Raw genomic sequence first — 576,716 nt, forward strand, 5'->3', positions numbered from 1 at the left:
TGTTAATTGACCTTGAGCCTGGTTCCATTGACGTGATAAGCACTCTTGTAGCGGACGCATTTGAAGTCTTGCATGGGGCACTATGAAGATGAAAGAGGCCATCATCCCTAAGAGTTGCATGAACACTCATGCTGGGAGGGAGTGTTGTAGCTGAAACTTTGCTAGGAGAGTTTGCATGCTGGCTATCCTTGCTGGGGTGGGATAAGCCAGAGCTGTTGAGGTGTTTATTGTGGCACCTAGGTACTGTTGTACTTTGGATGGCTGTAGATGAGACCTGGTGTGGTTTATTGTGAACTCCAAGTCGTGGAGCAGGTGGATGGTGGTATGAGTGTGTTTTACGCATTGATTGTGTGAGCTGGCTTTTATGAGCTAGTCGTCGAAGTACGGGAAGACATGGATGCGCTACCACCACTGCCAAGCACTTGGTGAAGACCCTTGGTGCTGTTGTGACTCCGAATGGGAGTACTTTGAACTGGTAGTGCTGCCTGTCTATTACAAACCTGAGATACTTCCTGTGAGCTTTGTGAATGGGAATGTGGAAGTATGCTTCCTTGAGGTTTAGGGTAGCCAGGTAGTCGTTTTGTGACAAGAGAGGAAGGACTTGCTGGAGTGTGACCATGTGAAAATGGTCTGACTGTATATATATGTTTAGCGGTCTGAGGTCTAGAATAGGCCTAAGAGAGCCGCCCTTCTTTGGGATTAGAAAATATAGAGAGTAAACTCCCTTGTTTTGCTGGTGCAGAGGAACTAGTTTTATTGCCCTTTTTTCTAGCAGAGATACCACTTCTGGCTTTAACAGTGACAGATGTTCTTGTGACATTGGACGCTGTTTGGGTGATATGTTTGGGGGGGGTAGATGTTAATTCTAGACAGTAACCTGAGTGAATAATTTGTTGCACCCACCTGTCTGATGTGATGTTGATCCATGCAGGCAGGAACTGTTGGAGTCTTCCCCCCACAGTAGTGGAATGTTGGGGGGAGGAAAGTCATTGGGTAGGGGTGGAGGCAGAGCGGGAGGTGTTGTTTCTGCCTCTGCTTTTGTTGTTGTTACCCCTGTAACCCCCTCTCTGGTAGCCCTTGGTGAATGTGGATTGGCTAAGGGGCTTGTAGGAAGAGGGGGGACTTTCTGAAGAGTAGCCTCTTGTGTTGCCTCTGTACGATGAGCGACGAAAAGAACGTCTGGGAGCTTGCTGCTGCAGGGCTCCCATCGATTTTGCAGTGTCGGTGTCTTTCTTCATTTTTCCAAAAGACACGTAAACATTTGGGCCAAATAAATGTGTTTCATCAAATGTGTTTCACCAAGTGATTGATGTGGAGTAACTTTTGTTGCGGTGTCCACCTGCCTTGCATGATGTGTTGCAGTAGGTGGGCTCCCCAGCTTGAGGAAAATTGAATTTTGCCTTGTCATATGTGCCTACGTGTTCCCCATCCTATGTTATATGTGCATGATCGATATGCATATATCCCCCTATGACCGATTAAAGACGCAATTATAGTTGTGTCCAACGTTAGTATGCCAGTTTCCAGTTCTCGTGAAAGTAACAAGTATTAGGCCTATGTTGCCAACGTTTTACATTGTGCACGTTAATTCATCGAATTGTCCCCGTTTCTAGGCCTCAAAGGGCCTGAACACAAGATTCAAGCTCCAGTCTCCTGAACCCACTCCGAGGAGCGATGCAGCCCCCACCTGCATCCCTGACCCTTCACTTACTTCCTGCCGCGCAGCGCGGTGCCCGGCCTGGCTCTGCCTGCCTGTCTGCCAAGAATATGTTATGCCTCTAGTTATCAGTTCAGCTCTCCGTCTTCACATTCCTAAGCTAACGAACCGCATAAACAGCTTCAGCTATAGTCTAGTCTTCCTGTCTCCATGCAAGAGAATTACTGAATTAATATCCATAGAAGATTCATAGCACACGCAATACATGTAGAATATATGCATGCACCAGCCTTAGCGTCAAGTAGCCTTTGCCCTGATAACTTTTAGATTCTATCAACATGTACTCCAAACACCAGATACCAGATATGCTATAGGTACATGTCGTCCTGACATCGCAGACTTTAGTCTCCTCTTCTAGTGCAGAAGTCAGAGCCCCCAGCTCTCCTAGTTACACGTCATTGTCCGTTTGCGCGCACCACTAGGTTAAAGGTTCCAGCTGCCCAGGTAGCCCCCTCCATGTATCCACCCACTTTATGACACTTCTGTGACGTTCTCATCACATGTCTTTGTACACGCCTTCTTTTTACGCCCATGTATTCTTATCTTACGTTTGTCACTTGTTACGCCTACTGTATTCAATGCAATTATAATGTTTTCCTATATATACTATGTACTGTTAATGAGACGTTGCAGCTGCCACTCGTGCCATTCTATTTCAGGCTGTTCCGATCCTGTCCCTTCCCTTGTGCCTGATTAAAGCCTGTTCAACTCAGATACCCCGGATCCTGCCTCTTATTTATTGAGCTATCTGTTTTATTTAATGCATAGAAAAATAGTACCGGTAATTAATTATTTATTTACCACATAATGGCGCCCGAATAGGGACGAGCCCCTTCCCCACGCGCCGGCGATGTAACGCAGGCCCCCTGACCCTTCTACAGCCGTGACGGAACTCTACCGTGCACGTGCAGATATTTCTGCTTCAAGTCTCCCTCAGGCCCACGGAGGAGACGGAGACTGCGGTCCGGCATCCAGACGAGGCGGTGAGGAATGCGGTTCGTCCCGACCAGAGCCCAAGCCGAGAGAGCAAGGTCCGAGGTATCCGGAGGCCCACCTGTTTCTGAAGTCCAAAGTTCGAAGCGCATGCGTAGTAACCAGACGTCGTAGCAGTCCAGTCCAGTCCGAGGCCTTCAGTTTCTGCTTCCCGGTGAGTACCGTTGCGGGGGAAGTATCTAGACAGGTTCATTAGTTTGTCCCTGGTCCGATGGGTTTGGGTACACAGATCCAGTCCGAAGTATTCACCTAGGTGGATACGGTATGACGTGTCTCTTTACGAGACCGGTATGTTCTGTACTGTTTTAGCAGTGCATCCAGTAATTCTAGTAAGTCCATTCTCGAGAAATTCAAGTGTTATGTTTTCAGTGTATCAGGTAGTATTCTGTTCGAACTGTTATTAATGTATTTCTATGTCGTGGTATGAGTGATTTGTTTGCCATTTCATTACTGTGATTATTGTGTATTGTGTCTAGTTCAAATACAACTCCGAAATGCCTCTGTTTTCGAAATTACGTCAGATAAAAACCAGAAAAGGGTTACTCGAAGAAGCAGTTCCTGTCCCTCCTAGGGACAGTCCTGGACATTTTATGTATCACAAGCATGGCTTAGATGCCATATTATATCTAGATTTATGGGTGGATTATACAAAGAGTCTTGAAGAGAAATATAGATGGCCTGTATCAGGTACATGGGATGCCGAGTGCATCATGCGAGTAGAAGAAGCATTATGGAAAAAGAAAGCCAGACAGTCCCAGAAAGATGCCATCGAGTTATGGCGCAAAGAATCTCATAGAAGAACCGAAAAAGAATTCAGAAAAGCAGAATTAAGTAGGGAATCCTCAGAAAAAGCCCAAGAAAGGGAACTTCTAGAAGAAGGTGAACGAGTTAGAGCAGAACAGTCAGACAGACAGAGAAATGCCCTTATTAAAGGTATGTATCCTCTTCTTGCCGAAGGCAACCCCGGAAGTACCCTGTAATTTACCGCCACCATTGGTCCCGACTAAGCTATGTCATAAACCGACTGCAGCTGAAATTTTCCTTTCGTCCTATTTGGACGATACAGTCCCAGAATATGCAAATCCTATTCCGCCTGCTCACCCTCAGCACCCTGTTAATAATGTAATTCCTGTTCCTCCAGCCACTGGTCCCGGGGACCCCGTTAATGTGCCAGTACCCCCGGACCAGCCCACATTACGTGTGCCCGTTTTGCCAGTTACTTTACCAGCCCGTTCAGTATTAACTGACGATTCCAGTTCAGGAGGAGCGGGGGGAGGTGCTCCTACCACCCGCCTCAAGTAAAACGAATGACGCTGAGAGATGCAGCGTTACAGCGTACGCCAAAAATGACTACATACGCAGACCTCAAGCGACACCTTACTGACTGCATATATGATTCAGTTCCAGGCGAGGATCACATGATGTTGTATTCAGTACGTTTAAGACGGGTTGCCAACTTTTTGGCCTCCCTGCCTGACATGAAAGAACATCTAGACAGAATATATCATTTTATCCGTACAGGGGAGAATCCAGGAAGTATTCACGAAGCTATGGCACACAGAAAAGCCGAGATTCAAAGTATGATTTTACAGTTCTTGATTAACTGTTTAATAAGAGAACAGGACTATCCTGATAAAGACAAAGACGAGATGAAAGCCCTGACTAGGTGGAGCGACAATATAGCCGAGGGAAAACACAAGACACAAGGTAGTATAGAAAGTATGTACAGGAAAATTCGTAAAGAAATCATAAGTATACACCAGAAGGAGGAAGCAAAAAGAGCAACCGAGAAAGAGAATGACTCTTCAAGTGAAGAGGTAGACAGCGAGAATCCCGACAGAATAGCGTATGTAGGTAGAACTAGATTTTCCGACAGACATTCACGTCTAGATTACAAGAAAGTTTTTCCTCCTCCCGTACCAGAACAGTGTTCTCTTGAACAAATATTCCAGGTCACCGATAAAATTCTGAAACTACGAATAGGTTATAGTGAACTTAGTACTATGCATGAACAAGAACTAGCCCGATCAGCCGTTCGATGGACTAGTGATTCTGCCACGTTTCCAGATGAGATAGTGGCCCAAACGTTTCTGAAACTGCCCCCAGCCGAGCAGCGTCTGGTGGGTATGTATATGATCCAGCAGCTCATTACACTGTATGAGGATCAGCATTCTGACCCAGGTCCTTTGTATGATGTACTGAACGAGTTACTCCTAAACAGATGGAAAGGTCTAGGTACCGATTTAATTAGTGTCATTCTAGAACAGCGCCATAAATACAGAACGTTCCTGAATCCACATTTTGTTCCTGTTCCACCCCCAGAAAGAAAATCATTCTACATAGACAGACAGAATCCGTTGCGAGAAGTACATCCAGTTAAGGGAGAGGGGGGTGATCTAGAACGAGTATTCGTTTACACCCCTATCACGAAAATAGAACTTCTAGAAATGAAAAAGTTAATACCCTGTCACGATAAAGATCCAGCAGGGTTCCATCGTGAATTAAAGGACATGCTCCGTATGGGAGAATACACGTATCCTGATATCATTAAAATGTTAAAGGTCCTGTTGCCTGCGGGCATATATGAGAAACTTAAAGAAAAAGAATGGGAGGTGGGAGAGAAAAAGATAGATTGGACCGCATTAGAGACTGAGGATAATACACGAGTTCCAGGTACCGGTCTTGGGGACAAAGCTAAAGCATTGCCCGAATTGTTAATACAAGTCTTGCCAAGATTACTAGCCACGAAAAAGGAAGACTGGGATGCCATCTCAGCCTGTAAACAGAAACAAGACGAAGACACTAGTGATTTTTATTCTAGATTTGAGAAATGTTTCATTATTAATAGTGGTCTGAAAACAAGTAGTGAATCGTATCCACATCTTTTTGTTACCAAACTAGTTGAGAATTCTTTACCACAAGTTAAAAATCGAGTACTGAAAGTCGAAAGTACCTGGCAAGCTAATACTCCGTCACAAATGCTCCAGATGCTACAATATCACCAGAACAGAATCAGGGAGGAGCAGGAACATGAAAGGAGACGTATGAAAGACACGAAAATGAAAGTACTAGTTGCACAGTCTGTTCCACAAGACAGTCAGAAGAGGGGTCCGAATCAAGCTAGTCATCCTGCAGCTCCCGTTAAAGGGACCTGCAATTACTGCAAACAGCCAGGTCATTATATAAACGAATGTGCAGTTCTGAAACACAACATAGCTACTGGTAAAACGAAAGAGAGACCACGTCCGCCTAGACAAGAACAAGTTTCACAGACTTCCCAGCCACCGCAGAATGCACAACAGACAGTTACAGTACCGCAGCCTATCGCTGCCACACAACACGTTACCCAGCAGATGTACCAGTATGCCCAGTCAGAGTATCCAGATTATCAGCCGTATTCATGAAACAGCTTAGAGAGGGAGGTTGGCTTGCCTCTCATCGAGATTCCTGTAGATCAAGAGGGTCCCTATGTACACAGTCAAGTATTAGGGAAAGACAGAAAGTTTCTGATTGATACAGGGGCAAGTAGGACTACCATCAGTCATGACGAGGTTCCAGGGGCTCCACTCTCAGGCTCTAGAAATGTTTCCCTTGGATTTTCAGGAAAGCCTATTGTTAATGAAATATCGAAACCAGTTACCCTAGAAGTCGGTCCATTGTCCCGAACTACAGACTTGTTACTCACGAAATCATGTCCAGAGAACTTATTAGGTATTAAGACCCTGAAAGAATTAGGAGCAGTCATATGCTGCTCCCCAGAAGGAGTGAGATTGTTCTTACGAGATTTTAAAGGTCATTATGTATTACGTGATTTTGATCCAAGATTATTGAATGTACCACAGCATTTATGGGCGCAAGGTCCAACTGATGTAGGTTGTATGCACATTACACCCTATCGTGTCACTCTGAAGCAAGGTGTTGTATTACCACGAATCCGACAGTACAAATTGCCACCTGAGGCTGTAACAGCCTTATCGAAAATTATTGACGAGCTCATTGCTCAAGGAGTGGTTGTAGAAACTGACTCCAATGTATGTAATTCTATCATTCCGATTCTAAAACGTACTGATCCCAATGCACCTCCAGTTTATCGATTAGTGATTGACCTTCGAGAACTTAATAAATGCATCATACCCCAGTACCCAGTGGTTCCAGATATTTCTTCCCTATTGACTGCCATTGATTCCGAAGCTACGTTCTTTACTGTTATTGATCTCAAGAACGCATTCTTTAGTGTCCCCATTCATCCAGACAGCCAGTTTCTTTTCGGATTCTGTTTAATGGAAGAAGCTATAAATTCACACGAGCTCCTCAAGGTTTCACAGAAAGTCCTAGTATTTACAGTCAAGCACTTAAAAGACAACTAGACAATATTTACATGCCAACTGACACTGCTCTGCTCCAGTATGTCGATGATCTATTGATCACAGCCCGTTCAGAACGTGACTGCGAACGAGCGTCACTTACAGTCTTGTATTTCCTGGCCGAGATGGGGCACAAGGTGTCCCCTTCGAAACTGCAATTCTGTGTCCAGCAAGTGGTCTACCTTGGACACTTACTGTCCAAGTGGGGTAGGCAGTTGACACCAGACCGTATCCAGTTAATAGCACATCTTCCACAGCCCAAGACACAGAAGGAGGTACGAGCTTTTATCGGCCTCACTTCTTACTGCAGACAATGGATTCCTCAGTACGCATATCTAGCCAAGCCACTGATACAGTTAACGACACAGGAGGCAGCCACAGCGACTGTCCTCCCTTGGACCCAGGAACATACACTTGTTTTTAACGAGTTAAAGAAAGCTTTATGCTAAGCACCTGTTCTAGCAACACCAAACTACAGTAAGCCTTTTACACTTTTTGTCACTGAACGTGATGGTACTGCATTATCTGTTCTCACACAAGATCAAGCAGGACAATACAAGCCCTGTGCTTATTTCTCTAGCACATTAGATCCGGTGGCCCAGGCTCTGCCTGCGTGCCTCAAGTCAGTTGCAGCCACAGCTCTAGCTATCAGACAAAGTGATTCCATAGTGTTAGGACACTCCCTGACAGTACAAGTTCCACACTCCGTGGAAGTTCTTTTAAACCGAACACAGACTCAGCACTTGACAATTGCACGTTTAACAGGATATGAACTGACATTGTTTCAGCCACACATAGAAATCAGACGCTGCAACATTTTAAATCCAGCTACACTGTTACCCTCAGTTACTTCAAATCCTGCCACACATGACTGTGTGGAAGTTGTTAACACCATGACAAAGCCAAGACAAGACTTGACAGACATTGCATTACCTGATCCCGACCTGACACTTTATGTGGATGGTTCATGTATGAGAACAAGTACAGGAGAACTAGTAGCCGCGTATGCAGGGACTACTGACACTGAAGTTATAGAAACACATCGTATTGACACCCTGTCTGCTCAAGCAGCAGAGCTCGTCGCTCTGACTCAAGCCTGCATACGAGCTAAGAACCTGAAAGTAAATATATACACAGATTCACGTTATGCATTCGGAGTCGTACACGACTTTGGAGTACTCTGGCAAGAAAGAGGTTTTATGACTTCTCATGGAACCAAGATTCAGCATGGCCCCCTCATTCAAGCTCTGTTAGATGCAATACATTTACCGACAGCCATCGCTATCATGAAGTGCAAGGCACATACGAAAGTCACTGACATCATTTCCCAGGGTAACGACCTGGCAGATCGAACAGCCAAGCTTACAGCTCAGACTCCAGACCTTCCAGTTAACACGACACAGACAGACGTTCCAGTTCAGACAACTTGTATGACAGTTAAGGACCCTACACAAGACGTACTAGATATACAGTTACATGCTACCCCAGACGAAATCAAGAAATGGTCTGAACAAGGAGGGGTCCAGACAGATCAGGGATGGTTGACGAAGGGAAAAGCCACTTGGTTTCTCCCCGACTCTATGGTTCAAGTCATTATTAACACCGCACATAGTCCAGCACACTTGGGAGAAAAAGCCATGTTAGCCAGTATTCAGAACCTTTGGTTTAACAAGCATTTACGAGCAGCAGCCAAGCAGAAAGTGCGTACCTGCATGATCTGTTGTCAGTTCAATCCAGGTAAAGGTGTCCCGGTGGAACAAGGTGGATTCCATCCTCCTGACCACCCTTTTGAAGTCCTCCAGATGGATTATATTCAGATGGATCGATGTCTCAAGTATGTCCTCGTAGTTGTATGCGCTTTGTCCAGATGGACAGAAGCATATCCAGTCCCAGATTACACTGCCGCGACCACTGCCAAGCTGTTGGTTCGTGAGTTTTCCCCCCGCTATGGTTTACCTAGGGTCGTGTATTCAGATAACGGCCAGCCATTCTCATCCGAACTTATGAAACAAGTATCCCTTCTGTTAGGGTACCAGTGGAAGTTCCATTGTGTACGACATCCTGAAGCAGCTGGTCTCGTAGAGAGACATAATCAGACCCTGAAAATCCGCATTGCCAAGGTATGCGCAGAGAAAGGCGTAGATTGGATGGTAGCACTGCCAGTCGCCCTTTTTTACATGAGAATGGTCGCTCACTCCCGTTCAGGTCTGTCCCCTTTTGAGGTAGTTTTCGGTCGTCCCCCAAACATGTGGGGTACACCTAGACCATGTACAATTACAGATGTTGACAGTAATATGCTGACAGATTACCTGGCTTCCTTGATGTCTGCACTACTCTCTTGTCGTTCACAGGTCGCCGCTGCTTTTCCAGACAACACTCAAGTGAAACCGCACGAGGTCATACCAGGCGACCTAGTTTTGGTTAGAAATTTTGATCGTTCAAGTCCGCTGGAGCCCCGATGGAAGGAACCAAGACTCGTTCTGCTAACAACAAGGACTGCAATCAAGGTCGAAGGTCGTAAGGGGTGGTTGCACTCCAGTCATGTGAAGCGATTCCATGGACTCCATCCAAAAACTTTTTTCAAGGACTGCCCCGTTCTCAAGGACTGCCCAGACACTGACTCTAAACTTCCCCTGTTAGAGAAAACTCCGCAGCAGGAGTATAAAGAAAAGTTAAGGTCTAGTAAGTCAGCCAGTTTAATTGTCTAAGTCCCTCTCGGATGAAGCGGTTAGACAGGTTCCTGACATGTATGAGATAGACCCACATAGTGAGAGAGTTAGTCGAAACTCTAAGAGAATACGTTATCGAAAGAATCTTCGAAGTCGATGTATTGTTACTTTATTACTTTTGTTATTTCTGAGTTTTACGATTACAGGCATAAGTTATGTTTTATATATATATTTTCCTCCTATTGATTCACATGTACATATGTTTTCAAATGTTACAGTAGAGCACACATTTAGTGAACTGCCTCCTCACGAGTTATCCTATCGTCTTGCCATGCGCAACAATACTTTTATCCGAATGTTACACTATTCACACCAGACCAGCAATGCCACTAATTGTTGGGTGTGTGGTCGACTTCCCCCTTTCCAGACACCGAAGGGAGTTTTGCCACTCTTTCCTTATCCATTTTCACATAATGGTTCGTGTGGAGCATGGTCCACGTTAACGTCATCCTCAAACGATATGTCCCTTCTGAATAGAACATGTTTTCCAGACAAGGAAGGTCTTTCCCATAGAACAGGGTTAGATCTAGAAAATGAAGTATATGATCTAGGTAATTATTCCTCGAATTTCATGGTTTTGAATGTTCAGTCCGAGACTACTCCAGATTTGCCTGCTATTACAGTTCTACCAGTGAAAGGCGAATTATGTGTCAGAAAGAATGGTACAGTACATGTAGGACATAGTGATTGTACTACTATGGTCGAGTATAGTGACAGTGGGAAATCTATTTTCAAAGCCTCACGTCATTCCTATTTTGTATGTGGTCAGACCGCATATGTTCGTCTGCCCCTAGATTGGGATGGAACATGTTACATTGCCTTCCTACTGCCACCAGTTTTCCTAGCCCCATCCGATTATCACAGAAACACACATCTAGTACACGTTAGACATAGAAGGGAGACTGAGACCCCAATTGTCGATCAAACTGAAACTGCATTAGAGCAATATCAAGACTTCAATAAAGGTTTCTTTTTCTTCATAGGTCCTGTCCAGAATAGTAAGTTAATACGTAGGCTAACTAGAACCCTTGAAGCAGTAGTGAATGAGACTACTTCCGCTCTAGGTAACTTAACTGAAGAGCAATCTGCTATGAGATTTGTCGTGCTCCAAAATCGTCTCGTCCTTGACGTCATACTGGCCGATAGGGGAGGAGCTTGTAGAGTCATCGGATCTAGTTGCTGCATTTTCATTCCTAATAACGCACCGTCTGTTTATTCAGCTATAACCAGACTTCATAAAATAGCCCATCAGTTACACCAGAATCCAGGCACTTGGACATGGTCCGGTTGGCTCTGGAGTATAATATCTGCCTGGGGATGGAAAGTATTGTCATTCCTGGGTATAGCAGTAATGATCATATTCAGTTGCTGTCTCTGTTTACAATGTGGCCCTGCGATTTGCGGCTTGTGCGCTACCTCTTGTATTCCTAGTCCAAAGTCCCGTTCCAAGACAATTCGAGACGAGCAAATGATGCTCTATGAACAGATAGATGGTATCATGAATATTGATGTTTCCTGATGGAAACGTAGGGCACAAGGAGGGAATGAGGAAAATTGAATTTTGCCTTGTCATATGTGCCTACGTGTTCCCCATCCTATGTTATATGTGCATGATCGATATGCATATATCCCCCTATGACCGATTAAAGACGCAATTATAGTTGTGTCCAACGTTAGTATGCCAGTTTCCAGTTCTCGTGAAAGTAACAAGTATTAGGCCTATGTTGCCAACGTTTTACATTGTGCACGTTAATTCATCGAATTGTCCCCGTTTCTAGGCCTCAAAGGGCCTGAACACCAGATTCAAGCTCCAGTCTCCTCAACCCACTCCGAGGAGCGATGCAGCCCCCACCTGCATCCCTGACCCTTCACTTACTTCCTGCCGCGCAGCACGGTGCCCGGCCTGGCTCTGCCTGCCTGTCTGCCAAGAATATGTTATGCCTCTAGTTATCAGTTCAGCTCTCCGTCTTCACATTCCTAAGCTAACGAACCGCATAAACAGCTTCAGCTATAGTCTAGTCTTCCTGTCTCCATGCAAGAGAATTACTGAATTAATATCCATAGAAGATTCATAGCACACGCAATACATGTAGAATATATGCATGCACCAGCCTTAGCGTCAAGTAGCCTTTGCCCTGATAACTTTTAGATTCTATCAACATGTACTCCAAACACCAGATACCAGATATGCTATAGGTACATGTCGTCCTGACATCGCAGACTTTAGTCTCCTCTTCTAGTGCAGAAGTCAGAGCCCCCAGCTCTCCTAGTTACACGTCATTGTCCGTTTGCGCGCACCACTAGGTTAAAGGTTCCAGCTGCCCAGGTAGCCCCCTCCATGTATCCACCCACTTTATGACACTTCTGTGACGTTCTCATCACATGTCTTTGTACACGCCTTCTTTTTACGCCCATGTATTCTTATCTTACGTTTGTCACTTGTTACGCCTACTGTATTCAATGCAATTATGTTTTCCTATATATACACTATGTACTGTTAATGAGACGTTGCAGCTGCCACTCGTGCCATTCTATTTCAGGCTGTTCCGATCCTGTCCCTTCCCTTGTGCCTGATTAAAGCCTGTTCAACTCAGATACCCCGGATCCTGCCTCTTATTTATGGAGCTATCTGTTTTATTTAATGCATAGAAAAATAGTACCGGTAATTAATAATTTATTTACCACAAGCTGGAGAACGATGTAGTGTCGGTGTCTTTCTTCATTTTTCCAAAAGACACGTAAACATTTGGGCCAAATAAATGTGTTTCATCAAATGGCTGATTAAGTATAGAGTTTTGCACCTCAGGTTTAAAACCTGAAATGCATAGCCAGGCATGTCTGCGTAGTAAGGTGCTGGTATTGATTGCCCTTGAGGGAGTATCTGCAGCGTCTAGGGCACAACGGATGAAGGTATTAGTGATATTTTTACCTTCCTGTATAAGTTCATTAGCCCTGTTTTTGTATTTGTCTGGTAGGTGCTGCATTAGGGTCTCTAGTTCGCCGTAATGTGCCCGGTCATATCTTGCCAGCAAGGCTTGAGTGTTGGCAATGCGCCAGATGTTAGCTGCATGTGCCGCAGTTCTCTTGCCAGAAGCGTCAAGGAGTTTAGATACTTTGTCTGGTGGTGAGGCTTCACCGGTCGTTTGGGAATTAGCACGTTTACGTGCATTGGATACCACCAAAGAATCTAATTGTGTCGGGCCTTTAATATAAGCTGGGTCTGCAGGGGCAGCTTTATATTTTTTCTCAATAAGGGGATTGAGGACCCTAGCTCTAATAGGGTCTTTAAAGACCTCTGTTGCGTGCTTGATGACGCCCTTAAGCATTCGCAAAATAGCCGTAGACCTTTGTGTTGTGTCACAAGTGTCTAATAGGAAGTCTTTCTCCAATGCATCAGTGTGTAAATCCACCCCATGATATTGTGCAGCTCTCTGGACTAGTAGGTTAAAACCTGTGGTGTCCTCTGATGGGGAAGGTCTGGAAGGATAGACAACATCTTGTGGGACATAAGGCACATCAGGGGTGTTGTAATCATCCTATGGATTAGGTGACTGAGGGGGACGATTAGTGTGTGGTGGGTAATGTGCGCCCCCACCTTCATAATCATCATCGTCTGGGTTAGGAGATGGTGTAGGTGAATGCTCTGGTGGAGGAGGTGTACGAGTAGGAACAGCATGGGGAGGTGGGGGCGAAGGGACCCTTAATGGAGAGGTTGCAATGTCTCTTCTTTGCAGGGGGAGGAGGTGCTGGCGCCTCAAGTGGTCTCTTCTTGGAGCCGAGAGTCAATTGTCCAGTTTTGGGATTCTTTACAAGTGTTTTTTGTTGTGGATCCGGTGTAAAAAGCTCTTGTGAGCCTGATAAATCCTTTGGCGTCGAAACTTTCGGCTCCGTAGGTTTTTTAGGCATCGAGTCGGCAGTTGGCTTAGGAGTGTGCCCTTTCGAAGTGTCTTTTATGGGAACCTGTTTTTTGGGTTCCAAGGGTTTTTTCGGCTCCGATGCATTTGAGTCTGGAGCTTTGGTTGATTTTTTACTCGACTCGGAGTGCGGCTTCGGTGTCGACGAACCGCTGCCAGTCTTCTGCGCCGTATACTTGGGTGTCGAAGCAGTGGTCGAGGTGAAAGAGGAAGATGGCTTTTCCTTTGGTGTCGGTACTGGGTCGGCACTGGAAGTAGGCTGGCTCGAGCCCGAGCCACCTGAAGGCTTTATGGTCTTCTTTGCCGGGCCCGAAGGCGGGGCGTTGGAAGCAGTCTCTCGGTGTGCACCCGAGGCCGAAGGCAAGGGTGTGACCGAAGCCTTTTTAGATGGTGTCGAGGAAGGGGTGGGGTCGACAGTCTTACTTACGACACGTTGAGCTGTCGTGACCTCCTCGACGCCGGAGTCTTCGGCCTCTGATGATCCGATACACTCTTCGGCGTGCCGGTGTTCTGGCACATTGATGCCCTCATCGAAGATGTCGTCGGGAATCAAAGCTGACGAGCGAGCCATAGTTCTTCTAGCTCGTCGGTCTCGGATCGTCTTCTTGGAGCGGAATGAGGCACACGCCGAACAGTCTGGTGAAAGGCACAGGTTGCACACCTCATGTAGGTCGTGTGGGGAAACTCCGACCCACATTGAGGACACTTCTCGAATGGCATCCTTTCCATGAGCCAGAAAGTGAGGCCTAGGTAGGCCCGAAGGCCTTCGTCGACGACCGGAATCGAAGAGTTGGAAGTTAGTTGAGAATCGCGTAGTAGATCGCGTTCGAGACAATACCGTCGAACTGGGTGAGGATTGCGCACCGAAGGAAACTTGGTTCCAAACCGGAGTGCAGGAGGTACATCCGAGCCCGATGGCGCAAAAAAACAATCTGGGGATGGAGCCAATGCCCATGCACAATGTGGTCCTAAAGAGGAGTCACCTTTCTCGTGACTTCAAAAGAACTTTTCAGGACAACAACAAACTGCAAACATCCGGGCCCAACACTAGGTGGCGATCTATGCATAGTGTACAATCTGCAGCTCATATGCCTCGAACATACAAATATCACCAGAGGGTGCCCAGCCTTTGATGACTGATGTACGAGTTACTTACCTTCAGTAAGAAATGCGTTACTTACCTGTAACTGCAGTTATCCAGTATTAGTGTCTTTCATAGATTCACATGCCTGAATCATTCCCCGTCGTCGAGACGGGAGCCTCCGGTATATATAAAAGTAATGTCCTATAGACATACATAGAAAAGAATAGGCCTAAGGGTCTCACCTTAGTGTCCTATCCACGTCCTTATGTAAAAAGGACCAAAACAGAGCAGGCCCCAGGGTCCCACCTTGGTGGCCTATCTGTGTCCTTTTGTAAAAAGGATCAAAGTAAAGAGAACCAACCAATCAGCTACCACCTCCTTCTAGAACCTTCCTGTCAGGAGCCCAAGTCTCTCAGATTTTCGTACGCACCAAGCTAGTTAGGCGTAAACTTGTTAGAGAGATAGGTGAGTCCTTCCAGGGGAGGCGGGAGGGTGCATGTGAATCTATGAAAGACACTAATACTGGATAACTGCAGTTACAGGTAAGTAACACATTTCTTATCCAGTATTTGGGTGTCTTTCATAGATTCACATGCCTGAATCAGAGTAGCAAGCAATGCATTATGCACATTTTTGATGGAACATCATATATGAGTGAGATAATACATATCATGCGACTGCAAACCATCAAAATGCATGGTCATGTAAATATTAGCAAACAAAAAATGTGCATACCAGTAAAGGATGGAGGGATGTAGGAAGGCTCACCTCACTGGAATAGATGGCGAAGCACTGCTCGGCCCACTGCTGCATCCTTCATCAGCTCAGTATCCAGGCAGTAGTTCCTGGTGAAGGTATGCGGGGACTTCCAGGTCGCCGCTCTGCAGATGTCCAACACCGGCACTCCAGCAAACAGCGCCGCAGACGTGGACATGGCTCTTGTCGAATGAGCTTTGACTCGTGAGTCCAAAGGCCGTCCGGCCTTGTCATGACAAAAGGTGATTGCTGAAGAATCCACCTTGAAATACTTTGTTTTGTCAGGGGCATGCCTTTCCGGGGTCTACTAAAGGCAATAAAGAGTTGAGATGACTTCCGGAAGTGTTGTGTCTTGTCGATGTAGAATTTAAGACATCTCTTCAGATCTAATGAATGCAGAGTTCTCTCGGCTGCAGTGGTAGGATTTGGGAAGAAAGACCTGAGTACCACTGGTTCGTTAAGGTGGAAGTCCGAGGGGACTTTCGGGATAAACCGAGGGTTAGTTCGTAGAATGACCCTGTCCTCCCTGAACTGCATAAAAGGATCTTGGATTGAGAGAGCCTGCAACTCACTGACCCTTCAGGCAGAGGTTAAAGCCAGGAGAAGGGCAGTCTTCCATGAGATGAATTTAATCTCCGCTTTATGGATGGGTTCGAAGGGGTGCTTCATTAATTGGTGAAGGACCACATTGAGGTGCCACGACGGAGGGATTGGTCTTGGTCGTGGGAAGGACCTGAAGAGGCCTTTAAGGAATTGTTTTACAAGTCTGTCCGACCACAAGGATGGACCCTTAGAAGTCCTTGTGAATCTGGAGATCGCCGCTAGATGCACTTTGATGGATGCATGTGCGAGGCCTGATTGCGCTAGATGCAGTAAGTATGGTAGCAGTTGCTGCGGAGTGATGTGGAAAGGGTGCAATCCTTTAGTCTCACACCAAGAACAGAACCGCTTCCATTTTAGTGAGTAGGTTTTATTAGTGCTGTCCGCTCTAGCCTTTGCAAGGACGTCTCTGCACTCCTGCGGTATGTTTAGGTGGCTGAATTCGCGGTGTTCAGGAGCCAAGCTGACAACTTTAGAGAGCTCAGATTCGGGTGGAGAACCTGCCCTTGGGACATTGTGAGCAGGGCTGGATGATGATGCAGGCGAAGAGGTGGCCGGGCAGAGAGGCGATGAAGGTCCGTGAACCAGAGCTGTCTGGGCCAGGATGGAGCGATCAGGATCAGAGTGCAAGGTTCCTACTTCATCTTCCTGAGAACCCTGGGTATCAGTGGAAATGGCGGAAAGGCGTACGCAAAGAAGTTACGCCATGTGATGGAAAATGCATTTCCGAGGGTTCCTGGGTGGTGATGCCTGCTTGCGAAGCTTGGGCATTTGGCGTTCTCTCTGGTGGCAAAAAGGTCTATTCGCGGGGTACCCCACTCCGCGAAGATGTGCTCCAGCACCTCCGTGTCCAGCTCCCATTCGTGGGATGGAGACCTCTTTTTGCTCAGAGCGTCCGCCAAGACATTGTCCTTGCCCGGGACGTACTCCGCCTTCAGTGTTATTCCATGTTCCAGAAGCCAGTTCCAGACTCTGCGATTCTCGAGATAGAGAGAGAGAGATCGCGTCCCCCCGTTTGTTCAGGTAGTGCATCGTCGTGGTGTTGTCTGTCCTGACGAGCACTGGGGAGTTTCGAATGCGTGGAAGGAACGCTTGCAGAGCTAGGAAGACCGCTCTTAACTCCAGTAGATTGATGTGGAGCTTGGATTCCTGTGTCGTCCACTTGCCGTTGATCTGGAGTTCTTGGAGGACCGCTCCTCAGCCTTCTAGGGAGGCGTCCGTTGTTATTACATGTGGCTCTGCTGGAAGCAGAAACGGTAGTCCCTTTGACAGGTGTTTGGTCGATCTCCACCACTGTAAGTGGTTGACCATGGTTCGAGTGACACGTATGCGGTCCTCGAATGATCCCGTAGCTTGTGTCCATTGTCTCGTTAGTTCCTCCTGGAGAGGGCGCATTTTGAGGCGACAGTGGGGAATGAGCATGATGCATGAAGACATCATGCCGAGGAGGGATTTGAAGGTGTGGACAGGCAGAGTCTTCCGTGACGCCACTGACGTGGCCAGGGAGATGAGTTTGACCTTTCTTTCCTGAGAGGGGAAAGCTTTGACGCGGTCCGTGTCCAAGGTCGCTCCAAGAAATGTAATGACCTTGGTGGGTTCCAGTGCCGACTTCTCGCTGTTGAGGGTCAGGCCTAGGCGGTGGAAAACATTCAGACAAGCGCTGGAGGATGTGGCCACGGCGGTCGCAGATGGTGCCTTTACCAACCAGTCGTCTAGGTATGGGAAGACCTGGTGGCCTTGTTGACGAAGGAAGGCTGCCACAGGGGAGAGGCATTTGGTAAATATCCGTGGAGCAGATTTGAGGCCAAACGGGAGGACACAGAATTGGTAGTGTTGTCCTGCTACCGCAAATCTGAGGTACTTCCTGTGCCCTTTGAGGATAGGAATATGGTAGTAGGCGTCCTGTAGGTCTAAGGACGTCATGTAGTCCCCTTCCTCCAGTAGCCCCAGGATTTCCTGGAGTGTTACCATACGGAACGATTGTTTCTTTAGGAACACGTTGAGTGCTCTGTGGTCGAGGATTGGCCTCCACTTTTTCCCTTTTTTGTGGATCAGGAAGAAGTGGGAGTAGAAACCTTTCCCTTTGTGGGCGTGTGGAACTTTCTCTATGGCACCCTTTTGGAGCATAGAAGAGATTTCCTGAAGAAGCAACCGTAGGTGCCTGTGGGACCGTTTGCCAGGTGGTGTTGGTGGGGGAATTGAGACAAATTCTATAGAATGTCCGAATCGAATGAGTTGGAGAACCCACCGGTCTGATGTTATCTTCTGCCAGTTGTTTAGGTAGAATGTGAGTTTCCCTCCAAGTTTTAAAAAATGCGATGGTGGATGGACTGGCCATTGAAACGAGTCATTGGCGGTTGCCAGAAGGTCTTTTTTGGTTTTTTCCTCTATAGTTTGACTTGCCGTAGGAAGTCTGGCGTCCTTGTTGGTTTTGTCGCGGTTGGAATTGCGTTTTGTTTTGGTTGTACGAATAGGAAGACCTATTCTGGTAGGAACCCCTATATGAAGATTGTCCTCTTCCCCTGTTTCCACGAAAGGACTGGTTCCGGAATTGCAGAGTTCCAAGAGCTTTGGCAGTGTCCGTGTCCTTTTTAATGGTGGTGAGGGCCTCATATCAATCTTCTCGCCAAAGAGATTCTGGCCGTCGTAGGGCATATCGAGGATTTTCGTCTGCACCTCTTGGCGGAAAGAGGTGGCTTTAAGCCAACCCTGTCTTCGTAGTACGGCAGCACCTGCCAGTTGCCTGAAGCCAGTCATGGCGACATCCATTGCACAGTCAATGAGTTCGGAGGCAGATGTTTGGCCTTCTAAGAGAAGCGAATGAGCCTCCTCCTTTAGATCTTCTGGCAGATTAGATAGATAGGGCGCAATGTCTGCCCAGAGTTGGCGATTGTAACGGCCCAGAAGTGCAATTGAATTTGCCACTTTCACTGTCATTGCCGACGTGGTGGAGAAACGTTTGCCGATGGTATCTAGTTTTCTGCCTTCCTTGTCAGGTGGCGTGGACAGAGGCGATGCTGGATTACACGAGTTCTTCTGTGCCGCTTGGGTTACCACAGAGTCTGCCTTGGGGTGACCTGTGAGGCATGCTGGCGCCGATGAGGTTGCCTTGTATTTTTTATCGAGCCTGGGCACTACCACCGGGATGGAAGCCGGCGTTTGCATAAGTTGTTTGCCTTGTTTCCAGATAGAGTCAATGATGGGTATTGACCTGGTCGTCTTTTTAGTGGGCTCCTTGAAATCGTAAAGGAAGCATTCAGTTTCCTGAGTTTCCATTGACATATGGAAACGTTTGGCAGCTCGCTCTACCAGATTATGGAATCCCCCGATATCTGCGGGTGGTGATTCCGAAGATTGTGGTTCTGGGGAGGCCGGAGAATGTGCAACGTAGTCCTGGTCTGCATCTGGGTCTGACTCATCGTCATGGACCTCGCCCTCTTCCTGGTCCCTGCCCTCGTCGTCAGACGAGTGAACATCTTGTGTTGGCTCCTGGTCTCTACTAAGCACTAGTGGAGGTGGCTTGTGTCGGGACAGAGGAGTAGGAGTCTGTGCGGCTGGAAGTAGAGGCGTAGTGGGTTTCTCCGGAAACCGCTCCTTATAGTCTTTAATGAGTAATTGTAAGTCTGACACAATTGATGCTGGTAGGCACACCATTGGCGTAACCTGTGTGGGCACTTGAGTGTGGACTGACTGCTCCATTTCCTCCTCCTCTGGCTCCTCGTCTGTGCTTTGGCACTCAAGCACCAAGTCTGAAGGGCTAGTGGCTTGAGTAAATAGCTCCTCCTCTGACTCTTCACCTTGAAAGAAGCAGGCTGGAGGTAGTTGTTGCACCTTGCTGGGCGACGTCAGAACTGGCGTGATTGGCTTTTTCGTAATCTTGACGATTACATGGGATGTCTGAGGTGGGAAGACATCCATGGCATGCGACAGCAGCTCGGACTCTTTCCATGTCCCTACGGTCGTCGACGCTTGTGTCTACAGTGCCGTTGTTGAAATTACCTTCGTCGACGGTAATTTACCCGTCGTCGACGGTGTCCCCGTCGACGGTGTCCTCGTCGACGCTGCCTTCGTCGACAGTAATTTCTCCGCTGTCGACGGTTTACCCGTCGTCGACGGTTTTCCCATCGTCGACGGAATGCTCATCGTCGACGAGATGGGCTTCGTCGACGGCATGGTCTTCGTCGACGTCTTCGACGTCGATCTCTTCGTCGACGGTAGAATCTTCGTCGTCGATGGAGTGACTGGGATGGTCGACTGCACAGGCTTACTCGCCGACGATGAAGGCGTCGTCCTCGTCGAGGAGGTGGCCGACGATGCTGTCGTCGTCGAGACAGTTTTCAGCGCTGAAGAGACCATCGACGCTGTCGTCGTCGTCAAAACCAGCGGCTGCTTCCTTGTGACAGGAAGATCCTTGCCAGACACTGAGGTTTTGCCCTCTGAGGACTTTTTGGAAGTCTTCGTAGGAGGGGTGTCTGAGGGACCTGGGGAAGCAACCCTTGGCCTCTTCAAGGAAAAATGCGACATGCCAGAAACACTCTCACCTTCTGACACCAAGTCGTCTGTTTTGTCCTTCAGCCTGTTGAGCCAGAGTAGTAGGCGTCCTTCTCGGTCCTTGAGGGTTTTGTTGGAGAAGGTCCTACATATCTTGCAGTCTTTGGCTTGATGTTGAGGGTAGAGGCAATATAAACAGGTCTCATGTTTATCCTCTACATGTAGCCTTTTCTTCCCACAGGAGGAACAGGCTCTGAATAAACCTCTTTTCTGGCTATCAGCCATGATGAGAAAAGTTGAAGAAATTCGTTTTTTGAAGAAAGAAAGATTCCGGAGGAGAACTCAGGTGGAGACTCCCTAGCACAACGTGCGGTAGAAAATCTGAGAGACTTGGGCTCCTGACAGGAAGGTTCTAGAAGGAGGTGGTAGCTGATTGGTTGGTTCTCTTTACTTTGGTCCTTTTTACAAAAGGACACAGATAGGCCACCAAGGTGGGACCCTGGGGCCTACTCTGTTTTGGTCCTTTTTACATAAGGACGTGGATAGGACACTAAGGTGAGACCCTTAGGCCTATTCTTTTCTATGTATGTCTATAGGACATTACTTTTATATATACCGGAGGCTCCCGTCTCGACGACGGGGAATGATTCAGGCATGTGAATCTATGAAAGACACCCAAATACTGGATAACAATATATCTGGTAGAGACATTGTCTAGCCGCAGATTCCTTAACTTAGAATATCCCCAGGGGTCAGACTGGATCCGGATTCTTTTTTTGCAGCACCTCTGCTTGCCGGGGGACGGCACCACACGACCCCGCCCTGACGTCGTCCACGTACTTGACGTCATCGAGGTCATATAAGTCCCTCCCGGCGCGCTGACTTCAGTTTTCTTTGGAGAAACGTTTCCCCGGCACAACGCGGAGCCACCCCAAAAAAAAACTGTGAAAATATGGGAGCAGTGTGCGAGGGATGAAAAAATCCGGGAACAAGGAGGAGAATGGTGGAGACCCCATCATAAAAGACAGAATTAGATATGGCCTACATATAAGTGAAAAACTGTGAGAAAAAGCCCCACAGGCTAAGCGAAGATCCTTCCCTGAGTGCAAGAAGGGAAGAACATCTCAACGGACTCAAATAGACTCATATTGCCATGTAGAACTGTGTTGTTTATTAAGAACGGAGCACAGAAGAACAACAGTGCACCGTAGGAAGGATGAAAGACTGGCCCTTCCCCTATCATAATGGAGGTTGAAACCAGAGCACAACCGACCCCCAAGAGAACGACCAAGAGTAGACCAGGGCCCGAATCAATAGAAAAGACAGAAGGAAGGAAAGGTAACTGGAGGGGAGAACAAATCTCCTCGTGCCGTTTTACAGGAAGAGGCCCCTCAGCAGAGGATAACAGTAGATGGAAACACTAAGAGGGGAGCCACATGAACTCCTGTGAGAGCTAACCCAATGGCAACTGAAGAGGCCAGCGGAGAACACCACTCTGCAAGGTTCTTGCAGAACGGGGGGGGCTGGGTGGGCGTTAAGGAATCTGCGGCTAGACGTCTCTACCAGATACATCGTTACCGAAGGCAAGTAATTCGTACATCTGATAGAGACATCTAGCCGCAGATTCTTTAACTTAGAATAGATACCACAGACATACCCCAAAGGGGAGGTGGGTCTGTGACAGAACAACAGAAATTGCCAAGCATCTGAACCGGCAACAGAGTGACGGATAACGGGGACAACTGTGGCGGAACAGCTAGACAGCAACCCAAAAACTAACGGGATAGAAGATATCCTAAAAACGCCAGAGTGGCACTACACCATACCCGTATAAAAACGACAGGTAGAACGGCATGAGCCCTATACCAGAGCAAAGAACGAGAGAGAGAGAGAGAGGAAGAAGGACCACTCTCCGCTTAATTGCGCACAATGAGTACACCGACCCAAGCTCGAAATGAACTTAATGAGATGCAACCAGAGTCTAACAGACTAGCCTACAGAAGGAAGCCGAAGGAGCCTGTGTCAAGAGCCCAAAGGCAAGAGCTAGAACTGGAGTAAAGCATTGGGATTAGCCGGTGGGACAAGAAACATGCCAAGTGCACCCACAATCCCTAAAAAAGGGTAATTAGCGGCAATTAGCATCAATTCTAAACCCGCCAAAGCAGGTAGAAACATGCAGCAGGTAACGGTCATAGAGACCTTAAAGTGGCTTACACAAGAAGCATAAGAGTGCCCGGCCGGCTTACACAAGAAGCATAAGAGTGCCCGGCCGGGCAGTATGGAGCCCAAGTGAGAAACAAGCCACAATATAGACTCGCAGGCAGTAGTCAAGGACCACTGCTATCAGAAGAGATGTCCCGCGGGCGTAGCCTTAACAATAGTATGTAAAAATGTGGGGAAAAAAGGCATAATCAAAGGAAGCGGCCAAAACGCCAAGTTCAACGCGAATGGTGGGAAGAGCCTCTAAATCGGAGACCAACACCCCAGAAAAGACACGTGCAGCGTCAACACCAAAAAGGGAGCATATGTCAAATAGGGAATTCACCCCAGTAAGCAGACACAAGGAGGAACCTATGGGCAACTTGCAACAACTCAGAAAAGCTCCCCCACACATGGAGATATTGGTCCAGACCTCGCAGCCTCGAAAAGAGGTGGCTATGTAGGAAGAGGAAAACCAAGGCAACCGGCATGTATACAGAAATGTATAAACATAAATATGTAGACAGAACTATCCAGGAGCAAGAACATGTCCATACCGGATCATACCTAGTACAGTAAAGGCAAGTAGGAGCCGGTTTTGAAGAGGACATCATGAAACCTCCCAAGGAGGCGGATGACCATGGCGTAAGCAGATGGCACCAGGAAAAAAACACAGAACGCTGTACAACAGACAACCAGGCGAGGCATGGAGTCCACAGGATCTCCAGGCCCAGGTGAGATGAGCAAAGCTATATAATAGCATACAAGTAGGCCACATGGAGTATGCATACCCCAAACAACAGGAAACACCTCTTAGGGTAATAAGCAGACCCCCCAGGATATAGCGGCATGGATTAGCAAATTTAGCGGCACAAAAATGGAAATTTAGCGGCACAAATATGGCAATTTAGCAGCAATTTTGTGGCATTTTATTTGGCCATTTTTCCTACAACAAACACAGATATCTTAGTTTTTTTAGTTATTTAACAACATGAAGCTATGTATAGTTGGTTTATTTACAATGTAGACACTTAGTTTCCCTCGAAAAGCAAAAGACTGCCTACAAGATCGCAGACATCCACAACAGCTTCAACGCCACGACCGCCCCAACAAACACTGAGACCTCTGCCCCCACGACCACCACCAGCACCAACCGCATACTCTCCTGGACCAACATCAACGACGACGACACCATCACGATCATGAACACCATCCACTCCAGATCTCTGTCAGACCCATGCCCACACCACATCTTCAAGAAAGCCAGCACAGCCATCACACCCCATCTCCGGAAAGTCATCAACATCTCCTTCAAGACCGCAACCTTCCTGGAGAGCTGGAAGCACACCGAGATCAACGCCTTACTCAAGAAACCCAAGGCGGACCCCAAGGACCTCAAGAACTTCCGGCCCATCTCCCTGCTCCCGTTCCCGGTGAAAGTCATCGAGATGATCGTCAACAAACAACTGACCTGCTACCTCGAGGAGAACAGCATCCTGGACCCTTCACAGTCTGGGTTCCGCAGCAACCACAGCACTGAAACTGCCCTCATCGCCGCCACCGATGACATCAGGACCCTACTAGACAACGGAGAAACAGCTTTGTATCCAGCTCCTGGAATTACTAAAAATGTTTGGTTTCATAAATCCGCTATGCAAAGTTACCATATGAATAACCTTTTACCTTTGAAAGGGGTGTTTAATGCAGAAATTGGTGTTTCTTCTTCAACTGCTGGCAGTTTTCCCACATTTTATGAGATCACATTTTGTGTGCTCTAGGAATTCCAGCTTCCAGCACCACTGCAACAAGACCGAGATCATAACACTGGATCCAGTACATGGGTGTGCTGATTAGAGCGTTTCATCATTGCATCTTCAGGATGCAAGTCTGCCCTGCTTGGAGAGGTGGTGATACCTATACTCACAGAGGTAGCTTTGGGTGCGTAAGGTAACTTTGTGAATGTCAAGTGAGGGTGGTTGAGGGTAGCACGCCTTTAGCACCCGTAGCAGCATCTGCTATCACTGGACTCTACTTCCCAACTCATATATGATAATGTGTTATTTATTGCAGTAATAGATATTGCAGACAAGTGTGCAGGTTGATGTACAGGCTTGCATCGTATTCCTTACTCCATGCTTAATGTGATTTACTGTAGGTTGACATACGGCCTCACCTTCTATAACGAAGAACGATGATAAACCCCTTCACTCGTCACATAACAGATGCGTAATGCCTGAGTAGGACAAATATCATTAATTTCACCAAAACATTACTGAGGCTTTAAACTCTGAAAGTGAAAGACAGTTTTATGAAGTAACACAGCCACTGTGAATGTTTGGTAAAAAAGCATCCTCGTATAAAACAAGACTTAGCCTACAAGAATACTATCGCCATTATGTGATACAATTGCTTCAAATAAATGTGCATTTTCTGTTCTACCGTCTTTTCTCAAGATGTTCCTCTTTATATTTACTGGTGGCTCTTGTAAGTCATCTGAAGATAGAATCATCAAGTTAGAAAAAAAATCTGAGACAAGGTTGACTAGGAACCAAAGGCAGAAGGGAAAAATAGTTTCACACTAGCCCTCGTATTTTCAAAGCAAGCACAGGAAACAGATTTAAGAGCCATTCTAGCGTTTCTCGGGATTTGTGGTGAAGACACTGCGTCGTGTCAACACAGTTTTAGCATATTTACATTGCCAGATTGCTTATACCTTAAAAATCCAAAATCAATGTGTTTTTTCAGTGACTAGGAATGCTATTTTTTCATATGATACACCCTTTCCCCTCTGATCACGGAAATAAATGCCCACATCCTTTGTTTCAATCGCAGCCAACTCTGATTATAGGTTGTGCCCTGGAGCTAAGGGTGTAAGCAGAAAGGAGGTTTATGGCAGTAATGTGAATAGACCCCAAGTAGCAGGGATACCACTAATGGTATGCCTGTCCCCCCGGGCACCGTTATGTGCTGAGTGTCCTGCTCTGGATATTTAATACAACATCATGTAATCAATGATAAACGAATGATGTCTCTTCTCAATGAAGGTGATATCAAGCTTTCATTTTATTTCATATCTGTTCCAATGCATTTCGGCAGTGAATACTGCCTTCATCAGGGAAATGATTTCTACAAAAAGCAAAGCATAAACGATAATCAGCATCAACAAGTTCATTACATTCATGATTATGCAGTTAACAAATGAAACGTTTTTCACAATTCATGCTACTAATGCGTTTTTTCACATGTGTCCCAGTTCCGTTTTGGAACGCTAAAAATACCAAAAGTACAAAATGCGAATTTCACTTTCTCAATGAGTTTATACGTCAATCTAGCGAGTGTCTACGGGCGGGTTTGTTTGTTTAACGAGGCTTGAGCTCTACGGGACAAGATTAACTCTCAGCCGGCGCTCGGTAACAGTATGTAACTGAACTCCCCGTGATAGGGGCTGTTAGGCTAAACAACCGAGTAAATGGTTTACTTTCAAGGTGCGCTTAACTATGTCCTCACGCTTACCTTAGCTTGTTTGGCGCGCTGCCCTGCAACTCACTCGCGGATTCGTTTCTCTTCCGGTTGGAATACTCGGAAGTTTGCGCATGCGCATTTAAGGTTTCTTAGCGGGTTGGTTTTTTCTATTAGTTTACAATGCAACTTTATCAGCAATGCAATATTAAAGGAGATCGGCCAAGGAGCACGTTCCCATTACGATATAAAGGGACATAAACCTAATGTCCTACTGTATCACGCAGTGCTACAATTATAAAAAATAACATACATGGCTTATTAAGATGGTCAGTGAACATAATTATTACAGGTAACATAGAAATTCTGTTCTTTCATTTAAACCCCCCGGTTTTAAGCTACACAATTTATAAATCCAGTAGTTCTCTTGTTTAAGAAGGCAGTTTTTGTTAGCCGGTCCTTCTTTTTTTGGTAAAATTTCCAACACACAAACTCGTAGCTGGCTTACATTATGCTGTTTTTGTGTGAAGTGTTCTGCTAGGCTAGTCTTGGATGATTTCAGTCTGATGGTACTTTTATGTTCATTTATGCGTGTTTTGAGTTTCCTTTCTGTGTGGCCAACATACGCGTCGCCACACGGGCACTTTATCACATAAATCAAATTGGTTGAGTCACAGGTTGCATTAACTTTTAATGAAATAGGGTAACCCTTTTGAGGGTGAGTTATAGTGGGGCCTTTCATGATATTGTGACATGTGTTACAATTATGACATGGTAAAGTGCCTCGAAATGGAGGATTTTTTTCATTGAGTTTTGGTTTGAGAAAGTCAGCTAGGTTTTTGGAGCGAGTGTGTGCAAATATAGGGTTCTTCCAGAAAGATTCCACCAAAGTCAGGTTCCAATCTTAACATTGCCCAATGTTTCTTGATGATGTGTTTAAACTGCGTGCTCACTGTGGAGTATTTGCTTACGCATGTAATGCGATTACTGGGTGTTTTGTCGCTTCTTTTCAAGAGATCCATCCTGGGTTTAGCTTGAGCCCTAGTGAGGGCGTTTTGAGTAAGGTCATTAGGGTAACCCCTTTCACTGAATCTCTGTTTCATTTTGTTGAGTTGTACGGTGCACTGTGGAGCCTCAGATACTACTCTTTTCACCCGTAACATCTGTGAATAAGGAAGATGTTTCTTAAGTGATGGAGGATGATGGCTGTTATACATCAAAAGATTGTTTCTATCAGTACTTTTGCGGTACAGGTTGGTGGTGAATTTGTTACTGGTTTTGGTGATTTCCACATCCAAGTATTGAATTGTGGTTTCATTAATGTTCCAAGTGAAACCTATTTGGTCTACTTTGGTATCCAAAAGTGATAGTGCCTTTTCCAAAGATTCTTTCGTGCCGCTCCATAAGCAAAAAATATCATCTATAAATCTTACATACATAGATGTATGCTGGTTCCAAGTGGGGTTGTGGTACACATGTTCCTCTTCAAATGCTGCCATAAATAAGTTGGCATATGCCGGTGCGGCGCAATTTCCCATGGCGGTGCCATGCTTCTGAATATACCATTTTTGGTTATGTTCAAAGTAACTATGTAACAAAGTGAACTCCATCAGTTCTAAGATGAAAACTTGGAGATCTTGGGGATATTCACTGTCGAGCAAAGCCCTTTCAATGGCTTCCAAGCCGCTTTGGTGGGGTATTGATGTATAAAGTGCTTTAACATCGATGGTTGTCATAATCCAATTGTTCTCCGGGTCAATAGAGGCCAGTTTTACTAAGAAGTCTGTAGTATCCTTCAGATATGACTTGGTTTTAAGTACAAGAGGTTGGAGATACTTGTCCAAATACTTCCCCACTGGTTCATGGATGCTTTGTTTAGTCGACACGATAGGTCTACAAGGGGGTCGCTGTAAATCTTTGTGTACTTTAGGTACCAGGTAAATCGATGGTGATTTGTAGTTGTCTTGGATAAGGTATTTTTTGGTTTTGTCCGTTATAATGCCCATGTCATAAGCTTTGTTGACTATGGTGGATAAAGTGCGTTTGATTTCCATTGTGGGATTGATGTCCATTTCCATGTATAGGTTTGTATCATTAAGATGTTCCATCATGCAAGATTGGTAATATTCTTTATTGAGTATTACAAGGGCCCCGCATTTTGTACTTTTGGTATTTTTAGCGTTCCAAAACGGAACTGGGACACATGTGAAAAAACGCATTAGTAGCATGAATTGTGAAAAACGTTTCATTTGTTAACTGCATAATCATGAATGTAATGAACTTGTTGATGCTGATTATCGTTTATGCTTTGCTTTTTGTAGAAATCATTTCCCTGATGAAGGCAGTATTCACTGCCCAAATGCATTGGAACAGATATGAAATAAAATGAAAGCTTGATATCACCTTCATTGAGAAGAGGCATCATTCGTTTATCATTGATTACATGATGTTGTATTAAATATCCAGAGCAGGACACTCAGCACATAACGGTGCCCGGGGGGACAGGCATACCATTAGTGGTATCCCAGCTACTTGGGGTGTATTTCTTTATCGTCCCAGACGGGGGACGAACCCTGGAGGCACGTAAAAACCAGCAAACATTTGAATAACAGCGGTGCACGGTTCTAACCTTAAAGTAATGTGAATAGAACACCTCTAGAGTGCCAAAGAGAAGACACAGAGGCACAAAGGGTGTTGCTATAGCAAAGAGGGGCTTGTTATCAAAGACAGGGCTCTGGGGATTTTGCTGCATGTTTGCAGCTTCGTGGGCCAACATAAGAGTTGTTCTCCAGTCACTATTTTTGAAACCGGTTGGCGCTTTGCCTTTCAGCTCCATGCAAGGCGCAGAGTAAGGCAGCTAGACTGTCCAGAAATGCAGCGAGACTGCAGCTCCCCCTAGTGGAACCTCAGAGTTATTCCCATGAACAGGATTACATCCATTAGACCCCCAGGATATAGCGGCTTTTGTAAAAATGCCGCGATTTCTACAAAAGTGCCAATTTCGCAGGTAGTTTTGTAAAAATCGCGGCATTTTTACAAAAGTGCCGATTTCGCGGCAAATCGCGAAATCGCGATATCCTGGAGGGTCTGGATAAGCCAAGCCAAACTAGCGCAGTAACAAACTGAACCCGTGAACATGAGTTCTGAGCCGTATGACATTACCGAGCAGAACCACCAGCTTAATACCCCAGTCAGAGAAGCAGACACAGCCACCTGTGGAACACGGCCAGAGCAGGCCAATAGGCAGCTCAAAGCAAAATGCATCCAAGGGATGCCAATAAAATGGTAATCACCCTTGACCACAGAAAAAAGGAAGACGTAAGGCTCACTGCCATATCAAACACAGAGCTCATCTAAAGGAAGCGAAATGAAAAAGTACCTCCATGGAAGATAGGCCTAAGAAGACCTAAGTGGGGGGAAAAAAGCCCTCAAGGAGCCGGTGAACCGCCGACTCGGCGTGAGCATCAAACAGCAAAACCCCATCAAAGGGTAAGTCAACCAGTCGCTCCTGGATATTTTCAGGGAAGACGCCTTCTCGTAACCAAGCATGACGCCTTAAGGCAACAGAGCCCGCCATAGCTAGGCCCAAAGAATCCGCAGTATCTAAGGCTGAGCGGATTGTGAATTCGGCAAGGTTGCAGCCATCCCAGAGGAGGTAAGAGAGAACAGCGCTAGCACCTTCAGAGGTGGCAGAAAGCAAAGACTCTGCAGAGTCCCACAGGGCAGAGGTAGCCCGAGCCAAAACACACACTGTTTTTAAGGACCGTAGCGCTGCACTAGTGGATGCAAAGATGTTCCTACCCCATGACTCAAGCCATCTGGACTCCAGAGAGGGAGGAAACGTTAAAGAGGGCAGGGAAGGAAAGGTAGTCTGCAACACAAACCCCTGCACATCAGGATGCAAAAAAAGACCAACAGGATCATGTGGAGCAGGAAGGTGGCGGTGCCAAACTGAATGAGCCACCGGGTCACCTGAAGCAGGCCGGACCCAGGTACTCAAAAGGGCATCATAAAGGGAAGCCTCAAAGGGCAGAAGCGGCTTCACATTCCCGGACCCACAGTGAAGGACCTCAAGCAAGGGGTCCACAGACAAGGGGGCAGAAGGGGGTTACATGTTTAAAATGCGGGTGTCCAATGATACCACTCTCAAAAAAGCTGCACCAGCCTCGGTAGCCCTCCGCAGATGGGAAAACAGCTCATCAGTGAGGGAGGGTTGTAAGCTGACCCTCCCAAGACACTGAAGGTGTGACCAATGCCTCACGGAAGGGAGCCCCTTTGAAGAATGAGGATCCTGATGGGGCTCCTGGGAAGGTGAAGAGCCTGCCAGATCTGGAAGCTCCTGAGAAGGCTCCACAAATTACAAAGGGGGGCACTGGCAACAATACCTCCAGCGACGCCGGACGAGAGGGCGGCGCCGAACTCTCTCCAGAGGCCTCTAGATTAGAGTCCACAACTCTGTGTCGACACGGCGCCAAAAGGACTCGTGTGGGCGCCAATCATGCCTCGTCAGACGCCGACTGGGCTGCATCCGGCGTCGAGTCGGCACCGAAACTATGACAAGCTCCGCTTCCGAAGAAGGAGAAGGCGCTGGAGCGGCCGAGGCAAGCTTTCAGCGCCGCCCCGGCGCCTACTTCACCTCTGGAAAAAGAAGCGGAGGCGGAGCCAGTGAGTCCGGGGTGTGCTCAAGGCAGGGCTATGAGCACCGGTAACCACCTGCGGCGCCACAGGGAGCCCAGCTCTGCCGAGCCCCAACGACTCCATGTGGACTGTAGAGGGGGACGTAATAGGGCTGCGCCCTAATGACACCACATCTCTGACGTTACTAGGGGGCAAAGGCTCAATTGGCGCCGGGGGCGAACCCGCTGGTGAGTCCGTCGGGGATCCCACAAGAAGCAAAGGCCCCCAGGACCCAAGGGAGGCCGGCAGAGCCGCGGCATATGCTTCCATCTGGGCCCGAGGGGCCCCTACACCCGGAAAGGGCGGATAGAGGGGGGACGACTGCCGGGAGCGCACATCCGGAGTCATGGTGCCCAGACACCACATACAAATAAGATGCGGGTCCATCACGGACATCTGCCGCAAACAGGAATTACAAGTTTTAAAGCCCGAAGGAATCTCACACTGTTCCTGATGCAAAGTGTCGAAAAGGAGGCCTGAAAACAGGCCAGAGGAACCGCTTACTCCGGATCCGCGTTGCACTCAGAAAAGAAGGAAACTGACGTCAGCACGCTGGGAGGGACTTGTATATATGACCTTTTGCAAAGTCATCCTGTGACCTGGGGACCCCCCAACTTTTTGCTGACTGGAACTGGTGGTAACTGACTCTGACTGACCCTGGGCTCTGTTTAACCAGGCCCAGGGCCAGTGCCAAGCCAAAAGGAACACATTAGAATACAGTTAAGACACCCAACATACACTAGGGTACACTATGGTATGGTGGGGTACCCCTGTAATTGGCATGACCTACCCCATAAGCCCCTAGTATGTAATAGGGCAGGGGATTGAAACTACCTAGAAGTCTCCAGTATCCTGGGGCATGGCAGTTTAGAGGCCAGCAGATTTTCTGCACTTGCATGTGTGCACTGCTGAAGCCGGAGGTCAGTTTAAAAGCAGGACTGGTGACCAGGACAGCTTTTAAACCTCAAATTGTGCCCAAACGCGACTTTGGGGGTAGGGGCACTTACAAATGAAAAACCTACCATGTTTTTGCATATTAGAGACCCCCAGGGTCACCCCTAGATATCCCAGGGGTGGGGGTGAGTTATCTATAAGGAGCACCCTTATAAAATGAAGTTTTATATGCCTGGGTAGAGTGAAATTTTACATTTCACTCCCCACATTGTATTAAAGAGCTGCTCAAATTCGACTTTGATGCTAGAAGAATTGGGTATGGATGATCTGCAATATTTCTTCAGATTCAGAACCCCTGAAGTCTTCCATAGTTGCACTGAGAGTGGGGGGTCATGTAGAAATTAGGGAAATACTTATTAAATATGGTTTTATAAGCCCTGGTTCTTGAAAAGTGGCCCAGGTAATTTTCCCTATTGCAAACCCCATGGCCCATAGGTTGACATGGTAGGAAGTGATTGATTAATAAATATTGATAGGAGAGGACTAGCCAGACCATTCAAAGACTTCCCAGAATGTGCTTAGTAAATCCAACAATATTATATTGTTGAATTGCTTAAGTGTACATACAATAAGTTATGAGACTTTCTTGTTTGTAAGTCCAAATTCAGCCTTGTAGTGGTTTGCCCTGATTGGTCAGAGTTAAGTGGATTAGCCAGGCTGCTGGGAGGGCAGTGTGCTGTTCTATAGGAATGCCAGGCCAGGAAGTGTAGTCGTAAACTGCGCTCTTCAAAGGCAGAAGGGAGGCCTGGGTTTCAGTCCACTATGACAGTCTTGACAGAGTCAGGGCTAGGCTTAAGGAAGGTATGTGCAGATGATAGGCGGTGTGTTTAGCCAGCTCTTACCTCCTTGCTGGAAAATCAGCCATTATGGATTTTGAAGAATGATGCACTCTGGGACAAACTAATGCCACACTCCACAGGATGTGGTCATAACTATGAGGAGTTGCCCTGCTCTCATTGGTCAGCAGTGACCTGGTGCTTGACCCAGATAATTTTGAATAAGTATCTGAGAGGGGCAGAGCCCTCCAGATCTGCTGCTTGAAACTGAATGAAGCAAGAAGTGCCCTGCTGGAAAGTTTTTTTTGCTGTGCAAGGAACTCTAAGGCTTGACCTATGAAGACTGCACCATCTGAAACTACAGCCCTGTGGATTACCTTGCTGCCAAAGGACTAAGAGTGGAACTCCCTGCAAGCTACAGGTTAACAGAGCTCACCTGGACAGCCCCACAAAGAATTCAAAGCCTGGAGTACCAGTGGATTTGTAAGGGTTTTGTTCAAGTGGATTGCGGAACTGAAGTTTCTCACTTTCAATGACTCTCTTGGAGATTCCAGAACCTTGGATTGTGTGTTGGATACTTTGGGACCTGCAAGCAGAACGCCAGGAAGGTGTTCTAACTGGACCCCCCCTTTCTGAAGAAGGCGGCCAACTACAGTGGTGAGAATTCTTCAGAACAATTTATAAAGGTGTGTCCCTGACAGGAAACGAAATGACTTAAAGGGGCGCTGCTGGTTTCTAAGCACTAGAAAGTGACTAATCTTTAAAGATTCATATCTCTAGTTCCCTACAGTGGATTATTTTCGTTGTGGTGTCATTTAAAAGATAAAGATAGTACCTATTTTTATAAATTGGTGTTGGATTTTTATTTTGTGTTGTGTCTTAATTATTTACTGAAATGGTGTTTTTGAATGCTTTACATACCTGTCTTTGAAGTTAAGCCTGTCTGCTCGCAGCCACGTTAGCAAGGGTTGAGCAAAGGAATACTTTTCTAAGACCTATGCTGAGTCCTATCATGTGTTAGTGGCCTTATTGCCAGTGGCAGACCTACATTTGCCCCTACCAATAACCCAGTTTCCAACATTTGGTGGCAGCGGTGGGATGAGGACTTGTGTTTAAAAAGTACACCTTTCAGTGAATAATTTAAGATTTTAAAAATCCTCTAAATTGCCTTAGAACAAAACTTTTGAGTTTGATTTTTCGAATTTGGACTAAACTGTTTTTACGCCGTTGTTTTGATTTTTCCAAATTGTTCTAAGTCTATTGTGCCTAGTTTTTGTGACCCAAAACTAGGGAACCATGGAGCTGAACCTGGCTAAACTGTCCCAGTTTAAGAAGGCGGATCTTAGGGAACAGTGTAGGCTTAGGGGGCTGTGTCCTGCAAAGAAGAGGAGGAAGGCAGGGTTTCTTGAGTCCCTAAAGGCCTGGGCCAGGGCAGCGGAGGAGAACCCAAGGGGGTGGGAAGATGTCCCCCCCCCCCAACCTCACCCGAGAGAGGGATGAGGATGAGACCTTTCCCATTGTGACTAGTGTTAGCCAGGTGAATGAAGGTGGTGGTGGGAGTGGGGAAGGGTCCCTTACTCAGGTACCACTACTGTCCCTTGCAGAGAGACAGCTTCAGGCTCAATTGGAGTTGATTGCCTTGGAGAAAGAGAAATTCGAATTGGGTAAGAGGAAATGGGAGAGGGAGGAGGAGAAAAGGAATGGTGGCAGCGAAAGTGAAGAAGATGCTGAAATGCCCAGGGGTGGTAGATTTGAACCTAAACTTCCCAAAGGCATAGTACCCAAGTACACTGAGGGAGATGACATTGACAAGTGGCTAGCAGCTTTTGAGAGGGCCCTTAAAATGAGTAGTGTCCACTCTAGGTATTGGGGCGCAATACTGTGGGAGTTGATTCCAGTATCTGGGAGCGATAGGCGCCTGACCCTGAAGGGAGAGGATGCAGAATCATACCAGCAGATGAAGGCATGCTTAGTCAAGAGATTTGGTTTGATTCCAGAACAGTACAGGGTGAAGTTTAGAGGCACCCAAAAATTTTGTTCAAAGTCTTGGGTAGACTTTGTGGACGTTTCAGTAAAGGCACTGGAAGGCTGGATTGTTGGCAACAAAGTTGACACATGAGGGATTGTATAATTTGCTTTTGAAAGAACACATTTTGACTAATTGTGCAGAAGAGAAGTTACGCCAGTATCTAGTGGACTCTAAGCTGACAGACCCCAGAGAGCTGGGGGAATCGGCTGATGAGTGGGTGAGCACCCGGGTTTCCATTAAGCACCAGGGGGATGACCAGAAGAAAGGAGGACAGGTCCCTCCCCAGGGGAAAGCCCAGGGAAATGAAGGTCAAAAACCGAAGGAATTCTCCAAAGACCCACAAAAACCTGCACAAGGAGGGGGGTCCCCGAGCCAACACAAATTCAAAGGGAGGGAGTTTCAGGGTAAGCCTGGTAGGTTCTTTGATCCCTCAAAGGTGGGTAAGTGCTTTGACTGTAACCAGTCAGGGCATAAGCAGGGAGATTCTGTCTGCGCCAAGATGCTCCCCCCTGAGGGGCCATCCACAGGGATTGCCAGTGTCAGTGTAGGGGTGGAGAGTGGTGCTTCAGAGAGGGCTAGTCAGGTGGTGCAAGCAACCTTAGTGTCCCTGGGAGGGGTGAATATTGCCACTCTTACTGCCTTACCTCTAAACATGGACAAGTACAGGCAGAGGCCTAAAGTGAATGGGACTGAGATTGAGGCTTTCAGAGACACTGGGGCTAGTGTAACTATGGTCCTGGATGAACTGGTGCCCCCAGAGAGGTTACCTGGCGAGTTTCACCAGGTGACATATGCAGACAGCACTACCAAACTCCATCCCATGGCTGTGGTGGATTTGAAATGGGGAGGTGTGACAGGCCCTATGAAGGTAGCTGTGTCAAAGGTGCTCCCAGTCCAGTGTTTACTGGGCAATGATCTTGAAGCCTCTGCGTGGTCAGAGGTGGCGAGAGGACTCATATGAAAATATTGGACCTCCCTGAGTGGGTATGTGCTGTGACTAGGTCACAGACTAGCCAGAAGGGAGGGGCTGGACACTTGGTCCCTGGAACAAAGGGCCAAGCATCCAAGTACAAGGGCACTGGGCCTGGTGAGCCAGCCCAGGGAACTCCAGAGGTGCAGGAAGAATCTAATCCTAATGGGGAGGATCTGGCCCCTGAGGGAGGGACTCCATCCCTGCCAGAGCTGTCAGATTTGGCACAACTGACAGTAGCAGGTGGACCCTCCAGAGAGGAGTTCAGTCAGGGACAGCGTGCCTGTCCTACCCTTGAGAGCTTGAGGCGGATTGCTTCTAAGCAAGAGGAAGGGGATGACAGTGGGTTTCACAAACTCTACTGGGAAGATGGACTGCTTTATACTGAGGCCAGAAACCTCGAGGAGGGGTCAACCAGGAGATTGGTGGTGCCCCAGAAGTACAGAGAGTTCATCCTGACTTTGGGTAATGATATCCCCTTGGCAGGACATTTGGGACGGACAAAGACATGGAACCGGATGGTGAACCATTTCTACTGGCCCAATATGTCTGAAAAGGTAAAGGAGTTTTGCAGCTCCAGTGTCACCTGTCAGGCCAGTGGCAAGGCAGGGGGCAAGACAAAGGCTCCCCTAATACCACTGCCAGTGGTTGGGGTTCCTTTTGAAAGGGTGGGGATGGACATTGTTGGTCCCCTGCACCCACCTACTGCATCAGGGAATTGGTATATCTTAGTGGTAGTTGACCATGCTACTAGATACCCTGAAGCCATACCTCTTAGAACTATTGATGCACCTGCAGTGGCGAGAGCACTGCTTGGTGTGTTCACCAGAGTGGGTTTTCCAAAAGAGGTGGTGTCAGATAGGGGCACAAACTTCCTGTCCAGCTATCTGACTGCTATGTGGGATGAGTGTGGTGTCGACTACAAGTCCACCACCCCCTATCACCCACAAGCAAATGGTCTTGTTGAGAGATTCAACAAAACCCTGAAGGGCATGATAAATGGGTTGTCAGAGAAAGTCAGGAGATGGGTTGTTCTCCTCCCATGCTTACTGTTTGCCTACAGGGAGGTGCCACAGAAAGGGGTTGGTTTCAGTCCTTTTGAGTTGGTGTTTGGACACCCTGTGAGGGGGCCATTGAGCCTGCTAAGAGTCTTTAGAGAAGCCTCTTAAAGAAGCTAAAGACAATGTGCTTGATTATGTGCTAGGCCTGAGATCTAGAATGGCAGAGTACATGTACAAGGCAAACAGGAAACTGGAGGCCAGCCAGGAGCTAATGAAGCACTGGTATGATCAAAAGGCTACTATGCCCGAGTATACTCCAGGACAGTTGGTGTGGGTGTTGGAGCCTGTGGCTCCCAGGGCCCTTCATGACAAGTGGAGTGGGCCCTATCCAATCTTATAAAAGAAGGGTGAGGTTACCTATTTGGTTGACCTTGGCACCCCCAGGAACCCTCACAGGGTTCTGCAAGTGAATAGATTGAAACCACACCATGACAGGGCAGACATGACCATGTTAATGGTCACTGATAAGGGTGTGGAGGAGGAAACTGAGCCTGTGCCCGACCTCCTCTCCACTAATGTGCAAGATGGGTCAGTGGAGGGAGTTGTACTCTCTCCCAAATTGACAGACCAGCAGGACAGAGACTGTAAGCAGGTGCTAGAACAGTTTTCTGGCCCGTTCTCTTTGACCCCAGGCATCACTGAGTGGTGTGTGCACCACATTGACACTGATGACAGCCTACCTGTCAAAAATAAACTGTACAGGTCGTCTGACCTTGTCAGAGCCAGCATTAAAGCTGAGGTTGCTAAGATGCTGGGGGTAATTGAACCGTCTGAGAGTCCCTGGGCCAGTCCAGTGGTACTGGTACCTAAACCTAATCCTCAGGGGGGACCCAAGGAGTTACGGTTCTGTGTGGACTACAGAGGTTTGAATGTAGTCACAAAGATGGACGCTCACCCTATACCTAGAGCCGATGAGCTCATTGATAGGTTAGGGGCTGCTAAGTACCTGAGTACTTTTGATTTGACTTCAGGTTACTGGCATGTTGGACTTGGGCCTCTTGGCAGGGTCATCCCTGAACTTTTGCCTTCCTCCAATATTCTCTCTGACCTGTTTTTGTTGGTTTAATGACTCTGGGCACTTTACCACTGCTGACCAGTGCTAAAGTGCATTTGCTCTCCCTGTGCAAAATGTATATGTGATTGATTTCCATGATTGGTTCATTGGATTTGCTGTCAGTTCCCAGTAGAGTGCACCAGGAGTGCCAGGGCTTGTGAATGCCAATGCTGCTAGTGGGCCTGCAGCGCTGGTTGCGCCACCCACAGAAGCAGCCTTTTAAAATGTGTCTAGGGTCTGCCACTACAGAACCTGTGTGCAGTCTGGTACTGTCATGCTGGCTGGGCAAGTGCACACACTTGCCAGCCTCTAAACCTCCCCTTAACTTCATATTAGTCACCCCTATGGTAGGCCCAAGGGCAGGGTGCATTGTAAGTGTAAGGTAGGACATGCTCTGATGTGTGTGGCATGTCCTAATAGTGAATTACAGCCAACATTTTTTTTTCACTATTGTAAGGCTACCTGTTCTCTTAGGCCAAGATGGGCTGCTGGAATTATTACACTCTATAATCCCAGCAGGCTCAGGGAACATGGTAGAAAATAAAGTTTAGTATGCCTGAACTCAGAATAATAAAATACTTCTTTTAGTAAAGTTTATTTTAATATCCTGTGTTTGCAAATGCTACTTTTAGAAAGCTAGTATTTGCTTGCCTAACCATTTCAGCCCGCCTCTGCTAGGATGTGTATCTGCTGTCTGGGTTGTGTGAGTGACAGGGCGGGGGGATGACAGGTGGTGAACGCAAGGATTACACCTTGGTTGGAGGTGGGAGTGCCCCTGGACTCTGAATAGGGCTGTGCTCTGCCACCACAATGCTGGCTCCGCCCCCTGGGGAGCGACTGATGACTCAGCCGACACCTGGCCCAGGAGAGGCGAAGCACTGTCAACAAGGCACTCCTGGCTGCCCCTGTCCACACAATGCTGGCTCCACCTCCTGTGGAGCGTCTGATGTGCCTGCCCCTCGCACTGAAAGCAGAAACCAGAGTACACCCAACAAAGTGCTCAGAGACTGAATGAAGTTATGCAGAGGCCCCCCTGGCCTGTGAGAACAAAGAAAATGCTGTATAAAAGTAGAAGCCCTGCTCCTTGTAAATCAGAATCCTGTTTCCCACAACGAACCTCTGCCCAACTAGAAGGAGAAGACGACGCTGGAAGGACTGGCCTGCTGATTGCCTTGCTGAGGAAGGAGAGGAAAAGACTTGCTGAAAAGACTTTGTCAACTTGTGCTAGAAACTTTCTCCAAGGGCTTGTCTGAGCTTGCCCCCTGATCTGAACCCCAGGACTAGTGGGTTCTCTGTGCCTTGGCTCGTCTGTGATTGAGCCGTGTGTTTCCTCCCGCCGGAGGCAAGACTGCGCCCCCCCCTTGCCCCCTCCTCGAATTGTGTCACTCAGGAGCTTGCCTGCCCTTTCACCCGTTGAGAGCCGCTCTCTGCCCCTCGGGTCAGGCCACCTGCTCCTCTGCCACTGTTCGCTACTGGAGGACTTGGAGTGTTTATCTGCCCCCCTCCCGCCGGAATCCTGGTCTCCTGAGCGCACATCCATAGCCTGGACGGCCGCCCGTGCGCTGTGATCGCACCCGGCCGCCCCGCTGTGCCCTCTGACCTGTGGAGAGGCCGCGTCGCATACCCAAAGGACTCGCCACCTCTACTGGCCGTATTGGAGGTCTCCGTGCCGCGCCCCGTCTTCGGAAGCATCCTGCCATTCTTCAGATCCCAAGGTACGTCTGCGCTTCAAAGCGCACCAAGAGCCTGATCCGTCCCCCTGCATCGAGGGACATTTGCCGACTCGTGGGGTCAGTGCGCCTAAGCAAGAAATCGACAACGGGCTCGGGGCCCGCACCGTTCTTATTTCCCCGTCAGCCTGTAACTGTGTACTAAGACCTTCCCGGTGCGCGTGGCCAGAGGGGCCTCTCATCGCCTCCCTGCTCCTCACTGCAGCCGAGAGCCCCCACCTCCGGAAAAGGCCCTGGGCTCCTCGAGGCTCCTCTCATCGCCTCCCTGCTCCTCACTGCAGCCAGGAGCCCCCACCTCCGGAAAAGGCCCGGGTTCCTCGAGGCTCCTCTCATCGCCTGCTTGCTGCTCCTCAGCTCAGCCCCCACCGTGGGAATCCGAGTTCGCCTGCTCACGCGAGATGCGTGAGTCTTGGTAGGGCCCGGGGTTTTCTTCCGTGCGGAGCACAGAGGAGCGCTGCGAAGCCCACAGAGGCGCTTGGGAGCGCCGTACCTTCCAGGAACGGGGCAAGAGGCCCCAAATATTGCATAACAAGAACTGTGGCATTATCCTTTCTAAAAGAGTAACTGAACTGCCACAAAAAGAACTATTTTTAGCAAAAGAGACTAAAAGGAAGCAGCTATTAATTCAAAAGAACACTTGCCATTTTTCTATGATCTTGTGGCCTAACAAAAATCGTTATATCGGTCTTGTGATAAGTCTTGCCTGAACATATATATTTTTATATATAAAGGAACCATATTTTTATAAATCTACAGCCTGGTGTCCATTTGTGGGGGGATTGGTAAATTTACTGTATGTGTTATTACAATTGCTTAACTAAGAAACACCTGGAGAATAGCCTTGGCTGCTCACGCCACGCACCTAGAGGGTGAGCAAGGGTAATTCTAAGGGGTCATCCTTCGCCCTGACTTAGAGGAGAGGGTCCCCGCTTGTCACAAGTAAATACTTGCGCCGACCAGAGACCCCCAATTCTAACATGGCAGATTGCCCTCACTGATGGAGCAAAGGAGAGGTCAGCATTCTCCACACCAGAGGGATATTATCAGTTCAAGGTAATGCCCCTTGGATTAAAAAATGCACCTGCCACCTTCCAAAGGTTGGTGATCAGGGTCTTGTCTGGGTTGGAACAGTTCAGTGCAGCTTATCTGGATGATATAGCTGTATACAGTTCTACCTGGGGGATCACTTAAACCACCTAAGGGAAGTGAGTCAGGCCATGCAGCAGGCAGGCCTGACTATTAAGGCAAGCAAGTGCCAAATAGGGCAGAGTTCTGTAGTGTACCTGGGCCACCTGGTAGGTGGGGGCCATGTACAGCCTCTCCAAGCTAAAATCCAAACTATTTTGGATTGGACAGCTCCTGTTACCCAGACTCAGGTCAGGGCATTCCTTGGACTGACAGGGTACTATAGAAGGTTTGTTCAAAATTAGTGGACCATTGTGGGGCCCCTAACAGAACTGACTTCTAATAAAGAGGCCCAAAAAGGTGATTTGGACCCCAGAGTGTCAGAAGGCGTTTGACACTCTGAAAGCTGCTATGTGTTCAGCACCAGTGTTACTGGCCCCTGACTACACAAAAGAATTTGTAGTTCAGACTGATGCATCAGAGCAAGGGATTGGTGCAGTTTTATCACAGCTAAATGAGGGGGCTGGACCAGCCAGTTGCCTTTATTAGCAGGAGGCTTCTTCCCAGAGAACAGAGGTGGAGTGCCTTTGAGAGAGAGGCTTTTGCTGTGGTGTGGTCACTGAAAAAGTTGAGACCATATTTGTTTGGGACTCTCTTTCGTGTTCAAACTGACCACAGGCGTCTCAGGTGGCTCATGCAGATGAGAGGTGAGAATCCCAAGCTGTTAAGGTGGTCCATTTTCCTACAGGGAATGGAATTTACAGTGGAACACAGACCTGGGGTTGCCCATGCCAATGCAGATGGACTTTCCAGGTTTTTCCACTTGGCCGATGAGGACTACCAGGATGTAGGTTAGTAACCCATCACCTTACGTTTGGGGGGGGGGGGCCTATGTTGCAAAGTCATCCTGTGCCCTGGGCACCCCCCAACTTTTTGCTGACTGGAACTGGTGGTAACTGACTCTGACTGACCCTGGGCTCTGTTTAACCAGGCCCAGGGCCAGTGCCAAGCCAAAAGGAACACATTACAATACAGTTAAGACACCCAACATACACTAGGGTACACTATGGTATGGTGGGATACCCCTGTAATTGGCATGCCCTACCCCATAAGCCCCTAGTATGTTATGTTATGTTATGTTAATAACTTTTATTCGGCGCACAGCTGCCCCAGCGAAGGGGCGTCCTGGCGCCTGTCCAAATACCACAACACAACAGATCAGAGCCGGGGAAAGAAGAGATCAATTGCCAGAAGCGAACAGGTGGGTTTTAATAGCGCGCCTGAAAAGAATAAGACTATCCAGGGCACGGATGTGTACAGGGAGAGAATTCCATAGGTCAACTGCCAGAACGCGAAAGGAGCGCCCTCCCATCCTACTCAGTCTGAACCTAGGCTTAATCGCCAGGTGGTGAGATTCAGACCTGAGGGAACGTGTGGGCAGATACGGAGCAATAAGGCCCGCAAGGGCAGGAGGGGAGGAAAGCTTCAGAATCTTAAATGTCAGACAGAGAGCCTTAAATTTGATTCTCTGTCTGACCGGAAGCCAATGAAGGGAAGTCAGAACAGTAGAAACAGAACACCGCCTCGGAAGGCCCACAATGGCACGTGCAGCAGCATTCTGCACAATCTGAAGCCTAGAAGCCTCAGCCTGGTTCACTCCAAGTAGCAAAGCGCTCCCGTAGTCCAATCGCGACAAGATGGAGGCCTGAACCACCAGTTGCCGCGTGGGGGGGTCGAAGAACTTAAGGACAGGCCTCAGTCCCCGCAGGATACCAAAACAGGTAGCTGCTACCCTCTTCGTATGGCTGGCAAAAGAAAGATGGGAATCCAGCCACACCCCCAGGTTTTTAACTTCGGCCGCTGGAGTGGGAGAGACCCCCAGTTCGGGAGGCCACCACTGGTCTCCCCAAAGTTCCGTCTGCCTCCCTAGAATCAGGACCTCGGTTTTTTTAGCGTTAAGCTGTAAGCAGTTGCAACACATCCACTTAGCCACAGCTATAAGTCCAGCTCGAAATCTGGGCGCATTCACCTCAGGGTCTCCGCTAAGTGTTACCGCCAGCTGCGTGTCGTCGGCGTACGATGTCATGGTAAGGCCACATTCCCTGACGACAGCAGCCAGCGGTTTCACATACAGATTGAACAGTGTAGGACTTAAAGCGGAGCCCTGGGGAACTCCCAGACCGAGAGAGTGGAACGAGGACTGGCCAGGTGGAATGGCCACTTTAAAACACCGGTCCGAAAGGAAGGAGCGGAACCACTCAAGAGCTTTCCCTCCGATACCCACTTCCTCCAAACGCCGCACTAAAATGTCATGAGACACCGTGTCAAATGCGGCGCTCAGGTCTAACAGCAGGAGCGCCGCTGTCTGCCCCGCATCCAGCACTGACCGCAAGTGCTCGGTCATGAAGAGCAGGGCCGTTTCAGTGCTGTGTTGAGTGCGGAACCCATTTTGACTCTCGTCAAGAATGTTATTACGAGAGAGATGGGTAGACAGAATGGTATTCACGTGTGCCTCAGTGACCTTTGCGGTCCAAGGCAGGAGGGAGATGGGCCGGTAATTTTCCGGGAGCAAGGGGTCAAGATTGGGTTTCTTCAAAATAGGGCTGACCACAGCTTGCTTCCAGGATGGAGGAACCACGCCCTCAGTAAGGGAAAGATTGATAAGATCCAGGATGGGCTCACGACACAGCGGCGGGAGAAGAGTGAAGAACTCCGGCTTCAATGGATCTAAGGGAGAGCCAGATTTAATTTTGAGGCTTAGAGTGTCAAATACCTCAACAGACATAGCCGGCAAGAAGGACAAGGTCTCCACAACCAAAGTCTTCACAGTACTCGGAGCCTCCGCGGGGACGGAAGATGTAAAACCTCGGTAGATTGCCTGCACCTTCTCCACGAAGAAGGATGCCAGGCTCTCACAGTGTGAATCCGTGCAGATTTCTATCGAGGTGGCCCGTTTCCCCATCAGATCTTTAAGTACCTTGAAGATAAGCTTGGAGGGATTGGAACTATTGGAGAACTCAGTAGCATAATAAGCTGCCCGAGTTTGACAGATGGCTCTGTGATAGTTTTTGAGCTGGGCAAAGTACAGTGATTTTAACATGGGATCAAAGGATTTCCTCCAGGCTCTCTCAGCTTGCCGGCACGTTCTTTTAAGCTCGGCAAGGTTTTCATTATACCAGGGACTGCGGGTCTTAGCATGACATTTAGACCAGCGCAGAGGTATAAGAGAATCGAGGGCCGTGAGAACCCAGTTACAGAACTGTTCGTAGCCCTGTTCCACATTCTGCAGTTTGCCTAAAGGCTGTGCCTCCAATATCCCAACATAATAGGGCAGGGGATTGAAACTACCTAGAAGTCTCTAGTATCCTGGGGCATGGCAGTTTAGAGGCCAGCAGATTTTCTGCACTTGCATGTGTGCACTGCTAAGGTCTGAGGTCAGTTTAAAAGCAGAACTGGTGGCTAGGACAGCTTTTAAACATCAAATTGTGCCCAAACTTGACTTTGGGGGTAGGGCCACTTAAAAATGAAAAACCTACCATGTTTGTGCATATTAGTGACCCCAAGGGTCACCCCTAGGTATCCGAGGGGTGGGGGGTCAGTTATATATAAGGAGCGCCCTTATAAAATAAAGTTTTATATGCCTGGGTAAAGTGAAATTTTACATTTCACTCCCCACATTGAATTAAAGAGCTGCTCAAATTCGACTTTGATGCTAAAAGAATTGGGTATGGATGATCTGCAATATTTCTGCAGATTCAGAACCCCTGAAGTCTCCCCTAGTTGCACAGGGAGTGGGGGGCCATGTAGAAATTAGGGAAATACTTATTAAATATGGTTTTATAAGCCCTGGTTCTTGAAAAGTGGCCCAGGTCATTTCCCTATTGCAAACCCCATGGCCCATAGGTTAACATGGAAGGAAGGGATTGATTAATAAATATTGATAGGAGAGGACTAGCCGGACCATTCAAAGACTTCCCAGAATGGTCGTAGTAAATCCAACAATATTATATTGTTGAATTGCTCCTAAAGTGTACATACAATAAGTTATGAGACGTCCTTGTTTGTAAGTCCAAATTCAGCATTGCAGTGGTTTGCCCTGATTAGTCAGAGTTAAGTGGATTAGCCAGGCTGCTGGGAGGGCAGTGTGCTGTTCCATAGGAATAACCAAACTAGAAACGATCTGCCCTCAGTGATACAAATTAGCGGCTCACAAGGAGTCCAAAGGTTTTAGATTAACAACATTGAGCTCACCACAAAACACGGTCAGGCCACACGATTAATCAGACCACATGTAGAAAAATAGACATTTTTATTCTCTTTTTAGTGTATAATTTCGTAGTGCATCAGTAGTTAAATAACAATAAAATTGGTAACAAATCAGTTAACAAAATTTCATGTAGGCCCCACCTCACCCTTTCAACAATCATCCAGCATCATCCTTTCTCTTCACTTATACCTCCCACTCATTCAAACAGCTAACCACACAAAACACAGTTCATACACCATCCTCATCATTAATTCACAGAGTGATACATAGAGGGGACCCTGAAGAGTCTTCTCAGCACAAAGCCGGAGACCCAAGATAGAGCTAGCAGGATCCGAAATGACAACGCCGACTCGCGTTTCGGTCCTTGGCCTGATCTTATGGCTGCACCTTCATCAGGGCTTTCACGTCGGTGGAGTGGGGCAGAACACAACAATCAAACAGATGGCCAATCTAGGGGTTGGGCCAGTTTGGTGGCCTTCGACAGAATATCTCACATCTAACGATCCCACTTCCAGCGTTCATGGAGGGGGGACACCAATGCATCAGATGTAATTCTAATTAAATGTTCCTTTTCAGGATAAGGCACAGATAAAGAATACTCATTCCAGATATTCAGCGGAGTTTGAGAATCCCGTCTCCATGCAATAACCGGAAACGTATACACGGCAAACAAGGTACCAAGCGATCACAGAGACTCCGCGGCGATCATCGGAGGCATAGTCCGCAGGAACCCGGGTCCCCAGTTTCGGTCCTAAGGGTCTTTAGAGATACAGATATAATAGATCCACGACCGAAGTAACACCGCTTTCCGAGCCTCCGTCACATCAGGAGGGCTTCAGGAAAATCTGTTCTATAGGAATGCCAGGCCAGGAGGTGTCGTAAACTACGCTCTTCAAAGATAGAGGGGAGGCCTGGGTTTCAGTCCACTATGACAGTCTTGACCCAGAGTCAGGGCTAGGCTTAAGGAAGGTATGTGCAGATGATAGGCGGTGTATTTAGCCAGCTCTTACCTCCTTGCTGGAAAATCAGCCATTATGGATTATGAAGAATGATGCACTCTGGGACAAACTAATGCCACACTCCACAGGATGTGGTCATAACTATGAGGAGTTGCCGTGCTCTCATTGGTCAGCAGTGACCTGGTGCTTTACCCAGATAATTTTGAATAAGTATCTGAGAGGGGCAGAGCCCTCCAGATCTGCTGCTTGAAACTGAATGAAGCAAGAAGTGCCCTGCTGGAAAGATTCTTTTGCTGTGCAAGGAACTCTAAGGCCTGACCTATGAAGACTGCACCATCTGAAACTACAGCCCTGTGGATTACCTTGCTGCCAAAGGACTAAGAGTGGAACTCCCTGCAAGCTACAGGTTAACAGAGCTCACCTGGACAGCCCCACAAAGAATTCAAAGCCTGGAGTACCAGTGGATTTGTAAGGGTTTTGTTCAAATGGATAGCGGAATTGAAGTTTCACACTTTCAAGGACCCTCTTGGAGATTCCAGAACCTTGGATTATGTGTTGGATACTTTGGGATCCGCAAGCAGAACGCCAGGAAGGTGTTCTAACGGGACCCCGCTTGCTGAAGATGGCCCACTACAGTGGTGAGAATTCTTCAGAGCAATTTATAAAGGTGTGTCCCTGACAGAGAAAACAAAATGACTTAAAGGGGCGCTGTTAGTTTCTAAGCACTAGAAAGTGACTAATCTTTAAAGATTAGTATCTCTAGTTCCCTACAGTGGATTATTTTAGTTTTGGTGTCATTTAACATATAAAGATATTACCTATTTTTATAAATTGGTGTTGGATTTTTATTTTGTGTTGTGTCTTAATTATTTACTGGAATGGTGTTTTTGAATGCTTTACATACCTGTCTTTGAAGTTAAGCCTGTCTGCTCGCAGCCACGTTAGCAAGGGTTGAGCAAAGGAATACTTTTCTAAGACCTATGCTGAGTCCTATCATGTGTTAGTGGCCTTATTGCCAGTAGCAGACCTACATTTGCCCCTACCAATAACCCACTTTCCAACATGACCTCACTGACGTGGTCACGTACGTGGATGACGTCAGGGCGGGGTCATGTGGCAAGGTCCCCCGGCGCGCAGAGGTGCTGCTGCAAAAAAATTCCGGATCCAGTCTGACGCCTGGGGATATTCTAAGTTATGGAATCCGCGGCTAGAAGTCTCTATCAGATGCTCAGGATATTGGACCAGTAATCTCCAGACACTGGACCACCATTCCTTCTGAGGATCAAAGATGGGTATTCAGAAGCGGCTGCGAGGCGTTGCGCGGAAGAGTAAAACTTTTTCTTCCACTTCAAAGGCGCTTCTAAAATAAAGTGGGGTTTTCCAACAAACTTGCCAAAATGTGCTTTTGTTTAAAAGGGATAACTAAACACCCTTGCAGTGGTGTAAATCCAAAACAAGTTACATCTGAAAAATGTTAATGTGAGAAAAAGAAATTAGCTTCTTGGCAGAACGTCTTGGATGAGACATGTAAACCATCTCCACTCCCACCACCCCACCTTAAAGGGTTCTTCTCCCTCGCTTACCATGTCGTCTTAATTTCATTAAATGTGCTCTTGGTAAGAACAGAGTTATTAAACTTTCAGCATTTTCCCATCTGTACTCATCTTATGTATTTGGTTTGCTTGCAATGTTTAAATCATGCCATATTTTATTGAAAAGCATTCCTGGATGTCAGTATATGGGACGTTCACATCCTAGAGGAAATGCCCTCAGTCCACAGTACCCGGTTTCGCCTGTTGGCGGCGTTAACACTTTATGTAATCATTTTGGGGCTGTATTATGCCATTTTTGGGGACCACAACTGCATTCTGCTATACAAATGACGCTCAGTATGACAATGTTTGAAAGCTGCAGCCGTGGGAGTGAACATTTACAGAGAAGGTGGGACATGCACACGCCTTTCGCCAATTGCGTGCTGAAATCCACACACACGAGTTTAGTGAAAATCTGGAGACGTCTGTAGTGATTCCAAGAGGCCCTGTTCTTAGAACAGCGCATGCGCGCTGCGCTAGGCGAGACCTAAAAAGGAGGATGTTACGGAGCAACAAGCTTTGGCAAAGCCAATAGGTCTCGCCTACACAACAGCTGTTGGTTTTGTCAATGTGTTTTTGCCATGCTCTACTCTACGCACCTGTAGTCTACACCAACGCAACCTAAGCAAATGCACTCTACCCACTGCACTCTAAGACACGCTACTCTGCAAGCCTGCATTCTGAGCCACTGAGATCTACGTTACTGCATGCTACGCCACTCTACACCATTGCTCTCTATGCCACTTATTCTATGCTGCACACTGTACGCTACTTCTCTCAAAGCACTCTACGCCAATGCACACTACCCCACTCTACACCATTGTGCTCTACGCCACTCTACTACTCTGCACCACTGTACGCCACTGCTCTCAACACTCTACTCTGCAACACTCTACGCCAATGCCCTCTACACCACTGCACTGTAAGACACACTACTCTGCACCACTGCCCTCTATTCAGCAGCACTAATCTCCACGTCAATGCACTCTACGCCACGCTAATCTGCTCTGCACGCCAATTTACTCTACGCTACTGCACTCTACACCTCTATCCTGCACCACTTCACTCTACTCTGAAACAATCTACTCTTTGCCGCTCTACTCCACCCTGCGCCATTCCACTCTACGCCACTTTACTCAAAACCAGTGCACTATACCACTGCATTCTATGCCAATCCACTTTGCACCACTGTACCTTATGCTACTTCACTCTAGGCCACTCTACTCAATTCTATGACACTTTACTCCACTCTGACACTCCACTCTACGGCACTACTCCACTTTACGATGCTCTACGCAACTCCCTCTGTCACACCATGCCACTTTTCTTCAATCTATTCTACGATACACACTACTCCACTCCAGTACTCCATTCTATGCCACTCCACTCAAACTCTATTCACTCCACTCTAAGCCATTACACTCTACTACACTACAGCACTCCATTCTAAGAAAATCTACTCCACTCTAGGCAACACCTTCTACGCCACTCCACACTACTCTGCATCACTCCACTCTATAACACTCAACTACCCTCCACGACACACCAGAACACACTATGCTACTCCATGACACTACACTCCATGCTACACCACTCCACGCCATTCCACAACTCTCTACGCCATTCCGTAACACCCCACTCTCCTTTACACCACTAACTTTTAGCCATGCTGAACAGCTACCAGGCTGGTGAAAGCTGGAATACAACATGGTTAAAACACATTGGCAGTAGCTCTTGCATAGGCGAGATCTACTGGCTCTACCAATGCTGGTTACAGTAAGGGAGCACTCTGAAGGATACAGTAAATAGGGTAGGTTCTTCAGGAGGGACGAACTCGAGCTGGACCGCCTAAAACAAATAAAGGCAGCAATTAGAGAGCAAGCGACTGTGGGTTACAAGCCACAAAGCCAATGGTAAGCGATGGGCGGAATGCATTCCCAGGGAAGGTTTCAGAATGTCCCCAAGATGTCTTTAGCAAACTAGACAGCTGCGCAGTCTGGTAGGCTGCGTCCTAAGAAGCCAGTCTTGATTAGTTTTACATGACAGATCACACATTTCAACACAGGATCATACATCCACGCAAGCCAAACGACTTCCTCCATGAAACGGAAGTTAAATAATGGTAATGGACCTCGCATTTCACCAGATGCTTCCACTGCTCCGCCTCACTTGGGTGGAGGTCTTAGGTGCATCGTGCTCCTATCTTTTTGGGGAATGCTGGTTTGCTTCTTTTTCGTTACAGAGGGTTCCTGCCCTTCCTTCATGTATGCATGCACGTGTGCATAGTAAGTACAGAGAGCCTGCCAGTTTGTATGAGAAGCAAGGTGCATATATAAACACATTATGACTAGAACTCCTAAAGGTATAAATCCTGACGTTAAGAGATTCAGTTTCGGTGTTTGATACCAACCACACTTGCTTTAATGTCAAGGGGCACAGCTTCGATCCCTCGTCCCCACCTGGAATTACCCGCTGCAAAAAACCCCAAAAAACTGCTAACTAACTCTAGTGCAGAAAAAATAAATGACGAAGCAAGAATGCATCGACATGAAATGTACAAAAAGGCTACTTTATTTAGAATTTCTTTACACCATAAATATACTTACGGAAACAACTGAATACTGAGAACATCTGAGGGAACCACAAAAAGAAAACTGTAACATTATAAAAGACAGCGTAAAAAATATTTCTTTTAGTTTAGTTTTCAAAACACAGTCCTCCTTTTGCTCAGATTCCAAGTGGATGGATAAGCGTCTGGGATGGCTGCCAAGCACAAAAGCCCGTGGGTGCTTCAAGTCATGCGAAACCAGCATTAAAACTCTGTGGGCCAAAACTCTGCCACTGTCTGGAGACCGGAGGGGAGGCGGTGAGCGAGCATGGAGTTCCCATGCTGCATCAACCAACACGAACACACACCTCTCTTCCTTATGAGAGACACTATTTAATTAGCAACAATACATCATATAGGAACAAGGCTAATTTTATGGCAAGTCCCCCACATTCGCCTTACAATTTGGAGTTCTTAAGCCCACCTTCCTTCACTACAGGGGCGCCTGTCCACAAAGGATCAGAGGACTGGCGTAAAGCATGTCCTGCACAGGCCCCTGGCACCGGCTCAGACGCACACGGGAGAGTGCCACTGGGGTATGCAAGTCCCTATCCAGGCTGTGCCAGGCTATCACTCGGAACGCAGCTGAACTTTTAATTTTTTTTGTCTTTAAAACCACTGAACGTCTGCATCTCTTTATTCAAACTATGTGATGACCAAGATGGCAACTCACAAATTCTCCACACAACCAAAACAGGAGTGGACAGCAAGGCAAGCCTGGCTTCTACAGATCGAATGGCCCCACCCCCCCCCACACTGAGACCTTTGGGGCCGACCAAGTGTCAGGAAGGGAGATTAGGACAAAGGGAGCAGGCCAGCACACACCCCTTATTGCCCCATACTCCTCAACCCAAACCACTGATCACCGTGAAGACTGGGGGTGCAGGGTAATATAGAACACCAGCCCTCACCTACTGCTTACATCTGAAGCAAGCATGCCCGTGGGATGTAGGCAGAGGAAGAGTTTGAGTGACCAGCCCAAAACACATTTCACTGAGAGCTGCTGAAGGTAAAGATAAAAGCTGTGACATCTCCTATCCACAGAGACATCTGGCTCCAATGGGGACATCTTGTCCTGAAGTGAACGTAACAGAGCTGCATGATTTGGGTGGCACAGACCAGAAATGTGCTCACCCATTATAGCAGAATCATCAAGCCGCAAGGGGTTATCATGAGTTTCTCCTCGTAAACTGGCTTCCAGGCTGATAAGGAAGCTCTCAAAATCGTGGAGTATTGTGACAATCCACCACAGGGCCAATGGAAGAGGCCTACTTCTAGAGGCTTAATGAGCTACAGCATAGCAGGAGCACCCCAAGAGCTCAAAGATCAGCGTTGGATTCAATGCTTTTTTCCATCCGGGCAATAAAAATAACTCAAACCACCATGTGCGACGTAGACAACCTGTCAGTAACTAGGAGCTTATTGGGTAACCACGCACATATTGCAGAAGTGCCTGAAAGACAGATGATACGATGTTACGATGCAGGAAAGGGATTCTTCACTTTTTTGATTCCATTTTCAGTCTTCATCCTCATCATCGATGACCAGTCGCTTCCTTTTAGTCGGCCTGCGGTTCTCGTCAGAATCCGAGCCCCCTTTGTTCCCATGGTGCTCAATCACATCATCTGAAGGAAACAAACAGTTAAACATTTTTTAGACATTGAAGTGCCTTTAAACGGGGCAGAGTGTAGCATGCAACCCACTATATCCCAGACCCACTGGACTTTTTGGGACACTAGCTTATCTTACGGGTCGGCAGACTATCCCTGGGTCTCATAAACAGTACAAGCGGACCACCCATCAGACCACTTTACTCGGACAACCTAGGTCAACAGCACTAAGAAAGCTCTCATTCACCCACAACGTTGGCAATGACAGAACACACCTTTGCCTTCGACTTCATCATCATCGCTATCAATCAGTCGGCTTCTCTTGCTGGCCGGCTTCAGCAAGGCATCATCCTCCCTGGTATACCAGATAAAATACAAGGGTCAGTGTATGTGCATTTGGGTGACAGCAGATACAAGCAGGATCATGTTAACCTGGACAGCATTATGGGGGCACACAGCACCTACAATGAGGCAGTACACATCAGGAGAGTTTCAAAGCAAGCCACCAAGTTGGGACTAGTCCCACTGAAGCTACTTGTGACCTGTAGAAATTTTTCAGAAATAGAAACATGTTTGCAGCCCCTGTCATCTCACCTATTGGCGCTCTCCTCTTCCTCTGGATCAGATTCCATTGTTATGTTGGCTGGCTGGGACACCTCGGAGGGCTCCTCATCGTCTTCAACAGGAGAAGGCGCCGCAGGTGAAGCTAGGGAGGAGAGAAGTGTGTGAACAAACTGGGTAAAGCTTTAGTCCTGATTCACCGCCATCAATAGTAAAATATCAGCGGCAGCAGCAGACGATCACTAGAGCATGAGCTTTCGAATTGTCAGTGGGAATGAGCGCTTGAGCTCCTTGCCAGGCTCAATAACCAAACATCCTTCTGATCACATTCCGCTAAATCCGAAGGGCTCAACACACGCCCAGGAGAGATGAATCAGTGGCAGAGTTTCAGGATTACCACAGAATAGATAAATGTGTCGCACTGACATTCATTGCATGTGAATTCAACTTGTGTGGATACCCTTAGAATCTTCCCAGAAGCTGGGCCTTCAGGCCTACATTAAAAAGTTCTGCACTAGCGCCCATCTTGACTTACACTCGTGCTGCAGCCCCCACCCCCCGGATTGTCCTCATTGGGTTTAGGGTGCCTCACATTCCATGACAGCGCCCCCTTGATCATTCCCACATGGATACCTGCCGAGCTATTGCACCGCTCAGGCTGGAGCAGCTTCACACATTACATCTCGCTGACTGCCCCGGCTGTTACTCTTAGGAGCACAGAACGGCCTCTTTAATTTTCTTAGGAGATCGCGGCTGAAACTATCGCCACAAAGTCTCTCAGACACAGCTTCGATGAGAAATGAAAATGGCTCCTGAGACTCAGCTAGAGACCCATACCTTGGTACTTTGGGTAAGAATTTGTTGAAACTGCCTGAATTTTGTAGGTCAAAGGACGTCAGTTATTTTGTAGTCTTGGTTAACTTCTACCCTCCAAAGAAATGATTTCCGTTTACTTCCCTCCAAATGAATTTCAGGGTCTATGACATTTCATCTGGATGCATTTCACAGAAATAAAACTTAGGCAGATATTTTTAATTTAACACCAATTCGATGGGAATTAGACCTTTTCCTAGACCATGTATTCAAATCGCTTTTCTCAGCAAGAACTATATAGTTAAAAATTCATCTTAATCGTTAATGAAACTACACTTCCTCCACACTACAATTTTTGTAGATTTTTTTTAATATCCTGAAACTTAGCCATTTCTGCGACATTTAATTCTGTTCCAATTTCTAACTTGTCAAAAGCTTGTTCCTATCTTATACGCCGAACCATGATCATAATTATTTCCAATTTACCCACACTAACCCTATCTTGATTCAAACCAGAAGTTTGGCCCTTAGCTTAACTTTGTCCCAGAGACTAATCATGACCCCTATTCTAACCTTTACTGTAACCTCAAACCAAAATGTAACCCTTCCCTCTTAAATAATATCAACACAATCCTTCACCTCACCGTATTATTCTAATTTCAATGAAAGGTGTTTTTCCAAGAAGAAAATAAATGTTTTCAGTGGCACGCACATACATAGATGTAACAACTCAATAGTGGTAAGCTACAACACAGACCAGGCCCTTAACATGTAAACTGCAGGACTTCAAAAACAGTTCAGCTATGAAAGCTAAAAGTGCGAAAATGACATCCTAGTGCTAGGAAAAGGAGTCTTGCTTTAGCATGACTGATGGGAGAATCAGAAAGCTGGCAGCATGACATCCAGCCATGAACAGAATTTGTGAAAATCACCAAAGAACGTCTTACATTTAGCCTTAGAACTAGGAGCAGAGGGAACCTTTGTGGATACTAGTGCACACTGCAGAATTATTGCATATGTGCAGCTCCTACAGCAATTTACAAAGATACTTCGCATTTTGGTATTTGAAGCTATGCACATTTGTATAACGAATATGCTACTTACCAGTATGCATCTGTTCTTGGCATGTAGGGCTGCTGACATTCATATCTTTTGCATAGATTGCCGCCTAGTGTTGGGTCCGGATGATTGCACACTGTTGTCCTGGAAGAGTCTTCGAAGTATCACGAGATAGGTGGCTCCTCCCCTGGACTACAGTGCGCATGGGCATCGACTTCATCCCCAGATTGTTTTTAGCCATTGTGGCAAAGATGGAGTGTAACACTGTGAGTGATGACCATGCTAAGAGTAATTGTAAGTGCTGCAGCCGCTACAGGCGCCGGGGTGGAGGGCGGGCGATATGAATGTCAGCAGCCCTACATGCCAAGAACAGATGCATATTGGTAAGTAGCATATTCGGTTCGAGGCATGTGGGCTGCTGAATTCATATCTTTTGCATAGAATACATAGCAGTCCCTCCATTAGCGGCGGCGGCCGCCTGTGCCAGCTGCAGCAGTTTGAAAAAGTGTTTTTAGAACAGTCTGCCCTACAGCTGCCTGCTGTTTGGAGTGCACATCTACACAGTAGTGTTTTGTAAATGTGTGTGGGGTAGACCAAATGGCTGCTCTACAAATGTCTTCTAAAGGAATATTTCCAAGGAAAGCCATGGAGGCCCCCAACTTGCGGGTGGAGTGTGCCCTTGGGGGGATTGTTAAAATGCGCTTTGCTTTTTGATAGCAAATTTGAATACACTTAACGATCCACCTGGCTATACCTGCTTTGGAAATGGGGTTGCCTTTGTCTTGTGCTGAAAAGGCAACAAAGAGTTGTTTCGTCTTCCTAAAATGTTTGGTTCTATCAATGTAATACATTAAAGCTCTTTTGACGTCAAGAGTGTGGAGCATTCTCTCCGCCACAGACTCAGGATTTTGGAACAACACAGGCAGTTCAATAGTCTGACTGATATGGAACTGTGAAACCACCTTTGGAAGAAATTTAGGGTTAGCGCGCGCAGCACCACCCGGTTGGAGTGAATTTGTATGAATGGCTCTTGGATAGTTAGTGCCTGGAGTTCACTAACTCGTCGCAGTGATGTAATCGCTATCAGGAAAGCCACTTTCCATGTCAAGAACTGAATCTCGCATGAATGTAGAGGCTCAAAAGGTGGACCCATCAGTCGGGTGAGGACCACATTAAGGTTCCATTCAGGAGCTGGTGGGGTCCGGGGAGGAATGACTCGTTTGAGTCCTTCCAGAAAGGCTTTAATGGCAGGCACTCTGAAAAGTGAGAGATGCTGCCTGTTTTGGAGATAAGCCGCTATGGCGGATAAATGTATCCGAATGGAAGCATATGCCAGATTGCATTTGTAAAGATGTAGCAGATAACAAATGATGTTTTGCGTAGACGCGTCAAGCGGGTTGATGTTGTGGTCTGCACAATAAATGACAAACCGTTTCCATTTTGCCGCATAGCATGCTCTGGTGGTGGGCTTTCTTGCCTCCCGTATGATATCCATGCAGTCGGGAGGCAAGTTGAGGTAGCCAAATTCTAAGACCTCAGGAGCCAGATCGCCAGGTTGAGCTGTTGCGGATCTGGATGCTGAATGTCGCCATGGTCTGCGTCAAAAGCCTGGGTGTGAGGTGCAGCCTTTGATGCGGTACCACGGATAGTTCTAGAAACGTGGTGTACCATGGTTGGCGTGCCCACGTTGGAGCAACCAGGATGAGTGTCATCGAGTGTTGCTTTAGCTTGCGTGCCACCAGCGGTATTAGAGGTGCTGGGGGAAAAGCGTACGCAAATCTGCCCGACCAGTTCATCCATATCGCATTGCCCTGCGACTGTGGGTGTGGAAACCTGGCGGCAAAGCTTTGGCATTTGGCGTTTTCCTTTGTGGCGAACAGGTCTATCTCTGGATGACCCCACTGCTGGAAGTACGGGTGGAGTACAGATGGATGTATCTCCCACTCGTGCATTTGGTGGCTGTGCCTGCTGAGCAGGTCCGCCATCTGATTGTCCTTGCCTGGGAGGTGTTCTGCCATGAGGAAGATGTTCCTTTGAATGGCCTACTTCCACATGCTCTGAGCCAGATGAGACAACTGTGGAGAGTGTGTACCTCCCTGCTTCTGAATGTAGTACATGGCCGTCATGTTGGCCGTCCGGATCAACACGACCTTGTTGCACAGATGTACCTTGAATGCCTTCATTGCCATGAAGTTTGCCATCAGCTCTAGGAGGTTGATGTGCATCTTCTTTTGCTGTGTTGTCCATAGTCCCTGCACCGTGTAGTGGAGTACATGAGCTCCCAACCCTGGAGAGATGCGTCCGTCGTTAGGATGATCTGTGGCACAGGCTCCTGGAACGGTCGTCCTTTGCAAAGGTTGTGTGGATTCCACCAATGCAGAGAGTTGTATGGCCGACCGGTTACCAACACTAGGTCTCTCAACTGTCCGTGAGCCTGAGTCCACTGATGTGCTAAGCACTCTTGAAGCGGACGCATATGTAGTCTCGCATGCGGGACTATGAAGATGCAGGAGGCCATCATGCCTATCAACTGCATGAACACTCGTGCCGGAAGCGAGTGTTGCGGTCTGAATTTCTGTATCAGCAATTGAATGCTGTTGATCCTCACTGAATTCGGCTGTGCTGTGGCTGCCAGAGTGTTTATTGTCGCGCCCAAATACTGCCGTACGTGGGCGGGCTGAAGGTGTGACTTTGGGTAATTCAGTGAGAATGCCAGATCGTGAAGAAGGTGAATGGAGTGGGACATGTTGGCGGCGCACTGCTGGGCCGACTTTGCTTGGACAAGCCAGTCGTCCAGATAAGGGTAGACGTGAACGTTTTGTCTCCTGAGGTGTGCAGCCACTGTCGCTAGGCACTTTGCTGTGTGACGGATGTAGCGGAATGTGAAAATATGCATCCTTTAGATCTAATGTGGCGAGGAAATCTCCCTGATTGAGCAACGGAAGAACCTGCTGCAGTGTTAGCATGTGAAAGTGTTCTGATAGAATGTTCTGGTTTAGGGGTCTGAGGTCCAGTATGGGTCTGAGGGACCCGTCCTTTTTCGGGATTAAGAATTACAGGGAGTATACTCCTGTGCCTCTTTCTTCCACCGGCACGAGCTCGATTGCCCCTTTTTGCAGCATGACGAGTACCTCCTGCTGCAATAAGTGCAAATGCTCTGTGGACATAGGACGGTGTTTTGGGGGTATGTTGGGTGGAGTGGATGTTAACTCCAGACAATAACCGTACTGGATAAGCTTTATGACCCACCTGTCTGTGGTGATGGATTTCCAGACCGGCAGGAACTGTTGGAGTTTCCCCCAGACCGGTGTTGTATGGTCGGGGGGCAGTGGCAAGGCGTCACTGTTTGTTGGCGGCGGAGGATCGGGAGCTGTTGTTTCCACGACCTCTGCCTTTGGCGCTGTTTACGCGATAGCCACCTCTACTTTGTTTGGTGTACGTGGTTTGCGCGCCACCCTTATTGTACTGTGTTTGTTGGGACATCTGGCCTCTGGAAACACCTCTATTGCCTGAGCGACGAAAAGAACCACCCCTGAACTGCTGCGACTGGAGAGCCCCCATAGACTTCGCAGTTTGTGTCCTTTTTGATTTTTTCTAGGGTGGTGTCCACCTCAGGTCCAAATAAGTGATCAGGGTTTACAGGCTGATTTAGGATGGTGGTCTGCATCTCCGGCTTGAACCCGGAGATTCTCAGCAAGGCCTGTCGCCGTAACATCACACTGGTATTAATGGCCCTGGCCGCAGTGTCTGCCGCGTCCAGTGCGCACTTAATAGGAGCATTGGAGATGAGTTTTCCTTCCTGTATGAGCATCTCTGCTGCCTCTTTATATTCATCTGGCAAGTGTTGTAACAGGGTCTCAAGTGTATCGTAATGTGCCCTGTCATATCTGGCTTAGAGTGCCTGAGTGTTTGAAATGCGCCAGATATTGGCCGCTTGAGCCGCCACCCTTTTCCCTGATGCTTCTAGCACTTTAGATTCTTTGTCAGGGGGAGGAGCATCACCAGTAGTTTGTGAGTTTGCCCTCTTCCGGGCATTGGAAACAACCAGAGAGTCCAACGGCAACTGGCCCTTGATGTAGGTAGGCTCCCCAGGCGCCGGCTTGTACTTCTTCTCAATTCTGGGGTTTATCACCCTGGCCCTTGTGGGCTCTTTAAAAATGTCTCCAGCATGTTTTAAGACACCCTTTAGCATTGGCAGAGTCTTTACGGTCCTCTCAGAGGTGGAAAAAGTGTCAAACAAAAAATCCACCTCAATAGGGTCAGCATGGAGCTGGACATCATGATTTTTGGCTGCCCTTTCAATAAGCGCATTAAATGCCGCTGAGTCCTCAGGCGATGTTTTCACGTTATACACCTGAGTGTCTGGGGCAGTTTGTGGATCTCCTGGGTCAGCAGCATCTGCCCATGTGTCATGTTGATCCTCAGGGTCAGTGTCGGCAGGGTAGTTGTACTCATCATAGTCACCTTCCCCAGCCTCCACATCTGAATAAGTGGGCGAGATAGGAGCAGTTTCCTGTCCACGTGGAGCTATCAGTTCGACAAGAACGGGTGAAGCCGTGGAATCCTTCTTCTTCTTTAATAGAATTGTGTAGGACTCCATAGGCTGTGCCAGGGTGATCTTTCGTTTGTAAATAGAAAGTTTACCCGTGTCGGCGTCGATGAATTGTTCCGACTGCTCCTCAAGCAGGGGTTGTCGATGCTTTGTGCCCACAACCGCAGGTGTAGGCTTTGGACCCGTGGACACCTTCATGGACGCCTCGACGACAGTCTTAGGTGCGAAGGCCTTCGGCACCACTTTTGGTGTCAGCGTAAACTGAATGGGCGCCGGCGACTTTTGAGGTTTGGTGGCAGGCTTCGGCGTGGAAGTATCCTTGGGACCGACAGCGGAAGCTTTCTCCGTAATGAGTTTCAACGATTCCGACACCTGCTTCGAGAAGGAGGCGGACGGCTGCGTCGACTCGACTGGTTCCTTCGAGCCACCGCCAGGCGCGGAGTCGAGGGTTGTATTGCTTTTGGTTTTGTCCGTCCGACGAGCAGGATCGACAACTTTTGGAGCTCCGCGTCCTTTGTTTGTGTCGGCGGCCCTTGGCGCCGATTTCTTCGGGTCGACAACCTTGACCAGTGTTTTCGGGGTCCCAGTCTTCGGCTCGACACCCTTTAGCGACCTCACCGGTTCGATTACCTTTTTAAGCTTTGTCGGCGCCGATAGTTCAGAAGACTTCGAGCCAACCAAAGCAACACGCACTTTCTGTTTCGATGGCGCCTCTAGTGCTTTCGGTTGTGTAGACAACGAAGATTTCTCGTTCGGTTTCGATTTCACCATTTGTGGCTCGTTAGAAGTGTCCGAAGCCGGGCCTGGAGGCGAGGCTGTAGAACCCTATCTCGTGATACTTTGAAGACTCTTCCAGGACAACAATGTGCAATCATCCGGACCCAACACTAGGCGGCGATCTATGCTATAGATATGAATTCAGCAGCCCACATGCCTCGAACACATGGGTACGCAAGTACTACCAAATAAATACTCCATGCGGAGGGACAGTAGCGCAAGGGGTTAGGTGTCTGTTCTTCAGAGGTACCTGGGAACAGCTCATGCTTCTAGTGAGCAGGGAGCCACGCACTAATATTATTCCTTACCTGGCGCAAAGGGAGCTGGCTTCTTCTTTCGGGCCCTTCGTAGGGCCTGCAGAGCTTCGGCCCTCTGCGCCTCGCTAACGCCCTGCTCGGATGCAGCACTGGGCTCTTGCTGCTGCTGCTCTGACTTTGCCCCTTCGTCTTGATGCTCTAAAGCTTCCTCCTCTTCCTCGAAAGTTTGCAAGGTGAGGAAGTCTGCAATGCTGCGCAGCTGAACTGGGCTCAGCTTCACTGGGATTCGCCAGAATGATTCCTGCACCAAACAGAAATGAGTGAAGAATACAAGACTAAAAGCCAGTTTAAACGAGTACGTTACTTACCTTCAGTAACGATGTATCTGATAGAGACATATTCAAATTGTAGATTCCTTACCATAGAATTTCTCTCCGGCGTCAGTCCGGAGATTTTTCATTAGCGTAAGTACCCCTGCGCATCGCCAGGTGGTGGCGGTCGGCTTTGTGTCCGTCGTCGGCATAGTGCGCACCGTAAAAGATGTTGCAGGACCGACATAGACACCGCCGGGTGCACGGATGTCAGTGCTTAACACGACTTTCCATGCCAGAAGCGCAGAGCCAAGAAAGACACTGACCACTGGTGCGTCATAACTAGGGCCCTTCAGTGAGCCCCTATCCCTAGAAATCAGATCACAGAGCGGAAAGGATGGTTGGGGCAGTAAGGAATCTACAACTAGAATAGGTCTCTACCAGATGCATCGTTACTGAAGGTACATAACTTACTCATCTGATAGAGACTTCCAATTGTAGATTCCTTACCTTAGTATAGATACCCCAGCAATACCAACCATCAAGGAGGGTCTGTGAACCAAGATCACACGAGTAAGTCCCCGAGGACCGAAAGGGCAAAGTACCCATCCCCCCGGACTTGTCTGTCCAGGCAGTAGTGTCTACTAAAAATGTGCAGAGATGCCCACGTTGATGCCTATAGTGTGCAGAGATGCCCACGTTGGCGCCTGACAGCTATCCAGGACTGGGACTCTACCTGCTAACTCAGTGGTTGCTGCTGTTGCTCTAGTAGAGTGAGCACATAACCCCACAGGGGGTTCCTTCTTTGACAATGCGTAGCACAATTTAATGCAGAGGACAACCCATCAAGAGATAATCCTTTTCTGCACTGCCCAACCTTTATTGGCACCCACACAGCCAATGAAGAGTTGATCGTCCACCTGGAATTCTTTGATCCGATCAAGATAGAAAGACAACACACGTTTTGGGTCCAGGTGGTGGAGTCTATCTTTGTCCTTGGAAGGATGCGGGGCGGGTAAAAGGTGGGCAGAGTAATGGATTGTCCCAAGTGTAAGGGCGTGACCACTTTAGGGAGAAACAAAGCACCACTTTATCTGGAGGGGCAGACAGATAGGGAGGCTTGGATGATGGAGCCAGGAGCACGCTAACTCTGCGATCAGAAGTGATGGCAATTAGGAAAGCTGCCTTAAGGGTTAGAAGCCTGAGAGGACAATTATGAAGAGGTTCGAAGAGAGCACACATAAGAAAGGTCAAGACCAATTTTAAATCCCATTGGGGCATTAGGAAACGAGCCAGTGGAAACGAGTGAGTAAGACCCTTAAGAAACCGGTTGACAATGTTAGATTTGAACAAAGAAGGTTGATCTGGAAGTCTCAGAAAGGCAGAGATAGCCGAAAGATAAACCTTAAGGGTGCCCAAAGCAGAACCCTGCTGCGCCAAAGACAATATGTACAATAGAACCTCCGAAAGAGGGGCAGAAAGGGGATCAACAGCCTTTGCTGTGCACCATGCCACAAATTTGTTCCATCTACAGGCGTATACAGTTTTACCGGAGGGAGCCTGGCTGCCAAGAAGATATAACAGACTTCTGGTGGAAGATAGAAATCTGGCAACTCCCGCCGCTCAATCTCCGTGTAAACAGGTGGAGACTTGACACGTTCAGGTGAAGAACCGTCCCCTGCTGCTGCGATAGAAGATTCTCCCGAAGAGGCAGTCTGATCAGAGGATTGATGCCCATGCTCAGTAGTTCGGAATACCAGACTCCTCGTGCCCAATCCGGAGCCACAAGAAGAACTTCAGCCTAGTCGTGCTTGATCTTCGTGAGCACTCTGGGCAGAAGTGGTACAGGCGGAAAGGCGTAGAAGAGGCTGAAGTTCCACTTGCGTCGGAAAACGACACCCAGTTAGTGTTGCCTAGGAAGCTCCAACGCGCAATACCGCTGACGTGCGTTCTCTTCGGAGGTGAACAAATTTAACCAAGGCTCACCCCACCGCTGAAAGAGATTTTGCGCCACCTCCAGATGGAGAGGCCATTCGTGATTGACCAGGCACAGACGGCTGGCTTCATCCGCTCTGGCATTCAGAGAGCCCGCCAGGTGGTGAACCACTAGGGATATGCCCTGATGTTCCAGAGGCTGAGAACCTCCTGACAAAGGATCCACGACTCCACCCGCCCTATTCGTTGCAGTACCACATGGCGGTTGCATTGTCCATGAACACCTGCACCACTTTCCCTTTGAGAGAGGGAAGGAAGGCCTTCAGGGCTAGTCTGATCGCCCGGAGCTCGAAAAGGTTGATATGGAGACCGGATTCTGTCGGAGACCAGATACCTCTGATCTCCCAGGTAGAAGCCCCACCCCAAGAGTGACACATCCGTCACCAGCGTCAGATCTTTTTGGGTAAGAGAAAAGGGATCTGCCTCTGACCCAATATTGGTTAGTTAGCCACCACTGCAGTTGCTGGGCACTTCCCTCTGAGATCTGGACGTAGTTGTAGATTCCCCTGATGCTGTGCCCACTGGAAATTCAGGTCCCAATACGGAACCCGCATATGAGATCTAGCATGATCCATCAGCAGGATGCAGGATGCCCGGAGGCCCAGTGGCCTCAGAGTCATTCTCACCGAAATCCAGGATAGAGGTTGAAACATCAGTACCATGGCCCAAATATCCCAGACTCACTGCTTGGGAGGATAGGCCTAAAACTGCACTGTGTCGAGAATCGCCCTGATGAAAGGGAGCATCTGAGAGGGAGTCAGGTGTGACTGACATTTTGATAGTGAACCCTTAGGAGTGCATGAGGTCCGCCATAGTCTTGAGGTGGGAGACAACAGCCTGGGGCAAGCCTGCCTTCAACAGCCAGTCGTGGAGATGGGGGACAACTTGTACCCCTGAGCTGCGCAGACGAGCAGCAATACCGCCATCACTTTCGTGAACACCCGAGGGGCACTGGTAAGGCCAAACGGTTAGCACAGTGAACTGAAAGTGCTTGTGGCCCACCGTGAACCATAAGTAACGTCTGTGGGCAGGAAGGACGGAGATATGGAAAAAAACGTCCTGTAAGACCAACGCTACCATCCGTTCTCCTGGGTCTAGGGCTAAAGTGAGCATTCTGAACTTCTCCTTCCAGAGGAAGAAGTTGAGGGTCCAGACGGGTAGGATAGGATGCAGACCTTTCTCCTTTTTTGGGCACTATAAAGGAGCGGGAATAACAAACACGTCATACTTCTGGCACAGGGACCCTCTCTATGGCCCCCTTGGTCAAGAGCGCTGTAACTTCCTCACGGAGAAGCACCAAATGATCCTCTGACATAAGGTTGTAGGAGGGTGGCATGGAGGGAGGTGCTCCTTTGGACTATCGGCAGAACCCACCTGCCCGTCGTGATGGGCTGCCAGCGGAGGAGGTGATGGCGAATCCTGCCTCCGATTGGCCGATGATGGGCCTGAAACGTTAGACTAGCAAGGTTTGGAGGCAGTGGCAGAGGGGGGAAAGCCCGGCTGCTGGCTCCCTGACTCACGAGGACGCTGGGTCCCACGTCCGCTGCCACGCAGAGGCTGGACAGTTGCATGACTCGGTGGCTGGGCGGGACGTGGCTGGGCACCCCTTCCGGAGCAACCATAGGGACGAAAGGAAGACTGAGGGGGAAGGATTGGAGCTGTGAGGCCCAAGGATATGGTCGTAGTTCAAGATTCCTTGAAGGGATCAAGCGCCGTTTGCCTTTTTGTCGAAAAGGCGAGTGCCATCAAAGGGCATGTCCATCAGAGTAGATTGAACATCTCCTGAAAAGATGGAAGTCCTCAACCAGGTGTAGTGTTGTAATGGTACAGACGAGGCAAACATTCTGCCCAGTGACGCGGTGCTGTCCAGTCAACAACGAATGGTGAATTTTGCCATATCTCTCCCATCCACAACTGCCTGGATAGAAAACGTCCCAGTACTCCTCCAGGCACTGAGGCAGCACCTGCGCAACCGTATCTCAAATGGTATGGGAGTATCGGCCCAAGAGGCAAGCGGAATTCACCAACCACAATAGCCAAGCTGGAGGAAGAAAACATCCTCCTCCCAAGATGGTCCAGCTTCTTGGATTTCCTATCGGCGGAGCAGAAGGGAATGTGCCTTTGGAAGTTGAGGCTTGGACAACCAAGCTCTCATGGTAAGGATGTTGCATATGAGATGCTGATTCGCCCGAGGCGGGGTGATGGCAGCAGGCAATTGTCCTGTCCACAGGAGCCCCTGTACTGGGCCTGGACAATGTGCCCAGAAGGACCTCAGTGAGGGCTTCATTAAAAGGCAAAAGAGGCATGGATGTAGAAGCCGCAGGCTGAAGCACCTCTCTCAGAAGGTTAGTCCTGACTGCCAGCGATGGGAGCTCGAGGTCAAGGACCTCAGCTGCCCTCTCACCACCATTACGTAGGATGCCTCCTCCTCCGTAGCCACGGTAGGGGGAGAAAGCAAGCTAGTGTAAGGGGAAGTGTCCTACCCACTGCACTCACCCAGGTCCATCCGTCAGTTCATGGAGTCTTCAAGTTGGTCCGTTAAATGGTCCAGGGGCCCCTCCCAGTCCTCTTCACCACCCTCCAGTACGAAATCAACACTGGACACGAACACAGGGATACAATTCCCCTCCCTCATTGGAACCATCGTCGGTCCGGCTCCGTGTCCAAGTCGGGGACGAGAATGTGGTCAACACTGACCAGGGGCACGGATGATGTCTGGAGCGTCGACTCCGGGATAAGCATTGGGGAAGGTCAAGGTGGAACGACCGACGTCGGTCTGGATCCGATAACGGATCCACAGGATCCCTTCGGAGCTGCCAGCGTCGAAGGCCTGAGGACCCCAACTGACTCTGCAGGGCCAGAAGGCACAACAGCATAGCCGACTTCCCAAACATGAGGTGCAAGGCCTCATAAAACTGTCGCAATCAGGCAGGAGACGTTCCACCTCCTGGAAAAGTGCGGAGGCGTGGAGTCACCTCAGAAAGAGGCCCTGGGGACGGAGGCCTAGAGCAACTACGCTCTGTGTCCTGCATAGCATCAGTCGACAGACGCGGTGATGTCAAAGAATGCCTATTCTTCTTCGACTTCTAACTTGTGCTTACCTGAATGTCCCTTCGTTTTTTAATAGGATAAGGAGTGTGGGCTCTACGACTGTTCATGGGACCTTCTTCTCGACCGCGAATGGGAGCAACGCGGAGCAGAGTGCCGGGCCTCCAACAGCTTTCGAGACCGTTCTCACTAAGCTTTTGGATACATGGCCCGGAACTCGAAGCACAACTTCGGTTGTGCTCCAAGCACAAGAGGCACACAAGGTGCGGATCCATCACAGACATCATCAGATGACAGGATCCGCAGGGCTTGAATCAGGTCCTACATTGGGACATCTCGCCGCACAAGGAGTCCAAGACTCAGAAACAAAAGTTGAATAAAAAGGTAGGCAAAAAATGGCTAAGGAGTAGCTCTCTCCGGATCTGTGCTTAGGCTGGCAAGAAAAAAGAAAGAAATGACAACAGCGAACCCGGACAGAGACTACGTAGTTCCTGAAAAGTCATTTACGGGACGCATGACGCTGGAGCCGACCACCTTGCAACGTGCAGGGGTATTGCTAATGAAACATTTCCAGATCCAGACTGACGCCTGGGGGAAATTCTATGGTAAGGAATTGACAACTAAAAATCTCTTTCAGATTTTCAGAATACATACATAGCCTTTAGTTCACAAAAACAACAGTTTCACGAACAGACCACAATGACGGTTACACAAAGCTTTTACAAGTTCAAGCCTCTTTGGGCACAGGTATTACTCGGGCCAAAAGTGTCCCAGGTTCATGCTTTTAAGATGAACAAAAAAAGCTACTTGTTATGTTGCACACATATAATAAAGCGGTTCTTAAAACAAACTGTACAGAAAGGTCTTGACTGACGGGATGTGTGCACTCCACACTCTAGGACAATGCATGGAAATTGGAGATCCTTTTGTAGATTTAAAGAACAAATGAATCTAGTATTGTGGCCCTGCTGTACATGCACTAAGGCATTAAGGTAATCATGTGCAGCAACACCACCTTCATTTCATTGTGTAACAGTGCTAAAGGCTCAGTAGATTCAGAGAATTAGAGAATATACAATTCAGAAGAGAGCAGAAGTCATGGCGATTTGCAAGAAAACTACATCGTCCCAGAACTCTGGGCGTGAGTCCGAAACAATACTCGCACCATCAAGTATTATCTACATAATACAAATGTGACACAACCCAACCAGCACACAATTGCCTATGTCCAGGTAAGTTATGAAGTGCTGAACTATATTTAGCCTTCCATCCTGGCCCACCCAAATACTAATACCATAGCACTCCGTGATTGGGCAGCAGACTGTAGTTCACGGAGGTTGCATAATAATCCCCTTACGTGGCGTGACCCACTTACACTCGCATAAGGCAGACCTGCTACAGGTCATGTCCATCTACTAGTGCATGTGAATAGGAGTAAACCACCACAAGCGCAGCTGACAACAGACCCATAAAGCTCAGCATTACCAGCATAGCTGACACCAGACCCTGAAGGGCAGGGCGGAGCATGAGCAAGGGAAGCAAGGTACCATAAGTCATCAGAGGACAACACAAGTCCACTGTGGGCCATACAGGGACGAAACGAAGGCACAGGACCAGAAAAGTCAGTGCACAGTGACAGAATGCCACAGATTCCCACAAGAAGATGGGAACTGAGCAGAGGACCCCAGGGGCCGAAAGAGACAAGAGTCCAGAGAAGGGATGCTGACAAATAGCATGTCAGGGCAGAGGGCATCATGCCGAAACACACAACAATGACTACCAGGAGGGTCATTGATGGAAATGACAAGAATACACGAAAACAGGTATTGTGTAGCTTGAGAACCACTCCACACAAAGGAGAGCTCAATGAAGCATAACAACAACAACCGAGAGGAAGACACAGCACCAGGTAGCCAACCAGGCAATCGTGCCCCTAGGAACAATGACCAAGGATGACTGACAAGCCGAACATGCCCAAGACAACAGTAATCGATAATGGACACACGGCTCAAGCAGGAGATCCAGACCAATTTTAGAAAATTATACATTTTATTTTATTTTAAAAACAAGATCTTCGCAATAAGGTAAGAAATGTTTTAACAAAAAATACTTTTCATTTTGAAAAACCTGCACTTCAAAACTTTTCATAAAAGTTCAATGTTATCCTAATGGGGAAAACAATATTGTGGTTAATCAGGTAAGTAATGCACTTACAATCCCAGTCTTCGGTAACCTAAAGTCAGCAAGGGCCAGGTGAATCCCAAAACTACACCACCAGCGGCACAGGGGCATCCGGGTGCAGAGGTCAAAATCAGAGTTCGCCCAAATGCTTTTCAATGGAAACTGGGGAGGCCTGGAGCCACACTGCTTGCAGGTAGGTAAATCTGTTGCAGGGGCCAGGCTTTGCAAACTCAGCATCGGGCACCCAATGCTTTATTATGGAGATTCTTCTTTGGGCAAACAGGCTGCAGGTGACGTTGCAGGAGGGAGGACCAACGACTGCATAGGTGAACCACTCAGACCCGGGCCGTGAGCGTCTGGTGCAGAGTGGGCAGGAGACGCGGATCTGCCTGGAGCTTGTTTCTTCTTGGACAGGTCAGCTGTCCACAGGAGATTGGAGTCTTTTTCAAATGCAGCAGTCCTCCCAGGGTTTTTTGAGGTCGCTGGCTGCGAGACTGGTCGCAGTTTCGCAGAAGCTGGAGACAGGCCAGTAGGACTGAGGCCAAGGCAGTCGCCGTCTTCAGTCTTCTCTGCAGGGTCGTCTTCTTGCTTCTAACGGCATCGCAGATCTAGTTTCAAGGTCTGAGTAGGCCACCTAAATCCAAAATTTAGGAGATGTTTTAGGGGAGTAGTAGGTAGGGCCAATGGGAACCTTACCTGCGGTGACTACACCCTCTATTATGCCACCTCCCTGCATGGCGGGGCATAGAGATAGCCCTGACTGGATCGGGTCTCCACATCATCAAGATGGTAGGGACAGATATTTTTCACCTTGCCTCCTTACCTTAGGGGTGGAGTTGACAGAGGTGGGCACACCTCCTGTTCTTCTGAGTTTTTCCACCCAAAGTGGGGGTATAAACTAGGGGCTGCCATCTGCTGCTTGCAGCAGAGGCTGGGGGTTGTATTACAAAAGCAGAGGGCTTTTGAAGCATCCCCCTTCGTGCACTGACCCATCCAGGAGGAGGTAGTGTGACACCTCTGCCCAGAATGTGCATTGTTTCTGGTCCCAGAGAGCAACGGCTCTGTACCCAAGGGTCCAGAAACATGTCTGGTGGTGTCTGGATGCCTACAGCTGGGTTAGAGACCACACCAGGGTTGGTAGGTTTTCAGGGGGCACCTCTGAGGTGACCTCTGGATACATGGTACAATAAATCCTACACTGGCATCAGTGTGGAATTATTGAAAGTAGTAGTTTGGTACCTAACACTCCTGTGTTCAGTGAAGCCACCATGCTGCTGTGAAACTTGAGTTGTTGAGTTTCCAGCCCATGTACTCTCTGTGGCCTCCCTGGCACTTACAATATTGAGGAATGGACCCCAATATTGTAAAGTCAATCAAGAGCCGAACAAAGCCACCTATCGGCACACAGGAACAATTATTTTTAAATCTTCCTAATCCAGTCTGGCACCTAGGGATATTTTAAAGGGGAGGATGCTGTGGTTAGAAGAATACATCAGAATAGCTACAAACTATAACCGCTTCTTGACATCTCACAATGACAATCAGATATGGGACTATAGTAACAAAGTCCATCCCCCTGCAAATCCCTCCACCATTTCTCGCTTCAATGTGTGTCTGCTCAGGACCAAAACCAAAATATCTCACAATGGACAAACCAGTGCATTATCCAGCTAAGTGGACTATGATCATAAGAAAACAGATTACTGAAAGCCATAAACTGCGTGCCCATCTCTCACACCGCTTGACCCAGAACACAGATAAGTGCTACGTCCCATAACAGAACCACAACCTCTGTAGTCATCACACAAAGCATAGAAATCCTTCCAACATAAAAGCAATAAAAAAGTCAACACCCCTTCCATCCTCACTCTCCAACCATTCTAGCAAGCAGCTATGTAGATAAGTGCCTTGGCGCCCCACAAGGGGTAGTAACAGCTATTTAAAATACAAAAACGTGGACAACCTGAGCTGGGGGTGTGGGTGGTATACCTGCTCATTTGCTGGGGTGCGAACGCCCACTGCCTTCAGCAGCTTCTGAAACTGGCGGTTTTCCATGGCATCTTCGTTCTCCTCAGTGAGCGGCACCAGGGGCACAGCCTGCGAGATGCCTGGAAATGTGAGAGAAAGACAGGAGAGTCTATACAGAGGTGCCCAAAAGACCTGAAGAACGGGACTGTTTAAATCCCTGTATTAACTTAATAATCTAGAAGATTCCGTTAAGGATTTTTTTGGGAATTTAACAAAACAGTAACTTGAAAGGAAAGCTTTTCACTCTTAAGTTGGATTCCTCTTTTAGAGTCAAAGTGGGAGCCAAGTAGGCCCAGCGGTTCATTATGTCGAGAACACTTCACCTCAAACTATTTTACCAACAGTTTAATTTGAAAGAATACAGAAGATCGTGCAGAAGCGTTGCATAAATAACAACCTTATTTTATTTAGTCCATTATTTACTATTTTACATAGAGTGGACTGCACCCAAATGATTTCCATAGCACTGTACAATCAGAATTCGAAACTGACCAGCAGAAAACAGGCTGGAGTCAACAGGCAATAGTTTACAACAAGGTCGAAAGGGTATCAGCAGCAACAATTCATAATAGAAGTGAGCACTGTATCAAAGAATTATACAGTTTGAGGTAAATACTTTACTTACCTTTGATAACACCCTTTCTGGTGGATATTCAATCTAATTGCATATTCCTCAACTTGAGACTCTTTACAGGTGAGAGATTGGAACTGGAAAACCTACACAACAGCTTTTGAATGCTGGCATATTGGCCTACATCCCAGCTCTGTCCAGGCTCCGGATATGATGGCCCAACACCCTATCCAGGCACCTCCTGTGCACTGAAATGTGTTGATTTCAATTTTTTCCCATTCCCTCAGATGCGAAGAGTTGCTGAAAAGTTGGAGTTCGTAACAGAAGTATACAAAAAAAACGTGAGACCTTATTATACCCTCAAGTCTACTTCCATGGGGAGGGCGGACAAGCCGTGAAGAATCTGTGGTTAGAGTGCTGACCAGAAAGAGTGCTAGCTAAGGTAAGTAACTGATTCTTATAGATATTTCTAAAAAGAGATTACTCATCTAGTGAGTACCTACCAAAGCAATGCCCCTAAAAGCAGGTGGATCTGAGGAGTAAACTTGCACCATGAAGTCCTGTGGGATCAAGTAGGCAAAATGAGCCTCCCTTATGAATGCATGACCAGATACCCACTCGGCTTTCTGGCAAGTGCCCAAAACCAGAACACCACTAGTTAGAGCAGCATTAGCCCTGGTATGTATGTATGTATGTGTCTTGTAAAGCGCACTGCTGCCCTGAGGCGTCGTGGCGCTGTAGACCACTGGGGAACCCGTCCTGGCTATCCCTGTGAGATGGTCCCTACTGGGTATCTCCAAGGTGAAACCAGGCATCCCCGGCGAATGTGGGGGGCCGTTGTAGAGATGAGGCAAGCTAATGCCCAGAGTTGCCAAGTGTGATCTTTGGTTAGAGTAGGCACCGAGGCGAGTATTATCGAGTCCGCTGACCCTGGTCCACGACCCTGCCGCGTCGGGAATTGAACCCTGGTCCCGGCCGTTCTCTGCTTCCGGGTCTGCCACCTCTAACCAGTGAGCCACACCACTCCACCTAACCAGTGAGCCACACCACTCCAGTATATTAAGCCTAGGGCTCCCGGTTTTCTGTTATTTATTTCTTAGGCATTTCCATTTGTATTTATCCATATTTATTTTTTGTCAACTTTATCTGTATTTATCCATATTTATTATGGGTTTTGTTAAAAAAGTAAAGCTGAAACTGGTATATTTCTACATTAATGTAACCAATGAATATGCAGTCATGCTTGAATGCCTGCCAGGTTTCAGTGATATGAACATCCGCAGAAGATCAATCAATGCACTTATATGAAAATATGCACATTTCCTTATCAGCCTTGTGCAAAGCTACTGCTGTGTAAGCATCTTAACTAAAATGTCTTTCTTTTTTTAACCCCCTTACCTATCAATCCACAGTTATTGGCCTGGTAGTCATGGAAAAGTGTATTTGAATCACTCAAAAACCACCCAATTTCTGTTATTATCCACATTTAAACATAAATACAGATTAGAAAATAAATGGTTTCTGTGTATTTATCTGTAAAAATCAGTAAAAACGGAAAACAGGGAGCCTTAATTAAGCCCCAAGGTCAATAAGAGGATCATTCTTAGCCAAGGCATCGCACAGTTGGATTCAGACGATAATCCATATTCATATGGTCTGATTCAGGACCGCCTTTCTTTCTTCACACCGGTGAATCCAACAGTATACCATTACCATGGTACTCTTTGGTCCTATCAATGTAAAAACACTGTAGGACTAATTGCTGTAGCCTCTCCTCCTCTTTGGAAGGATGAAGTGGAGAAAAGAACACAGAGTACGATGGACTGTTCCCCTTGGAAAGATGGCTGTGCCTTTCGAAGTAAGGATGTACAAGCCCTAAGTGGCAGCTTGTTATAGAAAATCCTAGTATACAGAAGTTGAACTAACAAGTTCTACAGTTCGCTAATTCAATGCGTAGAAGTGAGGCAATTAGAAACTGTCTTCAGCGTCAAAACCCTCGCACTACAACTGGGGAGAAAATCGAAGGGAGCATACAACAAGGTTAGAACCAAATGAATGACCCTCTGCAGAATAAAGAAGGGAGTGGAGAAAACATAAGTGAAAGCCTTTCTGAAAAACGTATCACACCAGCCATCTTATGAGCCACAATGGGCATCGATAGATCGATATTTTTTTTATAGATTTAGTAATGCTTAGAACCTTCAAACCGTCAACACACTCAAACTCCAATGCACTACAAGGCTCATCCCACTCCCCTCACCTCCAACATATACATGGAGCCACTGAAAGAAATAGTACAAGGTAAGAACACTTCAAAACAACAATGCGCCGGCGATAGGCAGTTGTTCCTCAGAGTGTCCAAATCTTCAAATATAACCAACAGGGTTCTTACAAAAGTTAATTGAATGGGTGGCTACCATCTTGCTTAAGTAGAATCCTAACAAGATCACACTAGTCCTTCGCCTCAAATATGATAGTCCACATGTTCAAAACAGATTTGAAGTTCTGGCCCCCTTGGGAATTTCACCTAGTATCAAGTTTCTAAAATTCAAGAGAGTCACTCTAGTCAAAAACCTGAGTTTCAATGAACATGTCAATGCACTGTTGAAAACGGCTACACCCAAGCACCACTTCTTTAAATCTTTAAAGAAAATAAAGAACTTCATTTCTCCGGAAGGCTTTAAATCTGCTCTTCAAGCCCTGGTCCTCTGGCATATAGATAGTGGCAACACCAGGGCGACACAGATCCTCAATCGCGCCTCTGAATGCCACTGTGCATGTTGCAGAAAATGCAAGAAAATCATATCATATGACCCCAATTCTAAAGAAATTGTAGTGGCTGCCTTTAATAAGCTTGTATCAGCATCAAGAGGATACGATGGGCATTCCAGGTTATCTGAAAGGAAATATACATATTACAGTGAGAAAAACTAATAAGCGGAAAAACAAGAATGACTTTAGTGGGCCTCAAAACTTAGAAGGTAACATTCAATATACAGACCTTCTCTTGCCTAGCATAAAAGAAGTCCAAAAGTTGAGTTCCGTAAAAATCAAAAAACACCTTTTCAGGCTCGATTATACTTGTCGCTCCCTGTGTACATAGACAATTTTAATTTTCATGCAGGTGCAGTGCAACCCTCTACACAACACCCTGCCTGCTCAATAAACAAATCTACTTTACTCCAGAGCAAATAATGCATTTATGCTCAATCTTTAGATTAGCTCAACAGCTAAAAAACTTGGTCATATAGAAATCAATTCATGTTTTTATTCTCCTGTTTCCCATTTCAGGTTAGTTTCTGAATTAAATACATATAACTATTTCTTTGTTGATAACAGATACGTTCTGGGTGGATTGACTGTTAATCAATTAGATATATTACAGACTGAGCATATATTCATTATTGTGCCTCTCAATATTCGGCCTAAAGATGATGCAAACAAAAGCTCAGACAATTTTATCTATAGAGATTCAACTTCAATTCTCACACCAAATTTGGCCTGTCTAAATTCATAGACTGGAAAAGCAAAAAGTAGTACAAATGATATCCACCACCTCCAATGAAAGGTAGAAGCCCCTTGGTTGGTTCGGCCTATCTCCGTGCATTAAGGTGCAGATTGGAGACATTCGGGTGCAGCACTCTGCCCTACTGTTAGGACAACAGGTCCTACCGGAGAGGCAACAAAAGTGGTGACTCTATGATCAGAGTACCAGACCCTTGGGATCCAGTCCAGGGCTATACGCCTTTTTCATCACCCATGGGATCAAAGCCTAAAGTGGAAAGGCATTCAGGAATCAGACGTCCCTTCGAAGGCAGAAGCTATCTTCCAGAGGAAAACTCTAGAACAGAAAATGCTGGGCACCAACTGTTTTTGAAGGTGGCAAAATGCCTATTTATTTATAGAGCACACAATCTCTCGAGGGTGCTCTGGCTCTGACAGGATACTAAACATGAGTGTGTTTCAGCTGTGAATAGCCATGTCATGAGGAGTTTCCTGAATTTAGATGGATAAGTCTGTCGTAAATTCAGAAGTGGGGAGTTCCTAAGAGTGACCACTTGAAAAGCAAAGGATCTGCCACCTTGGGGGACTTTCTTTAGTTTAGGGCTCTACAGTAAATGGACCAATGAAGAGCAGAGAGTTCTGGAGGGATTAGATAAAAAAAGCATGTGCTTGAAAAAAATCAGCCAAGAATCCTGAAGAGCTTTAAAGCAAGCACACAGGCATTTACAAATAATACGCTTCTGCACAGAAAGATAGTGTAAGGATCTCAAGTGCCCAGATAATTCTGCATGTCACTGTAATCCAGAAAGTAGGAGAGCAGCACAGTTCTGAATTAGTTGGAGCATGTGAAATTAATAGATTAGGCCTGAAAAAGGGCATTGTCATAATCCAAAGAAGTTCCTATTAGTGCGTGAATGATGGGAAATATTGCAGATTTTAGATTAAACAGTAGGATGTTCTTTAAAAATAATAATAATAATAACGGCAGCTGGTAGCAGATACCATATCCATATGTGGAGAAAAGAAAAAATTCTCAAAGACTATATCCAAATTTCTCACCTACTGAACAGGTGCGAACACTGAACAAAGAAACCCAGCTACCAATCAGCAGATCAGCAGGAGGAGGATCAGTATATGAGCTAACTTTTAAACAATTTAGATCAATCAAATTTGCAGCTGCGTTTAATCCTTGCACTACGTTTGCCCAAGTGATATTACTTTGAAAATCCAGTCTCAGAATGATTTTAGCGTCATCCGCATAACCCATGCAGGACAGATGAAAATATTTTTTCCAACTTTGGCAATATACCCGCCTATAGACTAGGGCTCAAAAAAGATCAGTGTGGCACTCCACAAAAGACTCTTTTGGTGATATACATTAATGGGGGCGTTATGACTGCTTGGCTTTTCAGTATAATGCGCCAGAGGCAGCCTTTTATCACATGCTATGGGAATGCCTGGATTTTCAAAAAGCTTGAAGTGGTGTGCGGACTCGTGTCGGACCTGAATATTTACCCGGGCTTCTGCCTAATAGGTAGGATGAGCAGGAACAAAAAAGAATAAATTAGAGTGCCACATGATTGATCTAGCACTGACACTATACAAATGCTGTATTGCAATGTCATAGGAGTCCTCTGAACCCCTTCAAACATCACTGTGGCTAGCAGACTTCGGGAAGTGGGATGTAGATCAAGAGGCAGCCATACATTTAGCGTGATCTGGGGCAGAGCAGGAAATCACTGCATGAGGCGCATACGTCGTCAAACTAGCTGCTCACTGGATGATAGGCCGCCCTGATTGCCGCAGTGTGGAACATTGCCTAACACATAGGAGTCCCCTTAAATCCTTTTGTGGGTGCCGCTATTTGGGAGGTTGCGAAAGGGGGCGGACCTGGACCCTGAGGGTAGTAGGCTAAATGATTCGGAGGAACTTGGGGAACGTTGATGGTTCTTATTAACGGACACTGGACTGGAGGATCAGCACGAAAAGGATCACTGGATGGATAGGGTCCTGGATTCATTAAATATGCTAATGTGAACAGGGTGTGAGGTCTACAGTTTTGTTTATTGCTATTGTTAGTATATAGTCACTTCTCGCTCCCCTAGCAAGATGTCGATTTACCGAGGGCAATGCATGGTTGTCTAACCTACTAACTTGTGAAGAGAATACCCACGCCATGCTGTATTATGGGGTGAGAGTTTATATTGTTTAATACAATACTGTTACTAACTTGCAGGTTTTTAAATTAATGGGCTGTCTGAAGTGTACTCTTCTATAGTCAAAATGTAAAAGCTTATAAAGGGATATTTGAAAGAAAGAAAAAAAAGACTGCATGGCTCCTGCCTCACCAAAACGAGTGCAACCACTCCAGTGCGACTTCCTAAATGCGGAAACCCACCAGCCTATCAGGACTGAGTGGCTAACAGTGTCCAAGAAGACAAAGAGGTCAATGAACTTAACAGCTGTAACCCCCTCCTTGGTCCAAGATGATTCTGAACTCATTTTGGACTGTGGTGAGGGCAACCTCTGTGCTGTGAGACTAACAAAAGCCAGATCACCTAAGACATAGTAAAGAAACATCAGAGCTGAACTGAGACTCTTGCTTGTTTACTGACCACCGAGTCACCTTGTGACAGAGTGAAAGAAGGGAAACAGGTCAATAGTTGCCTGGAACATTCAGGCACAATGGTTGGTATATATATTTTTTTACCTACACATACAGGTTTTCTTTCTTCAGGCAGCTTACCAGGTCTAGTCAATTTATTTTACTAGCGGGTACAGAGGAGAACAAATTAATGTTGCCACAAGGTGGACATACGAGCTGAGCAGGGGTCATCCGGCCATTCAGACTTAATAGTTTGAATAATTTGCAAAACAGCCTCAGGGGAGATGGAGTTAATTTTCACCAACTTAGAAATAAAGCTTTGAGGACATTAAGATAACACAGGTGAAGGTATTACAATCTGGGCCAAATAACTGAAAACATGAGAACTAGCAGATTATATTTTTTATCGGACATCTTACTTCAAGAATCAAATGACTCGAGAAGGCTTGATAAATGTTTTGAATATTGTCAACGAAAAAGACAGACAAGGTCATACAAAAATCTTGAGAAGCAGGGATTCATGCTTGGCTACAGTGAGGATTAGAACTTTTTTTATATTTTTTAAAATTATGTAGAGCATTGTTGCTTGAAATAATGCGATTTGAGCAACAGCTAGTATGAGTCAATTGAAACTGATCTCTAAAGGTTCTTTCTTATATTTTACCTTCTTTTCTTGTGAGCAACAATTTTTCTGCCAATTTCTTTCATGGTGTTTGGGTATTTAGCTGCCACTAGCTCCTGTGTGTACCAAAGTGTCGAGGTGGCCCTCCGATTTGTCATCACCGCCACAGCAGGATCAATAGTGTCCATAATGAGGTAATCCGCGAGTTGATTTTGAGCATCATCCAGTAGGACACGTTGATGACTCTTGCAAAGTCAAGCGTGGAGGTTGTAGTCTTAGCTATTTTGCAATTTCTTGTACAGCGCTGATGGAACGAGGAGGAATTGTTGCCATCTATCTTAGCTAAGATTAAAGTTGAGTGGTTGGAGCATGCCACCGGTGCAGTAATCACTTGATATCATATTGTCAGATGCCCACAATAAATCTAAAATGGGTCCAGTCACATTGGTAGCTTCAGTAGCTAATTGTTTGAGGCCAAGAGTACAAGTCTATAAAAGATCATATACTTTAGTGGAAAATGCAGTACCCATCCATACACTGAAAGCCTATAAAATAAGCAATTTAAAAGGATTTAGAACAAAAAGTGAAATAAATAGAGCAAGAGAATTAAATCAGGACCTGGAGGGCAGTACACCAGGACACTAAAGATAGTATCAAAGGGGGAGGGTGATAATGAAAATGCAAAAGTTTTTAACGAAGGAAAACCTCTGCTTCACTGGCCTTTGCTGTGAGATTTTCCTAATAAATGACTGCAATCTCTCCTCTCCTCACCCGGTCAGGATGTAAAATCTTGTGAACAGATACGGAAACAGGAGGCGATCTCTCCTTCAATCATGCCTCTGCCAAAAAAAGACATCAACTTATGTTCATCTAAAAAAGAAAATTGCAATCAAGTTTACATGCTTAGCAAGTGAACAAACATTCAGTACAATGACCTGCCTGCAACCAGATCTAAATATTCACACAGTCATTTTCTTAGATATGTCTAGCTACTTGGAAGGAGGTACATTTTTGTATAAGTTTAGCTAGAAAGGGAGACCAGAGAAAAAAAATGTAGGAAGTGTCGCTAGGTCATTCATAGTGGACAATCTAACTTACAGCCAGCCCTTCTTCCTTCCTCGCCAGTAGTTACGCTGGAAATCAATGCATAATCGCTAAGCATTGGGGTGTCACATGGATGAGGTGGAGATTCGGGGTCTTTAGTCCTTGTTAGAGCGGAGCTACCACACAAATCTGTTGCAACTGCGTGCAGCAAGTTTGTCCTAAAAGCGTTTTCTCCTAGTTGATCAGCTTCAAGTCAATTCAGGTGCTCACCAACAACATAACAGTAATGTGTAACCGCAAAAAGAGACGTGGTGGGGGCTTGCATGTGTGGAGGTGCTGAGGTTGTGGCGCTGGCTAGCAGTTAAAGCAATCTTGCTGTTGGCTAGTCATTAGTTCCCTCAATATCAGGAGGGACAAGTTCAGAAGAGGGGCTTTGCGCAGTTGAGAATGTGCTTGGTGGAACTTTTCATCATCTCTCAAAATGCCAGTGCCACGACTTCTGCAACCATCAATTTCCTTCTGTAGCATCTCTGGTAGACGCATTCTGCCTTCAGTGGGATTTCAGTCTTCTGCACGCATTTCCTCCACTACCTTTTATCCCCGTGCATTCTAAGGAAGGTGAAGCATGACTGAACACAAGCCACTCTAGTGTCCCCTGATTGGACCAGAAGGGTTTGGTATTCAGAACCTCTGGCCCGAGCATCTATCATTCCCTTCAGCTTCCTTTTCAAGGACCTGTAGTCACAGAAACAGGGCAGGGTGTTCCAACCAAATCTCCACAACTGACACCATCAAGCGTTGCCATTGAGGGGGACCAAATGAAAGGCTTTGACCTTCCGGATGATGTGCCAATGTCATTTTGGCTGCAAGTGGTCCTCCAACCAATTTCATACATTTTGGTCACTGAGGTTTACTTCGTCTCCTGGTGTGATTCAGCAGAGTTAAAAGTTATTTAGTGGCCTTTTATTTGACTAATCAGCCCTCATTTTTCATGTTACCTGTTGTGAGGGGTCATCTAAAAGGGGTGTCACATGTTTTCCCAAGCTCCCAGACCTTCCTGATGTGCGTGCCTTTTAATTTGCTTCATAGCTGTACTCTTCAGCTCATTACCTTGAAAACTTTATGCTTATTGAAATTACGTTGTGTGTCGCAATAGCGGAGTTTAGGTTGTTTTAGATCAACCATAATATACGACGACACATGTAGACAAGGTGTGTCTGAGGACGCCTCTGCCTCCTTCCTTCCGAAAGCGTTGTTGCTATTTCATGAGGGGTAGTCAAATACGCTTACCACATTGAATTCTCCTCAGCATCAAACAAAGGAGGAGAAGGGATTTCAAAACCTTAACCCTCAAAATACCCTTAATTTCTATGACGGGACTAAAGGCCATCATCTTCATAAGCTGTTCATCAAATTCACTGAAATGTAGAAAGGTCAGTAAATCATGAAGCAGACTGTCTTGCTGGATTGTCCACTGTATTAAGTTCTGCTCGGCCAAAAAGGATCCTAACAAGTGCCCCAGGACTCACTTTGCCACGGCTCTGTTTAGGGATGTTCCTGTTCTTAGACATCTGTCAGGCTACAATGTGGGGTTCTGTCCGCACTTTCACTAAGCACTACTGCACTGACTCTCTAGTCTGCAGAGAGGGATCTTTTGCTCAATCAGAGATGCCAGCTCACGAATGATCATGTAAAGGATCTGTTTCACCGGATATTAAAATCTTCCAGAAGAATGCTGTTGAAGGTGAGGAGTTTAATACGCTAATTTATGAAGGTGCAGCTGTTCTAAAGAGGATGATAGACGACAATAGGTCCCAATGTTCCTCTGTTTGTGAAAGTAAGATCAACTTGAGGAATTACAAAGGAGGAAAACGATGGGGCAGGAACGGGAGAACAGAACAAGTTTCTTACCTTTTGTGATGACTTTCTCATCGATACTCTAACCACTGATTATTCACCCTTTGAATCCTCTCTGGCACCAGACTAGAGCAGGAAAATATCCTTCAATATCTCCCATGCACCAGCATGTGTTACCTCGGGCTCCATGTCAACTCTGTACCACCTCCTCATAGAGACATATGCATCAACCTTGCACGTTGATGTCAGTTTAACTGCTGATAATTTCCACGCCCTCAAACGTGTATTTAACATCAAAATGATATGTTGACAATGTGGTAAATTGAACTTAGGATTTTATAACCTACATCGTCCACACTGCAAAACGAGGAGGGCGAGCAGTGACAAATCTACAGTTAGACTGAGCATCCAACAGAGAGAGCGTTAACTAAATCAGATATCTTGTTCTTCTGAGGGATACTTCATATTTTGAATCCATACCAAAGCACACATTGCCTGCAACTCACTGAAGTGATAGGCAGAACTGATGGCAATGATAAAAATCAACTGCAGGGTTAAAAGTCTCGGGTGCAACTGTGCATACGTTCAAACGGCCCAGGTGCGAAAAAGTTAAGAACCAAACTAACGTATAATAACAGAAGCAGAGGAAACCATATAAAGGCACTTTTGAGACTGCATCACAATGGGTGACTTGAATAAAGAGGGCTGAACAAGCAAACTAAAAAAGGCAGAAAGGACCATAAGTAACCGTTAGCTGTGTCCACAGCAAAGCCTTGCAGGGCAAGAGACAGCAGGATAAACTCCTCTGTTCTCACATGAGGTAACAAACTAAGGCCAGCAGCCAGAGAAGATGGATTTTGTGAATGGAAGAAGAGCAGCCAAAAAGCACATCCACCACCTCCGGCGGAAGGTCAACGCACTCATGCACCTTGTCCGAGAACTTGGACGGGTGTGAAGATGTCGAAGACTTCTTAAGACTTCTTCTTGCAGTGGCACTTAACCGAACGCTATGGAGTCTTCCTATGTCGGGTGGCGAGATGCTTGAGGAAACCCTTAATCAGCGCCTTCAGGACCCTGGCCCGGCAGTACTCACAGGTCTTGGAGTTGTGGTCTCGCTCCAAGCACCAAAGACAAACCAAGTGTGAGTCTGTCACAGACATCGGTCTGTGACAGGCATCACATAACTTGAAACCTAATGATTTCTTAGAGGACGTCCCTAGCATACTAGAAGAAATTCTCAAAAAGTAGAGAAAAAAGTAGTCAAATATTTATGGAGATTAGCGTTTCAGGGATGTGTGCTGGCTTGAGCGGAAAGATAAGAAGTTACATCTGCGCACGGGGGGGGGGAGCACCTATATATACACACCACACACGTCACTGCCGGCGTCGACGACACCACCTACCTGCGCACAGGGGTACTACTAGAAAATTTCCTGATCCAGTCTGACGCCTGGGGATTACTCTAAGGTGAGGGATCTGCAGCTAGAAGTCTGTATCAGATACCTCTTTACACATGACTGCAAGCCTCACCATAGTGTTGCTGACAAACTTTAAGCCCAGGGGCATGCAACCATGAACACCGTCACCTCTCACGAACTCCAGATGCAGCTCTTGAATGTTCATGGTGCCCTAAATCTCTTCAGGATAACTTGATGGTAGACTTGTGAAAAATATTTTTGGTGAATACTTCTAATCACAGATTCTTCAATATATTCCAAGGCACCAAACTGGATTTAGAGATTTTTTGAGCAATGCTAAATGCACACAAGTAGTGTGTAGCACAGTTACACAGTGACTTCATACTGCCCCGGAAGTGCCAGAGCACTTCCGCATATTAGCGTCATCCCTGCACACTGTCATCAGTTCCTTACCCTTGGACACGGATCTGGAGCTCTGCTCCCACCTTTGCCAGTTCTCTGATGACTCCAATAATACTTGAATTTGTATAGCGTGGCTAATCGCCCCTGAGGGTCTCTAGGCGGTGTCCATGGGCACAGTGAGATTAAGTGATGTGCTCACAATCGTAGAATGTTGATTTGTTGCAGAGAATCAAACCTCGTTCCCTAGCTCCAACGTCGGCACTTTTGCTGTTTCGCCACAACCTCTCCCTAATGTCACAGAATGTGTGCGTCAGGAAGAGATCTCCGCCAAATAAATTAGGATTCCAGCTGTGCTGCAACAGACCAATAAGATAAATGCCCATGGTGCTTGGGCCCTGGGCATGACTAAAAAGCGGCACCTTGATGCATCTAAAGACAATCAAAGAGCAGGAAGCAAAGCTTTACATCACCAAGCATATTAAAGGTTGCATTAGTAACAGAGGTCCCGCCAGAAGTCACGGGCTGTTCTTGCTCATGGCCACATGGAGGTTCAGGATGGAGTTCCATTTCCACTCAAAGTCTTCCCACAAGTAAAAATGAGTCATAAGAGCAAGAAGAAAACGTTACATACCCTTTACTAATGATCTTTCTGGTGGATACTCCATCTACTTTTAGTGTCCCCACCTTTTTAATATTTACTCCCCAGCAGCTAGACTGTTCAGAAACATCTGCAATAGCACTCTAGTGCCAGTAGAGGGCACATGCTCCTTTATGACAGGGCATGGGTCATGATGACGTGATTGGGGCCCTAAAGTGCCGGGACCAGCGCCCCAATGCTGATTTCAACTCTTTTTTTCCCTGTGACTTACAAGGCGTTACTGAGAATACGGACAGTCGAGCATTTGTACTACATAATGCTAATATGGCATTTTATTAGGAAAGCCAACAAGGTTATCCGGAACAAGGAGGGAGTGAGGGTCAGTGAGAAATCTGCAGGTAGATAGAGCACTCACTAGAAAGATAGCAAGAGATGATTTTAAAGAATCAATACTCCTCTCAGTACACCAGAAAACAAACTTGTTCCATCTCGCTTACTGAAGAAATTTCAACCAAGGGCGATATGCCGAAAAGAACATGTCCACTACTTCCAGTGTCAGCTAAAAAGGCACTCAGATTTCCCAACTCAATCTGAACGCAAGAAGGAGTAGGCTGTGAAGATTGGGGAGCAGAACTGGCCACCCCTGATTGGGACAACAGGTCCACTGAGTAGAAAACTAAGGGTCACAATCAACAGGTTCTAAAGGTCTGTACACCCCCCGCTTTGTGGATAGTCCAGGGCAATAGGAATGACTTGGGACAAGTCGTGATGAATCTTCCTCAGAACCAGAAGACTCAAAGTTATGGGAGAAAAGCGTAGTGGAGGGGCAACTTCAACTCCAACTGGAATGCATTTCACAAAGCTCCTTGTGACAGATGTTGGAGGGCTCCAAACTGCCAACAGTGGCTGCTGTCCTGAGTGGCAAAGAGGTTCAAATGACATGTGCCCCAATAGGTAAAGAGGTCTTGTGACTCCACTCATGGTCAGCAAGATGATCCCAGCTGAGATGGTCAGCCCTGGTGTTCAGCCAACCTACCATATTGATGGGCAACATCCACAGACCATGCTGGTATATCCAGGCCAGAATTTATGGATAGGAATTTGTTACCCCAGCTCAAACTCCTGAGAAGGGACGTGGCGCACTGGAGGACGCTGTCTATCTCCCTCATGGGGAGATTGGTCCTGTTCAAAATGATGACACTACCACGTATGATACATGTCCTCCAGAATACACCGTACAAGATTCCTGATGCATTCTTCAGAGAGTTAGACACGGACTTGCGAAAAGCTACTGTGGGATGGGGCGGGGCGAGAGTAGCATTGGTCAAACTCTAGTGAGGTGTATATGATGGCAGCCTGGCTCTACCAGACTTTAGGAAGTACTACTGGGCATCACAGCTGATGATTGGATCTTTGGGGATAGCAATGACCCGGCCTACCAAGTTGACCACCTAGTGATGGGCACTAGAGGCTGCTCAACCGCATTGTATCGTAGGCGGGCGGGGAAGCTTGTGCCCCCGCACACAAGGACGGTGTTAGAGGCAAGGAATGGGGCTAATATGTTCCTAAGGTGGGGCAATAAACTGACAGTACGTACCCCACTCGGGGATAGTGATATGTTAGAGGAGGTCAGCAAATTACAGGGTTTCAGTAAATGGAAGTTGTTGGATATAGCCCATCTAGGGGATGTGTGGAGCGGCTCCTACTGGACCCAATCCCGGGAAAGGCGGTAAGGAGATTGTTAATAACTCATCTGATCCCCTGGGGGCGCTGCGAAAAGCCTGGGAATCTGAAATTGGCTTATAAGAGAACGATGATTGGGTAGAGGCTATACAAAGTCCAAGAGAGGTGGCAGTCAGAGCGAGATTCAGGTTGGTACAGCTAAGAATCCTCCATAGGTTCTATTCTACAAGCACGCTCATGCACAAACTAGGACGCATCCACACAGATAATTGGATAAGGGAATGTGGCCTAAAAGGTACTTTTTTTCATATCATTTGGGAGTGCCCAATCATACACCACTATTGGGGCAAGATAATACGGGTGATGTCAGAGGTCCTAGGACAAGAGATTCCTGTGGATGCCAGATAGCACATATGTGTCACGGGGAACAGACATGGCCGAAATACCAGAAACTCTGGCTAATGGTGGCTAAGAAGAATATTGCCAGGGTGTGGGGGGTGCCCTCCTACCAAAGGTGGATCCATGGAAGTACGAGGTTTGAGAAATTGAAACTATATGCTCTGATGTCTATCATCCAGTCACTATAATATATATTCAATAAAAAGAGTTGTTAAAAAAAAAAAAAATAGCCGGAATATCCGGAGGAGTGGAAAGCTCTGAGTGAGATGGTATCCAGTACCACCCGATTAACAGGAGGCACTGAGAGGGCTCCAGGTAGGAACTGGGGCAACCGATTGAAAAGCCCAAGTCGAACAACAGGGAAGCTGTTGACAGGAAAGGATGAAACACCAGATCATGAGACTTGGCTGTGATCAGCTAATCGTCCCCAACCTTCTAAGGTAGATCATCACCTTCGTGAAGACTGGATTTTCTGGCATCAATCTAAAAGGAAGTACTGTGAAACGGTAATGGGTAGTATACATAACAAACTGCAAGTACTTCCATCGGGACAGCAGGATCGTAAAGTGAAATGAAACATCCTGCAAGTCTAAAGACATTTTCCAGTTTTCCAGCTCAAGCGTCAATAAAACCTGAGCCAGGGTCTGCATCTTGAACCCTCCTGACGGAAGAACCAATTCAGGACCTTGAGCTCGAGCATCAGCCGTAGACCACCGCCCTTCTAGGAAACTAATTAGTACAGACAGTAGCACCCCCTGTCCCAGTTCTTACTCTGAAACCAGCTCTACTGCTTTTTTCTGCAGCAGGACGTCCACTTTCTGATGCAGGATCCACAGGTGGACTTCTGGAACCTGAGGGGAGGGGGACAGGGAGGATAGCTGGGGGTAATGCTTGTGGCAGCCTAGAGAACACTTATTTTGTTTACTAGTTGTAGGACCCAACAACTTCAATCTGTTCCATATTAATGGGCTTCCAGACCTATAGAAATCGGTACAACCTTACTCCCACAGGCGTGGCATGATCCTGAGTTAGCAAACAACAAACTACTTCTGGTTCTCTGGTGGTGTTGGCGAAGGGAAGTTAGGGGAAGAAAAGTCTCTCCCTGTCAAAAAGCATGTCCAACAGACTGTTCTGACCATCGTAGGAGAACCCTGAGAACTGTACCGAAGCATGGTGTCTCAAAGTGACAGAAGTGCCCATTGATCTTGCCACGCTGACTGCAGAGTCTAAGCCAGCCTGCATTTTGCATAGAGGGACCCTGACCATCTCTTACTACTTCTGATAAGTCATCCTTCAGATTCTCCAGGAGATTCAGAAGCAACATTGCAGCCATGTCCAAGAGATCATGGGAATCTACCAGAGAGACAGGTGGCTTTAAGGGAGCAAAGGGCTACACTGCCTGCTGAAATTTACTTTTTCCTGTGGCTTCCAGGAGCTTGGACTCTTGATTAGGAGGCTACACAGGCAAAGCTCTAGGAGGAGGAAACCTGCACTGCTAAGCTCTCTGGTGAGGAATGTACGTTTAGGAGTGCTCAATCCCCCGGTGTTGGTCAGTACTGATGATCCATGCCCCTAATACCCACTAGGTATAACTATGTTTTAACCCAGGGCTTCTGCAAGAAGTTACGGACAACCTCGATGAATGGAAGAAAAGATTCAGCAGCAGACCATGCCACATGCAGGAAAGCTGAAAGGATATTGGCTCTTTGCACCATTACAGGCACTGGTAGGTCAAGGACCTCAATGCCTTTCTAATGACTTGAATGAACAGCTGACATTTCCTGGAGAAACTGTACTGGAACGGGGTCAATATCAATGTGCAGAGACGTGGCCAGCCCAATCATCTCTTTGAGAGCCAACACATCTGAAGGTGGCCAAGAATATCCATCGTCACCACCCTGGGAATGGATACCCGACTCAGAACCCGAACTGTACCCCTCCAGAAGGCAGAATGCATCTCTCCTGGGGTGATCGAATTTAACTGGTAACAGGGATTCAGGTGAAGATTGTGGCATCCCTGTTGATACAGAGGGGACCTTGACTGCTGTTGGTGGTGAAGGTGACGCTGATCTTAAAGCCAGTGGAGGTGTAAAGGATCCAAAAGATGGGACGGCAGTAGAATTAATACATATGGTGCATGAGCATCAGAATGAGGTCCGAAGGGGCACATGACTGCTCCCATTGTTCCTAAGGGCACTCTAGAGAGGCTTAATTTTGACCTTGGCGGAGGACAGAAGTGCCTTTTCTTCTTCTTGTGCTTCCTCCTGCCCTTGAAAGATCTGGTGGACTGGAACGACTTCTGGGGTGACCTAGACCTGGCGCTTGATAGTGACCATGCCCTGTAGCAGTCCCTAGGACTCTTTAGAGCAAGCCATAAAAAGCTTGGCCATATGATCCTTGATGGACTTCGGGTGTTTCTGCTGGCAGAAGTCACGCAACTACATGTCGTGCCTCGACCTGACCCGATGCACCAATGCCAGTTTTTGTGTGGATCCGTAATGGATATTTGGCTGTTGCACCAATGACAGGGCTTGAAACCAGATCTCTTTGGAGGTGATACGTCCTTATCTGAATCAACTGAAAAATCTTCAGAGAAAAAAACATTCTCCAGAATGAGAAAAAGAAGCTTTTTGCTATATTGTCTCAACAACATCATGATGACCACATGCCGAACGTTGTAATGGAGCTTGTAACCCCTACTATTGCTTGAGAGCAATTGTAGAAATTACAGGACCAGTATGTTGTCTGGGGAACAGTAAAAGAAAATAAATCTGCAGGTAGAACTATCAATCAGAAACCTAAGCGTTACTCATCCCCTTTCCGCTACTCAATGTAAGGTAAGAATTTGCAAGGGCATGACTTGAAAGGTCTGACGTCTTTTCGCCCGTCCTATATTTAGACACGCTGCACCAGAATTTCCCAGGCTACTGTCAATCCAACAACATAAAGCAGCCTTTATGGAGCTAATGCTTAAATTGAAATGCCAATTTTTGACCATGAATCGATGTCAGCCTGGCAAACGCCTTTGCCATGTGACAAAATAACTATGGCACAACCAGTGGCTATACAGCCAGACCATCAGAGTCCGCCTCCGTATGCGATGATAGAATTCATGTTCAGTCCTGACTGAGATGCGGTCCAGGACATACCTAATATATGTCACAACACAGATGAGGAAGTGGACAATTTTATACTTCTCATTACACTTTTGAAGGGCTATACTTTGACTTGCAAAATTTCAGTGGGACAACACATACCTCACCAGAGACAGAGCTGGGCTTGCTGCCTGGTCCAATGGAAGAAGGAGCCTCTTTGCTGTAGTAGTTGGACGAGCAACATAATTTCTAGACTTGCATCAGCCTAATCTTGACACCAAAGCCAATTTATTGACTGAAATTCGTCATCCAGGTCCAACATCATATGAGCCGCTGTTACCATTCAACGAGGCCTTTACAACACAGTCTCATGGTCGCTTGGCCTAAAAGCCATCCTCAGCTCCTCAATTCAGCCGACCTGTTGCTAGTTGGCACCAACTCAGTCCAAGGTGACCCTGACTTTTTGTTTTTTGAGATACCCAACACCTCAAAGCCTTCTAGAGAAGGCATTCAAGTGAAATCAATCTGAATGCTTTAAAACATATTGATGCCTTTGGCAATAAAGTGTTTCCCAGAGTTAGCCTGGCTTTATGCTCTTTCAATGTGCTGTGCCTTCTCCGCAGGTATATCCATGCCTTATGGGACATGGTCAGAACTATCTTAACAGCTGACCTCGGGTACTCACTTTCTGTAACGATTTAGGACTGACAAGACATAGCAAAATATGTGCCTCAGGCAAGCATAGACATCAACTGCATATGCCATATTATTGGCACCAGTGAAGTGCTAAGAAAGCCCACCTGGATGAAATTAGTCAGACTGTCAGGGAATGTATAAGAGTCCCTTATGGGCATACCTCTAAATGGATCTAGATCAAAGAGACAGTAAACTTGGCGGTTGAGCGATTTAAGGACAATCACTTTTCAAGAGATTGTTCTCAGCCAGATGGCTGAACCAGTAGTATGCACAATTTGGGAACTGCTCCAGATGCCTATCTTACAGGCAGCATCAACCTTTGCAGCCAATGCAACAGCAAACTAAACCTTTTTGGAGCAGAGGACATGGTGGCAGCTGAGGTCATTCACTACAGCAGGGACATAAAATATCTCAGAATGGACAACCCAGTGCAGTAACCGGCTAAGCGGACTATGATCATAAGAAATACAATTAGGGAGCAGCTGACGTGTAAGCTTGCTGAAAACCATAAATGCATGCTCCTCTCACACACTTCATCATCCATCACCCTGCTAAGCGGTTTGTCCCCAACACGGTAATCGCACCATGGTCACAACACAGAAACACTTCTCACATAGAGAAAAATCAGACAACAAACTTTCAACTATACACCCTACACGGTGCAGTAAACTACCCATGTAGGCAAGCGCTTCAGAGAACCACATATGGATAAGTGCTATATAAGTGTTGCAATACAATACAGTACATGACATAGCTGCCTGATTCTGAACTCTCCTCAATCTGCTTAGAACTTTATTCGAGACCGCTAGGTATACAACTTTGCAATAATCAAGGTTCACCATTACCAAGACCACAATTTCATCTACTTGGTGTTGGTATTTACAAAGCATGAAAAGCTGAAAAATGACTTCCCAATGGTGATGATCTGGTGAGAAAAGGAGATCTGCATCGAAAATAATAACATTGATTGATTATAAGACAATCCCAGTCTAACCTTTCATTGACCAGGAGGGAAGCAAGGTAGTCTCATTGAACATAAAGATGCATTTTGTTGCATTACATTGTTTCTGTATCACGCTAGGTACTCACCATCTTCTTCGCGGTCCCCCGCTGTCCTTTTCAAGCAGTTCTGCAGCCATAAGAGAGGTCCAGAGAAGCCTACATGAGAAAGAAGCAGTGACATTCAGTGTAATACACTAACTATTTTCGGGATTAAATGGCTCCTGTGTTTAACGTTCACTTTGAGGATGTTGGCACAAGAACAGTCGTAGTTTAAGGTAAGAACATTACCTCCCTAGAGGACACAGAAAGATACACACATTTTCTGAAATATTTTTCAGGAAAGGGCTGAAAAAGTAGCGAGGTAGCTCTATTGGTAGACTACAATTGATAGAAAAAACAGATGGAAAGAATTTTGTTGAAAAACAAAATTTAAGACTAGAAAGCAAAGTATATCCTGAGCTAAAAAACAAGAGACAATAAAGTTCTTCAAATGAGTCTGGAGAAAAAAGTGGTCTTCATGTTAGACATGAAAACCACTTTTTTCTCAAGACTCATTTGAAGAACTTTATTGTCTCTTGTATTTTAGCTCAGGATATACTTTGCTTTCTGTAACATATGTGGATTTGTAGTGACATTACCCATGTTTGGTTGTTGGTGGATGGCCATCACCTTATCCTTGGAGCTTAACAGATTGTGATTTTGACTTTATCATATCCCAGGGCAACTATCACTCAGCCATCCTTCATATATTGTCAAAATGTAAGACTATCTAGGGCCGGAGTTAATGTAAATATCAAGGGATAATATATTAAAACTACCATATAAAAAATGCAATCTTTTATTAAATATTACAGTATCATTACCACCATTCTGCCTAGCATTTATTGCATTTCCCCCAAATGCTCTATGCCTGGAGCTAAGAGTCGTAAATAAATTTGTCCCAGGATTAGGGTTGGTAAAAATTAACTGAAATTCAAAATTCATGCTTTCAAACAAAATAATGAGACATAAATAATGACATAATGAGTAATGTGAGGCATACAATTTCAAAAAAATAATATATATATTTCCATTAGCACATTTCTACCACAAGTATGTTTGGCTATTTGCGGTGATTAAAAACAATTACAACCAGTAGCTGTGGCCATGACATTAAAACCCCTCTATGCCCCATTTCGAGGAACACAATGCATTTCCTGATTTTAAGGCACCTTTTTGAGTGCGAACCTACTACTTGAAGGAAAAAAAAAACGAGATTGATATCACTGGGTTTGAAAAAGGCACAACCAAAAACTTGGGTTCCAAAAGAATTACAATAGGCATCGGGGTAAGGCATTAACCAAGGAGGATGACCACTTGAAGTACATAAAATGTTTGGTCTGATGGATGCAATGGTAAGTGAGGACCGAAGAGTTCTAGCACTAACAAAGCAATATGAAATTAGCGATTAGACATAACTGCCAAACATATTTAAGGGAAACCCATAAACTAAAATTATCAGCACTTGCAAGCCCATTGGTGGTTGAAGGAGTGGTTACCCAGTGAATATTAGTTGTAGCCACACTATCACTAGCAATCTGCAGTCCTTTAATCAGGTCCAGCTGGATGACATGTTATCACTAAGTGGCTGCTACAGACCATATAATCCTAGAAAGCCACAACAAGAGACAGAGGGGGCACAATAGCTATAAGGGCATTGAGAGGTGGTGCGTATGATAAGGGAAAAAAGGGGAAATAAATATCACTGCTTAAAATTCAATGCACCAAGCCTACCCCCATTATCCCAGCACTCTGACCTTGAAGATAATTGTCCCTATTCTCACTCCTCCCCCCAAATGCAGAATCTAACCTTCCTGATGCAGACTGTATAACAGCTTCTTGGTCTTCTGGTCCAGATCAACTCTAACGGTGCAAGCTGGCTTGGGAAGATTATCTTTCTTCCTCTCTCTCCGGCTCGCTTTGAGCCTTTCCTTTTCTTCCTCTTCTTCACTCTTGTCATCCTCTGGCAGTTCCTTCTCATCGTCGTCGTCATCTTCATTATCTTCGTCCAAACCATCCTCTCCATCCACACCCAGGCCTCGAAGAAAGTCTTCCTCACTCTGTAAAGATAAACCAGGATCAGGTTAAAAGGTAAGCACCAGACTGGCTTCTGAAGTATTCAGCAGGATTACGCAAGCTTGGAGCCATCTAAAATCTGATATTTCTGACGTGGTAATGATGCTGAATGTACCTCAACAAGAACAGGTAGGGAATTCCATTTCAAAATATTAATATGTATATTCATTAGATACATCAGAAGTAATAATCCTCATGAAGCAAGAGGACGCATCACTTGTTTGTCAATTACAGCCACAACAAGAGAGAACTACAGATGTCCCACATGGATGCGGTTTTTGTATGCCATTTACTAATTAACATGGGACCCAAATTACCAGAGGCTGAGATTAATTCAAGCTTTCTACCCATCACTTCTTTTGTATACCTCAGACACAGGGCACAAATGTATTGTTGTTACTAGTGTACAGATCTCAAATTTGGGACCTTTTTAGATGGTGAAAACAGACTACTCCACAGAACATGATGGTGAGAGGGCAGTGAGAAAAGTCTGTGGTTAGATTATCCACTTGAAAGAGCATTACCAAAAGTAAATAACTTGTTCTTCTGATGGATATGCCTAATCACACCTCACGTTTAGAACAGATACCAAAAGTGGAGGGTCTGGGGAGTGGACTCAGAGCAAAACAGTTCTGCAGGACCGAACAGGTGAAATGCCCTTCCAGTAGGAGTTGGCTGTCAAGGCAGTATCGCTCCACTAATATGCGCCCATGTTGCTTCATTGCAGATGTCAAGAACAGGCGCTCTATGTGCCAGTGCAGTTTTGTGAACCCAATAAAAAGCTGATCATCCAGCCGAAGGTTTTTGGTGTAGTCAATATAAAAAAATGCTCATGACTCTTTTGGAGTCTAGTTGATGGTGTTTCTCCTCCACTTTCTAGAGGTGAGGCAGGGCAAAGAACGTTGTTAGGGTGATAGATTGCACAATGTGAAAAGGTGTAATGACTTTAGGCAAAAAGGTTGCCCTGGTTGCCAACAACAGTTCTGGAAAAAAAGGCAGTGTAGTGTTGCTGGAGCTCGGTCGCCGAGCTGAAGTGATCACTATGAGGAAGATGATTTTGAGAGTCAGAAGGTGTACTTGTACAGGAGTTAAACAAGCTGTTGGCCTTTGAAAAACAACTACAAACAATTTTCTACCATTTAGTAAGAAGAAAAGACTGTGGAGGAGTTCACAGGTAACCTGTAGAAGATGCCTATAGAATCTCATAGCGATTGCTTTAGCCATCCGTCCAGGGCCAGTAAACATGCATTCTCTGCCTGCGATGATGGGCACTGCTACTGTCATGACACTACAAAATATTCTCAGGACTAAGAAGAGGAAAACAAAAAAAAGAGCTCTGAATTTAAAAGCTGCCCTACGACCATGAACCTGAGATATCTGTGACAACTGACTGGGATGTGAACAGCAAGTTACTCACCTTTGGTAACCCTCTTTCAGGAGAATACCCTAGCTAACCATATATTCCTCACCTTTAGAATATTCCCAGGCACCATACTGGATCCAGAAGGTTCTTCTGCAAGGCTCCTGAGCAGTGTGGTTCTGGGGTAACTCTCTACCACACACACACACACACAAAGAGGGCCAAGAGGAGGTTTAAGGATCAGGGTGGGCGCGCTCCCCACTCCAAGAATCAACTCACAAATGTTTGTGTAAAAATATTCAAATGTGATACACAAAACTCACACCAACTAAACAGGGGAAGGCATCCCTTTTAAGAACGACTCCCCTCACACACCATAGGTGTCATGCTTCATCATAGGGTGAGCCTAGTCCTAATGCGGGCTACAACCCCCTCTCTACGAGGGAGGAGCTCAAGGATGTTTTTCAATTTGAGCACATGGGTTGTACTGAAAACCCTATGTGAGCTTGGTGTGTGAATGAGTGAAAAGTGCAGTGCTAACGTGAGTTTGAGATAAAAATGCCCATGTGCTCAAATTGAAAAACATCCCTGAGCTCCTCCCTTGAAGAGAGGGGGTTGCCATGTCCATGGGTGTACCTCCGAAGACGGTAAGCTTTGTTAATGGGTCTGAAGGCAAAAGTGGGCAGGAAACATTCTTTTTCTAAAGGTATACATTCTGCTCAAATCTCTACGTGGAGGATTGGTTGCAAAGGAATTTGGCTTAGCCTTGCTTGTTGAGGCTTGAACAATCCAGCTCTCCAGTGTAGGATGCTTGGTGAGCAAGTTTGGGTCGCCAAAAGCCAGCCTATATTACCGAGCCACAGGTTGAACGACTGGTGGGCATGAACATGACCTGGACCATGTAGCCTGAAGGGCATCAGTAAACAGTTGTAAGGTCTCAGAGGAAGCTGACCCTGACTGAAGAATCTTAGTCAATACATTTGTTTTTATCTCGGTAGAGGGCACCTGCAACTCTAGTGCTTCACCTGCTCTCCTAACCACCAATGCGAATGAAGCACTTTATTTGGTTGGGAGCCCAAGTGGCCTGTCTAGCTTTGTTTCAGGAGATGTGTCTAGCACACTGGCATTTTGAAGGTCAACATACAATGAACTGTCAGTGTAATCAAGGGGGAGGAATGTATCCCCTTCCTCATCATCATGTGTTCTGAGGGATACAAGAGTGTTTCTTGCACTGGGTCTAAATGAACGCCAAAAAAGAAGCGTCGGCTTTCCCGACGAAACATGCGCTAATAGCACACCAGAGAACTCACACTGGTGAAAGACCGTATAAATGTACCGAATGTGAAAAGGCCTTCAAATTTAAGCCAAGCCTTCAGTACCATCAAGCTACTCACTCTAGGGAAAGTTCCTACACATGCAAGGAATGTGCCAAGATCTTCAAGGGGAAAAAATGGCTAGAGAAACATCTCAGAACACACAGTATTGAAATACCATTTAATATTGAATATGACCAGGCATTCTGATCTAAAGAAGAGTTAATGCTACTTTGGTTAATGCACTGTGGTACACAATGAATGTGTAACTGTTTGCTTTCGTTGGCAATAAAGGACGTCAACTGCAGAAAAGAAAAACTACAGAAGAATTAAATTCATACTGAAGTGTTTTGTAATAGCAGGTAACAAAATACTATGAATCTACTTTCCGTTCCTGTTCTAGCATATACCTTTGAATGGATATTGCACATACAGATAAATAAGCCAGTTAGATATAACACTAGTGCACAACCATCAGTACATTATTTTTTTTTAAAGATACATTTGTAGATTACGTATCTCAGGAGGAATCATGAGCCTTTTCAAAATTGACGACAGTAATAAGTCTGCTGGCTGCATCAAGAGACGAAATACAGAAGGTGCATATAAAAAATTTACTTATCGTGGTAAATCTGCACAGGTGTTCTTAATAAAAAGGCTTTAAATCCAAGGCAATTTGGCAACTGAAGCAACATAATCAAATATTAAAATGTTTTAAAAAATGGCGCTTCAGAAAACAAATTTCAACTGGAATGTTGGGGAGAGGGGTTGGCCTAACGGCTAAGGCGCTCGACCTCGGACCTGGGGATCTGGGTTAGAGTCTCGGTAACAACGCCAAAAACCCCCTGTGATTCTGGGCAAATCACTTAATCTCCCCGTGCCTAAAAAAAGAAATTGTGTCCTCATGTAACGTAACTGGTGCTATGTAAAGCGACCTAATAACTGATTCGGTTCGGTTCTAGTTCGCGCTATATAAAACTCCCCAAAAAAAAAGCGTGAATCGTCTGCTGGTACAGAGGTCAAGCAGAGGCACTAGACCTCAATCTTGTCAAATTCTCACCTCTTACACTTTTGTAAATTCATATCATGACATAGGAAAGGAGCAGGCTGATGGCGGTTCAGGGTCAGAGATTGGCATCTGGACTGGGGCATCGACTAGTGTCGGTGACTTTCAGTCTGTGTTGGCACTGAAGGAACTAGCATGGACCGTGGCATTGGAGTGGGTCGGCACATGCCCTGTAGGGGTGGATCCGCCAGCACATCTCCCATTTCGACACCCATGCAGCTCAATGGGATTCAAAAACACGCCAGGGGAAGCAGGACAGGCATAATTCATGCAGGTCTGTGGACGTCATAGGCTTCCTGGGGTCTCTGCAAGGTTTGTGGGGAGATCACACTGTGCTCAGTTTGATTTAAGTCGAAGACCAGTGAAGTTAAGAGCAGAGAGCTAGATCAGCATCAAACGAGGTGGAAAGAAAGGAATGCACAGGCTTCGAGCGTATATGCTACTGCGCTCTCACTTCCAGGGTGCTACTGAGTCAGCGCCGGGCAACACAGGGTCATGTAACAGCATGCAGGAGCTTTGCTTAAGAATTCTCCAGATCCCGTCTGGCATCTGGAAAAACTCTAAAGATGAGAGGTCTGTGGTTAGAAGTATCCATCAGAAAATTTGCATCATGCAGCTTGTGAGTCAGTGCCGCCATTTTGAATTCCTAACAAACCAAGTATTTGTTTGGTAAGTGAAGAATTAAGATCAAAGAAAGCTCTAGTTTCTTTTGAGAATTAAGATGTTCCTGAATAGAAGGATTTCCCACATTGGCTGTAAGGCACACATACCCGACTTCTCTTCCTCAACAAAGTGAAGCCCTAATCACAGTGGTGGCTGCTGCTAATAAAAAGTGGTGAGGCAGCATGGGGGGGACATTATTTAAAAACGAAGTACTTACCTACTGCTGCGTCCGCCGCCTCGGTGCTCCTCTGCTCCCAGAAGTTCATGGACCACACTGCACAGGCTCACAGAATCCACACCCAATATTACGCTTCTCTCATGCTGGTAATGCGATTACCCAGCATGAGAGAAGCACTGTGATTGGTGTGAGACGGCTGGTCTCACGCCCGCTCAGAGACAGGGAGCCTGTGCGTTTTCTCCACTCAGCCTTGCAATACAGCTCGGGTTGGAGAAATCTAAGCACGCATGTTGGTTTGACTTTCCCAAGACAGCCGGCCAGACTGACATGCTCACTTGAAGTGACCACCATACCTCCTCCATACTGCTGTCGTACAGGATGGACCTGCCCCACCCTAGACTCGGCTCAGTCAGTGAAAAATAAAATGATAATAGCATTGTTTTATTATAATTTAATTTTTCATCTGCAGGCTCTCAGCACTGGGGTGACACTCCTCTGCCATAATGGAGTACCCCCTTTGCTTAATTATTAAGATGTTTGTGTGGTGTTAGATGCATGGGGAGTGGCTTACTTTAGAATGGGAATAATTATATTATATTATCAGAAAGGAGTTTGCCTTTCTGCAGTTTACTGCTATCATATAGTCAAAATCTAAATGAAGGGCCCCCACATTGATTTCAGAGGGCTGATGGGAATATGTTAACTCTTGGATGAGGCCCAGTAACACCAAGCTCTTAAGAGGAGGTGGAACATAGAGGAGCTTCGGATCTTAAAGTGCCAGCCAATATGTCCTGGTAGCCTTCCCCTGAAGTGAAGAAATCTAATGTACTCTCTTCCATGCCTCCAAAATAGAATCCAAAATTATTCCAATGAGGGGAAGCAAAGCTCTGCTGCTTGTTCAGAAAGAGCTGGTATCGTATATGTAGATAAGGCTTCTATGGTGATATCGACTTTGAAGACAGAAGTTTCAAATTAAGGGCTATGGGAGCCCAGTCCACGGCCCCTGCAGAAGGAGGCATGCTCTTCGAAGTGGGCAAATAAAAGTTTTGAAAATGTTCACTCCTGTGAAAGATTTACTCTGCTCACATTGTGTAAGTATGCACGTCATATTGCGAATGTAAATGATATTTCCTAGTCTTTATGAAGCTCTGGGTCACAGAAACCTAGAGTGAAACTGGACCAAATAGAACCCTGAATGCATGGAAAGTCCCAGGAGTAGGCACCTTCTTAGATTTTTTTCAACACCACAGTATATTCCCACCTACAATAATTCTGTGACAAGATATGTACTTGGCATCAGAAAAGTCCAGGAGATAGACAGTGTCTGCACAGAGACAGGTGCTGATAAACAGCAATACTGTAAGCCACGCATAACACTATGAAATGCGTTACTTACCTGTAACTGCAGTTATCCAGTATTGGTGTCTTTCATAGATTCACATGCCTGAATCATTCCCCGTCGTCGAGACGGGAGTCTCCGGTACATAGGAAAGTAATGTCTTATAGACATACATAGAGAATAGTAGGCCTAAAGGCCTCACCTTAGTAACATATCCATGTCCTTTTGTAAAAAGGACCAAACTCTAGAGAAGAGCCAATCAGCTATCACCTCCCTCTAGAACCTTCCTGGCAGGAGCCTCAGTTCCTCAGATTTTCGTACGCACTAAGCTAAGTAGGCGTGACACAGAGAGTTAGGTGAGTCCTTCCAGGGGAGGCGGGAGGGTTGCATGTGAATCTATGAAAGACACCAATACTGGATAACTGCAGTTACAGGTAAGTAACGCATTTCTTATCCAGTATTATGGGTGTCTTTCATAGATTCACATGCCTGAATCAGAGTAGCAAGCAATGCAGAGTGCACATTTCTGATGGAACAGCATATACAAGTCCTTAGATAAGACGCATCATGCGAGCATGAACCATCATTAGACCTAGGATGGAGGGACGGAGGAAGGCTCACCTTACTGAAAAGATGGCGTAACACTGATTGTCTCACTGCTGCATCATTCATCAGCTCCATATCCAGGCAGTAGTGCCTAGTGAAGGTATGCGGCGACTTCCATGTTGCCGCCCTGCAAATGTCAATGACTGGCGCCCCTGCAAAGAGAGCTAAAGAAGTGGACATGGCTCTCGTGGAGTGCGGTCTCACTTTGGAATGCAATGGCTGTCCAGCTTGGTCATGACAGAAAGCAATGGCTGCAGAAATCCATCTGGAAATGCTCTGCTTAGCAAGCGGTAGACATTTTCTAGGTCTGCTGTAAGCTATGAATAGCTGGTTAGATTTCCTGAATGTTTTCGTTTTGTCAGTGTGAACTTCAAGCATCGCTTGAGATCCAAAGAAAGCAGCGATCTCTCAGCTGCCGTGCTTGGGTTCGGAAAGAAGGAACGCAGAACCACAGGTTCATTTAGGTGGAAGTCCAACGGGACTTTTGAGATAAACCTAGGATTGGTTCTCAGGATTACTCTGTTATTAAACTGTAGAAAAAGATCCTGGATTGAAAACGCCTGTAGCTCACTGACCCCCCTTGCAGATGTGAGCGTCAGGAGGAGTGCTGATTTCCACGAGGCATACTTTAGGTCAGCTCTGTGTACTGGTTTGAACGGATGTTTTATGAGCTGGTTAAGAACCACATTGAGATGCCAGGCAGGTGGCAACATCCTTACTGGCGGGAAAGATCTGTATAATCGTTTTAGAAATTGCTTAATCAATCCGCTTGACCAGAGCGATGGACTCGAAGTTCTTTATAACGAGATATTGCTGCTAAGTGTACTTTAATGGAGGAGTGGGCTAGGCCCGACTGTGCCAGATGTAATAGATAAGGTAATATTTGCTCCGGTGATGTGGAGAAAGGCCGAATCCCGTGATCTGCACACCAAACACAAAAGCGCTTCCATTTCAGGGAATACGTCTTGGTCGTGCTATCCGCCCTTGCTCTGGCAAGAATGTCTACAGTCTTGTGGAATATTCAGATTGTGGAACTCTCTGAACTCAGGAGCCAGGCGACTAACCTGAGAGACCTCAGATCCAGATGTTGAACTTTATTGTTGTTCATTGTAAGCAGAGATAGATACTGCCCAGGTGGACCGGCGGCTCCAGGGATAGACGGTGGAGCTCTGTGAACCAATGTTGCCTCGGCCAAGTTGGGGCTATTACAATTAGAGTACAAGGCTCCACCTAAATTTTCCTGAGGACTCTGGGAAGCATCGGGAATGGCGGAAAGGCACACGCAACGACGTTGCGCCATGCGATGGAAGATGCATTCCCTAGAGACCCTGACTGGGGATGCCAACTTGCGAAGTGTGGGCATTTGGTGTTCATTGTCGTCGCAAATAGATCGATTTGCGGCGTGCCCCATCTGGAGAAGATCTGGTCAATAATTTGTTGATCTAGCTCCCACTCGTGTGACGATGTTTTCTGCCTGCTCAACAAGTCGGAGAGCACATTGTCCGTGCCTGGGACATATTCCGCTCTTAGGGTTATATTGTGGAGTATGAGCCAATTCCAGATTATTTTTTGCAACTCGCGATAGTGTGTCAGCGAGCGTGTCCCTCCCTCTTTGTTGAGGTAGTGCTTAGTCGTGGTGTTGTCTGTCCGCATGAGCACCAGGGAATGTTTTATTCTTGGCAGGAAAGCTTGAAGGGCCAGGAAGACTGCCCGCAGTTCGAGCAGATTGATATGTAGTTTCTTCTCCATAGGAGACCACTACCCGCTTATCTGTAGCTCTTGCAGAAAAGCTCCCCAGCCTTCCAAGGAGGCGCCTGTTGTGAGAACATGAGGAGCAGCCGGAAGCAGGAATGACAAGCCTTGAGAGAGGTTTTGAGATGACATCCACCATTGCAGGGCTCCGACCATCTGAGGATTCACTTTTATGTGGTCGTCGAATGACCTTGTGCATTGGACCCACTGCTTCAAGAGCGCCTCCTGTAGATTCCTCATTCGTAGTCGACAGTGAGGAATCAGGAGGATACACGCTGACATCCCCAGGAGGGTTTTGAAGTGACTGACTGTCAAGACTTTCTTCAAGGCTACTATAGCAGCTAGTGCAAGGGGCTTGTACATCCTCTCTCTGGATGGGAAAGCTTTTGCTGACCGTGTGTCCAGGGTTGCACCTAGGAAACTGATGCACTGAGAAGGTTGTAGGACCGATTTTTCCTGATTGAGGGTGAGACCCTAGCAATCGAAAAGCTTTAAACAGGCGTTGGAAGACCTGGACGCGTCTTCTAAGGATGGAGTCCTGACCAGCCAGTCATCCAGATACGGAAAGACGTGATGGCACGGTCTGAGATATGCCGCCACCGGGGTACGACATTTCGTGAATATGCGCGGTGCAGACTTGAGCCCGAAGGGCAGAACGCGAAACTGCAAGTGTCTGCTCGCTACTGCAAATCGCAAGTACCTTTTTGTGATTCCTGTGAATTGGGATATGGAAGTAAGCGTCCTGTATGTCTAGGGACGCCCTACAATCCTGCTGTTACAGTAGTTGCAAGACCTCCTGGATCGTTACCATGCGAAACGACTACTTCTTAGGAATTTGTTGAGGGCCCTAAGGTCCAAGATTGGTCTCCACTTCTTGTCTTTTTTCTGGATCAAAAGAAGCAAGAATAAAACCCTTTTCCCTTCTGAGATGGAGGTACTCTCTCTATTGCTCCTTTCTGCAGCATAATCGAGATCTCTCATAGAAGCAGCCATAGATTTTTGTTATTTCCGCTGTCCTGTACCTTGAAAGGACGACCTCCCAAAAGAGGATTGCTTGTTTTGCTGTTGTTGGCGCTGTTGGTATTGCGGTCTACTCTGGCCTGAAGGGCAGGAAGACCTGTATTAATAATTTCCTCTGTAGGAAGACTGTCCTCTTCCTCTATTTCTACAACAGGACTGGTTCTTATACTGAAGAGTGCCCAAAGGTCTCGCAGTGTCTGCTTCATCAATTTTTCGTGCCAAATAGTAACTGGCTAACATATGGCATGCCCAAAATCTTTGTTTGCACTTCAGGACGGAAAGAGGTTGCCTTTAGCCATCCTTGGAGCCGCAAGACTGCTGCTCAAGCCAACTGGCGGAACCCTGTCATAGCGATATCCATTGCGCAGTCTATAGTTTCTGACGTCGATGCCTCATCATCTAGCAGAATCCTCTTTACTTCCACTTTGGATGAATCTGGCAATTCCGACAGCTATGGGGCTATGTGTGCCCACAATTGCCTATTATAGCGTCCCAAGAGCGCTAGGGCGTTCGCGGCCTTTACCGTCATTGCCGATATTGAGGAAAACCTGTTCCCAATGTTGTCCACTCTTCTTACCTCCTTACCAGGAGGAAGCAACAAAGGGGCCGAAGGATTCCTGGAGGTCTTCTAGGCCGCCTGTGTCACCACGGAGTCCGGCTTAGGATGCCCTGTTAAACACGCGGGTGCTGTATCTGGCGCCCTATACTTCTTATCCAACTGAGGGATCACTGGTGATACAGAGGAGGGGTTCTGCATGACCTTTACCCCTTCTGACTATAGGTAATCGATAATCGGTATTGACCTTACTGCCTTCTTGAGAGGTTCTGTGAAGTCATACAAGAAGCAGACCGGTTCTTTAGAGACCATTGAGATCTTAAACGCTGAGCAGCCCTCTCTACCACATTATAAGAGATTCCAAAATTGTCGGAATTTCCCTCGTCGACGGGTCCGTCGACGAGATTGGCGTCATAGACTATGCCGTCGTAGACGAGCAGTCATAGACGAGGCCGTTGTAGGCGACATCATAGACGATCCGTCGTAGACGAGGCCGTCAACGAGGAGCCATCGTAGAGGAGCAATTGTAGATGAGGCCATGGTAGACGAGGCCATGGTAGACGAGGCCATGGTAGACGAGGCCATGGTAGACGAGGCCATGGTAGACGAGGCCATGGTAGACGAGGCCATGGTAGACGAGGCCATGGTAGACGAGGCCATGGTAGACGAGGCCATGGTAGACGAGGCCATGGTAGACGAGGCCATGGTAGACGAGGCCATGGTAGACGAGGCCATGGTAGACGAGGCCATGGTAGACTAGGCCATGGTAGACTAGGCCATCATCGACGCCGTAGACAGGCCGTCGTAGACGAGCAGTCATAGACGAGGCCGTCGATGACGATGCCGTCGTAGATGAGCCATCGTAGATGAGCCCTCGTAGATGAGGCCATCGTAGACGAGGCCATCGTCGACGCCATAGACAGGTCGTTGTAGACTAGCAGTCATAGATGAGGCCGTCGTCGTCGACAAGCAGTCGTAGACGAGCCGTCGTAGACGAGCCATTGTAGATGAGCCATCGTAGACGAGGCCATCGTAGATGAGGCAGTCGTCGACGCTGTAAACAGGCCATCGTCGACGAGCCGCCGTAGACGAGCCACCGTCGACGAGCCGTCGTAGACGAGCCGTCGTAGACGAGCCGTCGTAGACGAGCCATCGTAGACGAGGCCATCGTAGACGAGGCCATCGTAGACGAGGCCATCGTAGACGAGGCCATCGTAGACGAGGCCATCGTAGACGAGGCCATCGTAGACGAGGCCATCGTAGACGAGGCCATCGTAGACGAGGCCATCGTAGACGAGGCCATCGTAGACGAGGCCATCGTAGACGAGGCCATCGTAGACGAGGCCATCGTAGACGAGGCCATCGTAGACGAAGAGGCTGTAATAGGCAATGATGATGGTTTCTTTGTCGACGATCCTGTTGACGATGTTGGCTTCTTAGTCTTTACCTCAGGAGGAATAGAAGACGCCTTCCTGAAGGGTCCTATGACCAGAGGAGGTGATTTTGACGGCTCAGAAGTCGCCTTTTTGACATGATTTTTCTCCAAAAGCAAGTCCTTTACTCTCCTTATCCACAGAGTGAGGAGATTTTTAAGAACTGCGCCCAGAAGACCCAGTGAGTGGTCTTTTTTGAGGGCCTTCTCAGTGTGTTCCCCTGAGGAATGAGTCTGAGGAGATTCTCTTCTCTTTTGAGGTCTCCTAGACGTTGATGATAACGCCTCATCACGGTTACTGGAGAAAATAAAAAACCTCCTTTCTGGTCTTAGTGTTTGACACCATATTAAAAATCACCCTTCACAACCTCTCAAAAACTTACTTGAGAAAGTGCGACATACCTTGTGGTCTTTGGCCTGTACCAGACCTTCTTTAAAGAATGTATTTGAAGATAATCCATAGTAGAAAAGAATCCTTGACAACAAAGTAATTTAATGAAGTGAAAAAACACAGAATCTGAGCAGAGCTCAGAGGAGACTCCCTTAGCACAACGTGCGGTAGAAAATCTGAGGAACTGAGGCTCCTGCCAGGAAGGTTCTAGAGGGAGGTGATAGCTGATTGGCTCTTCTCTAGAGTTTGGTCCTTTTTACAAAAGGACATGGATATGTTACTAAGGTGAGGCCTTTAGGCCTACTATTCTCTATGTATGTCTATAAGACATTACTTTTCTATGTACCGGAGACTCCCGTCTCGACGACGGGGAATGATTCAGGCATGTGAATCTATGAAAGACACCCATAATACTGGATAACCCAGCTTACCAGTGGAAAGATCAAAAGTAAAATGGATTGGTCTGAGCCATGTTTGTAAATTACTCGATTCTGGAGAACCAATACATAAGAAAGAGCTCAGGATGAAACTGCTGCTGTGGCTTGATTCACAAGCTCAGGAGATGACCTAGAAAGCAGTAGAGGATGAACACAATTCGAAGAATACCTTAAACACTACTTAGCAAAAAGCCTTCACCTGAGCCAAGCTAGGTAAGGAAGGAGGAAAAATCTCAGGATTCACCAACAACTTTTCTAGAACAAGAACAGGGTTAGAAAATTAATCCAAACCTTCCGTTTAAAATTTAGATCCAGGGATCATTACAATGTGAGGAAGCAATGCCTGCACGTTCTCCTTTTCTAGGACTTCAATGGATTAAACCGTGTCTTCTTTGGGAGAGGTCCCACTTCTAGATTGCTTTGACTGCTCTATGAAGGGAGGGTGTGACTGTGCCTCCTTTTCCTGACAATATGAGGCCACAAATTACATGAATTTATTCCTGATATGGTGTGATTCATTAAGGCATACAGGTCTGTGCCGGGTTTATGCAGGTCCCACCAAGATTTACATTAAGATTTCCAGACACAACATAGTTAGCATTTTTCCAACTAAGGCCAATGTGAAGTATCAGAGCCAGTGCCTTTACAGTGTAATGGCATCACTTCTCAGAGATACGCCAATAACTCAAACGCTTGAGCCAGCTCTTGCCAGTTAGGTATAAAGTCAAAAATTGCTCAAATCCATTCTTGTTGCTCGCATTATTTAAAATAAGCAGAATCTGAGTGAAGATTAATGCACCAGGAAGCCCTAGTATAGCTCCATGATCTGAATGGAGATTTAAGTGACTACATCCAAGGCAGTGAAAAAAGAAGGCATAGTTTGTTTGACATATTGAGACTGGTATTCAAGCAGCGAAATAAGTCAAGGATAAAGAAGTACTACAGAAATGAAGGTGGCACCACCTGAGGTGTGAGAGCATCAGGTAACATTCCTACCCGTCTGGCAGACAAACTATCAGATTATGAATCACCAAAGGAACCACATTTTTAATTGCAGACACAGTCCCTCAGTCAAGAGGACAAAAGTACAAAAGGTTGGGGAAAGGGTAACAAAAACAAGACAATACAGGCAGCCAAGGAGACCTGAGAAGACAGACATAATATGAGATGTTCAACTTGTATAACTACCTGCAAACTCCACTGACTCGCTGAACTGGTCAGACACTTCATCCCCTCAAATGTGCCCTACTATGATTGCTTTGCTGCAGCCAGAGGTAAAAGTACTGTCCAATGGAGGTCTCGTTCAGGATAAGACAGGTGAGTGAACAGCCCAAAGATGTTTTGTAGGAGCATCACTATAGCAACTGAATTGAAACCAAGAAATCCCACAATTGCTTCAGTACTGGTATCTTTCATAGATCCACATGCTTGAAATAGAATAGCAAGCAGTTACTGTATTAGTATATCTTAAGGTATTAGCACAAATAGTGGATGGTGGGTAGAAAATATACCTATGCAATAGACTACAAGCCAGGGACTATCCAAAAAAAGTGATAAACAAATGTAAAAAACGTGCGAGGAATCAAAATAGAGAGGCGCTCCTCGAAATTACACCAAAAACGCCGTCTGAAGAAATCACTACCTGTGTAACCACGTACAGCTCAGTGACCAACAACGTCAAGAAAATAATAAATAAAAACTGGTGTATTCCGACTTCGGGAAACCTGACCTGTCCAAAACCACGTTTCGCAAATAAGAGAAGCCGGAATTTAAAAGACATTTTGGTCCATACTAGGCCACCACCAAGGTTATCAAGAGGAACTACTGACCCATGGGGGAACCCCCAAGTAACAGGGCATTACCCGTGCGGTTCATGCTCAGTATGCAACCTCACAAAACCTTCAAAAGAACTCCAACTATTGCCAGACTTCAAATGGACTATACGCAGTCACACCAATTGCAACACGAGTCATGTAGTATACATGATCACCTGTCCTTGTAACTTGAGATATATTGGCATGACATGCAGGAAAGTTAAACAAAGAGTCTGTGAACATCGCAGCAATGTGAAATGCAAAAAGAGTACTACAAAAATGGCCCATCATTACCTAGAAAAAGGACACACAATTCAAGACCTAAAGTGGGTAATTTTAGAAACTCTACCCAACAAAGACAGAAATGCTGAAAGGATCTTGTTTGAAAAAGAACAGCGATGGGTACATAGGCTGGGCACTGACCGCGGAGGACTGAATGATAATATTCCTTGGCACAGTCTGAACAAAAGATAAGTGCACCAAAAAAACAAAGAATTCCTCGAAAATCAAAAATCTTAAGAGTAAGTCTACTCCCACAAAAAACCTACATCAGAATAGGACACCAGATAAACATACCATATTTCTGGATATCTTTATACCTAAAATCGAGATGCTATTTGGATTAAAAACATCATCTGACTGAGATGGTCTAATAAACTCCCCTGGTAGAGATCTAGTTAACACTAGGAACCCTTGAACCAATCCCACAAAACCACTCTTAATACAGGAGACGATGAATACATATGAATACCAGTCGCAAGATGAATTCTGTGACCCCCAGAAGAAGAAATATATATGACATGATCACCCGAAACAAGAGATCGCAACATCTTATGGACTGACCATATCGTAAAGAATTTTTGCTGGGACGATAATGTTTTAAAAAACCTTTTTAAAAAACCCCTGCTATTTTTCCATTGATCGACATCTTAAAATAACAAGACTCGATCTGCCTCAGTGCACCACCCCTCAAAAATCAAGCCGTATATATCAAAAAAACATACACCGAATACAGTGCGGCCAAAATCGGTGTCCGTTACCATAGTAACACATGGAGGAACCAATCAGACGCATTCACAAATGGTTCTTCTAACCCGGAAACAGTAACCTCTGTTTCCGGGTCAAGGAAGGCAGCGCGTTCACAACGGACGCCAGGAAAGGATGCAGCAGGTATCGGATGAGAACAGCACGAATCCCTGAAACCGCAAGTATCACAATGCCTACCCTCAAATTAATGTTATGCTTTTCCCTTGTCCAGTCCTCCTGAAGGTCTCCCCACCCGATTGGAGCGCGTCTCATATACGCGCGAGGTAACTTTTGGGATTTTTTGTTGATGGTATAGATCGCTATTCACCAGAGTCATACGAAAATGCATAGACTCAAAAATCATACTGAAAAAACGATTAATGCCTATTATACATTAATCTAAGAGTCCACACGGGTGCCAAACTAGAAAATAGTCTTCACGTGTGTATAGACGCTGTAAATACATGCATGCAGCACTTACCTCTAAGCATGCCGATACCCTCTGTCTGAGTATGGAGAGTTGAAAGGAGAGTTGATATTGCCATTAAGAGAAGCCGGTCTATGAAGTATTGCCATTTTTTAGTTGTTAATAAGACTCTATCAATTGATAGATCTGATAAGCAGATTTCTGCTTGGTGTGTTTCCTTCTGTAAACCCCCCCCCCCTTGTTTGTTGAAAGACTATTGTGTTTTATTTCTTCTTACAGGTACAGTGTGACCTCACTAGAAACCAGATACAGGTTAATATACCGTTTCTTAATCACCATTTTAGAGCACTTTTGTTCGCACCCCCTTACCTCACGTTATTCACATAACAGTCCTGATGAAAGCCAGTAAGTCCTATCAAGGCATAGAAGGCAGAAACATGTCGACCAATTTTTAATAACTCCCCCCCCCCCCCCCTACACAATATCCTCATTATACTCTGAGTGCATCCACTGCTCATAACAAGTACTTATAGATGCACTATTAACAGAGCCTCCCAGACCCGAACCCAGACCTATTAAAGTCGCACTCTGGTTATCCGGGTTTTTAAACTATTTCCTATCACTGGCTCACTACTGCTTCAACCTTGGGTCAACGCCTCCTGGTGGAGGTTGCATAACCTGAACGACCCAATGATTATGCACACACGTGATTTAAAAGCGGAGAATCAAGATACACCGCTATAACATCGAGAAACCCATCACGTGCATGAGGGTTTTTTATCTTTGGGACGCACGCCTCCGCTCTTGCAAAATACCTAAGGTTGTGCAGGACAAGTGATCCTTTCTCATATTGATTATTGGGTAGAAAATATATACATAACATTCATATGCAATTATATATATATATCTCATACATACAAATTTGCATTAATGCATTAGCGCACTCACGGAATTATATATATATATATCATAGATTAAAATGTGCATAAATGCATAAGCACACACATGTAAACAAAATAGGCTCCCCTTATTGAAATAAGTGGTGTAGTAAAACCTGTCCACTGCGCTGATTCCAGGTAATAATGCTGCGTGAATATATGCACACTCTTCCAAGTCACAGCACGATATATCTTTTCCAGAGCACCTTCGCAAAAACGTAGTTGAAGTGGAAACTGACCTAGTTGAGTGCGCCCTGGTTTTAGCAGAACTGAACTGCAGCTGAAATTCAGCAAACGATGGTTGCCATTGTGACTGGAGCACCCTTACGAGTGTGTCCATCAGTTCAACAGTTAATCAGTTCTCATGAGTTGTTAACTGCGATGCCAGTAAAATTTTAGATATCATTTGATACCTACCATATGAAAAGATCTCTCAGCTGGTGATGTTGGATTAGGGAAGAAAGTATGAAGCACAAGTTACGACTTGTGTAACGATATATCTGTAAGAGATATTAGTTAGGGATAGATTCCTTACCAAAGAATATCCCCAGGCGTCTGACTGGATCCGGAAAGTTTTGCTTAGCAGTACCCCTGCGCGTCAGTAGGTGGCGTCCTGCGGCTCCGCGTCCGTCACTGGCGTCGTCATCGCCGAGATGACGTCACGGATAGTACTTGGGCGCCACCCATGCGCGCTGACGTCAGTTCTGTACACGACTTTCCACGCCAGAAACACAGAGCCATGCAAGATACTGACCATTGGTGCAAAAAACTAGGGCCCTGAAAGGATGTCCTTAACCCTAGTAATCAGTCTGCAGAACGGGGAGGATGGGTGAGGCGGTAAGGAATCTATCACTAAGTAATGTCTCTTACAGATATATCTTTACACAAGTAGTAACTTGTGCATCTTAAAGAGACACGTTAGTGATAGATTCCTTACCTTAGATTAGATACCCCAGCAATGGTTGTCTGATTTTACAACGAATTCCGTTGCAACGCATGCCTTTACCACGCATGCGTTACAACGGAATTCCTTTCCCACGCATCTCCTTTACCACGAAAATGCCTTTAACACGCACGTTTTTACAACGTTTTTCGTTGTGAAAATATGCATGTTATTAGCATTTTTGTGTTAAAGGATATCTCCTATCACTGTAAATTATCCCTTATATTTTTCCCCTGTGAAACCACCCCCTCATTCCTCCTTACCTCTCCACGTCCTCTTCTTTCCAATCCCTGCCGCGGTGACGTTTCACGTCATTAAGAGGAAACGGAAATGTCTTTCCTTTTCCTCTAACGACGCCGATTGCCTCCACATTTCTACTTCTGAATCAGGTGAGTTTCTTTTTTTTGGAGGGGGGGGGGGGGACCCCCCCACCCCCCTTCATTAAACCCACGTTTTTTTGTGGTGGGGAGACCCCCCCAAGCCCCCCCTCTTTTCTTTATTACCTTTTGCACACATGCCTTTACTACGTATCTCGTAGTAAAGGCATGCGTGGTAAAGGCTTTTCGTGTAACCACGCATGCGTTGTAATGCATGCGTGGTTATGGCTACTTGTGGAAACGGCCGCGTTGTAGTGGCCGTTTCCCCCCAGCAATACCAACCCCGGAGGTAGGTCTGCGAACAGGATTACACCAGAAAGTCACTGAGGCCAGAACGGCCAAAGAAGCCGTCTCTCCGGATCAGACTGTCAAGGCAGTAATGCTTTGTAAACGTGTGCAGCGAGGCCCACATAGCTGCCTGACAAATGTCCTGCAAGAGAACGCCGCGTCCCAAGGCAGTAGTGGCTGCAGTTGCCTTGGTTGAATGGGGACGCAGCCCCACAGGATGCTCCTTCTAAGCCAAGGAGTAACACGCTTTGATGCACAGAACGACCCACCGGGAGATGGTGCGTTTGTGCACGGCCCGACCTTTTTTGGCACCTACGTAGCCAACAAAGAGCTGATCATCCACCCGGAACTGTTGTGTACGCTGCAGATAGAAGGCGAGCACACGTTTCGGGTCCAGACGGTGGAGCCTCTCTTCCTTCCTGGAAGGATGCAGAGGGCGGAAAGCAAGTGGGCAAAGTGATGGTCTGCCCGATGTGGAAGGGCGTGACAACCTTTGGCAAGAAAGAAGGTCGGGTCCTTAACACCACTTTGTCCGGATGAACAGAAAGGAAAGGAGGTTTAGTAGAAAGAGCCTGGAGCTCACTCACTCTCTGGCAGAGGTGATAGCTACCAAGAAGGCTGTCTTTAAGGTGAGAAGACGTAAGGGACAGTTATGAAGGGGCTCAAAGGGAGTGCACATTAAATAAGTCAAGACAAGATTCAAATCCCACTGAGGCATTATGAAAGGGACAGGAGGGAACGTGTGTGTAATGCCTTTGAGGAAACAGTTAACAACCGGGGACTTAAAAAGAGAAGGCTGATCGGGAAGCCTTAGAAAGGCTGAGATGGCAGAAAGATAACCTTTGACAGTGCCCAGAGCAGAGGTCTTCTGGGCCAAAGACAGAAGAAACAGAAGACCCTCAGAAAGAGGGGCAGAAAGGGGATCCACAGCTTTTGCTGTGCACCATGCCACAAATTTGTTCCATCGGTAGGTGTATACTGTTTTAGTGGAGGGACGCCTGGCTGCCAGAATGACATTACAGACCTCGGGAGGAAGGTCTAAAGCAGTCAACTGTCGCCGCTCAATCTCCACGCATGGAGGTGGAGGCTGGACAGGTTCAGATGGAAGACCGTCCCCTGCTGCTGCGACAGAAGATCCTTCCGAAGAGGCAGACGGATCGGGGGATCGATGCTCATATTGAGTAGCTCGGGATACCATACTCTTCGAGCCCAGTCCGGAGCCACCAGAATGACTTGGGCCCGGTCGCGCCTCATCTTCTTCAGCACTCTGGGCAGAAGTGGTATAGGTGGAAAGGCGTACCACAGACTGCTGCTCCGCTCGCGACAAAAAGCGTCTCCGAGCGAGTGCCGCCTTGGAAATTCCAACGTGCAGAACTGATGACTTTGCGCATTCTCTTCGGTGGCGAATAGATCTAACCAAGGCTCTCCCCACCGCAGAAAGAGACCTTGTGCCATGTCCAAGTTCGGACGCCATTCGTGATCCATCAAGCACCGGCAGCTGAGTTCGTCCGCCCTGGCGTTCAGAGAACCTGCCAGGAGTTGACCCACCAAGGTAATGCCTTGATGTTCCAGCCATGTCCAGTGGCGCCTCCTGACATAGGGTCCACGACCCCACCCGCCCTGTTTGTTGCAGTACCCCATGGCGGTGGTGTTGTCCGTGAACACCTGCACTACAATCCCCGGGACAGAGGGGAGGAATGCTTTCAGTGCAAGCCGAATCGCCCGAAGCTCCAAAAGGTTGATATGGAGCCGGGAGTCCGCCGGAGACCAGAGGCCTCTGATCTCTGCCTCTCCCAAGTGGCCTCCCCATCCCAGGAGGGATGCATCTGTCACCACTGTGAGCTCCGGCTGGTGAAGGGAGAGGGATCTGCCATTGACCCAATCGCGATTCGTGATCCACCACTGCAACTGTCTTGCAGTGCCCTCCGAGATCTGAACATAATCGGACAGGTTGCCCTGATGTTGTGCCCACTGGAACTTCAGGTCCCACTGCAGAGCCCGCATATGCCATCTGGCATGTGTCACCAGCAGGATGCAGGAAGCCATCAGGACCAGGAGCCAGAGGGTCATCCTGACCGAAATCCAGGATAGAGGCTGAAAGATCGGAATCATAGCCTGAATATTCTAGACTTGTTGCTCGGGAGGATAAACCCGAAACAAGGCAGAATCCAGAACCGCTCCGATGAAGGGGAGCTTTTGAGAGGGACTCGGGTGCGACTTCGGCACATTGATGGAGAACCCTAGCAAGTGCCGGAGGTCGGCCGTAGCCTAGAGGTGGTTGACGACTGCCTGGGGCGAGCCCGCCTTCAACAACCAGTCGCCGAGGTAGGGGAAGACTGACACCCCTGACCTGCGCAGATGAGCCGCGACCACAGCCATCACCTTTGTGAACACCCGAGGGGCACTGGTAAGGCAGAAGGGGAGCACGGCAACCTGAAAATGCTCCTGGTCTACCGTGAACCACAGGTAGCGCCGGCAGGACGGGGATGTGAAAATAAGCGTCCTGCAAGTCCAACGCCACCATCCAGTCTCTAGGGTCGATAGCAGTCAGGACCCGAGCCAGAGTTAGCATTTTGAACTTCTCCTTCCGGAGGAAGCGATTGACGTTCGGAGGTCCAAGATGGGGTGCAGGCTCCGGGAACGCGCTCGATGGCCCCCTTGGCCTGGAGGGCCGTGACTTCCTGTCAGAGAAGAAACAAATGATCCCCAGACATGCAGTGGCACCAAGGTGGCATGGCTGGAGGGGAGGACTGAAAGGGAAGGGAGTAACCTTGGCAGTTTATCTGCAGCACCCACTTGTCCGATGTAATTTCGCGCCAGTGGGGGAGGTGGTCGCAAATCCTGCCACCCACCGGTGTGGGGTGCTCCCTAAAGCTCAGATTAGGAAGGTTTGGAAGCGGAAGCAGTGGGGTGGAGGTGGACTGACCCGCACACTGGTTCCCCGACCCGCCCCTGCGGAAACAGCAACCACGGCCGCACTGAGGCTGGTTCTGCACAGGCTTGGTGGATGGGCGTGCCTGGGTGCCTCTCCCCTTGCCACGAAAGGAACAAAAAGCAGGAGAGGCCGAGCTTTTAGTAGAAAGACCTAAGGACTTGTCCTCAGCGCTTAAGTCCTTTAAGCACTCCACGGCACTTGTCAGCCTTGTCGCTTAACAGGCGGGTGCCATCAAAAGGCATGTCCATGAGCGAGCTCTGGACATCGGGCGAGAACCCAGTCGAACGCAACCAGGTGTGGCGCTGCAACCCCACAGTCGTATAAATCGCCCTGCCCAATGAGTCAGCAGTGTCCAACCCACACAGAATGGCGAACTTAGTCGCATCCTTACCCTCAGCAATAGCCTGAGAAAGGATAGCCTGCACCTCCTCAGGACACTGAGGCAACACCTGAGCAACGGCATCCCACACCGCGTGGGAGTAGCGGCCCAACAAGCAGGCGGTGTTCACCGACCGCAGCCCCAAGCTGGCCGAAGAGAACAACCGCTTTCCAAACTGGTCCACTCTTTTAGAGTCCTTATCTGGCAGGGTCGTGGCAAAAGCACTCTGCGACATCGAGGCCTGAATGACCAGGTTCTCAGGCGTAGGGTGAGTGGTCAAGAAGGCAGGGTCACCGGGCGCCGGCCGGTGGCGTCGGACGACGTTTTTATCCACCAGGGCCTCCGTGGCTGGCCTTGACCAAGTACCCAAGAGGACCTCTGTAAGAGCGTCATTGAAGGGAAGTAATGGCTAAGATGAAGTAGATGCCATCTGTAGCACCTCGAGGAGGAGGTTGGTCTTGAGGGCCACTGTGGGGAGGTCAAGGTTGAGGGCCTCAGCAGCCCGACTGAGTACCATCGTGTAGGAGGCACCCTCCTCCATCGTAGGCGGGGGAGAGGTGAACCCCGGATCAGAGGAGACATCGAGGTCGCCTGCATCCTCCAAGTCGTCCACCCAATCTTGCTTGGAGTCACACTGCCGGGCAAGAGGGTCCTCGGACCCTTCCCAGTCTTTGTCCGCCTCTGGTGTAGAGGGGGGCCGGTCGCGACGGCAGCATCGGAGCCGGAGAAGGGACGAACGGCGCCGGTCAGGGCCGGTGCCACCTCCCAATGCGGATCCCAGGTCGGAACAAAATGGTCCTGGAACCAGGTCAAGGGAGGGATAAACAGCACCCAGTGTGGCGCCGGCAACGCCACACCTCGTGGCGCCGGAGCCAACAGCGCAGGATCCTGTGGCGCCGGGGCTGGAGCCATCGGGCCAACAGGCTGTGGACACGGGACCGCAGGGCCCGAGGCCTAAAAAGGCAGTCCATGGCAGCAAGAAACTTTTGCACCTGTTCGGGAGACGCCGACGGACCAGGGTATGGCGGGTAGGCCGCGGGACTCCCAGGCTCCAGAGGAGCCGCAGGGGCGAAGTCCCTGTCACCCTCGTCCGCCTACGGGGAGCGACAGCGGGACGTCTGAGAGCAAACACGCTTCTTCGACTTCTTTTTATGGCATCGCTTACCGGAATCCGAAGGCGAAGACTTGGAGCCCGAGGAGCAACGGCTCTGGTCCCATGAGCGGTCGGGGAACAGCCCCTAGACCCAGAGCAGCGGCGTGACGAATGCTGTACCTCCAGCAATTACCTGTGCCGCTCCTGCAAGGCCTGGGAGGCAATGGCTCGACAGTCCCGGCAGTCGTGGAGGCAAACATCGTGGGGGTCCGCCACCGACATATTACGGCGACAGGCCCCACAAGACTTAAAGCTGGGCATCCTTACATGCACCAGGATATAAAAAAGGGGGGGGGGGGGGGGAGACAAAGGTCTCAAAATAGTCAAAAAGTGACTAAGGTACGTGCTCAATCTGGATCTGCGCTTACTGGCGAGGAAAAAAAAAAAGAACTGACGTCCGCGCGCATGGGTGGCGGCTAAGTACTCTCCGTGACGTCATCTCGGTGCTGACGATGCCAGTGACGGACGCCACCTACTGACGCGGTGTACTGCTAAGCAAAACTTTCTGGATCAAGTCTGACGCCTGGGGATATTCTAAGGTAAGGAATCTATCACTAACGTGTCTCTTTCAGATATATTATATGTTCATTGAGGTGAAAATCCGTAGAAACCTTGGGAATAAATGTTTGGATTGGTTTAGTGCTTAATTTGTAAAAGAATATGTGCCAGGGCCCTGACCAGGAGGACACTGCCCCTTGCACCACCCATCGCCCCAGTCATCGCTGCCAAAGACAGTACCAAAACAACTACTAACCATCTCTTTCCAATGCAAGTGCGACAGTTCTGATTATTCCAGATCCCCAAAGGTAAAGGAATGACTGAGGAGGCAGGTATTAGTAATTTTTTATGTATATTGTATTCATGCACAGTCGTCATTCTACTTATCTCTAACTTAGATGAGCAGTGCCATCATGCGGCAGACTGTCATAAGTGCAGTGTTGGCAGCGAAGAGCCAAGCACCGGAAATCACCAGCTCAAATTAAGCACTGGATTCATTCTGAGAAGTACTAAAATGTCTGTGAGGCACAAGAAGGTTCTTGAGTTGAGAAAGCCTGTATCTCCTCTACTCTCTTGGTCTGAGTGAGCACTAGTAACAAGGCGACCTACCATGTGAGAAATATGAGGTGTGCTATGTGAATGGGTTCGAATGAACTCTTCATGAGTTGCCAATCCAGGGAAGGAGCCTTTACAGGAGGAAAAAATTGTGAATAATTTTTTCATAAACTGATGATTCTGCTAGAGCAGAAAGAAAGAAAATGTAATGAACATCTATATCTTGATATTGATGTAAGCTGTACCTTTGACTGACGCATGTACCAACCATGATTGAGCTAGCAAGAGGAGATGGGGTAGCTATCTGCCAGTTTATACAAGTAGAGGGTGTAAGTTTGATTTTTGGCACCATAGGCAGAAACTTTTTCATTAAGGGTTACATGCCTTTATCGTGGCTTCCACCTGGACTTGGTTAGAAAACATTTGCTATCCTGAGGAATATTGATATCTTTGAATTCATGGGACTTAGGAGCCATGCAAATCAGAGGAGAGAGGAAGGGTCAGGATGAAGGACCTAGCAGTAGTTCATCATCAAAAGTTTACAGGTTGTTACTAGGTTAATGTGGTTCTATTCCGATAGCAGGAGAAGCTCCGTGAACCAATGCTGCGTGGGCCACCTTGGGGCAATCAGGAAGAGGCAACACAGCTCCGCTTTCCTCTTGTTGAGAACCTTTGGTATTAAAGGTATCTTGGGGATAAGGTAGGCATAAATACCAGACCATCTGTAGAAAGACATTCCAACAATATCGTTGTTGCAAAGAGATCTAGAGCTGGTATGCCGCAGAATGAGAAGCTCATAATTAGCATCGACTGATCAAACTCTCATTCGATTCCAGTTCTGCTTAACATGTCTGCTAAGTGATTGCTAGTCCCGGGAACATGTTCAGCCCGAAGAGTTATTGTGTGTGTTGGTAGAAGGCCCCAGATTTGCTAATCTTTCTGTGACAGTACCAGTGATGTTGTGCCGCTTTGTTTGTTCATGTATTGCATGCTCATGGTATTGTCCATGCGAACTAACACCAAAGACCTTGTTATCAATGGCAAGAAAGCTTGGAGACTGAGGTAGATGGCTTATTTTTTTTTATGTATACATTTCCATCAAATACAAATTACAGCGGTAATCCACTGCAAGCATGGAAGGATTAATGGGACATAGTAGTGTCATTCCTATACACAGTCATCATCAGATGTACTTGTTAATCTGTTGGTATCGAAAGTCCAGCAATATATACAACGTCCCGGTGTCCATACAGCGGACTTAACCTGCTTACATTCTCTGTGTATAGACAACCCGCTGCATATAGAAAGAGAAAATAGAAATTAAAGCAAGAGGGGGAGGGCCGGAGTATTCTCTCTGGACATTGATCATGAAGTGTCTCAGCGACGCGAGCAGTGCCATCACAGATAATTGGAACAATCTCCTTGCATCACCTACCCATCAATGGCGGGGGCCTCCACTCAGTAGAGCGGATAGGCTCCGAGGTAGCTCTGTAACGGTTCTCATATATTCTGAGGACGAGCATGTGCTGGCATTAACTCCTGAAATTCGGATAGCTGGTTATGGCAGAATGCTGCACCATTAAGTCAATCAGCCAAACACGGTTTCCGCCTGCGTCCCCAACAGATTGTCACCCGTATTTTAGCCAGCAGCAGTAGCATAGCCGCTAGTTTCCTGTGTTCCACCGGCACCTTTGCTACGTAGCCAAGTAAGGCAACCAGCAGGGTGCGTTCACATCTATAACTTATCACTTCTTCCAACACATCAAAGATGCTTCCCCACTACCGCACAACATCCAGGCATTCCAACGTAGAGTGCAGGAAGAAGGCCTCCGGCATCGTGCATCGCACACATCGTGCATCCTCACTCAAACCAGCACTATGCAGCCACACAGGAGTCCTGTACAGCCTGTGAACAAACTTAAAATTAATCAGTCACAGTCTGTAATTGGGCGACAGCTCCCTGGCCTGCGCGCATCAATATGCCCACATTCCCTCCTCAAAGGGAACTCCCAGGCTTTTTTCCCATTCGTGCTATACAGGGGGGATACTTATCTGGGATTCACGCTGCATACCAGTGTAAAAGTGGGTAGTGAGTTTGCGGGGTGAGGGGTTGGCTAAACCTCTTCCAGGATTCGGAATGTAGGCGGTGCCAACGGGAACAAAATCATATTGAGCGTGCAGCACTGCTCTGAGCTGGAAATATGTCATTCTATCCATCAATCCCTTGTGTTCATCCCCTAGCGCGGTATCCATGCTGATGAAGTTGCCACCAGGGAAAGCCTGCCCCATCATGTTTAACTGCAGCTTTTTCACTCGCTGGCAGACCCCGTCTCAGCAGTGAAAGGTAATGCTGGGTGTCTAGTGAGTGGCACTGAGGGTGCAAATAGTGTGTCCAAACGTGCCCCACAACGAAGTTCCTGCCACGCCCATACTGTGCAGTCGAACGAGTTAATCTCAGCACGGGGGCGGTTCTGTCGTCTAGACAGTGCATATGCAGCAGAACCGGGTCCGCCTGGTCACTTTCAGGGGTGGTGTGCGCCTTAAACTGAGTTGGGTACATCCAATAAAATCCAAACAGGGCTTGCGCACAATTATAGTACAATTCCATGTCCGGAGCACCCAGACCCCCTTGTTCAAACAGAAGCGTTAGGATCTCCCATGCAGTTTGTGACTGCCTACCTGCCCAAACAAGGGATATCGCGGTAAATGGCTTTGAGCTCCACATAATTGATAATTATGCTCTCCTGGAGCGGATTCTACTTTCCTTGAATTTGCAGGTTCTGTAGATTGCCGCCTCAGCTCTCCAGGGAGGCATCCGTAGTCGTTACAAAGTAAGGTATTTAAGATAAGAACGTGAGGTCCTCCGACAGGTACGAGGTCTGGAATCACCAGGCTAGAGCTTCCATCATACCTTTGTGAAGTTCGCCAGGCCTTTGAACGATTTATTTGTTTGAATCTATGGTTTTTATAGCTATTCCTGTAAGGCTCTCATTTTCAGGCATGTAAGAGGGATCATATTGAACGTTGAGGATATGATGCTCAGAAGCTCACTGAACAGTTCAAGAGCAAGTTCCTAGAGCCTTTGTTGCTTATCTTGGGATAAAAGGCTTTGACTCGGACAGTATCTAGTGTTGCAGCCCAGAAACAGTATCTTCTTGGATGGAGGAGTTGGTGATCTTTGATAATTCACAATGAGACCTAGTTTGTGAAACAATTTTAGGCAAGCCTCTGAAGATCACAAGAGTTAAATGGTTCTCAAACTATATCACAAGCTCAAAAAAGGTAAGAATGTATTTAACACATTCTCATACAAAAGCAAATAAATAGAGGTCAATTGAAATGTAAAATGTATCCAGAGTTAAACAGATTCACCCGGAACCCTCATAAGTGTCCATAAAGTTGCATAACATAATCACAACCGCTCAAGTCTCTGGATAACAGCCAAATACGACTCTGCCCATGTTAAACACAGCTGAGAATAAATAAGATGAAAAGTTGCCATACTATGCCAGAAGATTTGCCCTTCTTCGACCTCTTCTTGTGCAGCTCCTTGCGGTCAGAGACCAGTCCTAAACTTATCAGCTTATCTATAATACGGGCACGGGAGCGCTTGGCAGTCACCATCTTCATTATGTTTCCGAGCACATCTGCAAAGAAAGGAACAGCCGCCACTTATGTGTCTGCCATTTATCACTGGTAGGAGTAACAATGTTCAAACAGCGTTCAGCAGTTGGCTCAAAAAGAAACAAAGCTGCACCCATGCCAAAACAGAAAAAAAGAGCCACAGCTGGACAAGGCTGAAAGGACGAGTTGCAGCAAAGCCAAACAGAAACATCACCAGCTTAGGCAGGCAGAATAGAAAGCAGTAACCAAGATAGACAGACACAAGGAAAATGCCATACTGCAGCAACACAGAGACCTACAATCAAGACACACAAATAAAGGCGCAGCTGAAAGAGACCAGCAGTGCGATAGCTGAACCAAACTAGAAATACTGTAGCCGGTTCAAACCAGAAGCTAACTAAAGTAGAAGAAACAACTGAGCCACATCAGAAAAGTTATATTTCTGCACATCTGCAACTCCTAACCTAGCATAGAATTGGCAGGTTTAAAAAATGACCACCCCTGAGCATCACATAGTTAAAACTAGTCTCAACCATAGGAAGTGGCGAGTAAAAAATGGTCTAGTGCCTATGTACTAATAGCAACAAAGACTTAAAAAAATAATCAATTGGCTTCGATAAGCAACATAAACATCGATTTCTGCTTTTCTCTTAAACATTTCAAATCAATGGGGTCACGAATAAAAATTGGTAATCTCAGGTTCTAATGTTCCTCTGGTTATTTCAGCAACAAAGTATCATGCTATGGAGAAAGGTTCCAATGAGAACTGCACATATATTAGAAGAACACACTTGGTAAGTAAAAAGAAGGATTTTTTTTTTTTTATTAGAGTCAAAACCAAGATCTTAGGAGCCAAGAAATAGGGCTTTTTTCAGTCTACATACTACTGCTTTAGCACCAACTGGTAACTAACCGTCTGTCCCTTCATATTCTTCAAATAGCATCTTCAGCTCAGTTTCTTGTTCTTCCGTCCAAACCACAATGCCTGTGCCTTTCCTGTAGAAGACAGTATTTGAAAAGAGCATTACTCTGCCTTACAGTTCATACTAACCTTTATTCATTACACAAATACGTGAGATGACGAATAAATAACACAGATGCAGAAATATGGGTAATTCAGGGAGAGCCTATATGAATTAGCACGTTTCTATATGCAGCTTTATGGCGACCTGTAGGAGTCTAAGACCACTGTTGACAAAATAAATACTTTATCACTGGAGTGACAAAATAAACACTTTATCACTGGAGTGAGAATTAAGTGTCAAGCAGCTCTCTTCCTTGTACATCAAGTTACTACCTCCTTCAACCACATGAGATGTTCTGGTCAATCAATCAGTACTTTATTCAGTTACAAACCATCAAAGCAATAGCAGTATCAGATATATATAGGAATACATAAGAACAAAAGATAAGACATACAAGTACATTTTAAACACTTTAATAAAAAGTGACAAATGACAATAGTTATATTACAAACAGCAAATATATTGCAGTAAGTGCAAATGAGTGCACCAACGCATTGATAACCACCAGACTGGGCTATGGAAACGCCCTCCACGCAGGAATCAACAAATCCCTGCTCCGCAAACTGCAGACCATACAGAACAACGCAGCCAGACTTGTCCGCGGCATCCGTCGACATGAACACATCACCCAACACCTGCGACATCGCCACTGGCTCCCCGTCTAGAAGAAAGTAACCTTCAAGGTACTCGCCCACACCTACAAATGTTTCCACAACACCAGTCTCCAATATCTCAACGAAAGAATCTCCTTCCACGCACCCACGATAAAGGTCCAATGCGCCGACACTCCGCACATCTGTAGCGCAAGAACGGCTAGAAGAACCTTCTCCTACAGTGCAGCAAAGACCTGGAAAGAGCTCCCTATCAACATCAGACGTGCCCCCCACTCTGAACACCTTCCGGAAGAGCCACAAGACATGGCTCTTCGACTGACATGGATCTTCAACCCACCTACCCCCGAAGAGCCTTTGGAGCCTCTCTGGGAGTAGCACGCTTCACAATTCCCTGATTGATTGATTGATTGAAAATGAGTTACTTACCAGTAGTTCGCCAGTATAGGTATCTTTCATAGATTCACATGCTTGAATCATTGCCTGTCCCACAATACTGTAACAAAGCAATGTGAATTACTACAATAGACTATAATGGCAATGAACCATGTTTTATAGCCTATGTCCTTTTTTAAAAAAGGACCAAAGTTTGAACTTTAGTCAAGCAGGCCATAGCACCCTCTAGAATACTCCAAAGAGAGGCTGAATCCATCAGATTTTCGAGCACAAGTGGAATAGTTCAGCATTAAATAAAAAGGGAGCCTCTAACTGGAGGAGGGCGGGTCGCATGTGAATCTATGGAAGATACCAATACTGGAGAACTACAGTTACATGTAATTAACTAATTTTCTTTTTCTGTATTGGATCTTTCACAGATTCACATGCTTGAATCAGAATAGTTAGTGGGAAAGGAAGGTATGAAAAAGGCTCACCTTATTGAAACAGATGTCGCAACACTGTTTGTCCCATAGCTGCATCAGTCTTGTCAGCAGCATCAGAGCAATATTGCCTCGTGAAGGTGTGGGTGCTGGCCCATGTTGCTGCTGGGCAAACGTGTTGGGTGGGCACACCAGCAAAGAGAGCTGTAGAGGTGGAGACAGCTCTGGTGGAGTGGACTTTAACCTGGTCTTGCAGTGGTTTCCATGCTTGCCTGTGGCAAAATTGGATGGTGGATGCAATTTTTCTGGCAATGGTCTGTTTAGAAACTGGGAGACCTTTCCAGAAATTGCCATAAGCAACAAATAACTGATCTGGGTTGAGATGACGTATCTGGCCCTGGTTCATGGCCAGTGGCGTTTGTATTGGTCTGAGCAGAACGTGAGTAGAACAGAGTAGGAGTTCAGTGAACCAGAACTGCCTGGGCCTCTTGGGAGCAATGAGTAGAACTCGGAAGGGCTCTCTTCAGTTTGTTTAGCAACCCTGGAATCAATGGGATCACGGGAAAAGCATAAGCATAGATTCCTGATCATCTAATTGAAAACGCATCCCCCCCCATGATCCCTCTTGGGGATGCCAACTTGCAAAGAAATTAGCATTTCTCTTTTGTCACAAACAGGTCTAAGTTTGGCTTGCCTCAACAGTGGAAAAGGTTGTCTAAAATGCGTTGGTCTAGCTCCCATTTGTGGCAGGTGCTATTAGTCCTGCTTAGCGAGTCTGCGAGGATACTGGAAATCCCAGGCACAGGTTCCACTCTGAGCGTTATCGGATGTTGAAGAGCCCAATTCTAGTTGTCCCACACTTGAAAAGATAGAGCTGGTGAGCGTGTTCCCCCTTGCTTGTTTATATAAAACATGCTGGTGGTATTGTCTGTTCAAATGAGCACTGATGACTGTGCTATCTTGGGGAGAAAAGATTTAAATGCTACAGTGATGGCATTTAGCTCCAGCAGATTGATATGCATTTTGTTTTCTCTGGACTCCATTTGTCATTTATTTTTAGGTCTTGGAGGTGAGCACCCCGACCTTCAAGGGATGCATTAGTAGTTATTACGTACTTGGGGAATTTGTGCCAGGTTTGATGTTCTGTCCACCAGATCATAGCTTTGGCCATTGTTGGAGTTGTATGAATGACCTCATCGAACGATCCCTGTGCCTGTAGCCATTGCTTGTCCAATACTTGTTGAAGTGGGCGCATTTGTAGATGGCAATTTGGAATAAGAGGGATGCAAGAAGAAATCATTCAGACAAACGATTTGTAGATACCGACAGCAACAGACTTTTTGTGGCCTATTTGTGCGCTAGGTTGAGAATGTTTGGAGGCAAAGGCCTTGTTCTGGACGGAGTCCAGGTATGTTCCCAAGAAGGTCAGTAGTGTTGTTGGATTTAGATGAGGTGTCTGAAAGCTGACTATAAGACCCAGTCTGTTGAACAATAAGAGACATGTTGACGTGCTTCTTGCGGTTTGCTGACGAGTGGGTGCTTTGATCAGCCAATGGTCCAAGTATGGAAATACTTGGACTTCACTCTGCCTGAGATAGGCAGCCACTGGGGATAACATCTTGGTGAAAATGGAAGTATGTGTCCTCGAGATCCAGGGCTGTCATGAGATCCCCTTTGTCGAGAAAGTGTAATATATCTTGCAGTGTCACCACGCGGAAAGATTGCTTCTTTAGAAATGTGTTTAATTTCCATAGTTCTCGGATAGAACGCCAATCTCCTGACCTTTTCCTGATAAGGAAATAAACAAGAGTAGAAACCCATTCCGCTCTGTAGTTTTGGAACCAGTTCTATCGTTCCTTTACTTCATCATATTGGATATCTGCTTCAGGAGTTGTTTTAAGTGAGGGGGTGGTCCTGTTGGTGGGATTTTTTTTATGAACTCGAGGATGTGCCCCTGAGAGACCACATCAAGCACCCACCTGTCGGATGTTATACCTGACCACTGGTCGAGATGATTTGAAATTCGACCCCCAATATGAGTTGGTAATGCATAAGGGGTAGCCACCAACATGTTGGGGTCACTGTTGGAATCCATACCTCGGGCAGATCACTGTCCTTTGGCCGAATGTTTATATGCAGCAGTTGGTGTTGGTGGTCTGTACTGTTGCGAATACTGTAGACGGTACTGTGTCTTGCCGCTTTGATATTGTTGTCTGTTGGGTTGGCAACCTACTCTAAAGGAATAAGCTGGTCGGCCCCTAGCTCCCTGACAGGGCTTTATCCTGAACTACAGATTTCCCAGGGACATGGCTGTATCTGTGCCAGTCTTAATTGATGGAAGCACATCATCTACGTGTTTGCCAAACCGCAATTCGTTGTCAAAAGGCATGTCTAATATTTTACTTTGTATCTCTGTGAGGAAGGAAGTGGATTATAACCATCCTTGTCTGCGGAGCCAGCTGCACCCGCAAGCTGCCTGAACCCTCTGGAAGAGACATCAATGTTGCAGGCAATTATTTCTGCTGATATTCTTTCACCATCTTGTAGAATCTTATGAGCTTTAAGGCTGGCATCTCTGGTAGGAGGTCGATGTAACTCAAAATATCTGACCACATTTGGCAGTCTTAACTGAGTACGCTGCTCTAAAAGTTGTGGCTGTCATGGAACAGAATCTCTTAACGATGTTGTCTAATCTACGACCATCTCTGTTCGGAGGAGGGGAAATTGGAGTAGACGGATTCTTAGAGCAACATTGGGCCACTTGGGATACTACTGAGTCTGGTTTCAAGTGGCCAATCAAACAAGTTGGAGAATCATTTGGCGTCTTGTATTTTTTGTCTAATCTAGGGATGACTGCTGAAAATGTACCTGGATTTTTCATGGCTTTGAGAATTCCTTGCCAAATAAAATCAATAATAGGAATAGCCCAAACAGATTTCTTGGTGGGCTCTTTAAAACCATAGAGTAATGAATTCACTTGTTTAGTGAGAAGTGGATGTGAAGCCTTGGGGGTGAAGTGAGTCACCTGTTGATATTAGGGGAGCCTGGTTACGAGATCAGTTAGAGGGCGAGGGCGTAAAGTAACCAAAGTTGTGAGTGAGAATTTACCTTAGCGGGTCCACGCGAAGCCAGGGGAGGCTTCTGTAAGTTAATGGGCGGGACGGCAGCGAGTCTGGTCGGTATTCCTCGTCCTGGTATGGATAGCCTGTGGGGTCAAGGCAGGCCGTGACGAACTGCACAATGGGGTAGAGGCACTTGCTTAAAGGGCATGCAGGGACGCAGATTTACCTGTGACTTTTGTGAGGGACCCAGTGGCATTTGGGAGCCTGGAAGAGGTGTAAGGGGGCGGCTGCAAAGATATGCAGTCCGTTTCCAAGGATCAGTTGGAAACGGACTGCATATCTTTAAGCAAGTGCCTCTACCCCATTATGCAGTTCCTCACGGCCTGCCTTGACCACACAGGCTATCCATACCAGGACGAGGAATACCGACCAGGCTCGCTGCCGTCCCGCCCATTAACTTACAGAAGCCTCCCCTGGCTTTGCGTGGACCCGCTAAGGTAAATCCTCGCTCACAACTTTGGTTACTTTACGCCCTCGCCCTCTAACTGATCTCGTAACCAGGCTCCCCTAATATCAACAGGTGACTCACTTCACCCCCAAGGCTTCACATCCAGACGCCTTCATGTCCTTCCCCTGTTGATTGCGATCAGGTCAGTACCTTGCATGATTGTACTCCTCCCACATTGGCATTGTATCCCACGCAAAATTTCGGCGTTCTCGGCACCTTCAACACGACTCACGGCAGTTGTAGAATGGCATCACTACAATGAGTCTGCCGACCCTACACGGGTTCGCCAACATGCCCCCACGTTGTTCCATACAATTCATGGGATTCCCCTTCGGCAAGACTTAAAAATCATTGACCAATCGGCCACCATGCCCACAACCTGGTTACAGCCACCTTGTTTGCTACGCGCCCCGGTCGCTTGCGGCGCACACCTTCACACATCACTAGACACTCCACCCTTGCACGGACTTACCGTCGTAGTCCCAACACTGGTCTGACAGCTGTCACTGCCCTTAAGTTCACTTGAGCACCTTGTCACCGATTTTCACGAAACCACGTAAAAGTGGATGACATATTAAATCCTTAATGTAATCGCTTGACATTTAATTGTCCTTCTGTCTTCCTCCTGTTTATTCCCACAGGCTTTTAACATTTCAGGCAATAGCATAACCACTAGTCCTGAAGATGATCCCAATTAATTGGAGCTAGGGATCGAAACGTCACGTCGACTGTTTTAACAGTACTGCATGTCTCAACTGTATATATTTATTGCAGTTACTGTTGGTTTGTGCTTACACAAGATTGCATTGTACTGTAAGCCACCATTGGCTCCAGCTCTTTTGCCTGTTTAACCTTCCTTATCTTTCCCCCATCCTTTTCCCCCTTTATTGTTCTTCCTCCCTGACTTGGTACAGGCTTGTGCCCAGTTTGTTGATCCATGTCGTGTCTCACATATTTGTGAATCCCTGTCTAATTTTGAAAATAAATATTTCCTTGTCCGGCTGGCCATTGGAGAAAACAAGCCATAGCTCTTATTTAAGCCTATGTTTGCTATTTACAGATTTATTTGTTAAGCTTAGGACCTTTGTTCTTGATAAAAGTACTAATTACCCGAGGTCCTCAGCTACCTAAATGGGTTCCCTTGTTCACTATACTGCTTCAGCAATTAAAAGCAGCACACCTGTTAAAAGGCTTCACTGATTAGCAGCTGGTCACCCCTCAGAGGACACGCGAGAGGAGATACTTTGGTGCCTTTCCCACATGCAAGCATGGAACAGGAGAGTGAATTTTGGGTCGGCTTCAGTTCTCATTATAGAGTCCAATGCCAGCAGGTCAGCCTGGGGCGCCCAGTGTGGCGAGTTTTCCACAGGCAGGTTGTGGTCTCCTCAAGAACAGATATTACACATCAGCTGTTTGGAGCTACTAGCCAGGTCCTTTGCGGTCCGTAGTTGAACCCGGGACAAGAGTCAGTTGTGTGCCCTACTAAAGATGGACAAAATTTCGGCTGTCAGGTACATAAATCACCCGGGAAGCACTCGATCCAAGGTACTCTCTGACCTAGTGACCAATTTTTTGTAATTCTGCCTAGACCATCAGATCTCGGTGACGGCAGAATATCTTCCCGGTTAGGCGAACTGGGTAGCGGATTGGCAGTCCCATCACTCCAGGAACACCAGCCTTGGGAAGCTTCATCTGGAAGTCTTCACTAGCCTGCAGACCAAGTGGGGCCTGTTTTTCATGGCCCTCTTCACCTCCAATTGGATCACCAATTTCCTAAGTTCATCAGTTGGAGGACGGATTCCCTGGCGATGGAACAGATGCATTCCTACAGGATTAGAACACGAGACAAGGTATGCATTTACCCCGTTCACAATGATTACACAGCTCAGATCAGACGTCAGCAGGCAGAAGTAGTGTTGGTTGTCCCGATTTGGAGATCTTAAGTGTGGTTTCTGGTTCTTCTGGAACTTCCTGGGGATTTTCCATACCCTCTCCCCCCATTTCCAACTCTCCATCCCGCACCAGATGGTGCTTGAATATTCCCTCTGCCCGATGGCGTGGTGGATTAGAGGGGAAGATGGTCGCTCTCTGGACTTTTGACACAGGCTGAGGGCCTCTTGTTGAAGGCCTGGTCTGCTGGCACCATCAAGCGATAACGGGGTGCTTGGACAAGATGGTGTTGTTAGTGTGTGCGATGGGGTTATGATCCCGTGGGCGCAGATGTAGTTTGAGTTTGAAAATATTTATACAGCGCACTGCGACCAAGCGGCTTCCTGGCGCTAAAAAAGATAGATAGAATCAGAAGAGGCAGCCAGGGAATTACAGGGTGGAAAAGGCTTGGGCGAACAGGTGTGTTTTAAGCGCCTTGCGGAAATGAGAATAGAGAGTGATAACCCGAATGGAGAGAGGAAGACTGTTCCAGAAGCGGGGAGCAAAAACAGAAAATCTGGTGCCGCCAGTTCTGGATTTACGAAAGCGGGGAATATTAAGGAGTGCCAGACTAGAGGAACGGAGGGTGCGGCTGGCAAGGTAGTGAGTGATCAGGGAATTAATGAAGGTGGGGGCAGTGCGAGCGCGGGCCATAAAGGCTAGGCATCCCATCTTGAAGAGGGTTCTCTGCAAGATGGGAAGCCAGTGGAGGGACTTAAGGAGGGGAGTGGCGTGATGATGTTTGGGAAGTCGGTAGACAAGCCGGGCTGCCTGATTTTGGATGATCTGTAGGCGCCGAAGCTCGTAGGCCGGGATGCCCGCATACAGGCAGTTCCCGTAGTCTAGCCGGGAGACAATCATGGCTAAGACTATTGTCTTGAGGGCATGAAAAGAAAAGAAGCGGGATACCTTGCGGATGATCCTGAGGGACAAAAAACAGGATGACACTACAGAGCTAACCTGGGGACGCATGGCGAGGTCCTGACTGATTTTAATGCCAAGAGTTTTTACCGTAGCCGAGGGGACCGGAGGAGGGCCGAAGATGGAAGGCCAAAGCGTGGGCGTCCAATGACTAATGGCACCACCAGTCAGGACGAGCTCCGTTTTGTCCGGGTTGAGTTTAAGATGGTTTTGGTTCATCCACTCAGAAATAAAGATAAGCACAGTTTGAAGTTTAGAAGAGGAGTCAGGAGTAGGAGAAAGGTCAAAAATCAGCTGAAGGTCATCTGCGTAATTATACACAGAGACCTCCATGCTGAGTAGAGAAACAATGAGGGGATAGATATATAAATTAAAAAGAAGGGGGGAGAGGGAGGAACCTTGGGGAACTCCACAAGACACCGGACGAGGGGGAGCGGAAAAGCCTGAAAGGCGAACCGCCTGCGTCCTATCCTGAAGGAACGAGGAGAGCCAGGAGAGAGCGGTGCCCTGAATGCCCGCCGCCTTGACACGGCCGAGAAGGATGGAGTGGCCGACCGTGTCAAAAGCGGCGGACAAGTCAAGGAGCACCAGGGCCTGAGGAGAGTTGGAGTCTGCCTTGCCCTTCAATTCGTCAAGAACAGAGGTGACTACCGCTTCAGTCGAATGGACTGGGCGGAAGCCAGCTTGATGGGAGGCGAGAAGATGGTTATCCTCCAAGTAGGTCGATAGGCAGGAGGTAATGTGGCTCTCCAGGATTTTGCCAAGAAAGGGGAGCAGGGAGATGGGCCTAAAATTGACGGGGAGGGAGGGGTCAGAGCCGGGTTTTTTTAAGATAGGGATAACTGTAGCCGATTTGAACAAGGATGGGACTATGCCCTGGGAGATCGACGCATTGAGAAGGAATAGAGGGGGATCGGGACACCCAGTGAACAGCTCTTTCAGTATGCGGGCCGGGCCACAGTCAGCGGGAGAGCCTGACTTGACCTTCCCGAGCAAAGCGAAGAAAGAGTCTCGTGAAATAGGGGGATAGTGATCAAGGGAGGAAAGTAAAGGGGGAAGAGGGGCAGCAGGGAGAGGGAAGGAGGGTGGGGGAATATTGCGTTTGATATTAATGATCTTCTCAAGAAAGAAGTCATTAAGGGACAAGCAAAGGGATTCAGAGGGAGCAGGGTTAGGGTTGACTCTCTCTGAAGTGGCCAGGCTGTGGACGATGGAGAAGATCTTCCTAGGTGTGTTGGTGGCAGATAGGATTTTGCCCGAGAAGTATTGTAGCTTGGCTGATAAAATGGCTCCTTTGTAGTTTTTCAAGAGGGACTTGTAACGGTCCCTCAGGAGGGGACAATAAGTGCGTCTCCACTGTCGCTCTGCTTGCCGGAGGGCCAGTTTGAGAGTTTTTAGCTCGCAAGAGAACCATTTATTGGCATCGTGGAGACGGCAAGCTTTGACCCTCCTAAGAGGAGCGACCAAGTCACAGGAAGCGGAGAGCCAGGAATTAATGGAATCAACCTGTAAGTCAAGGGGGAGATCTGAAAGGTCAGGAAGAGAGATCGCCAGTGAGGAGTGGAGGGCATTAAAGTCCAACCGGTTCCAGTTTCGTGCAAAGACATTTTTGGGCAAGGGAGGCCTGTTGGTGACTGACAGATCGATGTAGTTCAGGTTCTGAATTTTCTGGCTAGCCTAGCCCAGAAGGGATGGCATACCCCTCCATCAATTCATTCCATTCAGCCGTCTCGGTGGGGAATATACCTGTGGAATGTTCCCCTGTGGGAGAACATCCGTTCGAGAGTCGCCTACTATGGTCATCAGATTATCACTGCCCCCAGGGGCAAGATAATCCGCTCTTTGGCTTGCTAATAATGTGCTTAATCTTGCCATGGCAGCCTAATAGGTTCCGGTCAAGCAAGGAGCTCTTGGCGATACTAGCAATGCTGCTCTGCATGGTATCATGCAGGCGGGTCTCAGATGTCCGGGTTTGCACACTACTGGATGAGCCTTCTCCCTCTCAAGAGGGAATTTTATGCTCAGTAGGCATTCAAAAACCAATGCTAGGGTCATAAAATATCCGGCTTTTCTAGACTCTCCCAAGTTCTGTGTTCAATGCCTGGAAGTCTATGAGGATATGTCAGCGGAAATGAAGTCTCCGGGTGAGAACCAACTTTTAATCGCCCTCAGGAAGCAGCATAATTCAGTGCCCTTCTTGACCATGGCCCGCTGGGTGCAGTAGGTCATGCAGGAGGCTGGAGTGGATCTAAACATCTTTGGTGCACATTCCACTCCAGGAGCGATGGCCTCTAGGGCATTCATTTAGGTGCCCACTTGGAAGATATTATTAATGTGGCCGATTGGGCCTTGGATTCTACCTTTAATAGGTTTTATTTTAAGCCAGTGTTAGAAATGGTTCATTTGAATTGAAATAAGCTATAAACTAGCATAATCCTCGCCGCCAGGCCTGACATAGAATGAAAAATTTCCTAGCTATCTTAATGGAAAGTTTCAATTCTATTATGGACACAGAGGCAAGGATTATCCAACCTGCGGATTGCTCACCCAGAGACCCTCCATTGAGGAGTAAGTAACTGAGTTATGCTTTACTCACATGTTGATTGTGAATTCCTACTCATTCAGTAAATGTATATGGTATTTTCTGCTTTGCGCAGGAGTCTATATGGGTTTCTAAAGTTAATTCAAATTCTTCTTCAAGGAACGGAGACTGGGAACAGGACTCATGAGAAAAGGGCCATAGAGTGACTTGCGTGACTAAAGAGACACTAAGGACAGACTTGAAGGTCTACGATGGGGCTTCAACCTCCGGATTGGACAGTTGAGGACCCATTGGACTGCAATGTCCGTTGTTTCTTTTTATCAATTCCCAGTGTTTTATGGGAAAAGGGGTTTCTGGAGATACAATTAAATGGCTGCTGTATTAAAAGTGAAGAAAGTGTAAGCATAATCTTCGCCTCCGAGTCCCTAATAGAATTGAAACTTTCCTTTACGACAGTTAGGAATATTTTCATTTCCAGACATTGTTTGTGCACTATAAAGTTTTTGCAGTAAAACTACATGTCTGTGCAAATGTAGAAGTCTTTTCAATGGAAAGTGTGCTGTTTGAAAATGACAGTGCTTTACCACACCATGCTTTAGTAACTGATTTGCAACAGTGTGTTCCAAAATGCACAATCGGGTATATAGCACACCTTAACTACTCTCCTGCTGAATGGGCGCTGCTCATTTTCTACACTTTTTTTTGTGCGAGACTTGAATTGTTCACAATCCCTAATAATTCAGTAACGTAACATTGATGGAAGCACCCCCCCTCAAAATGTTTCCAGCAAAACTGAGTGAGGCAGCACAGCATTGGCAAAATTGCTGGCTCTAAGAAGCAAAAAGCCTTGCAACACTGGCCTCTACCTTTTCAATATAATGAAAGTATTTGGACTGTGAATAAAGGCACACCACAATGTGTGATGTAACTTGCCTCTAACTTAATACAGGTGTTATGGGGGCTGTAAGAACAAAACGTGGGATGTTTTGCTACATCATCCTAGGCAACACCAAGCAGAATTTTAAGCTACTATGAAAGAGTGATGGACTTTCACATAGCAGCCCCGAGGCTTACTGACACTGGAGCTTCACATATTAGAGCTCCCTTATGGTCTATCTGAAAGGGTTAGATCACCTCCTAGGGCTAAATTAGTTTTTTTTGCATATGCAACAGACTTGCACATTCCAAAATATAATGCAAACATGAGGGGTCTCTGTTAACTGCAGATCTTGCCAGGAAAGTCCGATTGCCACTTGACACAGAAAGGTTGACTTCTTCCACTGCCCATAGCAAAATCCTTCGCAGTAGCAATTCAAGACAAACTGAAGAGCGATTAATGCAAGGAAATTAGCCTTTCTAAGAGCAACAACGGCATTAAAATCGTTTGCACAAAAATTGGGTCAGAAACCGCCATTAGAATTGTTAAAAATATACAATGCAAAATGTGTCAGTAATGCCACATACGGAGCTGGGATATGGGGGTCAGCGAATGTGGATGAATTGCAAATAATAGAAAATTCCTTTGCAAGATACTTATTAGGAGAACCGAAGAGCTCCTCCACATATGCCTGCCACTTAGAACTGGGCATGGACTACATAACAGACACCATAAAAATCCAACCAGTAATGTTGTGGCGCCGAATTTGGGTAACAGAACAATGTCATCTAACAAGATCAATTATTCAAGATATTCAGTCACTTGATCATTGTAGAAAAATAAAATGGTTAGCATTTGTCAAAGCCCTACTAACTGATCTAGGTTTTGAAAAATATTTTGATGAGCCGTTAACAATAACTGCGATCTCAAAGGCAGATTTATAAAAAGCCTGTTTGGCACACTTGGGCCAAATACGCCTGTTAAAAGAGATAGGGAAACCCTCTGTCCAACAAGCTCAGACCATGTTTTCCATTGAACCTTATTTGATGTATAGTTTAACCCAATTTGATAAACTGTTGCTGACACGTTTTAGATTTAATATGTTTCATTTAATGGTCTCTTTCCCTATCCATAATGATTGGTCTTCAATAGCAATACCATGTCCCTGTGACTCAGTCTCCGTACAATCGACTATACACACAGTTCTTTTCTGTAAATTTTATATAATAGCGCGAACCCGCTGGTTACTGCCAATATTGAAAACCTGGGGCTTGCGTCAATGTCGACCAGCATATTTGGCGCTCCAATATCTTGAAAACGAAGCTATTGCAAAAATGTTGGCCCGTTTTCTTAAATTCTGTTTTCGCCATCGTTCAAATCTCTGAAATAACCGAGTCATCTTTTTTGTGTAACAGGTCCCTCTTGAACCCACTGTAATGAATGCACGTCGTAGTTACAAACATAATGAATTGATGTTATGTGAACTAAGATTCTGGTGAAAATTGTTCTTACTGTACAAATAATAATCACATTTTAATTGACTTTTTAATTGAATAATTGTATAAAATGTACTTTGTTTTTTATGTTTGAACTTTTATGGTATTTCTACAACTATGAAAAACCGAATAAAGTTGGTTTTGATTTGATTTGATTTGAACTGAAGAGCAAGAAACACATTGGAACCCATTTGGTTCCCATTCAAGAAAACTCCTGAAACAAATCATGAAATAGAGGGCCTTTCAATCAAAGGCAATGTATAGAAGAAGGGTTCACCCAGAATAAGTCACTGGGACCTGGGTATTGGTAGCACTGAGAGGAGGGGTTCCAGTAATAAACAGACAATTATCTAACATAAGTAACAAAAAAGTTATACAATTAATTCACAAACATTGTTGTTTATTCACAATGTTGTCATAGTTTGATTGCCACATATAAATATAATTCAAAAGGTATTAAAGTGCCCCTGGAAGGGAGGGAAGTGGTAAGGTGATGGCTGGTGAAGGTAAAGGGTGGTGACATAAAACCGGCCAAGCGGCCTCACTGTACTTTTATTCATATTTGCAACACGGCAATCGCGGTCACGTGGTGTGATCTCCATGGTTACTTACAAACCAGGAAGCAGCGGGTCTCCATTGTTGACCGCGCTTCGTTTGAAGACTGACTTACTCCTGTTTACTCTTGGTAGGTTCAGCTCCCAGGGGTTACTAATTCGGAATATCTGGGTCCTTCTTAAATCTATACTTATGACCCGGTTTATTTTTACAGACGTTGTATTGAATTGACGACGACTTTCGTAGCAGCGGTTTTCTTCCGCCTTGTGCCAGACCCACAGGCTTACTGGGAATTGTCCTACAATCAATATCCAAGTAAGCCTTCCTCCCTTGTCTTTTCTTTGAGTGGAATACCTTTAACATCTTTTGGGCTATACCGGAGCATACACATGAGTAATAGCATGTTGTTTTGCTCCTTTTCAGATTCGAGGGTCCATGCGCCTTTATCTACTCATGTGAGTGTTTTAATTGATCTACCCCATTATCCTCGATGACTCTGATTACAGTTTGGTTCTGTATTTACATACTACACCCTCTTCTACAGGTATTGAAGTTCCACATTTGGGCATAATATCCCTTTCTTCATCCTCTCCCAAGACAAGCAACCACCCGGTATGTCTTGTCCTATACAAGCATGTGCTCATTAATTATATTATTCTTGATTTATGCAATACATTGTAATATACATTTATTACTTATTTAAACAGGTTTTATGCCCCTCCCTCCCCGTCCTGATTAAGACCCCACTGCAAGGAGTTAATTAGTACCTGCTATTGTAAAGGGGTCGAAACGTTGACAGCTCTGTTTACTTTTCAGCTCTACCCCATGATTATGACAATTTTTGTAATATGTGGAGCATGATAATGCTCGAATGATTTTCTGCATTGATGGGATATATGTCTATGTCTGACTTAAAATACATAGTACAGTGAGGCCGCTTGGCCGGTTTTATGTCACCATCCTTTACCTTCACCACCCATCACCTTACCACTTCCCTCCATTCCAGGGGCACTTTAATACCTTTTGAATTATATTTATATGTGGCAATCAAAATATGACCACATTGTGAATAAACAACAATGTTTGTGAATTAACTGTATAACTTTTTTGTTACTTATGTTAGATAATTGTCTGTTTATTACTGGGACCCCTCCTCTCAGTGCTTTCAATCAAAGGCAGCAGGAGAGCTTTGACAGCTGAATTAGTGATACAATGCTTCCGGTCCTACTACCCACATTTTTAGATTCTTATCTGACACTTATTCTTAGTGAAGTAGTGTGGCTCACTGGTTAGAGGCGGCAGACCCGAGAGCAGAGGACGGCCCGGGACCAGGGTTCTATTCCCGGCGCGGCAGGTTTCTGGACCAGGGTCAGCGGACTCGATAATTCTCTCGCCTCGGTGCCCACTCTGATCAGCGTTCACACTCGGCAACTCTGGGCATTAGCTTGCCTCATCTTCACTAACGGCCCCACCAGACCGCCGGGGATGCCTGGTCTCACCCTGGAGATACCCATTAAGGGACCATCTCTCAGGGAAGCCAGGAAGGGTTTCGCAGCGGTCGAAGCGCCTTGGGACCCTACGGGTAAGTAGTGCGCTATATAAATGCCTATACATACATACATACATCAAACAAAATAACAAGTCTGATACAAAATCCACAGATTTCACTGAAAAAACTTTCACTATGTGGCGTTTCAGTTACATTAAGCAGAAACTATTTTAATTACCCAGTTGTGGTAACCAACAAAATCATAACGCTACCCCAATACAATGGTCAACTGGCATCAGCATTCACATCATCCATGACATCAGTGAGTGCAAATACCTGATACCTTTTTGAGCGTATGGCTCTGATCCCAGTGCAAATTTTTATTTGTAGTAACTTTTTCTGTTTTCTCTCGCTTCGTGAGCATTGCACAGGAGAGGGGATATTCTCTTACACTGATGCCATAACTGAGCATTCCAAGTCACAGTTTTTTTTAAACTTAAGACTATCATCCTGTAATTTACGTATTTTCTAGTGACATACGTACACACGTGTATTAAAAGAATGTTCCCTTTCTTCAATTTCACAGCCAGGATAGGTATTTGGTGTTTATTGAGTTCCAACAAAAAACCCTAATTGATAGCTTGTACTGAAAGCACAGCCAGAGATGTTTGGGAAATGAAGGTGTATCTTTGCTACGGAAGATTATTAAAGATCAGTATGGGCTGGAAAAGAATCATTCACACATGACCAGTAACTACATGTGACAAGCATTTCCCCCAACTTTCTACTATGCTTTTAAAGGCACAGTCGTGTTATACCTCCGATTGCTCAACTGTTTGGTTACATAGTAGGCTTTATAATTGGGGTATGTTTGGTTTAATACCGAGAAGGCACCCAAGCTTTAATACACTGGTTCCAATGCTGACTTTAGCAGAACACAAATACGAAGGGGCATTTACAAATGCAGAACTCTCGGTCAGGTAAAGCTATCAATACTCTCCAATCAACCAGCTGAAGTCAGCCTAGAAGACAAAAAATTACCCAAGGTCAAAGAGATAGAAGAGTAGGGATAATTAGGGGTGACTGGTGCAGATGTCCCTCTCACAAGCCACTCTTATTTCTATTGTGAAGAAAATCTCAGCCACCATACAGGTTAGGTGAGTTTGCATTAATCACTTTGTTTGCACAAAGTCAATTTGCATGCATACTCACTTCCCTGACATATGAGCCATTACACTCACAACGGCCTGCACATAACGTTGCAGGAACATTCATTTGCACTGCCACACTTAAACTCAAGGGTACGCTCATCTTATAGCACATTTTCCGAATGCTCACTTCTCACGCTTGAACTCCCAGGCATTGTTGATAAGGTTCATTTCCACCAGATGGAGGATGACCTGTCTGCGGGTCTTGGGATTTGAGGTCTTCAGGTGTGCCAGAACGTTATCAATGATATCCACATCTAAATCTGCAGTGGTAAGAAGAGAGCAATGGACAATCAGGAGACACATCTTCAGCATCTTCCCTTGGAAGCATATGCTCACAGAAAAGGAACATTGCACAGCAATCACTGGAGCCATCTGTACATGGTAACCCTCCTCACTCGCACACTGCGTAGTACTATGAATACAATACAGACTTTTTACTGTGTTCTGGGGTTCAGAAAATCATCCTGCGCTTGCAGAGCTTTTCCCAAATAGTTTTTTTAAGAATCCAGATTAAAACACTAGGTTATAGGAAAAGCAGAAACAATAATGATAAATCCTCAGAGAAAATAAGGCTCAAAACACCTAAGACCCACCTGTGTACATTACCACTAAAGGGCTCCCAGGCATGGCCAGAACGCAAACCCAGGCTTGGCACTACCCAAGCCCAAAATATAGGGTCTGGATAGGGTGTTCCTGACACACGGTAATCCAGTAGGAACAAACACTTGTAATCCTAGGTCTCCACCAGGAGTTCTTTATTGAAATTCTACACACTGTCCATTTGTGAAAGCCTGTACAATGGTAGAGCTGATATGGGAGTAAGAAATTCAGTGAGGAACCCAAAGCGGAAAAGCAGTGACAATGAACCTCTCACAGCCCACGACACAAACACAGGTGATCTCATGTCTGTTCCATCCAAGAGTACAAAGCAAGTGCATCTGCAGCATGCCAGCAGCCTCTCCGCAACAATCAGAGAATCAGTGAAGTAGACTTGCTCCCAAGTCAGGCCTGTTAGTCACACAGCTGTAGAATGCAAGAAGTGTGTCCCACATGCCCTCCCACCAAGGAATAAACCCCACACATTCAAACAATCCAGCACAATAAAAGGTCTTCCCCTCCAAGGCCTGCTTCATGGTGTATTGCCAACTGACAAGGGCATAAAGTAACAAGGGCCTAGACTGCATGCCGACACTTGGACAAGACCAAGGCAATTTCTAAATAACATATGAAAATCTCAAAGACATTACCTTGCATCTCCTTAAACTGCAAGTAGAGGTCACGCAGCTGAGTCTCCTCTTCTGGGGTCCACCTCACGCGCTTGCTCTTTGCCCCACTGTACATGTGAGAGAATATCAGATACACTGAAAGAACCAGGTGCTTTTGTATCAAATGTAAATCCCTATCATTTGAATAATCTCCCCTGTAGGCTACAATCAACATCTTCTCAGTCATCATCTATCAATGCAAATGATTAAAAGAAATAGAAACACAACTCCCACCAGGTCAACCAGCCCCTTTTTCATTGCCCTTCATTCCACATGCATATTTGCACTTACACAACCACAGTGGGCAAAGGTGCTTATTATGGACGAAGTTCACAGGACCTGTGAAGGAGCAGTCTTGAGCCTTGGTTGCATTCACTATGGGCTAATTACAAATGCATATGTAAATGTAAATGTAGTTGAGCTTATATAGCGCACAGCTACCCGCAGTGGGTTTCCCGGCGCTTGCTTAGGGAACCCTTCCTGGTATTCCCCTGTGAGATAGCAGGGTATCCACAAGGTGAAAATCAGGCAATCATATAATAATTTGACAGCATCAGATCAACTTTCAAAACAAAACATTTGAAAACGTATTCATCCTAAAATTCTCTAAATGATTACCATCGCTGTCCAGTCATGGTCTCAACAATATGCTTCATACCTGTTCTCAAGGCACAACTATATGAAGTATCATTAGAAGATTACTCTTCTCACACCTATACCCATCAACACTGCCATTCCCAGAAAGGTAGGAGCCTAGCCCAGGCTTTTTTTCCACACTGCTACATATCTCACCACTGATCAAGTTGCCCAGAGCTATTCAGCCATGTGAATCAGTGAGCACCAAAATGTGCCACACAGACGGGGCAGTGTTACAGAATGAGTAATCAGACTGTATGTTTAAGGCCCCAAAACAGCTTACAAAATATACAATACACTTGGTCTCACTGTAAGTGAAAAATGTTAAAATAACTGGTCTGTGTAATGTGAGCATCAAGACTTTCACTGTACTGCAGAAAAGATGCTTACGTGATTCCTTGTTTGGTGTTTTGGTAGCCTTCGGTCATATCGACCACCACTGCAGTGTTCTTCCAGAAAAGCAGCTCAACAAATGCCTTACTGTTGGTTGTTGCAAGGGCAAAGAACTTGTTCACGACATACTTGGCAAACGTCACCAGCTCCTGACACAAAGGCAAAGAGTTTGGAGAGCATGGGTCAAGAAGTACCAGACCATGGTAAAACCACAATCAGAAGTCCTACTGTTAAAGCAACACCCAGTGCTTCAGAAGGTGTGAGCCTTGAGGACAACATTTCATACTAACTCCTAAGCATTGTGGTCTCTTTTTGCCCAATACCAATCTTTTTCATCCAAGCCAATGTCATTAGATGCCCACTCTTTAATCTCTTGTACTTGACCAGCAGTGGGTTACCTTAGACCATCAAGGATCCTCTTAGTCTCACCAAGATCAGGAGACCTACCCTTCTCACTCCAAAACAGATTACCATAAGGAAAATGCTACTTACCAGTATGCATCTGTTCTTGGCATGTAGAGCTGCAGAGTTGTACACTTAGCATTAGATCGCCACCTGGTGTTGGGCTCGGATGATCGCATGTTGTTGTCGTCTTGGAAGAAGTCTTTGTAGTCACGAGATAGGTGACTCCTCCCTTGAACGATAGTGCGCATGGGCATCGGCTCCATCCTTAGATTGTTTTTCGCCATGATGGGAAATGATGGAGTTAGTAGAAGTAAAGAAAAAAGATGTTCATGCGTATGCATCTAAATAAGATGAAACTGGAACAGATACAGGTCCCGGGGAGGCGGGAGGGCGTGTACAACCCTGCAGCTCTACATGACAAGAACAGATGCATACTGATAAGTAGCATTTTCCGTTCAAGGCATATGAGCTGCAGATTGTACACTTAGCATTGATTGTGCAGCAGTGTCTCCCCTAGCGGTGGTCACCTGTATCTGTTGCAGTGGTTTGAAAGAGTTTTAAGGACAGCTTGGCCTACTTTAGCTTGCTGCTTGGCTTGCACATCAACACAGTAGTGTTTAGTGAAGGTGTGTGTTGTAGACCATGTTGCTGCTTTGCATATGTCCTCTAGGGGGATGTTTCCTAAGAAAGCCATAGAGGCTCCTAGTTTGCGTGTTGAGTGCGCTCTAGGAGGAACTGTTAATGTACGTTTTGCTTTTTGATAGCATATTGGTATACATTTTACAATCCACCTTGCAACCCCACCTTTAGAGATGGGGTTGCCTTTATGAGGTGGAGAGAAAGACACAAACAGTTGTTTTGTTTTCCTAAAAGACTTAGTCCTATCTATATAATAGAGAAGAGCGCTTTTAACATCTAATGTGTGTAGAGCCCTTTCTGCCACAGAGTCTGGGTTTTGAAAAAACACCGGTAACGGATTGGTTTAAATGAAAAGGAGTTATGACTTTGGTTCTTGTATTGTAAATGCTTGTATTTCGCTTACTCTTCTGAGAGGTAATGGCAATGAGGAAAGATGTTTTCAACGTGAGGAATTGCAGTTCACCCTTATGTAAAGGCTCAAAAGGAGGTCCCATGAGTCTTGTAAGAACCACGTTTAGGTTCAATACTGGAGAAGGTGGCAACCTGGGAGGGATAATTCTTTTTAATCCTTCCATAAATGCTTTAATTGCAGGCACTCTGAAAAGGGACAGATGTTGTCTATTTTGTAAATATGCTGCAATTGCTGCAAGGTGTAAGCGTATGGATGAATATGCCAAGTTACACCTTTGTAAATTTAAAAGGTAACAAATGATATTGTGGATGGAAGCATCTAGGGGATCAATTTGGTTATTGTTGCAGTAAATGGCCAATCTTTTCCATTTAGCAGCATAGCAAGCTCTGGTAGTAGGTCTCCTGGCCTCTTTAATAATGTTCATACAGTATGGTGGTAGGTTAAGATAACCAAACTCTAAGACTTCAGGAGCCAAATCGCCAAATTCAGTCGATTTGGGTCTGGATGTTGGATGTCTCCATGGTTCTGCGTTAACAGGGATGGAGTCAGTCGTTGCTTGTGGTGTAGAACTAGAGATAGTTCTAGCAGTGTGGTGAACCACGGTTGACGTGCCCATGTGGGAGCTACTAGGATTAGTTTGAGAGACTGTTGTCTGAGTTTGCGTACTACTAATGGTATTAGTGGTATTGGCGGAAAAGCGTACGCAAATCTGCCTGACCAGTTCATCCATATCGCATTGCCCTTGGACAGCGGGTGTGGAAACCTGGCGGCGAAGGTTGGGCATTTTGCGTTTTCGTGTGTGGCGAACAGATCTATGTCTGGATGACCCCACTTGCGAAAGAATGGCTGAAGAACCTGCGGATGTAGTTCCCATTCTTGAATTTGTTGTGTCTGCCGACTCAACAGATCTGCTATCTGATTGTGAACTCCTGGAAGGTGCTCTGCCAACAGATATATGTTCTGTGGAAGGGCCCATCTCCAAATGTTCTGTGCGAGCCGGGACAGTTGTAGAGAGTGTTTTGGTGTTTCACCACTGCAGAGAGTGATGTGTGCGGCTGTCTACCAACACCAGGTCTGTTAGTTGACCTTGAGCCTGGTTCCACTGTTGTGCTAGACATTCCTGTAACGGACGCATCTGTAGTCTTGCATATGGCACAATGAAGATGCAAGATGGCATCATGCCTATTAGTCTCATGAACACTCTGGCTTGCAGAGATTGTTGCTGTTGAAAGGCTGTGACTAAGGCTTGAATGCTCTGTATCCTTGCTGGACTGGGATACGCTAGAGCCGTAGACGTGTTTATTGTAGCCCCTAGATACCGATGTATGTGAGAGGGCTGCCGGTGCGACTTGGCGTAGTTGATTGTGAACCCTAAGTCGTGCAATGTTTGAATTGTCTGCTGTGTATGTTGAACACACTGATTGGATGACTTGGCTTTTATGAGCCAATCGTCTAGATAAGGGAAGACATCTATTTGTTGTCTCCTGAGATGTGCTGCTACTACTGCTAGGTATTTTGTGAATACTCGTGGTGCTGTTGTCACTCCGAATGAAAGGACTTTGAACTGATAATGTTGTCCTTCCAGTACAAATCTTAGATACTTTCTGTGAGCAGGATGTATAGGAATGTGAAAGTAGGAGTCCTTCAGGTCTAGTGTTATGAGGAAATCGCCTTGTTGCAGCAGTGGGAGCACTTGTTGTAAAGTGATCATATGAAAATGATCTGATTGTATGTAATGATTGAGGGGCCTGAGGTCGAGAATTGATCTTAGTGTCCCGTCCTTCTTGGGAATTAGAAAATACAGCGAGTAAACCCCTGTTACTTGTTCTTGTAAAGGAACTATTTGTATTGCGTCCTTCTGTAGAAGTGACAGAACTTCTTGTTTCAGCAGAGTAAGGTGTTCTGTAGACATTGGACGTTGCCTGGGCGGTATTTGTGGAGGGGTTGCTGTAAGTTCTAGGCAGTAGCCATACTGGATAATCTGTCTTTTCTGTTGTGATGGAGTTCCAGACAGGCATGAATTGCGTTAATCTGCCCCCCACAGGAGTGGAATGCTGTTGGGGGAGCAGAGGGAAGTCACTGTTTTGTGGCGGAAGAGGTTCGATTACTGTTGTTACCCCGACCTCTTCCTTTGTTGTTATTCCCTCTATACCCTCCTCTAAAATATCCCTTGTTAGGGGATGTTTGTGTGTTGGATTTGAAGGACGTTGTATTGTCTGCACCAGTTTGTTTGGAGCCCCCTTTATAGAAGGAGCGACAAAAGGAACCTCTAGTTTGTGTGGACTGTAAAGCTCCCATAGATTTGGCAGTGTCTGTATCCTTCTTTATTTTTTCAAGTGCTGTGTCTACTTCTGGTCCAAATAATTGGTTTTGATTAAATGGTTGATTTAAAATGGTGGTTTGTACTTCCTGTTTAAACCCTGAAATGCGTAGCCACGCATGTCTTCGAAGTACGACACTAGTATTTACAGCTCTAGATGCAGTATCTGCTACATCTAGTGCGCACTTGATTGAGGCATTAGAAATAAGCTTGCCTTCTTGCTTGAGCTCAGCTCATCTGACCTACAAAAACCGACGGAACAACAGCGATTTTCTTCCAGCGTAATTTTCCTGCAGGTCACAGCACAGCCTTGGAGTGCTTTTGAATATAAATTTTCCGACATAATTCGGGATTTTCACTAGGTGCATTGACTCTCTTGTATGCAGCCGAGGAGCTAGTGCTCAGGAGTCGGAGTTAGTCTGACAGGCACTTGTATAGAACCCTGCACTGAGCCCACGGACTCCGGAGTTTCTTTTTGGTTTCTTTTCAGCAGTAGCGGCTGGGACGGTGCTCGTTGAGTTTTTTTTTCGTTTTGTGGCCGGCACTGTGTACAGATCGTGCGGACGCTCTGAGGGTCTTGCGAGGAGGCGCGATGTAAAAATACAGACAGTACAGCACGCCTTTCCCTGCAGCATCCAGGCTCAACAACCAGGAGGACTTGATCTTTTCAAAAACTAAATGGGCTACGGTTGTTACTAAATCTCTCATCTGTGGCACAAGTGAACTTCTATTCACAATAAGAACTGCAGTTAATCTTACCAGCGCCGTGAGGGAAACGGCATTCCAGCGCCATCAGCCAGCAACACCTGGGGGACCCTGTTCTGACCACTCGCGCTGACCGCCGCCGCCGGGTTACACTACATGACCCAGCTGCCCCAGGCTGCAGGCGCGAGCGTGACGTCATCCACGCGCCCGGAGGCGCCTTAACAGGAGGGAGCGCCGTGAGCTCCTGGGGGTTGCAGTTAATCTTACCAGCGCCGTGAGGGAAACGGCATTCCAGCGCCATCCACGCCACCAGCCAGCAACACCTGGGGGACCCTGTTCCGACCACTCGCGCTGACCGCCGCCGCCGCTGGGTTACACTACATGACCCAGCTGCCCCAGGCTGCAGGCGCGAGCGTGACGTCATCCACGCACCCGGAGGCGCCTTAACAGGAGGGAACGCCTCTCACCCCGCGAGTCGCGCGCGGGAGCAGCCGGGAGAAGCCCGGGACAAGGGCGGGCCCTCTGTGGCCCTCAGTGGACAACAGGGGACGGGACGGGCCACCCCCCTTATCAGCGGTATTCAATCCTGAAAGCTCTTGGAACTCAATAATAAGGTACTGTCATTTGCTCCTCCCTGTATTTTTTGCTGTGGGTTATTGAGTCAGCTGTCTCCCTTAAGAGTGTGAGTGATACATCTCTTCTTGTGCGGGACTATTCGCTTCCCCAAGTACTTTCTCCTTCACCTTACCGTTATTTAAGGGAGAACCCCCCCCAAGCAAAATGAGTATCCAGGGCAAGAAATCTAAAACAACTGCTTCTCGCCCAAATACCAGACTTCAGGCCACAATGCCGCAATCCCTCCCAACACTGACGGCCATTGATAAAATGCTGCAACAAACCATGTGGTTGCCAACGCAATTGAAAATACTGAAAGAAGACTATCTTTCCCACCTACAATAAGCTCTAAAGAACATGTAGAAGATTGCTCGGTCATTGCCATCGATCCCACGATCCTGGACTCATATCTAACATCCACCTATGCCGAGCTCCCCTGTGCACAGATTCCGGCTGAGACCTCAGTGGTTTATGATTTACCACCGGCCCCGGTTGAGTCCTCTATTAACTTTAACGACGATCAACCTTGTATTTTGACTTCCCCCTCTCCTGTGGCAAAATCCAAACTTGGTAGGGTGGGCTCCAAGAAAAAAAAGGACAGTCTTCCTAAGAATCTTGGGACTAAGAAACAGCCTAACCATAATTTAGTAACTCCATCCGAACACTCCCGGCATCCAACTACAGGGATACCATGCTGGGTCACCAATATGGTGACGGACCTTCAGAATAGTTTAGAGCAAATTATCGCTTCCCACATCAAACCTCTGGTCTCAAAACAGGATAGACTATCTTCAATGCTAAATAATAGGACTATAGGGACAACGAAGCCACAAAACTCCCAAGGTAATTTGGCACCTCCTGCTTCAACCAGTGCCCCTACAAAGGCACCCTGTTCTGAAGCAGCTAAGTCCGCTGTTCCAGTGGCATCAAACAAAAAATTAGGACCAGTAACTACTGCTGCCAAGCTCACAAACCCCGCACCTCCTCCTACATCTGTAGCCAACCCACTAGGTCCCACCACATCTCCCGCTGTGGGCCAAACTGTCAAATCTAGTCAACATCCTAAGGAGGGTAAAAATTCGGCACCAAAAAATGCTGCGCCAACATCGAGACCTCCCCCATTTACGGCATCTTCAAACCGACTGCCGTCAATAAACTTGCCCCCAGAAGCACAACCATATGTAGTCGCCCTAGTGGGTGTTCCGCCCCTTAGCGAGGGGAAGAGAGAACAGGAGGTAGACTTATACAATAAGTGCATACAGTGGCTGAATTTAAACAGACCCTTAACTCCTAGCATTTCGGGTCATATATTGGCATTGAGAAGAGTAGAATGGATTGGAAGGGGTCCCAAAACTGTGGCAGGGGATGTTACAATAAATTTTAGGGATCCCTCTGCTGTTGACCATATCTGTAGAACTTCTTTCCACAGAGAGTCCCAAATCTTTCCTGTACACTTGTCCTATTTCTATCCTACTCCAATCCATAAATCAACTTATCAAAGGGGGCCACAGTATATGAGAAATCATCTCTCCCACCCGAACAAGACTCTCCACTGGCAGCCTTCTAGGGAGGGTTTTCTTCCACCCACCTCGATCTACCCATTACAAGCCCATTGGAACAGGTTTAGTGTCCTCGAGGAGGTGGACTGACTCACCCAGATTGGTTTGCCCCCACCAGAACATAATGAGGGTAATTTAGATGAGGGTGATGCAATACAGGAAAAGACACTATCCCCAGTTAGTTGTGAGGACCCCTGTCTTTATGTATCCGAGCAGGAGGAGACAAGGGCAGAACAGAGCCCGGACCAGGTATTACCTAGAGAACCAGGGGAAGAGAGGGACAAAGTAAAGGTTACGGAAGGAAATATAAAAATCCTTTTGTGGAATGTGGCAGGCTTAAAGAGCAAGCTACTTGTACCAGAGTGGTCCTCTTTTATGACCACACGCGATATCTGCTTGATGCAAGAAACCTGGTCCTTTGAAGTGAGCGCCAGCTCAGGCTTTGCAAGCTATGACATTCCTGCAGTTACTGGGGGGAAAGGCCGCCCTTCGGTGGTCTTGCCATATGGGTAGGCATACACTTAGGCGTGCAGGCCACACAAGTGGACACAAACTCCCCAGATATCCAATGTGTGTTGTTAACATCTGTTGGTAAATCTACACTGGCTATTATTAATATCTACTCCAGGCCTACTGTAAATGGAAAAGAATCGAGTACTATCAAGTCGCTCGATCATTTCCTCCAGACACTTGACCCCACAATTCCGATTATTCTTGGTGGCGACCTGAATTGCCAGTTCGAACCATTGGGTGGATCCGAGTTGTGTGAGGAGGATGAGGTCAACCTGCTCTGGCACATTCCAGCCCCAAGAATCACCCCAGTTAAGGCATGGACCTCGCTAGTATTACAAATCAAAGCCCTGACCCTTGCAATGTCTCTGCGGGCATGCAACGGAAGGGGCAATAACGAAAGTTCCGGCCAGCCCACATATAATAGGATAAACCGTAGCTCCACCATTGACTACCTTACGTTGGAAGCAAAACACTGGGACAAGTTTAAAGATTTTGGGGTTGTTCCTAGGAACGATAGTGACCATAATGCGCTGGTCCTAACGCTTAAACCCGGCGCATTTGGATTAACTAACCCTGACTCTGGCTCCAGCCCGACAATCCCCCCACACATCATATCTAATAATAGGAGAAGAGTTAAATGGCCTTTCTGCCTAGACTCTCCTACCCGTCTCGCAAAGAACTATCAGATAGCTATCCCACTAATTAGCGATATGGGCAATTCCATCTCCCAAGGGCAGATCATAGAGACCCACCGAAACTTGGTTGAGAGTCTAGGGGATGTATTCTATCCGGTCAGTGGGACTAAGTCGCGTCGGAATAAAATGCACCCCTGGCATAACCACGCTTGTAAAAACTCACAGAAAGCCCTTCTTAAGGCAATTAAATCTAGAGATACCCTTAAAATTCGAGAATCCAGATTGCTGTACAAGAAGATGCTCACTAGGGCAAAGAGCGAGTGGGAGGAATCTAGGTGGGATGAACTGAGACAGGCACTACTCGTAAAAGATTCCAAGACCTTCTGGTTAATTGTTACCTCTTCAGCGGCAGGCGAGAGAGATGCTGGGGTCTCGAATATTGCTCCTATAGTGTGGGAGGCACACTTCAAGTCACTTTATACAAGTCCTGAGATGGAGGAAACTGCGTGTCAGGGACAGGATAGGCTGCCACAACCGGTTCTGGACCTTCGAGCCTGTTCGCCTCGGGACCTCCGGCACGAGAGCAGACTGCCGGGGGCCCCGGGAGCTCAATTTCATGTACCTGTGCAGCCCGGGACTTCCCGCACGAGTGTCGACGGCTGGGGGCCCCGGGCTCAGGGTCTTCTCCCTGTCAAAATCATAGCCCCAACCGAGCTCCCGAGATTCCTACGGCCCCAGACCCCCCGCACGAGTGTAGACTGCCGGGGGCCTTGAGTCCTGGGTTCTCGGTTCCTCGTACTCGCACGGCCCGGGACCTCCTGCACGAGTGTCGACTGCTGGGGGCCCCGGGCTCAGGGACTTTCCCCTGTCAAAATCATAGCCCCAACCGAGCTCCCGAGATTCCTACGGCCCCAGACCCCCCGCACAAGTGTAGACTGCCGGGGGCCTTGGTCCCTCGTCTCTCTATAGTGACTCAGGATGCCCACAATAGGTCTCCCACTAATAGTTTAGTCCATATTACACTCAGGGAAGTTGAATTGGCAATTGAGAAACTGCTCCCGAATAAGGCTCCGGGTCTGGACAAGCTCCCTGGAGATCTTTTTCGTTCCCAGCCAAAAATTTGGGCCCCATACCTGATGGTTCTGTTTAATGCTGTCTTACAGGGTTCCCCAGTACCTGAGACCTGGCTGGGAGCTGAGATTGTTCCAATTTTTAAAAAGGGCTGCCCACTCGCCCCATCAAACTATAGACCAATTAGTTTACTCGATACGACCCAGAAGTTGATGGGCCGAATTCTACTGGAGAGATTACTGGGCTGGATGGAGGAAAATAAAACTTTGACCACCCTTCAAGCCGGATTCAGATCAGGGGTCTCGACTTTGGACCAGATCTTTCGCCTGCAGGTCCTATACTGGAAAACTGCAAGAGTAGAGGGTGGCAGCCTCTACCTTGTTTTTGTGGACCTGCGGGCCGCATTCGATCTGGTTCCTAGGGAGAGGCTCTGGACGGTGTTGGAGGAACTTGGTCTCCCTCCTTACTTATTAGATGCCCTAATCCGACTTCACACCGGGAATTATGCCCAGGTGAGGTGTGGGAAAAACGGGGAATTATCTGACCACTTCCCGGGGCGTACGCCAGGGTTGCGTACTGGCACCTACACTCTTCAGTTTGTATGTTAATGGCCTGATAGATAGACTTAATTGTGTCAGGGACAACGATGCCCCACGCCTGGCTACTGGTAGGGTGCCCGCTCTGATGTTCGCGGACGACACCTTGTTGTTGTCGCGGACATCATCGGGCATCCAGCGGGTTTTGGACAGCTTTGTCTCCTTTTGTGCCTCGCGGGGATTGGAGATCAACTTGGAGAAAACCAAGTTCATGATCCTCAACCCCCCCGTCCAAACCCCACTCTGAATGGAACCCTACTTGAGCGAGTGAAGACCTTTATATACCTGGGGGTGACTGACTGAGCATTTTACATGGGACCATCAAGCTTCTAAATCCTCTCTGAGACTTGCACAGATCATGGGTGGTGTAGGTAGACTCCATAACGCCTCAACCTTTAAATCAGCTACCCCTGCCCTAGAGATATACAGAACACAGGCTAGGTCTGCTGCTTTGTATGCTGCCGAACTCTGGGGACATACTAATGCATGTAACTTAATGAAAGTAGAGCAGTCCTTTATGCGACATCTGTTTGGTCTCCCACAAAGCACACCCCTCCTACCATTATGTTTGGACCTGGGTCTGGAACCTATTTCTGACTTGGTGGCTGCACGTCCCCTGCTCTATTGGAGAAGGCTCTGGTCTGTCCCGGCGCTTGAACCCTTTAGAGCAGAATTTAACACTATTTGGGGACAGCTAAAGAGTAAGAATATACCTTGGCTGGTACATGTCAAGACTCTTTTATCAAATTGGCCTTCCCCAACTGTGGGACACACCGGAGGACAGCTGTATGAGGATGCAAAGGACTGTACTGGTGGCAGCTGTAAAATCGTAAATCTTAAATTGTTACATTGTTCTACCTCCCTGGGCAGACTGTCAACTGAGTTCCTTACAATAAAAGTCGAATACAGGACGGAGGTGTTTCTGGACTTGGTGCAGCCTCCACTAGCAAGAAAACTGTACATCCAATTGAGGCACGGCTCTTTACCGGTAGGGGCATTGACAGCCAGATGGGCAAAAACGACAAATGCCAACTGTCCTGCCTGTAATTATGCCAGAGAAGACATTGTACATATCCTTTTCTTCTGTCCAGCATATAGTGAAATTCGAAAATACTGGATCATCCCATTATGCAAAAATCTTGGTTTCCGACACTGTGCACACGCTTGTAGAGTGCTAACTTATGACACTGCCCCTCCCATTGTTTTTGCCGTCTCCCGGTTTCTATTAGGCATGTGGCGGAGAAGAACTATTTTTATCTACAAGAAATAACGGATTGTTGTTTTTATCCTCTACTATTTCCTTTGATAACCAAAGTTTAATAACTTTTTAATTCTAATGTATCAATGTTTTATTATTGTGCTTGTATATATTTTATTGCATTTTTATGGTCTCCGACCGAAATAAAGTTATCAAAGTGAAGTGATAAGATCATTTGCCTGTGTTTTATATTGGTCAGGTAGATGTTCTAGCAGTTTCTCTAACTGATCATAATGAGCCCTATCATATCGGGAAAGGAGGGCTTGTGTATTAGCTATACGCCATATGTTGGTAGCTTGCACAGCTAATCTTTTACCGGAGGCATCTATGACCTTGGATTCTTTGTCCGGTGGGGGTGCCTCGCCGGAAGTTTGTGAGTTTGCTTTCTTCCTAGCATTTGACACAACTAGTGAATCTAATGGTAGTTGTCCTTTAATGTAGGTTGGATCTGCAGGTGCAGGCCTACATTTTTTCTCAATTCTAGGGTTCAAAATCCTAGTACGAACAGGATCTTTAAAAATTTCTGGAGCATGTTTAATGACCCCTTTGATCATAGGAAGAATTTGAACAGATCTTTGCGATTGTTCAAATGTGTCTAATAGAAAATCTTCCTCTGCTTCATCAGAATGTATAGTGACCCCATGGTAAATGGCAGCTCTGTTCAATAGGTGCCCAAAACTAATGTTATCCTCTGGGGGAGAAGGTTTTTATGGGTATGACTGTGGGTCAGGAATATCTGGAGTATCCTGTGGGTTTGGGTACTCCCAGTCTGTATCATCTATAGGGAATGGGAAAGGCTCATATGTGTCTATCCCTCTTCCTAAACTATACTCATCATCATTTTGAGGTGAGTGTGAGGATAAAGGAGGAGAATGTGAAGGAGACATCTGTGGTGAATTGTTAGGAGGAACAGGAGATGAAGGAAGTATAGGTGAAGAAGGGTGCATAGGGGATGTGGCAGAGTCCTTTTTCTTGGCAGGAACCACAGGTGTGGGTGTTTCATCTGCCTTCCTTTTCTTGTGTGGTGTAGTGGACACATGACCTGTTTTTAGGTCAATGTAGATCTTTTTTTGCAGAGGATCTGGCTGAACAAGTTCTTCTCCTTGTGAAACCTTTGTCGGCGCCGATTTTTTCGGTACCGGACGAGGTTGCGGTTTGTCGTTAGCCCTAGGACTTGTTACAGTGTCCCGTGGCGTAGTTTTCGGCACCGAAGGTGTTGTTTTCGGTGTCGTAGGCTGTTTCGAGGGCTTTGACGCGTCGGAATCATGCCTTGTCGGTTTCGGCACCGAAGACGGTGTCTTCGGAGTGGAAGCTGGTCTCGTTGGCTTCGAGCCCTCTGATGCTGGTTTCGTACCCTTGTCTTTAGAAGTCGACGGTTTCGGAGCCGAGACTTCTTTCGCTTTCAGTGCCGAAGGAGCTGGTGGGATCGGCACGTGCGGCTTGCTCGGTACTGAGCTACCGGAAGGCTTAGTTATTTTCTTCGGAGCCGGGCTCAATGGCGGGGCTGTCGAAGTGGTTTTTTGGTCGCGACTGGGCCCCGGAAGCGGAATGTTGACCGTTGCCTTCGGTCTGGGTGCTGTGTGTGGGGCAGTAGTACTCACGCGCTGACCCGATGGTATGAGTCATCGGAGTCATCTGCCTCTGATACGATTTGGAGATCATTGGAATCTTCTTCAGGTACGAGCGGAACCTCCTCGTCGAAGATGTCCACCGGTTCGGGAGCTAATCTCTGCATGACGTGTCGACGGGCCCTCCGATCTCGGATGGTTTTCTTGGATCGAAAGGACGTGCAGGCTGTACAGCTGGATTCGTCGTGTTCTGGCGATAAGCAGAGAATGCAGAGCATGCGATGGTCACTGCGTGGAAACTTTGCTCCACACCCGGGGCATTTCTTGAATGGCGTCCTTTCCATGAGGTGTAGGCCTCACGGCGTGGATAGGCCCAACGGCCCGTGTCGACGACCGGAATTGAGCTGATGGAGTCGAGACGATGTTAGTCGGTATCGAAATTAGTTTTGAGAGTTTTGGGAAGTTTTTTGCGCTTCGAAGTGCTGGGAAAGTATATTTCTAGCCGGAGCGGAAAACTTTCATCCGAACCCAGTGGTGGAAAAAAACAATCTAAGGATGGAGCCGATGCCCATGCGCACGATCGTCCAAGGGATGAGTCACCTATCTCGTGACTACAAAGACTTCTTCCAAGACAACAACATGCAATCATCGAAGCCCAACACCAGGTGGCGATCTAATGCTAAGTGTACAATCTGCAGCTCATATGCCCCGAACATATTGTTCTAGTAGATGGTTCATTGAGAGTAAGGAGATTATTTTTGTTGCCGGGGGCTAAACAAAGGTTGTGGAACTGGGGGAATGGCAGATCTCAGATTTTCGTAGTAAAATCTTAAGGCAGACACAGAACTTCTTCACATCCAGCCCCTCTTATTGGGTGTAGGCAGCCAGCACCTTCGCAAATGTAATGCATTTAGTGGAAAACCAACATGGCCCGGGGAGTAATGGAAGGTGGTTGTGTGTATGCATCTCGGAAAGAAAGTATGGGAGCAAGTGAAACACCCAAGAAGATTACAACACAGATAATTGATAAACTTCTCATCCACTGGTATCAATGACACAAGTAACACACATCTGTGATAGGTTTAAGGAATACCAAAGGCCATAAAAATTAATAACACAACAAAAGAATCCCAAACCAATTTAGAATAGTCTGGAAAATACAGAGATAAGCATAATGACACAAAAGTGGTCAAAACTGATTAAATGAATCAGCTATGACTTCAGAGATTGAAGGAAAACAGAACCAAGAAACAAGCACAGCATCAATTTTGTTTGGGATAGGCATGGGCCTATGCATGATTTTAGGATGACTGCGATGGAAAGGGGATTGGGTAAGTCTTGCAGGTTACAGTAGTAAATGAATATGCTACTTACCAGTATGCATCTGTTCTTGGCATGTAGGGCTGCTAACATTCATATCTTAGCATTAGATCGCCGCCTAGTGTTGGGTCCGGATGATCGCACATTGTTGTCCTGGAAGAGTCTTCGAAGTATCCTGAGATAGGTGGCTCCTCCCCAGGACTACAGTGCGCATGGGCATCGGCTCCATCCCCAGATTGTTTTTCGCAATTGTGGCAGAAGATGGAGTGAAAAGTGTAAAGGATGTCCATGCTAATGATTGAATACAATAGTATATCTGCAGCTGCGACAGGCACCGGGGAGGAGGGTGGGCGATATGAATGTTAGCAGCCCTACATGCCAAGAACAGATGCATACTGGTAAGTAGCATATTCAGTTCGAGGCATGTGGGCTGCTAAATTCATATCTTAGCATAGAATACATAGCAGTCCCTCCATCAGCGGCGGTTGCCCGTGCCAGCTGCAGAAACTTGAAAGAGTGTCTTGAGAACAGCCTGTCCTACAGCAGCTTGCTGCTTGGAATGCACATCAACACAGTAGTGTTTTGTGAAGGTATGTGGCGTAACCCACGTGGCTGCTCTGCAAATGTCTTCTAAAGGAATGTTCCCTAGGAAAGCCATGGATGCCCCCAATTTGCGTGTGGAGTGCGCCCTTGGGGGTATTGTTAAAGTGCGCTTGGCCTTTTGGTAACAGATTTGGATGCACTTAACAATCCACCTGGCTATTCCTGCTTTGGAAATAGGGTTGCCTTTGTGTTGTGGTGAGAAGGCAACAAACAGTTGTTTTGTTTTCCTAAAGTGTTGTGTCCTGTCGATGTAGTACATCAACGCCCTCCGTACATCTAACGTATGGAGCATTCTTTCCGCCACTGTTTGTGGGTTTTGGAAGAATGCAGGCAAGTCAATGGTTTGGTTGAGATGAAACTGTGACACCACCTTTGAAAGGAATTTGGGGTTAGTGCGTAGCACTACTCTGTTTGGATGAATCTGTACGAATGGCTCTTGAATTGTGAGTGCTTGCAGCTCACTAACACGTCTCAGTGATGTGATAGCAATAAGGAAAGCCACTTTCCACGTTAGGAACTGGAGTTCACACGAGTGTAGTGGCTCAAAAGGTGGTCCCATCAGCCTGGTGAGGACCACATTGAGATTCCACACTGGAGCTGGCGGCGTTCTTGGGGGAATGACTCGTTTCAGACCTTCAAGGAAGGCTTTAATAGCAGGCACTCTGAAGAGCGAGAGATGCTGCCTGTTCTGGAGGTAAGCCGCTATGGCGGATAGATGTATCCGAATGGAAGTGTACGCTAGATTGCACTTGTAAAGATGTAACAGATAGCAAATGATGTTAGGGATAGATGCATCTAGCGGGTTTATGCCATTGGCTGTACAGTGAATGACGAAACGCTTCCATTTCGCCGCATAGCATGCTCTGGTAGTTGGCTTCCTTGCCTCCTTGATGATGTCCATGCATTCTGGAGGTAGGTGCAGATAGCCAAACTCTAGGACTTCAGGAGCCAGATCGCCAGGTTGAGCTGTTGCGGATCCGGATGCTGAATGTCGCCATGGTTCTGCGTCAAAAGCCTGGGCGTTAGGCGCAGCCTTTGATGCGGAACCACTGAGAGTTCGAGAAACGTGGTGTACCATGCTTGGCGCGCCCACGTTGGAGCAACTAGGATGAGTGTCATCGAGTGCTGCCTTAGTTTTCTCGCCACCAGCGGTATCAGAGGTGTTGGCGGAAAAGCGTACGCAAATTTGCCTGATCAGTTCATCCATATCGCATTCCCCTGCGACTGTGGGTGAGGGAACCTGGCGGCAAAGTGTTGGCATTTTGCGTTTTCGCTTGTGGCAAACAGGTCTATCTCCGGATGACCCCACTGCTGGAAGTACGGGCGGAGTACTGATGGATGTATCTCCCACTCGTGCATTTGATGGCTGTATCTGCTGAGCAGATCCGCCATCAGATTGTCCTTGCCCGGGAGGTGTTCTGCCATGAGGAAAATGTTCCTCTGAATGGCCCACTTCCACATGCTCTGAGCCAGTTGAGACAGCTGTGGCGAGTGGGTGCCCCCCTGCTTTTGAATGTAGTACATCGCGGTCATGTTGTCCGTCCGGACTAACACTACCTTGTTGGAAAGATGTACATTGAAGGACTTGAGCGCCATGAAGATTGCCATCAGTTCCAGATAGTTGATGTGCATCTTCTGTTGCTGCGTCGTCCATAGTCCCTGCACTGTGTAAGTGAGCAGATGAGCTCCCCATCCTTGGAGAGATGCGTCCGTTGTCAGGGTAATCTGTGGCACTGGCTCTTGGAACAGTCGGCCCTTGCAAAGGTTTTGTGGATTCCACCAATGCAGAGAGTTGTACGCCCGACTGGTAACCAACACTAGGTCTGTCAATTGTCCTTGAACCTGTGTCCACTGATTTGCTAAGCACTCCTGGAGCGGACGCATATGCAGACGTGCATGAGGGACTATGAAGATGCAGGAGGCCATCATGCCAATCAACTGCATGAACACTCTTGCTGGAAGCGAGTGTTGTGGTTTGAACTTGTGGATTAGAGACAGCATGCTGTCTATCCTGACCTGGTTTGGCTGAGCCATGGCTGTCAGGGTATTGATTGTCGCGCCCAGAAACTGCCGGACATGTGCCGGCTGAAGGTGCGACTTTGGGTAGTTCAGCGAGAAGCCTAGATTGTGAAGGAGGTGAATGGTAGTTGACATGTCCGCGGCGCACTGTCGTTCCGACTTGGCTTGAACGAGCCAGTCGTCGAGGTAGGGGTAGACATGGATGTTCTGCCTCCTGAGGTGCGCCGCTACTGTCGCCAGACACTTCGTAAACACTCTCGGGGCGGTAGTCACTCCGAAGGGTAGGACCTTGAACTGATAATGCTTGCCTTGGATAGTGAACCGGAGATATTTTCTGTGGGACGGGTGTAGTGGAATGTGGAAATAAGCATCCTTGAGGTCTAGGGTTGCGAGGAAGTCCCCTTGGTTTAGCAAGGGAAGAATCTGTTGCAGCGTGAGCATATGGAAATGTTCTGACAGTATATACAAGTTGAGGGGACGCAGGTCTAGAATGGGTCTGAGAGATCCGTCCTTCTTGGGAATAAGGAAGTACAGGGAATATACCCCTGTGCCTTCCTCCTCCACCGGCACGAGCTCAATTGTGCCTTTTTGCAGCATCACTATTACCTTTTGCTGCAATAAGTGCAAGTGCTCTGCGGACATAGGCCGTTGCCTTGGTGGAATGTTGGGTGGAGTGGACATTAACTCTAGACAATAACCGTACTGGACCAGTTTCCGCACCCACCTGTCTGTGGTGATGTTTGTCCAGACTGGCAGGAACTGCTGGAGTCTCCCCCCCGACAGGTGTTAAATGGTCGGGGGGCAGTGACAGGGAGTCACTGTTTGTTTGGGGCAGAGGAACGGGAGTTGTTGTTTCCTCTGCCACGTCCTCTGTTACTGTTTGCTCGGTAACCCCCTTTGTTCTGCTTGGGGAACGAGGATTGTGCTCCACCTCTGGAGAATTGTGACTGTTGACCCATCTGTCCTCTGGTGACTCCACGTGCACCTGAGCGACGAAAAGTGTTGCCCCGGAATTGTTGTGACTGGAGGGCTCCCATAGACTTAGCCGTTTCAGTGTCTTTCTTAATCTTTTCAAGGGTGGTGTCAACATCAGGACCAAACAGTCTCTCAGGATTGACGGGCTGATTGAGGATGGTTGTCTGAATATCTGGTTTGAACCCCGATATGCGGAGCCACGCTTGTCGTCTGAGCATGACGCTAGTGTTAATAGCCCTAGCTGCAGTGTCCGCAGCATCAAGTGCACACTTAATGGCTGCGTTGGAGATAAGCTTCCCCTCCTCGATAAGCAGTTTGGTACCCTCTTGGAACTGCGGAGGCAGGTGTTGTAGAACCTGTTCTAGGGTGTCATAATGTGACCTATCATAGCGTGCCAATAGTGCTTGTGTGTTCGCAATACGCCAGAAATTGGCGGCCTGCGCAGCTACTCTTTTGCCCCCTGCCTCGAGCACTTTAGACTCCTTGTCTGGGGGAGGAGCTTCACCCGTTGTCTGGGAGTTGGCCCTCTTCCGGGCATTTGCGACCACAAGAGAGTCTAGAGGCAACTGTCCCCTAATATATGCAGGGTCTGCAGGTGCTGGCTTGTACTTCTTTTCGATGCGTGGATTGACCACCCTCGCCCTGGTAGGCTCTTTAAAGATTTCCGCAGCATGCTTAAGGACACCTTTGAGCATAGGAAGTGTCTTGACAGTCCTCTCCGAGACTGAAAAAGTGTCAAACAGAAAGTCTTCCTCTACCGGGTCAGCATGCATGTCTACATCATGATTGGCAGCTGCCCGTTCAATGAGTGCATGAAATCCTGCAGAGTCTTCAGTAGGTGACGCCCGTGCACTGAAAGGCTGTGGGTCTTGCCCCACATTCTGGATCCCTTGGTCACCTACGTCGTCATAGGGATCTTGCTGTTCATCGGGATCATTAATGGGGAAAGAGTACTGGTCATCTTGGCCATATTCCTCCCCCTCAGAGTGATTTGGAGAAGGGGTTGGACTCCTTCTAGGTGGGGGCTGTACAGGCTCAACCAGGGCTGGAGTGTCCAGTGCAGCCTTCTTTTTCTTCAGTGGGATGACATATGAGTCCACTGGTTGAGAGGTGATTTTCCTCTTGTAAAGGGACAATTTGCCGGTTTCTGCGTCGATAAAACGCTCTGAGTTGTCCCCTGAGTCGAGATGTCGATCGAATACGCCAGCAGGCGTGGAGGAGTGTGATGGCTTTGGCGCCGACTTTGGCGCAAATGCTTTTGGAGCTTCTTTCGGTGGTAGAATGAAGAGAAGCTTTCCAGCAGACTTTGCCGGCATGTCTACCGGCTTCTGGGGCGACGGCGCCGTATCCGACGATGCAGAGGCCTTTTCTCGAAGCCGTTGGAGTGAAGTGGCGATGAGGGATGCGTCACCCGCAGCAGCACTTGGCGCCGACGAAGAGGCCTTCGCTTTTCCTTTGGTTCCGACGTCCTGCTGGGCCTTCGGAGTCTTAGACGTCGATGCCCCACTTTCAGACCGATGGGATGAGCTTCCGCTTTTCGATCCGTGTGATTTAGCAGCTTCCGTCGGTACCGGAGTCTTGTCGCCGACCTTGGCGGACTTTGACGGCGTTGATCCGTGCCGTGAGGCCTTCTTAGAGGACGCCTCCTCCGCTGACTGCTTCGGCACTGTCGAATCGACAGCCTTCTTCGACTTCTGTGGACCGGAGGTCGACGGGGTCGATGAGGCAGCAGGCTTTGGCGTTTTCGTCGGTGCGACCGCCATTTTAGGTGCAGTCGAATCCGGTAGTTTCGGTTTGGCCATTTTAGGTGTAGTCAATTCCGATGGTTTCAGTTTCGGTTTCGATACCGCCTGCGTAGCAAGTATGTCCGTGGCCGGGCCTGAAGGCGGGGCCGTGGCTTGCGGTGCAAGGTCTTGGGTAAGGCCGATAGGCGATCCCGTGACCAGAGTTTGATCCGTGTAACCTTCTGGGCTTAGCTCTTCCTCAGAGCTATCTTCAGCAGCCCCATAAAATTCTTCGTCGTCCCCTACCTCGTCGACGTATTCAAGGCCTTGATCTACGACTCCGTCGTCGTCTCCTGGATCTGCCTCGACCTCCGTCGCGGGCGGTGAGATTTCGAGATGATGGCTCAGGCCCCCTTCGTCTTGGTCGTCGAAGATGTTATCCGGAGCCGGGGCCGCTTGTCTGGCTTCAAGGCGCACCGCGCGCCGGAGCTTGAGCGTCTTCTTCGACCTGAATCTGGCGCAGGCCATGCAGTCGTCCTCGTTATGGTCTGGCGAGAGGCATTTGTTACAGACCGGGTGCACGTCGATATGTGGGTATTTGGACCCACAGACGGGACAGTATTTAAACGGGCTCCGCTCCATGTTGAAAAGTGTCAGTCGTGTCGCGCTGAGAAGGCCTCGGAGTCCGAAGAGTGATACGACTCCGTAGGTTCCGCCTTAAAAAGACGGAAGAACTCGAGACCGTACGCGAACAATACCGACGCAATGAAAAACTAAGGCCTTTTGGCCTTAAAGAATCTAGTTTTCTCGGTTCCGACAGAGAGACGTCGTTACCGCATCCGAACCCAATGGCGGAAAAAAACAATCTGGGGATGGAGCCGATGCCCATGCGCACTGTAGTCCAGGGGAGGAGCCACCTATCTCAGGATACTTCGAAGACTCTTCCAGGACAACAATGTGCGATCATCCGGACCCTACACTAGGCGGCGATCTAATGCTAAGATATGAATTTAGCAGCCCACATGCCTCGAACACAAATATTATTTCAGACCCATATACTTTTAGACTCTCAGAATCTGCCAGTGGGCCAAGGCAAATGTGCAAGCTGGCATGGGTCTTTAAAATTCTGATACACTGCTGTGAAGCCTCCATGTATCCTTCAGTCTTAGCACCAAAAGCTCTGAGAAAGACAAAGCCTGATTTGGTAGTCACTGAGTATTTTTTGTCACTGGAATGGGTTCAGCGCTTCACCCAGTCCCACGTGCTATATTCAGACTCACCCTTTTCTGGGTCTCATATTTCTCTAGCAGGGCTGTAGCTGAAAAGGACTCAATGGGGTTGGGTACATGTCTGCAGCGACTCTACTGTAGGATCCGAGGGCTTGTAGAAGAATGGCACCCACGACGGACTGTATAATCAACTACCTATCTGCGACTCACGGCAGCCTATCCAGTATGGACTATTTTTTCATCCTGGCCACGGAGCTCCCCAATGTTGAGACTTAATACATCCTGCCCCTGGCCGTTTCTGACCATGCCCCAGTGGTGATACAATATGGCCAGCTCTCGTCGAGCCTTAGGTCTAGCTGGCATCTAAATGCCTGGTGCGTTGATGAACAGCGTACCAATTACCTCTCCAACAAACACCTCCTTTTTTGACATTAACAAGGGCTCAGTGACATCAAGGGGCACCGTGTATATGGCTGGCAAGGGGTAATACGGGGCAGAGTCAGGGCACACCTCCGGGGCTAGACTCCTACCAGTCTTCAGCAGGTGGTAGAGCTTGTGGGTTACTCCTGGAGCTTCGGTACTGGCACGCCAGGGACACCCACTCTGTCGTGTGGCGGCTTTCCGCGGTCCCGGACGCCGCAGGGTACATGCAGACATCGGGACACTCACTTCCGGCCGGAAGTGGTGTCCCGGTCTAGTCCTCCACCACAGACATTGGGATACTCACTTCCGGCCGGAAGTGGTGTCCCGTTCTAGTCCTTGGCCGCAATGAGCACTTCCGGGCCAACACATTCAAAAGTGCGTGATGCCGCCGGATCGGTGCTTCTAATCCTACCAGACAGACGCGCTAGAGCCCAGCAGACGCCGAGGGTTTCTTCAGGTCACGGTAACGCTGCCATCCCTCACGCGTTACGTGACCGCTTCCGTCTGTACCTTTGAAGTCAGCCGCGCAGGAGCGCAGCTGATTACTCACTCACGAAGCAGCTGCAAAGGCACGCTGCTACCTTCCAGCCTTAGTTCGTTTTGTTGGCAGTGGCGCAGGAGCGTTACTGCCTGTTTGTAGTGCGAAGTGCAGGTGCACTTTGCCTCCTGGTTCCTCTGTTGTTTTGCCCGAGGCGCAGGAGCGCTTAACTTACTTCCTTTGGACCTACATATGCCTTGGCCGTGGCGCAGGAGCGCTACTGTTTGGCTCCTACACGCAGAAAGCGTAGGAGCATTGTTCATTCGGGCCGCGCTATAGCGCTTACCCTGGAGTTCTTATTCTTGCCTACTTATCAGCGCAGAAGCGCTTTTCTTTAAGTTCTTTTGGTTCCTTGGTGGTCCTGGCACAGAAGTGCCACATTCTTCGTTTCCCTTGCCACGGACGTGAGGCTCCTGGACGACACTGCACTGGCCTCTTCCTTAAGGCAACCCGAACAACAATTAGTGGTGAGTGTCCGAAACAGGGGCTCCTGTCTGCATGTGTCTTGTGGGGTGTTGTCTAGCACGCGCGTAGTACCTAGCCCTAATCTGTTTCTTGTTCCCTCAGCTGTGCCAAGACCCGTCCCGACGTCCCTACCACCAAAGCCACTTCCTTGGTTCCTTTTGGTCCCCATCCCTGGATCCATCTCATCCTCGTTGGGCGTTATTCCCCGCGGGGGTTTGTTGGGATCAGGGGCGGGGGTTTCTGTCGTCTCTGCGGGATCGCCTCACAAGCCCAGGTGAGTCTTGTGGGGTACCTGACACACTCTTTGTGACAGTTGGAGAACTGCAGAACCTCCCTATGTCAATTATGTATGGAGGAGGTCTAACACGGCTGGATGGCTTCTACTAGACGAGTCTGCGAATGAGGAGAAAAGTCTGGTAAGGTCCTCCATTGGCTCGCAACCTATGATGTCGCCTCTGAACTGATCCTGACAATCCATATGCTTCAGTGTATGGCTTATTTCCTCAGTCAACATTCCTTCAGAATTAATTGCTTACTACAGCTTTTCATATAGCGGTTGTCACAGCCCTAATCGGGATGACCATTGCCCACTGATAGCGGATCTATCGATGGCCACCCTGACAAAATTAGATCAAACCGCCCTTGAACATGCGGTGATTGTGGAGGAGATAGCAATCAGTGGCGAGCACTCAGGCAAGACACCCAGACCGTGGGGCTTCCAAATTGAACATTATGAGAAATTTCTTCCACTAATGTTCCCCCACCTTTTCAATTTCTATTTTGAGGTTGTGAAAAAGGGCCACTTCCCCACTAACCTAGACCTCGCCACCATTGTCATCCTTCAGTAACCGTGCAAATCCACAGACTTATGTTTGTCACACTGCCTTATCGCTCTCAAGTCAGAGTTAATGGCAAAACATTCTCTCCCTTTGAGATCTGAAGGGGTACCAGGTAGGAGTGCCCGCTCTACCTATTTCTATTTGCACTGGCTAGAGAGATGCTGGCAGGCTGGGATCACTGTGATGCTCAAATCTGGGGCTTTCAATAACCAAACTGCCCAGATCGCATTGTATGCAGATGATGTTCTGCCCTTCCTATGCCAGTCTGACATTACTGGACCCCAGCTTCTCTAGATGCTCTGCTTCTACAGTGAGGCCTTGGGTCAACTAGGTTAAATTATTCCTTGTCCCGCCTGGGGGGGAGGAAGGGGGGGGGCTGAGTCAAGAGGTAGTTGTTTGTAAAGACTGCATTCCAATGTATAGATTAAGCTTTCCCTACTTAGGCGTGACCAATGCATTAGAATTTGAGCTCACCTACAGCTTGGACTTTTCACCGCAGTAGCATCGGACCTCTTGGGACTTGGATCAATGGGCCATCTGCCATCTAATGTCCAGGGAAGAGAGGCATTTTTCAAAATGATGGCACTCTCACGGATACTTTACACCATGCAAAACTTTCCCATCTTCGTCCCTCAATCCGGGTTCAATGGTATTACCGGGGTGTAATGCTCCATTCTGTGGGTGGATAAGCCTCAGCAAATAGCACTCTCAAACTGTGTCCAGTGGCCCTATGATAGCCGCAAGGGATGTCCGACTCTCGTCTATACTACTGTGCCGCACAGTTTCTTACCGTCAATGACTGGGTGTTTGGAGATCCTGGAGACCCTACATTCTGCCTGGAAATCTCCCTTCTGGGCCAGCAGAGTATCCTGCAATACCTATATGGCACCCTGCTTTCGAGGAATACTCCTTTGTGTTAGCCACGGGCCCTCTGCCAGATTGGGTGGCATCAACGGTTTACGCAGGCCCTGTAGTTGCATCACTGGATGCTCCAAGACTCCAACCTGCAAGGATTCACTCGCTGGGATCTCATAGTCCTCTCCCACTTTGGGTATATCTGAAAGGATTATATGAAATCATTGCATGATATCCAGGAAGAATTCAGCCTCCATAAGACCAATTCTACAGGTACCTGCAGCTCTGCCATGCACTGGCAGAATATCACTTGCTGCTGCGAGACCTGCAAGAATATAGTCCCTTGGAGGCCCAAATCCTATCATTAACACTGGAACAGGGCAGCATCTTGCAAATATACCGCTTCCTAATTGTGAATTCCCACGAAACCTTTGGAGCCATACGGGCCAAATGGCAGCATTGGATTGGTGACCTCAATCATAGCAGCTTGCAGGATGCCAAAATGGTCCAACTCACATTCCTTTAAATTCCATACTATACCCCCAAGATGACTTTGGAGGATAGGTGCTCTCCCTATGCCTGGCTACCCTAGGTGTGCAGCCGAGAATGGTGACTTCTTCCATATGGTGTGAAAAGGTCCAATCATTGCTAAATACTGGTCCTCCATCTATGCAACACTATCGGAGATTCTGGGGAGAACCGCTGAGTGTTTCTCAAATGTGGGTTTGTTGAGTATTCTGTAGGATATTGGGGGACCCAGGAGCGAGTATGTGCTGTGGGCACTGGAACTGTTGTGGCCAATCACTCACCACTGGATATCCCCACGCCGCCGACTATTAAGGAGTGGTATTCCATGATGGACTGGTGAAAGAAGAGCCCATTTATTCAGCCCGGAAGGGGAGGGGGGACAAAAGCATGGGAGGATTTAGGAAAGATGGTGGGAAAACTACGGCCTTGATGGAGATTGACATGCAGCCTCACCCCACCCATTTATTGTCAGGTGTCACAATCATGGCTTCGTTGTGCAGCTGTGTACTGTATTGTTCTTTGTTGTAAAATTGATAAAATCTGGTTTATAAAAAAGAATTCTATTTAAAAAACGGTTGTATGTGTATGCACATATGACGAAAGGTATGTCCTCTGCCACAAGTATATAAAACACTGGCTCTCATTCACCCATACACATAGACTCAATTCCAACGTACACATGTTCACACATCCCCAAACACCACACTTTCACTGACACATGGCAGCCCTGTCATAGTGCACCTAGTCAAAGTATGTGGTTCAAACCATAGTATCTGCTCTTAGGACATCAGGCTTAAAGGCAATTAAGCTGGGTGAGGGGGTGTCTGGTAATACTGCACGAGTGGCTTGGCCTTCAGTACTTCATGATAATTTTCACTGATCAGAAGTAGCTCTCGCTACAGAAAAAGCTGGGGGCTCCTGCTCCACATATCTGTATATTGTTCCCCTAGTTATTAATCTCTGGATCTGAAAACTTCAAAGCACCTCTGCTCTGTGTAGGACCCCAAACAAAACCTGTTCACTTCAGCAAGATCATTACCGAATTAACTTTTTGTTCTGATGGATACTTCGACCCACACATTCCTCACCTGCTGAATAGTTTACCAAGCAAAACCTCTCTAGGAATTTGGCTGGATGGTAAGATGAGGAAAGATTGCAGCACAGATTTGGCAAAAGGCCCAATCCTCCTCACCTCTAAGAAGTCATTGGTGCTATCAATATAGAAACTGGCGCCTAGGATCCAGGAGATGCATCCACTCTTCCTCATTTGTGTGATTTGGCAGGGAAGAGAAAGGTGAAGGATGATGGAATGAATCCGGTGAAAGGGAGTAAACACCTTGTAAAGAAAAAGAGTACTGGTTCGCAATACCAGCTTGACAGGGGAGAAGGTAGTGAATGATGGGTGGAGACACAGGGCTTACAGCTCATGGACCCGTTTCATCGAAGTAATAGCATCCGAAAAAGACAGTCTTCATGGTAAACAACAGCAACAGACACCTATGAAGAGGCTCAAACAGCCATTCCATCAAGGTTAGAACAAGATTAAGGTCCCACTGGGGTATCACTAAAGGAGTCCGGGTACAGATTAGTTAATCCCTTGAAGAACCTGATCACAATAGGGAACTTGAACATTGAAAGCTGATCTGGGAGACAGAGGAATGCTGACAACCACCACCAAATAACACTTAACAGTACAAACTGCACAACCTCTCCTGAGCCAGAGAAAATATAAACTGGAAGACTTCTGAAAACAGGGCCCACGAGGGATTGACCTTGGTGCCCATGCACTACGAGAGAAAGTTGTTCCATTTCCCAGAGTGTACAGATTGCAGTGAGCGTACAAGACATCATCCACTACTTCAAACATTAGCTGAATGGAGCAGATGTGTCCTCGCTCAATCTCCAAGCATAATGGTGGAGGTTCTCAAGATTGGGGTGCAGGACCTTCTACCCTGACTGGGAGAGCAGCTCCATCCTGAGAGGAAGATGAAGCGAGGGACACCGAAGAGGACTGTGTACCACACCGTTTGCAGCCATTCCAACGCGATAAGAATGACTTGGGCCTGGTCTTGGCGAACTCTCCTCAGAACTTTAGGAGTGCAAGGTATGGAGGGAAACTCATACAAAAATGGCATTCTCTAAAAGGATACTGAAGAGTGCAAAACTGTGAGCACTGAGCCATTTCTTATGAGGAAAACAAGCCCCCCTGAGGTGTGCCCCACAGGGTGGAGACATCCAGGGCTATTTATGGTAGAAGGTGCCACTCATGATTGGTTAGATAACGCCAGTTCAGGCTCTGACATTCAGAGACGCCACCCTGAGATTCGATGTTAGCCAGATCTCTTGATGGTGTGACCACAGTCTCTTATTTTTATATTGTATTTTTATTGAGGAGGTACACCAAAACACATTACAAACAAATCCGGCATCCCCCAGTTCATTAAAATCCAGGAACAATAACAAGCAAAAACATACCTAGTAAAAAGACACAGGGGCAGAGATCAGAAAAACCCCATACAAATGTCACTCACAAAGTAATATAATCCAAATAAGTAGTTTCATCTTCAGCAACCAAAAAGTGACCCCATATTTTCCTAAATTGATTTAATTTTACCCATTACTCTCAGCATTTTTCTAAACCAGTCATCGAAGAGTGGGATTGCTTTGGAACTCCAGTTTTGCAAAAGTAGCAATCTTGCCGCTAGCATAGAGATGAATACCACCTTTGGATGGCCCCTCGCTATGAGTGGCACATGACAATATCCCAAAAGTCCGAGCAGAGGATTCTGAGAGATATCGAGCTGAAGTTACCTTCTAAAAGTCTAAATATATTGTTTAGATATTACTCCATTTAGTACAATAGCAAATCATATGAGACCAACTTCTGCTATCAAACGCATCACACCTAAAACATTGATTTGGATGGTCCTTACTTTTTTAATTTAAAGATTGGAGAGTCCGGTAAATAAACCCCTTTTGAAAAAATGTATTCTGCAAAAATCTGTGATCTTCAGTTGTTTAAAATCAATTGATTCGATCTTTCCAGATGTCTCTTGTCAACGTAATCCCTTCCTCACTTTACCCTTTTGCGAAGATCGGGCTATAGGTATCTATTTTCTCACATAATGAGTACCTATAGCAGTCTCCTCCTTTCCCCTTCTGGGGAATATAAATCACATTTTCTTCTAATTCATTTTCTTCACCAGGGCCTTAGGATCGATGTACTGCAAATAACCATACATAGCCCTAAATGACCACTGGAGCCAAAATCTATTATTGGCCATAAATGATTTTATTTCCTTCCAAGTTTTCCATTTTTACTCACCAGGATATTATCTAATTTAATAAACTCCTTGGCTTACCTGCTTTGAACAGTGGCTGTGTACATAACTGTCCCATTACCCCACTTAATATGCCCTATAATTGATTTTGAATTTATGTAAAAGGGGAGCATTTTTTTTATTTTTTAAAAAGAACCACGGGAGAATCTTGTACCTCGCTTTTTTAGGAGATGTAGACAAACGTAAGGGATACAAAATCTGGTTCTCTGAAGTCATTATATCCACAAGATCGTTTTGTAGATGTTTAAACAACCAATAGGGTTTTCTGAATCTAAAAGCGCAATGTGTGAAATGTGCAAAATAATAGTCTTCAGGCTGGGGAGAGCGAACCCTCCTTCCACTGGGCTGTTATATAAAGTTTCTAATACTCTTGGGCTAACTTTAGTCCATAAGAATTACGAATCTTAGAATCAACCCTTTTGAAAAATCAAGAGTATAAAATATAGGGAGCAACTGCAACAGAAAACTGAATATGAGGAGCACTGCCATTTTTAAAAGAGCTGCCCTTCACAAAAACGTAAGGGGTAGGAACATCCACTAAATGGTTATTTTCCTTTATTTAAAAGAGAATTGTAATTCAATACAACCCACCTATATCCTCTGCAACACCACCACCCAAGAATTGTTTTGGTCAAATGTACACAGGCCCTAAATTCAGGCAGCAATTTCTACACTGGACAACTACACAGGGTAATTATACAGGTCTTATGTACTTTATATCCAGTTAAAATATGGAAGGTAGTAAAAATCTCCAAGACCGCAGTCTCAAAGCAACCTGAGAAAGGAGTGGAGCCCCTACTCCCATTTGCTTGTTCATGTTCCACATCGCAGTCGTGTTGCCTGTGAAAATCTGGACAGACCAACCATGAATGTAGTGGAGGAAAGTCCCGACGGCGAGGCAAATCTCCCTCAGCTCCAGTAGGTTGCTGTGAAGTACCTGCTCTTCTGGAGACCAGCATCCCCTGATCTTCAGAAGTTCCAGGTGAGCTCCCCTCCCAAAACTTGGTGCAACCATCAATATCGTGGCAATTTCTGGGGGTAGGACAAAAGCGCGTCCCTCAGAGAAAGCTTTCCTTTGTCACCCACCAGACATCTGCTGCAGCGTTATGGGAGACTATGATGGCCTCCGACCGGTTTCAAGCATGTTGAAACCACTGCTTGTGTAGACACTGCAGAACCCTCATTTGCGAGACCAGAGGAATAAAGGTAGCCATGAGTCAATGCAGGTGATAGATTGTCAGGACTGGAACTCGCACGCTTTCCTGAAAGAATGGAACCATCACCTGAATGTCCTGGACCCTCTGAGGGGAGGAAAGGCACCAAGAAGGGTAATGTACTGACCATTTCAGACGGAGCACAACCATCACCTGGAAGACCTGAAGTGCCAAAATGAAGTCTAATGGGAGGACCATAAATTGGTAATGGGTGGAGTCACAAAACAGAGGTACTTCTCAGGAGACTACACATTTGGAACATGAAGACATGTCCTGCAGATTAAGAAACACCACCCAGTCTTCAATTTCCAATGCAAACAAGACCTGAGCTAGTAACTTGAACAACTTCTTCCTGAGGAAAATGTTCAGGATCTGGAGGTCATGGATTTGATTCAGACCACCATCCTTCTTGGGAACAAGGAAGCATCGTTAACAGCATCCCTGGAAAATGTCCTGCTCTGTAACAGATTCACTGCCCTCTTGAAAAGGAGTGTTGCCTACTCCCGCTGCAGACCAGAGAGGTGATCCTCGGATAAGAAAGAAGGTTGGGGAGGGAAGGAAGGAGGAACCTGTAAAAAGGGCAGATCAGAAGGATCCACTGGTATGAAATGATGACCTTCCAGCCCCATATAAAGGAGGATACCTGTCCTCCAACAGGCCCCTGGTGCTCTGGTAGGAGCAAACAAGCATGTTTGTTGATAGTGCTGAGGAGGAGACAAGGACTGGATGTTGGGATCTTTGGCTTTTGCCCTTCCCTCTGCCTCTTTATTGCCTGTCATGGAGATTCTGTACATGACCCAAGCGAAGCGACACTGGCAAAAGCTAAAGCTCCTTAAAAAGGCAAAATTGCCTGATGTGACCGGACTAGAGATCAAGAGTGGTCACAAAGGTACAAATCTCACACTACAGAGACAGCAGTAAAAAGGCCAGATTAATGATGTGCCTGGAGGCACCCTGGCTATCATGTAAGACCTCTGAGAACTAGGCTTTATGGTGGCTCAGACCATGCGGTAGTGTCAGCTAAGCCATGTCCCACAGGGCATGAGTGTACCTTGCTAAAAGGCATGTGGCACTGACCAATTTCAAAGCCATTTCATGCCCCAAGGCTCCATGCATTTGAACTAAATATCTGACAGAGTGGAAGTGAAGGTACACAAGACCTGACAAGAGGGGCAGGAAGCCTGAATCACCAGGCTCTCTAGAGGGATGGGTGATAAGGAGGGTTCCCACAGGAGCAGGACAATAAGGCCTTGCTACCAAACTGTTTACTGCTGGAGAAGATGTGAGCTTCTCCCATACAGACAGGAGCAGGTGCATTAAGGCTTCATTAAAAGGGGGTATCAATTCAGGGACAGAACAGGCCTCCGAATACCTCAGTGAGGACATTAGTCTTTGTTTCAAATATGGACAAAGGAGCTCCTCCCAGCTTCCTCACGACAGAGTGGAAAGATGTGACCTCAGGAGGGGAAAGCCTCAAAACGAACTTCAATTCCTTTTTAGGAGACGTATCAATGCATCTGGCAGAAGTGAGCCCAGAAAAATCAGCCTCAGGGTCACCAGAACCTTGGTCCTGTCTGAATCACTCGAAATGTTTATGCATGACATGGTCAGAAAAGAGCAAAGATTGCTGGTGATTCCGCTCAGCCTTCAATTATAGCACTGGTGGCCTCAATGGCAGTGATGGACAAGTTACTTACCTTCGGTAATGCATTATCTGGTAGAGACATGATCTAGCCGCAGATTCCTTACCTTTTAACTTGCAGGTGTCAGGCTGGATCCTGAAGATTTTTCTTAGCAGTACCCCTGCGTGCCGGTAGATTGCGTCGGTCGACTCCGCGTGACGTAGTCTATATCGTGTTCGCAGTTGTGACATCCGGGACGACAATATAATTGCCACTCCGGCATGCTGACGTCAGGACTTTTCACGCCAGAAGCACGAAGCCATGAAGTGACTAACCATGGTGTGTTAAAAAAGGATGGGCTAGGACCCTGATTGGGAACATCCCTAACACTTAAAATCAAATTCCGCAGTGTGGGGAGGATGGGTGGGTCTGCGGCAGATAGGAAACGGGGACACCACGCGAAGAGCTGTGGTGGCCGCTTTTGCAAGGTGGAATGGGCCCTAAGCCCTTCAGGGGGATCTTTCTTTGGCAAAGCGCAACAGATTTTTACACAGATGATAACCCATCAGGATATAGTCATCTTCTGAACAGCACGCCCTTTCTTTGCACCCATGCATCCTATAAAGAGTTGGTCATCCACCCGGAACTCTCTGGTTCGATTGAGGTAGGACAATAACACTTTTTGGGTCCAGATGATGAAGATGCTCCTCTTCCTTCGTGCGTGGTGCATAGAAGGTGGGCAGGGTAACCGACTTTCCCAAATAGAAGGGTGTTACCACCTTAGGCAGAAAAGATGCCATTGTCCGGAGTACTACTTTGTCCGGAAACACCATCCTCCTGACCGAGGTTATTGCCACCAAAAAAGCGGACTTGATGGTGAGTAACAACAGAGGGCAGTTATGCAGCGGCTCAAATGGTGCACACATCAGAAAGGGGAGAATTAAGGTCCCACTGTGGCATGATAAAAGGTGAAGGAGGAAACAAATGGGTTAACCCCTTCAAGAATCTCTGCACCAGTGGAGATTTGGAAAGTGGGCTGATTATGTAGCCGAAGAAAAGAAGAAAGGGCCGAAAGGTAGCCCTTCAATGTGCCCAGAGCAGAGACCTGCTGTACCGAAGAAAGTATAAACGGATTTCAGAAAAGGGAGCATATGATGGGTCAATAGACCGGTCTGTACAATATTTACAAAATTTGTTCCATCGGCTGGCGTAAACCGATTTTGTGGAGGGATGCCTCCTGGCTGCCAAGATAACCTCACAGACTATGGGAGGGTAGTCAAAAGCTGTCAAATGTTGCCGCTCAATCTTCACGCAAGGAGGCGGAGGGTGGACAGGACGGGATGGAGAACCCTCCCCTGCTGCTGTGACAGAAGATCCTCCAGAAGGGGCAGCCTTACCGGAGGATCGATGCTCATGTCTAGAAGCTCGGGATACCAAATTCTCCGTGCCCAGTCCGGAGCCTCAAGAATAACTTGTGCTCGGTTGCTTCTGATCTTCTTGAGCACTCTGGGCAGAAGTGATATGGGCAGAAAGGCGTATAAGAGGCCTGAGATGCACTTGCGACGGAAAGCGCCGCCAAGCGAGTGCCGCCATGAAAACTTCAACACGCAAAACTGCGGACAATGTGCGTTCTCTTCGGAGGCGAACAGATATAACCAAGGCTCTCCCCACCGTTAAAAGAGACGTTGTGCTACCTCCGGTTGGAGACGCCATTCTGGTTCTGCAAGGCACCTTTGGCTGAGCTTTGCCGCCCTGGAGTTCAGAGAACCGGCCAGGTATTGAACCACCAGGGAAATGCCCTGTGGTTCAAGCCAAGTCCAGAGACACAGGGTCTCTTGACAAAGAGTCCACGACTCCACTCCTGTACACATGTACGAGTCTTCCCTTTATGGATGGCAAAAAGGCTTTCGGTGCCAGCCGGATCACCCAAAGCTCCAACAGATTGATATGGAGTTTGGCTTCTGCCAGAGACGTCTGTTCTCCATCTACCACAGATGGCAACCCCATCCCAGAAGGGACACATCCGTTACTACAGTGAGATCTGGGTGGGGAAGGGAGAGGGGTCTGCCCTCGAACCAATCGTGGTCTCTTAGCCACCACTGCAGGTCTTTCGCAGTACCCTGAAATCTGAACCAGGTCGGTGAGATTCCCTCGATGATGTGCCCATTGGACCTTCAGGTCCCAGTACAGAGATTGCATGTGCCACCGTGCTTGGGTCACTAGTAGGATGCAGGAGTCCATGAGGCCAAACAGCCTCAGAGTCATTCTCACCGAAATTCAGGATAGAGGATGAAACAACGGTATCATAGCGTGAATATCCTGGACATGCCGTTCAGAAGGACATGCCTGAAACTGCAGTGTCCAGAACCGCCCCAATAAAAAGGAGCATCTGAGAGGGAGTCAGGTGTGATTTCGACATGTTGATAGTGAACCCAGCAAATACAGGCGGTTCGCCGTAGCCTAGAGGTGGGAGACAACTGCTTGGGGCGAGCCTGTCTTCAATAACCAGTTGTCGAGCTAGGGGACAACTGGAACCCCCGATGTCTGTAGATGGGTTGCAACCACCGCCATCATCTTTGTGAACACCAGAGGGGCGTTGGAGAGGTCAAAGGGAAGCAGCGCAAATTGAAAGTGCTTGTGACCCACCGTGAACCACAGTTACCGATGACGGGCAGGCAAGATGGGAATATGAAAATAGGCATCCTGCAAGTCCAACGCTACCATCCAGTCGCCTAGGTCCAATGCATACAGGACCCGAGCAAGGGTAAGTATCTTGAATTTCTCCTTCTTGAGGAAGTAATTGAGGGCTCTGAGGTCAAGGATAGGACTAAGGAATCTGTCCTTCTTGGGGACCAGAAAGCAGCGGGAATAGCAACCTCTGCCTACTTAGGGCTTGGGAATCCTCTCTACAGCTCCCTTGGCCAAGAGAGTTTTGACTTCCTCGCAGAGCAAAGCAAGGTGTTCTACCGTCGGCCGATCGTACACTGGAGGCATTGAATGGAGGAGTAGTCTCGAAGGGGAGGGAGTAGCCCCTTCGGACTATTGGCAAAACACCCACTTGTCTGATGTAATGTTTTGACAGTGTTTGAGATGGTGGTGTATTCTGCCGACTGGCCAAGAGTGATCCTGGGGGATAGGACTAGGAAGGTTTTGCGGTGGACGGGATCGTGGCTTGGCTCGACTTTCGGTTTTCCGACCTATGGGGCCGGGTTGAACCGAGTCCACACCCCCCGCAGAGTTTGCTGACATTGCAGAGCTCGCTGGCCGGAATAGGGTAGGCTCGGCTGACAGCCCTGTAGTGTAGTTCCTATATTCCCAATAGGCTCAGCGCATTGGAATAATATATCCTATAGATTTGACGTAGGACTTATGTCGACTAGGTCTCTATCGAGTATATTAGACTTAATTGTGAGTGCCAGCTAGCTCAGAGGTCACTAGAAACTTTCTTGAATACACAAGTAGGGATTAGTTTCTGACAACCGCATAAACATGACAACTTTGTTTCCCCCAAGAATATAACGTATCTTCGGAGTCGTGGAAACAATAGATAGATATTTTACTCAGTCAATCGTGCATGCTTCGTTTCATCAGAGGTGCAGAGAAATAGAGACGGGCGTTTTCAATAAAATGATTTATTGAACAGTCTTGTTTCTCATGCAAGTAAAGTGAACTGCTACAATCGTAATACTGGTTGAAAAGTATAATGCGTACAGTAAGAAGAGTATTATAAAATAATACTGTAAAAGCATTGTATTGTTTCTAAACCATAGATAAATACATACATAAATAACAAAGGCTAAAAAGTAGGGATGTGGGATGTTCTCCTAGGATTAGGGATGCCCAAGGAACTATTGGTCTTTGTGGTTAGACTTTATAATTCCAACTATGCCCAGGTCCGATGGGGGAAACCGGGTGAGGTCACCGAGAAATTTAAAGTTGGGAAGGGCATTCGCCAAGGGTGCGTGCTGGCCCCCACCCTATTTTCACTATTCATAAATTGGGTGGTGCGGTACTTTGATAATTACTCTACGGACGCGCCCATGCTAGCCGGTCAAAGGGTGCCACTGCTTATGTTCGCAGATGACACCTTGATTTTATCTAAAACGAGACAGGGGCTCCAGTTGGCACTGTCTCGCTTTGAGGAGTTCTGCTGCGACCATGATCTAGTGGTCAACGTGGAGAAGACTAAATTTATGGTTCTCCATGGGGCCAGGTCTGTTACTTCAAGAGTTTTCATGAGCGGGAAGCTCTTGGAGCAGACCAATGTCTTAACTTACCTAGGTGTCACCTTTGGCGAAAAATTGAGCTGGACTCCACAGGTGAAGTTACTTGCGTTGAAACACTTACAGCTTGCGGGAGCACTGATAAAGGAACATAGGCTGTCACAAACTAAGCCTATAGCCCCTGCAGTCAAAATATGTACCACAAAAATTATTCCCGCAATTTTATACGGCGCTGAGATCTGGGGATCTAGTAACTTTACCCACCTAGCACTAGCCCAATTCTAAGATCAATTGTGGGCCTTCCCAAATCAACCCCCCCCACATCCCCCTACTTTTAGATCTTAGATGCCATGCAATTGAGGACATTGCACGGTATAGGATGCTGGTTTTCTGGAGAAGGCTTTGGACAATCCAAGAATTACACTTATTTGCAAGGGGATTGACTGAAGTAAGGGGACTGGTCTGTTCGAATAAGATTCCATGGCTAGCCAGCATCAAAGCTATGCTCATTAATATGGGGATGAGGGACCTGTGGGGCAGTCCAGCGTCTGCCGAATTCCCACCAAAAGCAATCTACAGAGCAGCTTATTGGAATCATATTAAAACCAGGAGATTCTCCTCTTTGACTAGCCCATCCCTGATTAGTGTTTTCTGGGAATTTAAGGATGAACCATGTCTGGAAGGTTATTGGGATCTAATAGCGAAACCTAGAGATCGCAAGCTTTACCACCAGTTCTGAGTTGAGACACTTCCGCTTAGGAAGGTTACATGTAAATGGAAACCTGATACTGGTGATAAATGCTTTTTCTGCCCGGATTGCATAGAAGACATTGACCAGCTATTATATGTTTGCCCTGCCTACCAACAACCGCGTAGCACGTGGCTCAAACACCTATGCAGATCCCTGGGAACAAGTTCTGCGTTAATTGCTAAAAGGCTACTGAAAACTAGCTGCAATGACACTGCGGTTATAGGGGTAGCTGTTTCTGAGCTGGTCTTGGGCCATTTGGGAAAAAAATGGAGGCACTAATAGCTAGCCACGACACTCCTAGGCTTGCTATGTTACAAATTGGATTTTTAAGGATTTTTATACCACTGTTTTGTAGATTTATGTAAAGTCTTATGCGTACGATAAATGTAATTCCGTTTTAATTAATTTTATCTTAATACATATATTTATATTTTAACTGCAATTTGCAACGACAATTTTAAGGTGTATTTATGACTGCCCATAGCTGTATTTTATTAATTTTCTGTCTTTTTATGATGAATAAACGCAATAATGACTTTTTTTAATTGAAAAAAAAAGAAATAACAAAGGCTGAAAAGTACTCAACTGGTGCTTCTAAAATACGCCTACCCCAATGTACCTAACCTAAGTCTAGTACGTGGGAAGAAGTAAGTGAGGTGTAGCATAGGTTTAGTTTTTCTTTGCCAAGAATCTAACCAAGATTTCTCTTAGGGTCTAATCAGCTCCGTACCTTGGTTTAAGAATGACTGAGGTCTGGTATCTCTATCTCTGGACTCGATTACCCAACACCCCGCGAGGGGAGCTTGGAAACACTGGAGCTGGATTCTCGCCAGGGGAAATGCAGCCTCTTGATCAGTGCGTCAGCTGGAGGGTCGGCTTCCTTCGGCACTTGCTGTAGCGAGTTGCGGCCGGCAAGTAGATAGTCGAGCTGCTCCGAACCACCGTGTGTTTGCTAGGGCAAGTGTAGGCATATTTATACCTGGAAGGTGCCTAGTTTGACGTAAAGTCGGACATAATAACGTCATCAAAGAACCCCAAGGGAATGGTAGTTATTTGAAAACTCCATGAATTCTTGGACAAATCAATATTCAAGCAAGGGGATGTCCCCGACTGCTGAAGACGAGTTTTCCAAGAAATCGTTGTGGCTTTTTGGAACGAGTGGAAGTAGCCATGCCTGTATTTGGACTGCATGGGTTATGTCTAAATATGGTCATGATTTCTATGCCTATATAAGGGCAATGTGAATTGTACCTATATAAGGACATGAATCGGTAAATTACGCTTGGATCCTAAAAACGCTACACAACAGCCCCTTCCATAGCCACGAAAGGAGAGAAAAGCGGATGAAATCTGGCTTACGGATAACTCCAATCCTACAATAGCTATAGGGATACCCCCAGGCTATTCGATTTTTAGGAAGGACCGGGTGGGCACCAAAGGGGGTAGCATTGCAATCATTAGCAAGATGGGACTTCCTATTTCCCCCATTGAGATGGAGGATATAGACGGGGCAGAATGCCTCAGCTTTCAATGTACTCTCTCCCCACATCAATGTCTAGCAGGAGTGTTAGTCTATAGACCCCCTGGTCACACAGGGGCGTTTGAGAACGCTCGGTGATTCTATAGCATCGTTGGCCCCCAGATTAAAAAAATGTCTTGTCCTTGGGGATTTTAATATCCACATGGACAATCAGCAGAAGGCCGATACTACCGCCCTACTGGAGTCTATGAATGCCTTGAATCTCCTCCTTTATGTGACATCTCACACCCACAACAAGGGCCATATCCTGGATCAGATTTTTGCTAACTTCGCAATCCAAAGTGAGGTTCCACTGCCCCTGCTATGGTCCGACCATTTCCTGATCGGCTTTAGGGTCCAGAAACTAGTTAAAATCCGGCAATCTCAGGCGCGTTGAACAACAATTTCCTATAGGTCATGGTTTAAAATCACACCAGAAGCCTTTAAAGAGGAATTAGCCAAACATCCGTTTGAGTTATGTGGGAGTATAGAAGGGGATGTAGAAGAACTTGAAAATTGGGTTAATCAAGGCGTTAGGACTTTAGCCCCTATTGTGAGACGTTGGCCTGATATATGATGCTCACTAGTTCTAGTGATCACCTTGTATCAGTCCAAACAACCCTTATGGTGATTGATTGTAAGTCAACCTTATAGACCAGCTATCCTAATGGTAGCATGGACAAAGCAGTCTTAGGCTAAACTCTTTATGGCATGTGAAGCCAGCTGTTTTACCACAATATAACCCCTTGAATACCAGATGAAAGGACACCACCCAGGTTCTTATGAAAACAAACAGTATATTTATTATTAACAACACCTCTGAACTCTTTATGAGGTCAGAGGGCTAAGCACATGACAAAGTCTTTTTTTTATTTTTTATCCTCATTTGCGTGCATGGCTCCAATCTATCAAAACTAAGAGCTGCCACAGAGCAAAATATTAGGTAGTGTTTGTGTGCTGTCTCAGCGTATAGCTGGCAGGAAATTCATTGGAGAGGGGGGAGACCAATTCCCAGCAACACAATCCACAGGCCATACGAGATCTTGCTTAGGGCTGTTAGATGGTAGACAATGCCCGAGATACCGAGGCCCCTATGGCGCCATGGCGATTTGTCATGGATGCAAGGGTAGGCAATGCACGCATTAATCATAGGACCTGGGAAATAAAAAAAAAACCCAGGCTCATCACTACTACCCTAGCATAGTCCAGAAAGCTCTCCTACTAGGATTCCCTTCCCTGGCCAGGTCAAGTTTGGAAATCTGAAGAAGCGATGACTGCCATGCATGCATGGTGGGCGGTTGAGCATCTTTCCAATGCCTGCATATCTCCCTACGTGCCGCCAGGATGGAGTAAAATAGCAGATTAGAAACAGCATTACGGGCTTTACTTCTCAGGCCGAAGATGACAAGAACAAGGTCTATGGAGATGTGTTCCCCTAAAGACAGGGATAGCTTGTTACCAATTGAGTCCCAGAATGTAGAAATGTTTGGACATTCGTAAAACATGTGGATGTCAGATGCGGCGGCGAACCCGCACCTTGGGCATAAGACCGGGCCCGTTAGAGAAAACTTTGTCAGCCTCTGTGGGGAATAGTATGCCCTATGTATTGTAAAAAGATGGTTCCTGCGGAGCCACGCAGGTTTAACTAGGTCCCAAAGTGCTACACAAGAGGCTGACCAAAGTTCCTCCACGTCTATGCCTGGCATTGAGTCGGCCCATAATGATGTCGGTAGACAAAAGTTACTATCCATTTCCTCGATGATCTTAGTGTACCAAAGTGATATTTCTTTCTTTGCCGTGGGGCTATCCAACAGGCACGACACCAATTCACTATTACCACCTATAGGTAAACTGCTAATCCGGGTTGACTGCTCTTTATATGTCTGAGTCCAGCTTGAGATCTGGATGTATTTGAATCTCGACAGGCTGGCCCGACTTTGTTAGTTAAGTAGTCCCATGGAAGCAGAGATCCATCCATAAACAGGTCTTCCCAAGTGCTTATTCCGGCTTCTCTTAGTGGCTGTGTAAGTGCATCTGTTGTCCATGCAGGGGGAACGGGTAGGTCCCATATAGGAGCCTTCCCTGAGTAATACCCCACTTTGATTGCTTGCCTCGCTTTGTACCACGTAGATGCAATCCCCTGTAAAACTTTCAATTTTATTTTTTTAAAGAATTTGGGGTCTCCAAATATAAACAAAAAACCAACCTGTCCTACTCCTTCACAGTCCAATAAGGTAGAGAACATACGGGCCAAACCTGTCGCTGCTGGTGTTTTAAGTAGCATGCGTGTATGCGAGAGCTGGAATGCCCATGCGTAGACCTGAAGATCAGGCCCAGCTAGTCCTCCCTTCTCTCTGCGGCGTCTTACTTTTTTCCAAGAAATTCTTGGACTCTTGTTATTCCAAATAAAACTAGTAATCGTGCTCTGTAGCTTTGAAATTAACTTAGAATCAAAAGAAAGTGGAATAGAGTTAAACAAAAAAGAGATCTTTGGTAAAATACACATCTTCACCAAATTAACCTTGCCTAGAATGGTAAGCGGCAGGTGTGACCAGTCTCTCAGAAGTTTGGCACTCTGCTGCTGTTTTGGCAAAGTTTAATGAAGCAATCGAGTTAATGTCTTTAACTATATTTATCCCCAGGTAACGTAGTAAAGGTTTTGATGTTTCATTATTAACAGTTGAATTGATGTTCCAGGACATTGACTCTGTCTTAGAGGCATTTACCTCGTAGCCAGAAATTTTTCCAAATTTGAGAGCCAAGTCAATGATCTCTGGATATGCTTCGTCAAAGTTTGTCGTGAAAATCATAATATCGTCAGCATAAAGTGCCACCTTTTTATCCCAGCCACCAAAAGAAAAGGATTTGATAAGTGTGCTGTCTCTTAAGATTTGAGCGAAGGGTTCAATGTATACATCGAAAAGAAGGGGAGACAGGGGACAACCCTGCCTGGTTCCTCTAGTTACCCTAAATGGCTCCGTTAGGCCCCCATTTATCAGAATTGAAGCAGAAGGACTTCGATATAGCAAGTTTATCGCTCTTCGGAATCTATCCCCAACATTAAACTTTCTCAAGGCCTCCGACAGGTACAACCAGTTCACCCTGTCGAAGGCCTTGGTAGCATCCAACGTGAGGACAGACAGAGGCAAAGCCTCTTTTATAGCTACATCTATGGAACCTATTAGTTCGTAAGTAAGCTCGCATAACTGTCTCCCTTTTATAAAGCCTTTTTGATTGGAATATATTATATCAGGTGCTACCTGGCCAAGCCGTTTGGCCAGTATTGTGGCAAAGATTTTATAATCGGCGTTTAAGATGGAGATAGGCCGATATGAGCCACAATCCGCGGGAGGTTTTCCTGGCTTCAAAATAAGAGTTATGGAGGCATTATCCCAGGATGCAGGTGGCAATGCACCATCCCTCAAGATTTGATTAAATAAGGTTGCTAAAATTGGGGACACCTCTGATATCAATTTTTTATATATTTCGCTCGGTAGACCATCAGTGCCTGTCGCCTTTCCCCCTTTTGATCCCCTTATAGCCTTCTCTACTTCAGCAATACTTATTTCCTCTTCCAGGAAGCGACTCTGTTCTAGTGTTAAAGATGGTAGGGAGATATCCTCTAACCAACTCATGATGTCATTATGACTGACATTTTGGTCTTCATGATATATAGATTGAAAGAATGATTTAAAGGTTTCTCTGATTTCTACATCGCTGGAAAAGGTACCCCTCTCTGATGTGACGGAGGCTATGTTGTTTCGGACCCGATCTGATTTAATTTTCCAGGCCAGTAGTTTCCCTGCCCCTTCTCCATACTGGAAATGAGAGAGTTTGCTTGCCTCCCATCTCTGTAAAACACGCTTCTCTAGGATTGATGATAGGCAGTTCTTTAATCTATCCATCTCTGCAAGTTTTAAAGTTAAGTCATGGTTATCTACTACCCCATCCTTATCAGTGTCAGTCTGAACAGTTGAGATGCTATTCTCAATAGAAGTTACTTCATCCATATACTGCCTTCTTCTATAGGCCACCCTGTTCTTCACGATGCCTCTTAATGTGCACTTAAATGCGTCCCATACAGTGCCTGCTGGGGCTGAGCCCATGTTAGTAATGAAGAAATCACGTGCTTCTGATTGAAGAAATTCTATATCCTCTGTTGATGTGAGTAGTGATCTATCAAAGGACCACAATCTTGTAGGAGGCATTGCGCCCAATTTTAATTCAAGCTTCATTGCGGAATGATCAGAAAGGTGTGACGGGATATAGTTTACTGAGATAATATCATCAACCAGAACTCTACTGGTAAGGATAAAATCTATTCTAGATCTAGGTCTATACTTGAAATTTCTAAATGAAAAATCCTGCCTCTGGCCCTCCCTAAGTCTCCAAATATCGACATACCCATATTGGTTCATTAAACCTATAAGACAATTTTTAGATTTAGAGGTAATTTTCTGTCTACTATTAGGAGATTTATCCAATAGTGGGTTCAGAGTGATGTTGAAATCCCCCGATATGATCACTGGGTCTGGGAATCTCAGCAGATGTTGAAATAGGGATTCCAATGCTGAAGGGTCATCAACATTAGGTCCGTAGTAGCCTACTAATGTTATTTTCATTCCTCCTATCTCTATTGCTACAATGGCCCATCTTCCTCCAGAGTCTACTTTCTGCTGTATTATTTTAAGACTGATGGATTTCTTGAAGAGAATAGAAACCCCCCGCGTATTTAGTGTTTGTGATGTTGAGATCGAGGATTCTATCCACCTATTCCTTTTAACTAACTCGAGCATTTCGCTTTCTATTAAGTGTGTCTCCTGGAGGATAATGATCCCGGCATCGGCGTCTCGGAGATATTGCATGATTTTATTAGCACGAGGCCTGGTACGGAGACCATTAACATTCCAGGTGGTTGGATCATGTTTTGGGACCCTTAAAAGTCTCAGGAAGGTATTAAAATTCTTACCTATCAGAGCCCGCCAAACTCTGGTGCATGCACTAGTCACGTCAAAGATGGATTACGGCAATCTTCTCTACTTGGGAACCTTGGAAAAGAACCTGAGCCGTCTCCAGGTTCTCCAGAATGCCGCTGCTAGACTAGTGCTTAGACTACCTAGAAGAGCGGGCTCCGCAGCAGCCCTCCGGTCTCTGCACTGGCTCCCGATTCGCAGCAGGGTGGAATTCAAAGCCCTGTGCACGTGCCACCGGATCATCAACGGGAGAGCTCCGCTCCCTTTGAAAGGATTGCTGACACCCTATGAGCCATCTCGCTCTCTGAGATCTTCCGGTTCAGGACTCCTGTCAATTCCCAGGGTGTCCAGAGCCCGGATGGGTGGAAGATCTTTTAGGCTCCTTGCAGCATCCAGATGGAACAAGCTACCAATGGCACTGCGACTAGAACCCTCAGAAACACTCTTCAGAGCCAAGCTGAAGACTGCTCTATTTTCACAGTAATTTTCTGCATTTATCAGTCTGGTACACATTAGCTCATTAGCGCGGGGACACGCCGCTGTGCGTCACCAAGCGCTCTACAAAACCCCCTAAATAGAAATAGAAATACAGGATAACATCTTAAGCCTACTCATAGTGCTGAGAGTATAGGTTACTTTGTGAGACTGTCAATTTATGTGGATTCATGTTGTTTTGCCAGCATTGAATAAAAACATTTATAGTCAAGTACTTACAGAAGTAAAACGATTGGAGCTCATTCAGGAGTGTATATTTTTTCCTATTTTTCTTGCGCCCCTCCACCCCCCCGTGTCCTCCCAAAACCCCCCCCCTCCCCTGGGAAACCCTTGTACTCACTAACCGGAAGTTTTCCGGAAGTGCCCCTAGCTCTTCCCCGACCCCCCCTCATGTGCCTCTTAACTTTACGCAATATCTCGCCTTTCAAATATTATTGCATGATTTGCAAGTATATATTTTATTCTGAGTACATATATATTTTTTATTTATTTATTTATTTATTTTTTCCCTTATTTTCCCGGTTCCTTGTCACTCATGTTATATTCCCTCATTAGTAGATTCTATTGTTATATCCTCCTCTTATCTTCCTCTGGCAAAGAACTTTTTTTATTAGTTTATTTATTTTTTGCCCCGTATTATAAGTATTTAAGTGTTTGAATTATGTGCATATATTTTATTGTGATTTAAAAAAAAAAAATAAAAAAAAATGTTTCCCTTTTTTTTTCTCCTTTCCCTCATTTATCCTTTTTTTTTTTCTTTCCTTCCCCTCCTTTCTCCTTTCTTTTTCTTTTGTCTAAGCCTGAGCCCATAAGAGTAGTCTACGAAGTAGGAGATTGCAACTAGAAAGAGGCTTTGATAGGTTGAAGAGTTAAGTGTAATTTTGCAACTTCTCTGCTCAGCTTGCCCCCCTCTCTTTCCTGCTGCCTAAAGACAATAAAAGTTCATCTGCGGCCTGCACTGATCTAATGTTGTACATTTTATTGTCCAGCATTATCTTAAGGGATGCGGGGAAACCCATCTGTACAGTTGCACCCATTTTACGAAAGGCATCCATTCTTTGGCCTAGCTCCCACTGTTTATCTAGGGTAAATCTGGACAAATATGAGCGAATCTGGAAGTTAAAGCCTTTGCATGTTAATGATTTTTGCTTTAACGCTAAGTTTAGGATATGCTCCTTCAAGGAGTATGTATGGAAATTGACGAGAATTTTTCTGGGTTTGACCCGCTGTGGGTTGCGCCTGAATGGATCTCTATGGATACGTTGAATGTCAGTCGCTAACTCTTCATTGGAATGCGTGAGATTCAGAGATTCTTTTAGTAAGGCGATAATGTAGCTCTTGATGTCAGTGCCTTCACTGCCTTCGGGAACATTCAAGATGCGTATATTACTGCGTCTTGCGTTGTTTTCTAAAACCTCCATTCTCTCCGATAAGGCCTGATCTTCCTTTTTTAATTTCGAGATGTCATCCTGGGTGCCCTCGGCCCGCATAGAGATTTGTCCCACCGTTTCCTCCAAGGCTTGGGTTCTCACCGACAGGCTACCTATTCTTTCATCCAGAGACTCGCAAAAGCTCCTTATTTCTCTCTGATTAGAGGCTGACTCAGCAAAACCTTGCTTTATCTCCGCAGATAGTGCTGCAAACATCTGTTGTAGCGAGGCTACTGAGATTGGTGCTGAGTTAGAACCTAAGGCGCCATTTACTTCCTGACAGGGGACAAGATTACCGCCCTCAGAATAAGAGGCAGGTTTAGTGATCAAAGGGGGTTCAGAAAATATCCCAGCTTCAAAGTTGTCTTCTATATTGTCCGAGATGGTTATACTGAGAGGATCATTGCAGCTGTCTTCTGAAACTAAGGGTAGAATTGCTTCCTCTACTCTCAGCACGGTGTCTTCTATGACTAGACCTGCTAGGTTTTTGAAAGGAACTCCAACCCCCTCCAGACACAGATTTTCTACAGGCTGCGGTGTGTGAGTGGAGCCAAGAACTGCCTGTTGAACCTGGATGTCTAAAGAGTTAACCGGTGCTGTCGCTAAGGCCCAGCCTTGATCGATTGTGGTCATATCTCCAGACCCTAGATTAAGCTCAATAGTGGAGCTACCCCCCTGCTGACGTTCTTTACCAATTTTCAGGACTTGAGGAATAACCTAGAAGTATGAGCGCAGAGACGGGGTAATCTTAGGGATAGAGGTAGGAAGAGGTTTCGCCTTTCCGCGTTTTCTCCCCCTTTTTGCTTTAACTTCAGTGGAGAGTTAAGATGAAGTTTCCTGGTCTGAATATGACTTTGCAAAGTTTTGAGGGCTCTCTTTAAGCTCAGATATCCCCTTCTCAGCTTTCTCCTCTATGGTTTGCAGTGCGCCTTTACCCCTCCTTTTGCGCGATGTGCTAACCCCCACCAAACCCTTGGCTGCGCTCTTACCTTTCTTTTTCCTGTCAGGTTCTACAGCGTTCATGTGAGCCAGGGATAGGTTAGTACTTACAGGATCTCGATCACCTCTGCTAACCTTTACCTCTTTGGTACAATTATCGCCACCGCTGCCTGTTTCCACGTCCTCGAGTAAGGCTCCTGTCGGCTGCCAAGGGGGGGAAATGACTGAAGAAATTGACGGTAGAGTGCTAGCACCAAACACTTCCTTATTGTCGTAGCTTACACTGCTCAAGTGGGATTCCCCGCGGAGGCTCCGAATCTGCCTGTTCCTGCGGAGCTCCAGGGCGGCTTGTTTCCAGCGCAGCAGTTCAGGTGTGGGCTTCTTGCAAAAAGGGCGTTCACCGCTGCGTTCACTGCTGCTGTTGCTGACCTCGGTCTCGCTGCTCACCTCCCCGGCTCCGTGGTGTACGCCCTCCTGGGCTCCGCGGCGCACGTCCTTCTCAATACACATCAGGCTGCGGCTTTGGTTGTGCGATCGTAGACCCTCGGTTCTCAATTCCGTGGTAAGCGTCCGGAATTCACTAATAAGCACAGTTAAATGCGCATAATATCCTTAGTTGAAAAAACACTCATACTAGCGAGCTGAACACAATGATTTGGCACTTGAGAGCAGGAGACGGAGCGGAGCACTGCAGCAGTCAGCCGACTGCCGCCATGTTTCCCTCTCGTGCCCAATCCTCCACATGACAAAGTCTTAGGAAAAATACGATAAGTTGCACAAAATTACAATGGTGCCCTAGGGGCACGACAAACCATATACTAAGTAAGTGGAATGTGAAAGTCGATAGAAGGAATGGAGCTGTCCAGAGGCTGTAGGATCGATGGAACCACGCTACACTAACTCTAGGTAAGTAATAGGAGGCCCACGGAACGCATGTGCAGAGTGTGAACTCACACGTGAGATGCGTAACAACGTCTATGGACAGTACAGTTCAAGTTAAAGGTGAGTACGGACAATCCTGACTAGGTAGGACTAAAACGACTGTGGAACTGGACACTAGGACAGTTAAACTACCCTTGAGCACCGAAATGCTCTCGTTACCTCACCCACGGGCCGCGGGTGCATAGGTGCCAAAGTGTGTCGGGTTCTCGCGTTGAAGTCAATGGAGCCTGAAAGAAAAGATGCTGCAGGCGACCAGGAGGAAGATGTCCGGTGCGATCCAAGGGTGGATCGGTGAAGAAGAGGACCTGAAAGCAGAGGGGACAGTGTTCAAAGTCACTAGCCAGTGACTGGAGTGGAACCAGGAAGGAACCAGATGTCGTTGTTGCGATCAGGTGAAGAGTGGACGCTTGACTCTGCAGCCACGTGGACCAGGAGGTGTCGTCGACGACCAGGATGGAGGCACGAGCTGTCCCAGGCAAGCTTTTGCTGTCGGCGGTGTTGGATCCGGAATCGGCGTCAACATGCCTTGGCAAAGGCAACCCACGCGGTGAGTGGAGAAAGCGTCTGGTGCGGACTAGGAGAGTCCGGGGTGCCCCTCTTTTGGAAGGGAGCAAGGGTCAGTCTGGAGCAACCAGACCAGCAGCAAAGATTCAAAGGTTCGTCGTCTAGGAGGCCACTAGCCAGCCAGCAAGTGACCAGACAACGCGTCGAGCAGCAAACAAGCAGAAGGGCCCCACACAGATCTCGTGGATGCTGGAGGGCTGATCTTCGGTGCAGGGGCTGCTCGGGGCTGGGGCTTCTCAGTCCTCAAAGCACTGGGTCGAGTTTACCTCGGGAGTCGTGCTAGAAGCGAAGTGCAGTTTCTTCCAAGATGGCCGGTCCCACGTGTCTCGTCGCACCCACGGGTCTCAGCTTTGCTGCAGATGTGAGTTGAGGTCGGAGAGGTCTGGGAATCCGGGTCTCGTCGGGCTCTGAAGTCTGGATCCCCGAGGGAAGACGACAAAGGGAAGCCGCTGAACGCTTGATGGTACCTGCTTGTGCAGGGTGGACAGTCCTTGCCCACAAGGGAGATTTCTTCAGTTTTCTGTGGAGCAGAAAGTCGAAGTCCAGAGTTTCTTCTTGTAGAGTAGTTCAGGATTAATCTAATTTGGAATGGGACCAGCTCCTACCTTTATCCTGCTAAAGGGGGCTGCACTACTGACCAGGTTCCTCCCCTGGGTGGGACCAGGAAGGGGGGTGGCTACACCCCCTATCCTTTGTCCGGTTTCCCGCCAGAGCTGGGGCAGGGATGCCCCAGCAACTGGTTTGAACCGGTGTATGCACAGGACACCTTGTGTGCCCCGGGCATGTCTCATTCCTTTCAGGCCTATCCTACCCAATACACAAAATCCTGTCTGGGGTGATGCTAGCACCTCCCAAGGCAGGAAACCCTTTGTCCAAGCCTCCCTCGCTGGAAGGACTCCCAGCAGCAGGAGGTCAGACTTGTGTCGTGGTGGCAGCATCCATTTTGTGATGCCAAGGCTCGAGTTAACTTTAACCGGGGTTCTCAGTTACATACATGTCGTGTCCCTCTAGAAGGGTGGAATGCTACCCCCGTCGCCAGAATTGGCGAGGGGGTAGTATTCGAATTCGTATGACACCTTACTCGACATGTTTTGATAAGGTTATACCAGAGCTAGCATTTAACCACGAGGATTATAATGCACTTAAGAGTATATGGTATAGCGTTATCATGGAACAGCTATTAGGACTTGGTTCCGCAAGCTGCAAACGGGCTCAGCTCATGCCAGAGCACCATATCACATAATTCCAAGCACTCTGCCTTCAGGATTGGTAAGGCCTTCCATAGGAGTGACTGATCGGAATATATGTGTCCATTTTAGGTTTAGATATAGGGAACTATATCTAAAGCAAAGGGTGATTACACCACCTTGCCCCAGCTGTCGTGCAGCCTGTTGTGTCTGTTTAGATGGCCAGACAGGGGTGGCATAATACATGCTTCAGCACCTGGTAGGCCCTGGGTACACCTATGCCCTGGATACCTAAGGTATACTGTACAGGGACTGATAAGGTGGCCTAGTACCAATTGGTAAATGCACCTAAGGTACATGGTTGTCAATTTAGAGAGAGAACAGCTAGGCTGTGGGTCTGATTAGCAGGCCCACAGCCAGGGAAAGTCGTAAACCAGTGAAGCAAAAATCTGGGGTGACCATAGGATTGCAGACCCCACTCTCCTACATAACCCCCCCCCCAAACTTAGGGACATTAAACTAACCTTGACCAGGTGAGTCTTCCTGTTCTAAGTGGAAATACCTGGAGAGACCATCTGCATTGCCATGGTCAGTCCCTGGTCTGTGCTCCACTGTAAAGTCCATCCCCTGTAGGGAAATGAACCACCTAAGAAGTTTGGGGTTTTCACCCATCATCTGATTTAGCCATAAGAGGGGCTTATGGTCGGTCTGAATCTTGAAGTGAGTTCAAAACAAGTAGGGCCTCAACTTCTTCAGGGCCCAAACCACAGCAAAGGCCTCCCTCTCTATAGCTGACCAACGTTTCTCTCTAGGGGTCAGCCTTCTGCTTATAAAAGCAATGGGCTGGTCATGACTATCAATATTCAGTTGAGAAAGAACAGCTCCCACACCCAACTCCGATGCATCTGTTTGGACAATGAAGGTTTTGGAGTAGTCAGGACTCTTGAGAATAGGTGCAGTACACATGGCCTGCTTTAGGTCATCAAATGCCTTTGACAGCTAACTGTCCACTGAAATTTCTTTGGCATTTTCTTGCTTGTCAGGTCATTAAGTGGTGTCACAATGGACCCATAATTCTTGACAAACTTCCTATAGTAACCAGACAGGCTCAAGAAAGCTCTGACCTGTGTCTGGGTGGTTGGAGGAGCCCAGTCCTTTATGGCCTGTATCTTGCTCTCCAATGGTTGAACCTGGCCTCCACCCACAAGGTGGCCCAGGTATACAACCTGTCTCTGCCCTATCTGGCACTTAGTAGCCTTGATAGTGAGGCCTGCCTTTTGCAGGGCCTCCAAAACATTCCTCAGGTGGATCAGGTGATCCTCCCAGGTGGAGCTAAAGACAGCAATATCATCTAGATATGCTGCACAAAAGTCATCCAACCCAGTGAGAACTTGGTTCACCAACCTTTGAAAAGTGGCAGGTGCATTTTTCAAACCAAAGGGCATCACCACAAATTGGTAATGACCTCCTGGGGTAGAAAATGCTGTCTTGGCCTTGGCATCCTCAGCTAACCTGATCTGCCAATAACCAGCTGTTAGGTCAAATGTACTTAAGAAAGTTGCAGAAGCCAACTTGTCTATCAGTTCATCTGCCCTGGGTATTGGGTGGGCATCTTTCTTAGTGACAGCATTGAGACCCCTGTAGTCTACACAAAACCTCATCTCTCTCTTACCATCCTGGGTGTGAGGCTTTGGTACTAGAACTACAGGACTAGCCCAAGGGCTCTCTGAGGGTTCAATGACTCCCAACTCCAACATTTTTTGTACTTCTTTCTTTATGCAGTCCCTGACTTGGTCAGGTTGCCTGTAGATTTTACTCTTTATAGGCAGACTGTCTCCAGTGCCCACCTCATGGGTGCACCAGTTTCTCTGACTGGGGGTCAGAGAAAACATTTGTCTAAAGGATTGAAGGACCTGCTTACAATCCTCTTGTTGAGGCTCAGAGAGGCTGTCAGAAAAGACTACACCATCTACTGACCCATCATCAGGGTTCTGAGTGAGCAGGTCTGGGAGAGGGTCACTCTTCCTCCTGCCCCTCATCTGTGGCCATGAGCAAGCCCATGTCCTCCCTGTCAACAAATGCTTTGAGCCTAGTGACATGAAGTACTCTGTGAGGGCTCCTGGGAGTTCCAAGGTCCACCAGGTAGGTGACCTCTCCCTTTTGCTCAATGATGGTATGGGGTCCAGACCATTTGTCTTGGAGAGCTGCTGGAGCCACTGGCTCCCGCACCCACACCTTCTGTCCTGCATGATAAACAGTTAGGACAGCCTTTTGGTCATGCCAAGCTTTTTGAAGTTCTTGGCTGGCCTCAAGGTTTTTGGATGCCTTCTCCATGTACTCTGCCATCCAGGAGCGGAGACCAAGTACATAGTCCACTTTTTGAGAGGTAACTCCCATCCTTCCTTCACAAGACATAGGGGTCCTCTTACAGGATTCCCAAACAGAAGCTCAAAAGGGCTGTAACCAACCCCCTTCTGTGGGACCTCTCTGTAAGCAAACAGAAGGCAGGGTAATAGGATGTCCCATCTTCGCCTAAGCTTTTCAGGTAACCCTTTTATCATCCCTTTGAGGGTCTTGTTGAATCTCTCAACAAGCCCATTGCACTGTGGGTGATAGGGTGTGGTAAATTTGTAATTAACACCACACTCCATCCACATTGCAGTCAAGTATCCTGACATGAAGTTTGCACCTCTGTCAGAGACAGCCTCCTTAGGAAACCCCACTCTGGAGAACACTCCAAGCAGGGCCCTGGCCACAACAGGAGCTGTAGTGGTCCTAAGTGGAATAGCTTCTGGATACCTGGTGGCATGATCTACTACCACCAGTATAAATCTGTGCCCAGATGCTGTTGGGGGGTCAATTGGTCCAACAATGTCTATCCCCACTCTTTCAAAGGGCACCTCACCTCAGGTAGTGGTATAAGGGGGGCCTTTGTGGTGCCACCTGATTTGCCACTGGCTTGGCAGGTGACACATGAGTGACAAAACTCTTTAGAGTCCTCAGACATATGAGGCCAGTGAAAGTGTGGGGCAGCCTGTCCCAAGTCTTGTTCTGGCCTAAGTGACCTGCAAGGGGAATCTCATGGACTAAGGTGAGAAGGAAACCTCTAAGAGACAAGGGGATGACCAGCCTCCTGGTAGCACCAGGTTTGGGGTCTCTTGCCTCAGAGTATAGGAGTCCATCATCCCAATATAGCTTATGGGCACCTGTAGCATTCCCTGCAGCCTCAGCAGCAGCCTGCTGTCTGAGTGGTTCAAGGGAGGAACAGTCTAACTTGGCCTGCCTCAAGTCTGCCCTGGAAGGTCCCCCTGTCCCAAGAAACTCAACCTGTTCAGGTTCAAGCTCTTCTAGGACAGTTCCTTCTGGGGTCTTGGGGTCAGCCTCCTGAGAGGGCTGATCCTCAACCTGGGGCAGTGGGGACGGCTCAGCCTTACCCCTACTGCTCTTTCTCTTGGATAGTGTCTGGTCCATTCTTCCAGGATCCAGCACTTGTTCAGCTGGGCATTTCTTGGCCTGTGACCTGGTCACAGCAAGGACATGCGAGGAGAGACCTAGCATTTCTACATGAGTCCTGTACTCCACATCTGACCACAGTGAGGATTCCAAATCATTGCCCAAAAGACAATCTACTGGGAGGTCTGAACTAACTACAACCCTTTTGAGGCCAGTTACCCCTCCCCAGGAGAAATTAACAACTGCCATACTGTGATTGGTAGTGACATTGCTAGCATTGGTCACTAGGTAGTCTGAACCAAGCATGATCTGGTCAGGGTCCACAAATGTTGGTGTCACCATAGTGACACTGGCACATGTGTCCCTGTAGGCCTGAGCCATCTTTTCCATTTATCAAAGGCGTTTGCCTGTATTTGTCCAGAGTACTAGGACTTACAGTAGGGGTCATATCCATGTCCCCAGTACAAACAAGAACTGCCTGAGTAGGTATTCTAACTAAGTCAGAACCCACCTCAGTTCCCAGGGTTAACCCAACTATAGCCTTGGGAGGTACACTACCACTACTAACTGTACTAGGGGGTGCAGGTGTCTTAGGGACAGTAGTGGTAGGAGTTTGGACTTTCTTGGTGCACTCACTAAACCAGTGAGTCTTACTTTTACAGTATTGGCACCATGGTTTCTTAGGACCATCATTCTTCTTCTTTTGGGAAGTTTGGGACCCACCCTCTTTAGGTTGTTGGGGCCCTGTTGAAGACTTCTGGTCATTTTGCTTATTCTCATTACCCTTCTGGTCTGCTTTCTTCTGGCCACCACCCTGGTTCTGGTTCTGCTGCTTGACCCTTGTCCTGACCCATCTGTCTGCCTTCTTTCCCAATTCTTGGGGAGAGGTCAGATCTGAGTCAATCAAGTGCTGATGCAACAACTGGTTCTGACAATTATTTAAGATTTGCTCTCTCCTAATTAGATTATACAATCCTGTGTAATCAGTAACTTTACTTCCCAGTAACCAGCCCTCCAAAGCCTTAGTGGCACAATCAACAAAGTCAGTCCAATATTGAGCCTGAGTTTTCTGGGTGTCTCTGAACATTAACCTGTACTGTTCAGTGGTTAAACCAAACCCATCAATCAGTGCATTTTTCAAGACTTGGTAATAATTAGCATCCTCATCTCTAACAGTGAGGAGCTTATCTCTACCTTTACCTTCAAAGGAGAGCCACAATATAGCTGCCCACTGACTCTGGGGTACCTGCTGTACTTTGCAGGCTCTCTCCAAAGCAGTTATCCGCTTGTGGATATCATCTCCTGTCTTATAGGAGGGCACTATCTTGCTCAGGTTTCTAGTATCAAAACCTCTTTCTCTATCCCTAGGGATATTGCTGCCACCAGTGGGGACTACCCCACTCAACTGTTGCTCTCTAGCAAAGGCAAGCTTTTCTTTGGCAAGGGCAAGTTCTTCCCTCTGGATCCTCAGATTAGCTTCCCTCATCTTCGCTTCATGCTCTCTCCTCTGGGGAGATGTCATTCTCCTCTGAGCAGAGGCATGAGAGTGCACAGATCTATTGGAGTCCCTAGAATGAGATCTATCTCTTCTAGCTCCAAAGTTAGGCCTGCTCAGGGTAAGTACTGGGGGTCCCCCAGATCCTTCCCTATGTAGGTCTAAGTTGGTCCTGGTGAGCCTGCTGACTACTGCAGGGCCTTTGTCTACCTCATCCCCAGATGATTCCTCCTCCTCCTCCTCAGCTACATTCTCTGTCTCAGGGAGGTCTGGATCACCAAGAGTACCTTCTAAGGGGGGGCATGCTCCTATCTGGATTAGAGGGGTCTGTGTTAGCAGCCCTTCTGGCATCATATGTCTCTAAGAGACCTAACAGAAAAGGAGTGGTAGGGTTAGAACCCTGTTTCAATTTCCTGGAGGTACACAATTGTCTCATCTTCTGGAAACTGAGAGCTGCATATCTGGAAAGGACCTGTGGAGGGTGTAAGTGATGCACCTACCTACACTATGGGTTTTCCTACTGATCCCTTGCTAAGAGTTGTAGTCAAGGTGTGCTAGGCCCTTTCTACTACAACAGCTGCTTCAGTAGAACGCAGAGTATTTCTAAGTTTGTTATATGTACCTATAGTACCTTATGTGATCTTTCAAATGATATTTCAAGATTATACGTGGTAAAAACAACAGCAAGCTCAAATCCCAACCGCTGCACACCAATGTGAGAAGTTGGCCTGATATATGATGCTCACTAGTTCTAGTGATCACCTTGTATCAGTCCAAACAACCCTTATGGTGATTGGTTGTAAGTCAACCTTATAGACCATCTATCCTAATGGTAGCATGGACAAAGCAGTCTTAGGCTAAACTCTTTATGGCATGTGAAGCCAGCTGTTTTACCACAATATAACCCCTTGAATACCAGATGAAAGGACACCACAGGTTGTTATGAAAATAAACAGTATATTTATTAATAACAACACCTCTGAACTCTTTATGAGGTCAGAGGGCTAAGCACATGACAATCTCTTAGGACAAATACGATAAGTTGCACAAAATTACAATGGTGCCCTAGGGGCACGACAAACCATATACTAAGTAAGTGGAATGTGAAAGTCGATAGAAGGAATGGAGCTGTTCAGAGGGTGTAGGATCGATGGGACCACGCTACACTAACTCTAGGTAAGTAATAGGAGGCCCACGGAATGCGTGTGCAGAGTGTGAACTCACACGCGAGATGCGTAACAACGTCTATGGACAGTACAGTTCAAGTTAAAGGTGAGTACGGACAATCCTGACTAGGTAGGACTAAAACAACTGTGGAACTGGACACTAGGACAGTTAAACTACCCTTGAGCACCGAAATGCTCTCGTTACCTCACCCACGGGCCGCGGGTGCATAGGTGCCAAAGTGTGTCGGGTTCTCGCGTTGAAGTCAATGGAGCCTGAAAGAAAAGATGCTGCAGGCGACCAGGAGGAAGATGTCCGGTGCGATCCAAGGGTGGATCGGTGAAGAAGAGGACCTGAAAGCAGAGGGGACAGTGTTCAAAGTCACTAGCCAGTGGCCGGAGTGGAACCAGGAAGGAACCAGATGTCGTCGTTGCGATCAGGTGAAGAGTAGACGCTTGACTCTGCAGCCACGTGGACCAGGAGGTGTCTTCGACGACCAGGATGGAGGCACGAGCTGTCCCACGGAGGCTCTCGCTGTCGGCGGTGTTGGATCCGGAATCAGAGTCAACAGGCCTTGGCAAAGGCAACCCACGCGGTGAGTGGAGAAAGCGTCTGGTGCGGACTAGGAGAGTCCGGGGTGCCCCTCTTTTGGAAGGGAGCAAGGGCCAGTCTGGAGCAACCAGACCAGCAGCAAAGATTCAAAGGTTCGTCGTCTAGGAGGCCACTAGCCAGCCGGCAAGTGACCAGACAACGCGTCGAGCAGCAAACAAGCAGAAGGGCCCCACGCAGATCTCGCGGATGCTGGAGGGCTGATCTTCGGTGCAGGGGCTGCTCGGGCTGGGGCTTCTCAGTCCTCAAAGCACTGGGTCGACTTTACCTCGGGAGTCGTGCTGGAAGCGAAGTGCAGTTTCTTCCAAGATGGCCGGTCCCACGTGTCTCGTCGCACCCACGGGTCTCAGCTTTGCTGCAGATGTGAGTTGAGGTCGGAGAGGTCTGGGAATCCGGGTCTAGTCGGGCTCTGAAGTCTGGATCCTCGAGGGAAGACGACAAAGGGAAGCCGCTGAACGCTTGATGGTGCCTGCTTGTGCAGGGTGGACACTCCTTGCCCACAAGGGAGATTTCTTCAGTCTTCTGTGGAGCAGAACGTCGAAGTCCAGAGTTTCTTCTTGTAGAGTAGTTCAGGATTAATCTAATTTGGAATGGGACCAGCTCCTACCTTTTTCCTGCTAAAGGGGGCTGCACTACTGACTAGGTCCCTCCCCTGGGTGGGACCAGGAAGGGGGGTGGCTACACCCCCTATCCTTTGTCCGGTTTCCCGCCAGAGCTGGGGCAGGGATGCCCCAGCAACTGGTTTGAACCGGTGTATGCCCAGGACACCTTGTGTGCCCTGGGCATGTCTCATTCCTTTCAGGCCTATCCTACCCAATACACAAAATCCTGTCTGGGGTGGTGCTAGCACCTCCCAAGGCAGGAAACCCTTTGTCCAAGCCTCCCTCGCTGGAAGGACTCCCAGCAGCAGGAGGTCAGACTTGTGTCTGTGGTGGCAGCATCCATTTTGTGATGCCAAGGCTCGAGTTAACTTTAACCGGGGTTCTCAGTTACATACATGTCGTGTCCCTCTAGAAGGGTGGAATGCTACCCCCGTCGCCAGAATTGGCGAGGGGGTAGTATTCCAATTCGTATGACACCTTACTCGACATGTTTTGATAATGTTATACCAGAGTTAGCATTTAACCGCGAGGATTATAATGCACTTAAGAGTATATGGTATAGCGTTAACATGGAACAGCTATTAGGACTTGGTTCCGCAAGCTGCAAACGGGCTCAGCTCATGCCAGAGCACTATCTCACATAATTCCAAGCACTCTGCCTTCAGGATTGGTAAGGCCTTCCATAGGAGTGACTGATAGGAATATATGTGTCCATTTTAGGTTTAGATATAGGGAACTATATCTAAAGCAAAGGGTGATTACACCACCTTGCCCCAGCTGTCGTGCAGCCAGTTGTGTCTGTTTAGATGGCCAGCCAGGGGTGGCATAATACATGCTTCAGCCCCTGGTAGGCCCTGGGTACACTTATGCCCTGGATACCTAAGGTATACTGTACAGGGACTGATAAGGTGGCCCAGTACCAATTGGTAAATGCACCTAAGGTACATGCTTGTCAATTTAGAGAGAGAACAGCTAGGCTGTGGGTCTGGTTAGCAGGCCCACAGCCAGGGAAAGTCGTAAACCAGTGAAGCAAAAAGCAAAAATCTGGGGTGACCATAGGATTGCAGACCCCACTCTCCTACACTTATGATTACTCGCCCGGCGACATTGGCCAAGCGATCTGCGCCGTGGTTTAATGCCACTCTAGCTCAAGCCAGAAAAGACTGCAAGTGGCTGGAAAGAGCTTGTAGGAGAGATTTCAGTATAGAAAATAAAGAAAAGTATAAACAATCTATAAGAAACTATCATAGGAAGATAGAGGAAAATAAATAATTCTTTGGACGTAAAATTGGAACACTGTTAAACTCTCTCATCACTTTACGTACCGGTGCCGTTTTGGAGGAGCCTTTACGCTGGGAAGAGAACTTTGGATCTCTCTGCCGCCTGACCCGCTGAGGTCCCCTTGCTGAATTGGTTTTCGATCAAGGAACCCCTGCCGCCATTAGCCTCCTCCACGGAACTCGCGTACTGCCTCCTACAATATCCACAAGGCAGTGTGGTCCCGCGAGAGGAGTGGAGGGGGTGGAGCCAACCTACTCCATATAATCGGACCGGGACTCCCGCGGCGCGGGACACTGTTAAACTCTCTCATCACTTTGCGTACCTGTGCCGTTTTGGAGGAGCCTTTACGCTGGGAAGAGAACTTTGGATCTCTCTGCTGCCTGACCCGCTGAGGTCCCCTTGCTGAGTTGGTTTTCCATCAAGGAACCCCTGCGCCATTAGCCTCCTCCACGGAACTCGCAGACCGCGTACTGCCTCCTACAATATCCACAAGGCAGTGCGGTCCCGCGAGAGGGGTGGAGGGGGTGGAGCCAACCTACTCCATATAATCGGAGAGGGACTCCCGTGGTGCGGGACGCGCGCGGGCTCGCCCGGGCCAAGGGCGGGCCCGTCCTTGCCCGTCTGTGACCGGTTGGGGCTGGGCTGGGCCTACTCTCTTGGCTCTCATATTTTACCACTTGAAACTTATACACCTGCCTTTGGTAAAACGTGTTCCGTTGCACCTAGCTATTCCTGTATCTGCTAGGAGGTAGGGTAACTTTTGGCCTCTAGCATGGGAAAAAGGAAGTTAACAAGCCCTAAACCCTCAAAGGGCAATAAGATCACTGTAGACTCTCAGCAAACCCTATTGAGTAATTTAACCGGGGCGGTTGGGGTATTGGACAAGCAGATTCTATCTGTTGAAGAGTCAATTGAAGGGACCTCCTCTAGGCTAAGTCAGGATTCCGTATATCAAGATGAAAAAGATGAATCTGACTCAAGGAAATCAGGGGATCATCAACCTAATGGTTGTATCCAACTGAGCCCAGTTGAGATTTTATCGGACCCAAGCGACTCTCCATCGCAACCACCTCAAAAACGACCAAAAAAATCCCTGTCCATCTAAAAGCCATAGTATTAGGAAAGAAAATGTTACAGCCCAAGTTGTAATCCATCCCCCGCCCATCTTGGGAAAAACAGCTAAATGTACCCCGCTAGGGAAAAAACGACTGAGGCAGGAAAAAGTCCAACCCACCCGAAAGTCTGCTCTCAGTAGTAGCGCCACAATGCAGACTGACATTAAGAGCCTGGTCTCCCTAGTAGAGCGACTAGATCTCTACGTGAGGGTAAGGCTGGACCAGTTAACATCTAGAATGACCAATATCGAGGACCTTCCTAATTCCAAGCCTTAATACCAAGTTAAACCAACCTGCAGCAGCAACCCAAAACTCGAAAGGTGGCGATAATCTCAGTTAATTTACTAATACCTGAGTAGGGAACTCACATCTTCCACCAACCACGACTACCACTACCTGGGGGGGTGGGGGGTGAACGGGGTAGACAACAGAGTCTCCATCAATAACAGACCCACCACAAACATTGATAAACGGGCACAGCACACGCCTAATATTCTGGCTAACCCCTCTAATAGAAGGCCCACAGGTCCCCCGGTTGTCATTTCTCAGGTTCAATCAATTTTTCCTGATCATGTCCAACAAGTCCCCCAAATACTCTTCTTTCTGAAAAATCAACCGTCGCAGACTCTCACCTAGATCTCCCCCCGGAAGCTACTCCCTACATCATTGTTTTGGGTAATGTACCACAAAAGCACACTGTTGAAGAGGAATCATGGACAGCGCTTAAAAATAAATCACTACACTGGTTGAGCATGAGGGTGGGCCTGAACAGACAGCTATTCCGTGAGTTTAAGATGGTCAGAAGAGTCCAGTAGGTGGGATCAAGGGAACAAATGCTAACGGGAGATTGTATAGTAATGACATTCGCTTCCCCCCTGTTAGTAAACGAAATCCTGAGGAAAGGTGCTAATTACTTTATACACCCCGCAGGGATTATTATTCTACTTCTAGGGTTCTTCTACCTTCCCAGAGGAAACCACTCGAGCATCCCCATCTGGAGAAACCCATTTAGTCATCATAAGCAATTGCAGCCCATTTCTATTCAGAATAGGTTTAACGTTCTCTCAGGCTTGGAGGATAATGAATGACTGAAAGTTATGGACACCTTATTAAGGGGCTCACCGCTTGTTGCTTTCAACCAGGTTTCTAGCCAATTAGTGACGCAAATATTAGATAATTCTGCCGGTAGTCTTAATGCAGTTAATCGCCCGGATTTGAATCTGCAGCCTCTCGTGCTAACTGAAGCATCAGAGACTGCTGGGTCTTACTCAAGTGTGGCAGAGTTGCCAACACCTATAGTAAACTCTGAGCCAACTCCCCACGCACGGATCGATCACCCTGTTTCAAAAGAATCAAACGCCCTAAATTTTAACACCATATTCTGGAACGTAGCAGGGCTCCGCTCCAAAACGACAATTCATTTCTGATTAGAATTGGTGAGGAAACATAATATTGTGCGTCTTCAAGAGACCTGGTCAATTTCCCCAATTCACCTTGAGGGCTATAAGACCTATTTTTCGTACGCCCAGCCTTCCATTTCGGGAAGGCCGAAGGGGGGGTCTAACAACATATATCTCAAATAATATAGCACTCAAGGACATAGCAGAGTTGAGGTTAGAGTATAACTACCAAATCCTTAGATTAAATATAAACAAACAAGTCCTCTATTTACTTTTTGGTATATTTTTATAATAACCTTAATTCAGTTGATTTAATTCCAGTTTTAAATGATAAGTTTCTCCTTTATACTAGAAATGCGTAGCAAGTATTTGAAGAAATCGTTCAATTTGATTTGAGGTGGGGATTTTAACCTATCACTTTGTAAAGATAATAACACAAAAAAGTGCGGAATCCAGAACGAGCGTGGGAATAATTTAACACACTTTTCTCACACTAACATCGGGAACCACATGAACGAGATCCTGTTTGCCCTGGAGCTGGGCTTTGCCAATGAACTGGTAGCCCCCTCAGTTCCATTTTCTCCCACATTCAACGGGAGGGGGCTTTCCAGTATAATAGATTTTATATTTGTTTCCCAATTTATGGAATCTTCCATGCGCAAGTTTACTACAATCAATAACGCTACCAGCGACCATTTCCCAAACAGTATTGCACTGTTTTTGGCAACCGTTTTGGAGAAGCCTAATCCACCGAGTCTTCTGAATCAACAAACCTTGAGTTTAGGTAGACTGAATGGTTTTTCAATAAAATGGGCAAAAGCCGACCCAGCGCAAATAACATCGAAAGTGGTTAAGCGTGCGTTGCCTCTTCTTGAAACTTGCCTTAATCTAGACTCTCCCCACGAAATATTGTCTAGCTACATAAATAATACCACCATCGTAAAAGAAGTTATCTTATAAACAAAACAAACAAGGGAACGCCAGAAAAGGTTGGTTTAACACGGAATGCACAAAAGCTTATTCTAGACTAAAAATTGCACTCCGTAAGGTTAATCGAGAGAAAGAAGAATTCACTAGACTTAGAAAGGCTTACAATGCGGTCTTAAAAATGCGAAAAACCGAATGAAGGAACGAATTATGGGACCAACTCCAAATGAGTTGTTCTATGAATGATAGTGATACCTTTTGGCGAGTAGTTAAATCTCCCTTTCTCTCAGATTCAAACACAGCCCCCAAGATCGATGTAGCGGTGGATGCTAAAACTTGGGTTAATCATTTTTCTCAAATTTTTGGCATAACCTCCGGTGTAAACTCCAAGAATATTGAGGAAGCTGGGGGGGGGGGTCCTTTCTTAACTCAAACAGTCTACCCGATCCCACTAACGCTTACACACTCGGAGTTGACTAACGCTCTAATGGCCTCCAAAGGTGGGAAAGCACCGGGACCTGATGGGGACCCGGTGGACTTTTTCAAATACAAATTGAATTTATGGTCCCCCATCCTCACTAGAGTCCTCGAAGCAGCTAACACCACAGGCTTAGTTACATCCTGGTCTTCCACAATGTTGGTATCCATTTTTAAAAAGGGCGATCGAAATAACGCAAAATGTTACCGACCCATTTCCCTTTTAGACTCCCTTGGCAAAGTCGCTGGCCGCATCCTGCTAGAACGTTTACAGGATTGGGCCAACGAGAATCACATAATCTGACTTACAGTACGGGTTTCGAGAGGGTCTAGGAACTGTGAAGCAAACGCTAAACCTTTCCCTACTATTGGGGAAATATGTCAGAGCTAAAGGAGGGCAGCTACACATGGCCTATGTTGATTTGACTGCGGCGTTCGACTGCGTCAGCCATACGAAACAGTGGTTGATCATCCTGGCAATGGGTGTAGACCCCCCCATTGGTAAATTTTCTCAGAGAACTCTACTCGGACGCATCAGCAAGAGTCGGGTACGGAATCAGGGGGGAACTTACCGAATCATTTGAAGTGGAGAAGGAGGACAGACGAGGCTATCTCCTGGCTCCCTTCCTATTTAATCTTTACACCAATGGGCTGGAAGCAGCAATGCTGGAAGGGAGCCAGGACCTGCCTACCATCGGCCGCCATTTAATTCCAGCATTATTATATGCTGATGACTCTGTGATTATGGCAAGAACCCCCCTGCAGCTACAGCGTCTTTCCGATAAATATCACATTTTTATGGCAAGCCTGGACCTTATAGTTAAGAATAGCCTATGTAATGCACGCAGGTAATGGAACTAAAAAGACAAAAGACATTTTTATTGAGAATATTAAACTAGAATGCACTAATTCTTACCCCTATTTAGGAATTTTAATTGATAACAGGTTATTGTGGACCCAGGCTATACACGCGAGAAAATTACTATTTTGTGGAAAAGTAAATTTTGCCATGTTGTATGTGCCTACGTGTTCCCCATCTTATGTTATATGTGCATGATCGATATGCATGTATTCCCCTCTGATCGATTAAAGACGCAATTACAGTTGTGTCCATCTCTAGTATGCCAGTTTCCAGTCCTTGTGAATACAACGAATATTAGGCCTATGTAAACCTACGTTGCCACGTTTCACAGTGTGCACGTTAATTCATTGAATTATCCCCGTTTCTAGGCCTCAAAAGGGCCCGGACTCAGATTCAGCTCCTGTTTCCTGAACCCTCTCCGAGGAGCGATACAGCCCCCACCTGTATCCCTGACCTTTCACTTACTTCATGTCTCGCAGTGTCCGGCTCGGCCTGGCTCTGCCTCCCAGTCTGCCAAGAATATGTTATGTTTCTAGTTATCAGTCCAACCCTCCTTCTCTGCATTCCTAAGCTACTGAATCGCATCAATAGTTTCCGTCACGGTCTAGCCGTTATGTCTCCATGTAAGAGAAATACTGTATTTATATTCATAGAATATTCCTCGCACACACACTACATATAGAATTATGCATGCACCAGTCTTAGAGTCTATTAGCCTTTGCCCTGATAACTTTTGGATTCTATCAACATGTACTCTAAACACTAGATACTAGATATGCCTGGGTACATGTCGCTCTGACCCTCCAGACTTTAGTCTCCTCTTCTAGCGCAGAAGTCATAGCCCCCCAGTTCTCCCTAGTAACACGTCATTGTCAGTTTGCACGCACCACTAGGTTAGAGGTCCCAGCTGCTCAGGTAGCCCCCTCCATGTTTCCGCCCCCTTTTATGACATATTCTGTTACGTTTACATCACATGTCTATGTATACGCCCTGTACACGCCTTCTTGTTACATCATGTTGCCCTTATCTTTCGCGACTGCTACAAACCCCGCCTACTGCTACGCCTACTATATTGAATGTAATGTATTCTGTTTAACTATAAATATTGTGCACTGTTATTAAAAGTTAGCCTTATTCCTGCCCCCGGCAGCTGCCATCCTATTCCCGTACAGGCTGTCCTGTTCCTGTCCTTTATGCTTGATTAAAGCCTGTCAACTCCAGCTACCTCGAATCTTGACTCTTATTTATTGAGCTACCTGTTTATTGATTATAGTCAAAAATAGATCCGGTAATTAATTATTTATTTACCACATAATGGCGCCCGAATAGGGACTTGCCCTTTCCCCACGCGCCGGAGAAGCCACGCAGGCCCCCTGATCCTCTGCAGCCGTGACGGAACCATACCGTGCACGTGCAGATATTTCTGCTTCAAGTATCCCTCAGGCCCACGGAGGAGACGGAGGTTGCGGTCCAGCGTCCAGACGAGGCGGTGGAGGAACGCGGCGAGTCCCGACCAGAGCCCAAGCCGAGAGTCCAAGGTCCGAGGTATCCGGAGGCCCACCTGTAACTGAAGTCCGAAGTTCGTCCGTCCGTCGTCGTAGCAGTCCAGTCCAGTCCGAGGCCTTCCGTTCTTGCTGCCCGGTGAGTACCGTTGCTGGGGTAGTATCTAGACAGGGTCAATTAATTTGTCTCTGGTCCGTGGGTTTGGGTACGCAAATCCAACACGAAGTGTTCACTTAGGTGGGCGCGGGTCCTGACGTGTCTCTTTATGGGACCGGTAAGTTTCGTACTGTTTTAGCAGTGCATCTAGTCATTCCAGTAAGTTCTGTTCTCGAGAAATTCATGTATTCTGTTTTCAGTATTCCAGGTAGTATTCTGTCCGAACCGTTATTTTAAATGTTATTCCATGTGTTTTCAATGTCGTGGTATGAGTGATTTGTTTTCTTAAAGTTATTACTGTGTTTATCGTGTATTGTATTGTGTCCAGCCTTAGTTATGCCTCTGTTCACGAAATTACGTCAGTTAAAAACCAGAAAAGGTCTGCTCGAGGAAGCAGTTCCTGTCCCGCCTAGGGACAGTCCAGGTCATTTTATGTATCAAAAACATGGCATAAGTGCCATATTATATCTAGATTTATGGGTGGAATACACCAAAGAATTAGAGGAAAAATATAGATGGCCCGTATCAGGTACGTGGGATGCCGAGTGCATCATGCGAGTAGAAGAAGCATTATGGAAAAAGAAAGCCAGACAGTCCCAGAAAGATGCCATCGAGTTATGGCGCAAAGAATCACATAAAAGAACCGAAAAAGAAATCAGAAAGTCAGAATTAAGTAGAGAATCCTCAGAAAGAGCCCAAGAAAGGGAATTAATCGAAATAGGTGAACGAGTAAAAGCCGAACAGTCAGACAGACAGAGAAATGCCCTCATTAAGGGTATGTATCCTCTTCTTGCCGAGGGCTTGCCAAAAGCAACCCCGGAAGCACCATGTAATTTTCCGCCGCCATTAGTTCCGATTAAGCTACGTCACAAACCGACCGCAGCTGATATTTTTCTCTCGTCCTATTTGGACGACACAGTCCCAGAATATGCAAATCCTGTTCCACCAGCTCCTGTAAATAATGTAATTCCTGTTCCACCAGCCACCGGGGCACCTGTTACAGCACCTGTTACGGTACCCCCGGTCCAGCCCGTAGTACAAGTTCCCGCTACATCGGTCACTCTGCCAGCACGAAGAGTATCAGTCGACGATTCTAGTTTAGGGGCCGCGGGGGGAGGTCCTCCTGGTACCCCGCCGCCACACAAACGTGTAACGTTAGTCGAGTTACATGAACGTGCGTTACAGCGTACGCCCAAATACCAGTCCGTTGCAGATATCAGACGAGCTCTTACCGAATGCCGTTATGATCCAGTCCCAGGCGATGATAATATGGTTATATATTCATTGCGTGTGAGACGGGTGACCGAGTATTTGGACACCCTACCGAATATGAAAGAAGATCTAGACAGAATATATCGTTTCATCCGTACAGGAGAAGATCCAGAAAGTATTGGCGAAATCATGTCTCTAAGGAAAGCTGAGACTCAGCTCATGCTTTTAAAGTTTAATTAATTGTTTAATAAGGGAACAAGATTGTCCGACTAAAGATCCGATCGAAATGAGAGTTCTGACGAAGTGGAGTGATCATATAGCCGAGGGAAGACACAAGACACTAAGTAGTATAGAGAGTATGTACAAGAAAATTCGTAAGGAAATAATAAGGTTACACGAGAAACGCAAAGCAGCACAAGTGTCCGAGAAAGAAGACGACTCTCCTACTGAAGAGGTAGAAGACGAGAATACCGCCAGAATAGCGTATGTAGGTAGAACTAGACTTCCCAACCGACATTCACGCCTAGAACACAAGAAAGTTTTTCATCTTCCAGCACCAGAACAAGGTTCTCTTGAACAAGTATTTCAAGCTACCGATCACATTCTGAAATCACGAATCGGTTATAGTGAACTTAGTACCATGCATGAACAAGAACTAGCCCGATCAGCAGTCCGATGGGCTACTGATTCTACCACTTTTCCAGACGAAATAGTGGCACAAATGTTTCTGAAACTGCCCCCAGCCGAGCAGCGACTGGTGGGTATGTATATGATCCAGCACCTCATCACACTGTATGAGGGACAACATTCTGATCCAGGTCCGTTACATGATGTTCTGAACGAGTTACTCCAGTATAAATGGAGAGGTTTAGGTACCGATTTAATTAGTGTCATTCTAGAACAGCGCCACAAATATAGAACGTTCCTGAATCCGCATTTTGTTCATGTCTCACCTCCAGAAAGTAAACCATTTTACATAGATAGACAGCATCTGTTACGAGAAGTACACCCAGTTAGGACAGCGGGTGGTGAAATGCAACGAGTATTTGTTTACACCCCTATCACAAAAATGGAACTCTTAGAGATGAAGAAATTAATTCCCTGTCACGACAAAGATCCAGCAGGGTTCCATCGAGAATTAAAAGACATGCTCCGTATGGGAGAATACACATATCCAGATATCATTAAAATGTTAAAGGTCCTGTTGCCCGCAGGGGTATATGAGAAACTCAAGGAAAAAGAATGGGAGGTGGGAGAGAAAAAGATTGATTGGACAGCTCTAGAAGCTGAAGATAATATACGAGTACCAGGTACCGGTCTTGGGGACAAATGTAAAGAATTGCCCGAGTTATTGATACAAGTTTTGCCAAGGTTACTAGCCACGAAAAAGGAAGATTGGGATGCAATCTCAGCATGTAAACAGAAACAGGATGAAGACACTAGTGATTTTTATTCTAGATTTGAAAAATGTTTTATTATTAACAGTGGTTTGAAGACAAGTAGCGAGTCATACCCTCATCTTTTTGTTACTAAACTAGTCGAGAATTCAAGTCCACAAGTTAAAAATAGAGTATTGAAAGTCGAAAGTAGCCGGCAAGCTAGTACCCCGTCACAAATGCTTCAAATGCTCCAGTATCACCAGAACAGAATCAGGGAAGAGCAAGAACACGAAAGGAGACGTATGAAAGATACGAAAATGAAAGTATTAGTTGCACAATCTGTTCCACAAGACAGTCAGAAGAGGGGTCCGAATCAAGCCAGTCATCCTGCAGCTCCCGTTAAAGGGACTTGCAATTATTGTAAACAACCAGGTCATTTTATAAACGAGTGTGCAGTTCTGAAACATAACATAGCTACTGGTAAAACTAAAGAAAGACCACGTCCGCCTAGACAAGAACAAGTTTCACAGACTTCTCAGTCACCACAGAATGCACAACAGACAGTTCCAGCACCGCAGCCCATCGCTGCAACACAGCATGTTACACAGCAGATGTATCAGTATGCTCAGACAGAGTATCCAGATTATCAACAGTATTCATGAAACAGCCTAGAGAGGGAGGTAGGCTTGCCTCTCATCGAGATACCTGTAGATCAAGAGGGTCCCTATGTACACAGTCAAGTATTAGGGAAAGACAGAAAGTTTCTGATTGATACAGGGGCAAGTAGGACTACTATCAGTCATGACGAGGTTCCAGGGGCTCAGCTCTCAGGCTCTAGAAATATTTCCCTTGGATTTTCAGGAAAGCCTATTGTTAACGAGATTTCGAAACCAGTAACTCTAGAAGTTGGTCCATTGTCCCGAACTACTGATTTGTTACTTACGAAGTCATGTCCAGAAAATGTGTTGGGCATTAAAACATTGAAAGAATTAGGTGCAGTTATTTGCTGCTCCCCAGAAGGAATCCGATTGTTTTTAAGAGACTTTAAAGGTCACTATGTATTACGTGATTTTGATCCAAGGCTACTAAATGTACCGCAGCATTTATGGGCGCAAGGTCCAACTGATGTAGGTTTTATGCAAATCACACCCCATCGTGTGACTCTCAAACAAGGTATAGTCTTGCCACGAATCAGACAATACAGATTGCCACCTGAGGCTGTAACAGCCTTATCCAAAATTATTGACGAGCTTATTGCTCAAGGAGTGGTTGTAGAAACTGACTCCAATGTATGTAATTCTCCTATCATTCCAGTCCTGAAACGTACTGATCCAAATGCACCTCCAGTATATCAATTAGTGATTGACCTTCGAGAACTTAATAAATGTATCATACCCCAGTATCCAGTAGTCCCAGATATTTCATCCCTATTGACAGCCATTGATTCTGAAGCTACATTTTTCACTGTTATCGACCTCAAGAATGCAATTTTTCAGTGTTCCCATTCATCCAGACAGCCAGTACCTTTTCGGTTTTTGTTTAAATGGAAGGAGCTATAAATTCACACGAGCTCCTCAAGGTTTCACAGAAAGTCCTAGTATTTACAGTCAAGCACTTAAAAGACAGCTAGACAATATTCACATGCCAACTGACACTGCCCTGCTCCAGTATGTCGATGATCTACTGATCACAGCCCGTTCTGAACGTGACTGCGAGCGTGCGTTACTTACAGTTCTGTATTTCCTAGCCGAGATGGGGCACAAGGTGTCCCCTTCGAAGCTTCAGTTCTGTGTCCAGCAAGTGATCTACTTAGGCCACTTACTGTCCAAGTGGGGTAGGCAGTTGACACCAGACCGTATCCAGTTAATAGCGAGTCTTCCACAGCCCAAGACACAGAAGGAGGTACGAGCTTTTATTGGCCTCACTTCTTATTGCAGACAATGGATTCCTCAGTATGCATTTCTAGCTAAGCCACTGATACAGTTAACGACACAGGAGGCAGCCGTATCGACTGTCCTCCCTTGGACCCAGGAACATACACTTGTTTTCAATGAATTAAAGAAAGCCTTATGCCAAGCACCTGTTCTAGCTACACCGAACTACAGTAAGCCTTTTACACTTTTTGTTACAGAACGTGATGGTACTGCATTATCTGTTCTCACACAAGATCAAGCAGGACAGTACAAGCCCTGTGCTTATTTCTCGAGCACATTAGATCCAGTAGCCCAGGCTCTGCCTACGTGCCTCAAGTCAGTTGCAGCCACAGCTCTAGCTATCAGACAAAGTGATTCCATAGTGTTAGGACACTCCCTGACAGTACAAGTTCCACACTCCGTGGAAGTTCTTTTAAACCGAACCCAGACTCAGCACTTGACAGTTGCACGTTTAACAGGTTATGAACTGACACTGTTCCAGCCACACATAGAAATCAGACGCTGCAACATTCTAAATCCTGCTACACTGTTACCGTCAGTTACTTCAAATCCTGCCGCACATGACTGTGTGGAAGTTGTTAACACTATGACTAAGCCAAGACAAGACCTGACAGACATTGCATTACCTGACCCCGACCTTACACTTTATGTGGACGGTTCATGTATGAGAACTAGTACAGGAGAACTAGTAGCCGCGTATGCAGTGACTACTGACACTGAAGTTATTGAAACACACCGTATTGACACCCTGTCTGCTCAAGCAGCAGAGCTAGTTGCTCTGACCCAAGCCTGCATACGTGCCAAGAACCTGAAAGTAAACATATATACAGATTCACGTTACGCATTCGGAGTTGTACACGACTTCGGAGTACTCTGGCAGGAGAGAGGTTTCATGACTTCTCATGGAACCAAGATTCAGCATGGTCTCCTCATTCAAGCTCTGTTAGATGCAATACATTTACCGACAGCTATCGCTATCATGAAGTGCAAGGCACATACGAAAGTTACTGATATCATTTCCCAAGGTAACGATCTAGCAGATCGAACAGCCAAGCTTACAGCCCAGACTCCAGACATTCCAGTTAACAAGACACAGACACTCATTCCAGAACAGACTACTTGTATGACAGTTAAGGACCCTACACAAGATGTCATAGATATACAGTTACATGCTACTCCCGATGAAATCAAGAAATGGTCCGAACTAGGAGGGGTCCAGACAGATCAAGGATGGTTGACGAAGGGAAAAGCCACATGGTTTCTCCCCGACTCTATGGTTCAAGTCATTATTAATACCGCACATAGTCCAGCACATCTAGGAGAAAAAGCTATGTTAGACAGTATTCAGAACCTTTGGTTCAACAAGCACTTGCGAGCTGCAGCCAAGCAGAAAGTCCGTACCTGTATGATATGTTGTCAATTCAATCCAGGTAAAAGTGTCCCGGTGGAACAAGGTGGATTCCAACCTCCTGACCACCCTTTTGAAGTCCTCCAGATGGATTATATTCAGATGGAGCGATGTCGAGGTTTCAAGTATGTCCTTGTAGTTGTATGCGCTTTGTCCAGGTGGACAGAAGCATATCCAGTTCCAGATTACACAGCCGCGACCACTGCCAGGCAGTTGGTTCGTGAATTCTTTCCCCGCTATGGACTCCCTAGGGTCGTGTATTCTGATAACGGCCAGCCATTCTCATCCGAGTTAATGAAACATGTTTCCCTTTTGTTAGGGTACCAGTGGAAGTTCCATTGTGTGCGCCATCCTGAAGCAGCCGGTCTCGTAGAGAGACAATCAGACATTGAAAGTCCGCATTGCAAAAGTATGTAAAGAGAAAGGTGTAGACTGGCTAGTTGCCCTGCCAGTTGCCCTATTTTATATGCGGATGGTTGCACATTCCAGATCAGGTCTGTCCCCGTACGAGGTCGTATTCGGCCGCCCCCCAAACATGTGGGGTACACCTAGACCCCGCAGTATTACAGATGTTTCCAGTAATATGCTGACAGATTACCTAGCTTCCTTGATGTCTGCCCTACACTCTTGTCGTTCACAGGTTGCCGCCGCATTTCCAGACAATACCGAAGTGAAACCGCATGAGGTCATTCCAGGCGACCTTGTCCTTGTAAGGAACTTTGATCGTTCAAGTCCACTGGAGCCTCGTTGGAAAGAGCCGCGACTTGTTCTCCTGAACACCCGCACGGCCGTGAAGTTGGAAGGCCGCAAGGGGTGGGTCCATCTGTCCCACGTCAAGAAGTTCCATGGAGTTCGAGAACAAACATTTTCTAAGGACTGTTCCATTTCTAAAGACTGCCTGAAACCAGATTCTGATCTGAATCCTGAACTGAAAGTTCCTCTGTTAGAGAAAACTCCGCAACAGGAGTATAAAGAGAAATTAAGGTCTAGTAAAATAAGTCAGCCAGTTTAATTGTCTAAGTCCCTCTCGGGTGAAACGGTTAGACAGGTATCTGACATGTATGAGATAGACCCCCATAGTGAGAGAGTTAGTCAAAACTCTATACGATGTATCGTTTTTCTCAGTTTTATATTGGTTCTAAGTTTTATGGTTACCTGCACAAGTTATGCATTACATTTATGTTTTCCAATTTCTCATGTAAATAAGTTTTCTAATGCTACAGTAGAGCACACATTCAGTGATCTGCATCCTCACGAGTTATCCTATCGTCTTGCTATGCGCAATAACACATTTATAAGAATGTTACACTATTCACACCAGACCAGCAATGCCACTAATTGTTGGGTGTGTGGTCGACTCCCCCCTTTCCAGACACCGAAGGGAGTTCTGCCACTCTTTCCTTATCCATTTTCACATAATGGTTTGTGTGGAGCATGGTCCACTTTAACGTCCTCTTCCAATGATATGTCCCTTCTGAATAAGACATGTTTTCCAGACAAGCAAGGTCTCTCCCATAGAACAGGGTTAGATCTAGAAAATGAAGTATATGATTTAGGTAATTATTCTTCGAATTTTATGGTCCTGAATGTTCAGTCTGATACTACTCCAGATTTACCTGCTATTTCAGTACTACCAGTCAAAGGCGAATTATGTGTCCGAAAGAATGGTTCCGCACATGTAGGACATAGTGATTGTACTACTATTGTCGAGTATAGTGACAGTGGGAAATCTATTTTCAAAGCCTCACGTCATTCTTATTTTGTTTGTGGTCAGACCGCATATGTTCGTCTGCCCCTCGATTGGGAAGGAACATGTTACATTGCCTTCCTACTGCCACCAGTTTTTCTAGCCCCATCTGATTATCACAGAAACACACATCTAGTACACGTCAGACCTAGAAGGGAGATCGAGTCCCCGATTGTCGATCAAACTGAAACTACTCTAGAACAGTATCAAGACTTCAATAAAGGTTTCTTCTTCTTTATAGGCCCTGTCCAGAATAGTAAGTTAATACGTAGATTAACCAGAACCCTCGAAGCAGTAGTGAATGAGACTACTTCTGCTCTAGGTAACTTAACTGAAGAGCAATCTGCTATGAGATTTGTCGTGCTCCAAAATCGTCTCGTTCTTGACGTCATACTGGCCGATAGAGGAGGAGCATGTAGAGTCATCGGATCTAGTTGCTGCATTTTCATTCCTAATAACGCGCCGTCTGTTTATTCAGCTATAACCAGACTTCATAAAATTGCCCATCAGTTACACCAGAATCCAGGCACCTGGACATGGTCCGGTTGGCTCTGGAGTATTATATCTGCCTGGGGATGGAAAGTATTGTCATTCCTAGGTATTGCAGTAATGATCATATTCAGTTGCTGCCTCTGTATACAATGTGGCCCTGCGATTTGCGGCATTTGTGCTACCTCTTGTATTCCTAGTCCTAAATCCCGTTCCAAGACAATTCGAGACGAGCAAATGATGCTATATGAAATGATAGATGGTATCATGAATATTGATGTTTCCTGATGGAAACGTAGGGCACAAGGAGGGAATGTGGAAAAGTAAATTTTGCCATGTTGTATGTGCCTACGTGTTCCCCATCTTATGTTATATGTGCATGATCGATATGCATGTATTCCCCTCTGATCGATTAAAGACGCAATTACAGTTGTGTCCATCTCTAGTATGCCAGTTTCCAGTCCTCGTGAATACAACGAATATTAGGCCTATGTAAACCTACGTTGCCACGTTTCACAGTGTGCACGTTAATTCATTGAATTATCCCCGTTTCTAGGCCTCAAAAGGGCCCGGACTCAGATTCAGCTCCTGTTTCCTGAACCCTCTCCGAGGAGCGATACAGCCCCCACCTGTATCCCTGACCTTTCACTTACTTCATGTCTCGCAGTGTCCGGCTCGGCCTGGCTCTGCCTCCCAGTCTGCCAAGAATATGTTATGTTTCTAGTTATCAGTCCAACCCTCCTTCTCTGCATTCCTAAGCTACTGAATCGCATCAATAGTTTCCGTCACGGTCTAGCCGTTATGTCTCCATGTAAGAGAAATACTGTATTTATATTCATAGAATATTCCTCGCACACACACTACATATAGAATTATGCATGCACCAGTCTTAGAGTCTATTAGCCTTTGCCCTGATAACTTTTGGATTCTATCAACATGTACTCTAAACACTAGATACTAGATATGCCTGGGTACATGTCGCTCTGACCCTCCAGACTTTAGTCTCCTCTTCTAGCGCAGAAGTCATAGCCCCCCAGTTCTCCCTAGTAACACGTCATTGTCAGTTTGCACGCACCACTAGGTTAGAGGTCCCAGCTGCTCAGGTAGCCCCCTCCATGTTTCCGCCCCATTTTATGACATATTCTGTTACGTTTACATCACATGTCTATGTATACGCCCTGTACACGCCTTCTTGTTACATCATGTTGCCCTTATCTTTCGCGACTGCTACAAACCCCGCCTACTGCTACGCCTACTATATTGAATGTAATGTATTCTGTTTAACTATAAATATTGTGCACTGTTATTAAAAGTTAGCCTTATTCCTGCCCCCGGCAGCTGCCATCCTATTCCCATACAGGCTGTCCTGTCCTTTATGCTTGATTAAAGCCTGTCAACTCCAGCTACCTCGAATCTTGACTCTTATTTATTGAGCTACCTGTTTATTGATTATAGTCAAAAATAGATCCGGTAATTAATTATTTATTTACCACAATTTCTGAGGGCTACCTCCGCTCTCGTAGGTTTTGCTCAGAAGCTCAGGAATGGTCAGCCACAGAAATGATTAAGATTAGGGCTCCCGATTTTATGGTATATATTTTTTGGCCATTTCCGTCTGTATTTATCCATATTATTTTTTTGCCATTTTATCTGTATTTATCCATATTTATTTTGTGTTTGCGTATAAATGAAGTCTTAAAACTGTACATTTCCATATCTATTTAAGTGACCGACACGCACTCATACTTTAATGCCTTTCATGTTTTAGCTATTTAAGCTACCAAATATTACACAATATATACACTGGTAGATATTGGCACTATACCCTAAATATATGTCAACATAGTTCGTTATTTAAAGACATTTCATCCTGTTTTTTTTATTTCCCATGCTGTCCATCTGCTCAGCTACTGGCCTATAATTCATGCAAGAAAGCACGGAGAGTCACTTAAAAGAAGCACAATTTTCTGTATTTATCCACGTTTAAAGATAAATGCAGACAGAAAACACATTGTTTTCTGTCTGTATTTACCTGTACAAATCTGTAAAAACGGAAAACCGGGAGCCTTAATTAAGATCTACCAGGTGAAATGTATCAGCGTAGCCATCTACGGCGCCAGGGTGTGGGGCCATGCTAACGTGGATGTCTTACAGAAGACTGAGAATAGCTTCCTGAGATATCTATTGGCCCTCCCCCAGAGCTCCTCGACATATTGCTGCCATTTAGAATTAGGATTGTAATATGTATCCGACATCATTCGAATCCAACCAATCCTTTTATGGCATCGTGTCTGGACATCGGAACACTGCGAATTGTCACGACGCCTTATCAATGACTGCCTTATGCTAGATAAAATGCACAAGATTAGTTGGCTTGTCTATGTGAAAAACTTTCTGGTCGATGTAGACCTAGTGAGATTTTTTAATCATCCATCCACCATTTTCTAAATCACGAGGAAAAACTTTAAAAAGTTGTGTTTATCCATCTAGGGCAGCTACGATTATCTCGAGAGATTGGTAAAACCTCAGTCCAGCACATCTTAGCTATTCAGATCACGTTTAGGATGCAACCTTATTTAATGTATAATCTGAATATGTATGAGAAGCTCCTACTGACTCGGTTTAGATTTAACATCTTTCACAGACTCATAACTTTTCCCAAACAGAAAGACTAGTCCAAGAATCTCTCAGTGTGCCCATGCGATGACGTGTCCTCACAATCATTAACAGTGTTATTTTGTAGATTTTATGATCATCCTCGAAGGAGATGGATTGTTCCTATATTGAGACTGATGGGTCTACGTGGTCGCCCAGCTTTTCTCGGGCTCCAATTTGTGGAAAACTAAATGTATGCAAAATCCATAGCCTGTTATTTGAAGGTCTGCGTTAAACATCGCTCAAATCTTGCCTAATTTCGGATGCACTTGCTTTTTAAACTGAAATATTCTCTTTTAATACCCCCCTCTTTGAAATAATAATTGAATCTATAATTCACTCAGTGTATTGATTGTTTTTATTGTTTGTACGTGTTTTTATTTGTACTTTTGTGGTCGCCTAATAATTATGGAAACCGAATAAAGGAATTGAACTGAACTGAACGGAATCTGCTGGGAATAAAAGCAGAGAACTTTTCAGTATAGTGAAAAGTTTCTTGACAACCAAGGCGGGAACCAATCACCCCTCCTTTTCTGGGAACCGGAATAACCAGCTAGCCAATTTCTTCTACACAAAAATCACTGAGATCCAATCTACATTTGACCTGCAGGATAGACTTGGGAAGAAGGACCCCCTCTTACACTACAGTTTTAACAAACCAGGAAATGCTTCCCTTTCCTGTTTTCCCCCAGTCTCGCTGGAAGCCTCTCTGGCAATAGTGAAGGGATTGAAGTCGGGCTCCCCGTCAGACTCTGGCCCTGCTAAATTTCTGGCTGCAATGGCAGAGATACTGAATCCTACAGTTAACAGTATCCTGAATCTATCCTTGTGTACGGGGCAAGTCCCGGAGAAGTGGAAAAATGCTAAAATATTTCCACTGTTGAAGAAACCATCAGCAGACCAAACGATTCCGGCTAACTATAGACCCATCTCCCTCCATCCGTTTTTTGCCAAAACATTGGAAAAATACGTGCATTCGGTTGTCTCCAACTTTGTTGAAACAAATAATATTCTTAATTGTAGGCAATCAGGTTACCGGTCCAACATTAGCACTGAGACGGCCCTACTGGAGATTTCGGAGACCATCAGAGAGACCCTTGATTAGGGAGGAAAAGCTGTCTTAATTCTTCTGGACCTCTCCGCTGCTTTCGACACCGTGCCACATGACCATCTGCTGCAGGGATTGCGGGAATGCGTTTTTGGTGGCACGGTGTTGAAATGGTTTGCTTCCTTCTTGGAGGACAGAATACAAGAGGTCTGGTCTCCTCCCTTCACAGCCAAGATTCCACCTCTGAATGTGGGGGTCCCTCAGGGGTCTTTTTTGAGCCCGGTATTATTTAATCTTTACATGTCCCCCTTAGCTAAGTTGGCGAAGATTATATCTTACTCGGACGACACGCAGTTGTTGTTCACATGTAGGAAGGGGGAAGATTTCAATGGACAGAGGATTAGAACATGTCTGATAGAAGTGTTTTCCTGGTTCCAATTACACCAACTTAAATGCAACCCGGAGAAGTCAGACATTATTTTTTTGGGCTCTCCTCCTCTGGATGTTTGGAAACAGTGGTGGCCTGATGAAATGTCGCCACCCCAGACGGCAGTTAATACAGTGAGAAACTTGGGAGTAAAAATGGATGACAGGCTATCCATGAAAAAGCAAGTTCAGTCAGTAACCAGCACATGTTTCGGACTTCTGAAAATTATCAGGAAATTCCTCTATATGCTACCAATGATGCACAGGAAGTCAGTGGTGCAGGCTCTCATTACCTCCAGACTGGACTATGTTAACATCCTATATCTTGGTCTCCCGGAGTATTTAATAAACAGGATGCACACTGTTCAAAACTCTGCTGCAAGAGCAGTCTTGAAGTTAGGGGCCAGGGAACGGATGTCTCCCCATTTGAAGAAACTACACTGGCTCCCCATTCGGTCCAGAATTATTTTCAAAGCTTTAACGCTTGCCTTCAAAGCTCTCTATGGGGTGGGGGCACACTACATTAGGAATAGAATTTCCTTCTACACTCCCCGTAGATCGCAAAGATCAGCCCACCAATACTTGATCACGGTAACGAATTTTTGTAGAGCCCACTGTGGAGGTCGGTCCTTCAATGTTCAAGTGGCGCGTGTCTGGAATAGCATGCCTCTATTGCTAAGACAGACCACGACCCTTCTGGATGTTAGAAAGCAGGTAAAAACCTGGTTGTTTCAGCAATTACCTTAAATTATTGGTCTCTTTCGGTATCTGCAACTTTTGTTTTCAGGCCTCCTCTGTCATAGCGCCGGAACACTCTGTTGAGTAGCTGTGCATCTATAAATCTTTGATTAACATAACATAACATGAAGCCCTGGGGGTGGTGGTGAGGCCCAAAGACTTGGCCGTGGCCTGCGAGTCTTTGAAGTGCTCAAGGGCAGCATCCACCTCATCTCCAAAGAGACAGGAGCCATAAAAGGGCATGTCCATAAGGTTAGCCTGGACATCACCCGAAAAACCAGATGAAGGGCTGGTGACAAACGGCCACCGTCGTGGAAATCTCTCTATCAAGCCACATCTGATGGCAAACTTAGCTGCGTCTCTTCTGTCTGAGATAGCTTGGGAGAGTAGAGCCCGGTCCTCCTCCGAGATTCTGGGCAGCACCTTTGCTACCGTGTCCCATATCACATGGGAGTAATGGCTCAAAAGGCATGCAGTGCTCACCGACTGCAATGCCAGAATGGCGGAAGAAAACATTTTCTTTCTAAAGTTCTCCAGTCTCTTGGATTACCTGTCTGGGGGTGTGAAAGGGAATGAGACACAAGAAGTGGAAGCCTGGACCACCAAGTTTTGTAGGGTCGAGTGGGTGGTAGGGAAAAGTGGGTCACCCAGTGCAGGGCGATGGCGGCGGGGGATCGTCCTATTCACAGGAGCCCTTGTGCTTGGTTTGGACTACGTTCCCAGAAAGAGATCGGTTATGGCCTTGTTGAAAAGCAGTAGGGGTTCCGAGCTAGAGACCCCAAGGTTGCAAGACCTCTGTCAAGACATTAGTCTTGACCGCCACTGTAGGAAGCTGCAGGTCGAGGACCTCCGCAGCCCTACGCACCCCCATGGCTAAAGATGCTCTCTCCTCTGTAGCCAGGGTAGGAGGGGAAAGCATGCCAGAGTCTGGGGAGGTAAATGTAAATGTGTTGGACTTGTAAAGCGCACAGCTGCCCGTGAGCGTCCCGGCGCTGAAGTCCGCTGGGGAACCCGTCCTGGCTTTCCCTGTGAGATGGTCCCTTCTGGGTATCTCCAAGGTGAAACCAGGCATCCCAGCGTCTGTGGGGGGCCGTTGTAGAGATGAGGCAAGCTTAATGCCCAGAGTTGCCGAGTGTGATCCCTGGTTAGAGTAGGCACCGAGGCGAGAATTGTCGAGTCCGCTGACCCTGGTCCACAACCCTGCCGCGTCGGGAATTGAACCCTGGTCCCAGGCCGTTCTCTGCTTCCAGGTCTGCCGCCTCTAACCAGTGAGCCACACCTCTCCACCTGTCCAAACTACTGGCATCACCCAGTTCCTCGTGTCAGTCCACATCTTGTTGGTGCAGGATTTCGAAGGGATCCTCTCCCCCCTCCCAATCCTCTTCCTCCATCCCTAAACCTTCAGAATAGGGCAGGGTGTACGGCCTGGAGCTGTACGGCATGGAACCGTATGGCTCCGTCAGCCTCAGTGTCTGAGGACGCCAAACCGGTTCCGTGCCGTCGAGAATGAGATTCGGGGAGGCGCCGCCGGAGGACCTAGACGCCGGACATAATGCTGGGGAAGTTCGCTGTGGAGGTGCGACCGGCGCCGGTCCGGACCTGGGAACGGATCTACTCAGAGGCCGTGGCGCTGGGTCCACTGGAATGGGAACCACGGGGGCCCCTCATCCTCTGAGCCTGCGGGGACCGAAGGCGAGCCAGCAGGGTCAGGCCACCCAAATATGGTGCACAAGGCGCCATAAAATTCCTTCAGCTGGGCGGGGCGCTCCCAGAAAGGGGGGAAATGCGGAGCAGACACAGGCATCAGTTCCACAGATCATGGCCTCAAACGCCGAGGTTATTCCGCTGCGTCGCAAGATGGGCGGGGCGAAGTCGAAGCACGCTTTGACTTCTTGTATCGCCTCTTACCGGACTTCGATGAAGAGGACTTCGATTCACTGAGCGGTGCTCGGACCTTCCTCTCGACCAAGACTTGGACAGGGATAAAGACCGACCTCTGCAGTGCAGGATGCCGGGCCGCGAGAAGCTTTAGGGACTACTCCCTCAAAGCCTTTGGCGCGATGACCCGGCAGTCGGAGCACGGCTTAGAGTCGCGGTCGCGCACCAGGCTTCAAAGACAAACTAAATGGGAGTCTGTGACCGACATGGCACAGTGAAAGGCGGTGTACGGCTTGAACCCTGAAGTCTTCTTGCTCGACATGACTAAACACACCAACAAAGTTGACAAAAAGTCAATAAAAGTCTGTCAAAAAATGACAGGGGGTAGCTCTTCAACGGCTGGTGCAGAAATAAAAGAACTGACATCAGCGAGCCGAAGTGGCGGTTATATTGATGATGCAGATTTCATAATGACGTCGCACGGAGTCGACAAACGCCATCTACCGGCGCGCAGGGGTACTGCTAAGAAAAATCTTTCGGATCCAGCCTGACGCCTGGAAGTTCAAAGTTAAGGAATCTGCGGCTAGATGTCTCTATCAGATGCTAATGATGCCAGTTCAGGGGCGGCGCAGTGAACCTGTGGACTGGTGTGACGAGTGACTTGGCTGGCACCGGAGATGGAGCAGCCGACTACAAAAGGCACTGAGCTAGCATAGAAGGCATAAACATGTCATATGTCATACTGCCCCAAGGGGCACAAAGATGCTCCAGATGGGACTGCGCCCCATATGAAAATCAAAACCGTGGCATTAACAAATGCTGCTGGTCCAACCCCAGGGCTAGAAAGTAAAGATAAGGTAACATGGGCTACTGAGGCTACATTTGATGGGCAAGTTTGTGTTCTGGGGTGAACCCCCCTGCGGAACTGGTTGAGTCTGGGGGCGGGGTGGGACAATATCCAACTCTGGATCCGAGGACAAAGGTCATGTGTGAGTTGGAGGTCGCCTGGGTGGATTACCTTTGGAGGAAGCCCTATGTTACTTCGGTCTACTCAATGAGTGAGAGGATGGAGATCTCAAACATCTTTGGGAGCGGTACCTGCATGTCTTGTGTTCACGGGTCCACTCAATGTAAAATTTCACCTGCCTCTCAATGGATCACCTTGGGTTGCCCACTGAGGCAGGACACTCAGGATATTGAGTCATGGTTTAACCACAAGCAAACTGAGTGAGCGTCGGTAATGGACATCTGTCCCTCACAGTCCCTAGAGGTCTTAAATCCCAAACGCTTCGCAGAAGATAGCTTGGGACTGCTGTTAAGAATACTATGTGTTTTGAGGTAATGTGCAAGGAGCAAAGCTGTGAGAGAATGAACTCCAGATCTAGGTAGAAGGCATTGAAAACAGAACTGATGTCGCGGAGCTGGGTGCTACATGACTTTGCTGACAACACCTTGCTTCTAGTGCAGGCAGAGCTAGTGCACCTCTACTGACATCCAGTCTAATACCTGGGAGTATTCAATATGTAAACAATCTAAAGGTAGAATTATCTAACAGAGCAATTCATTTCAATGCTTTAAATTGTAAGTAACATGTAATCTCAATTGCTTAGGTAAAAGTTTTTGGCTGGTAGCGTACATTTTAAAGTTTTGTAAGAAAAATATTTGTCCAGTTGAAGTGTGTGCCTTCAGTCAGGGCAGCGACAGAGAGGTGTGATTGGAGGGTACATGGCTCCCCTAAAAGGACTAATCAGAACTTTGCATAGCAGGTTAATAGGATTTATAATGGAGCTTCACTTTCACACTCACCTTGTAGATACCAGCTGCAGGGTCACTAAAAATGTGGTTGAAGAGGTGGAAGACTGATAGTTGGAAGAGCAGGCCCTCCATTTTGAGGTCGTAACTTATGCGATGTAACATCTTCACTATACAGTGGTTGGTGTGGGCACTGTTATCCTGGTAGTGCTTGAGCAGCAGAAGGTAAGCTTTGATGGCAGCTGGGTTGGCAAACCTGCACAGAAAACACATGACAAACACTAAATTAAAACAAGAGCTATGAAAGAAAAAGCTGAATGCCTATAGACTAATCACAACACCACATCCCAGGTTTCTGCCACGTCTGTATTTATAGGCACACATTTCTCACTCTATAGTGGATAATTTAAGTACTGAAAACATAGTTATTACAGGTAGAAATTAGGTAGAGCAAATCTGTTTTACTTCTTTTTTTTTTTTTAGAGTAAAAAAAACATATGGATGGCTCAAAACAAGCCCTCTATCAAGAACTTGGGGATGTGGCTTGACCAGAATCTCTCCATGGATACCCAAGCTAAAAAACTCTCAGCTACCTACTTTGGTATTCTACGCTTGATTAGTAAGATCATAAACCTTCTCCCAGAACAGGCGCAGAGAATGGTGACTCAGGCACTAGTTGTCTCAAGAATGGACTACAGTAACTCATTATACCTAGGGGTCCCCAAATACGTAGTCAACAGGCTGCAGGTTGTTTAAAATGCGGCGGCCAGGATGCTACTAAAAATTCCCAAGCAGGAGTCAGTGAAAGCCTCATTGAGCAAACTACCCTGGCTTCCTATCCAATCCAGGGTCAAGTTTAAGGCACTCTGCCTAGCCCACAAAACCATGCATGGCAGGGGCCAGCCCTGTTATGGGCTCTCATCTCATCTTATGTAACCAACAGGTCCCCCAGGTCCTCGTATAATTCCTTAATGAGCACAACAAGGATAAAAAGAGCCTGATGGCGAGGGAAATCCTTCACTCATCTGGTCCAAAAACTTTGGAACTCAATGACCAATGAATTGAGATTTTTGAAGGACCTACGTAGTTTCAGGAAGAAACTCAAAACGTGGCTCTTTCCATGATTGCCCCTCCACACCGATCTGTCTCTTTCTCTGCAGCGCTGGGAAGCCCTTGGGTAGCTATGCGCTTCCCAAAATCACATAAACCTATTTAACTTAGTTCAGTGACACTGCTTTCACCCAGTTACAAAGCACAGACAAGGATCTGACAGATTCAAAGAACCCCCCCATATTCCTTTCCTCATCACCACCACCGCCACCCCCCAAAGTCCACAAAATCAAATATTGCCCTTTTTGGCTTCTCTAAGCTCTCCTGTCCAGCTCGTTGGGCAAAAATTAAACTTGGTAGATTCTGAGACATGAAAGAAAAGTATATTCGCATACATTCCTTGTTCGCCCCAACATATAAATTAGACATAACATCATTCTAAAATACAGGTCTGATCCATCTGAATGTTCCTTCCAAACCCCAAATGTATTTCAGCATAGGTTTACGGCCTGTAAAGGATGTCAGCTAAAAAGGCCTTAATCAATGGAGAAGTGTGGCTCACTGGTTAGAGGAGGCAGACTCTGATGCAGAGGTCAGACCCGGGACCAGGGTTCAATTCCCGACGCGGCAGGGTCTTGAGCCCAAATGTCCACGGACTCGATAATTCTCACCTCGGTGCCTACTCGAATCATGGGTTCACACTCTGCAGCTCTGGGCAATAGCTTGCTTAATCTCCACTACGGCCCCCCCGCGGCGGGATGCCTGGTCTTCACCTTGGGGATGCCAGTAGGGGTAATCTCGCAGGGAAAGCCAGGACGGGTTCCCAAAGCAAGCGCTAAGAGACCTGTCGGTGATTTGGCTCTATATAAATCGAAATTAACATAACATAACAATGAGGTAATATAATAGGTAAGAATGCCTGCAAGAGATTTATTTACATAAATGTATTTGACCATTTTTTATTATCATTAGGTCATATTTTGACATCAACAATTCAATTTACACCTAAAAATAATTTCTAAAAAACAATTACTTAGAGAGGAAAACATTCAAAAGCAGGTGTGTAGATTAATAATTTTATATTGATTTTTTAAAATTTATATATACAATAGAGGTTCACAAAAAAAATCGATCTCAACAAACATTGCCAACGGTTTTTGTTGAATTACATCTATCTTAAGGGACCACATGCCAATATATAGAATACCTAAATCCTATATCCAGTACTTGAACCTGTCCAGAAAGCAGAACTAAGTTACAAATAACACACTTGAGGATAACTTTTAGAGGAAATTGAACAGTGCATCGATATTTCGGTCTCTCTAAGTCAAAGAGACCATCTTCAGGACTGTGGATATTTCAGGAGGATGGAAAAGCCCTCTCTGAATTCCCAAAGTGGGCTTTTGTGAGTTGGACTGAGAGGCCTTCTCCGATTGGACTTACTAGATATATCCAATCCAAAAATTCTTTATTTCGGCCATTGAGACCATAAAAGATTCATTAAAACATTTAAAAGACATCCACATACAATAAAAACATAACATGGTACGTTCCATAGGTAGTTCATTTCCCTGAAGAGTTTAAACATGGGTAGCAATTTCATTACAATTCATATCAGTATTCAGTCTTTTGGTATTTTCCCCCTTATCTGCCACATGGCCATTATAAACTTAGCAACTGCAAAGACAATGTGGGGCAGGGTACTTGTCTTCAGTATTCTGTATGAATGCAAGTAATTTCTTATGCCCAAGTTCCTACAAAAAGGCACTAGCCAGTATTTCCTCGGTCTAGTGTAGGCCGGACAATAGAACAGAGCGTGAATTTCTTCCTCATCGTGGTTATTGCACCCAGGACAGGTTTTTTCATCCCGCGTTGTCCATTTGCAAGTAAAAGTTTTCAGGGGTAGGGTGCCTAGCCTCCATTGAATGAACAATTTCCTTGCTAAGATGGGAAATATGATGTCCATAAAACCTTCAAAATGATAAGAATTTTTGGAATCCAGGAATTGTTCGGTCAGGGTGCCGTTATTGGGTGCACACACCAGAGAGACTAGACTTTTCTCCTTGAATATTTCCACCAGCCTTTTACGAGGGACCCTTTGACAGCCTCTTTCAGGGTCCTCCCATAACTCAGGGAGTCCCAGACGGTGTAGTTCTCTCTTAATAAAGGTCAACCACGGGATTCTGTCACGCTGGTTGAGCTTCATAACGTGCTTAAGGTCTTCCCTGTAATGTGCAAGTTCACCAGTGGACCAGAGCCTGTGCCAAAACCTCAGCGGTTTTAGTTCCAATTCGTCCCCTATTGTGGGGAGCCCCAGATCTAGTCTTAGTGGTAGCAAGGGTGTGCCTTGGGGAAGAAGCAGAAGGCGTCTGAGGAAGTTATTTTCTTCTCTGACTAGTTCTGCCACAGCTTTGTGACCCCACAACTCACTACCATATGATGCGGCCGCTTTGGCTTGGGTTTTATACATCTCCACGGCTGGACTAATGGGTTTAAAGGTTGATGTATTTGCGATCTTCAGGATTGCGCCCGATAATTGGGACAATTTTCACCGGGATGTAGCTATCTGAGGGCCCCATGATAATTTCTCGCACTCTGGAGGTCTCTTCTTATTTAACGTTTTTGTCTAGGACTTGGCTAAAGCAGAGTCCCAAGATGGCTGCCAACTCTTCCTGGTTTGAAGGGCTGGCAGCCAATCCGATTTGAGCATGGGGACTGTCAGATTCTCGGAGGATCATAGTCCCTATATATACACACACAATAGGAAAATGTTAATAACTTTGCAACTACAGAACGGATATACAGCAAATCAGAAAAAGGCACTTCCCTGGACCAATATCTACCTCCCTACAAAATGTGGTGTAATTTCGAATTACCATGGGAAATGCACGTTTTTGACGCTATCCTTTTTTCTTGGCCCCCTCTTGACGGATCACCCCGAAACTTTCCATTTGCAATAAGAATCAGTAGGGCACTTTTTTGGTAAAATTTCATGAAGATTCATCAAACGACGCCAAAGATATAGGCCAGTCAAAAAACGATTTTCCAATGGAGACAAGGTAAATATTATAACTACCTACTGGATAGAGGATACATATATATCGCACTAGCAACTTCCTGGCACTTAGGGGAAAATATGGTGAATTCTATGGTAAACATGTAGCCTGGAAAAGTGCGGGCAACTGATAAATGCAAGTTTATCAGAAATGACAACCCCAAGGTACCAAATATTTATTTCATTCCAAAAATCCACAAAAATGCAGGAAAGCCACCAGGAAGGCCGATGTCGGCACAGAGCAGCCTACTAGAAAATGCCTCAATCTACGTAGACTCTTTTTTACAAGATCTCGTTAAAAAACTACCATCCTATTTAAGAGATACCAGTTACTATATCTTGAAAATGAAAGGATGTGTGTGGAAGGGGAATTTATTTGTTACGGACTCTCGATATGGTGTCATTATACACATGTATCAACCACAAAGATGGACTACGTGCCCTGGAATTTTATTTAAGAACTAATGAGAACATTTTAATCCCACATGACGCAATGTTGATAAGCATGATTAGTTTTTGCCTTAAAAATAATAATGTATTTTTATTTGACAAAACGTATTATCAACAAATGCACGGAGTAGCAATGGAAGCCAGCTTCTCCCCTAGCTATGCCTGTTTGTTTATGGGCTGGTGGGAGAAACTGGTCTTGGGGGTAGCACATAAGGAATACATGGTGAACAATGTTAAACATTTTCGTTTTATTGAGGACTTGTTCGTTGTATAGGAAGGAACTGTGGAAAAAGCAGGAATTTTTGGCTGCTATTAACATAAATAATATGAATTTTAAATTCATGGCCACAATAAGTGAGAGGAATATCCACTTTTTGGATGTAGAAATGTATATAGCAGATAACACCATTGAAAAGAGAATTTATAGCAAAGAAACAGCGGGCAATTCAGTGTTGCATTCCACTAGTTTCCATCCCGACACCTAATTGAAAGCCTTCCCTATGGAGAAATGACTAGAATAAAGAGTATGCAGCAATCAGCTTGATCTAACAGCTGCACAACTAGAAAGTAAAAAGAGGTTTCTGGAAAGGGGATACTCTAGGAAGACAATAGAGGCAGCCATTACAAAATCCAATAATCAAGAAAGATTCCTCCTATTACAAACAAAAAAGACAAGAGATGAAAATGCAGAGCAACCAGCACCAGAAGTCAGGTTGATTTTAACTTATAATGCCCAACAACGAGAAATAAAGAAAATCATGCAACGTAACTGGCCAATTTTGAAAAGCGACCCAGTAATTGGCGAAATTATGCCATGCACTTTGGGGGTGACCTATAAGAGAGCTCCGTCCATGCATAACAGCTTAGTGAGTAGCAGCCCAGAAGTTAAGGAGCAAAGAAAATGGTTTCATTAAATGTAAAAGCTGTAAGGCATGTCAGTACGGAGTCAGTACCAAAACGTATAGGTCAGCATTTAGTGAGAAAATCTTAAAGATCAATAAACCACTATAATTGCAAAACTGAATATGTAATTTACATTTTAGAGTGTTCTTGCATATTAAATATGTGGGCAGTACTAAGTTCTAAGTTAGTCTGATTCTAAAGCATGTGATCTGAGAAGCCATTTTTTTAAAGGGACGGGATCTGCCTCCCCTGCACCAAAATAACCGCTGGGAGGACACAGAGATGGGTTTAAGAAGACCTAATTTTTAATACCTACCAAGTCCTAAGTACCATAAAATGTATCACCTCGAACACCTCACTTCATTGACATGTGCCAATCTCCATTTAGCCAAATTAGAAGCACTCGCTGAACACAGACTTGAATAGGCTGAACACAAGCACTAGGCACTACTTAAAAAAGCATAATTACACACTTCAACTTGGAAGTACCTAGGAGTGATTCAATTTGGTGAGTTGCGCTACACATGGCTCCACACACACATCAAATCCCAAGTTGACAATAGACAGCAGATCTTTCCAGCCACAAGTCTTGCATCAATAGCTCAATGTGTTGATTGTCTGCTGTGCAGACCTGAGTGTGTAATTGAAGGTTGCAAGTTTCAAACACTGATGGAGCCTTTATGCTTCTGAAGTCTATGAAATTCAGAACCAACAACCAATCCAATTAATAGCTAATCAGAGGCAATAGAATTTGTGGTGGCATAAGAGGATGGAGACAGGCATGTAAGAATGGAGCTAAGCACCTCTCTTACTGTATTTCTGCATTATTTATTTTTGTTCAGTACATTTTTATTGAAAATATACCGGTTTAAAGCAAAACATATAAAAACATACAGCAAAAACAGAATGATATAAAATTAACACGGCAGTGTGTGCCAAGGTCAAATGAAGATAGAGAGAAAAGGGGTGTGAAAGCAGGACCGCACTCGAAAAAGGAGTGTTCTATCAGACACTGCAACGATTGTAAGATAACCATGTCATGGTTCACTGTAAAGTAGTTTTATTACTCTGACACAGATCTTAGACGATAAGCAAGAAAGATCAGTAAAACCAAATACATAACAGCAGACACATTTTCAAAGACATGTGTCATTACACCCTGCATGCTTGATGGTTCAGTGTTTGAAATGTAAGAGTCAAGTTTAGTCCTGATAAATCTTTTCAGACGGTGAATGTTGAAAGGAGATATTATCTGCCCCTCTGGTAAACGTAAGCCATTCTTTCCAAGTACTGAATGTGATCCAAGAGGAGTATTCCCAATTATTAAGGATTATGGAGGAAAATTATACAGCCTAAGGTAAGCATTAAGTCAAGGAGACACCGATCTGTATCTTAGTTGATTGTAGGATCATTAGAATCAGTAAGCAAGTAGGTGAATTCCTGAGATGGATGAATATGTGATGTTAATTAGATTAATTAAAAAATCTTCGGTTAAAAAGTTTTGTGAGCGGGGCAATAAAACAACATATGTGGTAACAAGCCAGTGTCTGTATTGCAATTCCAAAACATTTGGGTTATCTAGTATCTTCAAAGTATGTAATCTGGAGGATATCCAAAATATCCTGTTTAAGAGCATGAATTTTGTGTGTGATAGCGTGATTTTTCATCTGAATGGGAAGAGCCATATTTTCTCCAGGGTTGAACTGTTATTCAGTAGGTACACAATCGTTTTAACACTTTATTTTTAACAATTTTTCTCACATTCATTTTATTTTTTGCTTTCAACAGCACATACCCTTTAAAGACTACATGACCAACTTTGTTAAACTTCTGTATTGTTTGCATTATTGAAGGATCTAACTCATGTTTGGTGTGTTTATTTGAATAGGACTTTAGTCCAGAGAAAATTAGGAAGTCTATATTCTGTAAGTGCAATTGATCCTGAAGGTGTTGGAAAATATAAAGGTTTCTGAATGGTCCCAAGTTGTTTATCTTATTGTATTTCCTTGGATAACTATTCTATACAATCTATAGGGATGCCATCTAGTTTCAAGTTTATTACACAACAAAAAGGCGAGGTAGACTGTTTTATTTTAATTGTCAGTAAAGCATCCATTTTTAAGAGGCCTTTTTTTCGTGTTCTGCATAATGTATTTAGAAAGTGGTGGGAAATAAGATCAGAGCAAAGTCTTTTAGCAGTTATTTTTTTACCAGCAACCAGGCTGGATGATAGGAATCTGACTGACTAAACATCTGGAGTCTTGATTGAACAGAAAGCCAGTTTGGCATTTCCAAAAGTCTGCTAAGTCAACCCCACCTAGTTGTTTGGATAGTTTAAATTTCTTTAATGTAAATTTTCCACAGGAATGTTTTTAATGCTAAGTGCAATTTATTAAGGAAGACTTCCAAGAGGGGTAGAGGGATCAAACTTATTAAGTAAGTCACTATAGGTGTTATCATTTTGACATTTTCGGTCATTCCCCACCAGTTTTCTAGCAGGTGTGCACACTTTTTCTTTTGTAGATGTTTCACTGCATCTAATACTTTCTAGAGTATTATCTTTGAATTTTATTACTAAGTATTTTACCCGTCTGGGTTGCTAGAACAGGCTAGATTCACTTATCACTTCTCTTTTTCCCAAGCAATTTAGAGATTTGACTTTGGATTTGTCCCTCTTGAGGGAGTAGCCCAATACTAGGAGTATGATTCAAATGCTTCTATTAAGGCCTGTATGGATGGAGAGGCAGCTTCCTTAACAACGAAGATATTGTCCACAGACTGCTACTTTAATAGACATTAGCCTCAATACTATGTAGGAAAGGTTCTAAAGCACAAGTTACTTACCTTCGGTAACGATATATCTGTAAGAAACTGTAGTTCGCGTTAGATTGCTTACCTTACAATATCCCCAGGCGTCAGACTGGATCCAGAAAGTTTTGCGTAGCAGTACCCCTGCGAGTCGGTAGGCGTCGTCTGCGGCTCCGCGTCCGTCTTCAGCACCGGAATGACGTCGGAGTACTTGGACGCGGCCCTTGCACGCCGACGTCAGTTGTTATACACAGCTTTTCTGCGCCAGGAACGCAGAGCCATGATAAAAACCAACACTGGTGCCATGAAAATAGGGCCCCAAAAGGGATGAACCGTAACCCTAGATATCAGTTCGCAGAACGGGGAGGATGGGTGGGGCGGTAAGGAATCTAACACTAACTACTGTTTCTTACAGATATATCGTTACTGAAGGTAAGTAACTTGTGCATCTGAAAGAAACAGGTTAGTGTTAGATTCCTTACCTTAGAATAGATACCCCAGCAATTCCAACCCCGGTGGTGCGTCTGCGAACCAATGATCACACCAGAAAGTCCTGGAGAACAGAACGGCTGAAAAAGCAGTCTCTCCGGACTTGGCTGTCCAGGCAGTAGTGTCTAGCGAACGTGTGCAGCGAGGCCCCCGTAGCTGCCTGACAGATGTCCTGCAAGGGGACTCCCCGACCCAGGGCAGTAGTAGCCGCCATGGCCCGAGTGGAATGGGCCCTCAGCCCAACAGGAGGCTCCTTTCTAAGCCAAAGAATAGCATACCTTGATGCACAACACGATCCACCGAGAGATGTTCCGCTTGTGCACCGCCCACGTAACCAACAAAGAGCTGGTCGTCCACTCGGAACTGGCGTGTACGATCCAGATAGAATGAGAGCGCACGTTTTGGGTCCAGACGGTGGAGCCTCTCTTCCTCTTCTGAGGGATGCCGAGGCAGAAAGAAGGTGGGCAAGGTGATGGACTGCCTGATGTGGAAGGCTGTGACTACCTTGGGCAGGAAAGAGGGATGCGTTCTCAAGACAACTTTGTCAGGATGGACAGAAAGGAAAGGAGGTTTGGAAGCGAGAGCCTGGAGCTCAGTCACTCTCCTGGCAGAGGTGATGGCAACCAGGAATGCAGTCTTAGGAGTGAGAAGACAAGAGGGCAATTGTGAAGTGGCTCGAAAGGAGCGGACATCAAATAAGTAAGAACAAGGTTCAAGTCCCACTGGGGCATCACGAAAGGAACAGGAGGAAACATGTGAGTGATGCCCTTTAAGAATCTATTTACAATAGGGGACTTGAAAAGAGAAGGCTGATCACGTAGCCTTAAGAAGGCGGAAATGGCAGAGAGGTAGTCCTTGATAGTGCCCAGGGCAGAGCCCTGCTGGGCAAGAGAAAGAAGAAAGAGGAGAACCTCTGAAAGTGTGGCAGAAAGGGGATCCACAGCCTTTGCTGTGCACTATGCCACAAATGTATTCCACCTGCAGGCACATACCGATTTCGTGGAGGGACGCCTGGCTGCCAGAATGACATCACAGACTTCAGGAGGCAGGTAAAATGGCCTCAACTGCCGCCCCTCAATCTCCACGCATGGAGGTGGAGGCTGGACAGGTTCGGGTGGAGGACCGTCCCCTGCTGCTGCGACAGAAGGTCCTCCTGAAGAGGCAGACGAATCGGGGGATCGACTGACATGCTGAGTAACTCGGGATACCAGTATCTTCGTGCCCAGTCCGGAGCCACAAGGATGACTTGGGCCCGGTCGCGCCTGATCTCCTTCAGAACTCTGGGCAGAAGTGGTATAGGCGGAAAGGCGTACAACAGACCGCAGCTCCACTCGCAACGAAAAGCGTAGCTGAGCGAGTGCCGCCTTGGAAATTCCAACGCGCAGAACTGATGACATTGCACGCTCTCTTCGGTGGCGAATAGATCTAACCAAGGCTCTCCCCACTGCTGAAAGAGACCTTGTGCCACGTCCGAGTTCAGACGCCATTCGTGATCCATCATGCACCGATGGCTGAGTTTGTACGCCCTGGTGTTCAGGGTACCTGCGAGGTGTTGAACCACCAGGGTCACGCCCTGATGTTCCAGCCACTGCCAGAGGCGCAGAGCTTCCTGACACAGGGTCCACAACCCCACCCCGCCCTGTTTATTGGAGTACCACATGGCAGTGGTGTTGCCCGTGAACACCTGCACTGCACTCCCCCTGACAGAGGGGAGGAATGCTTTCAGTGCCAGCCGGATCGCCCACAGCTCCAGAAGGTTGATGTGGAGCCAGGACTCCGCCGGAGACCAGAGGCCTCTGATCTCCGCCTCTCCCATGTGGCTTCCCCAGCCCAGGAGGGACGCATCCGTCACGACCACATGCTCCGGTTGGGGTAGGGAGAGGGATCTGCCGCTGACCCAATCGCGGTCCGTGAGCCACCACTGCAACTGTCTCGCAGAGCCCTCGGAGATCAGGACGTGGTCAGACAGTTTGCCCTGATGCTGGGCCCACTGAAACTTCAGGTCCCACTGCAGAGCCCGCATCCGCCAGCGGGAGTGATGCACCATAAGGATGCAGGAGGCCATCAGCCCCAGAAGCCGCAGCTTCAACCTGACCTGACCGAGACCCAGGATAAAGGCTGGAAGATCGGAATCAGAGCCTGAATATCCCGAACCCGCTGTTCGGGAGGATAAACCTGAAACTTTGCCGAGTCCAGAAATGCTCCGATGAAGAGGAGGTTCTGAGAGGGGCACAGGTATGACTTTGGCACATTGATGGAGAACCCCAGCAGGTGTTGCAGGTGGCTGACGACTGTCTGGGGTGAGCCCGCCTTCAACAACCAGTCGTCAAGCTAGGGGAAGACGGACACCCCTAATCTGCACAGATGAGCTGCGACCACCGCCACCACTTTAGTGAACACCCGAGGGGCGCTGGTAAGGCCGAAGGGGAGCACGGTAAACTGAAAGAGCTCGTGGCCTACCGTGAACCGCAGGTAGTGCCGGTGGGCCAGCAGGACGGGGATGTGAAAATAAGCATCCTGCAACTCCAACGCTACCATCCAGTCTCCGGGGTCTAGGGCAAATAAGACCTGAGCCAAAACCAGCATCTTGAACTCCTCCTTCCGGAAGAAGCTGTTGACGTTCCGGAGGTCCAAGATAGGGCGTAGGCCCCCTTTGCCCTTCTTGGGAACCAGAAAGTAGTGGGAATAGCAACCACACCCTACTACTGGCACAGGAACACGCTCGATGGCCCCCTTGGCCAAGAGGGCCGTAACTTCCTCTTTCTGAAGTTGCAAGTGATCCCCCGACACGCGGTGGTACTGCGGTGGCATGGCTGGAAGGGTCGCGTCGAAGGGGAGGGAGTAGCCCTTTCGGAGGATTTGCAGCACCCACCTGTCTGATGTGATGGAGGGCCAGTGGAGGAGGTGATGGCGAACCCTGCCCCCCACTGGCGTCGAATGGGCCTGAAAGCTCTGACTAGGAAGGCTTTGAGGTGGATGCTGTGGGGGTGGATGACGGCTGGCCTCGCCGCTGTCCCCTGGCACCGCCACGGCGGTTACCACGCCCGCCGCCGCGCTGGATGTTAGCCTGCGGCCCGTGGCTGGCAGGACGTGAGGGGGTGCCCCTTCCTTGGCCACGATAGGAGCGAAAGGCAGAAGGTTGCTGGCGCTGGTCCGACAGGCCCAAGGACTTGGCCGTAGCCCTGGAGTCCTTGAAAGAAATGCGTTACTTACCTGTAACAGCAGTTATCCAGTATTGTGTCTTTCATAGATTCACATGCCTGAATCATTCCCCGTCGTCGAGACGGGAGCCTCCGGTATATAGAAAAGTAATGTCCTATAGACATACATAACGAAAAATAGGCCTAAGGGCCTCACCTTAGTAGCCTATCCTCGTCTTTATGCAAAAAGGACCAAACTCTTAGAGCCAGCCAATCAGCTATCACCTCCCTCTAGAACCTTCCCTGCAGGAGCCTCAGTCTCTCAGATTTTCGTACGCACCAAGCTAGGTAGGCGTAATGCAGGTAGAGAGAACGTGAGACCTTCCAGGGGAGGCGGGAGGGTTGCATGTGAATCTATGAAAGACACCAATACTGGATAACTGCTGTTACAGGTAAGTAACGCATTTCTTATCCAGTATTAGGAGTGTCTTTCATAGATTCACATGCCTGAATCAGAGTAGTTAGCAATACATTATGCACATGTCTGATGTAATGATGCCAAATAATCAGTTAGATAATACACTTAGTATCATGCGACTGTAAGCATTAGGATACATCAACATAACCAAATAGAAGAGATGTGCATACCAGGATGGCGGGGTGTAGGAAGGCTCACCTCACTGGAATAGATGTCGAAGCACCGCCTGACCCACAGCTGCGTCCTGCAGAAGCTCAACATCCAGGCAATAGTGTTTGGCGAACGTATGCGGTGACTTCCACGTCGCTGCTCTGCAGATGTCCAGAATCGGCACTCCAGCAAACAGCGCTGCCGATGTGGACATTGCTCTTGTGGAGTGGGCGTGCACCGTGGCATTCAACGGCCGGCCGGCCTTTTCATGGCAGAATGCTATCGCCGAAGAGATCCACCGTGAGATATTCTGTTTCGTGAGAGGAAGACCAAGCCTTGGTCTACTGTAGGCCACAAAAAGTTGTGACGACTTTCTGAAGTCTTTTGTCTTGTCCAAGTAAAACTTTATACACCTTTTGAGGTCTAAGGAGTGTAACGTCCTCTCAGCTGCAGTGGTAGGGTTTGCAAAGAAGGAACGTAGAACCACCGGTTCATTAAGGTGAAAGTCTGAAGGCACTTTTGGTATGAATTTGGGATTCATCCTCAGCACCACTCTGTCCTGTTTGAATTGCATAAATGGTTCCTGAATGGATAGAGCTTGTAACTCGCTGACTCTCCTGGCAGATGTTAGAGCGAGCAGAAGAGCTACCTTCCACGAGATGTACTTGATGGGAGCGCGATGAATGGGCTCAAAAGGATGGCTCATAAGCTGGGTGAGTACCAAGTTTAGATGCCATGTAGGTGGAATCCTTAGAGGTCTTGGATACGATCTATACAAGCCTTTGAGGAACTGTTTGATAAGCCTGCTGGACCAAAGCGAAGGGGCCTTCGAGGATCTAGTGTAGCGTGAAATCGAAGCCAAGTGAACCTTTATAGATGCATGCGCCAGCCCAGACTCCGCCAAGTGTAGAAGGTATGGCAATATCTGTACAGGGGTGATCCGGAGAGGCGACAATTTGTGTTCCACGCACCATAAGCAAAACCGCTTACACTTGAGGGAGTACGTTCTGTTGGTACTGTCCGCTCGTGCTTTCGCTAGGACCTCCCTGCATTCCTGTGGGATGTCTAGATGACAGAATTCTCTGTGCTCAGGAGCCAGGCTGATAATCTGAGCGATGGTAGGTTCGGGTGTTGGATCTGTCCGTTGGACATAGTCAGCAGGTTCGGGTGCTGTTGCAGACGAATCGGAGTTCTGATGGAGAGGCGATGAAGGTCCGAGAACCAGTGCTGCCTCGGCCAGAACGGGGCAATGAGGATCAGGGTACAAGGTTCTGCCTTCATCTTCCTGAGGACCCTGGGAATCATCGGGAAGGGGGGAAAAGCGTACGCAAAGACGCCGAACCAACTGATGGAAAGGGCATTTCCGAGTGACCTTTGTTGGGGACGCCAACTTGCGTAGTTTGGGCATTTGGCGTTCTCCCTGGTGGCAAAGAGGTCGATCCTTGGGATTCCCCATTCTGAGAACACCTGATCCAGTGTACCTTGGTTGAGCTCCCATTCGTGAGTGAGAGACGTCCGTCTGCTGAGTGCGTCTGCAATGGTATTGTCCTTGCCCGGGACATATTCCGCTTTGAGCGTGATCCCTTGGAGCACTAGCCAGTTCCAGATTTCTTGCGATTCGCGTGATAGAGTGAGCGAACGCGTCCCTCCCTGCTTGTTCAGGTAGTGCATCGTCGTGGTGTTGTCCGTCCTGACGAGCACCTGGGAGTTCTGGATACGTGGCAAAAAGGCCTTCAGTGCCAGGAAGACCGCCCGCAGTTCTAGAAGGTTTATGTGGAATTTCTTCTCCTGCTCCGTCCATTTGCCGCTGACTTGGAGGTCCTGGAGGACCGCTCCCCAACCTTCCAGGGATGCATCCGTGGTGATCACCAAAGGTGCTGCTGGAAGGAGGAAGGGTAGTCCTGTCGACCGATTCCTGTGATTCATCCACCATTGCAGGGTCTTGGACATCTGTGGTGTTATTCTCACCGTGTCGTCGAAAGAGCCTGTACTTTGAGTCCATTGGTATGCGAGGGCTTCTTGCAATGGGCGCATCCTGAGGCGGCAGTGTGGGATGAGGAGGATACAGGACGACATCATGCCCAGTAGTGATTTGAAAGTTCGAACTTTTATGGTCTTTCTCGAAGCCACAGCCGTGGCCAGAGATACGATCTTGTGTTTCCGTTCCTTCGAAGGAAATGCTTTTACACATTCCGTGTTCAAGGTTGCCCCCAGGAAGGAGATGCGTCTGGTCGGGGTCATGCAGGATTTCTCGAGATTGAGAGTTAATCCTAAGTGCAGAAAGAGATTGGTGCAGGCGTTGGAGGATGAGGTCGCGCCTGTCGCTGAGGGAGCTTTCACCAGCCAGTCGTCGAGGTAAGGGAAGACCTGGTGACCCATTTGACGTAGGAAGGCTGCCACAGGAGAAAGGCACTTCGTGAAAATCCGCGGCGCGGATTTGAGGCCGAACGGCAGCACTTTGAATTGGTAGTGGCGTCCTGCCACCTCGAATCTTAGGAATTTTCTGTGCCCTTTGAGTATTGGGATGTGGTAGTAGGCATCCTGGAGATCCAGGGATGTCATGAAGTCTCCTCTTTCGAGGATGCCTAGTATTTCTTGGATCGTCACCATCCTGAACGACTGACTCTTTAGGAAAGAGTTGAGGGCTCTGAGGTCCAATATGGGCCTCCACTTTCCCCCCTTTTTGCGAATAAGAAAGAAGCGGGAATAGAATCCCTGTCCTCTTTGAGACGAGGGGACCATCTCGATCGCTCCCTTCTTCAACATCGCAGATATTTCCAGGAGCAAAGGCCGCAGATGTTTGTGTGGAAGTTTGGGTGGCGGTGTTGGAGGTGGGATGGTGATGAATTCCAGGGAATGGCCGAATCTTATTAGTTGTAGTACCCACCGATCTGTTGTTATGAGATGCCAATTGTGTAGGAAATGGGTCAACTTTCCTCCAATTTTGAATGAGGGAGATTGTGGCGGGACTGGCTGGAGTAATCGGTCACTGGCGTCCGCCAGTGCCCCTCCTCTGGTTCTTTCCACGGAAGTTCGATCTTCCATACGAAGTTTGGCGACTCTGCTGTTGCTTCTGCGGGTACTGCGATTTATTTTGGTATGAATATGAGGATCTATTCTGGAATGACCCCCTGTAGGAGGGTTGACCTCTGGACCTGTTGCCCCGAAAGGACTGGTTTCTAGCCTGCAGCGTACCCAGCGCTCTAGCCGTATCGGTGTCTTTTTTGATGTTCTGGAGCGCTTCATCAATCGTGGCTCCGAAAAGATGTTGGCCGTCGAAGGGCATGTCTAGCACCTTCGTTTGAACTTCTTGTCTAAATGAAGTAGCCTTAAGCCAGCCCTGGCGCCGCAGGACTGCAGCTCCAGCTAATTGGCGAAAGCCAGTCATGGCTCCATCTATGGCACAATCTATGATTTCCGCTGCCGAGGCTTGACCTTCTGAGAGCAGTGCCTTGACCTCTTCCTGCATTGTATCAGGTAGCTCCGCCAAATAAGGGACTATGTCCTCCCACAGTTGGCGATTATAACGTCCCAACAGGGCTATAGAGTTGGCGACTTTGATAGTCATGGCTGACGTAGTGGTGAACCGTTTCCCGATGGTATCCAACTTTCTTCCCTCTTTGTCCGGTGGTGCTGACAAGGGAGAGGAAGGGTTGCGGGAATTCTTCTGAGCTGCCTGGGTCACCACTGAATCAGGTTTCGGGTGCCCATGGAAACAAACTGCCGCCTTGGTGGGAGCTTTGTATTTCTTGTCCAGACGTGGGATCACCGCCGGTATGGAGGCCGGCATAGCCATCAGTTTCTTTCCCTGGTCCCAGAGAAAGTCTATAATCGGAATTGATTTAGTGATCTTTTTTGTTTGTTCTTTAAAATCATATAAGAAACATTCTGTTTCCGTTGATTCCATGTGGAAACGCTTTGCTGCCCGTTCCACTAACTTATGGAACCCGCCAATGTCCACTGGCGGAGAATCCGACTGGCGTGGTTGGGGTGAAGCTGGGGAGGGCGCGACATACTCGTCGTCTTCGTCCTGATCCGTGCGATCCTCAGGGACTTCGCCTTCTTCCATCTCCTCAGCTTCCTCCTCTGAGGATTCCACTACTTGAGGTGAGACTGCCTCATGGGAGGCCTGCGAAGGTGGTCGCGTCTGTCGTGGGGCTGCCGGTGGAGCAGATGTAGCCGGCGTTGGGCCCCTATCCTCAGCAGCCCGTGCCTCCGGGAAACGCTGCTTGTAGTCCTGGATGAGAAGTTTAAGGTCATCCACGATGGACACAGGAAGGCACACCATTGGGGTCACTTCCGTCCGTACATGCGCTTGGTAAGAGTGTTCCTGGTAGGTAAACTCCTCCTGTTCCTCATCAGTGCTTTGGTATTTCACGTGGAGGTCTGAGATGGACATAGCCTGAGTCGTCATTTCCTCTTCCGATTCCTCACTCTGGAGAAAGTCAGAAGGTAAGTGGCTCTGCACTTTGCTTGGGGATGTCGTTTCCGGCGTGATCAGCTTCTTTGGCAATTTGCGCTGTGGTGTCGGCGGAGGCAGCGTCCATGGCGACGGTTCCACTAGCTTGGACTTCATCCATGGTTCCGCGTTGTCCCTGGTCGTAGACGACCCTGCCGTCGACGGTTTCGTCGTCGACTGCATGTTCTCCGTCGTCGGTGGTTCAAGCGACGAGATTTTCGTCATCGTCGATGTTTTCGATTTCTCGTCGACGATTCATTCCTCGTCGACGTCTTCTTCGTCGACGGTCTTGGTGACGCGTCTTCCGTCGACGGCGGGCTTCTCGTCGTCGACGTCCCTGGTTTGGTCGTCGATGGGTTCCTCGTCGACGGTGTCATCGTCGACGATGGGTTCCTCGTCGACGGTGTCATTGTCGGCGGCCCCGATTTTGACGTCGATGAGCTCTTCGTCGACGGGGTCGTCGTCGACGGCCCCAATTTCGTCGTCGATGGTGTTTTAGTCGACCACGGTTTCGGCAGTATGACAGATGGGATGGGCCTACCTGCCGACGACGATGATGGAGTGGTCGTCGTCGATGCGAGGACTGACGACGCCGTCGTCGACACCGTCGTCGTCGTTGTGGAGACGGCGAGTGGCGTCACAGCTCTCTTTTGCGTGGAAGATGGCGTAGGCTTGGTGGATGAGTGCGCAGGCTTCTTAAAGGCGTGAGAGCCTGTGTCAGACACTGAGGAGGTCATAGATTTTGCCTCTGAAGATTTCTTTTGCATCTTCATAGGAGGAGTGTCTGAGGGGCCAGGGGGGTCCCCCCTTGGCCTCTTGAGGGAGACGTCCGAAGTCATGGAGAAGCTGCCCTCTGAGGACACCACATTATCCCTCTGTTTAAGCCTGTCCAGCCAAATGAGAAGTCGGCCTTCTCTATCCCTCAAGGTCTTATTAGGGAAAGAGCGACAGATTTTACAGTCCTTGGGGACGTGGTCCGGATAAAGGCAGTATAAGCACAGGTCGTGCTTGTCCTCCACATGGAGCCTTTTCTTCCCACATGAAGAGCAGGCCCTGAAAAGGGCTTTCTTCTGGGATCCAGACATTCCTTAAAAAAGGTAAGGAAAGACAGCACTTACTGCCAGAGAAGAGTCTGAAATATCTCAGTTGAAGAATTTGAGAAGGTAATCCTGTTCCCAAGTGAAAAAAGTAGGTTTAGAAGATATCCTGAGGAGAGCTCAGGCTGGAGACTCCCTAGCACAACGTGCGGTAGAAAATCTGAGAGACTGAGGCTCCTGCAGGGAAGGTTCTAGAGGGAGGTGATAGCTGATTGGCTGGCTCTAAGAGTTTGGTCCTTTTTGCATAAGGACGAGGATAGGCTACTAAGGTGAGGCCCTTAGGCCTATTTTTCTTTATGTATGTCTATAGGACATTACTTTTCTATATACCGGAGGCTCCCGTCTCGACGACGGGGAATGATTCAGGCATGTGAATCTATGAAAGACACCCCTAATACTGGATAACGCTCAAGCGCACTGTCTGCCTTGTCGCCAAAGAGGCGACGGCCATCAAACGGCATGTCCATGAGGGAATTCTCCACATCAGCCGAAAAGTTGGCGGACTTCAGCCAGGCGTGGCGACGAACCGCCACCGTCGTTGCAATCGCCCTGCCTAGCGAGTCCGTAGTATCCAGCCCACAACAAATAGAGTACCGTGCCGCATCTAGACCCTCCGCAAGGGCTTGGGCGAGCTTCACCCAGGCCTCATCCGGGCAAGCTGGCAGCACGTCTGCGACCATGTGCCACAGAGAGTGGGTATAACGGCCCTAAAGGCAATCGGTGTTGACCGACCGTAACCCCAAATTGAGAGAGGAGAACATTTTCTTTCCGAACTGTTCATAGGAGGAGCTGTCAGGAATGCGGTCTGGGAGTTAGAGGCCTGGATAACCAGACTCTCGGGGTGGGGTGGGTGGACAGGAAGCAAGGGTAGCCCGGGGCCAGGCAGTGGCGTCTGGCTACGTTCCTATCTACAGGGGGACCTGTAGCGGGCCTGGACCAAGTGCCCAACAGAACGTCAGTAAGGGCCTCATTGAACGGCAGTAGAGGCTCCGAAAAGTTAGCCTGCGGTTTGAGGACATCAGTGAGGAGGTTAGTTCTCACGGCCACGACGGGGAGCTCAAGAGCCAAGGCCTTGGCCGCCCTCGTCAACACCACACTCCAGGCAGCCCCCTCCTCCGTAGCCACGGTAGGAGGGGAGACAAATCCAGTGTCGGGCGAAGTGTCCAAACCACCTGCCCAGTCCTGAAATGACTGGCACTCCCGTGCCAGAGGGTCCTCAGAACCCTCCCAATTGTCCTCGTCCGCCATCTCCTGGTAGTGTACGTCGACGGCGTCGGGGGCAACACCCTGGGAACAACACCCTGGGAGTTGGCGCAGGCGTCGTGAGGTCGACCAGTGGCGACCCGGATCCAGAAGTGGATCCGGCGGGGCCCTGCGGCGTCGGGACCGAAGTCGTTGACGGCGCCGAAGCACCCGGCCCGCTTGGGCTCCTAGTCGGGGCCGCGGGGCCCGAAGGCGCCACTACGGGACCCGAGGGAGGAGAGAGCGACCTCATGGCCATGAGAAAGGCATCGATCTCCGGCGTCGCGTTCAGCCCAGGGACCGGTGGGTATGGAGCTGGCAGCGGCGCCGCGAGCGTCGGGGGGAGTCGGAAGAGCGATGTCGTCTCTTCGACTTCATGTGTCTCTTACCAGAGGACTTGGAGCCCGACGAATGGTGTCGACTCGCCGAGCTTCGGTGTCTGTGGCCCCGCGACCGGTCCTTCGACCTCCTCCTCAACCTGGAACGACGCGGGGCCGACTGCCGGAGCTCGAGGCGCTTACGGGACCGCTCCAGCCTAGCTTTCGACGTCGAGGCCCGGCAGCCAGGGCACGACTTGTCATCATGGTCGGCCCCAAGGCAACACAGGCACCGGCGATGGGGCTCGGTAACCAACATCAGTCGGCTGCAATCGGCACAGGGCTTGAACCCGGGCATCCTTACCGGCACCAATAGTCTTACGACTCGAAAACAGGATCAAAAAGATCGAAAAAGTTAGTCAAAAAGTGACTAAGGAGTACTGCTTTTTCCGGATCTGCGCTTGCTGGCGTGGAAAAAAGAAGAACTGACGATAGCGTGCGAGGGCGGTGTCTAAGTACTCCGACGACGTCATTCCGGCGCCGAGGACGGACGCGGAGCAGGATACGACGCCTACCGACGCACTGGGGTACTGCTACGCAAAACTTTCCAGATCCAGTCTGACGCCTGGGGATATTCTAAGGTAAGGAATCTAACACTAACCTGTTTCCTGTCCAGTTCTTTAAAATAGTCTGAAATAATTTAAAATAATGCCTCCTGCTTTTAGCTCTAGCCTTCCGTTCTGTATACAGGAACATCACACTTTTAATGAATGTGGGACCAAATTAAAGTTTATTTGAGTACAGCACTGAAGTAAGGCCATCAGACTTTGTCAAAAGCCTTTTACTTAAAGATTGATAGCTACTATGGGGGAGGAATTGTTATAGGCTTTGTCTATTACATGGCATAATAATCCTGTATTGTCGCTAGAATACCAATTTTTCAGAGACGCAACATGGGATGGGTTTATTATATGTGAGATTATTTGACCTATCTAAAAGATAGTTAGGCTAACAAACAATTAGAACCGAGAACCGAGGCAAGGGCGGAACGATCGGCACCCACTGCGACGCCGACAGCGGAGCAGAGGGCAGGGCTGGGGCCGGAGCTGGCAGTGCTGGACCGCGTGGCCCCGGGGCCAGAGCCAACGGCATAGGATCCTGTGGCGCCAAGACTGGATCCGCCGGCAGTGCCAGCGGGCCAACAGGATCTGGACAAGGGACCGCGGAACCCGAAGGCACACCGGCGGGAGCCCGAGGCCTAATAAGGTGGTCCATGGTGGCAAGAAATTCTTGCACCTGTTCGGGAGTCGCTGACGGACCCGGGAAAGGTGGGTAGACCATGGGACTCCCAGGCTCCAAGGGAGCCGCAGGGGCAGAACCCCTGTCCCCCTCGTCCGCATCAGAGGACCGAGGGGGGGACGTTGGAGAGCGAACCCGCTTCTTGGACTTCTTTTTATGTCGTCGCTTACCGGAATCCGAGGGCGAAGACTTGGAGCCTGAGGAGCGATGACTGCGGCCCGCAAGCGGTCCGGTTAACGGTCCATGGACCCGGAGCGGCGTTGGAACGAGAGCCGGACCTCCAGTAGATTCCTGCACCGCTCTTTTAAGGCCTTCGGATCACAGCCCGACAGGCCCAGGAGTCGTGGTCGGTCTCCAGGCAAAGGAGGCAAACATCATGGGGGTCCGCCACCGACATAGTGTGACAGCAGGCCCCACAGGACTTAAAGCCAGGCATCCCTACGTGCACCAGGAGAAAGAAGGGAGAGACAAAAGTCTCAAAAGAGTAGTCAAAAAGTGACTAAGGTACGTGCTCTATCCGGATCTGCGCTGGCTGGCGCTGAAAAAGAAAGAACTGACGTCAGTGCGCATGGGTGGCTCCTAAGTAGTCTCAGTGATGTCATCTCGGCGCTTATGACGCCAGCGACGGACGCAGAGCCGCAGGACGCCACCTACTGACAGGCAGGGGTACTGTTGGCAAAACTTTCCAGATCCAGTCTGACGCCTGGGGATATTCTAAGGTAAGAAATCTATCACTAACGTGTCTCTTTCAGATATGTAAATATTAAAAAGCATAGGGCTCAGGGCCGAGCCCTGAGGCACTCCACACTAAGGGTTTAGTTACAGAGTATAATGGGTTCAGCCACACTGCCTGTTCTCTATGGTCCAAGTAGGAGCTCAACAAGGCAAGCGCAGTACCCTCCACCCCGATGGCGGTGAAGCAATGCAACAGTATCTCATGGGAAACCATGTCTAACATAGCACAGAGATCCCAATAAAATGAGGGCCACGTTTTCAACGGCATCCAGCGCAAATGTAATAGAACTAGTTACTTGCATAAGCTCTGTACTGTAAAGAGCCCTAAAGCCCAACTGAGATAGTGGAGGAGGTTGATGGTGTCCAGGTAGGCCGACAATTGGCTATTAACAAGCTTCTCAATGATCTTCGAGACCTCCGGAAGCAGAGAAATCGGTCCAAAGTTAGCAGGGTTTTCAGGGTCTGCATTAGGCTTCTAAAGAAGTGGGATAGCATTTGCCCTTTTTCAGGAAGTGGGGACTACTGCAGAGCTGAGTCAGATAGCGAAGAGCTCCTGATAGACTGGGCCTGAAATGAACCCCAATTGTCTCACAATCTGAGGGGCGGGGGAGGTATCCACATGGGAGCCTAAATTGTACTTGCCGAAGAAGTCTATTCCGCGGATAGAATTGAGACGAATTACCCAGGACTGGGAGCATACATTTTGTATGGGCATCACACTCCTGGACTCATTGTCCCTTGAACCTAAGATTGTTATGAATCTTTCAAAGCAGTGATTTTCGGATCTGTAAAATCTATCACAATTTAAAAAAACTTTTTTGCGTTATTGTTAGCTCCTACAATTTGGTTAGAGTAGAAGGTGTGATGAGTGAGCTTCAGCTTGTAGTGATAGGTGCTCAAGGTCGCTTTGTATGGGGCTTTGTCAGGTTCAGAATAGTATTTCCTCCATAATCGTTCTAGTACTTTACACTTGCTCCTTTCCCCCGCTTGATCTGAGGTGCACCATCGAGCTGAAGGGCGCTGTCTGATAGTTCCTGATCTTGTGACAGGAGCAGCCTCAGATAGTCATTTATTCACTGTCTCTTCATCAGACACAGTTTCTCCACCTAATACTGGCTTAGTGGAAGCTAAGATATCCATCAGCGTGGGAATATTAACTTTCTTCCAATCTTGATTTTCACAACAGTTCTCCTGGTACTCTCTGGCATAGCCAAAGGCCAAAAGAAGGGGAGTAAGAAGTGATCATATCAGGTGAAATCCTGAGGCTTATCAAGATTAATTGGCATATTACAAAATATATAGTCAACTGTGGTAAAGTCTTCTAGTGAACTAAAGCTGTCCCCTGCTACAACACTCCTGTTTATTTTAGATCGGTCCTTATTACAGTGAATTCTGAATGCATTATATCTGTGTTCATTTTAATGAACTTCGCCCAAGTCAAGCAGCTCTGCCAGTTTTTTTAATATCATGTCCATCATGTTATTTATATTCTCAATGCCTTTGATAGGCGAGTCAGGGTTTGGGGTTTCTTTCCGCCGTCTTGGATTAAACACTCAATAACTTTGTGTGTGTCCGTTAAGTAAAGTGTTCTTATTAGTTGTTATCCGGTTTGTTACAATACGCAATTTGTGACTGAGCAACCAGATATGGATCTGAACCAGCATTAAAGGTAAAAAGAAGATTCTGCACATCAGCTCCGTACTGAAATATTTTGTAGTATATTGCACCAAAATGAAGCATTGGTACTGCTATCTCTGTTTGGTTATTCCTTATACATATTTCATTGTAGCACGGATTCTCACTGGATTTGGAAAGCTGGTGCAGTACAGAAATCGACACGCTATTTCATGTGTTATCTGTGCGAATAGTCAGGTTTGTAGTTATGTGCTCATTAAGAGTAAACTAAAGTTCACACTTTCTGAAATGGTCATTCCTTACAGCGCACTCTTTATAGTGCACTTTCAGAATGTTCATTAATCAAGCTTAATTAAAATTATTTATGACTTCCCTTTTATGGTGCTTTAAACGATAATGAGCTGTTATTAAAGACTGTGTGGTGGCTGTGTGAGGTCTCTGTGCAGTACTCGCATGCACTGTAGCTTTAGGTACCCGTTTCTTCTATGATCATGCTTCCCAAGTCTGGGTTCCTGCACCTTTGGCGAGTTGAGGACGTTTTGTTGACTTGGTTCATCTTGGCGGCGTTCAGGCAATGATGCTGTAGGGTGTACTAGTTATCACCATCTTCAGGTCAGGCGTGCAAGTTAACATACTACTAAACTTACTGGAAAAGATTTGCAGGCATTTTGGCTTACTCCCTCTAAGGTGTGCAAGATGTTTTTGAGCTCTACTCAGTCCAAATCAGGAGTCACTTCTCCAATCGATTCAGTCAACTGCTGCCATCTTGGGAACTCCAACGCCCTTTTAAACATGTATTTAAGTGCATTATGTATGTATTTATGTATGACAATAACTTTTTATGTTAGCAAAACAGTAGGTTCTGTCACTCATTGATTCACAAAGACCATACGTTTTTCCTCGAAACTAAAGCAAATAGCAAAAAGTAATGTCACAATCAGGAAAATCGCTCAGATGAATACTGCACCAAAATGTGTGTGAACTTCATGATTACCATGGAGATGTATAAAAGTAATAACTGTTTAATCAAATTAAATGTTCGCCGCAAGAAGGTGCCAATGACCAAGCTGTATATAAAAATAGCTAGCAACTGGAACATCCATGCAATACTAGAGTGCTGGAAAGATGACTTCAGAGAAGCATAGTGTAGGCTGAAAATATAACTGGTTTGTATTCACTATTATAATGAGTGTTTTGGAAAAACAAAAGCAAGACTTATCGAAAAACATCAGCAAAGTAATATAAACACATGCTTTCTTTAATTAACGATTGGGTATCTGAACATAATATTCTTCCTCTGGAGCAAACAGGTTTCAGACAAAATCATGGAACCTTAGATAACCTGACCGCATTGCAAGTCATCAATGAAAAATATGTGAAAGTTCGGGGTGGTCAGGTATATGGCGCCTTTATTGACTTCTCCACCGCTTTTGACAAAGTAGATAGAAATTTGTTGTGGAGAAAGTTAGTTAACCTTGGTATGCCTGCTTCCCTTATTAAGTTAATTCGTGCCCTATATTCTGACACTTGGTGCAGAGTTTTACTTGGAGGTGATCGCGGCGTATCCAAATTAATCCCAACATCTAATGGGTTGAAGCAAGGTTGCCTTTTGGCTCCGTTGCTATTTTCATTATATATTGTTGATTTACCCATCACTCTTTCTGCCTGCGCCGGTATTGCCCCATCTTTGGGGGGTGTTCCAATTGCATGCCTTATGTATGCAGACGACATCCTAATTTTGGACCTCACCCCAAAGGGCTTAAACAATCGGTTGCATGCACTTTTTGAATACGCGGAAAGTCATTTTTTATCAATAAATACGGCAAAAAGCAAGGTGATTTGTTTTTCTGGTAGAAAGAAGCCTAAATGTTCTAACTTTTCATGGGTTGTGGGGGGGGAAAAACTAGAATGTGTGAAATCTTATACCTTTTTAGGTAAAATTGTCACTCACAATCTAAGTGACAAATCACACACAGATAATAATTCCCGGAAGGCTATTTCTCAGGGAAAGAGCTTAGTTTCCCTATATAAAGCAACAGGTAGAAGGCATTTTTCTATTCTCTTAAGATGTTTTTAGAGCGAAAGTTCCAGCCTCCCTGTTATATGGAATTGAATTAGTTGATCTAAAAAAATGGAGTTTTCTAAACTCTGCAGAAGGAAAAATTCTTCGGAGTTTAATGTCTGTAGGCACTGCAAACTCAACTGCTTCCTTGCGACAGGAATTGGGTTTACGTAGCAGCAGGGTTCAAGGTCTTGCTAGTATTATACGCTGGGTAGTAGCTTTATCTAAAGGTGAACCCAATACCTTAAGAGACCTTATAAAAAATGAATTACTAGGATCGTTTAATGACTTCTCATCAATTGTAAAAAACTTTAGACTTGCTGTGTTACAATTGAAATTGGATGAGGAGACTTTATTTTTACTGTCCTCTCATCAATTAAAAACAGTTTTGAAGTCAGCCTCGTGGGAATTGGGGTTTTGCCTGGATAGAGACTTCTGTCTAGCGAAAAAAGGTTGTACGCCTGTTATTGAATCTTATACCCCGCGGAAAGCACAACCATATATGTACTGGAACATCGCCCATGGCGTGAGACGCCTGGTGTACTTATTAAGACATAATTTGCTTCCGCTAAAAGTTTTACAAGCCAGCTGGTTTGGTTGTTCGGCACGCTGTGATCTTTGCCAATTACATGATCAGGATCTAGATCACGTGATGTTCATCTGCCCTACACTGATGCCTTGCAGGCGTAGATGGTTAAGATCAATCTGCCTACAACTTAACATATTATCAGCATCTTCGTTTAAGGCAGCCTTGATTAACCCTCCTAATGAAATGTTTGTTTTTAAACTGTACAACTTTTTTAAATGTTTTTTGGACCTGTATTAAGATATCTCATGTGATTGTGATGAAAATATCTTCTTTTTCTTTTCTTTTTAAGTATTTGTGCTTTGTATGTATATGTTGTTTTATGTGGACCTCATAAAGAGTTCCTTATCATAATAAATAAACTTTGAACTTGAACTTTAAAAAATATAAACACATGAGAAATATTGCAGGTCCTCAGGAGAATATGAACAATATGGATTAGTTACTTACCTGTAATCCTAGTTCTCATCCAGGGGCATACTCAAAGTCATAATCTAAGAATAATCCCCGCCCATGTGTGGGATCCCGGAGCATATAGAAAATACATATATATATATGTATATATATATACATATGTGAAAACATATACACGCAGCCTAGAATGTTTCCAACATGGGAAAAATGCCGAAATTACATAGGCTTGCATTGCAAGAACAATACCCTCCTAACCCATAAGGAAAAGAGGAAGCAGTGAGAAATTGTCATCCAACAGTGTTTTATTGTCTTAAGGAAAGCTTGTAATTGCAGGCAGTTGCCTGTAGGCTGCATAGCAGAGCAATGAAACAAAGAAAACTGACCCCTTGCCTTTAAGGCTTTTAAGGGTTAGGGTACCGTGCCTTTAAGACCTACAGGAGACCCCCTGCTCCCATGATGCACCCCAGGTGACAGTTAGGTCAGTTATTTCTGATGGTGTATTATGTACAGACACCCGAGTAGACATGCAATTAACATAAAAACAACTCCAATAATGCTCGTTCAGGGAGGAGGGAGGGTTGCTTATGACTTTGATGAGTGTACCCCTGGATGAGAACTAGGATTACAGGTAATTAACTAATCCTTCTCATCCATGGGATACTCGTCAATAGTCATAGATAGCAAGCCCATACTCAAAGTCTCCCGGACGCGCAATAGAGTATACAGAAAATGAAAAAACATCATATTCAAATTGCAATCATGCAAACAAATTTCTTAAAGTAGCCTGCCCAACCTGGGCATCGGCTTGAGCATCAGAATCTAGACAGTAATGGCGTGTTAAAGTATACACTGATCGCCAGGTAGCTGCCTTGCAGATTTCAGACGTAGGAACGTTGCGAAGGAGAGCTGTGGTAGAAGCTTTCCCTCTGGTAGAGTGTGCTTTAGGTCTGCCTTGTAAGGTCTTGTTAGCTAACTGGTAGGATAGAGCTATACAAGAGATGATCCATCAAGAAATAGATCTTTTAGATGCAGCTAGACCCGTGTTCGTGGAACCGTAGTTGATAAAGAGCCAGTCAGATTTCCTAAGTGTAAGAGTTTTGGCCGGGTAAAACTTTAATACTCTCCAGAGATCTAAAGAGTGTAATGATCTCTCCGGGGAGTGGATGGCTGAGGAAATAAAGTGGGCAGAGTAATAACTTGATTGATGTGAAAATCCGAGACCATTTTAGGAAGGAAGCTCGGATGTGTACGTAGCACCACTCTATTGGCATGAAACACAGTGTAAGGTTCCTTGCAGCACATCGCCTGAATCTCACTCACCCTGCGGGCGGAAGTGATGGCTACTAAAAACGCAGCCTTCCAGGTCAAATGCTGCAAAGACGCCTTGTGAATAGGATCAAAAGGAACACCCATCAGTTTAGTAAGGACAATGTTAAGTTCCCAAGGAGGTGGAGAAGGGGATCTCACTGGTGGATAAACCTTCCTGAGTCCCTCAAGAAAGTCCTTGACGACTGGCATTTGGAAGAATGAAGTCTGGGTAGGAGACATTCTGTAAGCTGTAACGGCAGCCATGTGGACCCTGATGGAGGGGAATTTCAGACCTGACTTTGCCAAGTACAGCAGGTAGGGGAGTATCACTTGCTCCTGACCCTTGGTCGGATCAAAAGCGTAGTCCTTACACCACAGGTAGAATCTCTTCCACTTGAAAGCATAGGACTTTCTGGTGGAGGGTCTCTTTGCTTCCCTGAGGATGTGCATAGAGTCGGCAGAGACGTGTAGGTATCCATACTGGATGACTGCAGGAGCCATGCAGTCAATCGCAGAGACAGAAGGTTGGGATGAAATACTCTCCCCTCGTTCTTGGTCAGCAAGTCCGGGCAGCAGGGCAGCCTTCGATGTGGAGCTTCTGACAGCTGCAGGAGATCCGGATACCATCAGTGGAGCGGCCACTCTGCTGCTATCAGGATCATTCTGGTGTTAGTCCTGTAAAACTTCTGTATGACCGCCGGGATCAGAGAGAGTGGCAGAAAAGCGTACAGCAATGTCTGCGACCAGCTGATCAAAAGTGCATTCCCCCGTGGACGCGAAGACTGGGCATTTTGTATTTGCTGCGTCTGCGAACAGGTCGATGTCTGGCATTCCCCATTGCCGAAAGACGTCCTGAGCGATTTAGTTGTTGAGCACCCAGTCGTGCGCTTCTACGTAGTCTCTGCTGAGAACATCTGCCTGCACGTTCAAGGTTCCTGGAACATGAACGTCGACGATCGTGAGACTCCTCGCCAGAAGCCACTTCCATATGGTCAGGGCCTACAGAGACAGGACCCGTGACCTGGTGCCTCCCTGCTTGTTCAGATAGTACATTGTTGTTGTGTTGTCTGTATGAATCTGAATGGAGCTGGACTGTAGGGACGGGTACAGAGACTTGAGAGCAAGGTGGACTGCCCTTAGTTCCAAGAAGTTGATGTGATAACTTCTCTGTCTCGGACCAGAGACCTTGTACCTGAAGCTGGTCCCTAACCCTGCAGGGAAGCATCTGTAACCACTGTCTGGGTCGGGGGAACCTGATGAAAAGGGAGCCCTAGTAGAAGGTGTGAGCGCTTCATCCACCATTTGATGGAGTCCCTGGCAGCCTGAGGGAGAGAGACATGATCTTCCCAATGGCCTGACCTCTGTGTCCATTAGTCTTCGAGGGACTGTTGCAGAGGCCGCATGTGATAGATCGCTAGGTTGAGCTGAGCTGGGTCCGGGTGTCTGATCTCTCCATGGTTCTGTGTTAATAGGCGTGGAGATAGGTTTAGTTTTTGGTATGGTACTACAGACATTTGCAACAGCGTAGTGTACCACGGTTGCCTGGCCAAAGTTGGAGCGACTAGGATGAGCGTTAGGGAATGTTGCTGTAGTTTGCGTACCACTAACGGAAGTAGTGGGAGAGGAGGAAAAGCGTACGCAAATAGTTCTGACCAATTCATCCATATCGCATTGCCTTTGGACAATGGGTGTGGGTATCTCGCGGCAAAGTTTGGGCATTTTGCATTTTCGTGGGTGGCGAAGAGGTCTATCGGAGGTTGTCCCCACATTTGAAAGAACGGATGAAGAACTTGCGGATGAAGTTCCCACTCGTGGATCTGCTGTGTTTGACGACTTAGCAGATCTGCTATAGTGTTTTGCACTCCTGGGACACGTTGGGCTAAGAGAAAGACCTTTAGTGGAATAGCCCATCTCCATATCTGCTGTGCTAACAGAGAGCTGCAGAGAGTGTGTCCCCCCTTGTTTGTTTAGGTAGTATATACCGGTCATATTGTCTGTGCGGACTAAGACAGCTTTGCCTGACACGAGTTTGAAATGCTTTTAGGGCTAGAAACACAGCTAGCAACTCTAAGTGGTTGATGTGGAGTAGCTTCTGTCGGGGTGTCCACCTGCCTTGCATGGTGTGATGCAGTAGGTGAGCTCCCCAGCCGGAGAGCGATGCGTCCGCTGTCATGACTATTTGAGGAACTGGCTCTAGAAACGGTCGCCCTTTGGAAAGGTTTTTGGTGTTCCACCATTGCAGAGAACGAGGAGTCTGACCGTCTACCAATACTAGGTCTGTCAGTTGACCTTGAGCCTGGTTCCATTGGCGTGCTAGGCACTCTTGAAGTGGATGCATTTGCAGTCTTGCATGAGGTACTACAAATATGCAAGATGCCATCATCCCTATGAGCTGCATGAACACTCGAGCTGGTAGCAAGTGTTGCGGTTTGAATTTTGTTAGGAGAGCTTATACACTTGTTATCCTTGCTGGGAAGGGATAAGCTAGTGTTAGTTGGGTGTTTATTGTAGCGCCGAGATACTGTTGTATGTGCGAGGGTTGAAGGTGCGATTTGGTGTGATTTACTGTGAATCCCAAGTCGTGAAGCAGTTGAATAGTAGCCTGAGTGTGTTGCACACACTGGCTGTATGAGCTGGCTTTTATGAGCCAGCCGTCCAGACATGGGAAGACATGAATATGTTGTCTTCTTAAGTGTGCTGCTACTACTGCTAGGCATTTGGTAAACACCCATGGCGCTGTTATGACTCCGAATGGAAGCACTTTGGACTGGTAGTGCTGCCCGTCTAGCACAAATTTGGATATTTTCTGTGCGCTGTGTGGATGGGAATATGGAGGTAGGCGTACTTGAGATCTAGAGTGACAAGGAAGTCGTTTAGTACCAGCAGTGGAAGGACTTGAAGTGCGACCATATGAAAATGATCCGCATTAGGAAATATAGGGTGTATACTCCTTTGTTTTTGTGATGCTCTGTGTTGGACCTGGCCCTTTTTGGCAGGTTCTCCCCGAAACTTTTTGCTTTTACCTAGCCTGTTTCTGTAACCTGGTGTTGGTGATTTTAGGTCTCTGCGCACTTTTTCACTGTGGTACAGTGTAAAGTGTGTGAGCTCTCTGTGTATGTGTGGTGAGTGACCTGCCCTCCCATAGGAATGCATGGGGAATATGTGTGACCATGGTAGTTCCTGATGTGTGGGGAGTGCAGGTTCGAGTTTGGTATGTGCGAACTCGTGAGATTGAATGCTGCGTAATGATGTATGCGGCATGAATGTGTCTAGTGTGGAAGTGCCACTTCTAGACATGGGTGTGCGTGTGTAGTGAGTGTGCTGACACGTGATTGGCTGGAGCCTGGCTCCAGGATGTCTGGATGGGTCTGCCCAGTGGTGAGTGTTGAGATCAGCATGCTGATGTGATGTGAGGGGTGCACCTGGGTCCTGAATGGGGCTGGCTTTTCCCCACACAATGCTGGCTCCGCCCCCTGTGGTGCGACTGATGACCCTAGCCTGACAAGTGAGCTCATCAAGGGGGCTCCCAAACCAGCTGCGCCTGGTTTTTCCCCCACCCTGCACCTTTAGACAAAGGAATTCACCGTATAAAAAGGGGCTGTGTCCCCTTCCAAAATGTTCTTGTTTCTGACTTGAATCCTGCCAGGGGCGTGCTGCTGCTTGGGCCCAGGGGAAGGCTTGCCTCCCTGGGCCCTGCCCAGCCCCTGGATACCTGATGGACCTGGATGCCTGGAGGATCTTTTCTTTCTTAGGGTCCTCTTTTGCTTCACTTTGCCCCCAGGACCTTTTTCTTTGAACCCTGTGCATTTGCTAGGGACTGCTGAGCCCCTCCTTGCTAATGGGGTCATTCCTGAGGGGCCTGGTGCTGTCTGAGCCCCCAGCGCCTTGAGAGCACTTTATTCTACTTTTCCTGGGGCAGAGCGCTGTCGTTTTCCCTCTGTGGGAAGCGCTCCTGCCCTTTGTGTGCCGAGTGCGCAGGTGCCACCCGGCGTCTTTATCGATATTGGATTATTTTTATTATACGGGAGTCCACCCCATTTATGTGCTCCTTAGCAAGTGCCCACCTCGCTTCTATATTTTGTTTTGATATCGAGGGTGCCCACCCCTCGTTTCTGCCCTAAAATCGCCAGAGGAATCACCGCCGGTGCCGTGGCCGAAGAACCGAAGGTGCTGCGCTGTCATTGGCGGGCTGTGGGAGGCTCGTCCTGCGACCCGCGCTCCGATTGGGCCGCTGTGGAGGGTTGGTCCCGTGGAGCCGCGCTCTGATTGGGCAGCCCGTTGAATCTGATTGGGCAGCACGTTGAATCTCCCATGTTGAGAGGGAGACCGGAGGAGAGGATGGCGATTGCCGCTGTGGGGCTCCCGTGACCGAGGGGGAGCCCCGCACACAAGAGAGGGAGCCACGAGTGAAGCAGAGCCGCCCCCGACCAGCCCGGTGAGTGTTGAAGGGCTGGGGGGTAGGCGGGAAGCTCAGGGCGGCTGTCGTGTTGCCTGTTGTGTGGGTAGGGCGCAAGGCCCTAATGTGATTTTTGCGCAATGTGATTTTGCTATGTTTATGATAGTAATTGCCTAAGGTGATGTTTGCGCAATGTGATTATGAGTTTATTTTACCTACGTGTGTTTAGACTAGTGAGGAGATTGCCTACTGTATTTTTACCGGTTAGGCCCAAATGTGAGTTATGCGTAATGTGCTATGCCATTATGCCTGTGACACCTCTGAATGTGTTTTATGCATTATGTGTCTTACCTACACCTCTGAATGCTTTTATGCATCATGTGTTTTCCTTCTCTACACCTCTAAATGGTGTGATGCATCATGTGTAATGTGTTCATGCTTATACCCCTACAGGTATTGTGATACTTAGGTGGTTGTTCTTTCTAGTACAGGTGTGCTAAAGTGATTATTATTCTATGATCTACAAAGTGCTATTTCTAACAGTATTTCTAGTTCTAAAAGTGTTGATTCTGCCTGGCTTTAGCGTCAGCCTTAGCCTACGAGAAGTCCCAGGTCCCAGTTCTAACACTCTGGAACTACATCTATTGCATTTTTCTGCAGGAGGGATATTACCTCCTTTCTGAGCAATGTTAAATGTTCCTGTGACATTGGGCGCTGCTTGGGTGGTATGTTTGGGGAGGTAGATGTTAGTTCCAGACAATAACCCGATTGAATTATTTGGAGCACCCACCTGTCCACCTGTCTGATGTGATGTTTTCCCAGGCTGGCAGGTATTGTTGGAGTCTTCCCCCGACAGGAGTGGAATGGGACGGGGAAGTGGAAGGGAGTCACTGGGCAGGGGTAGAAGAAGAGCGAGCGTGGTTATTTTTACCTCTGCCTTTGTTATTGTTACCCCTGTAACCCCCCCTTTGGTAGCCCTTGCTGTAAGTGGACTGTGTAGGGGCTTTGAACGAGGTAGAAGCTGTGTCTGAAGTATATCCCCTGGTGGCACCTCCATAGGATGAGCGACGAAATGAACGTCTGGGAGACTGCGACTGCAGGGCTCCCATAGATTTGGCAGTGTCTGTATCCTTTTTCATTTTTTCTAGTGATACATCTACGTTGGGTCCAAATAGGTGTTGCTCATCAAAGGGCTGGTTAATAATGGCACTTTGTACCTCAGGTTTGAACCCCGATATACGTAGCCAGGCGTGTCTGCGTAGTAAAATGCTGGTGTTAACTGCCCTAGAGGCAGTATCTGCTGCATCGAGTGCACACCAAATAGAGGTGTTTGTGATGTGTTTCCCCTCTTGGATAAGCTCATTTGATCTATCCTTGTACTTGTCAGGGAGGTGCCTCATTAATGACTCTAGCTCGTCATAATGTGCCCGGTCATATCTGGCAAATAATGCTTGTGTATGGACAATACGCCACATGTTTGCTGCTTGAGACGCTGTTCTTTTCCCGGATGCGTCAAGTAGTTTAGACTCCTTATCTGGTGGTGCAGACTCCCCTGATGACTGAGTTTGCTCTCTTGCGTGCATTGGAAACTACAAGTGAGTCTAATGGTACTGGACCTTTAATCTATGCTGGGTCTGAGGGAGCAGCTTTATATTTTTTCTCTATACGAGTGTTAATGACCAGAGTTCTGACTGGGTCCTTGTAGACTTCAGGGGCATGCTTGATCACTCCTTTGAGCATCGGTAAAATGGATGAGGACCTTTGTGCATTATCAAAGGTATCCATTAGGAAGTCTTCCTCAACAGGGTCTGTATGCATGTCCACTCCATGATATTGTGCAGCCCTGTGAATTAATTCCTTAAACCCTATAGTGTCTTCTGGGGAAGGCCTTGAGGGGTATAAATCATCCTGAGGGTCATTTGGGACATCTGGGGTGGTATAATCATCCCACGGGTCATGGGATCCTGTAGGCGTGGCTGGATCAGGTATGTTACCCCCCCCATATCATCAGATCTATCATCCCTGTCTGGTAGGATTGAGGATGCTGGGGAATGCTGTGGTAGGGGAGGATGTGGTGATGGTACAGGTAAAAGAGAAGGGGAAGGCAGTCTTAGGGGAGAGGTAGCCATGTCCTTCTTTGAATGCGGAGCTGGTGTGTCCAGTGGTCTCTTTTTTGAAGCCAAAATTAAGTGTCCAGTGATTGGATCCTTAGCTAGAGTCTTTTGAGCAGGGTCTGGATAAGGAAAATCCTCTGCAGGAGGGTGATCTTTTGGTGCGGAGGAAGGCTTGGGCACCGAAATGGCTTTTTTTGGTTTCTTGACAAAGTCTTTCACTGGGGAAGCAGGAGTCTTTTTCGGCTCCAAGGCTTTTTTCGGTTCCGAGGATTTTTTCGGTTCCGGTATGGTTTTCGGATCCGATGGTTTTTCCGGTTCCGGTGGTTTTTTGGAATCCGAAGCGGGTTTGCTTTGTTCCGACCTGGGTTTCGGTGCCGAAGGAGTAGTGGTATGTTTCGGCGCCGATGGTTGAGATGCAGGTGTAGTCGTTGCCGTTGTCTTTTTTGGTGCCGGTAGATGTGCTCTGGCACCGTGTGAAGGCCGACTCGAGCCCAAGTCGCCTGAAGGCTTAATTGGCTTCTTAGCCGGGCCCGAAGGTGGGGCAGTAGAAGCAGAGTGCCGGTGTGCACCCAAGGGTGTGACCGGGGCCTTCTGTGTCGAGGAAGGGTCGGGTCAACGGTCTTACTTAGGACCCGCTGCGCTGGAGTGATGTCCTTGACCTCGGAATCTTCTGCCTCGGAGCTGCTGTCGACATCGTGTTGTTCTGGAACGTCGACGCCGTCTTCGAAGATGACGTCCAGAATCGGAGCTGAAGAGTTTGAGCCATTGTTCTCCTCGCTCTTCGGTCCCGTATAGTCTTTTTGGAGCGGAAAGAGGCACACGCTGAACAGTCCTTTGCCTCGTGCTCCGGAGAGAGGCAGAGGTTACACACCTCATGAAGGTCGGTGCTTCGACCCACATTGAGGACACTTTTTAAATGGCGTCCTTTCCATGAGCTGGAGTCGAGGCCTAGCTAGGCCTGAAGGCCGTCGACGATGACCGGAATCGAGATCCTCGGTGTTGAAGAGTAGCGTCGACTGGAAAGCGTGCGAAACTAAGTTTTGGAAGTTGGTGAGGATTGCGCGTCGAAGGAAATCGGTTCCAACATGGAGCGCTAGAAACACATCCGAGCCCAGTGGCGGAAAAATACAATCTGGGGATGGAGCCGATGCCCATGCGCAGTATCATCCAAAAGAGGAGTCACCTATCCCGTGACTTCCAAAGACTTTTCTACAACAAAACAAACTGCAAACATCCGGGCCCAACACTAGGTTGCCATCTATACATAGTGTGTAATCTGCAGTTCATATGCCTCGAACAAGTAGTTCCTGTAAATGTGAGCCGCAGAAGACAGAGATCAGCAGACAATACCAGAGATGGCAAAGAGCATATGCTCCAGGGAAGGAACAAACACAAGATGGGCAAGCTAGGACAAGGAAAGCCATCAAAAAGGAAGTAAGCAAATGAGAGACAAAGTCAACCAATGGTTTAACCCTTTCCGTGCTCATGACGGCTTCACGCCATCATGAGTCACGGGCGGCGTGTGCTCATGACGGTGTGGAGCCGTCCTGCCGCTGCGCCCACGTGGCACTCATTCCCTGCCTGTGCAGGAGAACTAGTGAGTGGGCGGGGTCATGATGGCTCCACGCCGTCATGAGCACACGCCGCCCGTGACTCATGACGGTGTGGAGCCGACATAATACCGGAGCGCCACGCCCACCCCCTAGCCCCGCCGGAATTTGCAGCGCAGGAAAGGAGATAAACTCCCTAAGCTTCTGGTAAGCCACAACAGATCCTTTGCTAACAGACAGTGGTCGACCTCAAAACTGCCCATTATGGCAGTTATGCACTATGGCTCCAGCTTTAAGCCACCACCTAGCAATCCCATACCAAGCATTACAGTCTGCACACTAATCATATAAACCTAGGCCTAAGGCCCACATACACAGAACAAGGCTAAAGGCCAACAATTCAATGCTCTAGCCAGGGTCCGTGTCCCGAGGGTGGAAGATAACAGAAATATGGTTTTGTAAAAGCCACTGCTCCTATCTGAAACACAGTCAGATATAGCACCTAGCGGAGGTGGGAGAAAAAGCTACTCTGATTTCCCCCCACTCAGAGTCCACTGACGGATTAAAAAAAGTGTGCTGCCCTGGTTTAGCCCATTACATAGATCCCTCCCATAGAATACTAAGGTTGGTCTCAACCAAACTAGTTTGGTGACCACTCATCTTGAGATTCCATTAAACGTTATTAAGAATTTCTCACCAGTCTAGAATCTCAGCTTAGATTTGACAGTTTACCTGTAGCAGTGGCCTCACTTCACACACATATCTTTAATTATCTTCTCTAGGATATTCAGTAATTTTTCCAGCTTTAAAATTGCAGACCTTTGTGAATTCCTTTAAAGTGCATCAGCCCTTCTGTACCATCTAATTGAAGAAACAGGCAGATTGTGTGCCTGCGATACCAAATATAATTAACTAATATCTTACAATGTAAACGCATGCACGGAGAAGCCAGTTAGTCGTTTCACAATATGCAGAGACAAAATACCAGCAGTATCTAGCTTAGAAAAAAGCTGAAAACCACACAAAAAAGCACACTTTCTACACTCCAAATAGAAGACCCACACAGAGTTCAAGAAGCACGACCCTCCTATGCTGAGGTTCTGCCTTTTAAAATTCCTCATAGAAATGTAATTTACCGTTTCAAGTAATCCAGGAAACTGAACTCCTTCTCAGAAACATGGACAGCAGCCATCTCCTCTCTCTCTTCTTCATCACCATTGTCTTCAGAATCTTCTGCTTCGGCTTCTGTCGACACTACTTGACCTAGAATGAGAGCGTAAAATAAACTAATGGGATTGTAACTATACGTGATTCGCATGTCAAACAAAAATAAAGAAAAAGAAAGCAGTAGAAATGGATACAAAGGAACACGGTGATTATCGTTTTTGAAATAAAAGGGCGTTGCCCGGCCAAGGCTTTCCAACTCTATAGGGGCTGGATGTAAAGTAGGCAAAAGGTAAGACTGCAGTGTCACTGAAAGCGCAGATAATTCATACTCACGGGGCAAGTCAGCAAAAAGAATCTGTCGTAGTAGTTGAGACTCTTCTTCTGGGTCCAGCTCAGGAGAGCCAAATACATCACCTTCAGGCCACACCTCCCTGCAAAAGAGAAGCAACAGGCTTCAAAGCATCTTAACATTACCTCTGCCTATTCCAAGGCATTCTTCCATTCATCCTCCATTCCTCACCCCAGACCAGGAAAGTGGGAATCACTTGAGCTCCCCAACCTACTGCGCAAACTCCCTCTACTTCAGCCTGCAAAAACATCACACACCCCCACCACTCTATTTCCATTTGATCTAAACCACCATAGCAGAACAGAAACTAGACAGAAGCTGGAGATCTCCTTCACTCTGACCTGAATTACCACACCAACTTTACAGCACAATATGTATTAATTGTGGCTGACTAGGTGAGTTCTACGAAGTAGGGAGATGAATGACTAGACGTCCAAGGGTGTGGAAATACATAAAATATCTACTTGTCCATGGGAGAGGTTGCTTCATAAATCTACTTGTCCTTTAAACAAATCCACTTGTCCGTTTGAGGTCACGTGGTACAGCGACAAATTATGGCAGCAATCTCATATAAGAACTCGGATAATAGCCTCTCTGATTATGCCAGGGCTCATAATATAATAGGGTTTGAATACTAGCTATTCACTTATTACCACCTTTCCACAGACCTACATACTGAGGCTGGAAGTTGAGGTAAGCAATAGTTTCACGATTGGAAAGCCCTTGTCAGTCTACGCAAATCTACTAATTTGCATGTTTTAAGGGTTTTCACCAGCTCTTCTCTAATCTTTTCACATACTGAGAAAGGTTTGAAATTTACTCCTGATAATGTCCGAAGTAAAACTTCTTCCGGGGTGGAGCAAAAGGGTTGGAGAAAAAGTGAACTTGTAAACACTAAGATATTACGAATGAGTACATCTACACATATATATTTGCTTGTGCTAAAATCCAGTTCACCAATATCTTTTTGAGTACCATTTCCTAGCTTACTTCTGTAAATTCTTATAAGTTCATGAAAGCCATAGGTCTGCACTAATGCTAGGACATTTACCATTGGTGTGTACGTATGTGATTATCTTTAAGAATTGGGCCTTTCATTAGGTCTGGCGTTAACCAAGACTTTTTGTTTTTATTAAAATTCTATAGCTATCTATATATCGGCTGACTTCACTGTGAGTGACAGCATTCTGTTCTTTTACAAGGAGCATTCCAGCACTCAAAGTAGTTTTGCTCAGTGCAAGGGACTACTGCGGCAATATGTGCTTCTTGAGACAAAAAATAGTTTAGCTTTTTGCTAAGGTTTGTTATAATGGTGATGGCCTGGCAGCTCCCATCACAAAGTTTTACTAAAATCATGTCAAAACAAGAAACATATTAACAAAACTATAACACTAACCAACAATGGCAGAACTACTGGCTTTGCCAATGCTTGTTTATTTTCATGTTTCCCATAATCTTGTTTAAATTGGTTACACTGATTTTCCATTATGAATTGTTTTAGAAACACTAGCATGCATTAATAGATTTTACTAAATGATGCTTCAAAGAAATGTTACCTAAAATGTCACATTAGTTTAGCAAAAGTTTTTTTTTTCCTAGTTGCATTTTTCTGTGAACATTTTATTTTGAAAGCAAAGAATCATCAATCTTGCTTTCAAGCTTCTGCAAATATTTGCATCTAATCGGAGAGCATTCTGGGATCATTATACTTGACCTCTTGTATATAAACGCGTGTACACATTTTGATACTGGAACCACTGACAATAGTGCACTCTGAGTTTACAACACTTCCTTAGAGCACTCACCCTAATAATAAAGGCTTTTCTTTAATGAATCAAATACTAGTTCGAACAGCATTAACATACAGACACAAATTTTATCTTAACTCCAGACAATGCCCTTCACTGATTCATAACGTGGTACTGTGAACTGGCAGCCAAAGGGTTTGTGCAGTAGGGGGTTGGGCCTACTTGTCTCAAGTACAACATAAATATGACAACTGGTTGTCTTTGACACCAAACAATATGTCCTGGGCATTGGGCTATAGGTATTCCACACACTGTGAAACACTTTATCCTTACTTTGTTGTCTTGGTCTCTTTTCTTCCCACTCTCTGTTCAAGATGCAGGCCAAGGGACGAGCTGAAAAATGTATCATTCCCAGTAGGCATCAGTCAAACAGGCTGCACCGGGAAACATCCTTTACAACGCAACTTTTACAACACAAACCACTACAACGCATTGCGCTGGGGGGCCCCTTAGGATAGGGAATACGTTTAATTTACTATCCAACACCTCCCCTAGTGTCCACGGGGACTGGAGTTGGAATAGTAAATTAAACTATTCACTATCCAGCACCCCAAAGCGCTATGCGTTGTAAAGGTTTGCGTTGTAAAGGCATACGTGGTAAAAGCATGCGTTGTTATGTCATACATCCGGCCGCACCAAATGCCCTGGACAAAAGCTTCATCTTCTCTAGAAGAGGAGTCCAGAGAGTAAGAATGTAAGTGCAACAGATGACACCTCTGCCCACAAATGGTTTGTGTATGGTCTAATTGCAAGATTCAGAACCTGAAAAGAAGCCCCCTTTTCCAAGGTTGGACTTTTTAATACACCAATGACCTGTTTGATAATAGGTATCTTTATGGTCTGAGAGTTGACAAACTAAGACCACTGCTTGTATCAAGAACATTTTACACTCCGGGCCCGAAACGCTGCCCCTACAGAGAAGGTTATCATCACTTATATAAACTGAAGTTACCGTGATGTATCAGTTGAGACCTTCTTTGGGAAACTGTAAATTCCAGCTCATAAAAGGTGTTGCATAAGGAGTCCTGCAGACTAAGTGGCGATTCAATGGGCAGGAAGCAGAAATCAATATTCCAACCAACCAATGACCAGGCAACATTTTAAAGAGTATAAATGAATCCTTCAAAAACAAAGATGGTTTGCCAGTCCTGAAAGCACCTACGTGAATACATTGGGAGCAGAGTTCAGGGGTAACGGTAAAAATCTGGTACTGGGAGTTTGAACGTTCAATGGTAAAGTACATGAAAAAGCAAATGCTCACCATTTCTTGCTATAAGAATACTGAAATGTCAGCCAGCCTCCAACATGCTCGCTGTACAGGATTTGAGCTTGCTGAGTAACACTACTTCACTATCGAGTGGCACTTTAAAGTGATTACTGCTGGGTTCATGGAGTGCTCCCACACAGTACTTCAGTAACGAGACACCAAAGCATATTTGTAACGGTAACAAGACCAAATCCCTATTCCAGGGCCTCTTGCTGCCCGTTCAGCCAGGGTACCTCCAGGTGAAAACACTTGTACCTTTCAAAAGGGAAGCACTTGGTTGTAAGGGGAGGGCAGTCCTGTGGTACTGGATGACTTGCTCACTCATGATCTGTATTAAATAGAAAGGTTCTCCTGCCTTGGATCTCTACCACACAAGCTTGCAGCAGGCCAAGGAGTAACATGCTTTGTTGCACAGAACGATCCACCGGGAGATGGTCCGTTTGTGCACCGTTCAACCTTTTTTGGCACCCACATAACAACAAAAAGCGGATCATCCACCAGGTACTGCTGTGTCCACTGCAGATAGAATGTGAGCGAACATTTTGGGTCTAGACGGTGGAGCCTCTCCTCTTCCCTTGAAGGATGCGGAGGCGGAAAGAAGGTGGGCAAAGTGATGATCTGTTCAATGTGGAAGGGCGTGACAACCTTTGGCAGAAAAGAAGGACGGGTACTTAAAACCACCTTGTTCTGATGACCAGAAAGGAAAGGAGGTTTGGAAGAAATGGCCTGGAGCTCACTCTTCTGGCAGAGGTGATAGCAACCAGGAAGGCAGTCTTCAGAGTGAGAAGACGTAAGGGACAGTTATGAAGGGGCTCAAAGGGAGCGCACATCAGAAAAGTCAAGACAAGATTCAAGTTCCACGGAGGCACTTATAAAGGGCACGGGTGGAAACGTATGCGTAATGCCTACAAGGAAACGGTTAACAACCGGGGACCTAAAAAGAAAAGGCTGATCTGGAAGCCGTAGAAAGGCGGAGATGGCCGAAAGATAACCTTTGATAGTGCCCAGAGCAGAGCCCTGCTGGGCCAAAGAGAGAAGGAACAGAAGAACCTCAGAAAGAGGGGCAGAAAGGGGATCCACAGCCTTTGCTGTGCACCATGCCACAAATCTGTTCCACCTGCAGGCATATACCATTTTGGTGGAGAGACGCCTGGCTGCCAGAATGACATCACAGACTTCGGGAGGAAGATCGAAAGGTGTCAACTGTCGCCGCTCAATCTGCACGCATGGAGGTGGAGGCTGGACAGGTTCCGGTGGAGGACCGTCCCTGCTGTTGCGACAGAAGATCCTCCCGAGAAGGCAGACGGACTGGGCGATCGATGCTCATACTGAGTTGCTCGGGATACCATACTTTTCTAGTCCAGTCCGGAGCCACAACAATGACTTGGGCCCGGTCGCGCTTTATCTTCTTGAGCACTCTGGGCAGAAGTGGTATAGGCGGAAAGGCGTACAACAGACCGCAACTCCACTCGCGACGAAAAGCATCTCCGAGCGAGTGCCGACTTGGAAATTACAGCACGCAGAACTGATGACATTGAGCGTTCTCTTCGGTGGCGAATAGATCTAACCAAGGCTCTCCCCACTGCAGAAAGAGACGTTGAACCACGTTCGAGTTTAGACGCCATTCGTGATGCACCATGCACCGGCGGCTGAGTTTGTCCGCCCTGGCGTTCATAGAACCTGCCAGGTGTTCAACCACCAAGGTAATGCCTTGATGTTCCAGCCATGCCCAGAGCCTCCTTACATAGGGTCCAGGATGCCACTCCGCTCTGTTTGCTCCAAAACCATATGGCGGTGGTGTTGTCCCAGAACACCAGCGCTACACTTCCCCGGACAGAGGGAAGGAATGCCTTCAGTGCAAGTCGGATACCCGCAGCTCCAGAAGGTTGATATGGAGCCGGCACTCTGCCTGAGACCAGAGGTCTCTGATCTCCACCTCTCCCATGTGGCCTCCCCATCCCATGAGGGACGCATACGTCACCACTGTGTGCTCCAGTTGGGGAAGGGAGAGGGATCCGCCACTGACCCAATCGCGATTCGTGAGCCACCACTGCAACGGTCGTGCAGCGCCCTCCGAGATCCGGACGTGATCGGACAGGTTGCCCTGATGCTGTGCCCACTGGAACTTCAGGTCCCACTGCAGAGCCCGCATATGCCATCTGGCATGTGTCACCAGCAGGATGCAGGAGGCCATCAGGCCCAGAAGCCAGAGGGTCAACCTGACTGAAACCCGGGATAGAGGCTTAAAGAGCGGAATCATAGCCCGAATATCCCGTACTCCCTGCTCGGGAGGATAAACCCAAAACGGCTTTGAATCCAGAACCGCTCTGATGAAGGGGAGCCTCTCAGAGGGACTCAGGTGCGACTTCGGCACATTGACGGAGAACCCCAGCAAATGCAGGAGGTCGGCCGTAGTCTGGATGTGTGCAACAACAGCCAGTCGTTGAGGTAGGGGAAGACTGACACCCCCAACCTGCGCAGAAGAGCTGCGACCACCGCCATCACCTTCGTGAACACCCGAGGGGCACTGGTAAGGCCGAAGGGGAGCACGGCAAACTGAAAATGCTCTTGGCCTACCATGTACCGCAGGTAACACCGGTGGGCCGGTAGGACGGGGATATGAAAATATGCGTCCTGCAAGTCCAATGCTACCATCCAGTCTCCAGGGCAGCCAGGACCTGAGCCAGAGTGAGCATCTTGAACTTCTCCTTTCCGAAGGAAGCGATTGACATCCCGAAGGTCCGAGATGGGGCGCAAGCCTCCCTTGGACTGGAAAGCAGTGGGAATAACAACCACTCCCTACCCCCTGATCCAGAACGCACTCGACGGCCCCCTTGACTAGGAGGGCCATGACTTCCTGACGGAGAAGAGCCAAATGATCCCCCAAAATGAGGTGGTACCAAGGTGGCATGGCTGGAGGGGAGGACAGAAAGGGGAGCGAATAACCTTGACAGATTATCTGCAGCACTCACTTGTCCGATGTGATTTCGTGCCAGTGGTGGGGGTAGTGACTGATCCTGCCACCCACCAGCGTGGGGTGCTCCCCGAAGCTCGGATTAGGAAGGCTTAGAGGCGGAAGCAGCAGGGGTGGAAGTGGACTGACCCGCAGGCTGGTTACCAGACCCGCCCCTGCGGAATCCACGGCCGGGCTGAGGCTGGTCCTGCACAGGGTTCGTGGAGGAGAGTGCTTGGGTGCTTTTACCCTGGCCACGTAAGGAACGAAACCCAGGCGTGGCAGGGCTCTTCGTAGAAAGGCCCAAAGACTTGGCCGTGGCATGCAAGTTTTTAAAGCGCTCCTGGGCACGGTCAGCCTTGTCGCCAAAGAGGCGGGAGCCATCAAAGGGCATGTCCATGAGCGAGCCCTGGACATCAGGCAAGAACCCGGTAGACCGCAACCAGGCATGGCGCCGCAATGCCACAGTCGTGGAAATTGCCATGCCCACGGAATCAGCAGTGTCCAGACCACACCTGATGGCAAACTTTGCCGCATCCATGCCTTCCGCAATCGCTTGGGAAAGGACAGCCTGGACCTCCTCAGAGCACTGAGGCAGGACCTCTGCTACCGAATCCCACACTGCGTGGGAGTAACGGCCCATTAACAGGCAGTATTACCCAACCACAACCCCTAGCTGGCCGAGGAGAACATTTTCTTGCCATATCGGTCCAGCTTCTTAGAGTCTTTCTCCGGCGGAGCAGTGGGAAAGGCACTCTGCGACGTCGAGGCCTGAATGACCAGGGTCTCAGGCAGGGTGAGCGGTCAAGGAGGCAGGATCACCAGGCGCCGGGCGATGACACCTAGCGACGTTTTATCCACCGGTGCCCCAGAGGCATGCCGCAACGAAGTGCCCAAAAGGACTTGGGTAAGACCTCACTGAAAGGGAGCAGCGGCTCCGATGACGGAGACACAGTCTGGAACACATCCGTAAGGAGGTTCGTCTTAAGGGCCACCGTAGGGAGGTCAAGATGGAGAGCCTCTGCAGCCCGACGCAGTACCATAGTGTAGGAAGCGCCCTCTTCCATAGTAGGCGGAGGGGAGGCAAACCCCGGGTCAGAAGACACATCAAGTTCACCCGCATCTTGTAGGTCATCCACCCAATCCTGCTCAGAGTCACACTGCCGCGCAAGGGGGTCCTCGGAGCCATCCCAGTCCTCATCCGGCTCCGGAGTAGAAGGAGCCGGTCACGGCGGCAGGGTCGGAGCTGGAGAGGGGGCATGCAGCGCCGGGAGCAGCGCAATGAACGGCGCCAGCCGGGTCCAAGCCGGAGCCGCATCCCAATGCATATTTCAGGTCGAATGAAATAGTCCGAGAACCGGGGCAGGGGTGGGATAAACAGTACCGAGTGCGGCACCTGGGGCGGAGCCAGGGGCGGCGCTGGGTCCAGAGTCAAGGGCACCACCGGGGCCGGAGTCAAGGGCACCACCGGGGCCGGAGTCAAGGGCACCACCGGGGCCGGAGTCAAGGGCACCACCGGGGCCGGAGTCAAGGGCACCACCGGGGTCGGAGCCAGCGGCGCTGCACCTTGTGGCGCCAGAGCCGAGGGCGCTGGATCCAGTGGCTCCGGGGCTGGTGCCGGAGGCAGTTCCGCCGGGCCAACAGGATCTGGACACGGGACCGCGGGTCCCGTGGGGCCTGCAGGGGCGCCGGAAGGGAGCCCGAGGCCTAAAAAGGCGGTCCATGGCAGCAAGAAACTCTTGCATCTGTTTGGGATTTGCCAACGGACCCGGGAATGGCGGGTAGGCCGCAGGACTCCCAGGCTCCGAAGAAGCTGCAGGTGCAAAGCCCCTGTCACCCCTGTCCGCCTCCGAGGAGCGACAGGGGGATGTCGGAGAGCGAACACGCTTCTTCGACTTCATTTTATGGCGTTGCTTACCGGAATCTGAAGGTGAAGACTTAGAGTCTGAGGAGCGACGGCTCAGGTCCTGCGAGCGGTCCCGCAAACGGCCCCTAGACACAGAGCGGCGGTGAGAGAAGTGCCGGACCTCCAGCAACTTCCCGAACCGCTCCCGCAAGGCCTTTGTGGCCGAGGCTCGACAGTCCCGGGCGTCATGGTCGGTCTCCAGGCAGTAGATGCAGACATCATGGGGGTCCGCCACTGACATATTACGGCGGCACGACCCACAAGACTTAAAGCCGGGCATCCCTACGTGCACCAGGAGACAGAGAAGGAGACAAAAAAGTCTCAAAGTAGTGAAAAAATGACCGAGGTACGTGCTCAATCCGGATCTGCGCTTTTGGCACGGAAAAAGAAAGAACTGACGTCAGCGCGCATGGGTGGCGCCCAAGTAGTCTCCGTGACGTCATCCCAGCGCTTACGACGCCAGTGATGGATGTGGAGCCGCACGACGGCACCTAACGACGCGCAGGGGTACTGCTAAGCAAAAACTTTCCGGATCCAGTCTGATTCCTGGGGAATATTCTAAGGTAAGGAATCTATCACTAACTTGTCTCTTTCAGATATAACATTATTTAATGTGTGTAGATTTTACCCTTCCATAACCACAACTGACTAATGTGTCCATTAAATCCAAGCCATTTCTTTACTCTGCAAAAGAGTGTGTCCACAATACACAATTCCAACAAAGTATGACAAAAGAGTGCATGGCTATATTCTGAAGCAGTTCACTATTTTCACTATTGTACCAGTAAATCACCCTCCGATTCTGATGTACCTGTCATTAGAAATAGGAACTGTTACCCTGCTACATAACTTGCCTAGTTTTCTGGAAAGAGAATCAATTTGGGTGCTGTGTGGAGCGCATCTAAAAGGCATACTTCTAAGGAACAGAAAAACATTAAAGCAGTTGCCAGCAGCATCGACTAAAAATCTGTGTTGAATGCTGTAGGGAAGTGGGTTTCTGTTGCAGTAACCCCCCCCCACACTTTTTGCCTGATAATTGATGGACTTTTCCTTGGTGTGCGCTGGATCCCTGACAATCAGGTACCCAGGGCCTGTGTTCCTTCCCTAAAAACTGTACTAAAGCCTAAACTCAATTGGCATCTCTGGCAACAGGTAAGCACCTGGTAAATGGTGCCCTAGGTACCCAGGGCACTGTGACCAGAGAAGGCCCCTAAAGGCTGCAGCACTTATTGTGCCACCCTTAGAGGCCCTGTACCTTGACAAACACACACTGCCTTTGCAGGCTGACTGTCTTGGTGCAGAACTAAGCAAAGAGTCGACATGGCACACACCCTGGCATACCTCAGTCACCCCTCTAGCTGGGTGCACTATGCCAGTGGTGTGGGCACAGGTGCATGAGCCCTGTGCCCCTACAGTACCCCGGGCCATTTCTGGGCACTGTAAGTGCAGTGATGCCATTAAGAGTATATGGTGCTGGGAGGTTGTCATCACGAACTTCACAGCACCATAATGGCTACACTGAAGACTGAGAAGTTTGGTATCAAACTTCTCAGCACATTAAACTCACACTGATGCCAGTGTGGGATTTAATGTAAAATGCACTACAGAGGGCATCTTAGAGATGCCCCCTGAAACCTAACCAACTACCAGTGTCCTGGCTGAGAGGCTGCCTAGGCTGCCACACAGCAGACATGTTGCTGGACCCCTGGGTCGAGAGCCATCCGCTCTCCTGGGCCTGCAACAATGCACATCCTGGGACGAGGTGCCAAGCCTCCTCCCCCAGGATGGGCAGGAGAAGCTTCAAAGGCAGGCCACCTTTTGTGAGCTTCCCCAGGCCAATTGCTGTACTCAGCAACTGGCCCCCACCGGTTCTGACCACCACTCTGGCGGGAGGACAGGCGGGAAACCCTAGGTGAGGAAAGGGGGTGTGCCAGGGGGTGTACCAGTCTGTGCCAACTCCACCCCTCAGGTGGGAGAGGCGAGGTGAAGCACGACTCCAGGCTACCGCCATCTTGAGGATGGGGAGCCCTTCCCAATCAGAGCTAGGCCCCTGCCCCCCTCCCACAGGAGAGGAGCAGGATAGGGGGTGTACTAACCCCAGGACAGGGACATATTGGTCCCTGTCCTTGCCCTACCTGTAACACCCCTACATCTAGTATTTAGGGTCACCCTGAACCTTCCTTCCTCAGATCCTGATTTGAAAACAAGAAGAAGAACTAAAAACAAGAAGACCTGCCGTGCAGCTAACAAGAGGACAACACCAACTGACTTGGCCCCAGAACCTACAGGGCTGTTGATCCTTGAACCGGCTCCTGGTAAACCCCGGCGTCTCCTGCGGACAGCAACCTCGGAAGCCCTGGGGGACATGCCTGCCTTGCTCATGTAAAAGACTGGGAGTCCCATGAGCAGTGGTTCTGGTCAAACAGCAACTCCCCTGGTGCCAGCCAGGGGCCGCGAATCCATCACCCTGCACCCGCAGAGCCCGGCCTGTGCCTGAGTGGACAAAGACCACGAGGACATCCGCCCAGGGACTGTGACCCAGAATCCAGTGCCCAAAGACCCTCCTCGACGATGCGGACTACGCCTGCAGCCTCACAACAAGGGACCCCTCCAACCGCGACCAGCTGAAGGTAAGATTTCCCGACACCAAAAGACACCCCTGCACCCGGCACCCCACGGCCCCCTGTGCCCAACTCCTGGGTGCCTGCCTATCCTCCAAGATCCCAACAAAAGTGTTGGTCGCATCTGAAGAATCTGTGTCCCCGAGCCTGAAGCCTTTGTTCAACTTCCAAGTCTCCCATTAAATAACATTGAGCGCCCAACGGCTCAAAAGCACCCTGCACCCAGCCGCCCGAGTGCCCCTGGGAGTGCAACCTTTGTCCTAATCTACTTCCCCATTTGCCCCGAGTAAGTGACCAGGAGCCCATCTCCCACAGCCGCGTGGCCTGCCTGCTAGCAGCCACCAACCGAAGGCCACCTATCCTCCATAGGATAACATTGGGCCTACTCTCTCTGCACCCGGCTGTCCCTGTGCCGCTGAGGGTGTAGCTAGCAACAACCATACATGTTGACCTTGTTTGTTTCTGCACTTTAAACCTTTTGTTTGTTCAACAATGTATACCGTGTAAAGCGCTCTGATACCCTCACGGGTCAAGTTTGCGCTCTATAAAACACAAAATAAAAATAATATATAAATATAATAACTGTACCTACCTGACCCTGGGAGACCCCTGAGTCTATGCCCAGAACCTTAACTCTGCCAGTAGAGTACTTACCCAGTGTGGAGTTTTTAAACTTTAAAATATTCATCTAAAATCAGCCGAACAACGAATTCCGATTTACTCACCTGTTATCAGGAGAGAACACTGTGCTGTATCTTTCAGCCCAGCACTGAACCTGAAAAGTAATTATAATTGTGATTTACTGTTAACTCCATTTTCCTCCATTGGAATCGCCTGTATGACTTAAACGCATTCTTTCAATTGTTTACAGGAGATGCACACGTGCTGGATCCAAGATCAAACACTGAGTAAGAAAAAGTAACTATAACATTAGGCCCCTAATTTCCTGATCTTGGGTGATTTGAATCTACATTTCGACGACCCCAAGAACAACTTAGCTGTGGAGTTGATCACCAACCTTAACTCCTTTGACCTTGAGCTGGCAAGCAAGGAAGTCACCCACAACAAAGGCCATTTGTTGGATCCGATCTTTTCCAACATCCCCCAGCTCGTAGCCAAACCCCCACTGCCCTTACTATGGTCAGACCATTTCGTAGTACCTTTCTCTTGGGAGTTCCATACTGAAAAAACCAAGGCATCCTGTCCCCGCATACTCCAAAGGCCGTGGCCAAGGCTATCAGTAGAGAACCTGACAATGGCTCTAGAACAATCGACACCTCCTGCAGAATCTGATGTCCTACAAGCAGATATAAACTTTCACGACTGGCTTATTAAGTCCTTGGACTCGGTTCTGCCCCTTAAACCTAGTACTAAAAAGAGCAATATTTTTAAATCCCCCTGGTTCTCGCCCGAACTAAGAGAACTTAGAAAAGATTGTAAAAGAGCGGAGCGCGCGTGGCGGAAAGACTGGGCACCCACTAACAAAACCGCATATAAAGCCGCCCTTAGACTCTACAAACTGGCACGGCAAAATTCTAAAGCTGTCTATTTTGAGGAAAAAATTAGACTGTCGGCCAACTCTGCCAGAGAAACATTTAAAATTGTCAACCAGCTCCTCAAAGTCCCGGCTCCAACTCTGGTTCATAACGACCCTGTATTAAAATGCAATCAGCTAGCTGAATTTTTCGATGCTAAAATACGGAAAATCCTTGACAGCCTCCCTCAATCCTCCGCTACAGGGTCCATCGAGGCTCCTTCCTCTGCCCCTTCCTGCCCTCAGTTTGAGGCATTTAGCTGCATTTCCAGGGAAGACTTCTGTAACATCTTATCCAACATAAAAAGTGGCTCTCCCTCTGACCCAATCCCGATGCACATCCTAAAACAAATCATGAATACCATCGCCCCTGCAGCCACCGAGCTACTTAATATGTCACTATCTACGGGCATAGTGCCCCCAAATTGGAAGCAGGCCAGAGTCAAAACGCTCCTTAAGAAACCGGGACTAGACACCTCCGATCTGGCCAACTTCCGCCCAATCTCTCTTTTACCTGGATTGAGCAAAGTGGCCGAAAAAGTGGTGAATAGGCAGATCTCAGAGTTCCTGGAGTCTAACCATCTCCTAAGTGACTCCCAAACGGGCTTTCGCCCTGGTCAGGGCACAGACACCGCCCTCTTGGCGGTGACTGAAGAGGTAAGATGCATCTTGGATTCAGGGGGATCGGTTGCCCTGATCCTCCTGGATCTAAGCGCTGCATTCGATACCGTAGATCATGCAGTTCTGGCCCATCGCCTGTCCATGCTGGGCATTACAGGATCAGCCCTTAGATGGCTGCAGTCCTTCCTGGAAGAGCGATCCTTCAGGATTTGGGAAAATGGGTCCATGTCCAATTCCACCCCCCTCCAGTGTGGGGTGCCGCAGGGCTCCTCCCTCAGCCCCACACTGTTTAATGTCTACATGGCCCCGTTAGAGAAGGTAGTAGCCCCATTTGGGATTAAATCCATCAGCTATGCTGACGACACTCAGCTCGTCGTCTCGCTGTCACAACAAGGGGGCCGCCCGGCCGACCTCCCGGAGTGCCTCACAGCCATTTCTTCCTGGATGTCTAGCTCAAAACTCAAATTGAATGGAACTAAGACAGAGATCATGTTCTTAGGCAATCAACTCACCTCCCTGCCCCCTGAGCTGTGGCCTCCCTGTATGGGCGACCTTCCTCCCCCCAAGGAGCAAATTAAGAGCTTGGGGATCTGGTTCGAACCCCAACTAACCTTCAAGACCCATGCGCAGAAGGTTGCAGGAGGCTGCTTCGGTCTGTTACGAGCAGCCCGGAAGGTTCTCCCCCTCCTTCCTTTTCAATCCAGAAAGCTGCTAATCCAGGGCTTTATTCTGTCTAAACTGGATTATGGCAATGCCCTCTTCCTCGCTGCTCCCCGGGCCACTATTAATACTCTCCAGCGAGCCCAGAATGCAGCAGCCAGGTTGCTTATGGGGGCACCGAGACGGGCATCAGCCAAACCACTGTTAAAAGCCCTTCACTGGCTCCCTATCCAAGAGCGGATCACTTTTAAGTCACTCTGCATCGCCCACAAAACTCTGCAGGGCAAAGGCCCCCCGGCCTTGAGAGGACTGATTCGCCCCTACAAGTCGGCCAGGGCCCTCCGCTCAGATAGGGAAAATTTGGCCATCATCCCAAGAGTGAGGAAGGCACGTACGGGAGGCCGCCGGTTCTCGCTGAATGCATCAAACAAATGGAACGCCCTTCCTAGAGACCTCCGGATGGAACCCGTTCACCTTAAATTCAGAAAAGCACTCAAAACCTTTCTCTTCCCTACTACTTCCTAATTCCGTCCCTTTTTAGTTCACTATGTTCAGGTCAATTTCAGCGCTGGGACGCTCCAGGGCAGCCATGCGCTCTATAAATCTAAATCAATCAATCAATCAACTTACCTGCTAAGTGAATTTCCTCACATAGGATAACATTTGTGAAAAAGTTTTTAAGTGTCAACTTTTAAAATACAATAATATTCCTTAAAAATCACAACTGTAACCAAAACGATTTTACCCAATTTTTTACAGGAGATGTCCCAGGACTGAATTTAGGATCCAGTCCTGTGGTTAGAAAAGTAATCTATAAAGTAACTAATTGCATTTAACTAGAACTTCCCATTGAGCGGAATGTCACATTGTGTTTGAAATTGTGTTGCCTATTGTAACAACTGTAGCTATTGTACTCAAAAGTCTATTGCCTATTTGAAAAGTATTTAACTAAAGTATCTCATTCTGAGAAAGTACATTTTGATACCTACTGTTGGTTCTAAAATAAAACAACTATATATTTCTATACAAACAATTGGCCTAGAGTTCAGTTCTTGAGTGTGTGAGACCATTTGCTGGCTGGGTGTGTACAACAAATGCTTTACACTGTTCTCTGATACTGCCTTACTGCTCGACCAAGCTACCACTTTAGAGAGTAAGGTTATATCTAACTTTAGCCTCTGCCAACCCTCTGGGGATTGTGGACTGTGCACACTGTACCTTACTTTGGTCCAGTATATACAGAGCCACTTTCTTACAAATGCCAATAGGCACGAGAAGTTTCATATCCAAGTTTTAGAAGCTCAAAGCTGAGCACTTTCAGAGATCTCTCAACACATTTGGCACCTCTAACTATGCACCTAGAGGGAAAAGTCTAGACAACTAAAGGTTACAAAAATGTATGCATCCAAGGAAGACATTTAACCGTAATTTAGTAAAAACATTAGAATACAAGCAGACAAAATTGTGACACACTCCTCTTTAGCTGAAGAAGAATTGACATGCAATTACCTGGCAATGCGGAGGAGTGCCAAGGCCTCTGCTCCTCTATTGGAAAGGAGCCCATCCTGGATCCTCACCATGGCCTCTGCCCGCTGCTCCTCTACCGGAATCTCCGAGGCAGCGTCAAAAGGCATCACTTCTTCAGGGAGGCTAACCAATCCCTAAAATAAGCCCACAAGAATTAAGTCAGGCCACTGTCCTTACAGGCTCTGCGTGGAGTGAAACAGATTGGTATACACAAAGCCTGGACATCAATCACAGTGCTTCACCTCAGTAGATTAACAAACATTGATAGATAAAGTCTTTTGATGAGGGCACCTAATGTAATCTTGCGTGCTTGGCCTACCAGACTGCACTGGTCTTGCAGGCCACATACTCAAAATATTAGGACTACAAGCATATTGCAAATGTAGTGTAATATTCATTATTTTAATGTTACTTTCATGTAAGAAAAACATTTTAATGTAAAAAGAAAATTAAGTCTACTTTATATTTAAGAGGACTCTGCCAACTAGGTCTGAAACCTCTCAGTATATGGTGGCAGTAATGCACAAGTTACTACTTGTGTAACGATATATCTGTAAGAGACATTAGTTAGTGATAGGTTCCTTACCTTAGAATATCACCCAGGCGTCAGACTGGATCCGGAAAGTTTTAGCTTAGCAGTCCCCCTGCGCGTCTGTAGGTGGCGTTGTGGGGCTCCGCGTCAGTCACTGGCGTCGTAAGCGCTGGGATGACGCCACGGAGACTACTTAGGCGCCACCCATGCGCACGGACGTCAGTTCTGTACATGACTTTCCGGGCGAAACGCAGAGCCATGAAAGATACTAACCATTGGTGCATAAAACTAGGACCCTAAAAGAGGATGACCTTGACCCTAGTAATCAGTTCGCAGAACGGGGAGGATGGGTGGGGCGGTAAGGAATCTATCACTAACTAATGTCTCTTACAGATATATCATAACACAAGTAGTAACTTTTGCATCTTAAAGAGACACGTTAGTGATAGATTCCTTACCTTAGAATAGATACCCCAGCAATACCAACCCCGGTGGTGGGTCTGCGAACAAGATTACACCAAAAAGTCACGGAGCACAGAACAGCCAAAAAAGCTGTCTCTCCGGACCTGACTGTCAAGGCAGTAGAGCTTGGTAAACATGTGCAGCGAGGCCCACGTAGCTGCCTGACAAATGTCCTGCAAGGGAACGCCGCGTCCCAAGGCAGTAGTGGCTGCCGTTGCCCTGGTCGAATGGGCACGCAGCCTCACAGGAGGCTCCTTCTTGGCCAAGGAGTAACATGCCTTGATGCACAGAACGACCCACCGGGAGATGGTACGTTTGTGCACAGCCCAACCTTTCTTGGCACCCACGTAGCCAACAAAAAGCTGATCATCCACCCGGAATTGCTGTGTATGCTGCAGATAGAATGCAAGCGCACATTTTAGGTCCAGACGGTGGAGCCTTTCCTTTTCCCTTGAAGGATGCGGAAAGAAGATGGGCAAAGTGATGGTCTGCCCGATGTGGAAGGGAATGACAACCTTTGGCAGAAAAGAAGAACAGGTCCTTAAAACCACCTTGTCCGGGTGAACAGAAAGGAAAGGAGGTTTGGAAGAAAAGGCCTGGAGCTCACTCACTCTTCTGGCAGAGGTGATAACCAGGAAAGCTGTCTTGCGACTTGAGAAGACGAAAGGGACAGTTATGAAGGGGCTCAAAGGGAGAGCACATCAGAAAAGTCAAGAAAAGATTTAAGTCCCACTGAGGCATTATGAAGGGTACGGGTGGAAATGTATGTGTAATGCCTTTAAGAAAACGGTTAACAACTGCGGACTTAAAAATAGAAGTCTGGTCTGGGAGCCATAGAAAGGCGGAGATGGCCGAAAGAGAACCTTTGATGGTGCCCAGAGCAGAGCCCTGCTGGGCCAAAGAGAGAAGGAACAGAAGAACATCAGAAAGAGGGGCAGAAAGGGGATCCACAGCCTTTGCTGTGCACCATGCCACAAATCTGTTCCACCTGCAGGCGTATACCGTTTTGGCGGAGGGACGTCTGGCTGCCAGAATGACATGACAGACTTCGGGAGGAAGATCGAAAGGTGTCAACTGTCGCCGCTCAATCTCTATGCATGGAGGTGGAGGCTGGACAGGTTTGGGTGGATGACCGTCCCCTGCTGCTGCGACAGAAGATCCTCACAAAGAGGCAGACGGATCGGCAGATCGACGCTCATATTGTGTAGCTCGGGATACCATACTTTTCGAGCCCAGTCCGGAGCCACAAGAATGACTTGGCCCTGGTCGCGCCTGATCTTCTTCAGCACTCCGGGCAGAAGTGGTATAGGCGGAAAGGCATAAAATAGACCGCAGCTCCACTCGTGACGATAAGCGTCTCCGAGCGAGTGCCGCCTTGGAAATTCCAACGCACAGAACTGATGACATTGCGCATTCTCTTCGGTGGCGAATAGATCTAACCAAGGCTCTCCCCACGTCAGAAAGAGGCCTTGCACCACGTCCGAGTTCAGATGCCATTTGTGATCCACCATGCACCGGCGGCGGAGTTCGTCCGCCCTGCCGTTCAGAGAATCGCCAGGTGTTGAAGCACCAAGGTAATGCCTTGAAGTTCTAGCCATGTCCAGAGTCGGAGAGCCTCCTGACATAGGGTCCACGAACCCACCCCGCCCTGTTTGTTGCAATACCACATGGTGGTGGTGTTGTCCGTGAACACCTGCACTACACTTCCCCGGACAGAGGGAAGGAATGCCTTCAGTGCAAGTCGGATTGCCCGCAGCTCCAGAGGGTCGATATGGAGCCGGGACTCCGCTGGAGACCAGAGGCCTCTGATCTCCACCTCTCCCATGTGGCCTCCCCATCCCAGGAGGGACGCATACGTCACCACTGTGTGCTCCGGTTGAGGAAGGGAGAGGGATCTGCCACTGACCCCAATCGCGATTCGTGAGCCACCACTGCAACTGTCGAGCAGCACCCTCGAGATCCGGACGCAATCGGACAGGTTGTCCTGATGTTGTGCCCACTGGAACTTCAGGTCCCACTACAGAGCCCCCATATGCGACCTGGCTTGTGTCACCAGGAGGATACAGGAGGCCATCAGGCCCAGAAGCCGGAGGGTCAGCCTAACAGAAACCCAGGATAGAGGCTGAAAGAGCAGAATCATAGCCTGAATATCCAGGATCCGCTGCTCGGGAGGATAAACCCGGAAGAGCGTCGAATTCAGAACCGCTCCGATGAAGGTGAGCTTCTGAGAGGGACTCAGGTGCGACTTCGGCACACTGATGGAGAACCCGAGCAAATGCAAGAGGTCGGCCGAAGTCTGGAGGTGGGTGACGACTGCCTGGGGCAAGCCCGCCTTCAACAGCCAGTCATCGAGGTAGGGGAAGACCGACACCCCTGACCTGCGCAGATGAGCTGCGACCACCGCCATCACCTTTGTGAACACCCAAGGGGTACTGGAAAGGCCGAAGGGCGAGAACGGCAAACTGAAAATGCTCCTGGCCTACCGTGAACCACAGGTAGCGCCGACACGACGGGGATGTGAAAATATGCGTCCTTTAAGTCCAACGCCACCATCCAGTCTCCAGGGTCCAGGGCAGCCAGGACCTGAGCCAGAGTCAGCATCTTGAACTTCTTCCGGATGAAGCGATTGACGTCCCGGAGATTCGAGATGGGGCGCTGGCCCCCCTTGTCCTTCTTGGGGACCAGAAAGTAGTGGGAATAGCAACCACTCCCTACTTCCTGACCGGGAACACGCTTGATGGCCCCATTGGCTAGGAGGGCCGAGATTTCCTGACGGACAAGAGTCAAATGATCCCCAGACATGCGGTGTTACCAAGGTGGCACGGCCGGAGGGGAGGACAGAAAGGGGAGTGCGTAACCGTGGCTGATTATCTGCAGCACCAACTTGTCTGATGTAAGTTTGTGCCGGTGGTGGTGACGGATCCTGCCACCCACCGGCGTGGGGTGCTCCCCGAAGCTCGGATTAGGAAGGCTTACAGGCGGAAGTAGCAGGGGTGGAAGTGGACTGACCCGCGCGCTGGTTACCAGACCCGCCCCTGCGGAATCCACGGCCGGGCCGAGCCTGGTTTTGCACAGGCTTGCTGGAAGAGCGTGCCTGGGTGCCCCTGCCCTGGCCATAAAAGGATCGAAGCCCAGGCATGGCAGGGTTCTTTGTGGAAAGACCCTAAGACTTGGCTGTGGCACAAGAGTCTTTAAAGGGCTCCAGGGCATTCTCAGCCTTATTGCCAAAGAGGCGGAGCCATCATAGGGCATGTCCATGAGCGAGCTCTGGACATCGGGTGAGAACCCCGTGGAACGCAACCAGGAGTGGCGTCGCAATGTTACAGTTGCAGAAATTGCCCTGCCCAACGAATCAGCAGGGTCCAAACCACACCAGATGGCAAACTTCGCCGCATCCTTACCCTCCGCAAATGCTTGGGAAAGGACAGCCTGGACCTCCGCAGAACATTGAGGCAAGACCAGAGTTACAGAATCCCACACTGCGCGGGAGTAACGGCCTAACAAGCAGGCGGTGTTGACCGACCGCAATCCCAAGCTGGCTGCGGAGAACAACCTCTTGCCAAATTGGTCTAGCCTTTTAGAGTCCTTATCCGGCGAAGCAGTGGCCAAGGCACTCTGCGACGTCGAGGCCTGAATGACCGGGCTCTCAGGCGTGGGGTGAGTGGTCAAGAAGGCGGCATCTCCAGGTGCCGTCGATGATGCCTATCGATGTTTTTATCCACCGGCGCCCCCGTGGCCGGACGCAACCAAGTGCCCAAGAGGACTTCGGTGAGGGCCCTTATTGAAAGGGAGCAGCGACTCCGACGACGCAGATGCCGTCTGGAGCACCTCCGTAAGGAGGTTGGGTTTGAAGGCCACCGTATGGAGGTCGAGATTGAGAGCCTCCGCAGCCCGACGCAGCACCACGGTGTAGGAAGCACCCTCCTCCATGGTAGGTGGAGGAGAGGCAGACCCCGGGTCAGAAGACACATCAAGTTCGCCCACATCTTCAAGGTCGTCCACCCAATCTTGCTCAGTGTCACACTGCCGGGCAAGGGGGTCCTCGGATTCATCCTAGTCCTCGTCCGGCTCCGGTGTAGAGGGACCCGGTCGCGGCAGCAGGGCCGGAGCAGGAGAATGGACAAGCGGTGTCGGGAAAAGTGCCGAAAACTGCGCCAGCCGGGGACAAGCCGGAGCCGTATCCCAATTCGGATCCCAGGTCGGAACAAAGTGGTCCAGGAACCGGGGCAGGGGTGGGATAAACGCCACCCAGTGCGGCACCTGGGGCGGAGCAAAGGGTGGTGTCGGGGCCAGAGCTGGGGCACTGCACCTTGTGGCGCCGGAGCCAGCGGCGCAGGATACTGTGGCGCAGGGGCTGGCGCCGGTGGCGGAGCTGCCGGGCCAACAGGATCTGAGCACAGGACTGCGGGGCCCGAAGGCGCACCGGCGGGAGCTCGGGCCCTAAAAAGGCGGTCCATGGCAGCAAGAAACTCTTGCATCTGTTCGAGAGTCGCCGACGTACCCGAGTATAGTGGGTAGGCCGCAGGACTCTCTGGCTACAGAGGAACCGCAGGGGTGGAGCCCCTGTCCCCCTCATCCGCCTCCAGGGAGCAACGGGGGGACGTCGGAGAGCGAACACGCTTCTTCGACTTCTTTTTATGGCGTCGCTTACCGGAATCTCAAGGCGAAGACTTAGAGCCCAGGGAGCGACGGCTCCGGTCTCGCGAGGGGTCCTGTGAACGCCCCCTAGACCCGGAGCGGAGGTGAGAGAAATGCCGGACCTCCGGCAACTTCCAGCGCCGCTCCTGCAAGACCTTTGGGGCCATGGCTCGACAGTCCCAGGAGTCGTGGTCGGCCTCCAAGCAGTAGAGGCAGACATCGTGGGGGTCCGCCAACGACATGTTACGGGGGCACGACCCACAAGACTTAAATCCGGGCATCCCTACGTGCACCAGGAGACAAGAGAAGGAGATAAAAGTCTCAAAAGAGTAGTCAAAAAATGACTGAGGTACGTGCTCAATCCGGATCTGCGCTTTTGGCGAGGAAAAAGAAAGAACGGACGTCAGCGTGCATGTTTGGCGCCTAAGTAGTCTCAGTGATGTCATCTTGGCGCTCACGACGCCAGTGACGGACGCGGAGCCGCACAACGCCACCTACCGACGCGCAGGGGTACTGCTAAGCAAAACTTTCTGGAGCCATTCGGACGCCTGGGGAATATTCTAAGGTAAGGAATCTATCACTAACGTGTCTCTTTCAGATGTTTGCGTTTGCTTGGGTAGCTCCGTCCCATATGTTCTTCCTGTAGCTTGCTCAGTCCTTCCACTGTGTTGCAATTAGTTATTTTATTAATCTTTTACCTTTGTTTCTGCTATGCTCAGGAACTTCACCTGGCGGCACCTCAGCTGGGCATTCTCTCCAGAGAAGCTTGCTTTCACTGCCTGTCTGCATGAACGTATTTCTTAGCTATTGAAGAGTGGTCTAAGTAATGCTCTGCAATCACTTAGTAGCTCCTTAGTATATGCATAGCAAGTGTGGAATGTCTTACTTTCCCTCCTCGCAGGTCAGTAGGTTGCTGGAGACGAGGGGTGTAGCCACACTGGTAAATGAAGTGTGGAGGGTAGTAAGCCTAGGTGGAGCCTCAGGAATTTATCCTTGGAGGCTTTGGAGAAGCCAATGCTCAGATATGGTTGAGACATGGTTGTGTTATAACTCGGTATAGTGAGCCAGCCATGCACACTCCCTGAAAAAGGTTGCTTTGCCCTAAATCAGGGAGACTCTTTTAATGGTTTGTTGACTAGTTTTGTAAAGCTCTCGTGTGATACAGATGTCTCCCAGAGGCCTCGTAGGCCTAGTTGCTATATTGAGGCTTCAAGGTAATGTCTAGCGAGGCCTGACGCCTTAGTTAGCAGCTCTTTCCATAGGTGGGTGTTTAAAGGTCTCTGGTTTCCCCTTTTTAATCTTGTACCAACTTTTGATATATACTCCTTTACGAGCCAGCTCTTGCCTCTAAATACCAAATTCTAATCTCAGTTTTCCGCGGATATGTATCTGGGTAGACCAAAGATCATTCGTAATGCTCTCGATATTGTGCAATTCAGTGTGTCTGCATCTCTCCCTGTCATAGCCTCGCCTCCATAGGTGATAGACGGTAAATGTTTCGCCTGTCACCTGAGTCAGTGAGGAGAAGCTTGAGCCGGAAATCTTGTACTTTAAGTTCCTTAATGCCACAGCTGTCGCTCTTCCCCTTCTTTTTATGGTGTCTCTTTGGACGGCAAAATTTCCTTTGTTGTCAACTTCCAAGTATTTAAACTCTTGCGCAGCTTTCAGCTGTTGTGTAGCCAGAAGCCAGCGATGGGGTGATTTTGCTTGCTGAGGATTCACACTCATGGTCTTTGTTTTTTCCAGGTTTATGTTCAGCCTGTTTTCTTCTGAGTAGCCAGATGTTGCGTTTAGTAGACGCTGGCGGCAGATTAGGGTTCGACTAATGAGTATGAGGTTGTCCATGTATAGTAGATTTGAATGGGCCAGGCCCCCCATCTTCGGGGCATAAGTGTTGCACTAATCTAGCCTGGTTGACAAATCTGACATGCAGAGGTTAAACAGTGTTGGGGCTAACACACAGCCCATTTCAGCCCTGTTGTTTTAGAAATCTTCTTTGGAAGATAGTCTCCTGAACCCAATTTTACTTGCACCCACATGTTTGAGTGTAGAAAGGTTTAGCCGTTTTAAAAGTAATGGTGGGATGTTACGCTTAGAGAGATTTTGCCATAATATGTTTCTGTTGATGTGGTCAAATGCTGAGCTGTAGTCAATAAAGCACATATAAAAAGGATGTTTGGCTGCAATTGTGGCTTCAATCATCAGAGATAGGGTTAAAATATTGCTGGTGGCCCCCATGTGCCTGCAAAAGCCTGTTTGATTTAGTGGGATAACTGCGTTTGCTGTAGCCCAGTTTGTTAATTTGCATAGAATTAGTATGGCGTAGTATTTGGTGTCGTTGTCTAACAGGGCAGGTGGGTCATTGCCTTCCACCTGTAATAACTTCTGTATCGTCGTCCTGATAGCCCGAATAATAGATGCCCTCTCACAATTCTGGCCTCATAGACGTTGCCAAGTGTCACGGTTCCCCTTCCCAGCCATACTGTGATGCCTCTCCAAACTCTATGCTTCTGTAGTGTGTATCATCTCCAGACAGAGATCTGCAGTGTACAACCTTTGAGTGTGGGTTCTTACTAACGCACATGCTCAACAGCGGCAGAAAACCTTTAGTAGCCTCCTGCTTTTGGTTTAAGTAATATTTCTAGTAACATTAGGAGTTTGGGTATTTCAAGTGTATCATTCCTCCTACCCTTCAAGCTCTCATTCACCTCTCTTGTGACAAACTGCAGCTGTGCCGCCAGGTAATACACCACCTAGGAAATGCTAAAAAAGCTTTAAGTTCCATTTAAATGAAACACTGCAGCCATTTCCTTTCATTTAAAATGTATATGAAGATATCTGTATGCCTATCGCAATGGTAATATATTCACACACACGGCACACAAATTTGCACAGCAAGTATGGGCTTTTCTGTTATCCAGGTATCTCAATTCCGAAAGAGGAAATGCTAGAGGAATAAATAATTTTTCAAGCAAATGCACATAACGCTCCAATTAGTTGGTCTAGAGAGTCCTTCACCTCTGTTCAGGGTTCACTATTCTCATTGGCTGGGTACTGTGCACATGTAGTGACAAGCAGAGGGTGCTTCGCTCCAATTGGCTGTCCTGAGTGTAGATCTAGCAAAAACACTGCTTGGACTGTTCCCATCAACTGCTTTTTTACAGTGTGCTAATAATAAATCTGCATATCCTGCTCGGCAATGGCTGTCCTTCTCGGCAATGCTGGCCATAAAGGTTCCTCTGCTCCAATTGGTTGCTCTGGGAAGACGGATGTTGCCAGAGAAAACGCAGTGCTCTTATTCTATACTCCTAGCAGAGATCTGGTGCAGCCAGAATATGCCATATTTAATTTTGCTGACTAGTCATAAGGTAAGAATCATAGGGTTCCCACCTCAGTGAGAGGGTACCTAGCTCCAACAGGTGTTGAGTCTCCTGGGGTTTGCTCGGTGGGACAGGATAGGAATCACCTACTTGGGGGGCGTTCACCAACGGGGGAACATTGAAGCCCTTTCAAGAGCTGCAGGACCAATACTGCCTCTCCCACATGCAATTATTTGGTTACCTTCAGCTGCATCATGCCTTGCTTGTCCACTTATCAGTGGATGCCCATATTCTTCAATACAATCCTCTTGAAGCTCCACTGTTGATGGGACGATTGGGCAAAGGAGCTATCTCCATGATCCATCGCTGGTGATTAATGTGTCTGATCACTTCTTCCTTCTGTGGCACAGGCATCAGATGGATATGGATGACTGGAGGGAAGCGTGCCTGGCCCAGAGAGAGTTGGAGATTTTGTTGCAGCTTCAGATGGTTCAAATCAACTATTGCCACACAATGTATCTGCCCCCCCCCCCCCAACTATTGCAGCAGATAAGCCTTGTGGTTCAGGTCACATGTGCATGATGTTACCTCCCTGCCGCTGACTTTTCCCATGAGGTCTGGTCTTGCCTGGCCCTATCATCCTTTTGGAGTGGGATAGAACGCAAGACGGTACATTGCCCGAGCTTAGAAGCGACCAGAGACCCCTTCGCTGGCAGCCTGGAGGAGGGGAGTTAACTGCTGTGCACTCAGTAACAACCCATTTATGAAATAAGAGGTTGCCCCAAAAGCATGTTAAGAAATGTGGTGGGCATATCATGGGTCGCCGATGTGATGATGTTGTTACCTAAAAATGTGGTTACTCAGTGTTTTGGTCGGACATAAAAATTATGATGTTCCTTGGTTAATGGTGGATGCTGCTGCGCTCGGTTAAACCTAATAAAAGTTGGTTTTTAAAATAAAGAATCACATGGTTCCCTGCTCCAACTGGCTGTTCACCTTGAACGTCAGGTAATGTCTCATGTCCGTGCAGGCGCATTGTTGTTTTTCTCTATGTTAGCATGAGCACATTGCAGAATATCCTCTGCTTTGCGCACGTTACTCTACAGGCATATTGTTGTGTAGTTCCTATAAATCTATATAGGATCTGCGCACTAAGACAACATAAACTAAGCGATTGGTGTCCAGACTGATTGCAGACACCCCCAAAGCATATGTTACCTTTAGACCGACTAGCTCACAGTGCCACCATAAGCCCCCTAACTTTAGCAAGGAGCAAATAGTCTCTGGCAACTATCAACCCTTGATCCGTCAGGGATCGTGGAAATAATGTACTACTTTTCGCTCAGTCACTCGTGCTCAGTTGGTCTCAGAGAGATACACAGAATGAACTATAGGGACGTTTTCAATAAGCATTTATTGACCCCGCGTCTTTCTAGTATAAAATACATGTGCTGCAACAACCATTAGACAGAAACAGATATATAAGATTGCAAGCACCAACAGAGTTAATAAAAGATAGAAGCCTACCATGGTGCTAAAACAGTGAATATATGCAGGCATATAAATACACCGCAATAATCAAGCATACTCCTAAGATGCAAACCCTAGCTAAGGAAACCTAGGTGCACCTAGCAAGTAGGTGTGAAGCCAAAAAATCCCCCTAGGAGAGAGCCAATCCCATTACCTGATGGGAAAGAACAAAGGACCCTGTCCTGGTCTCTAGATGGGGATGTCAGACCACTGTGTGCTGGAGTTTCTGCATGTAGGGACTCCAGCGTCTCGTGTCAGCATGAAAGCTTCTCCTCTAGTTTGCCCAGAAAGGATGTGGTGCTTATATACCTAAAAGGTACCCTCAGGGGTTCTACCTAGATGTGTAATAATACTGTGGGCCTGTCGTTTAAGGATGACGATAGTGGATACTTTTGTACAAAGTTATTATACAGAAGATGGTAATCCTGCTGTGTGATACTAAGAATTCTCATGCGTAATACATGAGACTAGTTTTCTAAGAAAACTACATCACATTTATTCAGCACTTAACTAGGCAAAAGGTCATCACCAGAGCTGTTATGTAGAGCAAGGAAGGACAAATATAGGTAAAATGTTGTGTGGCTACCTAGGCCTATATTGAGGTACATTGGGGCTCATAACAATATTTTCTTTGTGCCACACTGTACTTTCACACAGAACATGCTGTTTTTGCGTTCTGTCCTTTCCTGGGATTTAGTCTAAACATGTAGATACGGTCAAACAACAATGTCCCTTGTTATTCTGTTCTGGTCAGGCCCTAACATGTAGACAAAATACGCAAATGCATCTGCTTGGGAACACATACATTTTGTGATATAAGTATGCTAACACTTAGAGGTCTTCTGATATATAATCGCTTTGCTTCTGTAGAAGGGTAGGGAGGTTACATTACACTGTCGTATATTATGACCGCTCCATTTATGATTTACAGACTACTTGCAATGCTGACCATATTCGGCATTCTCCTACTTGTTGTGGCACGTATACTTCATACAAGAGCACGATAGTTAAAATAAACATTTTAAACTTGCCTCGTGTCTCTGTAAGAGCGAAAGGGTGTGTCCTGTAACTGCGATTCCTGAGAGAGTCTGGAGTGTTGTGTTCTGGGGTGTCTAATCATTTGTTCCTCTGTGAGTGAGTAGGAAGGCAACTGAGACACTACAGCTAGTCCGTCCCAGGCTCATGGGTACTCAGGTGGTAGGATGACTCAATCCCTGCCTATTAAGGATCCATAATCCCAAGCATAGTTCTGTGCCCCCGCAGAATCCCTGCAACAGTAAAAAACACAGTGTTGTATGCTCCGAATGACTGCTCTGAGCAGACATTTGGTGACTGCACAAGGTGTCCTGTTCACATTGTTTATTTATTTTTTATTTTTTTTAAATCACACCACAGCAGAGAATGCCCTGCTCCCAACAGGCTGTCTTCATTAGAGAGCTGATTCTGGATATGTCTGCATAAGACTGGTATTGTGCTTCCTAGACAGACGTTTTTCCTTACCTTTGCACAGTTGCTCAGCTCCACAGACAGCGACTGCCAAATCTCCTCCAGCTGCTCTGGGGTCTTCGTCTGTGCTCCACCAGAAGCCTTTGCCTTCTTTTTCTTCTTCTTCCTTTTAACTTTTTTGTTCTGTGGATAGAGAAAGCATGGCCATTGAGTGCAACTGTGAAGGTTTTTCTAAGGTTCCAGGGAACTCATTTCAAAGGTTAATGCAACAAATGTTGGGGTTACCGTCATTTAAAACTGGACTCACAACACTTCTGCATTCAAACACAATGATCAAGTAACGTTTTTAGCACTTGCCTCTCAAGGTAGAGGAGTGTGCGCTCAAGGCTTACTCCAAGGGGTGCTGTGGGGTTAGCAACTTTGAAACCATAAAACATTTGAAAACATCGAACTTGAATATTGAGGCAGTTTGTTTTAGAAAAAGAAATGACTTTCTTATAGTTTAATTACAATATAATAGTGGAATGCAGATTTAAGTAGTCATGCTCATGACCAATACTGGAGACAGAGATTCAGCATTGAGCTCATCAGCAGCCCAACTGACAAGCTTCTGAGAGGACAATTCTCGGCATTCTACGAGAAGAACCAAGTGATAATCCTGAGTTGCAGGAGAGAAGGGAAAGGCAAAGATTGTAAGAGGTCTCAAGAGATAACATAAGAAGAGTCAAGGTTGAGGATAAATGAGACATTACATTGTATATTAAGCAAACAAACATCATCCATGTGATGAAGTTACTACTAAAAATTGACATCACAGCACATCTGTGTCCCTAAGCATTTTGAAATTTCCACATAATCGAAGCTCCGTGCCACAAGGGAGCTTTACAATTTGTCCTAAGGGGATGATGACAACCTACCATGACTCAACCAAGACAGCTGGGAGATAATGGTAGCAGTGGAACCCCATTATCATTGAGATGGACGCTAATCTGCCCATGCTCCAAGTTTGGCAATTTGCTCACACCACCACATTGTGCCTAACCCAGCATATCCCAAAGAGTTGTTTTATAACTCCATATCTCAGGTCTTATAAGCTGGACCAATCTCCAACTTAACACCTGAGAACTTTAACTCCATAGATTGCCATACTTAAAAAAAAAAAAAACAGTCTGATCAGATTAATTTTGTTCATGACCTATTCACTTTCCATCCTAACCATTCCATTGCCATTACACAAACCAAGAAATATTTTTATGCTAGGTTATATACCCAATAGGGAAATGAAAGGTCATACACCTGCAACACTGTTGGGGTGGTGCATGTTCAGAAAGCACAACAATAAATGAAGTGTTAATTTAATGTTGTGCTTTCTCCACTTGTACCCTGGCCACAGAAGCCCTCTGTACGCATTCTTATCACACAGTTTCCACATTAACTAGTCCATTAACTCTGGGGTAGTACAAAGCTAATAAGACATTGTGCAGGGATTTTTGTGCAAGTAAAACTGCACCACATTGTCTGTAATCCGTGCCCTCAGAATGTCTTCATTAAATAGGAGATCATGTAAAAAGTTAATAAGTATGCTAGTGGCTTTACAATTTGCATTACTATACAATTGGTGATATGTCTACGGCTGCTAAAATGTGTTTGCCCTGGGCTTAAGCTTGGATTATGGTGCCATTGATGTTGAGGCCCAGTATGATTCAAACTTTATTTAGGACCTCATCAAGTGAAACAGGGGTCTATCTCACAATTTTGTTATTTTCACTGGACGAACAACTGACACAATTTAAAAAATGTTGTTCGTAGTGTGATCTAATCTTCATTTTAGTCAGAAAAAGCTCTTGTGCTCCAGGCCAAAATGTTTCTTTCTGAGCTGCAAGGAACCAGATTGCTTCCTCCAAAAATTCCAACCTTATCAACACTCTCCTCATTTTCGACTCCTCAGTAAGTTGACTTTTAGCAAAATGTTGCCACACTTAATTGGCCAACCACGTAGGATGTTTTTCTTTAGCATTTGCATCACATTGTCTTTCTTCATACAGTCACCCCATTCGTCCTCCAGCAGACTTGAGAAGTCAACAGCCTACACTTGCTCATTTGCCAGATCTCATCCATCACTCTTTACTTATGGGCATGCAGGATAGTCAATCAGTTGCTACACTACTTGTAATTGGGAAATATTCTATTATAAAGTTGTACGTTTCCAGCTATAAAAGCCAACAGGATAACCTGTATATGGTGCATTTCCACTACTTTGATTTGAAAGCGTGTATCAAAACTTTGTAGTCTGTTCCTATTATGAAAGGGATTCCCCATAGGAAAACATTAATATGTCTGTCATTCCAACAGTAAGCAAAGGCATATCTTTCGACAACTTAATAATCGCACTCCAGTATCCTTAGGAAGAGGGAAGCAAAGGAAAAAAATATATTTTCTTCCACTCTCTAAGCTTAAGGTAGGTAGCTCCCTGCCCCTTTGTGCTGGCATCAGTGATTAGAATGGTGTGTTTATCAACATGAGATTTGCTTAATGTTGGGACCCTGGTAATAGCTTCTTTTATCCACTCAAATGCTTCCTTGCACTTTTTTTTAAATTGCAATCACATTTGAAACCCTTCATTAAGAGCACATGGGCGGGATATACTCCATCAGCCAAATTCTTCACAAATTTCAAGTAATACGTTTAAGACAACTTATTATCATCCCGGTTGGTGGCAGCAGATGCTTTGCTTACTGTCACTGATGGATCTAACTTGGGCTTGACCTCACCTTTGGGAAAAAAGAATTCCATAGGTAGTTAACTCACCTTACTCCACTTTGGCCTTTATGGTTATACAAGTTTCTCTCAATTTCTGCAACACCACCCTTAAAAAAGTGTCACAAGTCTATTCTGATGAGTTATAGAACAAGATGCCATCTTGGAAACTGAGATAGTCTAGAACATTTAAAGATATGCTGCATTGCTAAGGCATCCAAAATGAGTGCTTTCAAGGATTAAGTGACTGTTCTTGTAACATGGGTCTCGCTAAACGTCCAGGGAACTCTTCAGTAAAGCAAGGAGCGATCTTTAAGTGGTTTCACCAAAAATTCAATGCGGCCCTCTTGCAGGAAACTCACTTGTTGAAAATGGAGGTCTCAAGAATGAAATCATACTGGTTCCCGACTCTATACCACTCCACTCGTACGAGAAAGTCACAACAGGTGGCAAATCTTTTTTGTAGGGGTTTCGACTTTACACTAAATTCCAACTATTCAGAAAGGAAGGGTAGAATACTGGGGATCACAGGCAACATGGGCCAGACTCCTCTTATGCGGAGGACCATCTATGGCCTCAATGAGAGTAAAGAGCAATTTTATTCCCGATTCTTCCCTAAAGCTTCACATTTTCCATATGAAAGGTTTGATAATTGGAGCATTTCAACCTCATCACCCGCCCCACCCAGTGCTTACTTAGGCTATAAGCAATTTGGACCTCTTGGACATTCAGAGGAAGCAAAACAACTATGAAAAACATGTTACATTCTCCTCCAATGTCCATAGATCCTACTCTCTGATTGATTTCTACTTGGGTTACAGAGACCTTCAAACTAACATCGTAGTTTCCAGTATAGGTCCCTGTCAGAACAAGCCTCAGTATGGCTGCAATTCCATTCCTTCTGTACAAAAGCCCTACTCACACACTTGGGTGCTCAATGAAACAGCCCTATGAGGCCAACAGTATGAAAAAAACATCAAAGAAGTTATCGACAGATATTTTGAGGAAAATATTAATGGAGAGGAAACCGAATATACCTATGGGATGCAGCAAAGGTGGCAATCCAAGAAGAATGAAGATCACTCACAGTCACCTTTAAGCAGCTTGCAAAGCAAAAAAGCTAAAAAAAGAAAAGGAGGACCTAGAGTCACAACTCTCCCAGGCCGAACACCAGTAAATGAGGAAACACAGCTGGCATGTCTAAAGAACTACACAGAATCTGTGCAGCATTACAATAACTGGGCATTAGGGAAGCGGCTCAGAAGCTCTTTTATGTTAAAATTATTATGGGAAGGGGAATAAGCTGATACCATGCGGCCTTCCATCGAAACTGAGGTAAACTAAATCTCAAAACCACATCCAGGAAATAGAGGGGAGTAAACACTGACTAAAAAGATCCTAGATATCTTTACAATGTTTTATTCCACTCTTTTTAGTCACCAACACCTATTTGTCCGGGTAAATACCCCCAAATTTGAAAGCTGATTTTGAGGTGTTACAGGAGGCTACAACACTAGAGGCAGTACAAGAGCGTATTTAAAGCATACCTAGCCATAATGCCCCAGAGACAGAGGGTTTCCCTGCTTCTTTTTATAAAACACATTCAAACATATTTGCTGTCCTCCTGAGGAAAGTGTTTAACCTTTTTCTAACATCACAACCAGTTATTGAATCTATACTGGTTTTCCACCTAGGTCTCCTACTAAGGAGGTAAAGAAAAAGCCAGTAAGTTGCGGATCATATCGTTTGATTTCAGTTTTTAATTGCTATGTGAAATTATTTGCCTCTATTGTAGTCAAAAGACTTCACACAATCTGGCATACGTTGATATCTGTCCAACAATCAGGATTCATCAAAAATAGTCAAGCAGGAGGTTAGCCTTCAAGCTGAGGGAGGTTTCCAAAAAGAAAAAAACAACTTAATGGGGAGAAGCCCTTTGACAGTTGATTGGAATTGGCTGCTAAAAACACTAGATAAAATTACCACAAGACCACAAATGAAAACATTCATCCTTGTTCAATTTATAAGCCCCTCAATCAATAAATGGAGAGCTTTCGCCAACTTTCGACAATAAATGGAGAGCTTTCGCCAACTATCCCTATTTCCAGGGGAACAAAACAGGGTCTTGCCAGTTCTCCCCTGATGTTTGTGCTTTCAATTGAACCACTAGGCCAGCACATCCTACAAAACTCAGATAACAATGGCATTAAGAGTGCAGGAGGTTGAACACAAACTGGTGCATTTTGCCTGGGGCATTTTATGCTTTACTACAGAGCCAGGTTCATCACTACAAGTTCTGCAAGTTGAACTCCACCCCTAACTCTTTCTCCCAGTTCAGTAAGCATTTATGTTTTGATAGTGGTTTCAGAGCTTGGATAAATCTGTACAACCATTTGAGGCCCTTACGACTGACACTATTAGTAAAAAACGATTTTAGGTGACTTTGTTCCTTAAAATGTTTATCTTGATATTGCTGCCTGGAGACCCAGTGCAACATCTGGTGAGATGGAAATCATCTACTCGGGACAAGTTGAAACTGTCTCGCATGGCTTCATTGGGGCGCAAATCTCACAGCCTTGTGTCGGTTACCAGAGTTCCACTCCGAGACCCCGGGTCCGACATGCATGGAGCAAATTTCGGATTGGACAAGATAAGGGTCAACAGAGATGGGGAAGTCTTCAATCTCTTCCCCTGTTCAACCTTGCTGCCAATTGTCTAATAGTATTGAGGTTGCTTGGAAGGGCGTACATGCCTTTGGTCGTGCTCTAGAAGGTAGCCATAGAACGTACGGAGTGAGATTTTGGAGAACTCCTGCTCCACTTTTAAGCGTGTGAATTGGGGAAGAAGAAGATTCGTATTTGGCGCCTCAAAGGCCTGGAATGACCTACCTCTTTATCTTAGTCGTACCTTATCTTTTGGCGTTTAAAAAGCTCTTGAAGACATGGTTATTTTCTTCTATTCAAATCTGGCTGGGTTCTCAGTGACTAGTAGCTCAGTTAGCACCAAGACACCTTTTTGGTATTTGAGCACTTTATAAGCACACAACACCTGTATGAATGCTTTTTTATTGGGGTTGTGATTCCAGTCCAGTGCTGGACTAATCTGGGCCAACTGAATGTAAATGCCCATTTCTGGGAGACCAGGACACCCTCCGTTTGTGGACAGAACAGCGTTTCTTGTAGAACTCTGGGTGCCTTGTCGTTCCAAACCAATTTTATCATTGTTTCTTTTCCTAACGCCACCTCTGGAAAAACACATTTTGCATCTGCTTGCGAAGGTTAGATTAACCATAGCTCAGATGTGGAAGCCGCTGGCATCCCCCCATCAATATGTAGTGGGGTAAGGGTTGGAATAGCTTGGTTATAAAATAAAGCTGCCAGCTGCTGCACACAAAGTATAAACATTTGACAGGATATGCCTGCCCTTTGTTACACACATGAAAAGAACCCAAATGAGGGGAAAGGATCCGGCAGTGTTAGCTGATACACTTCAGCGCTCTCAGCTTTTTAACCTATCCTCTTCACAAAGGGAGGACGACGATTCAGCACTACTGATATGACCAAACATTCTTCCCATAGGATTTATTAACACAGACTCTCCTCAGGACCGTTTATAGACTGCACACCATCCAGCCTCCACAGAGTCATCCCAAGAGTCATCCATGGCTATCCATGTGGCTGTATAAAAGTGTGCGCCATTGAGCTCTATCATTATTATCGGTCAGAGGGGTGCTATCTATTTCAGAAGCTCTGTAAAAGTGTTTATCTGTCCCTTTACAATTCAAATAAAGATGTTAAAATCAAGAACAGATATGCGGCAATATATGATTGAATATTGAGACAGCAAATACCAGCCCAAATGACATCCTCAGAAACCTGTAAGCTCCCACAGGTATTGTAAAGGAGGGTGAGGGCCTACACACTGGACACAGCACAACATTTTGGTAAGCTGAGAACAAATTAAAGCCAATGAAGCAATAGCTTCTCCCATCAGGCTCAGCAGTTTGTGAATTCTAAGAACACAATGAATATCCACCAAGAAACTTAAATTAAGATCCCAAATACCAAAACACACAACCTGGCACCCTTCCATCCGGCCTTTGTGGATTTAGCAACTGAACCAGCCATTCTGAGTTTACAAAGATTAAATAACCCTTTTGTTGTATAGTTGGTCTGTACTGCATGAAGAGGTTCCTGTGTATGAGATGGGGTATAGGGTGAGCCGTACGTGCTAGTGGCCTAATTATTGTTTTTGTTTTTAATCTAATTTGATGTTGTTAGTTGACAAACTGCCCTGGTTGTCAGCAGACACATCAGGAAACTTTTTACATACTTCAACACGTAAGGATGTATCCACAAAAAGTACAGGCTCAACTTCATAGAGATGAAGCTTGATGCCATTTCTTTTTGGTGACCCAGTTGGGTCATGTAAACCTTCCCAATAAGAGATCTTCACTTAAAGCCAATTTGCATCCTGTTCATTCGTTCCAGATGAATAAGGTCCTTGTTGTATCCTCCAAGCCTGGCTTAGGCTTTCTCTACTATATAGTTCTCATTTCAGAATATTTTCTTGAATAGTTTGCTTCCTTACCAGTTGGAAAGGAGAGCAAGAATCAGCAAATGCTAACAACTTATTAGCTAATGCAATATGACAAGTATCTTAAATTGTAATCATCACCGCTGACTACAAAAAATAAGGATTGAACAATAATTTAATTGTATATCTATTTCTCAACAAACTCTAGGGAAGTGTTCCCTTTTTCAACATTTCTTACATGACACATTCCTATTTGCCAACTGAGGTTATGTGCTAGATGTCTTTTACCGCCACATTTTTTACACTTTGATTTGTCACGGTTTGGTCTCATTTCTGTGGCTGTACCTTCCTTGCATTTAATAAATTCATCACTTTTGTTAGTCTTGACTTCACAAACTGGTTATTTAAGTGTCTACATTTCTTTTACGCAGTCCACAGTACACTTAATTCCGCTGGAAATATGTATAGCGTCTTCGAGAATGGCAATAACTTATCTTAAATGCTTAGATCCTACAAGCTGATCATGGATGAAGAGAGTCACAACCTTGCACATATTAAATAAATCTCTCATCACTGAAATACAAGAAGCTATTTTCTCGTTTTTACTCTAGACCCTCACGTTAATTTTGGCACCAAAACTTTCTTCCAATTTTTTTACTGAAACTTTGAAAATGTCTAATTGAGCTCAAGTCTGTCAAGAATTTGTAAGCTTCAATGCTTATGTGGTTGAGTAATACATACTGCCTATGCCAAGGAGACAATTTTCCCCACATCAATTGTGATTAATTAAGACTTAGCCACAACAAGGTGGATGTGCAGTTCTTAGGATGAGGCCCTTCCTGTTAAATGGCAGATTGACACCCAACGGATCCTGACTCGCCCTGGTTTAACGACCATCTGTTGGCTCTAAAGAAAGAGTGCAAGCGCCTGGAGAGGAAATGGAGAAGGAACTATGATGAGACTAATAAACATATATATAGGAAGTCTCTTAGGTCCTAAAATGCAGAAATAAAATCTGCTCAAACTGCTTTTGTTTTGTTCTAAAATTGCTAATTCCTCCAACTCTACTAAAGAAATCTTCAAGATCCCTAAAAATATTACTGAGCCTCCAATCGCCAGCTGTACTCCAGTTGCCTCTGTGGAGCATAGTAACAATTTGGCTATTTTTCTCAGAATAAAATCTTAGATATCGATTGCTACTTTTCAGACACGCGCAACTCAGTGGTGTCCTGCTGCATAGTACCTACCTATGATTACCAAGAGGGTGCACTTACTAAATTTCCAATGCTCACTGTGAACCTGGTCAACGATCTTTGAAATAAACTGAAATCTGGCTCGCCTCTGGACCCTGAACCCCGAACCTGATTTTAAGGCAGGGCTGAAAATGTATGATTCTGGTACATAGAGTTGCTAAACCTTTCCCTCTTCTCTAGGCAGGTCCCTCAGCCGTGGAAGAATGCCACAGTTAAGCCACTGCTCAAAACACCCAATCTGGATCCCCTTTGAGCAGCTGTAGGCCAATCTCTGTGCTTCCAGAGTCTACAAGCTTTTAGACAAGTACATCAATAGATTGTTGTCTGCTTTCCTTGAACCAAAGGATCTGCTCCAACCGACTCAAATGGGTTTCTGACAAAAACATAGTGCAGAAACTGCGTTGCTGGCTGCGATCGAGGCGCTCAGGTGTCTCCTTTATCAAGGTGGTTCGGCGGCCATTATTCTCTGAGACCTCAGTGCAGCCATCAACACCGCTGATCATCTGACTCTCATTCAGAGAGTTTCATGTGGCGGTGTTGCAGGCGGAGCTCTAGAATGGCTTGCCTCTTTCTTGGAAAATTGTTCCTTCCGGGTCTTGAATCAGGCTTGCTACTCAGCCACTCTTCCTTTGAGCTGTGGGGTTCCTCCGGGCTCTTGCGGAGCCCCATTTTGTTTAACCTTTACATGCTCCCTCTTACCGAGATGGTTCAGTCATTTGAACTAACATTGGTCTCATACGCCGATGACACCCAGCTGGTTGTCTCAATTGCCCCTGACATCTTAGTTTGACTTCCTGCCTCCAAAGAGTAGCCAGGTGGATGACAGGATGCAAATTAAAGTTTAATGAGGACAAAATGGAAGTGATGCAGCTTGGGAACAACTTCGCTGGCAACCTTGAGTCCTCTATCTTATGTCTTTAGTAAGATGCTAACCCCCAAAAACACAGTCTTGGAATGTGGTTAGATACCAGTCCCACCATAGACCATCAAGTGAAGAAGCTTGCCCCATGTGTTATGGCATCCGGTGACTGCTGAGAAAGGTTCTCTCCCTTCTCCCGTTTACAGCTAGGAGAATAATCGTTCAGGCCCTTCTGCTGTCCCGCCTAGATTATGGAAACATCCTGTATCTCGGCTAGCGCCGCTATGTCATTAGAAAGTTGCAGACTGTGCAGAATGCCACTGCCCGACTTTTAATGAAATTCCCAAACACCAGTCTGCTAGGACAGCTCTTAGGGATACGATGAGTGAAATTTAAAACACTCTGCAATGGGCTTTCAACAGCATGACCACCGGCCTCGCCATACGTGCAAGGGAGAACTCTACGATCCTCTTCTGTCAGACCTTGATGGCTCTTAGGATCAAAAGATCCCGATGGTGCGGTCGCTCCAACTTATTCTTGGCTCCTAAACTTTGGAATTCCCTGCCTCTGGATCTGCGCTCAATGGAGCCCTAGCACAGGGGCGTGTACAGAAAGTGTAGGCCCGACGCGACTACAAAAGCCCGCAGGAGGAAGACAGTACCGGGGTCATTGAACCAAATCATGTGCAGGAACCTGGCAATGGGTGTAAGGACCAAGGCCTCTGTTGCAGGAGGTATTAGACAACCCGTGTTCCTATGCTCTATAGCCACAGAAGTTGGATAAGTCCAGTTAAAAGAGACAAGACATAGGTAGACCTGTGCTACCAGAGACTTCTCAGCATAAAACCTCTGATCCGCATCTAGATCGTAGTACAGATACGCAGCCATCTATGATCCAGTAACTCGGATCCACAACTTCGGCCAGAGAGGCACCTCCACCCTGCAAGAGTAAACCCAAGTCAAGACTCCGCAATCAGACGGCTGAGATACACATACAGTAGTTATGTAGTACTGGCACAACAATGTAAGGATGATCTGTGAGGAGACAGACAGGAGCTGAATGAAGTGCAACGTAAACAGTGCAAAACCTCACAATCCAAGGCGCCAAGCTGCCGAAGTTCTCCCATAGAAAATATGAAGGGCACAGGATCTGCAGTTTGAGAGGATACACACAAACATCAGTTAGGGTAGTGGAAATGTTAAACCAGGGTAAACTGCAACCTACCTGCAGAAATAAAGCACACAGACCGCAGATTGTCAAATCACCTGAGATCGGACCAAAGTCTATAAGTCTGTATGTAGTCGCTTCAATCCCTGGCAATACAAAGAATGTGGTGACAGATGCAATAGGAAGCTGCGCTGACGAGAAGTACACAGTATGGGTTAGGAGAACTATAGCTGTCCCGTGCACAGATGAGAACTTGAAACCGGGGAAGTAATCATACTTATGACCAATAACTGAAATAGACATTTTACTGATCACCAAGCTTATCAGCAGTCAAATTGAAAAGCAGCTAGCAGGGGAAGTTTCAACATTCTTCTAGAGTAACAAAGTGCTAAGCAAGGCAAGTGAAGAGAAATACCAACTAGGCAAGAAGAGGGCAGGAGAGAAAGAGCGCACAGAGGAAAGGAGTCAAGGATGAGCACAAAAGCAACACCTTTCAACTGTATATTACGCAAATACAGATCATCCATGTGATGGAGGGCCACAAAAACAGAAATCACAAAAAATCTACGCAGAAAACAAGAAGATCCTAGGTCCTTCTTTATCAGTTACAAGAACAGCTCCCACCTCCCAATTTTTTAGAGATCCCTTGCGCTAGACTAGGTGCTATGCTTTTCATTAACATCGATACTCTCATCAGTTATTCGACGGGTGGGTTTGACTTCAGGTAAACTTGGCTACAGTATTAAGCATTTGGGTTCCTTTGTTTAGTCAGTGGTTTACAGGAGTCGAACAATGATACACAGTGAAACATAATACACTGTTACAATCATATAAATAATTTGCCTGTCCCTTGGAATCCTTTGTGGAAATGCCAAGAATTCCACTTGCTACAGTCCTCCAGCACCAAGAGAAAAGGCCCTAGGTAAAATAGCATGAACACCATAAACAAACGTTTTGTATCTGCTCTAAAGGTTCTTGTAGGTGTCCAGGGAAAATTACCCTGTGACTGTTCACCAGTGTCCTGTTGGGGGCAAAAGTTCAGTTACAGCAGTACAGAGTCTAGGAGCGAATGCACTCTTAGTTGCGGAGAGTGGCTGGCAAGCGCGTTAATAAATATTAGGTGACCCTTGATAGTACTCTTAAGGGTCTGTTTCATCTAATCCTCCAGTCACAGATGAAATTTCCCTGCGGTTGGGGATCCTATGGGCCAGAAGAGAACAATAGGCATCAAGGGAACCAGTAGCCTACTGACTACCGGTCAGCACAAGGGGAACTTGAATGGGACTTTGACTGGCAACATCTCTTGAAATAACCCAGCAAGGAATCAGGTTCCACAACTGGGGAGACATCCCAGATGCAGAAGCACCAGCACAGGGGTTGCAGTCCAGATTTCTCCAGACCTCGAAGAACACAACAGGAATATGTACTGGTACCCCACAGGTACATGGAGGGATAGGGCTGATGCAGGCTCACCAATCTCTATGAAGAAGGCAATGAGGGTATTCTGAAGTTGAGTTGAGGGTTCCAGGGCAGCTGTATGGGCCTAACTTGCAGCTCCATGGCAGACTCAGTCCTTGAAGATATTATTCAAGCAGATCCAAAATGTTAGCTAAGGCTTGGCTCTTGTCTGCAAATTATGGCCCCCATTAGGATGGCGGGCAGACTTTGCCCGCCCGCCATCCTCACGGAAAACGGGACCGCCAGAGAGCTGTGCGGCGGTCCCGCCTAGCATATTATGATGCGCCCGCCACAGTGGCGGGCGCATCATGCATTTATAACATTGCGGCGGGCGGTTTTCACACCAGCACCCGCCGCAATGCTATAAATGCTTGTGATGAATTTGCATACACAAAGCGGCAGGCAACAATAGGATCTCGCCGATAGCGAGCAGCGCTTTTGCGCTGTATCGCTAGGCGAGACCTAAAAAGAGATTGCAGCAGAAATCCAACGAGCTATGGTCCGTTTGGTTACTTTGTGCCCTTTACGCATCTTTCCATAAGCAATGAAAAGCTGATCAGATTTTCGTATTGAGGATATCCTTTGCAAGTAAAATTTAGACATCTTTTGACATCAAGGGTATGTAAAGCCTTTTCCGCAGATGATTGAGGATCAGGAAAGAAAGTCTTTAAAATAACTGGTTCATTGAGGTGGAAATCAGAAGGCACTTTAGGCACAAAAAAGGGGTTAGTGCGGAGTGCTACCAAATCCCTGCTGAATTGAAGGTAAGGGAGTTCGATAGTGAAGGCTTGAATGTCACTGACACGCCTGGCTGATGTGAGAGCTAACAGCAGAGACATCTTCCACGACACAAGCTTTAAATCAGTTCTATGAATAGGTTTGAAGGGGTGTTGCATGAGTTGTGACAGAACAATGTTAAGATGCCAGGGCGGAGGCAGACGGCGGATGGGAGGAAACATACGAAACAGTCCATTGAAGAATTGTTGAATGATCGGAGAGGAGTAGAGAGATTGTGTACCATCTTGACGGAAACTTGAGATAGCCGCTAAGAATACTTTAAGAGTAGAATGGGAAAGGCCTGACTTTGCCAAGTGTAAAAAGAAAGGCAATAGTTGTTTTGATTTTACTCGTATTGGGTGAATGTTGGCGGCTTGACACCAGAGGCAAAAACGCTCCCATTTGAGCATGTAGGTTTTAATTGTGGAGGGCGCTCTAGCATTAGCCAAGACCTCCTTACACCCCGATGGAATGTCTAGGTGGGCAAATTCAAGGTGTTCAGGTGCCAGACTGCTAAACGCAGAGATGCCGGACCCGGGTGGCAGAGATGCACGTGTGGATGGATAGGAGATTCGGTATTGGTTGCAACTGAATGGGATCGCATTCGGATAGAAGGAGGAGTTCGGTAAAGCAGAACTGGCGAGGCCACCTGGGAGCTATTAGGATACAAGGCATCTTCTTCATTTTCCGGAGAACCTTGGGAACCAACGGTATCCTTGGAAAAGCATAGACATAGATCTGCTACCAATTCATCAAAAACGCATTCCCGCACGAGTCTTGTTGGGGAAGCCAACTTGCGTAGAACGTGCATTTGCGGTTCAGAATGGTCGCAAACAAGTCCAGATCGGGTCGACCCCACTTCTGAAATATCTGATCTAATGTTGGTTGATAGAGCTCCCACTCGTGATTGGACACTGTCGACCTGCTGAGGGAATCCGCTAGGATGTTGGATACTCCTGTCGGATCGCCCAATCCCAAATTTGCTGGGCTTGCTGAGACAGCAGAGCAGATCTTGTCTCTCCCTGTTTGTGTAGGTAGTGCATACTTGTGTTGTCCGTCCGGATCAACACTGATGCTCCTAAAATGATGGTGCGAAAGCATTTTAGGGCCAGGAAGATCGCTAGCAACTCTAAAAGGTGAATATGCCAAGTCCTTTGGTGAGCATCCCATTTGTCGTTGACTGCTAGCCCTTGAAGGTGCACTCCCCACCCTTCGAGGGAGGCGTCCGTGGTGATGCCGAAACTTAGAGCTTCCACTAGGAATGAGAGGCCTGCTGCCACGTTCCTCTTGCAAGTCCACCAGAGCAACGCCTTCCGCATCTGAGGAGTGATGCGGATGAGATCGAAGAACCCCGAGACCTGGAGCCATTGGTCATTGAGCTCCTCTTGCAGGGCTCTCATCTTGAGACAACAGTTGGGGACTAAGGGAATGCAGGATGATAGCATCCCTGGAAGCAACTTGAACTGTCGGACAGAAACGCACTTTTTTGATCGAAGTAGTTGGGCCAGCTTGCACAGCTTTTGCTGCCTTTTGTTTGAGACAAAGGCTTGTGTTCGTAGAGTGTCTATGGTGGCTCCTAAGAATGTTCTTGTTTGTGACAGGACGAGTTGAGACTTGTCCAGATTGATGGAGACACCCAGAGACTGGAAAAGTGACAGACATTTCCAAGTATGGACGTTGATTGTGAAGGAATTCCCCTTGATAAGGCAGTCGTCTAGATAAGGAAAAATTTGGACTCCTAATCGAAAGTGTGCAGCCACCGGTGCCAAAACCTTGGTGAAAACACGGGCACGGAACGTAGTCCGAAGGGAAGGACCTTGAACTGGAAGTCCCTGCCAGCCACTCTGAATCTCAAGAACTTTCTGTGTCCAGGTAAAATTGGTGTATGAAAGTAAGCTTCTTAGAGGTCGAGGGTGGTCATGTAATCTCCTGCCGAGAGGAGTTGAAGGACTTCTTGCAAAGTCAACATCCGGAAGGATTGTTTTTTGAGATATTTGTTTGGGGAACGAATATCCAAGATGGGGCGCCATTCTCCCGATTTCTATTTTATTAGAAAAAATCTGGACTAGAAACCGGTGCCTCTTTGAAGTTTTGGACCCACTTCAATCGCTCCCTTTTTAGGTCTCGCACTGCGAACCGGATCGCGAAAGCGATCCGTCGCTGCGAGACTTATTGTGATCATTTCATCTTTCAAGGGCTCAAGGGGAACAGACAGCGGACAAGCAATGTGAACGCGCAGCTCCTTGACTGGGATTAGGTCGCGCGCGTCAACTAAACAGCATGTCAGTTTCAGTTTTTACACGCGACCCTCTACAGTTTGTGCCTCATGCACTTCTCGCATACACACACACACAGCCACAGCTTTTCGCACTAGCACGCACACACACACACGAGCACACACACAGAGAGACACACGAGCGCACATGCACGCAGACACACACACACACACGAGCACACATACCGCCCGCCTGCCGCCGCCCCCACCCGCCCAGGGGTGAAATTTCCCCCCCTCTTTCCTCACACTCACCGGAGAGGTCGGCGCGGGCCCCGCCGAGCAGCAGGAGGCAGGCGGTGAGCAGCAGCGGCGGCTCCATGGCGCTCGGTCCGTCCGTCTTTCTGACTGACTGCTTCTAAGTCTTTTTTAGTGCGCATGCGTGTCATTTCACGCATGCGCAGTAAGTCCTTGTTATTCCATTTGAAACTCCCGGGGCAGTGATAGTGGCAGTTAACCAGCTTGTGACCGCGGCGCGTTGCTGGACGAGGACCGGACTTTCATCCCTTGAGAAGCCCAGCTAGAGGACAGGAGAGGCTGCTTCAGGTACTGCGCGTTGTGTAATTTATCGGTCATTAAGAGGCTTTGTTATAAACGCATCTAACTGTGCTCACCACTTTCTTGTCAGTGGGCCGCGTAGCTGAAGGCCCCTGGGGCTAGGCAGGCAACCCAGAAGCGGTCAAGCCCCTCTGAGATTATTTATTTCATGCATTCTTATAAAGCGCGGACTTTACCCGAAGGTGTCAGAGTGTGTGATGGCACTCCCCTCGGCCCGGAGAGCACACATGGCAGCCTCATGGAAGGCGTCTCCGAGGGCCTCCGTGGCCCCCACGGGGCTCTCCGCTGTGGGGAAGGCATGTGAGGTCTAAGTGCGCAGGAGAGAGGGGCTCGTCGAGGCCTGCATGTCGCCTTTGTAGTTTTGAAAGGGTCATGTGGGTGAACCAAATGATCGCAGTACCCAGGTGTCCTGTTTAATCCCTGCTATGCTCAGCTGCGGGGTCTTTTTATTCACAAATCTTACGTAGCTCTGGCCATAACGCGGCCTGGTGCGAACAGGTCAAACTGATGTCTCCCCTAGTGCTCCTTAGTAGAGCCAGCCATCACGCCCACAACGCGCCAATGCTAATCCTCCTTCAAATGGATATATCACTCTTTCACCCCCTCATTTTTATTTTAAAAATGCGCCCTAGAAAGTCAGTAATAACTAAGGCCTGTAGATAAGACTCAGCCCTCCCTGGCCGTTCGAGGACGGGTGGGCAGAGCAGGACAAGGACTTGACTGTCTTTTCCTTCTTACCCAAATCAGACAAGCACATTCTCCACTTATGCGCTGCCGCTGCAACCCCCCCCCCTTATTCCCTCTTTGTCTCCCTCCTCACTTAGTGAGAACACCGACTCTTACCCTCTATTTTTTCCATTCCTTCATTTTTCCCCCCTGTGAAATGGATAAACAAAGCAACATTTTTGCTGGAAATGTCTTTATAACGTTTTTGAATTCCAAAGTTCAGCCTCGAGATGGAGAGGGGAAAAAAGGTTCGAAATATAAATAATTAAATGAAACAAGCCAGAGTGATCGCAAAGTGGCCTGATTGGGTTTTATTCACACCCCAACACATTAGGGCCACTTTACAGAGTTTGCCAGTTACGCGCTACTGTTGTTTTCTGCTCTTTTTGTTTGAAAAGTATTGTTTTCCCCGGGTGGGTAAGTGCACTATTCATGTAGGTACTCAATACTCTGTGATGCGTGGAGTGTTAAACTTTTAATATGATGTCTACTTTTTTGCTTACTTTAGCTTATAAAATGTATACCGTTGCTCTGTTTTCAGGAATGTGGTCTTTATAAACCATACTGCTGTCATGTACTTAACTTATCAGGCAAAAATACTTATTGATTTCTGAAAAATGTAAAAGTTAAGTTTACCATGTTGTTCCTGCTTATATTTGACACGCTTTACAAAATCTTGCTTTCACTACGAGTGTTTGCTTTTTCTAGGATGTTACTTTTTTTCAGGCTGCATATTACTTTTTTCTAGTGCATAATTTGAATTGAGTCGCAACCAGGTGTTTATAGCGGGGCCCAATTGGGTTGTAGCTGAAAGAACTGCATGTTTCTCTCAGCGGGGCATTATGGTGTTCAGTAAGAGAGAGAGAGGATGTGGCACTACGGCCAGAGCTGTTCAATTTGGAACTGAGGAACCATGGTTAAGCCTTAATGACCAGACCATTCTCTGGAGGGAGCACATTTCCATACTAGAATTTAGATTGCTTCACTGGACCTTTGAAGCCCTGCTCTCCTAGCACTAGCAGGTGGACCCTAGCAGTGGAAGTGTGGGTTAAGCTTGAAGGCCTGTCCACTACATTCCATACTGAAGTTCATCTCCAGCCTTGTGGGTAATCTCACGAAGCAGCACTCCCTAGAGCAACATTGACTGTCACTGCGGTCACAGGACCATTGAGGCCAGTCCGCCCCACCCATTGGTACCGCCATTGTCATTGTTTCAGCAGTAGGAGGGCAACTCGCCAGGGATTGGCAATGCAGGATTTGCACACACACCAAACTAAATTTTCAAGCTTCACGTTTCAGACACTGGCATTCTTAACTAATTGGTTAAGCGGAGAAGCTTGGAAGAAATTATAGGTTTTCTGATTTTACATTGCTCATTCAGCCACTGGATGAGCATCGTGTGCCCTCTCATAGTTTACATCAAAGGTTAATGTTAATAATGTGTTTAATTTGTGGTGCTTTAGTTTAGTGTGGGCGACAACCAGTAGCCACATGAAAGCTTGGATTCTTTTTTTTCTCAAGGGGCTCCCATGCGGCACCAGAGCTAGGCATCTGGGCCAAGCCTTATTGGCCTGCACACTTTTTAGTTTAATCTCACATTACTTGCACTCAGCGGGAATGTGGATACTGCCAAAGAGGTAGTTGGCTTTGCTACTTGTGATGACATTGGAAAAAGTAGGCCAGGAAATCAGATTTTATAGGCAACACTCACCTGCAACAGTCTGGTGTGTACTGGCTGCAGTAAAACTGCAGATACTGGTCCTACTACTGTGGGACTGATCACATAGACCTCCCCCTTGTAGTTATGTGGTGTTCTGATATGATTAATTGCTTCACTAATTTCTTGGTACTTGCAATGTTTGTAGATTGTCCGTCATTTTAAGCCACCTTTGTCATTGCTCTAAATTCTCCACTTTTCCTTTAGATTGTTTAGGACTCCCAGCCATTGCCACCCTTGTTGTTATTTGTTACTCCGTGAGCACAATTTTATTGTTTGGGTTGCCTCTGCTCGTGTTTTGGGATTGAAGTTATTTTGTGATTTGCGACTACACTGCGCCCCACGTTTATGTTGTGGGATTTGTTCAGCTTTGACACCTGTCGCTGCTCCCAACTGCAGCACCTCTCCCCGTCTCCCGCCCATCCTGTCGCTGCTTGTTATTTTAAGCTATCATACTTCTTTGTAGAAAGCCTTCAGAACTGTGGCTTTGCTGGGCATGTGCATTCACAGTGTATTCATTTCAGGGAGCTTGTGTTTAAAGTGGTGAGGCTAAATATGAAAAGTGATATGGGGAGGTGTCGGTGTGGGCTACCGGGTGAGCATTTTTGGAGTGAGGTTAAATATTGCTTTTAGAGATCTATGTTCATTGTGTTTTGATTGAGGCGAGCCTGTGTATGCAGAAGGATTTTGTTTGGGGCCCTGCGAATATGGAAGGGTCTTGTAGGGGAACGGCGTGTTCCCTGGCCCCTACATTTTTAAAGGATTTGCTTGGAGGAACATCCAAGGCAGCAAAGCGGAATTTCCTGGACATGAATTCTCACGTTATGTTTTGTTTTACAAAAGGTTAACACTTAACTTTCCTTCCTAGTATTGAAAAAAGATATATAAAATGGATACCCAAAGTTTTCAAAGGACGGGCTTCTTGGCTGCACCTCTTTCCTTTCATAGATGTCGCTTTCGGGCGGGAACTTCTGCTCGGGCTTTGCTCCCATTTGAAGATCATTACCGGCTGTGAGCGGGCACCATGGCGAAGAGCGCCCTGGTGTTAAGGAACGCAATCATAGGCTTGGCGGAGTGCCCGTCTCACAGCATGGTGACTGCTGTGTGGGGCGCTTCCGCTGCAGGGTATATGATATATCTCGGTGTTTGTAGATGAGCCTTTGTTGGTACAAAGTGTGTGGTGCATTTATACTGATACCTCCTTGTCTCAGAATCTCCCCGCTTAGTGTCCCCCTCCACCTTCCAAGAGATCCTAACAACTCTCTCCTAAATGCCTTCCTTCATTTTCAAGGAATTGCCAACAACTTACTCCAAAGGGCCTTCTTTCCACAACATCCCAACAACCTCTCCAAAGTGGCCTGCTTCAACAAAATCCTCAAAACTCTCTCCAAAGTGCCCTCTTCCGCCTTCCACAAGACCCCCAACCTTTCTCTCCTAGTTGTCCCATTTCAAGGCCTACAGACTGCACTGTTCATAGCCAAATAATGGCTGTTCACCAGTGGCACGTCAAGTAACAGTAAAGAGTAGATGTTGTAGCACCAAGAATAATGCGCTGCATGGCTAAATACTTCTAAGGTCTCAAAGGCGAGACCTATTGGCTATGCCAATGCTTGTTTATCATTGATTTTATTTGGGAGAAAAGCTCCGGAAGATGAGCTGGAGGCAGGCCTTTGGGAGGAGAATTTGGAGGAAGTTTGGTAAACTCCAGAGCGTGGCATCTGGCCACAATGTCCAAAACCCATTTGTCTGTAGTTATAGCATGCCAGGTTTAGTAAAAACGGGAGATCCTTCCTCCAACTTTTGTAGGTTTGAGCGGTAGAGCAGCTGGCAGTTGTCACTGCTTCTTGGATGAATTCCGTCCACACTAGGATGACTTATTTCTGTTTTGTACATAAGACGTAGTTGGTTGCTGCCTGAAGGATTGTTGTTGTTGTGAGGAGTAACGTCGATTACCCTGATAGGACTGGTATTGCCTTGACTGATTATAGCCTCCTCGACTGGAGAAGGATCCACGGCCTCTAGCGCCACGAAATGGCGGCTTCCGAAACTGAAGCGTATCGAGAGATTTTGCCGTCCCAGTATCTTTTTTAATGACTTGTAGGGCTTCATCGATATGCTGACCAAAAAGAGACTCACCGTCAAAAGGCATGTTGATAATTTTCATCTGAACTTCCTGACGAAATGATGTGGATTTCAACCAGCCCTGTCGCCTGAAAACAGCTGCACCCGCTAGTTGCCGAAAACCTGTAGACGCAACATCCATAGCAGAATCGATAATCTCAGCCGAGATTCGTTCTCCCTCCTGGAGGGCTCAGGTAACATGTTAATGTAGGGGGTGTGGTCGGACCACATTTGTCTATCATAGCGGCCTAAGATGGCCAGTGAATTAGTTGCGGACAGTAGAGGCCGCCATGGTTGAAACCTTTTTTTCCAATTGCATCTAGACGTCTCCCATCCTGATCGGGGGAGCTGACAATGGAGAGGAGTGATTCCGTGATTGTCGCTGTGCTGCCTGAGCAATAACTGAATCCGGCTTAGGCTGACCCATTAGACAAGCTGGCGAGTTATCCGGTGCTTTGTATTTCTTTTCAAGGTGAGGCAGGACCGCCGGAATGGAGGCAGGAGTCTGCATGACTTTGTTCTTCCTGCCAAATAAAGTCAATAATAGGGATAGTCCGCACTTGCCTCCTTGGCTGGTCTTTGAAATAGTAAAGGAAACAATCCTCCTTCCTTTAGTCCATCGGAAGAAGGAAACGTTGTGCTGCCCTTTCCATCAGAACATGAAAACTTCCGATGTCCACTGGAGGTGAGTCAATAGGAGCCGGAGCAGAGGGAGATGGCGTTTGTATTTGATAGTCATCCCATTCAGTAAGGAGTGACCTATCATCCAATTCTCCTTCTTCCCTGTCATCATCCGTGGTGTGAGGTTCCTGATGATGCGACATAGAAGGTACCGGAGAAACTGGTCTGGGCGACCGCAACACTGTAAGAGATTGAGGAACGGGTGTTGGTGGAACAGAAGAAGCCGATTCAGATGGAGGAAAATCGGTGGGGTAATAACCCTCTAACATGTGCTGCAGATTATTGAGAAGTGATAAGAGGCAATTGCGCCGTAGGGTTTGGCTCTGAGGCTGGAGGATCAGGGTAGTAGTCCTCTTCTTGATCCACATCTTGATACTTAATGAACAGTTCCGAGGGCTCCTGGAAGTAGGAAATCTGTCATCCTCTTCAGATTCATCCTCATCTGCCCCATAATCCAGTAACTGCTCGGGCAACGCAAGAGGAACTCTACTTGGGGTGTGTGAACTGGAGAGAGAACCTCCAAAGAAGATCCGCGCCTTTGAAGTAAGGAAGACGCTGTTGTCGACGGTGGCAATGGCGCAGGCAGCACCGCAGATGTCTTTGAAGATGCTGTGGCTGTAGATGACGACCAAACTTGAAGATCAGTGCAGGAAGACAGCAGCGTCGACGAAGCAACCGTTGACGAGGTCATCGCCGACAAGGCGGGCGTAGACGAGGCAACCGTCAACCATGTAATCACCGTCGACGAGGCAGCCGTCAACGAGGCAATCGTCGACGATGCAATCGCAGTAGACGGGACAATTGTCGACGAGGTCTTCTTGCTCTTCGTCGACGGAGGGACGTTAACGGTAGACTTTAATCTCTTAGTCAATGAGAAGGTAGTAACTGACGTGGTTGGTCTCACTGAGACAGACACCAGCGTCGACGGCGAAGTAGTCGATGACAGTATCATCTGTGGCTTCGGAGACGAGAAGGTTGCAGTAGATGTCAGCGTGGCGACGGCAGGGTTCATCAATAAAGACGTCGTCGTCGAGCTCGTCAACAAGGGACCCCGTTTTTGAGGTAAATCTCTGTCAGAAACAGGTTTAGAAACCTGAGATTTTACAGTCTTTCTCGGGGGTGTAGAGGACAGAGTTTTACCCTTACTAGTAGGCTTTTTGGAAGTGGAAGGCAACTCAGCACTCTTAGAGGTGTGCTGTTGTTTCAATACCTTAGCCCCAGGAGATTTAACTCAGTGTCGCTAGTCCTCTTCCTAGAGGTAGCAGTCCTGACAGAGGAAACACTTCCCACCTCAGATAAATGGTTGTCTTGATCCTTAATCTTCTGTAGCCACAGAAGTAGACGTCCCTCTCTGTCCCTCAGAGTTTTTTGAGGGAAAGTTCAACAGATTTTGCTGTGTCTCACCTGGTGATCAGGATACAAGCAATAAATGCACTTCTTGTGGGGGTCTTCAGAAAACAGCCGGAGCTTCCCACAAGACTCACAAGGTCTAAAGAGAGATTTCTTGGAAGAAGACATCATGAATGAAGAAAATTCTGAAGAAACCTGAGAAGTACTGAGCAGAGCTCAGGGAGACTCCCTTCACACGACGTGCAGTAGAAAATCTGAGAGCCTAAGCCTCTGGGGAGAACATTCTGGAGGGTGCGGTCGCCTCATTGGCTGTAGTTTGGACTATATATAATGACTAGGACGAGTCATAAAAGTGGAAGAATTTTTCCTATTAACTTCTAGCTATTTTACTTCCTGGTTCTAATCTACCTATGATATAGCTATGTTATGCATAATTATTGCTATGTTTATGTACCGTGGGACTCCCACTGACGACGGGGAATGATTCAAGCATGTGAATCTATGAAAGATACCCCAATACTGGAGAATCATTCCTACCCCAAATTGTTTCCATGGATTGTAAAATATCTCTTAAAAGATGTTAACTTTGTTTTTTAATGGCAAAAGGCTATGCTGATGTGGTGAATTTATAAAGTAAACGGCCCAGGACATTCAGTTAATGTGTCTTGTTTAAGGAATTCTGTTTTGGGGTTAAATTCTTTGGAACTAGAAACGTTGACAGTCCCTATTGTAGGAAGTACTTGTTGGACTAATCTATACTTTCGTTTGCTATGACAATAGCTACAAAAAATGAAAGTCACCCATGAGAGATCAGGTATGCGTATGAGTAGCATGCCAGGTTGAAGGATAACCACACTAAAGGTGGCCCCAAAAGCAGATTGTGGGAAAGGTCCCTCTGCAATAACACAAATATCTGAAGCAGGAAGGAAAAAAAACACACAAAATACAAGGGGGAAGAGACAGCTTCTAATTCCTTGCACAATGGCCACGGAAATTCCAGCAATGTTTAAAATACATATTTTTTGTGGGAGCTTTAGTGTATGGTGGGTTCAGAAGGAGAACATTATATTTAGAAAATCCCACTCCTCTTATTTTTAGGGTGCAGAATGCACCTGCACCAATAAATTCAAACATGGACTGCACTGCCAAGTGTTGATGAGTAAAGGAACCAGTGGACAGGATACAACAGATCCCAGACTCCACTCTTTGGACTACCAATTGAACTGTGTAAATCACAATAAATAGTGGGTGGGATATGTAGTCTACTCCTGAACGAACAAGCTTGCATACCAATTCCACCATCCTCTTCATACGCACAGTGGTAGTCGATCGCACTGGATGTGAAGAGATCAATGTTGGGGGTGAGTTATCTTCTCCCATGACTGGTCTTACCTGGACGACTAAACTGTTCTTCCCCTTGCAGAATTTTTCTAGCATCTTAAGGAAGAGGTGCGTGGTCTCTACCAGATCTTTCAAGAATGAGCGTGGCTGCTTGGTTTCGTCAAACTTGCGGAAGAGGGCCAAGAAGAGCTCCCGGTACTCCATAAGGTAAAAGATGTTGTCTGTTGAAGGCAAGGGATCACAGAAACCGATCAGAGGACAAGACAAGATAAAGTTTTAAATCAGCACAGAAGACAATGTCAACTGACCACACTTTTTGATTTAAACATCATATACTATCCAAAAGCCCATATGATATTTGCAATTTGCCCCAACAATCTGATACTTCAAATATCTTGTACGGTCACTGTAGCCTATGTTTAAAATCAACAGTGAGCTGAAAGCACCCAGCACAAACCAAATTTCAATGGTAGATGGTAGACTTTTTTCAGCAGAGAAAACTACACCCGCAACCGCTAGGGAACTAGTGCCCAAGATGCAGTCATCAAGTGACTCACTCTTGATAATTTTGCTGCTGTCACGGACCGCCTCGTCTTTAGAAAGATCCATTTCGTGAACTGTTGTCAGCAGCTCCTGGTATGCCTTCAATGCCAGATGCATTCTTGGGTCAGACAAGTGAAAGAAAAGACACAAATGGCAATAAAAGAGGGTGAATATTAAAAGACAGACATTTTGTCAATTTGCTAAAGGCAACCAATAGAGGAAACCGCTTGAAATATTCCACCCATCCTCATTTCATAATTTTTTCCTTCTCCAATATCACAGCTGAGAAACCTCCTAACCAGCCAACTATATCAAGGTAGTCTGTTACTGCAAGGCATTCACAACATGCTGATATTACCATACCTCTTAGACCATGAAGTTGCTTCCTTCTTGTCCATTAGCATCATCTCGTAATAGTTTGTGAGATTTTGCTCAAGGAAGTGGAAGGTGCGGATGCTCACTGTCTCGGATACCAGCTCCGGCTGGAAGCGGTAAAGACGATTAAAGGCCATGAAGAAAGCCATCGACCACATGTAGTAGGTCTCATCGTGTTGCTGGGCCTTCTCACGCATGAGGTGATCCTGAGGATCAAAGACAACAGACAGGATTACACCTCAACAGGGGTCTCTGGATTTAACTTGGGCACTCACGTTTGTCTAATAGACCAAAGGTCAGTGGGTCAAACTTTGCTGTTTTAAACACTGGTGCACAACTATCACCAAAGTTTTATAATTTAATACAAAAACAGAACTTCATAAATAGAATGGCACAGTCCATTTATATATTACTAGTCAGAACTGGAACACTCCTATTTCAGAAGATTGGAAAGAAAGACAGACCAGGCATGAGTGCTCTTTTCCACACACATTCGCAGAATATGGGGCATTCATCAAATTAACTATCTCACCTGCTAGCCCAGCCGACACACCAGCTCCAATCACAATATTGTGTTACCTTCGAAAGCCCCAGTCATCATTACGCTCCTCAGGCATGCTCAACACTAATGTTGCAATACTTCAGGAATCAGACTTACTTTAAACATGCGGACAGCTTTGACTCGATATAAAACACCCCATCATCAAGGGTGAGCACTTTCTTGATATCACACTGCCATCCCTGCAAAGACTTTCTGTAAATGAGACGTGCACAAAAGTGCAGCAGTAACAACTTAAAAGTGCCAATGAATGGCGGCAGCATGCACATAGATGTGTCTACTGAGATGCATTGACTGGACGGCCGGAGGTATCGCTTGTACATTAGTTGGTCACCTCCCCATATGGCCCGTGACACCCTCCTGTTTCCACCATGCCAAAGAGTCCAACTCACTTTCACGATATACATGAGACGGTTGTAGCAGTTCTCCAGGAAGTCTACGCAGAATTCTTTCAGGAAGAGCCTGACATTCAGCGCGGAGCGTCGTTCTTTTGTGGTCTCCTTGGCCTCTAGCTTTCTTTTTGGAATTCTTCTGACCGGCTTCCCAATATCGTGGCTGTAATTTTTAAACTGAAAGTCAAAATGAAAGAGTGGAAGGGAGAGAAATGTCTTAGCATTGGCTTTGAGGACGGTCAGTACACACAGTGATCCAAGCAGCACTATTAAATCCAAATTTGCCAGGACACAAGTGGAGTGCACCTATGAATCTCTTTCATGGAAAAGTACTTCCCACATCAGTCCTGGGAGCAGGACTGTTTCTACTCTTTTCTATAATGGTTCTTAAGCTTCTTAGGAGAGAACGCTGTGAAGGGTTACTGTCCATCAGCAGACTCGCCCAAGGGAGGGAAAAGGACCGTTTAAGTTTCTCCTGAAGGGCTCGAGCCAAGAATAACTTTGTTTCCCTGATGGCTGTTGAGGGCATTCAAGCAGATGGAGTAGCACATCAATGAACTGTGATCAGGCTCCATGCACTGTATGCAAACATTGTGGGCAGTTTTACAGGGACATTTGTTTGAAACTTTAACAGGGTTAAAACACCAATACCATAGAAGGTGACACTTGACCTAATCTGCTGAACAAGCATCTTTGGAATTGAGAAGAATTTGGTGCTAACCAAAGAAGCGCTTTGGAGCCATAGCGGTAAGGAGAGAAAAAACACAAACCAATGCAATTGTGCCAGGCAGCACCACATATGGGCCAGTTTTGTCACTCCTATGGGGATGGGATGTTTAGGGGCTGCTGCAACTCGAGTAGCAAGGCCCCTCTTGGAGGTTTTGGAGAGCACCTGAGAGAGAATAAGTTTACAGATCTACTCTGCGTTAAGTGCTATTCCTATGCTAAGGAATCAGCAGGACAAAGTATCCATCAGACAAATTAATACAACCCAAAGAGACAACTCGCCACATAACTGGCAACAGATCTTGGGAAACCGATAACAACTAAACCGGTCACCTGCTGATACCAAAAGCAGGATTGTACTGCACTGACTAAAAAGAGTTAAAAGTTTCCTTCTTAGGGACTCTGGGTGGTACTGAGGTTGGCTTGAAGTGTAGGCTCTCTCAGAGCGTATGTGCTTTCAGGAGAGCCTCCACAAACCCCCACCCAAACCACCCATTGTCTCCAAGTGCAGAGTCCGTACTATCTATCACTGTTCAACAGAGGAGAAGTCAAGTACTCAAACCAACAACCCACTTAACCGCACCAAATGAGTGGTGAAATGAATAGTTTTAAAGGTAAAGGGCTTCTCCTATTTCAAGGCACTTTTAATCGGCCACTACCTCGGTTTATCCCTCCTATGTCTGAATAGAACATTCCCAAATAAAGAAGATGTATTTTTGAAACTGTTTGCAGTCGTTGGTGCCAGGTCATCATATTTTGAGTTTAAGGAACCTTGGAAAGGACTTGGAATTTGTTCAGCAAAGCACTTAAACTGGAATCTATTTTCAACAAAGCTTGGCCTTGTATGTCCGGTCTAGAACACAAAGAGATTTAAGCACTAAAAATTCTAACAGTCATGAGCAGCTTAGGGGAGAGGGTGTGATAGGAGGGACCCCCACACACTTATCATGGTCTGGAACAGAGATACAAAGTGACGTCCAATTCATGGAGTGTTGTCATATTTTGATCTTACAGTCCCAAAATGCCTCAAGTGCGAAACTGCTAGAGGAGCCACACCTCCCAACCCACCCATGAATACAAGATATCTAATTTGTTGAAAATCCTACAGAATCTGAAACTTACGCTGTGTAGCCCTTTGTGGAACACTACGTCCCGGTCGCCAATGGCTTTCAAACCCTGAACAACGTAGGATCCTCCAAACCTTGAGTGCCTGTAAAGTGGAATCAGATGTCAGTCTAAGGAAGGCTGAGAATGACTGATAAGCAAAAGAAAAAATGACTTTCATTCACAATAAGACAAGTTATTATGGTGGACAGGTTGACTTGTAGGCTCCTTGATTGCCGCCAAAATGAATAAGGCTTCCTGTAAACTTATGATTCCACCAAGTGTGGTAGGGCTCTAGAAAATTGTTATAGAAATATAACACTGATTCAAATGCATTCTGTCTTTAACTTGAGCTCAAGGGCTGCTGTGGATAACCTCTACTAGTGTACCAGCCTTTAGCTGTACTGGCATCCTCTTCCATTACAAACCTAAACTCGGATCCTCCAGATCATATACCATCCTGCTCATTCCTAGCCTCACTTAGGCAACACCTACTTTTGCCCCATCTAGGTTTTAACAGAACATTCTTTGCCTTGCCCATTATAGATCTCACCTGGATGCCCGCTGAAATACTCTGCTTTTTCGCTCTGCAATTTCCCGCTGCCTTAGCAGTTCCAGCTCCTTCATGTCTGTACCTCGTTCTGCCATTGAGCGGGACTGGCCCGTGGCAGCAAGCTGCTCTGCTTTTTGATCACGGAACATCAGGGATACAATCTCCAGGACATGCATGGTCCACTGCTGTTCTGTTTGCGAGCTAGCAAGGAACTTTATAAGGTCGTCCATGCCACTCATGTGGACCGCCCAGAGGACCTTATCGTGGATGCTGGCATCATCGTCCACGCTCTGCAATGAAAGAGAAAAAAAGAGACACCACCATTGCAAGAATCTGCACAGCATGAGCCAACATGGTCATTTGTTAACCAATTGCAAGTTTTACTTCAGAAGGATATAAACTAGAGAAAAACAAACCTATTCTCCCAACTCGCAACGTATTCCCCCATACTTATTGGCCCAGTTTGAATTCTCACATGATCTGGCTTAAGTTAATTTTCTTCTCCAAAATGCAGACGCACTAGGATCCATGAGCAGGGGTCCACTTATACTTTGAGCTGCTTAGGGCTTTCACACATCCCAAGGTATTACACAATTTGAAATGACAAAGTTGGAAAGAGAAGAGCCTCCCTCTTTCTAGTAATGCCTTTTGGAAAAAGATCCCTGCTTGTAGATCTCAGGTGGAACGTGAACCAAGAGCAGGGATCCCACTAGGCACCAGGGATGTACGGTTTAGGAAGGGAGGGGGGCGATTGCTGGTGTTTCCTGGGCGTCAAAAATGTTGTGGATGGTCGTCCCTCTCTGGGTTCAATATATTATATTTGAACGCCTTCCCTTCCCTAATGGGTCTGCGACTGTGCCCTCTTCCTAGGAAGGAAGGACAACTATGTAGGCCATTTGTACCTGCTGCTATGGGGCTTTTAGGTGCCCCCTCCATGATCAGTAGAGTGAGGCCACTTTAGCCCATGATTAGTTATTGTGCCATTCACATTTTATTTCCACCCAGCACAGCACACATCACAGGGCAATAGGTGAGCCCACTTCAGCTACGGATCAGCTATTCAGCCATTCACATTTGGTATGGCCACAGTATTTAAGAGGCCATGGTGTGTGGGTTGACACACTACCCTGTGCTGTGGTGGGCAAAGGCACAATGTGTATGGCTAAATAACTGATCAATAGCTGAAGTAGATTCTGCAATTGCCCCATGATTTATGCCATGGAGGGAGGACTTCACATGTGAATGGTACAATAAATGATCAACGGCTGAAGTGTCCTCACACAGTTCCCCACTAATATATGTTGTGCTGGGACAAAGTAAAATATGAATGAGAATAACTGATCAGTACCGAACACAGGCTGCCCCGCTGCCCTATGCTGTGGTGGGTGGAAGCAAAGGGGCACATAGTGCAAATGGCCATCTTTATTGTGAGTTACCCGTATTCTGCTTTTTCACATGGAGGAGATCTCACAAAGACGATTCTCCTGGCATCGGGACAAATGAGGCATAATGTGCTTTGGCCTTATTGAAAGTATTGCTGCATGAAATAAGTTTTTCTTATCTTTTTCTTTCACCTTTTTTGGAGAAGTTCTTGGCAGCGTTGTATCTTTGGAGAAGTTTTCAGAGTCATATAAGTGTGAGTTTTTAGACTTGTGTTGGGATCACACTTTACTACTCTCACAACATTACATTTAACTTATTTAAATGATAGCATACTTTCTCCTGTTCCACACACAAACAAAAAGCATTAATTTCTAGGGGTGCTCCTGCCAGAAAATATCAGTAGGAAAACAGCGATGGCGTCTCATTGAATGACTGATTGCGAGGCTCTTACTCAAAAAATGGAGAACTTTGAGGTAGGGGCGGATACTGAGAGAGCATCAGAGGGAGAGGGTCATTGAGCCGAATCTGGGCGTGATTTTTCAGTTAGTGTTAATTCCGATGACGGATTATCTTCCAGTGATTCAGAGAAATATGGCCCTGCTAGTCCCTTCAGAAGCACAAACTGTGCGGTGAAGAGCTGGTGACATAGTAGACCACCACAGAATGCAGGCAGGTACCACACTGGTCACAGGCTGACTCATAATTAAGTTCAGCTAGTAATTGCACCATTTACTGGAGATGCTAGATGTTAGGTCAATATAAAAATGCTTTGGCTATTCCCTACTTCCATCTTTTTTATGGAAGCAGACTTCCTTGAAGAAATTGTGCAGCTAACACATTTGTATGCTGAACAGTTTCCAAGAGAGCATGGAGGCACTCTGGCTCCTCACTTTAGGGCTCACCTGTGGATTCTCGCTTCACTTGGGGAGTTGAAAAACCGCCTGGGCCGAACGCTAAACATGGGTATAGTGCACAAACAAACTATACAGTCCTACTTATACGATTTGAGCAACAATCAATTCCATACCAGCGATGAGCTGAGACAGGTTTTTGATTCTGAAGCATATGGAGCACTTCAATGCCAGTTTTGCTGCACTTCTCAGGGACCACCCAGACCATATAATCAACAAGGAGCATAGAGGGAAAATTTAGGAAAACATGGTCGCCCTCCACTCATAATCATCAACAACAAATTGACCAAGTTCCCTGTGGCAATTAATTTCAACGTAAACGTGGACTATATGTTACAATCGTTTTTTATATAAACTGATTTCTCCCCTATATATTTGGGGTAGCAAGTCACACGTTTCTCTTGCCTCTTAAATAAAAAGTCTTCATCCCAAAAACCAAAAGACAGTCTTTCTGAATGCTCAAAACAAACTGGAACTGACAAACTCGAAGGACATTCAGCTCACAGCACTCACAAGTGACACATGAAAAAAACTGTGAGTAGGAGAAATGATCCCTCACGGGCGAACCACCATCGGAATACCTGGTAGGTACTCACCAGGACAGCCCATTGTTATCATCATCGGCGGTCATGACTCCCAAAATAAATGTATGTGTCCAAACAAAAAAACGTGCAGTGAAAAAAGTGCAAAGTATCAAGAAGTGTAATAAAAATTATAGGTAACACGCTACTGCTACTTTTATTCCTGACTTCGTGGGACCTATCACATTAAAAACAAGGCTGGCTGCTACACATGCATACCATTACCTAAACGCCAACATGTTTCATTGCCCGAAACACTTTAGGCAATTTCTTCAGGGCAAAGTGTTTTTGCCACTGCCTTGGAGTTGGACACACCATTCATATAGACCTTATTCAGCCACGGCGTCTCCTACCGGCTGTAAGGTCCAATTAAAAAACAGGAAACCCCTCGTGTAAGTCTGCCTTTCAGAAACAGCTGGAGGCGGAGACAACACGCTCCGACGGATTCAGATATTGACTGAACAAAGGGGGTCATTTCCCCTACTCACAATTTTTTTCATGTGTCACTTGTGAGTGCTGTGAGCTGAATGTACTTCGAGTTTGTCATTTCCAGTTTCCTTTGAGCATTCAGAAAGACTGTCTTTTGGTTTTTGGGATGAAGACTTTATTTAACAGGCAAGAGAAACGTGCGACTTGCTACCCCAAATATATAGGGGGGAAATCTTTTTATATAAAAAACGATTGTAACATATAGTCCACGTTTAAGTTAAAAATAATTGCCACAGGGAACTTGGTCAATTTGTTGTTGATGACCACCCAGACCATGACAGGTTGTTCAAAATTAGGCCTTCCAAGTATCCAGAGATTTATACTCCTGGAAAGAATATAGCAGTCTATGAGTCCCTGATTTTGTACAAAGTGTGACTTCTGTTAAGGGTTTACTTACCTAATAAAAGAATCTTGTTACGGCACCGAGACATGCAGGTTATATGAGAGCTCTACTCGTAACGTGTGCAGCCTGAATGTCTACACAGGGAAGGACTCTGTGATAAATCTTATAAATTGTCGTTCCATGTTAGGAGTTAGTGAGATAATAATATGGGAGCTTGCCCCATCTCTTCTTCACAAAGGTCATAACCTTTAGGCAGATACCTTCTATACAGCTGTTTAGTGAACTGTACAAAGTTGGCACTGTGGCTTAAGGTATAAGTAGAAAGCACTTGAAAGGATTCCCTCAGGAGCTAGTTTGCAATAAGCTCCAAAAAAGGCCATAAGAGTGTGGTGCCTTGCAACAAAATGCTCACTGTCAAATTCTCTGACAGGCGGGAACTATATGAGCTTGCTACACTGGATGATGAGAGTACTTCTACCATGTTTTGGGGTCAGATGGCAGAAGTTACAACCCCACCAGTATACTTGATTACAACGATTACATGGGTGGAGTGGATAAAACTGACCAGTTTCTTCACCATATAATAATAATAATAAAGAAATGTATAAAGCGCCTGGTGACGCCATCACGGCGTGTCCCCGCGCTATGGAGATAAGGTAAGTTCAGTGTTATGGTTGGCTCCTCCCCCCATCAGCGTGCTAGAGATTGTATAGATACGTTTTCAAGTGTTTTCTAAAATTGGTCTCAGATTCTTCCAGCCTAAGGTCGGCCGGGAGCCGATTCCAGTTTTTAGCTGCTAACACTCTAAAAGAGCGGCCTCCCAGTTTTGCTTTTTTTACACGGGGGATCCTCAGTAGGCCCGTTCCTGCTGAGCGTAGTGCTCTGTTAGGCTCATAGGTGTGAATAAGGTCCTGGAGATAGGATGGAGCTTTATGCCATATAATCCTATGGCATATTCAGAGTGCTTTATACATGACTCTCTTCCTTACCGGCAGCCAATGCAGAGCCGCAAGAGCGGGTTTAGAAGCTGCTCTTCTAGGGAGTTTTAGGATCAAGCGTGCTGCTGTATTTTGGAGAACTTGTAGGCGCCCCATGTTTTTTTCTGTGGTGCCTAGGAGTAGTACATTACCGTAATCCATACGGGAGGTTACCAATGCTTGGGTCATGGTGCGTCTGGCCTCCTGCGGAAGTAGATCTAGGGTGTGGTTGAGGGTTTTTAACACCCCAAAGCACTTTCCCACTAGTCGGTGAATGTGGCTCTCATAAGATAGTTTGTGATCAACCCACACTCCCAGGTTTTTAGCCTCTTTACAGGGAATGGGCGTAGGGCCCAGACAGGGCGGCCACCAGTCAGCCGTCCAGCTAGAATTGTTTCCTCCAATCACCATTACCTTCGTCTTGGAGCCGTTAAGCTTCAAGCAGTGAGAGTTCATCCATCCAGCTAGGGCCTGCATACAGGACTTAAAATTAGCTGCTGCTATTGGCGGAGCTTGGGACAAGGAGATCAGCAGTTGGGTGTCGTCGGCGTATGAGACTAGCTCTACACCGAACTCTTGCACCACATCTGCTAGGGGGGCCATAAATAAGTTGAACAGAGTAGGGCTCAGGGCCGAGCCCTGAGGCACCCCTTGTTCTAAGGCTATCGCAGAAGATGTAAAGGAGCCCCGCTGGACCTGAAAGCTGCGATCTGTAAGAAACGCTTTCAACCATCCCAACGCAGACTCAGTGACACCTGCTTTGTTTAGACACTGCAGCAAGATGGAATGCGCTACAGTGTCAAACGCCGCACTGAGGTCCAGCATAATCAGTGCCATGGTGTGTCCGGCATCTGCCCCTTGTCGCAAGGTCTCAGTCGCTCTCAGAAGGGCCGTCTCCGTAGAGAAGCCCGGCCTTAACCCAGATTGAGAGGGGTGCAGGAGGTTGTTCTTCTCCAGATGTGCCATTAGCTGAGTATTGGCCACTTTCTCCGCCACCTTGGCTAAGTACGGTAGCATGGAGATCGGTCTTAGGTTTTCAAGTATTTCATGGCTTACATTAGGTTTCTTTTTAATGGGAAGCACAATCGCTTTTTTCCAATCTTCCGGGAGTATTGCGGATGCAAATGAGATCTGAAGCACATGCCTAATATGCGGTTCCAGCACCGTGAGGCTCTCTCCCAACACCCGAGGTGGTGCTGGATCCCGAGGGGAACCAGATTTAATACTCTGACATATACTGCTTAGTGTCTCTGGAGGGGGTACCAAAAAGACCTTTAGACATTCCTCTACTTTACTTGCACCTGCCTTCTCTTCAAAATCGCGTCCACATATCGTGTTGCCAGGAAAAGTCGCATAAATATCTCTAACCTTTCCTGCAAAGTAGTTAGCTACTCTGTTACATTCTTCAACTGAGTCATTTTGTGAAGAATTAGCGTTAACTACCACTGAAATCTCCTTGAAAATTTTAAAAAGCTCTCTCGAGGAGTTTTCTACCTCCCCAATGCGATCTTTATAATACGTAGCCTTAGCTCCACGCAGTTTAGTTTGATATTTTCTTTGTGCTTCCTTATAACTCGACTTAATTTGAGGACAGAAGTCTAACCGCCATCTCCGCTCTAATTTTTTGCAGTCTGATTTGGCAGTTTGTAACTCAGATGTAAACCAAGGGGCAGATTTTTTCCTTCTGCTCCCTACCTTAGATAAGCAAATCGGGGCCGTTGCATCTAGGGCATTTAGAATGCGCATCTCTAGCTCGCTATTTGCGCTTTCACAGTCCGCATCCCCTGACTGACCACCTAACTCTAATAATGTGAATCCTAAAACTAGCACATGGTATAAGAAGTTAGCTGTTCACCTGATTCACTTGGCAACATATTGCAAGACTGCAGGATCAGCACCTTGCCAACTGCATTCATGCAACAAAGCAAAAGAGATGCTGATATCACCAATACAGAGTTTGTGCTGGGCAAAGAAGGAGGTAGGAGAGCATATATTACTGTCCACAGTGCCCACCTAATTATGGCCTGTGTTTTCCAACTTGCTTCACTTTGTACCATAGGATGTAGCCTTACTGCTAGAGCGGTTGACCTTGATGCGGGGGAACCGGGTTCGAGTCTAGACGATCAACATCCTGTTATTCTGGGGAAATCACTTAATCTACCAGTGCCTAACAAAAAAATAAAATGAATGTGTCCATCTGTTACAAAACTGGTGCTCATGTAAAGCGCTCTGATGCCTGATGTCTCGGGTCTAGTTCGCTCTATATTAAACTCTAAAAAATAAAAATTTAAAAAGTGACGTTCTTGGGGAAACTCACTTAAGTGGAGCACATAGTTCAGCAGTTACCATCAGACCCAAATAACTATTCATGAATACATAACCTTCCTGGTGCCATTACCCGAGTAGGAGTGTAGCTTTTGAAATTCCTCCATCTACTTTTGAAAGAAGGACGCTAATCCAAGACCTTTTCTTTCCAAATTAGATTTAAGCCAGAGTGTCTTTACAGACTTCAGTAAAGAAGCACACAATGGTCTTGCTTTTGGCTCCTGGCCACTTTCATCCTCCTTCAAAATATGGCCGAAGTTCTGTCCACTTTATTAAAAAGTGCATTTCAGTCAGTGCAATGCACTTCATGCTGGACAGGACATGTGCCATGTTTTGACTGAGTACACTGTCCACCAAATCCGGAAGTCTTTAGTCTTTCCAGAAGTGCACTTTAGGGAATTTTGTAGAGTTGCCCAAGATGTTCAGCCCCCATTTTCAAAAGTAGATTTTCTGGCACTGTCCAAGGATTGTGCCACAAATGCATCCTCGGACATCCACAACTCATTTCCGCACACTGGAAGGCACTGGATATAGTGCATTAACTGCGCTGAAGGAATTAATAAAGGTGCACCAGAAATACTTGCAATATTAGGACTATGGGGGAGAAAGACATGAGCAAGTAGTAAAAGCTTAATCTAGGTTTGTTTCCATTGGGACCTCTTGTAGAAGGCATATGATCATGGTTGAACAGAAACTGTGGTCAAGGCACTACCACATTCCTGTTGTGGCCATAAAAGTGAGGGTTTTCTGGATCCCTGCAGAGGAAAATGCATAATTTTAGACAAAGTTTTGAGGATTTCAGGGCATTGTGGGTGAGAAAACTTTGTGAGATCTACTCAAGTCATAACACTGTAAACTCACCCAGGCTTCTTGGTTTCAGAAACGGGCAGGTTTGGTAGGTTTCTCTGGTTGCTGCTGAGCATGGGGCAAAAATTCTGCACCTACCTCATTTTCCAAAACAGGTAACTTTTTTAAAGGGAAATGTTGATGTTTTCACATTGCGTTTTGCATTTGAATCAGTTGGGGGCGATAGGCCCACTCACACAAGTGGGGGTTCTATTTTTATTGGGAGACATGAGAATACACTCTGTGGTAGGAAATTTGTGGATCCCGGCAGATTCTGGAACTTTCCTTCTCTAGATAAAAACATACCTTTTCCTCACATATCAAAGTTTGAGGTTTGGAAGGGCTTCTGGGTAAGAAAACCTTGTGAAATCCATAAAAGGGGCATTACCCTGAAGTCCAAAAAGTGCCTAAGTTTCAAAAATATCTTTGTTTGGTTGGTTTCCTAGGTGGCAGACAACCACAGGCCAAAAAGCCACAGCTTCCCCCACATTGCAAGAAAATAGTCAGTTTTGAGTGGAAAACATAGATCTGTACATGTTGCAATGAGGACCTTTTCCTGATGCGGGCCCTAGGCTCACCATACAAGTAAGGAAACCTCTTTATCAGAAGATGTATAGAAAAGCTGGGTGGTACGGAATTTGTGGATCTCTGCAGATTCTAGAACTTTCCCTCAGAGAAATGTGAAGAAAATATGTGGCTTTGGCCAAAGATTAAGCTTTGCAAGGACTTCTGGGTAAGAAAACCTTGTGAGACCCACATACATCATGCCACCTGGACTCCCCGGTTGACTAGTTTTCAGACATGTGAGGTATTAGTAGGTTTCCCTGGGTGCCCGCTGAGCTTGGTCCCGAAATCTACTGATACCAAAATTGCAAACAAAGTGTTGGTTTTGAGTCTGAATTTGATCTGCCTATGCTGCATTTCATGCCCTTAGCTGCAGAAGACTGGCTAGGTGGTGGGAAAAATGTAAATCCCCCACAAATTCTGGAACTTTCCCAGCAAAATGCAACATGGAAAAATATGAGTGAAGAAAGAAATAAAGATTAAAACTTCAAAAAAAACATCTGAAGACTCTGCTGCTGAACTTTTTTAGCTTTTTGACCTGTGTTTAATGACTATTATTGTACAGATTTGTGTGCTGGATCACTTGTTGTAAAAATTGTTTGTTAAGAACAAGTTTCTTGTTCTGGGAGATCTAGGGAAGAGAATCTCCGATCCGTAGCACCATACCAAAAAAAACTAGGCAGGATACAGGATAGGTGCAATTGTGCTAGGACCCCTTTTCTGATCTTAAGAAATCCAAGAAACTCTGCCGCTCCCTTGAGAAGGCCTGGAAAAAAGACCCAAACACCAGCACCAAGGACGCCTTCAAAAATGCCACCCGTATACACCACCAACTAATCCGGTCTGCCAAGACAGCCGCTTTCAAGGACCGACTAGATAGCAACGCCCACAACAGCAAGGAACTATTCAACATCGTCAAGGAATTTACCAACCCCTCAGCCAACTCCAACGACATCAGCCCCTCTCAAGCCCTCTGCGACTCCCTAGCCTCATTCTTCCACAACAAGATTGCAGACATCCACAACAGCTTCGACAACCGACCCGAACTCCAACCCACCCTACCCTCTGCAGTACCCCCACCCCCCTTGAACATCCTCAATTACTGGAACCCAATCTCCACTGAGGACACCATCCGCCTGATGAACTCCATCCACTCTGGATCCCCCACAGACCCTTGCCCTCACCACATCTTCAACAAAGCAGATTCCATCATAGCACCACATCTCCGAGACGTCATCAACTGCTCCCTCAACTCCGCCATCTTTCCGGAAAGTTGGAAACATGCCGAACTCAGCGCCCTTCTGAAGAAACCCACAGCTGACCCCACCGAACTCAAAAACTACCGCCCCATCTCGCTCCTCCCATTCCCGGCCAAAGTTATTGAGAAAGCTGTCAACAGCCAACTTGCAGCCTTCCTCGAGACCAACAAATGTAAATGTAAATGTAAATGACCAACAAATCCCTCGACTCCTCTCAGTCCGGCTTCCGAGCCAAACACAGCACTGAGACCGCACTCATCGCAGCAACAGACGACATCCGTAATCTGCTAGACAACGGAGACACAGTCGCCCTCATCCTCCTCGACCTCTCCGCAGCCTTTGACACAGTTTGTCATAGCACCTTAATACAACGCCTCAGTAACATCGGAATCCAAGGAAAAGCACTGGAATGGATCACCTCGTTCCTTGCCGGAAGAACTCAGAGAGTTCGCCTTCCCCCATTCAAATCAGAAGCCACCGAAGTCATATGCGGCATGCCACAGGGTTCTTCACTCAGCCCCACCCTCTTCAACGTATACATGAGCCCCCTTGCAGCCATAGCTCGCCAACACAACCTCAACATCATCTCCTACGCAGATGACACTCAACTGATCCTATCACTCACCAGAGACCCTAACACCGCCAAAACCAACCTACATGAAGGAATGAAAGAAGTAGCCGAGTGGATGAAGCACAGCCGTCTGAAACTGAACTCAGACAAAACTGAAGTCCTTATCCTAGGCACCTCCCCCTCCGCCTGGGATGACTCGTGGTGGCCAGAGTCCCTTGGAAAAGCACCCATCCCGACGGCCCACGCACGGAACTTAGGGGTCATCCTGGACTCCTCACTCTCTATGAACAGACAAGTCAACGCCGTCTCATCTTCTTGCTTCAATATTCTTCGCATGCTCAAAAAAACATTTCGCTGGATCCCCACCGAAACTAGAAAAACGGTCACCCACGCACTGGTCACGAGCCGCCTGGACTACGGCAACACCCTATACGCCGGTACCACTGCAAAACTCCAGAAAAAACTCCAACGCATCAGCCAGACTCATACTAGACATCCCGCGCAAAGACCACATCTCTGGACACCTGAAAAACCTCCACTGGCTCCCCGTTAACAAGAGGATTACTTTCCGCCTCCTAACCCACGCACACAAATCACTCTACGAACTTGGACCCGAATGCCTCAACTCACGACTTTCCTTCTACACCCCCTCCCGTCACCTACGATCCTCCAACCAAGCCCTCGCAACTGTACCCCACATCAACAAAACCACCATGGGAGGCAGATCCTTCTCCTACCTGGCAGCTAAAACCTGGAACTCACTTCCCACTCACCTTCGCCTCACTCAGAACCACCTTACATTCAGAAAACAACTTAGAACCTGGATATTCGACAATTAATTCCCCACCCTTCCTCAAGCGCCTTGAAACCCTCTGGGTATGTAGCGCGATACAAATCTCTTGACTTGACTTTTCCCATTCTTTCTCAACTTATGGAAAAATATGCGTTTTATTCACAATTAGAGAATTACAAGGGCTTCCGGGTGAGAAAACATTGTGAGATCCATGGAAGTGACCCACCGTGGACTCCCTCGGGGGTCTAGTTTTCAGAAATGTGTGGGTATGGTACATTTCCTTGGGTGGCGGCTGAGCTAGTGCTCAAAATCACCATATATCCACATCGTAAAAAAAGCATGGCTTTAGCTAGGTGAAATATGATGTCTTCAGGTCACGTTTTACGTTTTTTTGTGTCGTAAGAGCTATGCCCAGCCACACAATTGGGGTATTGTTTTTATAAGGAGGAGTGTAGGGACACAGAATAGTGGAATATTGTTTATTACCAATTGGGTGGCACTGCATTTGTGCCTTCCAAAAGTAAACCAGTGTGGAAGAAAGACAACTTTTTTCAAAATGCCCTCTAAATCATATGATAGTATGGGTCACCACAAATTCAGAAGGGTACGAATAACTGCTGTTCCTAAACTCAGTATCTTGTGTACAATTCAGAAATACATAGGCACATCTATTTCTCATTCTTCATATTTTACCATATAACTTGCTGTATAGTGGATACACAAAGAAAGATCATTGTAAGGTGCAGCTCAGGTATTGGCTCAGGGTATCGCATTTTACTGGGGAACCTACAAACCTACAAACCCTATTTATTGCCACGATCAAAATGGTCTGTCAGACGTTTGCAGTGTATTGCTTTTGTAAATCAGCTATCGTGAAAAATTAAGTTTCTTTGGGTAACCCTTGAGGAATCTGAACAAATGACCTCTTGCTCAAATCTGAATGTTATCTACTTTTCAGAAATGTATAGAAAAAGTGTGGCAAGAAAAGTTTTTTATTTCATACAACTGTGCTTGTTCCTGAGAAGTGGGAAGATGGTGATCCTAGCACAGTAAACCTTTCCTTGAGGCCTTTTTTCTCCACCCCCCCACCCCAAAACCAACAATTAACACAAAATGACGTCATATTTTGGATATCTTCAAAATCCTCTGTATGCTGGGGGGAAAGGACAATAATTTGATGTGGACACCATAAGTCAAAAAAGGTATTATTGGGTACCCGCAAGGTCTCCCAAATGACAAACAAATGGATCAGCATTGAGAGTGGGAAAGCCTCAGCAGCTAGGAGTTAAATGGGCTGCAAGCCCAGCTAAAAAAAAAGGCACAACATTAGCCATGCAGATGTTTTCAAATGTCTACCAACTTTTGCTGGTAACTTAATGTACGATAATTTTCAGAAACTGTACCTTTTCCCTATGGGTTTGAACCAGAGAAATAAAACAAAGTCTTCTCACCTTTTCTTCATCGGGGTCAGCAGGGATATGAAGAATGTTCCTAACCAGTAGCAGAATCCTCTCGATCAGAAGGTTGTCTTCCTCTTCCCTATGCTCCCAGTCCTGGGAAAAAAAGAGACCACAGAAAGACTAAAGAATCAGCAGAGGAGAACGTGGTCATTGTTCATCCGAGAATGTAACGCCATTTTAGGGAGGCTGGGGCTGTCTATAAGTGAATGGGTGACCATCATGTCCATATTTTGCATGGTTGTTGCTACCTCCAAATCCCCACTCCAAACAAAGTATTGCCAATCCAAGTCACTAATAAAAAGGATTTGGCACATAGGTTTTTAATGGCTCCCCAAGTGTCAGCAAGCGCTAACGGTTCAGGTTTTCAACCAGAAATCTGTTCCCAGGCACTGAACTATTGGAAGAGAAGACATAGTTTACAGCTCGAAACCTTTTTACTCTTGGCAATAGTTAGCAAAAGATGGACGCGAAAGAACAACTGCCAAGACACAAGACAAATCTGAAATTATTGTTGGGATGGTCCGACTCATGCAGAACAGTCTCCAAGTTTAGGCAACTTGACTGCATTTGCTTGTGGATTCAGAAAATACTATTTGCCATTTGAAGAACAGCGGAGTATAGAGTCACTAATGTATATACAAGTTGTGCAACACCAGTATAGGAATGACATTTCTGACACACGTGACATAGCAAATCAAGCAGTGGGGTCAACATCAGTATTAAATAATACTTAGAGAACCACTAGCACTAACGACTTCCGTAAAGTATCATCGAGGTACCTTGGTTCTGAAGGAGCAAGGCAGCGGGGATTTAGGGAGGGTACGTTGCAGGCAGCAGTGATTGGTGGGTGGGTGGAATGACGTGAATACTAACCAACTGTAGGAGGTCATACAGCTTTTCACTCAAAACTCCAAACAGCTTCTCATTGGCGAAAGCCTAGAATACAAAATATAAAAAGTTTAGTCGAATGAATATTCAGACAAAAGGATTACTGCGTTGTGGTGGAATCTAAGCTGGGATGGGGGAATCAGAGGGGCGACAAACTAGAATGTTACTCAAAAAAGAGCAATGGACAACAGGGAACCACAGACCCTGTTGCTTTTCAAATTCAAGTCTCTTCGTAATGATCGTTTTGCTCCAAAATATGTAGCGATGAAAGCAGAGAAGAGCTTTCACAAGGAACGCAACAATGTGGAGAAAAAAAGTAGTTCAAACCAAATGAAGTCCATAGAAACAGAGCATGAAACAGATCTAAACCTAAGGCGCAGAAGCTTTTAGAGTAGAGGAGCTTGTAGTTTTTCTAAGGCAATTGCACCGATATGTATTGTATGTTTCTAGGACTAACTTTTTTTTTATTTTTATTTTTTACTGAAGTAGGGGTTAGCAGTGATAGTCCTGAAATGCTAATTAAAACCCCAGAATGTAAGTGCACTTATTAACACGCTAAAGTAAATTCTAATTTGAAGAAAGTTTCCACTATCCAAACGTTCGTGCTAGACACGACACCATCCAATTACTCAAAAGAAAACAGGGAAAAAAGTCATAGGAAGACCAGCATCTTTTAAGGAGGAAAGAACACCCAATGAAGGCGAGACTAGTTAACCCCACCGAGCCAGATCTCACCTCAAACAACTTCAGGCAGCAAATCAGTCAAAATACTACTGAATCGCATTCAATTGACTTTCTTTTTTTTTATCAGTTCATTCTTTCCTGGGTAGCACATTTTAGGAATCGTGCCCGTGCTGGATTATAGAGACTGGTGTTTGTGTGTCCAATCTGCCGTGTCTGCATTTTACAGACCAGGCACCAAGATCAGAAGATGCCTCAGTTAAAGTTAAGGCAAGAGGCAGAACCTAACAACCTTGGACGACAAATGCAACAATTATTCAAAATACAAGAGAAAACAAAACGACTATTCCAAAAAACCTAATCACAAGTCTAAATATAAATTTGAGAAAACTGGGGCACTGTACTAAGTGTTCAGCACTTTTTAGCACTGCTCTTTTTACAATGAAATAAGAGGGCACTGTTGACCTTATTGAATAATCACAGATGGAGGTGCCCGGCCACGTCGCCAAAAATGACAGGTCGCAAACACGTCAAAAGTGAAGCAAGCACTCACCTCTTTGTACCCTTGCAGATAGGACACCACCTGCAGGAAATGATGGCGGAAAGTAGGATCTTCAGGAACTTTACCAAAGCACAGTAGAGCCGGCTGCGTGAGGTTCACCATCAACCTGAGCATAAATAAAGTGTGAATTGTTGAGTAAGCTCAAAGTGGGGTCTTTACATTTAAGGGTAGCGGTATGTTCACTGAAGAGCAGGAAGTACATCTCTCCAGGGCAAGGCTCAACACCCACAATCCCAGAGTACACAAGACCACCCACACCCTAGGTCTACTAGCCCCAACACAAACACTTTAGCCCCAGCCCTTTCCGTTAAGTAATAACCACTGGCACCACCATTCCAGACCATCCCAAATCTGGCATTCTTGGAGTCCTTGAATAGACCACCTAGTTTCATGAACCTCTGGCTCCCGCCCTTCCACTGTCCTGTGCCAGGTTTGAAAAGCACTTCTCTGCCTCTATGGGTACCAGAGCCCTCTTCGGCGGATATACACTCACCGAATGGTGGCTTCAAAGAGGGCCTTGTCCTGGTGGTGCTGAACCACGAGGGGCACCAGGTCGTTCTGCAGGATCTGCCCGGCTCCAAGCTGCTGGCGAATATCCCGTGCCTCATCCTCATGGCGCAGGTAACGGATCAGATCTTTCACACTCTCTGCGGGGTAAAACAGTAGTGAGTGCTCTTCAAGGAAAGAAACACGGAGCTGCATCAGAGTCCACTTCCTTGGCCCCCAACCTCCTCCCAAGAAGTGACTGGAAGCTCATTCCCTACAGCAATTCAACCCATGGCCTCGTTGTACTATTGTGACCTCTAGAGGGCAGAACCGACACGTCACGGCCACGCAATAATCCACTGCTTGGTTGAGCCTGTGAAGTGAGGCGTCCTTAGAGCCCCCGCCCGCCTCATCCCAAAAAAAAAACAAGTACCTAAACAATCCGGCTCCTTGTGGTAAGTATCTCCTTCCAGGTACCCGAGGGCGCTGCACGTTGCTAAGAGTTCACAGTTCATCATGTACAAGTCCATATATCACAATACCGCAGAAAGGAAGAGGGGGTAGACAGCCTGCAGCAACAAACACACAAATAAACAAGCAGCAAGATTACTGGTGGAACGAGAATTCGAAGACTTTCCACCCACTGAACCACTTAAATATATGTCCATGTATGTAAATAGCGCACTCTTCAAACGCTTCCCCAGCTCTACATATGCTTCTCGCATGGACTGGACGCCCATCTTCACTTCGACATTAAACATACCAGCACGGTCAATACACCCCAAGAGACAACAAAGGAAATAAAAAGTCGAGAGGCCAAAATCCAGAAACTGGAAATCATGCTGCCGCGTTTATTCACAGGCTGTGTTTCACAAAGCTTCAACATCACGTTTTGAGGCATGACAGGGTGATTGAGTGCGATTTAGAGAATAGACCCACTAAATCAACTGGAATCAGCGAATGTGACAGCAAAGCGCATAGAAGAGAGGTGGTGTCAAGGCAGGAATTTCTTTCAAGATTAGTTGTATTCATGCAGCAGGACTGTATTGGACATGGACTGGAAATTAAAAGCCTTGGACGAGGCAAGCATAAATACATCTTTTTTTCTTCTCAATACGCAAAAACAAGACCTTGACCTACAGGTACCAGAAGCCCTCAAAAATGCAAATAAACCTGGATGCAATGGAAAGATTACAGCTTGTACCTAGATTATCAACATCGAACTGGACCTGAACAGCAACAGCGCTCAAAACACACATCTGGACTATTTTGTGCAAATAAAGCTTCATAGCCACGGTGCACAACCCATGACTAATATTTATACATTCCTTGATCGACATGAGGTCTACAATCCAGAAGCTGTCACTGAGCTGAGAGTTTGTGAAAGAGGAGTTTAAGTCTTTTACTCCCCTCAACTACCACTGTCTAATGCCTGCCAACATTGAGTTTTTAACAGATCACTCTGCTTGTATTATCTTCCCAATAGGATTTAAGATCTAGGTTTGTATGCGTGTAATTATATTCAGTAAGGTGATGTCAAGTAAGTTAGAGGATCTCCTAATAGGATGGTTGTGAAAAGCTGCAAAAATTGAACTTTAGAATCCTGATGGAGGTCAAATGTACTGTTTGCTATTGGTTAAATGCACATTGCAGTTTAAAATACTGATTGGTGTAGAATGAAATGTTTTTCTATTGGTTAATTTTTTACTATTTTTAGTGAGAGGTTTTTTAATATATATGTGAGACTTTGGGCTGTGGATTTTATTGGGTCTGGGTAGGGGACATTTTAATGTTCATATAGGTGAAACTGTATAATCTATAAGTAGTTGTGGCTGAAGGATACAACAATGCATTTTTGTTTTAGGTTACTAAAATTGTCTATTTTTGATGAACTGTAAATGTATGTAATATTTCTATAAGAATATATTTCTTGGAAATAAAGTATATCTGAAATCTAAAACACACCACTCTAAGAAAGCGCCTAAAAGTAATTACGTTTTGTAGACTACGCAATACAAACAAAAACTGAGACACACATTACATACAGATTCACCAAGAAATATACGTATTTGCCCAAATTCTATATGCCCAAACGTTATCTTCTAACTTGAGACTTTAATACAAAATCAATCCAAGTTCACTGTAAAGAGATCAGCAGGGCCCTATGTCTTAGCATTAGCCTACCAGCAACAACAATATTTAAAATTCTAGGTGAAACAATGTATATTTGAACTGTTCTTAGTTCATAAATATTCATTACCGGAGTGAATTTAAATCTTCACTATCTGACACAGACTTGAAGTCATAATCTAATTGGCTGTCGCATATTCTGCCTTATATGTCTTTTAAGCGGTACAAAAGGGGGTGGTGATGGACTGAGCATCTGAATCAATCAAACACTCACACCCAGTCAAAAGTTCTGGGTTTAATCCATCACCGTTCTTTAGCCCACTCTGCCACCCCAGTTCAGACATGGCTATATGCAAATCAGTCTGACCCTGTTCCTCATGGGAACAGTCCAGCCCAACTGCCAAGCCATGCCTTCCCTGGACCGGAAACAAGCTTCCGAGGACCGGTTTCTGGCATTCCAGCCGTCTTCAGCCTGGCTTGCTTGAATCCAGTGGCAAAGTGAGCAAGGGACTCACGTCTCAGCATACCCTGCCACACTTATGGCGGCCAAAAGCGGTACAAAAGGGGGTGGTGATGGACGGAGCATCTGAATCAATCAAACACTCACACCCAGTCCATCACCACCCCCTTTTGTACAGATTTTGGCCGCCATAAGTGTGGCAGGGTATGCTCAGAACATCATGACAATGCAGGACCTATATAGACTCCGCCCGGGTGCAAAGACGTCAGTTCTTAACACGACTTTCCACGTCAGAAGCGCAGAGCCATGAAAGACACTGACAACTGGTGTGTCAAAACTAGGACCCTTTAGGAGAGTCCCTATCCCTAGACATCAGTTCGCAGAACGGGGACGATGGGTAGGGTGGTAAGAAATCTACAACTGGAAAATTTCTCTACCAGATACATCGCTATTGAAGTTAAGTAACTTATTCATCTGATAGAGCCTTTTAGTTGTAGATTCCTTACCTTTTGAATAGATACCACAGCAATAACAACCCTGGAGGAGAGTCGGCGAACCAAGATCACATGAAGAAGTCCTGGTGGACTGAACGGGCAAAGTACCCATCCCTCCGGACTTGGCTGTCCAGGCAGTAGTGTCTGGTAAACGTGTGCAGGGATGCCCACGTTGCTGCCTGACTGATATCCAGGAATGGGACACTGCTTGATAACGTAGTGGTTGCCACTGTTTCACAGCACCCACATAGCCAATGAAGAGTTGATCATCCACCGGAAGTCTATGATACGATCAAGATAAAAAGACAATGCACTTTTTGGGTCCAGGCAGTGGAGTCTCTCCTCTTCCTTGGAAGGATGCAGGGGTGCTTAATAGGTGGGCAGAGTAATTGATTGTCCCACATGAAAGGGCATGACCGCTTTAGGTAGAAACTAAACTTTAGTATGAAGCACCACTTTATCCGGATGAACAGGCAGATGGGGAGGCTTGGAAGACAGAGCCTGGAGCTCACTAACTCTGCAAGCAGAGGTGATGGCATTGAGGAAAGCAGTCGAGGGTTAGAGTCATGAGAGGGCAATTGTGAAAAGGCTTGAAGGGAGCACACATAAGAAAAGTCAAAAACCAGATTTAAATCCCATTGAGGCATTATGAAAGGAGACAGAGGAAACAAGTAAGGCACTTAAGACACCCATTTACAATGGGAGATTTGAATAAAAAGGGCTGATCTGGAAGTCTCAGAAAGGCAGAGATAGCCAAAAGAGCCCTTCCATACCAAATAAAGTATGTACAACAGAACTTCTGAAAGAGGGTCAGAAAGGGGGTCAAATAGCCTTTGCTGTGCACCATGCCACAAATTGGTTTCATCTACAGGAGTATAGCGTCTTAGGGAAGGGACGCCTGGCTGCCAAGATGACATCATAGACTTCAGGTGGAAGGTCGAAACCGGTCAACTGCCGTAGCTCAATATCCACGCAAGGAGGTGGAGAATGGAGAGGTTCGGGGTGAAGAACCATCCCCTGCTGCTGCGACAGAAGATCCTCCCAAATGAGCAGTCTGATCAGAGGCTCGATTGCCATGCTCAGAAGGTTAGAATAGCAGACTGTTTGTGCCAAATCCAGAGCTACAAGAAATCCTGAGCAGTCTGGCAGAAGTGGTATAGGTAGAAAGGCGTAGCGGAGGCCAAAGTTCCACTCGCGACGAAAAGCGTCCTAGAGTGAGAGCTGCTTTGGAAATTCCAATGTGCAAAACTGCTCACATGGAGCGTTCTCTTCAGAAGCAAACAGATCTAACCAAACCTTTCCCCACCGCTGAAAGAGACCTTGCTCCCACCTCCTTTTATTGGAAGAAGTCTTGATGACAAAGCAAAAATCTGGTACCAGATATAATCACAATTATGTATAAAGTGGGGATTGATTTGGATAATAATATCTACAAGCGGAAGATTAATTTCAACTGTACCCCTTACCTTAAGAAGCAGGTTCAGGATAAAGTAATTCACTTGCCACAGTTAGATAAAACTTGACTGGATACAGCTTTATCATGAACACTAATCAAATGTTTTCCAGGTAAGGAAAAAGCAAACACTAGAATGAAAAGTGAAAACATGGGTATATACTTCTACAGTGAGTTCAATCATGTTGAACATCCAACCCTCAGAGTAATTTCTATAAATGGGGAGTTTCTCAAAGTCCTGCTGAATATACTCTGTATTTCAAATACTGTGGAAGATACACATTGGGTGATAAACAGGACTTCACAAAATGGGTATCCTTCGAGTAGTTGCTTAGTTCTAGTCAGGGAAAACTATGAGTTTTCCTAAAATAACCATCACCCACCAAAAGATCCCTTGGTGGCATGCTTCATCATCATTTGGTGATATGGTTCTTTCTCAATATAACTTTATTGCTATGTTTTTTTACCTTTCCTTTCCAGATTGTTTAAAAGAGATATGCGGACTAGGTATTGTATTTATGCATGTCATAAACAACATTCCACTTTTATATTTATCAGGGAGACCAAATAGGTTATTTAGGAGTGTTCAAAGGAATCAACCACTTTGGTCTTGAAGAAAAGCCTTAGGGGAAGGCTGGAAACATGTAAACCAGGGAGAATATCACCCATTATAGTGCATTTTTCTCCTCTCCCCCATTTAATAATACCAGCCACAGGAATTAATAAAGTGTAGGTTCCATGTAGCCAGGTATTTTTTTTAACTCGCACTATTTCCTTGACCCTTCCACTCTCACAGTAGTACATAGCAATCACTTCAAAAGAGTGCTCCCACGTCTTCGTCGGTCGTAGCACGCTCTTTCCGCAGTGGGCGGGAAGAACCCGATGATGAAGCATGCCACCAAGGGACATTTTGGTGGGTGAGGATTATTTTAGGAAAACTCATTGTTTTCCCTGTCCCTGACTAGAACTAAGCAACTACTGGAAGCAGGGCCGGACTGGGAACCAAAACCGGCCCTGGCAAAGTGCTCGGCCGGCCCCCCCGCCGGGAGGGGGGCGAGCGCTTTGCCAGGGCCGCTTTTCAGCCGATTTTGTTACAGGGCCGATTTTGCAGCTATGCTGCAAAAACGGCTCTGCAACAAAAACGGCCCCCAGGCCCCAAAACCGGCCCTCACCCTTGCGGCCGACCGGGTGATTGCCCGGTGCCCACAACGGCCAGTCCGGGCCGGACTGGAAGGATAGCCATTTTGTAAAGTACAGGTGGACTTTTTTTGTTTCCCTCATGTAAGATAGGAGGCTGAGTCCACAGCGAACCAAACCTCTTTCTCCCCCCTTCGGTTTGTTTTTGCGATAAAAAAGAATCTACATTAAAACTTCTAGCGGAAATGGGCTCAAAATATTGGCACCCTGTTGGTCTCTCTCTATAGATCTGACTTTCCAAATTGTTCCCACAAAAGTAGATTATTTCCTCCAACTACATAGTCATGTGCACAACGTTGCTCGATCTTGCACACACTGGTCTGCAGAGACAGTTAAGTGCATTTTTCCAATACGCAAGGAAGCATGAACTTATTATTAATCTGAAAAAAGACAAGATTAATGATCTCTGGTTATTGGGGATGGGCTACTCCACATCGATGAGTTCTAAATAATAATCTGGAAATGGTGAAGAATCAATTGTATTTGAGGGTAAAAGTCTTAAATAATGTATCATGGAGATAGTGTATCACGAACCAGAAGATAGATTTAGTTGGCTTATATTGATTTACTTTAAAACACTTGGAATAGTAGTAATTCCTCTTTAAATGGTTCAGTGTTTAAAAATACCTCAAATTGCACTTAAAGCGATAGCAGCACAAAATATTTACAATTAGGGAGGATGCAACCGAGGGGGGGCATGCACACTGCTTGTTAGCACTATATTGTAAGTAAAGCACTTTTAGGCATATTGAAAAAGTTCACGGGGGCGGGTGGACACACTGCCTGGCATAACAGTTCCTGTTTTCCCAGATGTAATATGGTAGAAGTAGTTCAAGATTACAGTCACCTTAAAAAACGTACAAATACGGTTTGCCATTGTTTGGTTCAACCAGTGTTTCTAGATTCATGTCCATCATCAGCAGAGCATAACAAGCAGGCCTGCCTAGCACTCCAAAAACACTTGTGAGAACATCGGGTGGCATACACTTAACTAATGGTGCGAATATAAAATTACTGAGGACTGCAGCTACCATAATGCATTGGATGGAGCAATGCAGGCAGTGCGCACCCTTCTCCCTCCCTCTATGTGAATATGAAAAGAGATGAGTGAGGAACATCAAAATAAAGTAGAATATAGAACAATTTCTTTCAGCTGCTAGGAGGTTCCAAGTCTTAAATGCAAGCAAAGAAAAAGTTGAAGCTCTTGCTTAATAACAGTGAACAGGCTTTTCAACATACAGTTAAGATTTAAAAAGTCTTTCAATTGTCATTCTGCACAATCAGGGCTCATGCAATTGTATTGTTGTGCAAAACTGGATACCAAAAGGAGAAGATGTCATTTTGAATTTTATGGGGAGAGGGGTCCAAACTGGTGATAACATCTGGGGACACACTGAGCAGGCCATGTCTCAAAATAAATCTGGTTTTGAAGCTGTCAAGCAAATATTTATTGTACCACAAGAATTAAATGTTAAAGCTTATGTTTATTAAGTGTAATACTACAACAATGAAGGAAGCAGTACATTTGTTCTTTTTTCCAATAAACTAAAAGTTTATTAGATTGTTCTGATTTTCTGTAATGGTTTTTAATACTTCGATATACACACGTGATATGGCCTAATGATGGTGGTATTTTTCTGTGGAATCTTCCCAATAACGAAAAGATTTCTATAAAGAAACTGACATTTAGAAAGAGACAAAGCAATTGATGTACGGCAGTAAAAACTCTATTTACAGCTATACAAATGTATATCTTGATCGAAACTGTTGTTCTGCAGCCTTTTACAACATACTTTTGATCTGGAAGATGGACTATTGGCCTTATCTTAGGGATAGTGTCTCCTTAGACTTTAGTGTTTCCTGGGATCAGTATTGCAAATGGTGAGTGAGCCCAAGGGATACACTAACAACTGTGCATTCCTTACAAGCTGGAAATCAGCAAGCCAAACATGCTCAAGATAACCTATAGCTTGGCTCTGTTCACATTCTCAAGCATTCAGGCAGAGGCTGGTAAAGGGTCTGTTGTTCTTATGCCAGTATAGCGAGCAAAATAAGCAAAGGGCTAAACAGGCTAAAGGAGCACCTCCTTGCCCGGCATCACCACTGCAGTGGGGGCTCATCTGCACTGGTCAATTTTCTCTGGATTTTTTGAGCAGGCTGGGGATTCAAAGCAGCAGCGGGGAGGTGAGCATACGTTTACAAGAATCTAGGTGTATTATCCTTAACCAAAAGAGGTCAGAAGCTCACAACAAACACCCAGGGAACACTTCATAAGGATTCAGAGCTATAATCAATATAGAACCCTGCAAGAAGCCCACTGTAAATCAGTGAGCACAACTAAAAGCTGATAATCCCAAACAGTGAGGCCAAGACAAAAAATGTCACTCTTCCGAAGGCACAGATGTTGCTAGGCAGGGTAGGGGTACAAAAGGGGGTGGTAATGGACGGAGCATTTGAACCAATCAAACACTCACACCCAGTCAACAGATCTGGGTTTAATCCATTACCGTTCTTTAGCCCACTCCGCCACCCCAGTTCAGACATGGCCATATGTAAATCAGTCTGACCCTGTGCCTCATGGGAACAGTCCAGCCCGAACTGCCAAGCCATGCCTTCTCTGGACCAGAAACAAGCTTCCGAGGACCGGTTTCTGGCATTGCAACCGTCTTCAGCCCGGCTTGCTTGAATCCAGTGACAAAGTGAGCAAGGGACTCACGTATGAGCATACCCTGCCACACTTATGGCGGCCAAAAGCGGTACAAAAGGGGGTGGTAATGGACGGAGCATCTGAACCAATCAAACACTCACACCCAGTCAAAAGATCTGGGTTTAATCCATCACCGTTCTTTAGCCCACTCTGCCACCCCAGTTCAGACATGGCCATATGCAAATCAGTCTGACCCTGTGCCTCATTGGAATAGTCCAGCCCGAACTGCCAAGCCATGCCTTCCCTGGTGGGCTAAAGAATGGTGATGGATTAAACCCAGATCTTTTGACTGGGTGTGAGTGTTTGATTGATTCGGATGCTCCGTCCATCACCACCCCCTTTTGTACCGCTTTTGGCCGCCATAAGTGTGGCAGGTTATGCTCAGACGTGAGTCCCTTGCTCACTTTGCCACTGGATTCAAGCAAGCCGGGCTGAAGACGGCTGGAATGCCAGAAACCGGTCCTCGGAAGCTTGTTTCCGGTCCAGGGAAGACATGGCTTGGCAGTTCGGGCTGGACTGTTCCCATGAGGCACAGGGTCAGACTGATTTGCATATAGCCATGTCTGAACTGGGGTGGCAGAGTGGGCTAAAGAACGGTGATGGATTAAACCCAGATCTTTTGACTGGGTGTGAGTGTTTGATTGATTCGGATGCTCCGTCCATCACCACCCCCTTTTGTACCGCTAGGCAGGGTAGGCATGTTTATATCTCAGGAAGCAATACATTCCAAGGTTCTCACCCTGACAGCTCCTGGAGAATAAAGACCAAGTAGTAGTGGGTCAAAGGCAGACACTATGTGGACAGTATTCAACCGCCAGCTGCAATTTAGTGATAACTTTTCTGTCTCCACTCATTACCTTCACCACGATCATCATAATATTCACTAATATTGTGGCCATTAATTTACAAAATAAATTCATTTCAAAGGCACACTTTTATGCAAGACTACTGGTTTAATTTACAAAAGCAGGGGCAAGATTACTCCATGAGGGCAGCTAAAAGACCCCAAAGCTACAAAAAGTTTGCTACCTGTCAGAACACAAAGGTTAGAAGAGGTTCCCCACCAAGGTTTATGGGGAGAAGTACAGGTCTGCCCTGTCACAGATATCACTGGAGATATCAAAGAGAAGCACCAGAGATGCAGTTGGGAAGTGCATTAGACAAGAAGACCCTCAAACACAGAGGGGACCTTCATGGGACAAACCAGAAAATGAGTAGAATAGGACAGCGGGCATTAATGGGGTACAGACTTTTCTCCTTACAGGACCCTTTCTTAAGCACTAGACAGCTCGACTGTTAAGAAGAAATAATGCCTTGTTGAATTGTGGGGTCTGGCTTTCTATAAGGGTGGTTGATTTGAGAGTACACGGTGACAAACAAGGTTTATGGCAGGTAAATGAAGGTCTTGTCTACTTATGCATTTTAAAACCTAAAACATAAACGTGGGATCCTTCTCCCTTCACATACTTTTTGTATCTAGCGCAATACTCGTCACTTTTTGACTAACAAACCTATAAACAATCAAAGTTTCTCTAAAACAACTACATCCCCAATAACAAATGATGCCACAAATGCGGTTAAATAGGGCATAAAAATATATGAAAGCCTAAACGGAGACCTGACAAACACAATGCTCAACATTTTAAGACACCATAGCATTGTGGCAAACTTATGTACAAGCCATCACAAATAACCCCAGGGGCATAGTTGTGCAAACACCTTTTATTGGCAGCAAAAGCTGAGTATTTAAACACTACAAAGGAAGTGACTACCTCAAGATATAAACCATCACTAAAGACACAATTCTCGTCACAACAGCAAAAACGTACCATAAGTGAATACTTCAAAGCATTGCAGAAATACCATCTTTTTTCACTCAGACTGATTATGATACACCTATATCTAAACAAATCACACAGTTCACTGCAGCAGAGCAAAGCATCACACCAGAGGTTTACATAACCAATAAGCCTGCTGGGAAGTCATTATAAACTAACCTACTTTCAGAGCTCTCATACGAGCCCCGTGGAGAATTCGATCTGAAATGGCTATATTAGGAATTATTAATTAGGGTGGCATGTTTCGACTAGTTTTCTTTACCTGTGCCATTAATTATATCGCATGGATGAAGCATCTTTGGTTGAGTGGGGGAGCTGCCGGGCTGGAAAGCTGAAATAATTGCTTATGCTTCTGACCATTTAGAGTCTGTCAGCCTGTTCATTCATTCAGTAGTACATTTCTGCCACGCTGAACAGAATTACTCCCCTTGCTCTTTTCACATCTCTTCCTCACAGTGATAGTACCAAGAGTAAATAACCCCGGTAGGCTAGTTTTAATAAGCAATTACATGTTATAGTGAGGGCTTAATTAAAATGCGACTTCTCATCTTAATTTCTTCCAGGACCAGAGACCTGTGCTGGACTCACCGTTGTGCAGTTGCAGGGTGGTTGCCACAGGTGCAGATTATCACACCTTTGCTTTGTGCAGGTTCAGAAGTTGCAAACTCGGGTCTCGTCTTTGTATTTGGTTGCAAGTCGATTCAGATCAGAGGTTCTGTTGCCAGGGGAGCCTCTACAATCCTAGATTAAGGGGTGTTAGGTATGTGGGTGCTGATAGCCAATGGACTACTAGCCCTAGCTACTAATCAGCCGGAGGTGACCACTTCCTATAGTGTGGCACATTTTCTACCCTGAAGCCACTATTTTGCCACTTTTCAAAATGGCAAAAACCTTCCTTGGCTGTACAGACCAGGTACCGCCCTAGGGATGTGGCTAGCATTCTGTGGGTGGAAACCTCCCGACTACCTAATTTCTCCACCTGCCAGGGAGCAAATGTGTCTAGGGGCAGGTGGTTGGCTGTTTCCTCCTTTGGGAGGCAGCCTGGTTGCATATCAGAGGCGCTGGAAGCTTTGGAGCTCACTGCCTTGATGGGCCACTTAACTAGCCATCCTATCAGGGGGTGTGCAGGTGGGCAGGGTGACACCTCCATCTGAGGCAGGCCCTTGTTTCTAACTCCTGGGAGCGTTCACACATCCTGGCAGGGGGTCAGATTCTTGTCTTGGCAGCAGGGGCTGCAGGCTGTCAGTCAGGGCACAGGAAAGGCCGAGGGAACCAGGTTGCAACCTCTAGAGTAGCCACCTGTGTGTATGTCACATTAAATCTAACTTTGGGAAAAAGTTGGTTTTGATGAGACTAGCTCTTTGATTCCAAACAGGACACTTTTCAGCAGAACCATAATAGAGCTGGCAACCTTAGGGTGCCCACCCATGTTTTGCTATGGCCTTCTGATCACTTACAGTAGCCCCTAATGGAAGGGGGCTACTATAAGGACATATAAGCTTGCACTTATTTGTGCAGACTTTTCATATAATGCACCCTGCCTCCTGGACTCAGGAGGCAGACCATAGGGGTTACTGACATGAAAAAAATAAAGTGTTGTGACCTTGCCACTCATGCGGAGGGAAAGTGGAGTTTAAGCAGGTTTCACTGCTCATGCAGTCTGCGATGACAGGACCATTGTTCCCTGTAGCATGCGCGCTTGCGGTGGGCACGCACACTACCTGGTTCCAGCGCGCACATATTCTCCCAAAGCGTGCACTTCACTGCTGCATGCAAGAGACGGTTCAACAGCCACTAAAACTTTGATTGGTGCTGAAAAATTATCACTTGTATATGAAATGCGTGGAGCAGTGGCAGGCAGTTTACAAGGCCTTTAATCTGAACAGGTGTTCCCGCAATGTGTCAAGGAGTTTGGAGCAGGCAGCTGTTACACATGCTGCTTGCTCTATGAGTGTCAGGGCATGGGGTCTGCAAGGATTCAGCAGCAGTAGTGGCATCCAGGAGCCCGATCCAGAAATGTATGGATTGTTAGCAGTGGCACTGATAAAAAAAATAATATACAGTGTCTGTTGTAAAGCGCTCAGTAAAACTGTCCAAGGTTGACGGTGCACATTATTGAAAACTGCACAAAATAAACTGGATTCTGCCTGTCACCAAAATCGAATCACACCCTTTAGGAATCAAGCACAAAGCATTTAAGCAAAAAGTAATACATTTTTATGGCTGGAAGAGTGGCTAAATTGTACCGCGTGATCACATATAAGAGGAGCTCAAATACTTAGGTTCAGGAAGTGCATTCTAAAAAAACATTTTCTAAATAGCCTCTAAAGTTGTTCCCTCTTTAAGAAATATCTAGGCCACATATACTACATACATGACAACTGGCTTGCCTCTTTGATATACCATGTCTTCAGAGCCGGGGCAGCAACGTTTCTCAGTTCATGTTTAAAAACTCACCCTTTTAATAAAACACTTTTCAAATAAACTGATCAGCAAACGTCAAATGCTCTTGCATGTAAAAACAAATGCTTTCTTGTATCTTGAAGACTACTTATCATATTCTAATGCGAAGTTTGTTGCATAATTTACATGTGAAATAGTTTGAGGATTTGTCTCGTGCATAGACAAAGAGTCAGAGTCTACCTGTGGCTCAGCTCTCCCTATACCTTGTTGCCTTACTCACCTCTAATCACTTCCTGATCTGCTGTGTGCTGTATTGAGTTATTAATTTGTGCTAATTCCTCACCCATGGCACAGAGTGCACCCTCCTCAGTCTATTTTATAATGTCTCAAGAGTGCTGCCAGCAAAAAGAGAAATCATAGCTGTCATCAAGACTTTAAATGGAATAAAAAAAGTGGGAATCTCTAAAAACGGCCATGGAAAAAAGACTTAATTCTTACTGTGTTTTGTAGAAGTTGTAGTATTCTTCAGAGTGTCACAATCACTAACTCACCTATAAGAACTGCATTTTCAATTATTTTTGCCCTGTCGATTTTTAAGGCACTTTGTACCTCCTTCTCATGCTTTTGCATGTAATCACAGTTAAAATGTCACCAATGATTAATGCACTCTGCAGAGGGGCCAACAATTGGATGCTCAGTATTCTGACTACCACTCAGAGCCACTGAAAGGCAAATCTCACACTTCCCATCAGCCTCAACTCTAGAGCTTTCTGTCGTGGTACATTAGAAACTACCCCCTACAACATGAGATTGCATGGATGCAAAACACAGCATTTGAAGAGACATACCAGCATATAAAGTGCTGGCAGGAGGTGTCAGAAATGACATAGAATCACCTGTTGTAGTGGATGTTTGTACGCTGTGAGATATTTGTCGTGTATGCCATGAAACGTGCTATGTACAATTTAATTGCAGATGGAGATGTTTATTGTTTATTGATTATATGGATGTGTATGAAAACGCAACAATAAAATGTTTAAAAAAAAAAAAAAGAAATGACATAGAATGACTAGCAGGGGTGTGGAATTTGATAAAATATCTACTTTCCATGGGGCAGGTTGCTTCATAAATCTACTTGTCCTGTAACAAAATCCACTTGTCCCTTTTGTGCCATGTACTGCAGGGACAAATTATGGCTGCAAACTCACTATATAAGAGCTCCGAAATAGCCTCTCTGATTATGCCAGGGCTCCTTCCATAGTAGGGTTTGAATACTAGCAATTTCCATATGTTGCCACGTTTCCACAGATCTACATACTGGCACTGAAGTTAATGGTATGCAACAGTTCCAGGGTTGGAATGCGCTTTGAGTCTGTGCAAACCTATTTACTTGTACGTTTTAAGGGTTTTCACCAACTTTTCTCTAATCTTTTCCCACACTGAGAAAGGTTGCAAATTTACTCCCGACAATGACAGACATAAAACTTATTCCAGGGTTGGGAAAAACAGTGGTTGGAGGGAAAGTGAACTTGCAAACACTCAGATTTTCGCATGAGCAAATCAACACCTGCATATATGCTCATGTAAAATGCAGTTCACAAATATTTTCTAGGAGTACTAATTTCTTGGCCTACTTCTGTAAAATCTTCTGAATTCATGAAAGTCATATATCTGCACTTAATGCAAGGAGGTGAGTGCACTTTTGAGACTTTAATAATTTGGCCCCTAATTAGGTCTGGCGTTAACCATAATCTTTTGTGTTTATTAAAATTCTCTCTCTCTCTCGCTCGCTCTGTCTATAGGCTAGCTTCTGTGAGTGACAGCATTCTGCTCTCTCACAAGGAGCATAATCGACACACAGTTGTTTTGTTCAGTGCCAGGAACTCCTGTGGCAATGAGTGCTTTTTGAGACCAAAGTTTTTTTTGCTTTTGCCAATGTTTGTTATAATGATGAGGGCTGGCAGCTCCCACACCAAAAAGGTTTTACAAAAAACATGCCAAAACAATTCACGCATTGACAAAACCAAAAGGCTGACCAACAACTTCAGACCTATTGGCTTTACCAATGCTGGTTTATTGTTATGTTTCCCATAATCATATTAAAACTGTTTACATTGATTTTCCGTTATGAACATTTTTGGGAAATAGCATACTCCAACACATTTTGCTAAAAGATGCTGCAAAAAAACGGTACCAAAAATGTTACAGTAGTTTAGCGAAAGGTTTTTGCATTTTTTCATGAACATTTTATTTTGAAAGCAAAGAATTATCAATCTTGCTTTCAAGCTTCTGAAAAAATTTGCATCTAAACAGAGCATCCTGGGAGCAATATACATAGCCTAATATTTCTACACATTGAAAACATGTGTACACATTTTTATACTGGAACCACTGTCAGTAGTATGGTCTGAGCTTACAACGTGCTTTGATCTCTCACCCTAATAATAAATATTTTGCATTAATGAACCATAAATACAGGTTTGAACAGCGTTAACAAATGAACAAAAATATTACCTTAACTGCAGGCAATGCCTTTCCCTGCTCCGTAATGTGGTACTGTCAGGTGTCTGGCTATGGGAACTCCACATCCTTGCCTAGGCTGGTCTGTATTAATGTAATTATCCTAAACTGTCTATTTTCCATTAGGCCTGCCCACAAGAGAAAATACATGGGTGCGAATGTAATAAGTGCTACACTAAATCATGTCTATGTGATACTGCAGACTGAGTTAAAAATGACAATTAACATTGCAGTTTTAGGTCTCGCTGACGCAATGCGTAAGCATTACGGCGAGATTCTATTAAGCAGTACAAAAAGTCTGCCAAAACTGCGGATTAGACACAGTTCATGTGATCTATGCGCGTGCATGCCAGTCATGTCACACCACCATTAGTCTGTGCCTCGCATCAGACTTCAAAGGCTGCGCTTCCCCCGCCCCCGCATCAGACTTCAAAGGAATGCGCCCCCCCCCCCCCCACCACCACAGCAATGCCGAGAGCTTGTTTCTGGATGAAAGTCAAAGCCTACCGTGCTTGTTTACAGTAGCCTTGCTCCTCAAATGCTGTTGCTGTGTTGCCATCTCTCTAGGGACACGCAGCTTGAAAACACTCGACGTGCTAGCTGCAATGCTACATCCGCTATGCTTTGCCTCTAGACACATTGATCCCTCGCAGACTGTGCTGACTCTGTCCCTCCTGATTCAAAAACTGACCCCATGCAGTCACCACCAGTCTCTTATCTCGGTCTTATGATGTCTGCCCTGCCACCATTTACTTCGGACCCTCACACCTCCTCACCCTCACACACCCTCACACACCCTCACCCTCACACACCCTCACTCACCCTCACACCCTCTCACCCCCCTACACACCCACCCTCACACACCCTCACGCTCACAGCCCCCTCTCACACTCTCACCCTCACCTGTACACCCTCACCCCCTCACCCCCCTCTCACCCTCACTCAACCTCACCCCTCACACGCCCTCACCCTCACACCCCCTCACCCTCACACACCCTCTCACACCCTCACCCCCACACCCTCACCCTCCCTCACCCTCACACCCCCTCACCCTCACACCCCCTCACCCTCACACCCCCTCACCCTCACACCCCCTCACCCTCACACCCCCTCACCCTCACACCCCCTCACCCTCACACCCCCTCACCCTCACACCACCTCACCCTCACACACCCTCACCCTCACACACCCTCACCCTCACACACCCTCACCCTCACCCACCCTCACTCACCCTCACACACCCTCACTCACCCTCACACCCTCACCCACCCTCACCATCAAACTCTCACCCACCCTCAGACCCTCACTCACCCTCCCTCACCCTCACAACCCTCACCCTCACAACCCTCACCCTCACCCACCCTCACACCCCCTCGCCCTCACAGCCCCACACCGCCACTCACCCTCACCCACCCTCTCACCCTCGCACCCTCAAACACCTCACCCTCACACACCTCCTCACCCTCACACACCAGCCTCACACCCCCTCATCCTCTCACACCCCCTCAACCTCACACACCCCCTCACTCACCATCACCCCCTCACAACCCTCACCCTCACACCCCCTCACCCTCTCACCCCCTCACAGCCCCACACCGTCCCTCATCCTCACACACCCTCACTCACCCTCACACACCTCCTCACCCTCACACCCCCCTCACCCACCTCCTCACACACACCCTCACCCTCACCCATGGAGAGGTGTGGCTCACTGGTTAGAGGCGGCAGACCCGGAAGCAGAGAACAGCCCGGGACCAGGGTTCAATTCCCGACGCGGCAGGCTCGTGGACCAGGGTCAGCGGACTTGACAATTCTCGCCTCGTGCCTACTCTAACCTGGGATCACACTCAGCAACTCTGGGCATTAAGCTTGCCTCATCTCTACAACGGCCCCCACAGACGCTGGGGATGCCTGGTTTCACCTTGGAGATACCCATAAGAGACCATCTCACAGGGAAAGCCAGGACGGGTTCCCCAGCGGTCCTCAGCGCCGGGACGCTCACGGGCAGCTGTGCGCTTTACAAGTCCAACACATTTACATTTACACACATTTACACCCCCTCACACCCTCAACTACCTTCGCCCTCACACCCCTCACCCTCACATCCCTCACCCCCTCACACACACCCTCACACACACCCTCACCCTCACACCACCTCACACCCCCTCACCCTCACAACCCTCACACCCCTCACCCGCACACCCTCACACACCCCTCACCCTCACACACCCCTCACACCCCCTCACCCCTCACACCCCCTCACCCTCACACACCCCCTCACCCTCACACACCCCCTCACCCTCACACACCCCCTCACCCTCACACACACCCTCACCCTCACACACACCCTCATCCTCACACACACCCTCATCCTCACACACACCCTCACCCTCACCCTCACCCTCACACCCTCATACTCATCCTCACACACACCCTCATCCACCCTCAGACCCTCACCCACCCTCAGACCCTCACCCACCCTCAGACCCTCACCCACCCTCATATCCCCTCACCCCCTGACCCTCACAGCCCCACACCCCCTGACCCCCTCACCCTCACAGCCCCACACCGTCACTCACCCACCCTCAAACACCCTCACACACCCTACTCACCCTCACACCCACCCTCACCCACCCACACACCCTCACCCTCACACCCTCACCCACCCTCAGACCCTCACCCACCCTCAGACCCCCTCACCCCCTCTCACCCTCACCCACTCTCACCCTCACCCTCACAACCCTCACCCTCACAACCCTCACCCTCACAACCCTCACCCTCACAACCCTCACCCTCACAACCCTCACCCTCACAACCCTCACCCTCACAACCCTCACCCTCACAACCCTCACCCTCACAACCCTCACCCTCACAACCCTCACCCTCACAACCCTCACCCTCACAACCCTCACCCTCACAACCCTCACCCTCACAACCCTCACCCTCACAACCCTCACCCTCACAACCCTCACCCTCACAACCCTCACCCTCACCCTCACCCTCACACCCCCTCACACCCCTCACCCTCAACCACCTTCGCCCTCACAGCCCTCACCCTCACAGCCCCTCGCCCTCACACACACCCTCACCCTCACAAACCCCTCACACACACCCTCACCCCCCCCTCACCCTCTCAGCCCCTCACTCTCACAAACCCTCACCCCCACCCCCACCCTCACAGCCCCTCACCCTCACACACCCTCATCAGCATAGCAAAACAAAACATAGCATAGAATAACGAAAAAAAGCATAGGATAGCAAAACATAGCATAGGATAGCAAAACAAAACATAGCATAGAATAACAAAACATAGAACAAAACAAAGCATAGCATAACAGAACAAAACAGAACACAAAACAAAACACAAAACAAAACACAAAACAAAACACAAAACAAAACACAAAACAAAACACAAAACAAAACACAAAACAAAACACAAAACATAGAACAAAACAAAGCATAGCATAACAGAACAAAACAGAACACAAAACAAAACACAAAACAAAACACAAAACAAAACACAAAACAAAACACAAAACAAAGCATAGCATAACAGAACAAAACAGAACACAAAACAAAACACAAAACAAAACACAAAACAAAACACAAAACACAAAACAAAACACAACACAAAACAAAACACAAAACACAACACAAAACAAAACACAAAACAAAACACAAAACAAAACACAAAACAAAACACAAAACAAAACACAAAACAAAACACAAAACAAAACACAAAACAAAACACAAAACAAAACACAAAACAAAACACAAAACATAGAACAAAACAAAGCATAGCATAACAGAACAAAACAGAACACAAAACAAAACACAAAACAAAACAAAACACAAAACAAAACAAAACACAAAACAAAGCATAGCATAACAGAACAAAACAGAACACAAAACAAAACACAAAACAAAACACAAAACAAAACAAAACAAAACACAAAACAAAGCATAGCATAACAGAACAAAACAGAACAAAACAAAACACAAAACAAAACAGAACAAAACAAAACACAAAACACAAAACAAAACACAAAACAAAACACAAAACAAAGCATAGCATAACAGAACAAAACAGAACAAAACAAAACACAAAACAAAACAGAACAAAACAAAACACAAAACACAAAACACAAAACACAAAACAAAACACAAAACACAAAACACAAAACACAAAACACAAAACAAAGCATAGCATAACAGAACAAAACAAAACAAAACACAAAACACAAAACAAAACACAAAACAAAACACAAAACAAAACAAAACAAAACAAAACAAAACAAAACAAAACACAAAACACAAAACACAAAACAAAGCATAGCATAACAGAACAAAACAGAACACAAAACAAAACACAAAACAAAACAAAACACAAAACAAAACAAAACACAAAACAAAGCATAGCATAACAGAACAAAACAGAACACAAAACAAAACACAAAACAAAACACAAAACAAAACAAAACAAAACACAAAACAAAGCATAGCATAACAGAACAAAACAGAACAAAACAAAACACAAAACAAAACAGAACAAAACAAAACACAAAACACAAAACAAAACACAAAACAAAACACAAAACAAAGCATAGCATAACAGAACAAAACAGAACAAAACAAAACACAAAACAAAACAGAACAAAACAAAACACAAAACACAAAACACAAAACACAAAACACAAAACACAAAACAAAACACAAAACAAAACAAAACACAAAACAAAACACAAAACAAAACACAAAACAAAACAAAACACAAAACAAAACAAAACAAAACAAAACAAAACAAAACACAAAACACAAAACAAAACACAAAACAAAACACAAAACAAAACACAAAACAAAACACAAAACAAAACACAAAACACAAAACACAAAACAAAACACAAAACAAAACACAAAACACAACACAACACAAAACACAACACAAAACACAAAACAAAACACAAAACATAGAACAAAACAAAGCATAGCATAACAGAACAAAACACAAAACAAAACACAAAACAAAACACAAAACAAAACAAAACAAAACACAAAACAAAGCATAGCATAACAGAACAAAACAGAACAAAACAAAACACAAAACAAAACAGAACAAAACAAAACACAAAACACAAAACAAAACACAAAACAAAACACAAAACAAAGCATAGCATAACAGAACAAAACAGAACAAAACAAAACACAAAACAAAACAGAACAAAACAAAACACAAAACACAAAACACAAAACACAAAACACAAAACACAAAACAAAACACAAAACAAAACAAAACACAAAACAAAACACAAAACAAAACACAAAACAAAACAAAACACAAAACAAAACAAAACAAAACAAAACAAAACAAAACACAAAACACAAAACAAAACACAAAACAAAACACAAAACAAAACACAAAACAAAACACAAAACAAAACACAAAACACAAAACACAAAACAAAACACAAAACAAAACACAAAACACAACACAACACAAAACACAACACAAAACACAAAACAAAACACAAAACATAGAACAAAACAAAGCATAGCATAACAGAACAAAACACAAAACAAAACACAAAACAAAACAAAGCATAACAGAACAAAACAAAACAAAACAAAACAAAACAAAACAAAACAAAACAAAACAAAACAAAACAAAACAAAACAAAACAAAACAAAACAAAACAAAACAAAACAAAACAAAACAAAACAAAACAAAACAAAACAAAACAAAACAAAACAAAACAAAACAAAACAAAACAAAACAAAACAAAACAAAACAAAACAAAACAAAACAAAACAAAACAAAACAAAACAAAACAAAACAACACAAAACACAAAACACAAAACACAAAACACAAAACACAAAACACAAAACACAAAACACAAAACAAAACACAAAACACAAAACACAAAACACAAAACACAAAACACAAAACAAAACACAGAACACAGAACACAGAACACAGAACACAGAACACAGAACACAGAACACAGAACACAGAACACAGAACACAGAACACAGAACACAGAACACAGAACACAGAACACAGAACACAGAACACAGAACACAGAACACAGAACACAGAACACAGAACACAAAACAGAACAGAAAACAGAACAGAAACACAACAAAACACAACAAAACACAACAAAACACAACAAAACAAAACACAACAAAACACAACAAAACACAACAAAACACAACAAAACACAACAAAACACAACAAAACACAACACATAGCATAACAAAACATAGCATAACATAACAAAACATAGCATAACATAACAAAACATAGCATAACATAACAAAACATAGCATAACATAACGAAACATAGCATAACAAAACATAGCAAAACATAAAACAAAGCCTAGCATAACAAAACATAGCATAACAAAATATAGCAAAACACAACAAAACATAGCATAACAAAACACAGCATAACAAAACACAGCATAACAAAACACAGCATAACAAAACACAGCATAACAAAACACAGCATAACAAAACACAGCATAACAAAACACAGCATAACAAAACACAGCATAACAAAACACAGCATAACAAAACAGCATAGCATAACAAAACACAGCATAACAAAACAGCATAGCATAACAAAATATAGCATAGCACAAAACACAACATAGCATAGCACAAAACACAACATAGCATAGCATAACAAAACACAACATAGCATAGCATAACAAAACACAACATAGCATAGCATAACAAAACACAACATAGCATAGCATAACAAAACACAACATAGCATAGCATAACAAAACACAACATAGCATAGCATAAAACAAAGCTTAGCATAACAAAACAGCATAACAAAACATAGCATAGCAAAACATAGCATAGCAAAACATAGCATAACAAAACATAGCATAACAAAACATAGCATAACAAAACATAGCATAACAAAACATAGCATAACAAAACATAGCATAACAAAACATAGCATAACAAAACATAGCATAAAAAAACAAAGCATAACAAAACAAAGCATAGCATAATAAAACACAACAAAACATAGCATAACAAAACATAGCATAACAAAACATAGCATAACAAAACATAGCATAACAAAACAAAGCATAGCAAAACAAAGCATAGCATAATAAAACACAACAAAACATAGCATAACAAAACATAGCATAACAAAACATAGCATAACAAAACATAGCATAACAAAACATAGCATAACAAAACATAGCATAACAAAACAGCAAAACACAACAAAACATAGCATAGCTTAACAAAACACAACAAAACATAGCATAACAAAACACAACAAAGCAGCATAGCAAAACAAAACATAATAGCATAGCAAAACAGCATATCAAACACAACAAAACAGCATAGCAGAACAAAATATAGCATAGCAAAACAAAGCATAGCATAATAGAACACACAAAAATATAGGATAACAAAACATACCATAGCATAACAAAGCATAACAAAACATAACATAGCATAACAAAACATAGCATAGCATAACAAAACATAGCATAGCATAACAAAACATAGCAAAACATAGCATAGCAAAACATAGCATAGCATAACATAGCATAGCAAAACATAGCATAGCAAAACAAAGCATAGCAAAACAAAGCATAGCAAAACAAAGCATAGCAAAACAAAGCATAGCATAGCAAAACAAAACATAGCATGGCATAACAAAACAAAGCATAGGATAGCAAAACAAAACATTGCATAGCATAACAAAACATAGCATAACATATAACATAGCATAACAAAACACAACACATAGCATAAAAAACATAGCAAAACAACAAAACATAGCTTAACAAAACAAAACATATCATAGCCTAGCAAAACATAGCATACCAAACACAACAAAACATAGCATAGCAAAATATAGCATAGCAAAACAAAGCATAACACACACAACCACACACATCTATCTATCGCCCTCACTCTGTCTGTCTATCGATCTATCTATCCATCTCCCTCACTCTGTCTGTCTATCGATCTATCTATCCATCTCCCTCACTCTGTCTGTCTATCGATCTATCTATCCATCTCCCTCACTCTGTCTGTCTATCGATCTATCTATCCATCTCCCTCACTCTGTCTGTCTATCGATCTATCTATCCATCTCCCTCACTCTGTCTATCGATCTATCTATCCATCTCCCTCACTCTGTCTATCGATCTATCTATCCATCTCCCTCACTCTGTCTGTCTATCGATCTATCTATCTATCTCACTCTATCTATATACTGATCGCCATCACTGTCTATCGATCTGTCGCCCTCACTCGATCTGTCGCCCTCACTCGATCTGTCGCCCTCACTCGATCTGTCGCCCTCACTCGATCTGTCGCCCTCACTCGATCTGTCGCCCTCACTCGATCTGTCGCCCTCACTCGATCTGTCGCCCTCACTCGATCTGTCGCCCTCACTCTATCGATCTGTCGCCCTCACTCTATCGATCTGTCGCCCTCACTCTATCGATCTGTCGCCCTCACTCTATCGATCTGTCGCCCTCACTCTATCGATCTGTCGCCCTCACTCTATCGATCTGTCGCCCTCACTCTATCGATCTGTCGCCCTCACTCTATCGATCTGTTGCCCTCACTTTATCTGTCGCCCTCACTTTATTTGTCGCCCTCACTCTAGCTATCTGTCGCCCTCTAGCTATCTGTCGCCCTCACTCTAGCTATCTGTCGCCCTCACTCTAGCTATCTGTCGCCCTCACTCTAGCTATCTGTCGCCCTCACTCTAGCTATCTGTCGCCCTCACTCTAGCTATCTGTCGCCCTCACTCTAGCTATCTGTCGCCCTCACTCTAGCTATCTGTCGCCCTCACTCTAGCTATCTGTCGCCCTCACTCTAGCTATCTGTCGCCCTCCCTCTATCTATCGCCCTCACTCTATATATCTATCGCATCACCACAGCATCACTCAGCACCAACAAAGCATCAGTAAGGGGCACCACAACATCACTATGCGCTACCACAGCATCACTGAACGCCACAGCATCACTCGTCGCCAGCACATCATCACTCAGCGCCACCACAGCATTAATCTGTGCAACCATTCAACAACAACTGGTTCAAATATGTTCTCTCAATGTTTCAAGATTTTTTACAAATGTGACAAAAAGAGGTTAACATTTCACTTCTGTTCTTGGATTTTCGTCACAATCAAATACACTTAACAATCTTCACAAAAGTTATTTACAAAAGTTTAAGCTATTGCCATTATAAATTACAATAACTTATTTAAGTATTAATTATTTAAAAAAATTAAAAGCCATTGTTATTTGTAATATCAATACATCAAAGTCACGTAAATACAACACATTGCATTACAAATGCTATAGGTGTCACATTTGCGAAAGTTATAACTATTGGCATTGTAAATGACAAAGCTATTTTTTTCGCTATTTTCAACACCAACACATAAATAAACAAGCACTGGCGTTGCCAATAGGTCTCGCAGTAGGAAAGTTGGAGCTATTTGTTTTGTAAATGTATTAATTTTTTAACTTATGTGATGGTGTTATGTGTACATGGTTAGTAACTGCACAAACAACTAGCGGACTGAGGGCTGTGTGCACTGAGTGAGGGCTGTGTGCACTGAGTGATGGCTGTGTGCACTGAGTGATGGCTGTGTGTAGTGTAAGTGAGGGCTGTGTGCAGTGCAAGTGAGGCCTTGGTGCAGTGTGACTGAGGGCTGTGTGCACTGTGAGTTAGGGGCTGTGTGCACTGAGTGTGTGCTGTATGCACTGAGTGAGGCCAGTGTGGATTGTGAGTGAGGCCTGTGTGCAGTGTGAGTGAGGGCTGTGTGCACTGAGTGAGGGCTGCTTGCACTGAGTAACGCCTGTTTGCAGTGTGAGTGAGGCCTGTGTGCAGGGTGAGTGAGAGCTGTGTACACTGAGTGAGTGCTGTGTGCACTGTGAGTTATGTCTGTGTGCACTGAGTGTGTGCAGTATGCACTGTTTGCGGACTGTATTAAGATGTGTTGGGAGGGGGGAGTGTTAAAAGTACGCATGGCAAAAAGCAAGCACAGGGAACAATTGTGCGTGACCCACGAAAAGAGAATTGAGAGAATTAGTGGACATTGCCTATGAGCGAGTAGACTGCGTTTGACAAATTGGGGATGCTGCTCTGAAACCTAGTAAAAAAAAATGAACTAAAGCTGTATTTGAAGCACACTCCCTTAAAGCACACTTCCATTTCTGAAATGGCATTGCTCCGTGCACACGTTGCTTACTCAAGCTATGGCACCAGAAAGACGCCACTTTTTATTTTGTCTCTTGACACTTGGTAAAAGAAAACACAAATAAAGCCGTATTTGATGCGCACACTGTTAAAGCAGACTTTCAAGACTTTTATTTCTTGTCTCTTGACACTTGGTAAAAGAAAAGACAAATAAAGCCGTATTTGATGCGCACGCTGTTAAAGCAGACTTTCAAGACTTTTATTTCTTGTCTCTTGACACTTGGTAAAAGAAAAGACAAATAAACCCGTATTTGATGCGCACGCTGTTAAAGCAGACTTTCAAGACTTTGTTAGTAAAAAAACACAAAGCCGTATTTGATGCGCACGCTGTTAAAGCAGACTTTCAAGACTTTGTTAGTAAATGCTTGTTAGTAAAGGGAGCAAGCGAGAAGATGAGCGGCCGGGAAACTGAAAGTACAGCCGGCCAGCCATGAAGAATTAGGGGAGGAGAAGCCGCAGAGCGCACGCTGGGAGAAGCCCTTTGATGTGGTGGCCGTGAAAAAATGCAATTAGGAGGAAGGGAGGGAGGCTGATGCGCGTGCTTGTTTGGTCACGTGATTCACGTGAACTCGAAGAAAACCGCACCAAAAAACCCTTGGTTTGACGAGTATTTTGAGCACTTGAATTCTCGCTCCGCTCAATGCGCATGCGCATGCGCATTGATAGGTCACGAGACCTAAAAAAGTGTCATTTACAATACCAATAGCTCAAACTTTCCTAATGCGAGACCTATTGCATTGCAAATGCTTGTTGCAGTTGGAAGCTACCATCCCAATTACTTTGTATTCGTTTTTAGTAACCAACCCCAATGAGATGATGTGTACTGGAACATGACAAATTCATCCAAGTGTGGATAAAATGACACACTTCTATCTACAAACTACGTACTGACCCTCGTCTTTTAGGATTACACCACACTATCAAGTCAAAAAGAGAAGCATCTCACGGCCCCTCTTGGATGGGGCTGTATGTGCGACACTAACCGCTTTTAACTGTTGTTGTAAAGAAAATGTATGAGTGGCTATTGGCACAGATTTATATAGTGAGCACTGACTGCACTTGCGTGCATGATCAGTTCATTGGTGCACATAGACTAGGCTGCAGAGCACAGAAATCTTACACAGGCGCACAGAGAGGAAAATATTAGAGGAAACATTGGACAGGACTCCTTTCATTGGTTTACTTGGTTCACTCAGGGTGTCACAATCAGAGCTTCAGCCCTGGTGACCCCTTTAACTCCCATGCCCTTGGTACCACTGGTACCACTTACCAGGGGGTTTGAGTCCTTGCCAATTTGGGTTAAAAATTCACATACATCATTTTTAGGGCAAAAGCACTGGCAGTAGGTCCTGGTTAGCAGGCTCCAGTGCACTTTCGGAGTCATAACCATCAGCATTGGGGAACAAAGTGTGCGGGTGGCGATACAAAAAGATCACTTTCCTACAGTGAACATTGCCCTGGGGTATTGGAGCGCTTTAGAGGAGAAAATGCATAGCTAACAACTCACTCGCATTTGGCAGGTGTCACTTGCCTTTATTTCTAGTCATCCGTGTGACAGACAAAATGCCTCTATGGACTTTAATGGGGTGACCCGCTTTTCAAATCTGTATCATCCTACAAAGAAGTCAATTGGCCCCATTAACTTTAAAGGAATCACCCTTCTAAACGCCTGACTTCACCCTCATTTTTGAGGCAAGAGGCGAACGATTATGAAAAGTTCAAACAGCATATACGCAGACAATGATGTAGTTAAATGGCTCAAAGGCAATCGAAGGCTTAAACCAGAGGATGAGGTTCAGTAAACATCAGAAACAAAGGAAAAGCAGTGCAGAAAAAGCAGACAGGATTTAATTTCAACCTAGCCCAACAGGTTAAGGCACCAGCTGCACCAGGTTAAGGCACCAGCTGCACAGTACTGAGACTGCATTTTATCAAACTCGGAAGGGGTGACACTAGAGTTGAGTAACAAATGCATCTGCCTGCACAAAAAAAAACAATTATTTTGTAGTGTGCGTTACATTCTATGGTAAAGTGAGTGTAAACGGGCATCAGCCAGCAGCTGTGGAAGCGCGAATTTTGAGCTTTACTAGAATCTTAACACTCACTGGCAGCAAGGACGTGTAACAGGCATTTAGTAGGCAGCATCTGAGGGGGCTGAAAAAGACCACATTTTTACTCCCACGACGACTAACTTGACATAAATGGGAGGGCTCACGCTGTGCACAGGGACGCTCCGAAGCGTCAAGGTGTTACTCTCATATCTCTAGCAATAAAATGCTGAAAGTCTGATGTTTCTTACCTGTACGCTGTAAAGGAAAATGTCATCACTGGAAGGGACCTGGGTGCTCTCAAGAACTGCACCTCAGAACTCGGTTTATTCCATCAAAGGAAGCATTCAACAATTATTTTCGTCGCCCGCACAGTTCCCTGGTCTGTGTCCAGCCTCGCTGCTAAGGGAGACGGTGTCGCCGCCGCTTCCTAATCAAACTAGCCAGATTTGTGCACGAAGGGGCGCTGTTCTGAGAGATTTCTTCTGAAGCTATCTCCCGATGGAGCAAAAACAATCTGAGTACGTGGAAAGCCATCGATCTGGTCCCTTCCTTTCTCCTCCTCTCCACCCCACCCAAGTTACCTTCGTGCGGGCTTCAAGAGCAACGTGAGGCGCTGTCAGCTGCCAGGCCGGCTCTCCACGTGACTGAGAAGCCCTGGACCCTGGATGCTCCGGGAAGCAGCGCCGCGGGAGGAGCTCGCACGCGTGAACCCTGCGACCCCGAAGGAAGCGCGCAGCACCTGCCGAGCGCGCGCCGAGACAGGCGCCGCTAGCTTGTTGTCTTCGAGCCTCCGCGGCCCGCGTTCACCGCCCACGTGTCAGGGCACAAACGCATTTATTTTATGCGATTTTACATAGCGCGGTCTTTACCCGAAGGTGTCCGATCGCTTCACAATAGGAACAGAACTGATACATGAGGAGAAAATTATACGTGAACAAATTACAAAAGCAAACGTTAAGTTACATGAGGCAAAAGTGACAATTGTGAGCAAACAAAATACAAGAGGTAACAAACGGTACAAAAAAAGCGGATTGTGTGCAAGTTGCAAAAGCGTACAAAGTACAAGTAGAGGTATAGTACTGCAATAAATGGTCGACACTCAAACACAAGAAGAAACGTTGCGTAGGCAATGGTGGCACTTTTGCGAGTATCTAAAGCAAACGAAATGTAAGAGGTAGGAAACTGTGTGTTACAAGAGAAAAGTGACGTGTGCATGTTACAAAAGAGTACCAAACACAGGTAGTAGGATAATACTGCAATAAATGGCAGAACACACTGGGAAGGCACAACCAGAGGACCAGACTTTCGTATTGTTGCGCAGCAGATTGTATTTGCAATTTACAACGACCTGCATCCTGACACTTAAGTAATATCTTGATGCCGACACTCAACAGATCGAACTGCGCGCTAAGGGCTATTGTTGGGAGGGGATTTTAAGGGCCGTGTCAACTCTGTACTGGTTGGGACTGTGTTAAGCTGGTACCCTGACTTCTTTTTGCCCTGGTGCCACGCTGTGCAAAAGACTAGGCCTGTTCCTCACACTGGGAGGTTCAAGTCATGTCAGTGACCTGAAGCAACGCCCAAAGTGTCACCTCATACTAGGCAGTGGACTACTTGTTGCGTCTCGCTTGGGCCGCCTAGTATAGTGCAATGCTTAACAACGCAGCATACAAATAAATTATAGACTCACTCATGTGGTCGGAGTCGAACCTCGAGCGGTCCACTCCCATTCATTTACTCCCCCCTGGCCAGGCCTGGCCGGGCCGGGGGATGATGTGTGCATACATCCAGTGGTTGACTTCTGTAGCAAGCCTGCTGACCTGCAACATCCCTTCCCAACTCTGTCTTGAAGAATTGTGTTCATGGTGTTCAACATGCAAAGTCTTGGAGCCGCCGGCTTGGTTAGGGGTACGGCCTAAGAGGATATCGATGGAGCCAACTTTGGAGGGGCGGCTCACAGAGAGGGTGCACTTTGCGGAGTGCATTGCTGATGTTCATGGGTGTTTGTTGGGATTTGACTTTTGGTGCCATTTTTTTTTTTTGAAAACAGACTTTATTAGTCTGCACAGATATAAATGCAAAGCCCCGAGCTCCGGAGTCTATTGCACACATCACTCGAGCAAGTATAGCATCGTCAGACAGTTTCATAAAATGCAAACCCCCCCCCCCCCCCCCCCCAAGGTTGCGCTGCTGCCGTACTCTAGACCACTAAAAAAACGTAATATACACATTGAAAACACACCAATTCCATCGGAGCACTACCGACGTACTCCAACCACCCCCTACAGTTAAAGTTTCAGAAGGGATTCACTCTCCGGTGGGGGGTCCAAGTCCAGCTCCCTATAATCAGCCCACTTTTTCCAAATCCGAAATCCTGGCCAGGAAAATGGGCTGCTCCAGTCCCGTGCAAAAGTCCATGCCGTTCTTCCATGAGGCCAGGGGCGGAGCCAAGGGTGCCTTCCACGAGCGATATCTCGCTTAGCTCGGGTGAGACCAAGCAGCAACAAGTGACGTTTGAAGCGATTCCCCCAACCCCTTCCATAACATGTAATAATGCCAAATTCTGATCCCTAGGCAGCTCCCATGCCAACACCTCTGATAGGCAGCGGAAGACCCCAGACCAGAACCTATGCAACCCCGAACATCCCCATGTGGTGTGTAGAAGTGTGCCAACCTGTGACCCGCAGCGCAGGCAGTCCGGAGAGCCTATCATACCAGCCCTCCATAGACACTCCCTAGTAAAGTATGTACGGTGAAGGTATTTGAATTGTATGAGCCTCAGGCGTGTGGCGATCGCCGCCCCCCTGGGACTCGCCAGTGCCTCCATCCAGCCCTCCTCCCCCAGCTCCCCCACATCCCCCGCCCATGCCGCCCGCAGCTTCTGTAGGTCAGGGGAACAATGTCGCACCAGGGACTGGTATATGCGGGACAGTTTTTTGTCTGGAAGCTCCCCCATAAACAGTTGGGCCTCGAGTGGGCTAAAGTCCGGGAGAGTATCAAATCCCGTCAGATACAGTGTCAGAGCATGTCGGAATTGGAGGAACCGAAAGAATTGAGAACGGGGCATCCCAAATTCGTTCTGCAGATCTAAGAAAGACTTCAAGGTATCACCCGACATTACATCTCCCAAAGAGGAGATACCTATTGCGCCCCACCCACCGAAACCCCTTAGGGTCTCCAAGTGGGGCAAGCGGCCGTTGCTCCAAAGAGGGGTCTCCCGAGTAAGGACATTCCACCATTTCATCCTGCGCAGCGCCTGCCGCCAGATAGAGAAGACCGCTTGTGTGGCGGATGGAAGACCCCGCAAAAGTGGCGCCGAATAGAGTAATGTGTGGATGGACGACGAGCCCATCAGGTGGCGCTCCACCGCATAAGCTGGATAACCCCTGTTGCCGTACCACCAGTCGTTGAGGACCAAGAGATGCGCTGCCTGATAGTATGAGAGGATATCTGATGTGGCAAGGCCCCCTGCGTATGTGGACAGGAAGCATGTCCGGAGCGCCACCCATACGGTCCCCCCCTCCCACAGAAATCCGCCCAGCGCCGAGTTGACCTGCTGAAACCAGCGGGGTGGAATAGGGTAGGGACGGTTCTGCAGTTGGTACACAAGCCGTGGGAGCGCCACCATTTTGAATATTGCCGACCTCCCATAAAGAGACAATGGCATACGAGACCACACCTTCAGATCCGCCCGTGTGCGATCCCAAATCGGAGCAAGGTTACGAGCCCGGGAGACGCCCGCACTCTCGGACAAATAGACTCCCAGGTACTTCATCCCCCCAGCAGCCAATTGTATGTCCACCGCCCACTCACCGACCGTCCGTCTGTCCGTCGCCCAGCTCCCACAAGGTGGATTTACCCGGGTTCACATACAGGCCGGAGGATTCCCCGAAAATCTGCAGGATGCGCAGCAGGCACGGCCCCGACCGATCAAGGTCCGTGAGGAAGAAAAGCACATCATCTGCGTACAACGCTATTTTATTGGTAAGGCCGGGGGACCATCAGAAGCCCTTGAGCTGGGCATCAATCCGCACCCACGCAGCTAAAGGCTCCATGGCCAGCGCGAACAGGTACGGGGAGAGGGGACACCCCTGTCGTGTACCCCTCTGAACTGGAAAAGGCAGAGAAACCGCTCCTCCAACACGCACGGAAGCAGTGAGATCAGTGTACAACAGCTGTACGTAGTCCAGAAAGCGAGGACCCAAGTTGAGGCGTCGTAACAGGGCAAATAAATACATCCAGCTCAAAGAATAAAAGGCACGATCCATATCCGCCAAGAACAATGCAGCCGGTTCACCTAAACTCCTCCAGGCAGAAATCGTAACCTGGGCCCGCCTGAAATTGTGCCGGGTCGCCCTCCAGGGCATGAAGCCCGCCTGGTCCGGGTGGACCAGGTCGGCAATATAAGGCTTGAGCCTGTTAGCTAGGGCCTTGGCCAAAACCTTGGCCTCCGTGTTAAGTAGCGATATTGGGCGGTAGGACGTGTGGCTCTCCGGGAGTCGGCCCGGGGGTTCAGAAAGACCACCACCTCACGTGCCTCCAGTCCGGCGGGAGCACTCCACTCTCCCACGCCTCCTCAATTACCGGACGCAGACGGGGGCCCAACTGCACATGAAATTTCTTAAATGATTCACAGGGGAACCCGTCGGGGCCCGGCGCCTTACCGGGGTTGAGTTCGCCCAAGGCCGTGCCCAGCTCCTCATCAGTGAACGGCTTGTCTAGTATGTCTCGCGCCTCGTCAGGGACCGACAGCGGGGGGAGATCATCTATGAACCACTGAACGACCTCGGCCCACAGGCACTCCTGAGGTATGTAGAGCTCCTCATAATATGTGGCAAAGCTCTCCGCAATAGCAGGCGGATCAGAAACCGGCGATCCCGCCGAGTCCAACAACTGCAGCAGCGGCTGGGCGTGGAAAGCGCCCTGACATAGGCGGTGGAGCATCCTACAGGATTTGTCCCCCCACCGATACACCCGACTACGGGTAGCCAACCAGGCCTGTCGTGCCTCATCAAGTAGGACCGCTGCATACTGCTGCTGAGCCAGAACTAATTTCCGTCCTATAGATCTACCACCCTCCTCCCTACTCCTACGTTCCAATACAACCAACTCCGCCTCCCGCCGCACCAGATCCCGCCGCCTCTCCGGCCGGGCCGCCGCGCACCAGGAGATATCCACCCCACGCAGGGTAGGTTTCAGGGCTTCCCTAAGGGTCGTCGGGGAGTCAACTGAGTCGTGTTTGGTCATCAAGTAATGGTCAATTTCCCGAGACATATGTTCTCTATAATCAAACTGTAGCAGATGCCATCCAGACATGCGCCATCGAAATGGGTGCCTGGCTGGGCCTACACGAAAAGTAAGGGCCACTGGTGAGTGATCGGACAGAGCCCTCGGTAGGAAGTCCGAGGACACGATCCTCTGGGCCGGTCCCCTGGGGACAAATAAATAGTCCAGCCTGGAAAACGAGCCATGCACAGAGGAGAAATAGGTGTACTCTCGGCGCACGCCATGTCCATACCTCCAGAAGTCCACCCAGTCCAAGCCCGTGGCGAGGGCACGGAGCCTGGTGGGGGGGTCCCTCCGCATCCACGCCCGCGTCAGTCGCCCCCCTCCGCCACCGATCCATGCGTATGTCCATTACATCATTTCAATCCCCCCGGACTATAGCAAGGGTATCCGGCATTTCATTCCAGAGGGACATGACCTTCTCCGCCAGGGGCCACTGCAGCGGGGGTGGGGCATAAATGCTACCAAGTGTCACCCTGTCGCCCTCAACCCTCCCCTGGACAAAGATGTACCTGCCCTGAGGGTCAGACCAACTCCGTTCGTGTATAAAGGAAACTCTGCGATGTATAAGGACAGCAACCCCCCGGAAGCCCCTCGTGAACCCTGCATGGTATGCATGTGTGTATCCGAAACGTTATAAGCAAAGCGCCTTTGTACCTAGTAGGTGGGTCTCCTAAAGCAGCAGAGCATCTACCCCGGCCCTCTTGGCATATCGGAGAACCGCCCCCGCTTCACTTTATCTAACACCCCCCGCACATTCCAACTCAAAATACGTAGTGCCTGGAGCTACTGGCCCCCCCATCCTGAACAGTCGACATTGGAAAAGGGCATTGCATGGGTAGCGGAGGCCCCGACGGTCCAGCATGTAAACATCAGTGTACAGACAGCAGCAAAATAAGCGCAACCAAAGCCACCCCCCACCCAAACACTACCCCCAACACCCACCCCGCACCTCCCAACATGGAAGTACCGGTCACGGTCGGATCGCGGCATGGCCCCCAACGGGGGACCTAAAGTCACCCCCTCCAATGGATCCCCTGAACATACCCAATAGCTAGGGAGTCGCCACCCCTACCCACCCACTCTTACAGGGCAGGTGTCCAGCCCAATACAGGGCACCTGAGCATTCCAAGAGCAACCATAGAGATCAATGTGTAAGTCGCAGTCTTCATTTCTCTCCACCCGGCAGCCCCTGCTCCGGCCCAGGCTGTGGGGACGCGGATCCCGCATGAGATGCGCGGCCAGACCCGGATCTTCTACGACGCCTCAGTTGACTTCTCAGTCCCTAACCGACCACTCCACTCGAGGAAGAGTCAGAGTCGCCTCCCAAGGGCGCATTGACCCTGATCTTAACGGTCTCGTCTGTCCATTGAAACACTTCCTCCGGGGAATCAAAGAATAGCGTGCGGGATAGAGCAAGGCATATTGAAGTTTGAGGCCGCGGAGACGGGTCTTGGCTGCTAGGAACGCTTGCCTCTGCTACTGAACCATCTTCGTGTAGTCCGGGAAGATGAGGATGGTAGCGTTGCCAAGCATGAGCGGGGCCTTCACTCTCGCCTGCCTCAGGATAGCGTCCCGGTCGGAGTAATTTAAGAACTTGGCGATAATCGGCCTCGGGCGCGCACCCACAGGAGGCTTCTGCATGAGGGCCCGATGGCCCCGCTCCACAACGAAGCAGCGGGAAAGAGTATCCGGGTGGAGCCAACCCTTCAGCCATTGGGCCAAGAAGCATTCCACGTTGTCCCCCTCGCAACCCTCAGGAAATCCAACAAAGCGCAGGTTGTTCTGCCGCGCCAGGCCCTTCTGTAGCTTCTCCATCGCCGCCATCTTCTTCTTCTTCTTTAGCACAGAGACGTCGTCTTCCACTTCGGAGATGCGGGTCTCCTCACTGGTAAGTCTCTCGACCGCGTTCCGTAAATCTTGGCGGAGCAGTGTGACATCCACCCCAACTGCTCCAATCTTAGCACCCAACATGTCTCTGGACTGCGTGATCGCAGCAAACAATGCCGCATTATCCGGGGCCGGAGCCTGCGACCCGGCAGCGTCGGATGCCGAGCCGGCTTCAGTGAATTTGTCCAGCGTCCCTTGCTTAGACCGCCACCCGCCTGGCCCCGCGTCTTGGCAGCCGCAGCAGCGAGCCCAGGAACAGCACTAACCTCTGTACGAACGACGGTCACTGTCCGGGACCCGCAGGTCAGCAAATGTCCAGGCAGGCCTAGCAAGCCACAACAGCTGCCCACTGGCCCACTCGACGCTGCTTTTCAGATAGCAGAGGCGGGAGAAGAGTTGCTGGGCGAGGAGCCAAGTCTCCCCTGCGCCAGTCCAGGAGGGTGAGTCGCCGGGCACCCCTCGAGCCCATGCACAGGACCCCACCGACCACCCGGCCTGACCCCCGTGTCTCGCAGCCAAATAGTGCAGGTATAGTGTAGGTGGTCAAGCACAGGCAGGTCCTCAAGCCAGCAGCGCCCACATGGTCAAACCTCAGGGCCCCCAATCCAAGCCACGGTCATACAGCGCCTCTGCTGGCCTCGGTGTATCTCCGGGGGAGGGGGGGCCCAGCACAGACACCACACCACTGGCCCAATGGATCAGCACACGACTCCCATGGGGCCCGATCTAGCCCCCGAGCTCCCAAACCTCCAGGGGCCTCTGCCCATCAGGGCCACACCGACCACAGGCAGGCTGCACTCACCGCAATGCACACGGTGCAGTCAGGCACTCCGGATCGCTCCTGCCCAGCCGGGTCACACCCGGCGGGGCCCCCGACACTCTCCTCAATCACAGGGCAGTCCAGCAGAGCCCCCAATGTGTCTCCGTCCGCAGGCCTCCAGGGAGCTCGGGGGACCCAAAATGGTGGCCACTCCCGCCGGCCGCCGCCAGAGCCGACTCCCCCGCTGGGCGCCGCAGCACTTCTCTTCGCCCCCCCCCCAGGGGTGATGACAGGCCCCAGGCACAGGATGTTGGCGCGCTCAGCTCTGCTGGACCGCAAGCGAGCTGCGCTCCGGTCACCGCCACCTCTCCAGCTCCCGGCCAACCCAGCCAAGCACGTCCGGCCCAGGGAGCGCCAAAATAGAGGCCCCGGTCACAGGCCCAGCCAGACCCGGCAGGCCCCTCCGCTTCTCCGGGCCTCCGCTCGCCCCACGGAGCCACCACAAAGCCACAGCCGCCGCTGGATGATGCCCCCGGAGCGGGGCAGTGTATCACAACGCTGGATGCCCTCGGAAATGCTCAGGGCCAGGATCTACAAGGCAGGATAATATCCGGCTGGTCGGAGCTCGCACTCTACACGACCGCCATGCTTGCTGGCTAAGCCACGCCCCTTTGGTGCCATTTTTCTAACCACATTGCCACCATCGGGATCCCCGCCATCGTGTTCTTCATCTGTGCCCAACCCTGGGGCTGATGATGATATAACTTCTTTGAACCAGGAGGCGTTACTGGATATTCCTTTCTGCCCATCACCATGGTGCCATCATTTGCAGTGTCCATATCCCAGACTCATAAGGAGTCCTGAACTTCCACCCTGGTTGACTGTCTCAGAGGATGACAGCACCTCCAGGTGAAAGGGACATTGGTCTGGCCTGGCATCGTGCCCAGTCTTGTGTGTTGCACCATTTGTGACGTGCTTGGGTCCTCTGGGTGTCATTGGGTGGCGGCACCCATCCTGGGTAAGTGAGGATCAGGTCCCTCTGCTACCCATTAAACATCAAAGCCCAAGGAGTTTGTTGAGTTGTGCAGTGGGGAGTGCTACGATATTCCCTGAGTGATAGGTGGAGGTGTTGTTCAGGTTCGGCTAGTTCGACGGTGTCAATGCGTAGTGTCTTGTTTAGCGTATGCATAAACCTTTAAGTCTCTGATGGCTTGCGGTCACTGTGGAGTGATAACGTCTTGTCGGATCCCTCGCAATTTAAGGAATTCACAAACTCTGCTCCGTGAAACAGGGGTCTGTTGTCGCTCCGGTTTTTGTGTTGGGAGGCCGAAAATTGCAAACACCTTCTCCAGAATAGGGGCCACAAGGATGAACGCGGGTAAGGTGATCACTTCTACCACTGGATACTTGGGAGTGTGCATCCACGAGAACAAGAGGGGTCCTTCCATCAGGGAAGCTTCTGAAGCCCACGTTTGGTTTGGACCAGGGATTAGTACACAGTGCTTAGGTGATCAACAGAGCCATCTGCTCCAGTGTACTTATCATTTGGCATGCTGGGCATGTTTGCACTAGATCTTCTACCATTGCTTCTAGCTCTGGGAACCACACTTTTTCCCTCATCCTTGACTTCATTCTTATGACTCCTTGCTCGAATTGCGTGACCTGTTATCTGAGGGCTTTCAGGATTACAACGTGAGACCCTCGCAGTCGGATCCCATCTTGGGTAGAGTTAAATTAGTCACGCAATCTCCACATCTTCGTCAACGCTTCTCAGACCTCTGGTGCCCAGTATTGGCGTCCCGGAGGAAGGCTCTACATGTTCGCTTTGTACAGCTTTGTCGAGGAGGGTGTCTTTAATCTTTTGGAACGATTCTTCTTTCCGGTGGCTCCACACCCACTTAGCGTCCGTTTTTGTGAGAGCCATTAGTGGTTCTGACAAGGCTAGGGATGAACCTCCCACAATAGGTGGCCATGCTGAGGAAAATCCTCTCTTCTGAGGGTGTGCTGGGTGCAGGTGCTTGTTTTATTGTTTGTGACTTGCGGGGTCTACCTGACTTCCGCTGTGGTTGAAGATGTATCTGAAGAATTCAAGAGAAGGTTGAAAGAACAAACACTTGTCCCGGTGTAGTGTCACCCTGTGTTTGCTGAGGCGCCACAGTGTCCTTAAGGTGCTTGTAGTGCTCCACTGCAGTAGAAGAGTGGATGAGTAGGTCATCACTGACATTCAGGATGCCAGGGAGGCCAGACAAGGTTTCACGTATGGTGTTCCGAAAGACGTTGGTGGCTGATGAGATCCCAAAGTTTAAGCGTTTTTATCGGCGCAGCCCAGGTGGGTACCAGAGGTGGTGAGGTACCAGCTTTCTTCCACCATGGGTAGCTGGTGGTCTCTCGTGTTGAGGTCCAGCTTCGAGAACCAACAGGAACCGTGGACATCAGCAATGATATCGTCTAGGATGGGCGTGATGTGCCATTCCAGTTTGATGGCGCGAATAAGTAGCCTCGTGTTGATACATAGCTGTATCTTCCCCGGTTGTTTGGGATTCTCGGCGATCACCATCGGGGAGACCCAAAGGGTTGGACCAGACACCTTTTCTATGACTCCAAGTTGTTCTAGTTTTCTCTGCACCAGGGGTCGTAGGTGGAACGGGATGCAGCGGTAACTCAGTGCCACTGGTGTGATCGACAGGTCAATGTGCAGCTTTATTCGGGTGCCCTTTGTACAGCTTGGGGAATGTATTTAGCAGGTCATCAACTTGGTGTGTTTGGACACTCATGGTGAAGGATACCAGACCCAGGTCTTCAGCAGTGTGACTGCCAATTAGCGTGTCTGCCTCTTGGTCAATGACGTGGATCGTCGTCATGACTTCTTGCTCGTCAGACCGTACTGGCACGGACATCCGCCCCTTGAGGCATAGCAGGGAGTGGCTCCCATAGGCAAAGATCCTGGTCTGTGATGGAGTCCGTGTTGGCTTGGTCGAAGAAGGTTGTACTGCTGGATCCCCCTTACATTGAATGACGCTCTGTGTCAATGGCCTTGACATCCGACCCAGCTATGCGGACAACATGTTGGCTGTGGTCTCTGGCCGCGCATCAGCTCTTGTTTGAAGGAGATGAGAAAAAAGTATCTTCTGGGAAGAGTTTTCAAGGTGGCAGTTTGATTTACCTGCCTCTCTGGGTTCGTCCTGGTGCACTAATTTGTGATGGACAGTTGCTGCTTTCGATAGTGGTTGGTTGTCTTTAGTACCTTTGCCTCAGGACTTTTTCCTGCAGACCAACGCAAAATGGTTGGTGATCCCACAGTTCGCATAGATCTGGCCCTGGGCGGGGCACTCACTGATGGGGTGTTCCTCTTGGCCGCAGTACCCACATTTTGACTTGGTTGTTGTGAATTTCTGCCTCCGGGTAGTGTCACTCCTGTTTCTCACCCGGCTAGCATCCGCACGCTCAGTCTTGATGTTCACCGATTTCTCCGGAGACCGTGTAAAGGCCTGGTCCATTTCTCTGGCCTGCGCCGCAGAATCAGGATGTCCTCTAGGCTGATGTTGGGTTGGCGCAGGATTAGACCTCTGAGCACCTTGTCTATGCACCCTTGGATGACCTGTGCCCGGATCTCCCTGGGCTGGTGGTTCGCTGTCCAGGCGCTAGCTAGTTCACGTTATCTGGCATACGTCAATGGACTCCCCTTCATGTTGTCGGCCTGGCGCAGCTTGATCCTCTCTAAGTCCGGATTGAGCTGAAGGTCGAAGTGAGCATTGAGTGCCCTCACCACTGCATCGTAGTCTGTGATTATGCCTGTATTTGGTAGGTGTTTGAATAGTTTATAGATTTCTTCTCCGGCATAGTGGAGGAGAAGCGATCTTCTGACGGCTCTGTCTGTTTCTCTTGTGCCGACAGTAATTCTCTAGCTGCTCAATCCAGATTCTCCATTGTGGGGATGCTGTTGCCAGGTTTGCTAGTTCGCCAAGTTAGCAAAAGACTCCTAATTAGCTCTTAATGAACACTGCCTGTTAAGTAGTTGGTGGGGTGAAGGGTGGCACTGCAGTTCCTATTGTTTAAGGTGAGAACATTTCTAGGTTAGGCCTGTGCTTTTGTCTGGTTTTAATTACTGCTTCATTAAGGCTGATGGCAGCCAAGTGAAGTGAGCTCACCTCATTGTGCCCATGTTTTGGGTTCTCCTGCTGACAGCCAGCCCCATTGTTATCTGCAAAGAGTGCCAAAACTTAGCACAAAAGGCTGTGTCTGGAAAGCAGCCTGAAAACAACATTTGCAAGTGAACCCAACAAAACCAGTTCTGAAATCTCAGAGACAGAATATGTGTCTTAAAGTGGGATCCAAACCACCCCACTTTGTTCCAGTTCCAAGTTCTTCATGATTTAGAAATTTAGTTTTCTACAGTGTACTCACAGGACTGCTGTGTGACCACGGCTGTTGTCCGATCGACCAACAGTACCCCAGAGGTAAGGGGACATCTCTTGAAGAGTGCACTTTCTGGTGGAAGAGCAGAGGTTGTGCCCAGAAGCTTATCTGTCTCTTAAGATTAGGAATGAGTGTACCTGTGTGAGAAGCTGGCTTGTTATATGGTGTACACTTATGTAAGTGGGTGCCTTGCACCAATCCAGACCACCCTTATGGTGATTTTAGTGGTCTTAGACAACCTTAGTAAGCTCTCTAAGTGGTAGCTGTGGAGAGCAGCCTTCAGTCTTAGTCCAGAAGGAGTGTAAAGCAGCTAGTTTTACCAGAACATAATCTTATAGGTAGGATTAAGGGAAAAAGAACCACACAGTGTATTTATAAAAATATGTATTTATTATAAGACACTCACTAACACATACAGGAATCTCCTAGCTTGAGATATACACAATGCACACAATACTTTACAATAGTAACAGTTAAGTAGCAGAAATACACTGTGGTCACCCGGGGGAGACCAAATCATATACTAAAATAATGCTATGCGAACCATGACTCAAGTCAAGACTATACCAAGAAGATGGAGAAGTGCTGGGGACCCAAGGAACCACCCAAGATAAGTAACCAGGAGCCCCACGGCCGTGTGCAGAGTGGTAAAATGACCGCAGGATCAATGCAAGTCAATGGGTAAGTTGCGGTTTCAATTTTAAAGAAGGACCCTTCCCAGTGGACCCTAAACAAACCCCGTGGAAGACAGAAGGTTGGAGAGCGACCCCACCCGTGGATACCCTAGGAACCATGATACCTGCATAAGCTAACATAGCCAAGAAAGGGCTGGAGCATAATGGCTCTAAGCAAAAATGAGAGAGAAAGTCAGCAGACTGTTTCCAAATCGGAGGGTAATGGCCAGGGAAATTCTTAAGGGTCCACGGAAGGGCACAGCAAAAAGGGAATTGGGATCCAAATCAGAAACAAAAGGAAAATGGAACATAGGAAGAATCTTCCAAGCCCAAAGTCATCACGTTTTGTACGTGTCTTAAGGAGGGGTGCTACAAAAGTCCTGTTAAGTGATAGGCCTTGTGCCAGCTGCATGCATTACAGCAAGTGTATTAGACACAAGGAGAAAAAAGAAAGAGGGCCCTATTGCACTCAACCTAGTAGCAAGGCATGTTTGGGAAAGTAACTCCAGTGCTCTTAAGCATATTCATGCAAATACCACAGGGTTGTGTTGGAGGCTAGTTTCAATAAGGTTCCTGCCCTGTGGGATACAAGGGCTTACAAGACTATGGTTGCGGGTTAGTGTCTCAGTCCAGCACACTCTTAGTATCCAGTGGGGAACAACACCGAGAACCAGATTGCCCAAGCGGAGGTGGAAATCAATGGCTACTTAGCCATGGTTGATGTGGGGGATTAAAGAGAAACAAGGTGGTGGGGGATTAAAGAGAAACAGGGTGGTGGGAGGTTGGTCTCTTGTGCAAGGATTTTAAAGCCATTGGTTTAGTACCAGAAGCTTACAAGGCTTGCACAATGATAGCTGTGTAAATCAGACCAGAGGCTGCGCATCAGTCTCAATCCCAGATGTATACGGCCAAGAGAGATAATGAGCATATCGGGGTTGGCTCTCAGAAGGCACATGCCTGTGGTGTCCATCGCCCCTCCTCCAGAGGGAGAGAAGTGTTAGGCCCCTAAGCGGGCCAGGTATTGGATTTGCAATCACTGTCAGGGCAGCAGAGTCCGTTAGCTACTAAAGAACCTACCCTGGGGGAGTTCCCTCTAGCACATGTTGAGTGACTTGGCAGGACACCTAGGCATAAAAAAATCCTAGGATAGGTTTGATTCTTGATTGTACTGGTCAGGCATGCAGAGGGGTTCTGTAGAACCTGACTTACCTGCCGACTGAGCGGTAAGTCAGGATAAGACCAAGACACCGTTCGTGCCCCTGACAGTAGTAGGTACTCATTTCGAGTGGATGGGAATTGGCATTGTTGGTCCCTTTGGCCATCCACTCCTCCAAGCATCAGGCAACAAGCATATCACAGTTGTGGTGGATCATGCCACCTGGTATCCTGAGGTGGTACCTCTGAGAAGCACAACTGCTAAAGTGCTAGCTAGGATCTTTTCAAGGCTTGGATTCCTTACAACAGAGCTTTCCGACCAGGGAACCATCTTCATCTCCACTCACATTAGAGCGTTGTGAGAGCAAAATGGTGTGAACTACACTTCTCTACAGCATACCACCCATAACCAATAGGTTTTTGGAAATGTTTGAAAATACTTAAAATGATGGAACCCAAGCCAGAGAACCCCAGGATCAATTACCAGTGCGCCCACTGATCACACAATGGCTCCAAGACTTAATCAAGTGGAGCACAGCAGCGATACTGGTGATGACACATGCATATCAGTAGACAAAGAGAGGAGCTGTTACCACAAGCTGCGACATACTACTCCTGGCAGTCCAGGCAAATCGGATGAAATGCTCCCATGACCACACTGACCTTGAACAAAAGTACAACCATATTGCGACAGTGCCTTGCTGATGCATAACACATATACACTTTTCCATCAACATTCCAGCAAGGGGGGGGGCTGACACATGGACATCATCTGTCAGAGATGTTGTGGGGAATACACTCTATTGTATATGTCACTTGGAATTCCATTGTGGGCAGTACATAATCAGAACACCAGTAACAGTACACATGGAGGACATGGTGGGTTGGGGCGATGGGTGCTCAGGGTTTGCGCTGAAACTGTTTAAAACTTTGTTTGATGAGACATGATTATAGTGCAACTGTTGTGATAAGACAGCTCCATGATAATATAAGATCAAAGCTCATATGTATATCTGAAGAGTCAGCGACTGTGTTTTTGACAATGACTTTCATTGCAATTGGAAAGGTCAATATCTGGAAAAACAATAAAGAACTATAAAAGAAAAAGAAACCTCTATATTTTCCTGCATTGTCTCTTATTCACCTACAAAAATATTCCAGAGAAGGGAGTTGGTTTTAGTAACTTCCATTTTCTGTTTGTGCACCCAGTGTCTAGCCCACTCACCTTAGTCAGAGAAAGGAGGGAAGGAACTTTTGAGTCACCCCAAAAGGATGTGGTGGACTACACGACTGGCCTCAGGAAGTTGGTCCACAATACCTGGGCCAGGCATAGATAAAGCTTGAGGCAAGCCAAGAGTTGATGAAAGAGTGAGATGAACAGAAAGCAATGTTTACTAGGTACCAATCACAAAAGGAGGAGGGAGTACACTGCCTGGCATACCAGCACACAATTAGCCCAGATGCATCGCGGTAAATGCAGTGCATGAAAACACACTCAAGTTGAAAATCTTTAGTTGTCACTGTTGTTGGTGCAGCCAATGCAGAGTATCTCCAGAAACGTGTTTCGGGATGGTTATCCTTCAGTAGAGTAAGAAGTGAAATTTGGGGGTGCTGGTACTGCTGCTCGCCATCTTCTCAGGTTTAGTATCACTTCCAGAGCACAGGTGCATCCCAGAGCTCATCAGCCCAGTAACTCAACAAGAAGCAAATCACAAAAGGAGGAGGGAGTACAATGCCTGGCATACCAGCACACAATTAGCTGAGCAGCATTGCCAGCACCGCCAAACTTCACTTGCTACGGTCTACTGAAGGACACCAATCCTGAAAAACATGTCCAGAGAAATACAGCACTGGCTGCACCAACAATGGTTAATACTAAAGACTTTCAACTAAAGTGGATGTTATCATGCACTGCATTTATCACAGTGCATGTCAGCTAATTGTGTAATGGTATGCCAGGTAGTGTGCTCCCTCCTTTTGTGAATGTTTACTAGGTACCAGGAGGCTTTGGTGAGAAATCCCATTTGTCCAAGAACTTCTTTGGTGTTGGGTATACAAGGTAATGCAGAAAACGTCTCAATTAAATTACATGCTCGAAGCAGATGCTGCAAGGGAATCACAGATGATGTTCCTTGCAAATCCGCTTAAGTCATGCCTCCAGATACACTACACAATAAAAATAATGGCAATCATACAAGATGTTGAGGAAGACCGTGAAATGCTTCCAAATTCTCAGTGATGCGAAGGATGGTTCTGTGGATGGGTATATCTAGCCCATGAACAAATGATAGAGCAGCAATAAGTGTGTAAAGCGCTGCTGAGGCAATTTTCACCTCTCTTTTCCCTGACCCCAGTGTTGACGCCTGTCTGTGTATATGAAATAGATAGTTTTCCAGTAAAGATAGTTTTCCAGTAAAAATGAAAGCTTACAGGCTCCCTAACCGAGTCCAGTATGTCAGGCTTGAGGGTGAGTGAGTTTTACCCTATTATTTGGGTCAAGCAAGTAGTATTGGACTCCAAGCAAGAATCTAAATACCTTTGCATTTCTGTGGACTACCAGTCCATCAATGAGTAGACAGAAATCGATGTACACCCAATTTTGAAAGAAGATGAGCTAGTGGACAGGCTGGGTGCAGCTCACTGCTTGAGTACCTTTGATCCGACCAATGGCTAGTATCAGATTGCATTAGCACCTAGTGCCAAGGATAATAATGCATTCTCTATGTCCAAGATAATGTACCAGTTTAGGGTCATGTATCTGGGAGCAAGAATGCTCCTGACCTATCTGCAAATAAGACACGCTTTGATGGCGGCGTTTCCTAGCTGTATAGACATACCGGAGTCCTCTCCTTTGGAGGACAGTCTATTAGACAGACAGCTACACACCAAGGCGGTCTTCCCTTACCTATAGGAAACTTAGCAATAATATGCCTAACTCTTTCGGACAGCTCAAGGAGAAATGGGAAAGGGACCTAGGAGCAATTGAGGATGAGAATTGGAGGCAAGCACTGATGTCTCCAAGAGAGGCTGCCATCACACTTCAATACCGCCTTATTCAGCTGCGTATCTTCCACCGATCATATCTGACTGAAATTACTCTAGCAGGGATTGGGGCTAGGCCTGACGATCTCTGGTTCAAGGGATGCAGGCAGTCAGACAACTTTTACCATATGGTATGGGACTGCCGAATGATGCAAAGCCAATGGGACAGAATAACAACACATATGCATTCTGTCCTGGGGAAAGACGATTACCTTGACGCCACGACTGGGCCTGCTAAACATCTGGGAGGCGACGGATCTTACAGAGACGGAACAACAATTTGTAACGTTGGGCTTCACGCTATTCAAAAGAGAAATCGCTAGAGGGTGGGGGGGAGTGAGGCCACCTGGGGTAGCAGTATGGAGGAAGGAGATGGATAAGTGTATGATAGCTGAGAAAGAAGTGTTTATCGCAAGAGGATACCCAAAGAAATGGAACAGGAAATGGTCCAAATGGAATTTATACAGGGGAGAGATATGTGTGTCACCGATGGTGGAGTTAGAATTGCGGAGAACTGGGGATAGAGAACAGAATATGTAAATTATATGTCTGATTGAATTTATTGTCAATGTGATACTAACTGTACTTGACATTACGGGATTATTTGCACAAAAGTGAATTGTCTATCATTTCTTTAGTAGAAATATATATATTTTTTTAAAGAATGCTCCAGACACTAGTTAGCACCTGGTAAACTATGCTCTCTCAGTGCCAGAAGTTCTGCGTGGTCTACCTTGATGACATTTCAATCTTTAGTAATTTGTGGGAGAACCACCAGAGACACCCAAGACAGGTGTTGGTCATGATGCAGGGAGAAAAATAGACCATTACAAATACCAAGTACCAGGTGGGGCAGTCCTCTGTAGTCTACCTTGGGTCTCAGGGGGGCAATGCAAAGATATACAAGTTGGGTGCCATGATCCCCTCTGTGTTGGATTGGGAGATCTCACCGTCCAGACTCAAAAGAAAGCCTTCACTGACTACTGCAGACATGTTATTGTCAACTATGGGACAAAAGTAGCGCCCTTAACAGTCCGATATCCCAGAAGTAGCCTAGTAGCAATTTGGACTGCAAAGTGTTAGAAGGCCTTTTATGGCCTAAACAACAGCACAGACTATGGTCAGTCCTTCATTATACTGACAGATGCCTCAGAAAATTGTTGGAGCAGGACTGGCTCCACTTGATGACAAGGGTTGAGCGTGACCAGTGGCATTTAAACAGCTGCAGACTGCCTCCTAGAGAACAGAACTCGACGGCCACCGAAAATGTTTTGCTCGTGTGGGCTTTGACATTGGTCTGGCCTTACTAGTTTGGTACGAAGTTTGTGGTCCAAACATATAACAAACCACTCATGTGGTGATGACAACGAAGGGTGATAATCCCAAATTGCTTAGATAGCCTCTCTCTTTACAAGGTCTAAACTTCACAATGGAGCGTCAAGCAGAAATAAACCACCAGAATGCAGAGGGACTTTCCCACCGATGTTGCTGATCTGACAACTGGATTTCTCCAACATTGGAGTAAGGTTCCAGATACTCTTATCTGGGAGGGGCATCTGTTGGGATAGCAATGTTCGATGCATCGTAAACAGACATGTACCCACCACTGATTGCCTTACTAAACTGGTATGTTGACTTATTTTGACCCTAGCGTCACGCAAACCCAGCATGTGCGCAGAAGCCAAAGCCTCTCCCTGACAATGCAAGGTCCAGATCCTGCGATCTGGAGAGTGCACCAAGCCTGCCCTTATAATACTTAGTGGATTACTGTACATGCCCTGGGTGTATCACATTAAGCTGTTGTGGCAATGTACTAGGTCTTTAAAATCTATAAAAGGGACCGTGTCTCAAAGTCACCACGGAAGCAGGAACACAGCACAAATCTGTCCTGTGTACACCATGACTCAAAACCAGGTATTTGCAGGTCTGCGGAGCATGTGTGAAATATACAGCATGGGGTGATCGAGTGACCCCATGCTGTATAGTGACAGAGTCTGTGCTTGCCAGCACTGTGTCCCTGGTTTGATGCCAGGCATCCTACCACCCGCTTTCTTCCACCAGTGATACTGGTATTATTGTTTTGCATAGCAGGTAGCATAGGAAGGGGCAGCTAAGAGGAAAGTCAAACGTTGCCTCTAGTCCTTCAAAGCAGGTGTTCTGCTGCCGCCACCTCCTGCTGTTGCCATATGCTGAAGATGAGGACCCTGAGCAGAAGGACCATACACCAGGACAGCAACCTATCACAGGTAAGTAGCCCAGCTGTGCCACCTCCTAGCTATACCCATCCAGCCAGCTGGACTTATGGTCTTGACAGGCCTTAATTGACAGAGACGGGGGAGCCACGATGGGCCTGGGGTCTTGACAGTCCAATACTTTGATGGGGGAGCACTAAGCAAAGCTCCCCATGCCCAGGTGGGCCATTCTGCCAATCGGACTTGGCACAGGACAACCATCATAACAGTCCAGAGAGGGGACGCAACATTGTCTGCTGGGGTTGAAGTCCTGGACGGCCATTCGTGTCTTTTGTAGCAGCTCCCTCACCTTTATGAGGGCTATCTGTAGCAGCTGCATTCGTGTGTGTGAACTTTTATAATGAGGTTTAGAGGACAATTTTGCTAGGAGTTCCGTGCAAGAATGGTCCGCTAATGCAGCATTAGTTGTTGCCCTTTTAGAGTGGTCTGAGATGGCTTCTTTTGTTGTAGCACAACGAAAATGGCCTGTAGAAAGCCTTCTTTAGTGTCCTTCCTGCATGGTCTGTCTTTTTGAACTGAGGTGCACAGACAGTATTTGCCAAGAGTCCTCTGGAAAGATTGGTCTTTTGGAGATTTAACTTGTTATTGCCCTTTTGCAATGACCTGTATAGGCTGAATGGCAAAAGGGTCTCTGAAATTACCCTCATTGGTGTAGTTGTACAAGGACTATCACTATAGGATAAATTCACTAGTGTCCTACAAGTAAAGTCTTGTCTATGGTGCCCTCACAGTTATCATTCCGAAATGTTCTGTAGTTTTATTGAAGCGATCTGTGGAGACTTTAATTAGTGACACATCGAATTGCAGTTTTTACACTGCTACAGTCTGGCAACATTGGTAGGCCTGTAAACATATTTGCACGGACAAATTAGTGGATGGCACAATGGTTGCTGCAGTCCACTATTGACATTTAACTTTCAAGCCCTGATTACACTTTGTACCATATACTTGAGATGTATAAGCAAGTTAATTATGCCAAATAGGAAAATGCCAAATCGACCACGTTTAAAGGGGATCACACACAAGCACTTTACTACTGAATAGCAGAGATAAATTGCATAGAATTCTAAAGGCAGCAAAAATATAGGGTCCGGTAAAAGGAGAAAAATAAAGAGTGATTATGAAGAAAAGGTGGATTTCCTACATCACCATAACATACTCAGGCCTCCTGTATTGAGTTTAAGCTTTCACTTTCCCAAGGGGTAACATCAGTCATACAGTTATAGAATTTCAAGAGTATACAAAATTAAAGCAGGCACAGCAAAATAGTATCTCGCCTAAGAGGGCCTTACAAAGATTGTGACAGTGCAACTCTTCTATACCCACAGTTTGTCAGGCAGGGGGGCAACCAACACCATTCCCTTGTCTGGTACAGTAATCTGGGAGATTCTATGTAACTACCTACCCATCTGAAGACTTTAATAATCATAAGAATCCTCCCTTAAATGCCTATTAAATTTAACATATGCTTTTCACTAACAATATTTTAGCCCTGTCTTTATCATAACTTTTCATTGTGAACAATCAGGCCAGTAACCTTTACAACTGGCTTGTCACCATACTCAACTTAGACATATTGGGTTAGTGATTAACTTCTCACAAGGCAACCAGCAGGTATACAGTAAAAAATTACATGTACACAAACACAGCTATCAAACCCTAATAAGGATTACCATATTGCAAACTTCTATCCCAATGGTTTGTTCTGGTGGGTCAACACCAAAACTCTTGCCTTCTACTGTAACAGCGAGATTCCGTGTAACTAAATATCTGCCTACAGGGTTTAGCACAGTGTAACAACAACCCACCTTTAAAAGCCTATTGCTTTAAAAACATTCTTTTTACAGTAAGAATGGCCTTCTTGCTTTATCATAACTTTACATTATAAATAGATCACACCTAAGGATCCAACATAACTTTACCCCAGTGATCTGACGAAGCCTGTCATCATTACCATGGGTTTGACACAATATCCAATACAGGCCTATTGAAGTGAAGATAAACTTGCAAGTATCATGCACACAAGTATAACATTATAAATATATCAAGAATTAGAGTTGCCAAAACAATTCAAGCCCTCTCATTATGGTATAATACGCATCATCACTGTGAAATTCTACTCCCAGGTTTGACGGATGGTGACCAACACCAAAACTCTTGTCTACTTTGGTAATCTGCGAGATTACATGTAACAGGATGTCTGTCTACAGCCTGTAATATGTTGTGATAACAATCCACTGTTGGAGACTTGCTGGCTTTGACAAAGCCTCTGACAATAAATAACCCTGGGCTGCACCCTTTGTCATTACCTTTCATAAAAAACAGACCCAACTTTTTGCATCTGGTATAACGTTTCCAGTCACACCAATCATGTCTATTGGTGTTATTACTGGCTTGCCACTATAGCCAACTCAGGCTACTGTACTGAGCGCAAACCTTCCCACAAGGATACTATTAGGTATATAGCCATTAAATTAAATCTGTTTACAAGATTACAGTTGACAAAGCAAGATGCTATTTCTAATACAATAGCCTAATAAAGATCTGATTTGTACATACTTTATATCCTCATGCTTTGTTCTGGTGGGTCACCAACAACAAAACCCTTGTCTACTTCGGATAACCTGTGAGATTCCATGCAACAAAATACATACCTACAGAAGTTAGCACAGTGTAATCAAGCAATCCATTCCATTCTTAAAAGCATATTGCCTTTAACATGTGTTTTTCACAATATGTGAGTTAAATCTACATGCTTTGTCATTAGGTTGCATAAACAGTTCAACCATATGGAATCTGGCATGATGTATTCCCTATTCCTTTTACCTATACACCTTAATCAACACAGCTCCTCTTCAAGTGCACATAAATTGACAAGCATCATATAAAAAAATACAGTTTGCAAAACAATACACGACCCTTCACAATAAGACCTTACATGAATCATCTCAATGAAACATCCCCACAATTTGTCCGAAAGGGTAGCCAACAGAGCTGTGAGATTATGTGTAACAAAATACTTGTCTATATTCTGTAAAACAATGTGATAACAGCCAACTGCTTAAAGGCTTATTGGCTTAAAAAAATACTTTCCACACTAAAGGAGCTAGACCAACTGCCTTTGTCATAACATTTTACCTACGACATTGGACAAAACTTTTCCCAGTGCACCAATCAGGCAATATCACTGGTCACCATAACCAACTCAGTCCTACTGTTTTGAGCGCAAGCTTTTCCACAAAACACTCTTCTGGCCCACAGTCAAAAAACTAGAAAGGCACACAAAATTATTGTTGGCTGAACAAAATACTATCTCTCCTAGGAGGGCCTAACAAGGATTTTCACAATGAAAATTATATATAGCCACATTTGTCACATGCGTAAAAATACCAAAACCCACGCCTACTGCTGTAATCTGTGAGATACCATATAACAAAATACCTGTCTGTAGGCTGTAAAATTAAGAAATAACCCACCCTTAAATGCCTGTTGATTTTAACATATGCTTTTGACAACAAATTTGTCTGGCCTAATGCTGTTACTATAATATTTCAAAATAAAGAGATCAGGCCTATTGATGTGATCATTGGCTTGACACATAACCAAGTCTGTCCTGGTGCATTGAGTATAAGCTTTGGCACAAGCCAAAAAGTGCAATACAAGAACTCTTTTTAGTGGATGCACACATCTGGCCCAATCAAATCCTGTACTCCGAAAAACCAAAATGTGGGTGGAGCATGAGACCATCTCTCAGTTGTACTCTGAAAGCTTGATTTTTATTGAGCACTATAAGGTCAGGCAATAGCTGTGGTGCCAAGCAAGCCCTAAAATCCATGTAGATTAGCGTAGCCCTGGACATTCCATATTGCTTTCAAACACAAAACTGCACTCTGAAGCCCAAAGTTAATGATGGAAAGGTAAAGTGTTGAGACTGGAATAAAGCAACATGTTCCTCAAGACAGCCATCCTCCAATCTGTTCAGCTACCAGAAAAATACAAAAATGCTAACACTGTACACTATATACTACTCTAAAAATCTTTAAGCGCATTACAGATTCATGAATGTGCGCCCCACAAAAGGTTGAGGAATCTATACGGTTGCTGGCTCAGGCAATTGCATAAACAAACAATCATATGCATGGACAGGGGCACTTTTTTTCCTGCAAGCACACAACTTATGCCCAATCTAAACATGCACTCCTTTCTGCAAACATGTGGGTGGAGCCAAAGGTCCCCTCAGTAGTACTCCAGAAAGCTCTTTTTTAGGTTGATCACATGAAAGTATACTGACAGCTGCACAGTCAAGCCAGACCTAAAATAGGTGTTCTGTTTGTGTGTTTTGGGGAAGGCAGCAGCGTTTAGCTTTTTTTTTATTACCCCGTCCAGGACACAGCAGAAGGCAGACATTCAGCTCAGTTATGGGACTCAGGAGGGAAATGTAGTTTAACTAAGGGTACCAAGGGCAGCAGAGCAGGAATCTCAAAGAGGGTGTAACAAGTCAGCTATTTCGTTGACCACCCTCCCCACTTCACATTACTAGAACATTCCCTTTTGCTGGCTTTTTGCATCTAGCACCCTTGATGACCCATTTGGAGTGGGAAACAGGGATGGAGGAGCGGGGTGGAAGACTGATTTAAAGACTGCACATCTACCCATTCATAGCAAGCTCCAGTGACATCCCAAGAGGCGTGAAGGAAGCATGGGAAATATGCCCCTCTATTGCCTTGCTCAGTAGTAAAATCAACCATAAATGGGGTGCAGGTGGCCTCCTAAAACAAAACCTTGGATCTGGTGCAACTGCTCCACCTACACCATTGATAACCTTCACCCCAGTAAGGTACTGCATTTCACACCAGTACATCTAGTAGTCGCCAACAATCCCCTAGTCACTATCTTTATATTGTGTTATGTATCTTTGGTCTGTTATTTCACGTTATATTATATAATGCGTAGCTGCAGTTATTTTGTATTTCTACTGTTTATTTTATATGTAGCTCTGTTATGTTGCCTCCTATGGTATATAGCTACTGTCACGTTATGGTATGAAATATGCATCTGCTGTCTATGTAGTTGCTTTGTGTATTATTTTACGCTATGTAGGATGTACCTGCTGTTATAGCATTAATGTTCTGTTACATTACCTTGCAACTGTCCTTGTTATGTAGCTGCTGGTTATGGTATGTTGCTGCTGGTTATGTTTACGTTGCTGCTCTCCAAGCCATGCTATTGAACTGTTTATTTGTACGTATGTTGTATAGTACAACTTGCGTAACTTCTGTGACTTTGAAAAAAAATCAGGATTCACAGGACATTTTATGAGCGACCTTGGCTCGTGTTTTAAGGTCTCGCCTAGGCAACGCTTACGGATTATTCGAGACAAGCTGTATTCAGGATATGCGCGTAAAGTTCCGCCCACTTTACGCCCATCTTTTTAAATGCCTTCTGTTCCTGTCCTTTGTAAATGGTGGCTTTTCATTGGTCAATAGGTTTGGAAGTCCCTCCTTAGTAGCACCTGGTCTCTTCTTGTAACCTCCCATGAGGACACCACCTGTTACATGTGTGGTTAGTCCCTAAGTTTTAATTACAGCCTCAGAGCACTATTTTCTTAAGGGACTTCAGGGTGCTCGCTTGGTCCTAAGCAAGGCCGGCAGTGGTTACTTTACTCACTAGCATCTCATATTTATATGAAACCTTCCATAAATTTCCTGTCTTCAGTTCCACACAGAGTACAACCTAAGCCTGAATTAATATAATAATTATGTTGTCACATTTCAAAGCTACTAATTGTATATATGGAGATAACTATTTGAATGTACTTGTGGTACTGTCTTCCACGCAGTGTATTATGGGTAGGGTGGATTTACCAAATCTTCTGCAGGGTGCAGTACCATATGTGGCCAAGAGGTCCTCATTTGGCCACATATGTTACTGCACCCTGCAACATGGCTAGTTAAACAAGCATTTACAATGCAATAGGTCTAGCATGTGCAAGAGTTTAAGCTATTAGCGTTGCAAATTACAAGGCCTTTTTTTTACCTGTTTTGATAATTAACATTAAAGAAAATAGTGCTTACAGACTAAATAAAACGTACCGTGTAACAACCAAAGTAAAAGGGCCAGTCCTTGTGGGAGGTTAAAAATGAAGACAAGGCAGTACTAAGGAGGGACTAACAAGCCTCTTAATGAATCAGAAGCAGGCATTTACAAAGGACAATGACCCAAGCCAACGTGTAAAAAAATCGGCGTAGAGTGGACGGGGCTTCAAGTCCATACTCAAATATAGTAGGCCTCCCAGCGCATGCGCCGCCCAGGCTCGACCTAAAAACATTGGCATTTATAATGCCAATAACTACAACAATGAGAGACTGATTGCATTTCCAATACAAAGGGTCCCTCTTTGTTAAAATTAGAGATGCTGGTGTTGAAAATGACAATTTTTTTTACTTTTGCTTTTTTGCACCACTTTCCACAGTGCTATGCAAATATAACTCCACTGCCAATTAAAAAAAAAGTAAAAAAACATTGTTATTTTCAACACCAACAGCTCCAATTTTAACAAATGTGAGACCTATTGAATTGCAAATGCTGGTTACTCGTCTCTTACAGTCTACTATAATATATTCACTGCCTTGCCCCACGTATAATGCTTCAAAACGTCTGTCTCCTTTCCTCACTGGCTGCAGACCTGCATGAGCTTCCTAGATTGGGAAAACGCTTGATTTCCATGTCTGCTGGCATTCTGTAGCAAAGTAGCATCACACTCCAAAACCCTAACTTTTAATTCTCAAAAATGTTCCTGCACCCATTTCACCTAAACTTTACTACAACAACAAAAAAAGAGGTGAGTGCCATCAACTTCTGCCCACGAAACGTTACAGCCAAATCCAAGTTCTTAATACAGGCTTCTATGCAGACTACAACTCATCCATAAGGAATGCAGACTCTCGGGGTGCTTTCAAGCCCCTCGCTTGAACTTCGATCTCAACTCACCTTCACCCTTCTGGGGTGGAGGCTGTCAGTCAGCGCCCACAGTACCCCGAACCTTCTGAAATAACTTTCGCGCCAGAACCTGAAGGCGCAGTAAACATAAAAGAAGGACAGAACTTTTTAAAAGGGGTGGCCATCTTGAGCGTACGGCCGACCCGTGTCCTTTTAGCAAGGGTGCCCGGTACAGGGGCAGTATTTTTAAGTTCCATCGCATTTCTCGAAGTATAAACAAAGTGAGCGGTGCAGGCCGTAATTTACTTCTTGAAAAGGCTGAGGTTTCCGGAAGCTGTCACCTTAACGGGAAAGAAACCTTTAAAATGTCGAATTTAATTACTATTATCTCAGAAACGAATTAAATATGTGCGGAGTTTTAACCACCTGTATATTTTCTTCAATGTATTTAGATTATATTTGCCTTTTTCATTGAATGTTTCATTTATAAAATGCACTTTTCAAAGAAAACATAATGACATTTGGAAATATTTCGTAATAATTACACATATACGCAGTAACTTTACAAGAAATCATGCAGGTGACATCACGCTAATATGGCCACTCTATTTAAACTATTTCTTTAGCTTCTGGTCCACTGGCAGAAAGGACAGCGTAGCTAGGCTACCATGTAGAAAGTGCAGTAGAGAAGCGCGTATATTGTATTGGGTTGAAGTATTTCTAGCCCTCCGGGCTCTCAAGTTTCCCAGTTTATAGCTGTCAAGGTTTCAGATACCTATGTGTGCCATTTTCATAATTTCAGTGTAATTATGAGTGACATTTCAATGACTATCACTTTTTTGCGAGCAAATGAAACATAGGGAAACATATAAATATCAGAAATTACACCTCCGTCCGACATCCTTCCCTGCATTCCCCCCCCGCCATATTACGATGGTGGAGGGGACCGCAGCGGTGGGAAACACCGCCCGCCTGTTTTCCGCCCCGGTCGCCTTGAGACCGGGGCGGAAAAGGGATAACAGGGTGGCGGTGTCTATCAGGCACCGCCAGCCATATTATAATGGGCATTTTTCAATGCCTTTCGGAAAGGTAGGCGGACTTCACTCTGGGAGCCCCCTGCGGGCCCCCAGAGTGAAGCACAGTAGAGGGGTGCACACGGGGGGTACCTATGGTACCCCCTGCATTTGCATAATGAAAGAGGCAGGCACCGCGCGGTGCCTGCCAGTTTCATCATGCAAATGCTGAAAATACAGGATGTGCCCGCCACAGTGGCGGGCACATCCTAATGGCACCCCCGGGACCCCCGCCCTTAAGGCGGGCGGTCCCGTTTTCCGATAGGGTGGTGGGCCGGCAAAGCCCGCCCGTCATCCTAATGTGTCCCTTAGTATTCTGTGGGGAAGCTCTGTATTGTGCTGGGGTTCTATTGGTTGACAGTTGCTCCTGTTTCTAACCCGGAGTTGTAGCTCTGCTTGGCAGTCCACTTATTATTAATTAAACTTAAAAGAAATCATCAGATGACTTTATCTTCATGCCATTACGACATACTTATTTTGGCAACGGGTGCTGGACTGCCCATACAGACCCACGATCCTGCTATCAAGAGGTCAATCGGCAAATGCTAATTCGATTGTACTTTATCAAAGAAAAACCAGACCTGAACTCTCTCCAGCGTTGTCACCGACGTGTGTAAGCAGCTGACAGAATTTCATCTCATCGGCGGCTGTCTGACCCGGAAGAAGTGGCTCACATTCCTTGGCGAGTGGTTTCAGCTTTATTACCGCGTTCATCTTCCAGCGGTAAGCTGCGGTTGCCTGGTATAAAGAGCGTATGCTGTTGGAGTATGCTGTGAGGTATTTGGGAGCAGAGCGCAACCATTAACGGGGTCAGGAGTGCTGGAACGCATAATTTCTGCATGCATTCCAGCAACTGAAATACGTGACGTGTTTCCTGGTGGATGTTACGAAACATTGTTTAATGAGTCAGAAAACAAAAATAAGGATTGTATTATCCCACCAGAAAAGTGGGTGGAGCATTTTGGTGGTCTTTACGCAGACATAAACAATCCATCATCCTTGTGTCAAGGTGACTTTGATAAGGCAGGGAAAATTTATTTTACTGAGGTAGAAGTTTTGGAAGCCATCGAGTCCACGGCCCATGGGAAAGCCCCAGGCCCGGACAGGGTTCCGGCAGACCTTTACAGGGCAGATCCCCATTACTGGGCAAAGATTTTAACTCCTGTTTTTAATGCAGCCACTGAAGTGGGTCCTCCCCTGTCCTGGACCAAGGCGGTCATTGTCCCAATATTTAAGAAGGGTTCAAGAGAGGACCCGGCCTGTTATCGGCCGATCTCCCTCTTGGATTCGGCGGCAAAAATAATGGGAAAAGTCATACTTGAGAGGCTGACAAACTGGTTGGAAGAGAATGCCGTCATCTCTGATCTACAGTATGGATTCAGAATAGGGAGAGGCACTGTAGGTCAATGCTCAATTTACATCTTGTGATAGGGAAATACACGGTCGCAAGGCAGGGGGACATACATCTAGCTTTTATGGATCTGTCCACTGCCTTCGACCTTGTAAACCGCCAAAAACTTTGGACTTCCCTGTCTGATATTGGGTTGGACCCCGCATTGACATCCTTCCTAGCAGACATCCACGAGAACACTAGCGCAGCTGTTCGTTATAATGAAAATGGGAGCCTGACGGACGCCTGGCCAGTGAAGCGAGGGGTAAGACAAGGGTGTATCCTGGCTCCCCTGCTATTCACACTTTATATAAATAAGCTGGGTGACGCCCTAATTTCAGCATGCAAGGACATCCAGAGAGTGGGTCAAAAAAAGATTCCCGCTCTACTTTATGCAGATGACACTGTGTTAGTGGCTAGGACAGCAAGAGGGCTACAATTACTTTTCGATTGTTTTATTAATTTTATGGACTCGCTGGACTTGAAAACCAATTTTAAAAAGTCACATGCTATGTCTTTAGGCAGCGGACAGGCAAAAAAGGCATCTTTCTTCTGTAAAGGTCAGGCACTCACTAAAGTTCCCACCTTCCCATACTTGGGCATTGTATTTGATGACAGAAGGTCATGGGCGATGCAACGAGCTGTGAAGAAAAACACACTAGCGAGGGCCACAGGGGCCCTGTTGGGCTTTGCGAAATGGCTAGGCTGCAAACCACTACCGGTCCTCATGAAAATCTACAATGCCAAATGTGTGCCCATGGTGTCGTATGGGAGTGAGGTATGGGGCTACACCAAAGTCAGTGAGATCCAAACTGTAGAAAATATCTTTTTTAGAAAAGTGTTGTCGCTTCCTCAATCCGCAGCCACTTTCAATATACATGAAGACCTGTGGGCTGGCTACATTTCCGATCAGATAGCAGTGACACCGATACTAGGGTGGTTAAGAATTTGGGCACAACAAGCTCCGAATTTAAACCAATTAATCATTCAAGATTGTTTGTCCCTAGACAAGGCCTTGGCGATACCTTGGATCCGCTATATCAAAACGCAAATGGATTCAATGGGTAGCCCTGATTTGTTTACAAACCCTAGAGCCTTAAGTAAAATCACTATCAGGGCGGTCAAATCTCAATTCTTAAATAGGGCGATGTTACAAAGGGAAGAAGATGAATTGGTTAAACCCGCGGTTAGAAATGTTGTTATGCTGTTCATAGGGAGAGGGATGCAGCCGTATTTAACCTATATAAGCAAGCCATTCCACCTGTTTGTTTTATTAAGGTTTAAGCATAACACGTTACCATGGCTGCTATCTTTCCCTAGAGGGTTTGCTAAAAGTGGCACTTTGGGGCCGTGCACATGTGACAATAACTCTGAGCAAAACGTGCTCCACATGATCTTTTTTTATAAGTTCTATGTACTACCTCGTAAGACATTCATCTTGCCACTGTTAAGAGGTTATAATTTAAAGCAGGTCAGACCAGCTCTGGCCTATCTACAAATGCTTGGGACCACTGTGGTATGTTTTGGGGTTTCGAGTTATATCATCGGGGCGATGAGAGGTAGAAAAAAACTATCGTTATCCTAAACCGCCCGTCTTGACCCCATTTGGGATGCTGGCCCCTGCATGTTTAAGAAACTTTACGCTGTGACGAGTCCTAGATGAATTTTGGATTTTTAGCTATTTAATAATTTTTAGCAGGTGAAAAACTTTTTATCTTGTTTATGTGTTCACCAAATGTAAAGTGCTTTTCATTTTCATAATGTATTTAGATGTGTTAGCTGCTATACGTTAATAGGATTGTGAAATGTAATACCATTGTGCTTTGATGGTTTTAAACTTTTTAACTGAATAAAGTAAATCTTTGACTTGACTTGATTGCATTTCCAATACAAAGGGTCCCTCGTTGTTAAAATTAGAGATGCTGGTGTTGAAAATGACAATTCTTTTTACTTTTGCTTTTTTGCACCACTTTCCACAGTGCTATGCAAATATAACTCCACTGCCAATTAAAAAAAAAGTAAAAAAACATTGTTATTTTCAACACCAACAGCTCCAATTTTAACAAATGTGAGACCTATTGACTTGCAAATGCTTGTTACTCGTCTCTTACAGTCTACTATAATATATTCACTGCCTTGCCCCACGTATAATGCTTCCAAACGTCTGTCTCCTTCCTTCCTCACTGGCTGCAGACCTGCATGAGCTTCCTAGATTGGGAAAACGCTTGATTTCCATGTCTGCTGGCAGTCTGTAGCAAAGTAGCATCACACTCCAAAACCCTAACTTTTAATTCTCAAAAATGTTCCTGCACCCATTTCACCTAAACTTTACAAAAAAAAGAGGTGAGTGCCATCAACTTCTGCCCACGAAACGTTACAGCTAAATCCAAGTTCTTAATACAGGCTTCTATGCAGACTACAACTCATCCATAAGGAATGCAGACTCTCGGGGTGCTTTCAAGCCCCTCGCTTGAACTTCGATCTCAACTCACCTTCACCCTTCTGGGGTGGAGGCTGTCAGTCAGCGGCCACAGTACCACGAACCTTCTGAAATAACTTTCGCGCCAGAACCTGAAGGCGCAGTAAACATAAAAGGAGGACAGAACTTTTTAAAAGGGTTGGCCATCTTGCGTGTACGGCCGACCCGTGTCCTTTTAGCAAGGGTGCCCGGTACAGTGGCAGTATTTTTAAGTTCCATCGCATTTCTCGAAGCATAAACAACGTGAGCGGTGCAAGCCGTAATTCTATTTCAGGACAGGAGGCTCCGATTATGCTAATCTCATTTCTTTAATAGAAATGCCCAGCAGCCATAGAAACAGATAAAAAACCACAATACCCATGAACACTTGGGCAATAACCATAGAGTCTCTGCTATATAAGGCCGTGTAGATAGTCACACTTCCTCTTTCTTTGCTGCTCCGCAGCCAGTTAAGTGCTTTTATCTTACTTCTTTGATGTTTGAAGTGTTTTGCATTGTTATTTGCTAAGCGCGTTGCTCGCGCTTCATGCCGCGTTACTGCGTCTTTGTTCCGCTTCGTGTCTTGCGGCGCTGCGCGGCTAGTAGCGTGTGTCACCTACCTGGTGACCGGGCGCGTGGTGCCCGTGTCCTATTTCTAGTTGTGGAGTGGGAGTTTAGGGGTTAGGTTGCCTCGCGCTTGCGGCGCGAGCTTCACTTTTCCTGCTGAGGCAACCGGTGTCCGCGCATGCGCGGCTGTTGTTTCCAGCGCTCCGAGCATTCCTCACATACCGGAGCTTCAGAGAAGACCATCCAGAGCGACATGCACGCCCACAGCCTCACAGTAACCCCTGTTGACGCCGGAGACTGCAAAAAGTCTCCGGCTGTATTAATCGGCATAGGCTTTGCCTAGAGTGAGTTTTTATTGGCAGCAAGCCCTTCCTCCACCCTCTACTCAATTTGACACAGTTTTTTCTGCAGTGTCTTGACTTGCTGCGGTGTTTTTTCACTCCCCCTGAATTTTGCCTTTGGTAACATTATCATACAGTCACCTAGTGGGCATATTATTACACTACTAGTGTACAATGAGTGATTATTATTATGATGAGGTAGGTGACTATGAGGAGGAGGCGTCAGAGTCTCTGGAACAGGACTTGGTGGAGGATCTTGACAGGGGAGTGCAACACTCCATGAATAAGGCGCTAGTTCGCGCTATTACACCCCTTAAGCGCCATTTAACTAAATATGCTCAGCAACAAGGTTGGGTGCCTACTTCGAAAAAGTCCACAGCGTCTCCAGGCAACCCTCATGCCTCTGATTTTCACAGGTTGGCACAGTTTCTGTCCTCCTCCACATGCAAGACAGTTGCGGATGATGCTGTAAGTGATGACCACCTTTCTTCTTCCTCCTCGGATCCCGCACCTCCTCCTCCAAAAAAGAAAAAGTGCAAAGAGCATTTTGTGGATGCCCCAACTCATCCTCCCGTTCTGACCTTTGAACCCACGGACATTGTACGTCCACAGTCCACTGCGCGGCTCCCATCGCCGGCGGTGGCGGAGTATGTGCAACAACATATCCGTCGGCCTTTTGAAAAGGAGGTTCGTGCTCGTCTGCGCTCAGAGTGCCCCAGACCAGATCTGGAAGATAACCTGGCAGACACACCAGAGGTGGATCTCACCATGGTGACTTACCTGCCTAAGTTTGCTAAGGACCCAAAGAAGGGTCTGGACCGGTCCTGGCGTTCGTGCCAGGACAAGGTCCTGGATCTGCTGGGCCCCCTTACCAAGATTTTGGATCTCGGCTTCATGGCAAAGGAGTCATCGACGATGATGGATCCGGATGAGCTGATCGAATGGGCTCAGCGGGCGATTTGCCAACTAGGCAACGCCAACTGCGCGCTCTCCAGTGAGAGGTGTCGGTCTATTCTCCTCAAACTCGACCCCAAACTGGCAGAGCTTTCCACATCTGAGTCGGGGCCTGCTGCTCAGGGTTTGCTTTTTGGTCAGCCATTTTTGAAGGAACTGACCCAGTTTGTCAACACTTTCAGTGGATTAGACAAAGCCCAGGCCTCACTTCGACGAGCCTTTCGTCCGGTTTTCAGTAAGGCCGGACGAAACAGGGAACGCTCGTTCGGCCGTGGTCAACAACAACCCAACCAGAGAGGGTACCAGTCCCACAGAGGAGGGAATCAGGATTCCGGCTATTCCCAACGATCAAACTTCTATCCTTCCAAAAAGGGCCGCGGCCAGTAAAGGAAGGGACGTTCCGGTGGACACTCCGGTGGATATCAAGATTCCGCAACTTCAGGTGAGCCTGATTCCTGCATGCAGTGTTGTTCTGGGGGGCAGGATACGTTTTTTCCTAGACAATTGCCGCTTGATCTCCAGCGATGCATGGGTGCTGGAGACGGTCCGGGGGTACAAGATAGAGTTTTATCAGCCCCAACGTCAATCCCATCTTCCCTCACCTCTTTGTTTTTCACAAAGGGATCAGGAGTTCATCACCGAGGAACTCAAGTCCCTTCTCTTAAAGGGGGCGATTGCTCCAACCGTGCTTCATCCACAGGGGTTCGTCAGCATGGTCTTCCTCGTGGAGAAGAAGGGAGGGGGCTCACGATTGGTGCTCAATCTCAAAGAGTTCAACGGAGGAGTAGTCTACAGACACTTCAAGATGGAGGGAATCCATCTGTTGCGGGATCTTCTGCACGAGAAGAACAGGATGGTTCGTCTAGACCTCAAGGCCGCTTACTTGTCCATTCCCATCTTCCGTCCACATCACCGCTTCCTCCAGTTCCACTGGCAAGGGACTTGGTACGAGTATCAGGTTTTCCCGTTCGGCCTCTCGTCAGCACCTTGGTGCTTCACGAAATTGTTGAGGCCGGTCGTGGAATCTCTTCGCAGTCAGGGAGTTCGGTTGATCATTTACTTGGACGACATCCTCCTTCTGGCGGACTGTCCTCTCAAGCTGATGTCTCATCTGGAGTGGACCATAGACCTCTTGCAATCACTCGGCTTTCTGGTGAACGCTCAGAAGTCTGAGTTGTGCCCGACTCAAGTGATAGACTTCTTGGGTTTCAAAGTCAACTCTCTGTCATGTCAGCTTCTTTTACCCAATCAAAAGATTCGGTATATCAAGAGGGAACTGACTTCGGTTATTACGAAACCGACTGTATCATTGAGGTCGTTAGCACGAGTAGTCGGTCTCTTGGCTTCTTCCCTACAGGCGATCTTCCTGGCCCCGCTGAATTACAGAGCTCTGCAGCACCTGAAGATTCGTCATCTCCAAAACGGCCTCAGATACTCGGATCATATTCCTCTCACGGAGGACGCAAGGTCGGAGATGCAATGGTGGCTAGATCATATGGAGGCTTGGAATGGTCGAGCCCTATTCGGTTCCGCGCCGGAAGGGTTGATAGAGTCGGATGCCAGTTGTTGGGGCTGGGGGGCCCGCTGCGGTCCGGTCTCGACGGGGGGTCGGTGGTCTCCCCAGGAGCTTTCCCTCCACATCAACTGCCTGGAGCTCCTGGCGGGCTCTTTTGCAATTCGTTGCCTCTCTCCCCTTCAGACCAACTGCTGTATACTTCTCCGCATGGACAATGTATCGGCAGTCCGCTACATCAACAAGCTGGGGAGGTCGAGGTTACTGGCGGAGATTGCCAAGGATTTTTGGCACTTTTGTCTGCAACGGAAGATCACTGTTATTGCAGAGTATCTCCCCGGCCACAGCAATCTCATTGCGGATTGTAACTCGAGACACCTGAGGGACTTCAGTGATTGGAGGCTCCATCCCCGTGTGTTCCGTCGTCTTCTTCGGGCCTGGGGCCAGTGTCAGATAGACTTGTTTGCCTCCCGCCTCAACACCCAGCTCCCGCTGTTCTTCAGTTGGAGGCCGGATCCGGAATCCCTGGCCACGGATGCCTTTCTCCAACCGTGGCCTGCGACTCTGTGTTATGCCTTTCCCCCGTTCATGATGATCCCAAGAGTCCTGGCTTACGCGAAGCGATATCAAGCGGAGCTGATCTTGATTGCTCCTCTGTGGAGGGCTCAGGCGTGGTTCCCGGTTCTCCTGGAGATGGCTTGTGTGATGCCGTTTCTTCTTCCCCAGAAGTGAAATCTCCTGCTCGATCCTCTTCAGGATCCGCACCCCCTGATTCTGTCAGGCTCTCTCCTTCTACTGGCGTGGCGGATTTCGGGGAACGCTGGTCGGTCCCGGGCCTTTCTGCAGACGCTTCCAGATTCATCAGTGACGCCTGGTCTCCAGGTACCCACAAACGCTACAGAGGTTCTTGGAAGCGTTGGTGTGACTGGTGTCTTCAACGGAAAGTTGATCCAGCATCAGCAGATGTTTCTGTGCTGGTTAACTTTTTGGCCTCGCTTGCTTCATCTGGTTTGGCATATCGCACGGTGAACAATTTCCGTTCTGCTATCTCCGCGGGCCATCTTCACGTAGACGGTAAACAGATGGGTGAATATCCTTTAGTTGCTAAATTGCTCAAAGGTATCCGCCTTGCCACTCCTCCACGTCCTAAATATGTTTCATTATGGGACGTGTCGGTTATGTTGCGTTTTCCTGGAAGCCTGGCCGGTCAATTCTTTACTGTCCCGTAAACAACTGTCAGCCAAGCTGACTATGTTATTGTGCCTGGTTTCCTGCAAGCGGGTGTCTGACGTCCGTGCATTAGATCTGGCCGGGCGCAGCTTTACTCCAGAGGGCGTCACGTTTCGTCTCTCTCGGCGTACCAAGACCAATACTGTGTTAATTTCCTATCCGTCTTTCCCTGCTCATCCCAATCTTTGTGTTGTTCAATGTCTTAAGGATTACGAAGTAAGTACTTCTTCTTTTCGTTCTGATATGCAAGGTCAGTTGTTGATTGCTTTGCAGAAGCCTTTTCGCCCCGTTACCCCCGCTACTTTGGCTCATTGGGTACGTTGGCTCATGGCAGAAGCTGGGATTGATGTGTCCATCTTTGGGGCACACTCTGCTCGTGGAGCTATGGCTTCTAAGGCTTTCTCAATGGGTGTCATTTTGTTTGATATTATGAAGGCCGCTGATTGGTCCTCTGATTCTGTTTTTAAAACCTTTTATTATAAGCCTATTGATCATGTTGCTTCTGTTGTGCTGGATCAGCTTTAAACAAGCATAATTGGAGCCTCCTGTCCTGAAATAGAATTCAAAATTTGCAAACATTCATGACAAGAATTTTCAATTCTATTAAGGACAAGGAGGCGAGGATTATCCCACCCGTTCAGTATACATTATTGTTGCTGTACATACGTTCATGGATTTCTTCATGTTGATAAATTGCCATTGACTTGTTTTTCTACCCACCCTTCTTTTGTATGCTCATGGTTGCACGGAATGTGTATTACGGCTCTGTATCTCTTTTCAGGGTCTGATCCCAAGTGACGACTCTTCGTTGAGGCCTGGTTTTCCCTGCCTGCTCCTTTGAGGATTGTGATTCCTGTCTTCTTCTGCCGTTACCGTTCTGGATTCTCCTGTGTTGTCCTGGTTTGGAGATGGTGTTCCTTATTTGACTTTCCATGATTGACTTTCTGGTTTCCTTGAACAATTTCTCACCAAAGAAAGAGGAAGTGTGACTATCTACACGGCCTTATATAGCAGAGACTCTATGGTTATTGCCCAAGTGTTCATGGGTATTGTGGTTTTTTATCTGTTTCTATAGCTGCTGGGCATTTCTATTAAAGAAATGAGATTAGCATAATCCTCGCCTCCTTGTCCTTATTAGAATAGAAAATTCTTGTCACAAATGTTTGCAAATTTTGAATTTACTTCTTGAAAAGGCTGAGGTTTCCGGAAGCTGTCACCTTAACGGGAAAGAAACCTTTAAAATGCCGAATTTAATTACTATTATCTCAGAAACGAATTAAATATGTGCAGAGTTTTAACCACCTGTATATTTTCTTCAATGTATTTAGATTATATTTGCCTTTTTCTTTGAATGTTTCATTTATAAAATGCACTTTTCAAAGAAAACATAATGACATTTGGAAATATTTCGTAATAATTACACATATACGCAGTAACTTTACAAGAAATCTTGCAGGTGACATCACGCTAATATGGCCACTCTATTTAAACCATTTCTTTTGCTTCTGGTCCACTGGCAGAAAGGACAGCGTAGCTAGGCTACCATGTAGAAAGGTTATCAGAAAAGTGCAGTAGAGAAGCGCGTATATTGTATTGGGTTGAAGTATTTCTAGCCCTCCGGGCTCTCAAGTTTCCCAGTTTATAGCTGCCAAGGTTTCAGATACCTATGTGTGCCATTTTCATAATTTCAGTGTAATTATGAGTGACATTTCAATGACTATCACTTTTTCGCGAGCAAATGAAACATATAGGGAAACAAATAAATATCAGAAATGACACCCATTTGAGCAACAAGTAACTCTAAGAGGTCACTGAAGACACAACATTCTGTAGTATTTTAGCTTGTATTTGCCTCTGCTTGTTGCAAGGCTGTATTGCTGGAACTCTGTACTCTTAGTATTCTGTGGGGAAGCTCTGTATTGTGCTGGGGTTCTATTGGTTGACAGTTGCTCCTGTTTGTAACCCGGAGTTGTAGCTCTGCTTGGCAGTCCACTTATTATTAATTAAACTTAAAAGAAATCATCAGATGACTTTGTCTTCATGCCATTACGACACATTCATCTCAAATTATTTCATGCATTCATTCACTCTTTGTGGATGTAACAAGTTAACGTACACACATGACATTTTTGTGCATTTCAAATTAGTGAAATATAAATTAAGAAAACAATGTCTCCGACTCATTTTGGTGCCTAGTACTGTTAAAACATATGCCAGCAGTGGTCAGAGTGCACTTCAGTACAGTGTCAGAGTGACTTAGTGCACAACTCCCCCAGGCTGCCAGCTCGCAAATGCCCGGGGGAGAGTGTCTGCCCATCGGAGCGCTTCACTGGTGACGTGGCAGTGGTGCCTGTGCTTAGGACCATCTCTGGGCTGCTTTAAGTCCACCTGCATGAGAGTCTGCTGGTTGCAGACATGAAGTCGTTAGAGTTGTCACTGATATCTGGCGCTAGGATGCAGGATACCAACTGCTCTCTTGACCTGACCATGGCAGGCTCGAGTACACCAGGAAAGAGTACATTTACTGATACTGCTTGCTGCAAAGCTCGTGGGCCTTTGGTGAGGGGCTGGAATGTCTGCCTCGTGGCAATTCTAAATAACTGTGCAGCGTAGTCACAGGTCAGGCACGCATTGCCAGAACATATTGATAGGCAAGGTGCTGCCTCATGGATCCACATGTGCCTGGCACTGTCTGCAGGAGATGGCAATTATCTTATTACCAATTGAGCAGCCACGAGTGCCGATAAGACATGGGCTGACTCGGCTACCGATAATGATTTATATCTTCTTTTGCCTGCGCCAGAACCTGGGCCCAAGCCAGGTGAAACAAGCATTGGCATAGCCAATATAGCCAATAGGTATCGCCTTTGGGGCCTTATAAGTGTTTAGCCATGCAACAGTTGATGTTGTTGCACAAGGATATTGTGCTGGATAACTAAACACTTATAAGGTCCCAACGGCGAGACCTATTGGCTATGCCAATGCTTATTATTTCAAAGGCTTTATGAAAAGCTTGCAGATATTGAAGAAGGGTTTTCATGGTTCCCTAGCAGGTTAACACAGTGAGCTTCCAAAATGTCTGCCAGAGAGACCACGGCTAGTTGAAGGATGAGGTTTGCAAATAAAATAGCCCTGGCCATTTGGGAAGCAGAAACAAATATGCTGTAGGCCCGGCTTTTCTCATAGACAGATAATTCTCCGGGTAACAGGCCCAGGAGTATTTAGAACGTCCCGGCAAAGTCCAATGGAGTGTCAGCCCCGGCGTGGCGCATTATCACTTATCGTCCTCACTTCCAGCCATCGTGAAACATTGCCGATGATTGATACTGATGGCAAAGATGATTACTCTTGCAACAAACTTAATTAAAATAATTAAGTACTTTTCTGCATTGCTTGCTTCTTGCGCGGGCAGGATAATGTATAAGACACGCAAAGAAGTCACCAGTCCACTGCGTGCTCATATTTCATCAGTGACACAGCTGGGGAGCTAGGAAAGCATTGTGTTGTGGGAGACATCAAGTATTTAATCAACCGGCAGCACATATCTTGTAGCAAATACCTAGTGTAGAAATGGGATACACTGCAGTAACTGTAGGAGACAAAGTGGCCATGGATCCCCAGTGCTAATGATAGACTTTAAAGCATGCACGTATACGGGGAATCAGAGTAACAGGGCGTTACATTTCATGTCCATATGGGTTAATACCTTGTGATTGGTAATGCAGTGTTTTTTGAAGAGATGCATTTTCAAGTCTTTCCAAAACAGGTGCAAAGTTGGTGGCTGATATGCTTTCCCCATCAAATGGCATTCCAATTCTCTGACTACCACAAGCAAAGAGCTGGGGTTTAAATTAAAAATAGAGAAATTCACAGAATAAAACCTGGACTGGAGCATGCATCAGCAGAGACCTGTGCAACTTGGCAGCGCAGTTCGCGTTAGAACAGAGTGTCTTTGGTGACACCGAGAAACGTACGAGGGAGGAAGAAGTCCCTTAGGTAAAAACATATATATTCATATTTCTATTTTTTTTTACAAGTGACAAAAATCCCATGCAGAAGAACTAAACCCATCAAGTAAAAGACACAACGAGAGCACAGAATAACGAGACCGGCAGGACGGTTCCCATTTCTAAGAAGGAGACACAAATCGAATGCTTACCTTGAGTGAGAGTAGCCGAAAGTATGACCACAAGAAGTGGAAGGGTGGGCCGCATTCTTTCCGGCAGGAAATGCTGCAAACGTTTAATCAGTGTGGAGGGCACTGGAGCCCGGCTTCATTCAGAACTTTTCTTCTGCTCCCGCTACGATCACACCACAGATTCCCGACCCAACCACCTACAATGCATCTTGCTCAACACCCGATCGGTCCACAGGCACGCCATTGACCTATGGAATCTACTAGACACCATCTCTCCGGACGTCGCCTTCCTAACAGAAACATGGATGAACGCCTCCTCCGCCCCAGACATCACCATTGCCATCCCAGAAAATTATAAGATCATACGCAAGGACCGTACCGGCCACACAGGAGGAGGAATCGCTATCGTCCATAAGAAATCCATCCACATCTCAACCAGCTCTGACGTCAATCTCGCCAACTCCGAACACCTTCACTTCCAGATCCACACCGACCCCAATACCACACTCAGAGGCACCCTCCTTTACAGGCCACCAGGTCCCCGCGCACAATTTAGTGAGGACATCTCGGACTTCATCACTCCACACGCGCTCCCCTCCAAAGATTACATCCTTCTGGGAGACCTCAATTTTCACCTTGAAAATAACAACGACCGCAACTCCACCACCCTTTTGGACAACCTCGCCAACCTCGGACTTAAACAACTGGTCACTTCCCCCACCCACATCGCAGGTCACACTCTCGACCCTATCTTCACCTCCAGCAACCATGTCTCCTTTAGCCACACTCAGGCCCGGACTGGCAACTCCGGGCACCGGGCAATCCCCCGGTCGGCTGGATGGGGTGGGGGCCGGTTTTGTGGCAGGGGGCCGGTTTTGTTCCTGGGGGCCGATTTGGACCCTGGCGCCACCGAGCAGAAAACACGCACACACCTCTCTGCATAAAATGCAGCTGCTACCTGGTGGTGCTGCACGCCACGTCCGTCCGTGTCTAGCACTGCTAGCACTAAAATGTATATTTATTAAAAAAATCCACTGGGTGGTGGCACTGACTGCACAGCACCATGCACGGAGTCTTCAGTTTCCGCCTTACGTCTGCGCAGCGCGTCATTGACCCTTAGGGTGGGCGTCTGGAGTCAGTGGGCCTGGTTAGGGGTGCTGCTCATGCGCAATCGCATTGGGGTCCCGAAAAAAAAGGGCGCTTGACTGCGAGGCAGAGGAGGCCAGAGTGAGACGAGGAGAGGCTGGAGCTGAGCCTGGAGAGAGGCCCTGACCCCGTCATTTATTTAACTATTTGTAGCCTGCCCCGGGCCATGTCTGCTGGCTGCCATCTGGCGCCCACAGGTGAGAAGTGAGGATCAATTAATTAATTGGCCTAGCATTGTCTCTGGGGTGCGTCACGACCGGGCCGGAATTAAAAGCAATGAAAGTTGGTTAGGCCCCGGCCCGGCACAGGCCGGGCCGGGCCGGGGCCTAACCAAGCTTTCATTGCTTTTAATTCCGGCCCGGTCCGTGGATTTATTCAAGATGACAAACACTTCCCCAGCACCCCCGAGAGAGAGAGTTTCTCCACTGCGCCAGCAGCAGTCTTCCAGAGAAACCCCAAAGGCATCCAGGTGCTCCCTGAAACAGTAAGTACGCATCGTAATGCTGGTGTGGGGGTCTTGTTTAAAGCGTTGTATGTAAGAAGAACATATTTTTATTCAGTGTTTTCTAACAAGACCTTTTAATTCCTTGCTACTATAAATAGCAAACACAATTTGCCAACCACATGCCACACTTTTAATTCACCCCGAGAAGATGAAAGGCGGAGTCAACCGGCAGGCATTTGAACTTTTGACTCATTAAATACCAGCTGGTTTCTGCAGCAGCTGCATCTGACTATTTTACTTATAAGACTTACAGGAGGGTTACATATTAGTTCCAGCAGTCGTCTTAACAAAATTGTTGCCTATAACTTGCCTGTGAAAATTGTTCATTCTTTGTGCAGTGAGTGTGCATGGATTGCACAGTGTAATAACGGAACAGGGGTGTGTGCAAGGAGAGCTCTGTAGACCTTGCTCTGTGACAGGGATGGAAGTGAAATGCTGCACAGAGGCGGAACGGGCATGAACTTAATTTGATCACAGATGAGAAGGAGCGTGCTGGAGTCTGCAGGCATGTGGAGTGAGCTGCAAAGTGTTCTGTGTGAGTGGGTGGATGAAGAATGTGAGTGACTTACTGAGTGGGCTGGATAGATAAGTGATAGCTAGGTGTGTGAGTGGGATGAGTGAGTTTGAGGGGAGTGAGCAAGTATATGGTATAGGTAGGTAGTGGGATAAGTAGGTGAGCGAGTGAGAGGAGTATGTGACAGGGTCCGATGTGAGGGGTGTTTGACTTTCAGAGTCACTGTCTGGCAGCAAGGAATAGACTTGTGGAGCTGCCAGTATGAGCGAAAGTGGTGTGCACTGCAGGCACTTGTGCAGTGTCAGCTTTTCAGTGCATTCGTTATGGGGTTATTCATCATGCATACTTTTGTATAAAATATTTTTTTGTAAGACGACTGGTGGTTCGGTAAATGATTTTTTTTTTTTGTAAAAGCACACACTAACCATATTGGTCAATTCACAACCCTGTGTTCTATTTCTCTGCCAACATTTCTAGAATAGAGTTTGGGTAGAGGACAGGTTTGGGGGAACCTGCAAACAGCTCGGCCGCTCCCCCTCCTCTCCCCTAGGGGGGCTGGCCAAGCAGTGTGCCAGGGCCGGTTTCGGTTCCCAGTCCGGCCCTGGCCACACTACGGCTCTCCTCTGGACTGACCACAGCTGCGTTCACTTTACCTACAACAAGCCCAAACCCAACAACCACCCCCAACCAACTCTGCAAAGAAACTGGAACAAAATCACCATCGACCAGATCTCCTCTTCGCTTCTTCTAAACCCCCCAGCCCACTCCTCAAACCCCGACCAAGCCGCCACCAACCTCACCCTATGGTTATCCAACAGCGCCGACATCCTAGCACCACTGAAAAAACGACAAAGCAAACTTGCAAGCAAGAAGGCCTCATGGTTCAACGATGATCTTAAGAAATCCAAGAAACTCTGCCGCTCCCTTGAGAAGGCCTGGAAAAAAGACCCAACCACCAACACCAAGGACGCCCTCAAAAACGCCACCCGCATACACCACCAACTGATCCGAAAGGCCAAGAAAACCGCCTTCAAGGACCGACTAGATAACAACGCCCACAACAGCAAGGAACTTTTCAACATCGTCAAGGAATTTACCAATCCCTCGGCCAACTCTAACGACATCACCCCCTCTCAAGCCCTCTGCGACTCCCTAGCTTCATTCTTCCACAACAAAATTGCAGACATCCACAACAGCTTCGACGACCAACCCGGAGACCAACCCACCCAACCATCTGCTGGACCTTCACCCCCCTCGAACATCCTTAATGACTGGAACCCAATCTCCACTGAGGACACCATCCGCCTGATGAACTCCATCCACTCAGGATCCCCCACAGACCCATGCCCTCACCACATCTTCAACAAAGCAGACTCCATCATAGCACCGCACCTCCGAGACGTCATCAACTGCTCCTTCAACTCCGCCACCTTCCCGGAAAGCTGGAAACACGCTGAACTCAGCGCCCTTCTGAAAAAACCCACAGCGGACCCCACCGAACTCAAAAATTACCGCCCCATCTCGCTCCTTCCATTCCCGGCCAAAGTCATCGAGAAAGCTGTCAACAACCAGCTCGCCGCCTTCCTCGAAGCCAACAAATCCCTCGACTCTTCACCGTCCGGCTTCCGAGCTAAACACAGCACTGAGACCGCCCTCATCGCAGCAACAGACGACATTCGAACTCTACTGGACAATGGAGACACAGTCGCCCTCATCCTCCTCGACCTCTCCGTAGCCTTCGACACAGTCTGCCATAGCACCCTTCTACAGCGCCTCAGAAACATCGGAATCCAAGGAAAAGCACTAGAATGGATCACCTCGTTCCTCACCGGAAGAACCCAGAGAGTCCGCCTTCCACCATTCAAGTCAGAGGCCACTGAAGTCATCTGCGGCGTACCACAAGGATCTTCACTCAGCCCCACCCTTTTCAACGTATACATGAGCCCCCTCGCGGCCATCGCCCGCCAACACAACCTTAACATCATCTCCTACGCGGATGACACTCAACTGATCCTATCACTCACCAATGACCCTAGCACCGCCAAAACTAACCTACACGAAGGTATGAAAGAAGTAGCCGAATGGATGAGACACAGCCGTCTGAAACTGAACTCAGATAAAACAGAAGTCCTCATCTTAGGTACCTCCCCCTCCGCATGGGACGACTCTTGGTGGCCAGAAGCCCTTGGAAAAGCACCCATCCCGACAGACCACGCACGGAACCTGGGCGTCATCCTGGATTCCTCACTTTCAATGAACAGACAAGTCAACGCCGTCTCCTCATCCTGCTTCAACATTCTTCGCATGCTCAAAAAAACATTTCGTTGGATCCCCACCGAAACTAGGAAAACGGTCACCCACGCTCTGGTCACGAGCCGACTGGACTATGGAAACACCCTCTACGCCGGTACTACCGCTAAACTCCAGAAAAAACTCCAACGAATCCAGAACGCTTCAGCCAGGCTCATATTAGACATCCCGCGCAACGAACACATCTCTGGTCACCTGAAAAACCTCCACTGGCTCCCCGTCAATAAGAGGATCACTTTCCGGCTCCTAACCCACGCACACAAAGCACTCTACGAAATCGGACCAGAATGCCTCAACGCAAGACTGTCCTTCTACACCCCCTCACGCCAGCTACGATCATCCAACCAAGCCCTGGCCACTGTACCTCGCATCAACAAAACCACCATGGGAGGTAGATCCTTTTCCTACCTGGCAGCTAAAACTTGGAACTCACTTCCCACTCACCTTCGCCTTACTCAGAACCACCCAGCATTCAGAAAGCAACTTATAACGTGGATATTTGACCAGTAATTCCCCTCCCCTCTTCAAGCGCCTTGAGACCCTCTGGGTATGTAGCGCGCTATATAAATTTTCTGACTTGACTTGACTTGACTTATCAGCTGTCATTATCCGACGTTAGTTTGAGCCCAGAAGCAGATTGAATGAAATATCAACAGCAGTAAAGGTGGAGCGGAGATGTTCCAGTAAACACCAGCCATGTCCAGGGTCTGCATGACACAGGTAAGAGAAGTGCCGGGGAGGGGCTAGTGACCGACTTCCAGGCACAGGGAAGGTAATGCAAGGAGCCAACGAACGCTATACAGCAGGCCTCGATCAACGCCTACCGGCTCCAACTGCATCTCGGACGGGGTTCCTGCCAGGAGATGGGCCGTATTCGGGCTCAAAGTCCTTTCATCAACACGGATGGGAATTAGGTGCCCGCAAGGCACGGTCTGGGAGCAGCATTAATCCGAAAGCAGTTAATAAACATGGTGCTTGGCCAAGAATACGGCAATACAAAAGGGGATGATGGACGGAGCGTTTGAACAAATCAAACTGGGGTGGCAGAGTGGGCTAAAGAACGGTGATGGATTAAACCCAGATCTTTTGACTGGGTGTGAGTGTTTGATTGATTCAGATGCTCCGTCCATCACCACCCCCTTTTGTACCACACATGGCCAAGAATACGGGCAAGGTGTGGGGCAGAGCGGGTGGGAGAAGGGCCTGCACAACAGGCCCCCATTGTCCTCTGAGAAGTAATCTCTAACCTCTAACCACAACATTGTTATCGCAAAAAGCAAACAGACGCAAAAGGATCCCCCAACCGCGCTAATTGTGAGCAGCGGCGCCAAATGCTTCTAGCAGGACTGGATAATTAGCTCTGTGGGTTCAAGGCCTCCTGTGGAGATATTTCTGCTACGTATGTTACTGCTTCCAGGGAGAGTGCAGTGTGGCATCCAATTCAAAGGCAACTGACATGGCCTGCATCCCAGACACACACAGCGGTTCCCTTGCGGGAGTGAGCAGGGGCACCACCTGTTTGCAAGACAATTACAAACAGATGTTGCCAAAGCTCGCTCCCACAAGGGAAATGCCAAACATGCATGCGTTGTAATACAAAGCAATACAAAACGTGCACGTTTTTTCCCAAAAAGCTGATCGATTTGAAAAGGTCCTCTCCTAAGCAACGCATGCGCGCTGCGTAGTCGAGACCTAATAAACGACATAATGCACGAGCCCCCCAACCCAGGAAGGAGGCTGTAGGACATAAATACCGGTTGTTACAGAGCGAGCCCCACGCTAAACGTTAGCTCTAACGTGGCTTTAAGTCAGCCCAATTGACCAACTACTATACGCCGGGCTCTGAGTCAGGCACACTTACTAATCCAACTCAACAATGGTGCTGAGTTAAACCGTTCTCAGAAGGATGAAAGGAACAGCCAGCACTGCTGAAACCTCAACCCAAACCTGTTCTGCAGTTAATTATGTGAAATTTGTAGCACGCAGATGAAGAGTGCTTCGAGGCAGCCTTTGAGTTTACACATTGTGGGAGCTGCAGACGTCAGCGCATGGCCATGTGCCAAGAGGCCACTCGGTGTAGTGCTGTACTCATCTTTTCCGCACTCACTCTCCTGAAGAGCTGTCGCATGTGCTGTTTCACTGCGAGTGAGTCCCCCCTGCACACCCCACTTTCAAAATACATATCTTCCGGTTGGGAGTGTTGGAGATAAGCAGAGCCAGCAGGAAAACCGGATATTTGTATTACAATTTTTTTTAAATTGCAGAAAGTTAAGTTACTGAGTGAGTGACTGCTTCTCATGAGGCCAGCAAGTCAAAGTTACCTTACATGCTTCCTTCGAAGAAGGGAGTCAGACTGACAACATGGTATTAATAAACTAAAACAGACTCAGATGGCTAATGCTACAGTCTGAACTTACTTTAACTTTACCACAGCGCCAATTGAGGGTTTACCGCCCGCCTTCTGAGTCCTCCACAGTCCAGAGTCTAGGCCGCTGCAAGGGTCACACTCCGTCTCCCTCGCCTCGTGGGCAATTGAATTCGCAGGGGAGGGGACGGAGGTGGCATCAATTTTAATTCTGCAGCTCAACTGACAGCTGATCCACGACGCGGCCGGTGGAAGCACTGAGGCAGCACCACGAGCGCCATTTGTAAACTAGCCATCCACAACAAACTCCGGCTCTGCTGGCTGCCTCCTGCAGGATGTGACGTTGTCCCAGTGGTGCCAGAGACAATACCATACAACTTGACTGGGCTTTGTCATGTCTCGGTGGTAGCCATTGGGCTCTACCCCATCATGACGTCATAGAGAGCCGGGTCGCAGGAATGAGTGAGTGAGTGAGTGAGTGAGGGGAGACTTATACCGCGCAACTTAGCCCAAGGGCATCAAGGCGCCAGACAGAACAGAAAGTCTCAAATCACTGGATCCAAGTCTATGAGTAGGCCTCTCGAAAAAAAACAGGATTTCAATTCTTTGCGGACACGCTTTAGGGAGGGTTGTCCTACCAGTTCAGGGGGAGGGAGTTCCAGAGCTTGGGTACCAAGGTGGAAAAAGCTTTACCTCCCCATCTTGCCTTTGAAAATCTAGGGACTAAGAGGAGATTTTTGGAAGATGAATAGAGGGCTCTACTAGGAGAGTAGAGATGAAGGAGGGACCTAATGCCCTCTGATCCAGAGCCATAGATAGCCCCGTGGGCAAGGCAAAGACGCTTAAAAGAGATCCTAGACTGGACGGGCAGCCAATGAATGTTTTTCCTGGCCAAGGATACTGAAGAAAGCCTAGGGAGATTGAGGACCATCCTGGCCGCAGCGTTCTGCACCATCTGTAGGCGATAAACAATGCCCTTGTTCATGCCCACATACAGAGCTTTGCAATAATCCAATCTCGAGGAGAAGAGAGCCACTGTGGCCTGCTTCCCGAGAAAGATAAGGTGCAATCTTTCTGAGGATCCTAATGATACCACAACAGGTGGACACGGTCCTGCTGACCTGACGGTCAAAGAAAAGAGAGGTATCTATTAGGACCCCCAGGTTCCTAGCGGAGTGGGAGGGCAGGGGACAGTCACCAAGGGAGTCTGGCCACCAGTCTTTTGACCAAATGTCTTGACCGCCCCCGAAGATCAAGACCTCCGTCTTCTCTCCGTTAAGTTTTAAGAAGTTCTGGATCATCCATTGGGAACCTGCCTCCATGCAAGTTCTAAAATTCAGGGCAGAGTCGTTCACAGACTGTGTAAGGGAGACCATGATTTTAGTGTCGTCGGCATACGACAACACCTCAAACCCATAAGATCTCACTACCCTGGCAAGTGGGGCCACATAGATATTAAAGAGTGTGGGACTTAAGGAGGATCCCTGGGGGACCCCACATTGCACTGGTTTGGAAGGAGATAGAAAATCACCCAGCTTCACTCTTTGCTCCCTTCGATGGAGAAAGGAGGCCAGGAGACTAAGGGCTGGGCCTCCAACTCCTATCTCCCTGAGCCTAGCAACCAAGACCGAGGGAGACAGGATGCCGAAGACTGCCGTAAGGTCGAGTAGGACCAGAAGGGTGGTATGGCCCTTATCAACCTTCGAGCGGATGTTATTGATAACCAGAGTGAGGGCAGACTCAGTACTGTGGGCTCTTTGAAAGCCATGTTGCGAGATGTCCAGCAGGCTCGAGTCATCCAAGAAGGTGGTAAGATGGCGGTTAAGATGAGCTTCAAGTATTTTGGTGGGGGCCGGTAACAAGGAGATGGGTCAAAACAATTTCAGGACCCCGGGGTCCAGAGAGGGCTTCTTCAAGAGTGGTTTGACAACGGCCAATTTCCAGGAAAGGGGAAAAGTACCCTCCATAATTGCTAGGTTCATCACCTCTAGAAGGGGGGAATAACCACCTCCCTACAAGCCTTCAGGATTTTAAGTGGACAAGGGTCCAGGGGGGAGCCAGATTTGATGTTATCAAGGAGGCGGTTGATCTCATCCAGGGTGAGAGGTGGGAAAGAAAGAAAACTAGGCCCAGTTTCAGCAACCTGAGAACCTGCTGCAGAAGGGGGAGGAGGAAGAGGGGGATCCAACTCCTGGTTGAGGAGTTCTAGAGAATTGTAGATATTGCCAATTTTAGAATGGAAAAAAGTTGAAATTTTGTCACAGAGCTCCTGAGTTTCCACTATGGAATCCACAGTCTGGGGAGCAGAGAGGGAGTCAATGATCTTAAAAAGATCTCTGGAGGATTTCAAAGAGGCGGTCAGATTAACATAGTAGGCCTTTTTTCCCTCAATAATTGCTAGTTTATATTCTTTTAAGAGGTATTTATGTTGTTTCTTTTCAATAGGATCCAGATGATTGCGCCAAAGCCTCTCCTGTTTTCTACAACCCTGCCTCAGCAATCTGAGTCTATCAGTGAACCAGGGTGCGGAAGGACTCTTTCTAGCGGAATAGTGCTGCTTGACGGGGGCTAAGATGTCTACAGCCTCAGTGATGGTATTAGAGAAATCCACTGCCGCGGAATTGGTGCCCTTCTTTAAGAGGGGGCTAAGCCTGTTCATGAATGGGACAAGAGCATCATTGTTAATACCCCTGAAATTTCTTCTAAGTTCCCATTTCTTGGGATCCGAGTCGGAAAGGGCAGTGTGAAGAATTTTAAGCTCAATGGGCACCGCCAAATGATCTGACCAGGCCAAAGGGATAGGGATGCCTGTCTTCAATCTAAGGTCATTGGAGAAAACACCATCAAGCGTATGGCCTGCTAGATGAGTGGAACTATCCACAAGTTGGGTCAGGCCACATGCGCCCAGGTTTCTACCAGGGACAAAGTGTCTCTGGAACTCAAATTCTCTAAATGGAAATTGAAATCACCTAAAAGAGTAAGGTTAGGTCTATCAATAAAGGGTTATAATAGCTTCATCAAGTCTTGACAAAAAGAGGTTCTAGGACCTGGGGGCCTGTAGAGTAAGATACCCGAAAATGAGACTGTAAGGGTGGAATTAATAGAAAAATACATGGCCTCAAAAGAGTCTGAGGGGGTGGAAAGGTGCTCAAATCCGCATATGGAGGAGTCTTTATGCAGTATTCCCAACCCACCTCCTCTTCGCCCAATTCTGTCCATCCTGGTCAGGTTTCGGTGATAAATACCCAGGATGGTTTCCTCAGTGAGACGAAATCCTTGAAAGCAATGTTATTTTTGATCAGGGATCTCGCATTAATAAGAAAACCTACTTCAATCGCCAGGGGCGTAGACTTAAATACCCCAGTGTCCAAAGGCCCCTTCCTGATATTCGATTTTCTCGGGTAACAGGGGTCACGTCTACAGCAATGTGAATGAGGAATGGCATCGGGGGAGAGAGTGTGATGGCAGGGTTTCCTAGGAGGTTTAAAAGCCAATAAGGTATGGGTGGAATAAAGAGAGCTTACTTGAGATAGGGTAAAACGAGGACCAGCCTACCTGGCCCCTGGCACAAACTCAGCGCGGACGGGCGCAGACGGGCTTGAATTACGCGCGACTTTGGCGCGCGTCCGCTAAGCGCGAAGGAAGCCATAGAGCCTAAATAAGGTTGGGCCTGAGTGTCGAGCCCCGCGTGACCCCGGAAGCCAATGAGGGCAGAGACAGCAAATGTTTGCCGGCGTCCTCCACAGCAAACGGGAAAACCCGTGGTGGACCGGGGCGCTGGCACGGATAGCGTGAGGCAGGTAAGAGACGCGAGGAAATGTGCAAATGAGCAAAGATACACACAGTTTTTAAAATACACAGCGAGAGCAAAGCAACATAGTAATCATGAAGCAGAATGATTTTTAAAAACAGCAGTGTTTAAAATCGAGGCATCGTAGTCATGCACTCGGTAACAAGAGACAAAAAAAAAACGATCCGATCATCAATTAACATTGTAGCAGCCTGCCAGCAGATCTAGCTCAGCTGCCAGCCGATCCGCCGGAGCAGCGCGTGCATGCTGCGGCGCTGCCACAACCAGTTTAGTTAACAGATTTAGGCAGCGCTAAGGGCAGAGACTCTATCTCTATAATGCGTGACAATGCATTTCAGTGCAGTGATGCGGAGCACCACACTGAAATGCGTTAGTCTAACGCCTGATGCATGATACTTGGCAGGAGTGCCAGTTTAATTTTGTTTATCCCATTATAAGACCAGAATTACAAGTCGAAGAATTCAAAGAAAATTTCAGGACTGGAGAAACTACTCACACTCAGAACTGCGACCGTAAGAGTTTTGCACATGTTGGCCACTGAAGAGCTTACCAACGTGTTTACATAGCTGCCAAGTCATGGATCCTTGTTCGATGTGCTGTGCCAATCCCGATTTTTCTTTTGAATCCTAGAACATGTAGTTGTCCTTGGTAATGGAATAAACAAGACGACAACTCTGAGAATACAAAGAAAAATCCTGGACAGAAGTATCTCTCCACGCATGTACCTGAGAAACTTGGCAGGGCTGATAGGAAGCCACGTAGGCTCTATAGTTGGAAGGGTGTTGTTTTGAACTGAAGTGGAAAGTGTCATGGCATACGTGATGACAACTGAGGTACAGTTATGGTGGTATAGGAAGCATTTCCTGGTGATGTGAAGAGTGATGGTATGTGAGAGATAGACAAGCAAGTTACAATTGTAATAAGGGATAAAATATAAAGTCAGCTACATAGCACCAACTTAGCCATATAGACAGCGGAATACCTTGAGAGTGTGCATTCAAAAAGAGAGATAATCAGAAATGGCCCAAGAATCCACAAGGTAAAATGCACCAGGCAGAGATGCCATTGAATGAGTAATAGGATGTAAAAAAGTCTAGTGGTAATCAGAGGTATTATATTTTATTATTATTTTTTTAATGCAGGATATTGAATACATTCCCCCAATGTGAAGGAGTAAGGGAGTGGAAGAGTAGTCAAAGCTAGGTAGAGAAGGAGTAGAAACTCCATAATCGTTAAAAGGCATGGATTCCACCTACTCCTGCTATGCTGATGGAAGCGAACACCGTGAGGAGGGGATCACGTCCCAAGGCTCTCTCAAGCTCCCAAAGGCGGTAAGCAGCAGTCTGGTGTGCCCTGATTAGACTGGCACCCTGCACATTCGAGAGGGAGAGAGGAGGAATTTTGTAGTTTGATACCCTGAAAGCACACAGGTGAATTGGCCAGCCTTGTGTTCTGCTGCTGTTGTAACACCTGCATACATGCCCAATGCTCTTCTTAGATCCCTGAGAACCTTGTTCTTTTTAGTTTACATAAGGAGGCACCCTCTGACCTTCTAATATTTCTTCCCAGAAATGCATCTACTTTCATAATTAATAGTGAATGACATTTCATAGTAAAAAGGAGACAATGTGAGTTTTCTTCTTCTTCTGTTGTTTCAACTACGACATCAGCATGGTACCATCACGGTAATTCACATTTTGTTTAATCTTAGTCAGATCTTTATGGCAATTATGTATATTAGTAGTAAATAGGTTTATTTGTTGGTTTTAAAAAAGTCACAAAATTCAAATATTAAAAAAAAAAAAATCCCAAACTATGTATAAAATGTCCTCTTTAAAAACTGTATTATTTCAATGTAATAAAACATTTGTTAGGTAATTTAATACATTTAAAACATTGAAAAACATATCATGCACAACCATCATTTATCAATTTCATTACTTCATTTATTTACAGTATACCACTAAGAAATAAGAATAGTACTTTAGCGGTGTAAACATCCAACAATGGTAATTTAAAAGAAATGTAAAACCTATGTCAAGTCAATATTTCTCACTAACTGGAACAATAGAGCACTCTCTTTCCGAGATATAAATGAAAGTTGATTAGTACATGAAAAAACTTGTGTGAGTCCTCGAAATGTCTGTAGCAACTTAAACATAGTTTCTTCATCATGGATTGGTTGATTCCATTATCAATCACAAGTAATCACATCATAAGTATACAACATCATATTTAGAGATTATATACTGCGGACAAACACAACATACAAGGATCAGTTTTAAACTCAAGCAAATTGCACCAGTATGTTTGTAGAAATATACTGTACATCACAGTTAAAAACCTAAGTTCTTATTGTTAGAACATTGGAATGTTGGGAGCTCCACTGAAGACAACGGGGTGCTCCAGGCTTCTAATAGCTGGTAAAAGCACAGAGCTCCAACAATCCATAGTTTGTTGCTGGCTGTTGCTGGAAAACCTCTGTGATCCCGATGGGATTTAAATCCTCTCTGGCACACTGAGGCCCTTTGAGGTCGAGGATTTGAGGCCTCTTGTATACACTTTAGCATATACTTTAGTATATATACTTTAGTATATACTTTAGTATATACTTATATGTGTATGTACTTTGTGGGCTCTGGAGATCAGCCCTATGACTTGTCTGCTTTCACTTAGGGACTTCCTTTTCTGTTCAACTGCCTCTATTTAACTGTCTTGATAAAATATGACCAGCAGCCGCGCGACTGGGCGCGAGGCTTCCCGCGGCTCTCCCGAGGAGGCTCCTGCGGACCTGTCGGGTAAACACGTCAGCACACCGGAGGCCTCCGAGCTGCACAGGGGGCTACAGGAGGACGGCAGCGACGATTGAGGCTGCGACGGCTGGGCCTGGGAAGTGGCCTAAGGTGAGGAGAGGGGGGGAGACGGAGACGAGCCCTCGCCGCTACGGGCTGTGGCTCTGGTCGGCAGTGAGTGGCTGACCATAGCGCCGAGCCCCCCCAGCAGCGGACTGCCGCCTTTGAGGTCTCCCCTGGCACTGGAGGTGCTACATACGCAGAGCGCCGCCATTTTAGAACTGGGTGGTCAGCACCAGCGCTCAGCTTCAGCGGAGAGCACCCTTGGCCACGCCTGACCGGCGCTTGCTTGCCTCCACCAAAGACACACGTCTGCCCCCCCCACACACCAGAGGGTCCGGGTTGGAATTCGCAAATACTGCTGCCCTAGTCACCGGCGGGGAGCAGAGGTCCCACCCCACGCTGCGCAGCAGGGACAGAACAGCGGCGGGGTGTGGAGACCTCGGTGTGGAACTGCTCCTGAAGTGGCCCCCAGTGTGAGCTGCCACGATCGTGCCCAGGAGTGGCGGCTGCGGTGTGGTGCCCTGGTGACTGACATATTGAGGCACCACCCAGCCCAGTGACTGCTTTACCACGCGGACTGCATCGTCTGGGGTAGCGCCCCATGCACTATCTGGGGGGGGCACGCAGACAATCAGATCCTACCAGCGGGAGCACTTGGAGCCGCGGAGACCGGCGGCGGAGCGAGGGAGGTGGCCATTTAGCACCGGACAGTCTGGTCCACAACTACAGGTGCTAGGATGAGCTGCTGGACTGGTACACGCCGGGCAGTTCTGCGGACTGACCGGGGAAGTATGGCGAATAGTAGGGTGCGGAAAGACAGGACCATAAAGGACTTACTTACGCCCATCTCTGCGGGGGGGGAAAAAACGGACCCTCACGGCGCTGAAAACAATGCGGCGTCTGCGAAGTCCACGAACGGCGCACCGGGCCCCAGCCCCCGAAGCAATGACGAGCCGGTCACGAGATCTTTCTTGGAATCACTATTTGGGGGCCTACGGGAAGATCTCCAGCTTCTTAGGACTGAATTGAAGGGAGAGATTCGAGAGCTGAGGCGAGACACGGACGCCATTGGGGAGCGAGTAGCGGCTCTGGAGTCGAAGAATGACGCCCGGGACGTCGAGATGGAAGCGCTCCAGCAAGAGATTATCCGCATTCATGACCAGCAAGTCGATTTACAATCCCATGTGGAGGACTTGGAAAACAGGTCTCGGAGGCATAACATTCGAATTAGAGGAGTAAAACCCACCCCGGACACAGCGGATCTCTTCAAGTTCACGCAAGGCCTTTTCAACCACATTTTGGGCCGATCTGCTGACTCCATTATCGCAATAGATAGAGCACATCGATCTGGACCGTCTAGAGCCTCGGGCGCCTTGCCGGCGGATATTCTGGTCTGCGTCCAGGACTATCGCACCAAAGAGGAGATTCTCACCAAAGCGCGACAGCTGGGCTCCGTCACATATGGCGAACATTCGCCGACACTCTATCAGGACCTGGCGGCCATCACCCTGGAAAAGCGCAGAACATTCAGACCGGTTACTCCTGAACTGCGACGCCTCGGAGTCACGTACAGCTGGGGACACCCGTTCAGGATTGTCTTCAAATTGAACAATAAAGTGCACCAGATTCGATCTCTTGCTGAAGCCTGCCGGCTGTTAGGCATTGAGGAACCCGAACCAGCGGGGGACCCGCAACCGGGGAACACCTCGGAGACCAGCACCGCAGGGCAATGGCGTCAGCAGAAACGACGGCGCAGACCGCGTCGCCCTCCCCAGGAGGAGATACAGGAAGGACAGCGGGCGGCGGTCGAGACAGCGGCAAAGGAACTGGCGGAAACGGCTGATGAGTAACCGTTGAGCTGCCCTTAATTTGCTTTGGCGGTCGGCGGCGGGAGACGACTTGAAAGGACTGGACACGTACCCCTTTCTTCTCCATGACCCTAATCCTTCTGAGCGTTGTGCAAATGGGAAAATTCTACTTGATGCTGGGGGGGAGATGGGCGGGATGGGATTCTGCAAGGCCAATTTGGGGTGGGTCTGATGTGGGAGGTGGGCGGACTGTTGGGGTTTGTTCTTAAATGCCAGTTGATTTTGGGTTTGACTACCGAGTTGCTGCTCTCGGAAAATTGGGGGAGGACCATCAGGTCTGGGATAGGCAAATGTTTGTTGTGTCACCTGCCTGCTCTTGCTCCTGGGATCCAACGGATACCGCTACAGGGCAGCCTTATCGCACACCTTATATATTATGGCAGGGGTTGAGGAAAATACACCACGATCAGAAGCGGCGCGGGCCCCACTGAGAGCACTGACATGGAACGTCAGGGGCCTCAATGACTATAGGAAGCTGAGAAAGGTCCTTAGTTACCTGCGCAGGCATAATATAGACCTCGCTCTCCTCCAGGAGACTCACTTGCCTCTCACTAGCAGGATGTTACAACACAAGGGGTTGACGGGAAATAGTATTGCAGCGGGCTTCACCACACATTCGAGAGGGACACTGATATGGGTGAACCCACGTTCCAAACTCACATTACAATCTCTGGAGTCGGACCCGGAGGGGAGATATGTCATTTGCAGGTGCAGGGGGCGGGGACACGAGATGCTGCTTGTGAATCTCTACGGGCCCAACTACGATTCACCTGAGTTCTACACTGAATTGGCCAGGAGATGCAAAAGGTATGACTGTGCGTATGTGCTCTGGGGCGGGGACTTTAACCTGGTTCTAAATCCGGACCTAGACAGGTCCGCTGGTCCGAGCAGGAGCCCGTCGGCGGCTGCCACGGCGCTCCGCACTGAGATGGTGCACCTAGATCTCTTGGATGTGTGGCGCAGTAGACATCACTCCAGAGGGGGGTACACACACTATTCAGCATATCATGCACTACACACTAGAATAGATTACTGGCTTGTCTCACAGCGGCTATCCAATAACATTAGGGACTGTCTCATACTACCACGCACACTGTCTGATCACTCTCCCCTCCTCCTGCTCCTGGAGTCGCCGGTGCGCGGAATCCCCCCCTTTACGTGGCGCTTCCCCCCGTACTCTTTACTGGACGAGGTGTTCCGAGGGGAGCTTGCGGAGGAAATTGAAAACTTTTTTGTGACGAATACGGGCTCTGTGGAAAGTTTTCAGACGCTGTGGGAAACCTTTAAGGTCTACATACGCGGGGTAGCCATGGCCAAACACTCCAGTGTACTGAAATCCATTAGGCAGCGGCTAACATATTTGGAGGGTAAGCTGAAGGACCTTGAAGGGAGACACCAGGCGGAGCCAGAGGGAGACGCACTGGAACAGATAAAACAACTGTTGAAGGAATATCACACGGAGGCAGATAGAGAGGTACAGCATATGGGCAAATATGCCACGGCCTGTGTGTATGGCGATGGTGAACGGCCTGGTTCACTCCTGGCAAAGATGATCAAACATGAGCGGCGGCCGCTGCTGATTGGTGAGTTGGTATCGAGCATGGGAGAGACCCTCACAGATGAGGAGCAGATTGTGGGGGAATTCAGGCGGTACTACTCCGCTTTATATGAATCAAAATCAACGGGGCTGGACGGGGCGATAGATGACTACTTGAGTTATATCCAGATGCCACAACTGTCTGACGCGCAGAGAGAATTCCTGATGATGCCCATCCAGAGGGAGGAAATAGTGGAGGCATTAGATAGTATGAGGGTGGGCAGCGCACCGGGCGCTGACGGACTTACTGTCGGCTTTTACAAATCGTTTAAAGACCTTTTGGTCCCCTACCTCTCAGCATTATTTGATGACATATGTGTAGAAGGATCCATGCCCCTGTGGAAAAGTAAATTTTGCCATGTTCTGTGTCCCTACGCGTCATCCATCATATGTTATGTGTGCATGATTAATATGCATATGTTATTCCCCATGTTTGATTAAAGACGCAATTATAGTTGTGTCCATCTCTAGTATGCCAGTTTCCAGTTCTCGTGAATACTACGAATATCAGGCCTATGTAAAGTTACGTTGCCATGTTTCTCAGTGTGCACGTTATTCCATTGTAAAGTCCCCGTTTCTAGGCCTCAAAAGGGCCCGGACACCAGATTCAGCTTCTGTCTCCTGAACCCTCGCTGAGGAGCGATACAGCCCCCACCTGTATCCTCGACCCTTCACTTACTTCCTGCCTCACAGTGCCCGGTTCAGCCTGGCTCTGCCTCTGAGTCTGCCAAGAGTATGTTATGATTCCAGTTATCAGTTCAGTCCTCCTTCTCTGCATTCCTAAGCTACTGAATCGCATCAATAGTTACCGTCATTGTCTAGCTTTTACGTCTCCATGTAAGAGAAATACTGTATTAATGGTCATTTAATATTCTTCATCACGCACTACATGTAGAATAATGCATGCTCCAGTCTTAGAGTCTGTTAGCCTTTCCCCTCCTGACTTCTAGTTTATATCAACATGTTCTCTAAACATCAGATACTAGATACTGCTTAGGTACATGTCGCCCTGACTCTCCAGACTTCAGTCTCTGCTCCTAGCACAGAGTTCATAGCCCCCAGCTTCTCCTAGTGATACGTCATTGCCAGTTTTCGCGCACCACCAGGTTAGAGGTCCCGGCTCCTTAGGTAGCCCCCTCCATGGTTTCCGCCCCATTCATGACATATTCTGTTACGTTTGCATCACATGTCTATGTATACGCCCTGTTACACCTACTTTCACCCTTATCTTTCGCGACTGCTACGCGTCACGCCTATTGCTCCACCCACTGCTACGCCTATTGCAATGTAATGCTATGTGTTTGCGTTATGTATATATGCTCATGTACTGTTATTAAAAAAGTTAGCCTTCTTGCCCCGATCCTGACCCCGGCAGCGCTGCCAGGGCTTGCCATTCTGTTCCCGTGCAGGTTGTCCTGTTCCTGTCCTTTATGCTGTATTAAACCTGCAAAACTCCTACTACCTCGAATCTTGACTCTTATTTATTGAGCTATCTGTTATTCATTTATGCATTCAAAAAGAGAGGTATTATTTATTTATTTACCACATAATGGCGCCCGAACAGGGACTTGCCCTTTCCCCACGCGTCGGTGAAGCCACGCCGGCCCCCTGACCCTCTGCAGCCGTGACGGAACCATACCGTGCACATGCAGATATTTCTGCTTCAAGTATCCCTCAGGCCCACGGAGGAGACGGAGGAGGCGGTCCAGCATCCAGACGAGGCGGTGGAGGAACGCGGCGAGTCCCGACCAGAGCCCAAGCCGAGAGTCCAAGGTCCGAGGTATCCGGAGGTCCACCCGTAACTGAAGTCCGAAGTTCGTCGTCCGTCGTCGTAGCAGTCCAGTCCGATCCGAGGCCTTCCGTTCTTGCTGCCCGGTGAGTACCGTCGCTGGGGTAGTATCTAGACAGGGTCAATCTAAATTGACTCTGGTCCGTGGGTTGGTGGTACACAGACCCACAAACGAAGTGTTCACCTAGGTGGACACGGGTCTTGATGCGTCCCTTTATGGGACCGGTATGTTCCGTACTGTTTCAGCAGTGCATCCAGTAACTCTAGTCTGTTCCGTTCTCGAGAAATTCTTGTGTTTCTGTTCTCAGTATTCCAGGTAATATTCTGTCCGAACTGTTATGTTATGATGTTGTTCAATGTATTCCCAATGTCGTGGTATGCCTGAATTGTTCTCCCAATTGTTATTGTTCCTCGTCTATTGTATTGTGTTCCGATTCAAGTTTACAATGTCTCTCTTTTCGAGATTACGTCAGTTAAAAACTAGAAAGGGTTTGTTAGAAGAAGCAGTTCCTGTCCCGCCTAGGGACAGTCCAGGTCATTTTATGTATCAGAAGCATGGCATAAGTGCCATATTATATCTAGATTTATGGGTAGAGTATACCAAAGAGCTGGAAGAAAAGTATAGATGGCCCGTATCAGGTACGTGGGATGCCGAGTGCATCATGAGAGTAGAAGAGGCATTATGGAAAAAGAAAGCCAGACAGTCACAGAAACATGCCATCGAGTTATGGCGCAAAGAATCTCATAAAAGAACCGAAAAAGAAATCAGAAAGTCAGAATTAAGTAGAGAATCCCAAGAGCGAGCCCAAGAAAAAGAATTAATCGAGATAGGTGAACGAGTTAAAACTGAACAGGCAGACAGACAGAGGAATGCCCTTATTAAGGGTATGTACCCTCTTCTTGCCGAGGGCTTGCCAAAAGCGACCCGGAGGCATCCAGTAATTTCCCGCCACCATTAGTTCCGACCAAGCTACGTCACAAGCCGACCGCAGCTGATATCTTCATTTCGTCCTATTTGGACGACACAGTCCCAGAATATGCAGATCCTGTTCGCGCTCCGCCAGTCCCTGTAAATCAGGCACTTCCCGTTCCTCCAGACACCGGGGTACCCCTTGCAGTACCTGTTACGGTCCCCCAGGTCCAGCCCGCCATACCAGTTCAGCCCGCATTTCAATTTCCCGCTACACTAGTACGAAGAGTATCAGTTGACGATTCTAGTTTAGGGGCCGCAGGGGGAGGTCCTCCTCAAACCCCGCCGCCACACAAGCGTTTAACGACAGTCGAATTACATGCTCAAGCGTCACAGCGTACGCTCAGACATCAGTCTGTTGCAGAAATAAGAAAAGCTCTTACTGAATGCGGCTATGATCCAGTCCCAGGCGAGGATAATATGGTTTTATATTCATTACGCGTAAGAAAGGTGGCCGAGTATCTAGTCACCCTACCGAATATGAAAGAAGATCTAGACAGAATATATCGTTTCATCCGTACAGGGAATGATCCAGAAAGCATTGGCGAAGCCATGTCTCAAAGGAAAGCCATTTACGCCTAGAACACAAGTCTACTTTCCATCATCCAGCACCAGAACAAGGTTCTCTAGAACAAGTGTTTCAAGCTACCGATCACATTCTGAAATCACGAATCGGTTACAGTGAGTTAAGTACTATGCATGAACAAGAACTAGCCCGATCAGCAGTCCGATGGATTACTGATTCTACCACTTTTCCAGACGAAATAGTGGCACAAATGTTTCTGAAACTGCCCCCAGCCGAGCAACGACTGGTGGGTATGTATATGATCCAGCACCTCATTACTCTGTATGAGGGTCAACACTCTGATCCAGGTCCGTTACATGATATCCTGAACGAGTTACTCCAGTATAGATGGAAAGGTCTAGGTACCGATTTAATTAGTGTCATTCTAGAACAGCGCCACAAATATAGAACGTTTCTGAACCCGCATTTTGTTCATGTCTCACCCCCAGAAAGTAAACCCTTTTACATAGACAGACAGAACCCGTTACGAGAAGTCCACCCAGTTAGAGGAACGGATGGCGAAATGCAACGAGTGTTTGTTTACACTCCGATCACAAAGATGGAACTCTTAGAGATGAAAAAATTAATTCCCTGTCATGATAAAGATCCAGCAGGGTTCCACCGAGAATTAAAAGACATGCTCCGTATGGGAGAATACACGTATCCAGATATAATTAAAATGTTAAAAGTTTTGTTGCCCGCAGGGGTGTATGAAAAGCTCAAGGAAAAAGAATGGGAGGTGGGAGAGAAAAAGATAGATTGGGCAATTCTAGAAGCTGAAGATAAGATACGAGTACCAGGTACCGGTCTTGGAGATAAATGTAAAGAATTGCCAGAATTATTGATTCAAGTTTTGCCTAGATTATTGACAACTAAAAAGGAAGACTGGGATGCAATCTCAGCCTGTAAACAGAAGCAAGATGAGGATATCAGTGATTTTTATTCTAGATTTGAGAAATGTTTTAGCATCAACAGTGGCCTCAAGACCAGTAGTGAGTCATACCCTCATCTTTTTGTTACTAAATTAGTCGAGAATTCAAGCCCACAAATTAAGAATCGAGTTTTGAAAGTCGAAAGTACCTGGCAAGCTAATACCCCGTCCCAGATGTTACAGATGCTCCAATATCACCAGAATAGAATCAGAGAAGAACAAGATCACGAAAGGAAACGTATGAAAGACACGAAAATGAAAGTACTAGTTGCACAATCTGTTCCTCAAGACAGTCAGAAGAGGGGTTCGAATCAAGCCAGTCATCCTGCAGCTCCCGTTAAAGGGAACTGCAATTATTGTAAACAGCCAGGTCATTTTATAAACGAGTGTGCAGTTTTGAAACACAACATAGCTACCGGTAAGACTAAAGAAAGACCACGTCCGCCTAGACAAGAACAAGTTTCACAGACTCCTCAGCCACAGAATACACAACAGACAGTTACAGTACCGCAGCCTATTGCTGCAACACAGCATGTTACACAGCAAATGTATCAGTATGCACAGTCCGAGTATCCAGAGTACCAGCAGTATTCATGAAACAGCCTAGAGAGGGAGGTAGGCTTGCCTCTCATCGAGATACCTGTAGATCAAGAAGGTCCCTATGTTCATAGTCAAGTATTAGGGAAAGACAGAAAGTTTTTGATTGATACAGGGGCAAGTAGGACCACAATTAGTCACGCCGAAGTTCCAGGGGCTCCGCTCTCAGGCTCAAGAAATGTTTCCCTTGGATTTTCAGGAAAGCCTATCGTAAATGAAATTTCAAAGCCAGTTACTCTAGAAGTAGGTCCATTGTCCCGCACTACTGATCTGTTACTTACTAAGTCATGTCCAGAAAATCTATTAGGTATTAGAACACTGAAAGAGTTAGGTGCAGTTATATGCTGTTCCCCAGAGGGAATACGATTGTTCCTACGTGACTTCAAGGGTCACTATGTATTACGAGATTTTGATCCCAGATTGTCTAATGTTCCGCAGCATTTATGGGCGCAAGGTCCAACTGATGTAGGGTACATGCAAATCACACCCCATCGTGTGACTATCAAGCCAGGTGTAGTATTACCACGAATCAGACAGTACAGATTGCCACCTGAGGCTATAGCAGCCTTATCCAAAATTATTGACGAGCTCATCGCTCAAGGAGTAGTTGTAGAAACTGACTCCAATGTATGCAATTCTCCGATCATTCCAGTCATGAAACGTACAGATCCAAATGCACCCCCAGTATATCGATTAGTGATTGACCTACGAGAACTTAATAAATGTATTATTCCTCAGTACCCAGTTGTTCCAGATATCTCTTCCCTATTAACAGCCATTGATTCCGAAGCCACGTTCTTTACTGTAATAGATCTCAAGAACGCGTTTTTCAGTGTTCCCATTCATCCAGACAGCCAGTTTCTTTTCGGATTCTGTTTAAATGGAAGGAGCTATATGTTCACACGAGCTCCTCAAGGTTTTACAGAAAGTCCTAGTATTTACAGTCAAGCACTTAAGAGACAACTTGATAATGTTCACATGCCAACTGACACTGCCCTGCTCCAGTATGTCGATGATCTACTGATCACAGCCCGTTCTGAACGTGACTGCGAGCGAGCGTCACTGACGGTTCTGTATTTCCTAGCCGAGATGGGGCACAAGGTGTCCCCTTCGAAGCTTCAATTCTGTGTCCAGCAAGTGGTATACTTAGGACACTTACTGTCCAAGAGGGGTAGGCAGTTGACACCAGACCGTATCCAGTTAATAGCGAGTCTTCCTCAGCCCAAGACCCAGAAGGAGGTACGTGCTTTTATCGGCCTTACTTCTTATTGTAGACAATGGATTCCTCAGTATGCATTTCTAGCCAAGCCACTGATACAGTTAACGACACAGGAGGCAGCCGCACCGACTGTCCTCCCTTGGACATCTGAACACACACTTAGTTTCAATGAGTTAAAGAAAGCTTTATGCCAAGCTCCAGTTCTAGCTACACCGAACTACAGTAAGCCTTTTACACTTTTCGTCACAGAACGTGAAGGTACAGCATTATCTGTTCTCACACAAGATCAAGCAGGACAATACAAGCCATGTGCTTATTTTTCGAGCACATTAGATCCCGTAGCCCAGGCTCTGCCTGCGTGCCTCAAGTCAGTTGCAGCCACAGCACTAGCTATCAGACAAAGTGATTCCATAGTATTAGGACACTCCCTGACAGTACAAGTTCCACACTCCGTGGAAGTTCTTTTAGATCGAACACAGACTCAGCACTTGACAATTGCACGTTTAACAGGTTATGAATTGACACTGTTTCAGCCACACATAGAAATCAGACGCTGCAACATCCTGAACCCTGCTACACTGTTACCATCAGTTACTTCAAGTCCGGACACACACGACTGTGTGGAAGTAGTTAACATCATGACAAAGCCAAGACAAGATCTGACAGATATTCCATTACCAGATCCCGACCTGACACTTTATGTGGATGGTTCATGCATGAGAACAAGTACAGGAGAACTAGTCGCCGCGTATGCAGTGACTACTGACACCGAAGTTATTGAGACTCACCCTATTGACACCCTGTCTGCTCAAGCCGCAGAGCTAGTTGCTCTGACTCAAGCCTGCATACACGCCAGGAACCTGAAAGTTAATGTTTACACAGATTCCCGCTACGCATTTGGAGTCGTACACGACTTTGGAGTGCTCTGGCAGGAGAGAGGTTTCATGACTTCTCATGGAACCAAGATTCAGCATGGTCTCCTTATTCAAGCTCTGTTAGATGCCATACACTTACCGACATCCATTGCTATCATGAAATGCAAAGCACATACGAAAGTTACTGACATTATTTCCCAGGGTAACGATCTAGCAGATCGCACAGCCAAGCTCACAGCTCAGACTCCAGACATTCCAGTTAACATGACACACACTCCAGATCCGACTACATGTATGACAGTTAAGGACCCTACTCAAGATGTCATAGATATCCAGTTACATGCTACTCCCGAAGAAATCAAGAAATGGTCCGAACAAGGAGGGGTCCAGACAGATCAAGGATGGGTGACGAAGGGTAAAACCACATGGTTTCTCCCCGACTCTATGGTTCAAGTCATTATCAATACCGCACATAGTCCAGCACATTTAGGAGAAAAAGCAATGTTAGACAGTATCCAGAACATTTGGTTCAACAAGCATTTACGAGCTGCAGCCAAGCAGAAAGTCCGTACCTGTATGATATGTTGTCAGTTTAATCCAGGTAAAAGTGTCCCGGTGGAACAAGGTGGATTCCAGCCTCCTGACCACCCTTTTGAAGTCCTCCAGATGGATTATATTCAGATGGAGCGATGTCGAGGTTTCAAGTATGTCCTTGTAGTTGTATGCGCTTTGTCCAGGTGGACAGAAGCATATCCAGTCCCAGATTACACAGCCACGACCACTGCCAAGCAGTTGGTTCGTGAATTCTTCCCCCGTTACGGACTCCCTAGGGTCGTATATTCTGATAACGGCCAGCCATTCTCATCAGAGTTAATGAAGCACGTTTCCCTTTTGTTAGGATACCAGTGGAAGTTCCATTGTGTACGCCATCCTGAAGCAGCAGGTCTCGTAGAGAGACATAACCAGACCCTGAAAATCCGCATCGCCAAAGTTTGTCAAGAGAAAGGTGTGGACTGGCTAGTAGCTCTGCCAGTCGCTTTGTTCTATATGCGCATGGTCGCACATTCCAGATCAGGTCTGTCCCCGTATGAGGTCGTTTTCGGCCGCCCCCCTAACATGTGGGGTACTCCTAGACCCCGAAGTATTACCGATGTTTCAAGTAATATGCTGACAGATTACCTAGCTTCCTTGATGTCTGCCCTCAACTCTTGTCGTTCACAGGTTGCCGCCGCATTTCCAGACAATACCGAGGTGGCACCGCATGAAATCGTTCCCGGATCCATGGTCTTAGTTCGCAATTTTGACCGCTCAAGTCCGCTGGAGCCACGCTGGAAGGAGCCCCGACAGGTCCTCCTCGCCACCCGTACAGCCGTGAAGTTGGAGGGTCGCAAAGGCTGGGTGCACCTTTCGCACGTAAAGAAATTTTATGGACTGAAACCCGTCTCAAAGAACATTTCCCAGGATTTGAAGGAATGCCAAAGTACTATTCTTAAGGACTGTCCCGCAAAGAACAATGATACTGAACCCCCCCTGTTAGAGAAAACTCCGCAACAGGAGTATAAGTTGAAACTCCGTTCTAGAAAAATAAGTCAGCCAGTTTGATTGTCTAAGTCCTCCCCTAGGTGAAACGGTTAGACTGTTTCTGACATGTATAAAATAGACCCCCATAGTGAGAGAGTTAGTCAAAACTCAATCCGATGTATCGTTTTTCTAAGTTTCGTTTTATTTCTCAGCATTATGATTTCCTGCACCAGTTATGCTTTTTACCTGTATTTTCCAGTTTCTCATGTAAATAAGTCTTCTAATGTTACAGTAGAGCACACGTTTAGGGATCTGCCTCCTCATGAACTCTCTTACCGCCTCGCTATGCGAAATAATTCTTTTATCCGCATGTTACATTATTCACACCAGACCAGCAATGCCACTAATTGTTGGGTGTGTGGTCGACTCCCCCCTTTCCAGACACCGAAGGGAGTTCTGCCACTCTTTCCTTATCCTTTTTCACATAATGGTTCATGTGGAGCATGGTCCACGTTAACGTCATCCTCAACAGATATGTCTTTTCTAAACAGTACATGTTTTCCAGACAAGCAAGGTCTTCCCCATAGAACCGGGTTAGATCTAGAAAATGAAGTTTACAATTTAGGTAATTATTCTTCGAATTTCATGGTCCTGAATGTTCAGTCTGATACTACTCCAGACTTACCTGCTATTTCAGTACTACCAGTCAAAGGCGAATTATGTGTCCGAAATAATGGTTCTACACATGTAGGACATAGTGATTGTACTACTATTGTCAAGTATAGTGACAGTGGGAAATCTATTTTCAAAGCTTCACGTCATTCATATTTTATTTGTGGTCAGACCGCATATGTTCGTCTGCCCCTCGATTGGGAGGGAACCTGTTACATTGCCTTCCTACTGCCACCTGTTTTCTTAGCCCCATCTGATTATCATAGAAACACACATCTAGTACACATTAGACATAGAAGGGAGATCGAGTCCCCAATTGTCGATTATACTGAAACTGCTCTAGAACAATATACAGATTTCAATAGAGGTTTCTTCTTCTTTATAGGACCTATCCAGAATAGTAAGCTAATCCGTAGGTTAACCAGAACACTTGAAGCTGTAGTAAATGAGACTGCCTCTGCTCTAGGTAACTTAACCGAAGAGCAATCTGCTATGAGATTTGTAGTTTTGCAAAATCGTCTCGTCCTTGACGTCATACTGGCCGATAGGGGCGGGGCATGTAGAGTCATCGGATCTAGTTGCTGCATTTTCATTCCAAATAACGCGCCGTCTGTTTATTCAGCTATAACCAGACTTCATAAAATTGCCCATCTGTTACACCAAAATCCAGGCACCTGGACATGGTCCGGTTGGTTCTGGAATATAGTTTCCGCCTGGGGATGGAAAGTCTTGTCCTTTCTAGGTATTGCAGTAGCGATCATATTCAGTTGCTGCCTCTGTATACAATGTGGCCCTGCGATTTGCGGCATTTGTGCTACATCCTGTATTCCTAGTATAACTCCTAGTCCCAAGTCCCGTTCTAAATCCCGTTCAAAAAGAATTCGAGAGGAGCAAATGATACTGTATGAAATGATAGATGGTATCATGAATATTGATGTTTCCTGATGGAAACGTAGTGACAAGGAGGGAATGTGGAAAAGTAAATTTTGCCATGTTCTGTGTCCCTACGCGTCATCCATCATATGTTATGTGTGCATGATTAATATGCATATGTTATTCCCCATGTTTGATTAAAGACGCAATTATAGTTGTGTCCATCTCTAGTATGCCAGTTTCCAGTTCTCGTGAATACTACGAATATCAGGCCTATGTAAAGTTACGTTGCCATGTTTCTCAGTGTGCACGTTATTCCATTGTAAAGTCCCCGTTTCTAGGCCTCAAAAGGGCCCGGACACCAGATTCAGCTTCTGTCTCCTGAACCCTCGCTGAGGAGCGATACAGCCCCCACCTGTATCCTCGACCCTTCACTTACTTCCTGCCTCACAGTGCCCGGTTCAGCCTGGCTCTGCCTCTGAGTCTGCCAAGAGTATGTTATGATTCCAGTTATCAGTTCAGTCCTCCTTCTCTGCATTCCTAAGCTACTGAATCGCATCAATAGTTACCGTCATTGTCTAGCTTTTACGTCTCCATGTAAGAGAAATACTGTATTAATGGTCATTTAATATTCTTCATCACGCACTACATGTAGAATAATGCATGCTCCAGTCTTAGAGTCTGTTAGCCTTTCCCCTCCTGACTTCTAGTTTATATCAACATGTTCTCTAAACATCAGATACTAGATACTGCTTAGGTACATGTCGCCCTGACTCTCCAGACTTCAGTCTCTGCTCCTAGCACAGAGTTCATAGCCCCCAGCTTCTCCTAGTGATACGTCATTGCCAGTTTTCGCGCACCACCAGGTTAGAGGTCCCGGCTCCTTAGGTAGCCCCCTCCATGGTTTCCGCCCCATTCATGACATATTCTGTTACGTTTGCATCACATGTCTATGTATACGCCCTGTTACACCTACTTTCACCCTTATCTTTCGCGACTGCTACGCGTCACGCCTATTGCTCAACCCACTGCTACGCCTATTGCAATGTAATGCTATGTGTTTGCGTTATGTATATATGCTCATGTACTGTTATTAAAAAAGTTAGCCTTCTTGCCCCGATCCTGACCCCGGCAGCGCTGCCAGGGCTTGCCATTCTGTTCCCGTGCAGGTTGTCCTGTTCCTGTCCTTTATGCTGTATTAAACCTGCAAAACTCCTACTACCTCGAATCTTGACTCTTATTTATTGAGCTATCTGTTATTCATTTATGCATTCAAAAAGAGAGGTATTATTTATTTATTTACCACACCCCCGACGATGCGAGAGGCACTCATCGTGACGGTACTCAAACCGGGGAAACCAACCACGGACTGCGGATCGTACAGGCCCCTCTCTTTGATTAACGTGGACGCTAAGTTATATGCGAAGGTGCTGGCTACGCGTCTCGCTCTCCTCGCCCCTACACTGGTGGCCCCGGAACAGGCAGGTTTTATCCCATCTAGGAACCTCACATACAACATACGTACAGTCCTGGGGACGATGCAGCACGTGAAGCCGGAGAACAAGGCATTAGCAATATTCCTGGATATGGAGAAAGCCTTCGATTCCGTAGAGTGGCCTTTCATGTCCAGGGTACTTAGGAAACTGGGTCTAGGTGAGCCTTTTTTACAAATGATAGGCGCCTTGTACTACAAGCCGAAGGCCAGACTACGAATTGGTGATATAGTCACAGAGGCGTTTGGGATTGGCAGGGGCACACGACAGGGCTGCCCGCTCTCCCCATTGTTATACGCTCTAGTGGCGGAACCCCTAGCGTGTGCGCTCCGGGAGTACCACAGTCACGAAGGTATTAATTTCCCCACATACAGGATATGCATATCCACGTACGCCGACGACACGCTTTTGTATGTCCGGGACCCGGAACTTAACCTCGCGCCGTTACTAAGGGAGGTAGTGCAATTTGGAGCCCTATCTGGACTCAAGGTAAACTGGTCGAAATCGGTGGCGTTCCCGCTGACACCGGTGACAAAGGAATTTGTCATGGACTACCCACTGCAGTGGTCGGAGGATCCGGTCAGGTATTTAGGCATAAAACTACACCCGGACCCGGAGGTATTGATCAGGGAAAATTACGGAGTGGCTTACATGAAACTCGTTGACGATGTGGACAGATGGTGTAGGCTACCGCTGTCCCTGGCGGGTCGTATTGCGCTCATGAAAATGCTGGTGCTTCCGAGGTTCCTGTTTCTCTTTTGCAACCTCCCGGTGGTGCTCTCAAAGGCGTTCTTTACAACGCTGATTCGGACCCTCACGAGGCTGGCATGGGGTGGTAAGCAGCCGAGGGTTAGGTGGCAAATCCTGACCCTCCCATATGACCAAGGCGGCCTAGGGGCCCCGGACGTGGAACATTACTACTGGGTTGCGCAAGCAATGCACCTGCACACTTGGATACATGGCGATGGTAATGTTCCACATGTGAAGCTAGAGACGCTCTTCACAAAACCCCTCTATCCAGCGTCTACGGTGTTCGAACCGGCCGCGCGACGGGTTGGCACCCTGGACTCTATTGCGAGTACGAATCACGCATGGCACTCTTTGGTGAGAAGCCATGACTGTACGCTACTGTATTCACCCCTGGTCCCGATTGAGTGGGCCTTATGGCTTCCACCCCTGAGAGAAAAGGGAGTCACGCGCGCCCTCAATCAGCTAGGCATATTCAAGCTGGGGGACATGTTCAGGGACGGGAAGGTGGTCACCTGGGAACAGGTGGATTTACCCCAGATCGCTACGACGCTGCTGCATCGTTTCAGTCTGCATAGAGTCCGGGCAGCGCTACAGGCGCTGCTGGGGCCAGCTATGGAGGAACCAGCAGAATTGCCAGAACTGACTTACGTCATAAAAACGCAGTCGAGTGGCAAGATGATAACGCGTCTATACAGAATTGGGCAGTGTCACCGAAAGCAAGAACCCTCGAAGGCCCGCCAGGCGTGGCAGCGAGACTTACAGGTAGAGATCAGCGACGAAATGTGGCAATACTGCTGTCAGAACACGAAACGGGTGTCGCTGAATGCACGGCATAGGCTCGTTCAGTTTAAATCTTTACAGAGAGTGTATTACACCCCGGAACGCTTGCACAGGTATGGGCTACGGCAGACGCCGGAATGTGAGCGTTGCAGGGCGTCAGTGGCTGACTTCGTGCACTTGGCCTGGAATTGCCCAGGGATAAACGCCTTCTGGGAAGAAGTCTTCCTTGAGTTGGGGCGGATTCTAGAGATGGAGCTCCCGGTAGATCCGGCACTAGCTCTGCTGGGGCATACCAGACCCTTGCCCCCGGCTACACGTCGTCTGGCTGGCATAGGGTTACTTCTGGCACGAAGAACGATAGCAATGCATTGGATGCGCGGCCCACTTCCAACTAAAAAAGAATGGGAAAGGGCTCTGTTGTATAGTTGTACGCAATCCCAACTGTATTGCGAATTACTGCCGCCGATGAGCAGACCACGGAACTTCTGGGACCAGTACCTGACATATGTCTCAAATAGGAACGCCACGGAGGAGGATCTGGAGGAGGCGGAGGAGCAGCAGGATCGGGGGGGAGACACCGGGGACTGGGCTATCTCGGGTCCATTGGTTGCACAGTGAGGGTGGGACGCCAGGGGAATACGGACATCAGAGATCTAGGACACATAGGAACATGCATGTGGGATCCTTCGGGTCGAGAGCATCGAGTGAATGATTGAATGGTGGGGTGAGGTGGGGGCGAGAGGACTAGGCTGAGGCGAGTGATACGTAAACTTGAGAAGGCAGTAGCACACGGGAAGAGGCACACCGGTAGTTGGGGGGGGGGAAGGGACGTTGTGGGCAAGTTGGGTTAGGGGAGTTTGACATCGACCAAGTAGCTGAGAGCGTGCACTGAAAGAGACTACCAATGCAGCGTTAGAGAAAACGGAAGCTGGCCCCCTACAGTGCTGGAGGGTATTGATATGGGACACTAGCATCAATGCATTAAACTGTTGATCTGGATCTGAACCCCAGGTACCTGGAATGGGCGACGCCGGTACCACTATTAGCATAATTTCTGGAACATTGGTACAGAAAATGGTATTGACGTGATACTAGATTGCTGCCGGCCCCAGGGTTGTAGGCGAAAGCTGTGTGCATGTATGGAAAGTGAATAAAGTTTTTTCAAAAAAAATAAATAAATAAAAAAAAATGACCAGCAGAGGTCAGTAAAATACCAGAATCGCTTTCTGCTGAGGGACTTTCTTTTTTAAATTTTCCTGGCAACTGCCTCTATTTAACTTTCTTGATAGAAAACGACCAGCAGGGGTCAGTAAAGTACCAGAATCACTTTAGCATTCTCTAGATTCCAGTCCATAGAAATTGTCTTCGACGAGCACCCGTAGACAATTATATTTTTTTCAAATCTTGTATTTTCAATGATATGACCACCGAGGGCCCTGATTTCATATTAAAAATAGAGCTTTGGACTATACCATTTCCAGCTGAAAAGCTATATTTCTCTCCATGTGTTCCCATACCTGGTGTGTCATGTAGTTTGGTGCTTACTTTCCCTCCATGTTAAAGAACAGTAGATATTTCAGCACCCAGGCTAATGTGCTGCATAGCTAAATACATATAAGGTCTCACAGGCGAGACTGATTGCATTGCAAATGCTTGGTTTTATTTGTTAGAACATTCTGCCCTCTAGTGGCTGAATGTTCTAATAGCCTTATAGCCCTCATAGCTAGGCTATACCGACAATTAAAGATCCTCTACCTTGTTAAAGTCCCTCGCCTTCGGCTTTAGCCTTTAAGGCTGTAGTAGGCCTTTAATGGCCGTATAGCCCACTACGGCGGGCTATAAGGTTATATTATATCTGCCACAATAAAATAACCTGGACTTCATCTGTGTGGTTGATGTATGTTTGTCGGTTGTGAATGTATGTTTAAGTGAATAATGTCTCACGCCGTTATTTGATTCACGCTATTATTGCTGTGAGGAGCCGAGCCACGCACATCTAAACGATTGGGTGCTGTCGACTGTTGAAATAACGGCTTATTGATCACAGAACACGCCGATATTGATATAGTATGCGTGTGCCAGCCGCAAGCAGGCTTTTTATATTTCACATTGAGTGTGGACACCATCATTACGAATCGAATGATGTGCAGTCTTACACAGCACTACCGTTTGTAATATCTTCTGAATGGGATGTACAGTAAGCAAGCAGACACGTGAGAATCAGCACGGCACGACGTTACAGGCTTGTAACATGTATATTCGTGACCTTTTTTCTTTTCTTCCACAGGTCTTTTTGCTTTTCTCACCCCCACTTGGGCGTGAAGATTTGACTACGACAGATTTTTGTCTGTAGCCTAAAGGAATTTAGGACTGGCAGGTCGTTAGTGTGTCCTGACCACCCACTTTCCTACTTTTGGTCCTGATGAAAACCCGGTAATCACACTCAACGGGTTGAAACATGTAGACCCCACACATAGTGATACACTTGGTCTTAATATACCTTTATTGTATCCACACACTTGATTTTAATATTGTCCAGTAGCTTGCAAATAATTTTTTTTTTCACACAAGTATAACAGGACAATGTTTAACATTATTTTTTTCTCACTTCTCACACACGAATACCCGCTCCACTGTAATTCAGGTGTCGCAGCACACCCTGATGGCACTCGGCTATCAGGGTGGACCCCGATGATGAAGCATGTCACCAACTAGGTTGGTGAGTGAGGGGTTTTTAAACAAAAGAAGGACTCTCTTCTTGTTGTAGTCATCCCACTCAGACTGTTTTCTTCAAACAGCTTCTGATGGTACTCCTCTTATGTTTTTGTAAACTTTGGACCTAGGGGACCAGGAGTACACTCCTTTCGCCTTTGCGAATTGATCCCTTACTCTCTCTTTGTTTATTTATATTTAGGCAGCGCACAGCTGCGAGAGTTTTCCTTCTTTATTCACTTTTTCTACATCTGACTTACAACACCCACACATTAGTTACACCATGGGGGAAAACCAAGGTCTCTCGTATTCAACTGAGGAAATCAACGCAATCTTGGAGAACATCTCCGGGTTTGCCGACGCCAACATCTCACAAACTATTTCCCAGACAGGGGATTGGGAAAAACTTTCCGAAATGAAAAGAAACAGGATTAGAACTATACTACACGGAACGATTCTTAAGGAGTATGTGACTAACAACATGGCCCCCAAGGGCCTCCTGGTAACCAACGCCCCCCGAATCTTTCTTGAAGATGCAGCTTTCAGGAAAGATTGGGCCCTAATAGCGTGGCACTGCACGCATGATTGGATTATGCTGATTCTGAAAGCAGCCTTACGACTTTCAGAAACCATTCTTATTGAGATTCAAAAAACGGAATCTCATATAAAGACCAGCATCTCTGGGTACAAAAAAAGACTGGACGAAATAAACAAAGAGGTGAACGAATATAAGGAAAACCTCACACAACAAAAAGTGACCAAATTTCAAAAAGACTTGAAAAGGTTTTCCTTTGTAAAGACATATCCATACTCTGATCCCGATTTCGTGCCAGCAGATAAACCCGCTTCAGACTCTGATGCCTCTAGCATCTCATCCAATAGTAGCAATGGTTCAACTCCAAGCACAACTAAGCAGAGAACAAGAGGAGGCTTCAGAGGCCATAACCGATGGCCCGCTTTCAATCCTCCAATGTTCCCAGACCCTTATGGTAAACCACAGCCCTTCCCTATGTACGGCTGGCAACCGCCTTTCCAACCTCACTTCCAACCTCCACCCTTCCAACCAAACCAATACCGTCCTCCTTTTTTAGGCAGAGGCAGGCGGGGAAAAGGGAGGAGAAGACAACAAAATCAAGTACATTGGGCAGAGGACGAAGCAGTGAGCGGCCAAACCAGGAGCAAGGCAGGAACGAGCAAGGCAGGAACAAGCAGTGCGAGGACCTAGTTACCAATCTGTCCTCTAGGGAACTGTCACAAACAGAAACGAATGTGCTAAATAAAGGCCTAGGTTTCGTCCCAACAGCACGTCTTGATAAATTCCAATTACATTGTGAATTGGCTAACTTTTTTAGGAAGCTTAGACTCAAGGCTTTCTTTGAGAAGCAAGGAACCAACACTGACAGTGAGAATCCAAATGAGAGTGGACTTAAGAAGAAATCGTCCTTTATGCCACCTGTACATGCAGTCCCAGTGGTGATTATCGCCTTTGAGCAGGCAGTCTACAACGATGTAGAAAGAATGAGTCATGCATCACTATTCCAGAACTTGAGCCGAGCGGAATGCACTGCACTAAATGATCTCCGCTCCTGCGACAATATTATAATCAAACCCGCCGATAAGGGGGGCGGTCTAGTGGTAATGGACATGAGCGCATATCGTGAAGAATGCCAACAACTACTGAGTGACACCAGAAACTACCAGATCCTCGAATCGGACCCTACCAGTGTTCTTCAATCTGAAATCAAGGAACTAGTGGAATCGGCTGAAACAATGGGAAAGATTTCTAAACAAGAGGCTGATTACCTGTGTGATACCGATGGCAAAATACCGTACTTTTACATCTTACCCAAAATGCATAAGGGGAGACTACCACCACCAGGACGCCCCATTGTTTCAGGCATTGGTTCCCTATTGGAACCACTATCCAGGTTCTGTGACTTCTTTCTTAAAACTATTGTGCAATCCACATCGACCTACCTACAGGACACTAAAAGCCTATTGAGTCTACTCCAGGAAATCAACGTGGATGAGAACACGATCCTGTTGAGTTTCGACATAGAGAGTCTCTACACGAGCATACCCCAAGATGACACACTATCAGTCCTGGAAAAAACCCTAGGGGACATGAACTGGACATTCAAAACACCAAGAGCCTTCATCATTGAGTGTGCGAGACTAGCATTAAAACGCAATTTCTTTGAATTCGAAGGGTCCCTGTACCTCCAGACGGGGGGAACGTCAATGGGCAGTGTTTTTGCTCCTAGCGTGGCGGGACTATATTTCCACAATTTCGAACTCAAGTACATTCTAAATGATGACAATCCCTTCAGAAACAATCTGAAATTTTGGAAACGCTATATTGACGATGTCCTTGCCATTTGGCAAGGACCAGTAGATCAGTTGATCGAGTTCACCACCTGGATCAATATGTGCGATCGAAATCTGAAATTTACCCACTGTTTCAACGACAAGGAAATAGTGTTCCTTGATGTAGTCATCACGAAGGAGAATGAACGACTAGAAACCAAACGCACTATAAGCCCACCGCCAAGAATAACCTCCTCAAGTTTGAGAGCTTTCATCCGCGTCCTCTCAGGGAAAATCTCCCATATGGACAATTTTTGAGGCTCAGGCGCAACTGCAGCAAACTCAATGACTATAAAAAACAAGCATCTGACCTAACAGAAAAACTACAGGTCCGAGGATATCCAACAAAGATCATAAATAAATGCCAGAAACGTGCCAGAAATCAACCCCGAGAAGCCCTTCTTGAGAAAAAACCACCAAGAAGAGAGGAAATCCCACTCACCTGTGTAACCACGTTTAATGCCATCTCAAACCAAGTTTCTAAAAGTATCAACAAACATTGGTCTATTCTCCGAACCGGCAATCTTTGCTGGGATAAGCCTTTATTTTCCTACAAAAAATCACCCAGTCTGAGAGATAGCTTAGTAAACACAAGACCAAAACCAAAAAACAAACCAACAGCAACTCACTAACAAGAATCTGGGGTCTACCTGATGTCACAGGACACTTCCGCTGCGGCAATTGCAGCGTGTGCCACCTAACGAATGACACCAAAACTCTGAATATTGAGATCGGCAAAATATGGAGACAACAATCCCACACAAATTGCAATAGTTGTAACGTTGTATATTTGATAGAATGCATCTGCAACAAACGCTACGTGGGGATGACGACAAGAAAGGTCAAACAGAGAATATGTGAGCATCGCAGCACCATCCGCTGTAAGAAAAATGCAACGAGACTCACAGACCATTTCCTTGAAAAGAATCATACGCCCAACGATATGACATGGACAGTGATTGAACAAATCACTCCGGGTCCGAACCTGCAGAAACGCCTGTTTGAGAAAGAGCAAAGATGGATATACAGGCTTTCCACCCATGTCACAGGATTGAATGATAATATTCCGTGGGCTAGTGTCATGTAAAAAAATCCATTTCTGATTTAACTACTGCACAATATCTACGTGCATATCCTGTACTCATAACCACGTTCTGACCTCCCCGTGAATTAACCTAGGCACCTCCTACCTTTCCCCTTTTTTTGGCTCCTACTATTTGCAAGAATCAACTAATATAACTGGAACCACATCAGGTCCCTTTCTTATACTATAATGTAAGCACCCTCCCTTCTGTTCATTCTACCGTTAAAATTAGATTATGCTCACACTTGGACCCATATCAGGTCCCTCCCCTCTGGTCATTTTACCGTTGAAATCTGATTATGGTACTTTGGTATTGCTGCTGTTAATACGTCACCTACGGCAGTCCCTTGACCTTTTATTCCTAATTAGTTGGTGGTCAGTCAGATAACCTACTGCCATGTCACTTGTGTTAAATCTAACCAAATAATCTTTACTGCGAGCATTCCCTAGATTTTGTTGGTAATAACTTCCTCCGTTTCCTCTGCATACACGGAGAACAGAGTTGCTAGGCAACGCCACGCATAGTCCTTCCTTCCTTGCGCTGCATTCCGCACCGCGTCATCACGCGTGCGTCCAACCACGCCCTCCCCGGAAACCAACCCGTCCTTACTAAACGTTACCGGCGCATCTCAGCCTTAGCGGGGAGGCACGGAGAGGCGAGTAGGTACTCGGCACTTGTACCATGCAGTAACTGTAAGTAACCAACCCCCCCCCCCCCAGCCTTCTTTGCACTTGGCCCGCATTTGGATCAATTGACCACCCGCGAGCCCCGTTTTAAGACGATCTTTATTTTCCTCAACAGAATACGTTACGTTACGTGGTTTTTCCTTCCCTCTGCCCCGTGAAGCCCGAAAGACCCATAATAGGAGTAAGCCCTATTTACAATGTGGACTTCATCTGTGTGGTTGATGTATGTTTGTCGGTTGTGAATGTATGTTTAAGTGAATAATGTCTCACGCCGTTATTTGATTCACGCTATTATTGCTGTGAGGAGCCGAGCCACGCACATCTAAACGATTGGGTGCTGTCGACTGTTGAAATAACGGCTTATTGATCACAGAACACGCCGATATTGATATAGTATGCGTGTTCCAGCCGCAGGCAGGCTTTTTATATTTCACATTGAGTGTGGACACCATCATTACGAATCGAATGATGTGCAGTCTGTTAGACCTGTCTGGATTTTTTTGCGTAGTCCCTCCTCATTATTATTTATTTTGTCCCCTTTTTGCCCCTCATACCCTTAATAATTTTTGTGTCTACTACTTTTTTAGGTGTTGGTCAAGGGGATAGGTGTTCTTTTTCCCCCCATAATCTTTTACCTCAGGCCCAGAGGCCTGTTCTGACAGGGGAAAGTTGGAACCACAAAATGGTGGCTACCAACTGCCCTAACTGCCAAGTCCAGAACTTACCCATAGACCAGCATAGGGCATTCCAGAACCTTCTGGTCCATTCTGGACCACTGAAGGGCAGCCTATAAAAGGCGGAATGCGGGGCAGCCATTTTGTCTACCTGTGAGAGTCAGCTGGAGGACAGGCTATCTCGGAAGGTGGGGAGAGACTAGTGTGAGGGGTGATCTCCTGATCTGGGAAGCAACCTAAATAATCCACTCCTCTACTCCTCCTTTAGGATCCTTGTCCTGTCCCCGCTGTGGATGTTTAAGGGAGACCCTGGGCGCCTGACTAATCCCTAGCTTGATATTAGTGGGGTGGGAACAGGAGAAGGAGACTGTGACGCTGCGAAGCGCAGTCCTCTGCCCAGTGAACAAGACTCAGGAAGAATAACCCTCATCCCTATACCCCAGCCTTCATCCAGGCTTAAAAAGGAAAAGGACTTTGCGAAGTGGGAGCTGAGGTACAAAATCGAACCAGCGCTGTTCCTACCTTCCTGGGTGCTGGAGAAGCCCTTGTGTCCTGAGAGGCCCTGGCCGGACATGCAGTCAGCCGATCCCTGGATTTCCTGTTGAAGGGTGCTGGGTTCTCTGAGGTAGCGCCGCCTTCACTGTGAGCGGGACCCCTGTGGTGCTGGTCGCGCACTGAGATAGCGCCCCCCGGGATCCACTGAGCCTGAGAGGCCTTGCAAGGCTTCCCTTTGAGAGCGGGACCCCGGGGGCACCTTCCGCGCTTCAGTCGCGTTGTTGAGTGAGGTCCCGGTTAACAGGGGAAAGCCTGGGCGAGACGCTACAAAAAGGCGCCTTCGCGCATGCCTAAACCGCTTTAGTTATTCCCTCAGGAGGGGCCTAGGACCGAGCAGGCCCGGGAGTAGTGCGTCCTTCCTGGGAGCGGGCGCAGTGTAAGGAGGTACTGGCGCGAGCGCTTCTGCGCATGACGGAGAGATTAGTGGCCCCGCCGATCTTCAGGAGAAAAGCACCGGCTGCCGCCTGAGTGAGTGTCCCGCTCTTTTCCTTCTTCTCTCGCGCCAGGCAAAGGAGCTGGCAGGGAGAGGGAGCTCAGGGACTCGGCGGCTCTTTGGGGGTATTGTGACATCGGCCCTGCCCTCCGCTCGAGCGCCAAAGTAGAGGAGCTGGCCCGAGTAGGAGAGAGAGCAGGGGAGCTTCAGAAGGAGCCTTAAAGTAACAGCGACGCGTGGAGACTGGGACAGCATCGTCTCCACGCTACAGTAAGGAGGTCATCTGAAGGGGGAAGGTGGCGCTAGTGCCTGCAATCAAATACTTATACATTAATTGTTGTTGTTTTTCTCCTCTGCTGTAATACATAAAGTGGGGAGGAACTTGAGGAAACCCTCTTTGACTGTGTGCTAGAAAGAGGAAGTTACTGGTACTGCATATTAACCATATCCAATGACTTCTGGAGTCTGATTAAATGCACTGTTAATGTTGATGATTAATTTAACAAATCTGAGAGTGTTATTACTGATTTAGGTGATTTAGGTGCTGTTCTTGCCAAATGTTAATGTAATGCTGTGTTTAGAAATGATATAAAGTAAGCAGAGCACAATAAATGCTTAACTGAGTAAAAGGAAGAGTAAGAGCTACCTGCCAGTTTTGATTAAGTGAACTGTCTATATTATAATTGCTAGTAGTTAATATGAATTAGAGCTTAAAGTATTCTTGCTAAATTCCAAAGAAACTGAAATGTAATTTAATAGAGAATTCTAAAAGTAAAAATACAGAGATATTATTTTTATAAACCAGTACGTATTTTTACAACAAATTGGTGTAGTGTCCTTTTTAAGTGCTATTGCGTGGTTTTATTCTTGGGTGGTCTGCAAACTTCACACAGTGCCTCTAGAAATTGCATGTCTTACCCCTAGGCCAGGCTACCCTAGGTGACCTGGCATCTCAGGTTCTAACACAGTCTTACACAGCACTACCGTTTGTAATATCTTCTGAATGGGATGTACAGTAAGCAAGCAGACACGTGAGAATCAGCACGGCACGACGTTACAGGCTTGTAACATGTATATTCGTGACCTTTTTTCTCTTCTTCCACAGGTCTTTTTGCTTTTCTCACCCCCACTTGGGCGTGAAGATTTGACTACGACAGATTTTTGTCTGTAGCCTAAAGGAATTTAGGACTGGCAGGTCGTTAGTGTGTCCTGACCACCCACTTTCCTACTTTTGGTCCTGATGAAAACCCGGTAATCACACTCAACGGGTTGAAACATGTAGACCTCACACATAGTGATACACTTGGTCTTAATATACCTTTATTGTATCCACACACTTGATTTTAATATTGTCCAGTAACTTGCAAATAAAAAAGATTTTCACACAAGTATACCAGGACAATTTTTAACATTATTTTTTTCTCACTTCTCACACACGAATACCCACTCCACTGTAATTCAGGTGTCGCAGCACACCCTGATGGCACTCGGCTATCAGGGTGGACCCCGATGATGAAGCATGTCACCAACTAGGTTGGTGAGTGAGGGGTTTTTAAACAAAAGAAGGACTCTCTTCTTGTTGTAGTCATCCCACTCAGACTGTTTTCTTCAAACAGCTTCTGATGGTACTCCTCTTATGTTTTTGTAAACTTTGGACCTAGGGGACCAGGAGTACACTCCTTTCACCTTTGCGAATTGATCCCTTACTCTCTCTTTGTTTATTTATATTTAGGCAGCGCACAGCTGCAAGAGTTTTCCTTCTTTATTCACTTTCTCTACATCCTACTTACAACACCCACACATTAGTTACACCATGGGGGAAAACCAAGGTTTCTCGTATTCAACTGAGGAAATCGACGCAATCTTGGAGAACATCTCCGGGTTTGCCGACGCCAACATCTCACAAACTATTTCCCAGACAGGGGATTGGGAAAAACTTTCCGAAATGAAAAGAAACAGGATTAGAACTATACTACACGGAACGATTCTTAAGGAGTATGTGACTAACAACATGGCCCCCAAGGGCCTCCTGGTAACCAACGCCCCCGAATCTTTCTTGAAGATGCAGCTTTCAGGAAAGATTGGGCCCTAATAGCGTGGCACTGCACGCATGATTGGATTATGCTGATTCTGAAAACAGCCTTACGACTTTCAGAAACCATTCTTATTGAGATTCAAAAAACGGAATCTCATATAAAGACCAGCATCTCTGGGTACAAAAAAAGACTGGACGAAATAAACAAAGAGGTGAACGAATATAAGGAAAACCTCACACAACAAAAAGTGACCACATTTCAAAAAGACTTGAAAAGGTTTTCCTTTGTAAAGACATATCCATACTCTGATCCCGATTTCGTGCCAGCAGATAAACCCGCTTCAGACTCTGATGCCTCTAGCATCTCATCCAATAGTAGCAATGGTTCAACTCCAAGCACAACTAAGCAGAGAACAAGAGGAGGCTTCAGAGGCCAAAACCGATGGCCCGCTTTCAATCCTCCAATGTTCCCAGACCCTTATGGTCAACCACAGCCCTTCCCTATGTACGGCTGGCAACCGCCTTTCCAACCTCACTTCCAACCTCCACCCTTCCAACCAAACCAATACCGTCCTCCTTTTTTAGGCAGAGGCAGGCGGGGAAAAGGGAGGAGAAGACAACAAAATCAAGTAGACTGGGAAGAGGACGAAGCAGTGAGCGGCCAAACCAGGAGCAAGGCAGGAACGAGCAAGGCAGGAACAAGCAGTGCGAGGACCTAGTTACCAATCTGTCCTCTAGGGAACTGTCACAAACAGAAATGAATGTGCTAAATAAAGGCCTAGGTTTCGTCCCAACAGCACGTCTTGATAAATTCCAATTACATTGTGAATTGGCTAACTTTTTTAGGAAGCTTAGACTCAAGGCTTTCTTTGAGAAGCAAGGAACCAACACTGACAGTGAGAATCCAAATGAGAGTGGACTTAAGAAGAAATCGTCCTTTATGCCACCTGTACATGCAGTCCCAGTGGTGATTATCGCCTTTGAGCAGGCAGTCTACAACGATGTAGAAAGAATGAGTCATGCATCACTATTCCAGAACTTGAGCCGAGCGGAATGCACTGCACTAAATGATCTCCGCTCCTGCGACAATATTATAATCAAACCCGCCGATAAGGGGGGCGGTCTAGTGGTAATGGACATGAGCGCATATCGTGAAGAATGCCAACGACTACTGAGTGACACCAGAAACTACCAGATCTTCGAATCGGACCCTACCAGTGTTCTTCAATCTGAAATCAAGGAACTAGTGGAATCGGCTGAAACAATGGGAAAGATTTCTAAACAAGAGGCTGATTACCTGTGTGATACTGATGGCAAAATACCGTACTTTTACATCTTACCCAAAATGCATAAGGGGAGACTACCACCACCAGGACGCCCCATTGTTTCAGGCATTGGTTCCCTATTGGAACCACTATCCAGGTTCTGTGACTTCTTTCTTAAAACTATTGTGCAATCCACATCGACCTACCTACAGGACACTAAAAGCCTATTGAGTCTACTCCAGGAAATCAACGTGGATGAGAACACGATCCTGTTGAGTTTCGACATAGAGAGTCTCTACACGAGCATACCCCAAGATGACACACTATCAGTCCTGGAAAAAACCCTAGGGGACATGAACTGGACATTCAAAACACCAAGAGCCTTCATCATTGAGTGTGCGAGGCTAGCATTAAAACGCAATTTCTCTGAATTCGAAGGGTCCCTGTACCTCCAGACGGGGGGAACGTCAATGGGCAGTGTTTTTGCTCCTAGCGTGGCGGGACTATATGTCCACAATTTCGAACTCAAGTACATTCTAAATGATGACAATCCCTTCAGAAACAATCTGAAATTTTGGAAACGCTATATTGACGATGTCCTTGCCATTTGGCAAGGACCAGTAGATCAGTTGATCGAGTTCACCACCTGGATCAATATGTGCGATCGAAATCTGAAATTTACCCACTGTTTCAACGACAAGAAAATAGTGTTCCTTGATGTAGTCATCACGAAGGAGAATGAACGACTAGAAACCAAAACGCACTATAAGCCCACCGCCAAGAATAACCTCCTCAAGTTTGAGAGCTTTCATCCGCGTCCTCTCAGGGAAAATCTCCCATATGGACAATTTTTAAGGCTCAGGCGCAACTGCAGCAAACTCAATGACTATAAAAAACAAGCATCTGACCTAACAGAAAAACTACAGGTCTGAGGATATCCAACAAAGATCATAAATAAATGCCAGAAACGTGCCAGAAATCAACCCCGAGAAGCCCTTCTTGAGAAAAAACCACCAAGAAGAGAGGAAATCCCACTCACCTGTGTAACCACGTTTAATGCCATCTCAAACCAAGTTTCTAAAAGTATCAACAAACATTGGTCTATTCTCCGAACCGGCAATCTTTGCTGGGATAAGCCTTTATTTTCCTACAAAAAATCACCCAGTCTGAGAGATAGCTTAGTAAACACAAGACCAAAAACCAAAAAACAAACCAACAGCAACTCACTAACAAGAATCTGGGGTCTACCTGATGTCACAGGACACTTCCGCTGCGGCAATTGCAGCGTGTGCCACCTAACGAATGACACCAAAACTCTGAATATTGAGATCGGCAAAATATGGAGACAACAATCCCACACAAATTGCAATAGTTGTAACGTTGTATATTTGATAGAATGCATCTGCAACAAACGCTACGTGGGGATGACGACAAGAAATTACATTGTGAATTGGCTATCTTTTGTAGGAAGCTTAGACTCAAGGCTTTCTTTGAGAAGCAAGGAACCAACACTGACAGTGAGAATCCAAATGAGAGTGGACTTAAGAAGAAATCGTCCTTTATGCCACCTGTACATGCAGTCCCAGTGGTGATTATCGCCTTTGAGCAGGCAGTCTACAACGATGTAGAAAGAATGAGTCATGCATCACTATTCCAGAACTTGAGCCGAGCGGAATGCACTGCACTAAATGATCTCCGCTCCTGCGACAATATTATAATCAAACCCGCCGATAAGGGGGGCGGTCTAGTGGTAATGGACATGAGCGCATATCGTGAAGAATGCCAACGACTACTGAGTGACACCAGAAACTACCAGATCCTCGAATCGGACCCTACCAGTGTTCTTCAATCTGAAATCAAGGAACTAGTGGAATCGGCTGAAACAATGGGAAAGATTTCTAAACAAGAGGCTGATTACCTGTGTGATACCGATGGCAAAATACCGTACTTTTACATCTTACCCAAAATGCATAAGGGGAGACTACCACCACCAGGACGCCCCATTGTTTCAGGCATTGGTTCCCTATTGGAACCACTATCCAGGTTCTGTGACTTCTTTCTTAAAACTATTGTGCAATCCACATCGACCTACCTACAGGACACTAAAAGCCTATTGAGTCTACTCCAGGAAATCAACGTGGATGAGAACACGATCCTGTTGAGTTTCGACATAGAGAGTCTCTACACGAGCATACCCCAAGATGACACACTATCAGTCCTGGAAAAAACGCTAGGGGACATGAACTGGACATTCAAAACACCAAGAGCCTTCATCATTGAGTGTGCGAGACTAGCATTAAAACGCAATTTCTCTGAATTCGAAGGGTCCCTGTACCTCCAGATGGGGGGAACGTCAATGGGCAGTGTTTTTGCTCCTAGCGTGGCGGGACTATATGTCCACAATTTCGAACTCAAGTACATTCTAAATGATGACAATCCCTTCAGAAACAATCTGAAATTTTGGAAACGCTATATTGACGATGTCCTTGCCATTTGGCAAGGACCAGTAGATCAGTTGATCGAGTTCACCACCTGGATCAATATGTGCGATCGAAATCTGAAATTTACCCACTGTTTCAACGACAAGGAAATAGTGTTCCTTGATGTAGTCATCACGAAGGAGAATGAACGACTAGAAACCAAAACGCACTATAAGCCCACCGCCAAGAATAACCTCCTCAAGTTTGAGAGCTTTCATCCGCGTCCTCTCAGGGAAAATCTCCCATATGGACAATTTTTGAGGCTCAGGCGCAACTGCAGCAAACTCAATGACTATAAAAAACAAGCATCTGACCTAACAGAAAAACTACAGGTCTGAGGATATCCAACAAAGATCATAAATAAATGCCAGAAACGTGCCAGAAATCAACCCCGAGAAGCCCTTCTTGAGAAAAAACCACCAAGAAGAGAGGAAATCCCACTCACCTGTGTAACCACGTTTAATGCCATCTCAAACCAAGTTTCTAAAAGTATCAACAAACATTGGTCTATTCTCCGAACCGGCAATCTTTGCTGGGATAAGCCTTTATTTTCCTACAAAAAATCACCCAGTCTGAGAGATAGCTTAGTAAACACAAGACCAAAAACCAAAAAACAAACCAACAGCAACTCACTAACAAGAATCTGGGGTCTACCTGATGTCACAGGACACTTCCGCTGCGGCAATTGCAGCGTGTGCCACCTAACGAATGACACCAAAACTCTGAATATTGAGATCGGCAAAATATGGAGACAACAATCCCACACAAATTGCAATAGTTGTAACGTTGTATATTTGATAGAATGCATCTGCAACAAACGCTACGTGGGGATGACGACAAGAAAGGTCAAACAGAGAATATGTGAGCATCGCAGCACCATCCGCTGTAAGAAAAATGCAACGAGACTCACAGACCATTTCTTTGAAAAGAATCATACGCCCAACGATATGACATGGACAGTGATTGAACAAATCACTCCGGGTCCGAACCTGCAGAAACGCCTGTTTGAGAAAGAGCAAAGATGGATATACAGGCTTTCCACCCATGTCACAGGATTGAATGATAATATTCCGTGGGCTAGTGTCATGTAAAAAAATCCATTTCTGATTTAACTACTGCACAATATCTACGTGCATATCCTGTACTCATAACCACGTTCTGACCTCCCCGTAAATTAACCTAGGCACCTCCTACCTTTCCCCTTTTTTTGGCTCCTACTATTTGCAAGAATCAACTAATATAACTGGAACCACATCAGGTCCCTTACTTATGCTATAATGTAAGCACCCTCCCTTCTGTTCATTCTACCGTTGAAATTAGATTATGCTCACACTTGGACCCATATCAGGTCCCTCCCCTCTGGTCATTTTACCGTTGAAATCTGATTATGGTACTTTGGTATTGCTGCTGTTTAATACGTCACCTACGGCAGTCCCTTGATGTAGGAGAGTAGGGTCTGCTATCCTATGGTCACCCCAAATTTTTGCTTTTTGCTTCACTGGTTTTCGACTACTGAGGCTGTGGGCCTGCTGATCAGACCCCCAGCCTGCTGTTCTCTCACTAAATTAATGACACATGTGCTATAGGCACATACCAATTGGAAATGGACTCCTTGTCAGCCCCTGTATAATGCACTGTAGGTGCACAGGGCATAGGAGCCACTAAGGCCTACCAGGGGCTGCAGCATATCTTTTGCCACCCCTGGCTGGTTCTTAAATTGACACAACTGGCTGATCACTCAGCTGGGGTAAGGCGGTGTACACACCCCTTGCTTAGATATAGTATACCTATGTCTAAACCTATATCTGGACACATGTAAACCTGTGAGCCACTCCTATAGAAAGGCCTCATCAATCCTGGAGGCTGAGTGCGTGGTTTTATGTGAGATGGAGCTCTAGCATGAGCTGAGCCTGTCTGCAGCCGTCGGGAACAAATCCCTAAGCTGTTTCAGGATAATGCCATACCATATACTATTAAGTGCCTTATAATCCTCGCGGTTATTTAGCAACTTTGGTTTGGTTTATCAAAACATGTCGTGTAAGGTGTCATACGCTTTGGAATACCATCCCCTCGCCAGTTCTGGCGACGGGGATGGCATTCCACCCCTCTAGAGGGGTAAGACATGTTACTTTACTTTAATGCGGTTGATTTCTCCAAAGACCTTAAGATCCACAAAATGGATGCCTCTGCCACAGACAAATGTCTGGACCCCTGGAGCTGACCGAAACTCAGTCAAGGGGGTCCTGGACAAAGGGTTTCCTGTCACAGGAGGGTGTCACCGCCCTCCAGACAGGAGATAGTGTATTGTAGCAGGGAGGTTTGAAAGAAACCAGACACTGCTTGGGGCGCACAAGGCTGCCCCTTGCATAATCCGGCCAAACCGGTTCTGGGGCACTCCAGCCCTCGTGCCAGGGCGGCCTGGATCAAAGGAAGGGGGTGTATCCACCCACTTCCTGGGTCCCACCCATAGGAGGGGACCTAGCAGGTAATCACGCCCCCCAGATTCGAATAAGAGTGGGAGCAGTGCCAAGGCACATCAGATTCCCTGGAAGAAACATTTGAAACAATATTCTGGACCCTTCGCCCTCCATTTCAACGTGGAAGCCCGAAGAATCTCCCTTGTGGTCAAGGAGTGACCACCCTGCAGCAGCAGGCACCATCCAGCCCTCGACGTCTACTTAGTTGCAGTTCCCGCCGGAACTCGAGCGACTGAGATCGACGAGATCAAGCCTGCCCAGCTTCTAACCGCCCGATCCACAGTCCCTGCAAAGCTGAGACCCGTGGAGGCGACCGGAAGCGTGGGGCACGCCATCTTGAATTGACCACGAGACGCTGACCGTGCAGCCCACGAGTGATCCTCGAAGCTGTGCACCGGGGTTTGAGAAGCCCCCACCCTGAGCTACTCCTGAGCCGAAGTTCAGCCCTCCACACTCGACGAGTGCTGCGTGGGGCCCTTTGGCACAATTTGGCTCAACGCGTTGGCCCGGTCACTTGCCAGCTGGCTTGTGGTCCCTGTGCCGATGAACTACCTAAGAAGACTCGTGAATCTGGTTGCTCCAGATCCACACCAGCTCCCCTGAAAAGGAGCCCCGACTCTGACCTTCCTGGTCCGAGTGAGAAGCAATCTTCCGATCCCGCGTGGATTGCTCTTGCCAAGGCTTGTTTGCTCCAAACTTGAAGCCGACTGCACCGACGGTGAGAGCCTGCGTGGGACAGATCGTGACCTGCTCCTGGACGTCGCAGATGCCCCAGAGCCCACGTGACAGCGGAGAGAAGCTCCTCGACGACCACCTGATTGCGCCCGACATTGCCTGGTTCCGTCCTGGTTCCACCCTGGTCACTGCTGAGTGACCCAGACTCTGTCCCCTCTGCTTTCAGGTACTCTACAACTTGAGTCCACCCTTGGACTCCACCGGACACTTCATCTTTAACCCGCCTGCAGCCCTTTCAGCTTCAAGCACCAAGAGCCTGCGTGTCAAAACCCGACGCCACTTCGACCCTGTGCACCCACTTCCTGTGGGTGAGGTAACTTTGCTCCGCCGGTGTTCCCACACTGGTGCACACCTCTAGGGTCTGTGTGTTAAGTTTTGTTCCTCTAGGTTCAGCGGAAGTGTCCTTTAACTTTAACTTTACAACTTTTACGCACCATTGGTTAACATTGGTGCATGCGTGCGCTTTCCGCCCATCTCCCGAATCCCGAGGGCCATTCCCGACTTCAGCATTGCTTGTCCTGACTGCTCCCAGCGATTCCCTAGGCCCTAGGCCTAACCACTGCTCGAGTGGCATCTCTTATACCACTTGTTTAGTATATGGTTTGAGTGGCCCCCTGCCCTCATCCATAATTGTGCAACTTTGTATGTTTAAACAGTGCTTTTGATTTAACGCTTGTGCCCCTTTATTCATAAAGAATACTGGGGATTGTTTTTAGTAATAAACACATATATTTTTATAATATATACTTGTGTGGTGTCCTTTCATTTGGTATTACAGGATTGTATGTGGTAAAACAGCTCGCTTAACACGACCTCTTAAGTTAAGCCTTTAGGCTGCTTAGTCCATGCTACCCCTAGGATAGCTTGTCTAATAAGGTTGACTTACAACCAGACACCATAAGGGATTGTTTGGTCAGGTAGTAGGTGGTTCCAGAATTGGAAACATCCCCTACCAGGCCAACTTCTCACATTGGTGAGCAGCGGTGCGGATTTGAGCTTGCTGTTGTTTTACCATTGCAATCTTTATATCAAATTGAAAGATCACATCAAGTACCTCTAGGTACATATAAAATCAAAAGCTTAGCATATTAAGTTCTACTGAACTTAGTAGTTGTAGGTTGAAGGGAGTAGCACACCCCTGACTACAACTCACTAGCAAGGTCCAGTAGGAAAACACTTAGTGTAGGTAAGTGCACCACTTACACCTCACTAGTAACCATGTCTGACACAGGAAAAGCCTCAGGGTCTACTCCTGTGACAGTTGACCCTACCCAGGCAACTTTTGGATATGACAAACTAACCCGCAGAGACTTGATTGCCTTGTGCAAAGCAAGAGGGTTAAAAAGGGGCAGAAGCCCCACCTGCCTAATCCTGGTAGAAATCCTAGAACAGGATGACTTAGAGAAGGCAAAAGCAGCTTCCCTAGACACAGGGAACCCCCCTGTAGTTGATCCCCCTGAAGAGGAGGATGATGATGACTTGGATGAGGACTCAGAGGTTGAGGACTTAGAAGTACAGGATCAGGGTAGCCAGGTTCCAGTTGGTAGGCTTAGCCAGGCCAACTTGGACCTACTGGGGAATGGAGAGGGCCAGCACCTCCCCAGAACCCAACATGTTATTCTCCCAGGCAACAGAAGGGTGAGATCCCCCTCAGGGGACTCTCATATTTCTAGTGCCTCCAGAGAATCACAGAGAGGCATGAATGCTTCTCAAAAGCTAGAGCATAGGGCCAGAATGAGGGCTGTCAAACTCCAGATAGAGAGGGAGGAGGTAGCCTTGGCTCAAGCTAGACTTGCCTTGGCAAGAGAGCAGAAATTAAGTGGCTTAGATGTCACTGGTGGCAGCAATTTTCCAAGAGAAAAAGACAGGGCCTATGACAATAGAAACCTGACCAAAATTGTGCCCCCCTTTAAAGAAGGGGATGACATCCACAAATGGATGACTGCTCTTGAGAGAGCCTGCATGGTACAGCAGGTTCCTGAGAATCAGTGGGCTGCAATTTTGTGGTACTCCTTTTCTGAGAAAGGGAGGGACAGGCTCCTCACAGTTAGACCTGAGGATGCCAAAAACTACTCTGTTTTGAAGAGTGCTCTCATTGAAGGGTATGGCCTAACCACTGAGCAATACAGGTTGTTGTTCAGAGACACCCAGAAAGCACAGACTCAAGACTGGACTGATTTCGTTGAGTGTGCCACTAAGGCTTTGGAGGGTTGGTTGCAGGGAAGTAAAGTTTCAGACTATACAGGATTGTACAATCTTATGATGAGAGAACAGATCCTTAATAACTGTACAAACCAGCTGTTGCATCAATACCTTATTGACTCTGATCTGACCTCTCCCCAAGAATTGGGAAAGAAGGCAGACAAATGGGTCAGAACAAGGATTAAGCAGAAACCCCAGAACCAAGGTGGTGACCAGAAGAAAACAGACCAGAAGGGTGGTAATCAGAATCAGAAAGATAAAGAAAAAGACCAGAAGTCTTCAGGCCCCCAAACTAATAGTAAGGAGGGTGGTTCCCAAAATGGTAACAAGAAGAAGAAGAACAAAGGTCCAAAGACACCTTGGTGTAATACCTGCAAATCAGTTTCACACTGGGGCAGTGAGTGCACCAAGGCAAATCCAGTTCCCACCACTACAGCTCCTAAAGCAACTGCAACCCCAAGTACAGTAAGCAGTGGTGGAACACAGTCCAAGTGTGTAGCTGGGTTGACCCTGGGTATTGAAGTAGGATCTGGCCTAGTCAGAGTCCCTACACAGGCAGTTCTCCTGTATGATGTGGACATTGAGTTGCCCACTGCAGTAAGCCCCACTAACCTGGGCAAATACAGGCAGACTCCCTTAATTAATGAGAAACTGGCTCAAGCATACAGGGACACATGTGCCAGTGTCACAATGGTGACACCTGACTTTGTGGACCCTGGACAGATTGTACTAGGAGAGAGCTACCTAGTAACCAACGCCAGCAACTCCACTACCTCCCATAGTGTGGCAGTTGTGAACTTCTCCTGGGGAGGGGTTGATGGCCTAAAGAAAGTTGTGGTGAGTGCAGACCTACCAGTAGACTGTCTGTTAGGCAATGACCTTGAAAGCTCAGCATGGTCAGAAGTGGAGTACAGGACTCATGCAGAAATGCTAGGGATTTCAGAGCATGTCCTTGCCATGACAAGGGCTCAGGCTAAGAAGTGCCTTCCTGAACCAGTGGTGGATCTTGAGACAATAGACCAGCCACAACCCAAGAGAAGGAGCAAGAGAGGAAAGGCCTCGCCTTCCACCTTGCCCCAGGTTGAGGATCAGGTTTCAGAGGAAACTGATTCTGCAGTCCAAGAGGAGACTGTCTCTGAGGAGCTTGAACCTGACCAGGTTGAGTTTCTGGGGACAGGGGGACCCTCAAGGGCAGACCTGAGGCAGGCTCAATTAGATTGCCCTTCCCTTGAACCCCTCAGACAGCAGGCTGCTGCTGAGGCTGCTGGGGATGCCCAAGGTACCCATACTGTGTATTGGGATGAGGGACTCCTTTACTCAGAGGCTAGAGCCCCCAAGCCTGGCATGACCAGGAGGTTGGTGATACCTCTGCAGTTTAGGGGATTCCTCCTTACCTTGGCCCATGATATTCCCCTTGCAGGACACTTAGGCCAGAACAAGACGTGGGACAGGCTTGTTCCACACTTTCACTGGCCTCACATGTCAGAGGATGTCAAGGAGTTTTGTCGCTCCTGTGTCACTTGCCAAGCCAGTGGTAAGTCAGGTGGCACAACAAAGGCCCCCCTAATACCACTACCTGTGGTGGGGGTCCCCTTTGAGAGAGTTGGAATTGATATTGTGGGTCCAATGGACCCCCAAACAGCATCTGGGAACAGATTCATACTGGTGGTAGTGGATCATGCCACCAGGTACCCAGAGGCTATTCCCCTAAGGACCACCACAGCACCTGTGGTGGCAAAGGCCCTCATTGCAGTTTTCTCAAGAGTGGGCTTTCCTAAGGAGGTACTATCAGATAGAGGGACGAACTTTATGTCCAGCTATCTGAAAGCAATGTGGAAGGAATGTGGAGTAAACTATAAGTTTACCACCCCATATCATCCACAGTGCAATGGGCTTGTGGAGAGATTTAACAAGACCCTTAAAGGCATGATAAAAGGATTACCAGAGAAGCTCAGGCGGAAATGGGACATTCTTTTACCCTGCCTGCTCTTTGCTTACAGAGAGGTCCCACAAAAGGGGGTTGGCTACAGCCCTTTTGAACTTTTGTTTGGCCACCCTGTGAGGGGTCCATTGTGTTTGGTGAAGGAAGGATGGGAGTTACCTCTCAAAAAGCCCAAACTAGACATAGTGGACTATGTACTTGGTCTCCGCTCCAGGATGGCTGAGTACATGGAAAGAGCATCCAAAAACCTGGAGGCCAGCCAAGAATTGCAGAAAGCTTGGCATGACCAAAAGGCTGTGCTGGTAGAGTTCCAACCAGGACAGAAGGTGTGGGTACTGGAGCCAGTGGCTCCAGCAGCACTCCAAGACAAATGGAGTGGACCCTATCCTATTATTGAGAAGAAGGGGGAAGTCACCTACTTGGTAGACTTTGGAACACCCAGGAGCCCTCACAGGGTAATCCATGTGAATCGCTTGAAAGCATTTGTGGACAGGGAGGACATGAGCTTGCTCATGGCCACAGATGGGGAACAGGAGGAAGAGAGTGACCCTCTCCCAGACCTGCTTTCCCAGAACCCTGATGATGGTTCAGTTGATGGAGTAGCCTTGGCAGGCAGCCTCACTGACCAGCAACAGATGGACTGCAGACAAGTTTTGCAGGCCCACAGGCATTTGTTTTCACTCACACCCAGCCAGACTGACTGGTGTACCCATGTTGTGGACACTGGTGACAGTCTGCCTGTCAAGAATAAGATCTACAGGCAACCTGACCATGTCAGAGACTGCATCAAGGCTGAGGTGCAAAAGATGTTAGAGCTTGGAGTGATTGAGCCATCAGAGAGCCCATGGGCCAGCCCAGTAGTCCTGGTGCCAAAACCTCATACCCAAGATGGTAAGAGAGAAATGAGGTTTTGCGTGGACTACAGGGGTCTCAATGCTGTCACTAGGACAGATGCTCACCCCATTCCAAGAGCAGATGAGCTCATTGACAGATTGGCTTCTGCCAAGTTTCTGAGCACATTCGATCTGACAGCTGGCTACTGGCAAATCAGACTAGCTGAGGAGTCAAAGGCCAAGACAGCATTCTCTACCCCTAGTGGACATTATCAGTTTGTGGTAATGCCCTTTGGTTTGAAGAATGCACCTGCCACTTTCCAAAGGTTGGTGAACCAAGTCCTTACTGGGTTGGATGACTTTTGTGCAGCTTATCTGGATGATATTGCTGTCTTTAGCTCCACCTGGGAGGATCACCTGATCCACCTGAAGAGAGTTTTGGAGGCCCTGCAAAAGGCAGGCCTAACTATCAAGGCCACTAAGTGCCAGATAGGGCAGAGTAAGGTTGTATACCTGGGCCACCTAGTTGGTGGAGGCCAGGTTCAGCCACTGGAGAGCAAAATCCAGGCCATACAGGACTGGGCTCCTCCAGTTACCCAGACACAAGTCAGAGCCTTCTTGGGCCTGACTGGGTATTACAGGAAGTTTGTGAAGAACTATGGGTCTATAGTGACACCATTAAATGACTTGACATCCAAGAAGATGCCAAAAAAGGTTCAGTGGACAGTTAGCTGTCAGAAGGCATTTGAAGACCTGAAGAAGGCCATGTGCTCTGCACCTATCCTAAAGAGTCCTGACTACTCCAAACAGTTCATTGTTCAGACAGATGCTTCTGAGTTGGGGGTGGGAGCTGTACTCTCACAACTTAATCAAGATGGTCAAGACCAGCCAATTGCTTTCATTAGCAGGAGGCTAACCCCAAGAGAAAAACGTTGGTCAGCCATTGAGAGGGAGGCCTTTGCTGTGGTTTGGGCATTAAAGAAGTTGAGGTCCTACTTGTTTGGAACTCACTTCCTGGTGCAAACAGATCATAAGCCCCTCTTGTGGCTTAATCAGATGAAGGGTGAAAATCCCAAACTGCTCAGGTGGTCCATTTCCCTACAGGGGATGGACTTTACAGTGGAGCACCGCCCAGGGACTGACCATGGTAATGCAGATGGTCTCTCCAGGTACTTCCACTTAGAACATGAAGACTTATCTGGTCAAGGTTAGTTTAATGTCCCTGCGTTTGGGGGGGGGTTGTGTAGGAGAGTAGGGTCTGCTATCCTATGGTCACCCCAAATTTTTGCTTTTTGCTTCACTGGTTTTCGACTACTGAGGCTGTGGGCCTGCTGATCAGACCCCCAGCCTGCTGTTCTCTCACTAAATTAATGACACATGTGCTATAGGCACATACCAATTGGAAATGGACTCCTTGTCAGCCCCTGTATAATGCACTGTAGGTGCACAGGGCATAGGAGCCACTAAGGCCTACCAGGGGCTGCAGCATATCTTTTGCCACCCCTGGCTGGTTCTTAAATTGACACAACTGGCTGATCACTCAGCTGGGGTAAGGCGGTGTACACACCCCTTGCTTAGATATAGTATACCTATGTCTAAACCTATATCTGGACACATGTAAACCTGTGAGCCACTCCTATAGAAAGGCCTCATCAATCCTGGAGGCTGAGTGCGTGGTTTTATGTGAGATGGAGCTCTAGCATGAGCTGAGCCTGTCTGCAGCCGTCGGGAACAAATCCCTAAGCTGTTTCAGGATAATGCCATACCATATACTATTAAGTGCCTTATAATCCTCGCGGTTATTTAGCAACTTTGGTTTGGCTTTATCAAAACATGTCGTGTAAGGTGTCATACGCTTTGGAATACCATCCCCTCGCCAGTTCTGGCGACGGGGATGGCTTTCCCCCCCTCTAGAGGGGTAAGACATGTTACTTTACTTTAATGCGGTTGATTTCTCCAAAGACCTTAAGATCCACAAAATGGATGCCTCTGCCACAGACAAATGTCTGGACCCCTGGAGCTGACCGAAACTCAGTCAAGGGGGTCCTGGACAAAGGGTTTCCTGTCACAGGAGGGTGTCACCGCCCTCCAGACAGGAGATAGTGTATTGTAGCAGGGAGGTTTGAAAGAAACCAGACACTGCTTGGGGCGCACAAGGCTGCCCCTTGCATAATCCGGCCAAACCGGTTCTGGGGCACTCCAGCCCTCGTGCCAGGGCGGCCTGGATCAAAGGAAGGGGGTGTATCCACCCACTTCCTGGGTCCCACCCATAGGAGGGGACCTAGCAGGTAATCACGCCCCCCAGATTCGAATAAGAGTGGGAGCAGTGCCAAGGCACATCAGATTCCCTGGAAGAAACATTTGAAACGATATTCTGGACCCTTCGCCCTCCATTTCAACGTGGAAGCCCGAAGAATCTCCCTTGTGGTCAAGGAGTGACCACCCTGCAGCAGCAGGCACCATCCAGCCCTCGACGTCTACTTAGTTGCAGTTCCCGCCGGAACTCGAGCGACTGAGATCGACGAGATCAAGCCTGCCCAGCTTCTAACCGCCCGATCCACAGTCCCTGCAAAGCTGAGACCCGTGGAGGCGACCGGAAGCGTGGGGCACGCCATCTTGAATTGACCACGAGACGCTGACCGTGCAGCCCACGAGTGATCCTCGAAGCTGTGCACCGGGGTTTGAGAAGCCCCCACCCTGAGCTACTCCTGAGCCGAAGTTCAGCCCTCCACACTCGATGAGTGCTGCGTGGGGCCCTTTGGCACAATTTGGCTCAACGCGTTGGCCCGGTCACTTGCCAGCTGGCTTGTGGTCCCTGTGCCGATGAACTACCTAAGAAGACTCGTGAATCTGGTTGCTCCAGATCCACACCAGCTCCCCTGAAAAGGAGCCCCGACTCTGACCTTCCTGGTCCGAGTGAGAAGCAATCTTCCGATCCCGCGTGGATTGCTCTTGCCAAGGCTTGTTTGCTCCAAACTTGAAGCCGACTGCACCGACGGTGAGAGCCTGCGTGGGACAGATCGTGACCTGCTCCTGGACGTCGCAGATGCCCCAGAGCCCACGTGACAGCGGAGAGAAGCTCCTCGACGACCACCTGATTGCGCCCGACATTGCCTGGTTCCGTCCTGGTTCCACCCTGGTCACTGCTGAGTGACCCAGACTCTGTCCCCTCTGCTTTCAGGTACTCTACAACTTGAGTCCACCCTTGGACTCCACCGGACACTTCATCTTTAACCCGCCTGCAGCCCTTTCAGCTTCAAGCACCAAGAGCCTGCGTGTCAAAACCCGACGCCACTTCGACCCTGTGCACCCACTTCCTGTGGGTGAGGTAACTTTGCTCCGCCGGTGTTCCCACACTGGTGCACACCTCTAGGGTCTGTGTGTTAAGTTTTGTTCCTCTAGGTTCAGCGGAAGTGTCCTTTAACTTTAACTTTACAACTTTTACGCACCATTGGTTAACATTGGTGCATGCGTGCGCTTTCCGCCCATCTCCCGAATCCCGAGGGCCATTCCCGACTTCAGCATTGCTTGTCCTGACTGCTCCTAGTGATTCCCTAGGCCCTAGGCCTAACCACTGCTCGAGTGGCATCTCTTATACCACTTGTTTAGTATATGGTTTGAGTGGCCCCCTGCCCTCATCCATAATTGTGCAACTTTGTATGTTTAAACAGTGCTTTTGATTTAACGCTTGTGCCCCTTTATTCATAAAGAATACTGGGGATTGTTTTTAGTAATAAACACATATATTTTTATAATATATACTTGTGTGGTGTCCTTTCATTTGGTATTACAGGATTGTATGTGGTAAAACAGCTCGCTTAACACGACCTCTTAAGTTAAGCCTTTAGGCTGCTTAGTCCATGCTACCCCTAGGATAGCTTGTCTAATAAGGTTGACTTACAACCAGACACCATAAGGGATTGTTTGGTCAGGTAGTAGGTGGTTCCAGAATTGGAAACATCCCCTACCAGGCCAACTTCTCACACTTGACCTTTTATTCCTAATTAGTTGGTGGTCAGTCAGATAACCTACTGCCATGTCACTTGTGTTAAATCTAACCAAATAATCTTTACTGCGAGCATTCCCTAGATTTTGTTGGTAATAACTACCTCCGTTTCCTCTGCATACACGGAGAACAGAGTTGCTAGGCAACGCCACGCATAGTCCTTCCTTCCTTGCGCTGCATTCCGCACCGCATCATCACGCGTGCGTCCAACCACGCCCTCCCCGGAAACCAACCCGTCCTTACTAAACGTTACCGGCGCATCTCAGCCTTAGCGGGGAGGCACGGAGAGGCGAGTAGGTACTCGGCACTTGTACCATGCAGTAACTGTAAGTAACCAACCCCCTCTTCCCCCCCCCAGCCTTCTTTGCACTTGGCCCGCATTTGGATCAATTGACCACCCGCGAGCCTCGTTTTAAGACGATCTTTATTTTCCTCAACAGAATACGTTACGTTACGTGGTTTTTCCTTCCCTCTGCCCCGTGAAGCCCGAAAGACCCATAATAGGAGTAAGCCCTATTTACAATCAATCAATCAATCAATGACACTTATAGAGCGCGCTACATACCCGTAGGGTCTCAAGGCGCTTGGGGGAGGGGGGGTGCCGCTACTGCTCGAACAGCCAGGTCTTCAGCTTCTTCCTGAAGGAGAGGTGGTCTTGGGTCAGGCGCAGGTCGGTCGGGAGGGAGTTCAATGTGGACTTCATCTGTGTGGTTGATGTATGTTTGTCGGTTGTGAATGTATGTTTAAGTGAATAATGTCTCACGCCGTTATTTGATTCACGCTATTATTACTGTGAGGAGCCGAGCCACGCACATCTAAACGATTGGGTGCTGTCGACTGTTGAAATAACGGCTTATTGATCACAGAACACGCCGATATTGATATAGTATGCATGTTCCAGCCGCAGGCAGGCTTTTTATATTTCACATTGAGTGTGGACACCATCATTACGAATCAAATGATGTGCAGTCTTACACAGCACTACCGTTTGTAATATCTTCTGAATGGGATGTACAGTAAGCAAGCAGACACGTGAGAATCAGCACGGCACGACGTTACAGGCTTGTAACATGTATATTCGTGACCTTTTTTCTCTTCTTCCACAGGTCTTTTTGCTTTTCTCACCCCCACTTGGGCGTGAAGATTTGACTACGACAGATTTTTGTCTGTAGCCTAAAGGAATTTAGGACTGGCAGGTCGTTAGTGTGTCCTGACCACCCACTTTCCTACTTTTGGTCCTGATGAAAACCCGGTAATCACACTCAACGGGTTGAAACATGTAGACCCCACACATAGTGATACACTTGGTCTTAATATACCTTTATTGTATCCACACACTTGATTTTAATATTGTCCAGTAACTTGCAAATAAAAAAAATTTTCACACAAGTATACCAGGACAATTTTTAACATTATTTTTTTCTCACTTCTCACACACGAATACCCACTCCACTGTAATTCAGGTGTCGCAGCACACCCTGATGGCACTCGGCTATCAGGGTGGACCCCGATGATGAAGCATGTCACCAACTAGGTTGGTGAGTGAGGGGTTTTTAAACAAAAGAAGGACTCTCTTCTTGTTGTAGTCATCCCACTCAGACTGTTTTCTTCAAACAGCTTCTGATGGTACTCCTCTTATGTTTTTGTAAACTTTGGACCTAGGGGACCAGGAGTACACTCCTTTCGCCTTTGCGAATTGATCCCTTACTCTCTCTTTGTTTATTTATATTTAGGCAGCGCACAGCTGCGAGAGTTTTCCTTCTTTATTCACTTTCTCTACATCTGACTTACAACACCCACACATTAGTTACACCATGGGGGAAAACCAAGGTCTCTCGTATTCAACTGAGGAAATCGACGCAATCTTGGAGAACATCTCCGGGTTTGCCGACGCCAACATCTCACAAACTATTTCCCAGACAGGGGATTGGGAAAAACTTTCCGAAATGAAAAGAAACAGGATTAGAACTATACTACACGGAACGATTCTTAAGGAGTATGTGACTAACAACATGGCCCCCAAGGGCCTCCTGGTAACCAACGCCCCCCGAATCTTTCTTGAAGATGCAGCTTTCAGGAAAGATTGGGCCCTAATAGCGTGGCACTGCACGCATGATTGGATTATGCTGATTCTGAAAACAGCCTTACGACTTTCAGAAACCATTCTTATTGAGATTCAAAAAACGGAATCTCATATAAAGACCAGCATCTCTGGGTACAAAAAAAGACTGGACGAAATAAACAAAGAGGTGAACGAATATAAGGAAAACCTCACACAACAAAAAGTGACCACATTTCAAAAAGACTTGAAAAGGTTTTCCTTTGTAAAGACATATCCATACTCTGATCCCGATTTCGTGCCAGCAGATAAACCCGCTTCAGACTCTGATGCCTCTAGCATCTCATCCAATAGTAGCAATGGTTCAACTCCAAGCACAACTAAGCAGAGAACAAGAGGAGGCTTCAGAGGCCAAAACCGATGGCCCGCTTTCAATCCTCCAATGTTCCCAGACCCTTATGGTCAACCACAGCCCTTCCCTATGTACGGCTGGCAACCGCCTTTCCAACCTCACTTCCAACCTCCACCCTTCCAACCAAACCAATACCGTCCTCCTTTTTTAGGCAGAGGCAGGCGGGGAAAAGGGAGGAGAAGACAACAAAATCAAGTACACTGGGAAGAGGACGAAGCAGTGAGCGGCCAAACCAGGAGCAAGGCAGGAACGAGCAAGGCAGGAACAAGCAGTGCGAGGACCTAGTTACCAATCTGTCCTCTAGGGAACTGTCGCAAACAGAAACGAATGTGCTAAATAAAGGCCTAGGTTTCGTCCCAACAGCACGTCTTGATAAATTCCAATTACATTGTGAATTGGCTAACTTTTTTAGGAAGCTTAGACTCAAGGCTTTCTTTGAGAAGCAAGGAACCAACACTGACAGTGAGAATCCAAATGAGAGTGGACTTAAGAAGAAATCGTCCTTTATGCCACCTGTACATGCAGTCCCAGTGGTGATTATCGCCTTTGAGCAGGCAGTCTACAACGATGTAGAAAGAATGAGTCATGCATCACTATTCCAGAACTTGAGCCGAGCGGAATGCACTGCACTAAATGATCTCCGCTCCTGCGACAATATTATAATCAAACCCGCCGATAAGGGGGGCGGTCTAGTGGTAATGGACATGAGCGCATATCGTGAAGAATGCCAACGACTACTGAGTGACACCAGAAACTACCAGATCCTCGAATCGGACCCTACCAGTGTTCTTCAATCTGAAATCAAGGAACTAGTGGAATCGGCTGAAACAATGGGAAAGATTTCTAAACAAGAGGCTGATTACCTGTGTGATACCGATGGCAAAATACCGTACTTTTACATCTTACCCAAAATGCATAAGGGGAGACTACCACCACCAGGACGCCCCATTGTTTCAGGCATTGGTTCCCTATTGGAACCACTATCCAGGTTCTGTGACTTCTTTCTTAAAACTATTGTGCAATCCACATCGACCTACCTACAGGACACTAAAAGCCTATTGAGTCTACTCCAGGAAATCAACGTGGATGAGAACACGATCCTGTTGAGTTTCGACATAGAGAGTCTCTACACGAGCATACCCCAAGATGACACACTATCAGTCCTGGAAAAAACCCTAGGGGACATGAACTGGACATTCAAAACACCAAGAGCCTTCATCATTGAGTGTGCGAGACTAGCATTAAAACGCAATTTCTCTGAATTCGAAGGGTCCCTGTACCTCCAGACGGGGGGAACGTCAATGGGCAGTGTTTTTGCTCCTAGCGTGGCGGGACTATATGTCCACAATTTCGAACTCAAGTACATTCTAAATGATGACAATCCCTTCAGAAACAATCTGAAATTTTGGAAACGCTATATTGACGATGTCCTTGCCATTTGGCAAGGACCAGTAGATCAGTTGATCGAGTTCACCACCTGGATCAATATGTGCGATCGAAATCTGAAATTTACCCACTGTTTCAACGACAAGGAAATAGTGTTCCTTGATGTAGTCATCACGAAGGAGGATGAACGACTAGAAACCAAAACGCACTATAAGCCCACCGCCAAGAATAACCTCCTCAAGTTTGAGAGCTTTCATCCGCGTCCTCTCAGGGAAAATCTCGCATATGGACAATTTTTGAGGCTCAGGCGCAACTGCAGCAAACTCAATGACTATAAAAAACAAGCATCTGACCTAACAGAAAAACTACAGGTCCGAGGATATCCAACAAAGATCATAAATAAATGCCAGAAACGTGCCAGAAATCAACCCCGAGAAGCCCTTCTTGAGAAAAAACCACCAAGAAGAGAGGAAATCCCACTCACCTGTGTAACCACGTTTAATGCCATCTCAAACCAAGTTTCTAAAAGTATCAACAAACATTGGTCTATTCTCCGAACCGGCAATCTTTGCTGGGATAAGCCTTTATTTTCCTACAAAAAATCACCCAGTCTGAGAGATAGCTTAGTAAACACAAGACCAAAAACCAAAAAACAAACCAACAGCAACTCACTAACAAGAATCTGGGGTCTACCTGATGTCACAGGACACTTCCGCTGCGGCAATTGCAGCGTGTGCCACCTAACGAATGACACCAAAACTCTGAATATTGAGATCGGCAAAATATGGAGACAACAATCCCACACAAATTGCAATAGTTGTAACGTTGTATATTTGATAGAATGCATCTGCAACAAACGCTACGTGGGGATGACGACAAGAAAGGTCAAACAGAGAATATGTGAGCATCGCAGCACCATCCGCTGTAAGAAAAATGCAACGAGACTCACAGACCATTTCTTTGAAAAGAATCATACGCCCAACGATATGACATGGACAGTGATTGAACAAATCACTCCGGGTCCGAACCTGCAGAAACGCCTGTTTGAGAAAGAGCAAAGATGGATATACAGGCTTTCCACCCATGTCACAGGATTGAATGATAATATTCCGTGGGCTAGTGTCATGTAAAAAAATCCATTTCTGATTTAACTACTGCACAATATCTACGTGCATATCCTGTACTCATAACCACGTTCTGACCTCCCCGTGAATTAACCTAGGCACCTCCTACCTTTCCCCTTTTTTTGGCTCCTACTATTTGCAAGAATCAACTAATATAACTGGAACCACACCAGGTCCCTTACTTATGCTATAATGTAAGCACCCTCCCTTCTGTTCATTCTACTGTTAAAATTAGATTATGCTCACACTTGGACCCATATCAGGTCCCTCCCCTCTGGTCATTTTACCGTTGAAATCTGATTATGGTACTTTGGTATTGCTGCTGTTTAATACGTCACCTACGAAAGTAAATTTTGCCTTGCCATATGTGCCTACGTGTTCCCCATCCTATGTTATATGTGCATGATCGATATGCATATATCCCCCTATGATCGATTAAAGACGCAATTATAGTTGTGTCCAACTCTAGTATGTCAGTATCCAGTTCTCGTGAAAACAACGAGTATTAGGCCTATGTTGCCACGTTTACAGTGTGCACGTTAATTCACCGCATTGTCCCCGTTTCTAGGCCTCAAAAGGGCCCGGACACCAGATTCAAGCTCCAGTCTCCTGAACCCACTCCGAAGAGCGATACAGCCCCCACCTGCATCCCTGACCCTTCACTTACTTCCTGCCGCGCAGCGCGGTGCCTGGCCTGGCTCTGCATGCCAGTCTGCCAAGAGTATGTTATGCTTCTAGTTATCAGTCCAGCTTTCCTTCGTTGCATTCCTAAGCTACTGAACCGCATCAACAGTTTCAGCTATGGTCTAGTCTTTCTGTCGCCATGTAAGAGAAATACTGTATTAATATTCATAGAATATTCATAGCACACGCAATACATGTAGAATGAATGCATGCACCAGTCTTAGTGTCAAGTAGCCTTTGCCCTGATAACTTTTGGATTCTATCAACATGTACTCCAAATACCAGATACCAGATATGCTATAGGCACATGTCGTCCTGACACCGCAGACTTATAGTCTCCTCTTCTAGTGCAGAAGTCATAGCCCCCAGTTCTCCCTGGTAACACGTCATTGCCCGTTTGCGCGCACCACTAGGTTAAAGGTCCCAGCTGCTCTCAGGTAGCCCCCTCCATGTTTCCGCCCATTCATGACACTTCTATGACGTTTCACATCACATGTCTCAGTGCACGCCCTGTGCACGCCTTCTTCTTCCGCCCATGTGTCCTTATCTTACGCTTGTCACAAGTTACGCCTACTGTATGTAATGTAATGTAATGTTGTACTATATATATGCTGCACTGTCAATGAAATGGTGCAGCTGCCTTCCTTTTCATTTTATTTCAGGCTGTCCCGTTCCAGTCCCTTCCCTTTTGCCTGAATAAATCCTTCTGACTCGGACACATCGGATCCTGCCTCTTATTTATTGAGCTATCTGTTATTGTTAATATAATTCAAAAATAGTCCCGGTATTATTTATTTATATACCACACCTTGACCTTTTATTCATAATTAGTTGGTGGTCAGTCAGATAACCTACTGCCATGTCACTTGTGTTAAATCTAACCAAATAATCTTTACTGCGAGCATTCCCTAGATTTTGTTGGTAATAACTTCCTCCGTTTCCTCTGCATACACGGAGAACAGAGTTGCTAGGCAACGCCACGCATAGTCCTTCCTTGCGCTGCATTCCGCACCGCGTCATCACGCGTGCGTCCAACCACGCCCTCCCCGGAAACCAACCCGTCCTTACTAAACGTTACCGGCGCATCTCAGCCTTAGCGGGGAGGCACGGAGAGGCGAGTAGGTACTCGGCACTTGTACCATGCAGTAACTGTAAGTAACCAACCCCCCCTTCCCCCCCCCCAGCCTTCTTTGCACTTGGCCCGCATTTGGATCAATTGACCACCCGCGAGCCCCGTTTTAAGACGATCTTTATTTTCCTCAACAGAATACGTTACGTTACGTGGTTTTTCCTTCCCTCTGCCCCGTGAAGCCCGAAAGACCCATAATAGGAGTAAGCCCTATTTACAATGTGGACTTCATCTGTGCGGTTGATGTATGTTTGTCGGTTGTGAATGTATGTTTAAGTGAATAATGTCTCACGCCGTTATTTGATTCACGCTATTATTGCTGTGAGGAGCCGAGCCACGCACATCTAAACGATTGGGTGCTGTCGACTGTTGAAATAACGGCTTATTGATCACAGAACACGCCGATATTGATATAGTATGCGTGTTCCAGCCGCAGGCAGGCTTTTTATATTTCACATTGAGTGTGGACACCATCATTACGAATCGAATGATGTGCAGTCTTACACAGCACTACCGTTTGTAATATCTTCTGAATGGGATGTACAGTAAGCAAGCAGACACGTGAGAATCAGCACGGCACGACGTTACAGGCTTGTAACATGTATATTCGTGACCTTTTTTCTTTTCTTCCACAGGTCTTTTTGCTTTTCTCACCCCCACTTGGGCGTGAAGATTTGACTACGACAGATTTTTGTCTGTAGCCTAAAGGAATTTAGGACTGGCAGGTCGTTAGTGTGTCCTGACCACCCACTTTCCTACTTTTGGTCCTGATGAAAACCCGGTAATCACACTCAACGGGTTGAAACATGTAGACCCCACACATAGTGATACACTTGGTCTTAATATACCTTTATTGTATCCACACACTTGATTTTAATATTGTCCAGTAACTTGCAAATAAAAAAAATTTTCACACAAGTATACCAGGACAATTTTTAACATTGTTTTTTTCTCACTTCTCACACACGAATACCCGCTCCACTGTAATTCAGGTGTCGCAGCACACCCTGATGGCACTCGGCTATCAGGGTGGACCCCGATGATGAAGCATGTCACCAACTAGGTTGGTGAGTGAGGGGTTTTTAAACAAAAGAAGGACTCTCTTCTTGTTGTAGTCATCCCACTCAGACTGTTTTCTTCAAACAGCTTCTGATGGTACTCCTCTTATGTTTTTTTGAATGTTCTAATAGCCTTATAGCCCTCATAGCTAGGCTATACCGACAATTAAAGATCCTCTACCTTGTTAAAGTCCCTCGCCTTCGGCTTTAGCCTTTAAGGCTGTAGTAGGCCTTTAATGGCCGTATATGCCACTACGGCGGGCTACAAGGTTATATTATATCTGCCACAATAAAATAACCTGTTACAGCAGCTTCTGTAAAATAGGACATTTGTCTTTGCAATGCAGTAAGTAACAGCCGTTTACTTCGAGCCCAGATGCCTTTACTAATATTTCACATACATGCATTACCATCAGTGCCATCTTAAGCATTTTCAGCGTCCCAGGCAACATTTAATTTGGACCATCTGTTTAGAACACCTTTGAAGTTATTATTAATTTTCCAGTATTTCATGACAAACTATACTGAGTTATACATTACACTTTCAGCAACAGAACAAGACAAACAGCCTAAAGCTCAAACTGTACAGCATTTGCTGGCCAAATATGACTAAAAGGAAACTTGAAAAACCATTAATAAAGTCATTTCTTTTTGCACTTTGGTCGATATTTTTTGCTTTGCAACAAAATTTACTTGGAATTCAGTATCTAACCAGCCTGTTCCTCCCATTGTAGGAAAAACAAGGTAAGGGTGACTTGAGGGAATACTGTCTCCAGATTCTGTATGTACCTTGTCACATGGGTTCGACAGCCCTTTCCCTTTTACATGATGTATAAGTAGTGTCTGTGGTGAGGCTACTACACTATTCTTTTGCTTTTTATGTCTTCATGTATTCTGCTGTTTAACCTGCAACCCAGCGACTGGTACTTACTGTACTGTTACTAGACGTGGGCGGAAGTCGCGTAAGGGACTTTCGCAGAGAGGCACGGAGATTGAACCAATCTCCGTGCCTCTCCGCATATTTCCGTTACGCAACGCTCGCCTCGCCAGGACTGCGTATGTGCAGGCTCCCGCGCATGCGCAGTTTCCAGATGAAGCCGTGATGGGCAAGGATGCGGCCGTAGTAAGGTAAGTTTTATTTAAGTTTAATTTTAGGCTTTTACATATAATTTAATAAGGCGGGCGGGAGGTGGGCGGGCGGGCGGCCAACTTCTGTTCCATCCGCGAATGTGCGGAGATTTGTAGCAAATTTCCGCCTTCTTTAGTTGGTGGGTTATATGTTATTGCAAATAAATTATCTTTACTACTTACATTCTTTCTGCAATAGTGGAAATTAAGGCACTGTTCGAAAGATTTTCACAATTCCATCAAGTTAAATATGATATTTTCCACTAAGGCTCTTAAACTGCTTTGTTCCTCTTTTCAGCTTTCTATGTGTACAGTTCTCACTAGTTAGGACTCTCCGATTATATTGTTTAAGAGAGTTGGGAAAGAGTGGGAGGAGACAGACAGCGATAAACGATTTAGTGAGAGAGACGAAGGAGAGATAGAGTTGAGTTCGAAAAAGAGATTAGGTAGAGAAAAAGGTGGGATAGTCAAAGATATAAGGTAAAAAAGAGAAAAGGTGAGGTAGCCGGTAGGATAACCCCATGCTTGCACCAAAGGAAAGACTCAAGAATGGCACTGTTGACAGTGGCACATTGTTACACAATCTGAATCAAACATACAACAGTTGATATTCCTCCACTAATTTTTTCATAACCTGTGCACCCGTTTTTAGACATTCCGGAATTCAGCATGTTTTGGTGGATTCACTGAGTATACCTACTTTCATTTGTGTCAAAATGTCGTTCTTTATCTGTAGCCTGATTCATCTCCTGTGTCAATTACACATTCTTGAAATGTGTCAATAAGCTCACTTTCCTATACTGCCAAAGCGGTTCCTTGTTTCCTCATGGGTCAACAGCTTAAACAATGGCAGTTTTTTTCATTTGTGTCAATGGCAGTAAATCTCCAAAGATAACTTCATGCTTCCCACCAACTAACTCATCATAGCCTTCTTTGAGTTTTTTCTGCATCCTTAAGTAACCGAACCAAGCAATACGTCTGATACCATGCTTACTTCAGCAATTGTCAGCCCCTTCATTTTGCGTGGAACTCAGTGAAGTTCTTGCTACATCTCTGGAATCAATTTGCAGAAATACAGTTCATTGTCATGTTTTGCAGTAAACATTAAACAATGATGAGTCGTTACTCCTTAGATGTTGAATGCTGCCAATCCATAAGGAGCCTGTTTGTGATACACCTATGCTGTAATAGCTTGTATTTGAATGCTTTAACTGTTCTTCCTGTCCACTTATAGAGTAAAACAGAGGGCTAATGTGTGAGAAATTGCATGGTTTGGAGTCATGGAGCATTCCATGGTCCACTCCTTGAATTATAGTTTCATGCACAGCTTTATGTTCTGTGTCAATATTGTCTACTACGGATTGTGAGTCAACCATTTCTTCAGTGGCTTGTTCAGTGGCTAGCTGAGCATCATTCGTTGCAATGTTTGCTTAATTTTGAATGAGTATATTGCCAAGTGGATCCATCATTTTGACAACGGTAGTTTGATTGGCTTCTGGGGTGTCATTAGCAATTTCCTCAGCCACTTTTCCTTCTTCTGTTAATTCCCGTTATAGCACATTTAACTATTTTGTCAATGAAGGACTTTGGATTTCATTTTTTACCACCTGGAAGGCTGCCTCGTATGAGTCATACACTTTCAACAGAGCTTGTTTTCTCCATGTGTTGAAAAGCCACAACTTAGATTGTAATGGTTAATTTAGCTTGGTTTTGAATGGCTAACCAAGCTTCTTTCACAGCCTATAAGAGTGTAGTTTGACCAGGCTTGTCATGGTTACAGCAGTACTATTGTACTATCTGATATAAACTACACTTTCTAAGATGCTGCTTCTTTGTGGATAACAAGTGTGTATCATGTTTGTTTTTACAATGTTTGTAGTGTCTGGATTCAATTCCGCCATTGCTTTGATTTTCTAGAACGTCTTCATGATGAATTTATGCTTGGCAGCTGGTCCGAGTGGAAGCCAGACAATTGTTATGAACTTTCCATAAGGTAAACTCCCACTAATATGATCAAAGTCCTCATATACACTGCATTTACAAAGTGGGTGCCACTTCTGGGCAGCATATCTGATTCTTTTCGTGGGTGATAGGTCATCACTGAGATCCTTCATTTGAGTGTTCTCTGATTTAATAGAGAGACAACATTACTTTTCCCTTCACTGTTGTGGAGTTGTCTACAATGAATTGTAAATAAATGTTGGCATGTTACATGTAGATAAATGTTGGCATTTTAAATGCTTAAAATTACTTCATTATAGTTTTTCTTTTCTGCCACTTGCAGACAATATACTGTGTATGTCTGCATAATAGTTTTTTTCGTTGTAGAATCGAAGAGCTCTTTTTTAACTTTTCTAAACTGCCCTGTTCCCTGTCGTAGCTTTTTTTAAAATCATTTGTTGGTACACTATTAGCCAGAAATTCAATAAGTTCTGCATTTTGGTGACCAATCTAGGCCTGGTCGGTAAATTCCGTTCCACTCGCTGAATTTGCGGGATTTGGGTAATTTCGCGTTCCGCGGAGAATGCGAAATTGCCCAAAATTCTGCGTTCCCCGACTTTGTGAAATTTTTTGCTTGTTCGCATTCTCAAAATGCGTATTTGCAAACAGCAATTGCGAACAGGAAAAAAGCATCACGAACAAGCAATACCGTTTTGCAGAGATTTGCGTAACGAAATTCTGCAAATTCCACCCACCCTCCCCAGTGCCCCTACATTCTCTTTCAAATATAAAGAGAGGTTGAGAAGTATACCTTTATGTACCTTATTTGGGGATAATGTTACGATCTCACTGCATTCTTACAATGGCCTGGGAGATCTTATTGGCATAATGTTGTCATCCACTTTGCCCTGCCAGTATTGACATATCTTGTAACTTCCTTATATTAAATCTGTCCTCTGCTGTAAGAAAATTCACTAATTTAATACACTGACTTTCAGTAGTGCTACATGTATTTTCACATTGTGAGATAATGTGTTGACCTTTGACTCTATCTGTTTTAACTGACTCCATTTTGAATGTCAACATCACTTTTGTGTTCTTGCATTATTTAATTTTGTGCCTTTTTGTAGCTTCCTTCTCAGCTTTCTTCTCAGCACAGAGCAAAATAGCCTTGCTGGAACTGAACGTGTGGGATGTGTGTTTGAAAGCTTGAGAGAGGAATATACTTTTCTGTCTCTGAGTCAAAACACAGAGGATTGGCCAGCTTCCGTCTTGACCTCGAAACAGACCGGTACTCTCAGCCTTGGTTTTGCAATACATAAAGGGAGGGGGAATTTCTAGAAGAGACTCTCTGTGTTAGTAAAAGGTATTAAAGACAGGAAGCTTTGGTGCTCATACAGAAGGTCACTCGTGGGGTGGACGCACCGTCACAGGGAAATGTTTGCTGTCCCATTCGGACTTCTGGATGACTGAAAAGGGCTTCCAAGTTAAGCTGACGTGAATGTTGTGTTCAACTCAATAGGTGATGTATAAGCTATAAGTTTCATTGCTCTGTGATGTTTTCATGTTGTGTATACATGCGCTTTATATTTGAGACTTTCATTTGATAGTGCTTATTATTATTATTTTTTTTTTTGAAAACCTTTATTCGTGTCAAAAGGATATAGAAGTCTAGGCCTACAACCAAATCGGCCGGCCACAATACGAAAAGCAGTCAAAAGTTCCAAGGCAAACAGTACAGATTCAATCATCAAGGAGCAGAAGCAATACAATCGTAAAAAAGGGGAGAAACACATAAGAACCAGACGGCCAATAAACAGGAGCAGAGAAGGTTAATTTTATAATATGGGGATAAGGAGTACGATAGGCTCAGTTTCAATATAGAGGAGTCCGAAGTCCCAAAACAACCCTCAGCAACAATAAGGGGGTATAGGGCCGTAATACAGGAGAGGCAACACAATACACACAGGGAGAGAGGGAAACTTTAGACATAATCGACACGCGATCACTATCAACTTTACATGCCCACCACCCAATAGCACAGCTGAGCCAGAACAAAGGGATCGGATAAACATCACACCAGAACTAACCCGTCATAGCGACCTCAAATAAAAGGGGGGGAGGAAAAAAGGAGGGGGGGGAGAAGAGGGGGAGGGGAGGAGGACAAGGTGGAAAGAAATAATAAAAGGAAATGAAATACAAAAAACGAAAGAAAGAACACCACGCCGAAACAGGCGTCCCGTGGCGGGAATACAGGAGAGAGCAGGAGTATTAGCAACAAGGAGGGTACAGTAATCGATATGGAAAGCAACCGAGCCATAAGAGGAGGATCAACGACGCCACAGACCCCACCTCAATCATACCACGGGAGGCAAGGACAGACGCGGCATTACTATAAAGAGATACAAAAGGGCCATAGAACTATAAAAATAAACAACAAATAGAACCCAACCCACCCATCCCACCCTGCACCCCTGTAGAAGGCTATGGCCTACCCTTCAGACAGCGTGCCTGTCGCCCTAAACCAGAACCCGAAATATAGCAGGAGAAAGAAAGAAAGGAGAACGAGACAAAAAGAGACATAAACATATAAAAAGAAGTGGGAGGGGGGAGCAGAGAACAGAAACAAATACGGTCGGCCGCAGCCCTCCCCCCAACCAAACCATCACAGCAAAAAAACAGACCAGGACGACACAATCCCAAGCGCCATAAAACTTACAGAGAAGGGAACCTCCCACCGCGCTATGGGTACAAACAACTGCACCACGAAGTCGTACACCAGTAATCCACCAGGAGTTGTGCACATCACCCCAATCCCTTCCGAGTCACAAATCCCACCCACCACATGACAATGTGAAATGAGCTACTCGATACAAGGCAAGCACACAATTGAAAAAAATTATGACTACGATGTAGACAAGGGGGGTCAATCGGTCCGCAAGTGAGCAAAAGTCCGAGTAGAGAGTTTAAATGTACCATGCAATAGCAGCACGGGTGATGAAAAACAGGAGTTCAGTTTCGCCGTTTGGAAACGCAAGAGGTTCCCTGCAGTAGAAAAATGCGAATCCATCGATACAGAAGTAGGCGGCAGTCCACCATTATTCCTAGGCATCCAAGCCGGACAGGGCCATGGCACAATGTCCGAGTCCCCGGAGTCAAAACTTCGAAAAGCAGGAAGCTCCAAAGTCACTGGCACACAAAATGATCGTCGATCAGCGGCAGCAACACTTGCAACAGTCGAGGGGGGCGAGGCAAAGGAGTCTCTGAAACAAGAGGAGGGCAGGAAGAAACGGCTGATCAAAATGGCGGTGGATCGTGGCGAGCTCACAGGGGCATCGGGGGCCAGGGATGCGCGCAGGGATCTCAGGGCATCCAGGATATCTCTGACTGTAGGCTCACGCACACAAGTCCGGACTCCCGCGCAATCCGGCAACCCAAGCCCGCCGCCATGAGGCGATCCACGTTTCAGAGGGTCGGCAGCCATTTCGCGAAGTCGGCCCAGTTGCCACCCTCCGCGACTCTCAAAAACAGTTAAAAAATGTAGGACTTTACAGAGCTCCGGGGGGTTCCCAGCAATGGCAGCCCTGGTGCAGAAAGGATGTCCGCCCAATGCGGGTCTCCGCCTATATTAACACCGGCGCCCCCAACAAGCAGAGTCCGGGCGCAAGGGTCCAGGGTTGCCGGACACAGCAGCGGCGGGGGGGAACCCCTTCACAGAATCAGTCCCCGGCGCATCTCACCCCACATCAGCCTCAGGGCCACCAGGGCAGGCCCGGATCAGGATCGCCGGGATGTTCGCACAACGGCTCTCACCATTGGTTCACTCTTTCGACCGGGGCCGACAGTCGTCGGATCCCACAGGCTAGGTCTCGGTCCAGGTTTCACGGAGGCCCCGGCCCTGCGGGGGGCACAACTTCGGAACCGCTGCACGTCGAAGCCTCCGGGCCAAACGGTGAGTACAAGCGAGGTGTTATGTCCCCAATTCTTCGATAATGTGTCGTCTCCGGACAGGATATAATACAGGATATACGATCAGGCCGGAGGGCTGACGGAGCCGAGCTAAAAGGCGGCCATTACGCTTGCGAGCTTGGCTCCTCCCGATAGTGCTTATTATTGACATTTGACAGTGCTTGTTTCTTGCATTGGACGTCCATTATTCTCTGCTTATGTTTTCTTCCCTTGCATTTGACTTATGAGTGTTCAATTATTATCTGCTTGTATTTAATCTCATGCATTTTATTACTTGTGAGTGTTTTATTATTACTTGCATATATATATATATATATATATATATATATATCAAAACCAATCCTCTTCTCCTGAGACAGAAGGGGCCGACACATACTCGGTGAGGTAAGGGACTTTTAATTGCCAGTTTCCATCAGCGCACAACACAAGTATTTACAGCAGCGAAGCGCTAGGCAGACGCGTTTCAGGCATTCGCCTTTCTTCAGTGCCAATTTCACTTCCGTGTTCACATTGCACCTGGGGGCCTGGTTTAAATATACGATAGTCCACTCCCTGCCCTTGGTTGCAAAGAGCGCAAGTCCTTGATCCTGTCCCCTCCGGGTTTTGTAGAGACCGCTGCAGGAACCTATATGCAGTGATTAGGCTCCCGAACACCATGTGGTGCCCCACCTTACTGGCCACGGACACAAAACTCGTAGGACAGCTTCACTGGGAGGCATTGTTGGTAAGTCTCTTAAACACACACCTTATCCCAAGCCATTCGGGTACCTCTCTCCCCAGCAGTGATTACGATCACAGTGGATGTTCTTTCCTGCCAGGGGGGCGTCACGCTGTATTTTAGTACACCACATGTATATTGTTTTACCTGATTCATTTGACATCTGGGAAAGTCTTTCTGTTAGAGAGTGGTGCATTAATAAAACCCCACGCTTTATTTTGAAACTGCCTTTTGATTTGCCTCATTTTTGTGAGTGCTGATCCTCGTTTCCAGGTGTTTCTTCCTGCTTTACCGAGTGGCTCATCTTGGGAGTGCTAAATTTCTTTTATTTGGGAGCGTAAAGCAAGACACTTTGGCACCAGAAGTGGGGAACCATTTTAAAAAAGAAAGGGGAAAATGTTTTTTCAAAAGATAAAGGCAGACTCCCAGATGCCAACCGAGATATTGGGGTGGGAAGATGCCCATTATGCATGTTTAACCGATGAGGGGCAGGCACAGGTATTTAAATGTTTGCAGAAAGTCTCATTTGAAGAGGAAAAAGAGCTTAGCACTTCAAGGAGAAATGGTTGGATTCTTTTAGTGCTTTTCGTAGCATGTATGAAAAATGTGTGCAGTTAGAAAAAGAACGTGATCAAATACAACAGCAGTTGGTTGTAGTCAAAAAGAATTCTAATATGTTGATGTGTGAAAACATATTGTTAAAAAATAACCTGGAAATATTCCAGACAGCACAAGAGCAAGATGCCGTACATGTGACGCAGTATAAATTACCAGACCTTTCAGATAGCCAGAGTGAGTTGGAAGAACAGAATGTTGTTCACATACAGAGAGTGCTCCAACAAAAGATACAGGTAGACAAATGTTGCTCGGACATGGCTGAGAGGCTGGTGACCATGGAAACCCAGACAATAGCTGTAGAGGAGACCACATGTACACTTCAAGCTCAAGTAGAGAGCCACAATTCTCATCTGGTAGATGTTCTCTGGAAGTTGGAGGACTTTGAGTACTGCCAACAGCAGAATAATTTACGTTTTTTGGGTATAGCGGAGAATGTTGAAGGCAATGATGTCAGGGCCTTTATTATTACTCTGCTTAGAGGTGGCTTCCCCGATCTGGTTAGTTGGAACTGGGAGGCGGAGATACAGCGGGCGCACAGATTCCCACTCACTTTACGGAATAATGGGCAGAGAAGCCAACTGGAGATGCCTAGAGCAATTTTGTGTTTTTTCAGAATTTTTCCTTCTGGATTCCGTATAGAGAATACACCTGAGAAATGCTTTTTTGTTTCTTTTTCTGATGTACTGCCAGTTTCTTCTTCTTCAATCCTTCTTTTTTTTCCTTCTCTCTCTTCTCCTCCTTTCTTTTTTTTCCTTTCTCTCTGGAGCTATGAAAGGATGGGTCAGGCTTCTTCTTTTGCAGGAACCATCAGCAGGGTCCTAGGAGACCCGCTGCTCCAATTGGGGGTTCGGGGTGAGGAAGGGAGTGTGGGTTTGAGGCAGGGGGAGGGTGAGATGGTGGAGAAGGGAGAGGCTGGGGGGCAAACAGACTATGCTGTATTATCAGCTCAGCAAAATGTTTAAGTTTAGCTTAGGAATTAGACTCCATGTTCAGGTAATATCTCCTGACCAGGTCTATCACTCGAGTTTGCTCTTTTATTTCTTTTTTTTCTTAAATGATTAAAATCCATATTGCTTCGGTAAACATTTGTGGTCACAATGATAGCAGGAAGAGGCACAGGATTGCTTTTTATTTAAAGATTTTGAAATCTGATATTTTATGCGTACAAGAGACACACATAGAGAATTCCTGGAGACATGTGCTTGATAGCTTTAGATTTCAGTTGGTCTGCTATACTACACAGGGAACCCGCACCAAGGGTCTGGCTAGTTTGTCAAGAAAGGGGGTCTGGGATTTTCCTTGGTCCTGCTCAGATAGTTTGGGTCGATGGGTCATTACCAAGTGCAGTTTTGGCTCTAGCTCCTTTACGATCGGTTCTGTACATGGCCCGGTACTGGATGACCCCATCTTGTTTTGTTGGTTAAACAGTGAGCTGGTTTCTTGGCCCCTACCCTTGATAATCTGTGGTGATTTTAACATTAATATGCGCTGCACCGCCCCCACACAAGGATGTGGGAAGTATTGTGGCAGGAAACCAAAACTGTACAGGGCGCTAGGCGATCTACAGTACACTCACGGATTGATGTATGGAGGGAAACCATGAAGGCAGATCCTGGAGTTACATTCTTTTCCGCCCCCTTAAGGTCCATGTGAGACTAGATTATTTTCTAGTTTCCAAAGGTTTGTTTACTCATTTGAGTATTTCAAGATTTCCAAGGGTCATGTCGGACCACAATCCTCTTGGTTAAGAAATCAAAATGTCCCAGCTCCGAAAGCGGACCGCTCTTGGTCTTTTGAAAGGGCTCTCCTTCTAGATCCACAATATTTGAGCCAGATCCAGGCCTGGATTCCCCAGTTCATGCTTGATAACTATGGCAGTGCCACAATCAGAATAGTTTGGGACACTTTGAAGGCCTGTCTGCGGGGGGAGACAACAAGATATAGCCTAGAACGCCAGAGAACGGAAAAAGTACTAATAGAAGTACTATATGCAGGCTTGATCAAGGCGGAATTAAAATTAGCTGAGATGATCTCTTCAGGGGACGGATTCGATACTGCTGTCCTGGAAGTAGCGACTGCCAGGGCAAGGATCATGAGTTATCCTTAAGGAAGGCGGCGGATAAGCATCTGGTATGGCGCAAGAAGGCTTATGGATTTAATGAAAAGATTGGGCAACATCCAGGGCCAGATGTAGGTAATTCCGATTTACCTACTCTAGAGTAGGTAAATTGGAAGTAGGCAGATGTAGGTAATTTTAATTTTACAAAAAACGATTCTGTAAGATTCGGTATTTACCGATTCGGTAAATACCGAATCGGTATTTCCCATTGATTCCTATGGGCCTTGAAGCCCATAGGAATCAATAGGAAATACCGATTCGGTATTTACAGAATCGGTAAATACCGAATCCTGGCAGGGGGAACAGGGTGTCACTTTGAAACCCTGTAGCACCCCAATTGCAGGCTTGTGTGCCATGTGGCACACATACATGCCCTAAGGGCATGTCTGTGTGTTACATGGCATAGGTGTACATGCACAGATGTGCATGTACACTGGAATTCGGTATTTTACCACCCAATAGGATTGGGTGGTAAATACCGACTCCTAAAGGGCCTGTGGCACTCTTTGAAGTGCCAGCAACATCTGGAATTACAGAATCGGTATATTTACCGATTCGGTAATTTACCGAATCTGTAATTTTACCGAATCGGTAAATATACCGATTCTGTAATTTTCAGCCCCCTACATAGCAAAACCCAAATACCGGTCGGTAACGGCCGAAATCGGCCGTTACCGACCGGTATTTGGGCTCCTACATCTGGCCCCTAGTCTTTAGAACAAGACAGTCTCTTGTCAGGGGCCAGATAACGAAAAAATGGGATCGTCTGCTTGGTATTAAATCTTATCAGGTTGGGATTAGAGCTGCCTTCCAGCAGTTCTATCAATATCTATATTCCAAGGAGGTTAATGAGGATGCTATAGCCATGGGGGAATATCTCTCTAAACTTGGCAAAGAGACCTTCAGGGTAGAGGGCAGGGAGGCGTTAGATTTGCCCATCTCTATAGAAGAGATAGGCGCTGCCATTGATAGTTTAAAATCAGGAAAGGATACGGGTACAGACTTTATTCGTGCAGAATTGTATAAGATATTTGCATGGGCATTAAAAGGGTTTTTAATCAAACTATTCTAGGAGGTCCAGAAAGGGTTGACCCGCCTGATCGTTGGTCCACGGGCAAGATAGTGGTGTTTTAAAAATAAAATAAACCTTCCAGGGAGTTCGGCTCATATCGACCCAACACACTCATCAATAGCAACTCCAAGATCTATGCCAAAATCTTGGCCACCCGTTTAACAACAGTTTTTAATTGGCTCACATCCCCTATGCAGCATGGTTTTATCAGGTGGGTTATTGCCCTCTTGCATTCTGCCGGGGTTACTCAAGATCCTACAGCTCTGATTTTATTGGACAGCGATAAAGCATTCAACAGGGTCTCCTGGCCAGTTCTTTGGGCAGTAATGTCCTATAAAAGGATTGCTCTTGGATTTATAAGATCGGTGAAAGACCTTTATCATCAGCCTAGAGCTAGGATTTACCTTATGGGAGGCATGTTCGAAGAGGTGGTTATCCAACGGAGTACCAGACAAGGGTGTCCATGCACACCCCGTTTAATTTGCGCTTTACATCAACCCTTTGGTCAGGCAAATCCATCATAACCATGCAATCCAGCTGATTAAGCTACCAGGGATGGAGACAGAGGGCCAGATGTACGACCCATTTTTGCATGCGCAACCAGTTTGCGCATGCAAAATCTAAAAGGGCCATGTACAAACCCTAGTTAGCGAGTTGCAATCTATTTGTGACTCGCTAAATAGGATTTGCGACTTGCAATCAGTAAGGGGCGTTCCAAGGGTGTCCCGTCCTAATTGCAACTCTCTACCCCGTGTAAGAATGTTTTGCAACCTCAATTGCGGCCGCAAAGCACTCGCAATTTACCGCCGTCTTCAAGAGGATGGTAATGCACTCGCAAATGGGAAAGGGTCCCTAGGGGACCCATTCCCCTTTGAAAATGCAGGGGGAAATATTTTGGGGAGGCAGGCAGTGGTCCCAGGGACCTTCCCTTAAAAAATGGAAAAGAAAACGTTTCTTTCTTTTTTTTAAATGCATCTCGTTTTCCTTTAGGGAAACGGGCTGCATTAAAAAAAATAACCTGCTTTATTGAAAATCAGTCCCAGACATAGAGGTCTGCTGAGCCCATCCAGCCACCATACCTGGGAGGGCCAACCATTCCTAATAGGGTTGCAAATTGCGAGCGCCTCATGAATATTGATGAGGCATGCATTGCAACCCCAATGGGAATTGCAAACAATGTCTCTGACACTGTTGTACATGGCATTTAGCGGCTCACAAATTGCGACTCGCAATTGAGCGCAATTTGCGAGTCGCTAAATGCCCCGGTGGTAAAATGTGGCCCAAGATCTTGGCATATGCCGATGATTTGGCTGTAGCTACCTCAGAACCTAGTGGTGCTCTTTTTGTGATCAAGAAGGAGGCTAAGAGATTCTGCCAATTTTCTGGGTACCTGTTGAACAGGGAGAAAACCCAAGTTATCATCAATAAAGAGGAACTCCTGTCGGATGGACCGGTTACCAAAGAAGCAGCCTACTTTTGTGTGATTATTAGTTCGGAGGTTGGAAAGATCGTGGAGGCTAACCTCACCCCTTTAATCCAGAAGGCCAAACCGGAATTTGGGAGATAGAACATTCTGAGGTTGTGCCTGATCGGAAGGAGTAACCTGATCAAAATGATTTCCTTCCCAAGATCCTTTAGCTCTTTTGGGCCATCCCGCTGGAGAATGGTCATAACTGATTTTAACTTCTCGACGGGATGCTGACCAGATTCCTTTGGGCATATGCGAATCCCAGGTGTGCATTCAGATTTATGACTTTGGAGGGCTTGCAGTCCCCAACCTCAAATTGTACTGCTGGGCTGTCGGACTGCAACAACTGGCAGCCTTCCTAGGTAAGGAAGGAGCTCTCCCCGGACAGGATGATATGACTCCATCTATATATGAGCTCCTTAAAGGGGATAAAAGTAGGGGCTGCTTATTTCGGCAAACTGAACTTGGCTACTAAAAAAAAGTCTGCTTTAAAGTTTTAACTCCGGCTTTTCGTATCTGTAAAGTTATCAAAAGAATCGGCTTGGGGAAATTTAACTATTATACCCCAATACAGGATAACCTGCTGTTGCCGGAAATCTTTCATGATGTCTATATGGGTTAATGGGTGTCACGTGGATTTTGTACACTTGGAGATTTTTTTCCATCTAATTCCTTAAAGACCTTTGAAATGCTGCGACAAAATTTTAAGCTTGACCACAGGGATTTTTCCAAATATTTACAAATTAGGGATTTTTTAAGGAAGAAAGGTGTTGGGATGATGTGTTTTAATAACACCGAGACCAGTGAATTTATTTTGACTGAGGACACAAGGATAGGGGCCCTTTATAGTTTTTAAAATGCACAATGCAGGATGATATGGCCAAACACTCTCAGGGTTAGGTGGACAAGATCAATGCTCAACCTAGTGATCTGGTGAGGTCAATGGCAGGTGCTCAGATGTTTTAACCTCAGCTAACTTACAGGCCCAACATTACAAGACCTGTTTTAATCTTTATATTACACCTGGGAAGATAGCCCAATGGGGTGGGGGGACCACAGGGACAAGTTGTCCCAGATGTAAGAAGTATGGAGTGGATCTAGTACATCTGTTGGCGACCTGTCCTGCGCTAGATGGTCTTAAATCAGCGAATAATGATTTTCTTGCTGACAAACTAGGTTTAGATATTTTGTCTCCTAAGTGGACCCTATTAGTGGTCCATGACGAGACAGCCCTATCCAATGTCGAACCTTTTATGTTTGTCACTATGGCTATCGGATCCGTTTGACAACCGCCTGGCTTGATCCATTTCCCCCAGTGTTTCATCAATGGTTTACATGCCTAGTCTGAATTTACTATCTTGAAAGGGCAATTTACTCCCGGAAAAGTAAGAAGGTACAGGAGAAAATATCTAGAGCTTGGCTTCCCTTCAGTAACTGGGAATCAGAAATATTATCAGGACCAGCGAGCTTGCTCTGAAAAGATGATGTGGGGAGGGGGGGGGGGGGGGGGGGGGTTGGCTGATGTCTGTTCCGAACTACATTTGTTCTACCTTTTTTTTCTTCGTGTTGTACTAGTCGCAGCTTTCTTTTTCTTGTTATTATAGCCAAATATTGAATGAATTTGCTATCTTAAGGAAAAGTGTTTGTTTGTAGGGGTGGGGGTGCGTTATTATGTATATTATGGTGTAAAATCAAATAAAGAAGTTTTAAAAAAGCAGTTGGTTGAAGTTAAAAAGAATTCTAATATGTTGATGTGTGAAAAGAAATCATTAAACTATAAACTGGAAATATATCAGACAGCACAAGAGAGAGATGCTGTGAGTGTGACACAGTATGAATTACCAGACATTTCAGATAGCCAGAGTGGGTTGGAAGAAAAGAATGTTGTTCACGTATAGCCAGTGCTCCAACGAAAGATGCAGGTTAATTCACAATACCCACAGGCGTTTTTAATGAATTATCTGGAGAACTTTACTCAGCAAGAGATTAATGGCATTTTAGACAGATTCCAACAGAAACCAGGGGAGCCTTTGCTAACTTGGATTGTGCACTTGTTTGACTTAGAGCTTTTAAAGTGATGGTAAACAGAGAAAAAGCTGCACAGTTTTTTTCACTTAGCCCTGACCCCACTGTACAGGAACATTTTAGGAATTATAGAGAAGATAATAAAATCAGCCAGTTACAATCAGCGGTTGCTGGCTGTAGTCACAAGTATCCCACAGAGTCAGACTGGCCAGTGAATGATAAACCTCGGTTTAAATTGAGGGATGCTATGTAGAGACTTAAGGAAGAAATTATGAAAATGTTTATTTTTAAACATGATTCTGAGTGGGGAAAGTAGCAGCAATGTGCTTTTGAGTTGACAAAAGAGGCTATACAATATGTTTTAGATGTGTGGCCAATATAGGAAAGAGACATTGAGTTACATGTGACAGTCCAGGTTGCAGTATGCCAATTGGAGTATGTGGCAAAAACAAGGGAAGAAGAGGGTGCTTCAGGTATTTTGGACTAAAACATGGCCAGAAGCTGGAGAGTGGTATACGCCCTTTAAAAACAGTTGCTAGTGTTTTACTGTGCTTGCTCTGATAGACACTGGGCAGATGACCATACGCCATAATGTAATTTTGAGTCTTGAAGTTCCTCTAAAGCAATGGGTGATGAGTTTCCCTAAGCTACACAGAATAGGGCATGAACAAGAAGGAAATGTGATCAAATGGAAGTGGTACATACAGACAGAAACTGCAGTGTTGCATGAGCAGGTGACTCAGGTCCCAGTGGAAGGTCAAAATGTGTTACGGGAAGTGTCTGAGATACAGGAGCTCCCTGTGTAGTGAGGTAGGGAGTTGTGGCAAGAGTTTTGGGAAATGTTACCACAAAGCGTAGTTACTGTGTATCATGTAGATGCCCATTGTCCCATTCCTTCACTAGAATGCTGGCTTACTTCCATTGCAGACAAAAAAAGCTAAAATCTTGGAGGCAGAGTTGACAACACAGGATTCTGATTTGGTGGGAATGGCTAAGTGGGCACAACAAAAATTTTGACACTTGGGAGAGAAAGCCAATAACAGGTGGGCGGAGAATAAAGGGATGCATATTCTCCATGATTTTATTAGAACTGTAATTCCTATTTGTCAGCATACACAACACAGACCAGTCCCACAGGTGGGGAGGGGCCAGTTGCAGAAAGGAAAATTACCAGCATAGATATGGCAGGTTGATTAAATTGGACCTTTGCCAAATAGTTGAGGGTGTACTTATTCAGCAGTCTATGCAGGGATAGTCAGGAAGGGTACTTCCACAGCACTTCTTACTTTGCGAGGAGAAGGAGGGTTTGACTCCACTACCACGAACTCAGAGGCCAAAGAGCGGGTAGAATCCTCAAAGCATTCCCCAAAATCAGCAGAGATCAGTGCAGATGGAAAAGACAAAACATTAAACTTCACTAGGGGGGGGTCAGAGGGAAATTTACCGACCAAAATGCTACGTCCCTCAAGAGTACTAGACACCAACTAACAAGTAGCATTAAGTCGAAAACCCTTCTAAGTGAGGGTTGGATGAATGCGTGTGCTGATGGCAAAATCAATCACGGGGCACCTTCAAGCTAGTTACAGTGTTCCCATCAGAGTTCCATCCTGTACCACCCTACATCATTTGGGAAGGCCACCATAAGTACACAAGGAGAGACCCAATGTACGATTTGGCGCAGCGTAAGCCTGGTGGAAATCAGTAACCCAATGACAGGTAGGAGTCAGGATGTAACTAGTAAGCAGTGCTAAATAATAAAGAAAATGAAGAATTTTTCCAAAAAGTGGTGATTTAAAAAGGGGTGGAAGAAGGAAAAATGAATTTATTAGCAACCTTCTACTCCCACTATCTAAAAACAGTGCAAAAGGTAGTGTCAGCAATAACTACCTAGACAGTTTACATGGTCATGGTCGACATGTTTCTGCAGCTTTACCTGTGCCCCGGGGTCACTTACTGCTTCGTCAGGACCTATGATGCTACTGCTTAATTAGTGCGTGATAAACAAGGAAACTTATAATCAATAAAATGTCACCTTCGATTCTCCTGATGAGAGGACCGTTGGATTTCACAAACCAGCACACACATAGAAAGAAAAAGAGAGAACACGCCTGTTAGCAAATCTCTCTGGCGAGGCTGAGATTATATACAATGTCTCGCTTTCAATGGTGAATAATCCATTACATTTAACACTTATCTTGTTATATCAGATATTCACAAAAGAGCCAAATTACCACTCGTGTAAAAAAACACACTCACCCAATATTATGGAGAATGTTGCCCCACCTCACCCGGCACTAGCTCAGGTACTACGGAGCCCCGCTCTGTGTAAACAACAAACAAACAAAATGAACCGATTAAAGGAAGTACTGTCAGGCCAAGGCAAGCCACTCGACATACCATGGTTCTTAAAGGCGCTAATTTTTGTCTCATAACTCACCTATCCGTCGGTACTCCAGACGTCCAACTGGGCTGTCTGTGGGAGGTACCGACGGCCTGAGTAAGCTTGCTTTTATAAGCATCAATGTACATACCGACTAGTGGACGCCGCGCTCATGGCTGGAAGCGTCGTCCGTCCATTTCCGGGTATTCAGAGGTGTGTCCCAATTGGTCGGCGCGGCGCGATGACGCAACTGCGTCGCGCTCGGACCTCTGGGCAATGTGGTTCTCATAAAGCCCGTTTATGATCGTGATAACGGACTACTCACTCACAATTCTTCTATACAGGAGTGTTCTATTTTTTTAAGTCGGATGGCAGCGTTACACCACATATTGTGTGCCCAACTAGCGAAATTTAGAAAAATCTTTTGAACAATTTCTAAGCGTCTTGTGATCAATCTTGACAGGGGCGCCAAATGCATCTTGCATCCGACGCTCTGTTTTTCGCTGTGCAGATCTCTTTCCCAGGTGAATCTCAGTGTCATATTAACATTTTTGGAAAAACATGGAAAGACATAGCGAGGTCTTCCGTGGGATGTCCATACGTGATCGCGCCACTCATGCGCTGCATCGTCTGATTGGTGTACAACAAGCTAATTAAAACGTGTGAACAAAGAACACAGTGCCGCATCTCTTAGTACGCGGGAAAAATTAGCAAACTGGTCCTGCTCAAGATGTCTCTCTGTAGAGAACACCTTCCTCTAGTATCATTTACTCTGTTCTTGCTGGAACAGAAAACACTACAGATAAGGTCATATCCGATGTCAGTGAGTGATAACGCCCCTATGGCATCATGTCATCATATAGGTATGGTTCTGAAAACACACTACAAATAAGTCACATAGCACTAATGACAGTGGGAAGATTCATTGGTAATGTTACAGAGGTACATCTCTTAGGGCATATAACTCATAAATGTCACAGCACTGATTATCAAGTGCATCTAACTTCAGAGTGACATCCAAGGAATATCTTCGTTCAATCCTTGCTTGTCTGTCCCCAATTTGTGCACCCATCTCTGTTCACGCCGGAACAGGAAACTTTTAATGTCCGTGATGTGGGTTGGTATCAAAGGTTGCTCTATCACAGTCCAATGCAGATCGGCCGGAGTGTGTTTGGTTAGTAAAAAATGGTTCGTCAGTCTGGTCGACTGTCTAGAGCACCGAATGGAGCTTTTATGTTCACAAATGCGTGTCTTAATTTTGCGAGTTGTCATGCCCACATATCTCTTATTGCATGGGCAGCTGATTAAGTACACCAAGTTGGAGCTATTACAATTTGTAAATCTTCGCTGCTCCCACGGTCTCCCAGTCCCTATGTCAATAGTCTGTGATCTGATTGTGTTCGGACAGGCTGCGCAGTTCCCACAGGGATGGTGTCCTGTGGCCGCAGGCATGTCCCACAGTGTGCCCAGAGCTCGTGGTAATTCCCCTTTGGGGCACGTATGGACCAGTTTGTCCTTTAAATTCTGCCCTCTTTTGAAGGCGAACAGTGGAGCTGGAATAGTGTCGCCTCCAGTATTGAGAATGCACCAGCGTTTTTTTATTATTCTCTGAATTGCGTTGGACTGTGTGGTGAACGTGCTCACACAGGTCATCCGATTTTGATGAGGTTTGGGTGGCAGTATCTCCAATAACCCCTCCCGGTTGTTGTTAGAAGCTCTCTTTTTTGATCTCCGGACTAGGCATTTGGGATAATGCTTTTGTACGAGATCCTCTTTTAGGCATTCGGCATGGTGTTCGAAACGGTCTTTGATAGAACAGTTTCTTTGTATGCGCAGGAATTGCCCATAGGGCAAATTATCTCGAAGAGATTTAGGATGCCAGCTGTTATAGTCTAGTAGAGAGTTTCGTGACATCGGTTTGCGATATAATTCTGAAGCCAAACCGGTAGAAGAGGGTGTGATCAGAATATCAAGAAACGCTAGTTTGGATCTACTTTGCTCCATTGTGAAGCGTAGAAAGCGATTTCTCTCATTCAGCCATTCGTGAAACGTTGTTAGTTCTTCTTCACTCCCTCTCCAGATCACTAAAATATCATCGATATACCGCTTCCACAGACGCACCTTGTCTGTGAAAGGGTTGGTGTCTGAGAAGATGTTATCTGATTCAAATTTATGAACATACAGATTTGCTAGCGATGGAGCAAAAATGCTGCCCATGCTCGTCCCACTGACTTGGAGATAGAGCGAGTCTTCGAATTGGAAGAAATTTTCCGTCATGGCTATATTAGCCAGAGTCATTATGAGCTTAACTGGGGTGATGGAGTCCAGATCTCTCTCTGTTAGGAGTGCTTCAACTACTTCTAATGTCTCTCTCTGTGGGATTGAGGTGTACAAACTCTCCACATCAAATGATACTAGGATGTCAGTTCTACAATCAAATTCGATATCTCTCAACAATCTTAATACATCCTTAGTATCTTTGAGATAAGTAGGCATTTCACTCACCATAGGCTTTATAAATACATCGACAAACGTCGACAAGGGCTCTAAAAGAGAGCCGATCCCCGAGATGATAGGGCGACCTGGAGGTGGACGTTGGGGCTTGTGTATTTTAGGTAAGTGATAGAAGTAGGGAATTCTCGGGTTTGCAGTGCATAGGAACTGCCCTTCTTTGGCTGTAATCCAGCCCTCACCGAGGGCTTCCTCCACTATCTGAGCTATTTGCCTGGTCAATCTTGCAGTGGGGTCTGAGGTTAGTTTCTGATATGCCCTGGTATCTTCTAGTTGGTGAAGACATTCTAGCCTGTAGGCATCAGAGTCGAGTAATACCGTCGCTCCACCCTTATCGGCCGGTTTAATGACCAAAGAGGGATTGTTGGCTAAACTCGTGACTGCATCTTGTTCTCTTCGTGAGATATTCTGGAAAGGTCTATGTTCTTTCCGAAAAAGTTCTTTTAGATCTTGGTCTACAGCTTCTTCAAAAGTGATAACTTTTGCTGGCATCCCCATTGTAGTGATGAAGGGATCACTCCTATTAGTGGAGGCTTTGTCTCCACTAATAGGAGTGATCCCTTCATCACCCAAATTGAAATGGGCAAGTTCTATCGAAAAATAAGATTACATTACCTCTTTGCGCATAAACAACAGGCTCCCAGCCAAACGACTATGAGAAACGATAACACTGGTTTAAAAAAACCCTCAACGTTTAATCCCACTACAATGGGGATGCCAGCAAAAGTTATCACTTTTGAAGAAGCTGTAGACCAAGATCTGAAAGAACTTTTTCGGAAAGAACATAGACCTTTCCAGAATATCTCACGAAGAGAACAAGATGCAGTCACGAGTTTAGCCAACAATCCCTCTTTGGTCATTAAACCGGCCGATAAGGGTGGAGCGACGGTATTACTCGACTCTGATGCCTACAGGCTAGAATGTCTTCGCCAACTAGAAGATACCAGGGCATATCAGAAACTAACCTCAGACCCCACTGCAAGATTGACCAGGCAAATAGCTCAGATAGTGGAGGAAGCCCTCGGTGAGGGCTGGATTACAGCCAAAGAAGGGCAGTTCCTATGCACTGCAAACCCGAGAATTCCCTACTTCTATCACTTACCTAAAATACACAAGCCCCAACGTCCACCTCCAGGTCGCCCTATCATCTCGGGGATCGGCTCTCTTTTAGAGCCCTTGTCGACGTTTGTCGATGTATTTTTAAAGCCTATGGTGAGTGAAATGCCTACTTATCTCAAAGATACTAAGGATGTATTAAGATTGTTGAGAGATATCGAATTTGATTGTAGAACTGACATCCTAGTATCATTTGATGTGGAGAGTTTGTACACCTCAATCCCACAGAGAGAGACATTAGAAGTAGTTGAAGCACTCCTAACAGAGAGAGATCTGGACTCCATCACCCCAGTTAAGCTCATAATGACTCTGGCTAATATAGCCATGACGGAAAATGTCTTCCAATTCGAAGACTCGCTCTATCTCCAAGTCAGTGGGACGAGCATGGGCAGCATTTTTGCTCCATCGCTAGCAAATCTGTATGTTCATAAATTTGAATCAGATAACATCTTCTCAGACACCAACCCTTTCACAGACAAGGTGCGTCTGTGGAAGTGGTATATCGATGATATTTTAGTGATCTGGAGAGGGAGTGAAGAAGAACTAACAACGTTTCACGAATGGCTGAATGAGAGAAATCGCTTTCTACGCTTCACAATGGAGCAAAGTAGATCCAAACTAGCGTTTCTTGATATTCTGATCACACCCTCTTCTACCGGTTTGGCTTCAGAATTATATCGCAAACCGATGTCACAAAACTCTCTACTAGACTATAACAGCTGTCATCCTAAATCTCTTCGAGATAATTTGCCCTATGGGCAATTCCTGCGCATACAAAGAAACTGTTCTATCAAAGACCGTTTCGAACACCATGCCGAATGCCTAAAAGAGGATCTCGTACAAAAGCATTATCCCAAATGCCTAGTCCGGAGATCAAAAAAGAGAGCTTCTAACAACAACCGGGAGGGGTTATTGGAGATACTGCCACCCAAACCTCATCAAAATCGGATGACCTGTGTGAGCACGTTCACCACACAGTCCAACGCAATTCAGAGAATAATAAAAAAACGTTGGTGCATTCTCAATACTGGAGGCGACACTATTCCAGCTCCACTGTTCGCCTTCAAAAGAGGGCAGAATTTAAAGGACAAACTGGTCCATACGCGCCCCAAAGGGGAATTACCACGAGCTCTGGGCACACTGTGGGACATGCCTGCGGCCACAGGACACCATCCCTGTGGGAACTGCGCAGCCTGTCCGAACACAATCAGATCACAGACTATTGACATAGGGACTAGGAGACAGTGGGAGCAGCGAAGATTTACAAATTGTAATAGCTCCAACTTGGTGTACTTAATCAGCTGCCCATGCAATAAGAGATATGTGGGCATGACAACTCGCAAAATTAAGACACGCATTTGTGAACATAAAAGCTCCATTCGGTGCTCTAGACAGTCGACCAGACTGACAAACCATTTTTTACTAACCAAACACACTCCGGCCGATCTGCATTGGACTGTGATAGAGCAACCTTTGATACCAACCCACATCACGGACATTAAAAGTTTCCTGTTCCGGCGTGAACAGAGATGGGTATACAAATTGGGGACAGACAAGCAAGGATTGAACGAAGATATTCCTTGGATGTCACTCTGAAGTTAGATGCACTTGATAATCAGTGCTGTGACATTTATGAGTTATATGCCCTAAGAGATGTACCTCTGTAACATTACCAATGAATCTTCCCACTGTCATTAGTGCTATGTGACTTATTTGTAGTGTGTTTTCAGAACCATACCTATATGATGACATGATGCCATAGGGGCGTTATCACTCACTGACATCGGATATGACCTTATCTGTAGTGTTTTCTGTTCCAGCAAGAACAGAGTAAATGATACTAGAGGAAGGTGTTCTCTACAGAGAGACATCTTGAGCAGGACCAGTTTGCTCATTTTTCCCGCGTACTAAGAGATGCGGCACTGTGTTCTTTGTTCACACGTTTTAATTAGCTTGTTGTACACCAATCAGACAATGCAGCGCATGAGTGGCGCGATCACGTATGGACATCCCACGGAAGACCTCGCTATGTCTTTCCATGTTTTTCCAAAAATTTTAATATGACACTGAGATTCACCTGGGAAAGAGATCTGCACAGCGAAAAACAGAGCGTCGGATGCAAGATGCATTTGGCGCCCCTGTCAAGATTGATCACAAGACGCTTAGAAATTGTTCAAAAGATTTTTCTAAATTTCGCTAGTTGGGCACCACAATATGTGGTGTAACGCTGCCATCCGACTTAAAAAAATAGAACACTCCTGTATAGAAGAATTGTGAGTGAGTAGTCCGTTATCACGATCATAAACGGGCTTTATGAGAACCACATTGCCCAGAGGTCCGAGCGCGACGCAGTTGCGTCATCGCGCCGCGCCGACCAATTGGGACGCACCTCTGAATACCCGGAAATGGACGGACGACGCTTCCAGCCATGAGCGCGGCGTCCACTACTCGGTATGTACATTGATGCTTATAAAAGCAAGCTTACTCAGGCCGTCGGTACCTCCCACAGACAGCCCAGTTGGACGTCTGGAGTACCGACGGATAGGTGAGTTATGAGACAAAAATTAGCGCCTTTAAGAACCATGGTATGTCGAGTGGCTTGCCTTGGCCCGACAGTACTTCCTTTAATCGGTTCATTTTGTGTGTTTGTTGTTTACACAGAGCGGGGCTCCGTAGTACCTGAGCTAGTGCCGGGTGAGGTGGGGCAACATTCTCCATAATATTGGGTGAGTGTGTTTTTTTACACGAGTGGTAATTTGGCTCTTTTGTGAATATCTGATATAACAAGATAAGTGTTAAATGTAATGGATTATTCACCATTGAAAGCGAGACATTGTATATAATCTCAGCCTCGCCAGAGAGATTTGCTAACAGGCGTGTTCTCTCTTTTTCTTTCTATGTGTGTGCTGGTTTGTGAAATCCAACGGTCCTCTCATCAGGAGAATCGAAGGTGACATTTTATTGATTTAAAGTTTCCTTGTTTATCACGCACTAATTAAGCAGTAGCATCATAGGTCCTGACGATGCAGTAAGTGACCCCGGGGCACAGGTAAAGCTGCAGAAACATGTCGACCATGACCATGTAAACTGTCTAGGTAGTTATTTGCTGACACTACCTTTTGCACTGTTTTTAGATAGTGGGAGTAGAAGGTTGCTAATAAATTCATTTTTCCTTCTTCCACCCCTTTTTAAATCACCACTTTTTTGAAAAATTCTTCATTTTCTTTATTATTTAGCACTGCTTACTAGTTACATCCTGACTCCTACCTGTTATATAAAGTTCATTGGGTTACTGATTTCCACCAGGCTTACGCTGCGCCAAATCGTACATTGGGTCTCTCCTTGTGTACTTATGGTGGCCTTCCCAAATGATGTAGGGCGGTACAGGATGGAACTCTGATGGGAACACTGTAACTAGCTTGAAGGTGCCCCATGATTGATTTTGCCATCAGCACACGCATTCATCCAACCCTCACTTAGAAGGGTTTTCGACTTAATGCTACTTGTTAGTTGGTGTCTAAAGACAAAACATTGACATTAGACCCAAAGCAGAAAAAAGGAGAACATGTGCTTTCTGAAAAATGTTGCTTTCAAGAATTGTTATACTTGTTTGTTGGATCATACTGCAAAGTGTCGGTGCACTGGATGTCCTGCCCTAAGTGTGGCTGGCTGTATCTGAGTGGGGCTGTGAGGGGCCTAGGAGCCCCGACCCCGAGATGACCATCTTACAGCGAAAACTGATGCCTTTGCTGACGCCTTTTGCTGACCCAACAAGAAGATATAGCACAGACTGTTTTCTACAGGTCTAATCGGATGTACTCAAATGAGACTGATTCTAAAAATAAAACATGAGTTCAGCTTGAAAGTGGTGATTTTAAGCGTACCTTTGAATGACAAATGGGAAAAGATATAATTTTAAATATAACAGGAGGGCTGTGTACATTCACGCGGTTAGGACTGATGATGCTCCTATTAAATCCAGCATTACGTACCAGAGTACAAGAGAAACAGTTCAGTTTGATGAAGATGGTGTTTTATTATTCTGAGATTCATTTATGGTCTCAGACAGAATAACAGCTGAGACGTTTCTATAATAGCTGTTTTAGGATTAGCCATTTATCACACTAGGATCATTAATAAGTTAACATGTTTGATGGTTTGTGTATTTCTTACACATTTATTTTTGTAGCTGAGTTATTATTAGATATACAGGAGTTATTTTAGATGGAACAATCATAGTAATTTGTGTCATGATTTTATTATGTCACAGTTTTATTGTGTGCCTAATATTATATTCATGCTGTCACCTAAAAAGTTGATTTTAGATACATATGTCATGAGAGTCAGAGGTCAAGGGGTGGAGTGTAGTGCTACATGTATTTTCACATTGTAAGATCATGTGGTGACCTTTGACTCTACGTGTTTTACCTGGCTCCATTCTAAATGTACATCATTATTGTTCTCTTGCGTGATTTCATTTCGTGCCTTCTTGCAGCTTCAGAGAGGGATCTTTTTCTGTCTTGTCAGCACAGAGCAAAACAACCTTGCTGGATCCAAATGTGTGGGATGTGCGTCTGAAAGCTTGAGAGAGGCATGCACTTCTTTATCTCGTAGACAAAACACGTAGGGTTGGCCAGCTTCTGTCTTGACCTCGAAACAGACTGGTACTGTCAGTCTTGGTTTTGCAATACATGAAGGCAGGGGGAATTTCTAGAAGACACTCTCTTTGTTAGTAAAAGGTATTAAAGACAGGATGTTTTGGTGCTCATACAAAAGGTCACTCGTGGGGTGGACGCACCGTCACAGGGAAATGTTTGCTGTCCTATTCAGACTTCTGGATGACTGAAAAGGGCTTCCAAGTTAAGCTGACCGGAATGTTGTGTTCAACTCAATCGGTGATGTATAAGCTATAAGTTTCATTGCTCTGTGATGTTTTCATGTTGTGTATACATGCGCTTTATATTTGAGTCTTTCATTTGACAGTGCTTATTCTTGGCATTTGATAGTGCTTGTTTCTTGTACTAGATGTCCATTATTATCTGCTAATGTTTTCCTCCCTTGCATTTGACTTATGAGCGTCCCATTATTATCTGCTTGTATTTTATCTCATGTATTTGATTACATGTGGGTGTTTTATTATTACTTGCTTGCACACACACACACACACACACACACACACGCACACACACACACACAAACATTTGCTTATTGTTTTACCTGATTCATTTGGCATCTGGGAAAGTCTTTCTGTTAGAGAGTGTTGCATTAACAAAACTCCACACTTTGTTTTGAAACTACCTTTTGATTTGCCTCATTTTGTGAGTGCTGACCCTCCTTCCCAGGTGTTTCTTCCTGCTCTACCGAGTGCCTCATCTTGGGGGTTGCTGAAATTCTTTTATTTGGGAGTGTGAAGCAAAAAACTATCCTCATTATCATCTTTTTGTTTAGGTCAGCTGCTTTTGTCTGTTATTTGTAGGAGTAGCACTCATACAAACTACACATACCTGGTTTGGAATTTCCGCACTTGGTGTTTGAACATTTTAAATATGGTTCTGGTTCTGGTATTAGGGCTCAAGTAATGTGGCCCTGTCATTTGTTATGTCTTTTCCTCTTGCATCCATGACTGCACTTATTTCTGTCTCATACATTCCAAAGTACATCAGCTGAATATTAGCTGTTAGATGTTTAACATCAGCGAGGCAACAATTGAGAAGTGAATCATTTAATTGACCTACTTAAAAGGTACTAGTTGTTGCCTGGTACAGTCTAAGTACAAGTTCACATATTTGTGTGTGATGCACAGAAATTATTCAAATGAAATAAAATGTGCTGTCACCACCCTTTCTGATAAATTAGCTAATGAATGTCCCTTTACTTAGCTTGCAAACCTCCCAAGAGTCTAATGTCTGCAAATGTTTAACTTTTTTTATACTGCCTATAGTGTTTTCTTTCAAAAACATTCATATCTTTTGAATGCTCTTGTTCCTTAATAGCAGAACATTTTCTGTAATGTACAGGTTTCTGTGGCTGCCTTGGTGTCACTGAAGTCAGCACTTTTGTATTTTTTCTATCGTTCTAACTTCTCCTTGTCTACTTCAATTCTATTTATAATGGGGTAACCTCTCCTGTCTATATCTTCGGTGTATTCGAAAGTTGACCGCTTCCTATAAATCTCTTCCTTAAAGTAAGCCTCTGTGTGGGAGGTATGATTCCATTTGCCTCCTACATTTTTGCAGAATGTTTCTGATTTTACTTTTCAAATTTTTCTAGTTCTTTTGTGTAAAAGTTTATACCAAGCTAGATTTTATTTTGGTGTTTCATATAGAGCGAACCTGAACGAAAGGTATCATAGCACTTCACATGAGCACCAGTTGCGTTAAAGACGCAACCATTCATTTTTTGTTAGGCATGGGGAGAAAGTGATTTGCCTAGAATAACAGGACGTTGAACGTCACTGCCGAGACTCAAATCTAGTTCCCCAGCTTCGGGTCAACCGTCCTAGCAGATAGGCTACAGATAGAGTTTTCATTCTGTTCATTACCACAATTAACAACTTTCTTCATATCATGAATGGATGATCTATTACAGGTTCAATATACTATTTCAGCCTCAGTAGATTTTCCTCTTGCTTAGGTCTCTATTTTGTTTTTAGGTTTCGACCTGGCGAGGGGCAAAGCCCCTCCCAGATCGAAATCTTTTGTTTTCAGTAGTGATGTTCGGACCGCCTCTGTTTCCAATTGGCTAGCTCCATAAATGGAGACTAGCCATTGGGAGACAGAGGCTGTCAATCGCGCTTTCTCACGAAAACGCGATTCGGGGGCGTTTCTGGTGCTTTTTTTAAGCCCCGCCCCTTTGTCCCGGGCCGCGCTGCGATTGGCTGCCGGCCCGGGACACCCCCGTGACGTCATTCCCGGGCCGCGCTGTGATTGGCTGCCGGCCCGGGACACCCCCGTGACGTCAGCCAATCACAGCGCGGCCCGGGACCTGACTTGTTTTAAGTGTAAGGAGTTTGCCCACATTACAAGACACTTTCATTTTAGAATAAGTAACACTACAAGGCCATGGATACGGTTGGATCTAGGGCATCCGCTCTCAGGAACTTTCGCACTACCATTCCCGTTACCCTCCGGGGATCAGTTGACAAGTACAGCACGCTTCTGTTCATCTCACGCACGTCAGGCTCCCAGCCTTCAGGACGGAGGAACAGAGTAAACAAAATCAGGGCGTACCTGTCAAGTATTGGTTGAAACCACTCCGTACCGAAAGAATACGCGGCAGCCATCTTTAAAATGACCGGCTAGACAGGCCACGGGAAGGCGCCAGAAAATTAAATATTACGCAGCATTGTTAGTCTTCGCAAAATAATTAACATTTGGTAGACGTGTCACTCGTTTAGAAAACGTGTATAACCTATCAATGTATTGAAATGAGCAACATTGTACCAGTGTTTAATTAAAACTAGGATCATGCTCGTACAATTTGCGCATAGAAGCAATCCGCCATTCTATAGCATTTTAGATGCTTTCATTTTTAGAAATCGTATTACCACTCGCCGTGGCATAAGAATCAGCAGGCACAGCAAGAAGGTTGGCCCAGTCCTGTCTTCTTTTACTTTCTATTGCTGGCCTTGCTGGCTGGCAAGGTCAACAGACGAGCCAACGGCCGGAGTCTGCGTATTTTCTCGCAACCGGTGTCCGATCTACTTTTGTGACAGCTTCTACTGCCTGCTGTATATTTTCCGCAACATAGGTTGACCTGTGGTTCGGCCTTAAGCTCAAATATTCTCCTTGCCCGTGACTTCTTCCAAACACAATATGGCGCGATTGGCGCTAGACGTGGGAAAAATGGCGGGCGGGAACACTTCCGCTTCCGTCCGGCCTCGCTGTGGTCCTTGCGGCTGTCGGCTGAGCGGTGTGTGGCTCCGCCATATTGTCTGTGTGAGGCCGGCAGGAAGCGGAGGCCGCGGGGCGGGGGAGAGGCGGCAGGTACTGGGGGTGTACACTTGGCTATGGGTCGTGGGGTTCAGTGGATTGGAGGTGAAAGACAGAGGTTCGCTGAATGGAGTAAGGGGCGGGCTCAATGTTGGGTTGTACCAACGCTTCGGGATGTGATAGCGAGGGGGCACTGACGCCTGTCATGGGGGGAGGTAAAACGATGAGGTGGGGGCTTGTGGCAGCCTGTCAATTTTTATAATGCTCAATCTTTAGATTTCATAATATTTTGGGGTTTCATCAATGCATACAATTAAGACCGTAGGTTTTCGCATATGTATCCATTCCAGTGGTGCAATAGAATGTTCGGCTAGGGTGGGTGTACTCACAATTGTGGTTTGCAGGCTCCCAGTATTGCTGAGAGTTGAAGGGCTACCGTTGAGGGAAATTAATGCACCTAGCAATGTTTAAGAACTTTAGCTGTTAGATGGACCCCAGCGCATAACCTTATTTCCAAACGCGCCTACATCTTTGCGCAGAGTCCTACAAGTGTTTAAGTGAATACAATAATTGGACTGCAGCGGTGGGACGTTTGTCTAGGCATATGTAAAGCAAAAAGTGTAGCTTTTGGCGTGAGTATTTCTGCAGTGCGTCATATAATAAGTAGGCAACCGCTTTTGATATGTAGACGATCCTGTCACTATACAGAAAAGGGGTAGGGAACAGCAGTGGATGCTTGTACATTTCTCATGAAGTCTTTAAATAATAAAAGGCCTTTCCGGCGAAGCATGTATTAGAATGATGGGCTAGTCGCACTTTTTGGGGATGTTTTATCAGCCCAGCAGCTCTTGCGTTGGGGTTCCCAGGGCTTTATGATTCCATCATCGCAAGGTTTACATTTAATATAGGTTAATAAGATAATCTATAGAGGTTCTTGGTTATCTCAAGGTTTGTCTAAAATACTGAGGAAATTGGTACAGATTTGTTGTGCATTTACCTCATTTCACATTTAATTAAAGAGTTGCACCATTAGTAACATGAGCGTTGCAACAGGGACTAGAGGTGTTAAGTGACGTGCGTTGGTACCCTGCATGTCTTGGTATGACAGAGGCGGTGTTTTAAGGGACATGCGCCACCCCAGTTTATCCAGAGAAACAGGGAGAGGATTACAAAATTAAGTTGTGGCTTGTGAAATGAGCATTAAATAGTATTATAGCAAATAAATCGCAGAGCAAAATTCCACTGAAGTTCGATCTAAAGGCATTAATTAAAGGATTTTGTCATTCCCGAACTTAGAAGGATGACATGCTGGGTTTCCTTTACAAAAATGTAATCTCGTGACTTGCAGATCTCACAGATGTCAGGAGCAAACATTTAACTCTCAGCCAACTTTCGGCTACTGTGCACTGCAAATTAGTAGTAAGCCATTGCAATAACACATTGTGCATAATGGATACATACGTTCCGCTTACTCACACTCGTTGACAGTGGTCGCATTGGATTCCTTGTGATTTCACAGTCCTTTCCATGTGGCAAAAACACACAACTCCTAATGGCATTTAGCCTCTTTTGAATAATTCGACGAGGTACTCGACAGTAGACTAATGTTCGTTGCATTTCTGTTGAAATGTCACCTGTCCTCTATCTTAGAGTAGAAGGGAAAGAAGCTTTTGAGGATTGTCCCAAAAATGAATTGACCAGTATGGAGTGCATTTTTTGGGGAAGGTTAAGCCTCATAATATTTTATAATAATGTGGATAATGCCGATTTTGGTGTATGTACCATCCTATTAAAAGGGGAGTGTTGCAGCATTTGAGTTCTCATACTTATGAGGACTTTCACCCAGACTTCATGGGAATAAATGTTTGGTAGTGTGGGTCTAATGGGCTGTAGTAGGATAAATGGAGCAATAAGCTGTTAATTCGGTTGCTTAAGGACAGTTCTAGATCACCCAGTGTAGTGGGGCTAGATTCCTGGCAGATGTGTTGGTGGGTCATCTTTGGTGTATAGTGGCATAAAGGGACAAAGTCTGTTGGTACTAAAGCCTTAAAGTATGTTAGAAGACAAATAAGTTAAGGATAATCGGTCGCTGTACTATATAGATGTGGACATTTAGGGCCTCCAGCAAGGTCTGGAATGAAGAGGAATTAGTAGGACTGAGTTGGGATAATATTTGAGCACCACAGCACGCAATAACTTTGTAATGAAGTTTACTCTTGAATGGGTGTTCATTATCAGTAATTTAAAGAATGCATGTTAGTAGCAGTGCACCCTAGATTTACTTGTAGAGATTAAGAGTTGGGAGGGGGCTTAGCCTTTGAAAGAGTCTTGCAACTCTAGTTAACTGGAGATTTTGTGGGGGTGATATTTCTAGTTTGTGTCTAACCCCAAAAGGCTGCAATTGTGTTAATACCATTACAATTTGTCTTTGGGCATATCCCAACAGAACTCGGATTATTGATGTGGGTGAGTGTCATTTTGAGAGCATTTGCGATTCCACCAATGCAATATCAAGGTGGGGCGAGGGATCTACAGTTTTGGGGTTGGCAGATAATCATTGGAGTATAGACTTCAGGATGAATGGGATTTAGCAGTTTGGGCCCGAACAGAATTTACAACAGCAGTGATGCTACTACTTTGGTGGTAGAGAATGGTTTGGAATAACACGGATTGGTAGCATTGGGGTATTTTGGATTATTTCAAAGGTAGTCACCAATAAGTAACTTGGACAGCAGCAGTGTTAAACAAGCATTTACAATGCAACGGTTTCGCCTTTGGAAAAGTTTGAGCTATTGGCATTGTAAATGACAAAATTTGTATTTATGTGTTGGTTTTGAAAACAGATAAATAAATGGCATTGTCATTTACATTGCCAATAGCTCTAACTTTTCCAAAGGCAAAACCGTTGCATTGTAAATGCTTGTTTAAAAGGTTTTCGATTTTTTTTTCTTTTAAACTACTTTGCATTCATTTCTTCAATTCTGCTGTTTACTATTTCCATTTGTTGACTTGTTGCATTTCCTGGTGTCTTGTTTTTCTTGTCCATTTGGTAGGTTTGTGCCTCGTTCATTGATGTTCATCTCTTCTGTCACGCCCATCTTCATTGATTGCTAAGTGAATTTTCCAAGTGTGTTTCTGCCTGTGTTTTCTTGTTGTTTTCATCAAAATCTTTTTACAGAGGCTGTTGTCTCCTTTTTTGATTTTTAGTTGGCATATTTCAAACATCTTGGTAAGTAATCCTGAAATTAATATTAGTGTACCAAAATATTTCCTTTTCTTAAGTTTGCTAATAAGTGTTTTAGAAAATAATAGTTTGGTATTGATTATTTCTAAATTCACTGACATTGTTTACTGCTATCTTTATGTGAAGCCCTACCTCATGTTAATTTCAGGACTAGTTGTCCTTTTTTAGATGTATAGTACTAATATAATATACAATTTACGAAAACAATATCAATGTTACAGTACAAAGTCACACAAAGAATTCAGATTCTTAAAATAATTCTGTCATGTTCACGCTTAGTTAAAGAAATTGAATGAAGTTGTCCATAGAAATTAATAGGATAGTGAACTGTCTTAAACATGATCCTCCCTGTAACTAGCAGGTAAATGTGGATCGATTCAAACTCTCTCGTCAGATGTGCTAGCGTGGGCACCCTCTGGGCCACCCTTACTTAAACACTGCCATAATCAGGATAGGAATAAACAGGCAGGAAACAAGGGCCAATGCAACCGCTTTCATCTTGTACTCCGATGTGTCAGCAGTCCCCTTACACCACTTTCCTTCAATCCAAGCTAGCATAGGATTGGATTAAGAAGTTTTAAAGCGGCCACAGCGCTGCCAGAAAAACAGTATATAGGGGCCACAGCACCATAATGCAGAATCAAAACTGACACCTGGCACAAAACCTAAAAACAAACAGGGGCATTACCCACAGCACTTAGAACAAAAAGAGATTAGGAAAAAGAATACAAGCCCATTTATTTCTACAAGAGTACCTTAAGGGAGTGCACTTTAAAATACAGGGATGTCTGGCTGGTATTATCTGTTTTAAAAAGTTAAAGGGGAGAAAACAAGCAATGACACGGCAAGTGGATGGTGTAATAACAATGACTGGAACAAGAATCAACAACGATGAAGAAGCAAAAGAAGAAATAGAAAGTACCTCAATCTGAGCACGAACAGCTGAAGGACACCAATAAAGTAACTAACCAGTACTTGCTCCATGCTCCATCGTTGGGACAAAGACATGAAGAAGGAAGTGAAACCTGGCCCTCTTGACCAATGAGAAGCAAGGAAATTAGAGAGACAATGAAACCAACCAATGAAAAGTAATGGGCTGGCTATGAGCTCTTTTAAAAAAAACTCTTATCAAAAGATCTTGCAAGCAACAACACTTACACTGTCTCAGGCGAGCCCTAAAAATATTGGGAGCATATAGAAGAAATGAAGAAGAAATGAAAGAGAAGCAGAGGAAAATTAAAATGCAGGATGAGAAACAGATAACAGTGAGACATAACATCCAAGAGGGACTTTGGAATGAGAAAAAAAGAAGGTGCAGAAATAAAAATGTAGGCAAGAATCTAAGGAAGGCGAAATAATACTGATATGAGGCGAGAGACAGAGTGGAGGACATGATGGATGTACAGTCGAAAAGAAGGATTGTAAGTGAGAGGAGTGCTAGATAAAAGGTACGTTCGTGAAAGAGTAGTGTAGTACATTGAGAGAAGTCAGAGGAAGAGGGTGAGGGGGAGATAAGGAAAGGTGCAATGAAAAAGGAGAAGAGAGTAAATGAGAGCAAGAAGGAAAAGGTAGATAGGGAGTGATTGTATAACCATGACTTAGAGATGGAGAAGAGATGGTGTTAAGTGGTTAGAAAGAAGCAAGCGAATGATAGAACCAATGAGCGGAAAGAGGGGTGGGACAAAGGGAAGAGAGAGCAGCAGTGCAGTTGCTGTCATTACTACTTCAGATAGTAGTCCCTGAAACTCAGGGCTGCCAGGGAGGCATTATCCCACGTTAAGGATATAATTGAACTGAAAGGGAGGCAGTGAGGAAGGTTATCTTAGGAACCTTTTGTTAAGCCAGTGCCTTTAATTATGTATGTTTATAATAAGACAGCTGGGACGTAATATGTTTTGTAATAAGGCAGATGAGATACTCGTCATATAACCCGGCCCCCAAGCTCTAAATTAAACTCTAGCTCTTTGTGATTAAGTAAGTCTAATTTGCAGTTGACATGGCAGTAAATGTGTCCCTTTGCATGCTCCCAGGTTACAGGGTCGTTATAGTTAGGCTGGCGTTTTACCCATACAAAACTCAGCAGTTATAGTTATACTTATATTAAGAAGCTATTACTTATTGACTTAACTTACTTAATGGCACGAGTTATGGGTTCTACAGATAAGTCTAACTATACGTATAACTATAACTGCTGAATTTCCATGGCTTTGTATGGGTATAAAGTCAGCCTGTCAGGGCTCACCGAGCGGTATCGCACTGACCGTGGACATGGAGCTAGACGGAAGAGAACCTACAATTCCTGTCACTCCGTTTGCGCTGTCATACCACGCGCTGACGTGGCACGCTCTCAGACATGCCTTCACCCGATTAGCATATCTGAAGATGGCGCTTGGACGAAGATGCCGATTATCCTGTTTGTTCCCGCTGTACATGGATGTACGGTCGGGTAATGGTGCTGATTTGCACCGGCTTTGTTCTTTTTCTTTCTCTTGAGGTCTTGTGGTCTGGAAGCTCCCGGAACCCGTTTCATTTTTCCCCCTGTTGGAGAGACGCTGTTTTTCTGTAGGTCTCATGCAGGAGTAAATGTTGTTTCCATTAATTTGTGGCACTTATTCTGGAACTGTTATCACTCTCAGTATGAGGCAATAGCAGGAGTTCTACAAATCTGGTTTCTTGTGTTTTCCTTTACTGGAGGAAGTTTCTCACAGTCCTGCTTTAACACTGTGGTGTGCCAAGAGAAGCCATATATTGAAGAGGGTGTTTCCCTTTATTCTGGGTTAAGGAAGATAACTACCTAATGACCTTATGGAAATTCTGTTAAAGTATCCTAGAAACATGATCCTGATTATTGCAAAACCGTTAGTCTTGGATTCTGTATTGTCTTTTCATTTTCAGGGGAGATCAGTTGGGGGTGTCCAGGGTTGAACTATCATAGTATGGTGGGGGACATGCACAAGTCCTATAAAGGTATGAGCATTGCACTAAGACTCTACAACAATAGGGTGAGTGTGATTTGGTCAACTGTGTTAAATGTGAATAACTGAATCTATAATTTCTTTATGTTAGGAACTTGCTGGTACCTTGTGATCACCCTCATATCTCACCCGATTAAAGGCCAGCATTATTTTACTTACAGGTATAATGCATACACATTGTGTTGGACCTTAAGTGATGTAGGAGTATGGGTAGAATCTTGATCTTACAGTAAAGCTGTTTTCTCTTTTTTGTTTCTTCATAGATCTCCCTCCCCGCTGTTCCTACCCTTTCCTTCCCTCACTTGACCATCCCACTAGTCCGAGAGGATTTATTCTATCGGGACTTGGGGCTGTCGAGAGGTGGACCCCTTAGAGCTTCAACCAGATCCTGAGGATAATCTGGTGACCATGACAGAATAATTGGCCCAGTTTTACTTATCCTCCTGGTCGGGTGGACGCAGATATGGCGACACTAGAAGTTGTCCTAGCCTCACTAGTATTAGTGCAGTCAGAGTTGGTGATCTCACGTAATTAGACCGCCATGTTACAGGCAAGAGTAGAGCGCATGCAGAGGAATCCCTTTGATGGAAGCGGCTGTTCCCTTCCGCAATCTAACACAGTGGTGGTGTAAGTACCCTCACAGATCCCATTGACCCCTCCCGAAAGATATTATGGAGATATGCATATGGTACAGGTGTTCCTGACTCAAGTGATACTTCATTTCCATTGCAAACCCAAGATGTTCTTGACAAACCAAGCATGTGTAGCCTTCCTGATCTTATACTTAGCAGGAGACGCTGCACAGTGGGCAGTTCCATAGTCAGAAGAGATGACCCCCTCCTCCATGACTGGGACGCTTTCAAGGAGGAGTTTGAAAAAACATTTGATCGTAGGGCAGACATTCTTCAGCAGATAAGGAGTTGCTTGAATTAAGGCAAGGTAGCAAGGATCTATTGGTATACTTGAATACCTTTCAACGATTGGTGGCTGAGATGGATTGGCCAGAGTCAAAACAATCAGCCATATGCTATCAAGGGCTTCGGGATGACCTGAACGACGTTATAGCTCAAATGGATCCTCAGCCAAAAACTTGTCCTGCACTGATAGAGCTAACGTTGCGTCTGGAACATCGCTTGAAGGAACGCAAAGGAGACCACAGAAGAAGGGAACGGGTACCCCAGCGCTTTGATCAGCTGAAAACCACTGAGCACAGATTGACTCATTCTGAACATATGGAGATAGGGGCGATCAGGGCCTTTCTCACGCCCCATGAATGAGAATTTCAGAGAAAACAGGGCCTCTGTTTATACTGTGGGAAGAGAGGGCATTACCTTCGTGAATGCCCTGTTAAACCTAGGAACATTCGTCCCAAGTTCGGGCCAGAGCCACAATGACAGCAGACAAGCATTAGCGAAATCCCTTCAGTAAAGAATGATTCCATTGATAGCCCCAAACACTTTTTCATCGACATGAAGATCATTGTAGGAGAAGAAAAATAACATATCCTGGTAATAGTGGACTCAGGGGCTACTGGCTACTTCATGGACGAAGAAGAAGCCCTCAGATTGGAAGTGGACTTGATCGAGAAGAGAACACCTGAACGTGTGTTTGCAGTGGATGGCAAACTATTAGAATCCGGTCCCATTCGGTTTAATACGAGGGAGCACGAAGTATGGTACAAGGACGACCATTATGAGATAATCACATTTAACATCATCCAAGCTCCCCCATATGAAACGATTTTAGGGTTGCCTTGGCTCCAGAAGCATACTCCCACAGTTGATTGGTCTACCTTGACCTTAAAGATGGATTTTGGGTTCTGCGCTTGCACGGCATATATCCCCCTACTGTTCCGTCCAAGGCTTTATCCTGGTGTCATCACATCGCCACAGCCGCAGAGAAGGCTGTGGAACAACCCAATTGTTATCAGAAGTATGCTGCGGTGTTTAGTGAAAGCATAGCTGAGGAATTACCGCCACACTGGATGTACGACTGACAGATTGATCTCATACTAGGAGCAGTGGTTCCTTGCAGCAGGATATAAGCATTGACTGAACCCGAGAACCTACATCTCAGGCAGTACCTAGATAAATACCTTTCTTTGGGATTCATCCGTCCCTGCAGGTCACCTGCAGCTTCCCCCCTTTTTTTTATACTGAAGGCCAACAGAGAGCTACGCACATGCATAGTCTGTAGAGCACTGAATGCCATCACCATTAAGAATCAGTATCCTCTTCCTCTTGTATTGGTTTTGCTGGAACAAGTCAAGGGGGCTGAGATCTACACGAAACTTGACCTTCGAGGAGCCTACCATCTGGTTAGGATGCGAGAGGGGGACGAGTGGAAGACCGCCTTCAAGACTCGTTACGGACTATATGAATATCTCGTTATGCCTTTCGGCCTTTGTAATGCCCATGCGGTCTTCCAATATTTCCTGAACGATGTTCTAAGGCAGTATTTGGACCAATTTGTGGTTGTCTATATAGATGATATTCTCGTCTTTTCCGCAGACACAGAGGAGCATAAGGAACACGTCAGGATAGTACTACAGGCCTTGCAAAGGAATCACCTTTTTTTGCAGCATTAGTAAGTGCGGGTTTCATGTTACTACTGAGGAGTTCCTAGGGGTTATGCTCACGTCGGCAGGCCAAATCATGGCGGAGAGGAAGGTAACAGCTATTACTGAGTGGCCCAGCCCAATGACTGTACGTGACATACAATGCTTTTTGGGCTTCACCAATTTTTATAGGCATTTTATTCATCATTTCTCTGCCCTGGTGGCACCGGTCACACGTTTACTGAGAAAGAACGTTTCCTTCCAGTGGGATGAGGAAGCACAAACTGTCTTTGAAGCAATTAAGGCAGCTTTCTCCTCCGCTCCTATTTTGGCCCATGCTGATCCTGAGCTACCGTTCATTGTAGAGGCTGACGCTTCCGATGGAGCAGTAGGAGCCGTCTTATCACAAAGACACCCATCCACCGGACAGTTTCACCCTGCCGCTTTCATGTCTCGTAAACTGAACAGTGCGGAGAAAAACTACATTATCGCCGAAAAGGAGCTATTGGCCATCAAGGACGCATTTTTGGAATGGAGGCATTGGATCAAAGGGGCAAACACCAAGTAACTGTTTACACGGATCACCGCAATCTGCAGTTCATTAAATCCACCAGGCAGCTTACCCCTCGTCAGCTTAGGTGGATGATGTTTTTTTCTGAATACCATTTTCTCATCACCTTTCGGCCCGGCAGAGATAACAAGAAAGCTGATGCTCTGGCCAGACAAACCACTCAATTAGAAGGCACAACGAACCCTGTACGAGCGATTATCGCATCTGATTAAGTAATCTGTGTGACCCAGACTAACGACTTCCTCCACAAAGTTAAGAGGTAGGTACAGACCGCCACCATGGAGAGACTGGTTCAGATTTCATCCCGAATGGAAAATGCATCATTGCATTCCCATGAAGGGCAAGCAAGTTCTGTTACCCACCAAGGAAGTAAGACAGCAAGCCTCCCATATGCGGGACATAGTGGTGGTCAGAAGACCATTGAAAAGACCCTACAACAATTCTGGTGGCCCTCTCTCCGCAGAGTCATTCTTCTTTGGGTTCAGGGATGTGAGATCCTCACTCAAATGAAGACCGATAAACGCAAACCACAAGACCTGTTACACCCTCTGCCCACTCTGGAAAACCCATGGGAACAATGGTCGGTAGACTTTATTGTGGGATTACCTTGGGACCAAGGGCACACAGTCATCTTAGTGGTTGTGGATTATTTGACCAAGATGGGACACCTTATCGCTTGAAAACACCTCCCTACAGCAGGGCAATTACTGAGCCTTCTACTAGTCAACGTGGTCAGGTTACATGGGCTTCCCCAAACGATAGTCTCAGACAGGGACACGCAATTTACAGCGCAGTTCTGGAAGGTTTGGTGTTCGAGGCTGAACATATCTTCCACTCTGTCCACCAGTTTTCACCCGCAAACTGATGGCCAGACGGAACGGTGAACCAGACACTGAAACAATTCCTGCGATGTTACGTAGACACAAACACAGAGGCATGGGTGGACTGGTTGTGGATAGCTGAGATCGCTTACCACAACGCTCTTCATAGCTCTACACATCATTCATCTTTCTACAGTTCCTACGGTTGTCACCCACGTTTTGTCCCTTTTGTAACATCCAGTCACACTCTAAAACTCTCCAAAGTACAACAGAGGGTAGCGCACATCAGACGAACCTTGCTTGACACGACACAACATCTCTGACAAACTAAAACTGTAGCAGGGATTCCGTTCTCCTACAGAACTGTGCATAGAGACTTGGAACCTCAGTGAATTAGGGTGTGCCAAAACTCACCTTAGTACCCAAAATCCCCTTACCGAGCTAGCTACAGTGTCTCATTGGTCATTACAAACTCCCAATGTTTAGACAAACCAGAACATGAACTTAGAATACCTCAGGTCACGTGGAATACATGAACACTCTTTCGTCATACAATCATTTCAAACCAGAACGTGTAGTAAATGAGGACGCGTGCACATTTGAAATATTTATTTACTAATGCAGTGTTCTCAAACGCAGTATCGTAGATAATACAAGCAAACATATTATAAGAAGCAAAGTTATCAGCATAGTTACTAGTCCATAGAATGCAAAAGGTGACAGCATGCTAAAATGCTGAAATGAATAGGGGTTAACAACACCTAATTCTCACCCTCCCTATCTAGTATATTATATTATATCTAAGGAGGTCTCTTTAGGTTTTAGCAGGGGGGCCCCATACCTCAAGATCCTAGTGGTAAGGGATCACATCATCTTCCACCAACTCTCTGCATGCGAAGCACCATCAAGTGTGTGTCGTGTGCTCTGTGTGGAGCAATATAAAACGTGCCTAAAGCCAGAATTTGGCTGCCGCTTGCATGTATGTTATGTCTAGGAAGGTGCGAAGATCAGACCTCACAACAACACTGTGTCGAGTTATCCTTGAAGGCTTCAGCACTCACTGTACAGACACAGTTTACCAAGCAAAGCTGATATCAGAGCAATAACATATTATTCTCGAGTAAATCACAACGCTCTACTGGGCTGAAAGCTAAAACAACAATTATGTGTTGTGTGCAGAAGCAGCAAAAGGTAAAATGGCGTTTAAACATTTATTAAGCTCATGCTAACTTAACACAGTATATAGGCAATGAGTAACTATATGACATCCCCCCATGATCTGAGCACGGATAAAATAAGACAAGATAAGATAAGATCAGGTAACGCAAGGGGACCATCATGAAAGCAGAGTTCAAGAACGATCATTCAGGACAAATTTAGAATAGGTACAAAAAACGTTTTCGTCAGCCAATTCAAAAATTCCAACTTGCCAAAATATTGCTCACTTGTACTCAAGTCAATAGGTCTGGGTGGCAAAAAATGTGCACATAATTCTCAAAAAAAAATTTGCAAGCAAACAACGTAATGTCCTTAAAAAGCTTTAAAAGCATTTGGGCCAGGACTGAATATGCAAAATAAGCAGCAACAGCCTCCAGCAGAAAGTCACTGTCATCATCCGAAAACAGTTCAGCCATCCAATTTAATAGCGGGAAAGAACATACGTGCTCTTCAAGTACCGGAGCCTCTAGCATCATCAGATGACAACTCGTGGGTTCTCAATAAAGCCGTGTGCCAGGAAATCTTGCGCTGCTGCGAGTATGTTCCAATGACCCATTAGTCCATGCATCGCTGCCAAGGCCAAAATCCTTTCGCCAGAACAAATCAACTCGTGAGCAACTAAGGGACTCATCATTCGATTAAAATCCACGTTAGGAGACACCGTCTTGCAGAGACACAAATAAAGGGCCCACTCGAAATCGCAGCTCAGGCAATGGGCCACAGGCTGGACACATGTGAAATAGGAAAATCGAAAAGATAATCCATATGCTGCATCTAAGGTGGCAAGCGGCAGCGTGCCATAGTATTCAAGCATCCTGTTGCGAAACAGTGCAAGGTGGGGCTGCGCGTCGTGTAACACAGGATGGGCATCCATTTTTAATAAAAACAAAATATCACCAGAACGCCTGCAGCCAACGCCAGCAAAACAGGAAATCCACCAAATAAGCTCGATAATATCGAATGAAAGAAAGCAGGGATGACTCCAAATATCTTTTCAAATGAAGTTCCAAGACCACTACTAACTATCTTAAAAAAGTGTGCGAGGCCAGAAGTGGAGGACGCGTTAAAGATTGAATGAATCAGCTTGCTGAAATGCAATGGCAAGTCAGTATTTAATAGAGCCTGCACCTCTGTGCGGGTGTTGGCGACGTGAAGGACAAATGTTTCATGAGCTGAACTCAGGGCCACTTCTTTCTGAGACAAAAGGGCTCTTATTCTACTCATTCCATTGAACTCTGCCGTCAAGGTTGGAATCCGCGGCCAGATGGAAACATCCGAGTTCCCATGTGGAGGAGGATACAGAACGCTTTTGCAACAAACTACATGTTCAGACACTGTAACCACACAAGCAATACCTCTAATTAACCCACAACAATCTTCATTATTTAAAAGTAAATAACTGCCGTTTGCCAGTAATGTGAAAGTGGGGACGATTGCGGGAACGGGAGTACCTTTCAACACACAGGCTAAATTTGGCCGTTCTTGGTTGCAAGAACCATGCAATTGAATATGTCTACACATTAATGAGTGATCTGGTGTCTCTGTGCACTCTTTACCCTTAAGATAAACTTCTTTCCCATCTTTTCGGCATCTGTAAGTAAAGGGAAGCGACCAGGCTTCATGTAGAAATGAACTACCTAGTGGTTCGTATCGGCCTATCGCAATATATCGCATACAATTTGTAAATTTAAACAAAGCAAATGGTAATGTGATTAACCCGTGGATAAGCCACGTAGCTGCAGTGGCTTCTGCCACAGAATACGGTAAAGACTCCAACCTTTCAATGTGTAACATAGAAACAGATGCATCTCTCATTGAAAGTAAGCGCTGCTTGTCAGTCAAATTAAAAGGAGCAAAGAGGGAGGAGACATTCATGTAATTCCAAGGCACTTTCCCAGACTTAGGCGTCTGCAGGGTCCACGCAAATTGCATAATGGAACGCAACTAATTTTGACCATGGTATAACACAGACACTTCATCTTGCACAATAGCAACAACAGAAGACACTATGGGCCCGATGTAGGTAATCCATGATTACCGATTCTTAAATACCGAATCATACCGATTCGGTATTTAAGAACTGGCAATCGGGATGTAGGTATATTTACCGAATATTTTACCGAATCTGTAACATTCGGTAATTACCGAATCGGTATTTACCGATTCGGTAATTGCCATTGATTCCTAGGAATCAATGTCAATTACCGAATTTACAAGGGGACAGGGTGTCACTTTGACACCCTGTTGCACCCCTGATTCTGGCTTGTGTGCAATGTGACACACATACATGCCCTTAGGGCATGTATGTGTGCCACATGGCACAGGTGTACATGCACAGATGTGCATGTACACAGGAATTCGTTTTTTACCATGAGATAGTATTTCATGGTAAATAACAAATTCTTAAGGACCTGTGGCACTATTTTAATTGCCACCTACATCTGGAATTACCAATTAGGTAAATATACCGAGTCGGTATTTTACCGAATCTGTAAATTTACCGAATCGGTAAATTTACAGATTCGGTAAAATTCGGGCCCCCTACATCTCAAAAACAAATTACCGGTCGGTAACGGCCGAAATCGGCCGTTACCGACCGGTAATTGGCGACCTACATCTGGCCCTATATTATCTAACGTGTAAATGCGGGAAGAAAGCATGTTAATGCTATTATCTACAACTGCAAGCACTTTTTCTAAATTAGCTTGATCAATAACTCTAAGGCGTTTAGCCGCTTCAATCTGTGATGTTTTCCAGATTTTATTGTTAATCGCATATATCCATCTTTTTGTTCTACCACTAGCCGGGCCTTTTATGAAATCATTTAAATCCACATCATCAGTCATCTTGGATAGATGCAATTTAACCGATGCCAAGGTAGAATGTTTGAGCCAATTCTGACATAATTTCCCTACTGAATAAGTGGTGACAGAATGGTCAGTTTCAAAACGGGGATCGGGCCTAACATGAGTAAAGCCATCAGCTAAACCCAGTAAACGACGTTGGCAGGAATCTGCACTTCTGTGCCACATTAGCCAACCTTTTGGGTTCAAACTCGATATGTTAAACGATGAATTTTGCAAAAGAGTTTGTAACTCTCTAATTGAAAAGTTTGTAGTATTACTCCGACCTGAATATTCCTCTAAATCAGGCAGGGAAGGAGAATTACATTTTTTAGAAGCAGCCAATCCAAAGCATGTGGTTTGAGAAATGGTAGAATTTAAAAACAACATATGATTTGGGATGAGACATGCACGGTGCAAAGCCTCAGTGCCTTGTACCTGCCAACTTTTAGAACCCCAAACAGATTTAAGGTCAACAGTTTCCTTCCATAACTCGTAGCCTTCTACAGCCAACTTGTCTAGAAAGGACTTCGAGTACAACAACTTAGTATCGGTAAGTCTAACCTTGGACATGGACTTCTCTGTCATTTTAAAAGAAAAAGATGCGGGATTGGACTGATTAAAGTCGGTAAAATAAGTGTACTTTTTCAAAAAAGTACTCGAACTGCCTTGTAAAGGAGCCGGGCAATGCTCCCACTGTGTATAATTTACAGCACTCCTTCTGGAATTAGTTTTATGCAGATAATGGTTACCAAAATGTTGGAAGCAAAATAATTCACCATAATTAGCAGATTCTAAGTACAAATTTCAGCATCAAAGGCAGCATAATATTTCAAATCCGAAAACAATGCCTCTACGGCCTGAATATCCCAATCATCAGAACGTATGTTTTGCTTTACCACATACCCCATGTTTACCCTGAGCACATTAGGGACATTAACAACCTCAGTAGGGCCATGGATTTGAAATTTAACAGCATCCCACACAATCCCATCAAGGACAGGCGAAGCAGTGATGTTAACAAAAGTCAAGTCTCTCTTCAGTCTGTGTGCTGAATGCGAAGAGGAAAGGGGTGCCAAAATACCATTTAGATGTCGAATGCATGTTCTTTCCTCGACATAGTGTCCATTGACGATTCGAAAAAAATAAAGCACAAAACCAATTGACATAAAAAGCTAAATTGAAAAAAGTACCAACCAAATATATGTCCATGGGGGATTCAAAAAGTGTTTTTTAAATAAACTGGCATAAACTGCAAAAAGTGAGGGCTTTTTTGAGTTATGCGAAACAGTGTCAAAAGAAAATCTGGATTCTGTGGCCAAACGTGTTTGCAAATCAGGCATCGATAAGTCAGTTGGGTAAGTGTAATCAGTTTCATCAACGTTAGTACCAGGCAAAGATACTTAATAAAGGACTGGAAATCGTAGGCATCTCGATGGCCACCTCTGGCTCAGGATTAGAAGCAGTGGCCAAAACAGAATTTCTCACAATCGAAGGACAGGAGACAGCCGGTGTCATACTAAGTAGAATCGGCCACTCTGTGTATCTTGACATTGTCAATTGAGATAAACCTGTTTTCCTTACGACCTGGAAGTGGTGGTAAAATGACCGTTCTTGTACCCTTCACGCCAAGCACAGGAACCAGAGCTCGATAGGAAGGACCAAATTCTTTCTTGTTATCGATCTTCTCTCGAACCAGTTCTCCAACTAGGGGCAGCCAGCCAACTACCGGGATCTGCAACGCATCATCCGATGTGGAGGGCAAATGTTCCTTTGCAAGACTGTCTCTGGTCTTTTGTAGATCCTGTAAAACATTGCAATGTTCATCTACGTCAAAGGCTGTGGCTTGAGCCACGCAGTCTAGACCGTCAAGGTCCCGGACATACATCTTGATACCAAAGAGCATTTCGTATGGGGTCCGCCCACCCAGAGACCTTCTAGGGAGATTATTAAGAGCACGCTGCACGCCATTGAGATGGGTCAGCCAGTTCCTGCCAGTGCCTATAACTCGAGCTGTCAATGATTGCTTTAAGTCACGGTTCATTCATTCCACTACACTATTACCCTCAGGTCGGTATGGAGACAAAAACTTGACTTGGACCCCCATCGACATCATGGCATCCGTATACGCCTTAGAGGCGAAAGCAGGACCCTGATCCGAATGGAAGGTACCACAGGCAAAAATCCCTACAAAGACGTGCAAATCTCTTATGACAGTACGTGAATCAGCGCTACGGTGGGGCCAGAGCCAGACAAAGCGTGTGCATGAATCAACTGCGACTAAGATATACTTATATGCAGTATCAGAAGAAAAAGGACCACAGTGATCTAAATTAACGCATCCTAGTGGTTTATTAGATATGTACAACTGTGTCTGTGGCGGACGCGCAGCAGTCGAAGGCTTAATCTGCTGGCAAATGTCACATTGAAGGACATAATCGCCCGTCTCTTTGTACAGTCCCCGCCACCAGAAACGCTGTTGTAACTGAGATACAGTGGCCGAGATGCCCGCATGCGCAGACGCAACACCTTCATGTGCCGCTGTGATCAATGTACTCCTGCGGTCCGAGTTGGGAATCAACCGCTCCCCAACTTCAGGAATTTTCACATAAGGAACCTTATCGAGACTTAAGTGGTATGTGTACTTCGAAGGGAACCCCGCAGGATATTTACCTCCCTTCTCAGTGGCAGCAACAGCCGCCAAGATATCATCATCAATCTTACTTTTGGACCGTGTAACTGCTGCAACTAAATATGTACATACCGCTGAATTCGCCGCTTCATCAGCAAGCGAGTTACCCACAGCGTGAACTCCAACACGCTGATGGCCAAGAGTATGAATTACAAACATAAGTGGCAACTGCTCTTTAAGCTCAGCCACTCGAACCCAGATCATTTTATGTTTTATAGTTCTACCCTTGGAATCACGAAAGTCATTTTGAATCCAAAAGAACAAGTTTTCATTGTAAGACTGGACTGGAGTAATAGGAATCACTCACAATAAGAGTCGTCACACTAGGATCTGCGTATTCCAATGCATGCATCAGAGCCCGAAGCTCTGCCAATTGTGCGGTGCAGTCCCCTAGAGTCTGCGTGTGCATGGCTCTGGACTTGAACTCATCGTTCACCATGGCACCAACCACAATGGCACATGCGGAAATGTAGGCGTGTTTAGAGCCATGCGCAACCTGCGCCGACCCATCAGTGTAAATGATGCAATGGAAATCCTCCAAAGGCCGCATAGCTAAAGGAGCTGGATGAACAAATTCATACTGTAAGTACTCCTGCGACCGTAAGGAGGCGTAAAAAATAAACGTGACATCTGGGGACGTCAATGAAGCAGCCCATTGTATCCACCTAGGGTGCAAAGCTTTAGAATTCGGTACACTGGCTTTCGTAACTGCCTCCAAAGCAGGACACGGGGCAACAACCAACATGCGTTTTCCCTGTGACAGAGCACGTTCCTTAAGAATCGCCATCTGTACAGCTGTTAAAACTTTCTCCACAGTGGAAAATCGCATTTCAGCCGAAGTGTACAAGTGTGACTTGTAAGCAATAGGTACTGTGTCTCCTTCATTAAAAGTGAGGTAAGTGAAACCCACCGTCCCAGGGATGATTCTTATCACCAGGTTGGTGTGGTTGTCACGAGTCAGTAAGAATTTAGAAGCGAGCAGATCAGCCTGCAAGGATTGCAGAATAGCTGAGTGCTCAGGCAGCCAGCATGATTTGGAAAAAGTTGGTTGGATCAAAGCATACAAAGGCTTGATACGCTGGGCATATTCCGGATTGTATGTTCTCCCGAAATTCAAAAAACCCAGTAAAGACTGTAATTTTTTCAGAGTTGTCGGGGGGCGCGCAGTTGTGCGCATTTCTCCAGGAAGTGAGGAGCCAAACCTCTACCTTCATTGTTGAGCTCGTAGCCCAGGAACAACACTGTATATTCTGCAATGTGCGATTTTGCAAAATTGAATTTGCAAATCATGTCTGCAAAGCTACAAATTAAGCGGTCAAAGCGACACAGATGCTCCCAAAGTTCGTCGTCTGTGAGATACATGTCATCCACATACGAGCATGCATCTGGGTCGACTCTCTCTAGAAGAGAGACTATGCGGGCAGTAAAAATCCCCGGACTATTCTTATAGCCCATAGGTAAACGTCGAAATTGTTTTTGCACACCGCCGCAAGTAAAGGAGGTCCATTGGGAACTCAGACCATCCAAATGGTGGGCATAAAAACCCTTGGAAATGTCAAGCGTGGTCTTGAACCGCTTACGCACAAGACTATCCACCAAAGCAGAGCTGTGTGTATTCTGTACTGCACAGGTACGGCAATGCGAGTTTAAATGCCGGTAATCCAATACCAAACGATAAGAACCGTCTGGCTTGGTCACAGTAAAAAGAGGGTTATTCATTGGTGACACACATGTTTCAATCACTCCTTGATATTCCAATTGTTCAAGGATTTCCGCAACGGAAGCCTTAGCTTCGCGTCGAATGGGATATTGAGGTTGAGGCTGTGGCTGAGACCGCAACGGAATCTCGTGGTGTGGGGAAAATTGATCCCAACCACAGTGTGTACGGTACAGAGCCGGCGCTAGAGACTTAGCCCACTCTTCTGCAAAATTCAGCACATGCTCCTTCGAGACTGTGTGCGTGAAACTGGGTAGGATCACCTCCTCCCCTCGCGGAGCTGCGAGAACAAAAGGTGGGGGCCAGTCAGCCTCCGATAACAAAATGTCATAAGCAGACGAAAGATTTTCCCAAAATATCCCTTTTATGGTACGCTGTATTTCACCTTCAATTAACAGGACAATTTCATAAAGTCTGTCAGGGGGAGCAACTCTAGTGTCAGCTGTTTCAACTACAACGTAACGGTCAGTCGCTGTCACCTTCAGTAGTGGACGCAGGGCCTCCTGTATTATGGTAATCTCCGCCGCGCTGTCCAGCAAGGTCAGAGCCCATGTCAGATTCCGAAGCCGCGTTCTCACTATCTGTGGCATATCTCGCTGTTAAAGCGGCGACTTTCTTCTTTTGAAACTAGGGTCTTTTCGGTGTAGTGCCTTCCTGCTTTCCTGCAACGTCTTTCGGGCGGGGCTGGTCGCATCCTTGCTGGCCACCCCGACCCTTTCCTCCTCCTCCACCACCGGTCGACGAGGTCGATGAATCCTGAAAAGAACGAGGAGAGCGTTGATCAGAAACCTGAAAACGATCAGGTGATTTAATCTTCGCGCGATCGCGCAAGTCATAAATACGTTCTGGGGGCGCAGGCAATGGAGACGCAGGACGAGACTCCTGTTTCTGTTGCTGTTGCTTTCCCTGTTTTTGTTTTTTAGGCCAATTTTGTTTTTTGGACTTGGGCTGAACGTCAGTGTCAGACTTCTGCCCTTGGGGTTGCGTTTTCTCTTTAGTAGAAAATGGCTTGAGACCCCTACTATTGCGACCCACGGTTTTATAAGCCGCCACAATAATCCTCGCTAACTGTCGGGGTTTCTCGGCATCGGGAAGTGCACCTAAAGCATTAGCCACCTGAAAGTTCACTGCATCCCCCTTGACATTAGCAAGAATGAGATCGCAAACCACATCAAAGGAGCCACACAGGCGCATACCCAATTCAACCGCAGCCTCAGGTCCGTGTTCATCCTGAACAAGCTTAAGGACCGTAGGCAGGACAGTCATAGACGGAGTGCCATAACACCTCGCATAGACCGCCGCAAATGTTCTACCCCAGGTCTCACAGTCATCGATTTCAGGGGCCAAGTCTTTCGGCAAACTAATTGTCAGAATCCTTTGTTTTTGACCAGGAGTTGTGTTTGGAAATACAGCTTCCAGCTGGTCAAATTTCTCGGCAAGCCAGAAAGGAAAATCATCCTTACCTTGGGGACGCTTGCCCATCGCAGCATTGACCATCACGGGACTGAGCTTCATACCGCCCTGTCCCGCAGGAAGCACCGCACCACCCGGGGAATTACGGGTTATGTATTGCACCAACGCTCGAATAACGCTAATGGAGACTACATGTAGTCTACGTAGTTCAACAACGGTACAATTGCCGTGTTGAGGATGAGGAGTATATCCAGCCAAAACAGGCTAATTTGCACCTGGAATGGACAAAGGACCTAACCTCGGAGCGGTTTAAGAATGGGGAGGGCGCCACCAAACCAAACGCGATGCTGTCAAGTATCTATAGGTACTTCCTGTGCCCTGTACGGTGTATATTCATTCGGCACAGGGGTGGTACACACCTGTATGTGTGGAACACACCTGAAGTTCCGTCCACAGCCGGGAATGTCCCGCGCGAATAAAAGATTTCGTATGGGTAAGCTACCTACGCACTCACCACCATTATCACGGCCATGCCATCCACGGGGACATTGTAATTCTGCAAATGATTGCGCACCGCAATGCGACTATGCTGCGGAATGTCCACGGCAGCGGCCATGACGACACAGAAATGTAAAAGGACAAAGTAAACTTTGTAGCACAACTGGGTAGTAATTCAAGGAAACCGTTTAGAAAGATTCAAGCTTGAAAAGACCTATTTCACAAATAGGTAGGTTTTTTCCGACACCACCGTTTCCCGAAATAAGACCACCAACGTATGGGCGCCATGTAGCAGGAATTCCGTTCTCCTACAGAACTGTGCATAGAGACTTGAAACCTCAGTGAATTAGGGTGTGCCAAAACTCACCTTAGTACCCAAAATCCCCTTACCGAGCTAGCTACAGTGTCTCATTGGTCATTACAAACTCCCAATGTTTAGACAAACCAGAACATGAACTTAGAATACCTCAGGTCACGTGGAATACATGAACACTCTTTCGTTATACAATCATTTCAAACCAGAACGTGGAGTAAATGAGGACGCGTGCACATTTGAAATATTTATTTACTAATGCAGTGTTCTCAAACGCAGTATCTTAGATAATACAAGCAAACATATTATAAGAAGCAAAGTTATCAGCATAGTTACTAGTCCATAAAATGCAAAAGGTGACAGCATGCTAAAATGCAGAAATGAATAGGGGTTAACAACACCTAATTCTCACCCTCCCTATCTAGTATATTATATTATATCTAAGAAGGTCTCTTTGGGTTTTAGCAGGGCGGCCCCATTCCTCAAGATCCTAGTAGTAAGGGATCACATCATCTTCCACCAGCTCTCTGCATGCGAAGCACCATCAAGTGTGTGTCGTGTGCTCTGTGTGGAGCAATATAAAACGTGCCTAAAGCCAGAATTTGGCTGCCGCTTGCATGTATGTTATGTCTAGGAAGGTGCGAAGATCAGACCTCACAACAACACTGTGTCGAGTTATCCTTGAAGGCTTCAGCACTCACTGTACAGACACAGTTTACCAAGCAAAGCTGATATCAGATCAATAACATATTATTCTCGAGTAAATCACAACGCTCTACTGGGCTGAAAGCTAAAACAACAATTAAGTGTCGTGTGCAGAAGCAGCAAAAGGTAAAATGGTGTTTAAACATTTAATAAGCTCATGCTAACTTAACACAGTATATAGGCAATGAGTAACTATATGACAAAACCTTCTACAAAAGACAAGCAGACAAGCATAGGAGGCCCGCTCCAGAGTACAGGAAGAAGACCTGGTATGGCTCTCTACGAAGAACATTCTTTTCAAGAGACACAGTTTCCTGAATCCCAAGTACATAGGTCCCTACAGGGTACTCCAACAGGTGGGGCCAGTGGAAGTGAAGCTGTGTTTACCAGCACCCTTTCGTATACATCCGGTGTTTCATGTCTCTCTCTTGAAGCCTTCCTATTGTCCGGTCAAAAAGCGGCCTGTCCCTTTATGGGTGGATCAGAATCAAGAGTATGAGGTCAAGGGTATTGTGAACTCTAAAATCACCCGAAACCGATTTTGGTACTTGGTATCCTGGAAAGGATATGGTTCCGAGGAGGACTCCTGGGAACCGGCTTCCTCTGTACATGTTCCCTGGATGGTGGCAGCATTCCATAGGAGGTTCCCGGATAGTCCCTGCTCCTGTCAGTGCTCTCCGAAGGGAGGTTGTACTGTCAGGGCTCACCGACCAGGATCGCACTGACAGTGGACACGGAGCTAGATGGAAGAGAAACTACAATTCTTGTGACTCTATTTGCGCTGTCATCACACGTGCTGACGTGGCACGCTCTCAGATGTGCCATCAGCGGATTAGCATATCTGAAGATGGCGCCTGGACGAAGACGCCGATTATCCTGTTTGTTCCCACTGTACCAGGACGTACGGTCAGGTAAGGGTGCGGATCCGCACCAGCTTTGTTCTTTTTCTTTCTTTTGAGGTCTTGTGCTCCGGAAGCTCTCAGATCCCGTTTCATTGTTCCCCCTTTGGCGAGACGCTGTTTTTCTGTAGGTCTCATGCAGGAGGAAATGTTGTTTCCATTGGGGTGTGGCTTGGCGTCTGGCAAGATGGCAGCACTGTAGTGCTGCTCTGCCGGCCACCGGATATAATCCTGCAATATCCTACCCGTCCCGAGCCAGACTCAGCGAATCCGGGCTGGGGAAGTTCTCCTGTGGTGGCGCCGGACCTGTGGCTGAAGTTTCTGCCCTGCTAGCAGCCGAAGAGACTGCACATGGTGCATGTCGGTGGTGGAGCCGGCCGGCCGCGTGGAGTAATGGCGGCGGCGTCCTGAGCCTCCCACTTGCGGCGAGCCGTTCCTAGTGGAGACTGTCGTTGCGAGGGAGTGAACGCTGATCCTGGGGGTGGCGGAAGAGTCGCGACCATCTGTCCCGTGCGGCCTCCAGATAAGTGCTCAGCCGCGTGGGACTCTCTTGCTGCTGCCAGTCTACGGGGTGGTGCCTGTGTGCGCCGGGCCGCGGAAGTAAGAGAGCTGCCAGCACGAGCTGCTGGACTAGGCCCCGTGTGGGCCGTGCTTTGCTGGGCCCGCTGGGCCGGGGAGAAGCACGGGCAGCCGGTGTGGGCTGCTGCGCTGGGCCGCGGACGTGCCGCTTCCTGGTTGGGCCCACCTGTGGGGACTACTGGTGCCTGCCGTGTTATCCTGTAGGCCCCCCCTGGACGGCAAATAGGGGTGCCTATCCTACTGCAGTGTGGACCGCGTGGCCATTACAGTTGCCATTGGAGTTGTTGCGGCGGAGGCCTCTCAGCGGGACCCGAATTGTGTAGCCTTGGAGTTGCGGTGAGGTGTGGTGTAGGGGGCTCGCACTCCCTGTGGGTGAAGTTGCTGCTGCCCTGTCTCGGGGGCGTCTGCCGGCCCAGAGGTGTCCCCCCCTCCCTCCTGACCTGGCATGGTGCGCACCGGTCTGGGGCATCCCTGAGTACACCGTTACTCAAACCTGCCTGTCCCACTGCTGATTGCACGCTCGTGGTGAGCCTGCGGGAACTCTCTGGGGATCATATATGCGGATGTATGACGGTACAATGCGGACTATTACCACGCGTACCGCTACAACGCGTGTTTTACAACGCAAGTCGTTACCACTACTTGCGCTGTAGGGTGCGGACTTAGGAATAGTTTAATTTACTATACCAACACCAGTCCCCGTGGATAGTAGGGAAGGTGTTGGAATAGTAAATTAACTATTCCTTGTCCTTGAGCGCACTCCAGCGCAAGTCGTGGGTACGACTTGCGTTGTAAGAGACGCGTTGTAATGGTAGCGCGGGGTAACATCCACGTCGTAAAGGATGTTCCCCCATATATGCTGACCAGCTGGGTGGACCTGCATAGGGTGCCCCCGATACAGATGTGCTGCTAGAGTGGCTGAAGGTATTCGCGCAGTGAAGTGGTGGTATACACAACAACGCATAACTTACCAAGAAGAGGGCACATATACAATTGGCCACGGTCATGCCAAGAGTCGCCGGGTCTCCTTGTGGTGAGCGGTGCAGCACAACGGCCTCCTGATGGGCAAACTGGACAAATCACAACCACGCCTCACCTTCGAGCTCCGGAAGGGCGGCAAAGCCTCGCCAAAATGCGGTCTCTGACTCTGAGCTGGAGGAGGCCTCCCAGGGATCTACGGCCTTGGAGAAATCGTTTGCTGCCCTTCAGGCTAGCCTACAAGCAATAGATGGCAAGATAGAAGCACTGAATGGCCGGATGGACCACTTCTCTGCTAAATTGGATAAGCAGGCGGCGCACATTGGGGAGGCTGAGCAGAGAATATCGGAGACGGAGGACGGACTTCAGCAGGTGGCGGCCAAAACATCAGACATGACAAAACTCCTTGCGGTGATACAGGCCAAGAACGAGGACATCGAGGCGAGAACGAGGCGCAATAACATTTGCGTCCTCGGTTTGCCGGAGTCTAAAAATGTGGGCGCCTGGAAGATTACATGGAAACGATGCTTCGTGAGGTGTTCGGCGCGGAGGAGCTCTCCCCTATGTTCGCGATTGAACGTGCCCACAGGTCACTGATGGCGCGGCCCCCTCCCGGTGCTGCGCCGGGGCCTATAATCGCCCGCCTGCTAAATTTTAGAGACTGGGACGCCGTTTTGCGCATTACCAGACAGAAGGGCATGATTACTTATCAAAATAATGTCCTCTCCTTCTACCCGGACTTTACAGCACAGGTGCAAGCGGCTTGTAAGGAGTTTCAAAATGTTAAAAAACTGCTGGCCAAAGAACAGATACCCTACGCCATGCTCTACCCCGCGCGGTTGCGCATTGTAGAACACGCCGGGGGCAAAATCTTTGCGAATCCCAAACACGCCATGGACTATGCCAGATCTCTACGGCGCCGGCGAAAGACATCGGACAACACGTCGGATGTTGATGACTGACCTTTGATGCAGTTGCATACCTGCGCTTGGGATTGACTACTGCACACCCGGTGACATGGTGTGGAGATCCTTTTCTCCTATTATTGATGTAACTATACCCGCTGGGCCCTCCGAGTGTCCGGGCTTGGTGAGCAGACTAGATTCATTACCTTTGTTGATGCCACGCTGCGTCCTAGGTATGCTGGGGAGTGTGGCGCATGATTTTGTTCCTTTTTATGACTATGTATAACGTGGCACCTATACATGCGCCGGAACACTTCCCCACTGGACGATGCTTTGAGAAATTCCAGAAATTCCAGAAGGAGAGAGTGTTCTATATTATCAAAAAGCAAGAGAGCAGAGGGTGAGAAAGAAGTCAGCTACAGCCCGAGTCAGAAGTCTTGACTCGTGATGCAGAGAGTCCGAGGTTGAAGGAGAGTGATTGAGAATCCTGTAATGACATCGTACAGTGTTGGTGTAGCTGAGGACCAGAGAAGGATTCAAGTATTTTGGAGCAGTAGCAGACCAGACGAGGCGTAGCGGTGCAGATATACCTTTGTGGGGGCAGAGCAGTAGCAGAGCAGAGTCCTGAGAGAACCGAAGCCAGAGAAGAGGGAGAGAGGAACCGGTCTGACCGCCCCATACAAGGATGCGCACGCCTAAGGTGAGGCGTTCTAAGCTAGTGTAGTGTAGTGTAACTGTTTATTCATTTTCTTTTCTTTATTCTTTAGGCGTTTATAAATGTTTAACCATATTCTTTTCCCCTGTTTGTTAATAAAGAAGTGTTGAATGGATACATTCGGATGTTGTTTCTGTGATAGGGTTAACTTTTCTTTCTAGCCAGCTGTTGATGTACAGAGGGACGCCTAATTTCCCTCTGGGAAGACAACTGATGACAGGGGAGAGTATTGATCATATTAGGGAATAGCTTCGAAGTGTGTGCAGGCAACATGTCTGTATGGTGTGATTGGGTTTCCACTCCAGTGTATAATATAGGAAGAGACAGTCGTAAGACTATAAACGTGACAGTCGTAAGACTATAAATGTGACAGTCGTAAGACTATAAACGTGACAGTCGTAAGACTATATATGTGAGAGAAGTCGTAAGACTATAAATGTGAAGACTATAAACGTGACAGTCGTAAGACTATAAATGTGACAGTCGTAAGACTATTAATGTGACAGTTGTAAGACTATAAATGTGAGAGAAATCGTAAGACTATAAATGTAACAGCCGTAAGACTATAAACGTGACAGTCGTAAGACTATAAATGTGACAGTCATAAGACTATAAATGTGAGCTGTCGGAAGACGTAAAATAGACAGTCGTACGACTATAAACGTGATTTATCATAAAATGTGATGTGGAAATCCCTAGATATTAGTAGTATCTCTGACTATATAAGCTCTCTCATTTTCACTATGTTGTAGAAGTGCAAATTGAGGGGGGAAAATGGTGGCCGGCTAGAGAGACCGGTCGGGAGCTTCAGCTCTCCACCTCCTGATGGATCTACATGCTTTTGCTCTCATTCATGCTATATCGGCTTCAGAAATGACTGATAATCACTGAAATAATGCCGTAGAAGTACCGGAGCTACTATTTCTGGAATTTGTGGGTGATTGGCAGTAAAAGGCAATTGGTAGGCGAAAAAAAAAATCCGTGTATTAATTCCTACCTGTCCGCACTGCGATGTTGGACGCCCCTTTCGCTTTGGCTGCCTCGGGTGTTAAACACTGGTAACAAACTGAAAAAAAAGGATCCTAGAACAGGAAAAATGAATAACAAAACAAATGGACCATCTAATAAGATCCAAGAATCTCCACTAAAGACAACTGAATTCAATCATGGAGGGGGAGCAGGAATGGAGAATGTACTCACCAATGACACGGTCACGGAACATCATATGGGTGTAAGTGCTAGCGCGAGTAGACAAGGTGACACAAATCCATCAAAGGTTCAAGGAGATCTTATAGAAACACCTGAGAGTATGACTAATTCGATCAGTTCGGATAACATTCTGGGAACATTACTTACTGAGATAAGAACCAGATTTGATATTTCGGAGAAGAATCAAGCTAAGATTCAAGACACTTGTGAAGTCTTGGACCTAAAATTAAATGACCTCACCAATAGAGTTACCACAGTAGAAGCCAACATGGAACTTCTTAATAAAGAGTTAGAATTATACCAGAAAGAGATAGATACTCTAAAGGTGAGTGAGAACTCTCTTCGCGATAAAATCGAATCACTGGAGAATCATTCTAGGAGGAATAATTTAAGATTACTTAACGTACCAGAAGGAAAAGAAACTGATGATATAAAGGGATTTGTACTTTCTTTGCTGGAAGAAAGCTTCCCCTGGGTTAAAACCGAGATACAAGCACTCACAGACGACATTCAAAGAGTCCACCGGGTTCCTTTCGGTAGGAATAAACTTAAAAAGAATCCTAGGAAGATTCTGATTAACTTTAAATCCTACACACTTAAGGAGAGGATACTGTCTGAAGCCCTGAAAGAAGGCGTTTTCCATGAAGATGATTGGTCCTTTAAAATACGCTCAGACATATCCAAGACCACACAGGACCGTCAATGGGAATTGGGACAATTAATGCCCCAACTAAAATCCTTAGGAGCTACGGTACAGATGCGCTTCCCAGCAAGTTTATGAATCATGTGGCAGAACAAAATGCACAACATTAGGGAACCAAAGGAAGTCGTACTTTTATTAGAACGGATGAGAGATAAATGAAAAAATAAAAATTAACATCAGGAGTGTGGAGAGCACAGGAGCTCGAATGAGGGCCGCAATGTGGCCTAACAAAGGAAAAGGGAGGTTCCCTCAGGGAGGGCAAGTAAGAAGGAAAATACAAAAAAGAAATAAAAAAACAGTCACAAATGGGTGGGGCGCAAAATAGGGAAAACATTTATAAAAAATATGCTCAGGCTGCAATACTTAAGAGAGTTAATAGACTCAAACTATTAAACAGAAATACTATGTTTTTTATAACCTAAAAATCACCAAATACAATGGTAGACCGATCAATAACTAGAATCCTGTCCTGGAATGTTAATGGTCTCAAAACAAATAGGTGTCGAAGGAAAATATTTGAAAACCTTAAGGAATCGGAGAGTGAAATCATAATCCTACAAGAGACCCACCTTATAAAACAGGAATGGGAGAATCTGACCAAGAATTTAAGATGGGTAGACACCTCTTTTTGTACTAATCAGTCATGTAATATAAAAGGTGTTGCCATTATTTTTAAAAAATCTCTGGGATCCACCATTCTACATTCCACAGTAGACAGTAAAGGAAGATGGGTAATTGTAGAAATCAGGCTGAACCAAAAATACTATACTATAGTTGGGTACTATGGCCCAAATATTGATGATCCTGAACCCCTACAAAGATTATATACTGAACTTCTGACTACTACTTCCCCCATAATATGGGGAGGGGATTTCAACATAGTTATAGACCCAAAAGTAGATAGGATCCAGGCAAGGAAAAATACGAGTCTCCCTAGGATGAGAGAGCAGCTAAAATTAAGTATCAAAGACTTAAGGCTAGTAGACATCTGGAAAACTAAAAGTGTTGCATGTACAAGATTTACTTTCCAGAACACAAGATTGGGTCACTTCTCCAGGATTGACTTTTTTCTCATAGATAGTAACTTAATTACAGCCTCAGAAGGGGTGGAGCATCTCCCGGCACATTTATCTGACCACTCAGCGGTAAGATTAGATCTTCGTTTAAAACCACTAAAAAATTTGATTAGATGGACAGTCGACCGAACCTTATTCCTAGATCTTCCCACAATTGATTATTTAAAAAAAGAAACTAATCACTACTTTGCATCAAACGGAGAAGGGGTCAGTCGACAAACATCCTGGGATGCCTACAAGGCTGTTATAAGAGGTAATATTATGAGTTCTGGTGTATTTAAAGCGAGAACATTAAAACGAACAATAAAGCAACATGAGGAGGAATTAAAAAATTTGGACATGCAATTTCTAAACCATAACTCCAATTTCAGAAGTTGATAAGCTAAGACTGGATAGGGCAAAAAAGGAAGAAAACCTTAAAGATCTCCTAGAATCCAGGGTAAAAGAAAAATGGGAAGCGAGCAAACTGTCCCACCACGAATACGGGGAGGGATGCGGGAAACTTTTAGCCTGGAAAACGAAAACAGATCAAACCAGGAACAAAATTAATAACATGTTAGTAGGAAATCCAGCTGAAATAAGTACCGATGACACAGTAATTAAGGAAGAATTCAGATAATTTTTTGGGGGTCTGTACTCTGAAGATTGTTTCCCAATGCTAGACCAACAAAAACTATACTTGAAAAAGATAAATCTTCCTTATACTACTCCAGTTCAGAAAATAGAACTGAATGAAGAAATTACAGAGGAGGAAGTGATCAGGGCAATAAAGGGCCTCAAAAAGGGAAAGGCGGCGGGCCCCGATGCTCTGCCAAATGAGCTATACATAGCCCTACAAGAAACTATAACCCCCCATCTCACAGCTCTCATGAATGACCTCTTCCTTGGTAAAAAAGATCTACCACTATCTTGGAGTGAGGCAACAATTACCCTAATTTTAAAACCTGGTAAGAATCCGAGTAAGTGTGAATCTTATAGACCAATATCACTCCTGAACTGTGATTATAAAATCTACACACAGATCCTGTCAAAGAGGCTGAGTAAAATAATGGAAGACCTCATTCATGAAGACCAGAAGGGTTTCATTAAAGGAAGACAAATTCAAGATCTGACTCAACAACTCATCGCTGCAATAGATATTTCTACCCAACAAAAGCTTCCCTTATCCATCATTACCTTTGATGCTGCCAAAGCATTCGATAGGGTTAATTGGGCTTTTTTGCATTTAGTCCTTGAGAAATTTAGGCTAGGAGAACATTTTCAAGCTGCCATAATTTTTTTTATAGTGAACCTTTGGCCAGGATCCTGGTGAATGACGGTCTGTCAGACCAAATTTCCATAAAAAGAGGCACTAGGCAGGGATTTCCACTCTCTCCCTTGCTATTTAATCTGTACATTGAATCCTTGGCGACAAATTTGAGAAATAACCCTAAGATACTCTCTTTTCGATATCAAAGCTGGGAGAAAAAAGTAGCTCTATATGCTGATGATCTAATGATTTTCTCCAGCAACTTATCAGAGTCGATGGCTGATATAGAAAACATAATAGATCAGTTTGGCAAGATCTCAGGTTACCAAATCAATCAATCAAAGTCAGAAATTATGGAATGGCATACCATGAGTAACCATCCTTTACTGAAAACGAAAATCAGGTACCTCGGTCTAGATATAGTCAAGGACATTAAAGCAATATCCCAGATCAATTTCAATAGAGTCTTTTTGGGTAGATCTAACATCATTAAAATGGCAATTTTGCCGACATTTACTTATATTTTCAGCACAATCCTTCTGGAATTCAGTAAACCTGTAATCTTGAAACTCCAGGGTGAGCTGAAGAGTTTTATTTGGGCCGCTAAGTGTAACAGAATTTCCTGGAATAAACTGAGAAGGAAAAAGGATCAAGGGGGAATCGCTAGCCCAGACATACTTGAATACTGTAGGGCATTACAATTTAAATATACCAGAGTTTTACTGCTAGACTACGAACTATATCCACCGCATTTTCAAGCAATGATAAATACAGGAGGTCACTTTCTCTTTAAATTTGGCCATCAAAAATTCTTTAAAAAAATAAAACTATAGGTCCTGCTGTTAGCTGCTAAATTGTGGCTACAATAAGGAAAATAACGAAGATACCCTACTACAGCCACTACGCCCCAATCTGGGATTCTCCAGGAACGCCAGAATGCCTTAAAGACTCTTTAGCCTTTCCGCTAAGGCGTGCAGGATTACTAAACTGGGGGCAATTGATGACAAAAGGTGTGCTAATCAGTTGGGATGCATTAATAAACACTATGGAAGACCAAACTGCCAAGTTCAAATACTACCAACTATCGAGTTGGGTAAGATCTCTAACAGAATGTCACACTGGCAATAAAGAATTAGAACTCAAAATGTTGGCAGTTGGAACACAGAAAAAAGAAGTGTCCCAATGGTACTGGACATTGATTTCTGCAGGAGAAGAGAATTTTATGATCCTTGACTCGATTTGGGGGAAGTCACTAACGTCGCTGGAAATCCAGAACATGTGGCGAGTATCTATGGGGAAATTCTGGGAAATTATACAACCTGCCGCTCTAAGAAGAAACCACCTCTTTACTATTCACAGAGCCTACTGGACCCCAAAGAGACTGTCAAAGTTCAAGGGCCAACAACATCCAAAAGCCTGTCCAAAATGTGGTGAAGAGAGGGCGGATGATCTACATATGTTTCGGCAGTGTCCCCAGCTCGAGGAATTCTGGTCAAATGTGGGTAAGGTTTTGATAGACCTATTTGGTCAAACCATCATAGTAAGTATGGGGCTCGTCATTTTTGGGGTACAAGAGGAGGGTGGCGGAACCTGTAAATTGAATAAAAGTCAAGAGAACCTGCTTTTTACCTTGATCCTTGTTGCCCGAAGGGAAATCTGTATTAAATGGGTTAACTCACAACCACCGACACAACTAGAGTGGTGGAACTCTGTCTGCAGAATAAACAGATTAGACAGAAGTGGAAGGCCTAGAAAGAAATATAGATTCTGGGAAATCTGGGAAAAATTCTGTGAGACTTTATAAATTATAATAGACATAAGGTGTGGGCCTTCTTGATATGTTTATCTTCATTTTTCTTTGATACGTCCAATGATTTTAACAAAAGCAATGCTGGGTGGCTTGCTCCACAAATAAAGTGTCCAGGAGACAAATGAACACACTGCTAGCGGCCTTCCCACTGGTATCAAGGTTCGAGTAAGAAGGGAAGGGCCCATCCCGAGCAGCAGATACGGGTTCTATGTTAAAACCTGACACAATAGTATTGCAAAATGAGGGCAAAAAAACAAAAAGACTATAAATGTGAAGACTATAAACGTAACAGTCGGAAGACTATAAATGTGACAGTCGTAAGACTATAAACGTGACAGTCGTAAGACTATAAATGTGACAGTCGTAAGACTATAAATGTGACAGTCGTAAGACTATCAATGTGAGCTGTCGGAAGACGTAAAATAGACTGTCGTACGACTATAAACGTGATTTATCATAGGATGTAATGTGGAAATCCCTAGATATTAGTAGTATCTCTGACTATATAACCTTGTAGATAGTCATCTCAAGGTGTCTTGTGTGATATGTTCTATAGGGTCTGGGAAGGGTGGTGGTACGTGGCGGCTGGGTGTGCTCTAATTGGTAAGTTACATTTGGCGTCACGAGCCGTTTTCGAATTGCGTAACAGCGGGTGTGTTTCTTGTGCTTTGTCATCGTGATACGTTGGCTTTTAGCACGGTGAAGGTGGTTTGTAGGTATTTCTGTTTATTACTTTTTCTCTTCTTTCTTTTCTGTGTTTGAGCGCCTTTTTGTTTGACGCTTCTCCGTTTCAATATGTTTTCTAAAAAACAGAAACAGAGTTTTAAGGTGCCTTTGGAGATTCCAGGGTCGGAATTAACTGCTTATGGGGCGTTGGCTCATGAGTGGGCTGATTCTACGGGTTTGAGTGAGAACTGGAATTCATATTTGGAGGATGCAGAACCGGCTTGAGTGGTTTCATGCTTGCAAAAAGTGCTGGTTTTAAAAGGTGATGAGCTTCCTATATTAGGACAAAGGGGTTGGATTTTATTGAATGCGTACAGGATTATACATGAAAAATATGCTAAATTGCAGCGTACCTGCAAAGAATTGGAAGAACAGTTTGTTGAAATGCAGAATTCTAATACCCTTTTGAATTGTCAAAATAAATTGCTGTCTGATAAGTTGGAAACGTACCAGACTGTTGCAGAAAGGGCTGCGGTACACACTGCTAAATAGAAATACAAACATAGACAATTGAGAGTTAGCAAGAGAAAGGTGCGCTTGGTTGTTGCGAAAGCAGGGCTCGATTGGAACCCTGATGAGTGGGGTGACATCTGGAATTCGTCTGATTCATTTTCTTCGGCTGAAGAGAATGGTAAACGTGAATCTTCCCGGACTAGACATGACTGTATGTCTGAGGACCGCACTGAGGTGCGTGCTCGTCCTATATATCGTCGGAAACTGCAGGGTAATCCTAACAATCCCCAAGGGATTCCGCTTGACAGTTTAGAGGACTTTACACAACAGGAAATCAATGATATCTTGGACAGGTTTCGACAGAAGTCGGGTGAGTCCTTACTCACATGGATGGTTCGTATCTTTGACTTGGGTGCTGCAGGGATCATGTTAGACCAGGGTGATTCTGTGAAATTTTGCACGCTGAGTTCTGATCCTACAGTACAGGAACATTTTCGGAATTACGCTAATGCTGCTCAGGTCACTTTGTTACAGTTGGCGGTGGATGTTTGTAGTCATAAATATCCTACTGAATCTGATTGGCCTCTTAATGAAAAGCCTTGGTACATCTTGAGAGATGCCTCACAGAGATTGAAGGAAGAAGTGATGAAAACTGCTATCTTTTTCAATACAGCCGATAGATTGATGGATGGTTTGCTTAACGCTTCTGTGAGGAATAGAATTATTCGTACTGCCCCTTCTGCTTACAAACAAGTGATGATGACTTTGCTGATCAATCAGACTGGTAATTCTTTGTCTGAGGTGATTGAAGCTGTGCGTGAATTTGGTGAGTTGGGTGAATGGATTAAACCTGAAAGACAATCTAGACCCGAGGGTCGTACTAATGACTACAAATTCACTAGACGTGACATGTTTCTTGCTCTTATCAAGGATGGCGTGAATCGAGACAAGATTGATGGTGAACCGACTTCAAAGTTGTGGGCTCTGTTTCGCAATCGAGGGCTGAACAGGAAGGAAGGGGCTAGGAAAGTCCTTAAACAAGACCATGACCGTACATTCTCTGATGATAGTGAGGATGACTATTCCTCGAAGAGAGGACGAGAGAGTGAGAGAGAGAGGGGGAGAGAGAGAGTCGGATAGATCACAAGAGGAATCTTCTCATTCTAGAAGAGAGAGTAGGAGAGAGAGAGAGAGAGAGAAAAAGATGGAGGAGAATATACTGAATATAGAGGCAGAGATGGACGAAATCGATCTCCTGAGGTGAGGTTGAGAGATAGACGACAACGATCCCCTGATCGAAAATCACAATATTTCTCAGATGACAAAAATCCTTTTCACGAGGGGAGGAAGTTTGAATAAGAGATACGAGAGTCTTTATCCTGACCTGTCCTGGCCATCAGAACGCAGTAAAAACGACTAGGAAATAGGTCAAGCTCCAGTATGCAATTGGGCCCGCAGAGATTACAGACCCTATGTAGATATTGAAATTTTTGGGAGACATCGTAATGTGCAAAGGGCACGAGCATTAGTAGATACCGGAGCGGAGGCCACTTTGATATATGGAAGCCCTAAGAAGTTTAGAGGACAGCATTTTACTATTACAGGCTTAGGTGGTAAAGAAACCCCCGCAGTACAAACTAAACTCGAATTAAAAATAGGTAGGATTCCCCGAAAAGAATATTCTGTATTAGTGGTACCCCTTGATGAATACATAATTGGCATTGATATTTTAAAAGGCATGACATTGCATTTAGATGACGGGTGTTACAAGTTCGGAAGCAGAAATTACATATCGTCAAAATCTGTAAGAGTCGGACGCTTAAAGATGCCTCCGATTAAGATTCCCCAACCTACAAAAGTGGTTTTGATTAAACAATATCGTATTCCAGGTGGACACGAAGAAATTAGTGCCACTATTCAGGATTTGATGGATGCTGGAGTTGTGATTCCAGTTACCTCGGCTTGGAACAATCCTGTGTGGCCGGTGCGTAAGAGTGACAACTCTTGGCGCATGACAGTTGATTACCGCGAATTAAACAAATAGAAAGTACCTGACGTTATTACTTTGATTGAGAGAATTCAGAAACATTCAGGAACATGGTATGCGCCCATTGACATTGCTAATGCTTTCTTTTCCATTCCAATTGCCCCCGAATGTCAGGAACAATTTAGTTTTACATGGAATGGCCGTCAGATGACGTTCAGAAGTCTTCCCCAGGGCTATGTACACAGTCCAACAATCTGTCATCAGCTGGTGGCAGAGCATTTGGATGAGGTAACGATAGATCCAAAGATTCAAGTATGTCATTACATTGATGACATATTGATACAAGGTGAAACCCAGGACCAGGTTCAGACTCAGTTAGATCGAATTGTCACGCATTTACAGAGCAAAGGCTGGGAGATTAATCCTGACAAGTTACAGAGCCCAGCACAAAGTGTAAAATTTCTAGGCATTTATTGGCACGAAGGAAATCGAGAAGTGATCCCACAAGTGAAGCAGAAAATTGCAGAGTTTGCAGTTCCTAGAAATAGAAAAGAAGCCCAAAGATTTATTGGTTTATTTGGCTTCTGGCGCCAACATATTCCCCATTTAAGTCCAATTTTGGCCCCATTGTACAAAGTTACACGCAAAAAGAATGCGTTTGAATGGAATAAACAACAGCAAGATGCGTTTGATTTGGCAAAACAAGAGATTCAATATGCTTTAGATTTGTGGCCTGTGCGTGATGGTGAGGTGGATTTGAATGTGTCCGTACAAGGTTTGTATGCAAATTGGAGCCTATGGCAAAAGCAGGACAAGACTAAGGTTCCTTTGGATTTTGGACTAAAAGGTTACCTGATGCTGGTGAACGCTACACGCCTTTCGAGAAACAGTTGCTTGCATGTTATTGGGCTCTGGTTGACACCGAGCAGTTAACATTAGGACATGATGTGATTTTGAGACCTGAAATTCCTATCATGCAGTGGGTTTTGAGTTCGCCAAAAACTCATAGAATTGGCCATGCTCAAGAAGTGAGTATCATTAAGTGGAAATGGTATATACAAGACCGGGCTCGTGTGGGTCCGAAAGGAGTTGCAATGCTACATGAGCAAGTGGTGCAGGCGCCAGTGAGTGAGGGAGAGAAAGAGTTTACCGTACCTATAGTACAGGAATCCCCGGTTAAGTGGGGCAAACCGTTCGATAATCTGTCCACGGAGGATAGAAAACATGCATGGTTTACGGATGGTTCTGCGAGGTACATAGGAGAGAAGAGAAACTGGAAAGTGGTTTCGTATAATCCTATTACACAGAAATTGTTGAGCACCACTGGAGAAGGAAAAAGTAGTCAATTTGCTGAATTGTATGCTGTGTACCAAGTTTTAAAACAAACATGTCACATATTCACTGATTCATGGTCAACTGCTAATGGTTTGGCAGTTTGGTTGCCTACATGGCATTCCCATAATTGGAAAGTTCACACAAAAGAAATTTGGGGTAAAGAGTTGTGGCAGGAAATTTGGGAATTACTTCCTCAAAGTAAGGTGACAGTCTTTCATGTGGACGCTCATTCGTCCATTGATTCCCTTGATAAGTTATTTAACCATCTTACAGATGGGGAATCCAAAATCTCCGAGGCGGTGGTGGACCACCAAAATTCGGATTTGGTGGGATTGGCGAAGGGGGCACATCAGAAAGCAGGACATTTTGGAGAGAGAGCCATTAGCAGGTGGGCTGCCGATAGGGGTATTTATATTCCCCTTGATCTGATTAAAACAGCAATACTTCATTGTCCCATATGTCAGCACTCTCGACAGAGAGAGGTGCCCCTCATAGTGAAAGGTCAATTGCATCGATGTAAATCTCCAGCACAGATATGGCAAATAGATTACATTGGTCCCTTGTCTATGAGCAGAAACTGCCAATATGTTTGTACAGCTGTTGATACATATAGTGGTCTTTTAGTTGCATTCCCTTGCAAAGTAGCTACTCAGCATAATACCATCAAGACATTGGATTTGATAACGTTGTATTATGGTACTCCACTTCAAGTGCAATCTGACAACGCATCACACTTCAAAGGGAGATTGGTACAGGAATATTGCTCAGAAAACAATATTGAATGGGTGTTTCATATACCCTATTACCCACAAGCTGCGGGTTTGATTGAAAGAATGAACGGTCTGTTAAAGGACCAACTACGCAAGTTGTCTGACGGCACCCTAAAGAATTGGAGAGACCACCTGTTTGAGGCACTGCTTATTTTAAATAATAGACCGTATTTGCATGCTAATTCACCATTAATGTGTTTATTCCCTCCTACAGTTGAAAGTAAACCCAACAGCGTTAAAAGTACAGTGTCATATTGGGAAATCACCCCCGGAGCCTTGGCTCCATGCAGAGCTACCCCAGGATCCACAGGTTTAGATCTGCACTCTTTAAAAGAATTTGTCCTCAATACAAGAGACATTGCTATAGTGGAGACAGAAATTGGTGTTCAAATACCAGTAGAACACTTTGGCCTCATCGCCCCGAGATCTGGTTTAGCTTTAAAAGGCATCCAGGTGCTCGGTGGCGTGATTGACAGTGATTACCAGGGAGAGATAAAGATCATCCTATTGAATAGTGGTGATTCTGACATAACGATTCGAAAGTCAGATCGAGTTGCTCAATTGGTTATTATGCCTGTTTTCAGTGGTGAAATTCAAAAAGGCACTGCCCCGACCTTGTTAACGATGCGTGGGACCGGTGGCTTTTGTTCATCGGATAACCCAGGAGCTAAAGTGTGGGTTCAGTCGCCTAACAGTCCCCCTGAACAGGCCGAAATTATAGCATCAGGATCCGATAATACCATCTTAGTGATGAGACCAGGGCAGGGCAGCTGGGATGTAGTCCCAGCAGATAAATGTTACTTGCGAGAATGAATAATGCCTGTTTTTGAATACTTTCTTTAGATCATCATATGGATTGCTGCTGCCGGATGTGTCGCCGTTGAACCCCCTTTGGCTTGTTGCGTCGAGAGTCAAGAGGATGCACAGAACCAGACTGATTATTTGAACAGAGGACGCCGTTCCTTTGCATCGTGGAAAACTGCTGATGAGGATTATGAATCCGAAACCGGTCCCAGGATGCTTGTTTCCGGTCCAGGGAAGACATGGCTTGGCAGTTCGGGCTGGACTGTTCCCACGAGGCACAGGGTCAGACTGATTTGCATATAGCCATGTCTGAACTGGGGTGGCTGAGTGAACTAAAGAATGGTGATGGATTAAACCCAGATCAGTTGACTGGGGGTGAGTGTTTGATTTGTTCAAACGCTCCGTCCATCATCCCCTTTTGTATTGCTTTGTTCGCCCTAAGTGCGGCAGGGTATGCTCAGACGTGAGTCCCTTGTTCACTTGGCCACTGGATTCAAGATAGCCTGGCTGATGAGGATTATGAATCCGAAACCGGTCCCAGGATGCTTGTTTCCGGTCCAGGGAAGACATGGCTTGGCAGTTCGGGCTGGACTGTTCCCACGAGGCACAGGGTCAGACTGATTTGCATATAGCCATGTCTGAACTGGGGTGGCTGAGTGAACTAAAGAATGGTGATGGATTAAACCCAGATCAGTTGACTGGGGGTGAGTGTTTGATTTGTTCAAACGCTCCGTCCATCATCCCCTTTTGTATCGCTTTGTTCGCCCTAAGTGTGGCAGGGTATGCTCAGACGTGAGTCCCTTGTTCACTTGGCCACTGGATTCAAGATAGCCTGGCTGATGAGGATTATGAATCCAAAACCGGTCCCAGGATGCTTGTTTCCGGTCCAGGGAAGACATGGCTTGGCAGTTTGGGCTGGACTGTTCCCACGAGGCACAGGGTCAGACTGATTTCCATATAGCCATGTCTGAACTGGGGTGGCTGAGTGAACTAAAGAATGGTGATGGATTAAACCCAGATCAGTTGACTGGGGGTGAGTGTTTGATTTGTTCAAACGCTCCGTCCATCATCCCCTTTTGTATCACCAATTTTTGGACTGACCTAGCGTGCTCCATCGCAAATGATTCGCACTTTTGTGTAGCTTCTATGAAATCAGTTACCGATCTTCTTACCACATGTCTTGTGGCCGTTCCCATATCTGAAATGTCATTGATACATTTTTTTAATGTGTCCGAAACTCTTCCTGAGTTTATTTTTACTGACTTTTCGGCATACGATTTCTGCGCCCTATGCACTGTTTCAGCTGATTCGGAACCCCCATCAACTTTTAAAATTTCAACATATAATATAACAGAAGGAGAAATATGTTATGATATGACCTGTAATCCTAGATATATTGGTAAATGTGTTCAACTCCGGCTGAACAATATTAGTTCATTATCTGTCCATGAAAAACTTGTATGTATTACAAGGACTCCTGCTGCTTGCATCTCAGTTACAAATCATATGAGTTGTAAATGTCTCGTGGTGACTGCCAGCCATTATCATACTGTATTGCTGCCGCCTGGCTGGTTCTTCTCATGTGGCAATGTTTCTTGGTCCTACATTCCAGCCAATATTTCTGGGGGCCCATGTGCCCTAACACGACTAGAGGCCAGATGTAGGTAGGGTTTTACCGGTCGGTAACGGCCGAATTCGGCCGTTACCGACCGGTAAAAGGATTTTGAGATGTAGGGGGCAGAATCGGTAAATTTACCGTTCGGTAAATTTACCGATCGGTAATTTTACCGATTCTGTAAATATACCGGTCGGTATATTTACCGACCGGTATTTTTACAGATTCGTTAAAATTGATATGTAGGTGGGACTCTTATGAGTCCCACAAGGCCTAAGAAATCGGTATTTTACCATCAAATTCAATTTGATAATGAAATACCGATTCAGGTGTGCATGCACATGTGTGCATGCACACCTGTGCCATATGACAGGCAGACCTGCCCTTAGGGCAGGTATGCCTGCCATATGGCCCCGACCCTTTTTTGGGGGTGCTAGAGGGTGTCAAAGTGACACCCCCTGCACCCTTGTCAAAATCGGTATTTACCGATTCGGTAAATACCGACCGGTAATGCCCCATTCATTCCTATGGGCTTCAAAGCCCATAGGAATGAATGGAGCATTACCGGTCGGTATTTACCGATTCGGTAAATACCGATTTTTACCGAATCGGTAAAATACACATCTGGATGGACCTACATGTCCACCCTTCATATTTACCGATTCTTAATTACCGAATCGGTAAAATTCGGTAATTAAGAATCGGTAAATATTTTTTACCTACATCTGGGCCTTAGTTTGTTAATGTTTTCCTCTAATGTCTTGCATTATCCCGCACAGTGCGCAGTGCTCCAATGATGGCAGAGAATTGCGATTCCTCATTGCATTTATTCTCCAAAACTGAATATCTTAGTTTAGCTTCTTCTATTGTAGGTGTTCCTGCACTGTCTGTTTATAATGCCAAAACTATAAGCAAAATTGCCTCCTGGATGGTAAAATCGCTTAACAATACTTCTGCTGTTCTTTCTGACCTGTTATTAGATGCTCAAGGTGAGCACCATGCTATTTTACAAAACAGAGCCGCCATCGATTATCTATTGTTAAAGCATGACCACGGCTGTTCAGACTTTGAAGGACTTTGTTGCTTTAATCTATCAGATCATTCCTAATCAATTAGATCTTATATTAACAAATTACATGAACTGACCCAAGAAGTTAGAGAACATCTAGATCAAGGGTGGTTTGATTGGTTTTTCAATTGGTTGCCAGATTTGCATTCCCTACGCCAAGTATTAGGTGGAATTCTCTTAGCCATTAGTTTTTTAGTTGCTATGTGTTGTTGTATTCAGTGTATACCATCCTTTTTCCATGTGTTCCGTCCACGAGTTATGTCTAGATCTTTTAGTATGGTTTCCTATTATTCTTCTACTGATGTACGCCCTGTTTGAGTCCCCCACCCTTTGTTTTTAATTTCGATGTTAGTGGACATAGTCAAGGGTGGAATGTAGTGACAGGATAATTTGTTCTATTCTGACTAGTGGTGACTATGATCCACTACCATCTTAGCGTAGTGCTATGAATCCCTTATGTTAGTCCTATTTGCGCTTATTTGTAGGGTTCATTTATATGTTTTGACAGGGTTTCGTGCCTCCTTTTTCCTATTTTCGGCCCTAAAGGCCTAAAGCTAGAGAGCAGCCATCTTGATTCTCGCCTCGACTGTCTGAGGCGCTTGTAGGTTAGAGGGAATGTTTAGCTTTTAGCCTGTTATTCGCTAGTGAGGAGCCAGTGAAGACTGGTTCTTATCGAAGGAATGTGTTTGTCTCCTGGGCCTCAGACGTAACACGCAGGTGGCCACTGTGGGTGCGCAGGGAGCCTGGGAGCTGGCACAGGAATTCGGTGGAAGTCAGCCTGCTACTGGAAATTCCCAGAAGGAGAGAGTGTTCTATATTATCAAAGAGCAAGAGAGCAGAGGGTGAGAAAGAAGTCAGCTACAGCCCGAGTCAGAAGTCTTGACTCGTGATGCAGAGAGTCGGAGGTTGAAGGAGAGTGATTGAGAATCCTGTAATGACATCGTACAGGGTTGGTGTAACTGAGGACCAGAGAAGGATTCAAGTATTTTGGAGCAGTAGCAGACCAGACGAGGCGTAGCGGTGCAGATATACCTTCGTGGGGGCAGAGCAGTAGCAGAGCTGAGTCCTGAGAGAACCGAAGCCAGAGAAGAGGGAGAGAGGAACCGGTCTGACTGCCCCATACAAGGATGCGCACGCCTAAGGTGAGGCGTTCTAAGCTAGTGTAGTGTAACTGTTTATTCATTTTCTTTTCTTTATTCTTTAGGCGTTTATAAATGTTTAACCATATTCTTTTCCCCTGTTTGTTAATAAAGAAGTGTTGAATGGATACATTTGGATGTTGTTTCTGTGATAGGGTTAACCTTTCTTTCTAGCCAGGTGCTGATGTACAGAGGGATGCCTAATTCCCCTCTGGGAAGACAACTTATGACAGGGGAGAGTATTGATCATATTAGGGAATAGCTTCGAAGTGTGTGCAGGCATCATTTCTGTGTGGTGTGATTGGGTTTCCACTCCAGTGTATAATATAGGAAGAGACAGTCGTAAGACTATAAACGTGACAGTCATAAGACTATAAATGTGACAGTCGTAAGACTATAAACGTGACAGTCGTAAGACTATAAATGTGAGAGAAGTCGTAAGACTATAAATGTGAAGACTATAAACGTGACAGTCGTAAGACTATAAATGTGAGAGAAGTCGTAAGACTATAAATATAACAGTCGTAAGACTATAAACGTGACAGTCGTAAGACTATGAATGTGACAGTCGTAAGACTATAAATGTGAGCTGTCGGAAGACGCAAAATAGACAGTCGTACGACTATAAACGTGATTTATCATAGGATGTGATGTGGAAATCCCTAGACATTAGTAGTATCTCTGACTATATAACCTTGTAGATAGTCATCTCCCCATTCTCAGGTAGGTGTCTTGTGTGATATGTTCTATAGGGCCTGGGAAGGGTGGTGGTACATGGCGGCTGGGTGTGCTCTAATTGTTAAGCTGATAACTTGGTCCAAAAATCCGGTCGTTACAGATGGGGAAGTTAACGGGTGGGTTGAGTCGGTCTGCATTTTACCGCGGACCCTGTCGGATCACAACTCTGTCATGCTCTAACTAGTTGTCCCACTCAATGCCCGTCACCCCTTCCCTTGGCGCTTTCGCGCTGCCTCCCTGCTGGACCCTGTCTATGAAGACACTATCCGCAAGGCCATTATACAGTATTTTGATTTTAATGTGGGCACAGTTGACAGTGCTGCTACTTTATGGGATGCTTTTAAGGGTACGATAAGGGGGGAGTGCATTAGCACAACTGCGGGAATTTTGCGGGACCTGAGGTGTCAGCTACAGCGAATGGAAGAGGGTCTGTGTGACCTGGAGGCTCAATATGATGCTGCGCCTTCTTCTGAAATATTGACCCAAATCAGGAAGTATCTCGATGAGTATAATACTCTGGGGGCCACAGAGATAAAATACCTCTCAAAAGGATGTGTGGCGAGGGCTTATGGCGAAGGGGGTAGGCCTGGCAGGGTGTTAGCCAGTCGTTTACGTGATAGGACTGATGTCTCCCAAATTGACCATATAGTGGATGACCGGGGCGTGGACCACTTCACAAGTGACGATATCCTAGCTCAGTTCCGCACCTTTTATGAGACCCTATACACTTCTAAGGGGGACATGCACGAGTCCACATTGCAGGACTACCTGGCCAACACGGCTTGTGCCTGGCTTTCCGATGTACATCGTAAATATTTTAGCCTCCCGATAGATGAGACGGATATTGGAGAAGCCATTTTGTCACTGCCCAATAAAAAAGCCCCGGGACCTGATGGGCTGACGGCGGAATTTTAGAAACACTATGTAGATCTCCTAGCGCCGCAGCTCCTGGTGATGTATGCGGAGGCGCATGAGGTGGGCTAGCTTCCGCACTCCTTGCGGCAGGCACTGATCGTCACATTGCTGGAAAAGGACAAGATGCCTACGCGTTGTGATTCATATCACCCTCTATCTCTCATCAATATTGATGCGAAGATCCTCGCTAAGGTGCTGGCCACCAAGCTGAATCCCTTGATGCCCCTGCTGGTCCTACCGGACCAGTCTGGCTTCATCCCATATAGGTCTACTTCGTGGAATCTCCGCACGATCTTCGCTATGTTTCACGTCCTAAAGCCGGAGTTACCTGCCGTGGCCGTCCTGCTGGACGCGGCCAAGGCGTTCGATTCGATCGAATGGAAATACATGATCTCCATCTTGTTCAGGATAGGCTTCCCTCAGGTGTTCATCCGCTGGATACAGGATTTATATGCAGATGTATCGGCGAGCATGCGGTTGGGTGGGCTCACCTCTGAACCGCTGATTATTCAACATGGCACTAGACAGGGGTGCCCGTTGTCCCCCTTTCTTTTTGCCATTGTTTTGGAGCACCTCACATGCAGGATTTGCCAGTCTCACAGGGCAGCTGCTTTGAATTTTAATAATCGGCCGGTGGGGATCTCTGCAAACACAGACGACATGGTCCTGTATGTCCGGGAGCCTCAGAAATGTCAATCGCAGGTCGTTCCAGAATATATCCGGTTTGGTCTCTTTTCGGGGCTGCACATCAACTGGGAAAAGTTGGTGCTGGTCCCTCTTACGCCTGCCACGACTGCACCTCAGGTGGAGTATCCCTTAGACTGGACGGAGGAGCCAGTCAAGTACTTGGGCATCTGGATCCATCGGGATCCTGTGATAGTGGTCCGCGAAAACTACGGGAGAGCATATACAGCTCTGGTGGAGCGTGTTGACCATTGGGTTGGGCTGCCTCTTTCGCTGGTGGATCGCATTGCAGTGATAAAAATGGTGATCCTCCCTCAGTTTTTGTACTTATTCTGCAATGTCCCTATTCGGCTGACTAAACACTTTTTTAAAACAGTACAGACTCAATTGCTTCGGCTGGTGTGGGGGGCGAGACCACCAAGGATTGGATGGGCCACATTGACCTTAGCCATCGAGAAGGGCAGGTTTAATACTCCGGACTTCTACGCGTACTACCTTTGCGGACAGCACAGTATGCATATTTTTGGTTCCGCCCGCATGGATTTATCCCCCATGTGGCGGTAGAGGAGGGTGATGCTGACCTGACACCGCTGAAGAACATTGTCACGCATGTTCACAGGCAAACATTCCGATCTGAGATTAATACAATAGATGTCACGGTCTCCGCATGGCAGGAAATCGGTAAGCGGACGAATAGACTGCCTTTATATGCCCCGGCTATGTGCATCGAAGGTCACGCTGCTCTTTCAGTGGCGGGCGAGCGCGGGCCGATTGCCTCACTTCGCGAGGCGGGAATATCCACTATGGGCGATCTGTATAAAGAGGGGACATACATTACAGGCTCAGACTTGGAATATGTCTCAAATCCTACCCCACTGTTTCAATACACGTGTTACAGATTACGCAGGGCTGTCTGGGACCACTACACTTGCTTTCCGGAGGAGCCAGCTGTGTCTAGAGCTTTACAGATGGTCATGGTAGCTGCTTCACGGAAATATCTGCTCACTAGACTGTATAAGGCGGTGCAGGAAGAGTCAGTACTCCCAGAGGATAAAAGCTTGGGGCGGTGGAACAAGATTTTAGATCCGCAAGTCACAATGCTTGAGTGGGAACAGATCTGTATGGTGACCGGGAGGCTGCCGCCTAACTGCAATCTCCGCATTATCCACCTGAAATTCCTGCAACAGACGTATCACACTCCAAAGAAACTCCATAGAAAGGGGCTTAGAGACACATATTGCTGCAGGCGGTGTGGGCAGGGCGAGGCAGACTTCCTTCATCTAGCCTGGTAGTGCAGGACTGTACACTCATACTGGGTGGAAGTGATGGAATTGATTTACACTATGACTGGGTGCAGACTGGAGTGTACGCCTCTAGTATGCTTGTTGGGGTATGTGCCGGGTACAAAAGGCGTTTTGGGGCGCTATGTGAGAGTGGCGCTGCTTCTGGCAAAAAGGCGTGTACTATTCACTTGGGATGGACTTCAGAATCCACGTGCGTCTCAATGGTTAACAGACATGGTGTCTTGCCAAGAACAGCTGGAACTATTTCAGGAGGAGCTGCCATCAACTTCTCGACCTAAAGATATCTGGGCTCGTCTGCGAGAATATTTGCTGGCACGCAGTGAGCAAACTGAGTGATCATTCGCACACATGTGAGCTCTTGTTACATTGTGGGATCTTGTATCCTAGATTCAAATATGGGCTATACATGTCATGTACTGCAGGCTTGGGGTGGGTGGGGGGTGGTTCTTGTTTTTTACTTGCCATTTTTGTGTATCACGCTGTTTACTAGTGATATGTACTGATGTGCTGTTCGAAAATGATTAAATAAAATGTAAAAAAAAAATGTTGTTTCCATTGATTTGTGGCACGTATTCTGGAACTGTTATCACTCTTGTTATGAGGCAATAGCGGGAGTGCTACGAATCTGGCTTTCTTGTGTTTTCCATTGCTGGAGGAAGTTTCTCACAGTCCTGCTTTAACACTGTGGTGCACCAAGAGAATCCATATATTGGAGAGGGTGTTTCCCTTTATTCTGGATTAAGGAAGATAACTACCTAATGACCTTATGGAAATTCTGTTAAAGTATCCTAGAAACGTGATACTGATTATTGCAAAACCGTTAATCTTGGATTCTGTATTATCCTTTCATTTTCAGGGGAGATCAGTTGGGGGTGTCCAGGGCTGAACTATCATAGTTTGGTGGGGGACAGGCACAAGTCCTATAAAGGTATGAACATGAACATTGCACTAAGACTCTCTACAACAATAGGGTAGGTGTGATTTGATCAACTGTGTTAAATGTGAATAACTGAACCTGTTATTTCTTTATGTTAGGAACTTTCTGGCACCTTGTGATCACCCTCATATCTCACCTGATTTAAGGCCAGCATTATTTTATTTACAGGTACAAGGCATATACATTGTGAAGGACCTTAAGTGATGTAGGACTATGGGTAGAATCTTGATCTTACAGTAAAGCTGTTTTCTCTCTTTTGTTTCTTCTTAGGTCTCCCTCCCTGCAGTTCCTACCCTTTCCTTCCCTCACTTGACCATCCCACTAGTCTGAGAGGATTTATTCTATCTGGACTTGGGGCTGTCGAGAGGTGGATTCCTTAGAGCTTCAACCCGAATCTGGTGACCGTGACACAGCCTAACTATAATGACCCTGTAACCTGTGTTTTTTTCATTTTTTTTCAGTGAATTTTCATTTTTTTTATCATAAAGTAATGTACAATTATCTTACGTTACCACCACAATGTACGGCCATGCCCTGCAACCAACCCTCCCGCATGCACCTAACCCCACAACGCGCACGGCCGAAGGCCGCACGCGGCAGGGTTCCATGTGAGCCGGTGTCTTTTTTCTCTGCCTTGGGTTTTGGATTCATAGATCCATCCGCAGATTCACAGCTCTGCAGAATTACCACTAGGATCTGCGTCCCTAGATATCTTTATTTTTTGCCCTTTAATGTCTCTAAAACTACTGAACGGATTTACACCACATAACTGAAAGCATGATCTGCGTAACCAAATCTACCTTTCTGCCAAATTAGGGATATATATTTAACACTCAAAACTTTTTAAAAACACTCACAGTCACTGGATGATGTTATGAGTGATGTCATTAGTGATGTCATCAGTGATGTCACTGACCATGTCATGAGTGCTGTAAGATGTGAGGTCATAAGCAGTGCATTGCGAGGTGAGTTATAGTTATCTCATTTAACTATAACTGCTGAATTTCACTGGTTTTGTATGAGTGAAACCTGAGCCTAACTATAAAGTCCCTGTAAAGTTGTGTTTTTTAGTGAATTTCTAAGATTTTTTAATTCCATTTCCTAACTAACGTCCCTGTAAATGTTGTTTTTTTCAGTGAATTTCAAAGGTTTTCTAAATATTAATTCCTAACTATAAGGTCGCTGTAACCTTTGGTTTTTTCAGGGACTTTCTATAGTGTTTTAAGGAGTAATTGTGTTTGCAGAGTGGTGGAGAAAGGGGGCGGGGCTTCCGACCAGCTCTCATGAATCCCGCTGTGTAGGACTTACAGGAGGTGCCAGGAGAACTACTTGGCCCAAAGTCACTCAGTATCCAAGAGGACTTCATACCCCAACCAGTAGTGCGCTAGGAGGTGCGTTAGCAGAGTGGTGAACAAAGGGGACGTGGCCTCCAAAGATCACTTAGCAATCCAGCTGTTTGGAACATACTGGACGTAACAGAAGGGGTTCCTGGCCCCCCTGGACCCTCAGCATCAAAGGGGACTTCATCTGCCAACCAGCAGTGAGCTAGGAGGCGTGTTTGCAGAGTAGTGGAGAAGGGGGCGGGGCCTCTGCCGAGTCCTCTGCCGAGTTTCCGGGCCCGCATTTTTTTATTTTTCATTTTTTACTGGAAGGGGGCCACATGCCCCCCCTCCTTCCCTGGGCCATTTTGGGCCCCAGGGATCCCATCCCACGGGGCCTGGCCTTATTTTTATTTTATTGTGTTAAAAACTAAAAGGGAGGGGGGCCAGGCCCCCTGTCCTGGGCTGATTTCAGCCCCGGGAATCCCATCCCCTGGGACCCAGCCTAATCATTTATTTTTAAATTCAAAACAATATAAGGGGAAGGGGGCGTGCGCCCACTCCCCCTCCCAGGCCAATTTCGGGGCCTGGCCTCTAGTTAGGGTGCGCGGGTCCCATCCAGGGCTCCCATACACTTTGTTGGGGGCCGAGGGGCAGCCTGAAGGCCCCTTCAGTCCCTACCAGCTCTCGTGTCCTGTGGAAGCCCTCATTGCTTTTGGACAGAGGGAGCTGCTGAGCATGCAGGTCTCTTAGTCCAAAAGCAATTCTGTTTCACTTATTGTAAGTGAGAGCATTTTTTCTCCTCTTGCTTACTAGAAGCAGAGCAGAGTCTACTATGACTTGGCGGGAGTGGTAAAGCTCCCACCAAGCAATAGCAAACTGCAGTGTCCCGGGGTTGGGCACCCTGGGACATTGCAGGAGCCAGCCATGAGTGGTGGTGGTCCCCAGGGCCATCTTCGGCTCCAGCAGGTGGGCCACGTGGCCCCCCAGATTACAGAACACAGCCCTGGGGGGCTGGTGTCCCCCGGGAGTCTGCAAAAGACCACCTGCATTATATTATTAATTGCCCTGTGGAGGTGCCAGTCCCCGCAGCTGAGGTTGGGCCGTGCGGGCCCCCGCATCACTTTAGTTGTTTGCCCCGGTGATGTGGTGGTCCCCGGGGCATGGGGTGCCGCATGGTCAACCTCCACATTATTATAATACATGCCCCTAGAATTTGGCCCACTCGGGGGCTTCATATAAAAGACGCGGAGGAGCCTGTGTGTCTTATTTTTAAATGTTGCCATGGATTCATGGATCCACACGTGAAATTGAAGCAAAGAAAAATGCTTTTAAGCCCCGGTGGGGTCCGTGTGGAAACCCCCCACCATATCTGGGGTGTCAGGGTATTCCTATCCTGCCCCCTTGTATTTATTTTTTACTTTTTTTGTGGGACTCCACTCCCAAGATGGCTGCCAGCACTTCCTGATTGAAGTGTTGGCAGCAAATCAAATGTTGGTAGGATCCGCAAGTCCACTGCAAGGACTTGCAGTCCCCAGATATCTGTATTTTTTAAAGTTAAATATCTAAAAAACGGCTGAATGGATTTACACCAAATCACAAAAAGCACGCTTTCTGGACCAACATTGACCTTTCTGCAAAATTTGGTGTCCTTGCGTTCAGTGGTTCAGGCTGTAGTGGTGTTCAAAAAATGAAAAATCCCCATAGACATAACATGGGAAAAAAACATTTTAAGACCCCCTTTATTCTTGGCCCCCGCTTGACAGATCACCCTGAAACTTTCAACACGGCCGAGGAACCAAATTTGCTGAAGATTCGTCAAGTGTCGCTAAAGTTATTGGCAAAATAAAAAACTTTGGTCCTAACTATAACTACCTACTGGCGACTGCTTTGGACTGGATTGCAAATGTGTTCCGGAAACGACGAGTGAGTCACGTGAGAAGGGAGCTTCGAGCTGCAATCATGACCGGAGCTGTTGGACCACGTCCGAGAATGGAGCCCCCAAGCTATCGACCCTCTGCAGGCTACTGGTGGGAGGGTCCTCCCAGTGCTTAATTTGTGCCAGTGCTTTCCGGTGCTCTGCACTGGCACTTATTTCACTGGGTCTATAGGATTTTTCTCCTTCGGCAGATCGATGGCCCAGTAATTATTAAAATACATTTCTGTGCTCCTTCTGTGGATGCTGCCTGGTATGCCGCCTGATATGTCCTCATAGGAAATCCCACCCTGGTCCACGCATAATGCAAGAGCGTCGTCATTACCTTAGTGATGTCACGTCCGCAGATCGCGTACACCTTTTTATGGAACATTGTTTAATTTCTGTTTAAGAATGGCCGAGGGCAGGCTTTTGGCTAAGCTGGGGCACGGCATGCTGGAAGTGTGCAGGATTATAAAGAAACAAAGTGAATATAGAAGTGAATATGCACGAGTGCCGGCGCCCACAATTACGACAGGTATAATTTTACATATCCGATTTACTTGCTGATTAAAAGCAGCTGCAGCCGCAGTACTGCTCCGAGTTCCACCACGTCACCACCCTGGACGAGAAAGAGAGCACTGTGATCATCCCGCCATCGCCATCTGCAACTACAACCGGTTTCTCGACCAAAAACGTAATGCATATATGTAGGTTTATTAATATGTACACACTGGTGAGCCCTAGCTTCCTTGGCTCACTTGTCTCCCATTATGGCGCAGGTCAGGCCTTAATCACGAGTATGCCGCAGCTGTCAACAATCAATTAGCCACAGTTATCAAAAAAGTCAGTAAGCCAGAGGCATATTCTTTGTAAAGGAAACAAGCATTGGAAATGCAATAGGTGTCGGATTTATTTGAGTTAGAGCTAATGGCATTGTAAATGGCAATGTCTTTTAGCCATGTGTTATGGAGTGTATGCATGTGGTGTGTAATGGAATTATGTGGTTTGGATTGGAATTGTTCACCCTGCACACTCACACACTGTTCACCCTGCACACTCACACACTGTTCACCCTGCACACTCACACACTGTTCACCTTGTACACTCACGCACTGTTAACCCTGCACACTCACACTGCTCACCCTACACGCTCACACACTGCTCACCCTGAACACTCACACAATGTTCACCCTGCACACTCACACACTGTTAACCCTGCACGCTCTCACACTGCTCACCCTGCACGCTCACACACTGCTCACCCTACACACTCACACACTGCTCACCCTGCGTAATGCGAAAAGACCTTGCTCTGCCCTTTGTCCTGTGTTGTAATCGTACAGTAGGTTGTGAGTAGCTGCGCTTGATTGGTTGAGGCGTCCCCTCCTTGCTGCTCCCCTCACAGAGGGCCCGCTGCCTCAATGAAGCTCCCACGTGTTCAGCTGTTCTTTGTTTTAGCTCCTGTGTGTCAGTGCACCGTGTAAGCGCACAAGCATACCCTGCTCTCTCTTAAACAGGCACTCGGCACTCACCACTCTGCACTCACCACTCTGCACTCACAACTCTGCACTCACAACTCTGCACTCTGCACACTCACTCTGCACTCACAACTCTGCACTCTGCACACTCACTCTGCACTCACAATCTGCACTCTGCACTCACAACTCTGCACTCTGCACTCACAACTCTGCACTCTGCACACTCACTCTGCACTCACACTCTGCACTCACACTCTGCACTCACTACTCTGCACTCACTACTTTGCACTCACACTCTGCACTCACAACTCTGCAGTCACTACTCTGCACTCACTACTCTGCAGTCACTACTCTGCACTCACTACTCTGCACTCTGCACTCACACTCTGCACTCACTACTCTGCACTCTGCTCTCACACTCTGCACTCACTACTCTGCACTCACTACTCTGCACTCACACTCTGTACTCACTACTCTGCACTCTGCACTCACTACTCTGCACTCACTACTCTGTACTCTGCACTCACCAATCTGCACTCACTACTCTGCACTCACTACTCGGCACTCACACTCTGCCCTCACACTCTGCACTCACATTCTGCACGCATACTCTGCACTCACACACTGCACTCACACACTGCACTCACTACTCTGCACTCACTACTCTGCACTCACTACCCTGCACACTCACTCTGCACTCACTGCTCTGCACACTCACTCTGCACTCACTGCTCTGCACACTCACTCTGCACTCACTGCTCTGCACACTCACTACTCTGCACTCACTACTCTGCACTCACACTCTGCACTCACACTCTGCACTCACTACTCTGCACTCACTACTCTGCACTCACTACTCTGCACTCTGCACTCACTACTCTGCACTCTGCACTCACTACTCTGCACTCACTACTCTGCACTCACTACTCTGCACTCACTACTCTGCACTCTGCACTCACTACTCTGCACTCTGCACTCACAACTCTGCACTCTGCACACACACTCTGCACACTCACTCTGCACTCACTACTTCACACTCTGCACTCTGCACTCACACTCTGCACTCACACTCTGCACACTCACTCTGCACTCACTACTTCACACTGCACTCTGCACTCACAACTCTGCACTCTGCACACTCACTCTGCACTCACACTCTGCACTCACACTCTGCACTCACTACTCTGCACTCACTACTTTGCACTCACACTCTGCACTCACACTCTGCACTCACAACTCTGCACTCACTACTCTGCACTCACTACTCTGCAGTCACTACTCTGCACTCACTACTCTGCACTCTGCACTCACACTCTGCACTCACTACTCTGCACTCACTACTCTGCACTCACTACTCTGCACTCACACTCTGCACTCACTACTCTGCACTCTGCACTCACTACTCTGCACTCACTACTCTGCACTCTGCACTCACCAATCTGCACTCACTACTCTGCACTCTGCACTCACAACTCTGCACTCACTACTCTGCACTCACACTCTGCCCTCACACTCTGCACTCACATTCTGCACTCATACTCTGCACTCACACTCTGCACTCACTACTCTGCACTCTGCACTCACTACTCTGCACTCACTACTCTGCACTCACTACTCTGCACTCACTACCCTGCACACTCACTCTGCACTCACTGCTCTGCACACTCACTCTGCACTCACTACTCTGCACTCACTACTCTGCACTCACTACTCTGCACTCACACTCTGCACTCACACTCTGCACTCACTACTCTGCACTCACTACTCTGCACTCACTACTCTGCACTCTGCACTCACTACTCTGCACTCACTACTCTGCACTCACTACTCTGCACTCTGCACTCACTACTCTGCACTCACTACTCTGCACTCACTACTCTGCACTCTGCACTCACAACTCTGCACTCTGCACTCACACTCTGCACACTCACTCTGCACTCACTACTTCACACTCTGCACTTTGCACACTCTGCACTCATGCTCTGCACTCACACTCTGCACACTCACTCTGCACTCACTACTTCACACTGCACTCTGCGCACTCTGCACTCTGCGCACTCTGCACTCTGCACTCACACTATAATAATCCTTATGTCCTGTAACCAAGGGTTTGTGTGTTTAATACACTCCAGCACTGCCAGTTACCAGCGGTTCAGTGCCCCTTTGGATGCCGCACAACAAAGTTAACACAGTGTGCTCCGAGGGCAGGGGCTTGTCCCGGCTGAGAAGGGAGGGGGCATTGAAACTACAAAGATTTGTTGATCCTGTACAAATCCGGGCTGACGTTCTTTACAGAGCCTAAAACAAATCAAGAGCAGCTTAGCGTGTACCTGTGTGCCATTGTAGACCCAATTCAATAGTTACGCATAAATGAAAAAAAAACTGTATAACAGGGTGGAACAGTTTTCTTGTGCAATTGTTCCTGCGAAACGTCCATTATTGATATAGTTCACTGCAATACCCTACTTTTCTTAGCCTTTGACATGTACTTTACTAAGAACCGGCATGTTAATAAATAAATAAATACGTGCGACGGCAATAAAGCAGCATTGAAAGCGATCACTTTCGCGATCGCTATTGTTAAAAAATGCACGGTGAAGGAGCACACAGCAAAGAATGGGGCACGCGCGCCCGGCATCTGGCTTAAATTACCGCGGCCCCTGACAGCTGGTAATAGATTAAATATAGCCTTCTGCTGCGCGTGTCCGCACGGAATATGCAGGAAGCGGAGCAACTCAGCCTATGGTTTATTGCGTGCTGGCTTGTAAAAACACAGCCATGCGAGGGCCAATTGCCATGCAGCTGCCATAAATAACGAACAAAATTCATGCGTTTCTCTGGAATTCGTAGGTTAGATTTTGGAACTCCTCACAAAAAGGACTCTGAAGCCACACCCACTTCCTGGGATGTAGGCCGAGCCCTAAAAACGAGCAACAAGCCTAAAGTGCGCGGACAATAAAATGGATTGAAGAAAAGGCAGCAATTCTAACTAAATGTTCTGAATTTATGATCTGAAACGGTAGAGTACAGCTGGCAGCCGTACAATAGGGAAATAATGAGAACGGTGTTATTCTCTGTGTGCAGTGCTCTTCAGTTGCAATTTAGCTGAGGGAACAGAAGTGGGTGTTCTTATGGTTACATTGGTGGGCAGAAAAGTATTAAGGTGCGCACTGACAATGTCCATTCTTAGAGGACGGTACAAAAGGGGGTGGTGATGGACTGAGCATCTAAATCAATCAAACACTCACACCCAGTCAAAAGATCTGGGTTTAATCCATCACCGTTCTTTAGCCCACTCTGCCACCCCAGTTCAGACATGGCTATATGCAAATCAGTCTGACCCTGTGCCTCATGGGAACAGTCCAGCCCGAACTGCCAAGCCATGTCTTCCCTGGACCGGAAACAAGCTTCCGAGGACTGGTCTCTGGCATTCCAACTGTCTTCAGCCCGGCTTGCTTGAATCCAGTGGCAAAGTGAGCAAGGGACTCACGTCTGAGCATACCCTGCCACACTTATGGCGGCCAAAAACGGTACAAAAGGGGGTGGTGATGGACGGAGCATCTAAATCAATCAAACACTCACACCCAGTCAAAAGATCTGGGTTTAATCCATCACCGTTCTTTAGCCCACTCTGCCACCCCAGTTCAGACATGGCTATATGCAAATCAGTCTGACCCTGTGCCTCATGGGAACAGTCCAGCCCGAACTGCCAAGCCATGTCTTCCCTGGACCGGAAACAAGCTTCCGAGGACCGGTTTCTGGCATTCCAGCCGTCTTCAGCCCGGCTTGCTTGAATCCAGTGGCAAAGTGAGCAAGGGACTCACGTCTGAGCATACCCTGCCACACTTATGGCGGCCAAAAACGGTACAAAAGGGGGTGGTGATGGACGGAGCATCTAAATCAATCAAACACTCACACCCAGTCAAAAGATCTGGGTTTAAACATGAATATGAAAGTCATGGCTTGGTAGTTCGGACTGGACTGTTCCCATGAGGCACAGGGTCAGAGCTGATTTGCATATAGCCAGTGTCTAGGGTGGTGTGGAGCGCAAAAAAATGATGGATTTAGGCCCAGATCCGTGTACTGGGGTGAATGTATGACATTGTTCTACATTCTGTCCATCAACTGTGTTTTTCGCAATTTTCACCCCGAGTGGGCTGGGTATGCTCAGACGTGAGTCCCAGGCTCTCCACACCACTGGAGTCAAGCTATCCAGGCTGATGAAGGCTGATAGCCAGAAACCGGTCCTTGGATGCTTGATTCCGGTCTGGGAAAGTCATGGCTTGGTAGTTCGGACTGGACTGTTCCCATGAGGCACAGGGTCAGAGCTGATTTGCATATAGCCAGTGTCTAACCCAGGGTGGTGTGGAGTGCAAAAAAACGATGGATTTAGGCCCAGATCCTTGTACTGGGGTGAATGTATGACATTGTTCTACATTCTGTCCATCAACTGTGTTTTTTGCAACATTCTTAGAGGAAGCAACCTTCTTGCTTTTGGTGATTCCTTAATTTGAGCTGGTGGTTTTTGGTGCTCAGCACCGTTTCTTTTCATAAGCACTAGTTGAGGACATTTTTGCACGAGGAGATGAAGTGATTTGCCCAGAAAGAGGATGTTGAGCCAACCTGAGACTCGAACCCCCGCTGGCAACTCGGCAGCTCTGGCCATTACGCCACATACTCTCCCCACTTTCGTGATTGTTCTATTTTGGACAGCACTAACATGAGAGAGGGGCTGGTGCAAGCTTCCTCCTGGTGAGAGCCCCGGCACTTATATTTTTACAAATTATCCACTGGGTCCTCCACACCCTGCACCTCCAGGTCAGCTTGTCATCATCAGTAGTGCAGCGGCAGTAATCGGCTGCTGCAGTGAAGGTGCCCCAGGTGGTCCACGGAGGCGGTCCGGCTAGGACCTGGTGCGTCTTGCGGTGCACCTGGTGAGCCCCACTCACCATAGTGTGATGAGTGGATCACTGAAAGAATATCGACGGAGAGAATATCGACCATCAAAAATATCGTTGAGAAAATATCGACAGTCAAAATATCGAGTTTCTATCTACAAACAGGTAAGTACAAAAATATCGAGTTAAAAATATCGTTTACAAAAATATAGTTGTAAAAATATCGTATTTACTAAAAACAGTGTTAAATTAAATTAATATAAATAATTAATTACTAAAATATACTTAAAATTACTTAAATTAACTTATAATAATTAAATAATTAATGAAAGTTAAATAAATATTTTTTTATTTCATATTTATTAAACATATATATATAGTAATAAAATATAATAAAATAATACCCAAAAACTGAAAACTGACCCTGAACCCTAAAAATACCCCTTTACCCAAAAACTGAAAACTGACCCTGAACCCTAAAAATACCCCTTTACCCAAAAACTGAAAACTGACCCTGAACCCTAAAAATACCCCTTTGCCCAAAAACTGAAAACTGACCCTGAACCCTAAAAATACCCCTTTGCCCAAAAACTGAAAACTGACCCTGAACCCTAAAAATACCCCTTTACCCAAAAACTGAAAACTGACCCTGAACCCTAAAAATACCCCTTTACCCAAAAACTGAAAACTGACCCTGAACCCTAAAAATACCCCTTTGCCCAAAAACTGAAAACTGACCCTGAACCCTAAAAATACCCCTTTGCCCAAAAACTGAAAACTGACCCTGAACCCTAAAAATACCCCTTTACCCAAAAACCCAAAACTGACCCTGAACCCTAAAAATAAAAACAATTTTTTTTACTATCTATAGTATATACTTACATATTTTCACTTTCTATATTATTTACAGTCGATATTACTGCACTTACCTTAAAAACGATATTTTGGCTGTCGATATTCTGTCCAGTCGATATTTTGTCCAAACAATATTTTTTCCTCGATATTCTGTCCAAACGATATTTTGGAGTCGATATTATGTCTGTGCACCGTGATGAGTGCTTCTGGTTGCAGGACACAAACAGTGTGGCAGGATTGAGCCAAGGCAGGATCAACTTGAGCCCCCGGGCCTGCTGATGGTTGATGGTACAGAACGGTGAACGGTGCCACTCGCCTTAGTTCTCACCTTGCAGCCCGTGGAGACTGTGGAGAACAGCGCGGAGCAGAGCGGACTGGAGTGGATCTGGGCTGGTGCTAGACCCACTCACATCACACCCTACAGCCTGTGGAGAATAGCGCGGTGCAGAGAGGACTGGAGAGCGCCTGGGCTGGTGCCGGACTCAGTCACATCCAACTACACCGGCACCCGAAGGTAACGTTTGGAGTATTGGAGGCCAAATGGTTCTAGTTTATTTTTTGGGCCTAGATTATCCTACCTGGTTGAACTTACACCGGGTCAAGCGTGAGGTGCCCTTCCCCTTTATAATTAACGATATCTTAGCAGGCACTAAGCACCAAGCACTAAGCAGATTGCTTCAAAACCAGCAAATCTCCAGCTAGCACTTATCTCTATGAAAGAACCAACACTGTCAGTTTAGGGTGTTGGAAATTCGAATAATACATAAATCGCTCTCCTTGAAAAAATATGCGAAACTTCAGCCAAATTCTTAGTGAATTTTTGGGTGCTTCTCACACTGCTGACACTGCTGACATTACTGACACCACTGACACTGTTGCTTTGGCTTTCTTTGCTCTTGTTGCACTAGGATATTCCAGGATAACCCTGCCTTTAAAGTAGGCCCCATAAGCGCCTGCAGGCCACCAATCTCCAAACTCCCAGTCTATATTAGCAGTCAGGTGTTAAACGTGCGTGCCCTGCTCATCCGCAGAAGCTTCTTGACTAGGGCTGGGTGCAACTTGTAGGTATAGACAGGTGTGCCAGGTTCGAGCTTTGAAGCTCAGTAAAACCTGTGGCTAGGAGCAAGGAGGCTAGACTTGGTTTTGCAGTGGCACAAACGGTTTAGGAAATTGTTAAAACGTGTCTCCACAGTTCCCCTGTGGAATCAAGACCCAAGGAGGGAGGAGAAGACATGGAGGTTCTTTCTCTAAGAGGTCCTGTCTATTAGAATGCAGTCCTCAGGAGATACACAAGGGATAAAGGGATTCTTGAGTGAGGTGCTAGTAGATACTATCGCTAAGTGAGAGTCCAGGCCTGTCGGGGAAGCAGCCCAGCTAGGCCTGAGTGTAGCTTGCGGTCGGCCTAGTGAGTTTCTACTTCAGGCTTCCTCACCCTCCCTTAAGAACAAGACTGAGACCCAGGCAGAGATATGACTGCAAAAACAATGCACTCGGTAGAATTGGTCTATATAACAGCTTGCAAAAAAAAAAAAGCTAATTCCCTAAGGAACAAATCGATACAGATAAATGTGATAAAAGGATTTAATGCCGTTTCCACCTTTTTCTCAAAAAGGAGACAAGACTCAAGTGGCGCCTGAGAATAAGCCTGAATCTCTTCCTGGAAAGGCTGAGGCGGAAACAGAAAAATCGCTTCTGACAAATCCCACTGTTTATTTATTCTCCTGGATTCAGAGTGACTCGGCCTGTGGTTGAATTAAGCCCTGAACTCATAGTGGAAGGCCCTTCACCGGCAAATCTTACCGTAAAAATCTACCAAAAAGAGTGACTAGGTCTGTGGTTGAATTAAGCTCAGAACTCAGAGAGGAAGGCCCTCCGATGGAAGACTTTACTCTCCCAGATATTAATATTAATATCAATCTGAATAATATTACAAAGGTCCTTCAGTTCCTAAGTCACACACTAATATTTCACCTCTTTCATATTTACGGGACTTTCCCCCTGGTTCCACTAATAAGATGCAGATCTTTAGTAGTACACCCAGAGGAACACTTGTCCTTGAGTCCTCACCTACTAAATAGTGATCCAGAGGAAAAAAGACTGATGTCTGAATCCTTGCTCTGCCTGGAAAGAGTCCAGTCTCCCATTTTGGCCCTAACGGAGAAATCTATAAGCAACTATGACTGTATCTTGGAATCACGTCTGTCCATGACCAAATCTATAATCTCTGACCGAAGATCGCTAAATGGTAAAGCTACCCCCTTCCCTCTCATAAGACTAATCCATGCAATGGGGTTTTTTCTCAACCTCTTCTGGACCATAACTATAATCGATCTAAATCCACCCAAACATTTTTTGTTGTATACTCTTATTGCTGGGACTTTGGCATTTAGGCTGGCACGCCTTTTGGTAGTAGAAAAAATAGGAGCAAAGAAATTGCAGACTTATTTGAAGAAAATCACTCCCTCTCGCTTCAGCAGTTCTTCCAACCTGAGGACCTTGTTCTTAAGCAAACATCTCCGTTCTCTCAGTGCTCAAAAAAGGAAAAAACAAATATGGAACGAAAAGTTTTTCCCATTTTCTTAAAGAGAGAGGGTGTAAAGGTTGAACAATCTACAACAGAGGGAAAAAATCAAATGTAAAAGTAAATCCGCTTGCAAAAAGAAGATAAAAAGGGAAAAAACTTCAAAGAATAAACAAAAAAAGAGCAAAACAACTGCATTTTGACCCCAATTTAAATGTAACCTTGAATCCTGACTCAACTGATATAAAGAGGGAAGAAGGACAAGTTGAAGCTATCCCAAGGGGTTCTCGACGCCATTAAGGAACTCCAGTGCTTCAATCTTAATTACACAAGAAGATAACCCCCAGATTTAAGCTCTGCATTGGTGACACAGCAAAACTTGAATCCTAATGCTGCCATCTGTACCTATTTCTTTAGACTTTTCTTTCATTTTTGATCATGAGCTGTATATATGAATAGGCCTTTCCTATTGGGCTGTTTAGCTGAAATTCCTGACCTCCAAATGATCCAGAGTATTGATCTTGCCCTTGTTCAAGTTCAAAAACACTGTAATGACGGGGAGCCAGAGTGACGTTTGGTTCTAAGGTGATTTCCTATTTAATCCCTTTGCTGCTAGGTCTCCTCCCCACCCTGTGCCTGGCCTCTTTTTGGCTATTTGGGGTAGTTTGCACTTATGACCCTGTAACTTTTTGACCACATAAGGTGTCCACGCCAAATTTGCATCCTTTTCTTTCAACATCATGGGGATTTCAAAGGTACCCAGGGGTTGTTGATTCCCCTGGAGGGAACCCAGAAATTAGCCAAAATACAGCGAAAGTTTTCTTTTTTGTGGAAAAATGGGGGAAAAGTGCGGCAGATTAAAGCATCTGGTTTTTCCCTGCAAATGGTATCAACAAAGAGTTTCTTGTGCTGAAATCACCATCGTCCCAGCTTTTAGGGACTGACAGACTTTTGTCAGAAAACCAACATTTTATACACAGTTTTGGCATTTTACTGGGACATAGCCTATTTTTGCTATTTGTTGTGCTTTCAGCTTCCTTCCAGTTAGTGATAAAAATATGTATGAAAGCAATACTAGATCCTAGAAAGCTATACATTTCAGAAAAGTAGACAACATTATGGATTCAGCAAGGGATCAGTTGTGAAGATCCTACAAGGTTTTTTAATAGAAACTAACAGTTGAAAATAGGAAAAATTGAAAATGCGTTGAAAAAAACAGCCATTTGGGCCAACGTTTTCACCTGTAACTTCTTCTAAGTAGGACAGAATTTTTAAATCAATATACCGTTACATCTGCTGGACCCTTCTGGTTGTGGGATATATAAGACTTGGAGGTTCAACAAGAACCTAAGGAACCCAGAGCCAATAACTGATCAGCGTCTTGCAATGGTTTTTATTGTGTACCGGGTATATAGCAATTAATTTGGGAAAATATACACAGTGAAAAATCGGTATGAAAGAAACCTATGTATTTCTAAAATGAGAACAAAATATAGAATTTGGAAACAGTAGCTATTTGCACATCTCCAAAATTGTGGGTACCTATACTTGCATGTGAATTATAGGACATTTTTCAAAGTGACATCTTTTTTACACATTGTCTTACATTTGGAAGGCAGAAATGCATCGACAGTTAATAGTTAATAAAAGTAGCTCCACAATTCTGTGGTCCCCTAAGTCTCCCAATAAAAATGGTACCTTACTTGTGCAGGTATGCTTAGTGCCTGCGGCAGGAAACTGCCAAAAATGCAACCAGGGTCTTTTACCCAGAATCCCTTGCAAACCTCAGACTTTGTAAAACAAAACCCATTTTCCTCACATTTCTGTGATGGAAAGTTCTGAAATCTGAGTGAATCCACAAAAATCCTCACACCCTGCATTCCTCAAAGTCTTTCGAGAAAAATGGTACCTCACTTGTGTGGATAGGCCTACTGCCCGCGATAGGAAACAACCCAAAACGCAACAAGGACACACCACATTTTTACAGTGAAAATTGACCCTTTTTTTCAAAGTGCGTAGCTGTGGATTTTGAACCCTACCTCTGCCAGCACTTAAGGAAACCTAGAAAACCTATATTTTTTTAAACTAGACACCCAGGGGAATCCAGGATGGGGTAACCTGTCTGGTTCTCACCAAGTTCTTTTACCCAGAATCCCTTCCAAACCTCAAACTTTGTAAAAAAAAAAACAATTTACCTCACATTTCCGTGATGGAAAGTTCTGGAATCTGTGTGGATCCTCAAAATTCCACCCACCCCACATTCCCAAAAGGTTTTCAATAAGAATGGTATCTCACCTGTGTGGGTAGGTCTAGTACAGGAAACCGCCCAAAACGTAACGTGGACACACCACGTTTTTACAGTGAAAACGGGCCCTTTTTTTGCAAAGTGCCATGCTGTAGATTTTTAACCCTAGCTCTACTGGCACCTAGGGAAACCTAGCAAACCTATACAGTTTTGAAAACTAGACACCAATGGAAATCCAGGATGGGGTGACTTGTCTGGCTCTCATCAGGGTCTGTTACCCAGAATCCCTTCCAAACCTCAAACTTTGTCAAAAATTAACACACTTTCCTCACATTTCAGTGATGGAAAGTTATTCCACCTACCCCTCATTCCCCAAAGTCCTCCGATAAAAATGGTACCTCACCTGTGTGGGGAGGTCTAGTTCCCGTGACAGGAAACAGCCCAATACACAACGTAAACACACCACATTTTTACTGTGAAAACTGGCCCTTTTTTGCAAAGTGCCTAGCTGTAGATTGTGATCCCTAGCTCTGCTGGCACCTAGGAAAACCTAGGAAACCTATACATATTTTAAAACTAGACACCCAGGGGAACATGGATGGGGTGACTTGTCTGGCTCTCACCAGGTTATGTTACCCAGAATCCCTTGCAAACGTCAAACATTGTCGAAAAAAACATATTTTTCTCACATTTCTGTCATGGAAAGTTCTGGAATCTGCGTGGATCCACACAGTTCCACCCACCCCGCCATTCCCCAAAGTCTTCCAATAAAAATGGTACCTCAGTTGTGTGGGTAGGCCTAGTTCCCACAACAGGAAACGGCGCAAAACGCAACGTGGACACACTAGATTTTTACAGTGAAAACTGACCCCTTTTTTGCAAAGTGCCTAACTGTAGATTTTTAACCCAAGCTCTGCCGGCACCTAGGGAAACCTAGCAAACGTATACTTTTAAAAAAACTAGACAACAAGGGGAACCAGGATGGGGTGATTTGTCTGGCTCTCACCAGGTTCTGTTACCCTGAATCCCTTGCAAACCTCAAACTTAAAAAAAACCAACACATTTTCTTCACATCTCTGTGACGGAAAGTTCCAGAATCTGCGTGGATCCACAAAATTCTACCCACTATGCATTCCCAAAAGTCTTCAGATAAAAATAGTACCTCACTAGTGTGAGTAGCCCTAGTTCCCGCAATGGGAAACGGCCCAAAACGCAACGTGAACACACCACATTTTTACAGTGAAAACTGACCCTTTTTTTTAAAAGACTTGTCTGGCTCTCACCAGGGTCTGTTACCCAAAATCCCTTGCAAACCTTAAACTTTGTAAAAAAAAAAAAAATTCCTCACATTTCTGTGACGGAAAGTTCTGGGATCTGTGTGGATCCACAAAATTCCACCCACCTCCATTCCCCAAAGTCTTCCAATAAAAATGTACCTCACTTGTGTGGGTAGGCCCATTGCCCGTGAGAGGAAACGTCCAAAAACGCAACGTGTACACACCACATTTTTACAGTGAAAACTGACCCTTTATTTGCAAAGTGCCTAGCTGTGGTTTTAGAACCCTAGCTCTGCCTGCACCAAGGGAAACCTACAAAACCTATACAATTTTTAAAACTAGACACCCATACAAATGCAGGAGGGGTGACCTGTGTCACTCTAACCAGGTTCTGTTATCCAGAATCCCTTGCAAACCTCAAACTTTGTCCAAAAAAACCATTTTCCCATCATTTCTGTGATGGAAAGTTCTGGAATCTGTGTGGACCCATAAAATTCCACACATCCAGCATTCTTCAAAGTCACCCGATAAAAATGGCACCTCACTCGTGTGGGTGAGCCAAGTGCCTGCGGCTGGGAAAGGCCCAAAACGTATTGTGGCGATATCACAATTACCTATCACAAAATAACCTAGTTGTGCAAGGGGGTCACCTGGGTTTTTGGCCCCGAGCTCAGCGGCCATCTAGGGAAACCTACCAAATCCACCCATTTCTGAAAACTAGCCTCCTGGGGAGTCCAGGGAGGTATGGCTTGCGTGGACCCCCAACGTTTTCCTACCCAGAATCCCCTGCAAACCTCACAATTAGCGGAAATAACACTTTTTTCTCAAATTTCTGTGTGGGAAAGTTGTGGGATCACTGGGCAGACACAAATTTCCTGCCACCCAGCGTTCCCCCAGGTCACCTGATAAAAATGGTACCTCACTCCTGTGAGTGGCCCAAGCACCCCGAAAGGCAAGGGCCCAAAACGTAGTGAGGAGACATCAAAATGACCTATCACAAAACGACCTAGTTTTGCAAGGGGGTTCACCTGGGTTTTTGGCCCCGGGCTCGACAGCCATCTAGGGAAATGTCAGGAGGGGGTGACGGAAGAGCTTGAAAGTCACCTATGAAAGGAGCATTCTTTAGGAGACGGAGGTGGAGGTAACCAAAGAGTTAAACCTTTCGCCATCTTCTCTTCCCTACAGGACGTCACGGACCCCGCCCTCGGTGGGAACCAACCAGCATTCAAGAAGGCCGGAAAAAGGAGCATCCCACGGGAAAAGGAGGGACGCGAGGAGGAACCTGGAATCATGGAGAGAAGTCAAGGACTCCGAGAGAAGAGTGCAGGAAGCGGAACCAAGGCCAAAGGAGACAGCGGATGGCGAGAAGGAAGAAGTCACCGATGACGGGTACCATGCCCCAGAAGTCTGGAGTGACGACTGGTGGAGTCCCCCAGGAGACACCTGCTTGCCCGGCCCTGGCGGTGAGTGAGTAAGTCAGCTCGGGGGTAGACTTAAGGGATTCAGGACAGGGATCCTTGGAAGCCACAGGATGTAGGCTGACTTGAAGAGGAATCGGTGGGGGGGAAGAGACAATGATAGAAGTCGTGATTTTGCTCTCATGAAATGCAAGAGGGATATGTTATTTAAAATGGTCAATTAGACGCAAGGTGACCGCCAAGCCCTGAGGAGAGGGTAAAAACAGGATGTGCGGGAGAAAGTATGACTCCTTTTTTTCCCCTTTTGTTAAAAGACTATCTTTTGAGAAGATAAGATGAGTACTTAAGGGAATCAGCCTTCTTCTCATTTTTCCTTTCTTCCTCTTTGGGTTCTTCAATTATTTTCCTTCTAGTCTTTCGACGTGCTCTTACCTAACCCCACCTATAACCGTGTCCTCACTATGTGCACAAAGCCTACAGAAGTCACAGGTGCTGTTACAAGGTGTTGGTGACAGGTATAAATACAGAAAATAACCCTAGGACCAAGCACTTACCGCCCCTGTTCTCTTCTCTCTCTTGAGCCTCCAGGGGAAGAAGCACCACTGAAGCAAGAACACCCTGAAGAGAAGAAGACTGAAGTACATTCCATCTGCCAGAAGATTCATGTTAGCCATTCCTGACTACTTACTCTTAGCAACCCTCAATAAATGAACAAACATTGAGAACCGAAAACATCCCCCTAGATTCTGTTTCTGGCCATCCCTCCAACAGGAAACCTACCAAACCCACACCTTTCTGAAAACCAGATACCCGTTGGAGTCCAGGGAGGTATGGCTTACGTGGACCACCCAACGTTTTCCTACCTAGAATCCCCTGCAAACCTCAAATTTAGATGAAAAATCACTTTTTTTCTCATATTTTTGTGTGGGAAAGTTGTGGCATCACCAGGCTGCCACAAATGTCCTACCGCCCAGCGTTCCCCCAGGTCTCCCGATAAAAATGGTACCTCACTCGTGTGGGTGGCCCAAGTACCCGCGACAGGCAATGGCCCAAAACTTATTGAGGAGACATCAAAATTACCTTTCACAAAACAACCTGGTTTTGCAAGGGGGATGTTAGAATTGGGGGTCTCTTTGTCCAAATAGGGACCCTTGCTTCTAGTCAGGGTAAGGGGGTACACTTCTAAAATAACCCCTGTTCACCCCCTTGGTAGCTTGGAACGACCAGACAGGCTTATCTCAGAAGCAGTGTGTAAAGAGTCTGTGAACACATACTGTAATACAGTGAATACGTTACAAATGGACACCACACCAGTTTAGAAAATTAAGTAATCTTTACTAGACTTAACACAAGACCAAACGACAAAAATCCACAATACTGTAATCAAAAATAGACTTTAAAATGTTAGAAAATAGCTTAGTTCAAGTAGATGGTAAATGCAACACTTTACTCTCAAAGTACCGTCAAAGTGCGTCACGCAATACAAACAAAAGTGTTGCAGGGATGTTGATGGACCATTCCTTACACTCAGGGGAGTGGATGCGTCGGTTCCTTACTGCTGTGCAGGGGAGTTGAGGCTCGCTTCCTTACTGTGTGGGGAGTTGATGCGTTGTTTCTTTCTGCTGCCCGGTGACGATGTGACAAGATGGCGCCTCGATGCGACGTTCTGGTACAATGCGACAAAATGGCGTCATTGATGCGACAGCGTTGGATGCGATGCGTGCACGCCAGACAGCCGTGCAGCGAACTCAGTAACTTCTGAGCCGCGACAGGCCCTGCGACCCACTGATCCGGTGATGCGAGGGCGACCTATGCGGCGGCAACACGCTTCTCCGGTGATGCGACACGCTACGTCGGTGTTGCTACGGCGAACTGCTTCGGCGTTGGCGCGCTTCTTCGGCGATGCGACGGCAACTGCTGCGGCGGAGCTATGCTTCCCCTCATTGCGTCGCGCTTCTGGCTCCCAGCGACACGCAGTCTTCTCAGAGGGTCTGGACAACAGTAGGCACCTCTCTGCAGGTAGAATTTCCAGCAAGGGAATTCAGGGAGGTTGGTGGTGAAGTCTTGTATCCCTGAGACTTCAGGCAGGAGGCAAGCACACTTCAAGCCCTTGGAGATTGTTCCTCCAGATTATGAAAAGTTCACAAAAGTCCTTTTCCCCTTTCCTTGGCAATAAAGTAACCACTGCAGGCCAACCCCATAAATATCAAAACAGCTAGGAGGCAGTCTGCTCCTTCACCTTCCCTGGTTCTTCTCCGTGGCAAAGGTTTGTCTTGATCCAGAAGTGATCTAAAGTTCTGGAGTCTGGGCCCCAATATTTATACCAGTAAATCCTTTGTCCTCTGAAGGCAGAGGGTGCCTGTGCACAGTCAAAACCAGTTCTGTGCAGCTTCCTGGAAGGAGGTGGAGACAGCATTGTTGAATGCAGACCTGATCCAGGTAGCTGAAAGGAAATCTCCTCCCCCTACTCTCTATTCTATGAGGGCTCAGGTCAGTGAAAGGAAATCTCCGCCCCTCACTCTCTATTCAATGCAGATCCTATTCAGCCCAGCCCTGGCCCATCAGACTGCTGGAGCCAAGGCCCTCTCCAGCCCCACGTCACTCACAAACCAGACATGGAATACACACACATAGCAGAGTCATACTGATGTTTAGGCAAGAAAATACCTACTTTCTAAAAGTGGTATTTTCAAACACAGAATGTAAATACCACCTTCACTAAAAGATGTATTTTAACATTCTGAGTTCAGGCATACTAAACTCAAATGTCTACCTAGTTCCCTGAGTCAGTTAGGAATAACAGATGTTATAATCAAACTGTTCATTCTGGCCTATGGGAACAGGTAGCCTTGCAATAGTGAAAAACTAAATTGGCTGTAATTCACTATCAGGACATGCCACACACATCGGGGCATGTCCCACCTTTTACATACAATGCACCCTGCCCTTGGGCCCACCTTAGGGGTGACTAATATGTGGAAAAGGGAAGGTTTAGGGACTGGCAAGTGTGTGCACTTGCCAAGTCGACATGGCAGCCCCAGGCTGCACATAGGCTCTGCAATGGCAGGCCTGAGCCACATTTCACAAGCTGCTTCCGTGGCTGGCACAACCTGTGCTGCAAGCCCACCAGCAGCATTTGATTTACAGGCCCTTGGCACACATGGTGCCCTGTATTAGGGTCTGACAAGTAAATCAAATAAGCCAATCATTAATCCATTACAACAATTTACAATATGGAGCACTTGCACGTTGGCACTGAATAGCAGTGGCAAAGTGCCAAAGCATCTAGACCAGCAAAAACATAGCAAAAACACAGGAGGCAACAACAAAAGAAATGGAAGGGAGACCTATGCCAATGGTGCCAGGTCTAACAGGGGGTCACCTGGGTTTTTGGCCCAGGGCTTGGCGGCCATCTAGGGAAATCTACCAACCCCACACATTTCTGAAAACTAGACACCCGGGGAAGTCCAGGGATGTATGACTTGCATGGACCCCCTAACGTTAATTTTACTCCTGAGACTCAGGGGGACGCTGTATGGTAGGACATTTGTGCCGGCTGGGTGATCCCACACAAAAATATGTGGAAAATCTGATTTTTTTTTCAGCTACATTTTGAAATTTGCAGGGGATTCTGGGTAAGAAAACGTTGGGGGATGCATGCAAGACATACCTCACTGGACTCCCCCGGGAGTCTAGTTTTCATAAATGTGTGGGTTTGGTAGGTTTCTCTAGATGGCTGCCGAGCCTGAGGCCAAAAACCCAGGTGACCCCCATGCAAAAGCAGGTCGTTTTGTGATAGGTAATTTTGATGTCTCCTCAATACGTTTTGGGCCCTTGCCTGTCGAGGGTACTTGGGCCACCCACACAAGTGAGGTACCATTGTTATCGGGAGACCTGGAAACCTTGGGTGGTAGGAAATTCCGAGCCTGAGGCCAAAAACCCAGGTGACCCCCATGCAAAAGCAGGTCGTTTTGTGATAGGTAATTTTGATGTCTCCTCAATACGTTTTGGGCCCTTGCCTGTCGAGGGTACTTGGGCCACCCACACAAGTGAGGTACCATTGTTATCGGGAGACCTGGAAACCTTGGGTGGTAGGAAATTTGTGTCAGCCCGGTGATCCAAAAACTTTCCCACAAAGAAATTTGAGAAAAATTCAATTTTATTTAGCCAAATTCGAGGTTTGAATGGGATTCTGGGTAGGAAAACTTTGGTGGGTCCACGCAAGCCATACCTTCCTGGACTCCCCCGGCTGTCTAGTTTTCAGAAATGTGTGTGTTTGGTAGGTTTCCTTAGATGTCCACTGAGCCCCGGACCAAAAACGCAGGTGAACCCCTTGAAAAACCAGGTTGTTTTGTGATAGATAGGTGGGCACCTGTGTTTCTGGTCTTGGGTTTGCAGACATCTAGGGTAACCTAAAAAACCCAGACATTTAGGATAACTAGACACTCGTGGGAGTCCAGGGAGATGTGGCTTGCGTTGATCCCCCAACATTTTCTATCAAGAAATTTATTGCAAACCTCAAATTTAGCTAAAAAGTCAAATGTTCCTGTAATAGCTATGTGGAAAAGTTGTGGAATCACTGCACGGTACACATTTCCTAATACCCAGCATTCCCCTCAGTCTCCAGATAAAAATTATATCTTACTTGTGTGGATGGGCCAAGTGCCTATGACATGGAAGGTCAAACAACGTGTAGAAATTGAGGGGGGCCCAAAGCGGGACTAAAAGGGCAGTTTGTTTATACGTTTTTAGGCTGACACTCATTTGGGCATCAATACAAGTGAGGTAAAATAAAATCTCGGACGACCAAGGGTAATGCTGGATAGTAGGAAATCTGTGCCTGCACGGTGATCCTACAACGTACCCACACAGAAATTTGAGGAAAATTTGACTTTGTAAGTAAATGTGAGGTATGCGAGGGATTCTGGCTACAAAAACGCTAGGGGATCCATGCAAGCCACACCACCATCCAAGAGTCAGTACATGCACACAATCATCCACACACACCACAAGCCAAGCACCATCCACGCACACCACCAGCCAAGAGCCATCCACACACACCACCAGGCAAGCGCCATCCATGCACACTGCCAGCCAAGCGCCACCCACTCACTCTGCCAACCAAGTGCCATCCCCGCACACCCCCAGCCAAGCAGGGCAAGACTGGGAACAGCAACTTGCCCTGGGAGATTGCAGCTCAACCAGCTCTCGGGTGGGGGATTACGGGGCATGCTAGTAAGAAAGCACTTCTCCCACTTTGGTTACTGGGGCCTGATATTGCAGCACTGCTGCAAAACCGCCCCCCAGGTACAAAACCCACCCCCCACGTCCATAAAACCGGCCCCCACACCTCCGGCCCACCGGTTAAATACTAGGTGCCAAGCACCATCCATACACACAGCCAACCAAGCACCAATCCACGTCCACCGCCAGCCAAGCTCCACTCCACGCACACCACCAGGCAAGCGCCAATCTACATACACCATCATCAAGCGCAAGTCCACCCACACCATTAATCCACACACACTACCAGCAAAATGCCAGCCAAAGGTCAGTACACGCACCATTGTGGGCAGCCCCCACCCTTACATATAAAAAAAATCCCTGGGGCCTAGTGGGCTTTCTGCTCCCCGGGAGGCAAATCAGGGGCTATTGCCCCTATCTGCCTCCGGGGGGCAGAAAGACTGTGGAATTGTTTTTAGGGGTGGGTGCATTGGCATGCCGATTTTGGGCAGCCCTCACCCCTAAAAACTATTAAACAAATAATCCCTGGCATCTAGTGGGCTTTCTGCACCGGGGGGGGGGGCAGAACAGGGGCTATTGCTCCATCTGCCTTCTGGGGGGCAGAAAGAATGTGGGATTTGGGGGGGTATTGGAATGCCCATTTTGCGCAGCCCCCACCCCAAGATACATAAAAAAAATCCCTGGCGCCTTGAGTGCTTTCTGCTCCACCGGGGGGCCAGATTGGGGCTATTGCCCCATCTGCCTACCAGGGTAAGCAGAAAGGCTGTAGATTGTTTGGGGGTGTGTGGAGGCATTGGCATGCCCATTTTGGGCAGCCTCTACCCCTACCCATAAAGAAAAAAACTATCGCTGGTGCCTAGTGGGCTTTCTGTCCCCCGGGGGGCTGATCAGGGGCTATTGTCCCCATCTGCTTCCGGGGGGGCAGAAAGACTGGAATTTTATTTAGAGGTGGGGCACTGGCATGCCGATTTTGGGCAGCCCCCACCCCTGAAAACTATGAAAAAAGGAATCCCTGGCATCTAGTGGGCTTTCTGCACCCTGGGGAGGGGCAGGAAGACTGTGGGGTTTGCGGGGGTGGGGGCATTGGCATGTCCATCTTGGGCAGTCCCCACCTCTAAATCCAACTTAATAAATCCCTTGCATGTAGTGGGCTTTCTGCTCCCCCGGGGGGCCAGATTGCAGGCCGCTGCCCCCTGAGACTGTCATTTTGTGGGGGGGCATTGGCATGCCCATCTTGGGCAGCACCCACCCCTAATTCAATTGGAAAAAAAACCCTGGCATCTAGTGGGCTTTCTGCCAGTGGGGCAGATTAGGGGCTACTGCCCCCACCTGCTGACAGAATTTACCCAATTTAATTTGGGGGGAACAAAGGCCCTTGCCCAAGAGGCTTCTCCCCCCTCCCTGGCGCCTAGTGGGCTGATCCCTGCTTGGAGATTCTCCCCTTTCCATCGATACCTAGCCTGACTTTCTACGTGCTCAGGGGGATGAGCACGTAGAAAGCAAATTTGAAATGTGCCTCTCGGCTTATTTCAGTTTCGGTTTGATTGAAATTATGTCAGCGCGATGTGCACCCTGATCGTCATTTCAGGGAAACCAAACAAACAGCCTCGGGAGATGGGTACGCTCTTCTACAGCTCCCAAGGCTTTTGGGGGGGGGAAAGAAATCCCGTTGGTGCCAGCACCAGAGGGATTTCAATTGGCATGTGCGAGGATGGTCGGGAGCCGTCCTGCACACATGCCCACTGTGTCTCAGGATGGCTCTTGGCCGTCCTGAGCGCGGAAAGTGTTAATAATTTCAAATGGTGATCAATTGCGATGCTGTGGCATCGATATTCTTGTCCACAAAGAGGAGAACGTTCTTTAAAAAGTGACTTATTTACCTTGGCAACATTCACGAAGGGCCCAGGGACGCGGGTAAAGGATGCGGAGGGACGTGCTTGCAGGAACAATGTCCGCTTCGTTGGATTCCCTGAGGACTGCGAGGGTAGCAGCGTGGAGGACTTCCTCACCAAATGGCTCACAGAATGGCTCCCACCCAGTGCAGTTTCCCCATGCTTTATGATCGAGCGTGCACATCGGGTGCTGCTACAGAAGCCACCGCCAGGTATCTGCCCTAGACCAAAAATAGCAAGGCTTCTCAACTACAAAGACAGAGAATTTATTTTGAAGCAAGCCAGACTAAAAGCAACTCTTACGTTTGCTTCTCAACATATTATGATCTTTCCGGACTATACCAGGCTGGTACAGCAGCGCCGACAATCCTTTGTGGAAGCTAAGGCTCACCTTCGTGGACTTAAGATCCAATACTCCCTGCTGTTCCCCACCCATCTGAGAGTGGCCTATAAGGCACGGACACACTTCTTTCAGATGCCGGAGGAGGTATTCCGCTGGACGGATGAGGTTGTGAAACTCAAGCCTCATACTCCACCCAGATTTGACTCAGATTCCTCATCCGGAGGGCCTGGGCATGGATCCCCCAGAGCTGTTGGCAAACAGCGCTGCCGATCGCGCTACAAGGAAAGATCCAAAACCCGCAGCAAGTCCCGTAGGCGCTTGGCAGATGATCAGCCAGAACCCTCTGCATCCTAACTGATACCCCGCTGAGATTTGTATAAAACTTCTACAATTCGGATGACAAGAACACTTGGGCTACAATTGTACATATGTTCCTCTGCCATTAGCCGTTATTATGCGCAGGGTACTATTGGAGATTCATTGGCAGAATGCAGCTCCTACTCCCAGGGAGGTGGGTACATATCATGCCACGATAGATACTTCAATGTTTTACGAGGTATTGGTAAGGGGGAGGGGGTTGGGGGATTAATGGGAAGTTCTTGTTTAATAGTAGTGCCATAACCAGATATTACACACGTGGTCTCCAGGTCGACCAGGGCACCGAGGTACCTGCATTCGTCCACACACCCCACTGCCAGACATAGCATCTAAGTTGACGAGATCCAGAAGTCGTGAACTTCGGATCCTTAGCTGGAATGTCCGCGACCTCCTCGACAAGATCAACCGTTAGCCATACTCGACAGGCCAAACGCTATAAAGAGGAAGTTCTACTCCTACAAGAGACCAATCTACTGGGCACTAAGACACCATTCCTGGGAAGATTTGGATTAATTCAAACCTTTCATTCTGGGTTTACTAGGGGTTCCCGTGGTGTAGCAATCCTCATCCACCGTAGAGTTCCATTTGTCCACTGTAGGACGTGGTCCGACCCACAGGGCAGATTTATAGTAATCACCGGAACACTATATGGCGAACCCCTTGTTCAAGGAAGTGTTTACACCCCCCCCCCCCTCCCCTAGCATGGAACCTAGTAGAGAGTTTGACAATGCTCTGAACTGAGATCCCACCTGGCTTGACAATAGTGGGAGGAGACTGGAACGATGTAATATGCTCAGTGGGAGATAGATGGCGCAGCACTTGGCAATTGACAGTGACGCAAGAATCAAAATTACTGCCCTTGACTTAGGGGATGGGTGGGTGGACTCCTGGAGTACGCTACACCCCACAGAACACGAATACACCTACTTCTCTGGAGTGCATGAGTGCTTGTCCTGCATAGACTACATATTTATATCCGCACCCCATACCCACAAACTAAAGTCTGCCAAAATCCTGCCCCGGGGCCTATCTGAACATTCACCAGTATCCCTACAACTATGCCTAGACCCTAGACGCTCCCCATTCCGCTGGTGGCTCTCGCCCTGGCTGCTGTAGGATGAGCAATATAGGCTACATATCCATACATCTATCACCGACTATTATTCACACAATATAGGCACTGTTGAATCCCCTACAACCTTATGGGAAGCTATGAAATCTACACTTAGGGGGGTGGACACTTTTTGCGCTGCAAGGCTTCAACAGTGCTGTGAGAAGCTATTTCAGACTGAAGCCTGGCTGATTGACTTAGAGCGCAGAAGCAGAGAAGAGGACGGAAGCACTGCGCGCAGATAGTTGGTTAGTACACAGCAAACACATGCTAGTAAGTTGCTGGATGAAGCTAGTCTCTACTGGCTTGCATCCCATATCCGGATTTACCAGTGGGGCAATAAGTCCAGCGCCTTACTCCATCGCTTGTGTCAGCAGACACTACTCCCAGAGTCCCTAACAGGTATGCGTGGCCCAGATGAGAAGATACTCACAGATCCATCGCAAATCGCAGCTAGCTTTGCCACTTACCTTATGGATCTATACGCCCCCGGGAGACCTTCCCCCGCCGACTCTCTCTGACTCGGTGGGCAAGGCCCTCAACGCTCCACTGTCGATTGAGGAGATGCCAAAAGCATTAATAGATATGAGCTAGGGCAAGGCACCCGGGCCAAATGGCTTCCCTTGTGAATTTCTCAAACAATACCAATCTCAACTGATGGAGCCGTATCTCTCGGCCCTCGACTCCGCTGTGGACAATGACTGCCTCCCACCAGACTGGAAACAAGCAGAGATAGTTGTTTTCTTAAAGCCGGGCTGGCTGCCTAAACTTTACTCTTCATACCGCCCGATTTCTCTCCTTAACGTCGAAGCCAAACTCCTGGCTAAGGCAATTACTAATCGCTTAGTCCCACATATTAAAGACATGATCCACCCCGACCAGGCTGGCTTTATGCTCAGTCGTGCTACACGGCATAATATTCACAGTGCGCACAATACCACTGCTGATGTGGACCGACTCGATGGACTGGTTGCACTCCTCCATGCAGATATGGACAATGCTTTCGATTTGCTCAGTTGGACTTACCTCTTTGCTTTGCTCAGCCGCTTGAATATTGGCACTCACCTTCTAAATTCAATACACCTTTTATACACCGACATCACGGCATCAGTACGAAAGGCCGACTCCATTTAGGGAAGCTTTGCTATTGGGCGGGGAACTAGTCCGGGATGCCCCCTTTCCCCATATCTATTTGCGTTGGCCATAGAACCGCTGGTGGAGTGAGTGAGATTAGATGCTCAGATCTATGGCTTTGAGTGGTTGCGGGAGGTCTTGGACCGCATAGCACTCTATGCGGACAATGTGCTGTTCTTTCTCACACATCCTAATAGAACTGGCATGCACCTGCTCAGAATTATGCAAATTTTGGGCGGAAATTCTGGCCTCTACATGAATTAGGGGAAATCCTGTCTGTGGCCCCTGCATGGAGAGGATCAGTTGGGCTAAGGGTCACACGGGGTCACAGTGGTCCCCAGCGACTTCAAATATTTGGGGGTGATTCTCTCGGCTTCTCAGACCATCTCATGGGACAGGAATCTGGTCCCATTGTGGACACAGACAGAGGACCAGGTGCACTCGTGGTCGCATTTACCGCTGTCCCTATTCTGCAATATTTAAAATGGTCTCATTCAGACTTAAAATGGTCTCATTCAGGCTTCAGAATCACCCATACCAGATATTGCCCACATTGTTTCGGCAACTAACTGCAATCCTTGCTCGGTTCCTTGGGGGGGGGGGGGGGAGCGGCACAGATCGAGTGGCCTTGAAGACCTGCTTCTAGTCCACATATTGCGGTGGCATGGCCACTCCTGATAGCCAGGCCTACCATGCGGCCTCACATCTTCTCATACTTAATGGCTGGTGAAACAGAGACAAAAGAGAACCAGCATATACAGATGAGCATTGGCTGATGGGTGCCATGCCGCTGCATATGGTCCTTTATTCCGGCCCAACGCTTAGAGAGCTGCCGCCTGCGACCAAGGCGGGTTTTATGACCTGGAAACGAGCACTACGCACAATGGGATGGTGAGGTAAATTGACAAAGGAAACCTCTCTGTGGCATAACGGCCTGCTGCTACCACTGGTGCAGTTATCTGGGTTTTGGGATTGACACAGTGGAAGCGGTTATGCATGGTCGAAAGGAACTCCAAACAGAATATGCCATGCCCCGTTCGCAATTCGACAGATACCTCCAGTTCCGACATGCCTTCTCCCCATATTTAGCACAGCAAGCGGATATACCTGACTTCAACCCCGTAGAAGCTAAAGTCTTTCTTGGAGATTTGGGAGATCACAAAATAACAAAAATGTATTGCACACTTCTGAACAATAGCCCTACAACATTAAATAAAACTCGGGACGCGTGGCAGCTAGATCTCGGCCCCCTGGACGAGGATGATTGGGTGGAGACTGGAGTCTCAGCCCAGCGTGGCGGTTGCGGCCTGCTTGAGACTTATTCAAACATCTCCATCGGGTCTTCTTCACTAGATATAGGCTTTGGTGCGCTGGGCTTGTCGCCTCACCCTCACTGCCTGTGTTGTGGATCCGCTGAGGGCACCTTCATACATAAGGTATGGCAATGTACGACTTTACTGAGGTTTTGGAGAGGGGTGACCACTTGCCTTTCGGATGGGACATCCCACTTTTGCCACGATTGGCTATTCTTCACATCACTGAGGGGTTGGGTGGCAACAGATACAAGCGTCACTTGTTCCTTGGTCTCACATTAGCTTAACGTGATATTGCCAGTGCGTGGAAGGATGTGTCTCCGTCATCTGTTTCAATATGGAAGAAGGGCCTAGATTTATCTATGGGTCTGGAAATACCCATTTTCAAGGCAAGAGGTTGCCCCAGAAACACCCTAAAATATGGAAAAGGTGGGCAGAGGGCTTTATTTGGAACCTATTACTCCCATCACTGCTATTGATGAATTGCCAGGATGGCTGTTTTGTGTTATGACCCAGGTGTTGATCATATTTATTCCCAAACTTGATGGCTCAGACTTATGTAACTCAGATCTATTAATTTTCTCTGCAAGTTTAATATGGCACTACTGTGTGTTTTAAAACGTTTTATTCAAATATTTCTATTTCACAAACGGCATCATATCAATATTGAAAATGTTGATATCAGTATTATTGTCAATTACTGCATATTACTGGTGTTCCTGGTTGTACCAGGTCTGTATCGGCTATCAACAATAGAATTATGTTATACAAAAAAGCAACTTATAATAGACAGCCCACTCAGATCTCTTTTCATTAGATATCTCTCACTTATAGAGAGAAAGTACATTGCAGGTCTCCTTTGGAAAAGTTGGAAGAGAGTTTCCCTCCTTGTGGAGAAAAAGAATAATCAAGACCTGACCGTAGATGAGGAAAATAGGAAATGGAGTTGGGTAGCAGGGGCTCTTAATACACAAACAGCTCTAAAGGACTAAGATACAAGAACTCTTCCTAGGAAGGATCTCAAATTGATCTCTTGGAACGCAGCCAGCCTATGCACTAATAAAAACAAATTGATATTCTTGAAAGAACAGAAAGCTTACATAATATGCATACAAGTGTCTTGGATTGAAAAGAACTGGTCTATTGTGATAAGCTGCCCTGCGCTCCCAGTGAAGAGAGGACATGCAAAAGAAGATATTGTCATACTGATCAGAACAAGTTTCAGATGGATATATAAAGATATCCCCCATGCCTCTAACCTAATTCAGGCGATTAAGCTAGATTTTAGGAAAGAACATGATAACTTGGATACTCTGCTTATTGTAAATGCTTATATCCCTCCTGACTCATCTAACACTTATCTACAAAAAGACCTGTTTGTTTTTATCTCTATCATCATGGAAAGAGAAGATTGTAGGCATTTAATGCTACTCTGCAATATGAAAGCCAAAGTCTATACCCACAATATAAGGTTATTTGCTAATGCCTCAAAAGACGAAGCCCTAAACATCCCTCCTGCTTTGTTTCTGAATAATAGTTGGGTTGATAAAAAAGGCGCGATTTTACTCGAAGGCTTGAGAAATTTAAACCTATTAATTGCCAATGGGAGATTAGGATTCGATATCCCAGCAAAAATTACACATAAGACATCTACTGGAGGAACTATTATCGATTACTTAATTATTTCAGCAGATATTTTCAGCAAGCTCTCCAGTATGGAAATCTGGAAAACGTGTATTGTGATCACATGGTGATCTACTTTAAAATCGAGATGACCTGTGCTAAGGCGGACTCATGGAATTTTAAGGATAAGTCTGTAGATTTTAATAAAGTAAAGAGCAGAATCTTTGGAATACTATGGATGCTTCAAAAGTTAAAGAAACGTTAACAGTTTTAATGGGAGATTAGCAGCATATAGTAAAGGGAGGTCTACATCCTACCCAGTCCGATCTGATGGTAGCTTATGGTCACAATATAAGTACCATGCTTATGTAATGTAAAACTACTCATTTACCAATTAAACAGAGACCGCCTTCTAATCCATAACTTCATATAAATAGGGAAAAAAATTCATTAGTGAGGGTCCGATTCCTGAACTTTTCTCTTGAATGAAGTAAATCAATAAATCTTTTAAAGAGGAAAAGACTGAGGAAAAAACACCCTCTAAGACAAAAAAAGGAAGATCATGAATGGGTCCAGTTAAAAGAGGCAGCCTAAAAAAGAATGCTAAAAGGTATTGGGAAATAATCGCAGATTGTTATGTCACTAGAGTAAAATCCCTCCCAATTGCCATAAAAGAAGAATGGAACCTTAATTCTTCTTGCACTGCCTCTATTTAAACTAATTCCCCTAATATCACTAATTCCAGCTATGCACCCTTTAAGAGTGAAGTTGTAGGACTTATTAAAAAAAATGAGAGCTTCAGGAGCAATGGGACCTAACGAAATCCCTATGACAAATACCTCTATTGGGGGCTACATACCTTACTACTCTTTTTAACCGCTGTTACCTGCAAGGAAAGACTCGCCCTTCATGGTCTGGTAGCATCCTAATTCCATTATATAAAAAGGGTCTTATTTATTTTATTTTATTTATTTTTTATTTATTTTTATTTTAGCTGTTTTATTGCGCGCTCATATACTACCAGAGTGTCCTGGCGCGTGGAAAAATAAACAAGCAAGTGGCCGAAGGAAAAAAGGTAGAGATCTAAATTTTCTTTTTACTATGAGTAGTTTAATAAGCCGTTCTGAAAAGATAAGTTTTAAGTGCCTTCTTAAATAGCACAAAATTTTCAGTTAATCTCAGGGAAAGGGGGAGGGTATTCCAAGTCCTAGCCGCGGTGACAGCAAGTGATTGGCCTCCTAAACGAACTCGCTGAAATCGGGGTACTCTTAAAAAGTTACAGTCAGCTGAGCGTAGTGCCAGAGTAGGGACATAACGGATAAATCTTTCCCTCAAATAAGAAGGGCCAAGGTCATGAACTGCTTTAAAGGCTATGGTAAGAATTTTAAAAGTTATCCTCTGCACCACTGGCAACCAGTGTAGTTCCTTCATGTGAGTCCGAGTACTTTCTCTATACGGCACATTGCACAGTAGGCGAACAGTCGCATTCTGAATAATCTGAAGCCTTGCGATTAAAAAAGCCGAAGAGCCACACAGCAGAGAGTTGGCATAATCGAGCCGAGATAAAATAAGGGCCCTCGCAACCGACTCTCTTGCTGAAGACGGCAAATAAGGAAAAATCTTTCTCATGGCTTTTAGGGACCCGAAGCACACCCCAGTGAGTCTTTTTATGTGTGCTTCGAATCGCAGATCCTCTCCAAACCAGACTCCCAAGTTTTTAGCAGGAATATTAACGGAGCCTGACTGGGGAAAATCGGAAGGCCACAGAGTTTCTCTGAAGTTGGGCGAGAACTGACCATACAACAAGATTTCCGTTTTATCTTCATTGCACTTCAACTGTGCTGCTGCTAACCAGTTGAACACAGCGGAGAGGCATGAACGAACGACCTCAGTGTTAGTATTCGCATCTGGCCACGTAAACAAGAGTTGCGTGTCATCCGCATACGCTATTATTTTTGCTCCCATTTGTTCAGCTAGAAAAATAAGAGGAGTGAGATATACATTAAAAAGGAGGGGGCTCAGTGTAGAGCCCTGGGGTACTCCTGTAGTAAGGGGTTTAATCGAGGATGAGTAAGGAGGAATCCAGACCTGCTGAGACCTATCTGATAGAAAAGATTTCACCCATTCCAGTGCCGAACCCACTATGCCGATATCTGCCAGCCGTGCCAGGAGAAGTGCATGTGGAACAGTGTCAAACGCGGCAGAGAGGTCCAATAAAATCAGGATCGCTCTGCCGCCACTGTCTAAACACCCCCTAATCGCCTCTGTAACCTCTACCAGCGCTGTCTCTGTGCTATAGGCTGCACGAAAGCCAGATTGGGCTGGATGTAACGCCCCTGAAGTTTCGACAAAGGCATTAAGCTGGGAAAATGCAAGCTTCTCACCAATTTTTGCCATAGCTGGCAGAAGAGAGATGGGTCTGTAGTTGCTCGGCACAGCTGGGTCCGCTCCTGTTTTCTTTAACAGTGGCAAAAGCTTAGCCTGTTTCCATACTTTGGGGACAGTTGCAGTAATAAATGATAGTCCTATTATTTGAGAGACTTCAGAAGCCACTACTTCGGCTGCTTCGGCCAGCACCCGGGCCGGGCAGACATCCCCAGGAGCACCAGATTTTAGTGATTTAATTGCTGCCAGGGTATCATCGACCGAAGGGGGGATAAGTCTCTCCATGATGATGATGGGTGGAACCTTAGTTTCATTGTTATCCATCATCTCATATCCTCCTCCAACTATTCTCAAACTTTGTTGAATATTGGCAATTTTAGTTAGGAAGAAGGAGGAGAGATTTTCACACCATTCGGTAGAAGGACTCATAGATACCTGCTCAGCACAGGGAGAGAGAAAGCTCTTCACTATCGAAAAAATTTCACGACTATTGTTATTAGCTCTCTCAATTCTTTTAGAGAAAAACTCCGTTTTTGCATGTTTAATGCTAGTATAGTAATCTCGCTGAGCTGAGCGAAACACTGCTTTAGCCTGTGGGCAGTAAGCTAATTTCCAAACTCGCTCCAGTTTCTTGCAAGCAAGTTTCAGAGTACGGAGGTGGGGCGAATACCAGGGTTGAGAAGGAGTCATCCTATTTCTGCCTGAATCAGCCTTCTTCTTTCATCCATCTGTCGTAAGCCTGCAACGCAGAATCTTAGACACATCCCGGGTAACTATCAGCAAATAGCTTCACTAGATGCAGTGGGGAAAATATTTGCACACAGTATTCTAGACCATCTCACTGACTGGGTGGTGGAGGAGAAAATACTCCCCACAGAACAAGCAGGATTCAGAAAAAAACATTCCACCCTGAATAATCAGTTTGTTGAAATTAATAGAGGAGAAGTATACTTTATTTCGCAGGTCAAATGTATACATGGCATGTATAGACTTCTCAACAGCCTTTGATATGGTAGACCGGCCATTACTTTGGTAAACATTGCACAACATAGGGGTGCCTGTTCTCCTGTTATCACTAATTATTGCCCTGCACTCGGGAACGTGGTGCCAGGGGCTAATAGGGGGAAATCAGGGCCTATCAGCGGTAATACCCACAGAAATTGGCCTGAAGCAACGCTGTCTAATAGCCCCTTTACTCTTTTCTCTGTATGTAGCAAATTTATCTGAATGCTTTTCTCACCTAGAAGGAGACGCACCGAAGATAGGTGGCCGCCCTTTTGCATGTTGCATGTATACTGATGATATTGCAATTATGGATCTGACTCCCAATGGGCTGAATAAGAAGTTGGCGTCACTGCAGAAATATACAATGGCACAGTTTCCGAAGATAAATGTTTCTAAAAGTAAAGTTCTGATTATGAAATATAGCAGGAGCAGAAAATTTCGGAATTTTAATTGGAGAATTGGCTCTGAAAATCTTGAGATTGTAGATTCTTATCTCTACTTGGGGAAAAGTAATAGTGGGCAGTACAAAGAATAACCCACATATTGAACATAGCTCTTGTAAAGCTGCATTGCATGCAAATGACTTCTGTATATTCCATAGGGCAATTGGTCGAAGACTTTTCTTACATCTGCTATCAGTTTTTAAAGCAAAAATCCCCTCCACATTGGTATATGCTATTTAATCTGTTCCAGTTGAAGACTGGTGTTTCCTAGAAAAGCTTGAAGCCCAGATTTTACGTAAACTATGTAATTTTAACACTCTGGTCCCAATACCCGCTATTAGATTGGATTTTGGTGTGGTACGTTCATTTGGTCAAGACTTAGCTAAGGGTAATACAATGGGGATACTAGTGAGTTGTAACCCTTAAGGAGTTGTAGATGTCAAGAAATGTTCGGAGGAAAAACGCACACATATTCCTTCTCCAGCAACTTCACCTTGGCACTGAATTATTTCATTGCACAGGAGAAGTCTGTGATTTTGCTCCCGCTTTTAGAACTTAAATTCTTTTTAAAAAACCCAAGTTGTATGGTTAGTTATCAGAGAGATGTCAAGTATTGCAGAATAAAGTAAAGACTGAAGATAACAGCCATCTCAAGTAACCCGAGAGTTGCCCAGAAATACCTATCTTGGAATTTAGACCATGGTATTTGTTGTTGGCTAACTCTATGCCGCATGAATCTTTTACCATTAAATGATCTAACAGCAAATTAGTCCCACTCATTGAAAATTGGAAAAAACTGTAATATATGTAACCTTGGCATTCACAATCTTGATCACATTCTATCTGTTTGCCCAGCTTTGTTACTGTTCCGTCATCGATGGCTTCTACCAATGTTTATACAAAACAACATCGAAAGCGTATCATTAGCCGGCGAGTTTCTCCTCTATATAAAGAATGAAATAGTGTGTACAAAATTATTTAATTTTTTTAAGGAGTTTATGAATATATTTTAGTCTTTACTATACTCAACTTAAGTAGGTCCTTCCTTTCGTAGTACATATTTTATTCATTGTTATGAACAAAGAGGAGGATTAGTGGCATGAGTTATGAGAACTTAATTTGATTCCTGTTTTCTCTTGGGATATATGGTATTTTTCATGATTAGGCTTCTTATCTCCTGGTGATACATGGCATCCCTCATGACTATGCTCTTACGTTCCGGGCCTTTTTGTACTTCACAGAGTTCTTTACTCTTTGATTTAAATCTTTCACTTGTTATTACTGCTATTTAGGCACCTTTTACACAATAATTGGGATACATTTTTGCTTTTTAACCATTGCTGTTATGGGAAAATGAAATGTTGATATATATGCGTTTGAATTTTCCTTAACCCTTTCCATGCTCACAAAAATGGGAAGCTTCTCCACCGACTGGCCACATATCCAATGGCCAATCGCAAAATCCTGGAAGTGACAGCCCCCGACGGTATGGCCCAATGTTTCACCATGCTGCACTCTATTCCGTACAGACCCCTAGTCTCTCACTCCCGATGCTTCTTCGACAGGAGCAGATCTCTCTCCCATGGCTCAGTGTATCTGAGATGTAGGCATTAGACCTCCCTATCACTCTAGAGGAGGTTAATGATGCTATCTCTTGCATGGCCTCTGGCAAGACCCCGGGTCCGGACGGATTCCTGCAGGGGTTTTACACGACCTACCGGGACACACCAGCTCCCCGCCTCTTCGAAGTATACGCAGAGGCAGCTGACAGGGGTTTGTTCCGTACCAAAACTGATATTGCCACTACTGTGGTGATCCCTAAGCCTCAACCCCCCTCGACACACTGCTCTGACTACCGGCCCATCTCTCTTAATAACTCAGAGGTTAAGGTGTTTGCTTCCGTCTTGGCCAACCGCCTGCGGCCACATCTGACCAAACTGGTCCATCCCGACCAGTGTGGCTTCATGCCCTCTGGGGGTACCAGACACTGCCTCAGGTGCCTCCACCTCGCTCTAGCGAACCGCCAACTGTTGACCCCGTACTTGGTGCTCCTTCTTGTTGATTTCGAGAAAGCTTTTGATTTGGTAGACTGGCGGCACCTGGAGGAAGTGCTGGCATAACTGAGGTTCGGTAAACACTTTTATAAACTGTTAAAAACCCTATACAGTGAGCCGCAAGCCCGAGTACTGGTCAACGGAGCATTATCACAGTCCTTCTCCATCATGAGAGGTATGAGGCAGGGTTGCCCCCTCTCACCCCTCCTCTTCGCACTAGCGCTGGAGCCCTTCGCCTGCGTCATACGTTCAGACATGCACATCATGGGGTGGAAATGTCCTAGGCTGGGTGAAGACAAAATCGCCTTCTAAGCAGATGTCATTCTGCTCTTTCTGGCCAAGCCGGCGCGGTCTGGGCCCTGATGTCTTTGAGCATTGAGTCTCTTTGAGCAGACCTCCGGCCTCTGACTGAACCCTACCAAGTCCGTCCTGGTTCCCTTTCATATCTCGAGAGACTGCTTTGACTGGTAGTCCACTATACCCCTCCGGAGACAAACCTTCAAGTACCTTGGGATTTGGGTTGCCCTCCTCCCTGACTTCGCTTGGTCGCTCAATGTGACCCCGCTAGTGAAGAAAGCCCGGGCTGACCTCCTCAGATGGTAGGCGCTGCCGCTGAACCCCATGGGCAGCATAGCCTTATTCAAAATGATGATTCTGCCCAAGTTCTTGTATATACTTCAGAATACACCCTTACTCTTCTCGCGGACCTGGTTCAGGGAGATGGACAGCCTAGCCACTAAGTTCCTCTGGGGGGTCGTAGGCCCTGATCGGCCCTTGCCCAGTGCCGGATCTCACCCTTTGATGGAGGCCTGGGAATGACAAACTTGCATCCATATTATTTAGCAACCTGGCTCCTCAAAATACATGACTGGTTTAATGGCGGTTGGTCGGATCCAGCTTACAGAGTAGAACGACACGCCCTTGGCCTGTCTAGCATCCAAAGGATGTTCTATGGGGGGATTATTCCCAGAACCCTGCCCGCAGTAACACGGGGAGTGCTCCTGGCTCGGCGGGCCTCTCTGCGCCACACCCACTGGTTGGACAAACTGACTCAATATACCCCCCTTTGGCAAGGCACCTAGATCCGGGAGGTCGCTGGCTTACCTGGCTTTAGAGCATGGGACCTTCTTGGTATATCACAGTTGGGCGTACCTTTCAGGACCTTCAAACTCGGTATTCCTTGCACCCCTCACAGTTTTACCGGTACCTGCAACTGTGCCACGCCCTCCACTCCCACATCTCAGAGATATCTCCTTACCTGAATATAGCCCAGTTGAAGCTCAGATCATAATGGGCGACCTGGGGAAGGGGGGATTTCCTGCATCTACTGTACCCTTACGAACAACAGTCCCAACACACTACACTGGCTTAGAGACCAGTGAGGGGGTTGGCTCGGAACCCTGGAGGACGTGGACTGGAGAGATGCACTGACACCCAAAACAATCACTGTCTTCATAAGACTCCGTTTAGTCCAAGCTTACTATCTCCATGCTGCCGACCTCACACCGCTGCGCTTCCACTGCGCAGAGCTCAGACCTGATGCATCATGCCTCCGTTGTAGCCAACAAGCTGATTTTTTTCACATGGTATGGCTCTGCCTCATTGTTACACACTTTTGGCACTCCATAGCGGGGGAACTCACTGAGGTCCCGGAATGGGAGGTCCCACACAATCCATTGAATGTGCTGCTGGGGGATCCAGAGGGGTTGCATGGATCCAGAGCGGACAAACTCTTCCTAAACACAGCCACGATGGTGGCCAAGAGCGACATTGTGGCTAACTGGCTGAACCCGACTGCGCCCACCATGGTCTGATGGCGCAGAGGGGTGGACTGGTGCGCAATGCAAGAATGCAGCTAAGGGATGCCCAGTGAAGTACTGCAAGGAATGGGGTAAATGGGTGGGGGTGCTAGAAGACTGACACCCTGTCGGGCCATCATGGCCCCACAATGAATACCTACTCTGTCCTCTTTCAGACTCTATGCTCTCAAGAACTTACTTGATGCTATACTGTTGCCGTGCTATATTAATGTCTTTATTTGCTGCTGGTCTTTTTTTTTGTTTTTCTTTGTTTACATCCACCAAAATCAATAAAATTGACTATCAAAAAAACCCTTTCCATGCTCATGATGGAGCGGTTCCGTCATGCGCCGTGGTGGGCATGTGCTCATGACGGAACTGCTCTATCATGGCACCCACCCATGGGTGAAGCACTGGCGCTCCCCCCATGGGCATCCCAACAACTTCCCACAAAGGGGGAAGGCAGCGGAAGAGTTTCCGCTGTTATCCCCGACCCCCCGATGGGAATCCCATGACATCAGCGCTAGCCAATATCATCAGGAAGCCCCGGACGTCCTGGGAGCCATTTGCTTCCAGGCATCCGACAAAGCAGGTAGGTTTCCTTTCTCCTGGGGGAAGTTTCCTGCACGCACAGAGGCATCGGGGAAGAGGAAAGAGTTTTTCCTCTGCCTGATGTCTCTGTGCAGGGCATTTTAGAGTAATGGAAACGACCCTTTGGGCAAGGGGCTAATTATTTGGTGTGTTTCTTCTGCTTTTTTGGCCTTTCTGCCCAGGGGGCAGAAAACCCTACTACACACAAGGGATTTTATTTTGTATATAATGGAAGCGGCCCCTTGGGCAAGGGTCACTTCCAAGGGGGTGATTTTTTTGTGCATGTCTTTTCTGCTGTCTTAGAGGAAGACATTGATGTGCTGATATTGCAGCAAGAGGCATCGGGGTTGCAGCCATGGGACTGCAAGGCCTCCCATTGGAAGTGCTGACCACTGAGTTGCCCCAGGCATGGTGCAGCCGACCTTGCCAGTCTTTACTGGTGTTCCAGGGTGTAGAGTGGATACTGAAAACTTTTTGCCTATAAATCTTTTTCATTTGTTTATGGACGATGTCTTTTTAGAGGAGATTGTTGAGCAGACTAATTTGTATGCTGAACAATTTTTGAGGGACAACAGTGCCAGCCTTAGGCCCCACTCTAGAGCTACCCGGTGGACTCTCACAAATCTGGAAGAGATTAACAAGTTCCTGGGTTTACCTTTTTTGATGGGCTTCCTAAGGAAGCCATCAATGTCCTCATATTGGTCTAGTAGTCCCTTTGATGGCAACGGCTATATTTCCGGCAGTCATGAATCGTGATAGGTATTTGCTTCTGCTTCGGATGCTGTATTTTGTCGATAATGGTTTAGGATTAGCGTTGCCACGAGATCACCCTGACTGTGACCGTTTTTTTAAGATTCGGCCTGTAATCAATCAAGGGCCGCTTGGTTTTTAGGCAATACATTCATAGCAAGAGGACACGCTATGGAATTAAGATGTATATGCTGTGTGACAGTAGGACTGGATTTTGTCTCTAATTTCAGGGTGTACACTGGTAGGGATTGCAGGATTGATCCACCTGGTTGTCCGTCCACTTTTGGAGTGACTGAGAAAATTGTGTGGGAACTTGTTACAGGACTTTTTAACAAATGTCACCATTTATATGTAGATAGCTGTGCAGTTGTTCAGAGAATTGGCCAAAGTGTAAACTGTTGCTTGTGGCACAATCTGCTCTAACTGTAAAGGTTTCGCAAAATAAATGTTTGTCAAAAGCTTGTGGGGGGACAGTGCAGTGCGTTGCATAGCGAGGAACCTCTAGCTGTGAAGTTTTCAGACAGGCGAGATGTGTACATGGGGAAACAGTGTTACAAAGGAGACCTGGGCTGTTCCCGGAGGTGTATGTGTGTGTGGAGGGGTCATAAGGGTGTGATTCCGAGGTAGTAGCTTGTAAGTTCCTACCAAGATCTTTTAATCCAACTGCCTATGGCTGAAGTGTGGGTGAGGGGCCAGAAGGTTGTAGACGGAGAGGGGTAGCCTAACTGACATGGACACGGGAAACTTGAACCTTTAGATACAGAGGCTTCATTCCCGATGTACACCCGCTGGGTACTGTTGTAACAAGTAAACCCTGACCATTAGGCAAGGAACAGGTTACACATGTACTTTATTCCATAGTCAATCATGGTTAACTGATACTTAGAGAGATCTAGTGTTGTAGACAGTGTCCACCTTTATGTCTAGGTCCTGAGGAATCGCGTGCCAGTGTGCCTCTAGCGAGAAACATGTCGACCATAACCTTCACCTTCTAGTCTAGTCTCGGGCTAGGACACCTAATCCCCTAGCACATACAGGCTAGTCCCCAATTTTAATTGAAGCCAGGGACCACCCGAATAAAATTGTTTTATGGTACCCCGTGCCTCATTTTAACTCACTTCTCCGTCTACAACCTTCTGGCCCCTCACCCGCACTTCACCCATAGGCAGTTGGATTAAAAGATCTCCGCTAAAGAGCCCCTCTTTGAGGTGACGCCCGTTGGGGATTGCACCGCCTACCCAACGAGGAGCACTGCCGATGATGAAGCATGACACCTGCAAAGGTGTGTGAGGCCACTATATCCAACAAAATGGATACCCCTTGGTAAGAACTTACAAGCTACTACCTCGGAATCACACCCTTGTGACCCCTCCACACACACATACACCTCCAGGAACAGCCCAGGTCTCCTTTGTAACACTGTTTCGCCATGGGCATCTACTGTGGCTGGACCTTCCACTCAGCTGAGTGGTAATCACGCCCTACGTGATCGCACTAGATCCAGATCTCCCCCCTTTTTTGTACACTTACATGGGGAAACACCCATTACATCGATGTAAATACATCGCGGTGCTATCGCACCGCGACTTTTAGATCGCATTGTCGTTGGCATCGCAGCCTTTTAGTGCGCATGCTACAACGTCGCGATGGCATTAACATCGCATGCAATTACAACGCATGCGATGTTAACATGCCATTACAACGCAAGAAAATGCGACTTTCCTAAAAACAGAACTTTTAAGGATGCAAACGGAAACGGGCTAACATTTATGTTACAATTACAATAATTAACAATTATACAAAACGGAAACAGTAACAAACGGGCTAATAAATATATATACAAAACGGAAAAGGGGTGACACAAAACGGAAAAGGGGTGACAAAACTTTTCAATTACAATAATTTACAATTATACTAAACGGAAACAGTAACAAACGGGCTACTAAATATTATATATACAAAACGGAAAAGGGGTGACACAAAACTTTTTTTAAAAAGGAGAACAGAAGCAAATGGCCTTTTACTAAAAACAGGCTAACATATATCTTCGAATGACCGCATCAATGACAGTGAGAGGATGTGGCCTGACGGATAGCTCTGCCGACTTTGGTGTTGTCAACCAGGGTTCGAGCCTCCTATCAACTCGCCAAAAGTGCTGTGCTACATTAAATTTTTATTACTGGATGGGTGTATGGGTGGATGGATGCATGTATAGGTGGATGGATGAATGGATGGCTGTATGGATGGATGCATGGATGGGTGTATGGGTGGATGGATGCTGTGTGGTGGGTGGATGGATACATGGATAGGGGATGCATAGATGCGGAAAAGCCACGCAGCGCTAGATATGTTATAATGGCGCAGATGTCAGATTTAATGAATGGGTAGCGGATGGCAGGGTGGATGGATGCATGAATTAAGGCTGGGTGGAAGGATGTTTGTGTGGTGAGTGGGTGGGTGGATGGGTGGATGAATGGATGGCGGATGGATGGGTGGATGAAAGGAAGGCGCATGGATGAATGGATGGCGGATGAATGCATGGATGGGTGTATGGCTGGCTGGATGGATGCATGGATAGGTGGATGGATGGCTGTATGGATGGATGCATGGATAGGTGGATGGATGGCTGTATGGATGGATCCATGGATGGATGGATGAATGGGTGGCAGATGGATGAATGGATGGCTGTATGGATGGATGCATGGATGGATGGGTGGATGAATGGATGGTGGATGGATGGGTGGATGAATGGATGGTGCATGGATGAATGGATGGCGGATGGATGCATGGATGGGTGTATGGCTGGCTGGATGGATGCATGGATAGGTGGATGGATTCATGGATGGATGCATGGATAGGTGGATGGATGCATGGATGGCTGTATGGATGGATGCATGGATGGGTGGATGGATGCTGTGTGGTGGGTGGATGGATGCATGTATAGGTGCTGGATGGATGCATGGATGCGGAAAAGCCACACAGCGCTAGATATGTTATAATGGCGCAGATGTCAGATTTAATGAATGGGTGGCGGATGGCAGGGTGAATGGATGCATGAATGAAGGCTGGGTGGAAGGATGTGTGTGTGGTGAGATGGTGGGTGGATGGGTGGATGAATGGATGGATGGCTGTATGGATGGATGCATGGATGGGTGGATGAATGGATGGCGGATGGATGAATGGATAGCTTCTTCAAAGAACATACCCAGGACCTCATATGGTGTCTTATGCAATACATAGACAAACCTCGGCAGGGTAAGCATGGCCTTACTTGAAAGAGAGAGCTGAAGTTTTTTCCAGTGCAAACATCTTTTTCTACATTAACCAGCAGCTTACCGTATTCGTGTTTGGCAACCACTCAACTAAATTGCTTGAGATGCTGCAGATCAATTAATTATATTGATTTTCCATAACATATCATATTTCAGGAGATATGTTCACTGACTCCCCATTCGGGACAGAAATGGACCTAAACTTAGTTGCTAGATGTAAAAGCGCATTAATGGTTTGTCCTCCCCATTATCCCCACTAGCTGGCTTATCCGGTTTTTCCTAACTGTGCAAGCGATGAATTAAGGCTTAAAAAAAATGCTACTATGCATCCACTGTAGCAATGTCAAAGGAGGCATAGCATCCTCTGTCTCGGGCCTGGTGATGCGTAATTATCACGAATAAAAAGGGGAAAGAAATAGAAAGAGAGGGCAGAAGGGCACGAAAAACGAGTGCAACAGAGGGCAGAAGGACACGGAAAACGAGTGCAACAGAGGGCAGAAGGGCACGAAAAAAGAGGGAAACAGGGCAGAAGGCCACGAAAAAAAAGGGGAAAACAAGTGAAACAGAGAGGGCAGAAGGACACGAAAAACGAGTGCAACAGAGGGCAGAAGGGCACGAAAAACGAGGGAAACAGGGCAGAAGGGGACGAAAAAAAGGGGAAAACAATTGAAACAGAGGGCAGAAGCATCACGCATTGGATGACAATATTTTAAACTTGTGGGCTCAAACATCGCGTTGTCATGTACCACGATGTAAAGTTGCCGATGTGACACGCTAACCAATTAAATGCCCGCATTTGCGTCGCAACAACGTGCGATGAGAAAATTGCCGATGTGACTGCCGTTGCGATGTTATGACCGCAATGAAAACTCCCGCGCGGTCTTTGTTTCCAATGGATCCTCATACAACCGTGTACATGATGACTACCATCCATGATGAAAGCACTTCACCTGTGACTGTTTGGTCTCAGGTTGCTGAAGTGCACAAACCTGTGTGCATTTTCGACTATAATAGGCACATGGGTGGTGTTAATAAAGTAGATCAGAGGTTGGAAATTTACACTGCTCTTCGTAAGGCTTACATTTGGTATAAGAAGTTGGCTATCAATCTTTTCCACTTGGCAACCTTTAATGCTTTTGTTGTACTTAAGGATTGTTGTCCTGAGTCAAAGATGACCTTTGCTAAGTCTCAGGAGTCTGTAATAGATAGCCTTGTTGTAGAAGAAGAGGCAAGTGTTCCTATAGTTGGAGTGGTGTAGGATGTGGCTAGATTGAAAGATCGCCACTTTCCTGATCACATTCCTTCCCTGCCCTCAAAAGACTTTCCCAGTAGGAAATGCAGAGTCTGTTGGTGAAGAGGTACGCAGAAGGAGACTCGTATGTACTGCCTGAGTGTCCTTCTAACCCAGCACTGTGTGATTCCTTCTTGTTTTAGAATGTACCACAAGCAAAAGAATTTCTGGGAGCATCCATGAGTGGTCAAGTGAACTGCCTGGTCTGTATTGTTTTATCTTTTTTGTTCAGTTTCACGGTTGGCATTAGTGCAATTATTTGGTTAAAGATTTTGTGTTAGTAGATTTGTATCTATTTACAATTTGTTTGTGTTTTCTTTCTTGTATAAAAAAACCCTAAATGTGATGGCGGTGTGTGTAGGCTGGCGCTAGGCTGGTGGTGTGCGTGGATGGGCGCTAGGTTGGCGGTGTGCGTGTACTGGTGCTTGACTGGCAGTGTGCGTGGACTGGCGCCTGGCTGGCGATATGCGTGGACTGGCACTTGTCTGGTGGTGTGACTAGACTGGCGCTTGGCAGGCTGCGTGCGTGAACTGGGGCTTGGCTGGCGGTGTGCGTGGACTGGCGCATGGCTGTCGTTGTGTGAGTAATGACTGGCTGCTGGTCACTACGCACACTGGGAGCCAAGCGCCAGTCCACGCAATCTGTCAGCTGGTGTGGTTGCTGTGTCAGGCATGTGGGCATGTGAAAGTGATGGGCCCTTGAATGGCGCTGTCTGCTGATGTGAGTGTTGTAATGTGATGGGCCCGCGGCTGGCAGTGTGAATGGTTTTGCATGTGTCACACGTATGAAAGGTATATGAATGGCCTGTAAAGAGTTTGGGGCCTTGTTGTGTCTTTACAGCTCATGAGCTGTGAGTCAATGGTTCAGTTTCTCGTCCTTTGAATTATTAACAGCACATTTCATTTTTGTGAAATCTCTTGTTAATACAATTGTATATACTGAACCATCACTCACCCTCGTGCCAAATCCAACCGGTATGTATGTGTGCTTGTGGAAAAGATGGTTGTGCATTAATATTTGTCTTTTCTGTCTTTCTCAAGCAGGGTGTACCTTGTCCCTTTTTGTGAATGTTGTAATGTGTTGGTTCCGTGCCTGGTGGTGTGAATGGTCTTGTGTGTATCATGTACGAAAGGTGAATGGCCTGTAAAGCAGTTGGGGCCTTGATGCGGCTTTACAGCTCACAAGCTGTGAGTCACTGGTTCATTTTTTGTCCATTCAATTATTGACAGTGTGTTTCATTTTTGTGAAATCTCTTGTTAATAAAATGGTATATACTGAACCATTACTAGCCCTCGAGACAAATCCAACCAGTATGTGTGTGCGCTTGAGGAATAGATGGTTGTGCAGTAATATTTGTCTTTTTTGTCTTTCTCTGCCAAGGTGTACATTCCATCTTAGAAAAACCTACCAACTCTAGATATTCTCCTAAACTAAACACCCATGGGAGTACATGGTGATGTCTCTCTTGTGGATCCCAACAAGTTATCTTACCCACAATGTCCTGCAAATCTCAAAATGTGACTGTCACATTTTTCTTGCATTACTGTGCCAAAATATTCAGGCCTCAGAAAGAAACAACAAATTTCCTACCAGCCAGCATTTCCCCAAGTCTCCTGATAAAAATGGTACCTCATTTGTGTGGGTGGGCCAAGTAGCCGCGGCAGAGAAGGCCCCAAAACGTATTGTGGAGACATCAAAATTACCTATTTTTGGCGTGGCTAGTGGCCGTGAACGATGGCGGCTGTCTGAAGGAGCTCTGGAGGCGATGTAGCCTTTCCCAAATATCCAGACATTCATCCGTGCAACTACAGTCCCCCAGAGCCACACACTCGGACCGTGGACCAGGCGGTAGCCGCCGGTGCAACTCCGGAATCAATCCAGTATCGGATTCCGGTCCTAGGGGTCAGAAGTAATATCGAGGCCTACTCTCCGCACCAACGCCGGGGACTAAATTAGCAACAGGGCCCAGAGCACACCGAGAGGGAGAGGATGCGAT

The 576,716-nt window shown here is 46.4% G+C and overlaps 1 protein-coding gene across 3 annotated transcripts; it reads right to left on the reverse strand.

Moving 5' to 3' along the window:
- Window positions 1-50,050: 50,050 nt before the first annotated feature.
- Window positions 50,051-377,138, reverse strand: TIMELESS (timeless circadian regulator). 3 transcript variants are annotated; one of them, XM_078689100.1, is made up of 29 exons: window positions 377,044-377,138; window positions 323,499-323,634; window positions 323,073-323,226; window positions 322,571-322,685; window positions 321,322-321,384; window positions 320,440-320,541; window positions 307,947-308,236; window positions 307,412-307,499; window positions 305,564-305,740; window positions 304,601-304,818; window positions 304,252-304,355; window positions 303,746-303,915; window positions 280,176-280,304; window positions 268,176-268,327; window positions 253,281-253,378; window positions 252,917-253,043; window positions 216,098-216,299; window positions 137,317-137,468; window positions 136,273-136,358; window positions 135,153-135,285; window positions 118,895-118,977; window positions 117,862-118,004; window positions 90,646-90,895; window positions 88,884-88,952; window positions 69,262-69,380; window positions 59,789-60,038; window positions 52,313-52,424; window positions 51,994-52,073; window positions 50,051-51,733 (listed from the first exon to the last, which is right to left on the reverse strand). In XM_078689100.1, the coding sequence occupies exons 2-29, from the start codon at window positions 323,593-323,595 to the stop codon at window positions 51,627-51,629; spliced, it is 3,870 nt and encodes a 1,289-aa protein (XP_078545226.1). In that variant the 5' UTR covers window positions 323,596-323,634; window positions 377,044-377,138; the 3' UTR covers window positions 50,051-51,626. The 3 variants fall into 3 exon arrangements, with proteins under 3 accessions (XP_078545226.1, XP_078545227.1, XP_078545228.1); XM_078689101.1 differs by lacking the exon at window positions 377,044-377,138 and adding an exon at window positions 351,160-351,338; XM_078689102.1 differs by lacking the exon at window positions 377,044-377,138 and adding an exon at window positions 350,827-351,190.
- Window positions 377,139-576,716: the final 199,578 nt, after the last annotated feature.

Source organism: Lissotriton helveticus, chromosome 1_1 (genome assembly GCF_964261635.1).
Source record: "Lissotriton helveticus chromosome 1_1, aLisHel1.1, whole genome shotgun sequence".
Taxonomy (NCBI): domain Eukaryota; kingdom Metazoa; phylum Chordata; class Amphibia; order Caudata; family Salamandridae; genus Lissotriton; species Lissotriton helveticus.

Coding starts and splice junctions, on each gene's coding strand:
- TIMELESS (XM_078689100.1), bottom strand. CDS start 323,595: ATGGACTTGTACATGATGAACTGTGAACTCTTAGCAACGTGCAGCGCC. Junction 304,819..305,563: donor GTCTCATGTATATCGTGAAA/GTGAGTTGGACT, acceptor TTTGATCCTCAG/GATCACCTCATGCGTGAGAA. Junction 118,978..135,152: donor TGGGAGTTCAAGCGTGAGAA/GTGAGCATTCGG, acceptor TGTCTTCTACAG/GAAAGGCACAGGCATTGTGG.